Source organism: Corvus hawaiiensis, chromosome 3, assembly GCF_020740725.1.
Source record: "Corvus hawaiiensis isolate bCorHaw1 chromosome 3, bCorHaw1.pri.cur, whole genome shotgun sequence".
NCBI classification, from domain to species: domain Eukaryota; kingdom Metazoa; phylum Chordata; class Aves; order Passeriformes; family Corvidae; genus Corvus; species Corvus hawaiiensis.
Window position 1 is genome coordinate 25,018,434 of NC_063215.1, and position 576,716 is coordinate 25,595,149.

At 39.4% G+C, this 576,716-nt stretch overlaps 7 protein-coding genes and 1 long non-coding RNA gene across 20 annotated transcripts; 6 read left to right on the top strand and 2 right to left on the bottom strand.

The window, feature by feature from the left end:
- Positions 1 to 2,231: 2,231 nt before the first annotated feature.
- GCLC (glutamate-cysteine ligase catalytic subunit) lies at positions 2,232 to 39,330 on the bottom strand. 3 transcript variants are annotated; one of them, XM_048298187.1, is made up of 16 exons: positions 39,057 to 39,329; positions 25,002 to 25,114; positions 24,007 to 24,189; positions 21,322 to 21,462; positions 20,513 to 20,571; positions 20,285 to 20,421; positions 14,607 to 14,681; positions 13,633 to 13,749; positions 12,676 to 12,814; positions 12,031 to 12,143; positions 11,262 to 11,354; positions 10,410 to 10,514; positions 8,274 to 8,355; positions 8,074 to 8,177; positions 7,861 to 7,981; positions 2,232 to 3,932 (listed from the first exon to the last, which is right to left on the bottom strand). In XM_048298187.1, exons 1-16 carry the CDS (start codon positions 39,204 to 39,206, stop codon positions 3,727 to 3,729), a joined length of 1,938 nt encoding a protein of 645 aa, XP_048154144.1. In that variant the 5' UTR covers positions 39,207 to 39,329; the 3' UTR covers positions 2,232 to 3,726. The 3 variants fall into 3 exon arrangements, with proteins under 3 accessions (XP_048154144.1, XP_048154145.1, XP_048154146.1); XM_048298188.1 differs by having other exon boundaries at positions 21,322 to 21,435; positions 39,057 to 39,327; XM_048298189.1 differs by lacking the exons at positions 12,031 to 12,143; positions 12,676 to 12,814 and having other exon boundaries at positions 39,057 to 39,330.
- A 24,500-nt stretch (positions 39,331 to 63,830) lies between these two features.
- KLHL31 (kelch like family member 31) lies at positions 63,831 to 76,075 on the bottom strand. Its single transcript, XM_048299633.1, has 3 exons — positions 75,917 to 76,075; positions 72,464 to 73,667; positions 63,831 to 70,677 (listed from the first exon to the last, which is right to left on the bottom strand). The coding sequence occupies exons 2-3, from the start codon at positions 73,633 to 73,635 to the stop codon at positions 69,945 to 69,947; spliced, it is 1,905 nt and encodes a 634-aa protein (XP_048155590.1). The 5' UTR covers positions 73,636 to 73,667; positions 75,917 to 76,075; the 3' UTR covers positions 63,831 to 69,944.
- LOC125323972 (elongin-A3-like) lies at positions 75,956 to 99,278 on the top strand. Its single transcript, XM_048299375.1, has 12 exons — positions 75,956 to 76,036; positions 81,828 to 82,160; positions 88,658 to 88,714; positions 90,376 to 90,488; positions 91,555 to 92,239; positions 93,665 to 93,764; positions 95,000 to 95,173; positions 95,723 to 95,820; positions 96,570 to 96,750; positions 97,072 to 97,195; positions 98,950 to 99,065; positions 99,210 to 99,278. Exons 1-12 carry the CDS (start codon positions 75,956 to 75,958, stop codon positions 99,269 to 99,271), a joined length of 2,124 nt encoding a protein of 707 aa, XP_048155332.1. The 3' UTR covers positions 99,272 to 99,278.
- A 26,968-nt stretch (positions 99,279 to 126,246) lies between these two features.
- LRRC1 (leucine rich repeat containing 1) lies at positions 126,247 to 224,641 on the top strand. Of its 3 annotated transcripts, XM_048297906.1 has the most exons (20): positions 126,516 to 126,747; positions 141,825 to 141,942; positions 156,005 to 156,083; positions 159,271 to 159,360; positions 173,527 to 173,583; positions 175,154 to 175,217; positions 175,897 to 175,971; positions 177,710 to 177,854; positions 180,485 to 180,603; positions 181,587 to 181,670; positions 190,766 to 190,881; positions 191,786 to 191,958; positions 193,485 to 193,621; positions 205,431 to 205,634; positions 207,755 to 207,991; positions 208,572 to 208,661; positions 209,334 to 209,411; positions 211,157 to 211,252; positions 219,527 to 219,586; positions 223,995 to 224,641. In XM_048297906.1, exons 1-20 carry the CDS (start codon positions 126,589 to 126,591, stop codon positions 224,145 to 224,147), a joined length of 2,334 nt encoding a protein of 777 aa, XP_048153863.1. In that variant the 5' UTR covers positions 126,516 to 126,588; the 3' UTR covers positions 224,148 to 224,641. The 3 variants fall into 3 exon arrangements, with proteins under 3 accessions (XP_048153864.1, XP_048153863.1, XP_048153865.1); XM_048297907.1 differs by lacking the exons at positions 205,431 to 205,634; positions 207,755 to 207,991; positions 208,572 to 208,661; ... (2 more) ...; positions 219,527 to 219,586; positions 223,995 to 224,641 and adding an exon at positions 195,474 to 196,694 and having other exon boundaries at positions 126,247 to 126,773; XM_048297908.1 differs by lacking the exons at positions 205,431 to 205,634; positions 207,755 to 207,991; positions 208,572 to 208,661; ... (2 more) ...; positions 219,527 to 219,586; positions 223,995 to 224,641 and adding an exon at positions 195,474 to 196,694 and having other exon boundaries at positions 126,524 to 126,747.
- A 7,058-nt stretch (positions 224,642 to 231,699) lies between these two features.
- LOC125323714 (muscular LMNA interacting protein) lies at positions 231,700 to 335,359 on the top strand. Of its 6 annotated transcripts, none has more exons than XM_048298900.1 (14): positions 231,730 to 231,924; positions 273,175 to 273,333; positions 275,678 to 276,046; positions 281,985 to 283,613; positions 289,045 to 289,116; positions 298,146 to 298,211; positions 298,290 to 298,373; positions 298,469 to 298,528; positions 300,249 to 300,293; positions 302,772 to 302,816; positions 308,590 to 308,715; positions 325,392 to 325,445; positions 332,922 to 332,953; positions 335,036 to 335,359. In XM_048298900.1, exons 1-13 carry the CDS (start codon positions 231,862 to 231,864, stop codon positions 332,946 to 332,948), a joined length of 2,799 nt encoding a protein of 932 aa, XP_048154857.1. In that variant the 5' UTR covers positions 231,730 to 231,861; the 3' UTR covers positions 332,949 to 332,953; positions 335,036 to 335,359. The 6 variants fall into 6 exon arrangements, 5 of the variants coding, with proteins under 5 accessions (XP_048154859.1, XP_048154857.1, XP_048154858.1 ...); XM_048298901.1 differs by having other exon boundaries at positions 289,048 to 289,116; XM_048298902.1 differs by lacking the exon at positions 308,590 to 308,715 and having other exon boundaries at positions 231,723 to 231,924.
- Positions 335,360 to 342,418: 7,059 nt separating this feature from the next.
- Positions 342,419 to 388,159, top strand: TINAG (tubulointerstitial nephritis antigen). Its single transcript, XM_048299344.1, has 11 exons — positions 342,419 to 342,900; positions 347,127 to 347,190; positions 348,270 to 348,359; positions 349,935 to 350,049; positions 358,950 to 359,073; positions 361,231 to 361,381; positions 367,431 to 367,611; positions 368,065 to 368,110; positions 373,669 to 373,774; positions 384,695 to 384,740; positions 385,857 to 388,159. Exons 1-11 carry the CDS (start codon positions 342,531 to 342,533, stop codon positions 385,971 to 385,973), a joined length of 1,410 nt encoding a protein of 469 aa, XP_048155301.1. The 5' UTR covers positions 342,419 to 342,530; the 3' UTR covers positions 385,974 to 388,159.
- A 17,237-nt stretch (positions 388,160 to 405,396) lies between these two features.
- LOC125322428 lies at positions 405,397 to 412,153 on the top strand. 2 transcript variants are annotated; one of them, XR_007201992.1, is made up of 5 exons: positions 405,397 to 405,515; positions 407,173 to 407,279; positions 408,473 to 411,101; positions 411,423 to 411,566; positions 411,991 to 412,153. It is a non-coding gene; the product is annotated as an uncharacterized LOC125322428 (long non-coding RNA). The 2 variants fall into 2 exon arrangements; XR_007201991.1 differs by having other exon boundaries at positions 408,473 to 411,566.
- A 104,876-nt stretch (positions 412,154 to 517,029) lies between these two features.
- Positions 517,030 to 572,418, top strand: FAM83B (family with sequence similarity 83 member B). 3 transcript variants are annotated; one of them, XM_048299090.1, is made up of 5 exons: positions 517,030 to 517,172; positions 521,828 to 522,331; positions 552,396 to 552,560; positions 561,378 to 561,502; positions 563,572 to 572,418. In XM_048299090.1, exons 2-5 carry the CDS (start codon positions 521,888 to 521,890, stop codon positions 565,928 to 565,930), a joined length of 3,093 nt encoding a protein of 1,030 aa, XP_048155047.1. In that variant the 5' UTR covers positions 517,030 to 517,172; positions 521,828 to 521,887; the 3' UTR covers positions 565,931 to 572,418. The 3 variants fall into 3 exon arrangements, with proteins under 3 accessions (XP_048155047.1, XP_048155046.1, XP_048155048.1); XM_048299089.1 differs by having other exon boundaries at positions 517,030 to 517,168; XM_048299091.1 differs by lacking the exon at positions 517,030 to 517,172 and adding an exon at positions 521,366 to 521,478.
- The last annotated feature ends 4,298 nt before the right edge of the window (positions 572,419 to 576,716 follow it).

The following is a 576,716-nucleotide window of genomic DNA, read 5'->3' on the forward strand; positions in this document are numbered from 1 at the left end:
TCATTCTTTCTGCTCAGAACAGTGGTATCTCAGCAAGAAGGACCCACGCCCAAAAGTGGAGTCTGGCTCAGCAGTGCTGCCGGCAGCTCTGCAGGCTTCAGGGCTACCCACCTTACAGCCTTTACTCTCCCCTAGTTTACACAGCCTAGTCGGGAAGGGTGTAAATAAAATCAGGTACATTTTCAGGAAACAATCTCCAGTGTAATTTGACAATATGGTTGGAATAAATGTTTGATAAAGTCCTACCAGAAACCAGGTGGGCTTCTCTTTAGAAACGTGCTCACGCTGGGGTGGTCATCCCTGAGCAGCGCCATGGGCTGCAGGCAAAGCAGTGGGAGCAAAGAATGTCTGCGACCCACAGCTGTAGAAACTTGCATTTACTGCTCCCACTGCTGTACAGAGAGAATACATCCTTGAGAAGGAATGGGCAGAAAGCGCTGTAGCCTGCAAAGCCTTCCTGACTTTACTTGTCTAGGAGAATCTTACAAGGAGTTTCCCAGTTCTAAGGGAATCTTATTCCAGGGAACACTGTATTGGATTTGCATGGCCAGGTTTGGGTATTGGGGGGGGGGCTATAGGGGTGACGTCTGTGAGAAGCTGCTGGAAGCTTCCCCCACGTGCAACAGTCAATGCCAGATGGCTCCAAGATGGGCCTGCTGCTGGCCCAGGCTGAGGCCATCAGCAACAGTGGTAGCACTTCTGAGACAGTATATTTAAGAAGCAGGGAAAAAACTGCACAACAGCACTCAGCTGGAAGAAAGGAGTGAGAATATGTGTGAGAAACAACTCTGCAGACACCAAGGTCAGAGAACAAGGAGGGAGAGGAGGTGTTCCAGGTGCTGGAGCAGAGATTCCCCTGCAGCCCGTGGTGCAGAGCATGGTGAGGCAGCTGTGCCCCTGCAGCCCATGAAAGACCATGGGGATGCAGAGATCCACCTGCAGCTCCTAGAAGAACCCCCAGCAAAGCAGACAGATGTCCAAAGGAGGCTGTGATCCCGTGGGAATTCCACAATAGCACAGGCTCCTGGCAGGACCTGTGGCCCTGTGGAGAGAGGAACCCAGGCTGGCGCAGGTTTGCACCACTCCCAGAAAGGCAAGCTGCTTGCAGAGCTCTGTGCACACACAAAAGGAGACATTTGAAGGATGCATGCTATAATAAAAGCATAGCTATAATAATCCAGAAACAAAGACATTTGAACATAAATAGTCTGACTCAAGAGAAAACTGGCATCAGAGTTCATAGCATCAAGACCTCTGGAGATCACAATGGAATCTCCTAGCTGAAAACTGAGTGAAAGGCATGAAGCATGTTACTGGGATGAACTGGGGCCAACATCATGATCACTGAAAGTGCCACAACTGCTGCACAGTTAGTCTTTGGGCAAGGAATCAATCACAGTTCACCTCACGTGTCTCATGCTTCTTCCCCTCCCTTTGCTCACATGATTGTTGGAAAGGTCATTATTTCCATGAAACCACTTCATGATTGCAGGACCAAAAGTCCTGAATTCATAGCCCAAAGGAGTTTCTCATGCTCTCTGCAAAAAAGTCAGCCAGCACTTGAGGCTTGCACTAGGGTTTGCTTCTCTACCTCAGAGTGGGCACAGAGAGAGGTGGCTCTGTTCTAAGTTGTATTCAAAACTAGTGGCAAAGCTTGCCCCCTCTCCCTGCAGCAACTCTGGTTTGCCCTGTGAGAGCCCTCACGACACTGTAAAAAAAGACTGCATCACATACTTCAACTCTTCATCTAGTGACTGTAAGATGCTTAGACACTACAACCATGCATGTCTCAAAAAACAGCAGCAGCTCTGTTTGATCTCACTCATCCCTTTTGGAAACATGCACACAAGTCAGGAGGGAAACTTCCAGCCACAACTTTCAGGACATCATGACAAAATGTTCTCTCACAGGACACATAGTCTGCCAGAAGGGTGATTCAATGTCAACTGAAAGGGAATAAGGACATGTATTGATGCAGTACCAGCAGAAAAGCATTCCAACTATTTTTAGGGGTCCTCAAAGCACAGCAGCTCATGCTGTGCAATCAGAGAGATGCTACCTTGACAATAGCAAGGACTTCTATGCTGTAGAAGTGGCAGACCATTTGTCTGAGTCCTGAAAAGCTCCACTGTGAACAAAGTGAGTCTGGGTGAGTTGTACTTGCCAGGTATGCAACTCCTCCTTTTTTGAATCTGAAAGTGCGGATTCAAGTCATGGAAGTGACCAACACATACTGCAAATTTTATTTTTATTTCCTTATTACAGAAACTAAATTGGCATATGCCTACACCTTAATTAAAACAAATTCACCACTGCAGAAAAAGAGCATTCTTTTTATTCTCTAAAGCACACCTGTGAACACAGAATAAAGTGTAATTCAGTACATAAAAGCTTCTTCTTAGTGCATCTCTCACTGCAGTTTCTCCATTAGTTCTTTTAAAAGAATCATTACATCTTAGGTATTTATATATGCTTGCATTAAAGCTTTGCATCTTCTACCCCTAATGCAATTCACTTCTAGAAATCAGTTATGAAGCTAAATCAAAAAGGCCCCTTAAGTTTGCTTTATTTACAGATGCAATGGCTGAATTTAAATACTTTACAGTCACTCCCAGCACCAGCTTCCAATTCAAAGGATTAGTGCAATCCAAAATTTCTCTTGAAACTGTTTTCTAGAGGGGATTAAGTTGTCTATAACTACAGCTACGTAGGTAACCCCAGCCAGCTACATAAATTAGCCTACAGGAATTAAAACATGCTGACAAAAATACTTATAATTAATAAAATGAGAAACTCCATCTTTAGGAAGAATGGATAGAAGTTTGGTTTTGTGCTGCAGTCATTGTCGACTATGGGAACACCAGCAGTGTGGGAGAAGAGCAGTCAAGCAGGCTGAAGTCCAGAGCAGCTGTCTCTGGTTCCTTTGTGAAGAGAGCTGTATGTCCAGCTCTCATTTCCTCCTCTCTTTTGACACATCTCCCATTACTACTTTTTTGGTGAAATCATCTGGCAGATTTCTGAACTGAGACAGCATACAGCTTATTTCAGAGGGGAAGAAAATAACTGTGCATCTGCAGGCAGCCTGACTTGCATTATCTGAACAAAGACAGATCTGTTCCTCTGAGTTTTACAGTTAACAAGTGGATGCAGGTCTTGTGGCAACTGAGAAACTGCTGTAAGATTAACAACTGGGATGCACATATATTTGTCTGTTCTTACATACTTTCAAAACCCAAATGGAAGGAAGAAGTATCTGTGACTCAGGTAGATCCAGAAGGACTTTTTTTTTTCTTACACAATAAGGTAAATTACTTAGCACATTCCAGGTTAAAAAAATTACAGTAAACATTCAGTAACTGGAATGCATATAATATAGAAGTACCATTACATTTACAAAGCTGTTCAGGACAATTTTTCTTTCTATATTAAGCATAAAAAAGTTACAAGCTAATTCACAATAACTTTAGTTACAATGTTATTAAAATACATTGATGTTAATCAAAAATATTTTACTATTTACATGTACATTGTATAAACCTTAACAATAAGAATATGCCTATTTTAGGATGCCTTAAATGAGAATTTAGGCAGATTGGCCCATTTTATAGTGCAGTATCCCTGTTTTGGTCTTCACACCATGAAACTGTACCAGATTCACAGTATCTTTGCTAGTGCTTTGCTAAAAGGCTTAAAGTTTTTATTATTTAAGAAGCATTCATTCATTCATTACAAAGAGTCAGTTTTGTTTCCACTTTGTTTCTTATTGAATCCTACCCCCAACAGTTCAGGACACTCTGCCTGGCCTTGTGCGATTTGGTTGCATTTCCACATAAGGCTGTAATTAATTTCATCAGTTATCACACTGTCTTGCTTGTAGTCTGGATGCTGTGCGATAAATTCCCTCATCCATCGAGCAACTGTCATTAATTCTCCTGCGGGCAAGAGGAAGTTAAATTCCACAGTTTATACACTAATTTAGCAGTACAACATCTAGAGTTCTGTGCACTATACACACAATGAGTAGCCCATGCTTTCATGAGAAACACATTCCTATACTTTTTGGTTTTCAAATATGGCTGAACTGCAGGCACAATTATGCTGACATAACCCAGATGGTCTAAAAGCCACTTATCTGGTGCGATTTTCAAACTTTTACATGTTCCAGTGACATAATGCAGAGGGAAGTAGCAGGTGGAGCAGGTGCTACCAACAGATTGTACAGCAAAAGGTCTTAAACATTTCATTTAACAGAGAATCTGTCTGAGATGAATCAACAGACACCTCTGCACTACTTCATTTATATAAAATAATTTTGTAGTTGATCCATCCAACCGAGCTGCTAGTTTTGATCAGTCAGCCTTGGCTTACTATTCTTTCTCCCTCTGGCAGCTACTCTAGCAAAAAATAGGCTGGTTCCAAATCATACCAACTTCTGGTTTGTACACAGTGCCTCTGCTTCACTACACAGTTCTTGGGTTGGTCAGCAGGTACTGAAGGGTCCCCAGCACCTCTATACAAGGTCACCCAATGACACACACCCCTTGCAGGAGACTGGTATCCCTATGAAGTAGCAGCTGGGGACTGGCTGGACACCAGTGTCCAGGCTGCTGAATGTTGCTCCTGAATGCAGCATGTGCAATCAAACCTTAAATACTACAAATTTAAGGTAGCTCTGACAGCAAGACATTAAGATGGGCTGATGGGATGCTCAAAGAGCCTAGAAAAACTTTCATGGCTAGCTACTGGAACATCAGCTTCGTTACGAGAGTGGAAAGAGTCAAGGGCTTCTACTACAGAAGTCTTTGGTTTAAGAATATTATAAAAGCCAAGAGGAATCAAGTTAGAGAAAGCATGAAGGAACACACAAATAAAAAGTAAAAAGAATCCAACACTATGTGAAAATATCCTAGCAGTGGTTTTGAACAGATGTACACAAAGACAAATCAGAAAAATTGCAAAATGTACAGGAAAGAAAAGCAGAACAAAAAAGTTTACTAGAAATCAAAATGTGCTCCAAAAACCAGAAGTAATGTCTTAAAGGAATGAGGTCATAGTTTAGACTTCTACATAAGCGGGCAGAAAAAAAATTACCCAAGGGGCTTTATTTGTTGAAGACACTAAAATCTCAACATGAAAACTTTCTGACACCAACAAGAAGCAGGAGGCCTGCAAGAAAGTCAGTGGAGTCAGGAGATGAGCCGAGCAAAGCTTAAAAAGAGACTCATGTTTGAACTGCAAGCCGTGCAGGTGTCAGTGCTGGCGGAGCCGTCCAGCACACACCAACACAGACACCTAGTGGCCAGGCAGCCCAGGCACTCCTCATCCTCGTCCCGCTGTACCCTGCACACCTTCACTGGGAGCACAGCCGGCGGCTCTCCAAAGTACATCGTGGGATAGGCACCACAACTGACAAAAGGTGTGAGACACCTTCCAGGCAAGGAGAGACAAGACAAAGCCAATTGTAAGTTCAGGAGCAACAATATACTGGAGAAGTGTGCACAATTATGAATGCTGATGACAAGTGAGTAGACAAACATGATTCTGCAACAGAGAACTAGAAGGCGTATCATGGAGTACCTGAAGAGCACTTAAACACGAAAAATTACAGAATTCATTTTTGCAAAAAGCATATAATAGAGCTGTGTCAATTTTATTGTATGACTTTAGGGGGACCAAAAGTGTAACTGCTTCAAGAAAGGTAAGGCAAAGATAATGGAAATCACATTTCTGAACGCTCATCAAGCTCTGATTACTGCACTGCAGGCAACCAGGAGCCAGGAGAGCACACCAGGGCAAGGACCGCTTGCTGCTGCTACCTCAGTACTGCTTTCATTAATATTTGGTGGTGGTCAGCAGCTGCTGCCTGCCTAGCAAATCTGTAGTCTCACTGAGTGGTGGCAGTCACACACCATCTGAACAGAGACCAGGATAGTAATGCCTTGCTGTGCTGCAGGAGAGGATGTGACTGAAGCTCAAATGAATGATGTCGGGGCAAGGTTACAGCCACAGCAGCTAAGGTGTCAGTGGTCTTAACTCATGAGTGCTGTGTTCACCATTTGAGAAATCTGAAAAATGGCCACTCTTTGTGGATATGACTCATGCTAAACAGGCTGCAGATCAGGAGCATTTGATTTAATATTGAGAGTAAACTAGAATAATCAAAAACTTCCAACTGAGAATCATTGCGGCACAGTAATACAATACCTAATGTTTTTTTATTCTGTGCGTTCTAGTACTTAAGTGTGGATACAAATATTCTGCTAGCAAGAATTTTTCTTGCTTCTTTCCAGTCCTGTGAGATATTTTTCTCTCTCACAGAAGATATTAGTAGATAATATATAAACTATATACTATGAACACCTGTGACCTTGGAAACCTTTGTTTATAGTACAGTAGAAAAATATTTTGACAATGGATTTTAGCCAATCACCCCAAGGGGTGGCTGATCCTTTGACCAATTAGACTATGAAGAAAAAAGTCTATAAAAGAGTTGTAAAATAATTAAATAAATCAATCTTGCTGCACAATTCCTGCCTGCTGGATCTCTCTTCTCCTTCCTACGGCTGTGGGATACCGCGACACTTAAGAAGCTTCATTTAGAAGTCATTTCATAAGTTCATAAGAGCTGAACTATAAACCCTAGACTCTTATCTACCTACTCTCACAGCTCTTAGGTCTGTGTAAATACAGGAGCTGACTTTTGCAATGACTGCAACTTTACACGAGGTAGCGAAGTTTTTCTTTGGTGGGTAACACCTGCAGCTGGGGTTGGACCCAGGTCACTAGGCCTTAGGAAAAAGACTATGCTAGACATATGCATTCCTTGTTTTTTCAACAGCATTTCTCTGAAGGGAAAAAAAACCCAACAGACAAGGGAACATTTAAAAACATGTTATCACTCTGAAGTACTGCTAAAGTAGTGAATTACCAGATAAGACACAATTCCGATTTCCACCTCAGCTTTAGAAAGGTCTTTACCTAAAAGATTCTACACCAATTTTCAAGAATTAAAAAGGAATGCAACACTTTAGTTTAGAACTGGGGGAGGGGAAGAAAAAAAAAAAGCCTTGACTTATGAGGCTAAAATTAACCATCTAACTAAATTTACATCAGTGCAGGTATACAGGGGGTTTACACAGAAAAAGTTAAAAAGCTGCTGCAGGCTGAGCTAAGCACACAGTTCTGAATTAAGTTTAGCTTGCATCTTTTACTCACTATATGGCTGCATTTTAAGAAGAAACATAAACAGTCATTATACACCTTTCCTGAAAAACATTGCAACGTGGAAGCCAGTGAAAGAGTCTGCTCTGCCTTGAAGAAGTTCTGCTACATGCGGAAGGACTTTCTAATCAGTGAGCTAAAGCCTAGGTCCCATGGTCTAGCAGACCTGAGTTTAGACTTACGACTGCTTTGGAGCAGCCAGCTTTGGAGTCACACCAGTAATACCAGGCAAGCTATCAGACCCAACCTCAAATACTCTCACAACACTCAAATGACAGGGCAAAGTGGACTAGTGTATGTTTAAACTACTACAAAGTGGACAATACAGTGGCAAAAGCAGCAGTAACTGGTGAAAGCAGCAGTAAATCATGTTGAAAAGCACCATCAAGGACTGCGTATATACTACTCTCTAAACCATGATTGTTACTCTATCAGTTACTCCTAATTTAAGTTCTAAAATGGATCACTAAACATTAAAAATCAAAAATAGACAGGACAAGATTTAAGCCAGAGAACACACTCCAATCCTTTACTCTAATGATTGAACAGCTAACGAGACATCCACAGCTGCTGTCAGTTTTATCCAACTGAAAGTAGAAAAAGGCCAAGAAAGTCAATGTCCAAAAATGTCAAACATACCAGAGGCTCTCTTTTTTATTAGCTTCAGATAGTTTAGGATGGTGCATCTTGTGTCCACATCCACTTCCATGTTTTCAAGATAGGAATTCAAAATTGGGATCAAACCAGGAAAGACTCCTTCCTGTGTAAGAGAACAGAATCAGCATAAAACACACTCAGTCTGGTTTCTGGGAGGGTAGAACAGAATGTGTTCCGGGTAGAAGAGGCTATGACCTTCCCATTGATAATTGTATCAATTCTCATTAAGGTGTACTCTTCTGTGTCGGTGCCTGTCCCATTCTGTGCAGAGCCACATCCATCCACAACAGCATTTCCACCTTCATGTGTGACAAAGGGAAAGGAAAAAATGGTTAAAAGGCAAGACATGCTCTAAACATCCACAACAGTGTTAGTCAGATTACTTGATGTGATACCTTTGCATATATCTTTTCTGAAGTAAAACATTCCCTGTCGGACAGCATCTCTTTTCTGGGCCACCTTCATGTTTTCATCCACCTGGCAAAAAAAGTATTTCAGAGATCTATGACTTTTTAAAAAGTAGGATTCTACCAAACTGTCACATTTGGGTTTCACAAGTTGAAACATCTGTATTTCTTACTATACTATACTTCTTACTATTTCATCACACAAGCTATGAAGGTAAGTTTTATTTCATTCTTAAGTGTCCAGGACAAACCCGTGAATAGATGACATTTAATGAAACTGGGTCTCCAGCAGAATAGGTGACAGTATCATGTTAGAACATGCTATGCTAATTTAAGTTTGGATGAAAACACAGGAATATTTATAATTACTTCTTTGCATATTTAGATGCAATTTAAATAAGTACGGAAGAAGAAAATTTCAATTTCCCTACCCATAGTTTGCTGCTTTTATTAACAAAATCATCACTGTCTTTAGAAGAATTATCACTGTATTAAACAAACTTTCAGAAAGAGCATTCAAGTAACTTTGCATGGGAATTGTATCTATTCCATTCCCAAACATCTGTTAGATATTTCAACTTAGATTGCTAGCAAAGAAGTTCTAAATTTCAGGCCTCTCGAAAGTCCTGCAAAGTACAAAGTACATATGCTCTGCAAATGACATAAGCATTGCTCTATCTTTCTGGATGGAAGATTTTGTCCAAGTTCTGTGGTTGGTCTTTTCTCAGGGAATTAACATCATACAGCTTTTGGGCATTAGCTTTACCATATTGTCTTCAGAAAAAGAGATATGATTTGCTGAATTCTTTGTCTGACCTTTAATTAAAGACTATGCAAAAGCTTCACTTCTTACCTTTCAAAGCTTTGTTTTCAATTCATTTTACATTATGAAACCTATTTACACAACAGGCTGTCTTGAAAGTTTGAAAGAACTCCAGTCCCAGCTGACGAGCGTTCAACCGCATTCAATCAGACAGCCAAGATTAGTGTGAGATTAGCCCCATAACCCCCTATTATTTTACTTGAAAGAGGCAGGCTTACCAATGGTTGTGCAATTCTGTGTTGCATTACCTGCCAAATTGCTTGGCAAGCTCAAGCAATTTTAAACCCCCCAGCCCTATGATTCTGTTCAGGTTCTTTCAGCACCTGATCTCTTATTCACTCTTAACTGGTAGTTAAAAATTTTGTGCTTTTGAGACACTCAAATAACAATGTAATTATGTAATCTAAGTGCTAAATTGCTGCATTATTTATGAAGTCTAAACTCCTTGACTTCAGGGAGTCATACCAAATGCATGGTATGATTACTGTAAATCTATGACTTCAGTATTTTTCTCCATTTTAATTAAAAAACTCTATGAAAAGCCACGGGATACTATGGCTATGCTGGATTTTCCAGCATAGCGTCAAAAGCCTTCTGCCCTACAAGATCTTTCTCAAAGTTACCTATAACATTGCAAGAGTCTCTATCTAAAAAGACATTTTTTGGTCAAGTGCCTCAGAAAGAGGACACACAAGGACAATTTCACACAAAACAGTTCAGCAATTGTGAGGGCAAGATTAAGGAAAAAGTACATTTTGCATGGCTCTTCTGTCTAAAGACAAGTCACAGTTGTGACCAGAACCAGCAGTATTTGTTTCCACTCAAATAACTGTGTAACACTAAGCATGCTGAGCTCCTCCTTTCCCTCTCCACCAGACACAAACATAACACAGAGTAAGAGCATGAGATGCAGGCAATATCCATGCTAAGGTAAGTCTGAAGCATTTATTTTGATCTCCACAGGTTATTCTCCCCCTGCATGTAAAATGGGGGAAACATGCCCTTTCCCAGCCTCCAAGCAGCCTGTGACAGTGGTATTTCACAACATTTCTGCAGACACTGCTAGGCATCACAGAAATTCCTACAGCATTTGTCTGTGTTTAATTTCATGAGACAGCAGTAAAATATTTGTTTAACACTGTAGAGTTGAAATTCAAACTACCAGTACAGATGAAAACTGACTGAAAGACAAAAATGACTGTTCTGTAAGTGCACAATTTCCTAGCTTGCAGGGGATAAAAATCAGACTTGATGCAAATCCTTTACATTTAGCTCTAATAGATCTGATCTTCCATACTTACCTTGGACAAAGGAATGAGAAAATCTAGTTTATATGACAGAATCACTCTGGTTAGCAATACCACAAACACAACATATGCAGAGTTTTCAAAGTCTGTTAACTGGACCTAGACATGAAAGGATTAGAGATTCAATTACTTTAGTGGGAACACACTCATGCAAGTAGTCAAACAGCAAGGACAGCCTAGAACAGTTTGACTCGGATGTTCATGTTGGTACTTGTGTTCACACACACTGCACTCGCCGAGGGCTGATGCACACACGCAATCACCAGCAGTGACTTCCAGCGCACAGTGCACGCACACGCTTCAACAAACTCAATCAACCCTGCAATTTGATGCCAAAGCACACTTGTGTTTCTAAAGACTATCTAATAACCTGCACCTTCAGGCTCTCTGTCTAATTACAGAAGTATAGTAGCTTTTAAATTTCCACTGTAAAAGGATTAAATTCAGAGAGCTTAGAAACAGACAGCTATAGAATAAAAGCACTTCTGAAAGAAACAAAACTCTGACAGTGGAATTGTTCAGTACCAGGAAATGTACTGGAAAAATACAGTCTCTAGAAGCTAAATGGGGCTTTGTTTACTGCTGCTTTAATACAAGCCTAATTCCTTTCCCCATCACCCCAAATCCATTAGCATGCGTTGCTGTGCTGCAGTGAATTCTCCTGTCAGTTACATTCCCACAGTCCATGTCTGATTAAATACTGCTGTCCACTTCACTTGCATCTAGCGAATCAAAGGGAAGAAAACACAGCACAAGTAATAGGAGTTTGATACTGGATGGCAGAATGGCTGGTACTTTTCCACTTAAAAGGAAATGTGCTCTTGTACATATTGATGTCTTCCTTACCTCCATAGGTCTGAATTCCACTCTCCATCCAATATCTGAATTTGGAGGTGGTGGCTTAAACCTCATTGTCTGCCAGTTTGTAGACTGAATATTCTGCAAAGCACATGAAATAATCTGTCACAATCAAGATACACATCATTCTATAATATAATCAAAGAAAAATAAGCAGATAACTAGAGTCCTAGTATTTTCCTTGGAACAGTGCATCAGGCTAGAGAAGTGGTTCCAAAGTAAGTGCCATAACTTCCTAAAGCCTACAGTACAACTAACTACCCATCCTAGGAACAAATATGTTGTACTTTCTCATGCTATTTTTGTTGAGTATTATGTACAAGACACTAAGGGACTAACATGCAGCTGACTTTATTTTTTCATGAGGGGCTGACACATCCCAAACTAAAAAGGCCTAATATGACCATAGCTATTATCTCATAAAGCTGTAAAAGGGAGCTTTCTACTAAATAAAATACAAACCAGTTTTTAGGAAGCCTTAAAAATTAACAGTTCCCCTTAACATTTATATACATAGCTATAATTTAGGCTCTTCATATTTTATTTGGTTTAAACTATAAGCCATCACCTTCTAAATAAAAGATAAAATGAATAAATGAATGTGCTTATAACTGCAGTCATATGCTAAAGAACTAGTTGAAGTGAAAAATCAATGAAAAAATTCTTAGCTAATACAACCATCTTCCAATTAAGTAGCATTATAAAAATAACCAATCATATATACATGTTTATTAAATTCCTCTAAATCAAACGTAACCTCAAAATGGTCGGATTCATTTGCATCATCTAGATGTATTTTCTCCTCAAACAAAGTCAATGGGTCTCGAATGAACAAGTGTGCAATATGCTGTGCCAAAAGATGGTCAATACCTACAAAATGAAAATTCAAACAAACAATTCACACATATCAAAATAGGTTGTAGGAAATGATTTTTTTTTACAAGACTGAAAATATCTAACACTGCAATGCTACCTCAACCCACCACATCCTGTTAAAGTTTAAATGATGACTTCAGGAAGGAAGGTGATGATTAAAAAGAGAAAAAAACCCAAAAATAAACAGGTTCTTGTTTGGAAATGGCAGCTGAATATTGGTGTGGCTGCCATTTTTCCTGTTTCCTGATGCATTCTGTGCCATGTTTCCTACAGCAGTTCTGCTCTCTCCATAAAAATAAAACCTTAATTCCAGCTTGAGAAACTCAGTTTGATGCATTAGGGACAGTTTCTGTTACAAACGAATCCTTTTTAAAAAACTCTTAAGACCACTCTACACAGATACTTCCTGAGTAGAAGTCACTCTGAGGGCTGCACAATGCTTGCAACAAACAAGAACATAAACATAAAATATCCCACACACTGCAAACATAATTCTTAACCTGCTCATAATGAAGCAAACACTTACCTTCCTTTATTAGGCGCTCGTAGATATCTTTGTCTATTGTCAAATCAATGTCATTGTATTTCTCACCACATTCAGATAGATAACTGTCTATGGAATCATATCTGGATTTACTGATTCTATAATGGTTGTTCTTCAGTGGCTATATAATTTAAGAATACAATATTTTAACAGCTTGTTAACAATGTTACCTAAGTTTTGCTCACTAATGACACTTTGAGAATTATAATCCTATTTAAAAAACCCTACAGCCTCAATTAAAATTATTAAAAGCACGAGTCTTAAATAGGCTCAGTATAAAGTGATTCTGGAATTACGACTATTTTGTTTGCAGATGTATGTATCTGAGCAAAAAATCAGTCTTCACACATTGACTAGAATTCTCTAGCAGTGGAAACGTTTTCCTGATGTAATATACCATTACCCCAAGCACCTGGAAAGCATTAAACACATACCAACAGTTTCACTATGTGCACACTGTTAGAGCTGCCCTTAAAATATGTAGTTCAAGAATTCTTTCAAGTAAATTTTAAAAATTATTTACTTTATGTAATTTTTTAAGTGCTTTGAATGAAAATTCCTGCTTAGAGAAACTCTTCAAGTTCTGACACCTGGCTCTCTTCATATAGTTCTAGTTTATTCTACTCAGCAGCACCTGCTATTTAATTTAGTGCAATTTTTGCCTTTTGGGCTCAAGCACAAATTGGAAAGTTTCATCACAGGGGACCCTTTTCAGCCAGCTGTGGAAGACTGGGATTGCACACCTAACTAAAAATATGTATCTGTTAACACACTATCCAACCAAGGTGAGTGTTTACACCATCTCTCCTGTATTTACCACAGAGACCATCACATTCCCTGGTTAGTGATTCTGATGAGCACAAGCAGAATTTCATACTAAAGGAGATTTAACTTTTTTGCCTGAAAAACCCCAGACACCTACTAGGTAACATGACTTACCTCTAGCCCTCTCTCCTCCCGCGTTCGATCATCCACGGAAGCAGAGATCACTCCCCAGCGACAGTCAATGTCAGACACGTAGCCTCTGTAGAATGGAGATGCAGCACTCAACGCCATCTACAATGAAACAGCCCGATATCAAAACAAAGGACAGGCCAAGGAACCAAAAGCAAAATACAACCCCACTGGAAAGGGAACATGCTGGTCCAGAAGGGACTGAAGTATACATACTTCAGTTTAACATACAGCCAAAGCCAGAAATATCTCAACTGCTCCCTCCAAAAAACGCCTGGGTGAAGGGTTACCATTCCTGAAGTGGCATCTGACACTCCCCAAATGTTTTACCTCTACAGATCAGTGTTTAAGGAACACAAAAATGATACTGGCAGTAGCATTTCTGACACAAATCAGCAAGTATTCTGCTCGCACAGTTCACCTGGCAATCATTTTATTTGGTTTATTTTTGTTTGGCCAAACACCTTAGTAACACAGCTGGAACGTACCTCACTTGGAGCAGGATCTACTCATCATCCAGACCAGACAGTTACCTTATTTTTGTAACTCCCATTATAAGAAGCTGTTTACGACAACATGCTTATAAAAGGGACAGATTTACACAACTTAAGCTGAAACCCTCTATAACACCAGAGTTGAAAAATCAAAAATTGTTTTAAGGAGCAAGCTTGACTTGTTTTTATGAAAAACTGCCCAAATCTATTTCTGAAACTATTTAACAAGAGTCTCATGCATGTGGGAGTGAGAGTGGAGGAGAAGAAATAGACACAAGGGCCAAGAAGGAACAGATATCATCTGTTTTGTGGTGTCATCTGCACATTAAATAGTTAACACAACTCTTGAAAGCATCTTCTCCCAGAGTACCCAATTTGTGAGCTTGCAATTTGGATATTGTTTTTTTTACATACAGTGGTTTTGCCACTAAGGAAGAGTTCATCTGACAGATGTCCATTACTTACCACAATGGGACAAATTGTAGCTAGCTGATCATAGAGATACCTTGCTTCAGAAATGCTGCAAGCCTGAAATGTTACCTGTTGGAAGATGTACAATTGCTATCACAATTTCTATAATCATACAAGAAGCACAGTCTTCCTACATTTAAAATCAAGTATATAATATAATTATTTATATACTAAAAGCTTTAGGGTTTTTTGGTTGGTTGGTTGGTTTTGTGCGGGTTTTCACCCTAAGTCTTGGGCACATTTCTGCCCCACCTACCAGTAGCATTTATATTAGAAGCTTCTTTCCATGCCATTTCCATGTTCATTAAAAGATTTCGGACCATAATGCTTCCATGGTGAGGCTAAATATACAAACACTTGCCAGAATCAAAGAAAACCGAGTTAACATCTAGAATACACATGGGTGAGTAATGCACCTTCAGGAAATAAGCCAGGAACCTACCTACTTAGAACAACAGTCAGACACTATTGTAGATTTAACATTTGTTTTATGTGACGCTAATCCTGTTTTAAAGAACATTTCAAGATGCCTTTGGTCCTGAAAAACTGTGGGAAAAAAAAGAATATCTGTGTATCTACTGTAACTTTCATTAAAAAAAAAAAGTCCAGCTTTTTCTGCATTAGCGGCCAGAACTCAGCAAAAAAATAGAAAAGAAATACTTGCAGAAAAGTAGTATTTTTGTGAAATTCACTCAGAGCAGCATCAAACAGAAGACATATTTCTAGTAGCAGATCTTATCCTCTGGGCCTTGCAAACCAACACTTTATGAATTTAAATAATGCAGAGAGGGATCAGTCTTAAAACTCCCTTTGTCTTAGCAGTTTACGTACTCACAGATCAGAGGAAAACTTAGATGGGAATGTACCTCTGTACCACTGTCATAACGTTATACAACAGGCTTCAGCTCTATATCAGCATTTCTGCTTGCTGTCCTGAATGCCAGTTGTACACAGGCTTTCCTCTTCCAAGGATAAGAATTAGAGAGTACCACAAAACACAAATGTTATTCTCAGCTTGCCACTAAACCAAACTGCACCTCAAGTAAGACAAAAAAAAAAAAAAAAAAAGGACAACCAACAAATCCCTCCAAAACTCCTGAGTTCACTGGTACCTCAGTGAGCAGATGGATTTTTTTGGGGGGTGTTGATGATGGTGGTATAGTGAAAATACGGGATTTGTTTGTGTTTGTTTCGTCTTTTTAATTCTTCAGCCAATATTCATTAAAACATCCCAGATTAGAAAACAGTTCTGCTGTGGAGAAAATATTCCTTCTGTGTCTATCCTTCTAGTGGCTTGTTTTTTTCAGAGAGAAAACCAAGCAAACAAACAAAAAACACAGTTGTTGAAAAGACAAGATTATTTAATTATCTTGCAGAGAAGCAGCTAAGTATGATTTCTCATCACTAATTTTGGACATTCAGCACTAGGGAGCCAGCCTTGAAGTGGGGGTGGGTTGACAGGAAACCTACACTCTTTCCCCAGACAGTGATATTTGCCTTCCCTTCCCTTTTATGTTTATTCCAAACCACATTAAATCTGAGATTCAACATGGTTTCTAGGCAAATGTCCCATTACAGACGAAAAGAGCCTGGCTGTCTTCTCCAGGAGGGCTACAGGCACTGCCAGTGCAGGCCATCCTAGCCCAAGCTCATCAAGACATTATTTTTAACCCTGGAAATGCATCAAACCAAGTTGTAGCTTGGTGTGCAGTAAGAAAAACAGGAACAAAAACCAAACCCACAAGACTACCCCCCAAACACAAAAGGAAGTATATATACTACAAACTACCTTACAAAAATAGGTGGGCAATACATGTTTTCTTCTAGTCAGTTATCAGGAATTATCAGTTGATACAGAAGCAGCTGCCTGCCTTGTTTTCATTCTCCCTTTGATGATAACAGGACTACTGAATTTGAATTTGGCCACTGATTACCAGAACGTAATAAAAAAATCTAACAGTATGTAATGGTAATGTAATAGTAAATTAGTACTCCTCTAAAAAGGAATTTAATAATGTTCTTAAAGTTCATACAATGACTGAATAAGGCTGGATTTCTTTTATTGGTCTTAAATGAGAGATGGCATAAAACAAACCATGCCAAACTAACACCTTGTAAAACGATAGAGTATTACGTAAACCTTACTATCTCATCAGATTCTCCCTGATTTGCCCTAGTGACAGAAACTATATGTAGCAGCTGTCAAGAACTTTTATTTATACAGCTTTTGTAGTTTCTCAAGCTCAAATGGAGTGCTTTTCATGAGGTTTTCTGCCCCTGCTATGAAACAAGAAGAGCTTGGAGAATTTCCTTTAATTCCATAGAGAGTTAACACTAGCCTCTTCCTAGCTCTGCTTCCAAGACTGCAGTGGCAACAGGCATATTTTATCAAGAGACAAATACACCATGATTACCTAAGGTGTTAGTCAGTGCCCAACATCAGAGAAACATTTAAAACAAACAGAAAATGAAAGGATTAAAGCACTCTTAATATTCAGCACCTGGATTTAAAAGGAAGATACTGTAAGACAGGAATACTCAGGCAAATAACTAAAACCAATAAAAAGTGGGCATGTCCAAATGGGAGAAAACAGAATCAAAAACATCTCCCAGCACACAGTTAGGGAAGACAACTACCCTCATGGATCTGGTAGGTTTGCGGTACAAGCAGTGAGAAGACAACTCTTTAGCAGATAGATACAAATATTTAAGAATGAGAAAATTTATACAGGAGGTCATGATGTTTGTAAATGAAATTAAATTATACAAAAGCAGAAAGCTACTTATTTTTAAAAATATTCCCACAACCTCTTGCTTTTGCAGTTCTAAGGGTGCAGAAGGAGGAAAACACCCCAAATCAGTAACTACGAAACCTCTTCCATTCCTACAAGACTGCTCGGTTTCCATCTCTAGTGTCCTTTGGTAATGCCTGAAAGATGACCAGACTGGAAGATGACCTTTCACGCTTGAAAAGTACTGGAGTTTCAGGAGCAGGTGCTTGATCAAATGTGGTTTGACCAGTTCAAGAAACCCTCTCAGCAAGTCATCCAATTACATTTGAATATTAGCAGAAAATAAACATAATGCAAGCAAATAAACCTGGTGTGTTGGACTGACCCTGGCTGGATGCCAGATATCCACTAAGCCACTTTATCGTTCCCCTCCTTTGCTGGACAGGGAAGAGAAAATGTAACAGAAGGCTCAGGATCAAGGTAAGGCCAGGGAGAGATCACAGAATCAATTAGGTTGGAAAAGACCTCTGAGATCACAGAGTCCAGCCTATGACTGAACCCCACCTTGTCAACTAGACCATGGCACTGAGTGCACATCCAGTATTTCCTTAAACACCTCCAGGTACAGTGATTCCAACACCTCCCTGGGCAGTCCATTCCATTATCTAATTCACCCCTTCTGTGAAGAATTTCTTCTTGATGTCCAACCTGAACCTCCCTTGGCACAGCTTGAGGCCATTTCCTCTTGTCCTGGCACTGGTTGCCTGAGAGAAGAGGCCAACCCCCACTGGGCTACAACCTCCTTTCAGGTAGTTGTAGAGAGGGATAAGGTCTCCCCTGAGCCTCCCTTTCTCCAGGCTAAACACTCACAGCTCCCTCAGCTGCTCCTCACAGACCCTTGTGCTCCAGACCCTTCACCAGCTCCATTGCTCTTCCCTGGACTCCCTCCAGCCCCTCAATGTCTTTCTTGTAGTGAGGGGCCCAGACCTGGACACAACACTCGAGGTGTGGCCTCACCAGTGCTGAGTACAGAGGGACAATCACTGCCGTGGTCCTGCTGGCCACACTACTGCAGATACAGGCCAGGATGACATAGGCCTTCTTGGCCACATGCTGGTTTATGATCAGCTGGATGTCAACCAGCATCCCCAGGTCCTTTTCCACTAGGCAGCCTTCCAGCTACTCTGCCCCTAGACTGTAGTACTGCATGGGCTTGTGGTGGCCAAAGTGCAGGACCCAGCACTCGGTCTTATTGAACCTCATGTAATTGGCCTTGGCCCATTGTTCCAGCCTGTCCAGGTCCCTCTGCAGAGCATTCCTACCCTCCAGAAGATCAACACTGACCCGACTTTGTGGGGTGAAGATCACTCACCAGTTATTCTCACAGGCAAAACAGGCTTAACTTGGGGAAATTAACTGACTTTATCATGAGTCAAATCAGAGCAGAATAATGAGAAATAAAAACGAAATCTTAAAATCCACTTCACTCCTGAATTCTCTACTTCCTCCCCTCCCAGCCATGCAAGAGAATGACAAATGGGGGCTGCGGTCAGTTCATCACACATTGTCTCTGCTGCTCCTCCCCCCCCCCCGGACAGTCCTCCAATGAACACGTTCACTGCTCCAACATGAGTCTTTGTCCTGGCGTCAGCTGGGATTATTAATTTTGTTCCTAGTGACTGGGTACAGTGCTGTGTTTTGGATTCACTATGAGAATAATGTTGATAACACACTGATGTTTTAGTTCTTGCTGAGCAGGGCTTACTCTAAATTAAGGACTTCTCAGTTTCCCATGCTCTGCCAGTGAGCAGGTGCACAAGAAGCCAGGAGGGAGCACAGCTGGGACCTGAATTGGCCAAAGGGATATCCCACACTATATGGCATCATGCTCAGTACATAAACTGGGGGACTTGGTTGGGAAGGGCTGATTGCTGCTTGGGGACAGGCTGAGCATTTGTCAGCAGACTGTGAGCAACTGTATGGCTGAGCACCACTTTCTTCTTGAGTTTTATTCCCCCCTCTCTTATTTTCTTTACCATTATTATTGTATTTTATTTTATTTCAATTATTAAGCTGTTTTTATCTCAAGCCACAAGTTTCACCTATTTCCGATTTGCCTCCCCATCCCACCAGGGGCAAGGGGGTGCATGTGTGTGTGAGGGAGTGACGGCACGGTACTTATTTGCTGTCTGGGTTTAAACCACAACAGCCCTTCCCATGGGCTACACTTAATCAACTGCTCCAGCTGGGCTCCCTTCCACAGGGTTCAGTCTTTCAGGAACTGAGTGCTCCAGCATGGGTGCTCCATGGGGTAACAGGTACTGCGTCCTTCACACATCCACCTGCTTTGGTGTGGGGTCCTCCAGAGGCTGCAGGTGGATCTCTGCTCCAATGCCAGTCTCCTGCCTCACCATGATCTTAACTGCAGGCTCCAGGGGAATCTCAGCTCCATCACCTTGAACACCTCCTCCCCCTGCTTCTTCATTGACCTTGGTGCCTGCAGAGCTGTTCCTCTCACATATTCTCACTCCTATCTTTGCAGCGTCACTGTGCAGTTTTTTCCCTCCTTCTTAATGTATTTATCTCAGAGGTGCTACCACTGTCACTGGTGGGCTCAGCCTTGGCCAGCAGTGGGTCTGTCTTGGAGCCAGCTGGCATTGGCTCTGTTGGACATGGGAGAAGCTTCCAGCACCTTCTCACAGCAACCACCCCTTCAGCTCCTCTGCTAGCAAAACCTGGCCACAAAACCCCAATATACTTGGATTTGAAGACTAGAATACTAGACATACCATTTGTTCTTTTATCTCCCCTTTTGCCACACCGATGTAAAATGCATCAGTTGAACTATGAAAGTGGAAGTAGACATAAGACAAGTCTTAAAAAGGGAAGCATTTACAGAAGACAATGTGCAGTAACATCTTGAAAGCAGATGCACTTTACCTGGAGACAACAGTTTCCCATTCCAAAACCCATAGCATCCATATATATGTAGTCTGGCTTAGCTGCCTTTGCTGCTTCTCCATCATCATTAGGAAATGTTTCAATAAAAGGTGATGGCGTGTTCTTATCTTTAAATACTGTGTGGAAAATACAGGCACTCAGTAACTCAGAGCATGAGACTAAACAATTATTTTGAAAAAGAACAAAGATAAGACTGAATTTACTCACTTGGTACATTTATCACAACCTTCTCTCCTCTTCGGTGTCGAATGTTTCTGGTCAGCGTACTACAAAAGAAGAAAAGTTTTTTGAATTATATCAAATTTTCTCTTTATGCAAATATTTTTGCAGCTACCTTCTCAACAATTTTTAGGGTTTCAGAATGTCAACTTTCTATTTATTTTGAGCATTTTCCTTCAGGAGGCTTCTTTTCCTAGTTGTAAGATAGACTGTAACATATACAACACTGAATTTTTCTCCAGTAAAGTCAGTCTTATTTTGATGGACTTCACAGTACTATGCTGATAAAACAGTCAGAAGTAAAAGGCTACGGACCTGAAGAATACAAGAGCAAGTTAAAAGGTATGCTTAGTTTTTAAACAGAATGATTTTCATAGTCCAAAGTCTCACCTTACAGTGAGAAGTACATGGTCCATTTCAGAGTAACTAGGCCAAGCTACTGAGTACAGAGATGTCACTGTGACACACCTAAGCAAGAGCTGGATTAACTGTGATGGAAGCATTTAGGCACAGGATTTCAAACTGGAAACCAGTTTGCAGTAGCAAAATCAACACTTTTTGCACCATAATAGCGTGAACTACTACATAAAGTTCCTTGAATTTAACAGTGTATTTTCTTAAGACACTTTGAAAAGAAAATACAGGTCATCACAACCATTTCTGTCCAAGTCAAGTCCTTGTGATATCTGCAGCAACTAGCTACTATTCCAGTAATGCACAGAATTTGCAGGTTTGTCTATGATATTTAGGCACAGAAAAAATACTCAACTTCTCAAACTTCACAAAAATATTCTTACCTAAATCTAGGATGTTTATTGATGGCTTCATCTGGAAAAAAGAGGGATTTTGAAGCTCCTCCTTCTACTGGTGTTGGCTTATATTCCGGCAGTGTAAACCCAGGACACCCTAACCTATGTAACACAACAATGAGATCCAAGCTGTAATGAAAACAGACTGTGATTTTAGAACGGTCGGATGATCAGATTAGTATTCTAGTAGACAACCAGCCAACAACCAGCTTCTGCAGTGGTTAACACAGCCTTTTTTTTAAAGAAACCCCACTAGTCTATCATTAGACAGCAAACATGGACATTTTCAGTGGCTGAAGCAGGAAACTTCAGTACTGTGTGGGGTACACACACATTCTAGTGTGTTAGTGCTTGTTATTAATACTGACACGCAGCTGCATTCTGTGCTTTAAAGTTTATCTAGAGGATACAGGTTAACTGCCAAAGTAATTTATCCAGTTCTGCTCTTAACAATCTACCCCTTTTAAAATACATACTTAACCAACTCCGTAAGAATTAGTGGTAGTTTCAAGTGGTACACATATCCTAAGTCTTTTAACACTTCTATAGCTCTGGAAACCCCAGTGAGGGGAATGTCATAAGCAAAGAAAAATTGCAGCTATTAGGTGTAAAATGCTGAGAGATATGCAAGATAATCAGAATACACCTCTCCCCCTCGGGAAACTCCATTTTAAGTTTCAGAGTCACCTGAAACAAGAATAAGCTTTCAGTACAGCTGAGACAAAGGAACATTTGACAAGGTTGAGGTAAAGTAGCAGATTAGTTTCTCCATGTTGCACAGTAAAAAGGGGAAAGATTGTGTTATCTTGAGAGGCTCTAGTATTTAGATGGTTACAAAAAGTTAGCTGATAAAATTACAAACTACTCAAAACATCAGGAAACACTCACATTTCCGAGAACATTATTTATGCTCAACACAATTTCAGTACTTCAATATTGTTTCTTCTTCCTGGTTTCAGTGTGTAAGTTGTCCTACAACTTGTAAACCCAACTTCATCACTTACCTAAATGCTACACTGTGAACTGCAGCCCTCCAGTCCTCAAGAAAGAAAACAATTTTCTGGTCCAGTAGTGAGGATTCACAAATTTAGGAACTAGGGACACTCATTTAGTATCTAAGCTAGATTTTTAAAATAATTAAGCATTTTCAAATCATTCACTTTTAACTGAGTTGTTTTAATTTGAATAAGCTTACTTCTTTACTTTTCTTCTGTCTGCACTCTAACAAGTTTTTTTGTCTTTTCAAATGCACAGATTTTATTATTACATGTGTACATGCACAGATGCACACAGGCGTACGTACATGCTGTTGTAGAGACAATGTGGCAAAAAACTTCAATCCCATGAAACCTCAGAAATATATAACCTCAGACTCCAGTCACACCAGCAGGGACTTGAACGGCAAGATAGCAAAAGGGAGAAATAATAAACTAAATTAGGCTACCCTAGGGACAGCAATCTCTGAGGGATTGACCCCTAAGTAATAAACAAACTACATTTCATGATTTACTGGCTTTCACTGAAGTCCCATGTACCGCTCCTACAGTGACGTAAAAAGTATTTATCTGTATCTACAAAGTGATGAAGAACTCTTCTCCCTTTAGTCCCTGCAAGATTGGGTCCAAAATGTTTGTATGTAAAATTTATTAAATGACATAATGTAGTTGTAAGGTTGTAGGGGAAAAAAACCCAATTCTGTAATACACTGAGAACTACTTAACCACTTTAATAAGCTCTTATTACATCTAGTACCACTAATAAAGTGAAAGTAAATTTTGTCAACAGAGTGTTCTTAAAACAGCATTCATGGGGCATTATGCAGACATTTTGGCACCTTTACTGCTAAGTCATATTTTGTATTGTTCCTCCTCTCAGCAAGAAATTTGGGCTATCACACTCTGTATTACACAAGAAACTAGCCAGTAAGGCCAGCTGCTTCTCTTCTACTGCAGAGAAACTTTTTTACCATTATAAGCATAATTACCTTCATTCGCTTCACTGACCAGGCTACTTAGAATGAATGTAATACATCTCTGCCTAGAATTATATTTGAAAGGAATGTCACAAAATACAGTTTCTCCTAGATAATGAAGTTCATCCTGAATTTAATTTCTTCAGTAACGTCTTTACAACAATAAAAAGGATGAAATCTATCCTTTCTAAGGGTATTGACCCAGGAGAGATGCTCTCCTTTCTAGATTCAGTAAGTAGAGTATTATATAATAGAAGTACTAAGTCCAAGTGCTCCAACCGACCAGAAGCTTGCATTTAATTCAGCGAAAAAATAGTATTAAAAATTGATCAGGTTAGCCATGTTTTGCAAAACTGCTACTTATAAAGATCAAAGTTTGCAAAATAGGTAAAGAGAAACCTTTTCTATATAATTTTCTGTATCAACTCAAGAAGGCGGACTACTCTCTACTTAGCACTTTATGTTACAAATATTCAGTAGTCTCTCCTAATACAAAATCGTCACAGGTTAGAAGCAACCTAAAAATATAGAAGATGCTTATTTGCTTGTCTCATGGCAAGAAAAATTTTAGGAAACATGAGTGGAACATCAAGCCAAAGTATTTTAATCAAATAATATTTTTCTCTGTTCCATTGAACAGTTTAGCTATATGCAGTAAGGAGAAGAGGAAACATGGCATTACACTTCAACAACCATCTCACCTTGGAAATGATGTCACTGTGCAAACAGCCTCATTTTCTTTGAGTACAGAAGCAGCCTCTTGCCGTCTTTTCCTCATGTTGTCTTGCACAGTGTTGAATTCAGACATGGTTCCCCCATATGGCTGTCCAGGTGTCCCTTCAATCATGTAACTTCCATATTCTGGTCTCCAGAGTGTTGGGTGACTATGATGAAAGAAGAGCGACATTTAAATATTTGTGCAACTTCAAAAAACATTAATTATTTGTGAGAATTTCAGAAATTAATACCACTTGCGAGAAAAATCTCCTATACTTGTATATTTGACAGAGGAACACAATGTACCTTGAAATGTAGCTCACCATCAGGAAGTGGTGAAAAGAAAGCAAGGCGCAGTTTGGCAGTAATAGCGCTGCTGTGTAGTACAATAAGCAGAATTTGCCTACACCAAAATTGCAGTCACCCTTAGCATCTATATCAAGCTTTGTTTTTCGGGGTTTTAACTGGAACCAGAAAATACAGATCACTGCTGTTTTTCCACAGGAGAGGATAGGGAAAAACATCCCTGCCATTCTTACATCTACATTTCTAGTTCTTCCAAAAATGGGAGAGTGCTCCTACAGACAACAGGCTTCCCCTATACAGCCCTCACTTGCTCCTATAGTCAAGAGATACGGGAGCAAGTGCACACACATGTATATTTTATGGGACATGGATTACTGTGTACACACAGACACAAAATCAGAGCAAGACAAAACAAGTACCCGCACTGCAACTTTTGTGGGCTCATCATTACATCCTCCTTTATTTCAAAGCATAATACAAAAAGTGCACGGACTGCCTGCAAGTCTGCTCAAAATCTTTCACTTCCTGAACCCCAGATTTATCTGAAAATATCAGTATCTGTGGTTTACAGTTTTACCAAGAGCAGACTTGAATGTTAAGCCAGGTTAACAAAATTTTGCACAGTATCATAACAGGAGGATAAAAAAAAAAGAAACTGGAAACAGCTACTCACTTGGGGTTTACCTTCTCCCCCTTGTCTTGCAGTGTTTGAAGAACTTCTTCACCACAGAGTACCAAGCGCACTTTCTTATTTTCATGGTCAAATTTTACCAACATATATTCCACCTTGTAAATAATAAAAACAAAACAAACAATTAAACAGTAAGGTTTTGTTCAGACACAAACACATTGGCACACAATTTTAAGCATCAAGTGAAAAAAAAGAAATCACACTGAACTTCATGTAAGTTTAAAAAACATCACTAACTATGAATGCAGTAAGCAATCCTAGCAAAGACGGCTGCAGGCTTATTTCATCTTGAATAAAGAATGGAAATGCCTTGAAATTTCTTACCCTCCATTTCTAATTGGAGACACTTCACAAAAAAACTCCTGAATTTGTATTTGCCTTCACATTATTTTTAGACAAGAAAAAATTAAAACATGCAAGCTATATGCAACCCACAAACATTTCACTGTCATCTCATCAGTCTCTGCTGCTGACAAAAAAAAAAAACCCAGACAAACAAAACCACCAAAAGTCGTTCTACAAGACATCCATTTACACCCATCACTTGTGGCAGCTATTACGGACTAGCACTGTGTCTCATTTTCACCACAGAAAGCCCACAGCTGTTGGTGACAGCATCAGTCCTCTCATTATGACACTCCAGCTCTTGGCATAGCACAGTGGTTTTCACCGCTGCTTGATCCAGCTTTGGTGCCACATTTTCTTCCCCTCCTGCCCAGCGCCATACCTCGCCCCCACAGCTCTGCCTCCTCGCCCCTGTCCCTACTCCAGGCTGCAACCCACACTAGATCCAACAAGCTACTCATGACAGCAGTGCTGCATCCCAGCACTAGAGAATATGTTCCTCCAACAGACATTATCTGAAAGCAGCCAAACCTGGAACACCCTCATCTCAAACTTCCTGATCTCCCTGCACACTTGCTGTCAAAGCTCCCATAAAGACTTTCAGAGTGCTACCCAGCACAGCAACTTAACAGCTGCTTATAGCCCTTCAATACTTATGGATACACTCTATTTGCTAATACCTCTAGGTCAGAGGATGCTTAGCAATGTTCTGGGAAGTGTAAAAGACAAACCAGCTCCCAGGTGCGATGTGTTGCCTACCATGTGGAAACAGAAGTCACACATGGAAATGCATTGCCAGAGGATGGGCTTTCAAACCCTGGTTGGACCAGCAGTTACAGGCAGTGCCTTTTGTTGGAGGCTCTCGAACCACTGCCTCCAAGACTTCCAAAAATCATCTAGTCCAAACATCAATTTATAGTTAAAAATTCAGGTTGCATTTTCACAGCTAGGACTATCACTGTGCTCCTCAGTTTCATTTTCCAACACTGTCTAGAGCCACATCCCTCTGTATTTAACAAATGTGACTGCTCCAGTCCCAGGAGTTCAGACTCACACAAGATGCTCATGGTTAAAGTTGCAGCATACCAACTCATGGCAATTTCTATTTTGTACAGAAGTCTGATGAAAATAGGAAAGCAGCTTGCCAAAACACAGGGAACTTGTGCTGTATTTCACAGCACACTGTAAAGCAGATTTGTGATCTTCACGTTCTTCGGCTGCTTCAGTGTCCATGGAAGAGTTATTGCTTACTACTGTGACAAAAAATACAATCCTCTGTTGGGATTTGTGATTAAATCACAAGCAGTATTATCCAACAGTGTTTGTAATTCTACAGAATCTGATCAGAGACAAACTCTGGAAGGACTCATCCAGCAATTATACACATTTACTGTATGTTTTCTAAGTTCAAATTTTAACCTCTTAGAGAACAAATGATGATTTCTAGTTTCTGTGCAGATTGCACTTTCTTGCACAGTATATTCTGTCAATTGTGTGTATTATGCCGCAATAATCTACTTGCGATAACTACAGACTATAGTAACCAGAACACAGTCGAGCACTGATTTCGTTATTACCCAGCAGCAGTCTCTCCAGTGTCATTTGACCCTACTATTGGAAAGAAAAAGGGACTTCAAGTTTCCCTACCATGTTCAACATCATCTCCTGCTTTGTAAAAGTATCATTCTCACTAGGAGCTGGCCTAATCTACAAGGGGTATCCAAGTCCACAGGTGAGAGTCATACAGATGGATACAGAAAGGGCATCAAGCTGGACACATGCCCGGCCTCCTCCCAACATTGCCTGTAGGAATGGGTAACAGAAGGGAGAGCACAGGAACTACAGCTGCTATCGAGGGACCCAAAAATTGAACACTTGTCCACCTTTACATGAGTATGCTACTGTGATTAGCCGCCTTTCCTAGAAATCCCTCTCCAAATGTAGCTGTAATGAGCTGGTGGTGAGAAGACTGTACTTTTCTATAAACCAAATTAATTGCAAGTTTCAAAAAAAAAAACAAACCCAAAAAACAAACCACGCCAAAAGTGTAAAGAAACACTAAGCCAAGAAGGCAAACCCAAAGAAATCAAAGTGCTTCATGTTTCAAGTACAGTAGAGAATATATTGCATTTATCCATTCCAGCTTTAGAAACAACTATTACTTTTGCCTCCACAAACATTGACTAAATCTTCAAAGCTTAACACACGGATGATCTGCCATTAATTTTAATGAGAAAAGAAAAAACTTCAGATGACTGCCAACAGTTCTGAGTAACCCACAGAGCATCTTGACAACAGAGGGACTGGCTGAATGGGCACCCTTAAAGAATGTAATTTCAGCTCATTAAAAGATTTTAGCCTACAGCTACAAAGAAAGAAACAAATTCAGAGTTCACACACTTTTACACTCAGCTTCAGGTCATCATTCACAGACTTCTCACATGTTTTTTATCCACAACAAAGTTCAGAGAAATGCAGCCAAGCTGAGAGAATCAGCATGCCTGGCAGAGATTCTAGTCCAAAGGGCAAATATAAGGGGCTTCACCCAACATCCATAATTCATTATTTTGCTGAGCTCTTTAGAGTTCACTTTTCTCTAAAATTTTAATTAGGCTCCTTAGCAAGAAGCAAAATACACATCAGATCAAACTACTGATGCAGATGGCTGACCAGCAGCCTTGCTTAGAGCCAGTGAGGACAATGTGCCCTGTCATGGTAATGAAGGTGGCCACTTTGGACCCATGCTTCCAGTCAGTGCTCTCATCGTGCAGCAAACCCTACACATCTCTGTCTTCTGGCTGGCACATGCTGCAAGGCTGCTGATGACAGGACATGGCCTCCCAGCCTCTCCCTGCAGACAGACATGCTCTGCGCAACCTCAGTGGACTAATCTCTCCAACCACCCCTGGGTCTGCCTGGCTCGCAGAAGTTCTGTGGTACCTTACCAGGCAAAGGAACAACAGTTTGGCCAGCATGGTTGCAAAGTGAAAGCCGAAAATCCAACACCCCACCCACATCCCAGAGCAAGCCTAAACAAATTATTGTTCACAGTTAAATGCATTAAAAAAGCAAATACATTCTTAGTTAAAGCAAATACTCGGAGTATAACAGAAGTACCCATGAGCCAACACAAGGAAAAACTGCTCTTTAGTGGGCTCCTTCCTCTTAATTACTGGCTTGCAATGTAACTTCATCTATAGAGCACTTCCACGCCAGCTCCGCTCCACTCCATTGCCGAATCTTCTCAAGAAGCAGTATGCTCCATTAGTTTGCTAGCAGAACAGCACCCAGAATGGTGTTACTTCACTTACTATCACCTTTTCTCACAGTTGGCTACCAAGAAAATTTCAGGCTTTTGAAAATTCTTTGATACCGCCTCTGTAAATACAAGTGAGATCTTGAAGCCTCTCACTGTGGAGAACCACAACCAGTCTCTACTCATTAAGGCAAACAGTTGTGCTTGACTTGTCTGGCGGCAAAATGAAAGATGACAGCTCTCTGGAAATGGGTAAGCATGTCTGAAATTGTGTTTGAATGCCTGAGTTATTTAACCATAATTACACATATTATTTCTGCATAAAGTATGCCTCTTAAAAATGAAGGGGTATCAGTGAAACAACCCATTAGTAATAATTCTAAGGAACAAGGTGGACCGAAGCTGCCACCCACGCCACACTGTTGTCCCAAATGCAGGCTTGCTGCCCTGGGTGCAGTGCCAACACCAAGATGAGGTATTTCTATTTAATCATAGAATCTTCAAGGTTGGAAGAGACCTTTAGGATCAGCAAGTCCAACTGTCAACCCACCACTGCCACCGTAATTCCTAAATCACTAAACCATGTCACCAAACAAGACGCAGATTCCTCTTCAACACCTCCAGGGATGGTGACTACCACCTCCCTGGGTAACCTATCCCAATGCCTGACCACCCTAATGGTGAAAATTTTTTTCTAATGTCTAATCTGAAAGACCCATGTTTCAGCTTAAGGCTGAATATTTCTTTATTCTAATTGGTGCAAAGCAAGGAACTTGGTGATAACCCACAAAAGGCTGCTAGCTCCCCTATCACCAAAGCTTTATACCATTTATACGTTTTAGCAATTGACTAGATTAACTACAAGTTACATAGTTCTCTTACTAATTCTAGCTTCTGTTGGTTAAATAATTCTCTTGCTTCTCATCCTAATTAGTCTGCATGCTCAGTACTTCTCCTGAGTGGGTGGGTTTCTTGAGTCAGTGGACCAAGGTGGTGGGAATCTCTCCCTGCCTAAATTACCTTTTACACAGTTGGAACTGATCTCAGCACAGTTGCTGAGTTGGCTTTGTTACTTTCTTACTTACCTTGGGAGTTCTGCCAAATGTCCTTGTGGCCCGTAAATTCTGTGTCCTTTGCGCCCACTATCAGTAGTACATCCTTCTCCCCAAGCTTTGCTAACCTCTCTCCCTAGACCTAAACCTTAACATGGCAATTCTACCAACAAGTAATTTATCTTTCTAATGCATGGATATCAACATCATATCATCGTCCAAATACTTGCCCTGGTAGTGGTCTGCTTCCCAATGTGAAAACCTGTCCTTGCACACTCAGTTTAACACCATCATGCTAACTACACAGGGAACAAAACCTATCTAATAGTTAAGAGTAAAGCCTCTGCTGTAGCATTGAACTTTAAAATCTTTTTAACATTCAAAGTGTTTGCCACGAGGTACTTCTGCCTATGAAAACACTGGTAAGCACGAAGTCTGGACCTCTGTAAGCTCAGAAGTAAGGTGCCAAGATTATATAATAGAAAAAAACCAGTTTATAAGAATCATTTGAAGAGAAGCTTTTTTTAAGAGAAAAGCAATGAAGAAAGCATTGCTGCATGCTTTCTACGTGTGAAAAACAGTACCTGCATTAGCCTTGTACCACGCTCCTGACCATTGATCTCAGACGTGGATGCCTCATCCCTGGAAGTGTTCAAGGCCAGTTTGGATAGGGCTTTGAGCAACCTGGTGTAATGGAAGATGTCCTTGCCCATGGCACAGAGTTTGACACGATAATCTTCAAAGGTCCCTTACAACACCAACTATTCTGTGATTCTAAATAAATCAGATCATAGGTGACTCATGGACCAGTGCTGTTTCTCAAGGACAATCTTAATGACAGCTTCTTTCTCCTTCCACTGGACAGCTATTGCCACATGTACCTGGAGAAATTTTTAGCAGTCTCCTCACATGAACCTTCCTTCAGGCCTGGAGCTTTAAGAGAGATTGAAAATTTTTCCTGAACATCCAATGAGGTCTCATGGCTATCGTTTACTGTTAACAAAAGCCACTACCAACATTTAAGTATTTTCACGCAGTTTGCCTCATACGCTTACGTATACAGCAGAAAATACCCCTTTCACTAGTTCTTAAGCTCACTTATGGAAAAAACAATAGCTCCTCCATATATTTATTCATCAGTTAATGCATTACTAAAATACCATTATCATTAAATGACAGTCTAGAGGAGAATAAAGTTTTAATAATCTGACTGTTCAATGAAGAACCTCTGCCACAAGTTTTCAGTGTTAGATGGAAAAAGCAGATTCTATTCTGTAGGTACAAATACTTCTGACGGATGTAAAGCATAATACCCAAAGTCGGTTTTTTTGATGCAGTTATCTTCTCACCACTGCTGTGATAAACATGGAGCCACAGAACTAAACAGCTGGTAATGTACCTTTAATTAAAGGTTTACTGTCTTACAATAAGTCTAACCCCTGAGGGAGCAAATTTCAAAGGAAAGCAAGTCTGGAAGTGCCACAGAGGCTGGTTACCCTCTTTCTAGCCAGCAAGCCCCCAAACTGTGCACTGGCATGAGGCAAGGCATTTCCACACTCATGAGATTACCATGGATGTTCTCTGCTACAGAAATAATTTCAAAAATCTGCAACAGGAGAACCAAGATTAAAATGTAACGCCCAAAATGCTTAACTTTGATTAAGCAGATTGGAAGTGGAAATCCAATGAAAAAAGCATCATCTTCAACTCTAAACAAAACCAATTCATAGAAGGCATGTCCCAGAAACAAAACACAACTCATGTTTTACATTACATTGACAAAAAAAAAAAAAAATTAGGAACTTCTATGCCACATTAAATATTATCACAGACAAAGAAAACAAAGAGGATGCAGAGGCTCTCATCTCAGCCAACACAGCCAGCCCCAGCTAAGCGCTCTTGCCTGTTCTCCCTCCCATGTGACAACATCAGGGCTGCAGATTTTTTTGTGCACGACACAACGTGACTAGAGAACCTTCTGCACACACCCCAAACCAGGAAGCTGGCTTATTGAAAACTAAAATTGAGAAGTTATAACCATTTGCATGATTCTAAAGAAGTAAGATGTGGTGCATTACAGAAAGAAGTGTCATCTTTGACTTCTGTACAGTGTAACACCTGAGGTTAGTATTATTAAAAAGACTAGGATCATGTTAACTTTAGATTTCTGCAGCAAAGACAACTTTTTTATTAATTCACCTGTGAAACAAAATGCTCCAAGCTTCTAATTTGCCTTTTGCATCAGAAAGAAAAATAAAAAACCTGAACAACTGAATATACAACATCAACAACAAAATCTTTCCTGCACTCATCCTTCTGATTCACCCTTTCTCATACTGTTAACTAAAATAAGGTATCTGCACAGCAAGAAGAGGTCCTGAGGGAAAAAGAGGAATTACAATAGAAAATATCCCATGACAAAACCACAGCAATCCACTTGATAGCCACAGAAGGACATACACTGTGAACAGAATATTTTGTTATCAGAAATACACAAACAATAGGTAGTTTAAGCTTCTCTTACTAAATTCTGAGATTGGGAAGGAGGAAATCAATGTTCACCATGGGGGTGGGTCAATATTTATGACCAACTGCAGCTTGCTTTAGGGAAAAAAAACTCCTAAACCCCCCCCTAAAAACCACCACACCAAAACAGCCCTAAAAAAACTCAAGCAAGCAAGCAACCAACCACACACACAAAAAAACCCTAAATAAAAATCCAAACAAAATTCCACACAACAGAAAACCCCCAAACTTCCAAAGTGGTTTTCGTTAATTACAAAATTAAATTTTCAAAGAGCATCTCAGTATAAACTCATCTCAGTGAGTCTTGCACTGTCACATGCACAGTGCATCTGGCAGTAAAGCTCTCAGGTAGGTCACTGGTGCTGCACTACAACCTATATACATCTTATCACCTAGCCACTGGAAGAGCTGAGCAGAGGGAGATGAGCAAAATTATAAGCCATCATGGGGTTAACACACTGTGCATGTTTTGAAAGCAACACGGTTTACTTTAGGTTTTCCGTGATGCCAGGATTAAAACCAGGCAGAAAAAGTAGTTTCATGAGAGTCAGTTGAAGTACCCAGAGAATGAATTAACATGAAGATTCTTCACGGGCACTTATCTTGCTCAAGTCAAGATTTAACGAGTTATATTTCCATGCACTAGTGTATTCATTTTAGAGGTTGCATACATACACACTCATGGCTGTCAAGCAGCATAAGCTGATACACTAACATCATACCTTCAGATCCAGCCCCAGAAAAGCCACTATTTGAAACAGGAGGTATCCATACAAAAAGTATTAAGGAAGTTATAATCTATTTGTAAACAAGTAATTCCACTGTGCCTTTATTTAGCTCAATAAAGCTCAGAGAGAAAGAGTGAATAAGCAGACACGTGACAGATAACGAAATCATTCACGAGTGCTGCTTCCCCCCAAGTGGCCAGCAGGTGAGCACATCGATCAAGACAGCTCCATTGAGATGCATCCGCACATGCCACATTTGGCAGAGGCCATCATCAGGAATTTCTGCATGAAAAAAATTCAAAGACATATTCTGTTTGGGGAATTTTGCTGGGGGAGGGGGAGACTAAAAGCATTTGTCTTAAAATGACAAGAATGCAAAAAAATTTCTAAGACTGCAGGCTACCATTAGCTTTATTATAGGCACAAGATTACCAGGAACAGCTTTTAGAAAGGCAATTTCTGCACACTGGTATATTGCAGCAGTTTGTACAAAATGAGAATGTGAGATCATCATAGTACTGAGTATGAATCTGTATTAATGACTTGGATTAATTTTTTTTAAAGACCACATATTATTGACATTCTGGAAAATGCAACAACTATTTTTTGTGATTCTGTTTTACTTATAACATATAAAACAAAGAGCTAGTTAGAAAGTTTCAGATAAACATTAAAGAAACCCCCCCACAACTCACTATACAATTATCTGAGTGGTTTGGATAGATGGACAAACATCTTGCAGCACGTAAAGTTTAAAGAAACTGTAATAAACTGTCTATTCTTGTCCATGTAAGTCGATGTCTATCTTGGCTTCAAAGCTATCATGCGCCATCTTGTTCCACAGAGCATCTAGGCTTTGTAAAATATGCAATTATCTTAAAAGGACATCTGCTCTTCTAGCCCATTAAGTTAACCAAGTTTCTTGTAAAATGAGAAATGAACATTACCTTTCTGTACACCATGATGCTCTCTGAACCTACTCCATCAGTTCTGGTCCTTTCTTATCTCTTTTTGAACATTTTTATGAATGTGCATCTGTCTCTCACCAAGCTTCACTGGTTGTCTTCTAGCAAAGAGATGATGAAAACTTCATCTGTGTACTTATTTCACGCAGCTGGTGAGCTAGATTCACCATTGCTATAAAATGCCCTAGATTTTGTTCCTGGTTTTTAATGGGTGACAGACAAACTGGAGCCTCAAACTGCGTGCATATGAACCCAAATTCACTTCCTTAATATGCAGCAATAATTTTACCAGTCTGAAGTTCTACAAGCTGTAATGTAACATCTCTGATCATATAATTTACACCTTGCTACTGCCCTGGAAAAACCCAAAAATGTAACAGGCTAGAAACTGTAACAAGACATTAATGCAATAGGTAGCTTCCTGGGAAGAATCACTCAAGAGGAAATAGAGCTCTTTTCACAGCCTAACCTTTCATTACGGAAAAAGGAGAAAGCTTTCAAGAGAGTCATGCATCTTCTATCAGAAGCAACACCTTTGGGACATTCTGGTAAGAAACCTCTGGCCTCTCGTAGCTCCTGAGAAGGGCTACTTTGCTTCTTGCATGAGGAAGTGCTCATTAGCACATGCTCATTTTAGTTCTCATTTAACTTATTTACAAGGTATAATTAAAAAACTAAAGGATAAGGAGGGGAATAAATTGAGTGTACAGGACAAAGATCAAAAGAAGCTTAAAAAGGACTGAGGTAAAAGGAAGGAAAGAAAACAAAATCAAACTAGAATTAACTCAGATTTCAACTTGCAAGCAGTGCAGCAGTACATTTTTCTTGCTGCCTCATACACAGCATTATCAAATCTATTTAAAGGCCTCCAAATTTCACTTCAAGTTTCCATTAAGAAAACAAATTTTTAAAAGTTGAAGATGCTTATTGTATGCTAGGTCCCCACTTTGATGGGAACAAGACTCATACACAACAAAAGAGTCATTACGTCCAATTTCACTAAACAAGGCTGAGCAAGTCAGATTCCCACTTCACTCACATGTACTTTAAAATAAACTGTCATGTTTTGCCCATGCTTGCTTTCTACATATCTTCCTTCTGAGATATCCCTCTGGCAAACCTTTCTTAAACTTTCTTATGCTGAAACAGCTCCTCCTCAGTATTTACAGACTGTGGAAGACAAGTATTACATGCACATGTGCATACATATGTAAACATAGTTCGGTGTGAAATGCTGTGACTCATGGTTGTGTGTACGCTCAGCACAAAGCAGCAGCAGTGAGCCTTGCCAAGGGCCAGCCATTCCACTTGTCTGATCCGAGTGTCCGCATAAAGCTCCAAAGGGAAATTTAAGCAACATCCGTCAGAGGAATGCAATCAGCAGACAAGAGGCACTGAACAGCACAGGAGACAAGTAATGCACTGGCACAGAAAGGAGCTTTTTGGGACAAAAGCTGGGAAGCTGCAGAATAGGCTAGCATCTGCCAAGCTGCACAAATTAATAGTTTCACATAGTATCTGCTAACTCTACTGGAGTACTGAAAAGTTGCAGGTTTTTGATTCTGCTGCACAAAAATAAAAAAATAAACAATGATTACAACTCTGCAACCCCAAAGTCAAGCATACATTATTGGATGGAAGAGCAAGATGAGAACACAAGGAAATCGTACTTGTTAGCATGACAGGGTCTCACCAGCAGATGTAATTGTTGCCCAAACTTTGTGAGCATTAAGGCAATGAGAGTAAGGGTTTGATGACGGATAATAAGATAGTTCACTCTATTGTATTCTCCACAGTCAGGAGAAGTCAAGCATAAACAGGGAGGTCAACTGTCAGTTTTAAATGAGGTAGAAGGATGATTAAGAGGCAGAGGACCTTCACCTGCAAATACAGATTTAAGGAGACCTTTAGAAAGCTTTTTTTAAAGCAACTCTTACTCTGTTACACTCATATTTGATTGGCTTTTATTTTTTTACCATTACAAAGGCTTCATGGTTGTGGAAAACAGAGTAAAAAAGGACTTACCTCAAAACAGACAACAGCTCTTGGTTCTATTAACCCTGCAAGCAATAAAAGAGCTAACTTTTCAAAAGGCAGCAGAACTAGTGGTTTGACCTTTCCAGCTCTTTACTCAGGAGAGGATGGGAGCACTAGGGAATGCTACCCCGCAATGTAAGCTGTGATGCTGTCCCACTCCCTTCAAAACAGATGCCACCACCATGCTCTGTTAGCACTTAGCCTTAATACTTCTGTCTGGCACCCAAGAAACAGCACATGAGGATTCTCCACAGTTTCATTCCTTTGGAACTCCAGGGAATGGAGTCCCTAGGAGGTTACAAGCACCCCAAAGGACCCACACAGTTCTGTAATGAGTCTTACAACACGCAGGGCAAAGTGGGAGTCCTGTTGAAAACAAAACCAAAGCTAAAGGCTGGTATCTACAGTCATGAGCAAACACAGTATTTCCTTTTCACAATGGCATCACCTAGATGAGGAACAACCTTTAAAGTATTCACAGATATGCCCTGAAAGACAAACTCAGTATGTGCTACTGAAGTTGGGTTTTTTCTCATAAACATTCCTTAAAAAAAATTTAAAAATACATTTTTCACTAAACACAGTCACAGAAACGTCTCTTGAACACAAAAGTAATTTTGTTTATTCTGATTTTATCTCTACCATTACATGAGGGCTGTCATCTCCATTCTTGATTTCTATCTTCAACAAGTTTTTAAAACAATTAAACACCCTCAGGCTATGACTTTTTACATGAAGGTCAAAGTGCACAAAAGACTTTTTATGAAAACTGTCCAATTAGTCAGTTGATTCATCTAAGCTGCATATAAATGTGGCGCCACTTTCTAACAACTGAGAGGAAAAATGGAAAACAAACGTACTGCTCTCTGCATTAGCCTATCTACAGCACAGCTCCAGTAAGTTATGGACCGAGGTATGGTTTTGTGTTTGCACAAGAGCAGACTGGCTACAAGTACCTGGGCCTTTAACACACTCCTAAATGCTGTGTTACATAAAAATATATAACTGCATAACACAGCAGAACAAAGTTGCCACACCTAAGTTTATCAGCGTTTGCTAAAATGAAGAGGTAGACAACGACCCAGGTTACCTGACCTCCTCTGAATGTTCACAGACATTTCTAATACAGCTCTCAGCTCCTTATCAAAATCACATCTGTAAATGATACTGCTCTTAAAATCCTGCCTCCTGCCATGCTGCAGCATGGTAGAAGAAAACTGTGAATCTCCTTTAACACAACGCTCCACTATTTACCCAGCATAACCACTTTGTTCAGTATGGTCCCCAGGCCAAAGGAAGAATGAGGCTCCCAGAGTCCAGTCTCACCATACGGCTAAGATTACCAAGTGATCAGCTGCGGGTGCTGCAGGCACTGGTTGTACTTTCCTCCACACACTCCTGCTACTTTCCTTACATTAAGCAGAGCTTGTTGGGTCTACCTGTGAAAGAGCTGAAGCTCTGCTGAGAAAACCAACCACCCTAAAAAACTGAATGGAAGTAGTTTTCTGCTGGGTTAACTTTTTGAACTCAGATGGCCAGTAACAACACAAGGCAGGCAGCAGAAATGCGAGCCTGGAACACAGGGAGGGAAGCTGAACCAGCTTCCTAGTGGGTCAGCCTTAGCTATCTTGTGAAATCTCACTCTGAGAAAGCAAGGACAATTAAAATCTAACACCCATTGAAAAACGAGTACCATCTCTTAAAGATTAATGAGGAAACTCTCTAGCTAAGTATCAGAGCAACAGGAAGACTCTGTCTATATTCCTGGACTCAAGACTGTGAGGCCGTTTTGTCAGCATAACTTCAGTCATACAAGACATGTGGAAACACAAACATCAGACAAGGATAGATAAAAAAAGTATACTTAAACTTCCTGAGTCCACACCACTCCAGCTGCAAAACCCTGTGGTGTAGACTATACATGCTTTCATTAAACAAATTTCAGTAGCCAAGCCCCCACTCACTCATGGAAGCAGCTCCCATGTGCTGACGTTTGCCCTGCTGTTAAGTGAATTATGACAGGGGTTAATTTAAAAAAGAACAGACTTTAAGAGACAAGTTCTATCAAGGCGCACACAGTGAACAGCATTTTCCTCTGTGAAAGAGCACGTGTGAATAGCTGCTACTACTGGAATAAAGTTTTCTCACAAATGCCTTTGCTGCTCAGAAAGCAATCTGTGCATGAGACAGAGATGCAATGTATCCGGGTCTGCTCTTCCAACTTCCCTGCAACCTCATCTAGGAGAGTTCAAATGACCAGTGCGGGATCTCACCAACACCACAGACAAGGAGAGCTTCTAGTTCAGCTCACGTGAAGCTGCTCCCTGTCTCCTGGGGAACTGATCAATGGAGGAGGCAGCCTTTGCTCCTCGCAGAGTGCTGTCAGGCTGTGGCACAATTGAGCGCAGGTTTACAAGGCAACACACCTAAGACTAAAGTTACAGTCCTCGGGCACAAAGCACCTGTAACAGTGTTCAAGTCATGACCCGAGCGATCATCCTGATCCTTGTTCAGAAGGCAGCCTGACGGGTACCAAACGCCCAGGAAACTCTGGGGTAAAGCAGGGCTCAGCAAGTCCCTTTCACACAGGGACACAGGAGGAACACGGCGCGCGGCGAGAGAGCCGCCACTGCAGAGCCGCCCGCCCATCCCCGGTCCTGCTTTCCTCCCAAAAACTGAGTCTGAGTCCAAGGCACTCGAGGCATAAACACGCTTTACTCAGACTCATCAAGAGAGCATAAACAGACTCCGGAGAAGGAGCGAGTGCTGCCGAGCAACACCGCCCCGGGAATACACCTCCCGAGGGGCTGCCCGGGCAACCAACTGGTGCCAGGCGGAAACACTGAAAGTTGTCCTAGCGCTTCAGAACCGCGGGTGATAGCGGGGCAGCCGTGCTGCGCAACGAAATGCGGCGAGCGCGTGTGTGTGTGTGCGCGAGGTAAACAAAGCCCCGCCGGGCAGCCCGCAACGTCCCCTCCCGCCGAGCGACCGCGGCCGAGCGGCCGGGCCCGCTCCGGGGCACCACGGCCGGCACGGCCCGACCCGCGCCGCACCGGAACGGCACCTGCGCCCGCGCCAGGGGTCGGCGGAGGCCACGGCGGAGGCCGCGCCGGCAGGGGTTCACCCACCTCGTCGCCCCACTTGAGCACGTCCTTGTGGCGGTCGCGCAGGGCGCGGTAGATGTGGAGGAACTGGAGGATGCCGTGCCGCCGCACGTGCTCCGCGTACCGCCGCGTCTCCTCCCAGCTCAGCGGCGAGCCCTGCGACAGCAGCCCCATGCCGGCCGGGAGGGAGGGAGGGAGGCCAGGGAAGCGAGCGGAGCCGGAGCGGAGCGAGTGCGCCCGTGCGCGGTGCTCTCGGGGCCGCGGGTGCCCTCCCTGCCGCGGCGGCGGGACCGAGCCCGGCGCCGCACGTGACGGCGGCCGCGCGTCACGCCGTGACTCAGCACTTTCCGCCGGCAGGCGCCGCCCCCGCCGCGCCGAGCGCGGGGCTGAGCGCGGCCTGGCGGCCCCGGGGCGCCCCAGGCGCGGAGCCGCCGGGGAAGGAGGGGAGGGAACGTCTCCGGGGAAGCGAAACCCGGGGAGCCACGGCGTCGGCAGTGCCCGTGAGCGCCGCTGCTCCGAACGCCCGGCGCACGCCCCGGGCACGCGGGAGGAGGCGCCGCTCGCCTGCGCCAGGCGACATGGCGGCGGGACGGTGTCCCCGGCCCGGCGGGGCAGGACGCGCCACGTCCGGCCGGGCCGGTGTTCCTGGGGGAAAGGGACCCTCGTGGGCCTGAAAGCGCCGAAATGAAGGTGCTGATTGAAAGGCCCCAAGGCGCGGATAGCGTGCGAACGCTGCTGTGTATTTTACAGATCAGAGCACAGTGCAAAAGCGTGATGCTCGGAAGGGGTGGAGGGAAATCCAGAGAGGTCACACCTCATCCCCCATAGATCCTCCTCTGCATCTCTCCGGCTGCGGAGACCAGGTGTTGTGGTATCAAGCATAAGCCCAGCTCGTGAAGATGTTGAAAATGAGTTACCTGGGAATTGTTCTGGAGGGAATTGAGACAGCATTGTCTCAGGAAAGGGGATACGGGGGCGTGTCAAGGCGTGTATTTCACATTTGATAAAATGTAGAAGGCCTATCAGTGCTAGTCTTTACTAAATGAAGAGACAAAAGGCACTGAACGTTAACATGGAGGGAAAGTTTCTCACTGCTGAGAAGCAGAAATTCATTACTCCTCGAGCCTCGTTGTTACATCCACAGAGCTTGTCATAGGCTGCAGGAACAAGCAGGGCTGGTATGTAGTAGGATAAACTAAGGCTTCGAGAATTAGTAAGGTATTTTAATTGTCATATAGCCCACTAATGGATAAACTATATTATTAGATATTTCATTAACTGAATGGCTATACTTACAAGAACTGCTTAATTGTCTTTATTCCAGGATATGAGATGTCTAAAGGATAGAATAAGTTCCCAAGATAGTAGACTAATAAAACTAAAATGCATTAGTGGAAGATATCAAATATTGAAGTAAAATGACTCAAAAGTATTTTTAATAACCAAGTTTGTACACAAAGGGAAGCACTGACAGAATAAGAACAATCAGTAATCATTTAAATTACAAATATTTAATTTATAATGAGCTGGTTTTTAGGAGCTCGTTTTTTTAAAAAAACCCTGCATGTTTTTGGCTGAAATTGTACAGGCCAGCCTGATTGAAAGCAGTGCTGTTGCTGTAACTATTGTAGATCTGGAGATGGATGGTTGAGTTAGTTTGAGGGACAAGAAAACAATCTTTTCTTCTAGCTAAAAAATCCCACAGCCTTTTTTATTTTTGAAACATCAAGAGGCCAAAAGTCGCACACTTGGCAATGGCATTCTGATGAGGCATATCCCTGATGTGAAAGCCAAGTACTTTATTTCAGATCTAAGGGGACAAAGGGATTTCATGCACTGCCCTGCATGTTTGAGGGCAATTGCACCAAAATATCAAGATTCCATGTAGGTGCCACCATGCTGCCATCCAGCCTCAGCTTTTCCACACCTTTGAGTTAGAGCTGAAGCACCTGAGGAGTCCTGGCAGTGACAAGTAGCACCTGAAAGCCAACAGCTGTGTTAGCCCTTTTCTGGCTCTTGGGGCAGTGAGCCTGGGTCTGGAGCAAACCTTTTTGTATCAGATCAAAGTTAACATTATCATCTTATGAATCTGGGCCAGCCTGTCTGTATGGTTTAGGGTCTGTGCTCTCGGTTCACTTGGCTGACAGCAAGAGCCCTGTGTTACTGAGAAACTTTTCTGGAAGAATTGGGTATTTGGTATGATCCCAGCTGCTTTGAGTGTGCTGGTGTATAATGGACTGTAAATATTTCCAGCAACATACACAACATTTCAAAATTAAGATCAGTTTTATTATATCGCATGCTGCTATTATGCAGTCTGTACTCTTCAACTGACCACTAATGCTACTCTTTAACCTGCAATTCAAGAGCACATTTTCAGTGTCTTGTCTTTCTCAATATTTAAACTCAGCTAATTTTTATGTTATTTTAGTGCCAATATCTGCTGTATTTCTAGTTCTGTGTGCTTAGTCTTATCAACTGTAGAGCTAATACATTGTTTATAACAGAAAATCAAGGTATTTTCCTTCTGCACCAGTAAAACTGATGTAAACTCTTCTCACACTGTAATGTCTAGCATAACAGTGTGACAAGTCAGCTCTGTTTATGAAAAAGCTGGAGCTTTTTCCCCTCCAGCTCTAATGTATGTGTTCTGACAGTGCGGGCTGATCCACAGTGGAGGACTAAGCCACTCTAAAGTTGACAGCATCACATGCAGAAGTGTTCATTTGCACATTGCCTATGACTTCAGGACTAACCACCATTGTATAATATCTGCCTATATGCTTAATGTTGTATAATTATTTCCAGTACACTGAGTATCATGTATAATTACTTCCAATGCACTTAATATGAAAAAAAGCATCTCTGAACATACAGGCAGTACTTTGGATGATATTATTAGTTTACTCTGTACCCATATCCCCAGCCCCAAGACTTAACTAGTTTTTCTGAACAGTCCAAAGGAAATCATTGAGGGAAAAGGCTGATGTACTTGTAATTTGGTAAGTTGTTCAGAGAAGAGTATGTGACTTGCAACCTGTACAGCAAGGAGCTGTTTCACATGTTCCTGCCTTTCTCCACAGAGGATAACTCACTTTGTGTTTTGAATAGCTGCAAAGCTATTCAAACAAGCTGCCACTAAATCTAAATAGAGTAGCTTGGCTCCTTGAGAATACACCCACTGGGAGAAAGATATGTAGACTCATAGGTGAGACCACTCCTACAGAATCCTTTATTTTACTGTCTGTCATTAAAAGTAATAAGTAACAAGCAGATGTCTTGTGATAAGGCTGTTATTAGAAGGAAGAAAGATTTGTCTTACTTCATGAATCATCTGCAAAAACTTTTTAAAGCAGCTTTGTTCAAGGTGATTGTTGAGTTGGCATTGCTGTATATTGTGTTATTCTCCGAGTAAAATGAAAAGACTTCAAATGAAATAATCCACTTTCAAAGTTTTGGAATGGTATGTTTGGTAGAAAAAAAATCATTATGGTTTTTTATATCAAAATGTTATGCTTCCAGGTCTATAATTTGTCATGTGCACTTGTATCCATCCACCAGAATTGACTCAGGTGAGCAGCAGATGCAATAACTGTTTCCTTTTGAGTGAGGAGGCCTCCAGGCATTTCCTGAGGCACTGGAGAGATCTGTGCTCAGGCAATTATTTTTTGATGCAGAAAGTCTTGCTGACTAGCAAGTTGGAATAAATGATCTATCTGGGGGGAGAAGGAAGTCAGGACACTGAAAAGATTCAAGTGAAGGATCTTCTGATGTATCTTGCAGTTAAAGTATTCCTGCTCTGCATTGAGAAATATGATTAGTGGGGACTTATTCTGGTCTAACTAATAATGCTTATTCCTCTCCAAACTAACTTCTTAATTAGTGTATGAAAGACATTGTTGTGGCTTGTCAGTATAGCTTTAAAATTTATTTTTCTTGCTGTTACTTGATGTAGAAATGACTGTTGTAGCATTAAGTTATGGCATGAGTCTCAGTGGTGCATTTCTAGGATTTTTTTGGTGACTTTTCATTGATAACAATTGGTTTTGAGAGTTGGAGTTTTTTACTTCAGAAAGGATGAATTGTGCATTTCAGTCTATAAAGTTTCATGCATTTATGTAAAAAGTGAATATATTCACATTGTTTCACCATTTTGGTCTGTATTAGCATGTTCCTTTTGCAAGGAACTTGAATTTCTCCTTTCTGAGTAGCCCACATATTCTTTTGCTGTGTCTGTGCACAGGACATGATTATGGTGCCTTGACTGAGTCGGGCATCTCTAATCATGCCATGAATGCTGCTGGCAGTAACAGCAGTTGTAGTGTGTGAATTATTCTGTGTGCAAATTGCTGAGCTGCTTCCTCTCAGAGTGGTCTGGCATGGTGACTGATGTCCCTTGCATTCTGTTCACCTTTTCTCCTGCTACTACCAGTTCCCTTGGAGGTGCACTCTCCTATCAATTCAGCTGTCACTGTGTCCAGGTCTGTCCTAAAGAGGCTCCTTGATGATGTCCACAAGACACAAAGTATTCCAAAGAAAGCAAGAACTTCCAAACTATTTTCCAGTTTATTTTCTTTCCAGCATCTTCTAAGATGGAGACCCTTTATTACAGGATTATCTTTATATTCTTTCCCATAGGCTGACCTGTGGGGTTTTTTTTCTGAGAAGATAACTGTCTACTATAAAACAAAAGAATGCCAGGTGCTCAACAGCAAAGCCAAAGACTGATTACCACCTCATCCTCTGCATGCTGAGTTGTTGTCTTTAATGCATCACTTCGTTCTTTGTGAATATCAGAAGCAGTGAAATTCATTTTTAGACATAAGAAAAACAGGGGCTGAGTGCAAAGTCCTTCCAAAGATTTTGTTGATGATTAAGCTTTACAAAAGCCTGAATTCAGTGTGCATTTTAACAAAGTGACTGAGTTCCTTGGTTACTTGAATTCCCACCTCAGGCAGGAGTGTAGGAATGTGCACTTTTTTTGCACACATGTATCCTCTTGAAGGATGATACACCAGAAAGTCCTAACTCCATCATCAACATCTCCTGAAAAGAATCCACAAACCCACAAATATTAGTTGAATGTGGGTTGGAACACTCAAAAGTCAGCTGAAAAGCAGAATAAATAAATCACATTTTTCCCTTTAGCAACTGTGTCATCTTTCTTGCCACACTCAAGCTGTAGCATATTTTTTACAGAAAGAAGTTTAGCAGCTTAGAATAAAGTACTGATCCTTAGTGAAAAAAATAGTAGAATTCCTAAGTAAGATGCATTAGTAGCAGCTTTTGTATCTATTTTAATACCAGTTTTCAGCCTTCAGTTTTTTACAGGCTGGGAAGTAAAAGCAGAGCCAGTGAGCTGCACTGCCAGGTATACCCCAGGCCACCAAAAGCCAGAGGGGCTGTAGCACTGTCTTGTGCTCCTGCCTTGGTGTGGGCCAGGACGGGTGGCCTGGGCTCAGTGGTCCCTCCCTCTTGGAGGCATATTCCTCTACCAGGCAGCGACCTAGAGCCACAAGCTGTTCCCATCCTGGGAGCAGCATGATGTGCCTTAATGTAGTGAAGTCTCCCTGCCAGAGAAAACAGACATCTGAGAGCTGTGTAGATACTGTATATGAATTTGATTCTTCCATACCCGCATTTCTTCAGGTCAGGTCCAGCTCAAGATACTGAACTGCCACAGTATTAAATCTGCAAATCTGGTAATACCACAAATTTCCCAAGACAGGATCTGTTTTTTTCCCCGCTTCATGTATTTGTTCGCTGCCTGGCAGCTTGTGTGTTGCAGTTCTGTGTGCTTTCATCCTTCAATATTGTTACTGCAGTCTAAGTTATGGTTCCTGGTGGTAATAAGTCAATATTTACAAGATTGCTCGTCGTGTAGGCTTTGGTCAGGTAACAATGAACCAAATGGGAATAATCCTCTTGCGTTTTAAAGGACTGTATCTCCAAATATTTAATGGCAAAGTATTTTCATTTATTCTACTTCATATTGTATATTTGATTTTATATTGAGTATAAAGTTCTATTGACAACTTGAAAATTATTGGAAATGCATTCCCCTTGTCTCTATGAATGAAATTGGTTGGTAGGTGATTTTTAAAAGAAGTCAGACAGAGATGAGTGCCAAATCAAAACAGTAAGAAGAAATTATGGCAAAAGAGAACATTTAGAGAGAAACTCAGTATTTGCCATGACATACCTTTTGAAGGTTATTGTTAACACCATTCATACCTCCTAGGTGTTTCCACCAGACCAGTACTTCTCAGGGTCTCTTCCAGAGGCAAGTTACAAATGTTTTGGAGACTCTAAGAGAAATCAAATTTAAGATACTGAAAATACCTCTTGTGAAATTTCTCTAGGTGGACTAGTTGATACAATTTTAAACGTTGGCCTAGTACTTAGAGTTACAGCACTTTGTAATATGTTGCTGTTATTTATAGCACTGATGAGGAACTGGTAAGTGGTCTTGTATACAGGTAGACAAGCAGAGGAAGAGAGATGTCAGGCTGCTTTGTGAGGGATACAGAAGGCTTAATTTAAATACCTGAAATAATTATTGCTTACCTTACTGTAGGCCCCCAGCTCTAGGGGCTGATGCAGTTCTCTTTGAGTAAGAGCCTCAGTTTCCCATAAAGTCTGCCATGGAATTACTGCATAAGAAGCAGTAGTGACAGCCTGCCAGGGATGCTGGCAGTGGAGAGTGACAAGCCTGCCTGCGAGGAGAGGCAGCCTGTGGGTTGCAGAGGGCTTTGCAGGCAGGTACACAACTTCCCTCCATGCTGTGCCCCACTGCCATGCCCCCCTTCCAGGAGGGACCCCCAGGCAGTGAACTGGGCAATGGTTTGTTAGATATGGTTTTTGTCCTGCACTCTGTCATCCAACTGCATTTATCTATGTAGCTAACAGGAGCCAGGAACTGGTTAGTGGTATCCCTGCCCTGTGGCAGCCTTTAAGCACTCCTGAAACAGCATAATTGGTGGGCTGCAACCCCACAAGGCATTTAATACAGAAACACCAGTGGCTGAGAAGTAGATGGGAGAGCACTGGGTCAAAGAGGACTGTTGGAAAGGTCAGGGCTGCTGAGAGATGTGTTGGTCTGAGCTGTATATTCCCTGGCAAACCCCTGGTGTCAGACTCAGAGATGGATGGTGGCCTACTTATTTCCCTGCGTAGAAGGTCAGAGGAGCAGGTAGATGAAGTGTGTACTGTGTCCTCACCTCTTCTTAGACTTGTTGCCTTGGGAGGGCTGACAAACCATATTCTCCTGGCCATTCACCAGCTGATATTAAACCTATGATGAAAAAGTAAGAAATATACATAAAAAGCTTTTAAAATAGTGATACACCTTCATATAATCGAGTATGTATTTTTAACCTTGCTTTGCACAAGGTTCATGCTTCAGTTGCTTATATTCCCTGTTTTGGCTCAAGCTCTCTAATATATATATGCATAATAATATATATATGCATTCAGGAAGATTTTTACTTCAAGGAAGAAACAGTTAAACCTGAGCAGGTGAGGTAAGGGTTGGAACCCAAACCATGCTTGCATTACCAAATTGCCCAAGGCTCCATTGTTCTAGTATTTGAGGTTTATAGAAAATAACTGCCTGGTTCCTCTCCTATGCCTGTAAATGATTATATGCCTCACATTTCTAACCTCTCCTGATACTGCCAGTAACAGCAATACAACCTCCATGTGGTAACCCAGTTGTTCACATCCATAACTTCTTTAATCTTTGTCCAAATTCCCATTTCTGCCAAAGAATGCATCAGGCACCAAGATAAGACTCAGGGAAATGTAACCCTTGCCCCAAATAACCTGTCATGAACTGTAATGTTTTATCACAAGAACTGTACTTTGCACAGCTGTGTGAAAGAGCAACCATCTGCCTGCCAAACCTGCAGTGCTCCCACACTCCATGGTGCTGACACCAGGATTCCCAGGTTTTGCCTGTTGGATTAGCTGCTGCCGGCTGGTTCTTTCCAAAGCCATGGCTGTTGGATGGCAGCAGCAAGGCAGCATTGTTGGGTTTGTGCCCTGCACGGATCCATGCATGGTGCAGAGCGGCAGAGAAAGCTGCAAAGTTCCCTCAGTGCAGGCTGTTGGGGGAATACAGCAGCAGAGCAAGAAGGAAGAACAGCAGATACAGCCAAAAGATTCCATGCTTAAAATAATTCAGTCCAATGCTAGTTATAACCTTCCTTTTAGTGTATGTATGGGTGCAGGTTTTGGTCATACGGATGACTCCCTGAGAAACCTTTGTTCTCAAATTTCTCATGACTCCAGTCTGCTGTAATCTTCTTTTTCATAAGAGCTGTATAATTCTGTGGCCCTCCACCAAGGAAAAGCCTTTAACTATATCATGAAATAGTTGTTCAAATTCCCAAGTAGAAACCTGTGTATTACTACATGTAACAGAAAATTGAATTTATTAATAAGCCTAAACATGTTCCAGGCATCTTGAGTAAAACACACTGTTAGCTAGCTCAGCAAATACTAGTGAGGCTGAAATGCCAATTTGCAAATAGACCAGCTGTATCAAGAAAGATGACATTGGTCTTCCATTGAATAGTTCATGTATTTGAATAATTTTACATTCCATTTTTATCTTGCTTTGGCAGCTTGTATTTCTGCTTCAGTTACTGAGAAATGGGTGGAATATAAGCTGAATAGATCTGTTTTTTCCCAGTGAGAAACTGAGTTACGTGAGGGAACATCTCCCAGCTGCTGTCTCACTGCTGCTTCCACATGCTGCATAAATACCACTCTTGGAAGTAGCTATTGATCATGGGCTGCAGGGTCTTTGGTGGTGTTACCACAGTTGTTTCTCAGCCTTTGTTGTAGAAAGATGTGGTCCTAAATGACTCAGGAGGTTGTTGAGAGTTAAGTAAGGGATAGGTTCTCAAAGACAAAGATGCTACAACTAAACAGACACATGCAGCTCTCAAGGGATGGCTAAGTGCTTTGGAAACACCTCAGTAGATACTACTCAACATTTTAGGCCTCTAAAAATATTGAAAAGGTAGCTTTCTTTTGGAGTTCTTGATGTTCACCTTATCACATTATTGCTCAATCCTTTGAGCCAGGCTATGTAATTACGGTCAGGCTTGCAGATGGCCATTAAGAGAAGCCTGCAGGACACATAACAAATAATTAAAGTGTCTGCAGAAAAGCTGCACAGGTAAAAAGTTACATGTTTAGGCTTGAGATTGTCTAACAGCTCATTTCCACATAAAGAGGTTCTGTGCCCTTCTCCCTGTCCTCCTTCTGCCTTGGCCTACCTCCCTTTATGTGCACTGGCTTGTGTTTTCTGACCCTGCACCAAGCCAACTCTAATTACTGGAATTGAGAAGAATATTAAACTGGAAAAAAGGTGAATCGGTTGTGATGGCATATGGCATTGACTCAAAGCATGAATGTACTGATGGGCACAAAGCTAATGCAAAGGATGTGACTGGAACTGGATCTGGGGAAAGGAAGAGGAGAAAAATAAACAAGAGCTTTATAACAATGGAAATCTGGTTAATGGTCTTTGTGGTAAAGTGCCACTACTCCTGAATAACAAATGGCCAAATTCTGTTCATGCACAGTCCAGCATCATCCTGCCTATACATGTTACCTTTGTTTGTCATTATGGATTTGTCTTTCACAGAGTGGGTACAAGTAGATAGAGCTGGGACTGCAATATGACAGATCAGTCAGTGAGACACCAGCAGCAACGCTTTGCTCTGAGGAAAGGTGGTCAATAATATTGGCATATTTTGTAATCTTGCCCCTCAGCTCTCTCCAGGAGGTAACAATCTCTCTTGCCAGCTCCATGGGACCAAGGTAGGCTTTCTTTCTCCTTTATTTTTTTTCTCATTTTTTTAGCTGCTTTTTTCCCCTTATCATAAATTCTGGAAAAAGATCAGCTTTCCATCTTCCTCTCAAAAATCTGTAGAAAAGCAAGACAGCAAATAAATAAATGGCAATGAAATGTACTGCCCGTGAAAGATTTAACATAATTCAGTTGGGGGAAAAGGAGGAAAGTTAATGGTTGGCAGCAACTAGTAATCACTCCAGCATTTCAAAGTGTTTTCCAGATTAACTGGAGACATTTTCTTTTTCTGTTGAAGTCAAAGACAATATTTCCATTGGCTGCAGTTGGGGCAGTTTTAATCCCTTAAGTTTTGAACAGTCCTGTTTTTTAATCTAAAATAATAAAGTACGATATTCTTTCAAAACTGGGTCACTTCTCTGATGTGTGGATTCATCATTCCATTTGACACTTATCTGATTGTATCCTCATTCTTCTGCTGAGGTTAGTTTAAGAGAAAAGGCAACTCCCAAGCTACCCTCCCTTGAAATGTCATCTGAGGCTTTCTTTTTCACTTTTTAAGCTCTGTGGAAGTACAGCCCTATTATAAAAAAAGCACAGCAAGAACCCAGCTTCCTCACACAACAGTGTCTTGGGGTGAACTTGGCAGTGACTCACCGTTGCCTCTGGCACCCTGCTTTTGCTGGGCAGGTGCAGTGGCAGGTACGAGGGAGCATCGGGTGCATGGCAGCACACAGGCAATTCATGCCAAAACACTGACGTGGGGAACAAGGCAGATGCCTGGACATGAACTGCAGAGGGTGTCCAAGACATCCACACAGGGCTGAAGATACAACATAGGAATTACTGGACCTCCTTGCCCTCTGTGTTGGTGGCTGGAGGCTGGGTGGGATATGCCAGAGAACTCAAGAGGGCATCTACATGTGAAAACCTGCATCTTTGTTGAAGTTCCCCTAGAGCTGGTATGTTAAGAAGTCATGGGTGAAAGTGCTAACCCACACAGAGAAGGTACTTGCTGGTTTTCCTTAACAGATTCTCTTCTGAAACCTTTAAAAGGATTATGGCTTATGCTTCTTTTTAAACAAATGGGCTATTTGTGCTGGTTTTTATCTTTGGCATAGCATATTGGACCTCTTGGCAGCCTGAAGGTCAAGGTTCCCATGTGCAGTTGCCACTGCCTTACAGGCAGCTCTCAGCCCAGTGCTTCTGGTTGCACAAATGCATCCCTCGTGTTCTGTCTCCTGGAAAACTAGAGGAATGGTCCACCTTCAAGTGGACAGATTAGCCAAAACTCAAGGACAAATCTGTCCTTCAGGTAGACAGATCTCCTTTGAAGAAAGGAGTTCTGTCTTTGTGTGTGCATGTACGCATTGGATACAGTGGTCTGTCCTGGCATAGATCAGAAGGAATTTCAAGCTTTCAATTTCATATTTCCCTATGACACCTTCAGGTGTTCTTTGTAGTCTGTACTGTGAAAATATATCCTACAGTCAGTCAGTCAGCCTGAGGACATTGGTGTAACTGCCCAGTGAGAGTAAAAAATGTGTGTTTTCTGGAGTTGAGCTGAAATATGCTGCTCTCTGAAAGGTCAGCTTTTAGCGTTGAGTAGAGAACTTTCAGTGAGAGTAGGAGTACTGCCACAGTAAATGCAGCTGGACATGACTGTGTCACACCGGCTGGGGACACAAGACCTGAAAACTAGGTTTTCATAGTTTGCTTAGTCTGTATATTTTAGTTTACTGTCTTGGATTACTGAGTCAGAACTCAGCTGCAGTTGAGTTGAACTTCGAGAATATTTACATAAAATATTACATTTTAAATTTCCTATTCAGAGCTGTACTGGGAGTGAGTTCAGTAAACAAAAGAGGGTGCAGAAGATCAGTGCTAATAAAAATTCTGCCTAGAATCTCATTAAGAAATTTCATCTGTTCCTGTGTACTGAATGAAGTAGGGATCTCTCGAAAGAAGCACGATGCAGTTGTATCATTAAAAAAGTGTATCATAATATGTACAAAACAGGATGTCACATTAAAGGCAAGCTTAATTCTGGCATTTCATGGCATTAAAGGGATTGACTTTGCAATAGTAATTTTCTTTCAGTGCAGGGCCATTTTTGCTTGGGTGGTGTGTGTGATTAACCTCATAGGTTCACAAAATTGGGAAGGTGAAAATGCAGGCCTCCTATGTATACACATGTATACTCATGGTGGCATTTATGCGTTCATCAGCAAGTTAGGATGTTTTTGATTCAGAACACATCCTCTGCCCTTTGAACTGCACTCAGAGAAGGCTTTCCCAGGGAGTCAGCGCCAAAAGGATGCTATGACACGTGTTCCCATTGACTTTAACACATAATATGCTGATAAATGAAACTTGTTTATTCCCAGCTCCAGAAGAAGTTGAGATGAACTGTCTGGCTATTTGCTTTTCATAATTTATTTGTGATAAGTGTGTATCTTGTGCCATTGGCTCCGTGTGCTGACCCTTGCCTTGGAGCCTTCAGAAGAGCGTAAGGCTGCCCCAGGCAGAGCAGCTGCAGCATTGCTGCACGGGGATGGCACATCTCTCAGTCCCTGCTTTGTTCACAAACCTCCACAGACTGGAGGAGCAGGGCCTCCTGAGCACTTAAAAGCCATATTTGTTGTGTCCTTGGAATGTGAGGAGTTTCTCATATCGTGCAACCTTCACCTTCCCAAATGGGACATTCTTCATCAAATTCATAGTTACCAAAGAGCTTCCCAAGGGACCAATTGTAGTCTTGTCAACCTAGGAAACAGCATGTTTCCCACCCAGTCAAGTTCTCAACAGTGACTGAACCCCTCCAAAAAGAAGGTGTATTTCATGTCTTTTCTTGTTCTCAGTAATGACAACTATTTTTGTCAACATTTTCTAATGACAGGCACTCTTAGTGATACCAAGGATGAAAATTTTCAGCTGTGTGGAAGTCTTGCAAAGTCAAATGAAGAACTTCATGTGAGAAATGCTGGACACTTCTTCCTGTAAACACTGAGGCCAGATTTGTGTATGGTACCAATCAGAAAGCACTGATAAATTATTGATTTCTGTCCTGATTTTATCATTCCTTAAAGAATAGAACTTACTTTTGCCTGCTATAAAGACAGTAGCTGCTATTCAGTAGCATATTGTACTTGTGAAGGAAGCAAGTTTCTGCATCTCAGATTTCTGCATTTGATAAGTTGTCCCACTTGCACACCAACTTTCTTAAAGACCTACAGAGCTGCTCAGCAGCAGAATCCAAAATAGAATTAAACCCAAGAGAGGAATTAGAAGATAGAAACTGTCCTACTTGATGGGGAAATGTTTGATCGACTGCACTAAGGATGTAGTTTATTTTAAATATTCTCATCCTTTTGAAATACTAAGAGATCTAGAAGTAGATTCTGCAACTTTGAAATGGAACATTGCTATATGTGGGGATGGTACCAAAAGTAAACATAATTGCCAAAAATACACAGAAATATTTAGTTGCTTTTCAGCAAGCACTGACCAAATAGAGGAGCTCTCCTGGATCAAGCTGTATGTTAATTACTGACCCATCATTAGGGTCTTTGCTTCTGAAAGTTTAACACCACTATTTTATAACAAACCTATAAGATGCTGTATTTTAGCAAATACTCACCACATTCCCCATTCCCGCTGTCAACCTGGACAATTCCATCTGAACAAAATGGCTGTTCTCATGCTCCCCTAAAATCTCTGCTCTCTGCTTTGATCTTAGGCTGCTTGGAGTTGAAAACAATTAAAATTTGTGGATGTGTTTCTTTGTATTGTTGTTTGGCCATACTATGGTAATATATAATCAATATGGTGTGTTTTCCATGGTAAATTACATCAATATGTGGCAGCAGTGCTATGAAAATCAGGTTTCCAATTCCTTGGTAGTCAGGAATTTCTGACCCAATATGATGCTATTTGAAATCATCTAAAAGAATCAAATATTCTGTAAGAAAATAAATGAACAGATCCTTTTTATCAATTCATTTTGTTCTTCATCAATTCATCAATTCATTTTTTGGTTTTGGATGTATCACCAAATGAAGCCAGAAAGATAAGAATTTATTTTTTTTCAGAGAAAATTCATCCATTTCTTATCTTTGGAAAAATTTAGCTGGTCTCTATCCTTGAGTGATGTCGTGTTATTTCTCTGAGCTAATAAAAAAGACCAGTGACTCAGCATCTGTAGCTTATAATTCAATCTCAGGTGAAAAGTTTGAAGAGCACGCCAACATTTCATCCTAATGTTAATGTATTATCTTCAGGAGAGACCATGGGAGCCTCCTAGAATGCAAAAAATGAATACATTTAGCCATAATTATTTTTAAATTCTCTGCTTGTTTTTCAGGTGGCACCTGTTATTCCTAAATGACTTTAATTCTTCATTTCGATTGACAGATCAAATTTGCCACCAACTCTGCCACTTTCCTACCAAAACTGTAGGAAACATACTAAAACAGAAAAAGGGATAATTATGGGAAGAAGTATTTTCTCTTCTGGCTGGTGAGTTGGTTTATTTTAATCTTGTGCACTATCAATTATTTCCAAAAGCTTCAAGTGGAAAATGCAGATGTAAACAGAATTTTGGTACTCCACAGAGCACAGCTTGAAGAGGATTTTCAGGAAAAAAGAAGTAGTTTCAGGAATTAAACTCAGGTGACTTTCTTTTTAATTGCACTTAAAAGTTGTGGGGAGAAGGGGGGTGCACAGACAGATGAGGCAGCTTCAAAGTATTTGTGGGGAGGTCACTGTGCAGCAGCATCATTTTCCATAAGTTCACCAGCACAAGGCCTGGCTGGTCCAGGAGTCCTCTTGGAGCAAGAGCACCTTGTCTGGGTCTCTCTTGCCCATGTCAATGAGGAGCATCACACGTGTCATGGTCTGATACAGTTCAAATCTATTAATTGATTTTGCAGAGGGGAGAACGAGAGTTTGTCATGATGCTTAGTCACTACTGACTTGAAACATAATTAAAATAATAACACAAAAACTTCTATATACTGTGCCCTGAGGGTTGCCATGAGGCTCCCATGCAATGCAGGCAGCTGACAGCTTTGTTTAGCTTTTCAAAAATCTGGTGACTTTCTGAATGCCTTCAGAGCCTCCTCTCCCAGCACTTTCAGTTTGCATTCCAGTTCCAACAACAGCTGCTCTTTTTCGGCTGTATGACTTGTGTGGCCCAGTTGCAGAAGCAGATGTGCCCTCCACACTCATGGAGAGAAGGCTGGACAGGATTGCTCTGCTAGGGTTGAGAAGTTGGTTCAGGGATAGGAATTGTATTTTTAAGCTGACATTTGCCAGAGTTGGTGCTAGAAGATATACTGTTGCCTCCCTCGCCTGCTCATTCCTACCCTCTCCCTTGAGTTTGCACAAGCCTGGTCTGAACAACAGAGGTATTAATCCAGCTGAAGTCTCAGGCAATGTGAACAAAAACACAAGCTGTAATCTGGCTCGGGTTTGTGACGTGGTTTTCCATCCAGCCACGTGGACATGTGTACCCACAGGAGGCAGAGCTGGAGGAGAGGGAGAGAACTGTCTTTCAGGGGACATGGGAGGAGGATGCAGGGTGGTCTTTGGGAGCTTGTGCTTCCTTGCAAGGTGAGGTCACATGGGATCGCTGAGCCTGGGGGTAGCTGCTAACCTGGGGACAATGACACCTATCTCCAGCAGAGCTCTGTGAGCCTTCATGAAATTTCTGTGATCTTTACTTCCCTGTGCTGGGATGGTGCACACATGAGCACCAAGCCCCACACCACAGCATGCCACAAGCAGGATGGCAGTGCTGGAGCAACAAGCATGAGCAGGAGCCCTCAGACAGCATTCCCCAGGCAGCCACAAAAACTGTGGAGATGGGCATGCTGCAACCTAGGATGAGTATGTGAAATGGTGTGTAGGAGATGCTGGGCGGTGCCCCCAGCCCAGCTGTCCTAGAATTTCATTCACAAGGTAGGTCATGAGCATTTATTGTACGACTTGTGTTCAGGGTGGCTTTTCACAATGAAGCTGCATAAAATTGACTTTTTGTGTGTTGAGAAACCAAGTCAGAGTTGTGGGGCACCTTTGCATCTACACACAAGCCCGTAGTAGGGATTTTGCAGGCTAGCTCCAGGGTTGGAGAAACAGAGGCATGTGGAAACTCGGGCTGTCCTCAAAAGAGGGCATTGCAAGGAAAGGTTTCAAGGTCCTTTACTAGTTAATGGTTGTTTTCTCTGTTTTGCAATACAGAACAACTAAATATTCTCATCTTGTTGGAACCAATATATCTTGTGTGACTTCTCTTTCATCTTCTTTCTTTCACCACCTTCTTTATCTCTGACTAGAAGAATATACATTAATTCCTAGAAAAGCTTACAAAAACCAAAAAGGTGAGTGAACTAATTTCACTGTGGTAGAACAGGGCAACTTGTTGGTACTTGCTGTTAGTGTGCATTGATTTTATCTGGTGGGAAGATGGTGGTGACACCAGCATCGAGGTGCCTTGCTCTAACAACTCACACATGTACAGGGGCTGTTGAGAGCTCAAAGAAGTGGTAGAAAGTGTAGCATCTTCCTCTGTGAAAATATGCACAAATATATTTTTGTTTTCTTACTCTTCCTATTGGGAAGATTTTTTTGATTTTTCAGCCTAGCATTCAGATGAAGGAAGACTCAGTGATCACAGTGTCCATCCATCTGTCCTACTCTAAAAACTTTTAAACAAACCACCACTCTTTAACATCATGAAGTGACACAGAGCTCAAAAGAATTAGAGTAGGATTCATTTCACCTAAGTTTACACTTCTGTAGTACCAGTGGTTCCATCTGAGATGATCTCTTTGGTTGTCCTTACGGTTAGTGGAGACCAGCTGGCATGTTTAACCATGATTCCAGTGACCTGATTTAGATGTCTATTGTGAGACAGGATGAATCATGGACTGAAAGTGCCTTCTCTCTTTTCTGCTTAGTTAGGATGACCATCTGAGATGAAGAACAGTGGGATTTTCAACATGACTCCTGAAGACCATCTCTACATAAGAAAGGAAGTTTAATGAGGCAAAGGTGAAGTGTGTGCTCAGCAGCAACAGTTGGGCCACTCACCCTGGATATCAGGCTGCCGGACAGAACATGCCCCTTGTTAGGGAGCCCTTCACCTAGGTGGTATTTAGAGGTCATGAGAAGAAACATGCTGAAGAAGTACAGCGGAAGTGAGGAGAAAGTCATAAAGAGCTTTAGGGTCAGGAGAGGTTATTGTGTTGGGCGAGTAAGAAAATAAAACATGAGTTCAAAATAAACAAGGCTTCACCAGGCTTACTGCTCATGGAATTAAATGATTGTTCCCAGAAACTCACTACAACTTTGTGTGCTGTGACTGCTCAGATAAAACAATTTCTAAAATAACCCTTTCAGTATTTAGAGGTCAAGCCCTACCTCTGATCAGCTTATGCTGCAACTTAGTAATTTTCCATTTCCCTTTCCATTTTCAAGCACGCGCTTTTGATGCTTTTTCCAAGAAGCACTCTCTCTTCTCTGAGAAAGTCATTATAAACACCTCATAGCCACCTAATTATTTTCTCTGAAAGTCCTCAGGCCTGCTAAACTCTTGATGATGGTTGAGTGGTTGGTGTACTAAAACTGCTGCCTCAGATTGATTGTTTCTGTTTCCTGTTACTTTCTACCTCATGGCTCCCATTCCAAGAGCTTCTGTTCAGAGCATTTCTTTGTTGAGCACAATAGATGTCTTTAGTCAACACACCTGTGTCTATAAAATTTATGGTAATGCAAGTAAATAAATGTGAATATGTTACTGTACTAGTTCTGTCCTGAATGTGTGAATGTTAGTGGTGGTCCTTCTAAACTGAAGGGTCTGGAAGTTGTTATGACAATGTCTCTAAAACACGCTCACCACTGCAAAGTTTCCTGGTTAAACTCGGCACCCAGTTGTTTGTGGAAGGAGATTGAAAAACAGGATTGAGCTGCACCGGGAAGGTGGCAACAATTTGTGCTTTGTCATGGTGACTCTCAACTTTTTTTAAGTCAGGCCTCAGTGAAAATGCAGTTGCTCCCACAAGCATATTCTTGTCTTAGGATCACTTTTTAATGCATATTTATTTAGTAATCTACCTCCTGGGAACAATTCCATTCATGTTCACTTTTTCATTATCAGCAAAGTGTAACTCATTACCCTGTTTTTCAGAAGGCACAAATGAGATAGTGAGCTAGTTGCTAGCTTAAAGCCATTGAGTGGGTCAGTGAGTCATCAGCAGAGTAGTTTGAATGGCAGGCAGGTTTTGTTTTGTGTTTCATTCCAGCAAAAACAAAAGAATGCAGGCTGGGAGAAAAACTTCAAAGCAAGTGAACTGGAACAATCACTCCCAAGCTGATCTTGACCAGAATTTGGTCCAGAGTCTGACGCTGAATGATGATGTGAATGCCAGATCCTCATTTCATCCTCAAAAGCTTCCTTCTCCATAAAACTCTGGCAAGGTTGCTGTCTGTTGTCCATGATACCTCTTTTGGGGTATCCTCATCTTCCTCATGGGACAGCAGAAGGAAGCATGGCCCATGTGGCATCCTTGTTGCCATCCTCTTGCAGAGGGAGCAGAGGCCTTCTGGTCATGGTATAAATTAACAACTCATCCCTCAGCATTTTCCAGTCTGACTGCTTCCATTCATGTCCTTGGTTATTAATACTGACCATTCCTTTGCCTTCATTTTACTGTTTTTTTCTGGTGTTCTTAAACACGTTCATTCCTGTGTCACCCATAACTACCCATAACTACAATTTTTGTGCCTGTATGCTGAGGGAGGGCCATAGGGCTGCCTTCCAGTGATTTTCTTGCAAAACACAAGTGAGCCACAGTTAGGAAAGTTTGAATGCAGTCTCTAAACACTGAGCTACCTGTCTGCACATGTATTTGTTCTGCAATAGCCTGTTACGGCTTAAGAATGTGAGCTGTTGGACATATTTCAGGTGAGTGAAACAAAGCATGAGAGCTTCTAAAATTGAAGACACAACAGCCTCAAAATGAAACTTCAAGCCAACAAAATTTTCAAGGGCAGAGAAAAACAGGTAATATCTGGAGTGGAATTAGTTCAAGATGGAGGCTCTTAAATTAACATGCCTACATGTAGGTAAAGTTAAAAATATGCTTGCTGCTTATGTTTGGCTATGGAGATCAATGGATCAGTGGAGACCAGTGGTTTGATTCAGTTGCCTAAATGTTAGTGCCTTTGGAAGAATTTCAGAAGTCTGAGATGTACCTGGCACTTAAAACATAAGGGAAACCTATGTCCTTTTGGGATGGCGGGATGCCAGACAGGACACCCTCCCAGCACACAGGCAGTGCTGGACATTTATGTGTGAATCTTGTCTCTAGCCAATACAGTCAGTAAAGCCTGAGGAGCAACTCAGGTTACCCTACAGTAGGACTTGGGGGTGACCAAATAAATAATTTGTGTGCCTGCATTGGCTGATAGTGTACCTTTGACTGCACTGCCTGTAACTGAAGGTTTAATATCTAGTGCATATATAGATGCCTAAATTTATGCTTCCTGACCTTGGGTTGTCCTCAGTGTTTCAAAGGAGCAGTGGCAGATATGAAAGCATTTAGCTTACACAGCAGCTAACGCCTGCAACTCCTCCAGATGCATGACTGATCTGGCCTTTTTAAAGCACTCTGCCCTTCCAAAGAGATATGATCATATGGGAATTCTTTGAACACTTGTTTCTCATATGAACAGATCCCACTTCTGGTAGTGACCCAAACTGACATCCTCCTGCTCTGCTTCTACTGCATGAACAAGCCTCTTTGCTGTGATTTCCTGCAACCATTTCAGTCCAGGAGACAGGTGTATCTATTGTTTCAAAGGATGCTGTGTGATAGAGAAGAATTCAAGCTGCTGCTAACAGCTTAGGGTGTTATGACTCACATAACACCTTAAGAGAGCTGTGCATTGAGTTTTAATACATGATTTATTATTACCACAGGCCTGGGCCCTAGGGTATATCACTGTGTCCCACAGCCGTAGGGAGGAGGAGGAGAGAAAAACCAGCAGGCAGGAATTGTGCAGCAAGATTGATCTATTTAATTATTTTACAAACTCTTTTATAGACTTTTTTCTTCATAGTCTAATTGGACAAAGGATCAGCCACCCCTTGGGGTGATTGGCTAAAATCCTAAAACATCCATTGTCAAAATATTTTTCTACTGTACTATAAACAAGACTTTTCAAGGCCGCAGGTGTTTGGTTGTTTACATAACTCTGCTACCTCTTCTGTGAGAGAGAAAAGTCTCTCACGGGCTTAGAAAATAGCAAGAAAATCCTTGCTAGCAGCATTTTTGTATCCACAATTTACGATCTTCACTTTCCTTTTTTCAGCTTTGTTAAGATTCCTTTGCAGTCTAAGTGCTTTGCAGTTCACTGTGCTGGTCTGCCACATCTGTTCCTCCTTCAGAAGAGTTGATCTGTTACTTCTGACAATGTGGCCAAGGTGTCCTTTTGCCAGAACTTGTTTGACACCAGCAATGAAGCAAAGGGACTCTGAAATGTCACTGACAGCCATTTTGGCTGCTTCAGTGCATTTGCTGTTGTTCCACTGAGTGTGATCTAGTGGAAAGCAAAATATTCTTATTATAGCAAACCATAATTCACTGGCTGAACTCTCAAGTGTATGCAGTGACCAGCATTACAGCTTTAGAGCAGCAGCTGGGCCAGGAATCTGTTGGCTGCACCGTTCTCCCAGCAACATAGGAAATAACTGTTTTTCCCATCTGCTAAATGTCAGTAATTTAAAAAATGTGTTCATACTGCACTGAGAAGAGAGCAAAATATGTTCTTGCAAGAACTGGTCCTGAGCTGAGCTACCAGCATTTAGCAGACTGGCTTGGGAAGCTGAAACGAAATGTATTCCCTACCCTGCAAGGGTGGTAAATATTAAGTTATATATTCAAACTGGAACAGCTCTGACAGAGGAGACTGAAAAACTTTCAGATAGGTTGGTGGTGAGATCACGTAGCTGCAACATAAAAACCAAGTCCCTGGTGTGAGCAAAAACATTACAGATGTATGTCCTCCCCAGTCAAGACTATGTCCTTTTCCCTGTGAAAGCAGGGATGGTACTCTCTTGTGGTGACCAGAAATTCATCCTGGATCCAAGAAACGTTTCCCTGATACTAATGCTGTCAAACCTCATGCACCATTGTGCCCTTTGATTTTAGCAAATGGGAATTTTTTCAGTTCATCCTTGTTGAATTGCACTCTGCTGTTTTAGGATCATGGCACCAGCCTGTTGTGATCATCCAGGGGTACGAATCTTTTCTCCCAGGATGTTTATGGGCAATAGATGGACATGAGGGAAGAGAAAGTGGGCAGACCACTGCTGAAATACACATTTGCACATGATGTAACTCTTGCCTTGTATGTTTTTCCCCTCTTTCTCCCTCTTCCCCGGAGCCGCCAGCACTGCTGCCCGAAACAAGCACTTGATGGCTTTGCTTTTCCCCCGGTACTGCCGTCAGCTTCCCACTGGGACACCCGTGTCCCCGCGGCCGCAGTACGGCCGCATGCCCAGAGGCAGAGACGCGTCAGCTCCGGCTCTGCCGCAGGGCCCGTCCCCGTCTGTCCCTGCTTGTCGCCCGCGGGGAGTCCGACGCCATCTCCGGCCTCTGGTGCCCTCCAGTGTCTTCTTCCCGGAACAATTCAGGAGAGCAAAACTCTTCAGAGATCCCGCGTAGAGTGATGCTCCTTCGGGATGCGTGAGCATCAGGTGCCGAATTGAAGATTGAAACTAAATTAACTGGGCAAGCCTTGTGTCCTTGACTAAAGGCAGGAAATAGAAGCGCCCAGCTGACATTAAGTCAGGCTAAGAAAGACAAGCGTTGCTGCGTTCAGTAAAGCAACACAGCATTCCTGGTTATCTGAGTAACAATTCAGAGAGCAGCCTTATCAAAGATATTCCCTGCATAACCATTTGCACCGTAGTTAAAAGGCGGCATTACCCAACATAGAATGAGAAGCTGTGATTTGTTCTGCAGCTGCTTTCACTGAAAAGAACACAAGTTGCAGACTGAAAGACCTTTAATCTGAATTTATTCTCTTCCTTTAGGGAAATAACTTCAACAAATTTACTGTTTGGCTCAGGATAATCTCATACACAAATTTAACACAAAACAAAAGCAGTCTGTTTGATTTGGCTGTTTCTAATTAAATTCAGTAGAATTCTGACCCTACTCAGTTATTCTCACATCACTACAGAATCACAGAGTCACAGGATGGGTCCGGTTGGAAGGGACCACAGAGGGTCACCTTGTCCAGCCTCCTGCCTAAGCAGGATCATCCTAGAGTACGTGGTACAGGATTGTGTCCAGATGATTCTTGAGTATCTTGAGTGAGGGATACTCTACAGCTTCTCTGGGTAACCTGTTCTAGTGCACAGTCACCTGCACAGTAAAGTTCTTCCTCATATTCAGGTGGAATTTCCTGTGCTACACAGGCATTTTACTTATAGAATACATGGTGTCCTTCAAATGAAAAAAGAGTACATAATCTTGGGTAACATTTATCCTATAAGCATTCCATGAAAAGAAGCAGGGTACCAATTTATAGGCCTCTACATACTGGGTTTAAGTTGCTATACTGAACACCATAAATCTATGCAAGACCTAGAGTTAAACTATGGATAATTTACAGAAAACCAGCTGTCTCTAACTAAATATTTCACTCGTATTATTTAGCTGTTTTTGGAGGAAAATGATGACATAATAAGCTCTGAAATATAGCTGCAATACAGAAAAATAAGTTTTCCCAAACCCTTAATAAACAAGGCAAATATTATAAGAAATAAAGGATCCAGATAGTTTCTACTTTAATCCATGTTTACCTTAGTAGTGCTGGCAAATAATGCATTTTTCGAGACTTGCTTACAATATTTTCACGTAGTTTAATTGTAATTTCTGTCTTTCTAGCAGTTTTTACAATACAGTCTGGCTTGGCTCCCCAAAACCATCCCTGAATTTTGAAGCAAAATCGTCCCTTTTGTTGTCACATAATCATCATCACTACCCAAGGCAGCCAGGACTAGTGGACATACCAGCACACACACAGGTCAGCCATTCACTTCTGGACTGCAGTGTGGAGACTAGAGGGGCAAATAGATCCCCTTCTCCAGGCTTGACTTAGTGGCCATAGCTGGACACCCAGTGCCATTTGAAATGCTCTTCAGCACCAGGGCCATCTGCACAAGGGACATTTAGACAACTGAGTCCTGATCCCCAGACTTGATGTGCAGGTAAGCACACCCACAGGCATGCAGTGGCTTTTCAGGTGCCCTAAGGAGTCCAGCTGCTGCTCCAGATGAGCATGGGTTCTGGTTCAGAGCCATCAGGCTCACCTGGCTGCCTTGGCTTACCCAGCTGTGAGCAACCTGGTTAGAAGAGGGAAATTGCTGTACAGAAGAAATTATTGGTTGAAAATCATGAGAGACAGAGGTCTGCCAGCCTGGGACTGCGAGGCTGAAGACTAGGCCTGGGAGCCACAAGCATTCTTGAAAAGTGCAGCCGGGGACCTAGAAACCAGAGACATCCCAAGGAACCAGAATAAGCGCAAACCCAAGAGACTGTAATGACAGTTTACTGTCTGAGAAAATGGAAAACAACATGGGGATATAAAATTGCTGTGAAAAATCAAAAAACAGAATAATCTATTGCCTGTTAGAGGTGAAAAATAGAAATTAACATCATCTATTAACTGCTCAAAGTAGAATCTCCTACACACACATCTCTCTGTTATAAAATGGACTAAAATTGTCTCCCTCTGAGGACTTCCCAGCTGAATCCCACGTGAACTGTCCACTCTCTTGGACTCAGTGGGAATGCTGGTTGACTCAAGACTCTGTGTCAGGGATCTGTTTTGAAGGGAAACTGTCTGTTTTCTTACTGCTTAGGTCTTTCTTTCTTCCCTTCTTTTGGGGATGGTTGGGTGTCCCCTCCAGGATCAGTTTGTTCCTCCCTTTTGGGATGGTTTGTCTTCTTTAAAAATCTGGCTAATTTGCTGACTGTAAATATTACATATATTAAGCATATTTGCTGTAATATTATTGTTGGTCAGTTTGTTTCACTGGTAAGCTGCAGTAATTTTAATAGTCCATGCCTACTTGGTGGTTGCTGTCATCGGGTGTACTACCATACTGTTTGATGCTAGTATTGATTGACACCATACTATTGACTGATACTGTATTATTGATTGCTGATAATAATTGTAATAGATTGACATATATTAATTCATATTCACTTTATTAATCTTCATATTAGCTGTAATAACTATCGGTATACTTGCTAGCAGCAATTTTTGTGGTAATCTGTAATAAAGTAGAACATTTTAGAGAATAAAGCCTCTGTGTCCTTGTGTATTATGGAATCTTAGGAACCCAGTCATGATCTCTGCACAGCTACAGGCCAGGTAACCCTTCAGGTTGTGACCTATAGAATCACACTTTGAACCAAGTCCTTGGTGTCAAAACACAGGGAGCAATTTTTGGTATCTCAAACCCTCTCATCTGCGGCACAAATTAATTTCTCTTCAGAATATGGAATAAATTTTTTCTTGAAATTTAGATGTTTTTATTTTTGGTACTGTTACCCATATAGTCCAAATGAAAACATGTTCAGTTGCTAATCAGACATCTGATTTATCATCACTTCTTGTTACGAATTTTGATCACAACAAAAGACTGAAATTCATGGTTAAAAAGCAAGCTGTTGCCCTTCTAATAAAATGGAAAAGAGAAAAGTGGCTCCAGTGTCACATTGTGCAGCTTATTGTGAAAGTGGTTTGACAGCCTGGGTGTAACAAACATTCCAGTTGGCTGATATGAAAGCAAGGATCAGCCTGGGGCTCAGAAAACAAAGCATATTTCAACTGCAACAAGGTGTTCATCAGAAAGACAGTCTCGCAGTTTCCAACTCATTTTAAAACAAGAATAATTTGTCTGTGCCATGTGTCAACAGTTTTATTTAAAGCACACAATGAAAAATACCAACATGCTGTTTTCCTCTTAATGACAACTTGCTGCACTACAAATTTCAATTTTTAAGTAGTAACATTCTCACATTACACTTACAGATTTTTTTCTGTTGTAATATGTTCCCTTGTGTTATCACAGTCCATCTTTAAAGTGTACACTTAGAAAACCCTTCTGTATGACCAATCTAACACCTATAAGCCAGGAAAATGCTTCATACAAATAAGTTAGATTTTTAACTTTTCTTGTCAATAAAGAAACTGCTAAGACTGCAACTAGAGTAACATCATCTTCCTTTCACAGTTCATCTAAATGTGTGTGTTCCCATTCTTACTAACAGAAATTGCCTATTCCTCATAAGTTTGTTAATTGCTTATATTGTTATTGAAAATTTTCATTAAGACAAGTATGTCTTTTGCATGGCAAAACTTATCTGATATTAACCAAATCTCACACGAGCTGTATAGAATTGCATGTGTTTTCCTTTATTCTTTAGGGAACTTCTGGGAAGAGAGCTCTGAGCAGGGTCACACTTGCAAATGAGCACCAGCAACTCATTTATTAACAAGGTTGTGGGTTTGATCCCCATACAGGCCATTCACTTAAAAGCTGGACTCTGTGATCCTTGAGGATCCCTTCCAATTCAGAATATTCTGTAATTCTGTGATGTTTCACTCTTTTTTATCCAGCAGGCATTTCAGAATGTGTCCTTTTCTTTATTGTGGCCACCAGCAATGAGATTTTTACAGATTCACAGTTGAGCTTTTATGTACTGTTCACATCTGTGCACCTTCTTTGGTGCTCTGATAGTCACTTAGTTATGGATAAGAAAAGAGAAACTAAAAGAGACAAGAGACCTTCCTCTCAAGGAGAAGTCAAAGTATAAATCTGTGCATTACAATGTTTTTGATTAATTATACAAAGCAGATCTTTGACAAAAAAGATGAGAAGATTCACTGTAAAAAGGTCAAGAACCTATAGTAGGACTATTTGCTTCAATTGCATTCTCTGAGCAGCTGAATTTGGACTTTGTTTACCCAGCTTGGGTGAACAGGTTAAAGTGGACTGAAAATTCAGTTCAACTGAGAATTGAAGTTACAGACAGTTGAAAATTGAGTTTTGCTTTTCATCAGAAAGGTGATGAAAATCTCAGTTATGGAACATAAGGAAAGCTTCTTATGGAAAGGTATGTGTTGAAGTAGGTGCTTCTTTCCAGGACATTTTTCTCAAACACTCTTGAAGACTGGGAACAAAATCTTAAGTTTGCTGATGGTTCTAAGTGTCTCCATTTTGGCCTTTCCATAGCCTGGAGCACCTCCCATCCTTTGGAGTATATATAGGATTTCATTGAGCAGCCATTCCAAGGAAATACTGTCCTTACGGAGTAATTGAGTCTCAAAAAATTGCCCTGTGCTGGTATGGTAAGCGAATGATGATGCTGAGGATCAGTCTAATACCTTCATGTTGGCTATAATTAGACATTGATGTTTTCTACTCATGGATTTCGTTCTTATATTTTATTTTTCCAAACATAACTCCTTGTGAATAACTTCTGTAGCAGAAGTCCCACTGAGTTCAAGAAGGTATGCAAGCTTGTACAAGCATGCATGTGACTGCTGGGTTTGCAACTAGAATTACCAAGCCCAGCTGCTACTAAGGAAAAACTGCTCCTAAACCCAGTATGGTTTGGTAAGAGCTAAAACTGTAAGATAAATTAATCTAGGTTTCAGGATAATACAAATGTTCTTACTCAGTCATTTCATTCATTGCATCCTTTTTCCTGCAAGAACTGCCATTTAAAAATCTCAACACAAAGCACTTTTCAACACCTCATTGGGCTTGGTTGGTGCTAATTTTGCTTGCTTCCCTCTTTGAGGGATTCAAGTTTACTGAAGTCTTGACTGATCCACAGATGATCTTGCAGGTTAACTTCAAGAAGAGATTAAATGATCATGATCTCATTTTGATTAAGGACTAAACACCACATCTTCCTTTCAGCACAACTTTCCAAGAGTAAGTTCCTGCCTCACAATCTCTAACACACTCTTCCATGCGCCTAAACAGTCAGGAATAAACAAGAAAACAAACCCTAGCAAATTGCTTCACTCACAGACTGAAGAAAGCTTATTTTTCAGATCTGAATTTGAAGCACAGGTATTGACTATAAATGCATAGGCATTTTATACAAAACTTTGAGAGTAACAGCTAATATTAATTTGTTTTGTTTGGTTGGTTTTTTTCCCTACTACTAGTATAGCATTAAAGAAGATCCCTGTAGTGCTTTAACAATCTTCATCTCATACAGTTGGAAGCCCTCTGCTCTACTTAATATTACTGTATACAGTACTTCCTTGTACTTTAAAACTTCTTTTTGGTATATACAATAGTTCAAGTTCAACTGAGATGTCGTTATTAAACATCTAGAGATTGATAATACGGTACCAGACAATGAAAGGACACCATCCCATAAAACAGAACATACAAATAATTTTCACAGTTCTAACAAAAGAAGGTCATACAGAAAAATGTCACAAATAGGTCAGTACATAGTATGATTCAACATAATATTAAGTCCAGCTAATAGTGTCACATATTAAGGGCCAAATCCTGGCTCAATGTGCAGTTGAAGCCTAAACAGATGTTTAGAGAAAAAAATGTAAAGCCAGCCTGAAATGTTACATTGTTAACAATACCATTTGTTAATCTACCTAAAATTTTTGGCCTGAAGTATGTACCTAACTTGTGCTACAGAAGGAACGCATGGCCAGCGGTATTTGGCTCCTGTCCTAGGACATGTCCTCATGGATTTGTCGTGGCCAAGGGCACTGGAGGCAGAGGAGCAGTCTTCCTTCTGAGTACGACAGTTTTATCTACTGTTCTGCCAGAATTTGGCCAAGAGTTCAAAATCCTGTACATCTTATTCAGTAGTCCCACTGAAGTCAATGGAACCTTTTTTTTTGTGAGTAAGATGAAAAGGATTTGGCCCCCAAAGTTTTTAACCCTTTAAGTAGTAAGAAGTTTCATTGCACTTAGCCCATCATTCATAAATAATTTACTACCCAAAACCAAGATAGTTGTTGATGTATATGAAGTGCTGGCTCAAAACCAGGAAAGCATGCAGCAATGTCTGAGTATTCATAGCATTTTGGAACTGAATTCCTAAAGGGAAAAAGAGACACTTGCATATGACGATTCCATCCAGTGTCTGTTTGAGGCCATAATAGTTGTTTTTTCAATTCGTAAATACAACATTATGGATACCTTATAAAAACTAAATAACTACACCATGTATACAGTTGTAATTGCATGTGTACAGGTGTCTTAATTGGACTGGATGGATTAAAAAAAATTTACAAAAAAATATTGGAACAGATGGTTATTTCTAAAGAGCTTCCAAAATGCATTCATGTGGAACACATGGTCATGACTCGGGGAAAGAGAAATTTTTCTCTCCTTCAGGAAAAGCTTTTGGTGACTGGAATGGGCAAGAACAGAATTTTCATACTTAAAGTAATCTTACTCTGTTACTCTGTTCCACATTTGTTATTAATTTGAATTATATGGGGTAGAGGACAAATATATGCCAATTAAATGAATCAAAATATATATGACAGTGCTACTCTGACCACAAGTCATTGCAAGACAGTATATTCTAATAACACGCAGCACTCAAAAACACAATTTGAAATTTAAAATTGTGCAGTCAGGATACAAACATGAGCCCTAAGTTAGAACTGGAAAACAGGACTGAGTACCATGGAGTTTAATCCCAACCAACAGAATGAATTACTTCATCTCTAATACCATGTCACGCTCATCCTGATCCTCAATATACAGCTTTAACAAAGCTACAGACAGCTTGGGTCTTGAAAATGCTTGCCTCAACAACATCTGCACTGACAGACAATTTTATAGTGTTCCCTTTCTGCAAATGAGATAAAAATTTGTCTGCCTCATAAACATTGCTAAGAGCATGGCTTCTCATTGGCACTGAAGCCTGGAGGTGTCACTGATAGTCAATGATAGTCTGAGGAAATTGAATGTGAAGCCTCTATGAATTGGTTGAGTGAGCTTCTGCCCTTTTGGTTATATTAAATCATTTAAATTCCTTGTATTCCCTCCTTTCTTCCCAAAAGAAGGATGTAGACATTTTGTGCTGAAAGCAGTCCTTTGGTATCAAATCCTCAGGGGACATGATGGGCTGCATATCCCTTTGGCTATGGGAATAGGATTAGGTTTCATGCTTAATTCCCCCACTTCATGCTGAAATCAGGAAGAAAAGTTCTTGGAAGGTAAACTAAGTTGGGTGAAGACTCCACTCTATTCACTGGGAAAACTTCGACAAAAAGAGCATTAGTCTAGCCTTTGGAATAATGTGAATGAAATCTCCATAAAAAGGGCTGTAATGAAGGCTTCAGAAGATGCATAATGGTATGCCCAGGAGAAGGTTACTTTGGGTGGTGTTGTGCCTACACCTGGGAAGAAAGGTGTTATCTCTTTGTTTCTACTAAGGGAGTTTTCCCATGATTCCTTGTTTTCCACACAAATTCTAAAGGGCAGGTCCTGAAGTCTTTATTCCATCTGTGTTCCTCACTCCACTGGTTACTTGCTGGAGTAAGGCAAGGGAGTTTGCTCTGTGCATCTTCCCCAGGTTCAGATGCCATTAGTCCTTGGTGTCTCCTGGCATGAACTCAGCTTCCAGGATTTTCCACCTGGCGTGAGAGGGGTGTCTCCCTGGCATGAGGAAGAGGATGAGGTGATGCTCCTTGGTGTACATGGAGGTCAGGAGAGCCATCCAGCACCCAAGGTAGCCCTTGGGGCTGGCCCATAGTGCTTACAGGAGCTAAAGTATTTTGTGGATTCAGATCTTGAAAGCCATGTCGCAGCATTTGACATAGGAATTAACAGGTTTCATTGTGGAGGGCTGTGAGCCCTCGGCACTCATTCCCTTGGAGGAGAGAGGCCAGAGCCCAAAAAGACTGTCCCCAGAGATAAGCAACCTTCCTCTGGGTCATGGTGACAAAGTGAACCACCCCTAGCATGCCTTGTTTCTGTACGGTAATAGCCTGTACCCAGTTGGCTAATTGGTTTCTACCCCACCCCCTGCCTTTTCCATAAAAAGACCCCTGTTTCTGCCCTGAGCAGGGTGTTGCTGGCCTTCCTTGTACAGGGGCTGCTGGACAATAAAGGCTTCCTCTGTGGAACTCCCAAACAGGGCTCCTGTCTCTCTGTCCCCGAGTTTGTCTTGGGTGATTTTCCCAAGAGCTGGAATCACTTGCAGCAGAGAAGTTGCTACACTTGCTGAAATCCCCTGCTGCCCAGGGAGGCCTGCCACCGCCCCTGGAAGAGTTGTTCCTTGCAGGATTCTCTCTCTAGGAAGGTCGTGGCATACTGGTGCTGACCAGCATCGGACCCCCTGTGATATTTCAGGCAGAAGATGAAGATCTTTTTCTACCTTCTGAAGGAGAAAATGCTTTGAGATTTTTTGTGAATACCCCTGCCCCAAAAGGAAAGTATGCACATGCTATATGCAATATTTTTGGTCTGCCTTTTTTTTTCCCCCTTCTGTTTGTGAAAATAGAAAATGCTTAGAAAAGAACAAAACTGATCAATTTTATGATGACATGGAACATTTCTGATCTATATTGAGATTTATTACTAGTCATATTTGACTTTCATATGGGGTTCTGAAAGTGTTTAAAACTTAGTATTAAAAAGCCTCATAACAATCTTCTGAAGCAAGTTTATCTCAATTTTACAGGTAAGGAAACCAAGGCATAAAGAAATGAAATGATTTGCCACAGATGGTCAGGAAAAAGCGGCAAAGTCAGGAAGAGAATGAAATGCTGTAATTATGGGTTAACTCTCTGTTCCTGCTAAGAAAACTGATCTTATCCCTAATGTGCTCTTTCATGCCACCTGTACTAAAGTTCATGAAAACTGGCCAGTTTGCACTGTTAAAACATTTGCAAAGCCAATGATTTTTTTTTTCCACATAAGCACAAAAATTCTACTTAAAGGGTTAATTATACTGCTGTGCTGGTAAACAGTTTTACTTATTGCTGGTTTGACCTGTCTAGATACTGACTGGGACAGAAGAGACTGAGCTGGCCCTGGACTCCCTTGTCTTAGTGTTGGGCATAGATATAGTACAGCAGGATACGCCCACAGTGGCCTCAGGCAGCTCATCTTCCTCTGTCCATTCATTGAGATCTGGGTTATAGCACTGAATGCATTTCTTGTACTTTTTCTCTATTTCATTCCAGCCACCCACTAAGTAAATTTTCCCATTAAGGGTGGAGGCGCCAGCCGTGCTAACTCCGGTTTGAAGTGGCGCCACGTAATTCCATTGCCCCATGTATGGGCTGTAACACTCCACAGGGAGAACATCGACCCTTTCAGCTCGTCCCCCCAGCTGAGACCCACCCATGACGTAGACCCTCTCCAGGAGGGACACTGCGCAGTGCCAGCCCCTTGGGGTGCTGAGGCTGGCCTTATCCTGCCAGCTATCTTTGCTGGGGTCATACATGCACACCGAGCGAGAGTAAGCGTTATTGATGTAACCGCCTGTGACCAGGATCTGGCCATCCACCACTGCGCTGGCGTGGCAGCACCGGGGCACCTCCAGCGGGGCCTTCATCTGCCACTGGTTAGTTGCAGGCACGTAGCACTCGACAGAGGAGAGGCAGCCCTCGGAGTTGCGGCCACCCACTGCGAAGAGGAGGCCATTGAACACATTCAGGCTGAAGTGGGTGCGTCGCTGATTCATGTTTGCCAAGTGAATCCAGCTGTTGAAACGAGGGTCATATCTGAAAGGTTAAAAAAAGAAGGTCTTATATACTGTTCTGCTAAATTATACAGGACTCCTCTGCCATGGCTGCAAGAGCAAAGTTGCTAAAACTTTAGTTAGTTATTCAGCCTATTAAAAGTCAGCATAATGAAACTGGTATTCCTGATTAAATTTCCAGTAAATTTAGGTTTTGATTGGAGAAAAAACATGTTTGTATCATTCAAACCCGGTATTATTTTAATGAAGTAAATCTGATTCTTCTGTAATTTGATTTTGTACAATAATCTCATTAGAGTACTAGGAAGAGATACTTTCAAGATACAGTAGAAATTTTAGAAGTTTCTTTGCAATTTACACCCACAGCAAAGATGTCTAAATTTACTCATAGAGTTTTTAAAAACTTTAGGTGGTGATTTATACTTGCATCCTCTTAGTGCTTTCTAAATGGTGAATATGCTTTCCCTGCCACTCACATGGAGTAAGTTTTATGTAGAAAGAGCATCTGTGCTTTCTAACACCATTCCTATCTGAAATAACATTCATTGTCCTTGACATTTAAATGAGCAACTCTGAAATAGGAAATGTCAAATTATGACTCCTGAAGATGCTGAGTGAGGTACATTAGTAGATGCACACACTTCTGTTGGATGCTAAGGGGACCAGAGAATCACATGAGAAAAAGACTATGGGAATGTAAATACTAATTGTTATATGTCATTCAGCATTGTCATCTGCAAGTCCACAGACATACTGATGTGACTTGACATGCTCACAGTTAAGGGCACAACGAGGATTCCCCCACCTCCTCCCTGCTACCAAGGTGTGCAATGAGCACACAGCTCCTTGTGACAATGTGAGGCATAGCTTAAAGGCAGAAGGTCAAGAGATCATAACCTCTTTTATGTGAGATATTTTTCTGACAAAGTAGTTTACACAATAAAATTGATCTAGAGAATGTTCTTCATTCAGGAACTTCATGTACTGGTTGAGGTCCTCAGGAGAAGCTGACTGTTCCTTCTGGGAGCAGAAAAGGAAGCACTGGTAGAACTGTGGCTGTGTAATGCCATTGCATGTCCATAGTCTGTTAGTAGATAAAAATTTTCTCACCCCCAGCCCTTGCTTCAAGCTACTGTGCACTGCCAGCTTTCAGGCTGAACTATTTAAAAACTAGTACCACCCATGTGGCATTGCATGTTAGTGTATGCACTCTTCTGGCCATGTTATCACCAGTGCAGTCTCGGATGACTATAGATAGGAACTGCAGTATTTCAGAAGTGAGGTATTATTCGGGGTACACTGTAAAAGACAGTCTTCAAGCAAAGGTACCATTGTTTCTAAACTCTAGATAATAATAATTAAAAAATAAAGGATATGAAATGCAATATAAAAGCTGTTGAAAATATGATGAATGGTGCATAGAAAGTGAAGTCTATAATACCTAAAAGGCGTTTTTCTGAACTTTCTGTGAGGCATCAAAAGCTTTCAAAAATTTGAGAAGTCTCCTTAGAACATCCCATGACTTCCTATTTATGATCCTATCTATTTCCTCCACTTGGAATAAGTTTTCTCAGTTTTTCCTCATTTCTCAGTGTGCATATGTAACCATGGTGAAGTTTTTTTGAGAACTCCAGTTGCATATTTCTGCTCATTCAAAGTGTAATATAGAATAGCATCTGTACCTCCCCCACATTGTCCCCTTTCTCTTTATCCAAGTGGTCCATGTTGCATCACAAACCAGCTTAGTCTATCTACCTGCCTTCTGTGGAATACATACTTCTAACCTTTTTAAAGAAAGAGCCAGTTACCTGCAGAAATTGCTGACTGCATGCTTGGCTTGGTTCCTGGCATCATTCTGGTCTTCCCCACCAGCCACATAGAGAAATCCATCCATCACTGTGACACACTGATTAAAACTTTTAGCAGGCATTTCACTTAGCTTCTTCCATCCGTTTTCAGGATCTCTGTATAAGATGTCTCTGCTAAGAGACTTTTCTGTTAAAGCAGGGCGTCCCCCAACAGTAACTAAGACTCTGAAACCTCCACGGATCCTTGTTCTTCTGGACTGAAGTGTATTCTGGTGATAGGGAAGCAAATGATAGTTCATGGCATCCACTAGGAGCTTATGGCAGTCTGCATCTTGCATCATTCTTGGCACAGTCTGAACGTAATTGACGAGGTCTTGAGCTGAGATGGTACCAAAACGGATGTTACTTAAGAGATTGGCAGCAAACTTTACTCTTTTTTGGTCAAATTCCAGCCATTTTATTGCAATCTGGAATGCAACAATTTCAGAAGGCAACTGCAAGTCATCATCTGCAAGAAGTTCATTAATCTGATCAAAAGTAAGTTTTAGGAACTGATCAGTTTCTGAAAATTCAATGAAGTTGTCTTTAATAAATTTGTGTGCTGCTTCCTTGGTTGTTTTTAGTCCATATGTTTCTGCAATATTGGCAATGTACATACAGTTCTCAACACTGATTTCTTGGACTAGAAAATCACAGCACATCTTTGTAAGGGTGTGAATCTGTAGATAAATTGCTGTGGAAATGATACTACCTATTGTATAAAGTGAGAGAGTAAGTTTTCCAGTGTAAGCATAGGTGATAACAGTAGCTAGACCCAATGGGGACACATCATTGAGGTCCACCCTTTGAGTAGATGGATCTTTCTTTAAGATGTTGTGAAAGTATTCACTGCTTGAAGCCATCACTACCTTATGAACACTGAAGGATTTGGTTTTGGTACTGATAGTCAAGTCACAAAGGAAATTTTCTTGTCTCATTTTGCTTAGACCTTCCAAGAGGTTTGGGCAGTATGATGGGTCAGAAACCTCAGATGAGATGCAGCTGAAACCATTTCCTCCTTCCAAGAGTCCATTCAAGCCATTTAGTTTACTGAGGGGGCCATCTTCCACAATGATAGTTGTTTCATTGATATCTGCTTTGTTCTTTTTCACATTCTTCTTCTTAGGGGCCATGACTGCAATGAAATATTACAGCCAAGCACTTGCTAAAAATAAAATTAAACACCACAGTTGTGAAATTTAATAGCTATGTGATGATGCAACAAATCTAACCTTTGTCAATACATATAATGCCACAAAATCAAACACACAGGATAATCTGTCTTCTTAAATTCTAGGTTGTAGCATGGCTGCTTATTAATAACAATCAATACTCCAATTGTGAAGAATACACCCACAAGTAATTCAGTAATTCCTTTTTGTTTTAAATAACAAGGTCATAAATTAACATTCACCTATTATCACCACATTCAGAAAGTTAAATTCTCTAAATGGGTTTGCCAGAGTGTAAAATTTTGTATATATTTGTTTAAAACAGACAGGTTCTAGACCTGAATTCATTAGCCTGAAATATAGGAAAAATATGGGCCCTCAACTTTCCAATATAGGAAAAAATATGGGCCCTAACCTGTCTGTAAGGGTACAGACTTACAGGTGAGTTCAGAACTTGACCAGGAAATACTAAGACTGGGAAAAATTCTTAAAGAAACAAAAGTGAGATGAGACATAAAGAGAAAGAGGATTTTAATACGATGTCATATTGATTTTAGATTTAGGTTCTACTCCAAACTGCTTCCAGGTTTTTGTAACTTTTGATTTTATAGACTGATAGTGTTCTATTTCCCATGTCAGATGTGCAAATATTTTCTGCTCATAGCATACTTTGATTGCTTTTCAGTATCAGTAATTTGAAATCTATAATCTTACTTTTAGGACTTTGTGGAGATTTAGGGAGAAGAGGTCTAACTTCTATTTGACAAAATGTCATGCAAACTATCAGGATGTGTTATTTTAAACAAGTTCTGCATCTGTGAAGGTAAGAATCAGTCCCATACAGTTACGTTAGAACACATATTTAAATTATATGTAACAGCTCTAGGCAAGCTCTCAATGAAATGAAGAGCCAAATTTTGTCAAATGCAATGTGAGTAACAACTCCTAGTAACAAGGGAGTTACTTAAAACAAAAATATGTATGTGCAAATATACTTGAAGGAAAGCACTGATCTTCAATAACACAATTTAAACAGAATTGTGAAGATCAGCATTCAGTATATATTTTAAAACAATTTACACATGCTAATTTTCTTTGTGATCCTTGCAGTCATAAAAACCTGAACATGAAAAAATGCTAATTAATGATAAATCAAATGACTGGTTTATTGTAGATAACTTAATAAAAAGACTTCAGTAATATTTCAATCTAGAATCTCAGCACATCATTTATTCCTTAAGCACACAGCATGTAATAAATGGTAATATAATTATAGAAAGGAATGGTTGGTGCCTGTGAGCACCAGCAGTATTTGCTGCTGCTGCTGGATGATGACCATGTGCAGAGCAGGCGAGGGAGAGGCCATGTGTGCCCCAAGTGTCAGTGTCAGCCTGTGCTGACGTGAGCTGTGATCCCTGATATGCCAGTGTGCCAGCGCAGGGGTCAGCTGCTGCCCGGCTCCCCAGCTCCGGCTGCATTCCAGGAGCTGCATCTGTTGAGACCTATCAGAGTCACCTCCCAGAATAGCAACCTCCCAGCAGCTTGCCATTTTAAGACAGGTTCACTTGAAGGCAGAGCTGGTGTTTTAGTATACTTGGCTGTTTAACACAACTTTTGTTGCAAAAAACCTATGATGTTGCAAGTGTTGCATATATTTGTTGGCATGGGAAAAAAGTGAAACAAAACTTTTGGATATCTCTGTCTGTTATACACATATAGCTTTGCATATGAATAGTCACAATTTTAAAGTTGGCGAGTGCATATTCTTTGGCAGCCATATCTGTTGTTCGAAGTATTTTTAGAGATTGTAACTTAAAATTTCTAATATATGTAGCACTTAATGTTTATTGCCTCATTGCAGAGCTCATTTAAATGTGACACTTTAAGCTCTCTATTCAAAAATTCTCACTATCCAAAGCTTTTTCCTGAGAAACACCTTTTCATCAGCAGAAATTTCACAAGCTAGCTTAATGTACAAGCACTGTAAGTGACGGGACATGTAAACCCAGTGAAACAAATCAAACAATCCTATAATAAAACCAAGTTACTGAACTTTGAAAATCCTGGGTGATTTGGTCTTCTATAATTGTTTGCTTTCACCTAATTTATTTTAGCTTAAGTACCAGTCATGCCAAAGGACACTTGGGGTCCCCAAACAATGCATTCAACCAACCAGCCTCCCCCCCACTTTAAAATGCCACCTTCTAAAAACTATCAAAGTGAGGAGTTAAAAACCTCTTACCCTCCTCAGAAAGATACAGTCCCAGAGCTGTCCGTGAAAATGCCTCTTCCTTGGAAAATGCGAACACAAAAAAAAGAGGAAGTGTGGGGAAAAAGAGTGAGAAAGATCAGAGGCCACTTGGTAAGTGTCAGCTCACTGGTTTTCAGTGAGGCACTTTGCCGTCACAGTGAGCAAGAGACCGGAGCCTGTGCTCTGGTGCTCTTTAAAATGACCCCTCCTCTCCATGCCTCGCTCCCTGCCTCTGCCCAGCCACAGGAGCTCAGCTTCCCTGGGCTGCCTGGCCACTGGAAATCAGGACGACAAGGCTGGATCCTGCAAATGCACAGGTACAGGGGAGGAAAGAGAGGGTAAGGTGAAGATAATTACAGCAGGTAATAATTGTCCCAGGTGTAGGGTGTATGGTGAACCATGGGGTTCCCCAGCGCCCAGCTGGGAGCCTGGGAGAAAGCCATGAGGCTAGGGAGGGGCACAGGTTTAGACTGGACATAAGGAAGACAGTTTTTATGATGAAGGTGTGAAGCACTGGAACAGGATGCATAGAGAAGCTCTGGATGTCCCATCCCTGGAAGTGTTCAAGGCCAGGAACTTCAACAACAGTTCACGGATGTTTAACAGTGTTCAAGGATGGAACTTTAAACAACTTTGTCTAGCAGAAGATGTCCCATGGCAGGGGGGTTGGAACTAGATAGTCTTTGAAGGTCCCATCAAAACCCATTTTAGGATTATATTGTTCTGTGACCTAAAATAACCCACAGAAAACACCACGCAAAAGCTGGCACTTTACACTTTCTTAGATTTTCCATGCCTAAATGCAGGCAGAGGAAAGGAGACCAGCTGACAGGGATTCAGTCATGTCCTGTTTTGTGGAGTTAGGTCACTGCTTCCATAAAGACTTGCCTCAGCTTTCAAGGATAATGGCTCACATCCTGATACAGAGATGTGAACTTTAATCTTCTGTCTCTCAAGTGTGTATCCTAACTTGGTGGTTATAGTGTACACTGGAATAGCTTACCTCCACATCCTTGCTAGGCAACCTCAGGAATCATATAAAGTCAAACCTCCACATCCCAGGAGAATTTCATCCCCTGGGAGAAAGAAAAAAGTGCAAGTGTCTGCAGGGGAAGGGAAGGGTATTGGGAGAAGTGGAAGAATAAGAACAGGAAGATTTTCTCTTGGCTGTGCTTTGTAGAATGCTTAATCAGACAGATTTATTGGGTTGCGTTCAGGCTTGGATGGGCTTTTACACCAACCACTGCAAAGTAACACTTGTCCTTTTGAACAAAAGGGCATCGCTGTGCCGGTGGAGCTACAGAACATCACAAGGTAAGAATGAAAAAACAGAATTGGAATGTCAAATGTGTGAAATGAGAGCAAAGGAGAGGGACATAGGGCTCAGCCCTCCCAAAAGCAACAAGGTGACCAGGTTTCCTTTTGAAAAATAGGGCCACAGCTATGAAAAATCAAGGATAAAGCCTTATTTTCATAGCATCATGGAATACCAGGTTGGAAGGAATATCAAGGATCATCTGGTCCCACCTTTCTTGGCAAAAGCATTGCCTTGACAAGAAGGCCCAGCACTCCCTTCAGGTAAATCTTTAAAAGTGTCCAGCTTTGGGGAATCCACCACTTACTTCCCTGGGGAAATTATTTAAATGGTTGATTGTTCTCATTTTTTCCTCTTGTTTCAAGACATAATCTCCCCAGGAGTAACTTGTACCCATCCCGTCTCATCTTTTCCTTGTGATTCCCTGTAAAAAGGGAGTCTCCATCTAATACTTTCTTTTTTTTCCCTCACATGTAGATTCCTACTGCCTGAAAAATACAACTAACTATAGCATTAATTTAATATGCTGGATGACATATATCATCATCTTTAAACATCTCAATATATTTTAATTTGGCAGTTCAATCTAATTATAAAATTACTTATATCAACACCTATCTTTAAGACTTTGAAGCTTTGCATTAATAGGATCAGTTATAATGATTTTTATACAAAGAATTTATTTTGCACTATGCCCATGAGTTTTAAGAACTTGGAAAATATTAGGTCTTGTAGGTAGTACAAGCACATTTTTAAAACAGTACTACCAAACACATCATATCAGTGAATCACAGTTACTGAGTGTTCCCTTCTCTAACAGCTCATGCCCAGACTTCTATCAATTTTCATAATTTTAAGATGCCTTAAAAGGCCAACATTTTTCAGAGAAAGATTATTTTTTTCTTTTGTTATTTTTCAGCTAGTTGGGTTTTCTTTATAAAGGGAACACTTGCCCTATGAACAAACACACATCATGATATGTAGAAAATAAAATATTATTCTAATTTTCCTATCTTTAAAATTTACTAGTACATTGTAAAATAAATTTAATTCTTATTCAGTCTCTACGAATGTGTTCCCAACATCCTTATATGATTCACTGTTGAAAATCAACAGAAACAACAATGGAGAAGCATCCTCTGAAAAGACAAAAGTAATTTCTAATTTCCAGAAAAATACTGAACATGCTTTGAGCTAGGCAGTGTAGAGATAACCATCTTGTGGGGATTGAGTCTCATTTTTAGTACATCTTTTAGTACATCTCAATGTACTAAAACTGACAAAGTCAAACATCTCACATAGTTCTGAAACTTTGGTTCTGTGTTAGGACAAAACCTTTAGTTACTTGGTCTTCGAGATTAGAGGATGACTGATAGCATACTTGGATATTGTGTGGCACACAAGCTGGTCTTGGAAGCAGTCATTCTCATTTTCCATTAATTAGCACACAATAAAGTCTTTCAAAAATAACTGATTCAGGATCAAAAATAATATATTTGCATAATGCAGATCATATAGCTATATAATTTACATAATACAAATCATACAGTTTTAAAAATCAAACTTTGATCCAATATGCTTTTTAATTTTCAGGTATTCTTAACATTGTTTCCCTTATATCTTGAAAATAGCATGTTCTTTCTGCTTATTTACTTTCAAATGACATAGAAATTAATTGCTATAAAACATTTTTATATTGACTGAAGTCCTTGCAAAGATCATTGTCTTCTCACTTAAAAGAGAGAGTAGTACATTTTTTAAAAATATCTTGAGCCTCTCAAGATGTATCCTTTTAGGTATGAGTGAATCTTGGGAAAAAAAAAAAATTAATTTTCTTCATAATCAATCAGTCTGTATGAGTGACTAAGGACAATACTACCAGTCCATGCAGCAGTAGCAGGTCATGAAGTAATGTTTTAACATTTTTGGAGTAAAACGTGGAAACATTTCAAGAGAGTTGTTCTCAGCCTAATGAACAAAACCAATTGTTATTATTTGCTCCATGTGCATGATTCAGAATCAACAATAGGGAAAGTTCTTTTGTCAGCAAAGACAGTCCTTTAGGCAATTATAACCATCTTTTCTAATCCATGCACAACCATTACTGCACTCTTTCTGGAAATATAAAGCCTTTTGTTTGAAGTCAACATGCTCTGATTTGTTGGTGGAACTCAAGTGTCACAGCCATGGCCATGTGGAGATATAAACTATGATCAACTAAAGATGTTAACAAAACTCAGGCTCAGCTCTAGATCATGACTGTTTTGTTTGCTCAGATCACTTTGTGTATGCTCAGCCAAGTACCACACACCCTCAAGCCCAAATTTAGTTCTCTATGATAAATAGTTATGAAAAATATCTTTAAATGCACTAATCTGAATGTATTGAGTAATCACACCAGCAATGCCTTTAGGAAGGGTGAAACTCCTTATGCAGACTGCAAATAACTGTGAAAGCATACTGAACTTCAGTGGGAACGGCAGTGTTTTCAAAAAAGAGATGGAAAAGCAATGTGGTTTTTTTAACCTGCTGAATAAATGTAAAACCAAAAACATTGTTAGGAACAAATGCACAGGGCTTGATTTCACTTAGGTAGCTCTGAGGAAGTGTTCAGCAAGACACCCAGCCCCAGTGGGTCCCTCAGACCTGCCCTGGTACTCCATCATTTGGTCCCACTTCCTTGCTTAGTTGTGCCCAGCCAAGCCTCTCACATCGACCCATCCCCTGAAGTTCTCACTAGGCTCGTCTCCTGAGCTCAAAGCAAGCCTGTTCCTCTACACAGTTTCAATTTTTTCTTGGAAACTCACTAAGCACTGCCAGTAGGGTATATAGAGGTCCTTAAGGGTGAGGAGAGAGTTTGCAAGCCTTGGAGCAGAGCTGATGACACAAGACATCTCTTGAGCATGTAGTGCCAGCGCAATTTTTGGAGCTATATTTGTGTGTATGTCAAGCCCACTTCTTCCTAAGAGGAGTCACACATCAATGCCAAACAAACAAATCCTTGTAATAATCAGCATTGGCTGCAGTTTTAAAGGACTGAGTAAATTGGAATTCTTTCCTCTTGACAGTTATGACAAGCAATACAAAAAGTGTTTCAGTTAGATCTGGGCTAAAAATATTTTTCTTGTTCTAGGAAAACTTTTGAAATTTTAAGTGTTTTCTTCACTGTCATGAAATCATGATCTTTCAGTATAATTGGGCAGCAAGAACATCTTCCTCATCCCAGGAAATCCAGAAGCTTGATAATTAGGCTTTCAAACAACATATTGGAATTCTAGCTTCAATCACATAATCTGTATGACAATCTGACCCTCAACTTCTCTACTCAATAACGACTTTTAATCATAATGCTGATGTGAGCTGAATTTCTCTGAAGATTTCTTCTCCATAAATGCCACTTTGTATAAAAAATGTTACACTATTTGGCCCAGAAAACTAAAGAGTTGCGGACACCACTAGTTGTGGACCTATTCTAAGGAAGGGTTGATGAAGTCTCTATAGACTGTGAAGATGAGTTAATTATTTCTGTAAAATAAAAATTTGAGTACAGGAACTGGAGAACCAGTCTGCATCAGGGACCTGGATTTATTTTTTCCATTTCCAACCTGAGTGTTCTACCTACTGTATTGGCCTATCAGCTATTTTGGTTTCTCTACTGATGAATTTGCTATACAGTGTGCCAAGCTGTAATAAGACCTATTTTGCAAGAGCAGCAACCCTAACGTGCAAATACCAGACTTGTGCCTACTTAAAATTCCGCTGTAGTTCATACTAGATGCACTTTTTTTTTAACACTTCCCCGAAACACCACTTTAAAGAGTGAAAGGTGTTCCGTGTACCTATTTTCATTATATCTACAGTAACTTCCAGGAAATTCTGCAAACACACAGATTTTTCTAGGAAGGACTCGTTCATCTTGGGAGTCTTTCAAGCCCACGCTCAGCCCCGGCAAGCTCTGTGGCAGAGATCCCGTTTCAGACGTGCAGTTCACACAGCAGCAAAGACTGATTCCCTGCCATAAGCTTTTTAGGTAACCCGTGGGAGAGTCCTGCTGGAAGTCGCAGGGCCCAAGAAAAAAACAAAACAAAACAAAACAAAAAGCATTAGGCATGAGGCTGTAAGTAAGGCAGGACCTAAAGAAAAGGTGTCCTCTTCAGCCCGAGCAGGACTGCAGTGGGCTGCCTGCGGGCGCCAGTCACGGCTTCACGGCTCAGCCTCGCCACCCCAGCACAAGGCACCCTTCCACAGGGCAGCCTCGCAGAGACACCACGGATGCCACGGCCCTCGAGGTGACTGCAGCTAAGAGATCAGGCGTGCACCAGCAAGTGACACTCTCCGTGTCCCACCTGGCGCCCGCGGCACAGGGACCGCTCGGGGCTGCTCCCGGGGCTGGCACGGCCGCCCTGACGGGCCCGCCCTGGCAGGGGCACAGTGGGCGCCACGGCTTTCCCTGGGCAGGCCGCTCCCTGACTCATCTCCACGGGCCCACCCCGACTACGCCGTGCTTGCTCAGCACCGCACTGTGCGTTCAAACGGAGTCCCGCGGGGCAGAGAAAAGCACACAGTCCGCGCTGTTATTGCTGGTAGCTGGGCAGCGAACAACCAGCCCGCCTGCTGCTCTCAGTAATCAGTCTGGCCGGGAGGCACGGCCAATGGTGGAGCCGGCGCGGCTACAAGAAGGGCGGGCGGTGGCGGACTGACCCCCGCGGCGGCGCCGGGGTGGAGGCGGAGAAGGGGCGGAGCGGCTCCGGCGGCGGGGCCGTGGCGGAGAAGGGGCGGAGCGGCTCCGGCGGCGGGGCCGTGGCGGAGAAGGGGCGGAGCGGCTCCGGCGGCGGGGCCGTGGCGGAGAAGGGGCGGAGCGCTGCGCGGAGCGTGCTGGGGCTGCAGGAGCGGCTGCGCTGTGCGCAGGAGCCCGCCGAGGTACGCGGCCAGGAGCGCAAAGGCGGCAGCTGCTGCGCTGTAATTTCTGTGTTCATAAGCGCTCTTCTACGTGAAATAGGTGCTTCTGCTTGGTTTTAATGGCGCACATCAGGATGAGCGGGGGTTGTCACGCCCTGCCTTGCTGTTCTTCCTGGTCCAAGAAGGACTAAGATGTTACTCTGAAACGACCCCTGCAGGGTGGCCAGGCTGCTCAGTGCGCCCGAGGAGTGGCTAAGGAACACCTGAAGCAGGCAGAGATGGGTGGGGAGCGCGGTCAGAGCAGGTGCTGAAGCTGCGCCGGGCGCTGGAGGGGCCGAGGGGACCAGGGCACCCCCCGCTCTCTGAGCAGCAGCCGGCGCTCCCAGGGAAATGGAAGCAAAGTAGCACGTGCCAAATTTGCCTCAGTGTTTCATGAAGTAATAAATCACATTTGACTGAAGAAGGTGTATCCAAAAGAGTGATGTCATTTTTGCTTTGAGGGGCTTTTTAAAAAAATTTTTTTCGGAGGGTCACATCTGCTTTGAAAACACAGAACGCTTTTACCTTGATGGGTTTCAAAGGCATTAAAAATTGATACAAGTTTGTGGTCAGAGGCAGAGGGCAGCAGTAAAAACGGCATTGTATTTGGTAGTTGATAAAAAGCTTAGCTATTAATCATGTTTAGAGCCTGTTTTTAAAGTGTGTGTGTATGCATATAGAGGAAATACTGATTTTCCTAGCCAGTAATGGTTTATCTTATTGAATGCCTGTGATGTAGACAATATCTGTCTAAAAGGCAAATAGCTGTGCAGGTGGTTCTTCAGAAGTTTTAATTTGCAGTTCAATAAACCTAAGATTTCTTCCTGTGCTACAGAAATGATCAGATATTATAGTGTCTGAATTTGTACTTGGGATTAGTGTTGCTATGCTATTTTGAAGGGGTACCAAAGGAAAAGAAAGAAACAATTCTAGAGGTAATTAATTTTTAAGTGATCCCAAACCAGTAAGTTTCAAAGCATCCAACTAAAGTGAAAAATGAGAACAACTCTGTTTATGATTCATTGAGGGAGGAGATACACTGTTATGCAGCATAGCTGCAAGTAGGTGCTGCATAAAATGGAGCACCTAATGGTGGTGCTGCAGCACTTCTGTCCCTGCTAAAACTGTCTACTGAAATAGAAGTATTTATGGGTAACAGGGCCTAAGGAGTGGCAGAGAAAGTGAGAAACTGATAGCTGTAAATTGGCAGTCATGAAAGGTACTCCTAACAGAAGTTGAATCTAGTAACAGAAATTATGTGGTTAGCATCTTTAAAGGCAAAGAGGATGTGTGGAAATGTGTGGAAAGAATTACAAATCAATATTACAGATGTGTATGTAGGTAAGCATTGTTGTCAAATACTTGTGTTCCATACTGAGAGCGATATTTGTCTTTGGACTTTTTAATAAGTGCTAAAAGTTTTTGATAACCATGCAGAACATCAGTTGTCCATTTCAAAAGCTTCTTAATGTGTGAAGTTTGATAGCTACCCACTGAGTTTTCAGAGAATTGACCAAAGAAAGAACAGGTATTGAATGATGCTTATGGTTCTAGGGAAGGTACAGGAAAAAAGTAACTGTACTATTGGTGATAAAGGTCAGTGAAATGGTCTTCATTGACATTGATCATAAAGGAACATGTTGAGCAGCTGCATGATGTTAAGATGTAACTGATGCAGAATTAAAGAGTGGTGCCATGATCCATACCACTCAGTGAGATGTTATGTAGATACTTTCTGCCAAATTTATCTCAAATTGTATTTGGCTGACACTAATTATAATAAATATATGCAAGCTTCAAGGCATTTGACTTGCTTCTGTCCGATCCTGATTTGAGTAGTGGTGTCACGGGCCTGATATAATACATAAAACTGACTTCAGTTCCACTCGCCAAAAATAAGTGCCAGATCGCATCAGGAAACAATATTGGTTTGTGGGTTTGTGGTGTTTTTTTGGGGGGGTAGGAGGGTGATTATGCATCTCTTTGTGACTTGATGCTACTGAAATCTTTCTTAGTTTAAAAGACAGCAAGCATTGTAGGGAAATGCTACACATACTGAAGTAATTTGTGTCAAATGAAGAGAGTCTCTTCTAGAAACCAAATGTGATCATGTGGTAGGCTACATTCATTTGAGCAACACATGTTTTACCATGGCTCAGTGGAAAGTCACAGCTAGGAGCTATGAATGTAGGTCACTCAGGATAGGAGACTGTATTTTGGAAAGCATTGACTCAGAAAATGATTTGGAGCTCTGATGTATTACCAGTTGAGCATGAAATTGCAATAGAGTGCAGTGGCTTATGGGGTAAATGCTATCTTTGGGTAGCTTAGCAGAGTTATGTTATTATTGCTATATAGACGGACAATTACAGGAATATTATGTCCTGTTCTGAGGACTGTTTTTAAAAACAACACTGGCCAAGCTGGAAAGATAATAAGACAGCCAGAGAATGGCTGTAGCTCTGGCTGGCATAACTTAATGAAACTAAAGAACCAAGGTAAAGTGTGTGATTAGTAATTACATTTATTTCTGTGTTGTGTAAGATGATTGGAGGAAAGCTCCTTTTGTATAATTAACAGATTTAGTAGATGGAAACAATACTAGGCAATTGTTTTAGGCAAACTGTTGGTTTTGTTTGGTTTGGTTTTTTGTTTGCTTTTATTTTGTTTTGTTTGTGTGTGGGGGGGTGTTTTGTTTTGGTTTGGGGTTTTTTGTTTGGGTGGGGGTTTTTTTGTTTTGGGTTTTTGTTAGCTGAGGGCATAGGGATTATTTGCTTGGGAGAGTTGGGTTTTTCTAAGGTGTTTTCCTCAAAGTCCTGGTGCTCCTTCAAATGAGTTATCTAGCTCAGCCAGAAGTTATTGACTTGATGGAATTTCACAGGCTTTTTTATAGAAGAGAATGAGCTAAAGAATCATAGGGATCTCTTTTCGAAAGAGATGCGGCTATTGAGTGAGGAAGGAGAGAAAACAGGAGTTACTGTAGAGAAATGTTGTCAGTCCCCTAAGGACAGATGGTCTGGGAACCTGTTAATGGGTCCCGGCTCAGATAGGGAAATAAGAGGAGACCGTACAACACTTGTAGAAAGGATGATGGAGCAACACTGGTGTCGTGGGAAGAGACCAAACCCAGTGCACCTGGCAGCTGTTGTTACTACTTTGTTTTCAGTTTTGACTCTGGAAAATTTTGTTTGCTCACATGCTTCTTTCCCATTGCTGATTACCATTGATCTCTGCTTTCCAAATTCCAGCCTGCGTTCCCTTCTTCCCTGCATCCTTGCTGGCTTTTGTTCCTACTGTCCTCTTTGCTTTTGTCTCATACCACTATGTGTATGCCAGCTCTCAGTTCGTCCATAAGGCTTTGCCTCTTTATATTGCATGAAGATCTAGGTCTTGGGTTTTCTTGGAATGTCTTTTATGGAAAAAAACCCCCAGTCCTAAAGGGTTTTGATCATTCTTTTTAAATCAGCATTTAGGAATTATGTAGACTAGTCTAGGAATTGTATATGAAGATAACTTTTCTTCAAAATTTTTCTGTGAAGTTTACAGTCTCTTTTAAAGTTGATAGATTTTTCCATGAGGATATAGCTGATAGTGGTTTGTGAGGTAAAACAGTCTGAAAGCCAGTGGAGGGTTACATATGTATTGTTTGTATATGGAAAGTCTTCCATAAAGAAATTACCAGATCCAGTCCAGTGAGATAAGAGCCAGATAGGCCACAAATGCTATGGTAGAAGAAATGGTTAGAGAAACATGCCTCAATAGTCCGTCTTCAATTTGCTTTTGAAGGCCTACTCAGAACAGACTTTACAATTTTGCCTTATTTTATGCAATAATTATAATGGTATACTATATATAGGTATCATGACAACAAAGCTTGTGTTTCTAGCAAGCTCTGGTTTTGGTGAAAGACTTTACTGTGTCCTGTGCTTCACCATAGACCTTTCTCTGGCCTTCACCAAAGCCCGATAGATACTGGAGCTTGGTATTTGTGCTTTGTCTTTGGCAGAGAAATCAGACGTCTCTAGCAAATAGGATAAATACAAAGTTTCTCTGCTGCTACAGATGCTTGCCACAAATTATATTTTACTTCTGATTGTGTCTGTAAGTTTGGTTCTAAATCCCAAGAACTTGGAGATGTGTGATTCCTACTGGCTGGATGCTACCATTTGCTTTGTCCAGTTACAGAACGGAGTCTTACACTTGTCCTGTACATGCAGAGCTGCTGATTCCCCTGCAGCCTGAGCTGTTCTCTGCTTTCAGGTGGTTGGTATAACTTCTAAAAACCTTGTCAGTGTGTCTCATCAATTTTTTCTGCCTTTTTTTTTTTTTTAAATGAAACAGTGTTATTTGTCTTAATTTTCCAAATGTGATATATATTTCAAGTAACCAAAATGAGCAGTGTGGTCTTTAGTTTAGAAAACTTGGAAAGTTTTGTTTTTCCTTAAAATGTGTTGACTGCTTTTGAACATGCTTGTTGTGTAGGTGCTTTTGTAATTTAGCCTGTTGGTTTGAAGTTGTATGAATCGTGATTGCCTGCTTCCTGAATTTTTTCTTCAGAAATAAACTTGGCTTTATGAGTTAACTTAGTCCAAAATCCATCAAGAGGAACTATTCAAAACCCCTATTCACTGTATCTTGATGAAAACATCCCTTACTGTTCTTCCACAAATAGGTTTGTCTCTGGTCTATGGGATTTATTCCCAGTGGTTTGCACTGCTTGATTATCTAGTCATGTTTTATATCCAATATAATGTGTCAGCAGTGGGTTACTTCCTTTTTTCATTGCAAAATAAATTAAATCAATGAGTATATATATTCTTTTCATTAAATAAAAGTGAACTAACTTGACACTGATCATCTCAAGCATTAGAAACTATGTTACCATCGTGAGCAATTACTATTTTTCTCGGGGAGTGCCTTATCTTAAAAATAAGCAGAACTTCATAATGGTTTTTGCGCTGGTTCTGAAATCTTGGTCAGGAAGGTTGGTTTTTGGTTTTTTTTGTTTTTTTTTTTGGTAGGTATCCTGTCATTTTATAGGTAGCTGAACTTCTGGGAGAGATTTGATTTGTTAGCTCTGGTCCTGGGTGTATGTCTTACCTTTGCAACTTGCCTCACATTTTCCCAGACTGTGAAGTATTTCTCCTGTGCTTGTCTAGACTCAGAAGCACTGTTGTGGGGTGGATGTTTTACAGAACTGCATGCCAGGCATGTAGATAGAGCCCACTGAACACGATGAAAATTAGTGTCAAGTGTGGGATTCCACTACTCTAATGCATTGTAGGAACAATGAAACTTGGAGCAACGGTAGAGCAATATATCCCTGGAGTGCAATTTGTAAATTGTTTCTTCGAGCTTGCTACTCATTTTTTAGTACCACTTCCACCTCCTGCAATGCCGTTTAAGAAGCAGTATCTAATATAACAAATGACAGTTCATCAGTTATTTAAATTAATATAGCTGTTTTTATTGTCAGAAGATTTCTGGGGTTGTGTGTTTTGTGTTCCTGCTGTTACATTGAGAAGTGTTAATGATCTGAAACACTTGACTAGTATTTCAGGCTTTGTGAAAGCCCTATGAAATGCTGCTATTTCAGTTGTACATTAATTCTGTCATCTCCATAACATAGTTTCATGTGTGTGGTTGTGAATGTTTCAGTGGGAACACTAAACTGGGGGATGCCATTCTTAAACCACAACAGGAAAATAAGACATATGCTTAGCTGCAAGACTCTGGGATGCTATATACCCATTGCCAAAGAAATTGTATCATATTGCTGTTGAAATTTATACTCTGCTTATAAATGAGACTTCTTTGTTATTACAACACTTCTCATAGGAAGATCTGCATTTTGTATGTGAAAAAATCTTTCTTGCTTTTATGGAAGTCTTGAGTTTTCTAACAGGTGTAAGCTTTGACAGTGCAAAAGAAAACAGTTGTTCTAGCTTGCGCTTGTTTTGTTAAAATACAAATTGCAGTTATGTTTTCAAAACCTTATTTTGTGCAATCTGGGCTTGGACCAGCTCTGTTGTCCTTTCTTGGCCTGGACTGACGCAGTAGTGCTGCTGACTGTGAGACTTGCTGGTTTTTGCATGGTGGCTTTGCATAATGCGGCTTTCTATTGGCTCTGTGGCAAGTTAGGGCCACTGCTACATGACGAGGAGGCATATATATGTAGCCTGTACTACTGTGATATTTATTTTTACTGTAATCTTTGTAGCAGTAAATTCAAACTATCTACTGGATTTTCTGATGCTACTGAAATTGAGGGGTTGGCAGGACCATACTGGTTCACAGCACAGACTGCAAACATGGCCCTGATGTGCTGTAAAGGAGTGCTTACATTTTCCAGGAGTTACTGGATGTTCCTTTTGACACTATTGTGTGTTTTTGGATTAAATATGTGAATGAGGATGAGAAGAACAGAATAGGATTTCCAAGTATTTGTTTAAAACAATAAATCTAATGTTTCCTTCCAGATTATTAAAACACTTGAGGTACTACAAGGTTTGGATTTATCGCTGGATATTCTAGTGGTAAGTGATCAGTAGTAATACATTAAACTCTTTAGTGAATTACTATGTAAATGTCAGGAGTGTGCATTTGTAGAAGTAGTGAACATATTGCATTTTATAATTTTGACTTTATATCCTATTTGGTTAGAGTCATTTTCCAAAAGCTGGTCATCCAACCTGATAAATCCAGTATTACATCAACAGTGATAGTACTGAGGAGGGAACGGAGCACACAGAGGACACTTTGCTTCACTGTAAAACTGCCTTCAATCAATGCTTAAAACAAAGCAAATATGGGTGAACAATTCTTTAGGTCAGTTGTCTAACTCTTCCATCTTTTATTAGCAGCTCAAAGTTAGTTTCTTGCATTTAAAGAGCAGGCATCTCAAATAATGATTCCTGTGGCTTTTATCCTCATCCAAGCTGCATCATATCAAATTCTATATTACATATTGTCACAGTGGTCTGTGAAGCTTCTAGCTATCGTAAGCAATGTGTCTGTGTTTTGAGAAGAAGAAAAATGTGGGTTTTGTGAGAGAATTCTTTGAAGAGTAAGAGGAAAAATATAGTTGCCAAGATATTTGGGTGGCCTATTCAGGCAAAAGTGTTTGCCTGCCTAGACACAGGCAGACTTCTGCTTGAATGAAGCAGTATGTATTTTGTTTTCTAATAAAAATATATAATCTCATATTGCAAGTCGTTGTTTAAAATGACAAAGGGTTTCTGCAGATGATTCATGTTCCCAGCAACGTTGCGTGTTTTATAACGGGACAAACTTTGACGGAAGCCTTCAAGTCAAATAGAGGAAAGTGATGTCTTACAGCTGAGGGCTCCACATATTTTTAATGCATTTGAAGAACATCAATAGCTTTATGAAATAGTCCCACCAGAATTCTCCCATCTGTTTGCAATAACTGACTTAACCAAATCAGGTTGCTCAAAGCTAAATATACTTGAAGTGAATTTAGGGAAGCCCTTTCTAGGGGCTGAGCTGATTATGTGGGAGTAATGTGTATAGCTCAGACTTCACAGGAGTGTAATTTCACTAGTTAGCAAGAGCATTAACAGGTTGCAGTGAACCTACTGAATTCCATATTTTGTGTGCATCTTAAAGATGAGAGTTTGTGAATCAGATGTGCTTACTGATAATACAGAATTAACATCACCTGTGATTCTGCAAACAAAGTCTGTAAGATATTTTTGCTTAAACAAAACACACTAGCGTGAGACTTGAAGACACAGTGATACTGTGAAAATAACTGCTCCTCTGACCCTTCAGTGCTGTACTACTAGTTGAGATGTATTTTACATTACACCATGCCCAACATATATGCTCTCTAATATGCTGAAATGTGCTTAATAAGCCTAAGGGAAATTTGAATTGATGCATTTTGTGGGCTTAAGCATTTGAGAGAAGTGAAATTCCTGAAATATTGTACATTTAATGGAGGAAAATTACTTATCTTAATTTTATGAATTAAGGCTGCATCTTGTTCCCCATATGTGGTTATAAATAACTACTTCAGTTCTGTTTGCAGTATAAAGAGTGCATTTATTCTTTGGCTGCCATAGGACTGCCCTGAATACTAGGCTAATACTATTTGTAGCAGTTTTAGAGGAGGTGTTATTTGGGATGAGAGTTGTGATTTATTCTGCCTATCTTTCTTGCATATCTTCCACAGGAAACTGGCATAGACAAAACAGTTGACAGTTTTAGGAAACATGCCACTGCTGGGAATGTAGCTAAAAGTCTGTTAAAACAATGGGAGAAGCTTATTTCTCCAGAAAGTAAAAGGTAGGTGAACTTTTTTTCCTAAAAGTTAGTTATACTGTAGTGTAATTTTAAAATACAGATTGGAAACTTAGGAAGGTGTTTAGAATGACAAATGCACATTGAATTGGAATGTGAATTGAATGGAAGAAATGAGAATGCAGTTATAAAATATGAGAAGAATAATCAGACCATTATTGGTCAACTGGCCCGTCGGCACTTTGACTTCAGCTGCTTTTTTCGACTGGCACAAGTTCTTAGGTCCCAGCTAGTGCAAACGGGACTAAACCATGATGGGCACTGCTCTGCACTTCAGGAAATTAGGAAACTTGCTCTTTCTTCCTGGAGGTGGTGATTAAATGAGGCAGCTCTCCAGTGATTTGGTTGTATTTCTTGTAATGTTCTTGTGGACTGAGAGGGCCTTCCAACACTGGAGGAGTCACAGTGAAGCGATGCAGTTTCTTCTGAGACTGAAGCAGCCACCACTGCCATGGCCAGGCCCACTCTGCTTTAGATGTTTTGCAGAGTTCCAACACTTCCAGGCAGTTGAGCTGGGAAAGCCAAGGGAATAGTTTGACTAAATAGTGCATTTTAAATCTGAAGTTGTTCAAACAACAGGAAAGTAAAATACCAGAATCTGTGATAAGCAAATCATAAAGGCTGACCTGTTAATCTGTTATCACCTACAGAGCATGATATAAATTCTCTGTCTCCTGATTATTTCAAGCACCATGTCTTTGTTATAAAGCACGGAGGGAAACTTTGTGAAAAAGTGGTATCCAGCATGTTATGAGCAGATAGTACTGCCAGGTGTGTTTTCCTATGCAGGGTTATGTCCCTATTCCCCACTCGTTTTGCTATCAATTCTTGTTGCAATATTTAGCAGTGCTGGACCCAAGAGCTCTGTGATTCTGTGCTGATAATGGAAGAGTAAGAACACAGCACAGAACAAAGTTCTAGGTTTTGTGAAACTATGACACATGGTGTGATTTTATCCTTTTAGTTTTACCAACATAGGGAAAAACAGATTGTTTAAGAATTTAACGTCATCTGTAGAATGGGATGTAATTTTTTTTTTTTATTGTTGCAGTGGTCACAGGAGAAGAAAAAATAATGAGAAAGAAAAACGTGAGATGAAATCTTCTGTTTCCAAGGAGATTAAGCCTTCAGAGAAGCCCAAAACATCTGTTCTGGCCTTTAGAAGTTCCAATAGTGCTCCCATTTCTGCAAAGTTGAATAAGGAGCATATTTGTAGTGAAAAGACCCATCAAAGCACAAATTCTGCATCTCCAAAAGAATGGGATCATGAAGAATGTAGCACCAGTGGTTCTAAGCACGCTTCCCAGGGTACCAATTCTCAGGCTAAAGAAAGTGAGTTCAAAGAGAGCAAGAAAGTTTCAGAAAAGCAGCATTCCTCTGCAGCAAATGAAGGCTTATTACCCCTGGAGGAAAAGCCCAGTAAGGATGCTTCCAAACAGAGAAATCCTAAGTGTGTGAAGAAACGAAAACAAAATCTTGTCATGAAAGACCGAGCCAAATCCTCTAGTGATGAGGAATTTGAACCCCCTACTATGTCTTTTGAAGCTTATCTTACTTATGATGTGACCAACAAAAGAAAGAGAAAGGCTTGTTCTACAGGTGCACGGCCAAAAAAGTGCAGTGAACAGAAGAACAGCTCATTACCACAAAAGACTTCAAAACTTCCTCAGGCAAAAGTGGGAGTTGAAGATGTAAAAAAAAGTGAGAGTGAGCAATCAGAAACTCCCAGTAAAAAGGTAAACCACTACAGGGTTGAGATAATAGCAGATAAACTGCAGACAAACAAGTGCTTTGGACTTTTATTTTCAGTGAAATTTATCTGTATTTGAAGGAACAGATTGCATGACTCTGATGTATCAGCTGCACTGCAATTGCCAAGAATTACAATAACTGGGGGGAAAAAAAGATACAGTTTGCAGTTGAATTACTTGTATTTTTAGTATTATTTCCAATATTACAGTAGTGTTTGATCCATATCAACTAATCTGCATTTGACTTGAAAAATTCAAAGGCAGTTACCTTTGGAAAGATGTCCACCTTTTTCCTTTCTTGACCATTCTGGTTTGTGACTGCTGCAGCTCTTTGTGTATAGAGCAGTCCTTTTGTCAGATGCTGTGGTTCTTTAACAGTGAATATTAAGGTTTGCAGTGGAACTCAGCCTTCTTTAAGTGCATTGAAGTAAACCACAGTATTGCATATAAAACTAGATTACACATTTTCTTAATCTGGGCTGTCCTAGTCCCTTGAAATGCAAAAAGTTTAAGTAGCTCCTCTGAGAAAATGTGTATGTAAAAATGTGTATTAATTAGACCTTTTAAATGAAGAGCTTTTGTGCACTGAAAATTAGAGTTATCTTCAGATTTATATCTTCACTGTGATGTGAAAGCTTTAGGCTTTTTTTTTTTATTGTGGAAGATCTGCAATCTGAGTGTGGTATCTTCTGTCCCAAATGGGGAAATATTAATGTAGAGGCTTATGTGTGATACTCTAACATAAACTGTTTGAGGAAAAACCTCAGATATTCAAGCAGTTGACAAAAGTTACTATAGATACTAAAATAGTATCTATACTGTTGTAAGTGCAGGGAGTGCAATGCTGTTAAGTGCCTGACTTGAGATTGGAGGACACCTAAGACCCAATTTAGATGTTGCACATCATCCATTTGTAGGGACCTATACTGAACAGGCTGCTGCATCTTTCAATCCCTTTTCAGGGGATTAGCGGTGAACATTTTAGGCTAAATGGCTTACTGAACATGATCTAGCAGGCTCGGTAGGACCAGGTATAAAGCTGTTTCTTGTCTTTTAGAATTATGCTTTTGTCATCTTGCAGTTTTGCCTCATTCAGTGCATGCCTCAGTTGTGATTTATCTGAAAGCCCCTTAGCTCTACACATCTGCTCTGTTCTTTAATCTTTTTATGTGCTGATTGCAGATGTCCCACTAAGTTCCTTTTGTGGTATAGTGTTGGTAAGTGGAATATGAAAGGATATACTGAACAGTAATCCTGTGAGTAAATTTTAGTGTAGAAAGACAAGAATTCTAGTTATCCTAGTTCATTTTGGGATTTGCATAAAGGTTTGGGGGTTTGTTGTAGCTTATTTTAAGCCTCGTTAACCCCAAATTTATAATGTTGAAGCAGTGTTTCCTTGACTGTGCACAGGCCAAGGTGGCATCCTTCCAAGAGCTTCTTAATACTCCACTACCTAAAATTCTGCCAGGGATCTCACAATCATCTCCCCCATATGCTGCAGACTTTACAGGTAAGTAATATACAAGGCTGATAAATATGAAATAGTGCAGGTTTTTACAGCTCTGTGTAGAAATGTTTTATCCCCTTTTCCAATAAGCTGTATTAGCTCATCAGTCCATGGCAAAGAAGGGCCTCACTTTCACTTTCTCACCTGTAGAAACCATGTTGAAGCTGAAGAGAGTTACGGGGCCTTCCTTCTTATGGCTTGCTGAGTCTGAGGAAGGTTCCCACAGGCATAGAGAAGGCATAAATCGAGTGGCAGTTCTACAGGCTCCATTTATCTTTACTCCTGTCTATATCTTAAAGCAGGCAAAGCCTTAGTAGAAATTATCTTAGGTAAAACAAATACATGAAGCACGGATGCCTTAAGAGGCCTCCCAGAAACAGAGACTAGACAGGAGTAAGGGAAAAAAAGTAGGTATTTATTTGAAAGGCTTTCAAAGGTACACCCTGGGGACTCTGAAGCTATTCTCAAAATGGACCCCAAGATGGACCCCAGCTCACGAGTTCTTCACCCTTTTATAGGTTTGGTTCATTTGCATAGCAGGGTTAATCCTCCAATTAAAACTCCAGTTTTCCCCTCACCTTGCCCCCCCCTTAGTGGCTCTCTGGTTTATACTTTTGGCCTAGGACAGTCTTGGTGTCCTTGGAAAGCAGGGCCAGAGAGGCTTTGTTATGTCTACCTAGCATGAGAGAGCAGAAGTTAACAGGCTACAAGAAACTTCAGAGTCATGCACCAAGCAGTACAGAATTTGAAAAATACAAAAGTTAAAACCTAAGGCATCACACTAGGTCTAGCTTTGGCATAGGAACCACTAGCATCTTTATGGGTAGGTGACAAAACGTGCCAGTGGTTCCCTTAGCAGCTCTTCTGATGTTTCAGTGGTTTCATACCACTGGGATCTTGAAACATTGCTACTATTGCAGCTTCTGGCTTCTCTAAGATAGCTCAGGAGGATTACTAAGGTGCATGTAGGTGGGTAACAGAGTAATCGAGGTGTGAACACAGCTCACATAGACTGGAGATAAATAATGCAAGACTGGTTTGAGTTGGTGCAGCTCACCTGCAGTGTACATGTTGTCTTGGTGTTAGATAATGGTAAATGGCCTTCTGCAATTTACAATATGTGCTAGGGCCCCAAACTGTAATACAATAACTTAGTATTTCAAGAAAAAGTAATACATGTTTATCTCAGAGATGAATGTTGGAAGCATTGTGAAACCTGCCTGGTGTTTTGCTTGCAGCTTCCACAGCAGCTGTTTTAGACGTGCCCCAGCAAGTTGATGAGATAGTTCAATTCACAGGACAGAGACTAAACTCTAAAATGCAGGTTTACTCTGGCTCTAAGGCAGTCTGCCTTTCGAAGATGCTGACGCTGTATGAACAGTGTGTCCGTGTGCTTCACAACAATATTGAGTGTGAGTATTTCAGGGGGTTTATAGCAGCCATGACTCAAAGGGTATGAGATTTTTTTTCTCTAGGCCAACAACTGGCCTACTAAAATATATTGTCTCTCCCTACAGAGGGTGATTTGAAGCAGGTTGAAAGGCACTTGCAGAAATGGATTGATTGATGGCTGTGCTAAAATGTACCTTTGTTTTGAAAGCTTACCATTTTTAAAGGCCCAAGTTTACTTAAAATAATGTCCTATAAATTATAAACCAAAAATTCTTCCCATCCCCATGTTTGTTGTGATCAAGAGATTCTTTTCTTCCTTGCATAGGCAGAGGAGGAAGAGATGCATATCAGTAAAGATGGGGCAATGACTACTCAGATGCTTTATCCATCCTCAAGTATAACTGCTAGTCAGTATGGAACTGCTGGTTTATAAATACTATGTCATAGCCGGACATAGGATATTCTGTTAGTGCTTGCTAAAATTAACTTGTGTTTTTATTTTTAAACTGAGTGGTGTTACCCATTGAGTAAAATAAGTGAGATACTGAAAGTACTGTCCTCTTTTGTAGTGCTACAGGAAGCAGGAGATGTGCCCTTTGAAATTCTTGAGCCTGTGCTAATACGTTGCACACCAGAGCAGTTGTTTCGAATAGAGAAATGTAATCTGGTAAATTCTGCCTTAAATCTGGGTAACCACAGAGTTCCACAACTCCACGGGTTGCACTGGTTTTCTGTCTTGCATACTAATTTCTTTGAATTCAGCTGTCATTATCAAGTCTCCCTTTCTCAAGTGTCAAGATTTAAAACATTCAGGAGAATTACTACTGATGACTAAGTGAAAGACAGTGTGTATAGATGAGTATTTCTGTTTCTAAAAATAAGAAAAAAGATGACCACTGTATTTACCACTGAAGTAGCTGGGAAAGTCAGAACCAACTGTTTCTAAGTTACAAACTGTTAAGGCTGCAAAGCATATCAGTCAGGAAGTAGCTGGGGTGAGATTTCATGTGTGTATTAGATTTCTTATCTATGCTGTTAGGACTTGAGTTCCATGATGCACTTGGACACTGATATTCTCAGTGTGTACTCCTTCGTAGGACAAGTTAACCTTTTCTTGTGTGCTTCGAGTTGAGAGCCAGAGTGGCCTGAGCCTCTGCTGTAATCACAAGTCTAGCCTGTAGGCATGGCTTACTGACTCCAGGTCTGCTGCTTGAAGCTGTGTGATTACCAGGCTGTAGTCAGTGTCCCTGCATGGTATTGCCATGGTGTGGGTACCTGTGTCAGCACATGTGGTGGGATTTGTTCTGTGCCTTCTTCCACCAGAGGCTTGGGTTGTGTCTGTAGGCTCAGGTAACAGGTACTCTTGAAAATGTTATTTTGCAATCTCTGATTTAAAATATCTTGTGTTCAAATTAGACATTTATAAAAGAGACTGACCACTTGTGGAAGAAGCACTGCCAAAGAGACTTTAAAAATGAGAGCCTTCGGGAACATGAGTCTTGGCGTGAAATGTACTTGAGACTGTTTAATCAGAGAGAAGAAAAACTGAAGATCCTTACAAAAAATATTCTTTCAGCTCAGTCTGAGAAACCAAAAGGTAAAATCTCTGTTTAGCTCTTCCACTTACAAAACCCACTTTTCTGCTGTTCTTGACAATATGTTTGGTTTAGTGACTTGTTTGCAGTGAGTACTAATGCTGTACTTCTAGGAGAAATCATCAGGAACAAACACTGTTCCTCTTAAATTTAAATTTGCTTAAAAATAAATACATGCACTAATACAATACATTGGTGTATCCTGCAAATACTATGCATTAGACAAATCTTACCTTACTGGTTAGGCTGAAGATTCTAAGCAACAATGCAAAGAGTTTTGGACATAAAAGACATGTATCTGCTACTCCTTGCTTCTGTATTAGGCAGGCAAGTAAAAATGGCTTATATGACTGGTGCAGCAAAACCACCCAGGAACATTCGCCGACAGCAAGAAATCCATGGGACAGCAGGACCTGTCATCCAGCTTCATCCTACAGAAAAGTGCAAGTAAGTGCTATGTACTATGCTTTTAATTTGTCTTTGTCAGTTCAAAATTGTGCTTGCAAAATAATTTTAAAGTTCTAAATAACTCTATTTACTTTCCTTTTTTTATGTGGCTAGTAGCTAGAAACAAACTTGCCTTTTAAGTCTTGTGTGTTCCTCAGCTGCGTGTGCATTGTCATTGCACATTTCTCGAAAATGCCAGTGAATTTACCCTCCCAGCTGGAGTGTAAGTGGACGCTGGTTTTTTTTCTCCAGATTGCACCAAAGCCGCTTGGCATCCTAGGGCGATTCCATTGTTGATAGTTTGGGTCTGTAAACCTGCCTAGTAGCCTCATGTGTTCTCCTGCTTTGATAAAATCCCAGTCAGCAGCCTGGTGTGATACAGCTGACCAGAATGAACCTCAGGAACTTTTAATATTTCTTCTTTCCTGTGAATTTCAGAAGCTTACTTGAACAGCCTTGCTGCTCAAGGTGGTTGTAGTATGGGTCAGGAAGGGCAGCCTGGATGTAAGAATTTTCTTAAAGTCAGCTTTTACACCAGATAAATTTTCATAACTGTGCCTTTAGCTGGTGAGATTCAGAAGGTTCTTTCCATACTGTTGCTATTTTCAGTGAAAAGATAGTTCCCCACCAAAACAGTAGCTTAAGGCACTTTGAACTGTGCTTTTGCTTTCAGTTGCTTTGTGGGAGATTGTTGCTTTGTGGGAGACCAGCCTTTCCAGTTTAGGTGCTTCAAGTACAGTAGCATACAATTACATATGTCCTTTGTGCTCTAGTAATCTCTGGACCAGGAACTGAATGATGTAGATAGACCAAGCCTTGCATGATTTTTTTTTTTTTCTCAGACATGATAAATTAGGAAGAACTGGTGTTGTGTGAAGGAAGCTGTGAAGAAGGTCGTTGCTTTGCCTTCTCGAGAAACAAGGGTTTGTTTAGGCACGATGAATTTAACTTACTGCTTTGACCTATTGGTTTTTTAAGCTGCAGAAATTGTACAGCTGAAATTGTCACTTAAGAAGCTGGTCTTGCAGGAGCTAAAAATCCTGTGGCAGACATGCAGATCCTTAGCAGGCCACCGTTCTCACTCTGTGCAGTGGTGCTGAGCCCTGGCAGAATTCTCAGTGACTGGCTCTGAGGAGCACAGGGCTGGTCACACTGGTGACATTGTGCTGACACTTCAGTGCTGCATTGGGTTAAGGGTCTTCAGCAGGAGGCATCAGCTCTGTATATGCATCTGCCTCAGTCCTTGTCTTGTTGACTGAGGATTCCAACATCATGTTTAGTTAGTTATTGTGCCTTTTGCTAGTTACTCGTAGTTACAGAGGTATTGTTTTTAAATACTCTTATTTACCCTCATTTTACCCTCGTTTTCTGTCAATGAGCTAGTTAGCAGTTCAGCTGTATTCAAAGAGGAAAATAAACATAAGGTGCAAACTAGAGCACAGCATTATGAATCACAGTGTTATTGCTGACGAATTTTGATCTGTCACAAACTCTGATAATTTAAAGACTAATAAGAGACATGGAATCTTATAAATGTAATATTTGTTCAAGAATTAAAATGGACAAAATGATCATCTGTGATCCCTTCTAACCTGAATTATCCTATGATTTTGAACTGTATAAAGTCTCTTAAATGTGTCCAATTAGGCTGTTGTTTTTGTTTGGGTTTTTTTTTTTTTTTTCCAAAATGAGCCAGGGCAAATAGTAGCTTGATATCAAATGCTAACTTTTTTGTTACTTGCTTGTTTTAAAAGAATAGGGATTCCAGAAATGAGAGACAGAAACAACACATTATCAAACCTGATTCCTGCTGGCAACAGTAGTTCTAGCTCAGATGTCATGATTCAAGATGGAAAGAAGCCTACCAAAAGTAAGTGGCATTTCCTAAGATGATAAATTTAATTGTTTTAACCTGCTGCCTACTATTATATGCTTAATATTATACTAGTAGCATTTAAAGTTGCTCATAGCTGTAATCCTGATGGGTCTCTTTGTTTTGCTGTTGTTGTTGAAGAAATTGCACCAATAATGAAGAAAACTTTGAAAGCACTGAGGAGTAGAGTTGGACAACGGTAAAATGAGGCTGTGTATTTGAAGCTTATTTGATGTGACTGTTTGTATATTATGCTACAGTGAATGAAAGTAATGTTCATGTAAGCACTGTTAATTTGTCTTAGTTGAAATAGGTCTGAAAAATTGCAGGGGTGAATAACTAGCAATAAATACTGAAACCTCCAAGTCGTTTCATACTGCTGCCTTCTTACTTGAATTGAAATAAGGTCAGTACACACACTAATGACAAATCAGTTTATATGAAGTTTTATAGATGATGTATTTATCAGTTTAAGTTGATGAAGGGTCTGGGGCACAAGTGTTGTGAGGAATGGCTGAGGGAATGGGGGTGGTTTAGTCTGGAGAAAAGGAGGCTGAGGGGAAGACCTTATTGCTCTCTACAGGTACCTGAAAGGAGATTGTACACGGATGGGGGTTGATCTCTCTTCCCAAGTTACACGACAAGAGAAAATGGCCTCAAGTTGCACCAGTGGTTTAGATTGGATATTAGGAAAAATTTCTTCACTGGAAGGGTTTTCATCACTGGAACAGGCTACCCAGGGAAGTGGCTGTGTTTCCATCCCTAGAGATATTTTAAAGATGTGTAGATATGACATCTGAGGATCAGAGTGCTGGATTAACAGCTGGACACTGATGATGATCAGGGTCTTTTCCAACCCAAACAATTCTGTGATTCTATGATTCTACTAAGTGTGGAGATGAAAGAAAACTTGGACTATACTCTGATCTGCTGCTCTCAGCCTGTCATGAAGAGGCCTAGCTCACAACCTTACAGCCATTTGTCTTAAAGTCAAGAAGCTATTTGGTCTTGGATAGCTGTCCTTTCAAGAGTTAGGGACTACTGCAATTTGGGATTGGTCTGTGAATGAGTTTACTCTTAGAAATGAGATAAGTCTTTGTAATTTCTTCTAAACCAGTTCACTTGCATGAATTGTAAGCCTGACTTTGCTTTGAAGGCATGGCTTAGAAATGGAGGAACTCTATTGTACTCAGTAGTTGCAAGTAGGTATTATTTCTTTCTTTGTACTTCCAGGATTTGGCATCTTAGAACTCCTCATGAAGGACAGAGTAAGGTTGTCATGAAACCTTTGAATTGATGTCTCTTACTTAAAACACCTTATGTGTCAATTTCCTCACTATCCTATACGTTAGGTATTACAGGTAGATTACAAAAATACTGCTACTAAAAATGGCTTTTAAAGCCATTAATGTAGTCACCCATCCATTACAGCTTGTGCAAATGCCCTGTTTATACAGGGATTTGAAGCCAGCAGGTGTGCTGCTGTGTTGTGTTTTTTCTCCATGCATTATAGTTGCACTAAAAAGAATGAAGGTTGAAAACAGGTGTGTTGAACTGGAAATGCTGGGGGGGCTTTCTCTGTTTCTGAAATCAGAACAAACATTAACTAGTAGGAGAGGTAATGCAGCATCTGTCATACATACCTGAAGAGTTCATCCCAGAAGCATTCTTCACAAGACCTGAATCTGGCTGAATGGCCAATGTACCACTCTTTGTTGCTAATCAGTTGGTGGCAGATGCTCAATTCAGCTGGAAGTTTCTATCAAGTGTGGTGTCTTTTTGTGTGAGAAAAGCCAAAGTCATTGGTTGGGCTCTGGCATTTGAGAACACAGCTGCAGCCATCTAGAACAGATACAGATGATGGGAATGTCCCCTTGGGAGTCTGAAGGATAAATAGTTGTTTTAACAAATAGGCTTACGTTGTTGGTTGGCGATAACTTTCCCTATCCATGACAGTAGCAGCAGAGTTATGTAGAGGGCAAATGTGACTTCAAGATTAGGTGGCTTTCATTTCCTCTTCTCACTTTCTCTCACTTCAAAGGCTCTAGATATAGCTCTGGTAAGAGGGTACTCATGGGATCAGATTGTCATCCTGACATTTCTAATTTAGAAAACACAGTAGACAAGCAAATCTCTTTATTGTAAAGTAGTTGGTGCTACACACACTTTAGGCTAGGGTTTTTCTTTTCCTTGTGCTGTGGTTCCTATGGACTAATGCCCACCTGAGGCTGCAGTACATTGGGGTACTCTGGGAATGCATCTTTGTGAGGAATCTTGTTTTTGTGGTTTGACAGTGCTTGATGACGCAATACAAATCATATGTGGAGGCAAATTCAAAGCCTGCTTCCAAAGCATACCCTTTTAATCTAGAACACTATTGTAGGTGCTTCTGCAGTCTCCTGCCTTCCATCCCTATATACCGTTACTCCAGTATAGAGGAATTATTGCTGGGTATGTGTTCCTGGCATCTGACATACCGAACAGTACACATGGTATCGGACTATATTGGCCTGAGGGAGATGACTTTCCTTCTGGTGGATGGGTGAAAGATGTTTGCTTGGTTTTGTTGCATATTCCCCAGGCCGGCTGCCACATCTCATCAGAGAAGACCTCTGATCCTTCTTGGATAAGGGACTATTTTCACAGAAAGTGAATGTTACAAGTGCATGATGGCCTCCTCTTCCTTAAAAACACATTGCAGCTCCTAGTCCTCCTGCAGTATCTCTGGAGCCTTTTATCCCAGCAGCATAATGTTTTTCCCTCCAGGTGATATGCAAGTTCCATATTAATTTCTGGCAAGTTAAATAAGTAATGGGAGAAAAATATGGGCACAAAAGGAAAGTCCTGCTGTTGTGGAAAAGACCACAAATGCATATTTCTTTTCTTCTTGAGCTTTTTTCTTCTTTCAAGCATAGAAACCACTTTCCACTTCCTGACAGTGTTTGTTTCATAGCATTCAGGAACGTTTTCTATCCTGTTAGTGGCTGGGCCCAAGAAGGAAGCTTGGCCTGATTGCTATACCACTTAAAAAAGGAGGATGCATGATGTTGCCATCTAAACAGTCCCTGTGGTAGGAGAAGGAAAACAGTTTTGAGGTGAAGTGTTCAATGTTATGAGACCCTGCTCAGAAGGCATATGAATTCCGGGAACTAAACTCTTCTTGGGGACCACGTAGGCGTTTAAATGTTAGCTTAAATCCTGGGCCAGGGCCAGAAGGGGGTGAAGGGTTTGGCATGATCCTTCTGGAAGAATTTGTAGATGTCAGTGTAGTGCCCCATGCATGCTGTTGTCAGTTGATGCTGTTTAGGGATCAGGCTGCTGCTAAAGCAAGGTACAGCTGGGATCCTTGTGAGCAGGGAGGTTGTGACAGCTCTGAGCATGATATAGTTGGCTGTGTGGTACCTGGGGATGTTTGAGGATTTCTGGTGGTCATAGGAGATAACCTCAGCAGAGGGAAAAGAAATCTCCTCACACAGTGCAGATCTCAGACTTGCCATCTGAAAGTTTGGCAAAACATCTGTGCCAGGGTTTAGTGTGGTGAAAAATGCTGATGCACTGATGGGTAAGAAGACCATCCTCTATATACTGCTTTTGGGGAAAAAAAACCAACCAGACAAAACACCACTCCACAAAAACCCACATCAACCAGTCAGAGTTGCTTTGTTCTTCATCTCCCTGCCCTTCTGTAAAGACAGGAGAGGTTTTTCAGTGGCTGACTGAAGGCCTTGGTTAGACAGCTTACTGTCTCCCCCTTCAGCCACCCCCCCCCATTGAAGAGGGGGGAAATTTATCAAGATTGTTTTCCTGCAGTTGTAACTAGTTACTGCCACTGGAGGAACAAGTCTCTCCTGGGTCACCACTGTAGCAGAAATGGTCTTGGGTTTGCCTATTTATAGGAATAATGTATAGTGATTCCCCCCCCCCCCCGCCCCCGCCTAATTTCCATATGAGCAATTCTTCCCTCCAGCTTCCAAAGCATTTCCTTTCTGATCTGCTGAATCAGCTGGAGGGGAAAAAGAATGGTGTTGCATTCCTATGATCAATCATATTTGATCCAGTGTAAGGGCTGGGTTCAGCCTTTCTTGGTGTTATCATTTGCCTTTGGTTTTCAATCATCTCTGCTTTCATTGTTTAGCAGTGAAACCTTTCAGGACAGCTATGGAATCTCTCTGCAGTTGTGCTGCTTAGCATGAGAATGGAAACAGGATATTCTTCTTCCTGCTTAATGGAAGTGATGTGCAATGTATTTGCCTCCTCTCTTACAGATTCTAGTAAGCATTTTTTAATGTGCTTTTTCCAATTTTCTGTTTTGCACATGTGTGAGTTGCATCCTTGCACAACTATTGCATCTTCTCACTCTCCAAACTTCTTCACAGAGCTGAATTGTATTTTATTCTGTGGTACAGAATTCCTTTGGTTACATGTCTTGGGTTGTTTTTAAAACTTCTACCCTAATCATTGGCAAAAAAGGGGCTCTGTGACTACACGCATTATAGAGATAGAATTGCAGGCTTTTCAGAAGATAAATATAATTTGTAGAGAGTTTGGATCTAAAACAACAAAAAAGCAGATTAAAAACAGGCATTCCCAAATGTGTAAAGGACTGTACTAATCCCAGAAGACTTGAGAAGATTGTTTCCACAGATGGACATACCAAGTCCAAGTCTCTGATGGCCTGGAGATGGAACATCCTGGAATCTGAGGTCTAACCGTCCTGTGCATTTAACCCTACTCAACTTCCTCACCAATGTGCCCTAGGCAAAAATTATACTAAAAATGGAGCTTGGAAGTGCTATATATATTCTAGAAGAAAGCATATGATGAGACTGTCACAGTTTTTCAGAAATGAAGCATCAAAAACTCAGAAAACTGCCAACTGTGTAAAGGCGTTGAAATCTAGTTTCAGAATCCAAGTGTTTCTCCTAATTTCAGAAGATGAAGCTAATTCAGGTCAGAATAGTGCAGGAGGTTGCAGTTTTGTTATTTTTTTCCCCCCTCAAATTGCAGAACTTTAAAATTCCTGCTTTAAATGTGAAACTACGAAGTCATGAATGTAATCTTTGTAGTTTAAGCCCTAAATGGTGTGCTTGCTGTGGGAAGTGCTGGAGGAAGCCTTCAGCAGCATATGTTATGTGAACTCTGTTTACAGAGAAGTCACCTCTTTTTATCTCTGGTGACAGACCTAAAAATGGCACTTGCTGAGGGACAGGGCTGAACAGCTCTGGAAAATCTTCTGTAGCTGTCCTCCTACAGAACTGTAAATAGGTATCCAAGCAGTAGACAAAGCTCTTTACGACATCTCCAGGCCCTATCCCTTTGTGTTTATGGAATTGCTGAGGCTGCAGAAAGAGATGCTGTTTCAGGAGCAGGAAAATTAACTGCTCAGACAGAAATAAAGAGGAGCAAACTGCTGCTGGCCTCTGGAAGAAGGAAGGGGTCTAACCTGCAAGAGGGGGAAAAAGCTGCTGAGACCAGACTGGGAAGCAATATTCCCTCTTTTCAAGTTGCTGACCTCTCTGAGGGGCAAACATTGAAGCACTCTTCCTTATGGTATCTAGCTCTGTGTATTACATAAGTTTCTTTCACCAGACAAGGCACTTCTGCTGCTTACAGCTCTTCACAGTGCTCAGGGTTCTCAGCTTTTCTCTCCCACGGATGTGCCATAGCCAGCTCTCTGCAGAACACATTTTCCCACAGTTACCTGGGTTGATGTGCTTTTTAATACTTTCAGACTTTTCACTCTGAAAGTTAGACGATTAGTCTGTCTCGAATTTTAGATAAACACTAAAGTGGTGTATTAAAGTGTGACTTTTCAGAGCATTAGTATCATGCTTGAGCAGTGCTGACAGCTGAGTTCTGGGCTTAGGTATTTAGAAAAGCATGGAGAGACTAAAATGTTGTAAAGAACTCCCAAAGGCTTATGCACAAAGTAGCTTCTCCAGGCTTCCAGAAAGCCTGAGACCTGAGTTTGCTTCTGCAGCCAAGCGATGAAGATCACAGGCCCTGAGCAGAGGTAGCAATCCTTGTATAGGAAAGGAGAAAAATATTCTATGTGGCTCTGAAAAGGCAAAATCAATATACTGGGCACCTCATTATAACAAGGAGGTCTCTGTGCCACAAGGTTTTGTTGTGACCTGGATGTTGATCACCAGCTGATTAATTAGCTGGCATAATTTCAAATCCCTTTATTTGATAAGGTGCAAGATTCATCACTTTTCCTTGTTAAACTCCTATGGTTGGTGATTGCCCAGCTGTCTAATTTTTCTGTGTTTCTCTGCAGGGCCTCTCTGCCCTCAAGGGAGTCAACAGCTCCCCTCAATTTAGTGTCATCTGCAAACTTCTTCGGTATCCCTTTCAGTTCCGCATCCAAGTCATTTATGAAGATGTGGAAGAGCACAGGGCCCAAGATGGAGCCCTGTGGAACCCCACTGGTGACAGGTCACCAGATTGGTGTCACTCCAGTCACTGTAACCCTTTGTGCCAGACCCATGAACCAGTTCCTCACCCATCCCATGATGTGTTTATCCACCTCTGTGCTGGACATTTTGTCCAGAAGGATCTGGTGAGAGACAGTATCAAAAGCTTTGCTGAAATCCAAGATTACATCAACTGGCTTTCCTTGATCAACTAGGTGGGTTTACCTTGTTGTAAAAGAAAATTAGGTTTGATAAGCAGGACTTTCCCCTCATGAAACTGTGCTGGTTGCGAGTGATGACTGTGTCATCCTTCAGGTGTTTTTCAATAAGTTTCAGAATAATATTCTCCATAATTTTGCCAGTTATCGAAGAGACACTGACAGGCCTCTTTTTCCTGTAGTTTCCAAGTTCATCCTTGCACTTATTGAAAATAGGACCAATGTTTGCCAGCTGTCAGCTGGGACCTCTCCAGATTCCTATGACCGTTAAAAAGTCATTGAGTGAGACCTTGTGATGACATCAGCCAGCTCTTCAAGTATTCTTGGATGAGTTCTGTCAGGCCCCATAGGCTTAGAGGGATCCAGCTAGAACAGCAGATCCTGTGTACATTCAGGGATGACTGGGATCATAAAAGGTTTTAGTGGTCTTAAGAATTTAAAATTTAACATTCTCAGCAAGGTATAGGTCCCTAAAAAGGGAAATGTCCGTGGTCTGTATTGAATGCCTTCAGAAGTTTCCTGATCTGGAGAGCTGTAGTAAGGTGTACCGGTGTTTGGTTGCTGTTTGGTACAGCAACATGTTCTTCATTGCTGAGAGCTTGAATCTCTTTGGCTTGCCTAACAAGAGAAGAGTAGGAAAGAAAGAAAACCTTAGTTTGATTTACTATGAAGTTATTTAATCATTCAGTGTTATCAAAACTTTCAACACCCAGTGTATCTTGTTTCTCTATAATCTCTATCAAGAGCTTTGTGGAAGAACTCATGCATAATGTATGAAGTGTTTTTCTAGATTGTTTAAATAAGACTGAGCTATATTTTGCATATAAGCCAGTGTTAAACATTGAAAACATGGTGTAATTGTCTCAAAATTATGGCACTTATAGCAGAGAAAGGATTTTTCTGAAGATTTAAGGGAAAAACCAAGGATGTGACAGACCATGTTTTTGGTGCTGCTGTGATGAGCAGCAGCTGTTTACATCCTTCTTAGTTCTTGGTAGTTAAAACCCTCTGAGATCTTTGAGCTAGTCAGTGACAAGACAGCCATTCTTTCTCACCAGTATTTTTCTCATTGCTCTGCAACAGGAAGCTTCATCTTTTATCCATTGTTCATAATAATCTGTTGAATTATTTTGAGAATAATGCTTTTCTTCTAGGAGTGAATTACTATAATTCTCAAAAAATGACCATTTCCTATGGTACAACTGTTTCCATTGGAGAGAAGACACTGCTGACTCTCTTCCGGGATGCTTATCCATTATTCACTGCCTTCTCTTTCAGCATTCTGCTGCTGGGGAAGTTAGGGCTCTTACCTGTGGAGAGAGAGCAAAGAGCTGCCTTTTCCTTACTATGCTCTGAGATACATCCTGCTTACCTAAGTTTATTCGGTCTTCCTAAAGTAATTATCAGGCAACAGAATCTGGTAAGAATTTTGACAGCAGAAGGCTAACAGTGTCACCACAAGACCACAGTCCCGAGGGTGGTAAGGAGTTGGGTGGGTCCTGTGCATCCCACATCCTGTGTCCTTCTTGGAGCATGGCTCCTGTCCCTAACTGTCCGTCCTTCCTGGTGGCTGCTCCATGGCCCAGCAAGGATTGTTACAGAGGGTTTCAAGTGTGGCAAAGAAGCTGCAAGAACCAGGTCCTTGTTTCCTCCTGAAGCTGGGTACAGTTGGACTCTGTAACTCCTCTGGGCAATTATGAAAATTATTGTTTGGGTAATTTCCGCCTCAACAGCCCCTTTCTGGGAATGTTGGTGTGCAGCTTAGAGGGTTTATTTCCTCAAGACAGATGCCAAGCCACAAGCATGGAAAATCTTAAAATCGGAGAAACCTCTGAGAGGTCAAGAATACTGTAAGTTTTTTCAGTCTGTCATCTAAAATGCTAGTGTAGCTCTGTGCCTTGACAGCTCTCCCAGTAACATTGAGTAAGGCGAGTTTTGGTTCTATCTCTTTTTTACCCAAAGCCGACTGTGTCCTTACCTGCCCTCCCACCCCCAACCTCCTCTGTTCACCCAGATCCTGCAGTCTGTCTATCTGCCTCCTCTTTTTATCAGAACCCTTCCTCCTCCAGCTCCTGATGCCATATAGCAATGCTGCACGAAGAAATGTCTCTGTGAGAAGCCCTAGTGTGTATACTCTATAGTGCCTTCTTTCGTGTTGCACATGCATGCTTTTTTTTCCCCTTGTTTTTAGGGGTGTCACCATAGTTCCAACATCAAAACCATTCCCTGTTCCTCATCACAGATAATTCCATAAATGTATTTCCAGTGGCACTTTTTATTTTTCATAGCACTCCAACAGGAAATTAAAGCTTCCTAGTTTCAGAGATGCAGCTGTTCCTTGCTAATGTATCCCAAAATAATCCCAAAATTGAGGATGTGTTTGCTGTCTTCAAGTGTTCATACTTTTCAATCTGCTAAATTTGTTTTCTCTGCACTTTGACTTGCTGATTTGTAATTAAGTGTGAAATAGGTGCTTGTGTTCCTTTGAAGCAGGTGCTTCAAATTCAGGTTTAGAAAGTCCAATTTCAGTTCCTGTGCTTGAAAATGGGATGTTTCAAAAAAAAAAAGGGAGCTTTCTCCTTGCCCAAAACCTGCCTTGCTCTCAGGTATTGCTTGTCTGCAGCTCTGCTTACAGCCTCACATGATGAGTGGGCTGTGTCTGTTCAGAAGTAAGCAGATAAACATGCTGTCCTCTGCTCACCTAACGCTGGCTCCCATGCCTTTTGGCAGTTTTAAAAAATAGACTGTTTACTTTTTTTTCTTGTTTTCACAGAGGAAAAACACTGTGCTATTTTATCTAGTGGAGACAAGATACCTCAAAGCAGTAGTAACTGTGTTGGTCTCCGTGCAGGACCACACATGGCTCTGGTGGCCTCAGCACAGCAGTCTACAAAGACCAGAGAGCAGTGTCTGTGCTTGCATTTTTAATCAGGCGTCACTTGTCCCCGTTAAATAAGAGAAGACTTGCTAGAGGGAAGGCTTCCTCAAATGCCTTGCAAGAGCTTGATCATTTTCCATCTGGGCTACGTAAAATACGTCCTCTAGTCACACCATTCCCTGTGGTACAGCCTGGTGACTGGCAGCATGGCTGGGGCAGGCAGCAAACCTCCAGGTTGCACTCAGAAGGAGCCAGCAATTCACTTGAGTGTGCTGCTAATGGCCTGCCACTTCCCACTACAGAAAATTAAGCACGAAAGGTTGAAGGAGAGTAACATTAGTTTCAAGATATGCTACAACGTATTTGTGTACAGACTGTGAGGCTCACGCTTCTCTTCATGGGGAGCTACATTGGTCCTTTATACTCTTCTTCTTTTTACCTGCTCTAAAGAGAGCAGGTTGTTAGGTCATCTAAAAATATCTTGCTTGCATGAGGTAGCGCTGACATCAAAATGGGTGTTTCAGAAAGTTAGAGAAACCCAGTGCTGCCAGGACAGAGAGGTAGCAATGTTTACTTTAGGGGAATGTTAATAGGAGTCATCCACTGAAGTCCTTCTGACTTTGATTGGACAGTAAATCTGAGTGGAAATGTTGACTCTAAACACTGCAGTGGATGGGCAGAGGAGGGCATGTGGATTGAACTCAGAAAAACTAATTTTCCATTGCTTGGATAATCCCTTCAGAATCTGTTTTATGAGCAACAGGGAAAGATCCTATCTCTTTATTCATGCCTCTGTAGTGCCTGTGTTGGAGTGGAATGGGTGTCAGCAGACGAGTAGCTGTGCAAAGGCTGTTTCTATAACTGGTCAGCAGCTGATAGCTGTGAAGCTGAACCATTTAAATCTGTGCTAATACGCAGCACTTCGGATTTGTTCTAGAAAATTTATGCTGGAACTTATGAAACACCAGAATGGCAATATGCACTCAAACAGTCAGACGAATTGCAATATTCACAGTCCATTAAAGTCCAATAAAAAAATTCACTATCATTAAACTGGAAAAACAAAGGTCTGTGATAGGTATCTGTTATTTTTCAATATAGTAAGCACAGCCTGCATCCAGTAGGACTTCAAAATTGTAAACTAATCTGGTGAACATATAGATGAATCTCTTCAAAACACAGTATATGTTGCCTCACCATTTTCAAACCTCAGCAGGATACAGCCAACAATTCTCCGTCTTATATTTTATGGGTTCTTTTACAGACAACTGGGTTAGATCCAGATTACTGGCTCAGGCTGATACAAAATGATGATGTTGTAGCATCTAGTTTGTATTACAGGAGAATATGGATTTATTTATATTTTTACTCTGTAGAGGATTGGCCATAGGCACTACATAACTTTCTGAATGTTTTCAGCTGAAAAGAACAGTTTTCATACCATACAGAGTGGAAGGTGGGGTGGGGAGAGTATTCAGTCACCTCCACAGACATCTGAAGTTGATTCTTTTATCAATAATGGCTCTATAAACTTTGTTCTATTGGAAAAATCAAATTACATATTTGCTGTTGGTTTTTTACTTACATTATTTACACCTTTTTTTTTCTCTCTGAAGTAGAAAGGATGAGAATATTTTGCCTTTATGCCTCTCAGATGAAAACTGGCACTTCAAAAGCAAATTAGACACATGAGCGGGAACTAATGTGGTTGTTTTGTCATTTTCAGCCTGCTTACAGTGAGGTTTCTGTCTGATGGGCTGGTGAAAGGAATGCAAGGATGAATTGCTTGTCACCGTGTAATCTGTCAGTATAATTTGTCAACATATAATCTAAAGCAGCCTCTGGAGAAATAAGTACGTGCTTTGTGGTTGCATTCATAATGAATTCAATGAAATGCAGATACTTTGTATAAAGCCATGACAATCTAGCCGTAAGACTATGCTAATTGAAAAGATCTTTCTAATTTCAGGATGAAGTTTTTGTGAGCTAGTAGGGCTCTATGTAAAAAACATATTACAGTGCTGAATTAAGGAAGAAAAGTACCTAGAAGCTTCCAGTATTGGTATTCAGTTGTTTTGCCCGTTCTCTTGCGTTTCAGCACAGGTTGCACCACCTCTCAGAGTTCCAAGCCACTTTTTCCCCACCTGTCCCTGCCTGCTGCCTGTAATTTAGGGTGCGCCTCATGAGCTCCTCTGTGAAGTTTATGTAATTAAAATAACCTTTGCGGAGGAACAAAGAGCCATTCAGTTTGGGAACTTTGACTTGACTTTGCTTTTAGTGCACTGGTTTCCTCAATACAATGTAGAATCAAATAAGTAGCTGAGTGTGACAATAATGGTCCAGAAAATATATACGATACTAGAGACGTAGAGTACACTAAGAGTAATGGGGAGAAAAGTAACCTGAATTTCTCACTCATGCTCTTTGCTTCCACATTATAATGTGTGAAAGACAGCAGGAGCTTATATGCTGTTAGCCAGCAGGCATGGCCACCCCAAATACTGCCTATCACACTGGAACTTTTTAATACAGGGTCCAGAAATACATGGTGGGATTCTCATGCTGCTCTTCATAAGCCCCAAGCCAGAGAAGAAAAATGTGTTACAATTCTATAAGAGTCAGTCTGTGAACACTACAGTTCTCCTTCAAAGAAAATAAATTCCTGGTACTGCCCAGCATGCTTTTTGCTCACCATTTTATTTTTGTGAGCTCTAAATATAGTTCCCAAATGAAAAAGCTGTAATATTTTCAAGTGTAAGATAGAACAATGTGAGCTGATCAAAACTGGCATTGATACAGTCTCCCTCCCCTCTCTTGCTGTATGTTCCTGGCACCTTCTTTGCACCAGGCTGAGTGTTTTTCTGACTAAGCCGTGAGCCAAATTGGTAAAAATACACTCCCAAACTGCTGACCAAACATTTCCACCTCCTTTTGTCAATCGGATCTAGTGCTCATGTACTACATGCTGTGTTGATTCAGCCTTCAAAACCAATGAAATAAAAAACTCGTCTGTTTCTTTGTATTTGTCATACTAGTTTGGTTTCCCACAGGATCAGCAAGCTTGATCTTACCCCACTGCTGTGACCAATGCACAGGAGAGCTTGGGGAAGGGGAGGCAAAGGAGAATAGCATTTTTTTTTTTTTTTTTTTTTTTTTTTTAGCAGAAACCTCTAACTAGAGAGGTTTAGGCTGAAGAGTGGTTCAGGATGGTCAAAATTGGTCTGAAGCCCTCTGAGAAACGGTCCAGCCTGTGCTTGGCTGCAAGAGTGCTGGCAAAGTGTGAGAGAATTGTCGTGCTGGGGAATTTCAGGGCTAAACCTTCTCTTGCTGATCACAAGGGCACTGGGTTCAGTTTCTGAGACAGTGGTATAAGCCTAAAGTAACTCACTGTCCAAGTGGTTTAAGCTTACACTGAAAGTGTAGCCTCAGAGTCTAAAAACATGCAACTGATGAAAAGTGTACTGAATTGATACTTGTCCCATGGAATTGGGAACTGAAGTAGTTCAGAGAGCAGGTTCAGCTACTAATGATGGCTGGACTGGATTCCAGTTGAATTGGCTTGCATGAACTGGCTAGAATGTGCCTGCATGAACATTAGTGCTGGCTAGCACAGGAGAGAGAGTAGGGGAGAGGAGGACAAGGGTGTAGTAGCATAGGCTTAAATTGCAATGACATTTTGTACTGGAGTGAGCCAAGAAGCAGATTACATCTGTCCAAATGGGGAGACTTAATCAGTGCAACTACAATCAGCCTAGACTGGAAAAAACAGTGGGAGCAGAAGGTGGAGACTGCACCACGCGCTCCATGTTGAAATGGATTGGTGGCAAATGGGAGGAGGGTCTGGGGTGCTCTTTTCCCTTCTGTTTTAAGTAGTTGGCTTTGCTGGTTCAGAGGTATGAATTGTATGAAGCACTACCTGAAAAGTCTTCAAGGGATTACTCTGGGGCATGTAGATACAGTCCAGAGTGACATTTGTTCAAATCAGCTTTTGAGGAAGGTAAGGGATTTTCTTTTTGCTGGCCTTACCCAGCCCAGCTCATCCTGGAAACTCAGCACAGTTTCACAATTCTCAGCTGCCACATTGAGTGCCAAATGAAATTCAGTGCCTAATGTTGGGTGAGATGTTTCTTATAGCAGACAGTGATACTATACACAGTATACAGGCCATTCCCCAGGGGAATTCATGGCCTGTAAATGTGAAAAAGCTTCGTTTTCTTTAGATGTTACTTTACTTTTTTCATATTTTCATTCTGTTTCTCCTATGTTCTGTACAAGGCACAATATTCTTGTGATATTGTTGAGTCGTGTTACTGCAGTTTCATGGCAGGAAAGCATGAATTTGATCTATTATTATTTTAGTTCTTCTCCTACATTGTGTATTTAGAATTTAGATTAATTACTGCAACTGGTCTTTAAATACTATTGTAATACAGGAACTAGGTGTAAATATTCAAATTGGTTCATCTAAAACTAAATTACTAAAAGCATGGCGTGCGACACTTGCTTTACTGATTAGTTCCAAAGGGACTGGCTAGGTGCTAAGGGTTTCTAAAACTCACAGCCGTGTTTACTCTCTATAACTAAATAAGAGACCTAGAGACCAAACTAGAAACATGATGGGATTTGGAAGCTTGCATTTTTTTAAAATTTTTTTTTTACATTTGTTTTTAATATAAATATCAGCATAAGCCTATGATCACAGGGAAGCAGAGAAACGAAAGTGAAGCAATATTCTAGGTATTACTGAGTGATTGGAGCTTGCCTCAGTTTGTTACAACCATGAGCCCTGTAATTAAGTAGAATTCACACCACCACAGAGGATTTCTGTAAAAGCCTTTGCTCCACACACGACCTACTTCAGGTCTCTGTGGAGGGCAGAAATTTGGCATAACTGGTGAGGTTCTGCCCCAGACATAAATCCTTGATGAAAATCCCAGTTATAACATTCAGCCACTGGATGTCCTCATTTTCAAAGGCCTGCAAAGGTTCATCAGCTGGAAAGCCACATGTTGTTGACAGTTTGCATTGCATAAAAATATTCTTGCATAAAAATATTCTGTGTGTAGTGGGTGTTGCTAAACTCCAAGCTTACCACCCATGTAGCAATGGAATCAGTTTCACTTAGCAAGGTAATTGAACTACTACTAGATGCATAACATGTATTCTCAATTATCTTCTTTTCTCTTCTTTTCTTTTATTTTATCTTATTTTCTCGAATTTTGCTCGAGTTTTTTGGGTTTTTTTTAATGACTTAGGTGTAATTTATGTAACACCTTGCTTTGCAGGACTTGCATTCCTAAACACTGAGAAGTTCACTACATTTCTTCCTTTTTCCAGTGCTACCTTTGCTGGAATTTACTGCAGTTTTTAGTGTGGTTTTGGACTGCAGCTTGGTTTTTTAAAGTTCTTGTGAATTCTCAAGGGTACATCCCTCTGCTTGCAGGAGTCCTGATTGTCTGATCCCACAAAGACTTTGTCAGGGTTAGGTAATCACATCATGTGTGCAGCGACACCTGCCCAGAGAGCTTAACTTTGCTTCCTCTCAGAATCATAGAATGGTTTGGGTTGGAAGAGACATCAAAGATCATCTAGTTCCAATCCACCGACATGGCCAGGGACACCTTTCACTAGACCAGGTTGCTCAGAGCCCCATCCAACCTGGCCTGCTTTCTCCTGCAGCTCATGAGCCATCATCACCCACCTTTCCTTTGCTGCAGGCTCGCCTGCCTGCACCATCACGGAGGGCGTTCCTCAGCCCAAGCTTCCCCTGCAGCTAAAGCTCTCATCCAGTCTCCTCATTCTTGCAGCTCTAATGGCATCATCCTTATTGCCAAAACATTCCTGTCTTCTGATAATGATTTGACATTGCTTGTCAGACACCCTCCAACAACTTATAAAAATCTGAGCTGGCAGAAAGATTGACAATGGGCTGTCTGCAGTGCATGTGGGTTTCATGTTTGATCATGAAATGTGATACATTCACGAAAATCTGTACTGATGATTTTTTTCAGTTCGAAATTTCAAAGAAAAAGTCTACTTTTCTTAGCTTTCTGCCTTTTATTTCTTTAATTTAAGCTGCTCTTAAACCACATTGTCTTTCCATCAAGGCAGCAGCTTGTGCTCCCTAAACACTTGTTTGAAATTGTGAAAGCAGGTTTTACTGTGAGTGGAAGACAAACTCAGGAGAAAAAATCAAAGCTAGGCTTCTTTCCTTCATTAGGGAAACCCACCTTCTGGTCACACTTACACTAGATACCTACCCTTCATGTACTAGGATGGTAGTTTTGTTCTTACCAGGCTGGTGCATGAGGCACATCTCCAGCACGAGTCAGCCCCTGTAGCTGCTGAAGTCTCCCAAGATGACTGATGCCAGATATGCTTTTATTTATCTCCCCACTCAGTGGTTCCGCATCAGGTGAGTGCTTCAGAAAAAGAGATGAACATGTCATATTTCCACACACAGCTCTGCAGGACTGGTAGATCCTCATGGAAAGTTGCTCACCCCCTGTGCATTCTTTCATGCCCACTGTGGAAAGGGAGGTGTGCCCAGAGTTGCTCAGGTGGGCAGAAACAGCTCCTGATAGGACTCTCAGTCCTAGGATTTGCTCCAGCTCAGTTACTGTGCTGATTTCTGGACTCTGGAACAAGCCTAACGTTAATGTGAAAGATTCAGAAGATGGAAGACAGAGAGAAAACCACCATGGGCAGATCTGGATGATACAATTCCTGTCACAATGCTGTTACCTCAGTCCCAAGTATGTGCTGATATTTCCATAACAGGGAGAAGAGCCAAGTGTGATAGGAGCAGACCGCTCTGCAGACATGGTGAGGAGCAAAGAGCAGCTTCTGAATAGGATGTGTGTTGCAGGACTTCTCCAGAGCTGCCAGCAGCTGAGGAGCCAGGAAATGGTTGACTGGAAATGAGCTCTCTCCACTCCTGGAGACTAACTTGGCTGTAGGAGTGAATCAAAAAAGTCATATCCCTGCCCTAGAAACTGTGATACTAGTCTGAAATTTGCTCACCTTAGGCTAAATGATCGTCTCTCAGAAAACACAGCTTCTAAACTGCTTAGGAACTGGTGACAGCCTGCAGACTGCTCAGCCTTCACCCTCTAGGAGAAGACTTACTGATCCCTTTCTATCATTCTGAAGGTCATTGTGGGCCATGCGAACAGTGGTGGCAAATACAGACGAAGAAGAAATGGAATTGGAGTCCCACATCTATGTACTGAGGCTGGATACTTCCACTTTTCCCTCCGGCACTCATGGCCATCCTTGGAGAGCTGAAGCCTGCTGTGATTTTGCAGGGATCTACCTACTCTTTTCTCTTGTGGCTTTTGAAGAGCTCTTTGGAAAATGTCAGGTGCTGCTTTTAGAGATTGTAAAACTGGAGATTTAACTTGGAGTGATGAAAAGAGATTAAAGGTTTTGCAAGCGGCAAACCCTAGATTTATAGCAAACACAGAGGATTTTGCTTCTTCAGTACAAAAGCCCAGATGCAGCTCAAAATCAATAATTGATCTATGTGCATTTACAGATACATCTACATTCATTCAGGCTAGGAAACCTTATTCCTGGGTGCATATTTTCCTTTTAAGCAGCTTGTACTCAGGCTGCCTCCAAATGTATCTGTTCATCAAGTGGGCAACACTTAGTCCTTCTAGAAATAAGCCAGGGACATTTTTTTCTACAGGGAGCCACAAGTAGGACTGGAAAGACAGATGGAAGCTGCTGAACTGTTACACAGCTTGTTAGGGAAGCGCAGAGCCTTTTAAAGCTGAGGCTGCAGCCAGGATTTACCTCTTGAGAAATGGCAGCAATCCCCAAAGTAAGTAGCTTGCATGGGCTACAAATCTGCCTCAAAATAAGGAAATAAGTAGCATGGATGCAGCCTTTCTATTTCAGCTGAGATACTATAATATGGGATGAAGCTGAGCAAACATATTGTGACTCTCCCGTTTGGTGCTCTGTGTCCCAGATCGCTGACTGTGCAGCCACACCAAGCTGTGCGTCACACATCTGTATTCCTTATATAGCTAAAAAGTCCAGCTATGTTAACAACAGATCTGTGAGGAATTTCTTTTTGTTTCAGCTGGTTAATGAACCAGTGTCTTGCTCTGGCTGGATGCTTGATGCAGCACCTGGACAGCCTGGGCAGCATGATGCAGTCCATGGAGGATTTGGGGGATTTTTAGCTGCTAAATACTAGGCTTATTAGATGCACATGCTTCTGGGCCTTTGTGAACTGATTTTTAAGTTTTTTTTTTAAAGGAATCTTGGACAAATTTCATGGTTGTGGCAGCAAAAGGCCCACTGGTGGCAGGAGGCTGAGCTTGCTGCTTTCTGGTAAAAAGGCTCTTTTTCTTCCAAACCAAACAGTCATAGCAACAAAACTATGTGCATCTTTTCAATCTTTACATCTGGTAAATGTATTCTTAGAAGCAAATGATCATTTTAGCTAAAATTTTCTTAAGAATACCTGGGTCTGAGCCAGACATGTAAGGCAGAAGACATTATCCTGACAGCTGGAGTTTAGGGAGGTTGCAAGCAAGTAGAAACTAGATCTTATGAAAAGAAGTACTGGCCAGCTAAGGATGGAGATTATCATCTCTTCCCATTGCTTCTGATGACAGAAAGACAAAAGGTGCCCTTCTGCTTCCTAGGGATGTTTCCAAACTGAAGAAAGGGTCTTTGTTTTTGGTGAGGGGGATTTTGGCTGAGGAAAGTTAGCAGGGAAGCAGAGATCTGAAGCCTACAGCAGCTTGGCATTGTGTGTGAGGTGGCAGTTGCCCATTTGGTGCTAAGTGTGCCTCCAGAAGCAAGAAAAGGCAAGATGCTTTTGGTTTTGGCTTTATTTATAGCTGTTGTGTACTCTCAACTTCCTGTTTTCAGCTTGCAGTCCTGAGATTAATTAAGCTTAATAAATTAGAGCTTCCCACCTTCCAGAAAATAAATTATGTGATCTCATGGTGGTCCTGTAGGAGATGCACAGGGATGAAATGGGAGACAAAAGAATCAAGGAAAAACTGCATCACACAGCTGTGTCTGTATTAGGCCCAACATCTGTATCCTGGAATCAGATTTCTGCTGAGATTTTGCTTGAGGGCAGCTTGTCCTTCCTTCCTGCTGTACATCTTGTGGGTGAGCCACAAGATGACCATGGCTGTGTTGGGAAAGTTGGAGGAAAAGCGACATACAGGAAAAGGGGCCCTGGGTGGGCTCTGTTTCTTTGGGGTAGCCCATGTCCCAGCAGCACTTCTACCTGGGGACAATGCCATCTGTACAGCTCCTGAACCTGAAAGCACTGATGTATCTGAAAAGCCTAAACAAAGCAAGCCCATGGCAAGGAGTGGAAGATGAGAAGTCAAGCCTCTGCCACAAGCCAGGAGCCTGGCGCCATGCACAGTAGAGTGGTATGGACAGCTAGGCTGCAAAATTACAGCCAAAATTACAAGCTGCTGCTTGCCAACTGTGTGGCTGGAAGGAGCATGCCAGAGCAGACTGGGTTTCCCTCTCACCCTTGTCTGGCCTCCTGTCAGTCTATGCCTCTGCAAAGTGTCTGGACAATGTGCTAAAAACTGGAAATAGAAATACAGAATTAAAAACTTGAATAAAATGTTCAGGTTCAAGGTCTGTGTTTCTCTGATGGTTGAAAAATTAGTGGGCATTTCATAATTAAAGCTGAGCAGTATCCACCGTGGGTGATGGTGTTTCCATGCCATGATTCCCACCAATGGGCATGACAAGGTGTATATTGCACCTCTGGGTTGGCTGGAAGAAGCGTATTTTTGAAGCACCAGGTCCTTTTCCGGTCCACACATTTTCAGGTCATCTCATTTCACATTTGCAGTCATCTCACATCTTCCCATAATCAAGTTAATTTCAATACTTTCTTCTAACACAAAAAAGTCTTAGCTGAACACATGGTACCCTGGAAAACCTCTCACTGACGCCGTCGGAGCATGCCCTCGGCAGATGTTGCCGCAATGTGGCTGCTGGTAAACGGTTTGGTGCTGGCTCCTCGTAGGAGGGAGCACATCCCAACCTGTTAGATGGATGAGCTGGCACTGCCCGGGGCCAGAGAAGGAGAGAGGGGTCTTTGTGTGGGTTCCACGAGCTTTTTTTCTTCTGAAGGGTCCCCAGAGAAAAACCACAAAAATGGAAGGGTCCAGGGTTCTTATAGTAAGGGAATTGGGGTGGGGAAAAGGGAAATAACCAATGGGGTACAACAAGAGGGGTGGAATCTTTTAAACAACAACCAATGGGAATAACATGGAGGCGGGAGTTAGGTCAGGGAGCCAATGGGGGTGTCAAACTTGCCAGAACCTTCTAGAAAGGGGTGGTGGCCTCAGACCTCAGATCTGCCCATGGATCCACCCCCACATCCCTCCTCGGGTCTGTCCTCATCCTGCCATTGGAGGGCTAGAGTCTTGTGGGCATTTGATTGCCACAGCCCATTGATGGGCTGGGCCACTGCAGCATCTCATCAAATGGCCAAGGATGGGATAGTTTAGTGTGAAGGGACCTACAGTGATCATCTAGCTGAGCTGCTGGGCTGGTGGATGTTCCTTGCAGTTAGGAGTTTGCTGAAGGGTCACATTTGCTTTCCATTCACTCCTTCTGTTTGCCTGCAGAGCTTCAGAGGTGCCTGCATGGACTTCTAGTTCTGTTTGCCAAGTGTTTACTTGACCTAAATTCTTTTGAAAACCATCATTTGTGACAACTCAGCACAGGCTTTACAGAACTGGGTAGGTGATTAATAAGCACTGTGACCTGGACTCACAAGCTCTGACATTTCACCAACAGTACAGGCAGGATTTTTTCAATTTTATTTATTTTTAAATGTTACTGGTTTCTTAAACTGTATTTTTTTCTAACTGTATGATTGAACTGTTGTATATATGTCCTAAATTGCTACTTCATCTTTCAGTCCTCAGCATAACATCTCTCCAGAAAGGTATTTAATTCTGAAGACAGTCGTGATTCTCACAGAGTAGCTACATCATACCAGTCAACTCACTGGATTCAGATGTCTGCTTTTAATGCCAGTTGTTATTGTGACATGATTAAAAGCAGAAAAAATATTTTAGCTGGTGCAGCTACTTACTACAATTTTTGTTTTTGGGATTCCAAATAATTTCTGGTTATATTTTATTTATCCTTGGTCTGATTCCTTAAATAAGCAACTTTCAGAGTTTATTTCCTCTTGCTCTAAGGAGAAATGTCAGAAATTTCTTCATTCTTTTTACTGAAGACCAGTAATACTTTTATAACATAGTATTTTATAATTTGAATTTAAAAAAAATCTTCTGTAGTAAAATTCATTGAAGTACAGCTGTCCAATTAACATGCATTTATATGAGGTAATAGAGGAAATTAGTGAAGGGCAGACTCAACATTAAACTTGCATTTATGAATGCCAAATGTGGCATTGTGTGTGTGCAGTTGTGGATAACACCCCATTTGACTATTGTAAGGGCATTAAATTCCCTTTCAGCTGAGAGGAAGAAAAAAATAAGAAACCACTTACCAAAAAAAAAAGTTTAAAACAATTATGAATCAGTCAAAATACATTTAATTGTTGTAAAATTTACATTATCCCTGGTGCTATCTGCTTCTACCTCCTCTCTGTAAAACGTGCTCCAGGTCCATCAATCAGTCCATGAAATGATGGGCTGTAAGAATACTCCTGATACGGGTTCTTGATGTGCCAAGTGGTGTTCCTTATTGCTACCCTTGCACTGGTGGGAACCACCAGCTCAGCCTCCCCAACAGAGATGGGACCTCCTGACCCTCGCAGTGCTGAAAGCCCACTGGCAGCTGGGGATCCCTCATCACTCAGCCAAAAGAGATCATGAAATGAAGGTGAGGCTTAATGCCTACCCAAATCCTCAGGCTGGGCTGATAGGCAGGGTGACCTACCTTGTGCTTGTAACTGCCTTTTTACTTCATGCTAAATCCAGCAGCGTGGTTGTTTCTGCTGGCCATAGGAAATGAGCACCAAACTATATCCTGTCAAGGATTAATTCCATCATGACGTTGATTTGAAAAAATAAACATAGACCTGAATTCATGTCTCTACTTGTTCTCTTCACGGTATTTGGAGAAGGAAAATTTGCTGTGAGAGGTTGTACTGAACCAGCTGAAAACAGCAAAAACCTGGAAGAATGGTTGGGACCCAGAATCTATCCATCAGCTGTGACAGCCAGCCCAGCAATTGGGAGACGAAAAAAAGAAGGAAGGAAAAAGCTCGTCCTGGCTGCCAGAATATGTCTTTTCCTTATTTGCGAGAACACATCAATTTGTTCTTCTGGCCAAAGAAGATGAGGGGTGTCAGCCCTTGAAAGATGGTGTGAAATATGAAACTATTGGATACAATGCAACCACATATGACTGGCCACTCCTTACAAACCAAACTGAAGCAAGTAGGATTAAATCAAAGTAATACCTCATGTGATTACAGCTCATTGTGTTCAAATAAAAGCTGACGTTAACATGAATGATTTGTTTGGTGGTGGGGGTGGAGAGGATAGGAGATGCTACAGCTTCTGCTCTCAGTGATTGCTATTTATAACACTGTAAAACCACAGTGAACGTGTTAAGTGCGCTGCCACGAGCGTGTGCCGCTTCAGCTTGGTATTATGGCTAAAATAATTGATTGCAGCTCTTAGATGTTATTGTACTAGTAATACATCATGTGATTCTCTATCAGTAATTCTAGGTATACAAAAACCTTGTAGATGTGGTGGTGCCTGTGACGATTAAACTGTAATTTGTAAATGTAGCTGTGTAATCAGTATGGGAACACTTTATAGTCACATCTACCTGCTGTATTTACAGCCCTCCTCTAAACAATTTACATAGAAATGAAGAGCAAATGAGACCAGAATCCTCAGCCAGCAAAACTGAGCAAAGAGAAGTATGTCAGTGCTAATTACCTCCAGCACCCTGCCGGGGCTGGCTCTCAGCAGCTCTGCAGGCTGTAATACAGTTACTGTGGGTTCAGTAGTATTCCTGTCTAATTTGCTCAGAGGTGCTGGGTAACTAATCTTCCAGCAGAAATACAGTGCTACTTAAATTATTTTCCCCAAAACTAGTCGTACTTGGGTCTTTCTGTCTTCATACTCTTCTTGTTTTGCCCTGGATTCTCTGTGCTATATAACTGTATCTCTTTATAGCAAGGCTTAGAAATCTGGGGGAAGGAAGAAGTCCTGAATGCAGAAGGAGGCTTCAGGAAATTGGCCTGCTTTATTTTTATCTGCTTTTAAAAAAAAAAAATTATTATTATTCATTGTACTTTTCCGAGTGTTAATTTACGTGGATTTTGAACTATGAGCTTTATGAACTACTTAAACCATGCTGATGCAAAATCTATTTCTATCCATTCTGTATGTTTTCTCTCTATCCCACAATGTGCTTTACTATTAAATTCTGATTATTCTGAATATTACTGCTTTCCTTGTAGCAGCACTAACCTCCTCTGCACTCACTCAAGCCCATGGATATCCTTGCTCTAGGCCTATTTATAAGAGTCTCAACTTGAAACTTGGCATTGTTTGCTTGAATTGCCTTTTGACAAGCCAGAAAGCAATTCTGTCTGAGCCATGCTGAAGAGGGAGAGCTGCAGCATGACCTTGCTCTTGCTTCTTTCAAACCATAACTTTCAGGAACACTCCTGAGATCAGTCCAGCCTTATCTGTATTTTACTTTTCATTGTCTGAATTCTTTATAAGTCACATAGAGCTAATTTTTTGTTCAGGATCACACAGGATGATGGTATCTAGCAAGAGAAATTGAGATTTTCAGCACTGAAGCTCTTGGCTATGTTCCCAGACCAGGCTGGTAGTGACTGAAAGATAGCTCTTTGTTTGATGGACTGTAAGACATTAATTTTTTGGTCATGGCCAGTCTCCCAAGTTTCAACTAAGAAGTGACTGTCTGTATAACTGGTACCCCTGGTGTCATTCCCAACAGAGAGCCCTGGAAGCACTGAACTGTTCAGCAGGGGGATCTCTTGCACTCAACACAACTCGGCTGGCAATGCCATGCAGGAGAGTTTGCCCACCTCCTGCTGTGTATGTCCTGCAAATAACTGGGGCTGCAACCTTTGTTTATGAGCACTTTAACACTATTTAACGGGGGCAACAGTGACTGTCACAAACCCTGATGTGGGTTGCCTGATCACAGCGCGAATAGCAGGAAGATACGTGAACTGTGGTATCACAGAGAGCAGATTTAATCTATTCCCCTCCGAATCAGAGCTGGTAGAAGTCTGACCTTATCTGCACAAGGCTGAAGAAAGCAGTCGGCTGGGAAAGAAGCACAAAGCTGCTCCCCACACTCATTTACTCCTCCTGCAGAAGAGGTAGTGGCTTTACCTCTCATCAAATGGCAGCTGGAGCTAAGTAATCCCCCTGCAGGACTGCGAGAGCAGCACACCTTAATTCCTTCTGCACCTGAGCCACACCTTAGCTTGCTATGGAAATGTGTAATGCAGCAGGACTGCTGCTATCAGAGAGGGCAATACTGCTTTGACCCCTGGGGGACACAGTTGCCCCAAGTAATAAGGTTGTCAGATATGTGTTAGTATGAATTCTAGCAACTTGCTGTCCTCCTTTCTCACAACTTGCATGCCTGGCTATAGCTTCTAGTTACTGTATTGTATCACAATTCTCTTTTCTCACTCTTTTTTCAAGACCTCTCCCACCAAAACTTGTCCCAAAGGAGGTCTCTTCTTCATTTAAGGAAGGTTTTGTTATTGCTGCTATTTCTTAGTGCAGAGGAACCCCAGAGACCAAAAACTTATTACACTGACCAAAGCTGAACAGGTTTACTTTCTCGGGAAGTTGCTTTCTGCTGTGAGAATACTGTTTCCTCAAGAATGGCACTGGCTTGCCTTTTGACTTCTTCGATGCCTATTTCCATACCATAGCTTCACGCTATATCTTCACCTGTGCAGTGGGCCAGGGGCACTAGCACTGATTTAACATCCTAAGCTTCCAAGGATTTTATCAAAGATCCTATGACAGTAACTGTCCACCTTAGAGAAGTGAAAAATCTTTATATTGAGGGTCAGCTGGCGAAGGCAGATCTCATAAATAAGTATTAAGCTCTCTTGCCATCACTCTGTCCCCTGGACTCCCTGACACTCATGAGAAGCGTGCAAATACGTTGACTCATACTTCATTGAAGTACACAGACTCACCCGACTGATAGTCACCCTCCTGTTACTGCCTAGACTTGTCACAGTGAGGCGCAGTCATGAGACACATGACAGTATCTGCAGAAATGACATCTCATGTCAGACTTTGTGTCCATGTCATGCACGGAAGGCTCAAGCTGTTTACAAGCATCTGAGACAGATCAGTGTAAGTCCTCTTTGTCTGGAGGGCATGCTGGGCATTTCTCCCAAATGGCACAGAGGACGGTGGGACAGAGAGCAGCATAAGCTGGCAAGAGAACCTTTCCACTGAGGGCACTGCTAGAGTTCTTGTCTGTTGTCAGACTCAGCTGTGGGACAATGTGGATGCTTCCAGAAAACAGAAGATGGACATGACGTCCTGAGGTGCCATTGACCAGTCTGTTTTTAGAGCTGAAGTTCAGGAGTCAATGCGTTCATCCTTCTGTTTGGCAATTAAGCAAGTCACGTTGTTCTCCAGCTTCACATGCTTTGACTTATCTCGTCCCCATGATGTAGTCCTTTGTAGTGCTACATGTCCTAGGTAAGCTGGGGACAGTCAGCTGTAGCCCTCCTTTGTTCATGTGCCCTGGTGCATGGCTCCTCCGTAGTCTCACTTCTTCAGAGGGTTCCCTAGGAACAGAGGCACTGAGGTCACTGAATTTAGGCAAAGCAATCTTGGCAGCAAATCTCAGTTGGTCACAGAGGCTTATGAACACTTTGAGCCTTAAATCTGCCTCAGTATTTGTTCAGCTGGTCTCTGCTGAGCCTCCACGTTCCCTGCATCTGGTTCAATACCTCCAGTGTCAGATATTGGGTTGGAGCTGCCATGAGAAGATTGATTTTCTGAACCTGGCTCCTCTGCCTGGCATCTGGGAGGACCAGTCTCACCAACAGCTGCAAGAAGTGCATCTGAAGCACCTGGCTGGTCACTGGTTGGGACTCACAAACTGTGATGGAGATGGTCCTCCTCATCTCCACCTCTAAAATCTGCTGGGCAGCTTCCTGCATCCCTGTCTTTGCCAAGCTCTGCCAACGCGCAACAAGTTCATTTGATTTTCTCCTGTCAAAGTTATCTAATCTCCTGCTGCGGGGCTGGGAAGGCTTGGGAGTGCTAGTGTGTGCCTGTCCTGTTTCTGAGCACATGTGAACGCATTTTTGAATGCTCTTCTGTAATTACTGAATACATTGATGGAAGTAAGAATCTATTGGTTCTGACGGCTATTTTTAAAAGGTATTTATAAGAAGAAGTTAACATTTTTAAGGTTTCTTGTTTTGTAGGTCTGCAAAGAGTAACAGCACACAAGCACCTAAAATGTCCTTTTAAAAACCAAAAAATAGGCAGATCACTCCAATTCCCACAGAAATTTAACAAGCTAAGCTTGCAAGATTTATCAGCTAATTTAAGAAGAACCTAACAATAAATACATTGCGACTTTGTAAGATTAAGTATTGTCAGTGCTATGCAGGGATTGAAGAACAGAGACTATTACAATAAACTCCCCCTCTCCCCTATTCCTATACCTGCACCCAATTATAATTATGCAAGAAATTAGAAATATTTCAAGAGCAGCTCTGATGTTAACTGCCTGTTTTCGAAAAGTATTTTGTGTTGCTGTGTAGATTACAAAATTGCTATTATGCAACCAGAAAGACGAGATCCTTTGAGACTGTTTTGCTATCGGAGCTCAGGAGCACATCGCCCCACTCACAGGGGTGTGGAGTGGGACTGCCGGAGCCCAGAGCCGGTGGACAGGGGCAGAGGACTGCTGGGGTATTTGTGTTTGCTAACCCTTGTGACCTTACAATTGCCCATTGGAAAGTGGATTAAAAAAAAAAAACGTGTTTCAGACAGTCTTGAGGATTTTTTTTTTTTTAATGTTAGACCAATGCAATTTGAGAGGGAAAACATTACCCACGGCCACGTACCTAGAGTGCGTTCCGTACATTTTATTGTGTTACTTTCCAGACAGTGTTCTAACAACTGGAAAGAAGCTGTGAGCGTGGTCTGCGCACGCTCCCGCTCGGTATTCCCGAGCGCCTCAGGTAGGGATCGGCACGTCCCAGAGTCGGTAAAATGAGCGTCCCAAGCCGCTCCCCGGCACTCCCGGTCACCACAGCAGCTCCCGCACACCGCGGGGCGATGGCAGAGCCCGCCCGAGGCGGCTGCCGGCCCGGCCGCTGCTGGGGAAGCCGCGCCCCGCCAGCCCCCCGGGCAGAGGGGAGCAGTGCGAGCCCCCGCTTCCCGACCAGCACTTTACGCTTCCAGCCGGGGGAAGCTCCGTGCCGGCGCCGTTTTTTTTTTTTCCTTGGCAGAAAGTTCTGCGGGCGCCCGCCCCCGGCTGCCCGGGGCGAGGCGGCGCCGGGGCGGGCGCGGGGCGGTGTGCGAGCGGCGGGCCGGGGCGGGGCAGGGCGGCAGGGCCCGGCCCCGCTGATGTCAGCCGGGACGGGGGAGGAGGGGAGGGGGAGCGGGAGCGGCTGCCCGTGTTCCGGGTCAGGCGCGGGAATGCGCGGCGGCCGCCGGCAGCGCTGCGCTCGGCGCCCCGCGATGCCCCTGCGGGGAGGGCAGCGGCCCGCCGAGAGGCACTAGGGGAACGCCCCCGGTTCCGCCCCGCTCCGGCTCCCGCCCATTGTTCTCCCGGGGCCGCCGCGCTCGCCCGGGGCTGCTTCCCGCCGGCGGCGGCGGCGCGCTGGATGCGGGTTGCGGCCGCTGGCTCGCCGGGACCCGCGCTGCGCGGCGGCGGAGCGGGCAGCAGCTCCCGCGGCCGGCGGCGAGGAGGGGGCGGCGGTGAGCGGCGGCGCCCGCCCCGCGGCCCCCGGCGGCGGGGCGATGTTCCACTGCATCCCCCTGTGGCGGTGCAACCGCCATGTGGAGTCCATCGACAAGCGGCACTGCTCGCTGGCCGCCGTGCCCGAGGAGATCTACCGCTACAGCCGCAGCCTGGAGGAGCTCCTGCTGGACGCCAACCAGCTCCGCGAGCTGCCCAAGGTGAGCGGGAATGGAGCGGGGTCCAGGTGAGCTGCCCCGGCAGGTGCCCGCCGAGCTCCCCGGTCCAGCGCCCGCACCGAGGCTGTGAGCGGATCCCGGGGCCGTCGGTCTGTGGTAGCCGCCCTGGGAGTTAAAGGAAGAGCCGGAGTTTCGGGTTGGCGTTTCCCCGGAGTTAGGTGGTAAATGAGCTTTCACGAGCAAAACCTGGAGATCCGCGTCTTGCGGGAGGGTAGATCCTGTTGGAGGGCAGGGGGGTTGGTGCCGGAGTCGCAGGACATGAGTGTATATTGTGATTAACAGTCACGTCATCGGAATTACGAGACCTTGGAGGGTATTCAACCCTCCCCTTTTTTCCCCTTTCGGTAGATACTATCTGCTCCGTACATGGGAAAACCAAAACCCTCCAGCAGATAACCGCGTTCCCGTTTCTGCATTCTACTCCTGGAAACTTCGCTGTGTGAAACACGAGCCTTTTCTGTGTCTCAGTAATCTTAGTCCCGCACAGTTGTCAATGTTTTGCTTCTTAATTGAAGCATGTAGTCAGAGTTTTATGCATACTTTATTTTTGGTAGTATTGTCAACGGTGAATTCACTTTAAATTCAACATGGTTTTGAGACCTTGAGGTGGTACCTGCCAGTGTGCCTCTTCAGGTGGCATTTGCAGGTTTTGCTAGACGAACTCTATCAGAGTGATTCCAGCGAGGCACTGTTGGGCTCCACAGATGCAGAATGAGTGGGAGGTATGCTCGACCTCTGACTTGAGGACCCACGAGCTTTTTCCCCGTGTTTACCCTTTAAACTTTGGACAACTCAGAAGCCTTTGTGAGCTGTGGTTGGTGGAGTTTGACACGGGAAGTGCATCTTACCTGGAAGCTGCATCTTAAAAGTGTGTGGACTCTTTACTAACTTGGAGTCCAAGAAACTGAACTCACTAGCCAGAAAATTTTTGAAAAGCACCTTTGTTTGCACCTGAATCAAAGTTGCTCTGTTCCTACTGAGACTTCAACAGCCTTACTTTTTCCTTTTTGAAATTCAGTGCACTCACATATACTCTCTTTTTTCAGTCTACATAGTAAGAGTAATCGTGGTGGCTAGGTTTTCCTTCAGACAGTAGTAAAGATATGCAGTTGAACTGACATATTAAATTTGGCTTTTTCTTTTGAAAAACCTGGGCACAAGTTTGCGTCTTGTTGTGACTGAACTCTCTATCCTTCTGAAGTAGAGCAAAACTGGTTTACATAGCCTGTGTGTGGGTGCTATTTTTACTTCCAGCAGTTTTTTCTGGCTTTGTGTGCAGACCAGACTCAGGAGTCCCTTTGTACTAGACCTTTCTTCTTCGTATTGGCTTTCAGGCTTGTACACATCATATTACGGGGGTATTTAATGTGCGTGTGACTGAAATCCCATTGAAACCCATGAAGCTCTCTGATTTAAAAAAAAAAAATCCACCGCCAACTGGTTGCTGTGTACAAATGTAAAGGTTGACATCTGTTCATGGTGTTATATGGTATTAATTTCTGTAAATAGAGTGCAACTATTTATTGTTTCTCCTCTCTTCCTTGAACCGTAATATATGAAATAGCCTTTTTTTGCCCTGTGGTGCTTAAAAAGACCACTTCTTCCCATTCCTTACATTTGACTATGCATTACATCCCATACGTGTAGAAATAGCTGAGGGGGTTAAAAAACACCAAAAACCAACCAAGGCTCCTTGGCATTGCAGTGGAATCAAGCAAAAGTTGAAGTTAGAAAGAAGTTTTTTTTGTCTCTCTTTTTTTTTTTTAAATGTGCATGGATCATGTTACAGGAGTCCCTAAATATACTGTAGGAATATGTTTGTGGGTTTTTAGCTGGCCTAGGAGGAATCTGATGAAATACAACCATGGAAACATACTTGTTGTATCTGTCCTAAGTACTTTGTGCCTTGTCAGCAATGCAGGGAGGCATTTTTATTGGGACTTCCTGCACGAACCTATGAACTTTCCTTGTCAGTTCCTTATTAATGATTTCTCATAAATGGAATATAGAGCTATCATCTCATGTAAATGTTGACTGCAGAATTCTGAGGTACAAAAATAGAGCTGCAGTCCTGAATGTGAGACTAATCTATTGAAGGTGAAACTGATGTTTAGCTGTTCTACCTGCAGATAGTTCTAAAAGTTCTCCTATAGGAATCTGGTTCGGGAGAATCACGGAAGATCTCTCAGTGGAAGGTAGTTACAGCATACATTGCTCATTCCTGTTGTATTAGAAGGGTAGTGTCAATAAAAAGTACAGATACAGAATTGGAAATAAGTGCAAAAAGCTGGGGTAGACTATACCTCTGGTAGAGAAAACACAGGGGAAATCATCAGAGTGTGTAGTTAATAAACTGTTAGGTCAGCACAGATAAAAGTGGTCGTTACATCCTTAATTTAATGTAATTCATTATATTAGTCTGACCTTACATCCATTAAGTTTCTTCTCTACATACATAAAGGCAGTTACACAGAATCAAGCTAGGTTTGGGCTCAGTTGAGGCCTAAACAAGTCAGGAGAATTGTGTAACTCTCTGTGCTGGTTAGTTAGGTGTTTTTCAGTGCTTGATAAAGTCCTGAAGTTCAGTGATCTGTGCCAATTCCTGCTGAATCACCTGTGGGCTGTGCTGATGCCGTAATATAATCCATTAACGCTGATAATCTGTTTGTGTCTCTGAGATGGTTGTGATGCCCCTTAGGAAATTGCTGCTGTAAAGCCTTGCCTTGGCACAGTGAAGAAGAATCGCCCTGTGAACTCCGTCACTTGCAGCAGAAGTTGCTGTGGATGGAGGAGGAAACCCCAACTCTGCTGCGCAGCTCTTCATTGTGCACACAGGCAGTTCAGGCTCATTTAACCAGTGTGGGCAGTTGTGGTCTGAAAGGTCTATTACAGCTGGCAGGAGGTCTTGTAATGCTTCTCTGAAATCGAGTAGATATTGGTGAGTTCTTTTACCAGCTTTGCCATGGCTACAAGTCAGACAGTGATGATGGCTTTATTTCTAGACATCCACTTCCCATCCACTTGCATATTTTTTTTTCATCCCTTCAAATGTAAAGCTTTCTGAGGGAGATAAGTATCAGCAAATGGCATAATGAAATATGTGGACCTGCTGCATTTCTCTCAAGCTGATGAGGCAATTTGTGTTGGATGCACACACTTCTCCCCTCCCCCCCGGTTCTCTCTGCTGCCATTTCTATCAAGTAGCAATAAAAGGTGTTCTTTGGTTGGTTTGATTCAATACCCCAGTAAAAGAATACACTCTGATTCATCCTAAAATCTCCCTTTTGAGATAAAGAAGTAGTCCTAGGCTTTGTTTAATTTGCAGTCTTTCGTAGCATACTTAAAACCTCTCTTATTCTAGAATAAGTCAGAAGAGCATGGCATATATCAGGGTGTTAGTAAAAAAACCCAACAGAGCAAACACACATAAAAATCCCTTCAAAATACAGAAGACAACTTAGAGAATTGCTGTAGCATCTTGAAGGGAAATGACTAGCAGAAGGCCCCAGCACTGTTGCTGAATTGTATGTTATGAGAGTCATGTGAAGTATCCTCAGGAGAAACAAGAAATACACTTGAATTATTTTGAAGGAATTACTTTGCTAGTTTTATTTTTGTTCTGTTGGCTGACCAAAATGTATGGTAGAGTTCTTCACCTTTTTCTAAGGGGAGAGGCCCCCATTGTTTCTGCTCTTCCCTGTGTTTTCTTCCTTGTGCGTTAAGGTATATGTGGACCTGAGAAAGAACTGTTCCTCTGACCCCCTTTTCCCTTCAAGTATCTTTATTTCACTAAGCTGTATCTGTCAGCATTTCAAGAATACAAGGCTATAATTTTAGTTTGTAGAGTACTTTAAAGGTTTTTTAATACCATTTTGCTGCTGCACATTTGGTTTCCCATGTCAGTAAATGATTCTTTCACAAGGTTTCCCTAACTGCTCTGCTGGATCCCTGGGTCCCACTCTTCGCTCCACTCCCCAGTTACGTGATGCAGAACTTGTGCTCATGTTGACAGCAACCTTTTTCTGTTGTTACCACTGGTGTGTCAGACTCCTCACCCTGCATGTTCATACTTTCCCATCCTCCCTTGTCCGTAATGTTCCAGGGTGTTGCTTATTTCCTCCAACCTAAACAGCTCTGTCTGCCGTCTGTTTCTGATGCTTTGCTTCCTCTCCTGTCCTTTCTGTGCTGGGTTCTTGACTGCCCTTGCAAACATCTCTTTTCTTTGTACTCTGCTCTTTCCCCTTCCTTTCTGCTGCCTCCCAGGTTCCCTCCTCTGCTCTTGCCCTTCTTGCAGGATAAGCCAGCCTGGTGGGATGTGCTGGAGGAGCAGGCTGTATACCATTAAGCTGCTGGTGGTTTTCCACAATAATGAAGTCTCTCTGAAGCCTTTCTCGGCAGATGTGGCTGTTTTCCCACAGAACAGCAATTTCTAGCTGTCAGCATGCTTCTCGCCACTTCTGCTTTACAAGACAAATTAAAGAGCTGCACCCTTTGGTCTGAAAAGGATGGGCTACGTATAGAGTTGGTGGTAAAGTGTAGCTCTTAACTTGCTTAAATAATTCCTTCTCTTGTGTTGGATCCTAGGTGCCTTCTGTTGATTATTTTGTGTATCTGATTTTATTGGAAAAAAAAAAAAAGGTCGCCAGTGTGCATAGAGTGACTTAAAATTGTAGTTTTTGTGTTTTTTTCTAAACCTGTAGCATTTTTATTTTCCTTGGGAGTGAAAACTTGAAGGATTTTTCAACTCAAGCTGTAATGTGTAGTATATCATTTGCTACATGTCAAAAATTATTCTTCACTGAAGAGTAGGCTTTCTGGCAAATTGCTCTGATAGAAGAAAATAACACGTTCTGCATGATGGGTTTCAATAGCTTCTCTAATGAAAAGCATCAGATAAAAATAAAATGCTTTCAATTCTATAGATCAGTCTGTAGTTGATGAAATGTTTTCTACTCCCCTACATTAGAATTTAAGGGCAAATACATCCTGCCAGCTTAATTTCTCTGTGCCTCCAATTTGCAATACAAATCCAAATCTCTGCATATTTCTTTTTCCAGTGATTAAAAAAAAAAAATATCGTAGGAACCCTTGAATGCAGTATTATATTTTGGCCTTGGTATTAAATCACAGCATTCTTTGCATTGGTGGGTGGTGGAAATAGCTTATAACTCTTTGTTTTGCTGCTGTTTTGCCTTGCTGCTGCTCAGTTCTTTAACTCAAAGAATAAAGACCACTTTCCCATGAGACTTCTAGCAGATGTTGTTTATGGAAAAACTCCAGTGGCCAAAAAAAAAAAATTCCAAAATTTTTTCGATGTACTTACTTTAGCCTAAGAGTCTGAGGAACTCTTTTTTTCTTTTTTTTTTTTTTTTTTTCCTTTGGGGAATGATTTTTATGTCGTATTTGTAAACCTAACATAGTGCAGCTCTGAATTGTTTCACATTTCTGAGCTTACAAATTATCTCTGTCATCTGTAATTTTTCTTCTTGGTCTTATATACTAAAGCTTCTCTGTAGAGTTACTAGATAGATGGGAGACCTTTTTCCTGAGAGACCTGGTTAAACCCTGGCCTCCTCCTGTGCCCCAGTTTCTTTGTTAGAGATGCTGCTGGTCTGCTGCTGCTTGGCATTTGGCACTGTCGGTATCTTTGTTATGTGCGGTGTTGAAATCCAGGGGGCTGTTCTCTTACCAAAATCATGTGAAAGCTCCTTAAGAGTAAGCCCCTCTGTTCTTCCCATACCACACCTTTGTCTCAGGGAAAAACCTGTTCCAAGCTGAATTTCACTGTTCTATCATTGTTTCTATTATTATGCAACCATAAGCCTGAACAACACTTGTTTGGTCAGTGGCCAGTAATCTGTGGAAAGACACGATTATCATACTGTCCCTCTCTTTAAATTTGGGTTTACGGCTGCTTATGTTGTACATATATAGAAGCTTTATTTCCTTTTTTCCAAAGCATAGATCTCCTTGGGTTTGGAGAGATGTGGTGAGATATCTCACATGGCTGGAGTGCTGCAGTGGATGAACACAGGCTCTTTAAGAAGGATGGGTCGGAAAGGCAAGAATAGAGAGTTGCCCTTTGAATGAGAGAGCAGCAGGGATATGTGAAGTTTTGCCTTGGGATGGGTGATGGGCCACCTGAGAGCAGGTTGGGATTAGTGGATGACATTGTTTTGGGTGTCTGCTGTAGACTGCTTGATCAGGCTGAAGTAGTAGATGATGCCTTCTTCAGATAACTGGAAGAAGTCTCATGTTTGCAGGCTCAGGTCCTCACGTGGGTCTTGAACCACATGACAGCTGGAAGGACAACACAGCGGGACATAAGCAATCCATGAGTTTTCATTCTTAAGACAGGTCGAGATGTGAAGATCAGGGTTGCAGTAGCTGTAGTGACCATGAGGTGGTGGAGTTCAGGATCCTGAGAGGAAGGAATAGGACAATAAACAGCATCTTGAGAAAACAAACTTTGACGTGTTTAGGATTCTGCTTGGAAGAGGTTGGTAAAAAAGATGTTTATGCTGCTATTCAGAAGGACAGGGAGAGGCTGGAGAAACAGGCAGAGAGGAATCTCATGAAGTTCAGTAAAGAGAAATACACCTGCACCTGGAGAGAAATAACCATTCAGAATTCTCCAGTACAGGTTGGGGGCCAACCATCTGGAAAACACCTTTCCAGTAGAAGGCCATGGGTGACCTGGTGGACAAGTTGACCGTGAGCTAGCAGTGCTCCTTCATGACAAAGAGAGCAAACAGTATCCTGGGCTGCGTTACACAAAGTATTGCCAGCAGGTGATTCTTGTCCTCTGGCTAGCTTTGGGGAAACAGACCTGGAGTGCTTTGTCTAGTGCTGGGTATCCCAAAAGAATGGACATACTGGACATATACTGCAGGGCCACAAAGACTGTTACGGGCTTGGAGCATCTCTCACGATGGGAGGCTAAAAGAGCCAGAATGGTTCAGCCTTGAGAAGTAAAAGGCACATGGTTGTGTATAAATACGTGTAAATCAGTGTGCAGCCTTGCTTGGGGTGCCCTATGACCTTACAAGAGGCAGTGGGCAAAGGCTGAAACACAGGGAATTGTCTGAAATACGAAAATACTTTTTTTACTGTGAGGATGGTCAAACACTGGCATGGGTTGTCCAGAGAGGTTGTGCAATATCTGTTTATGGAGATGCTGTAAACCTGACTGGACATGGTCCTGGGTGACCTTCTCTAGGTGACCCATGCTTTGAGCAGGGGGTGGTACACTAGGTGATTTCTAGAGCCCCTTCCAACCTCAACTGTTTTATGATTCTATAGAGGGCATATCAAAGATTTTGCCATCTTTAACTTGGGTGTTTTTAATGATACAGATAGAATTGTCGTGGTTTTCCCTGTTTATTCACCCTCAAAAGTTTAATTGTTTTACTTTCTACATTGATAGTGTCACAGTGTTTTTGCACATCTTGCTGTAAATCCTTAAAGAAACATGACTGTATGATTTGAACAAGCATGTATTTACAGTTAGTGTCAGAGAGAGAACTGTGCTACTGGGTGAAGCTGAAGCAGACTGCTACACACAGAGTAAAAGTAGTTTTATTGAAAGTTTAAGATTTTTTTCAGTATGACAAATGCTACTTAAAATACTTGCTAAGAATACGTGTAACTTTACAACTTCAGTATCTTGAGAATATGTTACCTTTTGTAAAAACCTGTTGTGAGTATAGTCAATTAGGACTAGCATGCAGTATGTGCTTGAATTACTAAAATCCATAATGGTTTGTAGAGAAGCAACATTGGATCCTTATATTGACATACTTCTAAACACAGAGCTCTGTGTTGAAGGCTACAGATAAGTTTATTACCAGATAAATATCTCTAGGTTCTCTCCTCCAAGTTTCCAGATTTTTCTGTTGTATTGCTTCGGACTTGAAGAAATACTTTACCTTTTGACATCAAATATGAAAGACCACAGTCTGATTGGCGCAGAGGAAGAACTTAGTCTGCTGTTTCCTAAACAAAGGAAAGTCATAATCTTCCCTGTGATTGTTCAAAAGATTTTTGAAGTCTGCTTGGTTTGAAATATTTTCTGATGGCAGTTTTTTGTAGTAACAGCTCAGCTCTACTGATTTTTGACCTCAGTTGAAAGAAAGTAGGTAATTATGTTTCAATACCTTTAACTTTTTTTTTTTTTTGGTAAGGTGTGTACTGTTGTAGTAAACTGGTAGCATTCCCTTCTATTTGTGATGTACATAGGTGAGACAAGGTTTGTGGGCGGAGATTGTACATCTGTACCTCTAAAATAAGTTTTATGATTATAGATAGAGTTATTTTTCTGATTATATCAGTTGGTCTAAAAAAAAAGACATTACCTCCTGCCAACAGTCTTGTATACTGGAAAAATGCATGCTAGAAATTCATTAGAGAGATTACTGTGGGCTTTGGACGTGTTTTTTTTTTCTCCAAATGGCAAATGCATTTAACTGCAATGAATCCATATTTCATTGCAGCAGATGTTTTCTGGCCTCTCTTAAAGGCAGAGGCAGTCCTTCTCACCACTGTGCTCTAACAAACAGCTCTAGCATGGAGTGCTCTTTAGCCTTTGTTGCTTCTGCTTAATTGACATAAAAGAGAAAGCAAATCCTTGCCTGCCAGGAGCAGTATGAGACAACCTGGTCAATGCATTGCTTGGTAGCACGGCCATTTGGATTCAGTGCTGCAGTGTATTGGTTTTTCAGAGTGGATAATCCCCTATTTGTTTTTCAAAAGAGATGTAATGACTGAGACTAGGACCTGCAATTGGCCCATCCTTGTCAATGGTTCAGAAAATGGCAGATGCTTTGAAAATAGGGCGTCAGAAGCGTAGCAGGTTGATGCTGAATACCAGCTTCAGTGAGGCATTGGTATCAATTTTGCTGTCTTCTGTAGGCCTTCCCCCACAGCCCTTCTTGCCTGGCTGATCTTTCTGTCGGGCTTTCAAGTATCCATTGGAGGGGGAGACAGCAGTTGCAGCATCTGGGTCTGTTTAGGATATGGGCCCATGAAATGTGATCTTTAATTAATACTTTTCTCTTGTTGTGAAATCTAGTAATTTTATTAATGTTTTGTATGGACTCCTGCTTGAATGTCTGCCTCCATGATGTCTTTCATTAATATTCATGATGACAAAGTTGGTAGTAGAATGCTGTGAGACCAAAGTACAGCTTGAATATATTCTGCATACATGGTTAGGTGTGTGAAACAATCTTTCATCATGCCAAATATGCTCACGGCATATGTGAAGACAGAATTGGAGACCTCAGCTGCATGGTGTAGTTGTTCGTTTGCCAGCTTGCTACAGAACAGGCTGGCAGAAGTCTGTGTACTGCTGTCCATCACCAGCTGCTGCTGTATCTTCTCATGGCTCCAGAGGAATTCCATTAGCTGCTTCTTTGATGCAGAGTCATCAATTGCACGATGACTCTGCTGTGCTACACCGTTGAGTTAGTCCCTTCCCTCAGAAATTGTTTAATTATCTCAGGGAGTATTTTATTTGAAAGTTAAAGTTTATTGTGCCCAAAGGATCACATGGGATCTGCATATGTGAAACCCTGTTGCCCTTGCCAGCTGTCTTTGGTCGCAAGTGAAAGCAGGCAGAGTGACTTGAGGGATCGTGATGTTGCTAGCAGCCCTTGTGGGAGATGCCAAGCTGATAATACCCATGCTAGGCTTTACTGGAGTCTGCTGAGATCTCTTTTCACACTTCATGAATCCAGAGTAGGATTCAGCTTCCTCAGCATTTTATCATGCAACTGGTTTGGATGTGCTTCTAGGGGAAAGGTGTCTGTTTTCTGTGCTCTTGCTGGTTTTCCTCAGTGCTCCCACCTGTGCTATTGGCAGAAGTCTCTGGGTTGGATGTTAAGACAGTGATGTACAGGATTACATCCTAGAAGGAGTTTTTTGCTCCCGAGTTAGTTGTGGATTTCGACTGAGGGTGGATGTCTTGAGGCTTGAGTGGAGTGCATGGTTCATTACAAGTTGCTGAGAGCTCCAGACTGGTATGTCCACCGGCTGACTGGAGTAGAAGTGATGTTTGGAGTCCCACCAGCTGGTTACTGTAGGGTATTGAATGTCCTATCTTCTTGGAATTCTTAGCACTGGGTGACCCCTACTGATCGTCTTTCAAAGGCCGTTCTGTTGATGACTTCTTCAGAAGTGGGTTGGGGAGGAATGAGGAGAAGCTCACCCTTCCCTCTTTGCCTTTGCTCTTCAGACAGATGGGGAATGTGCACGTATGGTTGTGCCAGTGCCTGGTTATTAAAACCATCCCAAGGAAGCAGAGTGCTTGAATTCAGTAGTGCTGCTTCATTATGGTATTTAATCTTTGTTTTCCTCATAGTGTCCGGACCACCATGCAGTGTGTTCACCTAAAGTGAGCTGGGCTTCCTCTGCTCCCACTGGAGCCATGCAACAATGCAGACAAAATGATAACTTCTAGGGGCCAAAAGCAAGGGACTGGGGACCTTGTTGGGGAGCAGCTGTGTTGCGAGGTTATTTCATGGATTTGATGCCTTATCTCTTCTTCACTGCCTTGCTTACCAAAATTACCTCTTCTACTTGTGTTTGCCTGAAGAAAGACCTCAGAAAAAATTCTTTCTGAGGCAGTATAAAAAGTGTGGGGAAGGATTGACTGTGATTTCCCTTATCCCGTGACTGAAGGAGGACACACAGCTGGTGATTGGAAGTAAACAAATGAAATGATGTCCCCATTGACTTTTGTTTACAATGTAAGAGAAGAAAATGGAGCCTGATGTAAGATTTGAAACAAGAATGCATCTAGGAGTTAAACTGTGTTTAAATTACTATGTGCCACTTCTTAATTCTAAAGCACAGATAGCCTTTGGTTGCTCATTTGTAAGTTTGGAAAATGGGTGAAATAAATACAGATTGTACTTAAGAAACAGAACCTAGTAACATTCTCTTCTTATAGCTTACTTAATTAATTTTAATATAATAATGTAATTGCCTGAAGAAGCCTTAAAAGCTGAGGCAGCATGTGTATGTGGAAAATCCATACTGGTGTCTAAGGGATATTTGACATAAGAGCAAACGCTTACAAATTCTTAATCTTGTCAGCAACAGCTAAAGTGCTTGCAAAAAACCCCAAAAATGGAAGCAAAAAATCAACAAACCCTCATCCTATCTGATGTGTATGTAACCGTGAAACAAGTTAATTTGCAGTTTTCTTTCTCCTTTACATCTCATTCTAATTTCTACTGCTTCTGCTGGCCCATTGTGAGAATTAGGCAGTGGATTCATAAAGGTTCTAATTTTAATTCTCTTTGCTGCTAGTAGTAGCCTTTTTATGGAAATGTTTTGCTTAACACAGTAACATTTAGTTATGCTACCTGTGCCAGATGGGTTTGGAGTGTGACATGTCTCTAGCACTGCAAAGGCTCTAGCAGCTCAGATGTTGCTGAAATGTTGCTCCTCCCCTTAAACAGCATTAGCCGCAAATGCGTCTTTGTTCCCTCCTATTTCAATTATTTCAATTGTCTGTTGTTCCCATGGATCTCCATTTATGGTTTTTTTATTCCCATCAGCTAAGGTGCTGAATTTTCAGGGAAAATTGTCAGAGATGCATGTTCTTTGTTTCAGGAGTGAATTGTTTCAGGAGCTATTGAAAGAAACCCAGAGATATGTTGTCTTGGCCACTTGCAAGGGAGAAAATATCCTACTAGTTTGGCTTAATTCTCTTAACTTTTTTTTTTCCCCTAGAATTGAATGCCAGTTGGAGTGGTATTCTTAAAAAAAAAGTTATAAAAAATGAGAACTGTGGGATCACACTGTCTGTTTATACTTTTCAGTGAGTCATGCACTTACCTGTTACTTTTTTTCTTCCGTTGGTTGACATCGACCCAATTTTGTCAGAATGAAGTTTTTTTTAAAATGTGTGTCCGGGTGAGAGAGACTTGGTTAGTTTTCCAGTGAGAGGAGGGATCTGTTCAAGATGTATGTTCTTAGAAAATCCATATAATAGAAGCCTCTATAAATTCTTTGATAGGAGGAAAAGCTTCAATTGAGGATTGGGAATTGTTACTAAATAGCAAGTTATAGGCTACTTCAGTGCTTTATGCTCATGACATTATTTTTCTCATTGAGGCACTATTAATTAGGCTGGCTAAACTAAGCAGCATTAAAAGTGTTGCCAAGATACTTACAGAGACGTTGGGTCTGCAATCAAAACCTGCTATTAGAGCCTGCTGGGTGGATATGCTGCTCTGGCCAACAACCCCATTGCACTTTGGATCGTGTTAGAGCTTATCAAATAGATGCAGAATTGTTGTTAGATACATCAAATTAGGAACATGTTTCTTGTTGGCATGGATTTAAGAAATCACTGATATTTATACACACGCATATATGTATCTGTTTACATTTGTTGAACTCTATTGAGAAAGCTTTTAATTCTCTTTGTTCCCTGTGGCCTTTTTGAAAGGTAGAACATACACGGCCAAAAGGAATTGCTTGACTCTCCAGCAGTGCTTCAGAGCACTAATAATGTGCCTTAGATAAAGGAAGAACACTTACTGAAATGGGAGTAGGATGCACTAAACATACAAGAGTGATTGAGTCGTGTAGTTTAAAGGAAAAAAAAAAACATTTAAATGAGAAGTTCAAAGAAATGCCATTAATGTAACTCCAGTTTGATTTTATTTAGGAAATGGTGTTATTCATTAAAAAATTGTTATGCAAACAGAAAATAAAGCTTCCAATTAATTTGTCTTTTAAGTAGTAGTCAGTTAAAGAAACAGGAATGTATTTAAATATTGTGTAATATTGCTTGTTGCAGATGTGCTCTGCACATTTAATAAATATATACTGCATTGGGACACGGTAATGTGAGGGTCCTTTAGCCTTCCTGGGGATATCCAGCTCTTAACAGGCTTTTGATGACTATTCTGTCTTTTAGCCATGTTCCTTCTGTCTTTGCTCACTTGCCATTGAATATCTGTCAGGGACAACTGTTGCTTAGGATAAGATTTGTAGTAGAACATCAATATTTGTAACTGTCATATAGTTTAGCAGCTACACGCTGCCTTGAGGAACACATTTTGGCAAGTATTTATTTTGGAGTGTTAGGACAGATTGGGATTTCTTCTGTGGAGTGTACTCCTGCTATGTTTTCACAAAAGTGTCTTTAAGTGCTTTTCTAAGCTTCTGATGGATTCTTGGTTTAGTCATATTAATAAATATTTAGAAAAAGGGCTACATTTGTTTTAAGATAAGAATGGTAACGATATGAAAATGCAGTTATGGATCTTTTGAGGACAATGAAGGATTAAAAAGCATTTGTGGCTATTTTAATTGGAATTTATGTTTTCAGGGAGCTAGAAATATGGAAGTATAGGGTTTTTTTAACCTTCATCTTAAAATTTCAACTCTGTTATAAAACACTTTTAATATGGGTGGAGGAGTGCCATTCTGACTCAAAAATGCCTTTGAGATTTCACATTCAGGTCTGGTGCATCTTTTACTGCTGAGTGTTTATCAACTTTTTAAAGCTCTATCCTTTTTATTCCCTAAAAGGAACCCCTGTTTTTGAGGGAAAACACATTAGTTTCAGTTGTGTTTTATTTTTCTGTGACGAAGTGTATATTGAAAAGATTGATGCAGAAATGCAAAACTTTGCACTTAAAAACCTGATTTATGATATTGAACAGAAGACGCTCAAAATAAGATTGAAAACCTGTACTGTAATACAGATTCATGAGACTGCTTTTATCTTGTGTCCTAGTAAGATGCCTTACTCCTCCTTTTTGTGTCAATCTAAGTCATATCTGAGTGACATTTAGAGCACATACTCCAGCACCTAAATAAAACAAAAACTAAAAAAGAGGTGCTAATTTCCTAGAAGGGATTGCAGGTGATTAAATGTTAGCAGATGTCCCAAATTTACAAGTATCTTCCAGTTACCCTACGGGGGGGCAAACCCATGGGGTGCAGGCACGCACACATGCTGCGAGTGGGTGAGATGGAGATGCACGTTCTGACTGCTGGGTGAAACTCCCCCTGCACTCTGGGAGCACCAAACTCGCTCAGAATTTGAGGAGTCCGTTCAGTTTTGATCAAGATGACCTGTATGTAAAGTCATTTCATTCTGCACAAATCCTCACCCCTTGCGGTCACTCTCCTTCAAAGGCCTGCCTGGGAGAGTGGAAAGTTGCGATAAGAGCTCCACAACTTTCTTAGGAATGCCTACATCTCATTAGGTTTTAAATGATCATTTTTCTCTTTCAGCCACCAGCTGCTCCCAGTGCCTGGGGTTGACCTGGCTTTCAGCTTGGCCTGTTTAATTGCTGTTTTGTCTTGCTGCCAGACCCCCTGAGCCCATAGCTGGGGGTCAGGGAAAGTTGCCATCCTGTCTGCGTTGTGTGCCTGTGTCCTCACTGTGGACAGGGCTGGCTTAGGTTTTTCCTCAAACAAAGAAGACCTGAAATTGTGTGTATCCTGCCCAACTTTCATTAGTCTTTCTGAAACTGGGCCACAGAACAGAGGGTGTTTGAGGCTGGAAAGAAAGCCTTCCTGAGGGAGGCTGGTTCTGTAACCTAGTTGGTTTTGGTGTTCGCCGGTGAAGAAGACCTTGTCAGCACCTCTTCGTCAGTTTTCTGGATCTCGTTCTTTAGCAGTGTCCCTCTGCATTAACTTCCTAATGAGCCCTGGTGTGTAATTAGGATGCTTTTAATTACTCTGCCTGGTAGTCTCACCCCATTAATGACTTGAAGCTGGCACTCTGGATTTTGCTAGTGTCTGTCTGTAATGATCTTTAACAGCAAGGTTTACGGATTTTTTTTTTTTTTTTTTTACATAAATTTTCATTTTAGGTAAAACACGGGTTATAGTTTGTTTTAATTTTTACATGTAAACAAAATGTTCATTCTGATACAGGTCTGAAAGAGATTTACATAACTAATGCCTTGTAATAGCCTTAATTAGCTCACATTTTGAAAGTGATTCCTGTTATTCCTCATTGTTTATCATGCCTATATGTGAGTTATGTGAATATTTTCTGACATGTAATTTTTTCTTTCTTTCAGCCTTTCTTCCAGCTTGTGAAGTTGCGGAAACTTGGACTTAGTGATAATGAAATCCAGCGGCTCCCTCCAGAAATAGCAAATTTCATGCAGCTGGTGGAACTTGATTTGTCTCGAAATGGTAAGCTCCAAAGTTAATTTGTTTGATTTTATACAGTCCTATGACATGGTCTAGAAAACTGGGTTAGTAGGGTTTTTCTGTCTCAGAAATTGTTATCTGTATCCTGCAGAACACTTTTCGGTGTAATTCATGGATTTGCCTGTAGTTCTAGAGGGGAAGGAGGGAAAGAGAAGAGAGGAGCTTGTGGTAGAAATACAGCAATAAAATAATCCTTGACTGTAGTTCTGCGTTTCTAAGGCCCTGCTTTATTTTCCAGTTTAAAAAATGCTTTATGTGGTAGTTTTATATGTGTTTCTGTCACTATGTTGACTTCTTTTCCCATGCTTTCTGAAATGCCTGGCATTTAGAGATGGAAAAAAACAGGAAAAAGAAAAAAAAGTTGAAAAAAAATAAGGCTGCTTTCTGTGCTCAAAAAAGGACTGCCTGTGGGTTAGAAGTCCAGTTCTTTATCTCTGCTCTGCTCTTTACCTGGGATTAGCAAGAGGCAGAGTGCTGGTATTTCTAGTTGTACTTCTGGAAGAAGAATCAGTCTGTTTGTCATCTGCGGTGATAAATTCAGAAAAGAATGCTGGGACAAAGTATCTTCTAAAATGTGTTGGTGGAAACAACATGGGTTTATCGTTTGCTTGCAATGCTTGTTGCATGTATTGTCCTGCATTGTGATGGAGTGAAAACTTTTTTTTTTCTGTGGCCTGGTGAACTTACCAGTTCTACAAGAAGTTAAGGGGCTGGTGGGTCACCTTTAAGCAGCCTTATGACCCAGTGGTCTAGAAACAGTGAATCTGTGTTACCAAATTAGAGCAACTGTCAGCTATTTTTGCCTCCTTACATGCAGTGCATGTGCACAAAAATGCTCTCTGAGCTGTGATGGAAGGGGTGGGAGCGATCAAGGTTGTGTAACCTTTTAAATAAATGCGGGTTGTACTTGAATATTCAAGAAAATAAATAGTGTAATGGAGAATCTTTTTTGCTTTATGGTTTAACTTCACATCAACTCTTTGTGACTGAGAAATATTCTGTTGCTACTTCACCTTTCTGTAGCATATTTCCTTTATTTATTTGGTGCTTTAAATTCTGTCCTTATCTGATAATATAACTGATGAAGCATAATGAGTCTCCAGGCAGTTGCTGAAAAATTTCTGTGAACCATATAATTTTATGCACATTTGGAAAACATTTTAAGAGAAGAAAACTGGGAAAAAAAACAAGAGACAGAAGAGACAGATTAGTTAAAACATTCTAGAAATACATGAACATTAGTTGATGTGGTATTTGGCTACTGAGTTTGGCTGAGTTGGGTGCTGTCAGTGACAGACCTTATAGAAAAAGAAACCCTCTGTTGGCTTAGTAATTCTCTTTGCAAATGAATAACTAGTTGGAAAAGAGCTGGTGGATCAGAGCCATGTGAACTCTTGTCAGCCTGACTTGGAAGTTGGCTTGAGAACTCAACTGTAACAAGAGCAGATGGTGTGAATGTTTATGGCTGGGTAGATGCATGTGTCATTAGAAGTTACTGCACAGGGAAGTATTTTCTCCAGTAATGGGTTGAACTAATGCAGGTGGCAGGGAGCAGTTGCTTTTCTACATCCAAGGTTCGGTGTTAAAATACCCATTTTATTGCATTGCTTTCTTTTCTTTGTGTTTCGTTGCAGAAGGTGACTGATAAGGCTTCCCTCTACTTAATTATGTCCCAGTTACTGCATGACTTGACCCTTCAAATGAAAAATGCACCATGCAATGTGGTGCAGGGTAGCTGTGGCAGAAGATAACTAGTATTACTTTCCGCTGTTTGGTTGTTTCATGGTTGTCTCATGGTTCTCCAAATCAAAAGGCAAAACACACACCATCTGGGATGCGGCAGGGGGAATTCTTGCAAAGGTTTTTGGGATTACAGTATTTTGTTAGCTTTGTATTTCGAACCCACCTTTCAGTATGTCTCATTCTAAACCTGCCACAGGTTTGTCCTGTTCAGTGGTTTGCACTCCAAAAGGTTTTGTTTTTCTAACTGTCCAAAACTACTTAGGAAAAAAAAAAGTGAACTCTTCGTATTCCTTTCAGGCAGAGAAAAAGAGCCCTGCTTTTCAAAATGCAGTATGCTGCATGAATAGGAAAGTGTGATGGTGACATCTGAGCTTGGGAAATAAGAGATCATTGTTCTGTGTTTTTTGTTGTTCTAGTTGTCTGGTTTGGTGCACTAATTGCCTTCAGTTCTGGCCATTCTGTTTCCTCAGGAGCTTAAAAACGCAGATATAAATTCATTTAATATTGTCTCCACAGGAATAGCTTTCTCTTTTTTAACCTCTCATCACAGAAGGAGGAAAGGATTTTCAATAAACAGAGTACTTCCACTTCTGCCATAATAAAATGGTAACATACCTTCCTTTCTCCTGCTTTACAACCCTTTGATCAGCATATGATCTTTGAAGCCACGTGAGATGGTGGCTATATCATACGGGTGGACTTGGGTGCTCTTCCAGGCTGCAGGGGCCAGCTGTACTTGGAGCAGTAGTGAGGTGTTGAATCTGGAGGAGGGATCAGTCCCTCCAGGCACAATCCCTCCTGATCTTTGGAGGTAGCTCTGGATACCCGTGCCATGCAGTGTTATGTGCTGTGTAATAGTCCTGCTTCATAGGCACTTGGAAAAGGTCCATAAGGAAACTCTTAAATGTGTCTCTCTCAAATTCTCAAGTGTTTTAAAATGCCCAGGACATGCTAGTGTATGTTAAAAATGTGCTACAATAATTAATTCTTCAAGCAGTTTCTTGGTCAATGAGTGAATATCGAACTACAAAAATCTCTCCAAGAAATAAAACTAAAAAAATCTTCAGCAGATGTAAATTTGATGCTCCCTGTGTATGTGAGAGAAGTCTGGGGAGGGTAAGGATAGCCTCAGTGGTGCAGAAGGAAAAGGATTTGGGAAGATAAGCAGCCATATATTCTTAAACTTTTCCTGGATTGTTTGCATGTTGATGTTTCTTATTCCCTGCAAGGCCATGTGTTCATGCAGATTTTCCTAGGAAGCATCCCCACTGTGCTTTTCTAGTCTGGCTGAGGCTGTTATTTGCGCAAAGGTTGAATGGATGAATCAAGGACTGGAATATAAGAGGGCAGAGAAGCTGTGCTAAGAAAACAGCATAGTGGTGGTGAACGCTTTGAAGGTTATTTGGCAATCCTGTTTATCTCTGCCTCTTAGTATCAGGTTGTTCAAAAAGCTGATGTACTTGTTGCAAGGCTAAAGGAAACAGACTTGTAGGATTTCAACAGTGATGCCTGAGCTTTTGACTTGCTGGCAAAGCATGTCTGAAACTCAGAGTATTCCGAGATAGATAGTCACCTGCTGTGTGTCTGAAAATACTTCTGGTTTTGTCAGACTCCCCAAGCTTGGTTAAATCTTTTCCTGGATTCTCATATCATGGGTGAATTCTGTGAAGACACTGGGTCACTGAAACATTCTTGCTTGGTGACCCTAAAGTTTGGGTACTCTCCAGTTCTTTGCATTGAGCTCCAGTGCAAGTTTTTGCTCTGCATGACAGAGGGAGAGCTTCTGCTCTAAGCATAATCAGAAGTGTCTGTGTGCTGTTTTTATTCCCATAGCACTTGGACATTCCCTTAGGCAATTCCTGAAAGACCCCGTGATTCATAAAGTGCAATCTCCCAAGGTAGAAAGACGTGCTTGAATTTCTACAGTTCTTTCCTGGTGCCTGGACTGGCACTTCATTAAGCTTCCCTTTCTTCCAAAGGCATGCCGTGTGTTTCAGATCCCTGTGAGTTGTAGCAGGTTGTTACCCATGCTGTTCACCCCCCAGAGATTTTCTTCAGTGACTCCATCCCCCCTTTTCTTCTTGCGCAGCCCCTGGAGGCCAAATTCTTAAAGCTTAGGGCCCTGCCATCCCAGGTTCATTAAAATGTTAATGGCTTTTCTTGTTCTGTAGCTTCTTCTAAACAGGAGGGGCAATGCATAAAGTGTCTTTAGTTAATTTAATGCATGTTGATATTTGGGATTATGTATACTATGTATGTATGCTGTGTTCTTCCAGAGGTGATGCAATCCTTTTTAGTATCCCTTTTGTCCCAGAAGAGGGTTTTTGTTTGCCTCTGACAAAAATATTCAATCCTCCAAACTCCACTGATGTGTTTTTGTCATGATATTGCATGTTCCTTAAAATGCCCCGAAGGTGTTAATTTAACTGTTGCATTCTTATTTGAAAGAAATTTCTATCCTGCACACACTTTCTCTTAACAGGTGTGCTGTGGAAGCCAGGTTTTGTTCCTAATGTCATACACCTTTCACAGCCATTGACACATTGTCAGCAGCTTGTTTAATTCAGCTCTTCTAGCATCAAAAGAAAATTATTGTGAGCTGGGATGCTAGACATGAGGCACTGGAATGGCTTTCCTACCCTTCCCAGCTTCAGGAGTGCCATTTGAACCGTCCTGCTGTCCACCCCTTTCTCTGATGCAGGCTAACCCCGTTGCTTTTGTAGGAGAGGAGCTTCTTGCACTGCTGTGTCTACCTGTGAGATGCTGTCTCTTTGTGATCAAAGCCTGGCAGGCTTTTCTGCTGCTTCTCTTGCTTCCATTGAATGTGTGTACTGAGGACTTGGTCATGCAAGCCTGTAGCATTGGTAGTTGCTCTGTGCTGGCAGTTTTGCACTGACTGACTGTAGTGACTTTCCAGCTGGCAGCAGGTAAAGGGACTCAAATGGTGTGTTCTTCTCTGGAAGTGGTCTGTGACCTTGCAGTTCGGTGTTATGTCCAAGCCCCAAGTCTCAAAACTGTGGAAAAGATGCAAGTGTGAGTGCAGTGGGAGAATTAAATGGATTTTTATATTACTGGTAGATAGATTATTCTGGTTCTGTTTGCTGACTCAGCTCTCAGTGGAGCTGAGATCCATTACCTTGTGAGCTGAGGAGTGATGGGTTTGGCTGTGGCATCTATTGAGGAAATCTCTGTGTGGGTGCATCTTGTTAAGCTATATTTGGCTCTGCATGATGCTTGATGCCAAAATCTCAACATGGTTCTTTACTATGATATCCAATAAGAATAATACTGTTTGTTTAATGTGTACAGTTCATATTTCATAACCACCTCAGAGAAGAATTCTGGCTACATGATAGTTGCTACCCATTTTTGTAGTTTCTGGCTAAACTGATCTTATGATTGTATTGATAGTGCGGTTGTTCTGGACACAAGTCTTGTGACATCAGGATAGTCTCGTTCCAAAATCCTCTCTGCACACAGTTGCCATATGCTGTCATTTATATGAAAATTATTACAGATTTGACCAAAGATAAATCTGCTACTTTAGGATTACCATAACAGTAGAGATGGTTCCTCACAAGCATCTCAATAGTCACTACACTGTGTAAGGAAAGACTACACTGCTGCTGTGCAAGGCCTGGGCAGGGTCCAAGACTTTGGAAGTCAGTCTATAGAAGATCCAAGTGCTCCATGAGCCTTATTCTTATGCTTTCCTTGCTTCCAAGATGGATCACAGTTGCAAATTTAGAAACTTGTATTTTGTTCTGTCTTCAGTTCTCAGGGTACTTGGAGAACTCTACAACAATGGTATTTTTCTGTTCCACTTTCAGCTGCAGGTGATTTGATATTTCTGCTTTTTATTTGAAATGTTTATTCTTTCTAGCCACTTTACAACCTGACAGTCTCTTTAGAGATCTTGGTCATCCTCAGGACACCACATGCATTGTGTGATAGGTAAATTTCATTCAACAAGTCATTGGAGGGCCAGGTGAGCAGGCAGCATCTTTCCTGCAGAGCATCCATCAGTCTGTCCTGCTGAAGAGCAGTGTAGAATCTCTGCTTTTCTCTCTGAGACTCAACTGACTTGTTTGTATTAGTGCCTGCACATCAGTGCTTTCCCTTTTTAATTCAGCCATCTGCTCTCAAAGGTATACCTGTCATCTGTACTGTAGGATTACTTCCCTTATGCTCACAGAGCAAGTGTTCTCCTTTTCCTCTCCCCCACTGAAAGCAGGATAACCAGTATTTTTTCAAACTAGAAATTCTGAGGGAGGAAAGGCTTGAACACTTGTTTCAGTTCAGCCTGGCCTGCTGATCCAGCTATTCTACAGTGAAGAGATAAGCTAAGTAGGGAGAAGCACTTTGAGTCTTCTGATCCTGTCCCACAGCCTCACATGGACTCTGCTCTTGTCTGGCCGCTGCTGCTGTTACTTTGTGCTTTTGCATGGAGTCTGGCTGTCACCTCTGCTGCACTTCCACAGCATCTGAGCAGAGACTTCCTCCATGAAATCCTCTTCTCTGCCTGCCACCAGCTGCCTTGATGTGAATGTACTGATAACAGGTCTGGTAGCAAATAGCAAAACCTGGAATGCTGAGAGATAAATGGGAATTGATGCTTGCTTGCTCAGTGGACAAAGAAAAACCTCAAGCCAGCTACCTGTGTCAGAAGGCAATATAGTTGACAAGTGCATCTATTTTGTTAACATATGCACCTGCTGGATGTTGCTTGTTTGTCTTCTGGTTTGTGTCCAGGGGAGTGCTTATGGACAAACAGGAATTGCTCTCCTGCTCCTGCATGGACATGTCTTATCTGATACAAGAAAGCATCCTGTGAATGCAGTTGCTGCAACCCTGGGATGGAACATCCTACCTATGTGGGACCATTGTGTTTTGTATGGTGTTAAAATATCTTAAGCTTCAGTCTGAATCTGAACAGTGACTGGTTTTTGGTTTTGTGGGGATTTTTGGGGATTTTTTTTGTGCTAATGAAAGTGAAGCAGACTTGGAGATCAGAGAATTTTTTGCTCTTTTAGATGGTTGCTTGCTAACAGTTGTGTTGCATGTTTGGGTTTTTATGTTTGGGTTGCCTTTTTTTTTTTTTTCAATTCTAATTCCTTGTGACATACCTTTCTTTGTATTATCTCCCATCTCTCCCTTGAGGTTAGTTTAAAATTTGTACTTAAAACCATCATCACTTTAATGTCTTACACGTGTAGTTTAGTGATCGATGTACAAAGGAGCATATTAGGGAAGAAAGAAACACCTACTGCAAATTCCTTTTGGACTCTGGAGCTCTGCATAGTCCCTCAGATGTGTAGAAATTCTTGCTCACTTTGAAGAAGTGATGTAAAAGTGAATCTGATTTGTGAATCTGTGTCACTAAAATTAATTTTATGTCAGTAGGTTGGAGGAAGAGGAGAGCTTTACATGCAGCAGGAGAAGTAAGGTACGGAGAGAAATTACTGGACCTTGTCCTTGAGCAGGGCTTCTCATCAAGGAGAAGAATGAATCAGCAAGTGCTGATTGTGATTGAGAAAGTGAAGATAAATGAAATCTCATGATAAAATAATTTAATTGGAGAAGTCTGGAAGAGGTTATTTTAAAATTGATTACAGAAAAGTGGATTTTTCCATCATGGCATATTCTGCCAGATTTAACTGTTCTTTCTGATGGGGCTTTGCTAATGTACTTGTGTGTGCATCTAGCAATAGTGCCTTCATGCAAATTCAAGGAAAATCTATGGAAGGGAGCAGGCCAAGTTGGACACAGAAACCTTAGGCCTGCCTGAAGTATCAGTTAGAGTGTTAAACATCAGGCAATACATGTAGGAGTGACATAAAATAAAGACTTAATTTTCTGGATAATCTAGATTAGAGATCATAAAATGGTTATCTGCAGACAGGTGTTCTTAGTTTTTGTATTCACGGGTTTGCATGGGTTTTGGTTTCTATTTTATTGAGAAGGTAAGATGACATGACAATGAAGTTACTGAAGAATTAATCCAGTAAATCTGGAACTTTGCTGTTAAAACGGTTCAAACACTTTCTGTCATCTACAGCTTTGTAGGTAGAATATTAGTTTTCACATTTTTCTCCGTCTTACCTCTCAGACTAAAAGTATTTAATTCCTGTTGTCCTTGAGGTCCAAGGTAGAAATTTGTATAAAAACATCTCCATTAACTCTTCTGTTTAACTCTTGACTGGCATATATATGTGAAAAGGTAGAAGACATAAATTTGTTGTCAAACTTGGGCTCTTCCACTTAATTCACCTGGAACTATTGTTTCCTTGCAATCTGGTCTTCAAGCTCTCCCCTCTCTCTCCCCGCTTCTTTTTTCCTCCAGTTTTGAATTTACAGCTCCTGATCTCTCTTACTGCTGCTTGCTGCAGCTGAGAAGGATAGTATGTTGAATCACTGCGTGCTATCTGTTCAAAAACCCAGCTTGTTCTTATGTCCCTGCATAAGTTTTCTTTCAAGTAACATGTCTAATATATATGTATGCATGAAATGTTGTTTTGTGAGGACTCTTTTCCCCGGTGCTCTTGTTTGGAAAAGGGATGTATCCACAAGCGAGGGAAATGAGATGTCTCTTCAGTTTCTTGTTAATTATTCAGTGAGGGATTTTCTTGAGAAAGTGCAACCTGAACCTGTTGGTAAATTTTCCTTAAAGCTTTAACATCAGGTCTTAAAAGAGCTTTATGTCTTCTATGTTGTATATCCTCATCCTCAGAGGCTGAAGAGGAAAATGTTGCAACCTGTTCAAGAACCATTTAATCTCAACAGACTTTGCTAGAACCACATTACTCCTGTCACATTGTGCCCCCAAAATTGGAGCATTTAACCTAAAGAGGTTTATTACTTCTGTCTTCAGGGCTAGTAGCAAAGCCTCCTGGTTTTAAAAAAAGGGAAACCTGTCTGATTATTGTGTTATGTCATGATCTCGGTGTAGAAGTGGAGGGAGAAGATGAGTAACCTTCCTCCATCCCTTCCCCTTGCAGGATCAGACCCTTTGGGAGCTGCATTTGGCTGCTTTTGGGAGGATAGAGAGATGTGGTGGGGACATCTGTGACACTGCAGCCTGCTCAGCTGGGCTTTCTAGCTGGAGAGCCCTTCAAAAAGACAAACAAATGCTTGCAGAGCAAATTACCACTTGAAAGGTATTTGACAAAATGGGCAGTTTCCTTCCATGTTTAGCGGCAGGAGGAGGTGGACAGCAGGGCTGGAAAACAGCTTTTCCAAGGGCAGGCTTCTCAGAGATCCCTCTGAGAAGGTGGGTGGCACAGAGAAACCTCCCTGGAAGTGACAAAAGAACCTTGAGGTTCCTAAATCACTTGAGTATTCCAGTGTTTAATGCTTCAATGGACCGTGTGTGTGTGTGTGTATGTATAAATACTGTAGTTGATAATGCATATTATGTACACAAAGGGTGCAAAATAGTCTGTATTGAACTGGATGGATGAGACCTGGTTTGCTGCTGGTTATCTCTCCTGAGGGATAATGCTGCATGGATTCACAGTCTTTGAGTCTAGAATGGGCTTCCCTGGGTATAAATTTGGTGTAAAGTAATCAACTGCTTAATTACATTTATGAATTACTACTAAGCAGTTAAAGGTGCTTTGTCTTATGGAAAAGTGCTGTATATACTGTATACATCTTGGTGGATTTTCTGCCAGGTAAATCAGCTGACTTTTTGCTGGGGTGTATGCAGTGTGCCAGCTCCAGTGCTCCTAACACACGGTGCTCTGCGTTGCCTTCGCAACTGGAAAATATGACTGCATCCAGTAGTTGCTCCCTGAAAGACTCTCGAGCGTGGTACACCACATTCCTGAGGCAGAGTTTATCTCTCATGTCTGAGACTTTGGCAAAGTTCTTGCAAAAATACTTTTTACTTTGATCAGATCAAGAATCATTGTTTGAGTAGCTCTGGTCTGGCAGCCCTGTCACAGCCTAGGATTTTCCTGGTCATTGCTGTTGTCTTATTGATTAGGTATTGGAAATTATGTTCAATATTGCAGGATGTATAAAGGATGCTGGCTATACTGTAGCCTTTGGGTAGATGAAATTTTATCAGTTCTTGAAATGTAATATAAAATGCTTGAAAAATGTGCTATACAAAAATTTTATCTGTTTAAAAATTACCCTCCCAGCCATTAGAGGAAGAAAAGTGGGGGAATGTGGATTGAGTGATGTAACTGTTGTAAAAATCTTAAAAAAAAAAAAAAAAAAAAAAAGAAAAGGGAAGAAAGGATTATCATCAAACAAAAGGATTTTTAGAAGTTATTTCCTCATCCAGACAGTACAGAATTCCCTAGAGGCAATTTTACTTCTAAAGTTACTTGTACAGGGCTTGCTAAATTGTTAGCAAATTCTTGTACAGACTATAACAATAAGCATCTGAAGAGGTGTTTTGAATGGAGAAGGGGACACATACCCTCTTGTATACATGACTGCTGAGCTTGATTTTGATCCACTTCTGCAGCCACAACTTCTTTTTTGCTGTCAGTGTATTTGTACTGTCACACGTCACAGGGCTTATGTTTGGTTTATGGCTTTATTATTAGCAGTGCTGCACAATCTGTATGCCAGAACATCTGGGGCATCGTGTAAATGCAGAGCATTCGCTGCAGTGTAGCATTAGAAGAAACCTAGATATTTAAGTAGGATTTGAGCTGGTTATCCAGCAGTGGCAAGAAAAGTATTCAACCTTACTGTTGCTGATATTGGCAGGTACATACATGTTAATGTCTGTAACAAAATTGAGTAGTCAACACTAATGGTGAAAGGTTCTTAATACATCAAGACTTCAAGGACTTCTTTATATATTTTAATATCCTCTGCTGCATTCCAGTTGATCATATCAATGCTTTTATTATGTACCATTATCTTCTCTGCTACAATTATCACTCCATTTTTTTGTCATGTAGTAAAATGCTCCTCTCCTTTTCTCTTCTGAATTCATTTATTCAATGCAATGTTACGCTAGTCTTCACACGTAGTGATAAAGTATCTTCTCATAACTTGGGTTTTGCTTGAGAAATCTTTTTAAGATGCCGGGCAATGAAAGTGAATTACATTTCAGCCTTTTTGAATTCAGTTAATGTATAATGATCCTCACTTCAGAGGGCTGCGCTGAATTTTTGTCCAGCCTTTGTCCAGATAGGCAGAGGATAAAAATGAATAGTGAAAGTATCAAGCAAGGGGGAGGAAAATGCACTTTACAGAATCAGAGAGTGGGTAATATTGGAAAGGATCACAGTGGGTCATTGATCCACCCTCCCTGCTCAAGTGGGATTGTCCTAGACCACATTGCACCAGGATTATGTCCACCTGGTTCTTGAATACCTCCTGTGAGAATGCTCCACGACCTCTCTGGGCAATCTGTTTCAGTGCTTGGTCACCTGCACAGTAAAGACATTTTTCCTTATGGTCAGGTGGAACTTCCTGTGCATCAGTTTCTGCCTGTTGCCTTTTGTCCTACTGCTTGCCTGGAAACATCCTCTGACACCATCTCTTCATATATTGATAGACATTGATGAGTTCCCCTCTCAGTTGTCTCTTCTGGAGGTGAACAGGCCTAGCTCTCTCAGCCTCTCCTTGTAGGAGAGGTGCTCCAATCCCTAAATCGTCTTTGTTGTGCTCTGTTGGACCTGTTTCAGGAGCTCCCTGTATTTCTTGTACTGGGGAGCCCAGAATGGGACACAGCACTCCAGGTGTGGACTCACAGCTCAGCGAGTTCTCTGTCCACCTCACTGTCCATTCATTCAGTCCTCACTTCCTGAGTTTGTCTATGAGGTTATTGTGGAAGACAGTGTCAAAAGCCTTGCTAAAGTCCAGGGAGATGATATCCATTGCTCTCCCCTCATCCATCCAGATAGTTTTTTCATCATAGAAGGCAATTAATTCGGTCAAGTGTGAATCCATGCTGACTACTCCTGACCTTTCAAAGATGATCATGAGTGGCCTGGCTGTGGTGTCCACCAGCTCTGGCCGCACTTGTGAGTGTGTACCAACAGGGCCCATCCACTTGTGGAAGTCAAGTTTGCCTAGGTGTTCTCTACACCAATCCTTCTTGACCATGGAAAAGTCTTCTTCCAGCATTCCTATACCCCGGTCTCCTGGGTCAGAGATTATGTGCAAAAAAACCCAGAAAAATGAAATTTCCCTTGTTTTCCTTATGTCTGTTTACATTTCCTGTTGAAGAAACGTAATTGCTCATGTAGTGCCTTCATACTCTGGGAGAGCAAATTTTATTTCTAAAACAGATTTAGTAATTTGCTAATGCATCCAAACTATAAGCAGTGCCTATACTGTCTTATTGTAAATAGTATCTTATATTGGAGTAACTTTTTCTTAGCTTGGATACTTGTTGGCTTTTACAGATAATATCCAAGACTTTTTTAACAGAAAAAGCTTATCAAAATATTTTGGCTGAGAAGGTGTATTTTCTGGGTTTTGTAGTACATAATACACAAGTAGAAGAGAAACTATTTGCAGTATGGTGAAACAATACTTTGGTGGAGGAAATCAGTAGCATGATTAGTTTTAGAAACTTTTGCATTGAGGATTTATCTTCTGCTCTATATGTTGCATTTTTGTGTGTATATTTTTTTTCCCCCAAACAAACCAGGATAGTTATTTTTACTTCAGCTTTACTTTTGTGGTTTGTTTGTTGTTTTGTTTTTAATCTGTGAGAATGATAGTCATGCGAAAGTCTGTATCTCTGTGTGAAAGGGTTGTGTGTGTACATAAAAGCATTTTAAAATTCGTGGACACTGGGTTGGTCGCAAAGAAATAAGTAATTTTGAGTCCTCAGAAGCTCTGAAATAGAGATGTCCCTTTCAGAATGTTTCCAGCTAGTTTCCAGGGAAGAACAGCATGAAGACTAGATAGTGGATGGCATGTTTTTTACTTGCTGTTGGTTAGCCAAGCTCAGTGCCAGTATTTGTTGTTGCTGTAATGCAAGATAAAAGTTGCAGTGTCTATTTGACTGGATTTAGATGAGATTTTAGGAAGAAATTAATCACTGTGAGGGTGGTGAGGCACTGGAACAGGTTGCCAGGAGAAGCTGTGGACGCCCCGTTCCTGGAAGTGTTCAAGGCCGCGCTGGATGGGGCTTTGAGTAACCTGGTCTAGTAGAAGGTGTCCCTGCCCATGGCAGGGGGGTGGGACTAGGTGATCCCTTCCAACTCAAACCATTCTGTGATTTTGTTCTGAGCAAAACAGATGCTTTTGCTGGGATCACCTGGCAAGGAATGAACCTAGTGAGCAAGTACTTTCTTCCTTTCTACCCTTCTTTCTCTATCACACCTCTTTTGGGGAGAAAATCTGAAGTTACTCAGCTGGGTAGGAAAAGAACTACTTCCCACATTTTTTTTTCAATGTATTTAGATCATACAGGGCTGCTAAGGTCAGCGAAAATAGCAGTAAACTTTGAAACAGAAGTCTGACTTTTACTTTAAAATTTGCTTTTTAAAAAAAATTACTTTTAAAATCAATCATAAAGATTCATTTTGAGATTCAAGGAAACCAAAAGTATGTTTCATTTTTGCTGGATCTCAGTCACAGTGAACAAGTACTTAACCAGAAGACTCACAGCCTATTTGTGGTGATTCAGTTTGCAGTAAGAGAGCGAGAAGACAGTTACATTTCTAAGATGTACCTGACTTGAGTAGATAAGTGTGTTGTATTTAAGTTCCTTGAAAAAAACCTCACCTGTTTTCTGTACAAATACCTCTGTTTTCTTCCTGTCAATCTGAAATAGTGTAGTAGCACTTACTTGCAACCTGTCATTTTGAATAATATTTTCAAATTACTTGGCTATGCTATAAGGGAGGATGTTTCTGCTCCGTGAATGTATGTTACAGGTGGAGAGACTTGCATATTCTCTTCTTCCTTCCATTGTTTTCCATTCCCATGTACTTTCTTCCACTACAGAATGTGGGCATGTGTTGATCAAATCACAAGAGGTTCAGATTACAATTGGCTCTTTAGGACAGCCCTAGCACATCAGTTGTCTGATTCTTTTGATGGGCAGAGTCTGATAAAGATCAGTCCAAGGACAGGTGAGTAGTAGGAAGATGAATGTGGAGCAGGAGGGGAAATGGGATGTGAAAAACCACAAAATGGCTCTGCTTCTATAGTTCTGTAGTTGGACAGGGAGCAGTCTTGCATGTTGAAATGTCTTGAAAGATACCAAGATAACTCCTTGCAGTAGCAAGTTACTTACTGTCATTAGGCAATAATTTTGGTGCAGATGCAGTACAGTTGCTGACAGTTTTTTCCTTTTTTTTTTCTTCTGCAGATATTCCTGAAATACCAGAAAGCATCTCATTCTGCAGAGCACTACAGGTAGCAGATTTCAGTGGCAATCCACTGACTAGGTAACTTCACCTTCTTCTTAGTACATGACACACCAGAATTGCAATCTTGCTGTAACAATTACAATTTTAAATAAGCCCTTAAAAATTGTGACCTAGGCTCTCTGTGTAATATTGCCAACAGTGTTTGTCTCTGGCAGGCACTGCAGTGAAAGTTCAGATTAAAAAAGTGATGTGCATCTTTCCTTGGGAGGGGATGAAATTTGTTAGCCAAACAGAAAAATCTGATTGGGTAAATCTGATTGTCTATAAAATGATTTTCATTCCTTTCCTTAAATGCATAGGAAAACCATGTTAAGGCTCGGGAAAGATAAAGCAATGGCTAGAACAAATACATTGGCACAAACCCAGGTGCCTGATGATTTGGAATAGACTTTAGATCAGCTGCTGCAGATAATGGCTTTTACTAATGATTAAAGAATGGACTAGCATTTCATCACCCTCCCATCAATTGGGACACAGTGACATGCAGTAACATGAGGCAGAAATGCACTGTGTATGTCGGTGACTGCTCTGTCTGCTGCCAGCCTTCATTCTGATGAGCTGATGTTTGGAGCCTATGCACACTTTTAGTGTGGAAGAGGAGTTTTGTTTACATTTCTCTGTTCAATTTGCTGAAGAACTTGGAATTTTTCTCTTAAAGTGGGGGTGGAGGTGGCAAGGAAGAGGTGGTCTCCTGGTTAAAGCCTTTGAATACTATTGGGAGAACTATTTCTTGAACGCGCCATTGCCACAGAGCTCCTTTGTGATGCCGAGCAAGTCACATAAGCCAGAGTGCTTGCAGTGGGTGCTCACTGACCTGCTTTGCTTTGTACTGAGATGGCCAGATACTTGCAGGGTTAGCTGGCTGGCTGGGCTGCTGCAGTGCTAACAAACAGGAGTCTGTAATAGCTTAAGCTGCTCCAGTGGTTTTGCAAGGCTGCTTCTCCCACATGTGCAGCTCAGATTCTTCAGAAGTGTGCTTTGAATATTGCCCATAGTGCCTCCTAAGTTCTCTGAAAGTCACATCGCTGAGTGTTAAAGGGACACTTGTGATCTTAATCCCTGTGGCTCTGTAGCCTATTTATATAGTGAGGATAATAATACCACAAAAATCTGGCAAAGCAAACTGGGGCTGAACTGATGTTTAGATACACAAGTGGTGAGGGTCACTGAGCAGCTTTTTTCCAGGCATCAGTTGCAGTGTATAAAGCTCAGAGCTGTGTCTCGTGGTATTGAAATCAAAATTGTCAGCAGTAGTGTTCTAGTTATCTTTCTTCATTCTGTGTGCTCAGTAAGGCCTGAGGCCTGAGTAATGTGTTTCCTTAAACAATAGTAATGCACAGCTACAGCTTCGTGGAATTCACAAGAGTTTTTCAGTGGTGTTGAAATAGATCTCGTAACTCTTTGTTGGCAATTTAAGGGAATTCTAAAACTTCTTGATAAAGTGGCTCCAAAGCGTATGCATGTCCTGGAAAACATCAGTCCAAGCAGTTTAGTAAGTTAGAAAGCACACATTTCAGAAACTGTTTACATATGGTTGTCAGGTCTTTCTGTGATGAGATCCAGAATTTCAGTTTTACCTATATAATAGCATGTCAGTTTTGGCACTGATTTGCTCAGGCAAAAAAAAAAAAAAAAAAAGTGGGAAAGTCAAATAGTTATTTTTGTGTAATATTCTGGAGCTTTATTTTAGCCATTGATTCTTGTCCTTATTTCTCTAAGCTTAAAAGCCAGTCGGAAATCTTTGCAATGTCCTACCACTAATACAGTATGTTACCTCAGTGTCAAATCACTGATGAAACTGGAGCATTAAACGTGGATGGCAGACCATTTTTCCAGTTGTTTTCAAATTATTTCAGGTTTATTATTTATATCAGTAAAAAGCTGATGCATTTATTTATAGGTATTTATTTATAGATATTTATACATATATATAGATTTATTATAGATACGGAAGTCCACTGCATGCTATAGATAGAATAGTTCTAGTTGGAAGGGACCTACAATAATCATTGAGTCCAGCTACCTGTTAACATCAGGGGTGACCAAAAGACAACCAAACCATTTAACTCGACTCCTAAACTTATTAGAGTCTAAATAATAATGAATGGTTCCAGTGGAGTTCACCTTTTGAAGATAATGAGCATCTTCTGTTGATAAGGTCCAGAATGTGAAGCAGTGCAGTACAGAATTGGTCACATGAAAATTCCCTCCTGCCCCACATGGTAATTTGCCTTTTTCCTTCTCCCCATCCCCACTCTGCAGAGTTGTATTTGCCTGTAGGTGTAACTCCATTTGGCAAGTTGCCTGCAGGTCTTACCGTGTGCCTTGAGCTGGGTGATGGGGAGAGCAGGAACCAAACCAAATGCTACAGCTTCATCTTTGGTTATATGCCCTGGGGGTCTAGCAGAAGTTGAGCGGCTGGGCCAGGGGCTTCTGCTCCTTTACCTCGTTGGCCCCTTTACCTCATCCTGTCTCTTGTGCAACTGCAAACTGAGCTTCTTGGTAGAGACAGTGAGCAGCAAGTGGCACAGGAACCCCTTAGTGTGAGGGAACAGGGAGCCACGCTTTGCAGAAGACCAACTGGGTGATGGACCTAAAGGCTTTGGGAATTTTGGAAGTGTTTTGCATATGATTGCATTTTATAGTGTGAGAAGGGGGGATTAACATGCTGTTGTGTTGTGAACCAGTAAATGTGAAATGCTGTAACAGCAGAACATTGTCTTCGTAGTGAACAGAATGTTTCTTCAAAAAAGCAGCAGTTGAAGAGCAGCCTAGCAGCTAATACAAAATGGCCATGCTATAAGCATGTATGTAACTGGAGCCTGAATAAAAATAAAATTTAATCATTTTACCATTTGATTATACAGAAAAATAACAGTAAAAAAAATTTGGCTGCCTTTTTTTTTAATGTGTTTGATTTTATTTTTCAGTGTTGTAAAAATGCTTAAAATGTTCTCAAGCCATATAGCTTTTTGAAGTTGCAAATTGGGTGCAGGGCAGAGAGTGGTGTATCACCTCTTCTTTGACACAGAATAAATTTTAACGCCTCTAAACGATGGGGATTTTTTAATGATCCTTAGAATTTTCTGAGACTCATGCTGGAATCTGGGTATTCCTCCCTCTGTGTGTACTTGCTAAATAAAGTGTTATTCACATGAATGTGAATACTTCTGGAAGTCCTTGATTTGAATTAATATCTCCATAGGTTGCCTGAAAGCTTTCCTGAATTGCAGAATCTAACGTGTCTTTCAGTAAATGACATCTCTCTGCAAGCACTACCTGAAAACATTGGGAAGTAAGTCCTTTACACTTTATTATTTTAAATTTATTTTTTCTTTATTATTGCATTTATTGTATGAATGACTTGCATAATTGTATTTAATACACCTATAAAATTATTTACAGGTCTATCTTTATTTTTTCCATTCTTTCAAGTTGGAGGGATCGGTTTAAAAAAACCTTAAAACATGGCATTTTCACTTGGCATTCTCAGGCTAATGCAGCATCTAAAGTGTGTATGTGTATGGTTCAACTCTGTTCTCTAGGATTTAAAATAACTTGTAATTTTAGATGCAAAATTAATTTGGTGTTTTGTCATGCCGACCTGACCTTTTGCTTTTCTAAGTAGACCATTGATCCATTATTGTGAACATGTCAGATGACTTGCAGCTTAGCTCAAAACCAGGCAATTGCTGGCACAGGAACAGATGGGTAAAAGCTGGCTGTGATCAGGATGGAAATTAGAAGGTTCCTAACTAGCTATGGGAGCAGTCTGGTTTTGAAAAAAACTCCAGTGGGAGCTGTGGAAATGAGAAGTCATAGAACAGCTCTTAAGATGAAATTTTATAAGCTTTTAAGATGTTTGTTCACTCTGGAAAGTAGAGTAGTGTTGAAAGGACAGACTTTCAAAGTGGGAACACATGGAAAGTGAACAATGTTTGTCTCTTTTTGTCTGAAATAATATCCACACTTGCAGAAGGGAAATCTCTTTCCCTTTAGCTGAGAGAAGGGTATCTCTTCCAATTTGAAGGAGTAGTAGTAATTCCATGTCTCCTCACTTAAATATATGAGAATGACTGACTGTGCTGATTCAGCTTAAAGGCTCATCTAGCCCACCTTCCTTCTGCAGTTGCAGTAAGTAGATGCCTAGTGAGGATTCAGAAGAAAAGTGTGTGTTTGATGATTCTTCTTTCCATCCCCTGTTTCTGGTTCATAGGATTTCCTGAGCTTTGGGTTTTGGTTTGTCTAATTGATAGACCATAATGAATCTCTTTCATGTACTTGTCCAGTTTCTCCTTAGGCATGCGTAGACATCTTTAGTATCCTCCCCTGGCAAATAGCTGCACATATCTATTACCCATTGCAATGGTTTGATATTAGTTCAGTAAAATCCAGATGTTTCTAAACAGAGGAGTCCTGCAGAAAGTATCTTAATAATACGAGCTCCTGCAATGTAGTCAAGTTCAGACTGGCATTACTTTAGCCACTTCCCATGGATATGAAAGCTGTCAGCTGGCACCATGCCAGCTGCAACAGAAGTGGAAAATGTCTTTTGAAACCTCCCACAAGCACTAACTGGTACAGATAATGTATGCCCAGTGACCAGGGCAGAGTCTTATCTAAAAATTGCATGGACCAGGACTTCTGTGACATTCTTCCTTCACTATAAAAGTTCACAAAACTTTTTGTGCAGCTTTTTCAGCAGTGGCAGCTAAGAAAAGGCCTGTTCAGGCTTTGCATTTACTGAAAATCAAGGCAAAAAATTTGGGATCCTGCCTGATTCTGAAAATAAATACAAGAAACATGACGAGCACGATTCCCAAAAGCATGGTGTGGACCGCTGCTCTGCAGACAGTAGCTACAGGAAGATTGTTGGCTTCCTTGAGAGCTCACTGGCTGTGGTGGCTCTGGCATATTGCTTGTCCTGCCTCTCATTTGGTAGTGTGAGTGGTGATAGCCTCTGTTTTGGAGCAGATGACTGGAAACAAGTATGGTTAAAATGGGGATACCAGAATTTGTAGAGCTATTTATAGAGATCATGTGTGGAGCTGTGCAAGAAAGAAAAGTAAAAATTTGCCTCATACTGATCCTAAGCAGTTCATGGAAGTGTTGTGATACTATTTCAGCGTGAGCTCTTGCAGAACAGAGCAATGCAACCCATCCTTCCTCAAAGTCAGGATCTGATCCTCAATATTGAAGTCAAAAATCTGGGGTCCTCCCTTGTGTTGGGAAGAGCCACACGCTTGTCTTGGTGAATTCTCCTGGAGAGACATACTTTTATTCAAGTCTGACAGGCGTGCTTTGATCTGGGAAGTGTTCCTACGTTAGTTGTTTGGAATGTGAATATTGTATTTTTACAAAAACACTTTAATCTCATTAGTAGAAATTTTTATTATCAGGTTTATATTTAAAGAAGCAGAGACAAATATGTGGGGCTGTTGTTTTTGCATCATCAGGTATTCAAAATAGGTGGGAACATGTTGGGAAGTCAACAGGAAGTTTGGACTGAACATGCATAGTTTCCAACTAAGAAAAATGATAATGTTGCAAGAGGGAAACTCATGGGGTGTCCACCCAAAATGTAACTGTTCCTGAAGTCTGTTGAGGAATGTCCAACAGAGAGATTCTGTCTGATTCCAACTGGAAGTTATTGAGAGGTCTTATTTGTAGTGAACTGGAGCTGCAACCTGAAGTCCTTACAGATCGCTTCTGAGAGTGACTTTTACTGATTTTTTAGCATTAGATCTATAAGTAAGAGATTTATTTTTTTTCAGTCTGGCTACCAACAAATGCAACTTTCCTGTTTTAGTTGGCAAAATTTTCATCATTTATTGCAAATGAATTTGATGGTGCTGCCAGTCACCTTGTATTTGGTAAAAGTAGTGAAACGCTCTGTGGCTTCTCCAAAGGTAAAAACCACAAACTGGTACTCGTTGTTCCCCTCCTTTGTTCTTTTCCATTTGCTGGGACCCCAAAAGGTGTTTGGATATGTTTGCAAATGCCTTATTGGAGCTTCAGTCTGCTTTGAGTAATAATGCATGTTGTTATTTGATTGAATAGACTGCACCTATGTGCTCTATATGACATCTATCAAATAGTGAGCAAACAAATATATATACTAGTGTTTTATTCTACTATGGTTAGGCTTGTTTGGGGAAAAATTTGAAGTCCCTGTACTTGCTGCAGGTCTTCTGACCACTAGAGTATGTGGAACCTTGGGGAAGTGCTTTCTTACGGTCTTATAGTGCTGTCTAGGAAACTGCCTAGTACAGCCAGTGAAATCTCTAACTCATCTTCATGTAGTACAGTGATCAGAATGTACTTAGTGTCTTTTTTTTTTTTTTTTTAGCGACCTACTTACAATCTTGTTGCAATGCAAATTTGCCTTACTGTCTTAAATGGGGAAAGCAGCAAAAGCAATGGCAAATCTTTTACAAACGGCAGTACTTTAATGTTAGTAAGAAAGTTCTTACTAATGGCAGATAATAGACTTGAATTCCCTTGCGGTGAACCCTTAGAGGAAGTGTGTCTTCCTTGTGAATTCCGGTATCCAGTCTGTTTTTCCCATGGTCTGATGTATGAGTGCCAGTGTTCAGCTTCCCTGTCCCAGGCCAGTGTTTGAACTTGCTCAAACTACTCATATGTAGAGTTCTGTCAGTACTTTTACTGTGCTGTTAAGAATTCTTCTGTGCAGACCTTCTATATTTTTATTTTCTTTTGTGTTGCCAAAAGGAGTATTTTTAAGGGTCACGACTGGATGTTTGAAGAACATAGGCAAGGCAAGGCCTTCCTTGAACCTTTTGTCTTTCTTCTTGCTTATGAATAGCCATGCTCCGAGTATATAAACTTTTCTTACTCTGTGTGACCACTTCAGTCTGCTTTTCTGGCACTGTTACTTGCGCTGACTGTTTTTTTCTTGCTGGATTAAACCTACTTCTTTTAGGCTCATGCGTTGTTTCAGGGCTTTCTAGAAAGATTTGTGACAGACTGCCTTAGGACTGGATAACAGACTAGATATCCTGATATTATCAGCGCTGCTTTTTGTGTTTTTCTGTGATTTGTGTTCTCATAACTCGTGGTTCAGTTGCTATCCGGAGTAAAACAGTGAATGCCAATGCATGGGAGATACTTAACCTAATAATTAGGTGGGTGCAGCTTGGAGCAGGACTTGTCCTGTTGGCTAGTTGAACCATTTGGAGAAACAAGTTACACCATTTAAGCTGTGAGTAGGAGTGTCTTTTGCAGCCTTTCTCCATCTTAATGAGAGCAGGTCTAATTTCCTTGCCTATTCTGCAGGGCCGTCTGTGTCTAGAGCTGCCCAACAAGCAGGCATAACCTGTTCCTCCCAGCATGGGTAACATTTAGGAATTTCCCCTTGCTTCTAGGATTATTTTTCTTCAATACTTCCCTATTCATGTAGCACTCAAAACACAGGGGATGACTTTTTCCTGAAATTGAAAAATCAGAGTATTTGTACGTAAGGGGATTTGAAAAAATTGGGATGTGAGGCTTCCTCTAGGGCATGTCTTACAGTAATAGCATGAATATTCTGATGCCCAGCACCTTTCTTATACATATGTGTTCATTCTGTAGTGCTGGCTTCAGCCCACTGTAATACTGGCTTTTTTACCAGTAAAGATTGATGATTTTAGAGATCTGCGTAGTGCTCTTACAGCTTAATGTCTGGAAAGAGAAGAGAGATTGTGTCAGCTTTGTATGTTTATGATTTATTTGTGGTTCTTAGGCTTGAATGAGATCCAAGTACCTTCTTTGGAAAGCTTTTTATGTATCTCTAATGTTTAATCTAGCGTTGGACTCTCAGAACAGAGCATCATGAGGAATTGGCCTTAGCTGGAAAAACAGTCCTGTCAGCATGAAATACATACTTGAAAAAGACAGTTATCTGTCACATTCTGTAGGGGTAGCAAAATCACCTAATTTCTTCAGTGGCTGAAGCAATGGGCAGAACTTTGCTAGTGTGCTTTAAATTATGATTTAAGACCTGCTGCCCACTGGCACACCAGACATCTAACTCCTACCCAGTTTTTAGCTTTCACCATTTTTTAGCAGTCTTGTCTGTGCCTGGGAAAGATAAAGATTGCCAGATTACTTTTTTTATTTTTGATATTAAGCTTTAAAGTAAGAGATTATTCATGACTTGCAGGTAGGGTATTTTGAAAGTTCCCTACATGGCAGATGAAAAAGGATTTCCTCCACCATACGCAATCTTTATTATTCCCCTGAAAATGTACAGATGTTCTCCTACTTGGACATGATCTCAAAATCCTGAAGATTCAACAAAAGATCACAGAAATGTAATGATTTGTAGTATCCCCATCATTCACAGTCTCCCTCTCCCCGCCCTTCCTTTTTTTTTTTAAGACAGCTGCACAGTCTGTGATGCAAGAAAGTAGGATAGCTTTATTTTAGCTTCAGAAACTTCTGATGTGGGGAGGAGTGAATTTCTTTAGATGTGAAGGATATTCTGATGCTGCTGACTGATGAGTCTGGTTTACCCCCAAGCTGCAAGCAGGCTGAATGGATCTGTGGACCCTTACTACTGAAAGGGAATTACCAGGTAAGCAGAGATATTTTTCCTCTTAACATTTGCAGCTAGCAGGTAGAATGCTGAAATAGGCATTTCATTATGAAAGTGAACATAATGAAAAGAATAGAACAAATGTGCCTGCACTTAGGAGCATTGTTTTGCAGAAGGATTTGTTACAGGCATGCTTTTCAACAGTTGTGGAACCACAAATACCCAGAGATTTCGTGTTAGTCACTGAGGGTGGTGGTTTTACATATATATGTTTAATTCTAGAGGTTTTGAAGTTTTCAGCAGTTTCTGAACCAGAATTTCTAATATTGATCATAGAAGAAGTAGCTGGAGAATAAAAGGCAAGGGTGAATCTTCAACGGCAAGGGTGACCTGCTTAATACAGGTGGTCCAGAAGCCGATCAGAATGGCAATCCTTAGAATGGATTCCTGGGCCAGTCCATGACTGTGTTTTTCTTAGTGTATGCCTGGATGTCTCAAGTGTAGATTATGCATCTGGGAGCATCACACAGAATGGAAAATGTTCATAAAATTGTGTGGAACAAGACAATGTAATTGTCTTTTCAGGTTTAGCATAATAATATCTGATTAACATAAAGTCTTACATGATACAACAGAAGTGATGGGGAGGCTTATCTCACAAATACGTAGAAGGAGGACTATGTGTAGGTGGTCTGGCTAGGCTGATATAAATAGTATTAAAAACTCCTACTGTGGCTTAACTGAATTTAGCATGGCAAGAAATATTTACAGAGTTTGAGTAGGTAGAGAATTCAGTGTTAATCACAGCTGGTTGGTAAATGACAAAACTGAATGTTAAGAACGCGGAAGTTTATTTCAGGAACACTAGCAATGTCGTAGTGAATGCAGTGCCAGCTGGCCTTTAAATAAGAGATGTTGCATCCTGTATGTTGCACAAGAAAAAATATTTAACATATATTTAACAATATTTTTTAAAAGTGAAATAGTTCCATTTTTATTGAAGTTGTTGAAGATTGATGTTGCATGAGTGGAAGATATTTTAAAAATGAAATTTTGTGGTAATAGTGAATTTGTTTAGCCTTCCCAATCCATTTCAATAATCTTGATAAGCAAATAAGAGGGTGTTTGGTTAAAACATTCAAAAGTGAACAGGATGAGCTGTAATTACAAATCTCTCTTTTCTTCTTAATGATGCCTTTGAAATTCATAGGAAGTTCAGTGTTCCTGTCCATTTTTTGGTCTTGTTGCCATGCATGAGGGACTGAGTAAAACTGATCTCAGCAACTTGAAAGCCAAGCTTAAGTAGAAAACTAATCTTAATTAGCAACTTAGACTATCTTTGTAACATATTTAGGGACTTCCTTGGCCATAAACTGTAGAATTTTATTTTTAAAATTTGAATGTGACTTGTACTACTGGCCATGTATTGAGGCTTTCCCTCACTTAGTGGCTGGTAAGATATTTATACTTTTTTATCCTGTTTTCACTTTTGGAAGACATGTAGCTTTTTACGAGCCAATTAACGGTATTGACAATTCAATCCAAGTAACTCACTATGCAAATGCACTTTTCTCTGACTCTCAATGTCTGTGCTAAGTCTAGGAGGACAAAATTATCAACTTTAGTTTTTTGGTCCCTATTTAAAATCAGTCTTCAGAAGGAGTATTTCCCCACCCTAATTTGTGTCCTGTTCTCCCAGCTCTGTAGAAAATGACAAGTGTTAAGAACGTAATCCTGAATTTCAGATTTTGTTAAAAGAATTATTACTAGAATGCTGTTCTGCTTATCAAGCTCTAGAAGTAGACTGCTAAGGAAAGCCTCATGCCTTTCCCCTGAATGTTATACACTTAAATTTGAGAGGAAAGAATAATGTTTAATTTAGATACAAGTTACATGAAGTTACTTTGCTTCCAAAGAGAAGGAGGAGGAGGAAAGCTTTCAAAGATATTTCTGGATGGTCTTTAACAGTACTGGCGAGACATAATAACAGTTTCATCAAAACCAAATCTAGTTACTTTGCTTTCTAGTTGCTTTTCCAGCTTCCCTTATATTCCAAGGTAGAACCGCAGGACTTCATGTGTGTGAAGATCAGTTTGTTTTGAAATAAGGAAGTGCTCTCAATTAGGAAATTAATGCTTCCTGTAATTTCCAGCTCATGTAAGAATTTCTGGCATTCAGTACCTAAGAATCTGCATAAATCGCTCTTCCCTGTGGTATGGTGTGGGCAGAAGGTCTCTTTTTCAATTCTGTCAGATTAGTTTTGCAAAAGTTCATCAGTGCTCTTTTTTGTCATTCACAATGTAAAACAAGTTTCTATGAGCAAAGGGTAACAAAGGCAGGACTGTTGTACTATTTGTAGGTTACCATATAATGGATATGAATTCCAAGGTTCTTTCATGGTAACTTTGTCTAATTATTTGCCAGCATTATGCAGTAGTCGGAAGCAAAATAAGCATGTAGTGTTGAACCTTTTAAGAAGGTGAGAAAAATGCATGCCTGGAGCATATAGACCACAAACTACATGGTTATGTGTCAAGAGACCCTTAGTAATTTCTGGAAGCATAATCCTTCCCTATATGGCAAATACTGCTTTAAATTACACCAAAAATCCACATGGAGCTGGTTGCTGGTTGTTAGACACGGGGAGGATGCGTTGCTGGCAGGTATAGTAACTGTGGGTGAAATATGGCAGATTCAGGGAAGAACTGAGGTGGTAGTTAACTCTGGAAAGGGGTACATGCTACAGGAGCTCTTGAAACAATCCAACTTCAGGCATCTAATTTGATAGAATGGGTTGGATTGGTTGGATGGGACCTTCAGAAATCATCTAATCCAGCCCTTCTTTTGTGGGCAGAAACATCTTGCATTAGATCTGGTTGCTCAAAGCCCTGTACTGTCTGACCTTGGTTTCTAGGGAGGAGGCATCTGCAACTTGTCTGGGTGTCCTGTTAGTGTCTCACTGCCCTCATTGTAAAAAAATTCTTCTCCAGACTGAACAATGCCAACTCTCTGAGTCTGTCCTCACAGGAGAGGTGCTTCAGTCCTCTCACCATTTTTGTGCCCTCCTCGGGACCTGCTCCAGCGGGACTGTGTCTTTCCAGTGCAGGGGCCCTTGGAGCTGGATGCAGTGCTCCAGGTGGGGTCTCACCAGTGCAGAGTAGAGTCACTTCCCTCGACCTGCTGGCCACACTTTTTTTATGCGGACCAGGATGATATGGTTGATGTAGGCTTGGGAGTTTGGAGATTTAGTCTTTACAGGGTCTGTGTGCAGTTGAGGAAACAGTCAAGAAAGAAGAGAAACAGGCTTCTTTTGGGTGTGACTTGGAACAGGAGCCTACCCTGTTCCAAGTCCAAAGGTATATGCTGCACCTTCAAATACTTATAGTCTGAGTAAGTGGTATTTTGAGAGCTGGCTAGTTATTGATTAACCCTGTCATTTTCTTGGGGAATAAAAGCTGCTAAGCATCGGGTTCTCAGTGCATTGTTGATCTGCAGCTAGAAGCCTTGTGGGATGGGAGTAGCTTACTAGGATTCTGTCAGATGAGTGACTTGTCATCTGACTGGTGTGTCCTGGGCAGGGTCATACATGTTACTGGTAGTTTTATTTGGCTGTGGGGATGGGCTGTAATATGTTTAAATAAGGCTAATTTCATGCATTGTTCTGCCATTGTCAGAGTACTACAGTTACCTTATCTCTTGGAAGACCCTTGAAGGGACAGAAAACCCATGTTCCTTTTCTGCACAAAAAAAAGACAGTAAATTGCCTAGTTTAGACTTCTTTCCTTCCCAGTTTAGAGTCATGACAAATGTTTTAAGGTGTATGTGCTGTATATCCAGGCAGGGTGTCTAAGTACCAGTAATCTTCAGATGCTGGCTCAGTGGAGTCCTTTGGAACTGGTGCACTGGCCAAAATGTGGACTTAATCTCTGATTTCTGTATGCTGCATCCTGGAGCTGTGTTTTGAAGTCATTGCTGCTGCTGCATAAAAAGTGTAATACCAGACCATAGTCGGAATCTATACTGTGTTCTCACCTTACGTATCCTTATTGTGCAGGACTTTCTATTGTTCTGTATAAATTTGGGGACTGTTCCCATTGTCCTGTGTTTCATTTTGCAGTTTTACAAATGTAAGGAAAAATTACATTTGGGATTTTTTTATTCCCCATACCAGCTTGAAACATGCTGGAAAGGGTGCAGGTCAGGCCATGGATTTCTGCAGGTGCTTTAGATCTTCATCTCTTCCAGCTTTGCTTCCTTATTTCCCAAAGCCTGTATTCTTGTCTTGCTGGCTCAGCTGTGTGCCACTTTTAACATAAGGTCCGAAAGTGTAGTTTTTATTACTCAAGAGAAGGGCGTTGTTCAGTTTTTATTGACAGAGCATCTTTAGCTTTTATGTCGGTTCCTTTTGTCATCTATCTTCATTTTCTCCTAGCTTTTCCCACATTTCTCTTTCCACTTTTGTAATTTTAACTTTTTCCTTTTTCCAACAAGGAAATAGTGTATGTCTTATCATGCTTCCCAGTGCTTCTCTCAGAAACCTTTGCTAGTCTCTGCCAAGGGCTTGGATCCTCCTAGTCTTTTTGCAGGGACTGGGATAGAAATGGGGTGTAGGGTGTTGCTCTTAAGGCTGACTTTCTGTCCTCATGGATAGTGGAATATGCTGCAACTGTTCCCCAAGGTTAAAGTGCTAGGATAAACTCATAGCACTTCTGTATTTTATAACTTTACGAAAGATACTACATTTAATGTATGCTATACACTGAAAACGTAGTTTCATCCAGAGTAACTATGGAATGTCTCTCCTTTTTTTTTTTTTTGCTTTGTTTTTTTTTTTTGTTTTTTTTTTTTGTTTTTTTGTTTTTTGTTTTTTGTTTTTTTTTGGTTTTGTTTTGTTTTTTTTTTTTTGTTTTTTAACTTCAGTGATGTTGTTGTACCTATTGCAATGAATCTCTGTTGTTTAGAGAGTCATCTGTCTGTGAAAAAGTTCTTTTGTAGAACATGGTGGTGCTGATAATCTCATTGTAATCAATCCAAACTGGCTTGCTTTGGAAGAAAAAGAACAACAGGCTTTGTTTCTGGTTTTAGTGGATGATTCTAGTCTAACCCTTGTTTTGGAGTAGACTGCTGCAGTTGATAAAGGAGTATTTGTGGTATTCCCTATCTGTAGATTGTGTTGGATTGCACATTTCTCTCTCAAATCCTGACAGGAATGCTCAGGAAAGACACTTCCAGCATTTATGTCTACTTTGTTGCTATTAGTTTTGTTCTCAGTGATTGATTTCACATTCTCTTCATTCTTCTAGCTCACACAATGAGTACCAATATCTACAGTTACTGTTGGTAGAGTGCTGAACAAGTATATCTGGTTTATACTGAACCTGACATTTTTACCCATTGTACCTTTAAATTCAACTTGGTTCCACCCTTACACCAGAAATCATCTGGAATGCTGGGATGGAAAACGTGTAATTATTTTAGTTAGCTTCATCCTCTGCGTGGTTTGTCTGTTTCCTTGTGCTCAGTAATTTCACACACATGCTCAGTATTCAAGGTGTGTGTGGTAGCTTTTGTAGTGAGAGTTATTACAACATTAATGCTTTTTACAAAAAAAAGGTCAGTATCTTCTGTCAGTATCTTCTGACGGTGGTGTTTTTTTGTTTGTTTGTTGTTGTGTTTTTTTAACCTTGTTGCTGTTTTGTTTTTCCTTCCCCTTTAGACTATAAATTACATTTGCTTGTGCATTTTCTGTTGTTTTTTTTTTTTTTTTTTTGGGAGCAAGGAGTGTTTGTTGGAAAGCAGCCTGCAATGCTCTGTGCTGCATTTGCATTTCTAAATGCAGTTGGTGAACAGCTGCTGATGGAACTGTCTTTAGTGTGAGTAAATTAGACTGCTGTTGCCTTTGTGTTTTATGGTAACTTCCCATGATTGATTTTCTCTACAAGATGAAGATTAGAATTAGGGAAAGAAATCGATAAGGTATGGCTTGCTTTACTTCTTTTCAGGGACTTTAGAAATACTGGACTGACAGTGCACCTGTAAAATTAAGGGCATAGGGAAAAAAGAAATTATTTCATTTAGTATATTGTGAAAAATAGCTATTTGTGGCTGAGAAGAAGAAGGATTACACTTTCTGGAGAGAGAGTTACTAAGTCAGAAAACATACTTGAAAAATAAGTTATGTAAAATTTTTCCTGCAAAAGACTTAAAATTGTGTTTCTTAACAAAACTTAAAAAAAAAAAAATTTAGTACACATACAATGTGGTAAGAACCTGTTGGTAAATGTAAGGATGAGCTATACTTCTGCTTTTTAATGTATTGGAGATTAGTGCTTCAGTACATCAGCATGTCTTTTATATGATACTATTTTATATGATAGCTGTCACATTTTAGATTGCAGCACATAGATTTGCTGGGAGCCATTTCTGTAATTAGTCAAAATGTAAGAATAATAAGTCACTGATTTCCTTCCATTTTCTGACCTCTCTATCAAATAGATCCATCTTAAACATAGTATTTTACTCTAATGATGCAGCTTTGCTGGTTTAAACTTCATAGACTTAGGTCTCTGTGTTGGTTGGATGCCTAATTTTGCTTATTGGGGTCTGCTTACATTGGATTTGTACTCAAGACCTTGGAAGAATTAAAAAGGATAAAGGAGTGTGGGGCAGTATCTTTTCTTTTGTTCCAGGGTAGAGTTAGGGTTGTGAGCATGCTGTGGGTGCGAGTAGCTGTAGAATGAATAAAGCACTTCTCCCTCAGAAAGCTGTGTCATTAGAGATGAAAACGTAGTCTGGCAGGTGGCCGACTCCCACAAGAAGACAACCTGGGCTGAGACTGTGGTGGGCCACAGTCCCTCCGCAAAGTGTGGTTGGATGCTCGCAAGGTACCCACAAGGGCACAGCTGCCAGTGAGCGCTCACAGTGCTGCAGCACAGCTGCCTTCCTTGCACCTTCTTGGCAGCTGTACTAGCCCAGGGGTTTAAGGGGATTTATTCTGTGTTGGTTTGGGGATCTGTGTTACTCTCCTTGCTGGGTTATTTTTAAGCAGGATCAATTTCCTGAGCTGATTCACTGGCCTGCCCCAGTCTAATGATATGATGAGGCTGGTTAAGATGGTGGTTCCAAAGTTCTTACTGTTGAACATGCTTTTCTGACAAAGATTTCTGTTCAGCCACAGTCAAAGTGGTGTCTGAGGTAAGAGAAGAAATTAAGAGATTGCACCATTTTACTCATCAACACTTCAGCGTGATGGGGAGGGAGATAAGTAGATGTGAGGTGATGTGTAAACACAAGATTGCAAGGCAACTTGGAGGTGTGCACATCCTTTTTGTATTCTCTTGATAAAAATGAATCATGGACCTCACCTAATACAAGCTTGAAGAGAAAGTGGAAAATTCAAAGGAAGGCTGAAGTAAGTTTCTAGAAAACCTGTAAATGCAAACATAATGGCAGTCTGTGGGCAGCAGTGCGGGTAAGATCAGACCTACACACCTTTTGCAGAGAAAATGGTTCTCCATCACCCCTTTCCTCTTCCCCTCCACTTGTTTGGTTTTCATGAGGGTGTTGGATACCATGTCCCGCCTTGACTTGTGTTTTATAGTTTTAAAATTTTTATGTGTGAATTTTCTCTTGTGTTGTTGGAATGATGGCTTGCTTATTTCTGTCAATGATTTTGAGTGGCAGTAGCAGAGTTATTCTCACTTATCTTTTAATTGAATTTGTAATAGACTTCTACTAAAGTATCTTTGCCTATGTGATATATTTTAAGTATACTTCTGGAGGAATACAGAACATGTTGGGTAAAATGTGCTTATTTTATAAGCTGGAAAGGGCTGCAGAGACCATAATCAAAGGTCCTGTGAGATTTCATTCATTGTTTTTTGAATGCAGTATGAAATAGGCGCATGAGATAAGGATTTATTTTTCAGGCACCATCAAAAGTCAATCCATGAAAAATCTTCTTTCCCGTTTAGTCATTACATCAATTCTGTTGCTTTTCCCTGCTTTGATAACTGTATTGAAGTCGCAATGTGAAGATTTTTCTCTTTTTTTTGAGGCTTAAGTTTTATTGAGGTTATCAGCTGCTTTTTTTGACTGGAGCTTAACTAATTATTCTGTAATTTGGTAAGCTGGTATTGTTTGAGATGAGAAAATATTTCAATTTTATGTAGTCTGAATGCATGGAATTGTTTTTGTGTTCTTTTTTTTTTCCATAAGGTGTACAAATTTAGAATTAACATCTGTTTCAAATTTAGTGGAATTCTTGTTTTTCGTCTAGATTTTATTCCCTGCATACCAGGGCAAGGAGTTTTCTACAACAGAATTATGTTTTATTTGCAGTCACCATATCTGATTTTCATTTTTCCCTGGGATGGTGGAGGATTAGAGCAGATTATAGTGTTGGGATAATGTCTGACTCCTTGTGTTCCATTTAGTCATAAATAACCCCCTGAGAAATCTGAATGTTGCCATGGTGATGTTAGTAAAAGCCTGGGATATGGGGTAAGCGAGCCGCTTAGAAGCAGAATGTCACTTAGAGTAATGAGTACACCGTCATTAGGACAGTGATGGGTTTACCTGGTGCTCTGTAACTTTGGGAGCCCATGCCAGATTCTGAAGGCGAGTAACTAAAAGCAATTCAGATGTAATATACTCTGTTTAGTAACTTGCAGCTACAAACCTTTTAACAAATGGAAATTTGTGTTTTATGTGTTTACTTTCTAGCTTTAAGTATCACAGAGAAGCAAGCAACAACTTAGTCTTTCTATTCTGCCTTTCACATGGTGGTCTGGTTGAATTAAAACAATAAGAATCAGTTTATAGCAACTTGTTTTAAACTGTGTAAATGCACACTTCTCTTCTTAAAATGTGGAATATAAAAAGATGGTATTAAAATGTGGGATTTTTTTGTTTTTTTTCCAGTCTTTATAACCTGGCTTCACTGGAACTGAGAGAAAATTTACTGACATATTTACCTGAGTAAGTCACATCGCATGTGTTTCATTATATTAACATAAAATGTTTTTATTCTTAAAATCTGCTCACATAATGAAACTGAATGACAGCTAGAAAAAATATTCCAAACCAGTTGACAACATGAGATACACCCTTCTTTTAGCAGCATCTACTTCCATCCATTACTTCTAGTTGTACTTGATTAGTAGTAGCAGGAGCCTGCAGTCTGCATGGATTGGCTTTGTTCTATAAAAAAGTATTCTGTATGAAATACAGCAGCACCAAACATGTCCTGCATGCATTGAACAAGCCCATCTGCAGTGGGAGTGCTGGTTTGGGTTGTTCTCATGATGAGATTTTGCAACTCTGAAAGTAGGGCAGTAAGATCTCTGAGATTTTCACTCTAGACCTTTATAGCATTTAAATAAGTGTTTGTATTCAGGGCTGAGTAGCCAAAAGCTTCTAAACCTGGAGGTGAATCCGTTGGTAGCAAACTAGGCCTTCTGATGTCTGACTTCAACCACCGTGACTTCTGGAGAAAAAAGTTATCTGTGCTGTCTGTATTGTGGCAGAGGAATTGGTGGTCTTCTGTTAGACTAATTTGGTATCTTATACTTTGGGGATCCTTTTTGTCTGCCTAGAAGCAGCCTCTTCTTTCTCTAGTGAAGGAGTTTCCTTCCTTCATTATCTGTCTGCTTCTTGCAAGAGTTTTGTTGATTCCTTGTGCTTGTTTAGATAATCTTAATAGGTACTGTAAAAGATTTAACCTATTTTAATCAGAATGTCTTCCCCAGTTGCTTTGGGGTCATTTTTTCCTGTCAGTCTACTCAGTGCCTTGGTTGTGGCTGTTGATGGCAGTGAGCCACAAGACACTTCAATGTCAGTGGTCAGAAGATAGGAATTGCTAGCTAAGTTTGGCCATCCAGTGTCAGAATGAAGCTATCACAAATGCTGACAGTTTTATTGCTCCTGGAAAATTCTGACTGTCAGTAATGTAGTTGACAATTCTTTCTGGTTTTTGTGCTGCTGCAGCTTTGGGGAAAGTAAGCAAGAGCTCTACGACAGCCGGATTTTGAAGGGTGGCCCTCTGTTGTCTGTCTGTTTGAACTTCTTTTACATCCTTTTGTGCTTCCCTGTGTTTGCAGTCTCAAAAACTGAAGTATTTCAGAAATTGATGGATCATGTTGAGAAGATAAATGATGGATATTGAGTCTTGAGTCACACAGTTATGTGATCACGGTGGGGAATTTTTATGCAATTGCATAACTGCAAATTTCCCCTAAAAGTAAATCTAACTAACTGTACTAAAGTATGTGGCATTTGCTACCCCAGGGGACTTACTGTTAAATTAAAAAAAAAGTAATGATTTGGTTGCTTACTAAGTTTTAAGTTTCAAGGGCATACAGTTACACTGACAAACCAAATTATTTTTTCAGTAAGATATTGCTGCAAACAGTCTGTGCCTGGTAAAATAACTGTCTGCTTACACTACATTGTAATTTGAAATTCAAGTTTCAGTAAAATGAGCTTATTCAAGTACATGGGGTTTCTGTTGCTTTAGTCTAATGTGGTTTTGTTTTGACTTATCTCGCAGATCACTTGCCCAGCTGCAGCGACTAGAAGAACTTGATTTAGGAAACAATGAACTTTATCATTTGGTAAGAGAGCATGCCACTGAAACTGCACATTGGTCTTGTTTTATGCATCATTTAGGTTAAATAAGTTACAGGATGTCCAAAATGGAAGAAAGAAAAATGTATGGAGAGAGAGTCTTTTTATAGGTACAGATGAATTTTCACAGTGAGCTGGTGCTTTCATATCTGCTTAGTCTTGTTCAGTACAATGTCACTTTACTCGAGAAACTGCAGCTGATCTCTAGAAAATGGCCCAGCTTTTTTTATGGAAATAAAAAGGAGTGGAAGGACACAAACTCTTGTCTGTGCTTGCAGTTATAATGGTCATATGGACTTGTGTCAGGGGATGGTTGGGCTAAGGGGTTGAAAGTTCCTACATTGTCACAGATAAATCTACCAAAAATATATCTGTCATCTCCCTTAAGGTGGCTCAGGTGAATGTTGGATGGATTCTCAGTAGATCAAGGCTGTGCAGGCAATTTGTTAGTGCATGCCAGGTAAAGAATGGTAGCTTATTAAGCTGTAGCAATTAATTTGTATGATGGAGTTTCCAAATGCTTATAGTCACTACTTCTAACCAAGGTACTTCTTAAATAGTGCTCTCAGTAAGAATTGGGTTACTTAGACTGTAATTGTTGGGTAGCTGTTTGTTTTTTACTTGAAGCTCCTATGCTACTTAACTTCACTGCTTTTTATGTTATAGCCAGAAACAATTGGTGCACTTTTCAATCTTAAAGACCTTTGGTTGGATGGAAACCAATTAGCTGAAATACCTCAGGTAAAAATGAGCTCTACTGATACTGTTTTGAAGATGCTTTTAAAAGAAAACCTTTTCATTCATTCCTAAAGGGAAGTGCTTTAAAATGGAGTATTTTTTCAGTCTGGGTCTTTGCCTGGGTTTGGTTTTGGGTGTGTAAGGGTTTTCTCTTAATGAGTTCCTCTGTAAGGGATTGGCCATGATGCTGTATGTTGTCAGAAATTTTCTTTTAAGCATTTTGACAAAGGAATTGTTTCCTAATACGCACATTGTTCAGTTTGTAGGATGACACATCCTCTGTTTATAGTTCTTGCCCTAAGATCAGGGAGCCATTAGTTGTTTGAGCTAACCCTCACCTTGTGTATCTATCTGAATTGCAGTTTTAAAAGTTTTGAGTATGAATCCTTTTTTTTTTTTTTTTTTTTTTTTTTGGTAGTCATCTTCATCCATTTGAGCATGATATTTGGAAGAAGTACAATAATGGAACTGTTACCATAAACAGAAATTTTGGTTTATTCAGGCAAATCCCCCATCTGACATCAGTCACGGGATGACGGAACTTAGCATTTAAAGCTTACAGCACTCTAAATTCCCTTTCTTAAGAACTTTTATAATATGTGGGATGGTTCCTTTTCCCTCTTTTTCCTTTACAGCCAAGTCAAAACCTGTTTTTCTCTGTTCCTCCTGCAGTTTGCTCTTACTTGCTGCATGGATCTCATTGTCAACTGTGTGTCTTGGAAATCAGTTACAGTTCAGTGGGTTTAGTTGACTTTGTTTTTGTTGGTTGGCCTAGTAATTTTTTAAGTAGAGGTGATAGTTCATAAAAGGTCAAGTGTGACTTCAGCAGCCGTTTTTGTTAAAATTGACCATTATTGTGGTCAGTGTCCAAAGGGTGAACTTGTAATATAAAGGGTATGTGTTTAATGAAAGATCCTCTTGAGAGGTAGGCATTTCAAAAGTAAAAGAACCGATCTTGTAACTTAGGATCAAGGCCATTGCTGTATGAAAATTTCGTATATGTAAAAGGCACTTCTTCCTTAGCCATTCTGTTCTCTGAAAGGTGATTTGGATGACTAAAATGAGATCTGTTCTCAAGTGTGTATTGGGATGTCTGTGTGCATGGGGAAAGGGGGGATGCTCTGATAGCTAATAAAGTCAAAGGTATTTCTCTGTCTAATGGTTGGGTTGCCATGGTAAAAAAATTAAGTAGTCATTAATAATAGTAGATGATGGCAGTATAACTTGGCAGTTCAGATATGCTTGCCAGAGCAACACCCTCAATTCCTATTTCTACATTTGTTGTAGCTGGGAGATGTGAGGATATGAAATCCCTAGATGTCATGGCATGTTGCTGTAGCAGCCAGGAGAGACTAATCCTAATTTGCCTAGGGTTAATTGGGAGGGGTAGACTTTAATTATGTAGTGGTTGATAATCTGCCATTCTGAAAAAAACAACTTTGCAGTCTTTACTTGAGGAAAACTCCAGGTTTGGCTGGTGCTTGCCTGGGTGTGCTTGGCATAGCTTGCCTGACTACTGAAGCCAGTTTAATAGTTAAAACAAGAAACCGTGACTGAATCACTTGGTTAGTTTATCATATGTAAAGTGTAATTATTTACTTTTTTCTGCTTTTAGAGGTTGTACAAAGAATGGCCAATTAAGAGGTCATACAGATAATTGTTTTTCTTTGTGGAACTTCGTTTTTCAAAATGCTTTCTTACGTGTTTGGGCATGACTTAAATTTTTTGTCTTGTATCGCAGGAAGTAGGAAACCTGAAAAACCTGCTTTGTCTGGATGTTTCTGAAAATAAATTGGAATGCCTTCCTGAAGAAATTAGTGGTCTGACTTCTTTAACAGACTTGCTTGTTTCTCAAAATTTACTTCAGGTCTTACCTGATGGCATTGGTAAGTACAAGATGAATGCTATCACACAGAACCATTTAATCCACCATAACTGGAAGTCATTTGCGTTTTTTAAGTCTTTTTGTGCAAGAGATGAGTTTATCTCAAGTTGTTTTTTTTTTTTTTTTATTTTTGCTTAGTATGAAATGCATAGCTTTATTAATGCTGCATTTTAATTGCCTGCATAATGACTTCCTCATAATCCTCTTTCAGTCTTCACTTGATACATCCAAAACAACATAAAAGTTAGTATGTCCCTTCAGTTCCCATTGTATCCATGTCACCATCAGAACTCTTTAACAATGTAAAATTGTAGCTTGCAACATGCTGTGGGTCACTTGATAAGACTGGCTGAAAGTATCACTGTATCAAAATACAGTATTTTGAATGGCAGTGTGTGTTTATCTTCGTTTGGACAATGTGATTAATCCTCTACTGAACCTAGTGGAAGGCTGTTTGCCTCGCAGCCCATTAATCCTTGCCTTGAGGATTCCAGCTACAACCTTTCTGTGTCTGACCTCTTAGACTGGGTTCAGTAACTGAAGAATGTTTCCTGAAGCATTACCAGTGCCTTTTTTAAGGTGTATGTTTTTACCTGTGCAGTAGTTGTGACAAGTAGTCGAACAAGCATTTTTTTCTCTACTCATCAGCTGTTTTTCTGGAAATTTCCATTTGTAGGAGTACACCCTCTCCTTTAGAGGATTCCCTCCCACCTCCCCCCCCCCCCAAAAAATATAAAGGTGTAGGGGAAGGAGGACTTGTGAATGTGGTTTAACCACATTTAACATTTGGAAGAGAGTGGTCAGACCTTCCCCCTTCGTATATATTCTATATAAGGCTAAGAAAAGTTTCTCTAGGAGTTAGACTTGGGGAGTGGGGTGGCAGTTGTGGGTCCTACAGCTGCCTACTGTTTGTTTGACAGAGAGTTGTAGCAGCCCTCTCTGGTGACCTGTGCTGGCCAGTACAGTTTTTGTACATCAGAAATGGAGCTGTAGCTTCTGAAAGTCGGCAGCCCATGCACCTGGCTAGACGGAGCTTGTTGGCAGAAGTGAACCTTGCTGGTCTCTGTGGAAGCTCCTGGGAGTTGCCCAGCTGATCACTGAATTCTTGGTGGGATTGGTGGGTCTGTAGAGCTCTTGAAACAGGGCTCTCACCAGTGCCAGTGGGTCAGGTCAGCTGTGGCCGTGTCTCACCCAGTCTCCAGAGCTCTGATGGAGCTCCAGCACCCCCAGGCAGCCTGTGCCAGTGCTGCACCACCTCCCACTGAGGAAGCTGCTTCTGATGAGCAGCTGGGATCTCGCACGCTGCAGTTTGCAGCCATTGCTGCCTCACCTGCCACTGCAGAGAGGAGTTTGGCTCTGTCATGTCTGTAACTGCCCTGCCAGTGGTCCCGGGCAGTTTCTAGATGCCTCCTTGGCTGTCTCTTGGTGGGAGTCAACAAAGTCAGCTCCTTCAGCCTCAGCTCATATGTGCCCTGGCCATCTTGGTAGCTTCCTACTGGACCCCCATCACTTGAACAGGGGAGTTGAGGGGGAAGACAGGACATCACACGAAACTGGGAATGATTTTGAAGGTGTGGTTTCACTAATTGCGCATAGATAGGATATAGCAACTTCTGTTGATCTGCTGGCTGTAGTTCTCCTAATGTAGTCTAGTTGGTGTTTGTTTCTGATGAGAGCTCACTGCTCTTTAGTATTCAACCGGGTGCTCAGCATGGTATCCATGTCCTTTTCAGCAGGGCTCTTTTATAGCTGTCACTTCCCAGCCTGTGCTGGTGCACAGGTTTACTCTGTCTGGGTGCAGAGCTCTGCACCTCTCCGTGCTAAACCTCAGGTTTCTGTTTAGGTTGCTGTCTTTTTGTGTGTCTGACATCTCTTCATGATTTAGCATCATCAGTGAATTTGATACTCCAGAGTATTACAGCTGTTTTGGAAAACACAGGGGTGGCAGGGAGGTGTCAGCACCTAGTGTTGTCTCCTGAATTCTTTATCTTGGGCTCTGCCTGAGTCAGCTTTTGCACCAAAGACCATTCGGATACAAAGGAGTAGAACAAAGAGAGTTTTCTGCACTGAAATAGTGTTTTGTTCTTCCTGAGAAGGTCACCTTCAAAGAAGTTTGATTTCTCATCTAAAGAATAAACTTGGGTTTCATGTCTGACTAACTAGGTTCTCTGTTAGGACAAAGAGACCTTGATCCTGTTTGGGTTTGGGCTATCACTTCAGTGCAGGATGTTCTCACTGTGTCTGATTAGGTGTAGGTGATCTTCTGAAGACTTCTTTATTAATAAACATTGTATAATTGAGGAGCAAACAGGTAATTTTTTCCCTTGTTTATAGGCGTTTGGGTAGACTCATCCTTGATATTTACATGGGATATCATTCAGATTGTAACTTTATTTCAATTTAATATGCTTAAAGGTTGGATATGAATATTGAATATTAATTCAGTCATATTAAAACTTGCAAAAATAGTGCAAGCACTAAGTAAAGCAGTGCTTGAGTTCTTTTATTTCACCTAAAAAAATTTTTCATTGTTTTAGAGGATTTCTAGGTGTTTTGCAGCAGTAAAAATTAATGGAATTAAAGGTATTGGAGGATACTAGACTAAAAATCCATGTTGTTCTTTCTGTCCAGGAAAATTGCGGAGGCTCTCCATTTTGAAGGTTGATCAGAACAAACTGATTCAACTAACTGATTCAATTGGAGACTGTGAAAGCCTTACTGAACTAGTTCTCACAGAAAACCAGCTGCAGGTAAGCATGGTCATGGCTGCTCAAATGGCAGGTGGTAATAAGACCTGCTGTTAAGTGCTGAATCACTTAGCTCATTAGGTTACTCACCCTTGCTACTGCTAAGTAGTGCATTTTCTTTAAATGCATCTTATTTCTTACCTGTTAAATGAATGCTGGAGATCAAGCTGTGTGTAGTAGCAATCCGCCCTTCAAATGCTTAAGCAGTTACATATTCACTTCTGAGTCTTTCATGACCAGTGAGAGAATTGGAGCTCGTGGAGTGCAGGTATCGCTTACTTTGTTGCGTTTTTTTATGCAGGGGTTTGTGTTGTATTGCATTATTGCCAGTTTTTTGCTGTGCATTATCTGGATCAGTCTTGCTGGGACTGAATAGAAGGCCTGAGCTCTGAAGAGCTTGAACTACTTGCTCTGCTGATCTGCTCTAGCCAGGTGTTAAATATGTTAAATGAAAATAAAATCTCAGAACTCCTTCTGTTAGGTGTTTTCTTCCATTATTTTGAAACTTCATGTGACGCTGACACTTGGAGAGTAGCTGTCTTTAAATAAACTAGGTTTGAGCATTTCTTGTGCTTGGTTGAGTTAGAAGCTTAAGACTGTTGAAAAGATGCCTCTCTAACAGTCAGTTTATAGCACCTCAATTAGGAGATAGCTGACCAAGAAGCAATTTTAGGAGTGTAAAGTTAGGTAATACGCATATCCTACATACATGCATTCTGTACACAGCTGTTGTGTGTCTATTGTCATGGTGCAGAGATAATTAATGAGTGAATTTGTGTTAGAAACTGACATTCCTGGACACTTGTTCTGAAATATAAACCTTTGGACCTTCTTTGGAAGGTCTGGCAGTAATGAGGATTAACTACATTTCAATTTTGAAAGTGGATCAGACTATTAATTAATTATACAAGCGAGTTAAGTGGTTTACCCTGACTCTGTGTATTTACAAATTCTGTTTGTGTATTGTTTTGTTTTTGTTGGCACAGTCATTGCCGAAGAGCATTGGAAAACTAAAGAAGCTGAACAATTTGAATGCTGATAGAAACAAATTAACATCTTTGCCCAAAGAGGTAAGTTCTGTACAGATGAGATTGTAGAAACAGAAAACTCTTGATTTCAGATGCCTACTAGAAGTAGCAGGCAACTTTGGTCCCATGGGTATTCTTTCCAAACTGATCAAAACCAGAAACTTGTCTACTAGATCTGAACTGTGGTGATTTGGTGGCTTGGAAGTACAAAATGTCTTTGTAGTTGAACAAAAAGGCTTGGATCTAATTAGCGTGTAACTAACTGGGATCTAATTAGTTTTCAACTGTTAATTCCCAGTGTAGATGTCAGGTCCTGCACTATTTGAAGACTTGGGAGTTCTGGTAGGGTGCATGCAACACCAATATGTCTCTTCTGCATGTAGTATGAAACTACTGCCACACACTTCCTCACCTCACTGCTATGACCAATATCTAAGGGAAAGTTTCATACTCTGAAAAGTGGCTCAGTGACTGTCTTGACAGTCTTTTTGGTTTTGGAGATCTCTGGACTACTTTTGTCCTTATATTTAAGGACCTGACGTGACCAAGATACCTCAGATTTTGCAGCAATGAGCACTAGGACTTCTTGTCTATTGTAACAGTATGTAGAATGAAATGAGGCTAGAGTTTGTGTTGTGGAACTAAATCTTATTGAAGGCTTTACAAGTTTAGTTGAGGCGTAAATTGTGGAAAAAAAGTCGGGAAAGCAGCATCCTATGATTGTAGCATGGGACTATGAGTTGGTTCTGTTTGTACTACTTTTTCTCTGTGATATTTGTCCAAGTAATTCTCCCTCTTAATTTTCCTATCTAGTGTGTGACTCTGAGCTTGTAGCTATTGTTCTCCACTTTCAGTCACCTAAGGAGCAGGAGGGTTATGTACTTGGGTGACAGCCATTGGATGGAAATTGAGAGGAGTATCAGCTCTGACTTGCTTCCTTATGGAGCTTGGAGAGCTCAAGAAGGAGGTATGAGAAGAAAGCAAAGTGGCAAGGAGATGGGGAAATGCTGAAGAAGAGGGATCAAGCAGGGGCAGCTGCCGTGCTGTGGCACTGGCAGCATCAATCAGTGTCCTGGTCTGAGCTGCCACAGGCCAGTCACCTAATTGGGGGAAGGTGAGGGAGGAGATATGTTAGTACTGCAGCTTTTCTAGCAGAACAGTGTCTTCTCTGCAGTGGTGCTTCTGGTTCTGAACAGAGAATTGTTACAGGTCTTACCCAGACAGGTTGCATGATTGCTAGCAAGAGGCAAGACCCTGGGAAAACTATCTGCGTTGGTATGGGATGGCAGTTTTCATCTTACAATATGCTGAGTTGGAGGAAACCCATCCAGATCATGAAGTTCAACTCCTGGCCCTGCACAGGACAGCCCGAAGAGTCACACCATATGCCTTGAGAGCATTGTCCAAACACTTCTGGTACTCTGTCAGGCTTGGTGCTGTGACCACTCCCTGGGGACCCTGTTCCAGTGCCCAGCCACCCTCTGGGTGAAGAACCTTTTTCTGATATCCAACCTAAACCTCCCCTGACACAGCTTCAGGCCCTTCCCTCAGGTCTTGTCACTGGTCACCACAGAGAGGAGATCAGTGTCTGCCCCTGTGCTTCCCCTCACAGGGAAGCTGTAACTGCAATGGGGTCTCCCCTCAGTCTCCTCCAGGCTGAACAGACCAAGTGACCTCAGCCACTCCTCATACGGCTTCCCCTCAAGGCCCTTCACCATCTTTGTTGCCCTCTTTTGGATGCTCTCTAATGGTTTAATGTCTTTCTCATCTTGTGCTCATACAGCAGAAGACTTTCCATGTCTTTACGAAGGCCTTTAAGTTAATACATAACACAGGTATGGTAAAATGCCTGTACTTGAGATTTGTGCAGTTTTATGTCTACTGCACCTTTGAGCAGAATTGTTCTGAGTTTAGCATGGAAGGTTTTACTGGTACACTTTATTTCCAGGTTGGACATTAATATCTTGTGTAGTGTATAAGCGCTTTTCTCAGTTAATGGAATACATGGTATTGGAGGTGGTGCATAAGGGCAATCAGTGTGGCTTGGAAGAAGCAGGGACAGGAGCAGGTGAGAGGAGAAGGCTCAGCTGCAGAAGCAGGTAAAGCAGGGGGAATATGGACCATGTCTGTTTGGGGGTATAGTGGGGTCAAGAGCTCAGTTGAAAACAATAGAGGGATTAATACTGAGCAAGATACTGAAGACTTGGAACCAGCAACGTTTTTCAGAGGTGGAATGTGTTGCTCAGTTGGTGACGGGGATATCCAAGGGTGAAGTGAAGAATGAGAGTGTGTCTAGAGAACTTCAGTGCACATGAGAGAGAGGGAGGGAGGGGGACACCTGCACAGAAGTGGAATGAAGACAGGGCTGAGCCTGTGTTTGGAGAAGGTGAATAATGAGAAAATGGAAGGTAGTGTCTGGAATGAGGTGAGCTGGGGAGTTGTGGAAGTCCAGGAAATAAAAATGAGAGAGGGTGGTTCCCAAGGGAGCTTGGCAGGGAAACAGAGGAAGCAGAGCTCTTTGGCTCCCTATCAATGACTTTGAAATAGAATTTTTATTTTTCCTTTAAAGGTGTCCACGCCAACGTGTCTGTCTCATTAGAACAAGTGCTTTGAAATTACATGTAATGTAAGATTTTATGTTTTGCTCTGTGGATATTTAATTTTTTATTATTTAATTTTAAAGGAAGCCAGCCCTTTTCTAACTGCAGGGTCATCTCACCTTTGATCAGTGCATTTGAATTCCAAGATAGTAATGTTACAAATAGAAAGCATAAACAACTGATGGCAGTGGTGTGCCTCAAAAATACTGTTAATATGCTTGCGTTGCAGAACCTACTTTCTAGCTAACAAGACTTTTCTGTTTCAGTTTTTCAAGTTTCAGTTTGAATTCCTTGAGCTACAGCTGTGAAGTAAAACATTTTTCCTTGAATGTTTTTAGAATGCCTTCTTAGAGTGCTGAAATGGTAGTTTCAAAAACAAAGTAATCTGTTGCTCTCTGCTCATGTTCCATCTGTTCTTGGAGCTGGATTTTCTCGGTATAGTATTTTTCTTAACCAACAGCATTTTGCTTTAAACCAAACACAAAGATTTCATAGTATACGTTTTCTGCTTAAAATTCAGAGGAATTAAGTGAAGAGTCACATTTCATGTCGCTAAAAGAAAAATGTTCCACATAATTGAGTGCATAGGTATAACAAGTACTGTTTGCTGTTATGGAAAGCATCAACGGGAGCAGCTTTAGGGGGCTGATAATGGCAAAGATTTCAATTCTGAGTTTCCCTTTGGATGGCAGGGAGGAACAATTTGGTGTCTTTGGTGAAATGTTCAATTTCCATTTTTGTTCTCATTGTTACTGACTTGGAAAAAAATACAAAATACACTGGTAGTGCACTTAGGGAAGACAGGAAAATGTGTCACCCTTTTACTGTCTGTTGGAAGGCTCTGCTTGACAGTGAGAAAGTATACTGTGTTTTCTGTTTATTTTCATCTTAAACTGACTAACTAAGATTTAAAGCTAGGCACAAGCTTCTGTCAGAAGTAATTTTCAACAACCCTGCCTGCTGTGTGTTGCTTAAGATGTCTCCTGAGACAGTATGGCAAAGACTGGGGTCGTGGACATTTGCACATCAAAGTTGGTATTTGTACACTGGTTCCCCCCTCGCAGAAGCAGAAGTAGAGTATGCAGTGCAGATATTTTTCCTCAGTATGTTTCCCTCTTTTCCTTTACGTGTTTTTCTTACCTCTTCCATTCTTTCTCTGCCTTACAGAGTGCTAGAGCAGCTGTGCGCATGTGGTCTTCGGCTCTATAAAACATGGATATGAGACAGGCTGTTACTGGTTTCTGTTGGAGAGGGACAAAGACACGGTCTTGTGTGTAGAAAAAAAAGTGGAATTCAGCTAGAGAAAAGAGTACTTGTACCCAATACTGTACCTGCTTGGTGTTGCTGTCATTTCATCCAGAATTATTCCAGTAGCAAAGACCACTTTTATAGATAGGACGGTGGAAATTATGTGCCTGCTTTAATGTAGCCTGGTGAGATAATCTCTGAGTTCTAGCTTTTCTGTGGTAGTGTGTGTTTTTTGGGGAAGGGAGTAGAAGGATGTTGATTTGGTTGTGTTTTGTTAACAGTTTAAGAGAATTGGATTTTGAGTCACTGTGTTAAACTATTACGTTGCAAGATCTATTGCGAGGCACATTTGTAAAACCATTCCTTATCTTTTGGTGTAAAATTTCTTGACTTGGGATTATTAAGGAGTTTGTATGTAAATACACCTTCAAGGTTTCCTGGTTCAAAGGTTCTTTTTTATTGTGTGCTGATAAAGGTAAAATGTGGAAGAACTAAATGTATGACCAAGGCTTGAGTCACAGATTTCATCTTCAGTATCTCATTTTGCAGCTTAGTCTCTCTCTGACTGAAGTGGTGAAACAGACTTCAGCAAGAACTGAGAATGTCTAAACCTGTTCATAGTTACAAATGTTTTTCCCCTTAAACTTGAAAGACCTGCCTGGTGACTCTTTGGTGTTGAAATCCCACCCTGGCACAGGAACGCTGATGAAACTGGTGTGTTGATTTTGGCACTTGCATAAATAACCTCCTTGGAATGTTTTCCAGTTTATGTGCTTTTATTAATGAGTCTTTACAATCTGCAGAGATCTGGTAATGTGTCCTTCCTGGCTCTGAGATACATTGTGAGAATTATTACTCCATTAGGTAAAACTATAGGGTTGGTTTGTTTTTTTTTTTTTTTTTTTGCAATAACTATGGTTTTTAAATTTAAATTTTTTAAAACAAGTTGGGACCACTTTGTTTTTTCTGATTTTAACTTTTGATATCCTGTCCCTTCCCTCATTTGTGTAGAAGTATGTGTGTCTCAAAGGAAAAAAAGAAAGACTGAGAAAAAGTGCAGGAACACTTGAGTCAGAGGGCTAAGAAGCTGTCTTGGTGAGCCCCTCTCCTACTGTTCACCAGTGGTGCAGGAGGTGTTGAAGTGAGTTTACTGAAGATTTTCCTAGCCAATTTAAAGTTAATAATAACAACAGAATAATAGTTAATGATAGTGAATTGGGCAGTTTTTTCCACCCCTAAATGTACCCTGTGCTTGCAGTTAAAGAATTAATATAGTTTATGTGGAGCCAAGGAAAATTCTGACTTTATTTTCTTTGAACCAAAACAAAATTTTGGATATAATGCTGGAAAAAATTTTACAACACAAGAGGAACTGTGTTTAAATTGCCACTATATTTATCAGACTTGTTTACATCTGTGAGAGTTTTTGATGCTGACAGCTCTTTTGAGAGTTGAATAAAAGAGATGCATCACTGGACTTCTAGCTAGTCACACGGCAGCTGAAGACTAATCATTACAGTATTTGTCATAATGTAATTTTTTTGCATTGCTTATTGCTGTGTGAAAGGTGCTGACTGCTAAAGGAGAGAAGAATTGATTCATACCTTTTGAGTAGTAAACAGGTGCTGATATCTACTTGAGAGTCATCAGAAACACCAGCAGAGAAGCAATGTATTAAGACTTGAGTTCTGGAGGACTGTTTAAGGTAGACTAGTAGTGGGTATATGAATGGCAAAAAAGCAGGAGAGTGAAATGCTAAATGCTGGTCATGATGACAACATAGGGGGGGAGTTTTAGCAACCAAGCTGATACCCTGTCTATGTGTGTCCCAGCCTTACTGCTTCTCCATAATGAGGAAGCTGTTAGGAAGATGAGCCTCAGACTGAGATAGAAGAAAAGAGCAGTAAGATCACCCATTAAAGGGTTTAAAGGGTTAAAGGTTTGTGATGCCTCTAGATGCCTCCTAGTGACGCTCATCCTCTCAATCAAGCCCATCTGAATGCAGTTTTGTTCTATCTTCGTAGTATCAATGATCTTAAGATTAGTGCTTCATAGAAATGACCATTTACTGCCTGACGACATGTGAGTTTTGTTTTTGTGATTTTCCTTTTGGTTTTTACCTAGGCTTACTGTTCTTTGGAGTTGGTGTGATGTGACAAGTCAGTAACCCTTAAACTAAAGTTGCTAAAATGAACTAAGTCTCATGAGTATGACTTAGGCATGCACAACTCATGTGAGATCTTTTCCTGATGTCCTGCTCACTACAGAAGAACGTGAGGACTTCTTTAAGCCTCCAGTCCTTGGAACAGTTACTCACGTGCCTAGAACTAAGCACATGCTTGTCCCCATTAAGTGAAGTCTGTGCTGGAAATGAAGTGTGTGCTTAACTGGCGAATGGGCTTGTGGCCTCAGCCGTGTCCTTGCTGCATATGCGGTGGTTTGGCACAGTTTGTTGTGAGCATGTGACCCTTGGAAAGCATGGCTCTTCCTCAGTTAACAACTCTGAGCCAAACCAGCGACGTTCTGATACCGTGTTACTTCATGGCAGCCACAACAGTGTTTTCCTTTCCGCATGCCATGTAGTGTGTGCACTTTGCCTCCGTGGTACTGCTTCTTGTTTAGGTTTTCAAGCATTGGACCTGATGTCTTTCTGTACTGCTGGATGGGTGCCATCTTTGTTTGAAATTACAAAGATTTTAATTGATTTTTAACTGTCAGCTTGTCCTTTTTTCCTGTGTGATATCTCACTCGATGCTGCTTGTTAAATGCTGTCTGCATTTTCTAAAAACAGTTTCATTAAAAAAATTCAGTGTCTCATTTTTAGCTACCCTACTACCCTACTAAAATAAAAGGTCTTCACTACCTTTGAATGAAACAACCTTTGAACAGCAGCCTGTTGACTGATAGAGAGCAAAGTTATATTAACTGAAGTTTAAATGATTTAGGAGTTACAACCCTCTTTGGCAGTAGAAGAATGTATGTTCTGTCTCCATTTGTTGGCATGCTCTTGTCCAGTATGGATAAAGAAAAATAAATTGAACATCTCTTGTATTTTCTTAATTGTTAGCCGCTTGGAAAATTATGGGTCAGGTAAATTGATAACCCTGTAAGTATTCTTCAGTCCGTGGTTCTACTGTTACCTTTCATTAAACTGCTTTGAGTGCATGATGACTCAGGCTGTCCTGATTCCACTGCTGCATTTTTCCATTGTCAGAAGTATAGAAGTTTTGGTCTCATCAGGGCTGCATGGCTTTACTTTGTTTGTTTGGCTAACCTGTTTGGATCTCCATGCTCCAAGACTGAGTAACGCAAACTTCATTCATGAAAAGGGAACACTTTGTGCACACTGAGGGCATCACTTGCCAGCTCATCAACATTCCCTGATTGTATTTCTTGCTTTTCAGAGCTACTCATGTTAGAAACACCAATTAGACACTTACTTTGTATATATATTTTTTTAATGTCACAATGTGTTCTGTGAATGTGTGAAGGCACATTATTTAAGAATTTGTACACTCTTTAAAGTGAATAGCAGAGTTCTTGCACTAAGAAATGTTTGCTTACTATTTGAGTGCTGGTTTCTAAGGGCTTTGATTCACAAGCTAAAATGGCTTGCAAGGTTCATGCTTCTGTGGTACACACAGGGCTGGGAAAGCTGATAATCTTGTGAAATAGCTGTATCTTAGGAGTGCAGTGATTTAAGGGAAATATCACGGATTCTCTTTTGTCAAGAATGTAGTGCGTTAACTTTGTGCTGTAAATAGCTTGTGAATCAGAAGCCTTGAGCAGCTGATTGCTGTTTTCTTCTGTTAAAAAGCATTTATCATACAAAGGAAGGTGAGTGGGATATAAATGCTCCATTTCTTTGTTTTATTTTGTAAGTCACAGTTGCATCCTTTAAAAGTGGCTTTTTGCTTAGTAAATAGTATAGGCTAAATCAACACTATTTTTACTTTGACTAGTTAAAAGATTTTGTGCTATTTGTCTATAATCTCAGTCTTGGGTTAGGTTTTGCAAAGGCACAACTGACAGTTGACAAGAATACAATAATTTCAGCTTAGTTTTGGGGACTTCTGGCCAAGGTATAGTTACATATTTGCTATAATGTGAGGGGAGAACCTTCTTAGATGTATGTCACTATAGAAGTCCTCTGATTTTTGAACGGAGGTGTTCCATCCACTGTGTTTAGTTTGGAATCTAACTCTATAGTTAGATTCTAAGTCTACTTAACTTGAAAGCTTCAAATGGCATTGGGATATTTTGCCTCTAATACTTGGAGTAAGAGAAGAGAAATCTTTTTTCACCTTCTTACGGTGAGTTTTGGAACTGGCAAACAAACAACAGGGCTTTTTGAAACTCTGTATGATAAGCAAACAAAGATGAGTTTCCTTTGTTAATAGGAACAAAGAGTTACTTGAGGCAGCTTTTGAGTTCCTAGAACTGATTATCTTCCTGTTTAAAGTAGTTCCCTCTGGAACATAAAGTTGGAATGAGGGTTTTTTAATCAAATGTGGAGGGTTTATTTTTCTGAAAACAGCTACTTTTGGTGCAAAATGTAGATTTTTAAAGGTAAAACTGAAAAATCCCATCTTTTGCACCCAAAAAACGAATTAGCTTGAGAATGCAAGTGCTTATATTTGGGTAAATTGATAGAGACAGAGGATATTAGATTAAAATAGATTAAAGAAGGCCAGTTCATGTGGGAATCATGTTGAAATTGGATGCTTCTAATGAATTGGGGCATCAAAGATTTTACCAAGTCTTCTGCTTCTAGTGAACTTTTCATTAATCTTTGTGGACTCAATAAATTTTGGGAGTTGATAGGTGTATTTAGCATTTTGCCTTGCTTCAAGCCCCATTGCGCTTGCCCGGATATAAAGTTGCCATGAGGAAAGAAAGAATTAATATGTAAAACATAGAGCTAGAAAAAGTTGACTGTAGGGTGTTTTGTGAATGTTGGGCACAGAGTAGCTTCTGTGTGGTTACTGGTTTCTTCTGGGTGCGGAAGGCTCTGAAAGGTAGCTAGAGTGTGACCTGTATGTAAAGATATCCATTATTTGCAGATACAGATGTTCCAGAGACTGCCCCAACAGACTTGCTTCAGGTCAGACTTCTTCTAAACTAACACTTGTTTGCAGTCTGTACCTCTGGGGGAAGTGTCTGGCAGGCATTGTAACTTGAATGTGCTGTGACACACTCTGTGACCCGTACTGCATGCTTTTGTTATGCTATGGTACTGCAACAAAACCAGACTTGCTTTTTTTTTTCCCCCCCTCTTCTCAAATGTAGGTTGGGGGCTGCTGCAGTCTTAACGTCTTTTCTGTACGTGACAACAGATTATCTCGAATTCCCTCTGAAATTTCACAGGCCACTGAACTTCATGTCCTGGATGTTGCTGGAAACAGGCAAGAGATTTTCGTATTTTCATGTTCTTTTGCTGTATTTACTTAATTCTTTCTGATAGCAAAAGATAGTATGTCTAAGAACTGAGTAATAAAAAACCAGTTATGACATTCCTGTTAGTGTTACTGTTGAAATTGTTGAAGTAGTCATCCCCCTGGGCCAAAAGTAGCATGAATTGTGTGTTGTCATGAGTGTGATTTTTGGATTACTTTGACCCTGAAGAAGAGATTGGATTTAAAAAAACAACCCTCTGGTTTTGTATATTTCTGAGAATATAGGCAGTGGATAGAGCTTCAGGTGAAGCTACCAAGCCATGTCAAGTGGCACTAATATTGAGTGTCTTATCTTCGTGATACAGTGTGAGTAACAAGGAAAGCCACTTTGACCTTGCAGCTTCTCATGAGTCTTAGTGCTTCAAACATCAACATGCAAAACGAGTGGATTAAAGCATAAACCAGCAAATTAGTTCAGTTAGTAGGAAGTTAAATGAAAAAAAAAAAAAACCAAAATGGAGGAATAGCGAAGGGCATCTCATCTATGCAATGTAATTGTCTCACAGGCACTTGCTTATTTCTGTTCTGGCCACTGTTTACATGTAAGGCTCCTGACAGGAAGCAGCTGTCCGCCTTCCAGGGCACTTTACTGCAGTAGAGGAAGCTCAGTGTAGTTTTACCTGTTGTTCACAGCTTCAGAGGATTATGGTATAAAGTTCAGCTGCAGATTTTTTTTTTTTTTAAAGAATGGAGTAGTTGAAATTGGTGACTACTGCAATGCCTTCTGTTAGAGGCATTAAAATTCAATCCTGTTTGTTCCAACTCAGCGATGTATACTTGAGTTGCCTTCACGACCGTCTATTGAGTCTCCTAGAGAGTGTCCTGACATTTTTACTTTGCTTTTTTGAACTAGGCTGACGTATCTTCCCATTTCACTGACTACCTTAAAGCTGAAGGCTTTGTGGTTGTCTGATAACCAGTCCCAACCTCTGCTGACATTTCAGACTGACACAGACCCTGAAACAGGAGAAAAGATTTTAACATGTGTATTACTTCCTCAAATGCCTTCTGAGCCTGGTTGCCAAGGTAAGTGCCTAGAGTCAGCTTTTCGTTATGTATAGAAGTATTATTTCTTTGTTTACTGAGTTGTCCCATAAAGTTTTGTAAAGCATGCATAATCTCTAGTGAGCAAAGTAGCAAAGTTATGGTTGAATTTTTAACATTAAACTTAGATTTTTCTGTTATCCTACTAGTCTTCAGAAGACTTGAAAACTTGGCACTGAGTGTTACTGAAAATACAGTGACAGCAGCTACAATAAATAAAATACAGATCTGTAAGAAAAAGAGTTACTCATATCACTATTCTGAGGCTTGCCAGTGGGCTAAGTAGTGGTGTCCATATTTGTGTACGTTGATTATACATCTTAAAGATATATATATATATATATGCTTAAATGGTGGCTTTCCAACTGCAGTCTTTTCACCAGCAAAATAAATTGCATAGCTAATAGTAAACAGTAGACTTTTTACTTTGTAGCAAACTAATTTTCTTTCAAGCAAAGGTGCTGTACAGTAACTTTATTATATTTATCAACAAGTGTAGAATTGCAGTATAAGTTGCTTTTCCCTTTCATGCTGAAACTTGCCTCTGGGTCAGGTGGAACCATAAACTCTTTTGTTGGCTGTGTTGCTGCTCCAGTAACTTCTGAATATTTTTTGTCCTCGAGCTTTTAAAGCTGTGTGTGAGCATTCCAGGGGATTCATCTGAACTAATATTTAAATCTCTGCTGTAATGACTGGAGAGTAATTTATCCCATCCAAGAATGGACTTTAAAAAGAAAATTGTGTGGATTCTTCTCCACTGAGTACAAAGGGGCCTGAAGAGAAAAGTTCAGCTGTGGGTATTTGTATTGTAGGTACCCAGACTTAATTCCAGTGTTTCAATTGTATATGGCTGGAGCAAATAGAAGCCATTAAAGCAGTAGGAGTTGTAGGAATGTCTCTGGAATGTCTCTGTTTTCAGCTTCTGGATTTTAAGAATAATTAAGAATTAAAATAAATAAATGAATTAACCCCTTTGCAATTCGAGAAGATAAGGCTAGTTCAAGAAGAGTGAGGTCGATTTGACTTCCTCTAAAGGCCGTACTACTAGAAATTAGATTTCCTCCTCTCCAGATGAATCTCTTGGCTTCAAGGGTAGAAGGCTTGGAGTTCAGATTGTTGGATGTGTATGCCTAGCAATACTGAAAGGATGAGGTTAGTAAAAACAATGATCCTATGTTATGGAATGCCATTTAGGGAACTGGCTAATGTCAGCTAGCAGCCATATTCCACAAGAAAAGCAGGTATAGTGGCACGTCTATTAAATTATATAGTCAGTTCAAATACAGAAATACCTAATTTATACAGAACTATTGTGTATATACTTGATAAAAGAAAACTAATGTTAGTTCTGTTTTCTTCCAAAAACTACTGCTGAAGAAATCGCCACTTGTAAGTCTTGAATAAGTGATCGTTCAGTTATTGCAATTATGAACAGTATAGCATGTTGATTGTGTGACTTCACATGCATGTTGTTGTGAGTCTTGAGTTACATTTTCCTGTTTTAACAGATAACCTACCACGATGTGGTGCATTGGAGAGTTTGGTAAATGAAATGTCAGATGAAACATGGAACGAGCGGGCAGTGAATAGAGTCAGTGCAATTCGCTTCTTAGAAGATGAAAAAGATGAAGAGGAAAATGAAATGGTATGTTTTCCAAGCCTTTGCATACCTCCAGACACTGTGACATTAATGCAAAAATACAAAAAGTCTCTGAGCATTCTTGCTGTAAATGTTTCAGCTTGAACTGCATGCTTTGTGTGTACATTTGGAGAAGAAACTGTTCATGTTGGCTGCTGCAGCTTTTTATGTTGACTTTAAATGCCTTTGTTTTTTCTGCTTTGAATATAACTTTTATATTCTGATGCAGGGCAGTCTTCTGTTTTGCTTTGTTTTCCTCTGTCTGCTCAGGATGTTTTCTTTCCAGAAAGAAGATAGGATCTTTCTGTGCATCTGTAAAGTTTTACTGCCTGAAAGTATATAGGGTCTAATTTAGGATTCCAGCACTCTGGCATGTGTCTCCATTAAGCTTGCTATTGTTTGTCTTTCTAATTTCTGTTTCCAGTCTCTTTCTTGCTCTCTCTCATTCTTTTTTTTTTTTAACTCCACCATTTGCATTGAAACAGCCATAGTGTCCATAAACAGCAGGAATATTGCTCATTAGTTTCCCACTTAAACGGAGGATGTGGGAACATCTGTCACTGTACTTATAAGACCTCTCCATTAAGTTGGGCTCTGCATGTCCTGAAGATCAAAACACAACATGATCTGTAGTTCTACTAGCTTTTATTAACAATTAAAACTCTCTGTAAAGATTAAGACTGCTTCAGTCACATTTTTAATGTGCTTCTCTGATGCTCTAAAAAGTTGCTGGTGGTCCTCATTAGATTTCAGCTTGAGATACTTCAGGGCACTGTCTGGATTGTTTTAGTTTAAAAAGTGACTATAAAAACTCCTACTTTAGTATGGAAATGAAAAAATAAGGTAGTTGCTTACTCCAAAGCAGCAGAAACAAAATATCTCTTAACAGGCATGGTTCACAGACTGATAGGGAGTTCAGAATGATGCTGCTTAACAGCTGTGCCAACCTGAGAATGTCCATGCAGTAGTGAGGGCTCAGGTGTTGAAGATAACTGCTTTCAGTCCTGGTATTACAGCCTGATTTGAGGCAAGAACCTTTCTAGGGGAAAAAAGTTTATGATCTTTCTGAGGAGAGGGAAGGGCAGATTTCCGAAGCAGTCTTGAACAAAGCATCCACTTATGGGTCATCAGTTCTGCTGTACTCTGCACAGTTTACATGCATGCCACTAAAAAGTAAGTGCATGTATACCTGTATTACACATATATTGTATTTGTGGTGTTCTGTTGGTCTCCAGCCTGGATGCTAATTGGAGTTGTTGTAAATTTTTGTTTTCCTTGTAAAGGTTTCGGCACAATGATAGACATTCCTGTGTCTAAGGTGGGAGAGAAATACTCCCTCTTCCTCTCAAAATGCTTGTTCTTAACTGACTAGAGAACCAGACTATGTGGTGAGGCTGAAAGGCAAATGGAGCTTCACACAAACACCATCTAAAACTGTAAAGAGATCTTGTGAGAGTCTTTCAAAATCAGATGGATGTTTTATGTTTGAAGTGTGATCTTAAATCATTTGCGTGCTTTTGGGGAGAAAAAAAATCCCCAAGTATAGTTACGAAAGAATCTTCACTTCATAACTTGTAATTGGAGTTCACTTGAGCGGCTTTCAGATTAGTAGTCCAAAAGAGGACAAAATTTGCTTTTAGAGACTTCTTAAAACCTCCTTCCCTGTCTTCATAAACAAGTAGCTTTTAAAGTGTTGTTCATCACAGAGCATCGTAGTTTGAAAAGGAAAAAGGGGGGGGAAAAAAAGGAAAAAAATTGATACTTAATATTTGGTATTCGAATGCTGAAGCCTTGAAAGTGTATGTTGTTTTTGCAGAGAGACAAAGGCAAAACCACTTATTGCGCTGTTTATTTTTAGAGAACACTTCTAAGGCGAGCCACTCCACACCCTGGAGAATTAAAGAACATGAAAAAGACAGTGGAGAATTTACGGAATGATATGAATGCTGCTAAAGGACTGGATTCAAACAAAAACGAGGTCAATAATGCCATTGACAGAGTGACCACTTCTGTGTAGAGTTTCATCTCCAGGTTTTACCTCCTGTGTCTTCCCCTGCTGTTTAAATGTTCCTGTTGTCTTCTGGGACCTCACTGAGCCCCTTTTTGTTTTTAACCAGAACCTGATTCATCGTCTCCATACACATGAAAAGTGTGGCCCGCTGGAAGAAAGTGCCTTATTTCATCCAGGCAGTGAACCAATAATTTCCAAATCAATTTTGTAATTTTAATAGTCCTAGGCTTTTTTAAGTTTAATACACTACCGTATGCAGAATACAATATTTTTGTCTTAAACACAGGGGAAATAATGCTTTTCTTTTCCAGAGTGCTGGGATACCTTCCTCCCAGTGGCTGGATGTGCTGGTGAGAAATATAGTTTTGTGGGAAATCGGTACATTTTTTTATTTTTTGGCAGCTCAGATGGTGTAAATTTTAAATTTTTGTATAGGACTTTCATAACAAGATGATGTATTTCATTTTTAAGAGAAAATTTATCTTGAGCGGTACATATTTTAGTATTTGTGGAAGAGAACAAGTTTCATGGACAACTGTATTCATTTGTTTGTACCACCCATTGTGCCTTATTGTGTCTGGTATGTCATATTAGTCTTAAATATAGAAATTCTCGAGGAAAGTGAGTAGATTTGGTCTCTTGCTTTAGATATGTTTTTCTTTCTGGACAGTAATTTGTTGGGAATTTTACAGCAGAGAATTTATGTTTGTATTATGGGATCTTAGGTTGTGAAGCACAAATGTTAGTTTTGTTGTAAACAGAATTAAGATTAAATGACCAAACTGCTAATGTTCATTACATAATGCACTCACACTTTAACTTAGTTGTAATGAAACATCTTGGTTTGGATGCCTTGTTGCATTGCAGTCACTAGAAATTCATGCTTCCATTGTTTTTTTCTTATATGTGCCATCTGTAAGATAACTTGGAAAACAGCATGATAAACTTTCAGAAGCACAGTATGAAATTAGTTTTATGTATTACACAAGAAAGCATGATTCTTTAAAGTGCTTTGGTGGTTTTATAAAAATTTATAAAACCATAATAAAAACATCTTTAAAAGCTTCAGTAGATGTGATGTATCATTAAACCAGCAATTAAAGTATCTATGAATTAATGCTGTCACTGTTACTGTGTTGCACTTCAGTTGTCCAATGCTGCTTTCAAGGTCTTATTAAATCTGTGGGTTCTGGTTTGTTTATAAAGGTAAGTATTAACTGAATTGAATTCAGTAAATAACAATTTTGCAAAAGCCTGATAAAGACTGATGTTGATGTCTCTGGGTTCTGTACGTGCCATGAGCTAACAAAGACCACTGACTGGTTCAGTGAGGGACTTGAGGTGCAGAGCAAAAATGTCATATATTTAGTGTTAGATAATGCAATGAACCCAAATTTCAACAAAATGAAAGACCTGAAGTTTTGTGTGGCTAATGATGCCCTTTCTTCTACTGAATGTTTTTTCCAGTAAATGTTGGTTGTATGAGGAGATCTAGGAGAAGGTGGGAAAGGAGGAGATCGGGGAAGTCATAATAACTTGTGTTCAAATTAATACCTGCAATATGTGATAATTTTTTAGTTTAACTCTTTGAATTTTCATTTGAAGCTTTTACAAAAGGCACTGCTCTCTTTTTGATACTGAGCAAGTAGGTGTTTCAAGCCATCTGCAAGTATTCAAATCTAACCTGGTACAATGCATTAGTTTTCATTTCTCATCCCAAAGATTCCTCATTTAAGCTTCAAGACATGGTTTCTTTGCAGGAGGGTGCTGGAGGTTTGTAGGTGTTAGGTCAGTTCAGTGGTAGTGCTGTTTCATTCTTCCCAGAGGAGAGTTCTCCTGGTTATTCTTGGTAAGCTGCTGTTAAAATAAAACCAAAAAGAAAATCAGGTTTTGGTACAGCTCACTCCAACCTTGGGTAGAATTTTCTTTGTAAAGTGCTTACTGGAATCGGCACAACGAAAGTTTAAAAATACAGGAAACCCTGTACCCAGAGTCCAAGTAAACCGCAACAAACCCATTTGAGATGAAAAAAAAATTTCCTAAAAAAGACAGTTCCTAAAAGAGCCAAAGGCAGCAAGTCTCTGTGAGGCCAATTTTTCATTTGGAGGCCGTGGTTTGTTTAGTTTTTAGTGTCTGCTCCATCAGCAAGATGAATGCATAAAGCCTGGATTTGGGCCCTTGCCTGACATGCCACCAGATGAAAATAATTAACTGCCCTTGTGCACCTCCTGCTGCAGTCAAAACATGATGCAAGTCTTGTCCCAGTGCTGTGATATGCTCTGTGTCACTCGGCAGTTCCTTTTTGTACATTCAGCAGGCTCGTGGAGACTGCTGCAGCCCACAAACTCACCACAAGACAAGCACTACTTGCTGCATCCACTTTGGCGCAAAGTAACTGGTCAGCAGTCAATACTTTTTACTTCGGTGATTTTTAAAAAATTTTTAATAGTGGAAGGAATATTTGTTGTGGTTTCTCTGACTACAGATAAATAAGTGGGTGATCCAGGCTGGTTGCCTTCATTTGGGATGGTTTCACATTCCTGCACCCAAGGGTGGCTGGTATCATTTCTTGTGGTCATCTCAGCCAAAGATGGGTGGTATGAAATGCATATTGAAAATGTTTGCCTCCACTCAATTGTAAAAGAAAATAAATTGAGCTCAGACTAGAATCCAGCAATTGCTTAATGAGAGGTTAGAGGAGCTGGTCCTTCATCAGACCAACCAGCTACTATCCCCCGAGGAATGTTGGTGTTTCCTTGCTTTTCACTGCCATCTGTCTTCACTTTGTTAACTTGTGTAGTGGAAGTCTGGATTTTTATTATGTTTTTTCAGTCAGTGTCTGGGGAGAGATAAAGGAGGTGTGTTTTTCAGTCTTTTACACTAACACTGCGTAGCACTGTATCTCGTTAATGTCTTTTGTTTATACTTTTTGGTGAGGCAATTTGAGATTCTGCTCTGCTGCAGGTAGTTGAACAGTGTATACAAGGTAGTGTAGTGTTTGAGTCTGGCAGTAAGTGTAATTTCCAGGCTACACCCTGAGGTATGGGAACAGCTGCTGGTGGTATGGAATAATAGCAGATGAAGTGTTGCTTTTCAGGGCTGACAAGATGCTTGGATACTCGCTGTGCAGAGACAAGTGGCTACCCTCTCTCTCCTAATGCTGGTTCAGAGCAACTTGCATGTCATTCCACTTGATCAAACCTCCATCAGCTTAGACCTCAGAAGTCCCTCTGATCTCGAGTGATCCATGTATATGCCATTTTATAGAGTGGTTGAGGTACACTTCTCCCAACAGTGTTGATAACATTCCAGGCAGTTTTAACTGTGTTTTATAGCCAGAAAAAGCTGATGACACATGTTCTGATGAAGCAATGTCTGTCCTTGAAAGCACAAGCCCTATCTTCCCAGTCTCTGTTTTTTTTTCTCTTGCTGATGCTGTGAGGAGCCTGAGTAGTGAATATGGTTATGAATTTTTTCTCTATAAACTTTTCCTACTTTGTAAATCTTTTGAGAGGTGGGTTTAATGCAAAGAAGCTACAAAATTTGCATGCTGTTTTATTAGCTATAAACAGGTAACTGGGGAAAATCAACTCACCCTACTGGTCGAGTGGATTTAATATTAACCTGCCAGGTACTGCATGCAAGTTCTCTTTATTCAAAGTCACAATTCCTAGCCTTAAAAGAATAGGAAGGAAAAGGGCACACCTGTGCTATCGTAGTTAGTGTAGCAATGGATTTTTCCATCCTTTGTGTGTTGCTCCAGGCTTTTCCCACAACTTCCATGTAATTTATGTGTTGAGATTATTTTTCTGGCTTAAGTGCCATATTTTTGATAATCAGCGTATTGTAGGAAAGCGTGTACTGGAAACTTGCATGATGCTGTTCTTTCCAGCAAGTGACTTGTTTGTGTCCTGCTTGGCCTGCTGCTTGTCTAGCACTGATGCTTTACTAGTGCTGTGTGAGCAGCTTTTTGCTGATTAGCTACTTAACAGGTTTCACTACTTGCAGCTCATAATTTCAGCTTTTAAGAGAGAGTAGTGACGCCAGGAATTAAGTTTTATTAAAAGGGCACTTTTTAGTATATTGGTTGATACTATCCAGGTTTGCTGTAAATGTCCGCCTCCCACTGAGACAGAAGTACACTTTATCAGAAGTATCTAGACCTTTTGTTGTGGAGAATTCACCACCATTCTTTGCCTTGACTCCAGAAAATAAAATTACTTTAGTTTTTCAATTGACTTGATAAGAGTGTTTCCCATCTTCAGTCTCCGACAAACACACAAATCTGTTTCTGTGCTTGGGTTGCTGTCAGGGAATATGACAAAAGCTGTCTGGTCTTGACTACCAGTAATTGTTTTGGGTGTTCCCTTTCTTCTGAAGCAATTGTGAAATTTTCAGAGGAACAGTGCCTCCCTCTTTTATTATAAAGTCAGGATTGTAATCATTATTCCACTAGCTGAATGAAGAATGTGATTTTTTTTTTTTTTTTTTTTGAAGTGGGTAGCACATGCCTGATTTGAGGACAACTCTCTGAGCTGCTTTGCAGGAGCCGTCCTGTCTCCTCTTCTGGTGGGTGTTGGAGACAGTGTTTGTTTTATTCCCACTTACACAGTTCTTGTGGCAGTGGGCTGGTCAGTCATGGGTTCTGCCAGAGCAGAGGGCTTTGAGGATGGAGCTCAGTAAGTGTAGCTGGACTGTGTGCTAACTTCAGGAGCAAGGGTTCATGGCAGTCTGGTTTTAAATTTGTAACCTGTTCAAGGTATTTGCCTCTAAAACTGTTGTTATTAGTCCCTTAACTCTGAGATCTTAACAAGTAGCTGATCTTTTTCCAGGAGAAGACCTCTCTTGAAAATACAGCAACACTATTGTCCATGGAGAGAACTCTGTGGCTCCTCAGTGATGTTTCAGAGAAGGGTTTTAGCAAACCTCCCTTGGCATTAACACCAGGAAGTGGACACCTGATGTACAGTAACCTTTGACACTGTTTCTCTGATGTGCTCTTCTATTGCTGGGGAATGTTGTCTTGGCTGAAGTCTCTGATGTGCAGCTGGTGGTAACAGCCAAACACCAAATGTTAGCAACTCTCACTGTGGAAGACCAGTGCTGACTGCAGTAACTTTCCTCAAGATCCACAGATGCACACAGAGCTTGGAAATACCACCAAAGCATCAGCAGCTTGGATTTCAGTTTGTATGCATCCCCCAGTATGATGCGGAGAAAGGACTTTGAAGCGTTTAAATAGTTTTGTGTCCAACTAAAACTGTCTTCTTTTGCTCCTGAGGCAAACTCAGGCAAGTTAAGGGAATATGCTCATGATGGAAACAGTCTGATTCTATGATCACTCTCAGTAACTTGCCAGTTTTACTCAACCCCAAAATAAATGGGCTGCTTTAAATCATTCTGAAGTAGCTCATAGGAGATATGATTGTCCCATATTTCTGGAAGATTAAACAGGGCACTACATGATGACATGATTATAAACGAGTGGATTTTTTTTTAGTTTGTTAATGGCGTCATGAACTTCCACTAAGCAACTTAAAACCAAAACAAAATCCAAACTAACTAGCTAAAAGGTTTGTTTGAATATTACTGATGACTTTTGTTCATTCAAAAGGGAAGAAAACTGCCAAGTCTGAAGAGCATTTGCATAGTGGGTATTTTTAGGATAACCTACAGCAATTTTTTAAAATTGTATTTTCAGGAAATTTAAAAAATCTTATCTGGATAGTTAATACTTGAATATCTGAGTTTGAAATTAAGTCATATATTTACGCTAGCAAAGTGTATAAGGCTTGCTTCCATAATCAGTTCAGGCAGCTTTTACGTTGTCTCTCCTCCAGTGAAAGTATATTCAAGGGTGCCTTTGTTTCAGCAGCATTTTGTTCAGCTTTTGTTTCATGTGAATTACACAATGCTTTCTTAGAAACAGTCTTTTGTACATTAAAAAGGTAATGAGTCCGAAATAGTTTTTGATTAGTAGAATGTGTTATGTGTAGTTATACTTAGAAGCATGAAAGTGTTCCAGGAAATGCATCTTTAAAAACATTTTCTTTCCCATAATTGTGCTATTTAAGCAAATCATCTTTTAAATAGAAAAACAGGTAAGAATATGTGTTTGGGGTTTTGAGTTGAATTGTAGTAGCAGGTGTATGACCATTGTAATGTTCTAGGTAACTGGTTTCTACTTGCCAGTGGAGACCAGGCTGTGGCTGTAAGCAGGGTGCTTCATTTTCCCTGTGTGATTTCAGTATGGTACTTCAGAAACATGGGTGGCTTTCATATCTTGGCTTTTATTGTTAGGCTCTTTTGGATTCTCTTTCATTTACCACCTTTGTTTCCTGGAGGAAATGCATTCTCTAGGGCATTTGTTAGTGAGATCTTACCAGAACAGACACCTTGTGCTTTATGAGAACAATTTGTCCTCTTAACGTACAGGGATATGATACGGAGCAGTAGTTATGTTACGAAGAGGCTGCCTTTGAAAAGATGAAAAACGTGTTGAAAGGAGGTAAAAATGTCACTTGACTTGCTGGTGAAAAAGTGAAGCAAAACAATCTGTTATCAATCAGTGAGGATCATTAACAGTGAAGGGAGAAGAAAAATGTGTTTCCATGGAACGTAATAACTGCTAGGCTGGTAAATATTTTCTCCCTCAAAACACTTCTGCATTTACAAAACATCAGTGTTACACCACCCACATACCCACGAAGCTTAAAGTCCTAAATACAGAATTTGCCTTCTTTGTTTCATTCCACCTATTTTTAAGCAGATGTAAATCTATGTGCATCTCACTTTGTGTTTGCTACTAATGACTGAAACCAATCACGTTTTTAATCTTTTTGGGTCTTAGCTTCCCCACATATGAAACACAAGAAAGAACTTCCAAACTCTACCTGTGTAGTAAGAAGACCAATTATCATCTGTAAATTTCTGTGAGGAGAACTGATCATTTTTTTCTTCATATTAGGATATTTGCCAGTAGCCTCCTGTCTCAAACCGTGGTCCTATAGTATTTAATATAATGGGAATGAGCTAATAAATTACTGCAAGTTTTTTGAGAGAGCTTCATTTTTGGAGTACAAATCTACTTTCTGTTACCTGAACTACCTTGAGGGGTGATGGAAGCTTGTCGCCCATCTAAAGCAATTTTCATTAATACATCAGAGTAAGGAATTGGCTTTATTTTTGGCAGGGAAAACAAAATCCAGTAAAAAAAAATCAGACTGAGGGGCTGAGTTCACTATCTTCTTATTTCCACCCCTCTCCCTTTTCTTTCATCAAAAAGGATCAAGCTGTAAAAAACAATTGAGGATTAAGATTTGTTTGCAAAGTAGTATTAGCCTGCACTCACAGCAGTAGCATTCATTGGCTCGGTTTCTCCATTTTACTTTGTGAAAGTATAATTCCTGTGGTGTTTTGCATAGAGCAGGTACGTGCAAATATAGACTAAAAGGCATTTCTGGTTGTTCCATTCCATCTTCTGCTACTGATAGAACCAAGTTAGGAAACTTTCATAAAGATAATGCTATCCACAGTACTGTGTAGACCTGGTGAAAATTCTTCACCAAAATTGTTCTGTTGTCTCTGTTTTACTTTGTAGTGCTGTAGATCAAAAATATTAAAGACTAAAATTTCTTGGGTTACAGGTGTTAAACAGGTACTGAATTTATTTTCAGCTGTATGTCAGCATGAGGAAAAGCATCCTGCCATAGGAGAAGGCAGACAGGGAGCAGGAGTGCCCTGTAGCTCTGTGTTCCCAGCTGAACTGCAGGGGGCATAGGGATGTAAAATCTACTGATGTTCATCACCTTGCTCCTTGTGCATACAGGAGGCTGCCACTGCAGTTCAATGTATGCCTAAAATGATGAAGGGATTGTCAGCATAAGCTTAATTAGAAATCTCTGTCTGTTACGTTGAGGGAATAGCCTTTTACTGGTCTTACAGAATTTGGCAGGCTGAGTTTGAGAAGCTGTTGTTTAGGATTAGGGGTCAGGGTCAAACAAGGATGAGACATTTCCTTGGAAGGAGTTAAATGCTTCACTGTACCCGTGTTTATTTTTAGAGTGAAATTGCTTTATGACTTCCTAATGAGCTTAGAAGTTGACAAGGATTTAATTTGTCTCTTGAAATACCCTGAACATTGAGAGATGTCACATTAGCTATTCTGAAATACAACAGACCAAGCCAATAGCAAACAATTTCACCTAGTGTACTGTTTATCTATCTGATTAGAATTGCTATCCCCCTAGTTAACAATCACAGAAAGCAAAGTTTCTGTTTAGGGTACCCTGTGTTTTCCTTATTCAAGATGAGCGTGAAGAAATATCAGGAGATATCCTGCCTTGCATTTTGAATTGTCAGGAGGAAGGGGAGCCACTGCCGTGTTGTGATTGTTTGTGCTGCTTTCCCACTGTTAACTAAATTGGCAATCACCTCCAGTGTCCTGAGCAATGTGGTTTAGAATAACCAGGAATATGGGCTATTTATCTGCAAATAGTGGTATCACTGAGTGTCAGTGCAGTTCAAAATGTGGTTTAACAGCAAATTTCCTGCAGAAGCCAATCATGCCTTCCTTGTACAATACAAATAATCCTGCATTGGGGTTATCATCTTCTCAAGGCTCACAGAAAGGTCTGTGGTGTTTTCCAGTGAGGTGCTGAGATACTGTCCATTTCCATTTCCTAGTGTTTTCAGCCATCCTGAAACCAAAAGCAAGTGAAGAATCCCAAGGGGACCTTTGGCAGCTGAAGATGAATCAGTGTGTCCAGCATGAACAATCTTGTCCTATTTCCTTGTCTTTATCAACTTTAGATCCAATAGAGATGGTGACATCTGGGTTGCTGGTAGCAGCAAGAAATCTGTGTGTGTGTGAATATAAACATTCTGCATTTAAAAAGGAAAATGGAAACTTAAAGAGCTGTTTAATCTGAATCAAATACCTGTTAAAACACGTGTAAGTCACCGTGTGCTTCTTATTGCCCCACCACAAGCTTGTTGAAAGTTGTTTTTGTTAGGTTGTTTTCTCTATTGATGTATCTTATTTGTATGGCATCAGGATGCTTTTTGCCATCGGATTTGTATCACTGTAAGAAAATGCAGAGGTGAGGTTAAAAGAAAGCTTCAAAGAAAAAGTTACTTTGAAAAGTGACTTCTAAAATACAGTGAAATTTAGGTACATAGGCAACCTTGACACAACTTGTCATGTATAAACTTCTGTGTACGAGTGAGAGAGGTGGAGTATTTTGGATGTAAATAAGTAATGGACATTTTGGGATAACTGGATTATAATCACTTTGAAAATCACCAATCCTTAAAAGATCAGTTAAGTGTTGTGCTTTCTGTTGGTACCATTCAACAAATGAAACATTTTATTTAATGAATAATGAAGAGGGGAGTGACTTAATAGTTTTTTAAACTCAGGTTGTGAGATGAGATGGTCACTAAAGGTCTAAGTGCTCTTGTTTGTTTTCTTAATAGTACACTTTTTTGAAGACTGTTGTTGATCATTAATTCTTCTTTATGATGCTGAAGGTAGGCTCGGTCCCATGCTCTTAAAAATCCTTAAAGGCTTCCACTATTTTCAGCAGCCTTTGCTTGCTCTTTGTATCACCAGTAATGCCCATTAACTGGCAAAGTCTCTCTCTGGGACTGAAGGTACCTCTAAAGGTAAAAAAGGGAAACAGTATTTGCAAGAATATAAAATAACTTGCCAGGGAGTTTCTGCACTTACATACTTCAATTGCTTTCTTAAAATCTATTAATTGCCTTTTTTTTTTTTTTTTTTTATGTCCTCTTCCCCCTCAGGACTCTATTAAGTGGCTTCCCAAGTCTCCTAAACTGTACAGTGGCCATAACTGGAGCTCCCAGGGCTCTCGCTGGGCCTCGTTGAAGGGAAAGGAAGGTTTTCATGGTGGTAACCTGCACAAATTCAGCTCTGCTAATGGAAAATGGAGAGAAGGAAGGATTAGTCCTGAGCAAGAAGCAGAGGAACTCGAGGATCCTGATGATGTAAGTAGTCTTGAAATTGGGGGAGACAATGTGTATCTATGAAGAGGCTATGGCTGCTCACAGTGCTATGGAGCAGAGCACTTCGGGTCTGTGCATTGCTTGTACTCTCATGTCCTTGCTTGTGCAGATGGTGCAGAGTTCAATGTTTTATTCCTTTACTTTGCTTGCAATTAATCCATCCAACCCTCAAGAGTACAGTTCAACTTGCAGGTTAAGATGAGTAACCTGAGCAACGCTGAGACACGTTTTTTACTTTACTCCTACTTAGATCTGTGGTTAGCAGCCTCCCTCCATCTCTTTCAGGTGAGTAGGTTGTTGGCAGTACTTGGGGCTCAGCGTCTCCCTGGGCCTGGATGGTAGAAAGGAGAGGTTGCAGTGCTACTCTGCTGCACGTTTTGGGTGGTGCCCTTCCAGGATGCTGATGTCTGTGAGCCCCTGCCTGCTGTAGTTTCTCCAGCCTGTGCCTGGCAGGTGTCTGTCACCTATGCAACAGCCTGGCTGTCCTCCTGGTCCTAGCCTGGGAAAGGAGGTTGTGATTGCACCCTTGCAGCCTTTCCCTTTCAGGGCATTGCTCACCATCCTTCCTGATGTTTGCTGGGAGATGAGGGAGGAACTGGGGCTCCTGCTCCTCTTCCTCTCTTTCCTTCCTAGCCCCTGTGAGGGCTCCTGGTGTGCCCCCTCTTCCAGCCCACAGTCCTGGCTCTTGCTCATGGGCTTCCTCCCTGGCACCCACAGCACTGAGCCATCTCCAGGTTGGTTAGCCTGGCACTGTAAAGAGGAATCTCTCTCAAGAGAAGAAAGGTAATGAATGTTTTATGTGAGTTAAAGCTAAGCAAATTTCCTTTTAAGTGAAAATAGGAAGCAATCATGCCTTGTATGCTTTCCCTGGGGTTGGCAATGCTTCTTTCCATCCCAGCCAAAAAGAGATTGTGGGAAAGCACCAATATAGATGAAAAATAAAGTGTCCATTGGGGTTCTGCACAGCTGTTCAAGGTAATGCCACTGCTTTTTATTTCTGGTATTAAACTTCCCAGCTTAGAAAAACACATATGGGGCTTATTTTCAGAGGTGTTGGTGTGTGTTCGCTGCATCATTTTACTGCCAAGAGAAGATAGAAGGATTTGGGCAATATGAAGATCTGATTTGACCTTAACCCATCAGATTAGGGAGCAAAAATCAGCTAAATATAAATAAAGCATTCATAAAATGCGAACAGAATTTGAGCATCGTGTCTGAATTTTGTTTAACCCTTCGCCAGGAATAGCTGATAGCTGGAAAACATCACTACATTTTGCAAACTTGTCTGAAGCTTTAATTGTTTAGTGAATGTATTTGAATTGTGTATTTCTCTTTTCAAGCCCTTGTGGTTTATCTAAGCATAGGGTGACATTGTGAGCTCCTCACTGCATCTCAGAGTAGGTTCATCCTAGAGCCAGGCTTCAAAGTAGGCTTTAGTATGCATCACCTTTGAGGTTCCATTTCCAGAGGACTCCTAAATCACTTCGGTTTGCAGGTCTCCACTCACTGCCATTTGCAACTAAAGTCAATCCAATGACTAAAAAAAAGTCTTAGATGTGTAAATGAAAAGTAGGGGTTTGCCTTCCCTCTCACACCTATGCTCCCAAAAATGGAATGTGAGCTTTGAGGAACTATGAGAAATGTTTTATTTTCTGTATGGAAATATCTTTCCTTTGCCTTGTGCGTGTGGTTCCTTCCCCTGGAACAGTGGATTCATGCTACGGGGCTGCCAGAGGCTGCCCAAAATAGTCTTGTTCTCATGCTCTGTCATTTTCACAGGGCACTGTAGGATTTATGCACATATGGATATATGTGTGTTACGTGTGCTTGTGCATGCCAGGGAGAGGCTATACAAATCCCAGTCCTCTCCCTGTTCTCACAGTTTCAACCCCAGTCTCGAGGGCAAAACATGCCCAGAGAAATAATGCTAAAAGAAATCCTTGTATGTTTGCTGTAAAGTTCCAGTTTTGTATTCAGTGAAACAAATTCTATCATACAGCAATGTGAGAGTGAGGAAGAAATTCATGTTAGCCTGGGTAAGGTCTGTGTTTCAGATTCTCCTTGCTGTTGCTATGTTTACCTTTTTTATCTTTAACCCTCAGGAACCTATTTCCAAGTTTTCGGGCAGCCTTTTTGATAGCAATGATAGCATGCGAGATCAAAGAAATACCAGAAAAATGCTTCAGGAAAAGCACAAGTTGGCAATGAAAGGGAAGACTCTTCCAGGATCCAGCACTAAGGTGCAGCCACCTGTCTCAGCAGCAGGCAGCTTCCCCAGCGAGAGCAGCCGCATCCCGGACGAGCTGCAGGTGCTGGATGTGCCGCAGCCCCCGCTGAAGGTTTGGAACTGCTGCATGGGCTGTGCTTGCTGCTGGGGGGCTCTGCATGTCTGTGGGGCAGGCCCTGTGTCTGTGGGGGAAGCCCTCTTGTGTGAGGCAGTTTATAAAAGATGCAAAGAAGTGGGCACATTGCATGGCAGATAGCGTGAGGTTTACCTTAAAGAGAGTAAGCTGAGGGTTGTCCTTGCTCCCCATGGCTTATATGGAAAAAGAATTTCCCATTAAAAAACCCCAACGAAGCCCACTTTTCTTGTAGCCGTGCATCTCACTTTATATATCCAGCTTTGGTATTGTGAGGTCAAGTCGAAGGTACATGCAGGTGGGCACTGAGCTGAATCTTTGTTCAGTCCATGGTTTCAAAGCAGTGGTGACAAGTCTTGCATGTGCCAGTAGGGCAGCACCATTTTTCTACTGAAGAAAAATACCCATTGAAGGGGTAGCACCATTTTACTCTGGGCTGGGCTCTCCAGGGGCATGTCTGCTGGTGTTCAGAGTGGGAGCTAGATTTTCAATGCTCGTGTAACTGATAGGCAAGGTTTTTGATTAATCAGGCCACTTATCCATTATAATTCTTTTCCAGGTAACCATTACTGTGTGCAGTCAAATGGGGAGTCTTGGTATTAGCATTGCTGGTGGAAAGGGCTCATCTTCATGTAAAGACAGTGATGAGGTGCATTTCATTATCCAAAATTTATCTAGTGGTCATTAGGAATAGACTGATGAGTAGTTCCTTGAGTTATTTTGGTTTTTTGTTTTCTTTCTGAGCTTGTCCTTCATGTAACATTACTGTTTTTGTGATAAAGCTAACAAGGGTAAACATAGCTTATTTCCCCGAGTAGGATCTGGCATTAGATCTTGTTGGGGAAGCTCCAGAAGCGATGATTTGGGAGAGAAACACAAATGTAAACCAGTGATTTTGCAAAGGCAACCTGATGGCTGAAACACCGCTGTCTAATTTTAATTTTCTACCTCAATTTGGGGTCACTCCCTTGGCAATCCACATGCCTCTTCATCTCATTTGCTCATTCCCAGGAGCTAACTTGATTTGAGAGAAATATTTCACACATCTTCTCACTGATTTATCATTTAAATAAAGCTTTGTTTTCAAGTCTGTTCCCCATGGCACAGTGTAAACAATTACTGACTTTTGTTCATTGTTGTATATGTCAGCCATGGAGGCTTCTTTTTTTTTTGTCTTGCTAATGTGCTAAGGCATTTAGTTTTTAATTTTATAGAGGCAACAGAACAATAAGTCTTGAAAATTAATTACTTCCCATTTGCTTTTTACTTCTAAGAACAATGGGAGAAGCTGTCATGTCTGAAAACTGTTTTGTGTTACCAGGGGATCCTGATTGCACGGCTGCCAAAAGATGGTCCATCAGACTTGGCTGGGGTACAAGCAGGAGACAGAGTGGCTGAGGTAGATGAGTTGTTTGTCACTGTGGAGCGTGTTCTCTTGTTGTTGTCTTTAAGTCAAATCACTTAGAGTTGGGGAATTTGAGATCCAGATCTAGGCTTGCCTTAGCTTTTTAGATACTTGCCATTATGAAGAAATGATAATAACATTAAATTGTTGTATTCCTTCTTGTTATGTTCTGGTTGTCAGATCTTTATGTTCAAAGTGCTTAACAAAATATTATTCACTTAAATGAATGATTTACAAAGGAAAATAATGGTCTTAGTAAGCAGTTATGTAAGCATAAATGCAGTTGTACTTGATCCAAGAAGCTTTCTTGTGACATGGTATTAGATTTACTAGATGAGTTCATTGCAGTTGTAACAAAGAAATATAAACTAGATGAGCTTGTTTCCTCAAGGTAATTTTTGGTGGGAAGAGAACAGCTCAAAATAACTCCCCTGATGGAGGCTTAAAGTGCTAAGTGCCAAGGGAGACATGTGCCTCTCGGGCTGCTCCACCTCAAGTCTCATCTTTCCTAGCAGAAGCCACATTCTTGAGCTTCAGAGTTTCCCAAGAACAGTGGGAAAAAAGTGGTCACATACAGTTTCGTAATATATACTTTTGATGTACTGTTTGGTTTCTACCTGCTGAGAATGGTGGAGTAGGAAGAGAGCCTCTACAAAATTACTTCGAGGTGAAACTGGTCCATATTTTTTTCAGCTCTTGTTCTCTTAAACTGTCATTTATACTTGCTTATATTAATAGTTTTTACTTCAGCGTGCTCCATGTTGAATTAAGGTGGAGAGAGCAAGCAATATTACATGTCTGTTAAATTGTCAGGAATAGTGATACAACCTGTATCAGCCAAAGATTATCTAATGATAAATTGATCTACTACTTTTGTAAAACTGTGCTATGGACTTACTAATAGAGGATGGTGTTCCATAATAGATAAATATTGTGCTAGTTTAACAGTTCTTGAAAGGTTAATTATAGATAAAAGTCTGTATAATTTTACATTTTTTCTTTTATGAAAGGTATTTTAATGAATGTGAGAGACTGTAAATAATTCTCTATGTATTTCACCTTATCAGATCACTGGGGAGAAAATCCCAGGATTTTTAGTTGCTGTACCTTTACCTTCCGAGCAGAATTTCTGGTCAAGTTAGTATCTTAAAGATCAACCCCATTGCTCAGGTTCCTCCATGAGGCTATAATTAAATTATTTTGGGGGCTATTTGGAATATACTAGCTGTTAATGTCTGTTCACTTAATCAATAGTGAAACAAGTGAAAAATAGAAGACATTTCTGTTCCATGCTGTTCTGCCCTGCTGTTATTGTACAAATAGTTAGGATTTCTCCATCTCCCACAAGATGGCAGAATCATTCATCTGTTTAAAGAATATAGGAAACAACTCTCTGCTTTTTGTGTGTGTGTGTGATGAGAAGGGTTTAATGCAATCAAGTGTGCTATAGAAATACTGTTTTGACCATGGGACTATTCTGTGTACAAATAACAAGCATTTTTCTCTTGACACTATGTGTTACAACTTCTTATTCTTGAACTGGTAATTCCAACAGTTCAAATATAAAATTCACCAAAAATGGGAAACAGCAAGAATTGCAATTTTATTTGCTTTTGTTGTATCGCCACATGTAACAACAGGGCCAGGTGTTTGTATACTAACTTGAGAGGGAGGGAGGGAACTGCTCTTCTTAAACAGCATTCAGAATAAAAATATATTTCTGGTGTTTTCTTTTAAAGGCAACCTTTGTTTCAGAACCTGCTGCCCTTGATGCTGGTCCCACTGAAGCTTCCCCCAAGGGCAGCCCCTTCCCGACAGTCAACCATGTCATAACAGTAAGTAGGATGGCCCAGTGAATAACAAATCACTCTTACCTAAGAAATTTGTGTTGTCTGTCATTAATGCTAGTAAACAACTGGCACAGAACTCGACACATATCAGAGATCAGTGACCCTACCAAACATTTACTTGGCTGTCATTGCAGCTGGGACATGGCTTCTGGAGGAGCTCAGCTCCTGGGTGAGCACCTGTGTAGCAGAGCAGGGCTTTTGAAGCACTGTGGTTTGGGGACTTCAGGGTGGTGTCTATTCCCTCCAGTTTAAGTCATTATTCTGTTGTCTGACCTCTGTCTTCTAGCTAATGGAAGGAGCAGCATTTCCAGGGTCCCTCTTTTAGGAGGGAGAGGGCGAACTGCTGCCTGGAAATGACCATTTTCATCTTTTGACTGGAGGGGGGAACTTGTGTCACAGGCCTTTAAGACATGCCTGTATTTTAGGTGACTGGTAAGAGTAAGCCTACTGCATATGTCACAGAAGGAAACAGCTGAGTCTTCAGGGTGGCTTTTAGAAATTCACTTTTTTGAACTTCTCTAGCAAGTTCAACTCTATGAAGTTCAATTACCCTAATCTTGGTCATCTATGTGCACACCTGAATGATGGCTTTACTAGGAAGATACAATAAAATCAAGGTATCTGAATAATTAAGGTCAAAAAGCATCTTACTTGTATGGAGCTTGAAGTACCACGAAGCAACAACTGTTTCTCCTACAGCAAATGCCAGAGGAATGCTTGCTTTGATTCCTCTTCTTTCAGCCTTTTTTTTTTATCTTTCTCCATGAATACCATTCACAACCCACCTAATGGCAAAAAATGAAAGTATGTAATTATATAAAAGACTATAATGAAAGACCATATCCGTTTTTATTAACCATTTAGATAACTAATGTGATTTGTTAGTTGACTGAAAAAGTGAGCAAATAGATCATGCAACTGTTTTTCTCTAGTTTCCTCTGTTAATCACTGTTTGAGAAGTGCTGAGCTACAGTTTTTGTGCATGAGATAGACTGAGAAAGGTTTTCTCTTCTATTAGTTGCTTAAAGAAACTTATTTTGAGGCCTCTGGCCTCCAACGTAATTTTGTGAAACATTTAGACCAGCTTTATTTTCCAGCTGAAAACACTTTAATCAATTTGGGTTTTTTTTGTCCAGCTTTACCTGGTAACTGTTTCTCACAGTCTATCAGCATTGCAGGAAGCATGAGGCTTCCTGTTAGAGGAACCGCTGTTGAAAGGGTTTATTCTTACATTGGTGGTGGCCTGGATCTGTTGCAGTAGTATCTGACTTTCAGTATTTTCATCCAAAAAGAGGAAATTACTGCATTTTTATTTTGTATGCCTCCCTTTAAAGTTCTTCAGCTGTAGGGGGTGGGGAGGAGGCAGATTAGACTGAGCTGCTTAACTTAGAGCAGAGTACTCAGAGGGAGTCAACTGGCTGAATATGTTCCCAATGTCAAAAGTACCTGATGTGCAAGTTCTTTTGTGAAGAAACATTTGTGTTTCTGGCTTTTTTTTTTTTTTTTTTTTTGAAATAAGAATCTTCCTGCTGTAGCAAATTATGTGTGTTACTGCCTGTAACCTGGAGCAGCATTCATCAATTTTAGGGATTATGGGCTCATGGGGAGTATCCTGCTGACTTGGGAGTGCTCAGTTTCTCATCTGTTCTCACTTTGAGGTCCCTCTTATTCCTCAGTAACTGAAAGAAATCTTATTATCTGAAAAACGTTTAGAGCCTGGCTTCTCATGGAGGACTTGCTTTGCATGTTCAGATAAGCAGGTGGCAGTAGGACCTTAATGCATAATCTTCTTCTGTGCTAGGAATATAGGAAGGTTCATTTCCTTTGTGTTTCTGATCAGGTTTCAATAGAAGATGGTTGTGTCTACACATCAAGGGAGGGAAGGATTGAAGCATAATGGCAGAAAAACCAGAGACTCCTATTAATATTCTGCAAAAACCGAGTATGTGCCAGATGGTGTCATCTTTCTTCTCCCTCTCCTCCATGTCATCATCCTGCCTTCCAGCAGATACTGTCTTCATCTGTTTATTTTTATTGAATTTTAATAAACATCCTCTTTGCATATGCTCTCTGTGATAATATTTGTCTCATTCTTGCTAGGCACAGCCCACCCCATCTCTGAGCCTGCTGCTCTGGCATTGCAACAGGTGCCGCTGCTGCCAGCTTCAGGTTTGCTCTCTGTTTTCCACAGACTTGGTTGCTCTAACTGCTTCTAAAAGGCTCATTTAATTGTTAACTCATCCAGTCAAACTCAATTTCAAACCCTTTGTGCCAGCTTTAAGATTTCATGACAGTGTGAATGACCAGTAATTAATTGGACAAATGAAATGTTCTTTCACAGTGAGTCATTGTTTTGCAAAGGAAAACTGAGAATCTTCCTTGGTTTTAATTATGATTATTTTGCTGACATGTAGATAGAGGCCTCAGAACTTTAATTACTATTAGATAATTTTTACATACAGTATTTTATAGACTTGCCTCAGTTAGGCTAATCACAGCTCAAAAATACGAGAACATTTTTTTACTTTGGTTAATATGTATATATGTAAATAGAAATACTTGAACTGAATATAAATCAAAAAAATCAGGGATATAAACACATACCCATGCTGACTTTAACAGAAGGAACTTTAACTTGGATTCTGGAGTCTTCCTTTCCAGTTCTGTTATTGTTTCCTATTCATCATCTCAAACATAGAGCCAACTCTTCACAATCTTTCTCCATCATAAATATTTTCATTCAAGTTTTGACTGAAATTCCCAGTGGATTTTGTCTGACTGAATGGAGAGCGTTGACAGGTTTCAGCATCTTCTGTCATTTCATAACATGCATCATCATGCCGTCTTCTTTGACTCATTTTTGGGGTTGTCAACATAATAAGGATATTAGATACTTCATCATTAATATCAAGTCTTCAAGATATTTTAATCACTTAAATTGTTATCATATTATTTGATTTAATTTTATGCCTTTGCCCTGGGAATTTCCTCAATTGTATTTTTTCATAGTTCACCAGGGGTACAAGTGTCACTCATATTGGGATTTTCAAGGATGGTTAAAGTAAGAGTTATCAATTAAAAGTGATTGTGTGAATAAATAAATAAATATAGGTGAATCTTACAATATTGGAAAAATCTGAAGAACTTCTTCAGGCTAAAAAAGCCAAATTTTTTGGCTGCTCTGTTAGAAGTGCAGAGATAGCAAGCATTCCTAAATCTGCCGAGAAAACAGCTGAGTGTACTAGAACCTGTAACATGTATCAAAATGAAATCCTCTTGTGCCTGCACAAAGTGTATAAGCAGATACACCATCTCCCACAGTATGCAGCTGATGGATTTCTGCCTTTTTCTCATATTTTTCATTTGCAAGTTGTGAGAAATCTTACATGGATGAGAATCCCAGCAGATCTACCTTCTTCATTTCCAGCTGATAGACTTTTCAGGAAAAAACCTTGATGCACTTACATTAGTTAAAAATCTTTAAAAATCTAATTATCAAACCCTTTCTTTATTCATCTGGTGTGTTAGTTCTAAACATATCAGAAAATTGAAATCACACAACATAAAATAAAACTTTTTTCTTGTTTCTTTAGTCATTGTCTTACTTTGTTCAATTTTAAAAGCAAAGCCAGTGGAGTACTCAGGTCAGAGAAGCAGTGTAAAAGGAGACAACTACAGTGAGATTCAGAATGTCCCTATCATGAACAAAGCCAGGTTTCTTCTGAAGCTTGTTTCAAACAGTGAAGACCTTGCTCACATCACATACAGTGTTTGACTGACCCGTAGCACCGTAAGTTCTACTACTTCAAGTTTCTTATGAGGAACTGCTTTATCCCTTCTCCAAAACATTTTCATAACTCTTTTAATCTTGTCAGGTAAGGGTGTTGATGTTTTTATGTTATTTTTTTTTCTATTCTGATAAGCTAAGTTAGTTCTAGAAGTCAGGAATCTAACTCTCCACTGCCTTGCACCTGGTGCAGGTTTACATACGTTTGCAAAGAAGCCTGTGAGCCCTGCTGGTTTAGCTAACCTTAGTCATCTTGTGAGCTCCAGTGGAGTGTAAGCACCCATGTGCCGTGTGATCACCTCCTCCATTTCATCTCCTAGTTTGCTTCTGCTTTTATCTAAGCAACTGAGTATTTCTGAGTCACGATGAAAGATAGAAGATAAAAGGTGTGTGTTGTAGACACGGTGTTTGCCTCCATAGTGTAGTGGTTGGGGAACTTATTTTGTGAATTTGAAATTAAGTTCCTGCTCCCAACAAATGCTTCTGTTTGCACAGTGTATCTTTTTCCTCTCTTTCTTTTAAGTAGTTTTCTCACAGCACTCAGTCAAAACTGACTCATGTCAAACTTTAAGTTCTTGGATTTTGCAAAGCTTGTAATTAACAGTGCTAAATAGGAAAAACCTTTTAAAAAGACAGGACATTAATTTATCTTTTCAAGTTACCATATTAAAATACCTCCAAGTTACAGGAAATCTACAAAGCGAGCTCATCATATGGTAGACAATATAAGCACTGCCAACAATATAAGCAAAAACATATGAAAGACAAATCGACTCAAGCAAAGCACCTGGAACTGTGCTGTAGGACAGCATATTATTTGAGAATAAAAGAGGATAAGTATTGAAAGAATTACACAAATGATAAGCAATGTCTCCCCTTGTAAAAGGCATCCTCATGGACTCTGCGGGAGTACTGCAGGGGAAGAGACTGTACTGAGTTCCTGCAGGCTTTCAGATACAGCCACTGCCTTTCACAGGGGTGATGAGTTTTCCTCAAAAAATCAAAGGGTTGGTAGCTTGGACCATGGGTAGCACTGCTTATGGGGGCAATGCCTTTTAAGTCTCCCGATGTGGTCAGAGCAATGCATTTTCTTCAACGTTTTCATACAATCAGGCAATAAATGATTACACAGAAAGCACTTATATGAAAATCTGTAAATCAGGTTCCAGGGTCAGGAAGTCACTTTCCAGTGGTACATTAGTAGATGAAAGAAATAGAGCAAGGACAATTTTTCATACACAATTTCGATCATATAAAAGCCTTTTGTGCCTGACAGCATTGTAGATATGGCACAATGGGGATTGATCTCCCATTTTTGTGCTGAGTTTGACAGAGCTCCACCTTTCTTGCCTTGTGCATTGCCCTTGGGAGGCACTTGGCAGAGAAGCAAGAACAGAAAGGAGCTTTGCTCTAAATGTGACATGACCAAATGTTGTATATACTACATGCTGGAAGACAGATGAAACACGCAAGATGTTCTCTTGCTACTCCAAGTAGAGAAAATACCCAGTTTTAAAACTGAGCTGTTAAATATATCAACATCTAGAAAATTCCCGCAGAGGAAATTTTCATAGAATCATAGAGTGGTTTGGGTTGGAAGGGACCTTTAAAGATCAGCTTATACCCTACTTGTAGTGGGCGGGGACATCTTCCACTAGAACAGGTTGCTCAGAGCCCTGTCCAACCTGTCCTTGGATATTTCCAGGAGTGAGGCATCCACATCTCTCTGAGCAACCTGTTCCAGTGTTTTCCAGTGTTGTCTGGTTCATTGACTTCCAGGAAATCATGCTGAGCTGAGTTAGATTTTGGAGTGAATCACTCTGCACAGTGCGAGAATAGCAACAGGGAAGAGGGATGGGCTGGTGGGGTAGCCCCTGCTCAGGGCTCTCTCCAGGCTGCTGCACACAAAACTGAGGCAGCACTTCCAAAAGCATGGTGCCAAAGCTCCTCTGTCAGTGCTTGAGGGTAATGTGGCTGCTCCAAGTGCAAGGATGAACTGAATTATGTGCTGCCCTCTCCCAACCCCAAGCAACAAAAGGTGTTGTTGTGAGCCAGTTGCTCCCAGAGTGCAGCAGCACAGGTCACACAGCTCTCCTTGTGCAGAGCTCTTCTGTAGCCAAGAGTAACGAGGTGCTTCATCCACGCCTCACCAAAAATTTATCTTCCCCAGAGTGCAGGAGAGGTTTATACCTCTCTCTTCATCCAACTTCACCATTTCTGGAGTTTGGCCAGAGGTCAAACACAGCAGAAAAATAGCATTGTAAAGTGCCAGGGAAAGGGATGCAGCCAGGGATTTCCATGGCCAGGAGAGTTGAGGGTGCACCATAAAACACATGCTGGGTAAAATGTTCCTGATATGCTATGGAAAGGGAGCAGTGTTGAATGCCCAGACGGGGTTTCCAGATGCATGTGCTTCCATACACACAGCTGTGCATCAGCCGGATCCTGGCGCACGCCCCTTGCCCCTGCCCCAGCTGCGCCCTGGCTGCTGTGCCTGCTCCTGCCTGGCCTTGGGATTGCTTGTGAGTAATGAACTCACAAGGAACCAATTAGATCTCTTTATCTCTCTTTGACTTGTATTTCCTTGTTTCCTTTTGGGGAGAAGGTTGCTTTTATCTGTTGTCTCTGACATCACTGCAGTTAAGAACACCATCAGATGCCGGTTTGTTCTGAACCGTGCAGCAGAAGATCTGCCCCTTCTCTGCTGTTCTGTTGGATGCATTTTTGCATCCTCTTTTAAAAACTTTTATTTAAAAATCCAGCTGTGTAATATTTTTTAGGCATGAGTAAATGCCCTTCTTTACTAAATTCAATTTTGACAGTTTCTTCTGTGAATACAGTCATTATCAAATGTGACCTTTTGCATCTAGCAATGGCATGTTTTCATTCTTTAGTGAGAAGTCTAAATTTCCTGTTTAGGTCTAAAAAATTACTTCCATGCCCAGTGATGATAAAATAGGTAAGACTAAGTATGAAATCATAATATTATTCATGGGGTTTATGTAAACCCTTGCACATGCTCTCAACTGTGTTGATAATTTTATTTTCTCCTGTTTTCCCCAGTTAAAGGGTACCATCCTTAGCACTGGAGTCAGTGAAGATCAGCTGTGAAGTCAGATTTTAAAAATATGCACTGTTTAGATACATGGAGCTGAGCAGGCAGGCATCCCTATTACAGGTATTTTCTAGCTGGGGAATATTTTCTTTAGAAAGTTACCTGTTTGAACTAGAGTTAAAAGTATGTCTGGTTTTCTTCTTAAAAAGGGTGAATCCAAATTCTTTTTTCCTGCCCTTATTCCATCAAACTTTGGCCTCTCATGTGTTGTTTCACCTTCTGATTTGTAGCCTCTGTCCCCAGCAGCTGGCCTTGCTGCCAGGTGTGATTTGCCCTGTCACTGCTGGTTATGCCTTTGATGTGAAGCTTGGGTTGCAGCTGTGACTGTTGCCTTGAGAGCTTTCCTCTCTGGCTAATACTGGAATATGGACCTGTGGACTGGGGAAGGCCAGGGGAAGGGAAAGGCTTATAAAAGAAAAAAAAAAGATGTTTGTTCTGTTCAGTTTTAGTTTTGAAAAAGTTATAAAAAGACATAATGAACTGTCCTTTATGGACTGTTCTGTAATGTTTTGGACAGACATTTTGGTTAGAAGTAGGTAAGGAAAGCATATGTGCACATCTGGAAGTTAAAAACTATTGGATGTTAACCTGTTGGCAGGACATCTCATTTATCATGTTTTAAGAAACTGCTTTCATTTGAAGCATCATAGCTACTTGTGGGTTTGTTCCCATCCTGTTTCAGTATGAAAGAATTTTTGCAGCCAAGAGTGCAGCTGAATTGCCCCAAGTTGTTTAGATGGCTTTATTTTGCATCTTTCTGCAGAGGACCCGGAGTGCACAGGCAGCTCCTGTCTGTGTTCCAGTTGAAGGACTCTGACTTTCAATGTAGGCTGTTAATCCCATTAAATGAGAGTGTCTGAAATAATTTGATTTTTAGTTATGCCTGATTCAAACAAAACGGAATTTTTTTAATGTAGAAAGTCTTAGTGGTTATGTTATAAAAAGTGACACAAACAAGGTAATGAAAGAAGTTTCCACAGTGAGCCCACTGGTTTTACTACAAGACATGTCTGTTGTGAAGTTTACTTTATAGGCACTGAAAACGTAATTTCAGGGGAAAATGGAAAAATAGTAACTTGTTTCAAGTGCATGCAATGCATTTGCAATGACGCATTTTTCTGAAAAAGTATCCTATGTATTCTGCCGGTTTGAGGTTGAATAGTAGTTCCACTATTATTTAAATAATAATATTTAAAGCATGATGATGGAAAGTGAAGTAGGAAGACTTTGCAATTTCCACATAAGTATTTTAAACAAGTTTGAACACTGCTGCGTAACAACCAGTGGAGAAAACAATGGAATAATAGAAAATCTAGATAATTCTTCCTCCTACACCATCATAATTTTTCTTTTGCAGAATTATCTACAGAGGATGGAAGTTTCACACCTTCCCACATGCCTTAGACAGGCAACTCAGGTGCCTGTACTGGAAGGGTTTTCCTCATTGCCATCCTAAATGTCTCTGCCTTGCCCTGTCTGTAATGGGCAGTGGAAATAGTTTGCTTCCTCTTTGCTGTGCCACTTTTTCACATAGGAAATCTATTCTCCTATCTTCCCTCTATCATGCTGCACCAGGAAATGTACATTCAAATACGAATAGTAAAGAAAAGCTCCAAGAACAAAGCATGTCTATTCAATAGGGTAATGCTGAGGTCAGTGAAGATAAGCAGGGAAATATGAAAGCAAAGGTAAAATCGTCCCAGGATTCTGGGAAGAGAAGGGCTGGGTTTGAGAAAAGGATGTAACAAAATACAACGCAAATTTAGAGTTGTCGAGTTTTGTTACTTTCCTTTATTTGTGGTTTTGTTGTTGTTGTTGTTTTTTCATTTTTAAACAAAGCTGAAAGAGGAAAGGAAGCTGAAAAAGCTTGTATTGTGATGTTCCTGGAGCTTGGGTGAATGTGAAGGCAGTGACAGAGTGCTGGGTTCTTAGGGGATGGTTAGGTAAAGATGGAAAGGCCACTGTGGTTAGAAATGTGATGTGTGTTTGTTACACCTATTTTCTGTTGCTTTTGGTTTATAGAGGAGATTAATTGATAACTTTTGCTGCGAGGAGAGAGAGATTAGAGGCCTGAGCCTCTTATTGAATTAGACCTTGTACAAATGCATGCTCTATTACTTAGTTGCATTTTCAATTGCATAATTGGCACAATCTGCAACAGAGTTCTTTTTTCATTGGTACCTATGATTCAGATTTGAGGAAATGAGCACTCTTCAGGGTCCTGTCAGAGAGACAGGCACGGAGGAGGAGAAGTGGCCGCAGGGGAAGGAGCAGCGATGGTTTAGGGACAATAGTGATATGGGTTCACATGGGGTTTCAGAGGGAGAGTGGGCAGGGAGATGTGCAGAAATCAGAGGGACAGAGAACACAGCTGCACTTGGACCAGGACATTGATTTGTTAGACTCAGCAGTACGTCTCCAAATCAGCGAGAGTCAGTGTACGTGTGAGCTTTCTCCTGCCTGGAGAGGGTACAGAGGGGCTGCTGTAGGTCAGACCTGAGCCCACTCTTCTCTTGCGAGTGGAAGTTTCCAGCCTTTGCAGCACTTACGGGCTGAGACACTGTTCAGCCTCTGCTATAGAAAATTGGCTGCTCATTTAGTGCTGGTTCCTCTTTCTCTGCAGCAACATGAAAGATTAGATGTAAGACTTCTCCAACACCGTGTATTTTGTGGAGTAGTTAATACAATTACCGCAGAAATGTTGAAGGAGCACTTTTCATCAATTAAATTTACTTTATCATTTTTAGACCTAGTCCCATTGTAATATTTGAAAGATAGGATGAAAGCAGTCATGAAATGTTTGAAGAAAATCTTTTTTAGAGAATTAGTTTTGGCTCCTTGGAAAGTGGGGAGTAGGAACCATGCTGATAAAGAGTGCTTAAAAAAATGACATTCAAAATGGCTAAGGTCTTTTCTTCAAAAGGTCAAATAGGTACTGGTGACTCTGCATTGCTAATGAAATACATGTCAGTCATGGGGAGGTGTGCGCATGTCTATTTTTGAACAGCACAGTACACAAAGAAAGGTCTTCCCTGAGCTTGGAACTGACAGCTCAATGAAATGCAAAGCCTGGTCCTGGATATGACTGTAGGTAACTCAGGGCATAGACCTCTGCAGTAGTTCTTGAGGTGTCAGAATTTCATTATGTGACCCAGTAAACCACCTGTATGTATAGATGTGCATTTGCTGTACTGCAAAGCAGCTGGCTGCTGGCTGTTGATAAGCAGGAAGCATCTTTCAGCAAAGAACAGAACCATCCAGTGCAAGGAAAGCCTAAAGTGATGTCATGTGTGCATGACAAAAGCAAATCTTCCCAGGAGCTGTTAGCTTGGCCAGTGCTTAGGATCTGTAGAGGTTATTTAAAGCTTCCAGAAATGTGTCCTTCTTAGTTTAAGCAGAAGGAAAAGAAGAGGGGGAAAAAAAAGGATATATAATTGGGTGCCTAGTACACCAGGGTATAAACTAAATTTATAGCTGGTTTTAAAATTAGTTTACTTCTGTCAGGGGTGAGTCTCAGCTCTGGACTGACACCTGCACTTTGGTGTCTATGTGTAGTGTGCCATGAGCCGGGGGGAGTCAGAGCTAATGTCAGGGGAGCCTGGGGAGTAATTCATTTTAATTCAATGCAGAAACCTCCTGGCTGAAAGTTCAACAGCCACAAAGCATCTATATGCTTGTGTCGTTTCCTAAATCAAATAATGTACAGCAAGGAAGTAATATATAAGCAATTGAATTGTGTGGTGTCAACATTAAATGTTATTATGAATTTGAAGTAGCTGATAAATAAGAAGTACTAACTTTCCTGAAAGTTTTCATATTGCTCATAAGATGGCCACTTTATTGCACATTATCATATTACATTTTCCTTAGATATATTGACTCACCCTTATATGTTTTCATTACATGTTAAACTTTTTTTGAAATGCAGTAAAAAGAGGGTGATTTTGTGCATCAGAGTGAAATTCGTAATAATCCATTCATTGATAAAACAATTACTGATACATTATTTGACTATACATAAAGAGCCTGCCATTGTTTTTTTCTCAGTTACAGCAATTAAATTAATTTTAAAACATTACAATATAATTCTCCAAGAATAAAGTTCTTATCCAAAAAAAAAAAGAATCAAATCCATGTATGCATATTTTACTGACAAATTTAAACACTGATTTTTCTCTTAATGTTTCTTTTAAATATATTTTGTCAGTAAAGAAGCCAAAATATGCACTTTTTCAAAGATCAATAATTGATATGCTTTTTGGTTCTTAATGAACCCTTTATTGCTTTCAGGGGGATGAATTAATGAACAATGAAGTAAAATCAATTTTTCATATTTACTTGTCTTTATTTTTAAAAAATATTTTACTCTTTTTTTTTACGTATAGAAGGTATTTTAAAAGATTAGCTAATTAGAGGAAGAGGCAATTTATCCTAATCTCACTTTAATTATCAATGGCTTTTTGGCATAAACAAAAAATGAAAGGAAGGCTAAGGAGAATCATCCTTTACTGGATGTGATAGGAAACATAGAGACAAAGGATAAGGTACTTAATGCCTTCTTTGCCTCAGTCTTCAATAGCAAGACCAGTTGTTCTCTGGGTTCCAGTTCCCTAAGTTGTAACACAAGGATAGGGGGTAGAACGAAACCTCCATAATCCAAGGGGAAATGTTCAGCACCTGCTGCACCACTTAGACACCTACAGGTCCATGGAGCCAGATGGAATCCACGAAGGGTACTGTGAGAGCTGGTGAAGCGCTCACCGAGCCTCCTGTCACCATATATTGGCAGTTCTGGCTAACTGGGAAGGTCCCAGTTGACCCTCCACCGGGCTGGGTGGGAGTGTAGATCTGCTGGAGGGTAGGAAGGCTCTGCAGAGGCATTTGGACAGGTTGGATTGATGGTCCAAGGCAATTGTGTGAGGTTGAACAAGGCCAAGTGCTGCACTTGGGTCACAACAATCCCATGCAGAGCTACAGGCTGGGGCTAGAGAGGCTGAAAACCTGCCCAGTGGAAAAGGGTCTGGGGGTGCTGGACCTCAGCTGGCTGAATATGAGCCAGTGTGTGCCCAGGTGGCCAGGAAGGCCAGTGGCATCCTGGCCTGTATCTGCAGTAGTGTGGCCAGCAGGACCAGGGCAGTGATTGTCCCCCTGTACTCAGCACTGGCGAGGCCACACCTCGAGTGTTGTGTCCAGGTCTGGGCCCCTCACTACAAGAAAGACATTGAGGGGCTGGAGGGAGTCCAGGGAAGAGCAGTGGAGCACCTTCAGAGGTGAAGGGTCTGGAGCACAAGGGTCTGTGAGGAGCAGCTGAGGGAGCTGGGGGTGTTTAGCCTGGAGAAAAGGAGGCTCAGAGGAGACCTCATTGCTCTCTGCAACTGTCTGAAAGAAGACTGTAAAAAGGTGGGGGTCAGTCTCTTCTGCAATCCAAAAAGTGACAGGGCAAGAGGAAATGGTCTGAAGTTGTGCCAGGGTAGGTTTCTATTGGATATTAGAAAGAAAGTCTTTATAGAAAGGGGTTCAAGCATTGGAACACACTGCCCAGGGAAGTGTGAGTTGCCATCCCTGGAGGTATTTAAAGGACATGTAGTTGTGGCGCTTAGGGACGTGGTTTAGTGGTGGACTTGGCAGTGCTGGGTTAGTAGTTTGACTTGATGTTTTTAAAGGTCTTTTCCAACCTAAACAATTCTATGATTCTCTATGGTGTTGCACCTCTCACATGTTTTTCTCATCACCTTTTTCCCCTGTCCCTTTAAAATATTCCCTTTAAACACTTCCCTGCTCTTGATCTGATTCTTTTCTCTGAAATCTTTCGCATCTTGCTGAAGATACCTCGGATAATCCTCACACGCCCTTCCACTTCTGATGAAGATGCAGACCAGTTGCCCCCAGACCCTGATGACTTTGAGCCCGAGGAGCCTGACAGCGCAGAAGGCCATGCCTATTCAGACTGTCTGAGGAGTGCTTTTTATCCTCCCTAATAAAGTACTTTTCTGGAAGGAGTTCATGGGTGGTTTTCTTTCCCATTGTTTGACTACATTTAATGTAGTACTTGAACCGCTATGCCTTATTTGTAGTGCAAACCATTACATGGAGGATGGATTTGAGCTGTGGGAGGAGAACCCTGTTTGTATTTCTTTGCCTTGAACTTTCCTTCGGCAAGAACTTGAGAACCTGAAATGAAATGCACTGGGTCAAGTCATGTGAATGTCACCACATGTTTCAGTAGCCACTTGTAAAGGTACCCTGCAGCACCTAAATGTAATGGAGAAAAAACCAGATGATTTTTATTTAGAAGGTACTTTACCCATTGGAAATACACTAAAAGCAATTGTATAGTTTGGTGGGATTTTTTAAATCTTGTATCCATGTTTTGTCTATACAGCTCGTCCTTCTGTGTCCCCCCAGGTTCCTATGATTTGTCCCTTTTAATGTTATTTTCTATGAGAATTAAAAAAAAAATTCCATCTTTTAATTGTGCTGGTTTTTTTACCCATTGAGAAATGTTATTTGTGTTGGAATTCTGTATCTCATTTTAATGTAATAAAGAATAGTTTCTCCAGTTATATCAGTAATGTGAATGTATATCAGATTTGAGCAGGACCTGTCAGCTGTATTTTATTAGATCCAAATGCAGGAGGCACCTTATGCAACTATGTACCTGAGAGTGAACTGAGAAGTAATTTCTTATGCTTGAGGAACTATCTGGAACTTACTTTTTTTTCTGACTTGCATATAAGCAGAACACTTTTAATTTGGCTTACTGCAGTATGCCTGTATTTCATGTATATATGTGTGTATGTGTGAGGTAAGCATTTAAGAGCAAATTTTCCTGTACAACAGTTTTCAATCCTTTAATTCTCTTCACTGCTATTCAGGTTTCTAATGCATTTTAAGGTGTTTAAGAAGAATCTTTTGGGACTGTTCTTAATTTTGGGTTCCACAGTGCTGCCTTAACTCAGAGGTGGGGTCTGGCCCTGCTAGACTTGAATGCCGTGACTTCCTTTTCATGTACATAAAGTATGCATTGATGGTTTTTATGATGTTTATGATCTTTATACGGTTTATTTTCCTGTAAATGTAATATAGCACAACCCACTGACCTGGTAAATCCTCATCTTTTATTCACATTTTTGAGAAGGATTTCTCAGGTGATCGCTCGTATATAACTTCAATGAATGCTGGTAGCTGCCTTTTACAGAATTACAAAGTTCCCAGGAGGAGATGGCTGTCACAAAGACAAAAATATCTCCTACTAACAGAAGGGATATTTTATTTTGAAAAGATAGATTTGCACTAACACTATGATAACAAGTCAATGGCATCCACTTTGGTTTTATTATCTTGTACATCTGCATTTTAATTGAAGATAGCAATAGGAATATTAAGCTAACTTAATTCATTTGCAAAATAAACATTATTGTAGAATCTGCTGTGACTTTAATATTAAAGACTGTAGAATGTGCATAAGCATAGGCTTAAATGATATTGATAAATGAAATAATATTTAAAATATTTGCTTCCCATCTCTTCCTCCAAAACAGGGTTCTTCCACCGTGACTTAATGTTTGATCAATGCATGTTGCAAAAATATCAATCTCAGAATCCACAAGTGCTTTGGCACTCTAGCTAGTAATGTATGGTTTACTACTGCTTTATTGTGTCTTACTAGACTGCAAAAAAACCCCCAAACTCATTCAGCTGTTCTAAACCAGCCTTAGATTGCAGAACAAGTGGTAGTTGAAAGCTAGTAAAACAAAAGTAAGAGTTCTGTTGAGAACTTGGTATTTTCTTCCTTTTTAGTTCCCATGCATAAATATTTGTTTTAGATTCTTCATTAGAGCTCAAAAATCAAAATATTTGCTATCAAAATGACAAGCTTTTAATCAAACGCTGTCGCCATTCAGATAACTTAAACACTGAGATCTTTGTCTGTCCTTTTTGACTGATTTTCAAGGCAAATTTCATATTGCGGTGTTGAGAATTTTGCTGTGAATATCAACTTATGGTAGTAACACTCTCTGTGGACATGCAGCTCTACAAAATATATCAGTCAAAGCCTATGCTTATTCAAGCTTCAATTAAGAAAAAAAAAGTCAGTGGCAGTTGATTATGTTTTGCTTTTGTTCTGCAAAAGAGGGGCAGAGGTAAAGGTCAGATGCTGCTGTCCTTATCAGCACTGAGTAATGTCTCTTTTGAGGTTTGGCTGTTTGATAAGAATGGGCAGAAACAGAAGGTGGAGAGGCTCAGTGGGAGTTGGTCTGTTAATGACAGCTCATATCCTGTGCTCTCATTTCCTGCTGACCTGGGAGGTGACTAGAAAAAGCCACTGCCTGGCTATGGAGCAGTCCCTTGTTAACTGTGGGGAACGGGCTTCTCCTCATTCGCAGCTGCCACATCATTTAAAAGATAGCTATGAAAGTATTTAATGCTTTACTAATGTATTTCATTAGCTCCATCCTATCATTGTTACATCCATCGTTGTGGAGGAAGGCATGGAAAACAGTACCAATCAATATGGGAGGGAAGATTTTTTTGTGTGTGTGTAACTAATCTACTGAAGTATATTTTACAGCGCAGGATAATTTGGTTGGCTGGGATATAGCAGTAATATTCAGGGACATCATGTATATAGCTGAAGCAATGGATATCTGACGGAAAAGAGGTCTGTTGTTCCACTCCTATCTGTACCCCTGGAGGACAGTAGATGTAGGACCTTGCCAGCCCAAGGATAGTCCACTTTAAAATAATTGACTTAAAAGACCTGCAAAGAGAAGAACGCACGTACAGCTTCCGTGGACTGCCGTGTCAGAAAAGGCTCTGAGCTCTTGGAAACAATTTATTATGTTGAAATAACCTTCTTTGTTTTCATCCTCAAACATATACAAACTTCTCCCTTTGGAGAATATTTGTCACGGAGTCTCCTGCTCCCTGTACATGACATGTAGGACTCTGCTTTCACACATGCAAAGCAGAAACTTGTGGTGCCTGTGCTGTTTTCCTTTCTCCACGCCTGCTATCTCCTGCTCTGTGAGTATTTGCAGAGCCAGCGGGGTGGACCAGGGAGTGACAACAGCAGCTGTTGGGTTCTGCGGCAGGAATGTGGACCCACCTCTCATAAGGATCAGCTTCCCACCCTTGGCTCCTGGCTGCCTGGAGGTAAGCCTGCTTCATACGCTGTCTTGGTAGTTCAGTCATGCTCTTCATTTCTGCAGGGATCCTGCCATGGAATACCAGCTAGAAATGCTGCTGGTGTCCTGTCGTTTCCAGGCGTGTGCAAGTGACCTTGGGTGCATATGACCTGGGGTAACATAGGGGGATGCTTGCTGGCAGGGCACGGTGGGGCTGAGAGAAGGGTGAGCACCAGAAATAACCTGGAAAGCTCAACTTGTGCCATCTGCTGGAGTGGCAGTTAAGAGTCATGGGGAAGCCTACTGAGTTTGTGCTTGTTCCTTTCAGCTTTTTTGATTTAAGTGTGGGACAGAAACTCTCTCCATGTTAGAGCTTTAAAAATCACTGTGAGAGTAATTGCTGTATTAGGGTTTTTAACTGGTATATGTTAAGTAGATGGTTTTCAACTGAGTACAGCTTAATTGACCACATCAGGGTAAGAATTAATACTTCTATTGAATTCTTATGATGTGTCTGATGCTGAGCAAATAAAAGCTATGGGCTTAGGAGAGCAGCAGTGCAGATATGTGACGTGTGGTGTAGCCACTGGCTGGCAGCCCTGGGCTACTGCTGAGCCAGGCTGAAAATGAAAATGTGCAAATTTAAAGAATTGCAGGAGCCACAAGAGTGAAAACACAGCTGAGAGTGACAGAAGCATCATGATACTCACATGCTTCCTTCTCCAAGAACAGCAGATCAAATGAGCACAGAAGATAACATCTGCTTAAATGCCTTATTTACACGATACTGTTATTTGGGATATACAGCACTTGAACCTTACAAGAAAGCCTACAACTCTCTCCTCCATCAGCTTCTCTTGGCCTCTTGTTAGCTCCTGGTCTGAGAAGAGAAACAGGTGTCAAGAGATGAGTGACTGTAATAAAAAGAAGCAATTGGAAATAGCACAGTAATTTAGGCAATGTCTAGAACATGCTTTTTACTTAGCACCTGTTTTCTATGTTTTTCCCTTGCAAAGTAAAACAGGAAATATACAGTTACTAACAGTGTCTCAGAAAGTCCTTGGAGTAGAATAACCATTATTTCTCTGTAGGAATAAGAAATGTACTCTCATGATTATATAAAACCAAATTCTCAGATGGTTAGGATCATGGTCTTTCCTCAGGTTTATTGATGAAATGTCATGCTGAGCAAGGTGTGGTAGATAATAAGGTGATGTCAGCTTTTCTGTGCTCTATCTCCAGGGTCTTTATATAATGGCATTCAGGCTACAGAAGAACCCTGCATCCAGTGTTTGTTTCCTGGGCTCCCTGATTTTAGTGTGATGGCATGAAGTTTGGTGTCATACTCTCTTGCATTCATAGCCTTTTTTTCATGTTCCCATCTCCAATGCAGTTTGCTCCAACTGCCTTGCAGTTGCGTGGTCAGCAGCATGATGCATTCTGAATGTAAATTTCCATTCATGAGAAGTGGAGATTCTCAAGTGAATGCTGTTAGATGCTTTTACAAGAATGTTAATGGAAAACCCACTTGTGAAACTACATACTCTCACCACTATCTTATGTTAAAATTATTGAGTACAGTTCACTCCATAGTCAATTCCTTGTGTCTTTCTATAGTGATTGTCTTTGATATCAGAGGGTGAGATGACACATGAGAACAGTATTAGACCCTGCATGTAAAGACTATAAACATTACTGAAGATTAAGTTTTAGGGTAGTTAGGATGAGTGCTAAGTTACATGCAGCATAAACACCAGATAAAAATCTGCCATTACTTGCTTATAAATGTCTGGAGTCCTGCATTGCTGGTTAATATTGCACCACTGAGAGCCTACTCTTTTACTGACATGGATCTCTGTTCCCCAGCCCAAGGAGGAAGTGACTTCCCTGGGAGCCACTGTTCGGAAGCCTGCTGACCTCCAGGGTCTCCCAGCTAGCAGTGGGATAGACCTGGGAGGGCATCGAGCTGACACAGCTGAATGTGCCCACCCGAGGTGCTGCTGTCCTTGTCTGTCGTTTCAAACCATTGCAGATGGACAGATTAATGGGAGTGGAGGGGCTTCAGGTTCTTCCCCTGCGCCGCAGGAATGGCCGGTAATGTAAGCAGCAGCATAGTGCAAGCTGCTGTTTGGGTCCCGCTGAGGACCTCCTTTGAGGTCTTTAAGTGGTGCAAGGACATTATGAAATCCCTTGCCACAGGGATAAGTTTCAGCCTCAGGAAAGATTATGGAGATACGAACTTACTACTGTTTGCCTTCCCACTGAGGAGTGGAGAACTGCAGATTTCCTCTGGGTATTATGTTGCTTACTCTTGCTCTTTTTATCCCAGCATTTCCAGGAGACACAGCAGGGTGATTTTTTACTTCATGACATCAAGCTCATATTTATTCCCTCTGCTACAGCAGCTCTTGCAGATTTGACTGGTTCTTTGCATTTGCCTTGCCATATTTACTCTTCTGCTGGCTGTCTTACACAGGTGAAAGAAAGACTAAAGAAAAACAATTGTCACTGAACTAACTTTTTCTTTGTTCTGAAGAATGTTTCAGAACAGGAACAGTTTAGGGTTTGGGGGTTTTTTATCAACTTTTCATGTATAAGGTATGTAGGCTGTTGGGAGATGACTGGCTACCTTCCTATCCAAGGCTCTAAAGATCACGTGAGTATAACATCTATCAAGAGACATGCCTAAAGGAGTGTGCCTAGTTATAATAGATAAAAATATAATGATAAAAAAAGGTTCAATATTTATTTATTAATTTATCCCATCTACTTATTTATTTATTTTATGAGAGCCTTCTTTTACCAATGTATTGACGGGAAGAGGTGGAAAGGATGTGTGTTTATGAGGGATTTAGTTAAATGCTTAAACAGCCAGCTTTACAGCAGGGCTAATGAACCACAGATTACTAGAGAGCATGTTCTTGTTTAACAGTAGCAAAGATTTTCTGTGTTACTCTGTGTCTTCATGCTTCCCCTTCCCTTGCTGGTAGGGGCAGAGCCAGCCTTGTGTGAATCACACCTTAGGCAACATGATCCCAGTTGATGTCGCAGCAGAAGGGTGTGTTGGAAACCTTGGCATCCTCAGCAGAGCTGCTGAGAGGTTCCTCCAGCACTCCAGTTTCTATTATTGGCCTCCTGACTTTATCATTGTGAACCAGAGCCAGGTTATTCTTCAGCAGTCAACTAACAGACTCCACAACCACCCTCATATGGCTGTCAGCTCCATTTTAGTTGTTCACTGGTCATTTCTTCACAGTGCCTGCTGGAAGTTTAGCAACTCTTTCTGCATTTCAGAAGTGCAAGATGTCGTATTCTGATACTAGGAAAGGAGAGTACACTCTGCATGAGGGAATGGGGGGATAGCTCTGTTCCAAAGACTCAACAGGGGAAGACCAATAGTTATGGTAAAGTGCTGTTTTAAAGTATTTTTCTGTACACTTTCATCTCTACATAGCAACATGTGGTGCCAGTGAATTATATTTGTCATTTTATTTGCTTAATAATCTCTGTGAACTCAAGTTAGTGCTACTGAGACATAGCTATTAATTTTCATGGACTTTCTTGGAGTGAAAGCTCCTCTGGACTCAGGCTCAGAGGGAAGCCAAAGCACAGGGGTTGAATTAGAACCTTTGGACAAGCTGAGATACATGAAGGCACACCGAAGTGAAATAGAAATATAGATTTTTAACTTTTAGTAGAAATATGTGCTAAGTGCCTTAAACATTAAAGAGCTGTAGCAGAGACCTTAAACACAGTTCTTGCTGCAGCAGTGGTACCTTTTCACAGAATTCTTTACTTTAGACAAAATATAGATAGAATGATACTGTTCACATATTTTAGATGGAGTGTTCACATAAACAAGAAGAACTGATAGAAACTGTATATGCAGATCTGTGTAATACATGTGTAACACTTGTGTAAGACTTACGAGTGTTAGAATTAGACCAGGACAGGTTAAGAAAAAGAAAACTAGAATTGTGTGTTAATCTTATTGGTCAGTTAACAAATATAATCCACACTTCTGTAAGAAAAAATAGAGAGAATATAGAAGAAACTAGAATTAGAAGAAGAAGCTGTTTTTGCCTGCTGTTTGCTGTTGCTGCTTGGCTTTAGCATGTAACCCCCTTGAACTCTGCCTTCAAGAAAGCTATGAGACTATGAAATAAAGAACTTAGCAGAACAGGAGCCTCCTCTGCTCTCTTACCCTGGTCTGAGAAGGAAGGGTACCCCATCAAAAGCTCAACAGGATTTTTCAGTGTGAGCTTTTGGGATAGAGGGGAACAAGGAGAGAATGAATGGGGCTGGTAACCAAAATCCATCCTGAACAATTTGCTGTGATACCAAACCAATGTTTATTGTTATCAAAGGCAGCTGTCTCTCTTCTCTCCACGCTTCTATTTGTGGATTTTCGATGGCTATAAATGGAAACACATGCTGACCAGAAATCACCACAGCGCTCCTGATACTTTTCTGTCCTGACTCCAAAAGTGCAGGGATATCTAACATGTAGTCAGGTTGAATCATTTCTGCTCAGGATATTAGCTGATTTTTATTCCCCTGGGAAATGGAGTTAGGAAAACGTGAAAGCAAAGCCTCAGGAAGAGAAGCTTTAGAGGAAAAGCAAATGGTAAGCTATGTTGAGAAATGTTGATATTTTAAATTTTTTTTATTGTAATTATAAGCAGGAAAAGGAAATAATCTACTGTACTTTATAGGAGTATTTCCTGGCTTCCTTTAACCACTGACTTTGAAGATTAAAACTTTATTCATGTATGTTAAATTAATTATAAATTAATTATGACAGTACATTTCTATGGAAATTATGGAAATTTGTGAATGCACTTTGTGTGCATGTGAAATGCAAAAACTGAAATCTAGTTAAACTTTGATTTGTTATCGTAACCCAAACTGATAGCTAATATCTGTGAGTTTCTTCTGTTTTTCTTAAGGGACAATTTCGTATCTTTGCACATTATGTTCCATAACTTTAGATCAGTAAATGGCAGAAGAAATTTTTTGTGTCTGGAGTGAGTCTGAAACTTACTGAAAAGAGGTGTCACCAAAACAAATTATTAGGAGAAAGTGAAAACAGTCAAAACAATTAGCTTATTCCTAATTAGCTGAGGCTTGCAATGCAATTTATAATTTGCCTTGTGTTAATGAGGTTTTTTTCTTGATATCACAAAAAGGGCAGTTTTTTCTTGGCTTTGCAAAGCTGTCAAGAAAAGTGGTCATCACTCTTGCTAAGAAAGAAATTAGCACTGAATTTTTTAGCACTTAAATGGTGGTGTTGTGTTGATTTGGTTTCGTAGTGGGCCAACTTTTACTCCTGTTTAATCACAACGTTGGCCTCCACTAGCCTCAGTTAAGTGAGTTTTGGCAAGCTTGTGTGTTAGTTAACAGTTTTAAATACAACTTCACCAAGGCAAGATGCCTTGGGTAGGAAATAGGGAAAGCAATGAAACTGAAAGTCATGACCTGGTCTTACAGTATTTTTCTTTAAAAAAGCAGTGTTTATCTAAAGAGTAATATCTGAAAGAGCATTGCTAAAGCTCCAGCATTAAGTTCTAATGGAAATACTATTTATTGTTTTAATTGTTCATTTTCTCATTAATTAATTCTTTAGACAATGACCTCATTTTCAATTTGTGGTTGATATCTAAAATATGAGGAAAACTCATCAAAATTAAAAACAAGTATAAAATCCACTTAATCTTCAGGGAACGTTTCAAAGGAAACCCTTGAAATTTTGTTTCAGCTCATGCATAGAGAAAATATATAGCCATGTAATCAGCCAGTATGGTTATCTAATTGCAGACCATATCCTCATGCACAAAGTATTGACCAGCCAACCTTAAGTAAGGCTTTTCCAAAATGCAGAGTGCTTCATTTGGAACACTAATGATCTGCTGATGACCTTCTCTGTGTGCATCATTTACTAATTTTAAGAATAGCAAACTGGAGCAAACAGGGACCCCAGTGATGGGAGCCGTGCTAACACCCACATCAAGTCACACACTGTTCAGTAGTTTCAAAACTAAATCCTCCCAACACGTTGAGCTGAGAGTGTCCCTTGGCAGTGGCAGGTCACATTCCCGTGGATGCTCAGTGAGGGGGATACAGACACCTTGGCTCAGTGTGTTTCTCACCACTCTGTTCAGTGGAGGAATGCCTCAGCTGTACGCCAGTTCTCCCAGCCCTTTCCCTGTCCCCTTCCAGCTGAGCCCCAGCCTCCTCTACATCCCACCTCAAACTGTCTCTGCCTGTTTAGTCTTAATGCCTTTCTTTTTGTTTGCTAGATTGATTTCCCTTTGCCCCCACATTTTTTCCCTAGTTGTGTATCTCCTGGATTTTTATTGATTCTGCCCTTTTTTCTTTGTTACATGCAGGTCAGGTCAACTGACTGCATGGTAGCAGTGTCAATCTGTGGCTCAGATGCTATTTGTACATGCTATTGTTGGTGTCTGTTCACATATTTAACTTCAGTAGAGCAAATACATAAACTGTTTCATATTCTGCTTCCACCTCTTGTGCTGCCTTTTTGCACTTCAGCTCAGTTACAAACTCTGTTTGGCCACACTGGTGTCCTGATAAGTCTGCTTGTATTCCTGAATCATGAACAGTCTTGCATGTGTGTAAGAGGCTGTTTTCAAGGACGTGATGGCTTTCCCAAACTCCCTGTGTTTCCAAGCTGCCTTCTACAGTATCCCACTTACCAGCTTCTGGATAGGCTGAAGTCACTTTTCCTAAAGCCTAGGGTGTGTGTTTTGGTACTTGTCTTCCTCAGCTCCCTGCAAGGTCTTAGGCCTCACTATTTCACAGTCACCACAGCCAAGCTTGCCACTGAGTGTAACATCCACAGCCACTTTTCCCTTGTTTATGAATAACAGATCCAGCTGTGTATGACACTGGTTGGCCCATCCTGTGCCTGAATCAAGAAGTAGCCCTTGACACCCTGCAGAAACTGTCTGCAGTGCTTGTGCCTTGCCATTTTGTTCTCTGCAGGTGTCACAAAAGCTTAAGGCTCGCGTGAAAAACCCCAAACAAACAGGGTGTGGAGTCCAGATACTTCCCTGAGTTGTTTAAAGAAATTGTTGTGAGCAGCACTGCCCACTTCCTCACCCCTTCTGTGCTGTCTATAGCCCAGTCCCACTGTGATGTCACCCTCCCTGGCCTCTCCTCTGTCCTGACCCAGGAGCACTCACCCAGCCCTGTTGTTCAACCTGTGCAAAAATTCTCCACATTTTAGCTGCTGCTGCACACAGAGATTGTCTTCTTTTCCCTGCCTTTCTGAAGAGCCTCACAGCACTATTGCCATGTGAGCTATCCCAGCGTATCTCAGTTATTTCTGTAATGTTGTAGTTTTGTGACCTATATGTATTTGTATGTGTGAGACCAATCTTGGATTTGTATGCCTTGTTACAAATATTTTCTAGTTATTTTCAAAAGAACGAAGTCTATGTCATTCTGAAAATATTCTGATTGTAGCATGTCAATCAAATAGAGACCAGTTCATGCTCAGAGTCTAACATAGAAGACAACCTCACAGACAGGTTTATGAAGTGGTATTGTACCTTTACACTCACTGCTTACTGTGGATGAGATAAATAATATAAAATTCTCTACCACTTCAGGCTTTTTCACGTAATATTTGTGAAATTTATTGTTAAAGAATTCCTGTCCTTGCTTCCTGGAGGAAGACTCTTCGGCAGCCAGAATCCTGAAGAGAGTCTTTGTGTGGAGCTGACTGTGGGAATGGAAGATAATGGAGGGCCCATTTTATGAAGGGAAAATAGAATGACTCACTATAAAATAGATTGGACTAAGTAGATGGACATAATTTTCCTTTTCATAGCTTTGATAGCTCAGAAGGATACAGTAATTCTGGAGTTTCCCTACTGAAATGATGACTCACCTCAAAATAGTCTGTTTTCAGAAGTCCTCATACCTTAATGCATATTGCCTTATTTGAATTTATTTTAATTATATTTCACACTTGTCTCTTTCTTAGTTGATCTATTCTGTCCCCATGAAAAACAGCACATAAACTATTGCATTTAAGATAATGTTTACATTGGTATGTTTAACAGGGAACATTTAATCTTTGTACTATAGTTTGCATTTTAGGGTTTTTCTTCTTACATGGAGTAGCAATAAAGAACAGTTCTGTAGAGAATATAAATCAGCCAAATGGATATATGAATCAGAACGAGTTCCATGCACTCCTTGAAGTGGCATTAAGGTTAGGTTTTGAATGAGAGGGTTGCAGGACTTCATTCAGAGAATAAGCATTTGGTTTTCACAAACAGTATGTGGATACAACTTATACAGAGCAAGGCAATTTGGATCAAGTCCACCCAAGCAAAACAATGATTAATCTTTGTACTCTAGTAGCAACATCAAGAGTCCTGTCAATATCAGGTCTTCTCCATGGGAAGTGTGGGAAGTAGAGATTCCTTGAAGAAGGCAGCCTGTTTCCTGAAGTTTGCCACCTAAGGGAGCCCAGACAGAATGGAGGATGGTGACTAGTGAGGTGATGGCAGGTCCTGCTTGCAGGTTTTGTTGTTGATTTAACGACATGTAAACCAGGTGAGAAGCGAGCATGAGATGGGAAGGGTTGTTTGAAGAGCAGAAGATAAGAGAGCTGGGTGGAGGCTGGTGGGAGTGGGCAGGGCAGGGAGCGCTGGCTGCAGCCATACCTCCGTGGAGACTACTTCTGCTAGGTCACCCTCGCTCTTGTGCTGTGAGGGATGGTGTCAGACAGCTAGAGACGGCAGCACTCCCTCTGGGCTTAGGCTGTCGCTTCTTTGCCAGGAGCAGGACCCCGTGGCCAGTGCTCTGACATGCTCCCTCTGGGCATGCACCAGGCAGCTCCTGCTGGTGGTGGCTGCAGCCAGAGAGGTGTGCTAAAGCCTCAGTGGATCGCCCCAGGGAAGGAAGAGGAGCCGAGGGAAGAGCGAATGTTTCTTTGTGCAGATACAGGGAGTCAAACGCCTGGACAAAGGGATCATCTTTGGCAGCAGCAGAAATCTCCGTGGCTGAGTAACAGCAGAATAGCTGCGTCTGCTCATAGCCTTGGAGACGAACCGAGCTTGTGCCTGTGTGACACACCGGCCCCTGAGCCACTCCTCCTGGTGGGGGGAGCGAGCCTGGAAAGGTCGAGGTGGGAGGGATACGGTTGCTGCTCTTGGGAAGCAGCTCGAATTGGAGTCTGTGAGAGGGGCAGGTCTGTAGGTTCCTCGTGTATCAGGTATCTGGTGTCCGTGCAGAGCTCAGGGTCTCCACCCTCGTACACATCTAGCCAGGACGGTGGTGCAGGAGCACAGAACAGCACTGCTGAGGTCGCATCTTTCTCGTGGAGAGAGGAGGTGATGATCACAGCTTGTGAGGATGGCAGGGATTCCGAGGGGGAGAAGAACAGTGATAGAGCCCGGAGTGCAGAACGTACCGGTGCTTCAGCAGGTTACATGCTCTGAGCAAGCCGATGGCACATGCACACAAACCCCTCCTCCTCTGCCAGTTCTCCCACCTAACAAAGGACAGGCTAGGTGACTGCTAGACTGCCAATTTACATTCAGGTGAGACGGTAAAGGTGAGAGGTGAAGTGAGTTTTTGTTTAAGTCTGCTTTCCTCACTGGTTTACTTTGCACCTTGGCTTTTCTTCCGTCTGCTGTAAGAACACACCTACCCACAAAAGAAACTCCTAAAAATACATTGCCTGCCTGAATCCTTTCCTCAATTTGATAATTTGGTGCTGAAGTTTGAGTATCATGCTCATCTCACGGCATATGAAATTAAATAAACACAGAAGTCTAGAGTTAGAGGTGGTTTTATATATGTATATATGTAAATAATTCCTGTGTATCTAAAAGAAAAGTTTTAGTTCTTGCTGTGGAAGGTGTGTGTGATCTCCTCTGGGAGATTTTGTCATGTAGCTGAGTTCAGGTGGATGAGTTGTCACACTTAAGGCATTTTGTGCTACTTTGTCCCACATTACAGCAGCTTTGGCAAAAAGGATTGCTTCCACTTTCAAATAATCCAGAGCTTTGTAGATCAGGACTGAGGCTTTGTAGTTGCTACAGCAAGAAACTGGTAAGATCCTAACATGGAGGCAATTGCATCTTGCTGTACAGGTGTAGGAAAGTGACCAAGGCAGAGCTCCAGCCAGAAGATCACCATTTCCTCTTGCATACCTAGAGTTGCATTCCTGCCTAACTGTGTGGATGCATGGATTACTTCAGCAAGCAATCACCCAGAAGGAGGAGGAGGGAATAAACTTGGAGCCTGCACGTAGCAGCGTATTTTTAGCACTGTTGATGCAACGTTAAACAGGACAAAAGAAAATGGGAAGCACTGAATCCTGGTCTGCCCTTCTTTCTAATCCTGTCACTGAACATAAGAGTAACGAGGCAAGAGCTGCCTTTTTTTTAAGCTAATGCCAGTCTTACAGAGGCACTGCTGGAACATTTGAGGTAGGCTTTGGTTGCATCAGTGGGAAAAGAGCTATCTTGGAGAGGTGTCATCAGTGCATTTTTGGTTGGAGGTTATGTGAAACATTACCATACAATCTCACACGGGTGTTCCGAAGAGAAGTGCAGCAGATTCCTGTAGGGTCTCGGATGTTGTGGTAAAAGAGGCTTTTCATGAACAAGTAGCAATGGCATATTTTAATGTTTTGGGGTGAGGAAAGAGAGCCCCTGTAACAGCTGGATCAATTGCTGCCACAAAGTCATGCAGGGCAATTCAATTGATTGAATTCTGGGTGAGGCATCAAGAAAAAGAGTATTAGTACGGAGAGACAGCCCCTGTTGATGAACTAAAGCAGTTCTGGGAGATAGTTCTAGGAATGGAACTTTCTAGAATTCAGTTAAATTAAAAGATTGTTCTGTGGTATGCTATTGGTTTGATACTTGCCTGGATGATACCCAGGTGTAACTTGAGAGTTATGAGTGAGAGACCACTTCCAGAAATAAATTTGGCTATGGAGCCTGTTTAGAAAAAAACCCATTTTTTCCAAAGATATTCCTCAGGAATGTGTGAGTTATGGGTGATACTTGTGAAGAGGTTCACTGTCCACTGCTGCTGCTCACACTGAAATTCAGAATGAACACTCGGAAAAGCTCCTTCATTAGAAGTATAGGGCAGCACTGGAACAACCAGGGTATTTCTGGACTATCCACTTTGGGAAATTTTCAGGACTGCTGATGGGGGGTCCAGGCTCCTGGATCATGTGTGTGCCTGGGTTTTGTGAGTGTGCATTTTTATTGATAATTTTTGCCTGTTCTGGAGCTAAGTTTCTCACTTTCTATGCAAATTAGTTGTCATATGCAATTCATTCTTCTGGACCCTTCTGGAGATGGGTTGGAGGACACTGGGGGTCGTTGGTGGTCTTGTTGGCAGCCATTTGTTGGCAGCCCATGCCTACTTCTAGACCTTGTTCCTGCACTTATGCTGTGCTGTGTTGTGCTTATCTCCAGAAACCAGAACAAGGATGTTTATCCCAGAAAAGTGCTGCCCTACCTCTGTATGGCCTGCTTCTCTAATCACATGTAGTGAGGCATCAAGCCTCCCTCAAGTATGGTTGCTTATTTTCATCTCTTCTTGAGAAGAAGATTCCAGTGGATGAGGAGAAGCGAGAGTAGGGTAGCCTAAGTTTCACTTTTTAAGAATATAGTCTGCTGCACTGATGGTAGCAAAGGCAGGCTGAAGAAACACAAACTGTGTGTGGAATGAGTTTGTGCTGCAGACAAATGATGAGGCACTGCTGAGGACCTGCCACTTCCTAACAGGTTGGAAAATGGAGCAATGCCTGGTGGTCCTTAATTTCTAGGACAATCTAAAATGTTTCCTTCCTGTTGCTTCTCCTTTAGAGGAAAGCACTACCCTCACCCCTAAGTTCTGTGTATCAAAGGAGCAGTGCTTCAACTCTTGATTGAACATGAAGGTCGTGCAGGAAACCTTTCTGCATTTAATGCTGCACTGTTGAGACTTAATGGTTACCTTTTTTTAAAGGACTGATGGTGACTTGTAGTACATATTGCAAAATACTTTCTGATGGCAATTTTACTATATTAATACCTTCCTGGTAACAAAGATCCATTCTTGAGAAAAAGGAAAAAAAGCGGATTTGCTGAACTTAGGGGAAAAATTAATTTTGCTCAACCACTTTTAATTTGTTCAGAATTCTGAAAAGTAGAAAGTAACTGGTTGAAGCTTTCCGTATCTTGAATTGTATGCAAATAGATGTATTCATACCCCAGAACTGACAGAAATCCCCAAAGCAATTTCACATTTTTCTCTATGAGAGAGAAATTGAATCACTGCCATTCTTTCTTTGCTGCATCATGTTTCTTGATCTTGAAGAACATTTGGAAATCAAACATGGGAAAATTATAGTGTTTTTTAAATATTATGTTTTTAAATGATGTGAAATGAACCGACAATATTTTCTTTAACCATTTAAAATCGAAGATTCAGGGAAGAGCCATAAAAATTTTTTCCCCTGTTGAATAGATTTAAAATTGTTTTCATAGGAATTCCATGCATCTCATAAAATGTTACTGACAGTGCATTTATCACCATTTTACTGCTTCTTAAAAATACAGCTGTTGGTGGTGATTTTATATAACAAGAATACTTGAAAAAATCATTAGATTTTTCAGCCTCAAGCAAGAACTAAGTGGTTTAATATTCTTCTTTAGTAAATGCACTTTGAAATATATCCAGATCAAACCCGAAACATCAACTGAGTTAAGTGATAATCAGGCAAAGAGTAATTCTTAGCCAAGCTCCTGAGCCAAAACTCAGCTCTTTCAGCCTGAGACAACAAAAGCAAAATGCAAAGTGTCTGTATTTGAATTCCAGCAGAGGAGAGGACATGATTTGTCTTTCTCTCTGCTCTTCTTTAATAGATAATGTTGTCACTAATGAGATGGAATAGATCTCAGTTAAAAATGCAGCGGCTTTCCTTGTAACAATCTTATTTACAATCTTTTAGGTGAATTGACACTGATATTTACATATTAAAAAAAAAATCCAAAGAAAATGTCACTTTTTTTTTGTCAGCAGAGAAGTAGCTAAATCTTGACAAGAAAGGTTTTATTTTTAAAATTTCATTTTATTTTTAATAACAATATATTCTAGCTTACACTGTCTTTTTCTGAGAAAGAAACTGTATGTGCTGAAGGATTATAATGATAAATGATTCCTGTAGTGACTTTCAGTTCCTCCCCAGTTTCTAAGGCTTAGAAGTCGGGGCTGTGGGCCCATGACTTGTGGTGACACAGTGCTGCATCGTGTGATGGATTGCCTGGGATTTTTAGGGGCTCCAGTGCATTTAAAGTTTATCAGAGCAAATTTAATTTTCACTTTGTTTCATTTGCTTTGTTTTATAAATAAGTGTTATGATAAAAGTGTCAATAACAGGATTACAGGCTATTTCTTTGTTCTCCCATGGTGATTTTTCTTAGGAATCACCATGGTCAACTGCATGAGGATACAATGTGACCTGAAAAAAAGAGTATTTACCCCCAGTGGTCTTATAAGTAAAATATGATAAAATAAAACCCAATATTTCATCCTTCTGTTTCCAATTGAATATTTTTTGCATTTTTTAAGAACATATGCTTCTTGACATATGCAGAAAATCCAAGTCAAATGGTTGAGTTGCCCAAAGACAGGGAAAACTGGTATTTTCACCCTTCCACATAATGGCAGTCAAAGGGATGAGTCCAGAAAATGGTTCTGCATACTGCAAAGTGCTCTCAGAAATTACCCCCTGGCAGCCAGGTGTGTGCATAACACTCTCAAAATTACTAGGGACAAGTTAAACCAGTTTCTTGAAACCAGCTAGATTTGTAGATATTAGTAATTTTTAAGAAGTAGAAATGATCAGACCACTTGAGTTCTAGGAGCACTGCCTCTGTGAAATGCTCAAGTACTGCAGATGTAAGTGTCAAGTAAAAGGATGGAAATAATTGTCATGGTGCTCTGGGCAGTGCAAGGCTTGGGAGGGGTGTGAGACTGAGCATTGCAGAATTAGGATGTGCTTTGACATGTGCTGATTTCGATTTTCAGAATATACTCTGGTGCAGCAATATTACGTATTCCTTAAAATTCAGGACTTATTCGAAGTGTTGACCCCAGTATTCTGAAGGAATCTCTTTGCTGTTTCTATATTGGAGTTTCTTGATAGGAAACTCTATTAAGAACAGAATTACTTATAGGCTGTTATGTTTGTTGTGTATTGTAGATATCTTGTAAAACATTATTTGTCTATGAAATTGTATATTAGAATTTTCTAATTAATGTTTTTGTGTTCTGTTTTTATTACTATTTCTCATACAAAATCTTACAGGTTTAGATGTTCTTTCATTAATGATGCAGGATAAAGTTGCCTTCTTTCAGACTCCTTAAACAAGAACAATTTGTTCCAATAGTGGAATTATATTTGAAATAATGGCTTTTGCATAAAGCACAAATAGTTACAGTAGTTATCTCACTGAGCTATCTCAGGGTGGCAGTGATTCGGTTTGATAGTTGTTTGTCTTCCTTTACAAGTACAGAAAGTGTCTTGTATTTTAGCTACCCTATTTTTGATGTCTGTGAGAGGGTACAATTCTAAATGGATATCCAGGAGTTTACACGTGTAGCCAAGAATTTATCTAATTTTTATATAACTGCATATAAATGATTTGTATGTCTAGTCACTGACATAAAATATATTTAGGTCCCTTCAGAAGCAGATAGCCACTTTCAATCAATGCCTGAGTGAGCAGATGATGATTTTCCAGTACATCTATAGTTACTTACATGTAACTACTTGCAAACAGACTAAATTATACGTAAAGTGATGATCTGTGTGAAACGCTGCCCTACAGTACAACAGATGCAAAACAATGAAGAACAGTGTTTTTGTATTTGCAGGTGTGGGACATGCAGGTATGGGAAAGAATGTGCAGCATAAAGCATGAAGGGAGTTGATAAGCTGTTTTGTAAAACCAGCTTTCACTTTTGACACAGAATACAAAGGTATTTTTAACATTATTGGATGTTTCTGAGTTCAGTGCACCAGCTTTTGCTCTCAAAAGAAGAGACCAGGACTTGTTCAGAGTGTGACTGTGCCTGCTTCTGAGAGAATCAGGCCATTCTGGGAAGTAGCCTAGCCAAATATTCTTTTTTATCTGAGAAGTGGAGGAAATTGTGAGGGATTTTAGTGCTCTAGCTTAGTGAATTTGAAAGGAATCAGATAATATTTGGATTCCAAATGACTGTTTTGGTAACCAGTGGAGAATCTAACTCATTGCATAAATATTAATAATATTTGCATCATCATTAGCATTACTAATGCTGTAATTTTCTATGATTTGTGTTGCAATTTCACCCACAAATCATCTGCATCAGGGCCTTTTAGCTCAAGTTTAGGAGTAACCAATGACTACTCATCTGCTGAACACACTGCACATGCTATTGTATACTAAATTCTTCATATGAATTCGTTGTAAGTGTCTTTCAAGTTCAGATGTTTGTTTTAAGCTGCTATACTGAATATTTGGAAAAAGCATGAAGTGCTTCTGAGTATTGCTTCAAGTGATCTTGAAGCAATATTCAGAAGACTGTAAACAACTTTTTTTTTTCCCCATCTAATAAATATCCCAAAATAAACATCCCAAACTGTTATGTTCTTCAATTCAATAAATAGTTCCCTACTTAAATGTGTGTAATTTAAAATATGTAGATTTCATAAACAGAAAGTTATTGCCATAATTTACAATTTATGTATGTTTTTGTGCTGGAAAATGAAGCATGTTTTAAAGCAGTTTTAATGAAGTTTTAAAACCATAATTATATAATAAGTTTAAAATGTTTTCAGAGGAATGAACATATCTGACAGAAAAATCATCAGAAAGTACATTTATATCTATTAGCTGTGTGTTGAAATCAGTTATTTAGAATTTCACTGAAGTGACTGGCTAGGTATTACGTGGAATGGCAAGTACTGAGGGTGTTTGGAACTATGAACCCACAAAGAAATTGGAAGGCACTTTTTAAAAATAGACACAGAACAATGAATTCTATCTCAGTGAAGTTTATTTGCACCAGCCAGTTACTTTTCAAATTTTTGTTATGTTGTCATCTCTTAAGTTCACATTTTTGGCCTGTTATTGTGATGTGTCATCCCTGTCTGTCCTCCTCCAGCTGAACAGCAACACTCCACTGTCAGAAACGCCTCTGGTGCCTGCTTTCATAATGTGGCGTCTCCGCTTTCCCCGAGCATTGCGTGCTGCCTATCAGAGATGTGGGTCTGTGATACTTGAGTAATAAATCCCAGTCTGGCTTTGGGTGTGACATGAGCACCTGGATGTTGAGCTGAACCAAGGCAGTAGCACCTTTGGATAAGCAATAGTGGTAGCATATGTACCTAAGAACTTTTTATCCCCATATTTAGGCACATGTGGGTTTACAAATACAGAAAAGGGATGAACACTGAATGGAGGAGGAATAGGGGTTGAAAAGTTGAACCTAGGAGAACTTTTGAGGTATAAGTGTTGCTTTGAATTACTGAATTGGTTTTGGTGGGGAGCTTCAGCCCTTTGTTGTTTCCTGAAGCAATGGGTCTTAGTAAAATCATTTTACTCTTTGCTGCATATGTCAGTAAAATCAATGCTGCAGGGAAAAGTACTGGTGAAGTGAAAAAGTGGAGTGAATCTGGGGGGCTCTTTGGGGCAGCTCAGTGGTGCTGTGACAAAATGTGGTTTGCACCACAAACCTTTTTAGTACTGCACACCATAGACACCGTTGTAATACACACATTAGAGAAGACTTGAGGAGAAAGCTGGTAAGACAGGAGAGGCAGGGAGTCCTAAAAATTTTTAAAAGAAGGTGGAGAAAAAGTAATAGGAGTCTGAAATGGGAGAAATGAAAGAAAAGGAAAAAAAGGTAATTACTTTGAAAAATGAAGTAAAGAAAGGCTACAAGATGGTGGGAGTGAGAATTAAATAGATATGTGTGAATTTAAAAAGTTCAAGAAACATGGGAATAGAGATAGAGAATGAAAAATAGGGGATATGTTGGGCTGAATCTTCGGCAACCTTATCCTTTAAATAATTGATGTGTGGCTAGCTGTATTTTATTGGTCAATGTAATAATTCCATCACTTGTACCGAATATTAAGTTTCCTCACACTTTTGGTAAATAATTATGTAGAATTCCCAGAGCACTTGAGAGAACATCTGTAAATAACTTGTAAGTACAGCTTAACAGTGGAAACTCCCTCTGCTAATATATTTATAACAACCTTTCACACTGGTTAAGTGACTCTCCCAACATCTGTTAATTCCCCACTAGGCACATATAAGCCTCTTCCATGAAAAAGTTTAGTTGTGCTTTTTCACATACTGCAGGATGAGGGATTTCAGTAAGGAGACTAAAACCTTGTTGCTGTTGCATTTTTCTTGCTGGCTCCATCAGCACATCTTTCCACGTGGGTTGATGTTGATAGTAGGGAAAACTCTTTTCCTTCTGTACAAACAGGTTTTGCCATTGATTTCCATATCCAAGCCTAGCTGAACCATAAACAAGATTTCCCTCCTTTCCTTCTGGCACTTTATATAAAGCACAGGACTGCATTTGTAACTCAGTCTTAACCAATTGTTTTTGTGTTGATCTATAGAAATAGATGTAGATAGGTAAAGAGAAGACTTTTATATCCTGGGACTGCTGTATAACTAGAAGCTATATTTCTACTGAGAAAGCTGGGAGTGATACTTTGCATCATATCTTCAAGTGAGAATGCTTCAGCTCTTTGCTTGATTCATTTTGCTATTATTATTTCTATGGTTAATACCTCTCCAGCATTGCAGACAATCCTCCTTTGCTGCTACTCTTTCAGTGACGTGGTTGCCTTCTCACTCGACAGCACTAGGCAATGTGTCACATTTTTGGTTGACCTCTTGTTCTCCTGTATTTTCTGAAGTGTTTACAGGATTTGTGGCACTCCGGGCATGTGAGGCAGCAGCTGTGCTCCAGCCTGGCAGGAGCTTTGGGCATTATAACAAGAATTGTCCTTTCACAGCTTTGCAGTGCTCTTCAGTCCCATGGTTGGTTCTTTATTAAAGTCTAGAGATAACCTTGGATTTTTTCAGCATTAGGAAACCTGAAGTAATATCAGATAACATAAATTGGACTGTGCAATTGCCTTGGTTGTTTGTGGGATCTTACAAGATTGTATTTTGGTTCCTTTGTTTTCATTTTGGCTGTCTTCTGTCACTTACAGGAACAACAGACTGACTGCTATTAATCTTTAATTTCTGATATATTATTTATTTTTTGGCATATACTTGCCACTCTGATAAATACTTAGGGTCACTACTTTGTGTGGTTCTATGCACACACTTCATTAGCAGCACTCCTCCACTGGTTTTGTTTGGATTGCTTCTGTGATTTAATGTCCATAGGGACCAGAGTTTGCAGTTGAAAAATTTGATAACTCCATGAAATTAATTATTGTAAGCATTGTGTGTCTGGCTGCTAATACTGAGATGAATGTAAGCACTGACTGTATTTCCCTTTAGGAAAAGCACTTACACTGTTAATTGCTAGTGCTCAGCTTCATGTGGTTCCCTTTCCAAAACACAGCCAATTTTGATTATATACCATTCTGTTTTGATTGAAAAAAAACAGCAACAAGGCCCAAAACTCTAAAACTTCAAATATTTTTTTTAAAGCTTACCACCACAGAACACAGGTTTATGCAAGCCAGCTGGCTTGCATACTGAAATAGTCCCTCTTCCTGTCTGTTATTATGGGCTCTCTATACAGGCTCGGCTGCAACAAACACAGGTAAAATTTGGGCAACCCCCCCAAACACACACAAGACTTTTTTTTTAAGGATTTTATTGAAAACTCTTGTAACTATTTCATGGCTTTAGCAGCATCTTAATATTCTTGTTAGGGGTACATGTGTGTCTATATCTATTTCTACCCAGTTTTGAAATAGCTAATTTACACTGATTGTACTGGAAGATAACAGTAATTTGTTACTCTCTGGAGTAGAATGGGATGAAGTGCAAAAGTAGAATGGGAATTAGTGCAAAAAATATTTATGATTCTTGTGTTTATTTGGATTTTTCACTTTTTTTTTTTCTGTAAAGTTGATTTAAAAGTGCTCAAAAGAAACTGACTTAGCATAATACGACAGTTTTTCTTCTCTAACATGCTTCTTTCAGTCATATAGGAGAGGTATTTAATATAAAGGATATGTGTCTCCTTCAGCTTGGCATTTTTGGTAATGCATAGCAGCAGTGACTGCTGAAATACAGTAGTTAGCCTGATGGCTAATTTAAAAGTAAAAGGAAAATAGGATGTTTGGATAGAAAGAAAAAGAATGTCATATGTAAAATATTTCTTACCACAAACAGGTCAGAGCTTATTTTGTGTTGCAATAATAGTTCACTACTGAGCTCCAATATATTATTGGGAAATCCTTATGTGTCTGATTCTTCAGAAAATAGTTAAGGTGTTTAAGAAGAGGGTTTTGAGCCATGGTTTGGTGTTTCACTGCCCTAAAAAAAGGTGCAGGGTCAATGTAGCATTGGAAGAAAGAAACATTATAAAAAACAACCTTATCTCTTACTGTCCGTGTTCTCTCCTAAAAAGATGGAGGTAAAAATTCAATTATCAGCATTAGTCACAGTCTAAGATTTGAGTTCCACAGAAAAAACATTCTGCAGTCAAATTCTGCTGCTATTCTTAGGAATTTTTCAACTTTGCCCAAAAGGATGGAAGATGAGACCACTGCTGCTGAGTCACATTGATGACTAACAGAATGGATAATATCAAGTAGGTGTTTGGCTCCAGCACTAACTCTCCTCACCAGTAAATATCTCTACTAAAAGAATGTATGATTAATACATTAATATGATTAAAAATGACCAAGCACAAATGTTTTGAAGTAATATTGTGCAAGCAGGTAAGGTGGTGGCTTGCATTTTTTGTTTGTGTGTTGGGTGCTTCCTGATATAAAACTGAGGCTTAACCTGCATTTTTTAATCCTGGACAAAAATGATATGAGTGAGAGAGGATTATAATATTCCTTGCTTGGCTCACTGCTGTAAGAACAGCATTGGCAATATGAGTTCAGACAACAAGACTGAATGGGAGGTCCAGTCCATCTAGCTCAGTGTCCTGTCCTTGACTGTTACCTGCAGTTCATGCTTTTGGGAAAAAAGGCACAGTGAAAAGGATAGATATTCCTGTGCCTTCCTGTTTCCCCTGAGCTTAGTGTAAATAAGTGGATCTGTTCACCGTGGATGTATTTTCTTGGGTTTTGATCTGTTTTTCTTTTTGGCATCTGGAACTTCCTGATGCAGCAAGTTTCATAATAACTATCTGTTACATGAACTGCCACTTTTGTTTGTATGATAAATTCATGTGGTGCCTCATGGCAATTTTGTTCTTATACCAAGAATCCATGACACTGGAGTAGAATTTTAGCTTTATAGAGATCTGGTTTTCTATACAATATTATGGTAGGCATAGTCTTGCTCTAGGTACCCACTGGCTCATATTTACAGGGAATCTTGTGCATGAATGGTCCAACTAATGTTACTTAGACAGTCATCATATCCCCTCTTTGAGATGTCTATCATGTACGTCTGAGTGAGAGTAATCTGATTTTTAAAATATCAGTTAAAAAAACCAAGACTGTGATTAATCTGATCCATATTAAACATTTACCTTTGAGTAGGATGGGCTGCATCTCAGAAGTGCCAATTCCTCTGTATTGCATGTAAAGAGAATGTGACTTAGATGTGGATTTCTGTTCTGGACACCTTTGCATTTGGTCAGATGAATGTTGCTTTTGGGGAGGTCATTCACTACAGAAGAAGAAATATACATTGTATTTATATATGCATTCTGAAACAGATGCTCTATGAAATCATTCACCATATAATAGACTGGTAAAATGCATTTTACTTGCTGTCCTTCCTCAGACATCCTCTGGGCAGGTGGTAGCTAGACCCTTTGGGCACTAGCTAATGTGCTTTTGCAGTACAGAAAGAAATGGCAAGGAAATTTTATCCAATGAATACTCTTAAAGCAGGGTTTTTTCTTAAAGCCTGACATCATGGTGTGCCCACTTTTTTGTGAAATTGTCTATAACCTCAAGAGAGCCCATTCCTTGGATGATGTATTTCATTTAGATTGTAAAGAGGGCTCCCAGCACAATGTCTCTTCAAAGGTCACCCAGAACATTTTGATTAATGCTATCTTGTGTCTATTTGACAGCTACCAAAAGGGAGGAAAAGAGAACACACAAAAAAAGCAAGGCAGTGTGAAAAAATCCCTTTGCTCCTTAACTAAAGCAAGGTGGCAGGTAAATGTTATCCTCACAAGCACATGGGGTGCAGTGGGTTGAAGAATAAGAGATGCTCCCAGGGCCAAGGGAAGAGGAGAGCTGGTCTCTCTGCACCTGGGAGATAGTGAGCCTCAGCTTGCAAGTGCCTTGGTGGTGTGCCTTTAGTTGAGAGCTTGCCATCTTAAATCCATTCCAAAAATTTGTTCTCCCTGATGGCTGAGGAATCTGTTGCTGCCATACTGAATGTTGGCACAAACATGTTGCCTTGCAATTGATGTTGCCCTTCTGATGTCAGCTCTTTCCTGATCCTGATTCCAAATCCATAGAGTTTGATTCAACTAGGTAATTGGAAATTATATTTTGTTTTAACCATTTTCCAGTAGGAAAATATGAGAGAAAAATTTATTCAAAGACATAAACAATTCAAGACTGAGCCAAAAAGTAAGCTTCAAGAACCTCTAGCATTTGGCTTACCGTGGTTTTGCAGTTTCGGTAGCTAACAGCAAATGGCATTTAGTTCCCAGTTGTGCTTTCTGGCATTCTAGCACTATTCTTTCTTAAAAAAAAAAAAAAAACAAACCCTAAAAGACCTTCAGAACTATTTCTTGATTGTTCTGGCATTCCAGCATTCATCCCCACAAAAATTTCAGGTGCCAGCATGATACTTCAATACAGAAATTGTAAAGAAAATATCAGAGTAACTTTTTAAACTTATTCAAGATCTCTGCTATGAACTTTGGATGTGAAAGGCAGGCTCTAGATGTTTGAGGCCTACAGAAGATTTCAATATTTTACTTGCTAGTCTTCAGGAATAATTGAAGAGGTGAGAGTGGGTAGACCCCAGGTTACAGTAATTTTTCTCCTACTATTTCAGAATCTGATTTTGCTTCAATTACCTGATTTTCATTCCCTAAAATCAGAAATTTAGAAGTTCTTATTTTAGATAACAGGGCTAATCAACAGGCTGTGATTCATCTCTCCTGAATTTAGATAGCTGCATTTACATCTGAAGAGGCTATCTAGGCTCCTGTTGCAGTCAGGGAAGGAATTAGGGACTTCTTGGGCATTATTCTATGATGTAGTTTAGATGCCTATCTTATGGTGAAATGTATTGTTCTCTAAAAAGTGCCTATTCTCTCCCCTTTGACAATAATGGACCCTTGAACAAGCTCACACTTAGATTTGGTAAATATTTGTTTCCTTAAGTGTCTGTACAGGAAATGTCCATTTAAGTTTGCAGAAACTTTGGCTTTTCATATTATTACAATGCTATTTTTTTTGTCTTTCAATTTATTTAATTCATTGCTCAGAGTTATATTAGATGTGGAACAGGGGTATCAGCAGGCACACCAAAATTTTAGATGTGAAGTTCAAGATATACACAAGTGAAAATGCAGAGAAAATGTAGACTGAAATCTGGGCACAGTCCCAAGAAACAGCTGTTTACATTCCTACTCCTGTGGAAAGGGTTAGGCTATTTTAAGAACCACTGGTTTTGATTGATAGCAGAGGGGATTCCAGTCTGAAAGAGTATTTTCAGCATGTTAAGTATGTCAGGCATTTATTATCTTACACACTCTTGTCTTTTTTTCATGTTTTCTGAAGCTATTTTTCCCCACAACTTCTTCTAATATTCTACTACACCCTATATATTCTTTCTGATAGATTGGGCAAGCTAACAAGGCTCTGCTCATGTTTCTCACTTGAACAGTAAAGGACCAAATGATTAGGAGAGTGTTCAATTTGTACTGTTAATTATGTGAATTTAAGTACAGCAGTTTCCAGGTTGTAATAACCATAACTCCTTCCTTTTAGGAAATGTTGCCATTTAGACTTCACCACTGCAGTGGGATTGACCCACAAAGCTTGTAGATTCCTTTACTGAATTGTCAAAGAGAATAGTCCTGGAAGACTACTCTCCTTGCTGTGTTTGTGAATTCAGCATGGTCTCTATGATTTAGTTACTAGTCAGGAAAGAAAAAATTGTGAAGGGACATCATGTGCCCTGAGAGAGGGCAATCACACCTGCAGAAAAAAATTGGCTGTGTGATAAAAGTAATTATCTGTATTTTCCTAGCAACTCCAATGTGTTTTGGGAAAGTAGAATTAAGAAATGTTGGGGGGAAAAAATCTACTCATGGGATGATTTACATATACTTAAATGCTTTTCACCCGGTATTAATTTGTCAAAAAGAGAAGGTAATTATTTAACTAGTATGCATTCACTGATCATCACAGTTACAGTCAGTGTATCTGCCTTCAAATAATCAATGAAAGCTTCACTTGGACTGCAGAGAAATTTTCTACGCCTTTGTCATGAAAGTGCAGGACAGAAAGATGTGGAAATCTCCCACTTCCATTGCTTGAACTTTGCTTAATTCCAGAGTGTATATACTCTGTGGAGTATGAATTAAAGAAGTAAAATTACGCAAGAACTCTGCAAAAATTCTTTCAAGAATTAACTGGAATTATAGCAACAGATGAACCAGTTGATTGTTCTCATCTAGTTTTCCATTTCTGTTAGAAAATCATAGTGCAGAAAAATTCAGTTCTAGGAAAAAAAGTGCTTTGCAATATAAAATCTTTACAGACAAATGAGCTTTTCTCATTTAAACAAGAGTAACTTTACAAAGGACACTGTCTACAAAGAAGGACATTTGTAGGAAGAGAGAGGGTTATATCTCACCTGATAAACCTTATTAATACACATAGCCAAGCTGTGCTGCATCACCAAGAGTGATGTACTCAATAGCAAAAAAAAAAACCAACCTGTTTTTTGCAAGGGTAAGCTGAAGTGTGATACATATGTGCCTATAGACACAAAGTGACACAGACAGAAATGAAATCCATGGTATTTATCGAAGATACTGACCATGGTACCCATAGCAGGTGAACCCACTTAGTACCTGTGTAACTGAACCAGACACTCTGCCTCATTGCACCTGGTGTCGGATTAACTTAATTTCCTTTGTGCTTGCACTTACTGGAATGAAATCAGAAGTCATTGGCAGTATTTTTTTTAAATTGTTTTTTCTTAGGCTGTTTTGTACAAAACAGCCTAAAACTTAATTCTCCAGGGAGAAATTCTACATTGCCTGAGGTAAAGCAAAAGTCTGGACAGTTGAACCAAGGAGACAAAGAACATGACTTGCAGACAAGGAGCTGGGCTGAGGAAGAGCTGGAAAGGGAGCTGCTCTTTCTCTCAGTCACATTGCTCACTGGATTACAGCCTCTGCAAATCAAGCTGGCTTAACTGAAGTTAAGTAGTATGAAGTGGAAATAAATATATATAAAAATGTTAGCCCCAGTCTGCTTTGGTCAAAATTTACTAAAAAAAAAAAAAAATCAGTTTTACTGAAACTTGATGTGGAGTTATTCCAGGCTCTCTAGAAGATTCTGTACCTCCACTTGACCCCCAACATGCATGAGACCATGGAGCTGGCTGCCTTATTTTTTTATGGGGCCCCACCCTGCTTTTGTAAATTATTTGCTTAATCTACAGACCCAGAGGGATGTCTTGGAAGACACCTTAAGTTTTGTTTTCCTTCCCACCACCAAGCCCACTGCTCTAAAGATACTGTAAATCTTAAGAGAGAAGGTAACATATCAGCACTGAGACAGAGCAGTCCAATATTCTGGCATGTAGATTAGTCCAAGAGACAGTGCAATATTATGGCATGTACATTATTTTCAGTCCGTTTAGTCTAAAACAAATCTGGTCTCTTCCCATTTATTTTCCAGATTTATACCACAATTCTTGGACTAGAGATCACTGAAGACAAAATATTAGATGGCTCATTCTGACCATAGTTGCCAGCTAGCTTACTACAGTGTAAAGCAAGAAGTCTCCTTTTCTGGGACCTGAGATGAAGGACTTTTCCCGCTCAGAGTAAGATTCAGACATAATTCAAATATCTCATTCGAAATTCTGGAAAAGCAATTTTTAGTTCCCTTCAAATCATGGGCTTTCAAGGCTTTTGTATATGAAAATTTCCCAACCACATTCATTTCAGCTTCAATGACTTCATTTTACAGTATACTCTGAGTGTGTTGGTGCCAGTCTGAAACCATATGTCTATCACAAATGCAGAAAGCGGAAGTTATTTTGATAAGTCCTTTGATTCTATGAATTTAATCTGAGCCCCCCTCACAGAACAGAGATCCATGGGGTGGTAATTTCTATTTAATACAAAGGGAAAGGGAAAAGAAAAATCGTTGTCCTCTTTTAAAAGACATGCTACTGGAGTGGGGCGTGGGAATGTGGGTGCCTCCAGCATGCTGGAGACACAGTCTTTGAATAATTTCTTTAAACCAACCTTAAGATGCATCCCAACCCCCAAATCTCACCCTCTGTTAATAATGTCCCTTAACTATTGGTGGGCAGTAAGCAATCATAACTGCTGAATATTTTTGGAATATTACCTCTTGCAAGAATGGCCTGTTGCCTGGTGTTTGGGGAATACATGGGGTTAAGTTTCTTCAGGCAGACTTTATTCAGAAAGCTTGTTTGAAAAGGAAAAACAACTGCCTATATTACACACCTGCACCTGTTTAGCACTGTAATCATCTCTATATTGCCAGACTCTTCCGACTGTAATAGAAAGAATATTTGCTAGATGGCATGGCAAAATGTTTCCTGATCCCCAGCTGAAATACTTTCCTGCTCTGTTTTTTCCCCACGGGTTCTGTGGTGCAGGCCAGTGAAGCCACAGGGAGATACAAGGAGTGGGTGGCAGTTCACATCAGTGGAAGAAGAAACCCACAGTCCCTTAATACACCTTCAGATGAGTTTTACCTCTGTAACGAATTCCTCCTCAGATACTTCACATTTTATGCCTTCCCAAAGCTTCAGGATTCCTTCTTTTCTACTGTGCAGTTTTAGCTCTTTATAAGCTTTGCTCCATCATTATTGTAATGTTTTCTCATAGGCACAGTGGTGTCAGATTTTTTTGTTTTGCTTACTATTACCAACATATCTAGACAGCTTTAAAGAAAAAAAGAAGAGACCTTCAATGGTTTATGTGATGCTGAAGTTGCTACTGCTCTGCAGCAGCGTGCTCCACAGGAATGGAGCCGTATGCTATGTAATGTTTTATATGGAATTATGCATCAACAAATAGTATAGATGATAAAAAGTCTGAAGGTGATCACCAGGTGATCTCTGGTTTAACCCAGACCTGTGTTAATGAACAAAGGTTTGTTTTTCTTAATAGATTCTCCACCTCAAAGGAACTAATATTATGGTGATTTTGTGGTTAGAAAGCTATTTGCTACTTTCTTTGTCATGCTTGAGGTATAGTTTAAGATTTGCCTACATGTTGCAAGGACTGTATTAAAGAATATGGTGTCATTGGCTTTCCCTTTTCTCAGTGCCATGTCTTTGTTAATTTTAATTGTTTAATTTTATTTGGTTTAATTTAAAATGGTGTTTCATTGCAGTACTTACTGCATGGATCCAGTATGTTTTTTGGGAATACTTTTAGAGAATTAAGTTTCAACAAGGTGCAGTAATGCTTATACATACTTAGGTACATTTAAGCATGAAATTGGTTCTTTTTGGAAATAACAGACAGACAGATCCCTGAGGCTATCGCCTTTATACCATTGGTTTTCTCTATCACTAGAAATGAACTTGGCTGGCTCATATAAAAACCACTTTGCTTCCATAACAGGCAGAGAAATGTAATTGTTTTTGTAGAATTGCATACCATAAGCTCAAAGGGTGTCAGTGTATTTCATTACAGTTGCAGTTGACTGATGGAGATTAACCTTATGCTAATCACTGTAAATGTAAAACCTTCTGTCTCAGATAGTGCTTACTACAAAGATTACTGATGTAATTCATGCAAAAAATAAGATTTTTTTTTTTAGTTGTTTAGTAGCCATTTTAAAATCTGACAAACTAATACATTACTTCTGACCATCTATAATATTTATGGTGCACTTCCAGTCATACAAGATATACTGTTCCTGAATTTGGACAGCAAAGAGGAAAAATCTTCAAAGTTGACAGCATTTCAACTCTTCAAAGCATCAACTTTGTGAAGTAATAATATTGTTAACATTTTTATAAGTGATTCTTCAAATAATTTAGTCCCAGTCATGTGTCTTGCTTAATGAGATGGATATTCAAGTCAAAAAGAATAATAACAAAAAGATTGTTATTCTGGAGACGCATATAAAGAGTAAGCTATAATGCCTATTTTACATTTAGTTCTGAATTTTGCACAGTAATAATTTCTAGCCTTGTTAATGGTATAGACTTCTGTCTCATGTTTTGGGAGGATCTAGCACAGGATTAGACTAGGTTTCCATGACAGAATATAACCCAAGTCCACCCTGTGCTTTCTTTTCTCATTAGAGAAAGTAAGAGCAATACATTTGACCGCACATAAACATTTTCATTAAAGTATTCTGGACAAAATTTAAGGACGTTTCTTCACTGAAGTCAACAATGAAAATCTCAAAGGCCCTTCTGGTCCCAGAATTTCCATCCCACCTCTCCCCACCTCAGAACTCATTAATCGGTTTGGGCAGATACAACACTACATTGACCTCCTTTGGTCTCAGTGACCCATGGACACGCTGCTCAGTGACTGTGACCTGGGCACCCTCTACCACCACTGTGGGCAGTGTTCACCAGAGCCTGTGCAAGTAGGTATGAGCTACAAAGGACTAGTTCCAGGTTGCTAGAGATTTAGGGATTAGTCTTTCCTGAAGGTGATACTTGGGCACAGAAAAGCTGCTGTCATGAGTGTTTCTAAAGGGTATTTTTATTTTATGAAGGCTGTCACAGCTGAAAAACAGTAGTTAGGCTAAAATGATGGGGCAAAAGGTTTTTTGTCTCCTTTATTTACAATGGAAAATGCAACATATCTTTTGCATATATATGTGCCAGGGTCTTTAATAAAATCTTCACTGGGAGTAAACCTGTAAAATTATTTCAAAATCTTCTGTAGGTAATCAAACATTTCTATTGTACTGCTATTATTCTTTTACTAGATGGTATATGTGGTACTAAAAAATGATGTATTTTCATAATATAAAAGATATTAGAATATCCAACTACAATCACTCTTAGTCTTTTATAGTATCTACCTTGGCAGAACCTTAGTTTGCTTGTAATGCTTGAAGGTTTACTATTTATTCATCAGCATCCTAAGTTAGACAGCCTTGGTATCTCAGCTGTCTGTGTCAGGGCATGTTAATTAGTGTTTCTAGAAAGATTTGGCATAAGCTAGGTTGATGATGGCAGAGAGGTGGGTAGCATATGTAGTGCATTATCACTATACATTTTCAGTGTTGACAGGAACAGAAGGAAGCTGACATAACACATTTTGATAAGTAATACTGCTATTACCAGTGTCACTTTTATCATCAGCTACGCAAAACATTGACCTAGGACTCTGATTTGATGTTAAAATAACATTGGCATGTATTGACATATATATTATGTTGTTTTTGTCATGACATTCCTTGGCAGGAGTAAGATTATTGCTTCAGTTTACTTGTTAGCATTGCCCTTAATATCTCCTTCAGAAGGCAGTATTTATTTTTGTGCCTGTTTTTTTTCTCCTAGTGACAAAGATAGCATTTATTGGTTTGGATAGGAAAAGCTTATAGGTAACGTTTTCGTATGAGAGGCTGCCATACAATTAATTTCATTGCCAGCAATTCAAGTAGTGAACAGACTCAATGTCATTCAAGGAATTTTTTCTTTCAGAATACAAATCCATTTTTGGTATTTCCATCAAAATTTGATGTCTGGAACAGCATACTTTTTCTGTTAAACGTGGACTAGTACTATTACTTACGTAATGATGTATCTTTAAAATGTGCCTATCATTTGATTGCAATTTAAAGTTGATTAGAGGTTTCTAACTTCTGAATGTGAATGACTGGTATCAAAGTACTAGGCTGATCTAGTGGAGGTACTCTGGAAAACAACATGCTGCAAATTGCATAACCCTCCAAAGTACAGGAATTTTAGGGTGATATAACTGGCATGGACTCTGAATGGCTGGTGGGAACTTGAGCTGTGAGGCATTTACTTGCACAAGTTCATGAAGACTTAGCACTCCAGAGCTCACTGGAGTTGATTTGGCCATAGATTTTATTTTCGCCGTGTAGGTACAATGGCAGGATACAGTAAGTGTGGGGTTTTCTCTAGAGTACAAACAGCTCAGCAGTGCACATTTGGGCAGAAAAGATCTTTTGTGAGAACTGAGAGGTGCTTTCTGGGACCTGTGAGTCATGGGAAGTGGGACCACAATGGCTCTTAATCCAGCGTTGCCTTTGCAGCACTAATCTGCAGGTGCTGTGCGGTCTCTTGTCCATGCACACATGCACACCCCCTCTACAGCTTGGAGGGCCATGTTTAAGGGAAAGGAGCACCACCATGCTGTGACCATCTGGACGGGAGCCACTTTAGTGTGGAGGATGAGTCATTGGTTAGCACAGAGCTGTGCTGTGCTTATTAAATTAGGTGACGTGTTACACAATTAGCCTGTATTTGCACGGCTGGTGACCCAGACTGGCTCAGGTCTCCCGAGCTCTGGAGCTTAGGAAGGGATAATTTAGATCTATCTGTAGTAATCACCCAAGAAAGTTACGACCCCGGAGTGGCGAAGCTGCCTCGGGGAGCTGTCAGGAAAAGCCGACTGTAGGAAAGAGCCCAAGCCCCGGCCCTTGAAAGCGGTAAGGATCTGACACGGAGCCACGGCGGAGCAGCTCGCCTTGCTCGGCATTCTCAGCTGTGACTCTTTCCAAATTTAGGCCTCTAAACTAGGTATCTGTTTCTTACGAGAATGATGCTATAAAAACTGCCACTCTGGATCAGCCAGAGTCCCGGCTTGTCCGGTGTCCTGTCGCAGGCTGTGTCTGAGAGCTGACACCTAGAGAACAGTGTGAGAAAGCGGCCAGCATTATGAACTGAGCTCACATCTCTCCATTTGCGAGGCAATTACCATACTTCATCATTAGGCACAGAGTATGTCAGTGAGTTTCTCCTAATGAAAGTCTTTCATGTTGTTTAACTAATTGAATATTCACTGGGCCATCACAGGGGACCTAAATTGTCCTTTTCATTTCCATGTCCTGATCAACAGCTAATCCTTAGCTGCTTCTGCATTGCCCTAAATATTAAGTATTTATATGGATGTTTTGTGTGGAATTTCTATGTATTTGTTAAATGAGTCCCTCTTTGTTACCTTATACTAACCTAGTATTTTAACTTTTTTCCCCCTTAAATATTCTCTTGCATTTGATGTCAAAATCTAACAGCAAACCAATTCTTGGTGGCTTTTTTGTGCACCTTCCTTTGCTGCTACATGAGTAAATTATATTATTTGCATATTCTTCAAAGATATCATGCCTCTGTTTTATTTTATTTTAGATTTAATTTTTCAATAATTCTATTGTAATTTTCTAACATTAATAATAATAAAAAAGCTTTTGCATTGAACTATTTCTCCGTAAGCTCTCAGAAGTTGTGTTTGACAATTTAGTCAGTAGATTTTTATGATTCCTGGAAAAGTGTGCAGTCAATCTGAACAGGGAAGAAACGTGAAGATTTACTGGAGGGTTTATCCTACTGATCAGTTGCAATGACGGATACAGTGTATAAAAATTCTTTCTCAGAATATACTTTCTAAGTGTGTATTTGTGTACAGTTGTTTTAAAGTGGTGACAAACAGCAAAGAAATAATAATTAAAAAAAAAATATCTTAGAAGTGATGTAGAATTCAATGTTGCTGAGTAAGAAATCCTGTAAAAGAGTTTTTCATGCTTGTTTCAGGCTTGTTTTACCAGGTATGAAAGGCCCCATGACTGCAAATGCTCGACTAACACATTCAAACGAGTTATCCCCTGTTAGCAGAGACACAGTCTCATGCTCCCCAGGGAAGAAGTAATAGTAGGCTATTTAAATAAATCTATTTGCACCACAGTAGGTTTTTTTTTATTTTTCAGTTGTGGGTGTCCAGCAGTCCATAGATGGTTGGTTCACTATCTGTACCTCCACTGACAGATAATAACCTTTTAAAATAGTCTTGCAATCACGTGCACATGCTCCAAGAGAGATAAACTAAGTTTGGATGAGAAAACAACTTCTGAATTGTGCCCCATGGGTAATTAGGGTTGAAACAAGCTGAAAATTTAGAATTTGTTCTTCTGATGTGATACAGCATAATTCTTATGGAACTGTGCCTTTCATTAGTCTTCATGGAATAAAGTGTATTTTTAAGTAGCAGGTGCAAATGTATGAAAGCCTGTTTTATTTTTGTTTCGATGCGATCTCAAAAACATCATAAAATCTTGCTCAAATCTAAATTTTTTCATTAAAAAAATTTTCCATTAAGAACTCTAGAGTTTCATGTGAGCAAGGCCTTGTGTATTTTACTAGGACAAGTATATAGTCTGCTGACCTAGCTATTTGCAAAAGCAAATCCCAAATTCTTGACACTTCACCTCCACCCACATGGCATTCTCCTGTCTTTCATTTTATGAACACACACACGCACAAAGACACGCAGTTTCTACAGAAAGCATGCCAAAGCCTCTTAATCCTGAATGCTCTATTGAATATTTGAGGTTCTAGTAAATTGGAGTGAAAATGCAATGACAAGAAATAGTTTGTGTCCTATGTAGCAGACAAGGAGTTCTTAAGCAGGCCTGATTTTGTTTTTGTAGCACAGATCCTCTCTATAAGCCTTTTTTGCTGTTGAATTTTGCCAGGAATGGCTATGGGTCAGTGCAGCCTTAAATCTTGTGTTTATTTAGTATTAGTGAGGAGCCAAACAAAAATGCCTGCCAATTGCTTCAAATCTGTGCCCATGTGCATTTCTCATTGTTTTGGGAGAAGAATAAAGGCTGATGACAGATCAGACGTGCAGATCCTTCACCTGCAGCCTTCTGGCTTGTTTGTGACCATTAGGTGCTGCAGTGGCTCTTGGCTGCTTGCAGGCAAAAGGCAGGTTCCAGTGGGTGCTGCAGAACAAGACCTGTCATTTCACAGTTGCCTAAAGCTCCTTGCTTGCTCCTCAAGTCCTTCTTCCAAGGCCTTAGCATCAGGATTTTTGGGTCAAATGCTTTCCTGACTCCGGAAGGTTGTAACACCATTATAACATTCAATAACTGAATAGTCTGACATTTCTGACTAGGAAAAGGCTTTATCTGAAAGAAGGTTTCAACCTTTGGCAGTCTGCTTTCTAATGCTAGTGGTGGAAGACCTCTTTCAAAGCTCATGCTGAAAAACACATCTGAGAAGGAGTCTGGTAGCTGGGCCATTGATCAGCACTGTAGGAACTTGGGGTAATTTTCCGTCATGTCATTCAAAGAGAGACATATTCAAAAGCAGTTTGTCTCTCCATGCTGGTGCTTCCACTAATCATTCCATCCTGGATTGAAGGCACCTTCCAGATAAAAAGGGAATAAAACCAAATATGTTCTGTTAAAAGGTTTTGTTCAAGACAACTGACTTTTTTAATGTGGAAGAAAATACTTAAATGAAAAATTCCTGGTCCACCACAGAACTGTAAAGGAGATGGGATTTCCTATGTACAATGGCAATATAGAGTCTGTTGAGGCAACATGCAACAAAACACAGCATCTGACTTCTACTGAAATTAAAGTCAACCTTTTAAATTAATGGAATTTTATCATCTGCTAGTATATTTGGTCATTTTCTAAAAGAATCTTTATTGGAAAGCAGAGAAAAAGTAATTTCTTGGTACAAGGAGGCTTTTAAGTTACTTCCAAAAATAGCTTGATTAATTACCTTAACTGTCAAACTCTTTTCTCCACACCAATTTCTGGCTAGTTAATAAACAAGACCTAATAGGCAGGGAAGATGCAAAGTCAAAGACTGGAGCTGAGAGACAAATACTGCATGAATACATGAGAATACATGTCACTGATTTCACTTGCTTTAGGTGTCAGAGAATGGGTGTTCCACGGAAGAGGACTGGGCCTGTGGGTACATCTGCCTTTTGCTTTTCTCGGACACCTGAGCTGTCCCCTTGACCTGTAGTCTCTGCTGTAATCAAAACCTCAGCTATACAGCCTTGGCAAGACTGAGTTCCTCATTGCTTTTTTCCTGAAGAAAGATCTGTAGTCAATAGGAACATAAAGTCTAACACTATGGAAAAGAATTTGACATAAACAGTACAGCAGTGCCTTTTTGTAAAAACTGAGTTAAGAATATTTTAAAATAACCTGAAGATTTAGTGAAAAGTGTTCATAATTAAAATTTTATTTGAGTGCCAATACATTGCTGTTAGGATGTTCTTGATACATGGCCTAGAGTTTCAGGGTTTTTAATTTTTTATTAAAATTTGCAACTAGATTTGCTTCTGTGTTATGTAAACCAATTAAGCTGTTCAGAAGACATTGATTATGACCCTTTCACAGATTGCATGATGCCTTGTGCAGGCAGACAGGAGAGCTTTATTAAAAATGCTTGTCATTTCTTAATATTGTTCAGAGGACATATAATCTCTGGGATAAAAAATACTTGCAAGAGTCATTTGCTGATGCAGAACAAGGACTTTTATTAAGTTCAAATCTATTTATTATCTGTAAATCTTCTAACTTGTCAAAACACTGGATGAAAAAGGAGTGCATGTGTTACAGGGTCTTTCCTGTTGAATTCAAATGAAGGGTATATATTTGGTTTAATGATCCCTGCTCTTGAAAATTAAAACTATGACTGATATCTCAAACTAACAAACTGATAACTGAAATGCTTTCATTTTTTAAAACTTTATATTAACCTCCTATTTTAGTTAATTTGAATTTCAATTTCAATCTTCATCCAAGAGATATTTTGTCCCTTTTCAAAGGTAAGACCAAGTTCAGAAACTCAGAATCATACTCATTTTCACTCAGTTCTTGGGGAAAAATTTGACTTATTTCAAGTAACTTTAAGAAAAAATGGTCCAAAGTGATAAAAAAAAAAATCTTCTGAAATCTTGCAGGATTATCCTCAATCCAGGCATTTAGAGCACTGCAGTAAGCAAGCAGTGTTTTCACTGAATCTGTCACCTCTGCTTTTAGGAGACTGCAGAGTCATCTACCACTAAGGCAAAAGGAGCAAAGGTCTCTTTGAATGGCTACAAAATTTTGGACTCTAAAACCTAGAGTTTGAAGAAGAGGGCATGTGTCTTTAGCTAACAGAAAACACAGCACAAGAGAATCTTGACTTATGAACACTCATAACATCATCAAAATCCTCCTTTACAGGAAGAGAGACAGAATCCATCCCATGTAATGTATGTCAGGAATGCCACTTAATGCCCATCTTGAGGGTAATGAGTTCTCCCTAGTGGTGAGGGTGGTTTAAGAATCTGTATGGAACATACTGGAATTACTGACTGTACTGAGTTTATGGGGTATTATAGGAAATACAGGCTTTGAACTATTTTAAGGTGATAAAAATATTTACAAAATCTCTGATGTTGTAGTTCTGTCAAAAAATTAATTCAATTGCTTCTTTAATCTCAAGCTATGGTTATTACATGCGTGCCTTCCTCCAATTTCTTAGAACGAAGATGCAACATGACAGTACAAATACATAGGAATCAAGTACTGAACCTACATTCTTTCTTACTACGTGCAAAAGTGTTTCCCATTGCATTGTCACCTGTATTCTTATATTGGGAACTTCTGAATAAAATCTCAGTAGGAAGTAAATGACAGCGTGTAGATTTTTGTTCATTTCAATTAACTCCCCTCCCCTTTTTTATAATCCTTTGGTCATGTGATCCTTTTGGTTAGTTCATAGCATCTATGGAAAGAGTGTTATTTACACATTTTCAATTGAAACTCTAAAGTGTTCTTTATAACATTGACAGGGTTTTGCTTAAATTTGGAAGACTCTTCTTGAGAAGCGGGACATTAGTAGCATACTTGGTCATGAAGTGTTTTCTCACTATCCAGATTTGTTGGCTAAAGAAATTATGCTTGTTCTTGGTGCAAAATGTACTGTCTGCTGTTCTCCTACAGTTCTTCTATTCTTTCTCCTACACTCTAAAATATCTGAGGAATGGTACATGACTGTATTTAGTGGATTATTATGCCAAAGTGGAAAACTAAGAATTTTTTTAATGAGACAAAGTTTGTATATATATAATATAAAATAATTTAATAAGTAAAAATAAAATTATTTAATTGGAACAAGCGTAGCTATTCTTTCCAACAAATAAAGTCATATGAAAATGACCCTAGCACCGGTAAACATGCAGTATTCATGGTATCTGGGAAAGCTCAAGTTAAATGTTTAAAGACAGCTGCTTTTTAGTGATTAGCACAGAGAAGAAAACAAGATTCTAAGTTTATTATCGTGCCCTCCTGTGAATGTGCAGAAGAAGCCAACAGCCATTCAGCTTTACCTTATTGTTTGCTAGTAGCTGAGTGCCAGAATAATTACTCTTTGTAGCCAGCATTCTTCTGGGCCCACACAGACCTACTCAGAAAATAGCTCATTAAAAGGACCTCTGAAAATCCTTGCTGAGAAGAGGAAAATATGACCTCTTCTTCAGTTTTATCACAGACATTTTGTTGCTGCTCCTTTAGTGTTCAATTTTTTTTTTATCTTCCAACTGTGCTCTACATACTACAGGCAGCAGTCTGCAGAAGGAGGGATCTGAATTATCAGCCCACTGAGTTTTGTTAGTAGGGGACAGGTAAGAATGCTTGTAGATGAGCTTGTATCAATTATTCGTTAAATGCCTGGCACAGATGACTGTAAAGAGTGCAGCTTTTGATGGGAAGCCTATTGCTGATAATACAGGATGAAATAATCCATTGCTTAGAGATTAAAATACTAACTGCCTTCCCCTATGTGTGGTTTGTTTAAAAGCTGAAAATTTAGCAGTTGGTACTTCCAAAGTACTCTGAGTATCCCTAATGTACCATCAATGAGAGCTCTGTTCTCTTCTTTATGGAAAGGAGCTGAGGAATATGGGCTAGCTGGTATTACAAGACTTTCACTGCTGTCTGCTGGAATGACAGCAGAAAAAAAATGATGGCAGATTAACTAGAAGCCCTCAGTCTGGTAATATATGAGTAGATAAAGACTAAGGTTTTAATTTGCCCATGACAAATGTGACAGCATTGCTTTTCTTTTTTCAAAATACCTTTTCCTGACTGTTAAAAAAAACTTGTTAAATCCAGAGGCCAGATGGCTTTTAGAATCTTGAAAAACATATTTGAGAATATGCCATGATAATTTAGTGAGATAACTCCAAAGCATGAAAGATGTGCTATTATCTGTCATTGGTATGTGGGTGGCAGCTGTATGGCCTTTTGAAAATTTAACACAACTCTTTCTTAATATTCTCTTGATCCCTGCTCCAAAAATATAGTTCCTCAGCAGTACAAGTGCCTGGACACAAGTTGTAGCAGTTTGAGAAAGAAGATATCTATTGAAAATGTCATTCTTATTTTAAAATAATAGTAAGAGAAGAGTCCAAACATGGGAGAGAACCTTATAGAATCTGTGCTGCCAAAAGCAAATCACATCAGCCTTTACTTTCCTCCTGCCAGATCAATTATTTTTAAATAAGAAGTTACTTTCCAGTTAAACAAAACTTGTCCCAAACATTTTAACTCAAAACCCTTACTTTTTACAGTTTTCAAAAATGAAAATATTCTAATAAATGAAACTGAAAAAGCCATCAAAAGATTAAATGTACTTTTAACATTGTTTAGGTGACAACTGACAGCAGTAATAAAAGGAAAATTAGAGGAAAAGGAAACTTTTAGGAAATCAGAAAATCAAAATGAGGAGGCAGCTGTCAGTGGAGACATGCATGTAGTACTGGAGGGTGTGTGTGAGCATCTCACTGCATTTTGGCGTTTTGATGAGAGCAGGTGGAGCTGGTTGGTTGTATCAGGGGCAGGAGGTGATGATAGGAGCTGTTAACCTGGGGCATGGGAATGGGCACATTCAAGTCTCACAGAGGTAGCTGCAGTCTCTGAGTGGGGAGTGTTGGAAACTCTCTCATATCCTCTCCTGGAAAGAGTTTTCTTTGCTGAAAGTGCAGTGAGAATGAATTTTAACCTGAAGCTGTAGTCCTTTGGGTTTGAGGACAATTTTTCTTAAAGTAAATGCTACAATTAGCAGGAGACCAGGGTGTAGAGGGCCGTGGTTGTTCATTTATTCCTGTCAGACTAGGATGACTGGAGTGTTCACACTGTGTTGAAGTGTTTTGGATAGTTATACCTGGGGAAACACAGAGAAAATGCTGTTGTGAAACGAATGATGTTGTGTTTGCCAAAATATTGCTAAAGTGCTCTTGCTAACAGCAGGTTTGCCCTGAAGCACTGAGAGCCCTGATATCCAGCATATCCTCATAAGAGTCCATGAGGGATTTCACACACAACTGTTAACCTGGAGAAGTTTGAACTGTAACTCAGCTGCTAAGGTGAGGCTGTACCAGTCCTCCTTTGATTGCATCTAAAAAAAGCAGCAAGACAGTGCTTCAAAACTGAGCAGAAACCCTGCACAGGTGGGAAATGCTCAATGTCATCTGCTGCATCCAGATCACTGCCAAACCTCAAGGGTGTGGTGAAAGACCAGATACCTCGTGCAACTTATGCAAGCTAGAGAAACATATAGAAATGCAAAAATTTGTAGTTACTGTAATTGAAAAATTAGCAGTCTAATCACAGAGTTATAATGTTGTTAATTCCCTTTTCACTGACGGGAACAAGTGGAAGGAAGCACTTCTTACAAACAACATTTATCTGAACCCTTTTACTGTTCAAGATATTGTCATTAAGAGAACGAGGCTGTTGTTATTAAAGCAGATAATTTTTCACAGGGTGTGTTTGGTTCTCAAGCAGCTTTCTCAAACCCTCATGCACTAACTCATATCCAGCTGGCAGGACAGTCCTTAGTGCAGAAGCAGAAGACTTTACTACTATGCCTTTGGCTTCTGAGAGGGTGACCTGTACATGTAATTGTGCAGTATTTGTCTGTGTACAGCAGATACAGCCTTCTTGGATGGTGTTCAATTTGTTCATTGCTGATTCCAGTGTGTCCTGGTGGTCTTGGGCTGGCGCTTGGCATTCTGAATTTATCATTTATTGTGTATTCAACTGGGCCACTTATCTCCTGAGTTTATCCATTTGGGAAAGACTTCTGTGTACTTCCTCTCTTCAACCTGTTGTCTCTTAGCACCTCCTCATTGTACTGTTCACTAAAGTGCACACAAACCCTCACATACATGGGGTTTGTTATTATGATGAAGTCCAGGTACAGACATACTCACACTTCAAGTCAAAATGGTCCTATTATTGCAGCTCATTCCCAATGATCACACAGATGACAGCAACCTAGACAACTTTCTCATTTCTACCACTTTTATTTTCTATGCATTGTTATGGAAGATGTCAGCATCTCCAGTTCTTTGCAGGCAGGTGGATGATGTTGATGGTGGGGCTTATGTACCCCATGCTTTGGGCCCACTTGAAGCTACTTTTCTGTCTTTAATAACAGTTTACTTGTTCCTTCTTCATCAGCCAGCAAATTTTATATCTGAATTTGATGGTGTTTGATATGTTTCATGTATGCCAGATACTGGTTCTTTGCCTGCTCTGTTATCCTTAATACCAGCACACAAGGTTGCATTCCTGTAGTGAGTAACAACTTATTATTAATGATTCATGCTTGTAGCCCTAGGGCTCCTATTCCACACTTGCACTTTCAAGGCTTCTGCGATTATCTTGTGCTTGTACTTTTGGAAGCATCTTTTTAAATCCCTTGGTCTTTTTCAACAGCCTTCAAGCTATGATAGCTGGACATGTAGTATCAGCACACATACATCCTTTTTCTGCAGTCACTCTGAAGTCAATCCATTGTACAAAATTAATGGTCTGTTAGGAGATTAGCTCAATTGGTTAAAGCATATGCTAATAATGCCAAGGCTGTGGGTTCAATCTGTGTATGGGCCACTCACTTAAGAGTTGGACTCATTGATCCTTATGGGTCCCTTCCAACTCAGAACATTCTGTCATTCTGTGAGACATGCAGGGATATGTGCAAGCACAGCTGTGATGCTGGGCACCACCTGCTTCCTAAATGTGTTGCTTGGACCAGTGTCACTGGTGTGTTACCAAACTTGCTCTGCAATGTGTTTTGGAAAGGAGAACTCTGGAGATGCTCACCTGTGGTGGCAGCACGACGTGGGCTAGATTCTCCTGTGGCAGGATTGGCAGTGCTCAGTGTGTGGTGGTGGAACCTCACCGCATGTGAGCCTCAGCTCTGTGGGGAGGGAGCTGCTCTGGCTAAAATCCCCCTGGCCCTCAACCACTCAGACATTTTGGGACACCAAAAGGCAAATGGCTGGTGTGTGATACTGTAAAATTGAATTTCCTTGCTAGCATCATTCCACAAGACTGATGTCTCAGCTCTGACAGATGTAAATAGGCATTTATGTATCCTCCCAGTGCTTGGTTTGAGAACTACGCCTGCTTATTGATAGGTCAGGTTTTGGGAAAAAACTACGAGTGGAATTATGTCATATAGATTAATGGGAATGTGCTTCAAGGTTGCTGTGAGGGTGACAGCAGCATTTTGGGACTCTTACAGAGCTGAAATTGCAAGAAACTGTTACAGGAAAAAGAATAAATTCTAACTTTCAATTTCTCACTGAGTAATCAAGACAGAGCTGTTCAAAAATGGACTGGAAAACTGGGATCTGTTTTGCCTCACTGCTATACTAACGTGACTAAGCTGTGTGCAGCCTTTTTTGTTGGGCGGAGGTATCATGACATTGAATAAGAATATATTATGTATATCAGTTGTAAATGTATCTGTTAATGTGCTAGTATGGATGTTCTGCATATGAAGACATAAGTCCTATAACCTTGTAAGGACCCCAGTTTTGATGCAGATATTTTTCTTTATCTACAGGCACTGGATTTGATATGAAATCTCCCATTTCCCAAGGAGTCTTCTGACCATGAATAATATAATAATATTTGATAAGCAGTCCATGTGCATGTTAGACAGCATCACTTTTTTGTTTTCATTTGGTTTTTTAAAAATTTTCTTTTGCAATCAGCCTTCAAACTTCTTCAGTCTACTTTTGTCAGTCCTTGACTGCCTTCTATGGAAGACCAGATGGCAAGCCTGGCCACACTAGTGAAAAATCAGCAACAATATTTCAGCTTAATTTCTGGTTGATCCACACAGCAAAATAAACACAGGACAGCCAGAAGGAAGGGGTGACTATCTGCTGAGGGAGAAGCTGGAGGCAGTCTGGGTATGGGACCACCTAGCTGTGGTTTTGCACATGGGTGATGGGACTAGAGCAGCTTGAGATGTTACAACAGAGTGTTTTAACTTGGGAGATGTTGCTTCTTAGGAGGTTTAGGAGACTGGAAGCAAATAAGAGGTTTAAGGGTGTCAGTGATACTATAAACATGATTTAAAGGCCCAGGTCATCTTAGGGTCTGACATACTATGACCATTTAGTCACACTGCATATAATTAAGTCAAGTAAGCATAACAGGGAAGGTATTTTACTTGCCCTTAGCAAAAGGAGGAAATTAAAGGTTATCTTTACTTACTTCTCATCAAATTTAGCTACATATGTGTAGAGCAGTATCAAAGAGCAATTACAGTTGTGTAAAGTCTGCTGGGCTGAAGAGCTAATTAAAATGATGTTTGAAAAAAACCACTTCATCTGAATGAGCTCTTGCATTTTGAATAATAGATTAAAATTTTTTAATGTTACAGTGGCTGGGCATACCCTACATTATTCATTTGCTCTTTCTAGTGCTTTACACATATCACACATTCATTTTCAAAAGATACTTGTCTGCATTTGAGTGTGTGTTGATGTATTGAAAGAAGCAGAAATTATTTGCTGAAGGTGATAAAATGGGAACATCATAGGGCCTGGGGAAGCTTCTGGACCACAGTTGTCCTTGGGAATTTTGGCACAAACTTCATTTTGACTGTAATTTCATCCTGGATTTTTGGAATGGGTTTAGCTTTTTCCTCTGAAATTTCACAGAGAGAAAATTGGTGTTCAGATGATCATCTGCTGCTGTTTGTAAAAGGTTTTAGAAAAGCCGGAGCTCATGTTACACAATAAACAGCTAATCCATATTAGGTTACCGTGATAGCTATAATAAGTCAGGATATGAAGATAGGCTGAAGATTCTTACATCTCATAAACTGATAATTCCATCTGACTAGATTTTCTCTGTCTTGAGGAGGAGACAATATCTCTTTGTGGTTTGACTTTAGTCTGAACATAGAAAAGGAGTTTAAGGAGAGATTACAGCACTCGGGCTGTGTTTTTGGATGGCCCCTCTCTCTGGCTGGGTGAATGACGTTAGCTGTGCTCTCTCTGAGTGTCAGAGCTATATTTATCACTCAGGAATCGTGAGCATGTGAATTTGTGCTCTGACCAAAACAGTGCTTCTGTCAACATGTTTCTATGTCATGATGTACCCACTTGTTATTTTGCTATTATTTACTCATAATTTACTTTTCTGTTTTTTAAACAAATACATATCTTCAAAGGAAGAGCTAGATGTTTCAGGAATGAGGTTTTCTCAGGGTGTTGTTTTATTAATGGAATGACTTACATTAACAAATCAGTGGAAGAAGTGGTAACGTGAACCAGCATATTGAATTTCACTTTAGCAATCTGTATTCCAGAAGGAAATCCTGAGAAGCAATCGTTGACAATGGGACCTCAATTTAAATTACAAAATAGGCAGTATGCTGAATGCATATAGAGCATATGAGAGATTAAATGGAAGTGTTAGTTTGTGTTCACAAGGTAACCAAGACATTAAAAATGGGCTCTACAAGTAAGGACTACAGAAGCTGTGGTAATGAAAACAATAATTAATATAATTTAAGTTACTATCCCCAGGGCAGATGTAAATTGATGGTATTAATTATGCAACAAACCTGTTTGTAAATTGATGACATAGGAGCTCGTGGAAGTCATCTAGAATAAGGTTTTTGTTTTGAAGCTTTTTGGCAGTATATTATGCAGCCGCCGATAGACACCAATGGATAGTCAAAGGTTATTTATATTAAACTCTATAATTTATATTCTTCAAAGCACTAACTAACATGAAGGCTGCAATTAAAAACAATCAGTTATTTCATGTGCATAAGGTTGGTTACATAACATAAACCAGAATTCCTTAGTATTGAATTCAATAGATGTCACATTTGGTATTTTTCTGCCGCTGTAACTGTATTGATTCAAGTAAATTCCAGCAGCAGGGAATGTATGGCATTGAATGACTTCTGCTGTTGCAACCAATTTTGGAGAAAAGATGATAAGAAGTTTCATGTATGTTTTTACATATATTTGAATTTTAAGCTTCTTTCTTTATTGTTTACCTCTAAGTATCAGAGTGGCTATTAGTAGATGTAATGAAATGCTGGAAGCCCAGCCTGTTCATTTCTTTTCAGTTCTTCAAGGTTGGAAACATCAGCCAGAGAGAGAGATGGTAAATGAGATGAGTATATGACAAAAGGTGCAAAAATCTTTTCTCTACCTTAAAAAAGAAAGTAGTATGTGACAGTTCCTTCTACTTCACACTGTTCAATTAAAATTTAAATTTTAAAATGTCAAAGTATTTTTTCTTTTTTTTTTTTTATATCTCTAAAATAACCACTTAAAAATAATTCTAACCAAGAAATATTTCTCTTTTGTTTTCCCCCAGTGGCAATGTTTGTGTTTTCTGGCTAGTCACCTGATAGTTGCTTGTCTAGGTTTCTGTGGAGCAGCTTAGATTGCATGACCAGTTTTACCAGCTGGAAGTTCCTGTTTCTCAATTGCTATTAGTGAAACTAAGAGGAACACAGTCCTGTCACTGCTTCATGCAGTATCTAGCAACTTAAAACTGTCTGAAATGCAGTAATTGTATTTGCTTGTGTATGCTTTCTAAACTCTAAGAAAATAATATACACTAGGGGAACATAAAACCATGATTTAATGGCATCTCCTGCCTGAAAAAAATAGTCTTGTTCGCCCATTTTTATGTATTTTCCAATCATAGTTTTAGCTTGCAAACAATTTTGGTGATTATTTCCACAATATCTTTAGGCCAAATACAGAAAAGTTTTCTTTGTGTGTTCTTTAATACCAAAGCAATAAAATTGGAAGTGCACGGTAAGACACAATATAAAATTAGGTGATAGCAAGATCTCTCCATTACTATGCAACAGCCTGGAGCCTCTAGTCTGATTTCTTGTTTGTATTTTCTCATTACAAATATGCAGATAAAATAGTGGGAGTTTAGCAATGCTGCCACATTTGATTGGAATTTGCCATAAATCTGTTTGTGTTTGGGTTTACTATTTGCACATTTATTCCCTCTCTTCCTTTTTCTTTTATAAGGAATATTTTGCCTTCTGTCTCAAGAATGCCCACTGATACAGAACAGCTGTTATCAAGACTAGAGAGTGAGGTAGAGGGGGAAAATGTTATTAAAGACAACCAAAGTAGCCAAATTCATCAGCTGCACTTCCTGATTAGAGAGAGAAGATGAAAGCAAAACTACAGGTCTTCAGGAAAGCAAAGGCCATCTCTAGCTGATTTTAGTGTAGACCCAGGTACTGTGTAAGACTGCCACGAGTTGTGTCAGCAGTACAGAAAGCACTAATGCTAATGTGATGGGTGCTCCTGCCTGTGCGTATGTAATCGTGCACCTTGAAGGCACCTCAGGGAGCAGCAGGTGCTTGGGTGGCGTCTGCATCCCTGGCTGTGTTGTAGGGACTGGCAGCTGCTCGCTAGTGAGTACGTCCTTGAGTACGAATGGTACTCTGCTGACTTTTATCAGGAGCAAGGTTTAATGTGATGGCTAATAATATTTAAAAATTGTGTTGTTGTTTTATAAAAAGTAATGATCAGACTCAGGCACCTTAGCGTCTAAAAGAAAGACAGAGCTGTTGTTTCGCCTTCACATAAAATAACAACCTGAACTCCTGGCATGGTGGATCATTTAGCTGTCACTCTTTTGCTGTTGATTCAGGCCATGCATTATATATTCCAGTGCTTGGTCCCTTGTGTGAAATGGAGGGGGAAGTAAAAGTAGGAGAGCACCTTGTAGCTTCACAGCTGGATGTGTCTGAGAGAGCAGAGTTCTTCCAAACGGTTGAGGAAAGAGCAGTTGACAGCGTTTGTACAAGTAACCTGCCTCTGTTTTGCCTGAGCACTCCAGCAGGCAGCTGTTAGTGGAAGTAACTAATATTTGCTTGGAGTTTTTTAAAACTGGAAATTTTTAATATTCCAGCCACAAGATGATCAAGTAATGTAAACCATAATTCCACTCTGTTCCACAATTGCTATTTACTTATGGATGCAAATTACAAAGCAGCATAATGAGAGTCATAGCTCTTCAATCTGTTTCACTTTAAACAAGCAAGCAAAAAAAAAATAAAAAAGAGCCAAAGCAATAATCCTGTTTTCCTGTATGATTCAATACAGTTCAAGCCTCTGCATATTAGAGTTCATTGAAAAGACAATTAATAGCCATAAGGTTTACATCAGATGGTATAACAAAGGAAAATCAATGTACTCCATAGTTATAAATCAGAAAACAGAATTTCTTTACACCAACAAGTAGTGGGAAAGTCAGCATGTCAGGTTCAGTGGTTTGGGGTGTGGTTCCCCCTATTCACCTTGCGAAGTCATGTGCAGTTCCTCTTCCTGAAGTCTGGCAAAGCAACTGAGAGTTTTACAATGATGTGGACTTCTTTTTCCTGTTCCATCTCCTGTGAAGGAGATGGAAGTGATAGGAGAGCACTGTGATAAAATTGAACATTTAGGTGAAATTACCTTTGTTTAGTCTTTCTTGTGTTTGGTGCGTTCGGGCCCTATGTACACAGTCCTACTGAGAGGGCAACAGGGGGAGGGAGAAATAAGCAGACAAACAAGCAATTAGTTGGTGTATGTGGCTGAATAGCTCAAAGAAAATGGAGAAGATACTTGAATCACAATTAATTCCAGATATTGCTCAGAATTAGCTGCATTTGCATTAGAAAATGTGAACATGTTTTGCTTTTTTTTTTGCAGAGCAAAGGTTTTTCCTATTTGTTTAAGTTGTTAAGCAAATACTCTAGGGGCTATTATTTGCCCAGATACATTGGTATAATTGAATTGTTGTCCTACTGAAGTGGAGTTAAACAAAGATAAAAACAGCCTTGAAGTGGATTGAATATGGTTTTCTGATTTTGTTATGGAAAATTGAAAGAATAGCAAGCTATCAAACAAAAGTTCCTCTGTCTGCTGTGCCACACCACTAGAATATATAGAATGTTGATGAGTATAATCAAGGCAGTATTTTGTCTGTTAAATAAGGCTTTAATACACAATTACCCAATTTAAAAAAACCACCAAAGCAAACACCAGTATAGTTAATAACAGACATGTAAGTTATGTAGATTAATTATTTCATGTTATTAATATTACCTCAACTCTGATAAAAATCATCTTTATTTGGATAAAGAATTTGAACTAATTTTGTGTTTTGTAGGTCACTTCTCAAGAATCTGGAACCAAACCATTGACCTTCACGTTTGTACCATCCATTGGACAACTTCCAACTCATTTTGAGGTTGTGGATATCTCTAAGTTCCTTGTGACAATCCCAGAGGATCCAAAGGATCTGAGCAACCTAAATATTGTAAATAAGGTAGATTTTTTGTTTGCATTATTTTTTCCACTTCTTCAAAAGATAAAGAAAATTTTATTCTGAGCATTGCTGAACTGAAGCTCTTTCCCTTGAATGGTTTCTTGGCTTGTGCTTGGTTTAATTACCAAGATGTGGAATCATTGTGCAAGAGAAGGCAGGTATCTGCTCAATAGCTTGCTTTGCCTTTGGCAGAGTTTATATTGGAAGGAAACCCTTGATCATCTCAATTCTGTCCTCTGTCAGTCATGCAATGGCAGATGACAGGAATTCCTTCTTGATCTTCATGACAGCAAGGGTGGTGTGCAAGGAGTGTTATCATATGGAAATTGACCAGGAGTTGTTCACTGGATCCTGGCTTCAGCAAATGCCAGTGCTGTGGCTACCAGAAAAGGTGCCAATCCTATTCATAGCTGCATAGTAATGCATCAAATTGGAAGCGAGCTTTTGATTTTTGAAAGCTTGTCCCTGTGATTTCCTGCAGTGGTGTAGCCAGCTGCGCAACATTCCTGGTTCTCCTTCCTTTAGTCAACCCTTTGTTTGTTATTCCTTTCCTGCCTGACAACACTTAATGCCCTCTTATTTTATTCCATGCTGCTTGAAAGGCTACTGCAACTCTCAGGTTAATATTAATGCTTATGGCAATTCTGGTTTTGTATAACAGCTCCTTCCCTGGGGCATTGCTGGGGCTGTGTGGATACAAATATTACTGCTAGCAAGAATTTTTCTTGCTTCTTTCCAGTCCCGTGAGATATTTTTCTCTCTCACGGAAGATATTAGCAGAGTTCTATAAACTATGAACACCTGCGACCTTGCAGAGCTCTGTTTATAGTACAGTAGAAAAATATTTTGACAATGGATGTTTTAGGATTTTAGCCAATCACCCCAAGGGGTGGATGATCCTTTGACCAATTAGACTATGAAGAAAAAAGTCTATAAAAGAGTTTGTAAAACAATTAAAAAAATCAATCTTGCTGCGCAATTCCTGCCTGTTGGATCTCTCCTCTCCTCCCTACCACTGTGGGACACCGTAATACGGCTGCAGTTCTGGGTGCTCTTCCATGTAAAAAACTTTTCGCAGTAGTTCACAGCCCTCTGACCTGAACATGTTCCAGCATTTCAGTGTCCTATCTGAGAAAAAAGCAGCTAGGTCTGGGCAAAGGATGGATATATTTGAAGAGACATTGACTGGAATATTATCCTCAGGCAGTTTAACTCATTAGTTACATTTACAGCTGCTCAGTACAGGTTTTGTTAGAAGTAATGCCCAGGATAAAGCAGAATCAGGTCTTCCTGTCATCCATCCCTGTGTATTTCTCTGTAGACAGAGGAAACTTTTCTGGCAGTTGATGCAGTTGTGAGGCCTTCATAGCACAGATTAGTCCCTATTCTAAAATGTCTAGGACCTGAACAATATTTCAACAACCAACATCAGATAATCAAAAGAACACTGTCAAACTCATAATGCTGATATCCCCCTCTGTGGTCCAGTATTTTTTCAAAGAACTGAACTCCGGGACTCATGAAGCTGCAAGTGCAGTGCAGATTTGCAATTACCCTGTTCCTCAAGCAGCACTCAAATATGAGCCCCATCTGGAGGCTTCCTCTTGCAGTACACAGTATGTCTATTCATTTACCTGATTCCTCCTCTGAGGGAAATATGATTTACAATAGCAGTTTTGATTTTGAATGATTTAATGATATGTGTGTCATATGTGCAGTTTGCACTATTCCTGCTTTCATCCAAAGTGTACTCGAGAAGTGACATACTGGATGTGGAAATTGCAGAACATATGAAGAACAATTGTGGCCTGTGCTGCAAAACTTGAACATACAGTAAAGCTCTCTGACCTCTGAGTCTGTTTGCTCTCTTTGGAGAATGCCTTGTCTTAAGGGCCTTTGTTTCTTCATTAATATGTATACGTTTTGTCCCAGATTAGTCTGTCAGACTCCTCTGAGGAGCATTGTCTGCTCTGTGGATCCCGCAGTCGGGGTGCCTTCCCATCATGTCTGGTGTAGTCAGGTCTGACAGCTCATTCGGCTTGACTGCACCCTCCTCCTCGGTTCCCGCGCCGGCCCTGTCTCGGGCCATCGCTGTGCTCAGTGCCCCCTGTTGCTCTGTGAGTTGCTGGGAGGGCAGCCCCCACAGCATTGGCTGGGGGGCTGGAAGCTGGGACTCCCTGGGGAAGTGGCTTCTGCTGTGTACTCATGCCTAAATTCTTCATTTGCCTACTGCACTTTTGGTAGTGCAGAGACAGACACTACTGAAAGCCAAAGTTACTTCACATTTTGGGGAACCCAAATAAAATGCAGTTAATTTGGCTCTTTTTCCTTGTATCTTTTGCAGTCTGACACAGTCTCTGATGAGCTGGTCTTAAAGAGTGGGGCCAAACAAGACTGTGTGTCCACTGTCTGTACAGACAGCACCCGAACGGCTTTCCGGTCCCTGGGGTGTAATTCAAGCAAAGGAGAAATGCAGGAGAATGACCTGTTTAAGGCTGAGTTTATCCTGATTACGGACTCTGGTGATGAAGATGAAGTAGCTGCAGCCTCGAACAACGTCCGTCAGCCTTCCAATGGCTACGGTCCCATCAGTGCTCAGCTGCTGACCACGTCGCATGTTTCCCCTGGCACTGGGGCAGGGAAACCTCCTGGTGATGGGCACCTTCCAGGTGCTGCACTTTCCCATGGTACTACTGATCCACAAAAACATCAGGTAACAAGCTCTTCAGACTCTAGCGATAACCTTTGCTTTCTAAACCTTTCAGGATATGGAGCCAGCTTGTACAGCAGCTTGGTCAATTTGTTCTTTAATTAGCCTTTTCATTGGCCATTTCTGTAACATTTGGACCTTAAGGAGGTGGCCCAACCCTTCTGACTTGCTGCCTCTCCATATGATTCTGGTGTGTGTGTGGAGCAGATAAGGGAGATGTATTCTTTCCTTTTAAGAGCAGTTCATCATGACAGCAAGTTAATCAGGAGATGTTAGCTTCCTACCTAGTCTAAATTGTGTGGGGTAATTGAAATCAATAGAGCCTTGAGATCATTTGAATTACTGGCATCAGACTTCCCAGAACTAGATTCTTTTTTTTTTCTCAGCACCTCTTGCAGCCTTTTATGCAAGAGAAAGAGGCTGTAAAAAATCCTATTATTCTGATTGTTGGATGGTACACCTGACTTTGCACAAGTGTAAAGAACTAATGAAGATGAAATTTCCATTTTTTGTGAACCTTTATAGGTGCATTTATTGAATGGTTAAATTTTAAATTCTCCCTGGGGCATTTCCAAAAAGGGTCTTTGAAATGTTTCATTTACAAATGCATCAATCCAAGCTACTGCATGAAAAGTTAATGTCTCCCATCTTGGAAAGAACACTGATCTATATTGAAGGGTGTGTATGCAATGGAAAATTCCACCTTTAGCAAAATAACAACATCCTTCTCACATGAAATTAATTCAGGCATTTCCTTTGACCTTGAAAATGCAATTCTTAATTGATAATTTGAAAGCAAACATTAAGCATGGCTACTTTGTTTCTGAAAATGAATAGGATATCCTATCTTGTGTTGAAATACTTTTGCCACTCAATTTTTTCATCAAATTCAGTGTAAATTTTTGATTGAAGACATTGTGAATAAGAAATCCACTCTGGGATTCACGGAAGTATGAAATGTTCATTTCTTCAGAGAAACTCCCAGTGAAGTCAGTGAGAATTTTCCATGAGGAAGGTTAAAGGCATAGGTAAGCATACATAGAGGAAGCAGCCTGTAAGAGAATACTTGTCTTGAGGAAATACAAATTTACTTTAGTAATGTTCAGGCTTACTTCAGTGATTTTTTGAAAAGCTTTTACAGAAATTGTGTGAATTTTGGAATACTATACAGAAGAGTTCCTATGTTGAATCTTTCTTAAGCTTCTGGTGACTTGGCAAGTAAAGAGGATTTTGGCTGGTGAGGTAACAGAAGATAAAGATTGCACAGAACACGAAATAAAGCCTAACTTTGCTAACTATTCACCTGGACAGGAAGAGAGGCAGTACGTAATATAGCAATTGCATATCTTGTCATTATTCTTTAGTCACAAGTTTTCAAGACCTTACTTCCACAGTCTTCATTATCTCAGTATCTTTAGCCCTCTCTATCGCTTGATAAATAGATGTATTTACCAAGCTGCCTTTCACTGTTGTTCTGATTCTACGGCGTTTCTGTAGGCATCACTCTTTCTCGCTTGATATCTAATGAAAGATCATCATTTCTGAAATGAAGGAAAACTATGAAAAGATTAAATAGATGCATGGTTTATCTGTTGGTACATTTCCTTTGTAAAATGGATTCCATATATGGGCTATCTTTTCAGTTCGTGGATTATAAGGGCAGTATCATGTCCCTTTTAAGAGTTATTGCATACAACATTATGTTAATTTAAAAGCATAATTAGACAATGAGTTTCCTGTCAGATGTGAAAAAAGCAAGGACCAGTACTGGGGAGCATTGTGTTGCAGAAGGGATCACTCTAACTGACCCAGAGGGCTCATTCAGCTTCATTAATTTCTGACTTAGTTTAAATGAAGGAAAAAAAGGAAAGAATTAAAAAAAAAAAGAAGTTTCTGTTCTGTGAAAAAAAGGAAGGAATTAAAAAAAAGGAAGTTTCTGTTCTGTGAGACATAAAAGTCCTGACTGATGTTGGAAAATGCCACACTATATTCAAAATCTGAAAAAAATAATCTGTTATTCTGGTCATATTTTGAGCCTTTTGATAATAGTTTAATGTTTATATATTGTGTTGGGGGGTTTTCTGCCATTTCTATTTTTATGTTAAAAGGAGTCAAGCCATGCAAGAGAGAGTCAGACTGACTCCTGCCTTTGGGAATTTACCCTTTGGGTTGAGCAGGGTGTCTGCTTCTCTCAATGTCAGGGTGTGAGCTCAACTTGGAGAAATTTCTTGACTCACTGTGGGGATCAGTAACCAAAAGGAATTTCAGTCACTCGAAGTCACTTGACATTCCTCTGTCCATTGAGTGGCATCCGGTTTGGCTTTTCCAGACAAGTAAGTCAGGAGTCCCTACAAACTCCTGCCATTGCTTGGACAATGCACCTTCCTTGTTGGCAGAAAATGGACTGTTCTAAATAGCATTTATATTAATTGGGTCTCAGCTCACAGTCTGATTTACTGTGTTGTCTCCAGGAATTTTGTTAAGTTTTCCACAGTTTCCAGTGCTTCCTTGTGGCTTTCTGGTTCTGAGGTTGCAGTCGTTGTAGGTAATTTCTTTTTATTTTTCCTATCTATAAGCAGATTCTACTGAGATCAAAGCATGGTTAGCTGGGCCCAGAATCAGGTCTACATTGAAGACATGATTCACTCAGACATGATTTCTGCCTTTTGGACTCTCAGCTTACACACTCTTTCCCTTTTCCTGTTTGACCAGCACATCTTTCAGGGTCTTGCTGGTATAGCTAACCACATCTTTTGTGCCCTTCAAAAACAATGTGACCTCACCAGAATGACCATTTGCCTTGCGTCCAACTCAGTTCTGCCATTTCAAATGTGCTGAAGGTCTCCTGGGCAAGGCTCAATACTAATATTATGTCCACTTTGATAATTCTGGAATGATTATCTACAAGGCATCAAGATCTTTTTCAAGTGCCTTTATCCCTTTGTGCTGATGTAACCTTGCCACCTATTTCAACTTTCTTCATACATTTTTGGGAAATGTTTATCTGAGCTGCTCCTGAGAAGAGCAAAAGACTTGCAGTTGAATCACAGACCAAAGCAACTCAAATCTGCTTTGGTCACTCACTTCTTCTGCACCAATCCAATTCACCTACAGGAGGGTTTTAAAGTAGAGAAACTGAACAGAAGAAAAATCCACAGATTGAGGGACGTTATTATATCTCGCCTACTGGCACTGTTGAGGCTGCAGCTGTAAAACCATGGTCAGTTTGGTGGCCAGCAACCCTCAGATTCAAGAGAGACGTGAGGAAGGGAGTGGGGTATAGCACAAAGGTGTAAATATGTCTGGGGCACATGTGAGCTGAGGCTGAAGGAGCTGGCTTTGTTGACTCCCACCAAGAGACAGCCAAGGAGGCATCTAGAAACTGCCCAGGACCACTGGCAGGGCAGTTACAGACATGACAGAGCCAAACTCCTCTCTGCAGTGGCAGGTGAGGCAGCAATGGCTGCAAACTGCAGCGTGCGAGATCCCAGCTGCTCATCAGAAGCAGCTTCCTCAGAGGGAGGTGGTGCAGCACTGGCACAGGCTGCCTGGGGGTGCTGGAGCTCCATCAGAGCTCTGGAGACTGGGTGAGACACGGCCACAGCTGACCTGACCCGCTGGCACTGGTGAGAGCCCTGCTTTGAGTAGGAGGCTGGACTAGATGACCTCTGGAAGCCACTTCCAACCCACTTTGATTATGATTTCCTGATCCTGTAAATAAGAGGTTGATCATCTGTAGATGTGGTTATTAATATTGTGTTACAATAGCAAAATCATTTCTGACGACTTGATTAATGGCTCAATTAGCTCAGCATGTAAATGTTCAGTGGTATTTAAACATGAAGAGTACTGAAAAATGTCTTTATTTTACCTGCAGGAGCATATTTGTCATCTGCTATCATGAACATTTTTGTAGCTGCTTATAAATCTTTCTTCTTGAGTTTTAACTAATTAGAAGTCACTGCACATCCTGTGCTTTTATTATGAAGTTTCATATTTAGTCCTCATTTCCTTTTAATCTGTTGTCTTTGTAAGGGAAATTTATCTATTCTATTTCGAAATAGAGAGATTTCACACCCCAGCTCTGTTTCGGTAGTTGATCAACTTCCCGAATTAATTATTAAATTCAGGAGGCTGCTTCAAGTTATCAGATTTATTACCACACTGCTTTTTAACTCGTTAAATAATTTTATTTTTCATGACATATTTAATAATAATTTTAATAATTATTAAATACTGGTAAATTAATCTCGATTTCCAGTATTTTTCTTCTTCTTAATTAGCAGCTTTTTGAGCAAGAGTCATAATTTCTCAATCCAATAGAATATATGTACAATGATATAAACAACATTAATTTTTATATTCCAATATTTGTCCTGTATTCTTCCATTGCCTTTCCACTTTGAAATGGGATGCCTTAATAAATGTGTAAAACAAGGGGAAGTCAGTGTGGTTGTAAAGGCGTTCATATGTTTTGTGTTTATTCCTATAAATCAAAGCATTGACCTGGCTTTTCTGAAGTTACCTTATACAGAAAGTGTCTTTGGTTTAAAAGGCTTGCTTTTTGTATGGTATAATTTAGCAGGAAGAGCCCACTGATTTTAAGTTCTAAGGGCTAATAGGGTTTTGAAGTGTGTATTTAGCCCATATTTAGGCATAGTTTTGCCCTTGAAAACTTTTAAGTCTTGCTCTTCTGTCACAGCTTCTTCCAGCATGTGCTCTCACTTGAAAATTAGCTGTTTTGTTCTTATTTTTATTTTGTTATGTATCAATGATATATTACATAATACTAATCCTAATCATCATCATCATAATTCCTCTCTTCTATGGGTAAGACATATGTATTAAAAATATAATTCATAGGCTGAGCCACAGCCATGAGCAAGCTGTGTGTTGAAGGGTATAATTGTCTTTTACAGAGCTGCATAATCTTTTCAGGGTATCTAACAATAGTTAAATCGGTGTTCTTATATTTACATCAAGTTTGATGGAATTAGAGTCAATTTCCCTGCTTTCAAATCACTCAGTCAAATGTTAGGTGACAATTTGTATCCTTTTGGTTTTACAGTTGACTTAACTTACTATTTCACACTGATATGTTTTATTCATATTGTGTATACCTCAGTTTTTAATTTCAGCATTATAATAACTTGGAAGATTTTGAGAGAATTTCTTTCTTTAGAAGCATGAAACTGTATAACAGGTTGATAATATACTTGTATGCTCTAATTAGTTTTGACAAATCCTAATTAGAATGGACCCAAGAAAAAAGACACTCATGAAAGAGCTCATTACTGTTTTATTAGTGTATCGAAAGACTGTGGAGAAGGGGATAAGGACTCTTACATGCCTGCAAACTGTCAAAAGCTCTGCTCTGTGAATGACAGGAGAAGTGAAAAGCAAACTGGATGTCTGATTTAAGTTGTTCCAAGCAAATTTCTCATTCTGATATCACAGTGCTGCAGAAGGAGTTGTTTACTGAATGAGAAAAAGAGCACTTGGCTTGAATCCCATTTTCAGAAAGGCTGCTTTCCACTGAACTGTAAAAGTGAGATGGGACACTACTGCATTTTTTTTACCTTCCGTTGTGTTTATTTTTTGTGGATGCCATCACATGATTCCAGACACTCATGGCACAACTGTCTTGGGTTTTACCTAAAATGAAAAATACTGTGGCCTTGAACCTTGTTTATATCAACAAAACTGGGGTGTCATAAACCCAAAGTACCACACAGCTTGTCTGTCTCAGTCACCTCCCCATGAGAACCTTATCCATCAGGCTGTATGCCCAAGCTGAAAACAACCCTATGCTTTTAATCCACGCAGCAGTACTAATGGAAACCCTATACGCATGACCACAGGACTGAAATGTGGGGTGTTTAACAGTTCCACAGGTTCCACCTATATTAACAATTCTGTTTTGTTTTTTTTTTCTCTCCAGTTAATTTCTACTCTTTCCACCTCTGATCATCTTTCCTCTAAACCACCTGCTGTCCACTTAATTTCTCCAATTAATCAGAAAGTAGCGTGCGGTGCCATGGTTAACATGAATCAAGCCTCTTCGCTGGACGAGTCCTGTAACAACTGGCAGTCAGCAACTGGGTTTTCTAAGCAAGACTCATCTCTCTACTTTCAGTCTGTTTCCCATAGTTCATCTCCCTCAATGTCTAAAATATCCTCTTCTGCATCAAAGAGTTGGTACTCCACTCCTCAATTGTCTGATAACCTACAAACACCAAGTCTCTATAGTCCTGGCTGTGTTTGCAAAATGGGAGGCTTCTCCACATCCTCTGTTCCTGCAAGGAGCTCAAGTCTTTCCTCCAATCCTCCATGTTCAACGGAAATTCAAAGATCTTTAGCTCAGTCTCTATCCCCCAGTTCTTCCAAAAGATTGAATGCTTTGTCTCCTCTCCCTGTACATATAATAACACATTCATTATGTCCTAGCCCTAAACCTTTGTCTCCACCCTCCCTTTATGGGTCCTCTTCGACCATATGTAGTATAAATGAGCCTTGCTCACAAACATTATCCAGAGGAAATTCAGCCAAGTCAGGAGTCAAATCCCCTCTGCCAACCAGACTGACTCTCTTAACTGCTATTTTGAGATCAGGCTCCTCTCAGCAGAGACCACTTTCTCCTGCTTCTTGTCCCACATTTTCCCCCAGCTCCCTTAGTTCATCAACATTTGCAATAGATCAAAAGTACGAAACAACTCCCCCAACCCCCAAGAAATCTGTTTTAAGCCCTCCTATAAGCCTAGATTCTCCCAACAAAGAGGATTATTGGCTTTCAGGATGGGCTCAGCATCTGCTTTTACCTTCCAAGCCACATCCCACGCCTCGAGCGAGGTCCCTTTCTCCTAAAAAGCACCTTCCAGTTCAATCACTTTCTCCAGACTTCCGAAATTCTCTGTCATCCCCTGTCTCCTCCCACAGAAGATCAGTTGCCTCTCCAGATATGCAGTCTTCACTGCCTCCTCCTTGTGCCCCGGCTCCCTCTTCCTTAGCATGCCCCACCTCTCCTTCTCCAGAAGGGCCGAGGTATTCTGCCTCCAGGTCCCAGGGCCCTCAGAAGTCTCACAGAGTACACACTTACTCACCCATCTTTACTTGCCGGTCATACCCTTTGCTTTCTTCTACCAATCTTAGTGGTGCATTGTCTCCCACCCTAGAAAAACACTCATCTCCTTCCCCAAGTCTTTTGCACTCACCTTCTAGATCTAAATCAGATTCATCCCAAACATCTGTTCAGGAGATCAGTGCCTCCTCTCCTACCCCTTCTAGCATCTCAGAGCAGTGGTCTCTCCCACAGCGTCACTCTACCCCACTGGTTCCACAAACTAGTAGTATTAATTCCCATCCACTGCAATTTAATTCTTCATTGGTGCAAGCAAATTTTAGGTCTAACTCCTCCTCTCCAAGACCTGAGCATTCTGCCACCTCATCCGTGTTAAAGTGCAGATCTCCCATCTCAGACAAGTCACCAGGCACACTACCATCAAGACCCAGAGAGCTGACTTCGCCACAGTCTTTTTCCCTGCCTCCTGACCATGAAAACATCAAACCCAAGGTACTCTTGGTGCATGCTTATTTTACAATAGTTCTTTGTTCCTGTAGGGAAAAATCACGTCCACGTTTCAAAATTCTGGTAAAATAAATGGGACGTGAAAAAAATGTGGAAAAGCTACAGGTTTTGTATTAATAGTGAAGATAGTGAAAATGAAATCCTACCCTTCAAATTGCTAGCAATGTGTTCTGTATTATGGAGAAGATGGTGTAGGAATCCTTTAGCACAAAAAAGAAGATTCATGAGTGAGATGATTTACTGCTAAAGATGGGTTTGTGTCCAGTGGCTCTGATGTACATTTCGTACACCTATTTGTGGAGCTTGCCTAAAATCCTGGTCTGTCAAAAATCAACCATGAAGAATGTTCTAGTCACCCCATTCTAAAGTAAATCCATATGTGTTCCCAGGGAAAGTAATAGAGGTGTGGTGGTCTTAGGTGCAGGGCTGAGCAAGAAGCAGTTTAATCTAATTGATATGAACTAGATGTTCCAGGGGTAAGTGATTCCCAAGCACCTCATCCCACCTGCCCTCCTCACTTCCCAGGAGGCTTTCCTCACCCCAGCCACCCTGGGACCAGCCCAGATGCACTAATGAGCTCAGCCTGAGCAAAGACTTTGTGGCCAAGGGCCAGCAAGGGAAGATAAGGACAGACTCCTGCTTCTTCCCTTTCTTTTGTACTCTTCTATCTTTGGTACTTCTCTGATCTTGTTGTGCTAGACAGAGGATGAGGAGGGAAAAAAAGCCAAGCTTCCTACAGCATGAGCTACTGCAAATACAAAAGTCTCACACCTGGCAGATCAGCCATGCTCCTGCTGTTTGTCATCCACCCGAAGTCAGGAGAGCTATCACAGAGTGAGAATAAGCAATGATGGCAATTGCTGCAGGAGGGCTTGGGAACCAGGCATACTGTAGATTTAAAGATGTATCTCAAGACTGGGAAGGGAAGGGTATCCAAAAACATGCAGCAGGTAGGTGAGAACAAGAGAGCTGCTGTGCAAAAAGGAAGAGTTAGTTGCAGAAGGCATCAGAGCTGCACGAGGCTTTCCAACCTCTTTTATCTTATCTTTGCACTCTGGGCTTCCCTTGTGCTGTGTTCCCATCCTCTAACTCATATCTGAGCTCTGTCCATCACAGAAAGTCTATCATAGTTTATTGATTTATTTGCTCACAGCACAAAATTACAGCCTGGTCCACCAGATCAAGTTGTGTCAGGTGTGTTCCTAACAGCTTAGCCATGGCAGGGGGTGACTTAAAAATGTTAATTGGAAATGAGAGGTTAAAATCGGCACAAAGTAGCAATTGTCATGAATGGTTCTTTTAAAATCCAAACAAGCCAAGAGGAACCATTTTGCCAAGCAGAGATGTACGGTGTTGTTACACCCTATCATTATTAGTTAATGAAACAAAAAAAGAGATATGAAATTGTAGAAATTCCAAGAAAAAAGCCCCTGAGATCAAACTGTAAGGCACAACCAAGCCTGCCGACTGCAAAACAGTTGCAGTTCCTATTAGTTGGTGCATTGAGCACTGTGAGGTCTCAGGCAGTAAGGAAATGCTCTGCTTGTGACACAGAGCTATTGCCTGGGCTTATATTTGCAGAGGTTGTTATACTCCTTCTATCTTTCCTTCTGTCTTTCCTACTGTCCCTTTTCCTACTAATTCTGCTTTATCATGCAATATGGTGGCACTTTTGAAACTGCCCCACCATTCCATGGAGACTGGGAGAATGTCCACCAGTATAATACACTTGGACCATTAGTCTGGTGTAATTTTTAAACATGTAGACAAAACTGACTCAGCTGGAGATGTGGAAGACCTAAAGTATCTAAATCTAACACAGCTGGGTATTCAGTGCAGGAAAGCTCTCTCATGGCTTTAAAATGTGAGTCTGAGACCTCATCTACAGTTAATGATACTGTGCATTCAACATCCCCCTCCTGCTCTCACTTATTTCCATCCCTAGATTATGGCATAGCTCAATGAACGTTGCTGATGTGTTAATGGTAGCAGGCTGTCCAGTGATACTCCAGTGTCAAATCTCAGTATATTTCCACGGAAAAAAAGAAAAGTTTTGAGGAGAGACAACTTTAACATCCTAAGCAGCATTTAGGTCTCTTTAGTACTAATCAGCTCAACTTTATAACCAGGCAAAAAGCAGATTGCTTCATCTGATGATTGTTGATGCATGACAAGATCTTTTCATGTATGAATGTGCTAAGTGAACATAGAGGGGAAAAGACAGCATCTAGAAGTACTTGCCTTTGGTGTGTATAATTTGGCATGTGTAATTTTTCAACCTTAATGTTGCTTCAACAGTCATTGCAGCAACATTAAGACATATTAAACCAACATCTATTAAACCAGAATTCAGACATGCACCTATTCATAACCTATCCATTTGTTTAACTGTTTGTATATGTGTATTTATAAGCATATGCTTTCCCATGGTTTATATTCATTAATGATTTAAAAATAGGAATGTTTTGCAAAGTGAATATAAACATAAATCCACAGATCAGTGCGAAGTGTGAAGTTTGGGTGACCCCAGGAAATAAAAGCCCTCTCCCTAGACTTTGTAGATACTTTGATAGTGTCCTCATGGACCTAATTTAGCAAAATGGATGGTGAGACAGAGTAGGGAAAGATAAATTTGTTTCAACAAGGAACAGTTGTTAGAATAAAAACTTCTGGCTTTCTGGTTTGAAAAAACTTTGTAGTGGTTTCATGGTGTATCATTCTTACATATTCTTTGATTTTTCCTATTTGAATGTAGCTCAGGATTGCATATAGATCTACCCAGAACAGCTGGGGAACAAACTGACTTCAGCAACATGGAGCTCAGCACAGCTGCAAAAGCTACCATAAAGCAGGAAAGATTATTCAGGAGGAGCTCTGTGCTACTGTGGTTGGTCACTGATTGTAAGCCTTTACAGTGCATGTCTAGCACATTTTGCAACACCCTGTGGGTGTCTTAGGTGATCATTTGAACAAAAACTCAAGGACATTTTCCCCTGAACTCCCCAGACTGACATTTACCCAAGCTTTGATGTTGGAATTGGTTTGCTTTTGGCTGTACCAAGGTGCAGGCCAGCAGACCTAACTATCCATGGCTGTTTAAAATTACTGCTAGATTCCTGTGAAGCAGATTGTTAAATGTATTTAGGCATTGAAAAAGTAATTTTAAAAAACATGAAATAATGTGTAAAGAAACATATTTATAGAGATGAGAAACTGAATTAAAGACTTTCCACTCATCTCAAACCTGTGAAAATAGCACATTGCTCCCAAATTCTACAGTATCTGGAAGTCATGAAGCACATGAAAGCAGTATAGAAACTTTTACATTTTAACAGTCTCTTATGTCTTTGTTTAGTTCATATAATAGTACAACTAATGTCAAAGTGATAATAGTTTTCTTTTCATATATGATGTTCATTTCACCATGTCAAAGCCTATGTGCTTGTGAAGACGTTGTATTTCATGTATTTCACATGTTCAATTATACAGTTTTTAGTTGAATATCAATTATAATCAAACAAGGATACATTTTGTGAATATGCCTATTTTAATATTTGGAATTTGGTCTTCCATCTCAGTGATCAGTATTTTATCTCTTACGAATATAGTTTTTGTATATGCATTAATATATCTATGGAGCTATGCAGTGTTGCTGTCTAAATGTTCTAAGGGCAGGATTCAACTCACGTGACTTTTGACATTTGAATGTTACACATGGAAGCACAGTTTAGGTGATTCTATTACAGCTAATGGAGAGAATATGGCGTCTTCAGAAGATTATTTTATTTTACTTTTCTAGTTGCCTAGTTTGGGATGAGATTAATTCTACAGAAATGCCTATGATCATAAAAAGCATTCGTGTTGACTGAAGAGCCTGAATGGTAGACATCCAAGTTAGAATCACTAAACCTCATATGAATTACTATCCCATGCTCTAAAGCCCCTCTCACCAAAAAATAGAAAGAAGTTCAGTTCCAGCATTTGTATTCATCTGCTTTGTCAAGATCTTAATTCAATATGATTGCTGTGATTACTGACTTCTTGAATGACTCATTCTCCAGCTCCTCACTAAGAATGAGTGAAGTCAAAAGCAAACAATATTATGTATAGAAAGAATTAAAAGGTCGTGTCCTACACTATTTCAAGATAGGTGTGCAGATAAATTTCTTATCTGAGTTAAAATTTTGCCCACTCTGCTGTCATCAAGACTTTTAGTAGATATAAAGAAAATTAAAAGATAAAAAAAGAATGACCCAACGTGCAACATTCTCTTTCAGACTGTTATCTCATAACCACCAGTATTTACTGTTGCAGGTAATGGTACATTAAAAAACCTGACCTGATTAACAAATAACTTTATTTCTGGATGGTTATCATAGAAGTAATCAAACACTGACTTAAAAGTCTATTCTTGTGTGAATTTAGGATTTTTTGTTAGATTGTTGCCTAAAAGGGAACAATGTAACAAATATCTACACAATAATAATAGTAGTAATAGTAATAAAAATCCAACAGTCATGTGATTAAGAATCCTAGCTCTTGAACTCGTATAAGTATAGAAGAACCTCATAAATCTTTTTAAAGTTACTGAATTCAGCCTCTACATTTGCAATGAAAATGTAAAAAATATGGTTTGTAAGGAGTTAAAAATAACCGGGCAAAGTAATATATTCTAAGATATAAATTATTTGAAAATAATAATTTTTAAGGTTGATCTTAGAATTTTCCTACACAAACCCATACATTTTGTATGGTTTAGATTGCCAGTTCTGTAAGCTTTATAAGAGTATGAAAGTTCCTGTACTTATTTTGTTTGGTTGGTAGAGTTATTTATTCAGGAGATGAAAAGCTGCATCAAGACTTAAATGTTCTATCCACTCACACAAGCAATTCAGCATTTAAGGATCATAATCAGTCTCATGAGAGCCAATCACAGAAATCCCTCTGATTTTGTGGTTCAGGATCACACCACTCAGCAACCGTTGCTGAGGTGGATGTGCTGACAGTAATAGCTGTGCATTTTCATACCAAATCACCAGAAAAATTGGAAAAAACTTACAGCCTCTCCTGATACTCATTTAAGGGTGGTAGTCAGCAGAAAGTGGTTAAACTTAATTTGGAAGCTATAAGCTCAACTTACTTTAGAAGATGTAAGGTAGAGGGAATTTGCTTTGTCCTACTTCATTCCTAAGAACAAAACATGTACGTTACACGACTTTAAAATGTTAACAGAAACACAATATTTTCTTTAAGAAATAGCTTTTCTGGGAAATATGTAAGCATTGTTTTGTTGCAACGTGTCTGCAAGATGATTGGAATTGTCTTTCATTCTGTCGTACCTTTCCCCTCTCTTCCCTCTCTCTCCCTCTTCTACTCTGTTTTACTTCTCTTCCTGCTTTCTGGTTTACCCTTTTAGCAGTACAAGATCAAGACAAGCTACAAGGCATTTGCAGCAATCCCTACAAACACATTGCTTATGGAACAGAAGGTTAGTGTTTGCTCAAAGACATGAGCATTGCATTGTATATTTGAGACCATTCACCTTTATGTACAAATTCTGACATTTCTGTTGGGGGATACTGCAGAATGGAAGTTCTGGCGACTAACTACTCAGGATTATAATTCCAGCCATTTTTCAGGGTCAACCACTTTCACTGAAGATCAAAGACTTCACTACTCTGAATTTCTGAAAAGCAATTTACTATAAAAAAGGAAAAAATCCCAGTGTGCTAAAGGAAATGCCTTTTATGGCAACATCTCCAAATCTGTTTTGTTATTGGAAAGTGTCTGGAGCACTGCGGGGTATGCCCAGCCCCTGCCCTGGAGGGGGCTGATAAGGACATTGCATAACCTCCCAGCAGACTCCCCTTGGAAAAGGCAGCACTTTGCAGTGAGGGTGAGAGAAAACAAGAACCATCATCCTCTGGGAGACCTTATGTAGAGTCCTTGTAACCCATTGGCTTCTACCCTCTCACACCCACCCTTGTATCCCTATAAGATCTAGCCCTCTCCCCCTTTGACGGGGAGATAGAGGTGCGGGCAAATAAAGCTGCCCCATGTGGAACTGCCCTACGAGCCTCTCGTCTCTCTCCTCCCGGTCCAGCCTGGGGTTTGCCTCGCAGCACAAGCGCTGAAATCACTCCCGCTGAATCACTGAAGGGCTGACAGCCTGCTGAGACAGCCCCCCCTGCAGAGGCACCCCGGCGGCCGAGGGATCCCCGCAGACCTCTGGGGACTGTCCCTTGCAGGACGCTCTCTGTGGAGCTGTCACGGCTTCCTGGTCTGAGCCACAGACCCCATCCCGGCCGCTGTAGAGCACTGCTGTTCTGGGACCTGACAGTCAGTAGATCTTGGTCACTTAATGATTATTGGACAGCTGTGCTTATATCTGTAAATTTAACATCCCAAAATATGCAATTTTGACCAACTGCCTTGTTAAACTGTTAGAACCATCCTGGCCATTGTTCTGACCTCTGTTAACTTCCATTCTTCTTGAACACTTTAAGAGCTAGGCAGTGGGCCGTTCCCAGTATGTAGTTTGAGGTAACAATCATTTTCTGTAGGACAGGCAAATAGGTTCAAACCCCAGACTTCAGTGCATGGATTTACTACCAAAGTAAAAAAGCCAAAAAAGGTTAGGCTGTATAGTCCTTATTTAGATAATGCAACTTTAAAAGTCAATTGAAAATTTAAGCTTGCATGAAGGGTTCAAAATACCCATGGATATATATTTCCTAAATATTTTCCCCAAATTAGTTTTGCTCAAAAGAATATCTAAGTTTAACAAAAATTTTCTCTGATGATTGATGAGCTAAGTGTCTTACATGTTTAAAGACATAATCATGCTTACATCCAGTTTGTAGCTTTATCAGAAAAAGCTTTCTGTTCAGGACCTAGGTGAGGAACTTAGCCTTTGATTAATTTCTTTAAGACTAAGCATTCCTGACTACACATCTAAATATTTATTCACATATACAGCTCAGTTTATTTCACTAGTAGTTTACAAAGCCTAAAGTTATTGGAGAGGGTGAACTTAACTGTGTACAAAATCTGAAGATGATAATTGTCTCCTTGAAGTATTACTGATTGTGATCTAGTATTTATCAATTAACTACTATAAATCAGATTCTTTTTCAGAAAAAAAGAGACATTCCTTTCTTTTCCAATGTTCTTTTCATCTTGAATGATTTTTTAAAACCTTTGCATAAAACCTGATCCTTCCCTTACTTAAATCTTGAATGCACTAATGAAGGTTATGTTTGCTTTAGCTTGCAATGTGGTGCAATAGAAACGGCTCTGTAAAGGAAAATAGCCAATGCAGGAGATTCTACACCCCTACAGAATGTATTTTGGGAGGGTTTTGTTTGAGCAGAAAGCCTGTTAGCAGGTGGAAGAATTTGGTGGACTCCTGAAGTACCACTTCATAGTTGACTTCACCTGAAAGGCACTGTTCGTGCACTCTGAGACTGCACCACTCTGCAACCCAAGCCAGGTAGGTGACTCTGAGCAGGGTATTCACTCTAAGATCACACTCCTGATGTGAACTAGTGGGTTTATGTCAGCTGTCTGATTGCACTTTTTCATAAGAAAATGGATTTATTTTGATGGATTTTATTTATCTTGCTGGTGCTCTCCAGGGCATTGACTCACAACATGCATGTTACTTATGCCCAGTTCATAAAACTGAATTGTGCAATCTAACACCAGCATCTGTAGGAAAAGTAACGACTCAAGAGATATCTGTGTTTAAATAGACTTTTGGTTACCCATTGATTTACTGAAAATCGTAGCCTTGGTGTATCTTTCAGTAGTGAAAGTAGTCATGTAGTACTAATAAGAAATCAATTCTCCACTGTAGGATTTGCCTTCAGGAGAGACTCTTGACTAATTAACTTTTTAAGTGTGTGTTTCAGCATTGCCTGAGCACATGCTTTCTCCCATCTTGAGAATTATGGATAACAATCTCCTATTGATCTGCAGCAGCAGCTAATCGTAGCGCTCCTAAACTAGTCCCGTTGTGTTAGCTGATAAGAGTTTAGAGTATGACTCCTATGAGAAAGCATGAAGTAGTCACATGGCACACTCGGGCCCGCTGTAGCAAGCCTTAATATCCAAGTATTCTCCTCAGAATTGTTGAATTCATGATACATTCTAGCTTAATGACAATAATTGTGTTGTTGTTCCCATTTTATGCAAAGCATTTTATGCACAGAATTAAAAAGAGAGAGATTTAAGATGATAAGATTTTAACTGCATAAGTGATGTTTTATTAACATTAAAATAATGGTTATGTGATTAGAAATACAACATTTTTTTAAGATACATTTTTTAGCCTAAGGTGCTAAAAAAGTGTTTTGCTATGTGATTAAATTATAAATGCACATTGTCAGAAGTCAGCTATTTTCCACTGTGTGAGTAATTATATTACTTAATTTAAGTGGTCATGAGAAATAAAATTAGTCAGAATTGTGTTGTGGGTGATCTTAGTAACAATTCATCTGTAGTATTAATTAGATCCCACGACAGAAAACCGCTACTCACATGCCATGTAAGGTGCAATGATTTGTCTCCCTCTAAATTGTCTCCTGGTCTCTAACTTTCTCAAGTTTTCTTTTATGTTTGTGTAGATGCTTTCATTTAAACTGGCATTTTTCAACTCCTGCTTATGAAACCATTAGGCTGCCATTACCTTAATGTTTTTTCTAGAACATGTTCTTCTTACCTTCCAGTACTCTTACTCAAAGACAGCTGTTCTAGTATGTGCCCATTCGTAGAGAAGAAAAGGCTGATAGACTATATATGTGTATACTTTGAGTAACTCAGAAGTGGCTTAATCTCGTCAAATCTCACTGGCAAACTTCCCAGCTGTTTGAGTTTGTGTGAACCTGGTGTTTCTCCTATCACCTGCTCTCTGCTCACAAAAAGGCCTATCCAGGATATCTCTTGGAAGGTTGGGCTGTAACTTCCTTCACAGCCAGAAGACCAAAACTTGTTTTTAAGGGACTTATCCTCAGCATGGTCAGGCTCTGTCAGGGAGCAGCAAGAGGGGGTTGCTCCACAGGAAAGGTGTGTCAGGAGCTGAGATGGCAGCAAGGATGGCAGGACAATGTCCTCATCAGCAAGGGTACAGCTCCACAGTGCCCGAGCAAGGACGGCAGAAATGCTGATAATGAGTTGATGATAATCAGGGTCAGTCAGCAGCCACACATATTCAGAGCTATGAGGCAGGTCCACAGACTGTGATACTGAAGTCTCCAGCTCAGCTGATGATAGGATCCACAGGCTAGAAGGGGAAGCTGAGCAAGTTTAATACAGGCATAAGGAAAAATTTGACAGAAAGAAATAATTAACGATTAGAAAAAATTGCTGGAGACTGAAATAGGCTCTTTATCACAAAAATTGAAAAATCAAGACAGGACATTTTTCTGGCTCCTCATATAGTAATTCCATGTAGTCCTGTGGTTTAAAGAAGTCAGACTAGGTGAGCACTGTCATTCCTTCTGGCCTTATTAGCGCTGAGACAGTGAGTCACCCTTCTGCAGACACTCACTCTTGTGTAGGTTCTACAATTATATGGATGTGATAAGAGTCTAATTCAAAATTCCATTCTGAACTGGGTATTATTTAAAAAGTAATGTTTCTATTATTTAGAGGTTGTATTTATCAAATATCTACTACTGTGTCTTTCAGTCAAAATGGATAGATGAAGAGTTTATTTCCAGGAGCTACAGAAAAATTCATAACGTTGCATACCTCATGTTAAGAAAGAAAGGCAATAATTGTGCAGTTGTAGAGTGATAAAGGACCTTGTATGTCTATAATAGTAACCAAATATGCGAATGCAGAAGCAGCCTATGAGCTCCCTTTTTCTTTCAAGGGCCTTGAAAGTTGACAGTCTCTTAAAACAGATCCAACTTCATCTTAAGGATTATGTAAAATTTGAGATGGAACCCAAAAAACTGTTGTAGGCCTTGGATTTACAAACCAAAAAAGTTTTCTCTTAACACTTCTGTGGTCTTTGGTCTACAGCAAGGTCTATGCAGGGAAATCTGGGTTTGTTGTATTTGTCCAGCTACACGTGCTCTACATGCTAATTGGGTGAATTTCCCTTATCTGAGCATCATTTGAATGGGAAGGAAACATGGGCATACAGACTTGGTGCTCAGACTTCCCTCAGCCTGAACTGGAGATGAAGTGTGGCACACGTGTTACAAGCCAGCATGATGGAATGTGTCATGAAACACACCTGCTTCACAGCTGAGGCTTATCCCACACTGACCAAGTCTTCTGAATAACACTAGGCATGACTGGCTATGGGTGGAATAGGTGCAAATGTCGACTCATCTGGATTGCATTTATCAAGTAATTACAAGCAGACAACAATAATTTCAATTCTAAATAAATGTAGAAAAAATAAAACAGTCTTTCCATGTTTTGCTACACTTAGAAAACTCCAAAGACCTGGTAATTGCAACCCATTGCCTACAAAAACAGACTATAGGCAATGCAGCATATTCTCCTTGTGGAAAGAAAAAAAGAAAAAGGTATTTTCCTCTGCATCCAGAAGGAAAAAGAAGGCATGTTGGGTTTTGGATTTGGTTGGTTTTTGTGGGTTTTTTTTTAACTGAAAAGGAAGAAATGCAACTGAGGAAATATGGCAGTGTTCAGCTACACTGAAAACCCAGCTTTAAGTTCTTGCCTTTAGGAAACTCTTACTTATTGTATTATCAAAAATCCATTACTATAGGAACTGATCATGGCAAACGCAGATCCAGGTCATTCCTTGAAATCGTACAGCAGGAACCTGGAAGCAAATTTTTCTCACTCTCAGACGATTGACCTGACTGCTGGACAATTGGCTACTAGGCATGTCAGAACTTTCTGGACCTGGAAAGCATTTCTGACAAGACTTTGTTGATAAAAATAGATTTTAATTTTCCCCAAATAATTCTGGTGTGCACTTACTATATGAATTTCTTGCATCCACATTATGTGTTCACACCAAAGTGTTTCTCAAGGCTAGAGATAAATACCTCATGGTAAGAAAGAAAGGCAATAATTTGTGCAGTTGTAGGAATAAATGAAAGATCTACTTTGTCTGTAATAATAATCAAATGTGCCAATGTGGGAGCAGCCTATGACCGCCCTCAGTTTTCATGGCCCTTGCAGTTTTCAGTATTAATTATTTTATAAGACAGAAAGTAGTCAGTATAATTTCATTAAAATTTTCAGTATAATCCCCCAGAATCTTCAAGAAATAAGTTAAAGGAATTAATGGTATGTGAAGTTCCATTACACAGTGGGATTTTTTTTGCATGTGCTGAGGGCTTAGGAAAAGATAGTGATGGGAAAAATATGCTCAGTCCAGGGTTTTCACAATACAGGAAGAGGAAAGCTATGTCAGATCTAGGTCACAAAATTATTTTTTTCTTTTTCTATTGATGTGGTCTATTGGTGGATGAATTAATGTTCTATATTTCCTATATGTAACCACGACATTTCAGTCTTCTAACAAAATACTGGAGATTGTGTTTGGATCATTTACCAGTATCCTTTCAGCTCTGATAAAGTTTTAGCACTCAAAAAGGAAGAAAGAGGAGGGAAGGATTGTAGTCGTCAATGATGTCAATGGCACAAATGCATCACACCCTCAAAGTTGCCCTTTGCATGGCAAAAAATTAGTGATTCACCACATGGTTATTTCATATAAATTGCTTTACATTTTCATTATCTAAACTACAATCTTCTTTTAAATTTTGGTACCACTGTTGTTTCATATATAATCAAAAATTTGAATGTCTAAATAAGAATGTTCCACTTCTGATTTGTTAGACCATCAGCCCAGGAAGAGAATCTTGAATGCTGTTGATAGTGCTAATCAGCAGCATGTAGATAGCACTACTGTTTTAAATTAATCATAATATTTTTGCATGATAACACCAGTAATTTTGGAAAAAAGTAGTTGTACATTTTTATCTCAATTTCTTTCTATGTGGAAAAGTGAAAATAAAAAAGAAGGCATGTTGAAAAAAAGAATTGAGACGTGTTTTGAAAAGCTAACAACAGGTTAAACAGAACCATTTATCTCTGTAGAGGTGGTAGGGATAGTTATAGAAAGTATAGTTTCCTGTTTCTTCTCTTTCTTTGGAGGACTCAGCTGTTCAAATAAGATAAAATGAAAAATAAGGGAAAGAAAAAAGAAAGAAAAAAAGATGAACTAAAGAGGTGAAAGAGTGAATAAAATTTGATTAATTGGTTTGAAAATTAAAATTTTCTCTTCCCAAAGGTACAGAAAGGGAGAACACTGCAGCTTTTTCTAGTGTGGCTCCTGCGTGATGGTTGGATCTCAGGACTGTGGAGGATGCAGACCTCAGGTGCTGTGCTCACCTGAATTCCTTAGTCACTGAAGGCTCCAAAATGGAAAGATATTTGGGAACTCAGTTTCTACTGAAACTGATGAATTCTTAAATTAGCCAGTCTTGGCTCTGAACAGACACCTTTGGATGCAGCTGTAATTCCTGTAGAAAGATTCCCCCAAATCTTCAGGCTAGTTGTTTCTTATCCTTGGTTGCATTCACCCACTATTCTGGTGAAGTGAATATGAAACAGAAACATGTAGTTTTTTCTTAACAATTCCTTTGTTAGGTTTAATATCTTACTGGTTTCTTGGGGATTTTGAGACGCTGACATATTTCCCCATTCCAAACCCATGATTGATTAAAAGTTTTCTTTTTTCCTAACTCAGATTCAAACTCATCATCCCTCTACAACAGGCTGCTTTGTCAATCCCAACCCTAATAGCTACTGAAATTACTCTCTACTTAATTTTATTGCTTCATTTTAAGTTTACCAGAAGGATGTAATATTACCTGAAATTGAACCAGGGCCACTGTACTTGAGTGCAGCGCTGAGCTCTCCTTAGCTGAGCCCTCCTCTTCGACAGGACTGTTCGTCTTTTTGAAACTCTAGCTGGGTAACAATGATGAGACTGCAGAGATGAGAAAGGCTATTTGTCTTTTCATGGTCTGTCTTGGGATAAGATTACATTAATTTCTGTATATTAAAGTGAATCACTTTTACTTTTTACCTTTTGAACTACAACTACTCTATGGCCAACACATTTGTCGGGAGATGGAGAGAAAGGAAGAAATGTTTGGAAAGCAACTACTTTTAATTTTAGTAGAAGGCATGGTGTTCCATAAATGTGCTTTTGTGCAAGATCATTTGTGGATGGTATTAGAATAATATTAAAAGTAAATTGTCATTAACTTTTCACTTAGGTATACATAGATGTATGCTGCAAGTAGCTGGACAAGGAAAGAAATCAAATGTACTCAGCAAAGTAAAACTCAGAAATAAGTATGCTTATTTTCTTTTTTATTTTTTAAAGATTCTGACATTTCCCTCACAGCTGCACATAGTCTCCTGCATTTGGCAGCCCTCATACCCACCTCACTGGGACCAGTCCATTCCTGCAGAATCCCACATGCATGAAAAAAGGGCTTTACTGGAATGCTCTTTTTTTTCTCTTATACTTTTTAAAAAAAAAATTGACAAAATGAAACCTTACAAAACCATAATGTGTTAAACAAAAAAACCTCCACAAACCCTGCAGTTCCGTTCCCTGTAGTCCAACTTCAGCAGACATATCAGCAGGCTTCCAGAGTAATTTTTGGTCTCAGCACGGTGTCTATTTGAAAATCACTTCAAAGCAAAAATGGATGATGGCAGGGAGAATGTGCTTCACAGATGTTGGACAAAGATGAAAAGGGAACAGAGCAGTGGATTTTGGATTTTGAGAGTGTTTTGTGACCCTTATAAAGTGAAGGGATCGGCAAACTGATTTCCACTGTTCTCAAACCTGCTCCAAGTACTGGCATAGGAAAGTGAGCTGTATAGCCAAGCACAAGAAGCTTGTGTTTTGTTTTGGAGAGATTGCATATCTGCTTAGTGTGAGATCACAAATAGAGTATAGAGCATAATTTGCTTTGTACATTTCTGATTTCAGGCTAAAACCCAAGAATGTCAGACACTATTTTTGTTGCAAGGTGAAATCACCATCCCCTTTAAACAGGAGACAATTTTTACAGAAAACATCTACTGAGGGAAAAGAAAGGGCCTCCTGTGTGTTTGGGTCCCTGCCTTGTCCACCTGCTCACAGCTGGTGGATCTCCAATGGCAGGCAGCAGAGTGCACACTCACTGTGTCACGTTTACTGTGAAGGAGGGGGCATTGTTGAAGGAGAAGACAATTTGAACTGGTAGCTTCTGACCTTCAAAAGTAGAGATGATTCACCCTGCTTGAATACTCTCTTCTCTGTAAACCCATATCTACATTCTGAATCAGGTGTTGGTAACCTGTAGAACATCACTAGGCCTGTAACTTCTTTTTTTTTTTCCATATTTCCATGGTGAAAGAGGAAGTGCCACCTTTGGAAACAGTGTTGCAAAAAGCGCATGTTTGCTTGGTTTTTAAAATTTTCGGCTTGGTATCACACCAATACCTCTTGAATTGCAGGCATTAGAAGAGCCGACCAAGCCTGCTGGTGTGACTGAAGGAGCTGCTTTGGACACTCATTCAGAGGTAGTGATGTTATTTATCTTTCAGGTCTATACTTGAAAGCAAAAAGCAATGGTTAACTGAGTGATCCATCCTTTTCAGATGTGCTCCCCTGCCCAGCTCAGACAACAGACAGAAGAGCTGTGTGCTGTCATTGATCAAGTCCTGCAGGACCCATTGACTATGGTATCCCATCAGTACATGGAATGGACTTATTATCTTCTTTTCATTATGTCTCTTGTCATTAATATGTCCATTCTCTGTTGAAAATAATTTTCCAGCGCCGGTGTGAGTCTTCTCCAAGTTTTCTGCAGATGAGCACCGAGTCAGATGTTGGCAAGGTAAATGAATAAGCCCACCTCCACAGCAAGGTCTCTTTTCAGGTAGATATCAAGGCAGGCAAAATCAGTGGGCAGTAGAGACTGCTGCTACAGTAAAACCGATGGCAACACAAAGCTGCAGCTGAGAAATGCAACATCAGAAGCGTTTGGCAGTTAAAAAAGCATGGAAGGACAGAACTGTAGCCCTGGAGTCAATGCAGTCTTTGCTGCAGGATGCTTTCCTGAAGTCAGAAGGAGATATATTATGAAAGAGAAACAGTTTATTAAGGCTTCAGAGGCTAAAAATCTCTCATACCTTGCCTGCCTTATGGCAGGGTCTCTGGCCTTCTCCCAGATTTCATTCCATCCATATGTCCTTACTACAAAGCAACCAATGTTTCTAGCTTCAATGGCTGGAAGCATCTTTCAGAACATAGGGTTTTTTTCAAGATCATTATTTATTTTCAAATAATGGCAGTATTAAATTAACAATTGGACTTGCTCTGAGGTTCTGATCTCATTTTAAGTCTCACCACTCCCAGAAGGAGGATGTCTGCAACATCTCTTTCTCCTGGATAACTACAAAATAGGTAGTGAGAGTCAGGGTCAATCCTCTACTTCTAAACTTCTGTTTTCATTAAGTTATACTGATGTGCCTTCTGAGTTCAGAAGGATGGCTAACCAAGGGAAGAAGGTCCTGTATTCAGTTTGCTCCAGGTAAATTTAAGTTGCTCGTGGTAGCTATCAGAAAGTGAAAATGGAGGATACCCAACTGAAAGTGGGAGGAAAGGAATTTCTGGCAGATGAACACATCAAAAAGTTGATCCATTCAAAATATCACACTGAATGTCCAGTCCACCATGCAAGAATAGGGCACCGGTGCAGCATTTCTGAGTGGCTATATTGAATATACAATTCAAATTTAATTTTCATTTTTGAAATTGAAATTACTTCTGTCAATCAGCATGCAGCAGTGAATTAGACTCCTAGAGTCTGAAAGACAGAAATGTGATAGCAGCTGAAGGATGGGCAGACACTGTTACTGAGAGTGTTTCCTAATGCCTGAAGAATCTGAAGTGGTTAAAATGCTGCTACTAAGCTGATTTATAGTATCCAACAACCACTTCCTTGGGCAATTGAGAATGGAAGGCATCTTTAAGCCGTCATGATATCAAACAAAGGGGGGCAAAAGGTGGGCTTAACAGGATGTAGCTTAGGGACCAAGCTAAAAGTGGTGAAGATCTCAGAATGAGGTCAAAAAGTGCTTAACAGGGTAAACAAAGGTCATAGACATGAAAGAAAAAAAGAGCTGATAAGTAACTGCCATAGAATTATTATGGATTAGTCAAATTAAAGCAAGTTCTTGCAAATGAGAGCACAGAGAGGTAATATTTTAGGGTATTTTGTGAGCAAATGTAACTTAAATTTCATGGGGCAATGATACCTATGGCTATCTAATAATAAGCATTTTGTTATGAGAGTTCTCATATTAAATGCTGTCCTCAATAAAGCAGGATCAATATTTTTGAGCAGTAAAATTAAGTAGCATTTTCTACAGGAAATATACAAGCAAAACTTAAATATGCCTTAGTCTCATGTATGGTGTGAATCTTTCTGGAAAACTTAAGTTTTCCTGAATTTGAGCAATTAATAAATTCTCAGAATGCTGAAAATCTCTTAGGGTTACTGTTCAGAGTAACACAATATATTAATCATACATCTATTTTTTTTTACTTACAAGATGTCAACAACATTGCAGAGAGCAGCTGGGCGTGAAACCAGATATGTAAGTACTTTTACAATTGCTCTATATTTTGTATGCAGAAATGCTTACTTTGTCTGCTCCTAAACGATACTGGGTGAGTCTGAACAAGCATCTACTTGTGATACCAGGTGTTGACTAACACAGACAAGCACGTGTATAACAGTGCTGGCATTTGAGAATTGAGGTGTCTTCCCTGTAGTAAATCCATCATGGCTGGAGTCTCTTCACTGCTGTGTCTGTTGATAATTTTACCTGTATGAATATGATATTAAAATTAATTTCCTCACACACTTTGTTGTTGTTTCCTTCAAGCCTGGGGCAAGAGTTTGGCTGTTTGGTAAACAGACTGTTTGTTATAGGTCCTGAAGGGTCCATTGTAGGGGACTTGCTTTGGTAGAAGTCCTTTAGTTCTTTCTTATCCTTCAGAGTTTGGGGTTGATCCAAATTTTTCTTTCCAAGGTACAGAGCTGGCTGAAAACCCACAGTTTAGATGAATAGAAGCTGTTCTGTCACGTACACACACATTCCAACATATGATGAATATATCTATATTGAGTCATTTGTCCAATTATTGAGACATTAAACTCAACGAACATTTTAATTCTCTCTAGTATACACAGTTACTGCAGGTTCCACATTTTACTTGCAACTCATCTAGTCATGTGGTGAGAAATCTCAGCTTACTATTCATCATTCAGCATTTCTATTGAACCTCAAATCAAAGCAGTGCTGGCAAAGCAATAGAGGTCTCCCAGTTTTATGCCAGCACAATGCTTGACTGATCAATTCAATTTTGCTTCCTGAGTGTGGCAGTATGCATATTTTATTGCATACTGTGATTTTTTTGCTTGGCAGATTGTGCTGGCTCAGACTAATTAGGAAGAATATCAGAAGAGAGCTTTTTAATGAAATAAAAGAGTGTACTTCAGAGATAGTCTTTGAGAACAGAGTGTATTAAATAACACTCCAGTGCAGATCTCCAGCTCCCAAAACTGGAGCCAATATTTACCATAAATTCAGGCATCCAGCTTAGGGATGCCTAGGGATACAACCAGTTTCTCTTTGCTGGCGTGGAAAATCACCCTTACAAACACTTCTTTGTCAGTCTCCACCAGAACTTTCTAGATGAATGAACAAATTAATATTTAAAAATGTGTTTGGGAATAACACAGAGCATTATTGGTAGGCTAATCTTTCCTATAAATTCTGCAAGTGTGTTGAATTTTTTGAGTGTCAGGAGACAGACTGGGGTCTCCAGGCTGGGCTGTGGTGCCTGAGCTTGATGGGTCCAGGCTCTCCTGTGCTCTGCCATTGCTGTACTCTGCAGCAGTCTCCTGAGGGATGTAACAGGTGTCTATAACAGCATAGGTGCATCACAGCTCTTTCCCCCTCTTTTGCTCTTCTTCCTTAGTAGGAGATAAAAAGGCTATTTCTGCCCCAGTTAATAATCCAGGAGGTGGTTTGTCCTCTGACCCTTAGGAAAAGGGCACACAGAAGTGGTTTCCCATAGACTTGTCTTCTTTTAGTATTTATGATATCTAATATTGGGATGCTTGTCAAAATGTTGCTTTGAGGGCATTTTTGGTTAAAAGAGGAGCTTAAATTTGTTTATGAGTAATGCTAAAGTATTATTTATAATTGCCACATATAAAGGTATATATATATGCACACATGGGAATATTGCTAATTACTCCAGTAGGTTACATTGAGTAGTAGATTGTACAAGTATGTTGGGATAGCTTGCCATTTAACAATGAAAATGTTACAGATTTGCCTTGGCCTCAGCTGTCTTTTATCTTCTCATGCACTTCAGAACCTTTTAAGGATGTAAGTGATTGTTCAAGTAGCAAGGGAGTGTATAAAAATATGAAAACTAACTTCAGTGTACACCTGCTGACAGCTAAGTACTACAGTTATAATTCAACAACTTTTAAAACTGTATGATCTTTGATATGATCCCATTCATCATTGAATAAAAATGCATCTCTCTTGGCTTTAGGGATGATACCACTGATTTTTAATAATAATATAATGATTCTCTAGATAGGAATTTCTCATGATTAACTGGAAAAATGGATGTCCATATTACTGACATGTATGCTTAAGTAGGATTGTTCTGGTTCTCCTACTGTAAAGTTAGGAAAGATTGAGAAGGTAGTCAACCCAGTACTATTCATAGTGTTAATAGCATTGATGCTGCAAATTAACAGCCAATGGCAGGCTCAGGATAATAAGATTTAAATTTCACTATTAGATCAAGCTGAAAAAGGGAAATTTTGTTGCACTCGGAAAAAAGAATCCCTAAAATCTTAACAGGTATTTGATTATATCTAGAAATAAACTGGAAATGAGAATGTTTTATATTCTGTCATATCGCTGCATCTGTGGGAAAAGCTTCTGTAGCTAAGCTAAGCCTAGGGCTGTACCTGGATTTTTTTCTGTCATCATTATAATCACAGATACTGCATATGATACTGTATGTATTAATCTTTTTTGCAGGCCAACCTTTACAAGTCGGTGCCTATAGTAACTGAGAGTCAGCTGGTATGTATAGCACAGCTGTGATACACTGCTTTTCAAAATGTGCACAAGCACAAAATTTTATTAAGTATTATTTGCTTTCTTAGTCCTTTGAAAAAACCTGCTGTCAATATCTTTTTACAAAGCTGAATTGCTTCTACAGAGCTGTATTGCTTTTCTTTCTGTGCTGAACGCACACCTGTTTAAGAAGCTATAAATCCTGACACTACTTGTAAACCTGTGGGCCAAATGCCAAACTACAAAGTCATGCTGAATCTTGAGGTGTACGACAGCAGTAGAGTCTGCTGCTGGTTCTTGGAATCTTTCAATATTCCACTTCCTCAGTTTTGTTTGAATGCAAGAAGACTAGCATCTATTTTCTTCTTACACTGTTTTACATCAAAGCTGCTTTAACTAGCGAAAAGCAAGGGTAAGGTCAAGTCAGAAAGTGAGATTATGTATCAGACGTTCATTTTAGCTCTGATCACAATTTCATCTTCTTGGAGCCAAACTTTCTGAAGAAGAGTCAGAAGAGAAATCATGAAACCTGCCCAAGTGACAGTGACCACTAATGAATGCTTCGGGAAGAAAAGAGATGTGGATGAGAATTTTTCCCCTTGTATTTCAACTAATGGAATCTTAGGGACTTCCTCAATCAATTTCTTCTGCCTAGCAATCTGACTGTGTCTTCTTTCATGATTTTTTCCAGTTACTTTTTGAATATTGTTATATTTTGGTCTTTATAACATCATCTATCCATAGGCTTTACTTTGTAATTATGCATTGTGCAAAATAGTACTTTATTTCTTTGTTTTAAACCTATGACTTGACCTCAGTTCTTGTACTGAAACAGCAATTAATATTTCTTTCTTCACTTTATAAGTAACATCAGTTATTTTCTAGGTATTAAGAATAATACACTACCAGTCATCTCTGTTTCTTGTAGAAAATTGAAAATTCCGTGGTCACTCTTTGAAAAGTATGGATACTGTCCCATATCACTGTTGATCCTTCTTGCCCTTTTCTTTATCTTTTTCAGGTTTTTGTTTTTGTGATTGGGAGACTAAAACCATAAACTGCTCTTGTATAGCTCTGAATACAGAACTTCCAATTTACACGAGGGTGTGATAAGGTCCTTAATTGATATTTCTATTCCTTTCTTAACCACTTATAGTACTTTATTTAGTTCTTCTGACTTGTATTGAGCAGCAAGCCAATGTTTGCACAGAACTGTACACAATAAAGCCAAGATATATTTCCTGAGTAGTGAGAACTGTTTTCTCAGCTAATTAGTTCATTGGTGCATGAGCATGAACAAATTTAGGATGTAGTTTAATTTTTTGCTGTGAAATGTATCAATGCTGAATTCAGTTGTGTTTCACCTGCCTTTTATCATTCATTCACTCAGTATTGTAAGATCTGTTGGTAACTCTTTGCACTGATACTTTGTTTTTACTCCCCTAATCAGTATTACCAGCAAACTTCGTCACCTTGCCAGACACTCTTTTCTAGCTGATCTGCATCCATAATTCAAAGCCCAGATTCCCAAGCAGATCTCTGAGGAACTCTGTTTGTGACTAGTTCCAACTCCGCTGCTGTGGACAGGGACGCTTTCACTAGACCACGTTGCTCAGAGCTCCATCCAACCTGACCAGGGTTGGGGCATCCACAACTTCTCTGGGTAACCTGTTCCAGTGCCTCACCACTCTCACAGTAAATAATTTCTTCCTAATATCTAATCTAAACCTACCCTCTTTCAGTTTCAAGCAAATCCTTCTTGTTCTGTCACTGATGGAATGGGGTTGCAACTGGAACCTGACCCACCAGTTTCAGCAAGATCTCAGGGGCAACCAGTGTTATAATAACAGGGGAGAAAAGTAGAGGTGAACATGCCCATACATCTGCCGACGTTTAGTCTTCTGACTTCAGACAGATATCATGCAAGGCTCATTTTCATGTGAAATACCTTCTGCTCCTGAAGGAGGGTGGCCATGTCTGTACTGCCTATGGGGAGGCACTCTGGCTTATTTCTAATTGTGCACTTGCTGACCTGGGCCAAAACCATGCCAGAGAATACCCTGGCACTGGGCCAGTATCACTGATTATGGGTCAGCTTTGGAACTTGTGCCTTGGCCCCGTGTAATTTGCTGGAAGTTCTGTACCCATGCAAAGGCAGCCCAGTGCTACCATAACAGCCTTTACCATTTTTTGATGTTGTTGTAGGAAGACCAACAGTTTCCTCAGCAAAACTTAGTTGTAGATTGTTTCTCAGTATGTCAGCTGTGACATCTGCCATCAAAGAAAGAGTTCAAGATCTTAGTTTTGGATCAAAGACTTTATATAGCTTGTCAGAGTGCTAATAAAGTGTTTAGAATTCTGGTAGCTGGCTGATATCTCTCACTCTGGTAGCAGAGTCAGTCATAAACATATGACTCAGTCAGCACTTGAATACACGATGTCGTTTAGAAAATGCTTCCTTAAAAGCATTTCTACAGCATGCTTTTGGAAGAGGTTTCTTACAAAAGGAGAATAGCTTATCCTTGATGATTTCAGGTACCACAATGGGCTTTTAATTGCATAGTTACATGGCGTGGAGGAGTTCTAGAAGGCCACAGGTCCTTCTTCTGCATAATGATGACTTGATAACAACTGCACCTTTGTTTTTAGATTTATATTTACCTTTCTGTTGAAAGCCAGATATTGTAGGGATGCTTTTCAGAAATTTTGATAGAAAAATAAGTATTTTTTGGTGAATCCTACAAAGATATATTAATGAAATATAAATTCATTAAATGAGCACTGCATCTTTCAGAAAGTTGATCTTTGTAATGAAAACATTTTTTATGCAGCTTGACAGTTACTACTCTTTAAAAACAATTAGTATCCCTTCACAGCTGATTTTTTGCTTTCAGTTGAATATTTTTCTTATTTGATGAGACAAATGAAAGGGCCCCAATCTGTGGAGAGGAGGGAGAGGATAAAACACGAGTTTAAGGGAAGATATTTTACTCCCTGGGCCTTGCTCTTCCCAGGTGTGTTGTGCTCCTGCCTGCCTCTGCTGCCTTCACCTCAGACCCCGGGCTCTGCTCTGTCCTTTCCCAGGGCAGAAGCAGAGCACAAAACACCCTCTGCACCCTCCCCTCCAATGGAGACCTCTCTTGCCTTGTCCTTGCTGGATGCCTGCAGATCTTTTTTTAAGGTGATCCATGACTCAGTTTACACGCTACGTCCAGCCATCTTAGCTGCATCATTTTAAGCTTACTTTCATAATAAGCTTTTTTATTTTCCAGACTGACTCCTGGAGTGTATTGCTCTTATAAATAGACAACATGATGTTATTAAGTATACATATTTATTTTATAAATAATCTAATAGTGAATCAAGTCTCTTCTCTGCATTTTTATACCCAGCTGGATACTGTGATGGGGAGCTGTGACAAAACCTATTCCTCAGTCCCAGCTGGGCAAGCTTCCCCTCTGTGCTGCAACCACAGAAGGAGCTCAGCACCAGTCCTGTTGTTACCTATATAAGTTGCGACAGAGACCATTCATTTTCTGTGGCTTAGTCGTAACAGAGAAGAATACAACTGACTCATTTAAAAGTTTAAATTCAATCACAGACCTTTGAACACTTGGCTACTAAAATTCCAGTGAGAAAGTGTACTTTTTCTTCCTTTTTTTTTTGGCTCACTGAACAAGTCTATTTTAAAATTATCCCTTAGCCTCCATTTAGAGTTTATGCCACAATCCATCTTGTCAGATTTTACTGTAAGAATTCAAAAAAATCACAGATATACTAAATTGAGAAGTTAATAGTCAAATTTTTTGTTTGCTTGCTAACGAAGGAATTTTTTCTTGGTCAAACAATCCAATTTGTCTGAAATGATGGGTATCACGTATCCATGCTGATCAGATTCTCTCAAATTGTACTTTTCCAACTGAACACTTGAAGATACTGTCACTCTGTCACTGAGGTGAATGGCTCTGGTGCTGGCATGATCGGCAGTGGAATGCTCCAGTGGCGTGCACAGAGGGGCTTCCCAAGCTGGGGGAACCTCAGAGGGAGCTGGAGTGAAAAACTGGCTGGATGGCCAGGCTCAGAGAGTGGTGAAAGGAGTTAAATCTGGCTGGTGGCCAGTCACAAGGGGTGTTCCCCAAGGTTCAGTATTGAAGCCTGTTCTGCTTAGTATCTTTATTGATGATCTGTATGAGTGGATTTAATACACCCTCAGCCAGTTTGCAAGTTGAGTGTTGATCTTCTGGGTAGGAAGGCTCTGCAGAGGGATCTGCACAGGCTGGACCAATGGGCTGAGGCCAACTGTATGAGGTTCAACAAAGTCAAGTGCTGGGTCCTGCACTTGGGTCACAACAACCCCAGGCAGTGCTACAGGCTGAGGGCAGAGTGGCTGGAAAGCTGCCTGGTGGGAAAAGCCCTGGGAGTGCTGGCTCATGTTCAACAGCAGCTGAACATGAGCCAGCATGTGCCCAGGTAGCCAGGAAGGCCCATGGCATCGTGGCCTGTATCAGGGGGCCAGCAGGCCCAGGGCAGCGATTGTCCTGTGCTCGGCACTGGTGACGCCAGTGGAAATCCTGTGTCACCTCAAATCCTATTTCCATTTGTGGGCCACTCACTACATGAAAGACATTGAGGGACTGGAGTGAGTCCAAAGAAAGTCAATGGAGCTGGGGAAGGGTCTGGAGCAAGTCCTGTGAGGAGGGGCTAAGGGAGCTGGGGTTGTTTAGCCAGGAGATAAGGAAGGTCAGGGGAGACCTTATCACTCTCTACAACTGCCTGAAAGGAGCCTGTAGTGAGGTAGTGATAGGACAAGATGAAATGGCCTCAAGTTTGTCAGGGAAGGTTTATACTGAACATTAAGAAAAATTTCTTCAGGCTGCCCAGGGAAGTTGTTGAGTCATGGGGATATTTAAAAGATGTGTAGATGTGGCTCTTAGTGATATAATTTACTGGTGGGACTCGATTATCTTAGAGGCCTCTTCCAATCTAAACAATTCTATTCTACATTTGTATCATTTACAGTACCTGAAATCAATAGTATGTCTCCACTTTTGATACTCTGTCTTAAAATTTCCACTCATGGGACATAATATACTGCAGATATTTAAAAGATACCTTTAAAGTGTGGTGCAGATGGAGTGCTCAGGTACATGGTTTAGTTGTGAACTTGGCAGTATTAGTTTTATGGTTGGACTCAATGATTGTAAGGGTCTTTTCCAACCTGTTTGATTCAGTGACTCCATGACTCTATAAAATCCAGCATACAATCACTGGTATTATTCCCCAGAAAGGTTTTTCCTAACATGCTTCTGCCTGAGTATAAGTTAACAGCATCACGGGTTGTCCTTCCTTGTTTCACTGTTACTCTTTTGAGGAGCCCAGTGTGAAAGCAGATGCGTGGCTGTGCATCAAGTGTGACTTGAACTTATCAAGCTGCAGCTGAACAGCCAGAAAAAAACCAGCCAGCAAAAGCCACAAACTGTGGTCTGACAGCTCAGTACCTATTTTTTGTCAGTAATAAACACATGCCAATGAAGAAGTTCTGTGTCTAAAAGCAGATCTTGTCACTTTTGTCTACAATCTGTATTAGAAGTATCCCAGGCAGCATAATAATTTTGGTGAATAATTTTGGGGGTGAAATATGTAATTAATAAAATTTTTAAAAATATAGTCAGTACCTCCCCACTGGCATTGACTTGTCTAACAAATAGTCTGTAAATTGTAAAGTATTTTATGTTATTCTTCTTCCATCTCTTTTCTCTTGGATGTGCTATGGGTCAAGACAAAACCTGGTGTCATTCGTCCTGCGCAGGCAAAAGGAAAGAGTGCACAGCAAAAGGAGGAGCCCTATCAACCCAATCCTTTTAAAAAGTACCTTGAAGAAATCAGTGATCAAAATATTGAGCAGGTGAGTAGCTCTCACTCTGAAGGATTTTGTAGCCTCCGCTAGTTTCCTTAAAGGTGAAGGAATAAACATAGATCCTTATTTTGTCCTGGTCCCTTCATTTTTTTGCAAAGTTAGATGATTCCCCAAGGGGCACCCGGCTCCTAAAGGAAAGTCTTCAAGCTGAGATTGGCAGCTGGGCTTTCTACGGGGCCATTTTTTTCTGGTGATGTATGCTGCAACCTGTATGCTGAGGAGAGGACCTTTTTATGACGTCTTTAAGAAACATTGTAAAAGAGAGGGTTGAAATCCTGTGCTTCCCTGTCAAAGAGATGTCTAGATCAGATCCACTAGAAAGTGCTTCTTTCATCTGGGGCCCAGACCTGAATCCTCTCTGAAAAGAAATGACAGCAATGACTGGGCAAGGTTCACACCTTCCTCTCCAAGGGAGACTGCAGAGGAGCTCCAGGGTGTTTCTGTGTCACTTCCAGTGCATAGCTCCCCCAGGTCCATACCTCTCCCAGATCCATGTCCCTCCACAGATTGTGGGTACAGTTCTACCACATGTGATGGGCATTAATGGGCAGCCTGTGGGGCAGCAAAGGTGCTGTCTTCTCCCACAGCCTTCTGCATGAAGCCATAGGATCACTTTGCAAAAACACATCTTGAACTTTGCTGATATGTTTGAGGCATTATCTCAGAGCAAATCCAGAGAAATGGCTGTGACAGCCTTTTCTCATGCATTTGTGTTTGTGTGCAATATTGGGAAATAAACCTTAAATATGATACATAATCTGAATGTTCCCTGTAGGAGTTTGTTATTAACCTATCCAGTGTGTTCTGAATCTTGCATCTGGAGGGAAGTAAGATGAAGCCAATAGTCCTCTTGTTAGACACGATGTGAATAAAATACCTTACTAATTGAATTTCTCTTACTCCTATGCCTCTCTAGTCACATTACAGATTTTAGCAATGGCAGCCCTCTCTTCTTCCTTTTAAAACAGAATTTAATTAAGATTTTAATTTTAGCTCTTTCCCTTCCTCTCCATAGCTCTGACTTGATATAGAAAAATCTAAGAATTTCTCAAGAGTACTGCAGCAGTGCAGAGGAAAATAATTGTGGTAGGAATGGGTTCCAGCAACATGTATGGGTACCATCAGAAGGTTTCTATAGAATGTAGAGTTGATATAAAATATAAGAAAAAATGAATAAAAATAGTGATTTACAATTTGACTTTGAACTTTTGAGGTTGACAGTGAATATTTGAGTTCGGTGCCTACAAGTGAGTTGATAGTGAGTTATTCATGCTTTAACTTACTGAAAACCTTCTGATGCCAAGTACTGTGCTGCCATTTGCCTGGGATGAAATAGCTGGAGAGTTATCTGGAGCTGTTCCCAGAGAGCTTCTGCCCTAGGCCATCTCGGCAGAGCCTTCCTGCAAAGGCAGGGGCAGCTCAGACCTTCCTTTCATCAGAGCTGGACACTGATTATGCTGGCTATAGTTTTACTGATGAAAGAATTCTGTAATCACCAACCTTCATCTTTTCAGGCAAAGACAAACCTGGGGTTATTGCCAGAGCTTGAAGCATTATGACATTTGAAGCTAACTGTGGAAACCAATCAACTTACACTTTATAAATTACTTGTGGCACATATTACTGATATACTGACAGCATAAGTCCATGTTGTTGTTACAACAGGAGGTGAAATTATTTTATATAAAAGCTACACATTAAAATGAACAAAAAAAATACTGCACTGTCTTTAATAGATGGAAAAGTTAATTTCCCAATTAATAGGTTTAGTTTTGCTTCCTTTATTTAAAAGGAATAAATATTATGTCATATGCCTTATAGGACTGATAAACTGGTATTTTTGTCCTAAGCTAAGTAATATTACAAGTTGCTGTAAAATACTTATTAATTTAGAAGATCTCTGTTAAGACATCTTTGTTCTGAAAAAAGTAGTAGTGACTTGTATTCAGATGGATTCACTTAACAGAAACTGATTTTGTTTGTGGGAGCAATGGCTGTATGATTCTAGTGGTGGTCCCATAGAACAATTAATAGTACAATATTATGTGGATCTAGGGAAAACTCTAAAGTGCTGAACAAGACAGCATATGCTCTTAATTTCAGCTCCTGCCTCCCAGAGTAGTTTCATTGTGCTGATATTATATCCCCTGTGGGTGGAGGAGACTTGGATGCCCAAGTGAGGATGTTCACAATCTTGCAGCATCTGTGAAACTTCCCTGAGGGGTTTTAGTGCCTGTAGGAGGGCTGCAGCACTGACTGTGGAACTGGGCTTGGTGCCAAGATAACAGCTTGAAAATTGCGCTGGCTATCTTTAACCATGGGGTTTTTTAGCCCGTAAAGACTAAAGACTCATTCTCCCCCTTCACCTGCTCTAAGTAAAAGCATTTTTGGCTGCACGGTGGCTGACTTCCAAAGAGGGGGAGTTGTTCCTACCAATATTCCACCCAAATCAGGTGAATTTACTGCTTTGACTGGATATAAGAGCTGAGAATTAAAACTAGGAGACTGGGAGCTAGGCATTCTGGCACATGGCTCCCAGTGCCAATCCACTTGTCCACAGATACGACCTTAGCACGACTATGGCTGTGGGCAAAAGTGCTCATACTGTTACCGATTTTCCCTGCTTTTCTTTTAAGATTTTCCCAGTCATACTGGGAGATTCAGCTCTTACATTTCTATTCTCTCTCTTTCTCTGGGTTTTCTTTTCCTTTCTTTCTAATTCCGTTGCTGACAACAACCTCTCTAGGTAATGTTGCTGCCTCTCCTTCATGTAGCCCATCTTGAAAGGACGGACCCTTTCAGACTGCATCTTCGAGGAGGGTAGAGAGTAGATGAGATTCCAGATGGCATCAGTTTTATTAATTTATCTCTTTCAATTTTTCTTAGACCTCTGCAGTAAATCTCTGCCCTGCCAAACCTCTCAGTGTGACACTGAGCGCTGGTGACTATTGTGGGTGACATTCAGTTTGAGACATAATGATGCAGCCAGCTGTAAGTGCTGACTTTCAGCTTCACATCCCTCTGTTGAACACACTGTGTTTTCTGTGCACCAGAGAGTAGCTTTTTTGCCTTCCATTTCGTTAAGAAATGTCCCTTTGTGGAAAAGGTCAATTTCCCTTAAAAATAAATGGTAATTTCCCCTTAAACAGGTAGATGATCTCATGCAAATAATCCAATGTAATTAACAGAGAAAAAAAATATCTAAATTAGTAAAGATCACCTGGAAAGGATGTAGTTCAGCTCACAAATATCTTTCTTCATCTGTGTTCTGGGTACAGTGTACATAGATTTACTCATGTACCAATAAAAAATCCCAATTTATTTTGGCTTTTTTTTTTTTTTTCATGTTATCATATGCTGCCATCTTTATTTTTTTTCCCCTGAGGGCATATACAATTGGTATTACTGTTATCTTGTGGATATTCACCCCTCAAACACTTTTTACAGACAGAGTGTAATATTTTTGAGGTTCCAATCCAACAGTATTAAGCTTCCCACATTTTTAGATGCCTTTAGATGCCTGTATTTTTCCCATCATGAGAAAGAATTTTTTTCCTCTTAGTACATTTCAGTAACATTCCAGGAATTTTGTAAGTATGTTCCACTTCATTCAAAAAAGAACCATGAAATACACTGGAAGTGGATATAACTCCTGAGCAGTGCTGACATGACAGCTTTATGAAGATTTTAATTTGAAATTGGGGGAACAAGATCTTTTTTGGAGGAAGATTAGACATTTTGTTACATAATTATGTGAAATGACTCATAATGAATGTTAGAGAATTTGTGTGCTTGAAAATACTTATTAGCAAAAATGTTCACAGACCCCTTTGTCCTTTAAAAAAGAAATTACTTTGGGCAAGGGAAGGAGAAAGATCAGGATGAACTAAAGAGATATTAGCTACACTTGGTGTGAACTTGTACAACCTGTTTGCCAAGGTTTATCATTAACAGAAGCAGGACTGGTGCCTTTGAAGAGGCACGGCAGGAGGCAAGGCTGGTGTGAAGTGGCTGCGCCTCTGCCAAGCTCTGATCCGTTGTTTGCTCATGCTCACTCTTTTGGTGGGCGATGCATTAGCTTCTGCTGGAACTAATCACAGCTCTTGTCACAAATTTTCTGGTTTTTGAGCTCAAAGGCACAGCACAGGGGAGTTTCTGGTCTAGACAGCCAGCCAACTGGGTGAGAATCCAGGATGTATTGTGGCAACAGCCTTGACAAAACCTAAGTGCAAGATGTCTGCCAAAACCTGCCTCCTTGACTCCTACCCCAAATCTTTTGAAAAAGGATTTTATCCTTTTAAAAAGAGCAAAAAGAGCACACATATTGGGTTTTCTTAACCAGAAACACTATTAACTACCGACAACTTAGAACAGCAAAAAATACTGTGTATGCACCTTCACTGGTTTAACTCTTAAGTGTCTCAAAAGTCTTGTTGAAAACGCTGGAATGCTCCTGCTCATACACAGATACAGCCTTCTTTTGTACCTCTCAGACACTGTTTTTACATTGGTTTTGTTCCCAGCCCACTGCCTCATTAAATCCCCCCAACATGACCATTTTATCCTAGCACAGGATCCTTCAGGGATTTCCTTTTCTGTCACTTGAACACCAGTTGAGCTGCAGGAGGGAGATGCACTGGACCCCAGTATAACTTGTTTAATGGGACATCTACTGCAGGTTTTTGTGTGTGCACTTTCATGCCAATGAAAATGTTTAGTGTAGATCAGTTGTATTGGCATGAAAATTGAGTACCTTTCCTGATTAACCATCTAGTCTTATGAAACATAAAAAGGTGCAAGACAAGCACTTTGCTTTTTGCCCAAACTACTTTTTTTTGCACCCATTAATCTGTTTTTGTTTACTTTTTCTTTCATAAAAGATTGCTCTCCTACACCGTCTGTATCCAACTAAACTGATCCCTCCAACTAAGTCCCCTTTGTGTCCTCCATCCATCTCCCTCACTGACTGTCCAAACCCTGGACCTTTCAGCTACTTGTCTTCCATCATGTGTGATGCTCATGAGAATCCTTATAGCCCTTACAGACACAACTCTTTGTACAATAAAGTGAGCATCAAGTGTGGTGTGATTCAAGAGCTTTGTAGGCTGTTATCCTTTTAATTCTAGGCAGAATTCAGCTGAGTCATTAGGATTCAGTGCTGGTAAGTGCTGTGGGAGATGTATCTCAGATGAGCCTGTGTGTCCAACTTCCCTGGAGATATTACAGCTTTTCCTTACCTTGACACAGCTCGTGTTGGGTCTTGCTTCCTCTAGACTAGCTAGGACAGGCCACTCTTCATTCAAACTATTTCCTCTTTAAAGCAGGAATAATCTATTTCGTCCCTCATGCTCAGATTAATTTTAACACTTACCCACACTAAAGTAGGGGGGTATTTATTTTTTTCTTGGTGATTGAGTGAAGGGAGGCTAACCTGAGAGAAATACAGACTTTTCCAGTGGCTCTGTCATCCTGATAAACAGTTGTCTCTTGCCAGTACAAAGCGAATGCTGTTATTGCTGAAATTTTTGTCTTCTTTGAGACAGCATTGGAGAAGTTAGACAAAAATCACTGTAGTCCCAGGTGTGTGGGTAACAGGGCTGTCTAATGAGCTTTGTAAAGTGAAAATTGTGTCCTATGCCTTAACTGAAGTCTTTTTGAAGAGCAGCTAGCACAAGGTATTTACATTTACAAGACAGCCCCTGCATCAGTTGTGGAAATTCATAAGCATCCATTCCATATCCTCTTTTTCTATCACAGAATCTGGCTGTAAGTGATCAAACCTTGTTGCCAGGAGAGATCATTGGACTCAGATGTACAGCATGCTTTTTTTGGGATGCAAGAGGTTAAAACATAGGCATTATGTGCTGTTTCTTTAGGCTATGTCATGGTTTCCTCTTCAGGGGAAGTACCAGGGTGAAATACGTGTCACTAGTTATGGGCACACTTGACAGGGAGTCGAGACTAGAAAGTCAAGACTTGACAGGGAGTCAAGTCATTTGGAAAAATGTATCATCTCTGCAGAGAATACATGTTGATCAGCTGTCAGACTCCAAAGAAATACCTGGAAATGCCTTTCTCTCCCTGTAATAGAAGCATAATTTATGTTAATAGGCAATGTTAATAGTGTTTGATACCGGCTCCTCCATCCTGTGGGATTTATAGAATTTACCATTTTACCTACTTATGAGGATGAACTAGAACTAAAACTAAAATCAACCTTCCATTCTGTCTTTGAGACATCCTGAGCAAAAGCACTTTTTCACATCCGAGAGACTGGTTTAAACAGAACAAAAATTCTGTTTAAATGTTTACTGAACTGGGCTGACATGTTTATTTAGGCAGAAAAGATTTTACAATCAAATATTTTTAACAAGTTTCCTTATTCATTGAAAGCATTCACATGAACAAACAAATAGTTCATAGGACCACTAAAGCAATTTTTTAAATACTGAAAATACATATTTTCTGTTGCTAATGAAAACAATGCTAAAAACTCAGAAATTTGAATAGAAAAGTGAATAAATCAGGAAAAAGGTGTCTGAAGATAATTAAGACAGTGTACTTTTTTGGTATATCATGTCAGCTGTTTTTTGGGAAACAGAATAATCAGATGGCAATACTGGGCTATTTTAATACAAACTGAGGTTTTTTTACCCCAAAAGCAAATATTCGTCAGTTAGAATTTTAAATGCTTCTGTTTTGGTCTATAATATTAACTTTCTTTGATAATCAAAGGAAGACTAATTTTGATTTTGTTTACATGATCAATATTTAACATTTGAATCAGTATATGCTGATAAAATTGCTTACAATATCTGCCTGTTATTTCCTGTACCACCCAACTAAAGTCTGAGATATTAATATTAATGTTTTTAAAAAGAAATTATTTAATTTATTGTCATAAATACTTGCAGTAGCAGAAAACATAGCACAGCAGATACAGTAAAAGGTGTTGAAATTTCAAAGAGTTAGACCAATTCTGTGAACAACATCCTGACAGCATGGGAATTTCTTTCTGTTCTCTACTAAACCTGGACTATTTTCTCTGTAAATTCCCTGGACCTTCCCCTCTCCACTTCTCACCCCTTAGGATAAGGAATAATATGCAGTGGCTCACTTGCTGGCTCTCCAGCCACCCAGTAAACACGTGGTCAGTGTCCACATGGTCAATCTATGAATGTTTCTAATTATATGTTGTGTTTGCTTCACCTTCCACTAGAGGGCAAAACCTGCTCCTATAAATTCTTACAACCATTCTTAGTATGTTACGAATACAGTATTGAAAAGGGGCAGGAGGTCACAGTGAATGAAGGTATTCTCCACCTGCACTTTTGTTAAAAAAATACCTTAAACAAGGGTTCCCTCAGAAAAGGGAAATGGAAACAACCAAAATGATCACCTGTGTCTTATATTAGGGAGACTGGATATGGTGAGGTCCTAAAAACCAGGATCACTTCATTTGTTGCCTCGAGATCTAAGATAATATCAGCTGTCTTGATCTGAAATGCTTAATGGAAGGGCACTGTGGTGTTGTTTAGGTGGGCTTGACTTGGTGCCAGATTGGTTTTTTTGAAGTACCTGAATCTCTATAGATGATAAAATTACACAGATGAAGCTGAAAGATAGACCTGGAAATTTTTGTGGATTAATGCTGTTCAAATTGATGAAATCCATAACCTGTGTCCCAAATAATTTCACTATGTGGTTTTAAGCTTTGATAGGAGGAGGCAGTGGGAACCAAGATGTTGTGTCTCTTTCCTCAGTCTGTGGACAGGCTGCTTCTGAAGTAAAAATGTTGCCCATTTAAGTGAGCTGATTCTGTGCCTACTTGCCTTGTTATCTCTCTTGTCCTCTCCTTCCCCACTCTATTGCCCAGCCACCAGGTGCTGCTGCTCTTATTTAAACTCCTTGGACTTGAATAATTACATGAATTAAAAGTTTTATTATTAAGAAAGCTCCTTTTCCTTTGGATTGCAACAAAACAACTCAAGAAAAAGGAGTTATATACAAGTATTGCAGTGATGGAGAGCCTGAGGAAACGTGTAGCTCTGTGGTTTACTCCAAAGCATTCTTCTGATGGGAATCCCTCCAGCCTTTAAGGGGGAACTGTGTAGGGTGGAAGAGCACAACCCTGCACCTGGGATACTGTGTCCAGTTCTGGTCTCCACAGTTCAAAAAAGATGCAGACAGGCTGGTGAGAGTCCAAAGAAGGGCCACAAATATGATCAAAGGGCTGAGAAGGAGAACCTATCCTATGAGGAAAGACTGAAGAAGTCTTTTCCTCCTGGAGAAGAGAATGCTCAGGAAGGACCTCCTCACAAGATCCCAGTATTAAAAAATAGTTATAGAGAAGACAGAGGCTTTCTCTTCTCGTGGAGCCACATGGAGAAGACAAGGGACAATAGGTTCAACTAGCAGTAGGAGAGGTTTCATCTTGTTATACAAAAGATTTTTTTATAGTGAGAGGGACCAGTCACTGGAACAAGCTCCCTAGGGATGTGGTAGAGTCCCCACCACATGTGTTCTAGGGGTTCTAGATGTGTTTGGACAGGGTGCTAGGTAACCTCACCCAGGCTCTCTTTCCCACAAAGGCTGGGCCCTTCCAATCTGTGCTGTTCTAAGATTCTGTGATTTACAGGAGGCACGGTCGATGTAAATATCTGTCAGGGCAGAGAGCACTAGATTTTAGAAAACCAGCTGTCATTTTGAAGGAGAAAGGAGTGACTTGCCCAAGCAAAGAGGCAAGAAATGAGTGGGTGTATCTCCCTCAGCTTCTAAGTCCCTAGTGAGTTTCAAACTGCCTTTTCTTTCTGTCAGCAAGGGCTGAATACACGATTTATGAACACTCCTGTGAAAATCTCCCTGTTTGTTAAATATTTAGCAGCATAGCCTTTGAAAATGGATTGGAGGGAACTGCCTTTTTGCAAGAGGTGTGAGAAAGTTACCATTTCTGCCAGGTCAGGCATTACTTACAACAGTAGCAGAGGACAAGTTCTCTTTAGTGTCCAGCTTTGTGCTCAAGCCAATTTAATTTTTTTCCCTGGGCCTAAATGGAATTTTCTTGAAATCACTAAATGTAGTCATGCTGAGAGTGTCAACTTTTCATAATCACTTGCAGGTCTCCAGGCTCAGAGGTAAGCAGAATATTTAAAGGGAATCTTTATTATTTTTTAAATGAAATCAGTGGTGTTTACTTCATCATCCAATCTCCTACTCATTGGAGTTTGTATTTGATTAATAGTAGCATAGTGGGAATTGACATTCTGTGAATACAGCAGCCTTTCAAGGTTGCCATGGAAAAGCACTTTTCTCCGAGACATCATCCCAGAAGCTTTTATTTTCTAGAAGACAGTTTCTTTTTCTCTTTTGAACTTTGATATTTAAATGTTGCACTTGTGTAGGTGTATTGTGGTTGATCAATCCACTATCTGTGATCCAGAAAAATTGCTTTGGTGTAGAAAAAGATATCAGAGGTAAACAACTCAGTTCATTAGTGCTGTGCTACAAATTGGACCTCCCTGTTGGGAAAATACTAATGCTTAATATTGCTGTGTCTTCTTTGTATATTATTTTATGGCATTTCTTCGGCTTAATGATTTATTTTAATGATAAAATGTTTAGATGACATTTCTATCATGTTTGACTTAGTTTGATAATGCCTTCAGAAAATATGTGTAGAGTTCCTGCTCAGCTCATCTGTAAAGAAAGGCGTTTCTCTTGAAGCACTTTTTAGAAAGATCATAATTTTCTAAAAATAATCAGTTGCTTTCTTCAAATCCATTGAATTAGCAATAGAGCTTGAAGGTATCTTAGGCTCAACAGGAGACCCAGGAACATGCACTTAACATGGAGGTGTCCTAAGTCTGGCACCACCTGTAATGAATTCTGCTACCCATTTCTCTGGAGACAGCTCTTCCAAAGAAAGAGAAAGGAATTGATTACTGTGTCACTGCTTTTGGCCTGGGTAGTTAGACAAGTTTGAGAGCCTTTCTGTCCTATTTCCAGTAGGAGGAGCTGTTGATGGTAGGACCCTGGCGTTTCTTTGGTGCACTTCTGTTCATTTAGAAAACATGCACAACGCATGGGATCAAGCTCCAGCAGGCACTTTTATGCTTAGAAACCAAAATGTTCTTCCCAGTGAACACACCCAGGAGTGTTCAAGTTTCCTCTTGGAACACAGTTACAGCCACCTGTGTTTCTTTCTGCCATTGCTTTTATACAGGCTGTCTCTGCTGGGACAGATTAAACCAGTCTTAAGCACCAAATAAGTGTCTACATAATAAAAATTTGAGTTCATCCTTATATCTGGCTTTCAGGGGTGATGGCATCTAGTCTTCTGCATAGTGGATTTCAGTCAGACATTTTTTATACAATAAACATTCCCAAATATAATAGAAATTCTGGCCCTGGCTAGCAACTTGCTTCTGAGAACAGAAGCAACCCAGAGGTAAAGGCTGTTATTAACAGCATTAGCAGAAATATGTAAATGAGTGAAGAATATCAAACAAGATTTGGCGTGTGTGAAACCTGTGTGAGAAACAAAACTTATACTTGTACACTTTTTACTGAATATAGTAAAAAAGCAAGGCCTGAAGAAAAAAAGAAAATCATAATTGATGGAAACTATCCCCAAACACCTAGATCTATATAGAAATTTGTATCTTAGGGCTCACGGAACACAGGTGTTTCTATGCAATTTCCCACTGCTTTTTTAGATTTTTAAAAACACTACTCAGGTATCAAGAAAAAGTAAACAGTTAACTGATAGACCTTTGGAAACTTTATAATTTAAAGGGCAAATTAGAGTTCACTGAACTTTTATTGCAAGTGTTTGTGTAATGTATACTCTGAAATATGGTCTTAATTCACTCCAGTTTTAATTATGTTAGATAAAAGCATAAAATAGAACTAGTTCTGGTGAAATTCCAAGAATGTACTCAGAGCTTGAATTCAAGAAGTCAGAATTTACTGATTGACAGAGGTGTTGTGAACTAGCTTTCTCTTTTTCTCAGTTAAATACTAGCTATAATTTTAGTAGTTATATTATGGGCAGAATATGATCTGAATGCAAATTTTTATATAATAGGTGGCAATTACAGATGTGCACTCTTGAAGATTCATTCAAAGTTTCTGGTTTGGATTTAAAGTAGCTAAGGTAAAAGATCGCTCTTGCATCAGAAGCTTGCTCAGGAAACTGGGCTTTTTCAGTTTTGCAGGTAATTTGGTAAGAAAATATGTGGGGGAAAGTCAGCTCTGAAAATTAAATCTAGTTCATTTCACAGTGTCACCTGGAAAGCAGTTAGAGTTCTTTGGGTGTTTTCATTCAATGAGAAATGAGCTCTTTCCTTGGGCCAGGAAGTATCATCAATTCTAAGCAATTACTCAATTTCCATGAGTCTATAAATAGTTTACAGTCAATATGTTGAAGGAAATTTCAAATACTTGTGTAGTTGGAAATTATGACATTTTCTGTCCAATACACATTAAATTTTGAGAACATTTAAATACTCCAGAAACCAATATGCATCCTTTGGGTTACATGAACTATCTCAAAGCAAATAGTTCTAATCCATGTGATTAGAAGAGATTTGTCTCTGCTGCCTTACCCTGTGAATGTGTAGGTTGTGGTTCTCATGCCTCAAGTCTTCACTATGGGTCTGAAATCCTTGCTGGCCACTAGCTCCCGTAATCCCCAATAGTGAAATTAGCCCTGCAAGGAACTGCAGCACTTCATTAGCCCACAGCAGAAAACAGAGGCTCTTAACATGATTGCCACAAAGTGGATAGTGAAATGCATTTTAATATTTTATGGAAGTGATCCAAAATGTGACATCCAAGACAGACAACACAATATTTTAGTTACAGATGGGTTTTCTTGCAATTGAATACTTCATTTTAATTTTCTAAATTACCAGCAAAAATTTGCAAGAGAAATCAAAATATTATGCAGAAAGCTTCTTTTTTTTTTTTTTTTTTTTTTTTTTTTTGCTGGTATTTTTCATTGAAAAATAATTTTGGCAGAAAATACTCAGTCAAATCCATCACAGACTGGTCCTGCATGTGAAGTTAAACTTGGTCTGGGAAAAAGCAGCCCAAGGAAAACTGCACTGCTCAGCTTGCATGCATCTCCCTCTCACTCCACTTACAGATAAGGAATCCTTGCTGCAAAGCCCTGTAACTCTTCCGGCCTCTAGCATTCTCTGGTATTGGGTTGTCCAGAGAAGCTGTGGTTGCCCCATCCCTGGAAGTGTCCAAGGCCAAGCTGGCTGGGGATTTGAGCAAACTGGTTTAGTAGAAGGTGCTTCTGCCCATGGCAAAGGGGTTGGAGCTAGGTGATTTTTAAGGTCCCTTCCAGCCGAAACCGTTCTATGGCTCTATGATTAATTCTATTTAGATTCAAATCTCTCAGACTCACCACAGTCTGGTGTCCTTCAGGCCTGTGTGTGGTAGGAACCTGTCAGGAAACCATGTTTGTGTGAGTTGTTTCTTTTTTGCAGGTATTTATCAGTACCTGGAAAGAGTTTTGAAATCTTCAAAATAAAAATGCACAGCTACAGTAGTGTATAAGAAGGATTTGCAAGTCTGTCACGATGTTTTACTGCATAAGTCTGAAGGCACATTGTAAATCTGTATTGTGATCACTATTTCTACTTTACTTTTTGTTTCCATAGAGGTACAAGATGCAAAAGAATTCAGTGCTTAACAACTGAAACTTTGAAATAGATTTTATACTGTATCATTTCAAAGAGACTAGAGGCATTATAATCATAAATTGCCTGTTTACATTATATTATTTTCTTTCCCCTTAGTTGAAAGTAGTCCTTGTTCTGCTGCTGTGGGTGTTTTACCATTTATTGGTACCGACTATTTAATGTTCATTATCACTCAGATAAAGTGGAGAGACATAAAACAGTTTTATAAAAATGTTTGTTTGTTTTGTGTGTTTAAATAAATGTTTTTAGTCTTTGAGAAATCAGTCATTTTTCCCTATTGTGAAAGCATGTGTCTATGTTTAATTAGGGTCTAGAGTACCTAATTTATTTTCAAAGGTGATTAAAGACTTGACAGAGTAGTGTAAATGTGAATGTTCTCTGGCAACTATAGTTGAAATACTCTTATTTCTTATGTATGTTATCTCTCACTGGTTCCAGTTTTAAACTGGTGCCTCAATTAGCAAAGGTTGCAGAGCCTCCAGAGAGCAACTTAGATTTATGAAAAATGTCTTACACTGAGAACAATTCAGAAAGCTTTATATTAGTTCAGAGGCAGCTGTGATTCATAGCACAGTAAAGATGAACTGACCTTTTAAAGGCAAATATGTCTTGCTGATTACAGAACTAAATGAGCAAAGGTCTAATGAAGATATTATATAACCACCTCTTTCCAAGACTTGTCTAAGTCTGTAAGAAGTTATTTTGGGCAGGTATATAATTTCTCTTTGAAGTTACATGCTGCTAATACTTACATATTGTAAAGATTCTCTGCTCTCCTCAGTATAATTTTGCAGCCACAAATGCAGATTTGTCTAGTTTGCTCTTCCATTGTTCTTAGAAAATATAAAGAAAAAATGTCACATTATGAGAAATCTGAGTAACGTCTGGAAAAGTCAGATATTATTGATTAATCTTGTAAGAGTAATGCAGAATTTTGTAACTTTGTCAAAGGAAACGAGTAGAAATTATAAAAGAAATATTCATCTCCCATCATCAACAGACACGATCTTTTCGCATTTGCATAGGAGGTAGGGCTTCTTGCCAGCCGCTTTGACCTGAAGATGAAAGAATGCCGCTGACAGAGTTTGATGAGGTCTCACTGAGACTACACACCGATAAAAAGTACAAAGATCCTAGTTGCATTCACACCCCAGATCTGGTGGACACAAGCACATTCCTATATGACTCTGAGGGGTGGTAGGCACACAGTGTCTAGTTATGAAAGGGCTAATCCAGCCTCATTCTGCCTACTTCATGTTCTGGTACTTTTAAGTTGTCTGTGTAGTGTGCATTCAAGAACACCAAAAATCACAGTTTTAAGGAAAACTCAGAAAGGAAAGAATAAGACTCTATAGCCTCTTGGTTAAACTCAGGACAGTATGGGACATTTTCTACAGCAAGACAGACACGTTTTGGTTTGCGCTGACACTTGATGGAAATAACACAGATAATTGGCCTCCAGTTCTTTAGGATGAAGTCACCCAGCCAAGGCATTTGTTTCCTTTGCAGCTGGCAGAGGCGGAATTGTATGATTCCAGGGAAGAACCCAACACCTTCCTTTCAGGGACCTGCAAGACTAAATGTTATTTCAGCAGAAAAAGAGTTCAACACTAGGCTTATATGTTCCTTATTCACTGAAGTACTGCTTAAAGTTCCTTATAAATGAGCCATATGTGAATTCCTTAAGTCTAGACTCATCTGACAAGTAGAATGTATAGACTCTTCTACGATAACTTCAAGGGTTTTAGGTCAGAGAAGCCTTGTGGAAACAGAGAGAACTGTATATTGTTAACTAACTCTTTTTCTTCATTATTAATTAGTGAATTCCTTACCTTCTTTCAATTAAACCTCCCCAAAATAATCAATATTACATGTCTGCTCAGAAATATAAATAATTTTTCTCTCTGTGGAGACTGTCACACAGTTTGTCTCTTTAGTTTGAAAAGAGGGAGCGATCAAAATAAGGGAAGCAAATATATTTCTTGGACCAAAAAAGGTAATTTTGTCTGGTCTAAGGAGGGACATGAGACCTCATATTGAAGAAAAAGGGTAAGGCAGAATCATGACTCAGAGGGGCATTTCAGGTTAACAGGACAGGCAATGGATACTTGGCAAGAAAGGCCAGGATGAGACAACACAATAGAAGTGCATTTTTCATTTATTTGCTCTCTGTGCAATTTGAGAAAAAGAGCTGCTTCATTCTCAGATCACTGCCTGGCTAGAGAACTTTTCTTTCTTGTGAGTAGTGGACAATTCTTCTCAGAGGGCTTAGCTGTACATCAGAAAGTGAAGAGAATATGAACAATACTTTCCTCCTTCTCTTTATGGTTGACCCTCCAAACTTTGGCTGGGATACAGACGGGCCACATTCTGATAAAGCAATAACTATCTCAACTGTGGGGTTTATTTCACTGGAATACACTTGCCAAGATACGACAGGTGTTGCTAGAACTCTGTACCTGTGTATCATCAAGGATTGCCCAGCCTTGGTAATCATGGGACGTTTGATTTGGAAACAGGAGTTCTGTCTCCCATGCAGACCATCCAACACCTCCTGTGTGTGCTGCAGCGGGGGCTGGTGTGAGGTCTGGGGGATGCCTTGGCAGCTGCCTGGTTGACATTGGGAGCCACGTGAGCGTCAGAGGGAGGGATGTTGCCACTGAGAGAGTCTAGGCACCTTATCCCTTCCTTACCCCTCTTTTGCCTAAATTTATTCCTTCGTAGAAATATATTGAATAAATAAATAAATCTGTTGCCTAAAGTTATTCCCTTGCCTTTTCATTTTTGGGAATAATAATCACAAAAAAAAAGAAGTTAAATGGTTCAAAACTTCTGTTGTTGCTAAAGTAGATTCCTTCTTCCCTGGAAAGGAATCAGGGCAAATTTACAAAGGAAGAGAGAAATACATAGCACATCCATAAAGTAATTGCAGAAAATTAGAACGTATTCCACTTCAGTATATTTCTTTGTGTACAGGGCCAGTCTAGCAGATAGTTTTGCTTCTCAAAAAGCACAGTGTAAAAATCAATTTTCTTAGAAGAGCAATATTTTTAAGCAACAGATAATTTTTTGATTCAATATTTGATCTAAATGCCAAAACAAATTAATGCCTTTGATACACTGAAAATAGCAGGCTTCTTCCAATCTTGTTTTTGGAGAATCCTAAAATACCCAAATCCCAGAACTTTCAGCAACCTTTTCTTTAAAGATGATGTCTCTGTGTCAGCCTTTAATAAAATGTCACAAGCTTATGATCTTAACCTTGGCTTTATAGGCTCCAGCTGATCTATTTACCTGCATTCTAATTAAAATCTCGTTGAAGTTGGTATGGTTCTTCACTTGAGTCACAGCCATCAAACTTTATTACTCAAATGCAAGATATATAATATTCAAACCACTGGAAAGTTACCAAGATTGAAACCAGTTTTCTGCACATACTAATTACTGTTACACAGCATTTTTTAGTGAAATGTTTGTATGATTTATGTCTATGAAATTTCATAGACATATGAAAGGAAAGCTCTTTTGGAGGAGATACGAGAAGACAGATATTCAAAGTGACAGAAATATGGTTGCAGTTTTAAATAACTTTATGTGCATTATCTAATACTAAATGTATCATAAATTGGTGCTCTTGCTGTGATTTTTACTTGAGATGCCTCTTTGAAATTCAAAAGGGATTTATCCCTTCCCCAACCTTTTAATTATGGGAATATAATATAACAGAAAACAGACCATAACTTGAAATAGATTTTCATACAGACAAGGAGTAGTAGAGTCGGCTGAACACAAATTAGATCTCATTGCCTTGCTATCCTTTGTATGTCTGAGGGTATTTGCTTTAATTTTAAATTTTAGTGATATTTATATAGAAATTGAACTGCTAATGAATTCTTTTTTCCTGTTTTTAACCTCATGTTCTCTCCAACCTGTGACATCTTGGCTCGGCAGCCCAGTCATCCCATAGTGCCTATTCCAGAAAATGAGACACTCATCTCCAAGGAGGTAATCAGTTGACATTTAATGGGTTTAAGCATCTGCATGCTAGCTTTATCTTTTATTTGCATAGCTCATATAGAGTTGATCAGTAAAAATGTGCTGAGCTTCCAAACCTGCTTTAATCCAATGCAGAGACCACATAAACATTATTTGTTCTCAATGGTCAGTGAAGAAAAAAATCGAGAGTTGTTTTGCTGCCTGTATTGCTTATGTGAATTTGAAATAACACTAACATTTATGCTCCAGGTTCCTGGTATGTGCTGTTGGGATGTTAGAAAGTGGGAATGGTTAAATTATGCTCTTTGTTAAATTATGCAGCCATATTTAAATAACACCTTCCACTGTTTTCAGTCACTAATATAGCTCCTGTTTTAAATCCCAAACACTACAACAGGTACCAGAAGCACTTAGGATAATTAGTTATTGAGAATTTCACAAAAGACAGTCAAGAAAACATCAAATGTAGTTCAAGTTTGTCCAGTATCAAAATTCAGTGCCAATTTTATTTGACTTTGAAGAAGGATAAAAATTTTCTTGAAGTCTAAATTCAGTGGCCAATTCCTGACTATATTTATATAACTAAACTTTAGGACCATAGTGGTTACCACCCTAGACAGTGAGAGCAGAAGCATCTATTAGTCATTATCAATTTTCTCTTGAGACAGAGCATACAGAAAATTAAAAAGGTTCAGCAGGCACTGGCAAGTCCTCTTTTTCCAACAAGGTTATGAGCATGAAGCTGAATTATAGCCTCAATGTTGGAATAAACATGTAATTCAATTAACTATCATATTCTTTACTCTGGCTTTGAAATGTCATAGAACATCATGCATTACAGGACGTTTTCAATACTATTTTAGAAATTCATCTAAGAAGGCATAACTTACTACCAATAATAGCAGCATGAGAATGTTTATGACACAAGAATTAATTTTTTACTACTGAGACCTCTTTTACCAGGTGCATGCTCACAATTCTTTCACTAGTTTTTTAATGAATTTAGAAATACAGATAGGAATGATAATTACATATTTATAAACAGTTTATTTTTAATTTATTATATTAAAATTAGATTCTAGTTTGTCTAAAAGCAGCAACATGATAATTTAAATTAATGAAATGGGTGTTTGCCAATAATTTCTACCAATGAGTAAATTATTTTTAGTTCTGAAAAATATTGTGGGAGTTTTGGGGTCAAGCCCTTCACATTTTGGAAGTGGAGGATTTGCCTGAATTCTGAGTTTGTTGAAAACATATCAATATATCTTCACAGTTTATCTCAGTTTCCACTTAAAAAATAAGGGGAAAAAAGATAAAAATGAAAAGAGGTTGATATCTCACTTGTTGGGTTGATAACAGACTGCTGTTCTGCACCAGGAGTATACAGGCACAACCGTAGCCTCTTATTCTCATGGGCATCCCTGGGCTCCCTGTGCAGGGTGTCAGAGACTTAGAGCTATTTCATATATCTTTTTGTTTGAATCTCCATCACAGCCTTCCAAATCTCCTCCTTCCTTCCTTGCCTTTGACATTCCTGCTTGTTTCTACACCATCAATCCCCTTTCCTCTGCCTCCCAGGAGCCACTTCTTGATTCTCTCAAAAGCAGGTGTTACTATGGAACTGTGTCTGCTGTGGAACTATTCAAAGAAAGATCCAAAATGCCCTCACAAAGTGAAGTTAGACCACAAATACCTGGCAGATCTTCTGAGATAGATTGTTTTTTTTCCATCTCTGCTGTAAAGTTTCTGAAATATTACTGAAGTAATGATCTATCATTAGAAGGCAGTGAGAGGGACTGCATAGTTCTGAGGGTAAATTTGTTTTGAGATTAAGCAGATTTGCAATACACCAGGAACTCTAAAACGTGTATATATACACATGTATGTATATTTGTGTATTTGTATAAGTGTGCATGTATATATCTACAGCCTCTGATGATGCAGATGATTTTCCTGTATTTGAAAATAAGATAGAGGGAGGCAAACAGCTAGATCCTTGTCTCTCATCTTTCTGCTTTACAGTTTGCACATTGAGAGAGAATTTTGCAGATCTAATGGAAAGACAGATATTTTCAAAGAGAATTCTCTAAGAGACAAGACACATAATTCAACTGATGCATTATTAAGATCAGTTCAGAAAGTGAAGGACCTTGTACTGACATAGTAATGTCAGACACAACAAAAGTGCAAAATTCCTTTGGTTAGAGGCCAGCTTGGTCTGTTCCAAGACAGGTAAAATATATAGAACTGTCTTCTAAAAGTTTGCTTCGCTTTTAAAGAAGCACTTTGAACAGAATTTCTATCAACCAATTTATTAAAAAGCTTAAATGTACTACAACAGTGGGAGAATTTGTACCATGACCTGTAGAACAACTATACCTGATGAAGTTGTGGTTGCATTTATAAGGACCAAGGACAGTCAATGGGAAAGAAGAAGATTTATAAGTGCTGTTATCAGTATGCTTTCTTTTTCCTTTGATTGCATCTTACTGGATGACTTATAATGGCATTAGCTAGAGGCAAATAATATGCTTTAGGGTTCAAAAAAGTGTCAGATACCATTTTGTACAGCTGAGCAAGCTGACTATTTGTGCTGTTTCCCTGGGGCCTGTCACTAATGTGTATTTTGCAACTATGACTCTGCAGGTGAACTCCAGTCCATGTAGATACATCAGGAAGAATTGTGCTAGGCTCACCACAAGCTGCTCAGGAAGCGATATCAAGAGATGACACATTTACTGTTTCCTCTATTACAAATCAAAGAAAATGTTTTTCATAGAACTATTCAACTCACTTGTACAGAGCAAATGATCTAATATTTTCCCCAGTTTTTAATCTCATTTTTAGCAGGAGGAGGTGACCAGGGCACACCACACTGGCCACGTGAAGGCTGAGCGATCTCTTTGTATGTTTAATGGGTGGCAGAGAAGACACAAATGCATCTAGAGATGACCCCCCTTTTTCATTCTCAGTCAAGAAGGACTGAACAAAGGCATCTGTTTCCCTTGAGATCTATTGCTGGAAGTGGAAGTATACAGCACTGATACCCAGAAGGAGATCAACATTTATTCTGTCTTGGAGACAGACAGGAGAGCAACACAGAACTAGAAGCTGCTCAAGATATTTGGGACAGTCTTCTTAGCTGCCCTGAGGGTAGTGGCTTCTTGGAGATAAGTTGTTGTTGACCTGTCTCTGAAAAACAAACACATTTTCACAATTTTCTCTTTTATGTGGTTGGGTTTTCAGAATTGTATGTTATAATGCTCTCCCTTTCCAGTGCATTAAAAAAGCGAGGTAGGTCTTGGTTGATGATTTTTAAAATCACAACATCTTTCAGGCACCTGCATTATTCCTTTGTATTTAGGAACCTATCTTGACTCTAGGAACAGTTTATACCAAATTTACACCTTATGAGTTTACATAACCCACAAATCTCCACCGAATTTAAAATGTCTTTTTTTTATCAGTGAATTCTGTTTGGATGATGAACTGATTACAAAAAAAATCTGCCAAGTCATAAGCCCAATATTACTCTTACTGCTATCATAAGACCCTTAGATCACTGAGCTATATTATCTAAATTATTATCTGCCCTCTTTATCTAAAATTATATGTAGGCTCATACTTAACTTCTCCTGCAATGTTCCTCCCTCAGTATGAGAAAGTCAGTGGGATTCGTGCAATTCAAAAAAACAAATGGATGGGCAGATGCTCTGTGAAAGGTGAATACCTCCTTGACCTCTAGGAAGGAGCGAGAGAGGAAATGAGGGGAATGTGCTGCTAGTTTCTCCTTAGTAATTAGTGTTGTTTTCCTCAAAGCAAAGTATTCACTGGAAATAAAAATAATAATAAAAAAGGAGTTACCTTTGTATTCAGAAGAATAGCATTCTATTATTTGTGTAATTTTAGTGTCATTCTGTAACAGCATGTACTAAGACCTGTGAAATCCTTGTGAAAGCAAGAAAATAAATAAATGACATTCTCCTCCTTGTGAAATCCTTCTTTACAACCAGTTCATGTTAAAGGGAGGAGGTCTGAAGGATACTGTTTGAAACCTAACCAAGCAGTATGCCAATAATTTCTGATACCTACTGTCTTCCTTTCAAGTAAAGCTAGTGTTTGCCCAGGCTGTAATGTGTGAATGGTATTATAACCATTCTCAGAATTTTACCGAGTCAGAACCTTTAGAGAGAACAGGGGGCATATGTACCTCTAAAATCTGAAAAAACCCACTGTGTGCAGGGGCTAAAAGTATGTCCTCATTACCCTTATTCATCTATAATTTGAAAAATCCCAAGTCTACAATTACAATTACTAATAAATGACAAATTACAGTTACTAATACAATTACTTTAGGTCCATGTAATCTTTTGCTGCAGCTGACTCATCACTCCCTTTTATCTGTTTGTTATTCATGAAAGATCTGCAATATTTACTTGAGAAATCAATAGCATTTCTAAAGTCAACACTCATAAAAAGATCCCATGAGAAAAAGCTGATTCTATTGACTTCACTGGCAACAGGATTTCACTGACTGTCTTTTGTGCAAAGCAGCAAAAGTTTTTGAAATTTGAAATTCTGTGAAAACGTCAATAAGGTTCAAAGTTCTGTTATACACTGCTCTTAGTCTTTATTTACTTAAGGAGTGTTCCTGCTCAGAAGTCAACAATAGTATCAATTAATCATTGATAGATTCTACATATAAGAGGAAAATGTACCAATTTTATGAAAGTGTCCTTGTACTAAAGAATTTATATAAAGGGTTTTACTTTAAACAAAAGCTCCAACCTAAATGGCATTATCACAGCAAAGTGGTGTTCTTCCAGTTAAACGCCCTCCTCACTGGGCCCTGAAATATTCTGTAATGATTCAGCTTGTGCATACTGCTCAATACCTTTTCAACTTGTAAAGAAGATTTCAACTTGTCAAAGCAAGGACAAGGATGTGGTAGATACCTAACAGAAGTGGAGGGAACTCTACTGGCAACACTCCCGCTCAAACATCGACTTTACGCAAGCACCTTCTTTTTCCATTTGGTGCTGGGACAGATCTTTCCAAATGTTTTGGGGAAAAAGACCGTGTTGTTCCATATGCTTTCTTAGGAGACAGAAACATGGGCTCTTCATGTGTCACATCACGGATGTACTATTCACTTTTTGCTTCCAATCTTGATTAAGTTTGCAGCCTTGTTCCCCAGACAGTGGAAAGCTGGTGTTGGCTGGTATGGCAGAACATTGCTGCCCATTCCTCTCTGGAGTAGTGGTCTCACTGCCCTTAGTTTATTTTGACCAAGCCAAGGACTGCAACACTAAGCTCTCTCCATATCCTTATAACAGTTCATTTAGCTGAAAATTTAATGACCCTGCAAATGAACATTAAAAGTACGAATAACTACTACTTTTACTAAAGGAGTAAGATTTTCAGGTGTTAGCTGTGACAAATTCTTTAACTTCTAAATTGGATGGGCCACTGAAAGGGAACAGTAAGCTGCAGCTTTCTGAGTCTTATAAATAGAAAGGCAGGTCCAAACAATGCACACTTCTAAATTCTCAAATAAAAACTTTAAATATCAGCAGATAAAATTTCTATTTACTTTATATCTAAACAATGTTTTAAATTTTTTTTTAAAGATTTTATATGTGCAACAGGAAATTTATATTGCGACAGGTATTTGGGCAATACTTTTAGTCAGCTTCAATTATATCTCCTTGTTTTAAGTAAAATTTTTCAGTTATAGCCTACTAAATTGAAAGGGCATATTAGGTCACCATGCTTTAACAAGAAAAAAGCCTTATACACATTTATAGAATTTTATTTGTAGGGTGATCACATAAAAAGAATTACTGTAAATATATTCATTTTATAAGTTTACATTAAAAATTCTGAAAGGGTAGTAATATAAGAATGATAAAGTTTGAAATATCAGTATGTGATTCAAAGTACAATTTTAATCTAATTCTGCCTGGCATTAAGAAACAGCTGTTGTTATTGGTCCCATTTAAAGAATGGCAGGAGTACTGAGAAATAGTTTTGGAGGAAAAGAACTTGCTCTGAATAGGTAGTCAAAACATAGTTGTAGGCTGAAGAAGGCTTTTTAAAATTATTCAATATTTAAGTAATGCATAAGTAATTAGAATCATAGAATCAGATTAAAATTAGCTATAGTGTTTGACCACTCTTACAATATAAAATATTTTTCCTTACGGCTAATTAAAATTTCCCCACTTGCTGCCTTGTTTTCTTTCATCATGCAAATCTGAGCTGTCATTAAACCCTTCTTAAATAACTGGAAAGGGAAAATAGATACCCCTTAGTCTACGCTTTAGGTTAAAGAAGTGCTGTCTATAGCCACCCCTCATCTGTCACACATCTTCCCCAGAAATCAAATCAACAAACACTTGCAACCATCCTGGTAGACGTCCATTGGTTTCCTCTGCTTGCTTAACAAAGCAAAAAACTGTTTTTCTTGTGAGGGCTCAAAAATGGAAACTACATTCCGGATGCAGCCTCACTAGTGCCCAGCAGATGGGAATAATTTCCTTTAACCTGCTGGCTATGCTCTAATTAACGCAAGTGTATATGGGGTTATCCTTCATCACAACAGGGCTGGACTGATGCACACCCAGCATGGTGTCAGCTAGACTTCATGTCTTTCTTGGCAGAGCTGCTACAGGCCAGTAGCAGTCAGTCAATCACTGGCCTGTGCCATTGCATGGGTTAATCACTTCCTCCATCCCTCCTTGTCCCCTGCCCCAGGCAGGATTTTGTATTTGCCTTTGTTCATGAATCTTCTGCTGGTCTGTTCCTCCAGTCTGGCAAAGTCCTCCAGAATGGGAGCCATACCCTTAGCGTATCAGTCTCTCTTGCCCCTCCAAATTCGGAGCATCCACAGACTTCCTGGACATACAAGCTTTTCAGATCTCTCATGGAGATGTCACCCTAGCATCCTCTGAAATACCACCTGGAACAGAGATCTTGAACTGTTGAATACTATCTTTTTAGACCAGGTGGTTATTGGTCCACCCTGTAGTCTATCCTACTCCTTGGTTTGGGTGCCAGGCTATTCTAGGAAACCGTGGCAGAATCCTTGCTAAGGCAGAGGAAAGTGACACCTATGTCATGTGAATGCAAGGGTGGCCGCATGCTCTGTCCTCCCAGCATGAGGTTCAAAAAAGAAGTGGAAAGTGGAAAACCAATGAGTCTGAAGTGTCCTCTGATGTGCACTTTGTCAGGGTGATGTTTCTCTGTTGAAATTTGCTGTGTGCAAAAGACTTCCTGAAGCATGTCAATGCATGAAAAATCATTCCTGGTTCAGTAAGCAGAGTTATAAATTAAGAGTGCAGCAAACCAGTGATTAAAAAAAAGAGCAAATTGCTGTATGAAGCTGTCCATCAGTTTTTACAACTGTTCCTGCATAACATATCACAGTTTCTATTCTCTTCTTCACTTTGTTTTCACCTTTTTTTTTTCATTTTTCTATAGGTTTCCAATGAAAGAGGTTCTGTTTAGATATGGTGAGTATTACTATTTTTTCTAACTTGATTACAGTCACAATTTGAATATGTAACTACTTTGGTGTCACTTTATCAAATTTTTATCATTTTGTTTAAAAAGATGATAGGATGTTTTAGGTACAAAATTCAGTGTTTTGGTTATGTTTAGTGAGTGATTTTCTATAAATAATTACCAATGCAGAATAATTCCAATTCTTAGCATGACAGAATAAAGTCACAATAGAATTAATTCTAAGTGGGATGCAATCAAACAGTTGGAAGAAATTGAGGTATAGTCTGGAATTAGATTGTGAAAGGATGTTAGGGAAATAAGATGAATTTTTTTATATTTGAGCACATGACCACATAGTGCCATTAAATGAGTGGCTTGCTAGAGTTAAACAATACCATGTTGCAAATAATATACTGTGCTTGAGAGCTGATTTGATGTATTACTTAGCAAGAAAGGTCAGCAAATAGGTGATACTGAAAAGGCTGAAATGTTGAACGCCTTTTTATTCTCTTTCCTTGTTTCAGTCTTCACAAGAAAAGAGATTAATTATGACTAAAAGTTTATTTCTACTATTATTAAGAATTTGAGAGTAATATCATGGAGAGAAATGGAAAATAACACCTGAAGGAATACTGAGGTAAATTGGAATATTCAGGACAGAACAGCCTAATGAAATTAACCCTTAAAATACTTAACCTAAGCAATTTCTCAAACACTAGTGATTAGCACGATGAGTAGCTCCCAGAAAACGGGAGAAAGGCAAACACAATGTTCTATCTAAGCAAAAGAGGAAAGGAAATGCTAAAGAATTACAGAAAATTCAGTCCTAATAGCATTTCCAAGACACTGGAACAAGGTATTAAACAACACATTTGTAGACACCTAGAGAATGGTAAGAAGATAAGATTATTTGCACAGGGACACGTCAGAAAATCCTATCAAGTTGATCTCATTTCCTTCTGTGACAGCAAAGCAGATATAAGGATGTGTTTTATACAGTGTACCTTCAGTGTAGTCCCACACGACAGCCATAAGCAAGCAAAGCAGATATGGACTAAATTAAACTCATATAAGATAGATATGTACTTGATTGGAAAGCAGGACTCTGAGAAGAGTTATTTGCTTCTGGAGTGGGACAACATCTCACAGACTTCCAGAATGCTGTCTTGTAGCTCTAGCACTATAAAACTTTGCCATTAATTACTTTCTCAATGACATGGACAATAGGCTTACCCAATTTACAAATAATGCTCACTTGGGAGGACTTGCAAGCAGCATGGAAGCCAGGATTTTAATTAAAAAAAATTGACTTACATTACAAGAATGGCTTGAAATAAATATGATACAATTGGTTGAAGAAAAATACAAAGAAATATGAAGGGTACAGACAGAAGAGGAATGACAATAATACTGCAGGTGAGAACATGAGGATTATAGGGGAGGACAAACTAAGTCTGAGTAGAAGAGGTGATGCATTCAGGGAGAGGTTGAAAGGAATACTTATAATATGATGAATATAATTACTCATTTTTTTTCACTATTAGTGCAAAATCCGTGGCATAGGATGTGGGAAACAAATGGAAGATTTAGAAAAGATGTAAATACTTCAGTGTCTTCACACAGAAGATAAGAAATAAGGACAGAGAGAGGCACAGCAGTTTCTGTCTCTTCATAATGGACTATTATAAAGGATATTAGTCACTTTTCCATCTTTCCTGAGAGCAGGAGAAAAAGAAATGGGTCTAAATTTCAGGGAGAGAGATTTAGTTTGAATTTGAACAGCTACAGCTCTGTGAAAATTTAAGTCTTAAAAGCAGTTTACCTCAGGCTGCTGCAAAGACGGGCAAGCTTCTCACAAAATAAATTTGGCCTGCCAGCTCTCATCTTCTCCCACAACTAGAGCACAAAGGAGGAGACTGAATAGATCTTTAGGGTTGGGGTTTTTTTCTGTGAAACTATGAATTCTATTTGTTAGCCAGATCATCAGGTTGTATAAATTAGGAAAACTAAGTGACCTCAGTGTGTGTTATGCATCTTACTAATCTGTATTTTTGACAAATTGTGTTCATGCAAAAATCCTTCTTTTTCAGCCCCAAATTAGGATCAAGAGCTAAAAACCATATTTTGAAGCCTGTTTCTATATTGAGAAGGAATCCACAGCACCAGTCTTATTTAAAGCACCATTTTAAAAAAAATTGCTTTTGGTATGCTAGTTGCAAGGCAATAATAACAATCAAATATTCTTTCAAGAGATAATCCTATGTACTAGCATAATTAACCCCAGAGGCACACACATGAATATGGCATTTCCTGAAGTGCTTGCTGGTTTAAGAGATGCCCAATATAACACAGCATATTTTCTTTAGAAATAATATAAATGTTGAAATTAAATAAAGCTGTATTTTTGTTGCAAAGTGTTTTTTGTGATTCTTGTTTTTACTCTTGTAAATCTGGCTCCATGGGTTTCAGATCGCTGAGAACAAGTGCCATCATTGCTGGGAAAGGAATGCTCCTGTGTGCTTAACCTTGGTCACATTTTGCTGCCACACAGACACTTGTATTTTGTGAAGTAGTCCAGGGATTATTCACGCTTGTGTCAGCACCCACAGCAGTCAGCAGTGAACACGCACAGCAATTTTCCCCTGCCATGCAAAATTCATGGCCCTTCTGACCGTGCCAGGTGCAGAATTACCGTCTGCTCTCCTGCACACTGGGAGGAAACACTGCTTTCCAGTTTATGCTGCTGGGTTTTTGATCTTGTGCTGCTACCACAGGATGTTTTCCAAGCCTGGATCTTAAATGTTTTGCTTTGAAAATGCATTATGAAAGTCTAAGGAAGCTGGTTGTCTATGCTGGCATAAGTTAACTGAGTTCTCCCCAACCTCTTGGTCCTTTGAACCACAAGGCACCCCACAGGGGACTCTGACAACATGCTCAGGACCTTTGCATCGCAGCCCTGTCCCAGAGTGCAGGAGCACTTTATCTCCTGATGCATTGTGATTAAGACTGATATCTTAATGAGAATCCCTGCTGTTTTCATTAAAATTAATGTGATGAACTATTTTATGAAATACTACCATAAGTAAAAACATAAAAATTAAAACCAGTCTAAATGGAATAGTCCATGGGCTACTCAGCCTCTTGCCATATTGGACCTGGTGTGATTTTAATCCAGCCTACTTTTAAGCTGTTGGACTCTGGAGCTGTGAAAACGGAAGAAAAGGTCAGCAGTCAGTAAGTCTCTCTCTCTCTAGGTAATATATTAATTTGTCAGAACATTCTGAAAATATTGCTACACATTTAAGAGTGGTGTTTTTTGTATTATTTTCTTTCTCAATGGAAAAATAACAGAAGTTAACTGTATAGACCTTGTGAATTGCATACCTATTAACCCGGTGGTGGAAAAAAAATTTGAAAAAGCATTTCAGTGAGTTCAAGAGAGTTTGTGGGGTGAGAAATCAACACATACAAATAGAACAAAAAAGTATAGAAAACTTTAAAAAATAGATAAAAATTTCATATATATAAGCATATCTATAACTATAAATGTGTTAAAAATACTCTAGAAATTGTAATAGATCTACCCACCAAGGACCTAATAGTATTTCTTGTTTCCAGTAAGGCACTGAAGTGGGAAAAATTCATATTTAAAGCCATGTGATCTGTGTAATTCTCAAAGCCTTAATCTGCTTTCCTGCCCATATTTTTTCAAGGCATTTGTTTTGTACTGAATTTGTTCCAAGTCCAAATTTCTTTTCCTCTTGAATTTTATTTTTGTGGAGCCCAAATCCATTCTAGCATGTCTAGCTGAGAGAATTGTTCACATGGCTTAGTTTTAAGTTTAAATTAACCCATGAGATAGAAGCCCACAGGTGAAAGGAACACAAGCAAGAGAAAGAACTACTGAGATTAGAGGAAGGACAAAGGAGAAATCCTTTTGTTGACCTTTGGGTTTGTGAGTTTGTTGATCTGTGCATAATTTAAGAAACAGTTTTGCTCTCTGTTGAAACAGCTTCCATCTACAAATGAAAAATGAGATTATATTGACAATTACAGTGTAGAAACCCTATCCTGGGAAACAAATGGAAAAAGTATTAAGAGAAAAAAAACTTCAAGGAGAGATTATAAAGAGCAAAACAACATGAAAGTGATTGCTTTTTCTGAAGTACTAGAAAATTAATGGATGCTGCTTATTCAATAGTGTAATATAGTCAGTCCAGGTTCTGATGCCTTTACCCTGATTTTAGTAATTATTTTCTGGTAAAATACACTTTTCCATCAGAATCAAAACGACTGCCCATGTTTAGTGAGGGCTTCTGATCCCCTTTTTGCCTTAACTTCTCTTGCAGTCTGATACTCCATGTTTGCCACCCCCCCTCATCCACCCCACGCATGCTTGTGATGTTTCTTTTGTTGCTATGTGCTACAACTCAAGCTACCTAGAAAATGACTTATTAAAGTTGGCCCAAGTGGTCAGAAGGGAAATGTGTCCAGCACAAGAGGTGTATTTGGAGAGTGACATACTTGAGAAAATCTGGATGCTGCATCAGAATAAGGACAGCCCTTGGCCCCAGGGTTCAGCTGGCTGGCACTCAAAGCCTGGTTTGGTGTGGCACAGCTCTGTGGTCTAGACTCAGTTTTAATGAGAAAATTGCTTAAATCTCTGGGAGTTCACAAGCTAAAGCTATGCATAATGAGAAAAGTGAAACAAAGAGAAGGATTTTGTTAGGATGATAAGAGTAGCAACTCAAGGACAGAAAAGGAAAAACTGTACCTTAAGGTATAAAAAAATCCTTGAAGGCAGAGAATCAGAAAGTGGCAACTAGGCAACACGGAGGATCAGCCTGTAAAGGGGATTAAGATACAGACTTATGAGAAGCAGCTGAGGGAGCTGTGGGTGTTTAGCCTGGAGAAAAGGAGGCTCAGGGGAGACTTTATCACTTTCTACAAATACCTGAAAGGAGGTTGTAGCCAGGTGGGGATCAGTCTCTTCTTCTAAACAGTAGGTGATGAGAATGGCCTCGAGTTGTACTGGGGGAGGTTTAGATTGGACATTAGGAAAACATTTTTTCACTGAAAGGGTGGTCAAGCATTGAAATTGGCTGCTGAGGTAAGTGGCAGATTCACCATGCCAGGTACTGTTCAATAGGTATGTGGATGTGGCACCTGGGGACATGGTTTAGTGGAGAACACAGTGATAGGCTTGGTGATCTTAAATGTATTTTCCAAAATTACTGATTCTATGATTCTAAGATTGGTGGGATCAGATAGGACCACACGATTAAGATGAATGCCGGTATGTGCATAACTTCTTGCAACACCAGCACAATACCTTCTGAGAGCTCATACTGACAATGAAATACAGTATAATCCTCGTCTCCTTCACCTCTGACTGGTTGATGAGGTTTGGGATTGGCAAGCTCACAGTAAACATCACCTCTCTGAAGCTATATGCAGCCATGCACAGGTTAATATGTTCACAATAGTCTGCACTGACAACATAACGAAGGTGGCATGTGGTCCATCCTATACTGGGGTCACTGTCAAAATTTCCATGCCTGATTGTGTTTCTTGAGAGGTTCCTATTCATGTATGAGCCACAATGACTGCTGCTAGCCGTTCTGTAAGTCCTAGTACAACACTGTTTAGGAGAGCACCTGCAGCTGTATGACTGCATGGACACTGCGCTGGGGCATGCACAGGGTTCCCCACTCTTCACAGGTTCACTGGGCTGAGCCCAGAGTGGGCTGACCTTGACACAATGCAAGAGCACAGCTGGCAAGGAGAATGAGATAGCACCAGCTTCCTCGAGGTTGCCCGAGTGATGCAGCTGGTGTGGGAAACAGGCACGGTCAATTACGGTGGTGGGAAGAGTGAAAAGGCTGTGAGGGCATAGCAACCATTTAATCATAGTAATATACCATGCAGGATACATATGTAACACCCATAAAGTAATTTCCTTTTATCTGCAGTTGTTGACTCTGAATTCTTGGGCATTCATGTATGTGAATCTCTGTGTGTGAGGAATGGGATTTCTTTGGCATGTACAATTTGGGTCAGTTGCTCTTCCTCTACTTCCAACCCTAAATCTGTTGATTCAAATATCTGATGAATTGGGAGAACTGGTCCCAGAGACTGTGAGTAACAAGTCACACTGTGACATGACTCAGACATCTGATGAAATTTTTCACATAAGAGACCATTATTTTGAGTTACACGTAACCTGGATTAGCATCGTAAGAGTTGAGATAGGCAGCCCTGACATTTTGAATTAGAAGTGGCACTGATTGCTACCACACCAACAACCCACAGCAGTGAGCTGCCAGGCTCTTGCCAAAAGGATGAAGGCACCCCCATTCCTATGCCTGCTCCAAACATACAAAGACTGAATTGACAGTGAGAAAATCACTTTAACACACAGCTTGTCTGTGCATAAACACATCTAGGAGCTAGTCATTCACAATTTGGGAGAATAAATCCTATTCTGCCATTAGTACAAGGTACAGAGAATACATTGTGGGATAACACTTTTGTTGAAGTAATTTTGCTTTGAAAACTTCTACTGCCTTGCAACTATTAATAAAAAAGAGTAGTAAGTATAAAGAATTGTGGCCATTAGAAATCAGTGATGCATTCTGTGCCAGGAGGCACCAGTTAAATTTCCATTTGAATTCAACAAAAGGGATGGACTGTATCATTGCTGAGTTTAAACTGGAGACAAGCAATTACACGGATTCTCTGATGCACTGAGTTGTGCCTCCTGGCAAATGACTGACCTGGGGTGTGGTGTCGTGGTTTCTTCCTTGACTTGTCAGGTGTCCCTTCATTTTCCTGGCATAAGGTCATAGTACTGCAATTCCCCCTGCACAAGGCTTGGTTCCCATCTGTGTGCAGCAGCCATGAGAAGGGAAGGTGTCACAGTTGCCTGATGGGATGGGCTCTGCTGTCCATCCTGGGAGCCACCTTCAGCACTCAGAGTCTTGCCAGCCACTGCTATCCTACCCTTCTCTGAAGGTGCTGAGATTTTTATGATGCCCAGTAGGCTCAGTCAGACAAATTAGGACAACTTTTGAAAGAAAGGCTATGAAATAATCCTGAATCAGCTTCAAAGAGTTTCTTGGCTTTTTTTTTATTTTAATGCCTTTTTTTTTTTTTAATTTTTTACTCCACCAATCATTCAGTGGTATTAATATTTGAATTCTGGCCAAATGTGTGGTGTTTTCTGAAGCTCGAGGGTAGACATCAAAGACTGCTGAAAGAGGAACTAGACATATACTTTTGCACTTAACTGTGCTAACTAGGACTAGGACCCTAACTCAAAATCTTAGGAGACCTGTTGTGCTTGGTATAGGCTAATCTTCAAGAGAGAAAAAGGATCATGTCTAACTGTTCCTAAATTGTTACAGATAATTCAGTGCATGCTTTCACACAGTGAAGACAGAGCTGCTTGGCTTACAGTGGAAAAATACTGAAAAAAACCCCATTTGCTGAAGCACAGTGGAATAGTTTTGTGGGGTTTTTAAAGGTTTGAACACAAGCCATCAAGTGGGAAAAATGGGTTGTATCAACTTTGTTGGAAAACAAAGGTGCTTAGAAACACAAGTTGATTTTTGTGTTCCTTTAAAAGAAATCTAACTCCTGTGTAAATGAGCTGAAGTGATTTCCAAGCAAATTCCTTGCCTCTGTTTTATCATCAGCAGGTCTTTAAAGTTAAAAAGAGATATGCCTCTTCACTTAATCTGACTGACAGACACTTACCACATACGGCAGCTTTTATTCTTTCTTATGCTTCCAGAGCAAGGAGATAACTAGATAAAAGTATTTCTGAAGATTTCTAATGCAAAGGAGATTTGAATTTTGCTAATGTCAGTGCAAATCAGAGGTCATTCTCTTAGAGCTGAGAGAGCTGCACAGGCATAAGGAAAAGAAATGAATTATAATTTCCAGAGAGCACTGTATCCATGAACAAATCCTTTCTCATCTCCCTTATATTTGTTGCATTATAGCAGTCAGTGGCAGAATTAAGGTTGTCCAGATTTTTCTGTTATTAACAAAACAATTAAAAAAAAAAATCAGAGCAAATTTGAAGGCTAAGATTTATGTACTATTAATGTGATTACCTGTTGCTGGCCTTGGCCTTTCTGTTATCTTTCACACAGAAGATTGCCTGCAAAATAAAAATGGTGCGGTCAGATGTAATTTTCCCTCATCTGTAGCTCCTTAGTTGTGACAAAAACAGTGTAGGAGGCAGGCCCAATAAAAGCACTGCTGGTAAGATATTGAAGACTTCAATATTTGGATTACAAGCCCAAATATATAAACATAGACACACATTTCCTCTTAATGCCTCTACCGTTCATGGCAATGCATCCGCACTGGCTGTGCTTTCAAAAGTACCTGCCCTTTGATGCTATGCCTTCCCAAGCAGCCCAGCTGAAGTCACAAAGGGAAAAATCCCCTTCATTCCCTAGAAAACAACCCACCATCAACTTCTCCAGGTTCCTCTCACTTACTAAGAAATGGAGACAGAAGGATGACTGGTTTTTACCTCTGCTTGTTCAGCTTTGGAGACTTAAATTGTTTAGTCCAGATTTGAAACTGTGGGTGGGTTTTTTTATTTTGATTAAGCCTTATGTGCTATCTCTGGTAGGAACTTCAAAGTTCTTTGGTACTTTTTTCTGAATCTTTTAAGTTTTGGCAACAGTACCACGTATATTGCTTTAGGCCCTCTGTTCAAAAACCTGGAGATTACAGATCAAGTAGCAAAGGCTTTCAGACTTCTCCTTCATATCTGCTCTGGTTTTTTTGTGCATTTATAAATACAGCCATTTCCTTTTTAAATAGGAATGAGCGCTTATCAGTGGATATTTATTATATTAATTAGAATGACTGCCAAGTTCATTTTGACTACAGAAATGCAAACCTTAAAAGAATACTTGAGTAATAGTTTATGCTGAATATCACCTGATGTTTTTTCTGAATTTGCCCATAATAAAATGAGTGAAAAAAGTGAAGCATATGAGGTTAAGCTAGATCACTGGAAATAAAATTGAAATGGGGGATGCAGGATAAGTTTACTCCAGTGATGTAACCCTGCTTATCAGAAAGCATGAAATACAATCTAAATGTTAAAGATTTTCTAATAATAAGGAGAACATGCTGGTTATAGGTACATGAAAAGAAGGAGAGCTTCCTTTGACAGCGTCACTTGTTCCTCACATTGTTTTGATTTTAGAAGTCTGAAGTATAGAACTAAAATACTGGACTGTGTATATTTTGTATGTTCTGAAACTTTAGTATAAACTTTGTCACTTGCAAGAGATCGCACCCCAAGTTTCATAATGATGAATACATACCTGTGACTCTGTTTTCAGTACCTCTGTATCTTGGGCAAATATATCAGTTTACAACATATCTGACTAATAATTAACACATACAGAGTCTTCCTAGAAAACCCTAGTCTACAGCTTTCTGTTCAGATTTCTTTCTGATTGCTAACTGGAGGTACTACATCTAGAGAAAATGAATGTTTGCTGAGAAAGCGAAGGACAACAAGCCTGAGAAAAGGCTTCTAGAGGCACAAGAATGCGGTGCAAAATTCAGATATTGCTCTTATACTGCATTGCAAGTGAAGTTTCGATGGCAAAGCAGCTTGATTCTAGAAGAAATTTCCCCCGAGGACTTTACTCTGTAGAAGACAGGGGGTCTGCTAAGTGGAACAGGATTAAAAGGAGTCCATATCAGGGAAGTTCCTGCAGGATACGAGGCTGTTGCACAGGAAGAGATGATGACTGCAGCTTTACCATTGTCTCCAGGGGAGCTATATGTTACTGTGACCAGTACTGTACCTCAGGCTCTCCTGGGCCTGTAGACTGTTGTGCTGACTACTGGGATGTCTGCAACCACCCTGTGGAGCCCACCAGGTCGGAGGAGCCTTGGCCACCTCCAACATGGGGTAAGTTGAGAGAAAATGCTCAGTTGGTTTTAGTGCATCACAGTGAAAATATATATAGAATTAGAATTACCGATTAATCCTTAAGAGTGTATACATCCTGAAAATGTCACTAAAGATGTGGACAAAAACACTGAGTATGACATTGCAGTAAGAATTATACTTGCTGTTATTTCTTTGTCTCTAGGACATTAGCATTGATTTGATTATATTTCTCTTGGACAGACCCTTTGTTTTACTTGAAACTTCACAGAGAATAACCTCATTGGGTCAAAATTAGTGTAATCTCAACAAATTCAATAGGGTTTCACAGATTAACATGAGGTGAACAGCAAGCTCTAAATATTTGTGTCTATCAGTACAAACAAATCATCAACAAAACTAAGGGTTATCCTGAATGATACTGCCCTGAGGTGTTCTGCAGTGGTTTTGATGCAGCATAGCTTTCACTTTTTCTGGAAACAGCTCAGGTGTGGGACTAAATGAGGGGGTGTGCTTAGAACAAAGAGTAGGTGAAGGGATGCGTTTAGAACAAGGATTTGTGTCATATTTTAGTTTCTTACTAGTTAGTTTGCAGTGGAAGTCCCTCCAGAGCTACTCTAAACTAATTATTTTTAGTACTAAAGATTGCAAAAAAAAAACCCCAAAACATCTGCAAAACAGCTGGTCCTCCCTTGGATAGTGGAAAGGCCAGATCTCTGCTGGTGAGCAAAATACAGTATTGTGGATTTTAAGACTATGTAGCTTCTTACTGTCAGTGCACCAAATCTGGCCAAAGATGTAGAGAATGTGCCAAAGATGTAGAGAATATACCAAAGTTTCAAAAGCCTAAAATCAACAAAATAATGCTGTGACTTTTTAAAATTAACCATCTCTTTGCAATAACCTTGCTGTTTGCAGTTCAGCACTCAGAACACAAGCTCTTCAGGAGGCTGTGCTCTTAGGCTCGCAGCCAAAACCTGATAAGTGGGAGTGACAGAAATGCTGCAAAACAAATTTGATTTTCCAAAGTGTTTCTAACCATCTAAAAGAATGTTCTAGAACTCCATGTAAATAAAGACATTTCCTTCATTTTTATTTGTGCAGTGGTGTATATTATTTTCGAGGTGGGGTGTTTGTTGCAAGCTCTGCATAACCACATAGTTGCGTTTCTGCTCCAGAGCTGACAGCTGGTGAGTCTACTTTGGCAAACTGTCTCATGGAATTGGATCACTACAAAACCTGCAGCAGTTTGCCATGTAGTCACTGCCACAAGTCTACCACTAAAAGGTAGAAGTGTAACAGTAGCTTTAGATAAGGCAGTAGGTGAGGGGTATATTTTTATTGCTTTTAATCCAATATTTTGCATTTGTGTGTACTGTTTTGTAACTCCTAACATACCTGCCAGAGGTAGTAATTATATTTACAGTATTCAAGTACCTTTACTTGTCCTATAGATGACTTTATACTATTTTAAAATATGTCATCTCACAAAAAATCCTGGTTCTCTAGTCTTTAAAGTGATGGAAAGTCTGCAGTTTTTAAAAATCTCTTTATTGGACATTCATTATATAAGTAGATAAAAGGGTAAAAGTAGAATAATAAAGCCAAAATAAAGTGGGGGGGAGAAAGTAACAAACAAAATAATCTCTAAAGAATCTTTCTAGAACTGAAATGTCTGAGGAATTGGAAAGAAAAAAAGGTGAAACAAGTAGGACTGAATGCCTGAAGATTAAGCAAATCAGGAAGCATACTGAGAAATGACATAAGTATGTTAACTGACTTTTAGCAACTGACACTACACTTCTACCTTAGACTAAGGATTATTTAAGCACTTGAAGACCACATATGCCACACTACTTTTTACCTTGAAGATCTTGATCTTTTTTGGTTGCCCGAGGTTTTGCTCTCAAAGCCTCCTGAATCATATTTCTTTAAATAAATCAATAAACTGAAGTGTTTTACATGGGCTGGAATGTACAGCAATAAAACTGCTTGGTGGTTTATTTCTGAATCTCCACATATTCACTGACTTAGTGTGCAGCAGAAACAAGCTACACTGTGACTTCTTCCATGGAGGTGCACCATGCTGGGGGTCAGTATTGATTTAACTATGTGGAACTGCTTTGACTCTGCCTTCATAAACCCAGCCTTCAGTTTATTTCTATGGCTTTCATGTGTAGTTTCAGAAGAAACTGCAGAGTCCTGCCTTAGATACCAAGTGGAAGTTCAGGATCTTTTTATTATAGTAGTGTTTTAATTTTTGTTGTTAGAAGAACTTTTTGAGATTTATCTCAGGACTGTATTTATTATTTATTTTATCTCTTTGTTTCAATTAGTCTGATGGTACAAAAAGCCCTGTCAAAATCCACACACCGGATCTCACCCTGTTGGTGGTGTAAAAGTGATGTCCAGTGAGTTTGCTAATTGCTTTTACATGACAGTCATGATCTGACCTACAAGGGAGTAAACCTGAAGATATTTCAGTGACAGAAGTACTCACACCAATGCTGGAGGCAAATGAAATGAGAACCATTAAGGGTATAAGAATGTTGGACTGGGAAGGAAGTCTCCATTTATCAAATGTTCTTCTTTCCAATAATGACTTGCACATCATAAAATCTCATTCACAAAGTCATCAAGCTGCATCTTCAAATTAATTAATTTCCCACTTAGTGTATTAGTATTCTGACCTAATACATTCAGAGCCAGACAACTTTGCTGTATTCTCATGTGTCTTTTAGCTTAGATATCTCTGTTGTCTCACTGGTGCCTCAGGCAGTACTCCTGGCCCTCAAAATATTAATTGTGCTAGGCTAAAGGAACTGAATGGTGTTAATCTTCAATTCCCTAGGCATACATCATTAGAAAGCTGCTTCTGTACTGGTCCAGGTTTGCATTTTATCTTGGGCACAGGCAGTGAGCCCTGCCAGCAGAGCTCCACTGAGGGTCTGTTCCATCTCTCAAATGTTGCATCAACATTTTCTTCTCTTGATATTTTTGAAATATCTTGCTTGATCCTCCTTCCAGCTACTGTCCGATGCTGACATTGTGACAAACTGTGACAAACTGTGGCGCTTTGGTAATTTGAGTATTCACTGAAAAACACCTCAGCTCTTAGCTGAGCAGACACTTTGGGTCTCAGACTGCCTCAGTGGAATTTATTTTACCTGTGATATCTCTCATAGCCTAATGAACTACCAAAAGGGAAAGAAAGGCACTTACAGTTAATACATCACCTCTACTGCACTTTGTTATGAAATTATGTAGGGCTCAGAGTGTGTGCTTCTGTCCTGGCAGTGAAGGAGGCACAGGCAGCTGAGGCGTACATGTGTGCGTGTGTGTCTGGGCAGACAAACTCCAGCCCTGGACATGAGAGGGGCATGATCTTCCTCACACTTCTGGTGGGGGGAAAAGTGTGGTATCATGCAAATATGAAGTCAGCACTGTGTTAAATCTTCTTGAAAATGGAGGCAAAGGGAGTCCAAACCCTCTCAGCAGGGGAAGAAACCTGATATTTGCAGGCTCACCTATCAGAACAGACTGGAAAACACAGACCCGTGTGATAAATGTACAATGTTTGTTACTGACTCAACCCAACACCCTGTGCAGGCATTCTGGATCATTATTCTACTGAAACTTTGACAATCCAATGCAGTGATGAAACTATTTATGTGGAAGATATTGAAAGACATACAAAATCTTTTCTAAGTGAAGTGTTATCAAATAAAAAAAGTGAGAGGGATGTATTTTTTTGGAGAACTCACCACTCAATTTAGGTTTTATAGTGGGTTTTGGAGGGTGTATGAAACATACATTTGCCTTGAAATGTAATTGATCTGTCTGTTCTTCAAAGAGGAATTAATCTGGCAAGGAAAAAGAATTTATTACAATGGGTTTGGAATATTCACTAGTTTTTTAGATTCTATACCTGTAAAAACTTATTTCTATTTTAATTGCCAATTAGAAAATAACTTTTATTAAAAATATTTTCTTTTTACTACTGGAAAATAACTTTATTTGAAGAATTTTTTTAAAATTTATTTGTAAGATAGTAATTGTTCACTGGGTGTTTTAAATACTTTAAAATGCCTTCATTGCTTGGAAGAAACTGGAACCATATTGCTGACTTTCAACTAAATAATTCAAGCATAGTGCATACAACCAATTAATACAATAGTAGCAAGAGTTTTCAGTAATTCACTTGAAGAATTATTTTATTTTCACACATCTATATGTTATGTTGGCAGGTTGTTATAAAGATGGCCGATATTACGGAGAAGGAACAATAATTAAAGACAACTGCAATTCCTGGTAATGTTTCAGAGAACAGCAAATTGAATTTTATCTAGCATATGTCACGAAACAGTAATTAATGTAGAGAGCATCTTGAAATTCATATTAAAAATTTAATCAAATCAAAATGGCTGCAAAAGTAGTGCTAAGTGTTAAGGTTTTGTGGAAGTAGATTATAGTCCCCTTAGAAGCATGGCAAGAGGGAAACGGAACTTTCTAATCAAGATGTGAATATTAGACTATTAAAATCTCCTCCTCACTGGCCTAATTCTTTTCCTGCACAGTCAAACCTAAATTGAAATGGTTTCAGTCTAGACCTGGGCATTGACCTGAATGCAGACCAAACAAATATCATTGAACTTTATGGAATCCTTCCTCCTTGTTTGTTTGTTTGTTTGTTTTTTACACGAGTAAGGAGAGATTACATTAACTTGTAAGGGAAGGAAATATATATATATATATAAATACATATAAATATACACTATATATATATATATGCATTTATGTGGGAAGGGGAGAATTGTTTGAGCACCCTTTTCTCTGCCTTGGGACAGGAGCAGACAGTGCAGGCAGGGGAGCTTTGCTCTCAGCCCTGGCAGTTGTCTGCCTGAGCCTTGCCTCTCCAAAAACCAGCCCCACACTGGAGGGACTGGGGCCCCAGGGCAGTCCCAGAGCTCCAGCTGTGCCCAAACAGGGCTGGAGCTCCCACTCTGCTGACTTTAGCCCAGGGTCCTTGGAGCAAGGTATCTGGGGCCACAAAACCCTTTCTGGGTTTCCAGAGTAAATCTCCCTAAAAACATCACATTTTTTCAGGAATTCAACATCAACATCACATTCCCTGGTTTGATCTCACAAAGATGGAAGCAAAATTTTTCAGATATGACCTTTCTAACAAGCTGTAAACCTTCCCAGCTTGTTCCAATTCATTAAGTGGTGAAGCAGGAAGAAATGACACTATGTTTTCATAAACACTGTGTGACAATTATATCGTTCATACTTCTTTCCCCCTCCATCTGCCTTCTGCTGTTAAAGTGCATATTTTTCCTTTGACAATTCTTTTTTGTTGTTGTTGTTTAATGATATTCTTGTCCTTTCAGCAAATGTTTCAACAGTCTCTGGGAATGTTCAACAGACGTATGCCTTGTTCGCCAAGACTTAATTCAGCACATCAATTCTGGAGATTATGGGTGAGAACCCTTTTATTTTAGAGTTCTGTTATGCATCACAGTATTGCTCATTGTGTGCATGTGCTAATTACAAGGTATGCAGTCCTTCTCCAAATACGTTACAGCAATTTGACAGTAAGTGTGCATTTGTGAAACTTTCCTAATGTACTGGCAGATTACAAAGCTTTAAATAGAAAGATACTGAACATCTCATGCTAGTAAGAGTTACTCTAAACAGCTATCTAAAATATTTTCCAAATTTAGAGCAATTTTTTTCTCTGAAAACACAATTTACATCATCTTCCCTTATTCTTCATTGTGTTTATTACTTGGGATAGATATTTAAAGTAATTTTTTCTCCTCCCATGAGACCACTGTTCCATGTTACAGGACTCTAGGTAGCACTGGAAGAGGAGAAGATGGGCCGAATGGGGACCAAGTTATGAGAACTTTGTGGGGCTTTGTGGGGGTGTTTCTCTTACTAATAATCTCATTGCCCTAGCTAGTGCACGGAGATTAGGGACCCCAGTACTGGATCTGTGCCTTTGGAGACTGCTGGCTGTTTACTGACAGAGATACAGGGGCAGCCTCCCTGGGATCTGGGGTACCAAATTCACCAATGAAGCCTGTCCAGATTTCAAACTGTCATGAGTGCTGAAATACTTCACAGGAGACTTTTAAACCAACTGAATGAGGATAAACAACCAAGTTAGGCCCCTGGAGCCTTAACTTGTCTCTTGTCAGTGGTGAGCAATGAGGTTTGTCACAGGGTGACAGGTGAGGTATGGCTCAACCTGTCCATGTGCTTGCACTTTTCACTGACCACAGGGAGACCAAGAGCAATGAGGCTTCTTTGGGCAGCATGAATCCCACTCCTTGTTCTTCATATAAAAGCAAGAAAGGAACGGGTTAAGAGAATGCTTGCTCCCCTGTCACTCAGCCCTTATCCAGTAATGAATTTCAGTGTGTTCCAAATGTGTATGGCTGCAAGGGTGTGGTTTTTTTGTTGTGCATATAGTTTGCACGTCAGCACTACAGTGTGAGCCGAGTCCACCTGAGAGTAGCGAGGGAATACTTAGAGAACCATGGGGAGCCCTTCCTCTCACAGCGGCTATTGGTATAAAACTCGGCAGAAGGTGTCAGCTGGGCTTTCTGCTGGGTTCAACAGCACCTCTCTTCTGGTGCACCAGAGCGTGAAGGCGCACTGTAACTCACTACATGAGGCTGTTGGTTGTCTGTGGGAATCTGGGCTGGAGCAAGATTTGAGCATAACTTCAAGAGAACAATAATATTTTGACTGAGCATCTTGTTTTCCAATACTGCCCTGAAGTATTGCATGCTCATGTCCTGCAGGCTGATGTGATGCTGACCCCAAATCACCACTATTCATATAGTCCTGTGTTGCTCCATCTTACACTTATCTGCAGTGGAAGAGCCCTTAGTAAATATTTTCTCAAGTATATTGAATACAAGGTTTTGAAATGTGGTTTCAAAAATTTATTTCTGGATGCTTTTGCTAGTTGTACTCTTAAATGAGCAATGTGTTAATGTGAGTTTATCTCTAACGTGGGTCTTTGGTTTTCATCTGTGAGGAAGATGGAAAGCTGACAACTACAGTCAGTTCTGGGGAATGACAGTGGAAGAAGGTTTCAAAAAGCGCCTGGGCACCTTCCCTCCATCTCATTCTTTACTGAATATGAGAGAAGCTCCAGTAAGTGTCATGTACACTTGTTAATTTTTGTAAATAACTTTATCACATGGAAAAATAACCGTGGACTATTATAAGAGTATGATTCAGGGTTTTGGCACTGAATGTTTCTATGTTGAATATGATGCTCCTGGAACAGTTCTACAAGTCATAGAATGTCTGGCCCTATTGACAGAAATCAAACAAGGAGGAGCAAAAGAAAATCCTAATCACTGTGAAGTTCTGCAGCAATATTAACATATCATTGTTGATCACTTCTTTAAGAGGGCTCCATAGTAATCTCTCAATTTTGTAATCATTGCAGACATAGCTGTAACCACAGGAAAATAAATCTGGGCATAGTTCATTAGGGCTAACAGCTGAGACTTCACAGCCATCTTTGACAGAAGCTGTGAAACTTGTTTTGGGTTTTGAACAAATGGACAGCAAAATTATGGGAATCATGGCAAAATGAAATGATTACTACCAGCTTTCTAAACCTCTTGGCCATGGCAATTTTCATGACAGCTAAATTAAATTTCCTATCATTTATTTATGCTAAAATTAGTTCTGCAGCAAAGCAAACATACTTTAAGTTATGTATGTAGCTTAAGCAATTTAAGAAAAAATACAAGTTATTGAATCCAGAGTGATTTTTCCAATGCTTTGGATCAGTTGCTTAGTTTCTTTCTTAGAGGACACAATTTATGGAAATCACAGACCAAAAAATCCCCCACCTAACTAGCTCACCATAGTGAAATTAGAAGAGTTGCAAGTATAAATCTATACATCCAAGGTTTGCAAAGCATTAAGTATAACAGGTATTTATCTTTGGCTTCTATATAGTTCAGGCAATGATGCCATTTGATTATCTATTAAAAGTCAATCGTTGATGCTTGTATATGTGTTATGGTGTTGCCTAGAATCGAAAGAAAACTTTCCAAACATTTTTAAAGGTGGTAATATAAAGAGCAGTTACTTAATGAAAGCTTTCAGGTGCACAAAATATCTATGTGCATGCCCAATATGGGATGTCCACAAATTTTGTAAGTTTAATTAATTAGCATATCTAGCAAGTACATCCAATAGGAGACCGGTTGCCCTGGTGTAGTGGTTTGGTCCAAAATACTCATTACTGTTTACCTTCTGTGAGATAAGAATTAGGAGAAACGCAAAGCAGGCACCAAACTGGAAAGAATATAAAGAAATTTATTAACAGACCTAAAAGAAGAAAAAAAATCATACCACACTTTCAGAACACTTCTCCTCCCCCCACCTTTCTCCCTTCTCCCAGTGACAATGTAAAAAGACAACCCTTGAGATGTTCAGTCTGTTTACCATTTCCATAATAACCTTGTTCAGTCCATTTAGGAAGAGGAGTCTCTCTTGTCCATGCTATGAAAACATTATCACAACGAGACAGCCGCCCGGGTTGGTTCTCTGCTCGCCTGTGAGTCCCTTCTCACAACTTGCAGCTTTTCCCACAACTGCTTTCGAGGGTCCACTCTTGAATTACCGGGGTACAATTTTAAGGTTGAGCCATTCAGAAACAAAAGTTCTCTTCACCCATCTCTGGGAGCATTTCATCTCTAAGAACAGACGCCCTTCTCCTTCCCTGGGAGCAAAGGGTCTTCTTCAGCTTCATCTTTAGGACTGTCTCTGGGAGCATCTCTAGGAACTGAGGTTTTCTCCTTTCCATTTGGAGCAAAAGTCCTCATCGCTTCCATCTCTCCCTGTCCAAACTTCTCATCAAATTACAGCTGCTTCTGCATCTGCCTATCTCAGCGCAGGTGCTTTTGCTCACAAGTACAAGCTGAACGCTCCACCCCCATGCCTTCATGAAATTACAACGGGTACTCTGATATATCATAGCTTTACAACAGAATTTCAGCTTTAAGCATCTCCTCTTTCTCTTCCCTCAGGTTTTCAGCTCTTCACAGCACTAAAAGGGTTAATCTCACCCAGGCCTTGCAGCTGGAATGTCCCTTATCGCTGTTGGTCACATGATCTTTGCCGGACAGTGGTGGGCAGCTTCAGCTGAATCTTGGCCGCACTGGAAGGGGGGGGGGGGGGGAGCTGGGCTGCTCTGTCTGCCCACAGCACGGCAGTGGGGGTGGTTCCGCGGGTGGAACAGGGCCCATCGGCTCCAGGATGGCCGTGGCCCAGCCTGGCCTGGCCCGGCCCGAGCAGGGCCTGGGCCGGGCCCGCTGGCCCCTGCACAGGGCCTGCAGCCACCTGTCTGGAAACGAGACAGAGCTGTGGGAGGGGTTTGTCTATTCTTAAGTGTGGATTGTAGAGGCGGTCACAATTTTAAGTGGCTTAAAAATTGTCCATATTCAAACTGGCCAGCTGATAGGTTCTGTCAGGTCACAGAGGAAGCTGTAAGCACCCCTTTGCAAGAACATAACTTCCGGGACTATGCCTGCTAACCCATGACACCTGGTAACCCACCTTTGGGCCTGTCCCTTGGAGTCTCTCCAAGGGCTTCTTCACCCTATATTTTGTTATGTCTCCTGGGTACTGGTGCAAAACAGGGTGTCCTTGTTAGAAATGCTTTTTTTTTAAAATAAGACTAAACAGTGACACTGACTGTGCCTTAATTATGCCTCCCCTGATGGGGGAGAATTTTAAGAGTCTTTGCCAGGAGTCTGAGAGACGAATGGGACCTTCAGCCTTCTCTGGTTTCTAATAGTTGTTTATTAAGTCTTATCAGAGAAATAGAGCCACTTAATGTGACCCAGACATAGCACAGAGCAGAGAATGCAGGAGAATGCCAAATTATCAAGATTTACACAGTCTTTTAAAGGTGAATCACCCTTTAAAAACGAAAGATATTTTCACTTTTCTTCCAGTGTATAAGAAATCATTTTGTCACGTAGACAGGAACTGCAGAATTCTTTATCCACTCATCCCAAACTACTTCTACTGCAGAATATGGAGTAGTAGAAGAAGAAGAAGAAGGTCTGGAGAACAACAACAATCCTCCATTTTGAAGTTTTTTGCCTTTATCTATTTACTATATTAAAAAACCCAAATCCTCTAAGTTTTTCACCTTGTGACAATCTTACATAATATTCTATCACCGAGTTCACACCAGTGTAGATTCTAATTCTTCCCAGAGGGTAGGCAATTTTCTCCAAGGACGAATGTCAAAAACAGTGTTGTCCAGGAGGGTAGAACCCTTCAAAACAGGCAGAGAAGTATTCTCTGCACTCTGGGTTCCCACAAACAGAATTTTGAGAAGGTAGCATAAATGTGTGAGAGAGGGTAATCTACTATTGTAAGGTGTGAGAAAGCATGAAAAATTATACAGCTATATACCAAAAATCTACAAAGCTGCAAATATATTAAAAAAAAAAAAAAATAAAAAAGCTTAAAATCTTTAGGCATCAGTGGCAGAAGGATTTCCACATGATGGTAAGCTCTGTGTGACAGACAGTGGCATTGCAGAGCTGCCACTTGAACAGGTTTTGGGGAAAGAGGGAATGGCCTCTGCAATGATTTTAGCAGTCCTAATCCTTTTGCTTGCTTCAGACTCATTCTGTGTTGCACAGAATGCCAGCTCCCTGCAGCGGCATGGAGAGGCATTGGGCTGGGGCCCAGATCAGCCAGCTCAATCAAAATTACACTGTGAAGGGTTGCCAGAGCAAGAAGTGGACAGGAATCAAGCTTTGGAGTTTTGCCTTGTAGGATTTTCTGGACTACTCTTTGCAGCCAAAGATGGATCATTTCACTGGAAGATGGCAGGTCAAAATAAGACAATAGCATAAAAGAATTTAATCCAGTATTTAGTAGGTGTCTGCCTTAAGTCACCGGTGAACTGCACTGAGGCTCAAAAGCATCGGATTGATTTGCTGTTTTTGGCTTTTTCCTTGAGGGATACAATGTGGTGCTTATATAGCACAGGAGAAAAAGGATGTCATCAGAGGCTGATATCTCCATTGGTAGGTATCTAGCTAGGTGAAACAAATCCCACCTAGGAAAACAGGAGAGGGGTTTCAAGAAATTCTTTACGATACTTCCTTTCCTCCATTCAGTTTGGAGTAGCTGTTTACTCAGCAGTCCTGCATTACATCCAACCTATTGAATCATTGTTATTAAGCTTCCTGCAGCTACTTCACTGCTATGCTTCTTACAACCTTTGTTCCACTGATAAATTTCTCAGTCACATTTTCTCTGTCTGCTGTCTCAAGAAATCTATGAGCCACAAACCAACTCCCTTTGGCGCTGCCAGACACCCAAGGAGATTCAGTGGATTTTTCTCCAGAAATCCAGCTTTGTACATTCATGCATTAAGCCGTCAGGAGACTTCCTTACATGTTGCTGGAACCACATACTTTCCACAGGATTCTAAGAAATCTTTCTACTTACAAAGGCTAAAAATATAAAATAATACGCTCTGTATGACTTTCTCAGCTTCTGGAAAATTCATTCAGCTTGCATAAAATGGGTCTCAGTTGTACCTGAGCCCATCTCCTACCTATGGCTTCTCTTCAGAATTATTAGAACTTCCTTGCTTTTAGCCCCATGGTTTCTGTCTTAGCTAGTGGTGATATAAAAATATTTTTCCCTGAAGTTTCCTATGAAGTTCCAAATTTCTCTGATTTTGTCCCCTTCTGTAGTTTCCCAGAAGAATATAATCTCTTTAGTGTCATTGTGCTGCCTCAGGAATTACCTGTCTTTGCCACATTTTACTACTTCACAACAACACTTAAAAACGACAGTTTCCTTCACTAATAGGCAGATCCATATCTACCGTCACTGCACCATCCAACAATTTCGTAGCATGCATTGGGCTCATCAGGGGATACATCAATCGATTCTTCCAACTGGCAAAACAAAAGAAGCCATGGAGATAAGTTCCAGGCACTTTCAAAGATAAATATCTTACCAGATTTTCGTGGACTATTGCCCCTGTTTCACCTTTCCTGAATAATTTTCTGTCACTGATACACAGCAAAGCACACTCACACATTTACAACGTCCCAAGTGATTCAAAACTAGTGAGTTTCCATGACAGTGTTTCCATTAAGCTTCACCTGTAACTGACAACTCAGAATAGGATAAAAGAGATATGAATAAAAAAATTCAGAAATAATGACTTTGTAATATTTTTCAGAGACACTTCTCAAACCTTTATGGTTTAACCTTTAAGTGACTTCGTTGAGTACTAATTCACTTGCAGGCTGATGTACTAGTTACTTACTGTGGATAAACTGGTACTAATTAAATAGTCATGCGTTCTATGGGATTATTACTGCCTTTCCCATTTTGCAAGTCACAAAACTAAACATCCACATATTCAGTAGTTAAAAAACTACAATTAGTGTTCAGGAGTTTTGGGCTTGTACTGACCTGATTAACTGGTAGCTCTGGTACAGTAGAAATAAATCCGAAATCTGCGGCTACCATTCATTAAATACAACTTTTTTTTTTTTTTTTTTTTTTTTTGACAAAAACCGTTTTTTCAGCATGCTTCTGATCTATTATTAAGGGGAAAAAATGATAGCTTCTGGTATGCAAGAGCCTGACGTTCCAAATTATTTTCTGTTGTCTTTTGGGGATGCTTGAGAAAAACATTTTTGTGTAGAAGGGGCTTCTTACTCAAAGGCATGGGAAAAAAGTTCAAAAATATTAAACTTTTCTGTGCTAACAATTTTACATGTACAGCACAATCAAATCCCAGCAGTGTCCAAAAAGTTTGCTTCTGGAATAGATATTTTTTAGTTGTTTCTTTGACTGTCCAACTACAAATAAATCTTCATAGGATTAATTCAAATTAAACAGTGTGACAGATCTACATGTCATCATAGGGAAATCACAAACTTCCTGAAGTTTGTCTTAGAGCTTTTAAAAGTTCTGCTGTTAATAAAAGACTATACCTGCTCAATAAGGTGATGCTTTTGTGTGGAAGGGAAGTTTAACATGATGGTACATTAGAATACCTAAAAGACAATGATATGGAGCAAGAACTAAATCTGAACTGAGGGCTCTCTGTTACATAGTATGGCTAGACCTGAGTACAGACCAACAGCTAAGTGCACCACTAAAACTGTTTGACTCCTGACAAAGCTGAAGCTCCTCCGTCTGAGAAGGCATTTTCACTGCAGGAGACAACCATTCTTGAAGTTCCATGTAGCACAAGAATAACCACCACACCTTTAAAACTACTGTGGTGCACTTTTGGTGGTATTCTGTCAGCACAAGTCCTGGCAAGAGGTACATTTCAATGGTAGGATCTGCACCCCTCAGCAACAAGATGCTCACCTAAATGCCATCTTACAAGAAAATGAAATACATAATAAGGCACCATTTTTTCCACTAAATATCTAGAAACTCAAAAAAACAATTGGAAAGTAGACAAAGTACACCCTCTGTTCCACTGATATATGGCTTTTCCCAGTAAAAACCCTCAGCAGTTGTAGTTGTCTTGCAAATAGAAGGTCATTCATGCCCATTTTGTCTTCACAAAGAAAATGATGTCCAGAAACTTTTTCCTCCATTAAAAAAAAAAAAAAAAAATTGCTTTCCCTCAGGGAAAGAAGTGTCCACATTTGCAAATTCATTTATCTCTGGCCTTTTTTCTTTAATTGGTCATCTATGTTTTCTGAAGAAGTCATAGTTCAAATTCAAGTGCTCTTTTATATCCTCTTACCTTTCTGCTTTGGCCAGGCTGCTAACTTCACTACAGAGAGTACATATAAAGGTTTAAAAATAGTTCACCAGTCATGCTGCTGATTGCCTTGTGCTGTCTGATGCTGGTCCATGGAGCATATACTGAGAAACTGTTGTCTAGACTTAATGTTTGTCACAGAGCAGCAGTACTTCTCAATATCAGGGCAGCAATTTTTTCAGAAAAAAGCCAATGTTTCTGGCTACAGGTCATTCCTGCATTTCTAAATGCCAAGGCTAAGGGTTAATGAGGGGTTTGCTCTGGGATTTACAATATGAGGCTTATAAATATATTGGCAGTAGGTTAGGAATACATAAAGTAATACATTGTCACAGACTGGAGATCTATTTAGAATTTTGCTTTTCTCAACTGCCTCTTTTGTAGTGAGGCATTGTAATGATCATTGTAAGCAGCCATTACCCACATAATTGTGCTAAACATTTGCCAAATTTTGCTTTTTTACTGGTTGGTAGTGAACAGCCTCATCATATAAAAGAAATTCTATTTGTCTGGGATTTCTCCTGTATGTTTCATCTTCAAAGTAAATCTTGAGCTTGTTCTTACTGGCTAATAATGAACATAATGATAATTTGTCAAGTTACTCTTTAAATTAGTTGCTGCTTCCTAAGTGTCACTTGAAGTTGCAAGTCCCATGTATATAAAACCCTTTGAAAAAGCAGACTTTTGAAACTGATTAATCAAAATACTGAGATTAATATTTTACCAAGGTTTAAAAAATTTACTGGCCTTTTATGGGTGGAGGTGAGACTTTCAAAATCATTGAAGTGATCTAAGAGCTGGCAGTATTCTTTAATTGATTCAGGACTCGCAGCCTGCATCTAACCTGGTCAACCTAGAACCTCTGGGTCTGGGAATGCACACAGACTGTATCAATTTGCCTGTGGGGGCTGTATCCCAATGTCAGATACAGACCTGAGGTACAAGCTTCCTTTTTCCTTTCCCACTTTTTCTCAGCTGGGGATTTGCTATGGCAAATCCAGACGTGCAAGCTGGATGGAGGCACTGCTGTTTCACAGTGTACACAACAAAGTGATCTTGATACAGACAAAGGGCTAAAATTAGGTTCTCTGAAGAGTCCTAAAATAGTTTGAAATAACAGGCCTCAAATGTTTAAATTGTCTTAGCAATGTCTTAGATTTATGATTATAAATCACATAAACTATTCAGAAAAATGTTTTAGCAAGGGTACCCAGAATCAGAAGATAAGAAAATTGAAGAACAGTAAGAGAATTTAAACAGGATAGAAGCCATTCGTCTTCAGGGTTTCTGCCTGCTTATGAGAAAGAAGCATCAGTGAGAGTTTTTCTTAGGAACAGATAATCTTATTTTGTATTTTGTATTTCCTCCTGGAAGTGACATTATCAACAATTTTTTGAAACGGACTGATTGCATGGCTTAATACTGCAGTTCTCTGTGGCCATTCCTATTTCCTTGCACAATATAATCAATCATTCCATGAAGTTCAACACTAAAAACAAAAATGGGTCAATGATTTTGATATGTTGAACACAGAGCAGATTATTAGCAGTTGTACCAGATGGCTCTTGCATATGCAAATATTTGTTCAAAGCTTGGAGGACTTTGGAGGAGGGCATAAATTAAGGCTGAGAGATGAAGGTGGCAGAAATGGCTGGCCAAATTGCTTTAGTGAGCAGACCATGAATTTTCATGAATTCACTATCAGATTGAAAAGCAGAAGAAAAATCACTGATTTTTATTCTGGAATGGGAATAAGTGCATCCGATTGAATAACCTCTACGTAAAAGACAAATCAGTGATACACTGTACTGATTCCTCTCCCACAGTGACTAAAATTTCCTACCTACACCCACGTGTCTGGGAGAACAGGGCAGCAGGTATCTAACTTCACCGCTATTTGTAGCAGAGGGCTTTTCATTCCAAAAATGCCAGCTGGGTCATACTTAGCAAATTTCATTGGATTGTTGTTTGAGATAAAAATCAGAGAGAAACTGGTCAGGTTACTCAGGTTGGCAGTCTTGAAGCTCAGCTTTTCAGTTCAGCTAATGGAGTGCCAGAATCCTCCTGCTCTCAGAGGTCTACAGCACCCAGCCATGGGGAAACCACCTCAGAGTTGCTTGGGAAGTCACAGGGGCCAATGCTTTAGGTTTCTGCAGTCTAAAAATTAACAAGTTTACCAACAAAATTACAGTAGAATTTATGATAAAAATAGGAAATGAAGCATATACAGATCTTCTACATTTTGTTTTAGGGAAAGTCACTTCCAGAAGAAAAGTTTCCTGCAATTTTTTCAGCGACTTATGAATGGCCTGAGTGGATTCATGATCCTTTGGATCAACGAAACTGTGGAGCATCCTGGGCTTTTTCAACCGCAAGTAATATTTTTTTCCTTCCCTTTAAAAGTATCAGTGATGTTATATGTGAAATGAAAACTGTAGTGGTTAGTTACAACATAATTTCAGCTCACTTTTCACTTTTTATTAGCAAATAGGAACTTTTAAAATTGCTACAACTTTCCCTCTGTGTTGTTCCAAAGTCTTAAAATGTCAATCTAAGCTGCAGCACTTCGCTTTTCATAAAATTGTGTAACATAAGATTTTTTTTGTGACAGAAAGTAGAAAATTAATTGACTGATGCACTTTATCTTAACTAGTAGAGTAATTTTTTAAAAATCCCCATCCTTTCTGTGCAACTACATGCTTGACTTGAAAGCTTAAAACAGGCAGGCTTTAATTTCTTTACATGTATTTATATGTTTATGCATTTAACAGTGTCCAACCCTTGCTACTTAAGAAAATTGGGTAAAATGTTTTCAAAATTTATGAGAAGAAAAACCTAAAACTGCTCAAATATTTGTGTAAGAAACAATCTTTCAAATTCTGTAAGAAATGTCAATAATGCAATCCAACCTCATGTGCTACCAATTCTGGTTTTATGAGAAATGGGCACAATGGTCACTTTCTCTAAAGAAGCTAGAAAAATCAGTTTTTCTGATGTAAAAATGTACATTTTTCTTGCAATAAATTTCAGTGCATACTTGGATATATAAAGATAGAGAAAAAAATCATGCAATCAATCTTTACGACTTAATTTGGCCAGTGGGTCCTCACAGGTGCAGGTTTCTACAACTGCTTCTTTAAATCACAGCAGTAAGAGAAGGAAAGGAGCACTTACTCCAGATAATCCCAGCTCCCTGAAAAAAACAGACTGAACAGGTTCTTTTTCTGATATGTCTTATCCACTGCACATTTAAAAAGAGAAAACCAAGAGAGCTTTTAAAAGCTCTTCTGACAGATTACTGCAGAGATGAACAGAGATCACTGAGGGGAAGACTTTCCAGATACTGTGTCTGAATTTTCCTTTCCATAAGGAATTCACATAATTATTTTCAAAGCTATATAGTGTGAGATGCCTTCACATATTTTTTAGGTGCATCTAACATTTTCAATCTGAATTTACAAGATTAATTTTTGCTCAATGAACAGACAAGCACTGCTGTATAATTTTTTCTTATCATGAATAATTTCTGTAAGTATTCCAAAACTTTACAGTAAAAGGCTTTTATACCTATGAAAATAAATTCATTATTATGGGACATCTCACAGAAGCTCAAAATATAGTTTACATCAACAAACTTTCTTTTCTGAAGTCCTCCTCAAAGCTCAGCAAAGTTAGTGTTGATTTTGACAGGGATTTGAATTTCAAGAGATTTTTTAAAAGTTTATTTTCAAAGTAAAAAATTTGGGGCTTAAAGTAATACAAATAAAATTTAATCACAGGTAATGACCAGAAGTGAGGCTTAATGATTGTTTCATTGTCATTCGATAAAGAAGGTAGAAGTACCTTAGTTTCACCCACAATTTAGTTAACCTAGTCTGCATTAAATCAGTTCATAAATACATAAGGACTAAGAATCATCATTATCTGAGTGAATTCAGATAAGGTGTCTATCCCAGAAGAATAATTTTGTGTGATAAGGGAAGGAGGTACAAAGAGTCCTACAGTTACACTTTAATATGAACATCTCCAAATATTCTTTGTAATAAAACCAATACATATTTTCAGTCTTAAATTTTCTTCTTCATAGGACTGTTCTCCTTTTTTTTCCCCCTCACATAAAGGAAAGAAAAATAGGAAGAAAGCAAAGAGATTTGGAGATTCAGCTGCAGAAAGTTGGAAAGTATTTGCTTCTTCTGCTGAAGGCAACCACATATGAATATGCAAACAAACTTTTACAAACATGGTAGAGACAATTATGCAAATGTCTCATCTGATGTTTAGATATGTGGGACTTTATAATAGCCAGTAAATCTAGGGATTTGTCATATTTCAGCAAAGTTGCTCATGATACTTTGCAATATCCCAGTCCTCTCTCACAAAAGTCTGGGCAGATTATATCAGTATTGTTTAGGAAAGATACCTGCACAGACAGAAAATATTGAGGTTGTATTTCCATCCCTCTTTCACAAAAACAAATGCAAAGTTGTGAGTAATTACTTGTTTTTGATAACAGAAAATTTATTTCCATACAGGTGTTGCAGCAGATAGAATAGCAATTCATTCCAAGGGTCAGGTCACAGACAACCTTTCTGCTCAGAACTTGATCTCTTGTGATACCAGGAACCAACATGGATGTAATGGTGGAAGTATTGATGGTGCTTGGAGATATCTGAGAACACATGGGTAAATGTTTTATCTGGCTGTTTAGATAATTTTAAATTGAACCAGTTGCTTAAGTTGTGATAAGACAACACTGTAAATGGACTCAAAACTTTTGTGTCTCTTGAGATATAGGCTCTTCATTTTAAACAACCTTGAGTAAGCAGCCAGTTGCATGAGACAATATTGTGAATATTCAAAAGAATCAAACATCTTTTCTCTACAAAGCAAATTGCAATAATCTCATCCCACGAGTGTTCCAGAATGCAACACTCTGTTAAGGACTGTACCTAGATCCTTCCTTCAGGTCAGACTAAGCAGAGTTAACAGCTGTCAAATTCCTCATGAACAGCTAGAAACTTTAAAATGGGATATAATCATTTATGGAATCACAAATTTATTTTGGTTGGAATTTTTGGAGGTGACCTGGTCCAACATTTTGCTCAAAGCATGACTTTGAAATTAGATCAGACTGTTTAGACCATGTCCCTGGACACATTTTTAGTATCTTCAAGGATGGAGGTTCCAAAACCTTTCTTGCAGCAGGTCAGTTTTTTTGACCACTCTTATGGTCAAACACTTTTTTGTCATATCAGCATTTTCCTTGATAGGCCTTGTGATGGGTGCCTTCCAACTTTTCACTGTGCATCTGCAAAAGTTTTGTTCTGTCTCCTCTATACCTCTCCTTACATAGTGGAAGACAGGAATTGTATACTCTTTTGCCTTTCCTTCTCTGAACTGAACAAGCCCAGCTGCCTCAGCTCCAGTCCCCTAAGTGCCTTCCACTGGTCTTGATCAGTTTGTCAGCGTCTTTCCTGGGGAACACGTAAGCGAAGATACAACTCCATCTGCTGAGTAGGAATTTGAGGGGAATATTAATTTTTCACAACATCTTGGCAATGTTCTTGATAACAGAGCCCAGTATTGACTGTCCACATTTGCCAAGAGGGCTCACTGCTCACCTACATTCAACTTTCTGTTTCTCAGGGCCTCCTGTCCTTCTCTGTGAAACAGCAGAGGCAGTGCCCTGCCAGTGCCTGGGCAGTTCTGGCTCAGAGGCAGGATTTGCCATCTGTCTTTGCTGAACTTCGGGATGTTTCTGTCAGGCTCATTTCTTCAGCCTATTAACGCTGCTCTGAATGGCAGCCATGCACGCTAATCCCTCCCCAACAGTTTTGCATTCTCCACAAACTTTCTAAGGGTGCCTTACATCTAGCTGTCCAGATTGTTAACAGAGATGCAAAAATGTTGCTTTTGTGTTGTCTGCTGGGGAATGCCATTAATAAACAGACACCAGTCACTTTGACCTGTCGACCTTTCAGCATGCCAGTCCACAGCTGACCTTGTAAGCAACTAACCTAACCCAGTAAACTAGAGGAACACCACAGGAACCTATGCTGAAAATGTCACTAAAGACAAGGTAAATGATAGCTATTGCTTTCCTTGTTCTCTATGGAGCCAGTCATTACCTGCCATGGTAAATCTGCACTGCCTGTTCTCTGTCAACTCCTTGAAGTTTGTGTGCCTGGAAATGCCTTCCAGGAGAATGTCAATAACCACATTTTAGATACCATGTAATCAAATCCTGCTGTTTTTCATATTATCAGAATTTTGTTGTCCTTTCTGTTCCATACCAAAATCTGTTTCCTGTCTTGTTTTCATACAATCTCATCCCTTACTCTGCTATATCTGAAACTGACAGACAGAGAGATCTCAGGTGTTCTCTCTGTCGACATTTAATTTTATTTATATAACAAACAAACCATGACAAGAGCAAAAGAATGTCAGACATGATGTTTTGTAGTTGACATGACAGCTTGGGGATCCAGGAGAAGACCTGTCACACTATACAAGTGATAATTCTGCTTTCTGCAAGTGTATCAAACTATTTCTGACCTGACAAGGATTTTGTATTGTTATAGGGAGAGTTTACATCGAGTGCTCCTCTGCCTTTTTCTCTCAGGGTTTCAACACTAAATTGGCTGTCATTTAGGTTTTGAGCAGGAGATCCTTTAGCTGAGTGATTCTACCCAGCAAAAGCCTCTCAGCACCTCAGGGGGTCAGGGAAAAGGATTTCTGCATGAAGAAATGAAAGTCATAACTTGACATTTTAATTGTAAGCACTTTTAAACTGCAATACTTTTCTATAACTAGAAGAGCAGTCCCATTTTACTCAGTAGCTCATGTTTTTGGGAGAGTAATTCCAACTCTTTCTCTCTGGATTGTTTTCTTGCCTGTTAAGAACAGGAGCACAAGAATTGCTGGTGTAGATAAGAGAAGAAATGAGAATAATATTTATGAGCACTATCTCCACAATAGCTGGAGCAAGTTATTTTTAGAGGAAAAGCTGTAAAGAATGCAGCAGTAGGACAATCTCCTAGTCTTCTATTCCCTCTGACTGTTATCCCTGTATGGGCACAACTACCATGAGCCCCATAATAATAAGATTCTTCCTATGGCAGAATGTTGTATTATTTTGACCTTACCGCTGTGGCTAGTGACACGGCCTGTTATGCAGATGCAATTTAAGTATAAAAGAGTAAGCTTTTTCTTAAAAGAAAAGCACGGCAGGCCGAAGCTCTACAGGACAGTTCATTATCAGCCTGGCTGTACCCTCACAGGTGTGAATTCAGTAACATTAAGTTTGACCTGACTGAGTAGCAGTGTGACAGTGGTGTGCTGAGCAGGCTTTCTGACTGATGTAAGCCTGGAAACTTAGAGCCACAGCACCGCAGCTCACACAGCACACCTGTGAACCGTCTTTTCACCTCCACACTCCCAAGTACTGGCTTATTGCTCAGCCTCATGGTGTTCACCAGCCTCTTGCAGCTGATTGTCTTGAGTAAAGAATCTGAAGGGCAGTAGTGAAAACCATCAGGAATTTTTGGAAACTAACTAGATCTCCAACAAATCTCAGCAATCCAAGATTATTTTCTTAGTCACTTATTAAGCTTTTTTGTTGCCATGGAGCTAACTCCAGCATGTACAACATCATTGGGCTATGACAGAACTTTTCCTGCTACCATTTTTATCCCTGATCATTGATTTGCCATCAAAGTACCACATATGAAGGTATCCCTACTTACTTATTTTTATAAACATTTCTACAATCTGATTTTCTTCCCTCGAGTTCAAATGATATTTCAAAATCCATCCCAACATTTCCAGACACAAATAAATACATTAAGGGAAATACCCAAATATCTTTAGAACAGATACTGGAAATACACAAGAACAGCTCTTCTGGATCTGAGCAAGGGTCCATCTAGCCCAGTGTTAAGTCTCTGACAGAAGCCAAGAGCAAATAATATCGAGAATAACAAAAAAAAAAATTAACTTTTTTAATTCACCGGACCAATAATTTAATCAGTTTTGTAGCTAAACCTCATAATCCATAACCTTTTACCTGTGACAATGAAAAAAATTGGAAATTTATGGCATAGAAGTTAGAAGTGTCTTTTGAATGAGCCCTGTCGAATAGTCCTTGCTTCCTCACACTTTCAGGTGACTTATTTTTAGGAATCATTATATTGCAATCATTTTTTTATTATTTCCATACCCTGCAATAGGGAGAAAATACATTGATTTTTTGTGGGGCCTTGTAAATTATCACAGCGGGTGTTCAATGCTGTTTGAAGTTTCCGATGTTTTGATTTCTGGAGTGTGCTTAGCTCAGGTTTTTGACAGATGTTCAGAAAAATCAAGTGCTGACCTAAACTATCCCCAGTGAAGTCAGAAAACTATTTCCATAAAGCTCAATGAAGCTAGGCCAGTGCTGAGACCTGACGTTTTAGAATCACTGAACACCCAATTAACAGTGAAATCTGCTATAAGTGGAGCTGAAACACTGTTTAAATATCACTCTTTCTCTTTATCTTCCTCCATTAATTAAAGAATAAATATGTATTCTATTACTAATTATTATTAATTTTAGGTATTTCAGTTAAAAGCTACAATTTGGGAGAAATAAGTGTTCTTTGAAAGTATCTATTTTAACTAATAAGGAAAACTAAAAGGTTATATTCATCAAGAATGAGGAAAAAAAATTTCATTTTCAGGTAGTATTAAGGTTAGACACTTGAATGCAAATAGTGCTTCTAATCACTACAGGGCTTAATCTGATTTTTACCTTGGTTTCTTGGCAGTTGCAGGGTACGAGGAAGATGTTATTGTTATTAGCCAACTTACAAATAGCATAGTCTAACGTTTAAGATTGTTTTTTTATCTCACAATTCAAACATATAAATCCAATAAATCCACAAAAATTTTCATTAGACTGGACACATAAACATGACTGAAAATTACTTCTGTCAAGAATGTATGGACATACTACAGAGTTTTCCTGGTTGTACCTGGATTCTGCTTGTTTCTAACGTTATTTTTGTATATATGTATCTATATTTGTGCATATAAACATATTCACATCTATTTCTGTTTTTCTTCTGTAAAGAATCTTTTGGCAAGGTCTTCTCCTTGAAGCGTTTTTAATGTTTGCTGGTGTGCTGGTGCTTCAGTACATACAAAATCATGCTTCAGCAGAAAGCTGTTCAATTATGTTAAACATGTCTGCAGAAACTGTGGTTGGTGAAAAGATTCAAACGTGGCTCCTGGTTCAGAGTGAGTGATCTTATCTGGATAGCCACACAGCTCCAGTGTGCCAGTGCAGCTTTTATTGCTTCACTTCTGTTGTACAAATAAGACCCATCCATGCAGAACCTGTGACAAGCCCATTGGGACAGTCCAGCTGAGAGGAGGGGAAAAAAAAATCCCTATCCCAGGAATGAATTTTTCCTCTGTTGCCTCCCTCTGAGGGGTTTCTAAGTACGCCTGAGGAATACTTGATACTAGGCTGTAATTGCCTGCTCCTGCCCTGCTTATTGTCAATCATGCTCTAAGGACTGTATTTGCCCACCTTCTCTGCCTTGCAGGCCTGATTGCACTCAGCAGCAATCCTGTGTTTCTTTCGAAAATCTATCATCAGTGCTGAATGGAATGATTATGCATATAGAGACAGACACATTTTATCAATAATTAGAGATGTGTACATATATAAACCAAAGATTTCCTTCTACCTGGTAGAAGAAACACAGCATAATAAATTAAAAAATGAGCAGTAACAATCTGTGCATGCTTGGACAAAATACTTGCTGTTCCCCACTGGATACCTATGAATCCAGAATACTGTCAAATTCAGAAGGAATCAAAAGGGGTTGTCAGTGACCAGATTGAAGACCTAAGCAATAACAGCCTAACAACCTTAAATTTACTATCCCTTTTCATCTAAGTAGAATTGCTTTTGAAGCTTCTGGATGTATGTGATCTAGTCGGGGCAGAAGGAAAAAGACATTCTCAGATTTTCTATCACCAAATGCTAATGGGAAAATGCCATTTCTTACTCAAAATAGCTGAAACATATATGAGCTCATCTTGTAAAACTCCTGACGACTAAGTATACACTGGCAAACATAGTTATACTCCATATTGTGTAGAAATACTGTTTTCACTTCCTCAGATTCAGAAAGTCCAGTATAATTGATGAACTACCTACATACAAATGCTTTTTATAGGACTGCCTATTTTAAAATATTCTTCTTCAGCAAAATATTTAATTATGCTCTTTAAAAGAAACCCTCTCCTAGGCTTTCATGGCATTAACACAGAAATGTGTATATTGTTTCAGAAATGTCTAACAGTATTGCATGCATCCTGTTTCACAAGCCATTTTTTCTAAAATAAGCCTATTGACAGTATTGGTAATTTATTGATCCATTTCAGGGTGAACTTTCATGCATTGTTAATGAGATGAATATACCATGTGACAAGCGCTAAACACATTTTTTACCCTCTCTTTGGAGAAGGGTGGGGAGAGGACTACTGTAATGGAAACTTAATCATAAATATCATGTATATCAATTGAAGCAAATGCCATCCAGTTGTAGATACGAGTCATTCACAACTCTGAAGAATATTACTTGAAATACACCAGTTGCAAAATAATTAAAAGCTTGAAATAAAATGACAAAAATGTTTAAGCAAGCTTCTTATCAACTCTTTTTTTTAAATACCTGAACAGGGTTGTATCATATGCTTGTTATCCATCGTTTTGGAACAAACACCTGGGGCCATCAGCAGAAAATCGCTGTTATGTGTCAAGTGAACATGGAAAAAACTATACAAATGGGCCATGTCCCAATGCTTTTGAAAAATCCAATCGGTTATACCGGTGTGCCTCTCATTACAGGGTGTCCTCAAAAGTAAGTTCATGACATTCACCTGTTGTCTCACCAATTTTACTCCTTTGGGGCTTGAATGTTATCTGTCATATTTTAATATGTTCACTTAACTTCAAGAATAGAGCAGTGAATTTTCCTTTAGGTTGCCTTTGAATTTTTCTAAGAGTTGAAATTCTTTATAGTTTCTCAGTTGTACATCATCTCTTTAAAGCTGATAATTTGTGGTCGCATTGAAATTAGAGACAGAAAAGAAAATATGCAGTTACAACAGTGCAGTTGTTCTTCTTAAACATGTTTCTGAAGGTTTTGCTAATTTGGTAAACCAAATATTCTCCAGCAGAAGCACAAGTACAATGGTATATTTATACTATACATATGTGCACACAATGATAAATTAGTATGAGTTTTAATTTTATTTAATAAAATGTGTTATCTTCCCTTGCCCTCTCTGTTGCTGCTCTCACCTCCTCTCAGGAAACCGATATAATGAAAGAAATCATGGACAGAGGACCAGTGCAAGGTATGGTAAATTTAAAGGATGGTAACATTATTGAAATAATTAGACTGTGCAATGACCTTGTATCCAAATATTAGAAAACACAAATTCTTTGCCACAATGAAGAAACTGGTCATATGCACTGTAGTTCATCCAAGGACATTTGGTGGGTAAGTCATGGCCCTAAAGGCAGCATGACTGCATCAGAGCCTGTAATGAGTAAAATGACCTTGAGCTGGATACGTTGAAAATTTGGGCAAAATCTGTGTGCAGTAAATCCATGTGCCCTTTTTCATGGCAGTTCTTTGGTCATTGGTGAAATAGCAATCTGTAGCTGTGCAGGTGGAATTAAATGTTAGCTCTGCTCCATAGGGCTGGGGTTGATTCCCCCACTGGCAAAGCCAACTCACCAGGCCTGCTCTCCTCTGAAGGTAACGCTGAACTATATGGGCCTTCCAGCAAATCATTCAATACTGAAATACCCCAGAATTTCTCATTTCAGAGCACAAATGCTCTTGTTGAGGCCTATCAGTTTTGAATTTTTCTGCTGAACTCTGCAATGAAGATCCCTGACCTCTCAGTGGTCAGAAACAGAGAGACTTCAGCATTGAGTAGGGAAATGCAAGAAACTTTTTTTTTTTTTTACCCTGGATACTGTCCATTTGTGGATGGCAACAGCTGAAAATGCAGGTTCCTGCTCACACCCCAGGCCAGTGTAACTAGAGAGGTTGATGGATGTGGGCCTTGGGGTGATGGAGAAAGGTCATAGTGCAGGATGTCTGCTTGTCTTGGATGGCTGGCTGATGCAAAACCAAAGGATTTTACTTCAGGGGACTTCTGCATTTCTACTGCCTTTAATTATATAAGGAATTATCATAATCCTAAATTTATTATTCAGATCGTTTTGACTATTAGATAGAACTCATTTTGGTGCATCATGGAGTTGAAATTACTTCTTAAAGCTTGTTATGTGGGCAGCTGCAATTAATCTGAAGCTCAGACTTAACGGATCATCACTCTTTTATTTTTGTTCTGTCCAAATATGTTTACTCAAGGAAAATATTCTTTCCCGTACTGTATTTGATCTAAATACAAAGACAGTAATTTCTGCTGGTTTTAGAAAATGATAAAAATTAGGATCCTCAAGATAGATTTTCAGGCCTCAAATATTGAGTTCACAGTCTGTGTATAAACATTTTGCTGGATTAATCTGTTAGTACTAAATTTTACACATAAAATAATCAATATTCAGCCATTTTTCAGGATTTAGGCACTCAACAATTCATGTAATTTTTAAAAATTTTAATGCTTTTCGTGTATGAGGTTAAGGTGATGCTGTACGTGGAAAAATCAAGATCTACATAAAGGCATACTCTCTACCGAGAGTATGTATCATTGTGTGAAATCACATTCTGTTTTTTCTTTTGGCTGTAATATGAATTTTAAATGAATCACAATTATGATCCTGTAATTTGTCACTCATTCTATCTTCCCATATTACAAATGCAGCCAGGGCAAAAGTCTAATTTTAAAACCATATCATACTGTTTTTCTGCATATGATCTTCAAATACTGAAGGAGATTTTCCATTATTCATTCACTTGTCGTTCCTGAAGAACTTACAGAGTGCTTAGGGACAGTCTTACCTAATGTACTAAGTAATGTTTAATAGCTGGAAAGCATTCAAGATCCTTTAAAGATCATGATGATGAATGGACTTTGATTTTTGAACATATTCAATGTTAAGAAAAATTATGTTTTTTTAACAACTGTGAAGCAGTAGGTGTAGGAATGTAATTGAAAATTTTGTGTTATACAGCTTCCAAGTTTGAATGACAATTTCTCTCTGACCTACGTCATTGTCTTACATGGTACAGAAACTGAGCAATTAGCATTTTTGGATTCAAATGAGGAAATACTAGTTTTTTTAAGAAACCAATTTTCAAGCAGTAATATTTCACCAATCCTTTGAAAACATTCAAATGGACAATCTAATATTGGCCATTCATCCTTTTTTTTTTTTTTTTTTAATGGGCTTTAGGAAATACTCTGATGATTATAATGCTGAGGTAGGAAAATTATCCTTTCTCACACATTAGTCAGTCTTGATTAAAAGAAAGGCTCACACATTGTTAGCAATACATCAGAGTTTTGACCCCACAAAACTTACAAATTCAGCTATCATGATCTTGGGAAAAATTCTTATATTTACTAACACAAGAAAATTATCTTAGAAAGCATTTGGCTATATTAATTAAGCCCTATATTAGTGTAGGGCTAAACTCTGTTTCCTTTTGTAGCTACTAGTTTTATTTCTCATGTCTTTGCATGATTAAAAAGAGATAAAAATTCCTATGTAAGCATTTTATGCAGGGGAATCCATAGAGGAATCAATCTTTTAATCTGCTGCATCTATATGCATAGATCTGATAAGCTCAGCATGACTGAAGTAGCTCATGCATGAACTACAGTAAAACTTAAGAAAATCGCTGCCTTTTCTGATTCATTAATAATTAATCCATTCATTTTGGGAAATGCAAAGTCTCTCCTATGCCAGAGGGAAAAAAATTAGGTGGTGGACTGTGGTCATCTCGTTCAGTCCAAGTCACAGTATGTATCAGGACAAAGTCACTGAATAAATAAAAATGTCTCAGTCCTAGATCTAGAATTCTCATCATCTTTGTCCATCCTGTACTTCATGCACCCAGACCACTCTAACTCCAAAGACTGTATCATTATTTAGCTCCTGATTGCAAGGTATATACATATACATAGATATATATATTTACATATATATACAAATGTATGTATATGCACACACACGGGTGCGTGCTCAGGCAGTATATATGTAATATATAATCATGGATAAAATTATCTCGCATAAACTAAAGTTATTTTGGAAACACACTTCAAAAATTCCTACCTCATTTTAATGGAAAAAATTTAGGTATGGTATCTCTTCACAGACAAGAACGTGTCTCATTTGGGGCACAAGTTAAATTCTTTGTACTTACAGTTGAAGGCAGCAACATTGGAAGAAACAGATGGGCTGAGTCTATTAATACATGGCTCCATGGCTGGTGTCACAGATAAAATGGGGTTTTTTGACAATGGAATGGCCTAAACATCAGGCATGCTGGCATCAGATGGGACTCACCTTTTGAAGAAAGAAAGGAGGGTCTTTGCTCAGGAACAGGGGGTCTTTGTTGGCAGAGCTTCAACAAAGGTGTGATGGGGAAGGGACACAATATCAGGCTTGTCTGTGGCAAGGTGTGGGATGAGATGCAAAGTTAGAGGGACGGGGTGCTAGTGATGATCCTCTGCCTGTGCCTCTGAAATGTGCTGGCCACTCTGGAACACACCTGAAGTCATACAGAGTTGAGCCTATGACTCCTGAGGGAACAGAAGCCAACAGGGAAACACCATTCCATTCCTGGAAGTGTTCAAAGCTAGATTGGATGGGGCTTTGAGCAGCCTGGTCTAATGGAAGGGGATATCCCTGCCCATTGCAGGGGGTTGGAACTAGATGATCTTTAAAATCCCTTCCAACTCAAGGCATTCTATGAGTCTATTATTTAGAGTTGCTGATAAAGAATAGATTATTTTCTGAAACTGGACCTTGATTTCAAGAACAATGTGACTCACAAATGAAACTACCTTCTCCTGTCTCAGCCTGATGACAGATGAGATCTTTGAACCTCAGTTCTCCCATGGGAGGTATGAATTTTGCAGTATTTGCGTTCAACCTCATTTCTTTCCCTCCCTTTAGCCAAGGTATCAAAACAAGATCCAGGGAAGCCTCTACAGTAATTTTTTGAATGACTTATCCCCTTCACTTCCCCTGTGATACCCTCACCTAGAATAAGGCTAGCAGGAGTGTTCTTCACCCTTTCTGTTCCCTTTTATCATTTTCAAGCTCTCCCTCCACAGGATTCTCTGCAGCTCAGAAACCTCTACAGGTGATACTGTACCTAGTGGTACAGGGACATCAGCAGAAGTTAAATTTCTTGCTCTGTGCACTGGTGGTCCTGGGGACAGAGGGAGGAGGGGGACCTTTGAAAAGAGCTCTAATGGAGTCCTGAGCTTGCATCTAGAAACACAGAATAAAGTTTGTGTATTTTTCCACTTGGTCTGTGGCTATCAATATGTGAGCTCTGGTTTGTCAGGCAGCTCGACAGAAGCTGTAACACTACTAATTCAAAACATTTAATTTTTTTCTGATTTAACTGATATAGCCATATCCCCAACTTGTCACCTAGGAGGCATCATGGCTGTTTAATCCTGTGTATTGCTATCAGCTTACATTTTTTACATTTTTTTATGTGAGTAACCTCATTAACAAAGTACATTCTTAGCCAGGTTTCCTGGGCAAATGGCCTTATTTCACTAGGTTTTGAGAAGTTTTTTCATCCCCTAAAATTTGTGACTGTTTTATATTTTCAGCCAAATGTGATAGAGGTTGTAAAGATAGCTAATTTCCTTCAAGTTTATGAAAATATTCAGGTAAGAAAAAGAAATTTCAAAGTGTGCCAGACAGAAAAAAATGACTGCATGAGCTCAGTTTACTGGATACTGCAGATCTATACCAGGCACATGTTAGAAATAGTGCAACCACTTAAAAAATGGTCAGTGAAACTTGTACTTTATGGGACTCCCAAGGTGCAAGACTTTAGGAAATTGGATTACACTAATTCTCATGTTCCAAGCTGTGTGTCAGTTAAAATCATAAGCTAAAAATAAGCTGGAATTAAGATTCTATTTAATGTTTCTAATTCACTGGAATTTAAAGGTAATGTAGACCTGAAAAGTATTTTCATTTCTCTGGATTTGCTAGCCCACCATAAAGCAAATAGAACTAAGGTGGCAGAACATATGTCGAAAAGAAACCCAGAATTATTTTCTTAATAAACAAATAAATGATACTCCTAAGAAATAACAAATAGGCATAAGATGCAACTTGTAATCTTCATTCTCTTGCGTAAAATTTCCAGTTCATCACTCTTTCACCTTACATTTTTATGAAAAAAAGGAGTGATTTTTCCCACACTTTTACCTAAAAGTCATGATTTATACATATACAGAAAAACTAGTTTTCTTTAAGGACATTACTGTGTATTTGACGAACTTTAGGTTTCAGAAAAAGGCATGTCACTCCACCATATTTCACAGGCTACACATTTTCTGTTAAATGATTTTCTTGAATATGCAGATGCTACTCAGAACTGAGTAGTTTGTACATGAACCTTGAGGAGATACATTTTATTGAATTGGATTTCAAAATTTATGTAAGCCTTCACGAGGCAATGTTTCTTCTTACTGTATCGGAAGAAGTCAATGACAGGGAGTTTCCACAACATGGAAAACCAAAAAAAATTATAAGAGACCTTTGAGAGAGCTCTGTTGAAGTATTTCTGTTGTTTTGCTCACAACAGGGCACTTCTGAGAAATTGATGCTTTGAGATTAATTACAAAGTACACTTAATGCAGTCCAACACACAAGAATTTCACTGGTAAGATGCAAGGAGCAAAGAGGAATAGAAGTAATGTTTGCTGACTGTGGTGATTTTCCTATTGTTTTTCAGCGATAATGAAAGTGTATGAAGATTTTTTCCTTTACAAAGAGGGAATATATCGCCACTCCCAGAAAGCAGGATCTAAATGGAAAACTCATTCAGTCAAACTCCTTGGGTGAGTAAAGCACATTCTTTTACCCTTTTTCTCTGCCATTCATGGGTGTAATAAAATTTCAGTGACCAGTCTGGAACCCAAATATTTGACTGTCACAGATGGAACACTGCTACCTCCCAATATAAGGCTGCCTTGTCTGAGAATTTTAGAGAGTATTGGAAAGAAGTGTAGACCCATTGTCTCTTAATCTACTCTAATATTGGTTCAAAAACTTCAAATATAGTGTTTATAGAATAAGCCATTAAACCCCATATAAATATAGAAAAGACCCACATACACACACACACACACAAATATAAATAAAAATACTTTTTGGGTATTCACAAATATTCCAAGTACATATCAAGTTGTGAATGCAAATAGAAACATAAAAATTGACAGTGACCTCCCAATTAAATGGTATAGCTTACTGGTACAGCAGTCTGGGCTCTCTGTGCCTTGAATAGAAATAAAATGTTGCTGAGATGCTGGTGATTTTATTTGGGAAACTGCTTCAGAAGCGTGTGTGTAGTACACCAGTGGATTTCCTCTCAAATGTAGACCAGGGCCACTATGTTAAGAAGACAAGTATCTAATAATGCATATGCTTGAATTACTGAACACACCACGAGGTTTTATTCTTTGACATGAAGGGAATATGAAAGGATGAATTTATTAAATCAGCAAGTGCGTACACAGAAAAATGACTGGGGAATCTCATGCAAATATTTTATTGGTGGTCTAGAATATCATATAAATAATGATTCCGTGCATGCTAGGAAGATTACTGAGAGTATCTTCAACAAGTAGTTCAAGAAAATAAAGTTGTGAAATAAGGTGCATTTTGTGCTTGTGGTCTTAGTGAAGATGTCTTCATGAAGGGCATGGAAATGCATATAGCTGTGGAAACTGCTGGCTATGAATTACAAGAGTGTGCTTGATAGTGGCATAGAAGCAAAGAGAAGCAGCAGGCTTATGAAAGATCATCCTTCATACTGCTTCAAAAAAAGTATTGACTCAGCCTAGCAGAGGAAAAGCTCCTGAATTATGACTATAGAAAATATTGTGAAGCAATGAAAAAGAGAAACTGGAATTTAGTGTAGAAAAATGGAGGGCTGAATTAGGAAAAGATGTTTATGGAGAACAGATGGTATATGTTGGGTTTTGTGTGTTTTTTGTTGGGTTTTGTGTATTTCAGGTATATTTGAACAGCCATGAGAAACCAATAACATTAGACAGTAAAATTTGCAGTGCAATTTGGATAATTTAGCTCAGGGATGAGCTGCTGTGAGGCTGTGAGTTCAGGGGTTGGAAGGGCTGTGAAGCATGCTTGGCGCAAGCATAGGTGATGACAACTATTCCCTAAGACAAGATGCTCCACATTTGTGCAGAATAACCTACCCAGATGAGTGACTATGCAAGAATGGCACCAGCAGACAAAGTGATGGCTGAGGAGAGAGAGAGGAGAAGATAACTAATGTACCAACTATATGCACCAACCATATGAAGTTCAACAAGGGGAAGTGCCAGATTCTGCACCTGGGGTGGGGCAGCCCTGGATGTATGGACAGACTGGGGAATGAGATGCTGGAAAGCAGTGCCTCAGAAAGGGACCTGGCCAATGGCAAGTTGAATATGAGTGAGCAGTGCCCTGGCAGCCAGGAGGGTCACCTGTGTCCTGGGGGACATCAGGCACAGCAGCACCAGCTGGGCAAGGGAGGGGATTGTCCTGCTCTGCTCTGCACTGGGGCAGCCTCACCTTGAATATTGTGTGCAGTTTTAGGTGTCACAATATAAGAAAGATATTAAACTATTTGGGGACATCCAAAGGAGGGAAATAAAGATGTTGAAGGGCCTTGAGGGGAAGCCATATGAGGAGCAGCTGAGGTCTCTTGGGGTGTTCAGCCTGGAGGAGACTGAGGGGAGACCTCATTGCAGTTACAGCTTCCTTGTGAGGGGAAGAGGAGGGGCAGACACTGATCTCCTCTCTGTGGTGACCAGTGACAGGACCCGAGGGGATGGCCTGGAGTTGTGCCAGGGGAGGTTTAGGTTGGATATTAGAAAGAAGTTCTTCATTCAGAGGGTGGTTGGGCACTGGAACAGGCTCCCCAGGGAAGTGGCCACACCACCAAGCCTGACAGAGTTTGAGAAGCATTTGGACAATGCTCTCAGGCACGTGCTGTGACTCTTGGGGTGTCCTGTGCAGGGTCAGGAGTTGGACTCGAAGATCCTTTTGGGTCCCTTGCAACTCAACATATTCTGTGATTCTGTGTTTCTATGCTGAAGTGGAAGCTGAATTGAATGGGAACTGACAGGCTGTGCAAAGAAAAGATAACAACCCTCAGGCAAGGAGCTACTCTGAGCAAAACCTGAGTGCCTTGACTGAGACACAGGAATGTGCTGAATGGTCACTGCCAAACACAGAGTAGAAGGAAAGATGACTGGTCTCATGTACTGAAGAAGGACATAAGAAGTGAAGGAAAAAGAAGAAAACTGAATATGATGTTATGTAGGAAACCTCAGACTTGTTCAGGATTTAATATGGGGAGAATGCATTTTCTTACTAACACATTTACTTAATTTGAATATTCCTGAATGGATTCCAGTGTATCCAACAATATAAAGAGTTACCAAGCCTTGAATTGTCTAATGCACAAATGTTGTGGCCTCCAAGACTGTGCTATATAAAAATATTTGCAGAGCTGTTTAATAGTAAAAATTGAATTAGATCTTGACAAGTTGGAGACTGTTGGATCCCTAGGCTAGGTGTTTCTAGCAATGATAAATCCAGCCATAAAATATAATTCTGCATCATGAACTCTAAACCACTTTTTTTTACATATTTCAATGTCTTCAGGATTAAGTCATCACTTTTTAATATCATTTATTAGTTTCAATGAATTTGAATGCAAAATATGTGTTGTGGGTATAAGTTCTTTGTCACTCATATATAGGTTGGGAGCAAAAGAAAATGTAGACACCTTGACCTAAATGAAAAACTCATGGGAATCTCCTCATAGTTGTACTTCAAATAAAAATAGTGATGAATAGTTGCATTTTGCTTAGCTGAGATGGCTCCTGGAGAGACAAAAAGGAGCAGAGACATACTGATAGATAGGATAAAAAATGCAGTTTTGTGTGGGTTGATGCTTATTTTAGGCTCATTTTTATTTATAACCCCTTCCATAAAAGAGATTCAGTATGTGTAAAGGGCATCCATAATAATGACTGACCCTATTAAGTTGATATTTGTAATATCTCAGAAACATTTTTGAAAGTGCCTTAAATTGCCCATGAACTGTACAACATATAGGGTGATAGAGTGATAAAATGCAAATACATTTTGGTGAAGCTTGCAAGAGCTATTTGTACAAAACCAGAAATGCACATATAAATTGCCTAATTGATCATTGGGCCAGAAGGATTTTAAATGTTTAGATTCACTTCCCTTGTTCTGCAGCTTGAAATTGCAAGTTATTTTCTATCATTCAAAGGCTTATTTATAAAATCAGCTCTGACAGGACTGGGAGTCTGTTGCAGTGGGGTCTCCTGCAACATCCATAGACAGCGAGGCCCATGGAAAGAAAAAGGGAGTGATTTTTGATAGAAGTTTCAGAGATCTTTATTTTCCAGCCACATGGCCAGGGGACTGCTGAAGAACTGAGCAATCACAGGACAACCAGGGTCCTCCCCGGGCAGGGGAACACAAAATCACCAATGGGGAACAGGATTAGGATACGTGTGACCAGGGAGCAGGGAGACCCCGTGCCTAGGCCATGCCTCTACCCCAGGGTCCCCTCTCCCAGGACCTCATGGCAAGGAGGAGGAACCCCAATAGGAGTCTATCTCCATTGAGGTACTGTGTGACCTCAGGTTCAAGGAGAAAATATGAAAACACGGAATAGCATGGAAGGAGGAGGGGAAAATGTGGAACAGCCAGGCGGAGGCTGTTGCGGGGAGCAGAGTGTTTGGGTTTGGTCAGTCTCTCTAGACAGTGAAACAGGGCTTTCAGTAACCTGAAGGCAGGATGGACTGACCCACTGATACTTAGAGAGAGCAGGATCTCTCAGGCAGCTTCTGCGTCAGTATTCCAGACACAGAGAGGTAAGCAGAAAAAGTGAGTAATGGAGACTGGGATACATAACAGCTAAGTTTTGACTTAGAAAAGTAAAATCCCTCATACATACCTCAGCATGTTTTCCTTTATCTTTTATAGCTATTCATCTGCTCTAGCTTGAGTATCTAAAGGTGAGCTGAGTTGCTTTGTTGGATCTGATTTCTCCTTGTAGACTATAAAAGAATTTGTGGGATAACATCACACTTAAATAGCTAAAATGAAAAATTCTAGATTAGATTACAGAAATCTCACATGCAATGGCATCTTGAAGTTGCTTAAAACCAAAATGACTGGTGCATAATATGCATAGTAAGACAGTATTTTCAGAATATCTTGCATATGTATGTGTGTATGTACGTACATGCATTCATGGATCCGTACATACACAATTACAGCTCTTAATGACACCAGAATGAAAATAAGTTAAAGAGGCAAAATGAAACTGCAAATGGCAAGTGGGACTAAGAAGGACAAACTATTAGTTTGGTAATTTTCATTTTTTCATCTACACTCTGTTATTTTAAGAAGACTGATGGATGAAAAATGACATATGAAACCATCATTTTAATCTCATGGTCTCTTAATAAAAAAGGCTAAATTCACATCAAAGATGAACTTGGTGGTAGATTTCTTTCAGATCTGTGCATTTAAGCTAGGATTTCTGAACAAACCTGTCATATCTATTCTATACTAGATTCTCTGTAAATTTGTTTGTTTGGTTTTTTGTTTTGTTTTTGTTTTTGTTTGTTTGTTTGTTGATTGGCTAGGCTTTTAAAATTTCTTCTTTCTACTCTTCTGGCTTTCTTTGTTCCATCCAGGAAAAGAAATGTAATGTCCATAGGAAAAGAAAACCTGGGGCAGATTTGTTGGTATAAAATGCCGTAGTCTTTTTAGTAAGGAAAGTACAGTTCAGTAAAGGAAGTGCTTTGGATGGTAGCTGTGGTTCTAGTTCAAACAAATCTCATTTCCAACTTAGTGAAGTAAAGTATCCATCATGAATGTTTGCATTGCATTGCATTGCATGAATGTTTGTTGAGACAAATCTTCTCTCAAACTTTTATTTCTGAGTCATTTTAGTATCCATGCCAAACTACAATATATGATCCATACCTCACTAAAAAGCATCTGCTGAAGCCCTGACACTGAAAAATCCAGGAAGTCTCAAAAGCCGGTGCCTTTGGCTATAGTTAAATCTATGGACAATCACCTTAAGGCTTGGAGGAAACAAGAATAATATTACTAAAAGCCTTGATAATCTCTCATGAACAAGATAGATTTTCAGATGCTTGGAAGGTGCTCAGAATGAAAAAAGGCTTTAAAAAGAGGACACTGAGATGTGCATTTGCTGGAAACACATTTCCCCTCTATTTTAATTAGCAATTCACAGAAAGATTTAAATGGAATAATGCAGCAGATTAAATGGCTTAGCCAACTACTAAACTGAAACATCTATGCCCTGAAAAAGCATTGGTTGAATGTTTAACACAAAAAGCCATACTAATGGAGATAAAATTAATATGTGAGGCAAAGAGCTTGTGGTTTACTGTTGAGGGGACAGCCAGACAGAGCAACAGCATTCTAAGATTTAATACACAATTAAATGACTCACCTATGCAAAGTCCAAAGTCTTAACTACTGTTAGTGATATCTGGAGTTTTGGCTTTGGAGATGTTTTTCTCTATATTCTTCCCTTTACTTGCCCTCACTCGAGCTTACACTCGGAATAACTACAAACAAGTAACATCTTAAACCACCAAAAGTTGTGACCCAAACCCTTTTTTTCCCAAATAAAGAAACCTGGGCATGAGTTCCCTTTTTCTTTCATGGAGAAAAAATAATTACTTTATCATTGTCAGACAATCAGCGTCAGGTGTTATAGTTAAAAATTAAACAGCAACGCTCAAACGTATTTTACAGCAAAGAGAAATACATGAGGAGATCATGGGGAAAAGATACAGTGTCTGATGATTCATGCAGTTAAATCCATGAGACTGTCCCCCATACAATTCATTACAGCACATCTGTGGGATCTGTGGGAGTGATTTAACTATTGGCTCACTGACTCAATTTGACTCACCTCTCATGTTGAAAAGTCTAGGCAAAACTATAATTTCAAATTCCAGCAACCATTTTCTAAGAAGCTTTCTCTTGTGGTGAACATTAGCCAGTGACCCTAACCTTCTTATTTTTAATACAAGATTAGGAACGAAACTTTTGTCTAATTGAGTAGATAAAATTGCTAGTTTTTGAAATGTACTAGGCTTTTGTGATTCAGCACTAAGAATAGGACGTGACACACAAAAGTTAGACTTTTTTTTTCTCTGGTAGCATCATGACAGTTATACAACCAAGTCCAGGGAAGAAACTGAGAAGAGAAGTTTTGGACTGCATATATTTCTTGCCAGCAAGCAGTTTAAACCCTTGGTTAATACAAAGCATTGACTTCTACTAATAACACCTAATCTGCAGAAATTAGCCTGAGATCCAAGATCTGTCATTCCTCTTTATTTTTAATGCCTTATTAGATTTCAGTTCATATCTTCAGTCCTAAGGAGTGAGTTTGTGTAATATTATTTAGCACACTCTTTAGAAGTCTTCACTGTATTTGCTGCTAAGAGCATTTTACCTATAAAAGTGACTGTAAGCACACTTGAACCTAGTTTCTGTTATCTGCCAAAACACCTTGGTTTTGAAGCCACTGCTGATACACCTTTTTTATTGTATTAGGTTTTATTTCCAGTTTTTTATTATTTTATTCAATGATTTATTATCAGCTTACTTATTTCCTGATAATTTTCTTTATGCTTTTCTTGTGAAGTCCACCTTAATTTTTGTGGTACAATATATTGAAAAACAAACTTGGAAATGTTCAAATAAAACCAATTTCCATTCTCTGCAACACTACTGAAACAGTCTTTGTATTCTAGCTTTTTAACTGTCAGGCAGAGTTGGATACTCAGGGCCTGCTTCTACAGAGCTAATATAAAGGAAAAGTTATTACTGAAAAGGACAGCTAAGGTGCCTCTACTTTATAAAATTGTACACAAAATTATGAAAATAATTTTATATAAGACCACAAGTACTCATTCTTTTATCCAAAAGAGCAACATAATTCTTTTTACAGTAATTTTGAGCAGGTTTCCTTTGAGTAAATGGAAACATATTGCTTAGTTTTTTCTCCTGAAGGGGACTGAATACAGTTTTGTGAAATTACTTTTTTTTATTCAAGGTTATTTTTGATTGAAGATTGTGATAGTTTCTTTTAGAAAAGCTAAGTGGAGTATTTCTTGCAAAATATTTTTGCCACAGAGAAGAAAACTTCCTTTTAAAAGTTATTTTCAGTAATTGATAGACAGACCTTCTTAATGGTTTCTTAAAATCTCTTCTTTTTCTTCTTAATAGAAATGGAAAGTTTGGATATGAAATGGTGTCATGATTTAAGCCCAGCTGGAAATTAAGCAGTCACTCTCTCAGCTCCTTCTGTCTGTCTCCCCACACACCTCAGTGGAATGGGGGATAAAATCAAAGTAAAACTTGTAGATTGAGATAAGGACAGTTTAATAAATAATGTAAAATACAATAACAATGGCAAGTGATAATAAAAAGGGAAAAAGAAGTGCTGTAAAATGCAATTGCTCACCACCTGCTGACCAACACCAGAACCCCCCTTCCTGAACCCGGATTGGATGCGCTTCTGGATAACTTCCCCCAGTTTGTATACTGGGCATGAGTTCTATGGTGTGGAATATCCTTTTGGTCACTTCTGTCACCTGTCCCAGCTAGGATCCCTCCTAGTTTATTTTGAATTCCTCTTCACTGGCAGAGCATGAGACGAAAGGAAAAAAAAGTCCTTACTTAGCAAAACCCAAAACATCAGTGTGTTATCAACATCACTCTCATTCTAAATCCAAATCAAAGCACTGTAACAGCTACTGAGAAAAAGTTAACTCTATTCTAGCTGAAACCCAGATATAAGGTTGAAAGATTTCCTAAGAATATCAAAGGTAGGGACATTAGTGATCTAAAGCTTTGCAAAAATAACCCTAAGAAATTCCCTGTCTGTCCAAGTAATGAGATCCAGAATCTCTTTGCTTTTAAAATGACATTCATTTGGAGTAAATATCAAGCTGGAATAATCACAAAAGCAAACAAAAGAGTGTGATTAGGTTATTTTGGTCATCTTCCAGAAAATGCAATATTGTTCTCTAATGGATGTTGTCCAAGAATGTGTCAACTCACTTTAAAGTCTCTGTCAATTACACTTGGGAAAGAATTCCACTGGGAGTTTAGTTATTTCACCTAATTCCTTTAGGATTATGCTTTTTTTTGTTTTTAATATTGGTTTTGAAGATTTTGAGGGACCAATCAACACTTTCTCGGAGCTGCTACTCTGCAGGGAAAATGATCTGGAATGATATGTAGAGTAAGCTGGATGCAGCCATCACTACTGCCACTGGTGGTTAAGGTTCAAGTAGGGGATGTGGAAGGGAAGCAGCGGGGGGACCACCACAATGTATCAGGAGAGTCTGTTCTATCTTCTCTTTACCCACCCTTTGCAAAGAAGAAGGCAACAAATATATCTGCCCTGAGCCTTCTCTCCTGAGGGCTGAACAAAGCCATTTCCCTCAGCCCTCCTCATACATCATGTGCTCCAGACCCCAAATATCTCAGTGGACTCCTGCTGATCTTGTTCGAGCCTGTTAATGCCTTTCCTGTGTGGGGAAGCTCAAGGCTGGGCACTGGGCACAGAATGGCAGTCCAAAAAAAAAGGAGATCAGTCACTTCTCTTGACCTGCTGGCTGCACTCCTCTATATTTTAATTTAATATACTTTAATTTAGAGTATTTGATGAATACTCATAGGCATTCATTACTGAGAAAGCAGCTCTTCTTTTTAAACTGTAAATAAAATGCATATGTCAAGTGCCTATGTATCTGACTATGATGACACAAATCCTGGGAAACTAAATTCATGGATATGTTATTGTCAAAGATAAAAAAAGTTACTTTTCTACCTTGGCTTCTAAGTTTTCTTTCATCTAGAAACATTTCTGAGAATCAGTAAATTCCTATCAATGTATGAAACTAGAAGCTGACTCTTTTAGAAAGTAACAAATGTTAGAAATACATTTAATCACAGAAATGTGACCCTGTGGGAACTGGTCATCATCATGCTCAAGCAAGCGAGAGAAATTATGTGTAGTACGAAATGCAGGAATACATGAATATAAATTCAAGGCAATTTTTCTCTGTCTTTGAGACTAATGTGAATACTGGACTTTCACATTACAGCTGCTGTAATTTTTTTAGTAAAATGCTCATGAGTAAAGAAGTAACTCTGAATCTGATAAGAAATTCAAAAGCCTCCGATATATCTTTTTTGTTTAAATTTATGATCATGACAGATTGTATCTGAAATACCTTTGGCAAAGAAACTGCAATTATTGATAACCCCTGAACATTCATGTGGTAATGAAAAGAAAAAGCATCACGAGACCTCTTTAAAAAAACAATAATTGTATTCCAGGGTGATTATGGCAAATACTGTTTTTATGATTCCATGAATTTAATGATCAGTAGCTACAATTTGTACTTGCAATTGCAATCCACGCTTCATCTCTCTGCTAGTCACCAATTTGTCTTCCTTTCCTTTTTCCCTTTGGCTGAAAATGCAGGTATTCCATGTAAATGATGGTTCACTGTTAACCAAGGAGAGTTGATGCCACCATCACTGTTCAAATAAAAGGGTGACAGAAAAATCCCAATTTCCCCATTCACAGTGTGGGATTTCTCATCATATTTTTGCTGGTTTCCTTTGAAAATGAATGGAGCACTGCAAATACAGCTCAAACATGTGATGTTGATGGAATATACACCAGTACACACCTTGTCAATGGCATTTGATATATCCTAGGATTAACTTTACGCTAGGGAAAACCATCTAAACATTCACATCTTTGGTTTTCTGTTTATTTGTGCCCTTGTATAGGCACCCAAGCATCATGAGTAGTGAATAGTAACTAGACAAGCATTTGCTGTATAAATTCAAAACAAGACAGAGCTCTTTAAGCTCCAGCAGGCAAACCATGTGTACTTAGCTACCTAAGGTGTGCAGCGTAACTCTTGCTCACTGAAATACATCCAGGTGATTGGGTTGGAACTTCTTTTTCCCTGTGTATAAAGTGAGGCCTAAAAATCAGAGTACTATGCAGTTCAACTACAGGTATACAACTATGAAAATCCTGTCACTTGGCAGGTGGGGATGGCAGATGGGAAAAATTTCTTGTATGATTTCATAGATACTTCCATAAAAGTTAACATGTCTTCAAAGATGATTAAGTAAGTTTAGAGGTCACCCCCCCATACCATGCAATAAAACAGATGAGGCTGACAGCAGTTCAATTTGATCTGAGAAAAGCTGGGAATATTTTCAGTCCGAACTCACCATTTATTTCTCTAAAAGTGCTGGATGAGACTTTTAACAAAAACATTCTTAGGGGTCTTCAGTGTTCACATTAGTTTTAATATTCCTATACAGTTCAGTTCAGCAGGCAAGCTCACCAGAAGAGAGATTCTGTCAATGAAAACAGGTCTTGTCAATGAAAACAGGTCTTTGCAATGAAAAACTGAAACTACACTTGTTTTAAGTTTTTGTCATCACTAATGGCGATTTGACTTGTGATTAGCAGGTCAGCAGGTAACCTCATTTGAATCATCAGAGTTTGTTATTCATGCTTTGTTCCGATACTGGTAATCACAACTAGCTAAGACATGCTTTTATTTTCTGATTACTTGTTTCATCAAAGTACCGTTCTTTTCTAAAAGGTGGGGAGCCTTACGTGACAAAAATGGACAGAAACAGAAGTTCTGGGTGAGTGAATACTTAGGGCTGTGTTTTGAAGCAGAAGAAAAAGATTTCAACAACACAGATCATCTAAAATCTACTTCTTTGCTTTCATTCACTCTCTGCAGCTGTTTTTTTCCTACACCTTAAAGTGTCCTGCATAATTCTATTCTCTCTCTGGAAACTTTTGTCATGCTGACCCTCAAACTATATCATCACCTACCTCAATTTCAAAGCCTGTTTCATCTCACTTATACCTGTGTTTTTCCTACACTGCCTTTTCTGTCTCAAATCTTATTCAATTTTTCAAATGTTATTAAAAATTTCTATGAAAAGTCAGTTCTTTTTGATGCCTGCAAATGAAAGTCAATAAAATTAATCAATAATATTTGTTAAAATACTTGGAAAAGACAAATTTGCTGTTTAAACAGTGTTGGCAATTGTTATCCAGCCATCAAAATAAGCCTCCAAAACTAAAACCAATCAAACTAAGAATATTTCCTTTAAGCCATTTAGAGTAAGTCAAATTTTATCACTTAGAGTAAGTTAAATTTTATCACTTGGATTATGACTAACAGCTCATCTTATTACTCCTGCATTCATCTGAAGGGAGTTTGGTGTTTACATAGCTGATGGCAGGGCTTATGGTAGGTAGTTTCACTGATATCAAAGGCAAAACCTACTGAGACTTCATCAGAAAATAAATTGCTCAATATGTCAATAGCTACATGAATAAAACTTCATTTTTTAAAAGTCAGCTGGTTTTTTAACAGGTGTCTTTAACAGGTTTTTTTAAATTGGAATTCCGACCATTGTTGTTTTAATGACCACTTTCACCAGCCAAGAGCTGAATATTCATTTAATGATTTCTGCTTCAATTTATCAAACTGTCTTGTAGAAATACTATTCCATTTTTACTAACCCTGATTTTGGAACTGAAATTTTGATCAAACCAAAAAAGGAACAAATTTTTAGAAATTAGAAAAAGATACATGCTAATTCTCAGTGCACCCAATCTGAGAGACTCTGTTTCTTAAAAAGGAAACTAACATAAAAGATTCATTTTGCATTTTAAACCTTGCATTTTTAATTAATATTTTCAAATTAAATCTGAGAATTTTTTTCTGCTTTGTTTACTTTTAGATTGCTGCAAATTCCTGGGGAAAATCCTGGGGAGAAAATGGTTATTTTAGGATTCTACGTGGACAAAATGAGTGTGATATTGAGAAGCTGATTTTAGCTACTTTGGGACAGCCATAGTTTATCTGTACCATATTCTGCTTGATGCATCTATTCTTTCCATTGTTGTATATCGAGTCCTTATGGGGAAATAATAATGTCTTCTCTCTAAGTTACCTTTCTGTTAGTACTCATGAGGTCTTCCTGACTTGAACACACTGCAGGCATCACAGCACTCTTGGATCTCACCTGGTACAAACACCCCTTTAGGCTAAAAGCATGTTATATCCAGGACTACTGAAAACCTTGATGTGTCACAGAGCAGGAAGTTCCCTCCTGATTGAATAATGCCTGAAATAAATGGAGTTACGCTGTTAGCATGAATATCTTTACAATACATACTCCAATCAGAAATTACTTCAGAAATATTATGTACTCTTCCAAACAAAATTGGCTCAGCTCATGATCATACTGAATAACAAATTCCAAAGAAATGTAACCAGTTCTGATCCTGTAGCTGAAGACTTATTTCCTATCCACCTTACTTACAACTGAGTAGATAAGTTGTATCTATGTATCAATATCTCATCCAGGATATTATATTTTTTCTAGTAGATCCCACAAAGTTGATGCATTCAGTGTAATACAAAAATAGCTTGCAGTGAAAGAGTGTATTCCTGTTCCTGCAATCACAACCAAAACTGTAAATTTTAATAATGTTTTAATTAAAATAAAGAAGAAAATGTGATTTCTCCTCAATTCAGTCTAGATTAGACTAAATCTGGAACTGCTTGCCTTCCACTCCCTGTTTAACTTGAGAACAGGCATGTGTCAACATTCCCAAAAACCTTTTTCAAACAGAAGATGATGGAAAAGGTACTCTGTTGTTTGCCTCCACTGACATATCTGCAATCCAGGCACAGTTTCTGGTGTTGGTGATCAGGATCACTAGTGCAAATGAGACACGCAGAACTTCTAATGTTTCCATAGCTACTTCTGTCTGAAGAAGCAGCTTTTTGACCTACATCCCCTCCTATAAGCATTGCTGCAAATATTGACAGGTTTGAGGACTCTTTTGCTTATTTGCTAATTAAAATATAGATATTGCAGCTATTGACATAAGAAGAAATTAAATGCTTTCTAGCCCTTTCAGTTTCAATTAATCCAAAGGCCAAATGCCAACAGGAATAAAATTATCTATGAAAGAAATCATGGCATGTTAAATAAGTGGGGGGAAAAAGCTGCCATGAAATTTCAGTGAACAAAGAATTTCCAGGGATACCTTCAGTGTATTTAACAGAATATGTTAATTCTTTCTAGAAAAAGAACCTGATTTCTAATTCATCAGAAAGTTCCTTCCAGAATTTTTCATGGTGGTAGTATACAAAAGACACCCATGCGTCTGAAATAACATCTCTTAAACTAAAGTTGGGTGACAATTTATGTTTCATCACTACTAAAGGAGCTATTGTTAAAATGTCAGTAGCATACTACAGCACAACAAGACTTCTGCGGCCTCTAGAGTCATATAGTAAACTGAGTTTAGACACAAAAAAACCTTTATTACTTGAAATTTGTAGCAAACTGTAACACAAGCAATTTTAGAAGCTCTAAATGCTCTCAGACAAATAACTTTTCTAGTTTTAGTGAGATAAGCCAGTACTTGAGAGGAAAGTGTACTGAATCATCTACACACCTATTTCCCAACCTCTTGGTATATATTGATTCCATAAATGTCAAGATTTCAGAAGAGTATAATTTAACTTTGGAGTGAATGACACTGTAAAAACATGTTCAGTAAATTCTGGGGGGGATTATTTAGTTCAACTTCAAATTGGTCTGCACAGCTGTGGTTTTTACTTTTGCCAGTGGCTGTTGCTGCTCCTGATTTGCTTATGAGATCTTCCTAAGATCTGGTCTCTAATGTAAAACTTCTTCAGTGATGAGAAAACTCAAAACTACTTTCCTAGATCTTTAACAGATCAAACGGTCATATTGGCTTGAACAAAATACCACATGCAAGTGAAAGAAATCCAACCATATTGAAGCAATTGAATGGTTTAAAAAGTCGTACTGCTTTACCCACCCTCCAGAATTAACCTTTTGTGACTATACCTTTTGGTTCTTATGTATATGGGAAATGCTAATTTTTTTATTGTTCCAAGTGTATAAAAATGAGAGTCTGGCATACTGAAATCGAGTTAGCTTTGTGGATGCACCACCTGGCACATATTTCTGTGCAGATATGAAATAAACAAGTATCTTGACTCTGTGTGCAGATCAGCTTCATGCACAGGGGTTGAAAGAACCCATATTTGGGACAATACTTTGAGTGATGTATGTGCTCAGCACCCTCTTCATACTCCCTCAGTATCACGAAGCTGCTATCTATGGATATGTGACAGTACCTGGAATTTAACAGACAGACAGATATATCTGCATCTGGAACCCAGTTTGCTCTTTGAAAACAACCTTGATGTTGTGGCAAATATTCTGATACTATTCAGAGCACAAGTAAACAATCTTCTGCCAGTGCAGGTCTTCTCACAGTGTGGAAGAGACAGTGGGGCCCAGGAGCCACCAGTGGCTCTTCCTCATGCAGACTATCTGAAGACAGACTTTTAAATATCAGGGCTTTGATTTCTTCTAGTTCATGATTTGGTTGGATTATGCAGAAACTTGTTCTTCATGAAGACCCACCTCTCATTTCTCTCCTCTGTTTTTGACATCTCCATCACTAATACTCAGCTATGCCTGCTAGCTTGGACTGAAAGTGTCATGTAGCCTGGAGCTTTTTCCTGAATGAATATAAAGGAAAAATATGTGGCTCAGGTTAATTTGAGAGAGAGCTCACCAGCTTTAGAATACTTGTATTACTGATGGCCTGTGGGAAATTCAGAAAGGGGTTGTACCAGGAAGGGAAAGCAATGCAGGAACAACATTTATGTTTGTGACATGGAGGAAATTTTCTTTTCCATAAAAATAGGAAGGTGACATTTGTATAACAAGCAAAGAAAGAAGTCTCCACTCAGATTACAAATTACAATATGTCCTGTTAGCAACATGCTATGTGAAACTTTGAATAATTGTTAGTCTCACAGAGAAATGTTAAATCTGGGTCTAGCTACAGGAATGTATGTCTTGGTACCTGGGACCTGACAGTATACATTTCTAAGTTCCTATGTATTTAGAAACTGTTTCAGATAGAACTCTGAATAGAAGTAGCTGTGAACTCAGGAGAGTTTGAATCGCCTCAATATTAACTGAGCAGAACAGGCTCCATTTGCAATTTATACTGATCATCCTTCAAGGCTTTCCCACAATCTGGTCCTAAATGTTACTGATAGTATCTAATAGATGAAGACATTCGAGATGGCTTTAAGTGAAATTAATTTGAAGTTAAAAGGACTAACCAGGCAAAAAAGGAACCCGGTTATTTTCACACTATTCTTACCTTTTTGCCATCCTATTATTATGGAAACTTCATCTGTTTGCTAAATGATAGGAAATCACACTCCAAAGATTTCAATGGAAAGCACTATCAATAGCTGGTAATATTCTGAGTCATTTTGTTTACATTAGGGTGCCTGGCAAGTGTTAAATTCCTGAAGGCAATTGCTCTGCTGAGCTGACTGAGTCATGGGCAGCTGCCTCTACACCTGGCCCCAGGCAGAGATTTTGAGGGTGCTGAAAGGCACAGAAAACTCTTTTCTATGTTACTAAAAATCACTGCACACAACTTGGCAAGACCAGTTTTTCTCAGCTATTGGAGTTTGCTCATCATCATTAGAAAGCCTGAAAAATTGGTGGCACTTGCCACATGGGGATTTTAATTTCGTTTTACTATTTCAGAATCATGCATGTTGAAAATTATTTTACACAGCCATGATAGGTGCACTGAGGCAAGATATTCCTCTTTATTCTAGTTATCAAAGTAGGGAGCTAGGTGGAAACCTACAGAATTCTAGCTCCCCAAGCATCGAAACTTTACACTATTTATATGTCTTAACAAACAAAGGTATCGTGTTTCATTGGTTACAAATTTCACAGCTTTTTCTCTAATTAGTATTCAATCCCTTATTTGCTAGCTATGTTCCTTGCTTCTCATGCTAATTAGTCCTCATGCGCAGTTCTTCCCTCCATTTGAGTAGGTGGTCAATGAGTTGGTGGTCATGATCTGCCCTGCTCAAGTTACCTTTCCTGCAGTTACTTCTCAGTCCTGCTGACTTCACTGCTGGTGGCTATTGTGTAGACAGCACATTCAGTTCCCTTTTCCTCAAAACAAAGGATTATCTAAGCCTACAAATTTACAATGCACTTGCTTTATCATAGCTTCTTAGCTATAGCTACTGATTAACAACAAAAATAATTGCAAAGTTTGGTTTAAATCTTGATGTCTATAGATATGACCAGCACAGTGTTGTTTCTACCTGCCTTTAGCTGAGGGATGTAATATGTGGCTTGGATTTTGCCTGTCTGCTCTTTATTGCCTGGGCCTTTCCCCAGGATGCTGTGGTTAGGAAAAAAAGATTTTATTTAGGATGGTTGCTTTGTCTTGGATGCCCAGAGCGAAACTCCTCTAGGAGAGCTTCTCCTGGGCACGCAGAAGTTAGGGAGGCTTCCTGGCTTTAAGCTGGCAACCAGCACTGGTTCTCAAAGATGCAAAGACTTATGTGTAGCTTAGTACAACATGTTTTATAGGAATGCAACCTGAAACAAGAGGAAAGAGAACTCCCAGGGATGTAACGAACTTGCATCTAGAGCAGGGATGAGACAAGACCTGAGAACAACAAGGGAACAGTTTTCCTGTAGTTGCAGGGATCACGGAAAATTGCCAGACTAAGAGCAAGCCTGAAGAGAGGAGCTACACTTCTAGGAATCAGACTAAGAGAGACATATGTTTGTAAATCTTTACAGCTTAGTGTTTTACTAGAGATGTGACAGGAACTTGCACCTGGGTGCTTAATGCTATACCTACCATTTGGAAACTGTTTCCTATATGAACTTACATCTTTGCACCCATTCCTCACTGCAAGGACCATAAGGATGGAGTCTGTGTCTTTGCCTGAGTTAACAGCAAATTGTAACATTGCTTTATTCTAAAGTTCTCCTGCATCCCCTCAGTTGAGATATACCCATACCCAGTTATCATGTTTATTTCCAGGCACTGTGGAGACTCCCAGCTCTTGAAATTTTCTTGGTCCGATATGTAGTTCAGCAGTCACCCCAAGTCAAGGATGGTGGCAGAGGTCAGTGAGTGAGGGCTGCAGAGCAAGCACCTCTGTCTCAAATAACTTTTAGTTAGGGCATATTACAGAAAGAATGAGTGCAATGAAAGGAATATGTTTTCTCTTTTCTTTATAAGTCTAGCTGTCAAATACACCATAATACAGTGAATATTATTGCTTCATCTATAACAATTTATTGTTGTGTCTGGAAGTCTTCATCATGGAGCAGCTCTGTGCAAAGCTTTTCCTGGAGAAGGCAGCTGAGGCAGAAGCCTGAGGCAGGAGGTCAGACTCTGCTCACCATTGAAATCCTCTATGCTTTAAAGTTTTTGGGGTTCTTTTAGCTGTGCGCTCCCTCAAGCTCTGTATGAAATATTTTAGGCTTATCTATATGTTTCATTGAGCTGTTCCAACAGTGACAGCCACACAAACACATAGATAGGAACTCATTAATTTAAACTACTCCCTTAAAATAAGCACAGCTGCAATTCCATTGCAAAACTCTGAAGACTATAATCTTTTATTTCTCACTGCAGCAAAACCAGCGTAAAAGAACAAGTATAGTTCATTACGTCCATCTGTCCTGGGGTGATGTTATGAAGCCGCTTTATTCCTTAACCGTCCGCCCAATGCCCAAGGACGCTGTGCCTTTAAGACGGACCCGGGGGGCGGGGCCACGAGACTGAGTGCGGGGCAGTTGAACGGCTCAGCCCAACGGCTCCAGGGGCTCGGGAGGGAGCGCGCCGGGAGCACTGTGCTCCTTTTTGTTTTCCTTTGTGTTCCAGCTAGCTGGGAAAAGGTTCTGTTGGTTTTTTTCTTGTTCTTTTTTTCTTCCCTTGCCTCACTGCCTCCCTTCCCTCCTTGCTGGTCTGGGGAGCCTGGGGGCGCGATCCCGGTGGGCCTGTGGGGTGACCCCGGCTGGTCCAAGCCTGGACGTCTGTTCCCTCTCTGGGAATTTGTTGTATTTTGAGGGGTTTTTTTTCCCCCTGTTCTACCCTGTTTTGTTTGGTGTTAATAAACAGGTTTTTTTTTTTTCACTTCCACTAGCTGTGACCCACTTGTCTTATTGGTGGAGGAAAGAGGGAGGCCCTTTTCCCTTCAGAGGAAACACTCATTCTGAAGTGTTTCCTCCTGAAGTTTTGTCTCCAAAACTGAGACGCCATCAAATCATGATACACAGCACAATGTTTTATCAAAGAAAAATTTATAGAAAACTTTTGTGTAGAAGACAAATATTTAGCCCTAGTTTGCTGTACTGTCATACTGTGAAGGACTCAGCTGTTGGTCCAAATTCATCAGCAATATTGCTATTGCATGTAGTTATAATATTGTTCTCACTTAGAATCACAGAACTGGAAAAGACCTCTAAGATCAAGTCTAACTATTAACCTAACACTGCCAAATCCCTATCATGGACCCTAACATGGCACATCTACAGGTGGTTGAAATACTTGCAGGGGCAGTAATTCAACCACTTCCTTGGGCAGCCTGTTCCAATTCTTGAAAACCCTTTCTGTGAAGAAATTATTCCTAATATCCAATCCAATCCTCCCCTGGCACAACTTGAGGTCATTTCCTCTTGTCCTGTCACTTGGCAGAACAGATTAACCCCCCACTTTGTGATAAGGTGCCCCTCGAGCCTCCTTTTCTTCAGGCTAAACAACTCCAGTTTCCTCAGCCTTGTAAGACTTGTACTCCAGCCAAAGAGCTTATCTTCATCAAGACAGTTGGAAGCAACAAAACTGGACAATCAAGGTTTTAGAAGCTGCACATCTTCTTTTTCATTCTAGATAAGTTTTTTAAGAGCACTGTGTACTACTAGCCAGCAGGATCCACAACATCTGAAAAACTGTATTAAAAGTGTGACCCGAATAGAACCCAAATTGCTGAAGTTTGTGAAAGTCTTGACAGCAGAGGAAAGGCAAAAAGGGGAGAAGAAGAGGGGGGGAGAAGTGGTTTAATAATTCTTTCTGGTTTCCACCAGGTATGGAAGCAAAAACTACCCGTGTTTGTAATACAAAAACTGGGAATGACAGACACAAAAACTAATTGTACTTTTGTCTTGAAAGCAAAATTCAGCAAGTTTTGCTGAGCTTCAGCTCAGTCTAAAGCAAAAAATAAGGCCATACTTACAGATTTTTACATACTTACAGCAAGTCTGGGCCAAGATTTGACAAAGTCTAAAGCAAGCATATGTTTCCACTGGAATCATCATCTTGTAATAGTTCCACTCCACCCAGTCTGGTGTGAAACTCACCCCTGTTTCACTCTGATTTCCTTCTTGGAAAACTATCCAAAATCAAAATGGACTGTAACAGGAGATTATCTCAGCTTCACTGAAGGAATGCACCAGATTAAAAAAACCAAAAAAACCATCTTTGATGTCTAGCAAATACAGATCCTGCCAAATTTCATATAGCACTGCTCAACCAAAAAATACTAGAGTACCACAGTGGTGGCTGCCCTAGTGACATTTTCAAGGTAAATAACTGCATAATGATTTATCCAATAAAAAAAGACAGATCGAGGGAAAAAATACAACTAATTACTCATTTTTCCAAGCCCTGAAGAATTTATTGTTCCATTAAACAGGAAACCTTCCTGCTTTGAGTGAAGTGTGGATGAACAGATGGCATTTCACTAATTAGCTACTTTTAATGTGGACTTTCATTCACTGTTCTGATGCTTCTCAGTCCCTCATGGTGTGCTGCCTTTTAACATGTTTGCATTTCTTGTGTTACTGTCATGCTAACGTTTGGGACACAGAAGGTGATATTTAAATAAGGTTGCAGGCAAGCTATCTGTGTCCACTTAAGAACTTGGGCTCCCATAAGTTTCCATGGTATTTTGGAAAGGCTGCTGGAATTTAGTTCAGGAGACCAGAATAAAACGAAATTTAATTTAATTTCCATGTACTGAATTTTCTCAATGGACAGACCACCCAAGTGGTAATAGCAGAAAGGGAAAGAATATAAATGGGCAAAACGGCAGTTTTGATTTCAGTCTGATTCTACTCCACTCTTTCATAGAATCAGAGGATCATAGAATGATCAAGGTTGGAAGAGACCTTTAAGATCATCAAGTCCAACTGTCAATCCAGCACCACCACTGTAACCCCTAAATCACTAAACCACATCATCCAGAGCAAGATCCAGATGCTTCTTAAACACCTCCAGGGATGGTGACTCCACCACCTCCCTGGGCAACATAACAGTGACAAATTTTTCTCATATCCCATCTGAATCTCCTGTCCCAGTTTAAGGCCATTTCCCCTCGTCCTCTCACTGCAGGCACAGTAGAAGAGACCAGCCCCCACCTCACCATAACCTCCTTTCAGGCAGTTGTAGAGAGCGATGAGGTTCCCCATGAGCCTCTTCTTCTCAAGACTAAAAAAATCCAGCTCTCTCAGCCACTCCTCATAAGACATATTTTCCAGACCTTTCCCTTGTAGCTCCAACAGCAGATTCTGTCACGGTCTCATTCTAAAATGAGGTAAATTATTAGTCATTGGAAGACAAAATTTGAGAAACTGAGCATGTAGAAAAAGATGTTAAGAAAAGCTTTTGGTTTAAGCCTGAAAGTACATGCTGATGTTGGTAAAGCAAGGTGATTGAAGAGTTTGGGTTGGTGGCCCAGAACAGTATCATGCAGGCGTGGCTTTTTACTTACAACTTCCTCTGTGTGAGATACTCTGAGTTTTTACATGTGTAAGTACAGCTCCAGGGAGAGCTAAAGCATGTTTGGGAAGAGAGTACTGCAGAAAACAGACTGAGATCACACTAATGGGCATGACAATAGCTGCAGCACATGCGTGCATCTCTGGATGTGTGAATCTGTGTGTTTGGATAAATACAGAGACTTTTTTTCTCCACAGCACTGTCTTGGGTCTGGAGCCCTTCTGCAGGAGATCTTCAAATCACAATGATGGGTAATTCAGGTAGTCAGGGTATTCAGAACTGCACAAATGTCGGGAAAGAGAACAAAGTTTTCTCTCTGAAGGCAGGTTGCTCAGTTAATCTAAAGACCATGATGGCATCTACAGAAGAGATGAATTTGCTTTGCTGAGAACACTGACTGACAAGATAGGCCTGTGCAACTCTTTACTATGATTTTTAAAAAAATACTCTTTATAAAACAATTAATTTTTAGCCAAAGGGCAAGAACTTTAACTTTTTAATCACACAGAAATCTCTGCAAAAGCATCGCACCCTTCAGTATCAGGAAGAAAAAAGGACAGACAACAAGGAGGCAATCCTGGTGCAGGTCCCCCAGCCCTGCCAGGCACAGGGCCTGGTAGCACACCCTACCAAGAAGTGTACTAGTGTGAGAAATTGTACTACTTCACACCAAAACTGCTCCTGCAAAAGTCAGCTGAGGAGTAAGAAAGGCCTTGAATGGTCTGTTTCTAAACCAGAACATAGCACTACATGTGAAAAGTTAATCCTGTATTCAGGAAATTCACCTGAATTTATGTGAAAAACATGGCAACAGAGTTCTGCTCAACAGCTGGGCATCATGTGAGATGAGCTATCTGGGAAATTTTTGTTTCTGAGGCTGGAACTTGTGTCTTCTTGGTGTGGTCCCTGAAAGCCCCCAGATGTCACCAGGGAGTCATTGTGACGCCTGTGACAACAAGCCTTTTGGATGCAGAGGGCAGCCCTGAAGGGCCACAGTGCCTGGCCTCCTCCATCAGGGACAGACATCCAGTTGTGTGCTTTCTAAGGGTGCGGAGAGGATTTTCTGGACAAGGACACTAGCAGGGCCTGGGGCATGTCTGTGTCTCTTTGGGGAGGAGTGAACACCATCAGCAGGACCACTGCATTTGTTTCATCGAGCTGCAGGGGACAAGGAGCCAAACGCCAGGGAGTTCCCACAGCAGCTGGCACCAAACACTACAGGAGAAGTTAAGGAAGATGGATCACAATGTGGGTCAAGCTCTAAGGTCTGAACAGGATGTCCCAGCATCAGGGAGGAGTGAACGCCGTCAGCGAGGACGCCGGGTTTCTTTCACCGAACCTCAGTCTTCAAGGAGCCGATCCCCACAGAGGTCCTGCAGCACCTGGCACCAAACACTGCGGGAGAAGCTAAGGAGGATGGAACGTGATGAGGGACGAGCTCTAAGACCCGGACGGGACATCCCAAGCTCCTCGGGGAGGAGTGAGCGCCATCACCGGGGACGCCGGATTTCTTTCACTGAACCACAGGTGGCAAGGAACTGATTCCTGTGGAGGTCTGCAGCTGTGCTGGGCACAAGCCTGGTAGCACACCCTACCAACAAGGGAACTACTGTATGCCCTGTTACCAGTGTCAGGAATGATACTACTTTAGACAAAAACAGCCCCTACTAATAATTGCAAAAATAAAGTCAAATCCAATGCTCAAGGCTGGGGCCAAGCATCTATTCTCCATCAAAAAATGCATCTGAAAATCTAAAGATACTTGCAAGGCCTTTTTAGGTTAAAGAAGATAGCAAGCATGAAACCTGAGTGCTGGTTTTGTCATCATGTTCTATTTTACACTGTTCTATAAAATGTGGTACTGAACATTTTGTATGGGACTGCCTTTGTTCCCTATATTGTATTTCCACAGTGTTATCAACTGAAGATGTTACCACATTTTCTCCTTTCTGCCCTAGTATCAACAACACCAGTGGCTTATTAGAAGAATCTCTTGTCCTTCCACGCCTGTTTTCTTAGGCTTTACTCACCCAGAATAACTTTTCCTGTTTTTTACCATTCTTCTCACAAGGTAGCAGTGAAAAGTGAAGTCAATTTACAATTGCTCTGTCTCAAAGGCACTGCCTATAATGCCAATCCAAATCTAATGCCTCATAGCAAGCCTCTGAAAAGCTTTCTCTTCTCCTGCTGCCATAGAGACTTTAAAAATAATCCCCAAGGCTTTCATAGAGAAATTTGGCCCCTTGGTATGCCCTGCACAAAGCCTCAGGCTTAATGCCCAGAGTGGCAGTACAGGCTACAGGCTCTTCAGACCATGGCCAAAGACTGACAAAGTCATTAAAAAACAGTGGTGTGCCAAGAACTGTTACTTTCAAGTAAGACTGGAGCAAAAAGAGGAGTCTTTTCAAAAGACAGGTGTTACAATACATTAATTACTGGACAAACCCCCCCTGTATTCAATTTTTGTATTTAACTACAGTTGGCCTCTACTTTGAACACTTCTTGTGTCACTCCATGAGTAGTACCACCACAGAACAGAAGCTTTAAGATGCCGCTGTGAAGGAATTCAGATGAAGATCAAGCTGCCAACTTGCTGGCTCACAGATTTGATGTGCACCAAGTTGCTTTAACTATAAATTGTGACCTGCCGACCAACAGGGAAAGCTACAGTCACCTGCAACACATGCTATGATAACAGAGCCAATTATTTTAGAGAGATTTTTCACTTGTTGTAGCCCTCATGATTGTGTTTAGCTTGTTAGTTTTCTATGCAGTCACTAATAAATCCCATAAAGGGGAAAAAAATTAGGATGTGGAGACCTCATGGATGATTCCATGAGGAAAACCTGACTCTTCATGAACATATAGAAACATTCAAATCTCTCCATATCAGGCAACCTGAAGGTGCTTTCTTATCTTGCATGAGTGTGTTTTGAGTCACAGAATCCCAAAACAAGTAAGGTGAGAAAGGACCTCCAGAGGTCATGTGGTCCAACCTCCCCAGCTCAGGCAAAGCCACCAAGAGATGGTGGCCCAGGAACATGGCCACACAGCTTCTGAGTATCCTCTCCAAGGACAGACACTCCACAAGTGCTCTGGACTATCTCTGCCAGTGCTTGGTCACACTAAAAAAGCATTTCCTGATCTTCAGAGGGAAGCTCCCATGTTTCAGTTTGTGCCCATTGTCACTGGGCACCCATAAAAATAGCCTGGCTTACTTAGTCTCTGTACCTTCAATTCAGCTATTGATGTATATTGGAAAAGATACTCTCCAGAGTCTTCTCCAGGGTGAACAGCCTGGAGGCAGCAGTCTGAGCCCTTCCTTGTAGGAGCTGCTCTAGTCCCTTCATTGTTTTTGTGGACCTTTGCTGGAGGCTCTCCAGTATGACCATCTCTCCTTGTGTTGGGGAGCCCAGCACTGGCCAGAGTACTCCAGGTGTGGCCTCACCAGCACTAAGCAGAGGGGGAGGATCACCCCCTCCCTCCCCCCGACCTGGAAAGTCTGCTGAGGAGTAAGAAATGGCTTGAGATTGTTTATTTCTAAAACAGAGCATAGTGCTGGGTATGAATGTGAAACCTGTGAATTTATATAAAAAATAGGGCAAGAAACATTATTTTCCCATATGTCTTCCTAAATAAAAAGTACTGAACTCTTGTGGTGTCATAATTTATCCACCAGCTTCTTTTCCCATCCAGAAATGCATGCAGAAACCCAGTTAAGCAGTCTCAGCATACTGAGCGTACATAAAAATTATTCTGTCTAGGTATCAGTGAGACTGATGGTGGGACTGTAGACCTAGCAGAACTGGGTAAAAACATTTCTTTTTCTTTTTTTTTTAACATCTTCTTCTTCAAGCCCTTGAAGCAATTTTGTTTAGTGCGGCTCAGTACTCATGTTGTTCTGAAAGGATTCAGTTATATTGCCTGTGGAACATTCAGGATGCTGTCAAGATAGGCCCTTAGAGCAGTGTCAGTCTGGGCAATAATATTTGTCTTTATTCAGAGGCATCAAGCTCTGTATCAGAAGCAGCTGTAACAACCTCTAAGTGTACATTTACACACATGAATGCTATCTCGAGGGGAATGCTTTAAAGATTTGTGTAAGTGATTATCTGATCAAGGAAGTTAATGACTTTGTCTATTTTTAAAAAAAAAAATTCCCCATCTTACGTCTATCACAGAAGAATTTACCAACTTTCCATATGCATATAGCATCTTTGAAATATGATGCACTTCCTAAGAAAACAGCACCACTGTGTCAAGTTTTAACCCCAGACAGCAGTTAGGGTGCCATGCAGCCATTCACTCACCCTGCCCCTTCCGCTGCCCCACCTTAGTGGGACGGGGAGGAGAATCGGAAAAAGGTAAAACCCGTGGGTTGAGATAAGAACAGTTTAATTATGGAAATAATATTAACAACAAAACAATAAGAACACTAATAATAGTGATGATAAGGGAAATAACAAAGAGAGAGAGAGAGAGGAATAAAATCCAATAAAGAGAAATGATGCACAATTAAACGGCTCTCTACCCACTGGCCAATGCCTATTTAGTCCCCAAGCAGTGATTGGCACCTCCTGACATCTCTCTTCAATTTATGAACTGAACATGATGTTCCATGGTATGGAATAACACTTTGGCCAGTTTGGATCAGTATTGTGTTTATGCTCCCCATCAGCTTTTTGTGCAGCTCCTCACTGGCAGAACGTGACACACTGAAGAGTCCTTGACTTTATGCCAACACTGTTCAGCAACAATTAAAGAATTAGTTATCAGCATTATCCCCATGATAAATCCCAGACACAGTACTATACCAGCTACCAGGAAGAATATGTCCCAGGTGAAACCAAGACACACAAGCATGGCACAAGTCACGTCAAATTGTAATTGTTGAAAAATGAAACTGTTCCTGACCCTTCACTGAGGAAGTAGGCTTCTCTGGATGTCAGTATGCCTTCCTTGGTCTGACCTGCTCTACTGTAATCCACTCCATCCCCTCAGGGTTAGGTAATTGGACAGAATTGTCAAGAGATGCATTAAACTTTGGACCATTCCAAGACTGAGTTAAGGAAGGAAGCATAATCTCTTTTGTTAATTTGATTTCCAGGGTTGATATTCACTCTGAATAAGATGAAGCATTGCCTTTGCTCAGAGCCTGAGTCAGGACAACTTGACCCTGGCTGTAGTTCCTCTTTGAGTTGTAAGGGCTGGCCCCCATTTCCATTAGTGTTTTGCACTGACCTAGACTCCAGGTCTGCTTTGTTAAAACACTTTTTGGAATTTGGGGAATGGTGCATCTGGCAATATAGAGAGAGCTGACAGACCCAGAGGCATCCCAAACCATTATCATATTGGTCAGATGTTCTTCAAGTAAATTTTCAAATCATCAGCTTTCAACACAGAGAAAGTCTTGGTGAGTCATTGGTTGTCTTTTTTCCCTCCACAATGCTGATTCTCTTGCTCCTGTATTCAGAAACAAATGGTCTGTCTGTAGTATAACTCAGTCATGATTGATAAGTTCAATACCAGACATGCAGCTAAGGTTTTTTGAAAGTGCTTAAGAAGGTTTCAAGTCAAGTTGATGCACAGGAAAGCTGGGTGAATTATTTATGAGTGCTTATGAAAAGCCCACTTATGGGTATTAGAAAACTGATGTATGTTCATAAAGCTCCACTCTTTGCAGACGCAATGTAACTTAAAAGAGCATCTTAATGGAGTCTAGCTAGAAACTAAAATCAATATTTCATTTATCTTAAAGAGAGCCTTCGCTTTCCAAAAGGCACAAAAAATAGTGTCTAGAATAAGGAATTGAGAGGTTCTGCCTGATAACATCATGCAATCCTTCATCCACTAGAATTATCACGTGATATCACTAGTTTTCTTTACTTTGCACTTTACACTGTGCTTCCTTTTGATATCAAGAAATTGATGAGCAATGTCCGGCTCATAATTAAGCATCTGATTTAAACATAGAGGTACACAATTTTGTGTATGGATTTACGTGCAGGTTCTTGTATTAGTGGTAGAAATTTAGATTGGGTTGTTCCATTCTTGATGAGTTCAGCTCAGATCTCCTGTGACCCACCAGAACAATTGTCATCTTCTATACACAGTGGCAGGGAACCGTTTAGTTTGTATTCCTGTGTGTAGGACTGGTTAAAATGAGCGATAGCAAAGGAAATTTATCCATATAATGTGAACATTTTTGTGCATATAAAACTCCTTGTGGACTATATATCATCCCTGTTTACCAGGTGCACACAAGGCACACACTCTTTCTTTATTCCTACATTGGCTTTACTGGGCATAGTAAATCTGTTTGTCTTAGATTCTTCCGTCTCTTTACTTGTGGTCTTTACTTGCCAGATACATACTTCTGGAAATTATGATTGTGCCTTTTAGAAATTCTTGTCCTGAGAAGGAGTGAGATTGATTTCAACACACATGTAGTGCGCATTCACCTAAGCTGTGTGAGACTGAGAGAGAAGATGGACATGCATGTATAATCCATAGTGATTCACAAGGTCCTGAGTATGATCTATGAGATTGGAACTGTTTATTACACAAGCCTGACAAAAACAAATTGTTTAGGATTATAACCATTCAGAAAAAAAAATCTTCTCATGCAGGATTTCAGTTTCCAGGAGAAAAGAAACTTTACACAAAATTAATTGCATGGAATAAGTTATATATATTAAAAAAATTCTGAGTCTAGAGTAGCACTTTGTTTCCTTTGCAATTTCTCGTTAAATCCCACATGTGCAATTCCCACAATGGTATCAGGACACAGGGATTTAACTTCCTTTTCTTTTTTCCAGCAGATAAAGCTCCTTACCACAGAGAGGTATAGAGGGTCCTTCAAAATGGCTAATATACACTTTTTGAATACCAGCAAATATTGTAATACATTGATGTCTTTCCAAAAAGTACTTATAGCTACATTTCCATTTCCTTTAGCCTCCACAGAGGCACAGGCATTACATTTCAAGCTGGGGTTTCTATTTTCAGAATGGCAGTAAGTCTCATTAGCAGTTTCTCCAGGCTGGCAGTCATTCTGTCTGAGCTGAATGGAACTGAATGAATGAAGTCATTCCATTCATCAGTTTGTTTGCTTGTTCATCATTTAAAATGGTGCTGGTTTGTTGGGCTTTATTTAGCTTGACTGCAGCTTGCACTCAATATAGATATGATGGAAAGTCAAGAATGAATGCAATGTTTCAAAGTAAAAGCAACATTCACCCATTGCAGTCCTATGCAGATGTGTCTTGTAAAATCCGACAGCTAAATATTTGTAAGTCTGATCTCAAAGAATCAAGACATTAATGTAAATGAGTCATCAATTTTAAAAGTTTGGAGATTTTTTTTTTCAGTTTCAAAGACTTTTGGCTTACATATAGACCATGTACTTCAAGCCCTTTCTAGATATGTGAGCTTTGCAATACCTTTACAAATGGTAAAAATTATCTAAAACCCTCCCTCAGACACTTGACTACAGGAACATAAAACTCTTGCTAAGTCTCCAGGATGTGAAATAAAAAATGTAAAACCATGTATCACTCCAGATGTGTGCATTTATTATATACACATTTATTTCTTAGATTCAATAAAGATAGTATTCTGAGTGTTAGTGAATTTGGTATGCTCATTAGGAAATATTGTAGTAGGCTGTGGCACTTTTGAGTTGACTTCTGTCAATAGTTACTGGCACTTCCAGTTGTTCTATTATTAAAAGATTGAATAAATAGGAAGTTATTTTTTATGTTTTTGCTTATTTTGAGTGGTATCACACTGCCCTTTTTCCAAGAAAAATTAAAGATGATGCGCCGCTACTAGGAGTTCTTATATGCTTGCACGTAGAGGAAGTCTTCTTACTGGAATAGGAAAGGTCTTTTTAATCATCATGATCATATCTTCCCTATAAAAATAAAATAATACTTTCCCATAAAAACATAATAATGAATTAGAGTTGGGAGTTTCATTCCCAACTCACTGTAATAAAATGATCCTGTGACAGCTGGCTTTAGGTGGCAAGCTGAGTTACATTTCAATTTAGAAACTAAATGTATAGTCCAGTTATCAGCCTGAAAATCTTGGAACTCGTTTCTGTTAGTGCTCTTCCTGTGGAAGGTTCTGCCTTTTTCTGCACTTAGGTTTCCCATGTATAGAAAGAAATACTTTTACGTCTTAGTGCACAGATACATCCCAGGTTATAATCCTTGCTCATAATAGTCCTGGTATATTTGAGAGAGGTTCATATAGGTCTGAATGATTCTACTGTCATCCAACTGAGCATAATTTTTCTCATTATTCTCACTTTGACTAAGTAGAAAAAAGTATTGTAACATATAAATCCAACAGCTCTGACATATAGGAAAAAGAGGTGTTACTTGTTTAGCATATATTTTAATATGAAACATTTGACACTTCTGTTTCATCTTACACCAAGGTCTTACAATTCAAACCTATGAAATATTAATCAGAATGAATGAAACAGGGGACTGCCAAAACACACTAAGTGACTCATTAAGATGTATTTCCTTTAACTGTCAAAATTCTTAGTTAGGAACATAAATAGAAAGTCATGAAATGTGAGGACATGTTTCATGGAACATTTGTACTGTCAAATGGATTTTGTCTCTCATAAAGGTAATATTATGTGCCTTGGAGGGATATTTAGCTATATATATATTTTAGCTATATATTTTTTGATAATTTACTGATTGATATATTTGGATGTAGAGCTGGCTAAGTATTCATAACTCCCAAGTGGATTTCTTAATTCTGGTTATTAAATGTATCAATTTACCAAGTGTAAAGTACATAATTGTCAGAATATCCTGAAGATATTGAAAAGTTTTGATGAGTAAGCCTTCATAAGGTACAGAAACATGAATGTTATTTCAAAATGGAGGAAGAAGTGAAGAAAAGTGACTTTCCTGTCACCCAACAGTTTGGTAGAAAATAGATGATTCTGCTGTATCAATATGGGCAAGTACACTGCCAGTAGAACACCCCTGGAATTAATCTGGTATTTAAAAGAAAAATATTCAGACCTTATGAATCTTTACTTTTATTAGGGTTGTGTTTTCTTAAATAATCCTTACTTCTCTAAAACAACATTCTCCTGTTGCAGATTTTACCTTGGTTTCCTAAGGAATGAGTTTGAATCCTTCCTTAATAATTTATTGCCAGCTGTAGCCTGTTTCAATGGTAGAAGATCCACAGAGATATTTATTAAATATGTAGAAACTTAATCTAAAGATGCAAACAGACCTTATTTTTCTTCCTGTTAAGGTTGAAGAACCCCTTATTGCACAATGGATAATTCACACTGCGGGGAAACTATTAAAAAAGCCTCAAGATCTTTCACTGAGTATTTGCTGGACCTCACACATACTTTAAGAACAATTTAAGACAACCTGTCAACCCCCCTCCCTGAAAAAAAGAAAAAGTAATCCAAAGAAAAAGTTAGATGTCCTTTATTCTATTGTTCACACTGAGTCAACCTGCACAGACATTTTTGTGAGCTTCTGATGAAAGAGCATGTGGCCAAGACGTAGCTCACTGAGGAGCTACCTAGCATGTTAGCATTTCCATTGAAATAATAAATCATGGCACAGTAATTCTGTGGACAGAAGCCCATTGCTGGGTGAGGCCCAACCAGTTGCCTTTCTCCCTCTTATTATACTGTTTCAATCACTTCCCATCTTACCAGTCAGGCATTTGCAGAAAAATCCCAGAGTCGTTTTAGATACCTGAGCAAAGCTATGTTCAGTAGACTTCTCTCAAATGTCATTTTCCTTTTCCAGCCACATACAGCTTCAGTCATAGTGTCCCTTTTGCAAACTCTGTTAATCCATTTTCATATAGTTACCCTTCTTACTGCATTTTCCCCCCAAGCCTTCCTTAGTTCTGAATTCACTACATAGCTGTTGATCACTCTCTGCTTGGAAAGCCCAGTTGGGCAGTAAAAAAGAGCGCCTGTGAATTGAAGAGGTGATTGCACTGTGAGAAACAGTATTTATTAAGGTTTAGTCCTGTGTTAGAACCATTAATCTAGTGAGGCAGTTTCTAGAAGACTAACATCATGCATTGCTCATGCTCTGAGCTGTTTTCACACCTTTCCTCTAAGAGAAGGGGTTCACAAAGTGTGTTCAGATGTGGAGGTGTGAGGTTTCCAAATTGCGTTAGGCTGGTGTGTGTTTCTATGTGGGCACAGGTCAGTGCAGCTGATGCACTTTACTAGTGTGTATCAACAGTGCTGCTGCTTCTCCCGAAACAGTTGCCTCAGGTCTGAAAATTATTTGGATTTAGTTCTTTGTAGTTCTTCTGGCATCTGAACATTAGTTAGATCTGAATCACATGAATGTGAAGGTACAGATGTCCCTCTTCCAGGCTATATCTGGAAGGAGCTTTGAGGGTGTTTCAGAAATGTTTGTCTTTTCTCACAGACATGACCAAGTGACATTCCTAGTCACTGCATTTCCTTCTTTACTGTTCACTGATGTCTGACTTGTACTGTTGCATCTGTTGCAAGTTCCCTAAGGATCCCAAATATCCAAGTTTTATCCATCCCTCTTTTCCTATTTGCCAGGGAACTCTCCACGCTAGTGACAGTAAGCAGAAGACTCGTCTTTTACACAGCACCAGTTGGAAAGAGCTCCTAAGCTAACCTGAGCATCCTAGCACACCTTGGCTGCTCTGAAAAGTACTACTGGGTAATGTCAGAACCTTTCCCTTTTGATTATCTCAAAATCAGTGTCCTGCAAGCCAGTTTATGGCAAGTATAAAGGATGTAGTTGAAAAACTAAATACAGACATCTACCTAGGTGCGAGATGGCAGCACTTCCTTCCTGGCTGGTGGCTCCCTTTCCTGAGGCAGGGAAGAGATGGGCTGCTGCAGGCTCTGAAGGCTCTGTATGCCTCTGCCCACCTCCACAAAGAGTGAAGGGCTGCCCTCTGAGAGGTGCCCAGCCAGCCACCAACATTATTAAATGCTTCTGCATTGGATTTTGACCATAGGGCTGGGGACTGAACACCCCTAATTGTATTAAAACCACAAAAAAGGAAACTTTAGCTCTCTCTTATGATGAGAAATTTGGCTTTAATGCAGATGATATTCCTCTCCTTTCCAATAATGAGTAATATAAAAGAGAAATGTTTTCATGGGGCATTCCCCCCCACCCGCTACTTAGTAACAATTCTATTTCTTTATAAAGGGTGTATTTGACAATCAATTATATAAAAAAGATTATTTCAGAATATAACTATAACTAATAAAATTAATAAGAGAAGAAAGTATAAGAAGAGGAATCACTGGGTATATACTGTTTCTTATGCTTCTTCCTAATGCACCTGTTCTAAATCCTGCCTGACAAGATGCTGCATTAGGCAATCTGCTGGGTCCATTAAGAACATTAAAAAAATTAGCATATGGGATTGCTAAGTGATCTTCCATTATGTATTTCCTGTGGCTAAGAGAAGCACATACATTCATCCTGTGCACTGTTTTCTTTTTATACCTACCTTTTATACCTGGATTATTCATTTGAGTAAAACATGAGAGGGAAAATTTCATTGGCTTGGATTATGCCATTTTCTGCAGCATGAAACATGAGTCAAATTATGTCGGTGAATAATAGTCTAAAGGTTTTGAACAAATATGGAACATTATTCTTCCTAATTGTAAAACCAACACAATGCGAAGCTCTTTGTTTCTGTAATGAAATTGCCATGAGGACGAACACATTAGAGGTACAGAAACAGAATTCACAGTCAAAAACCAGTAGCTGCCTGCATGCTATTAAGATAACAAAACAATATGTTTCCAGCTGAGTGACCATACTTCTTTGTAGAATATAGATCCATTAGGCAAGCAGAATTTACAGCTCATTCCACCCTACATGTACTTTCAGTAAAAAAAGAGCAAAATATGATGTCAAACCCAGGAAGTCAGAGATGGCCTTAGTCCAGCACAGGAAGAAGCTCAAGTGGGACTGACAGAGAATATCACTTTAGACCTCAAGGATATTTAATTCAAGTAAAAGTCTTTTTGAAAACATTTGGGATGACAGTATGATTCATTAGTTACACTGTACAAGCCCTATACTGTACTGCATGAGAAATGTTATCAAACTTTCAGGACCACAAACTGGGTTCTGCTAGAAGCACAGAACTGAGCAGTTTGGAATGTGTGCTGTAGACCAAGAAACAAATGCTGAATTTTAAACTATGCATAAGATATCAGTAAAGCACACACATTTTAGTGGAAAAGTAATGCAGGAAACAAGTTTTTCTCTAATGACACTGACACAAGTTATGCAATGTAGCCTACTGGTTTTAACCTGTATGCTCCTTTTTTTTTTTTCCTCCAAGAATTTTTCTCAGAATCACAGGAAATAAACTGGGAAAGTCCAGCTCAGTTTTACTCCCCAGTTTGAGGCAAGACTGGCTGTATCGAAACTATTCCTGACAGATGTCTGGTGAGTTCTTAAAGCCTTCAGAGGAAGATGTAGCACATTACAGCTAAGCAATTTACTCTGGTACTTACCTCTCTTTCCCTTTAGATATTTTTCCACCTGCCTGATGTACACTTCCACTGCTGCAATTGTAGTCCATACTACTTTTTTCATTCTCAGCAGACATGAAAGTTTTTTCCCTTTCTTTTTTTTTTTTTTCCCAGCAGTTTTTTAAGCTTGCCATCATGTTTCCCCACAGATTTCTCCTGAAAAACCAACTCACATTTTTATGTTTCCACATTTATGGTCTAATAATTCTTATGGGATCATCTTTTTGATGGTGTAATATCCAAATTGGAAATTGTAGTCCCAGGGAAGTAATACAATTGCTGAGAAGAGCAGAATGATTACTTCCTGCAATTCATTTTAAACAATTCTATCTTTCAGTGTTTCAGTAACATTATTTAATTATGCTTGGTTATTTTTTTGTAAACACTAATTATTTAAATTCTTGCTTGCACTGATACGACATGCCTCTGACTGCTATGCATACTTGATTTTGATTGTCACTATTTCCTGTGTAGGACTGGGTTTTTGTAGGCTTTTTTTCCCCTATTGTTAGTTTGTCTCTAAATTTTTGCTTGGTTTTTTTTTTTTTTGTTTGTTTGGGGGTTTTTTTTGTTTTTATTTTGATTGTTGTTGTTTGCTTTTGTTTCTTTTGTCAAGATCCTTCATTCTAATATTCCACTTACAGTAAGCTCACAACCCCACATGGCTTGCACATTTAATGCATAGTATTTTGTTCAGGTTCCTAATGAAAATATTTAAGAATATGGAACCATAAAGTCCCCCTGTAGTACTTACACCCTTTATCCTTTTTTTCTCCAATTACTTATCCATTTTGTGGGAAGCTACTAAGGAGCGTACTTTTGGAGGAAGCCAAGCGAATATCCTGTTGGAGAGGGTCAAAAGTCCTATTCAATTCAAAATATCTGCTTTCACCAAACCCTCAGGTTTGCTGCCGTGTCAAAAAATTTAATTGATTCATCAGGATTTCTTTTTGACAAAGCCATATTGATTATTACTTATCAGTTTGGTGTCTTCTAGATGATAATTTTTCAAGTTGTTTCTTTCTAATATTTCTTTGAAAGATGAAGTTACAATTATTTCAAAAGCTTTTAGGCTTCTCCTGTTGTTTGGTCTCTGTTTTTCTCTAGGAACGAAGCACTGCATGATGTTATGATTAATGTCTGCCATATTGCCAGTTTTCCAAAGTTGTTCAGAACTGAAGAAAACGTTATTCTTTGGATGGTGTCTTAACTTCCTGGATCTAAAGATATGTCCCACTTGCCTGTTGTGTAGTCTTACTGTCTTTCTTCAGTGAATCGGGAGTTAGAAACCTGCCATTAACATCAAAGCCTATCTGTCAGATGATTGTGCTAACAATTTTTCCTTTTTGTTCTTCTCTAAAGGCTTATTCTAGTTGATCTTTTTAATTTAGAAGCCATCAATAGACCATGCTTGACAGCAATATTCTTGGGTTTTTTCTTTCTATTATTGTGTAGAGATCTAATGAGTCTAATTGTCATTATACTTTGGATTCAGGGAAAGTGCATATAACCTTGATATACAAAATTCTACCTCAAACTTCTGTTCCTTAATAGGTGGCATTACTCACCAGCATACACATTATAGAAATGATCGACTGAATGATAGTTTTGGTGCTGAAATAATGTTGCTTGCATTCTTATATGTGTTACATGTACACATTTTTGTTCTTGTTACTTTGCTATAATTCTCTTTTCAGTGTAGGTGCCTCTAAAATCTTGCCGATACTGCTGCATCTTTTCCTACCTAACCAATTCCACCTTCACTAGAGATTTGTATGTTCATTATGTTGATAAGCTTCTGGTCTTCCTTGAAACTCATGAACCTAATTCAATCATTCAAGTTCTCCTACTCGATCAGTCTAATAGGAGACATCTTTTACACCAGATAATCTTCCCGACATTTTTTCTTGGCAGGAAAAAAGAAGACAAATTATGTGAAACGTGGGCCAGGACACAGTCTGAGGATTCTCCCTCTGTCAGACAGATGGTGTTTTGACAATACAGCAGTACCCAGCCAATTTGCTTCTTCCTCCTGGAGTCTTTGTAAACTTGAATGTTTGCTTCACGTGTTGTTGTTTCAGGATCAATACATAGAAAAAATTAAATGCATGTCCTCAAAAGTACTGCGAAGGAATGGAGGGCAGCCTAGTAAGCACTCATGTGTAACACCATGAACCACACTGGAAGTGTTTTAATGAAAGTCTGTATTGTATATGGGGCTGGAGGGGGAGAATAATTTTTTCTCAGGAAACTATGAATCCAGATCCACAGACAGTGTTAAATTATTTTTTTTGACCAAATAGCGTTAGAAACAATAATTTAGGCAACAGTTCAAATCCCTATGCATAAGATTTATTTTCTGAAAACTTAGAAAATCAAATGACAAGAATAACCAGCAAATAATAAGTTTAATAACAGAAATAATAGCCAATTAACCAGGATTTACTCTCAGCTAGAAAACTGGTCTTCCTTATCAGTTGTATCAGTTATGACTCATGGCATAAGAGATACCACCTCTTTACAAAGAATATAATTACTCTGCTTTTTTTTCCAATTGTATAAGGTCTGACTGAGATAATTTGCATCAAAACTTCCTCAAGAAAAGTACCTATAACAAATAAAATTTATTTTAATTTTGATTTCTGAGGGATGTTTTAGTCTATAAACTTATGGAAAATATCTTTAGGACTTCTCTCTAATTTTAAACCATACAAATGAAATTTGATATTCGAGGGATGATTAGTCTTTCTTTATTAAAAATGCATTAAAGTAAGTGCAGTAAATTTTGGTTTTGAGAGCAAAATGATGTAAACAAAATGTAACAGAACCTGTGGTCAGATCGTACTCAACCCCTCATTGCAAAATAAGATCAAAGGCATAAAATAAGACAGCAGATCTGATTGCAAATTTTTATGTTGTAGCCAATAGCACAGAATATAACCAAGGAAAATTCATAGAAGAATTAATGAGAGCTGCTGTAACTGATGAAGAATACAATTTAAAACATCCATTGATGTTATAGCATAGAGAAAATATGCTCCATTATTGGAAATAGAGGTCACTGAAGTAATAATTTCAAACAAGCTAATCTATGTCTTCAAATCTGTGGGATCTGCCATGCTTTCACTGATGCCAAGGTCAAAGATAAGGGCTATGCTCAGCAGGCATACATCAAAGATACAAATTACTGCAGACACTCACTGGAGTGATTTCTGAATAACTACTACCGTCACTGTGGGATAGGTCAAAACAATTATCATTTTGAGCTCCTCAGATAGCTGTTATATTACTGAGTATGTCTTATATATTTAAGTGCGAGACTCAAAAGCATGCTTAAGACTTAGAGGAAAAACAAGCAAGGAATATGAATCAGTGAATTAATGGTTAAATCTCTTAGATGGTAAGGTTGAGTCTTGCATACAAGTCAAGCTCCCAAAGTCATTACTCTTTCTTTTTTCTCATCCATTGCTAATGTGAAACGTATCCCAAGGACAGGATCAGGGCTCCTTGTTCCCAGCTTCCTCCCTGTTATCACTGCCACCCACTTTTAACTCTCCAGAACAGGATCTGCAGTTGGGAGCAAAGATGTCTGACTCCAGAAACTTCTCGAGGCTTGCTGTAGGCCACTGAGTGCTCTTCCCTTCTTCACCCAGGGACCCCAACAAGAAGGATGAAATATGCACATCTTCCTATAAAAAGCCTACATGTTTCCACTCCAGGAAAGCCAGGTAACAAGGTATTGTGGAGTGTAAGTGCCTGAATCCTGAGTCTAATAGGGAAATCTGGGTATAGAAGCTGTCCATGCACTGCAGGGAGTTGAAAAGCACTGGTTTGTTATAAGCTCTAAAGGCAACATCTCAATTTTACAAGTAATGTTAATCAGGAAACTTTTAGGAGAAAGAGCTGAATTGTTATTAAAAGTCGCTGAAGCATATGTAATTGAATTTAGTTTACTCAATCAATAAAAAGACGTCTAACTAACTGTAGGGCTTTGACACGAGTCATTACAATGGTTACAAGCTGTGGCAATTTCTTTGTGTCTTCCCAAACTGTAAAGGCATAGTGAAGACTTTCCTCCACATCACGGAGAAGAATCAATGAAGCAAGAGACCAAGATCAGTACAGGATTTCAGCTGAATTTGGAGTTAGGCTCCAAACCTGATCCTGTCTTTTCTTTTTTGGCTGCTGCTGGACACTGAAGGTACTTAGATAAGACAAAACCAGACTTCTTTGGTCAAACCAAATGGCTGAACTTTTTAGCCAATAACCACCAGAAGGTCTGTTTCCGGTCACGTGGGTATTGCCTTTGTGGACAGGAGTGAGGGATTGGGTGCCCGGATCCCACCCCTCTTCCTACTCTGCAGCTGTGAGAAGGGGCTCTCCATAGTGGCCCACTAGGTCACCAGACTCAGCTGCTGCCAGAGCACTACACATGTTACAGACATTCATAGGACTGGCATTCAGAACACACTGAGTGGTATCTCCACTGGGGCAGGGGAAGTTGACTTGACTGTAAGAAAAAGGTCATAACATTTTAAACAGTCATTCAAAAACAAGCAGCCCCAAAATCCAAACCCCATTCCCTTAATTTTACATATCTTATGTGGTGACTTTTTCACTCACAGGCCAGTGGAGTAGTTTCAAGAGAAGCAAAGGAATATAGCATCCATCTTTTGCTAAAACCTCGTGACAAAAGAGATGGAAAAGAGTGGCAGGTTTCCCCTTTAGTATGTCGATTATAACTTTCCTGCATAAATTCTGAGTATATTGAGTCTAAGTAAGTAAGTGTGTTGGAGCAGGTCTCTTTTTTTTTTTTTTTTTTTTTTTTTTTTTTTTTTTTTTTTTTTTTGTGTGGCCTTTATGTTAGCACAGGAATTCTGCACTGAAGTACAGGAAACCATCTTTCTTATTGAACTTAAATAATTTTTTTAAAAATTTCTTTTGGGATTTTTCAGTATTTCTTTTGGACTTTTACTTTCTTCTTTTTCATTCAGCTTGTCTGAGAGAGGAGGAACAACCTTGCTGCTTCTCCAGGATTTCCTGGGTTCTGTAAGGCACAATGAGATGAGGCTTTGTAAAGCACTTTATTGTCCTGGGTCTCAAGGGAGGCAAACAAAATCTGCTGTCTGTGAGCTTCCATTTCTATCTATAACATAAGGAAAACCTTAGTATTTCAGAGGCATAATATGTAGCTGGTGAGTTAAAGTTTAATAAATCTGGTGAGGTATTTATATACATATTATGTATATGTCTGCAGTTGAGGGAAGATAATTGTCAAAAGCAATGGGAATGGACTGTAATGCAATGCAATGCAATGCAATGCAATGGAATAGAGAGGGGTGAGATCATGGGATGACTGATAGTCTCAGAGCAATCTAATTTAGCAAAATAGGTGAAGGAATAGAGACCAACCTACTCAGCTCAGGGAGCTGCTGGCAGCTTGCTTACCTCATGCTGAATGCTGCTCATTGTTTAATCAGTCAAGGTATAACTCCCTTGACTGTGTTTGGAGAATTGAGGGAAGAAATATTGAAAACATATTTTGCTGTATTAATTATAAGACTCAATTCTGACACTTCTTTACTACTGTCAGACGTGACTTCTATGCACCAGCTCAATAACAGAACACTGCTATTTCAGTCTCAGTGTATTTTTTAACAGACTTACAAACTGAAAAGGGACTGAAAATAAGGAATCAGTCACAGGATTGGCCAAGCAGCAATTTTCCATCAGCACACAGGCAATGGAGTAGTTCTCCTGTTAGCATGCTCCAGCAGGGTGTTTTAGAGTGTGATTCTGGTGATGACATCAGTTTTAGGAATATGGTTGCACTGGCCAGGTCTCACGTGCTGAAGCATGCAGCCAAAGCTGCTGGCTCTTCTTAAGTTTGCACTTCCTACTCTGAAACCCTATATACATTTTGCTGCCTCTGCATTGAAGTCCAGTACACAAAAGACTGTGAGGGATATTAGAAAACTCTCTAACAGCAACCGAGCAGGAGAGGGGCTCCCACTTATGTTCATGGTCACAGGGAGGAAAACAAGTGATCCATCAGTCATGGGACATAAAGGAATGAATGGGGAATGGAAACTGAATTCATTTCAAACTAAAATTAAAGCTCGGCATAACTTTGTTTCACCTCTGATTAATTTAAAACTTCAGTTAACCAGGCCTGGCTTTTCTTTAATAGAGATGAGAATCATATTTTCTTTATAACTTATTTATGCTTATAAATAAGCTGGCAAGCCAAATGAGTCAATGTGGTTTCTTAAGTTCAGGTCTTTACAGATCCTGGCAAAAGAAATATTTATGCAGATTCCAGCCAATGTATTCCCTTCCTAGTAAATTCTGATTACTTCACCTTTGTGTCCTGTCTGATACTACTGACTGCTTTGTCTCACAAATGGAAGAGTTAAATCATAAATACTATCACCCTGTGTCTCAGTGCTCTTCCTCCTCCTCCAAAAAGAAAAGACCAAAGGCTCTATCATTTAAAGGCTACAAAGATCTTAGGTGAAATCCCAGTGTTATTGAAGGCAATGTCAAAACTCCCACTGAGTTCAATCAGGTCAGGATTTCACAGCTTGTTTTTGTAAAGCTGATGAGTAAGAGAACGTGGGATATGGGTATATAAAAGAGTCACAAATCACAGAATGTGAATCATGCACTGTAAGAGCAGAGATTTTATAATACAAGAAATAGGTCGTTCTGGAAAAATAAGAGTTGCAAATCTAAAGCTGATAAAAGCGAAGTGTTTTTATCTCATGCATAGTCACTTTTGGAACACTGTGGCACAACTTTCTCATTTCTGAGTGAAGTGCTTAGAGTCAACATTAGGAATGGAATAAAATGGGGCTTAAATTAAAAGGGGCTATGCAGTAAAAATAAGCGCTATAAATATCTATGATCAATAAAAGAAGATAAAAACAAAAACAGATGAGCTTTGACAAAACACAACTCTTAGTCACAATCACACACTTCTAAAGGCCAGGGAAGTGACAATTATTGCAATACTTTCTCATAAAGTATTCCTATTTGCCATCTTAACTGAAGGATACACCATACAGAAGAGATGCCATAAGCTCTAATGAAAATAACTGATGTTGTGAGAAGAGATGATTCCGTGAAATTAGTCTGTGCATTATATGCCCCAGCAATAGACACAAGGGTTTAACACTGAGTAACCTCATGTCTCCCCATGTGGGCAGGAACTGCACTCTGTGCCCTACCACTCACTGTCCCATCTTTGCAGAGTGGCAGCAGCTTAAAGAAAACAATAAATTTACTTGACGTAAGCAAAAAGCCAAGTCCTTATCCAATAACTTCGAAAGAAAATTATAAAGAATAAAGGACACTGGAGTAGGGGGGTGGACTAGGTGACCAGAGGTCTCTTCTGACCTGAATTATCTTTTGATCCTATGAAAACACAAGAATCTGCAAACTCAAAATGCAAAGATCTCAACCTGTTTTCATTGCAGGAAGGGATTTCTCTGATGCATTTACTGGCTGCAAGGACCCAACTTGATAATCCTGCTCCTCACATCCTATCTGTGGAACATCCTTATTCATCTGCTATCTGGTACTGTTGCTCTTGCTCGGGTGCCTGGCACTTGTGAAAAATTTAGTGGTTGCTCTCAGGTTATTTGAAAATTAGTGATATTCTGCTTTCCTTCATGTTAATTCCTCTATCCATATAAACATTTTCTCCTAGGAAATCAACGGAGTTGAAGCTACAAATGCACAGTTGCAGTATTTTAGAAATGATGTATCTGAGAAGTATGTTCTTTCTTCACAGTGGTCTTTCTGTCTGCTGGCTTTTACAGGGACAGTTAATGGCACATTAATTTATATATTCTTTAAAGGCAGCTTGTCACAATATATTATTGGTCTCCAGATCAGTAATATGTTAATAAATTCACGCTGTTAAAAGACAGATACTTGGGTTTTGGACAAAAAATTCCCCCAGAATAAAAATAACAACAACAACAACAACAACATCAAATCATTTTCATTAAAAATTTCACATTTTTAAAAAACTTGAAAATTCCAGCATTTTTCAAAAATCATTGATGAGACCACATGATACTATTTCAGTTACCTGAATCAGTGATTGCACCTACTGAGTAGCAGCTCTCAATTTTCTTTTTCCATTCCTGCTGGATTTATTCCATTCTGTCAGAGGAAGACAAAAAGATGAAGACTTTATCTCTGTTTTACCTGCACTTAGAAACTAAGGTGTTTTTCCAAATTGGACACTCTAGTGCTTGTTCCTGCCTTATAACATTCTACAAAGGAAGTACCAGCGCCAGGATTTTACCAAAAGACTTTGGGCCAGATCCTGGAGCGCAGAGCCTGTAATAGCAGACTTATTATATAACTGGTTCAACTTTGATTTAGTTCAGAGTGTCTGGCTTTTAATTGCATAGAAATCCATAAGCCAGGAGGGAAGGGAAAAGAATCATTGTGACTCATCTAAAGGCTTAGACAGCAATCATTTTTGTGGATCTTCTCCACATGAAATTGACCTTTGCAAATGTGAATTGATATAATCCTCTTGCCAAAGTAAGTCCCCCTCTTTTAACCTTATCAAATTATGGACAACACCTCCACTGCAGATAAATTCAATAATTGAAGCTACCAACCACAGTTATTTTACTGTTTAAGAAAGAAGATCCAAAAGAGCCAACAAGAAAGAGTACATAATAAAAATATCTCATTTGGCTACAGTCTCATTTTGCTGTTTCTGCTTTAAGAAATTTGATGGAGAATATTCCTTTAGGATGGCTCCCTCCCGCAACAGGATTGAAATTGTTTATTTCGTAAATAAATTGTGACCATTCTTTTAGTCTATTATGGACAGGGAAATAGTTTTATGTAAGGATTGGGAAATTTTGCTTAGGATGTTTATGGATGACTTGAGAGAATTGTAAAAGGAAGAAGAATACTGATCTTACCTGAACCTGTGACATCAGAATAAGTATTAAAGAGATATTATTTAAAAAAACTCCATTATTGACATTGCTCATTAATAGGTAAGCCATTTATATAAAGAATCTAAAATCTGATTAATTTCTTCACTTTCACAGAACCAAAAATCAGTTTTTACATGCTTTTCTAAAGTAAGCCATTGAAAGGAAACTTGATTTAAGCTAAAATTGATAAGGATATTTTTATTCCAGAATATTTTGGAGCTATAAAATAACATCAGATGGGCCAATGCTTTTTTACAAATTTTACTTGATATCACTTAAGAAATGACTAATATTTGTGCTTTTGACATCTCATACTCTTACAAAAGAAGAAACTCAAACCCTAACCCTAAAACTCCTGAATAATTTATTAACATCTCTGTTTAAAGAAAAAAAATAAAGTACATTTCATCATTTGTTGGAGCCTTACAACTTTATCTTGTAGGTACAAAAATGCTGTTAGTGAGGATCTTCTTGTTATTTTTCTAAGTCCGTGAGAGACTTTTCTCTCTCACAGAAGAGGTAGCAGGGAATGTAAACAACCAAGCCACCTGCAACCTTGGAAAGTCTTGTTTATGGTATAGTAGAAAATATTTTGATAATGGATGTTTTAGGATTTTGGCCAATCACCCCCAAGGGGTGGCTGGTCCCTTGTCCAATTAGACTATGAAGAAAAAAGTCTATAAAAGAGTTTGTAAAATAATTAAATAAATCAATCTTGCTGCACAATTCCTGCCTGCTGGATCTTCTTCTCCTCCTCCTCCCTATAGCTGCGGGACACGGTGATATAACGTAGGAACCAGGCCTGCGGTAATATTATCTCCTCACCATCTCTTGAGCTAGGTATCTCACATATGTCCAGTGTGGCACTGTCTTGATGTCTTGGGAGACATCCGTGCTGTCAGTTCATGACTGACCAAACAGTCCAGAACTGTACAAGTAACCATCAGCAATGCACTGCAATTTGCTGTGACAGAGACATTAATTTGAATAACCCACTAAATACTCTCAAACAGTAGAGAAAAAGGCAAAATGAGAACTACAAAACCTTCTTTCTTGAGCTTTTATAAATACATTTGCAAGTATTTATGGCCAAGAGTATTAACTCCTTTGAAACTTTAAATTGGAGTAACATGAGCCAGAAAATATAATTGTCCCATGTAATCTCAGAAAATAAATAAATAAAATCCAAGTAATATCATCACCATCTAGTCTCCCCCAGAACAATTCTTAGCATCAAAAATACAAACAACAGTAGATACCATCTGAATTTCAGTAGAGGAACAAGCTAATTATAATAACCTAATTTTATCAGAATAAATACTAACATTTTATAAAATAGCCATTTATAATTACCTTGCTGGTAGCAACTTTCCAAATCAGATGCAAACAATGTTGGATCTCTTATCTGATAAACAAGAGGTGGAAATGGTTTTTTTGGGAGTTAAGAGTCTGACACTCACACCCCTATTGCCTGAGGTAGCAAGGATCGTGCTCCCTTTTCTCACCTTGTGCAGTCTCAGACCAGACCTGAACTGACTGAAACAAAATTTGCTGTGCTATTTCCCACTTTTTAAAAATTATTCTACTGTGGTTGAAATGTATAAAGCTCAGTATATGCAACTTTTAAAAAAATACAAACTACAAGCAGTTAAGGCAGAACAAAGCCAAACTTTCTCTTCACTGTTTTACCTAGGCCTCCATCTTTGCCTTCTGCAAAATTTCTTTAGCATTCACAAGTTATGGATGTGTTAAACAGGCACACAAGTGCCGGTGGTCTCTTTTGTTTCTGCCTAAGGTCCTGAAGTCACATTTCTTTCAGGAGAGAAAGGACATCTTGAAATTATTTTATCTGACACATTCTAGATGATCTTCTAGATCATTTATCATGGTATTAACTAAAGATATTAATAGCATTAACAAGATATTCAGCAGTGTTTAATCAAGATATCAAAATTTCTTTGACATTCATGCAGCAGTAGGTTTGCAAAAGCAAGAAACTTACCTGTTTGAAGTTGTATGACAAGCTTGTAGGGACCCTGGCAGCTCCTGTCCTTGATCCAAGCCTCCTTGGCATTCACCCCTGTTGTTGCCAGACATTATTTGTCTCTGAAAGAAGCTAAGTGTATATTATCAGGTCCTAATGTCTATTTCAATGCTTTGTCAAATATGGTATAAAATGAGCAAGCATGTCTTTCAGTCAGTGTTCCTATTAAAGTTTCTTTCCTTCCAGTGTAACCAACATTTTTCTACTCATGCTTTTTAATAGGAAACTGAAGGGACCCAGATACAGCAATAAAAAATAATCTAAGTGTGATGGCAGCTGCAATCTGTTTTTTATTTTAATTTTTGCTTTAAATACTTTTTCTATGTATTATTTCCACTGAAATCTGGTCACGTCTCTCTTGCTTTGATGACTCTCTATAGCTCTTTATTAATTTCCTTTTAATTTTGCAGCACTAAACAAGGTGAGGTACTGATATCAGCTAAAACTATAGCCATTGAACACATTTCTGATAGAACTGCATGCATTTTGTATATACTTCAAAAAATATAAATCTTATTAATTGAAAAAATAATTACAAAGATCAAATTTCTGTAAGATTCTGTTGTCACAGGGAGTAAATGAATAGAAAATGAATAATTTAATATATTTTTAAATAATTAATTTTATCTTTTTCTGCAAAGAATTGAACTTTGCCCTCTAAGTGACTGCAACCTCTGAACTAACACCAGACCTTTTTGATGTTCTGGTGGGTTTTTGTTTGTTTGCTTGCTATTTTAGACATTTTCACAGAAAAAAGTGACCCAAAATTGGGGCAAATATTAGGGGCCTTGTATGTTTTCACATGTAATATATAAACACAGGCACAATTGTCACTCACTGAGGGGCATCAAATTTCCCTGAAGCTTGGGCAGAGTGTTTATTATCTTTTGTTTTTTCTAGATTAAAATGTTTGCAAAGTCCTGTTTTAATGTTTATGACATGCTGGCAACCATACTGTAACTGATGCCATTAAATATGTAACAGTGTCAGCTTCATTTTTTTCTCTGTTATAATAATTGGATGAATTTTTCATGGAAGTTACTGTTCTTACATTTGAGGTAAAAATTTACCTATATCAAAGCCTTCATAAAATGTCTGAATTAAATGTCTAAACATCTAAAATTATAAATGCCATCTTCAACTTTTATCCATGTTGAACAGTAGAACTGAATCAAATATTACTTCAGGCTCTGGAAATAGCTGGAGGCTTCATCTTTAGTCTCCTATTTTCCTGTATCTTTCTGACACATAGGATTTTGAGGCAGAATATATTATCTCATAGAGGTTTGATCTTTTAACCCATAGGAACCAATTCATGCAAGAATTGAAGCTTGGTCTCTAAATGACCTATGTCAGATATCGGTAAACTGTGTAAACATATTACTTATAAAATCTGAGCATGAGCTTCTGCAACCTTCACAGGTATATACACAGTGTCCAAAATTTGGATAGGTATTTAAAATTTAACTGTTTTCATCATCAGAAACCTGCATTTTTGGGGCTGGGTACTAATAATCCAACTTCTCTGTTTCCTTTTTCTCTTTTCCTTCTTTTTAAAACTCTGTTTTACTACATCTCTTTTATTAGGTATATGCTGAAAGCAAGCCCAATTCTATAAAAATACCTTTCTTCCTGCAGCTGGAGTTCCAGGACTCCCCATCCTTGTCAGTGAGTACATTGAAGCCCAATCTAGTAGAGATTTAAGCAAGGCAATGAGCAAGGGCAAATTGCTGTTTTCTAAGGTTCTGCCAGTCATCGCTACCTTAACAAAATGAATACATTATCTCTTTCCCTTACAGTTGCCCTTTTCCTCATGTGAATTGCAATTCAGATGTTTATACATTTAAAGGCCAAATTGTGCCTTGACACACAGCTTGCACAGCTGTGACCTGTGAGATCGTAGGTTATGACACATTTACAACTGTTTGCCTCGCTTGCTAAAGAATGATGGCAAAAAGAGTCACCATTTTAAGGTGAAATCTTACGTTAGAAAAAACCCCAAATCTTACAATGTGCAGACAACTCACCAGTGGTACTTGGTCACTCATCAGAGGGCATTAAGCTGAAAAGCAGCAGTGCTGACTGACTCTGTGTCTCTGCCAAAGGGCACAGAGCCGTGCGAAGCAGAGGCAACCTCCCCTGAAAGAAGACTGCAGCATAAAAATCCACTTCCAGGAGCAGAAACAGAAGGGAGGCCAAAGTAATCTATGCTTTTAACTTCAATTTGTTTACAGTGAGATGAAGGTCAAGATATCAGATATTTCAGATATCTTCTGAAACTCCTGTGGCAGACTGGTAAGCATAATGAAACATCAAAACACCAAACAGTGGGCTGAGCAGTAAAAAAAGGAACTGAACATTTGGAACTGAGATGGGCATGGCCAGGCAGTTGGTGGGAATTATTCATGTCTGCCAGACCATCCAATAGGTAAGCACAGCACATGAAGAAAAGATGGAAAGGCACAAATGAGGGCATGAATAATGCTCCTGAATAACACAATGGGCACTGATTGCAGGTTACACTTCCTGAACATGCTTCAGAGACAAACGCCTTTGCAAACAGGACACATTTTCAACTTAAGAATATTAAGGATTGAAATGTCTTTGTGTTGTTATGCCTAACAGCAAGGGCTAAGAAAATAGTATACAACTGGGAAATTTGTATGGTTTTCTCTGAAATATCTTACTCATTTATAAAAGATTTTCTTACAATTTCTAGACAAATTGAAGCACCACCATATGCTGAAAGTCATTCTTACATGCACTGTGCTCCTCAGTCAAGTCTGGTGTCTCATTAAGAGTTACTATTTAAATGTTTTAGCGTTAATGTGCCACAAGGGATACTATGATCACTTTTTAAATTTTCTTCACTGTTCTCAATAGTATCCCTTTCTATATTTTTACTTAAGGCATTTTTTATAATTCAAGATTTTCCATTTGACTAAAACTGATTAAAATTAAAGATTTACTTTTTTTTACTTTATGAGTATAGAACACACTTTAACGATTGTATTATAGTGACAAACTTCTAGTTGGCTTTCCACCAAGCATGTGTCTGTCATGAAGCATCTTGGTATTAGAACCATTGCTTTGTACTCTCTTCTGTAACATAGAGAAGAGAAAAGGTAAGTCTCAAAAGAATAAGCTAATAATGAATACAAAGATAATTCAAAGATAATTCAATTTTTCAGGAAACAGATGCTGCCTTGTAAGTATGATTTCCTACTGTAATAAAAGCAAGTGGAAAAAGGATTGCAAGCAATAAAAACCAGTTTTATCAGATTCTTAAATAGACCAGGACCTGTCAAATATTCCTTGATGGCTGGTGACTTGGGATTCTATAGCCTAGTTTATCTCCATTGGTTCAGTCGCACAGTACTGGAAAGCCAATATCTGTGTCCTAATTCAACTTCTCTATATTGTTCTCCTTTATGCTCCTGGGTCTGCAATAAGGCACTGCATTTTACAGTAATATATAAAAGAAAATCCAGATCCTTAAGTATATCAGGTTGCTCTATATTATGTCAAACCAAAGCAGGTGTGTGAGTTGATTTTTTTCTAGACAATTTATTTATAAAACCTGTCAAAAATGGAAAAAGAAACACTTTGGGGTTTTTTTGGCTTTTTTTAGAGTATTCAAAGAACAAATTTGCACAGAATTGACATTTGGACAATCGGGAAGTGAAAAGATAAGTAAATTGAATGAAGCATAAAAAACATGTCATGCTTTTAAAATGCCATGATACTGGGAAAAACTGCAGGTTCTTCTAAAGACAGGGATCTCACATTCTTAAAAATAACTGGATTATTTATTTGGGCTGTCAACCTGGCTGATGATCTGCACAAAACCTTGTAGTAAAATTTTCATTAAACTTTTTATCATCAATTCAATCGTTCTTCAGAAAGCTATATTGATTTAATTTTCTTTTGTAAATGAAATTTTTCTTAGAGAGATGCATTGAGATAAAAATATTTATTGTTTTATTTTATAGAATGACACTTTTAAGTGGGATTATTCTTTCAAAATCAGTTAATCTATTACTGTTCTATTATTTTATCTCTCTGTTTCCTCATGACAGTATGGAATAGTGCATCAATCAGTAGTAGCTCATAATAATATAAAAATATTGTTGGACTTTATCATATCTCAAATTTTAAAGGAAAGCTGTTACTTAAAACTGGTTGAAACTACTGATATTTTAGAACTTAATGTTTCCTATATTCCTGTAATAGTTTTGTCAGGAAATAATAAAATCTGTCTAATTATTTAACAGAGCTATCAGTGATTCAACAGGTGTGTGCTTTTCATGTTTAAGAATAAAGAAAATTGTTTATTACCATTGTAACATACTGTTCTTTATACCACAAGACTGATGTGTATTGATTTGTAATTTAGGAAAAGATTTCCTACTTGTCAAGCATCTGAAATACCTGCCTTGTAAAGTGTTATATGACAAGGCATCTCTTTTAACATGTTTGATAAACAGAAACCATACATTATAGTATTATTACATTAAGTGGTTGCTGTTGTGTAGAAAATCATTTTGGCCAATACCTAGTGGAATTAAATGCTTTAAAATATGTCTCATGCCATCATAGCTTCACAGGATTATCTCAACCTTATCTTAATTCTTCTGTATATTCAGCATGTCCATTTGTAAACCACTGCATTTTGTAAGCCTTGATAACTGTGAAAATGATCCCCACAGAAATTCTGAGCGCCTTTAAGGGTACACTGGCAAGTCCATTGGCATAAGTATTTCTCAGGAGCCATATTCACTAATATTTTCTTCAGCATCTAACCTCCTATTGAGGATCCAGTGGTTGGTGGTTAATGTACATTTTCTGCTGTGACGGCTGGTTTCTAATGATAATCATGTCTTTTCTGAACAGAGAAACTGATAGGTAAAGTCAGGATGTGAATAACATTTCTCAATCCCAATTTGAACAGATGGTCATGGTTTATAGGAGAGGTATGAGATCAAATCAGGAAACACAAAGCAAATAATTAGAGTATGCAGTCAAGGCATTGGAAAAAGACTGTAGACATGGGTGTTAGATTGCAAAAGAAAGGAAAAAGAGAGTAACGTGGTTTATCCCAGCTCAGAAATAAACACAATACTGGGATCAGAACTTGTATTATGTCTTAATTATTAGCCTAGATGAATGAAAGGGTTGCCGTCTTGGCGGGTTTGTAGGCAACTCCAAGTTAGAGGGAATAGTCCATAAGTGGAGGCTGGAGAAATGGGTTGACAGGGACCCACGTCCTGCAGCTAGGTAGGGACAGCCCCCACAGCACAGAAGGCTGGGAAGCAGCTCTGTGGGAAAGGGCTGGAGTTCTTGGTGGGTTGCAAGGAAAGCCTGAGCCAGCCGTGAGTCCTGGCTGCAGATATGGCCCACAGCACTGGGGGCTGCACCAGCAGGTCCACAGGAAGATCCTTTCCCTCTGCTCAGCACTGATAGCTTATTGTGATTCCTACCACGATTTCTCAGTAATCTTTAACACTCTGGATTTGCTGTACAAACAAAAAGTCATGTTTTTAGCAGAATTTTCTCCATTTATTTAAATGTTAAGTTTTCTTTCTTCATAAATCCTTGTCTGGGATTCTGATACATTAATTGAGTTTTGGTTTAGGGTTTTTTTTTTTTTTTTTGCCTCTGTTTCATTACATTGTCACATTGTGACATTGTCAACAGCTCAGTCTGGCTGTTCAAGCAACAGGTTCAGCATAAAGTCTGAAATGTGTGAACATAGAGGTGAACTTCCCTAGCCAATATATTCCTTTAAAAAGTGATGGATGATATTGCTGGTTAAAATTAAAAACAACAGGCTAGGAATTTGGATGAGGCTTGAATATCCTCATCTCTCTTTCAGTTACTAACAATGTCTGAGATGAATTAGGTGCAGGTCTCTTACACTGCTTTAAAACACAAAGCAAAAATGCCCCATCCTTGGAGGGAAAGGGAAAGATGACAACTGTCTGGGATGTTTCAGTGACTTCTTAGAAATCTAGCTGTTTAAAAGTAGTTAATTTTAATATCATTCAGGTCAGGTTTCCATAGTTTTGACTGGAAATTACTCCTATGAAAAATTCACAGTTAAAGGAGGCAATATAAATAAACTAGTATGTAACTCTGTAGCATTGCTATACCTAAAGACAGAATCTAATCCTAAATACTTTTGCAAGATTCAATTGTTTTCTTGTTCTGAAAAGTATGTGTCCTGTAGAAATTAAACTTCTCAGCATAGTGGTGCAAGTGATCACACAGCAACAGCTACTAAAGTTATGGGAATATTTAAAAACATCTTTTGAGATTTCCACCTTCTACCTTTTCTTCAGAGAGTCACACAATGCAGTAACAATTTTTAATTTTCAAATCTTGCTTAATATTGGCTGTCTAGTTCCGTGGAAGCTGCATTCCACCTCCATTTTTGGGGTTTGTTTACAAGGCAGTGATTTGCTCTGCTGTAGTGGATCATGTGGAAAGCTTCCTAGCTAAAACCTTGTTGTTATTATTCAATAATTGGTAATCATTCCAAAAGTACTAGAGATAGTTTTCAAATAGAGGAACCAATTATGTAGTTGTAACACAGTACTAGTCACCTTTGAGTAATGTACCTTAGAAAAGCTGCCTCAAGACAGAGCATTTTGGATACACCAGGCTGCTTCTGGACAGCCCCAAGATAGGAGCTGGGTGACTTTTCTGAAGTGTTTGAATGAGAAGAACATGGATACTGATAGCATAGATGCAGGAAAAAAAAAAAAATTATAAATCCTAACAGAATAGTGCAGCAGTGGAAGATGCTTCTTACCACTCATTGTAGCTACTTACAACACAGCTGTGCAAACCATGCCTTCATACTACTCTGTACAAATGTCACATGGTATTACTTGGTGATGTTACTTTGCTGATATTACTCAGCTGTTTATAAACTTTAGAAGTTTGAAAGATGCCTTGGAAGCAACAGCTGCAGTTACTCCTGTGATGCATGGAGCACTTCAGAGACTGCAGGGCCAGAAGGGACCCCTGAGACCAGCAGGGCTGACTCCTGAGGCCCTCAGCACGTGGCAGGTACCAGCCCATGAGGCAGCCGTAGAACTCAGTGTTACTGCAAAGTAGCCCAAAAAAACAACAGACCTCCTCTGATCCATCAACAGCAAGAGCACTGGGTTTGGGTATATTGAGCATTGTTAAGAGCAATAGGACAGAGACAACAGAGAGAAATAAGAGGTGAGGTTTTGGTACATATTGGCCCTCCTTCTTTAGGAGTCTGTGATCAGCGGTGCCCGGAGCCTGCAGTCAGGGGCATCAGAGTAGCTGTAGCAGTGGCATAAAGCAATCCCCAGCCAGGCTGGTGCCCAGCCTGCCCTGCACCCTCTGCAGGCCAAATCGTCCAGCCAGGAGAGAAATGTTCATATGGGAATGGATGAAGTTTATAAGGGATGGTTTTACACCTTATGGAGAAGGACAACACATCATGTTCCACACACTGCCTGCTATGTCACGTAGCTAGAAAATGACAGCTTTTTAGATTGTAAAATGTCCCTTTGAAAAGACACCAGACTGGTATCAATCACAATAGATAATTTCCCTCATTCTTCAAGTAGACAATGCACATATAAATACTACAGAGACAGTTCAAATTTAACTGAAGACTTACCCAATTTAGTTTTATACACTACCCATACAATAATTTTTTAACACACTTCCAAAGACACAAACCTGTCTAAAGGATAAAAGATCAGTTTAATATTGCTCTGTTTTTCTGCAAGGTGGAGTTTTCTGCCTTATTTTTAACACAAACACAAGGCAACTGCTAGTTTGTCTTTGCTCTGTATTTCATTTCTGTACAATTACTTGACAGCATTGTATCAAGATGAATGCATTATCTCTTGTTTCAACAACAGCATCCAGAAAACTGAAGAGCTAGACTTAAAAATGCATAGTAGATTTTCTTTTGGGGCAGTATAAGGGACTTAAATGACAGTGTCCCACTTAATGAATTTTTATGGTATGCCAATTTCTTCTGTAGTTCTAATGTTTCTCATTTCACTTAAATCTATTAGAAAAAAACCCTTATGCTTATAATGTCTTTTCAACAATAAACTTAATAGATATAAAATTCAACAATTAAAAAATCTTACAATATAAAATTTCACAAATGTCAAAATTTCGTCTGGTTTAGGGGAATACTGAGATAATTTTCATCTGAAAATACAAAACAATACATATACAAGCCTTCTCAGTCTCAAATTAATCAGAACATTGTCTGCCTCTTGTCTTCGAAGCAATCAATTAACCACCAGACTTCGGAACAAATAATTGATACATATTAAATATGGTGGTCAGAATAGAGATTAGAAGCTTTTATCAAAACTCATGTATAGTGTTGCACTGAAAACAGAGCCTTTCTCTTAATAAAGCATTTCAGTCACTATTTGAATATGCAATAAGCACAGAAGTCTTGAATACTGATGACCAGAGTATTGATTAACATTTTTTTGCAAGGTTTATTTCCTACTGAGACAATAATCATTTAATATGCCAAAATTTTTGCTGGAAATTTTAAAGAAACAAGGAGCCAAATCCAAAGAAAGTCTTTCAGTAATTCAAGTAGAACTTAAACATATTATAGGAATTCACGTCTAAAATTATGGTGCTGAGTAATAACTCATGAGCTGCTTAATTTAGAATGTATGTTTTTTACATGAAAGTGAATTAAATTCTCCAGTATTCATAGATGTATACATGCTCAGACCAAGTCTGGCTTAAGAAATCAGTCTCATTAGACTTTATAAACTTAATGCATCTACATTCTCAAGGGACCAAATTCATCCATCACACTTGCAGAACCAGTACCTTTCCCGCCCAGCACCACCAGTCTTGCTCTTTGCACAGCAAAATGTTACAGCTTTGCCCAGAGAGGGGCGAGGTGCCCAGCCAGGAGTCACCACCTCTTGCATCTGTGGGGCATTTGCTGAAGAAGAGAAGGTTGGATCTGACTAAAGCAGGAGAAGCTGAGGACAAGTTTTTCTCCTCCCATCCAGCTAATTACATGCTAATTAGAAAGTGGAGCATCTCTGACTAGTTCTTTCAAAGAGTAGTTGATGATACTTATAGTTTTGACTGGCTTAGGGAATTCTAGAGATCAAGTTCATGTGGATTTTTTGCAGACAACACTTCAGTCTTTGACTGAACTTCAGAACTGGGCAACAGCTCAGCTATAACACTGACGAGCATTTCCTAGCTACAGGACTGTCAGCACGACCAAGGAAGAAACCTGGACTTAGTCTCCCATACCACCAACAAGAGATCTCATACTGTGTTTGAACAAGGGTGAAGTTTTTGCAGTTAAAATACTTTAAAAACCCAGATAAATTCCCAGAAGTGGACTAAATGGCTAGAAGTGGAAAAAATGAGTGCAAACCAATGGGCTTCCAAACAGATTATTTCAAACCACAGCAGTGTTTATGGCCATACATACAAGTTGGGGTGAATTTCATGTTTATTATCTTTCTCATGGACTTATGGCCATATGATTTAAAGAGCTATCAGTTAGGATTGACTTTAAATTTGGATAAGTAAGCTCCATTTTACATTGTGATATATACACTACAGCCAGTATATACCAGGCAGTCCCCCTGAAATTAATGCTGAAGCTTCATATCCATCTCACCAATCACAAAAATTGCAATGTTTTTTATTTTTAATTTTTATTATTTTATTATTATTATTATTCCTGTAGCTTGTATAACATTTAGTTTTGTACAATTTAACAAAACAGAGTGGTTTTAAACTCAGCTGGCGAGGACAGACCCACTTAGTAAGAATAGCACATCCTCATGTACAACAGATCTTGAGAAGCTTCTTGTTCATTGCCAACTCCCCACCGTTAAATTACAATTGAAATGGGTCAGGTTAAACAAATAAGCAAAACAAAGAGCAAAACCATGCAAAACCACGTATTGTGTGAGAATTGTGCTAACAGGTCATTAATAGCCCACAGTGAACATTTAATTATTTAGATACAAAATAAGGATCTTAAGCTGTGTCAATTAACATGAAACATCATGGATTTTCAGGATTTTGCAATATGGAAAAAAACCTTTCTCCAGGTTTTTCACCTTTCTCATTCCTCTCAGCACTGGTCAGTGAACATTCTGCCTTGCACAAAATTACCTTAAAGGTGACCTTACAAGAACATTAAACCAAAAGCTAAAATGAACCTGGTATAATTTGGAAGACTTTTTTGAAAATAAAGAGTAGCATTCTCTTGTTTCTGTCTCCAAAACACGGTAGAAGCTGACCTTGACAATTACAGCCTACAGAAAACACTTGTGAAATTGAGAGTGGTTGGAAGCAATGCAGTACAAGGACATAAAATGAGGAAAGACATTCTTTCCTTTGCACACAGTGCTATTTGCATCACACCTTTCTTCAGTTTCTTCAAATCACTCATGAACGGCAAGGCAGCAAATTAATAGAACCACTGACACCCTGTCTCTTCACCTCATATCAATGCCTGTGAAATGGAAAGAGGATTCAGAGGCAGGCTTGAATGTCCTTTAGCTGAAAACTGAACTGGTAGCCGATTAATTAGCCTTTTAAAAAAGGATCTGGGGAGTGAAAGTAAAGGCCTTCATAAAATATGAAAGTATCCTATTCTATTTTGTTCCATTCTTTTCTTCCATCTTTCTAAATTGACAGACATTTATGCTTTTAAAAGGAGCAATGAGTATTAAAATTTGTATCTCTGTGAAGAGCAATGATTGTGAGCTGAAAAGTGTTGTTATTTGTACTCAAGACTTAGGAGATTTCTGAGAAATGAGCTAAGCAGGAGCTTTCACTGACTCACTAATTGTCACCACATTACCATAGGAAATTACTGAGATAAAGATTTGATGGAGGTTATGATTCAAAATGAATGCAGCAAGATTTTCCCAGGTACTTCACAATCTTTAGAGAGAATTTGTTTTATATTTTTTTCTGCTTTTAGCTGCTGCTGAGAGATAATCCTTGGAGTGAAGTAGGTGAGAGGGTGGAATAGAACACACATTCAAAGAGATTCAACAGAAATAGTCCTGTCACATCTGCCTCATTATCATCTTTACCTCTGAAGCATCTGATGTCTGATTTATGGTGGAGCATCTCAGTGCTAAATTAAAAGGAATTTTAGTGAACACCATAACAGAATCAATGTCTGTGTCAGTTCTTATAGCAATCATCTCATAAGTAACTGCCTACAGTTTTGTGTTAACTGGGAGCTTGTCATGGTCCGTCATTCAAACAAAAGCAATTAGCTGTTTGCATGCCTTCTGTTTGTAAGCTGTCATATAATGATTCATACCATTGATGTTAATGAAACCTGCCTTGTAAAAATAATTTTGATGGAAGATTCTCAGCTGTCATCTCACCCTTTCCATAAATCTCGTGCAGTTTGTGTCACCATGAGCATGATGGCCTCAGGTATCAGGAAGTAAAATGAATTACAAAAAAACCCGTGCAACCTAGATTATAAGCAGAGGTTTTACAACCCAAGGTTGTACTACTATATTCCTTGATCAGCTTCAGGGTTCAGGCACTGAATCAGGTCTCGATGCTCTTGTTGTGTTAGCCATGCGAAATGTCTGAATCTCCATCCAAATTTTTCTGTTTCATTGACATCTGATCAGTGCATCGTGGAATGCTTTGGGTTGCAAGATGCCTGGGAAGTCATCTAGTTTCAAGCCTTGTGCCACAAGCAGGGACACATTGCACATATGTGAGAGGCAGGTCCTCCAGCAGCTGGGCTCAGACAGGAGATGCCCCTGTCCCAGTCTCCCCAGCTGGTGACACACAGACATGCAGGCTCCCGAGGCTGCAGCCCTGCTCCAGTTGCTGGTACTGACCATCACACTGGTCATGACTTCCCAGGTAAGTAGGAAGAAGTAAGTAAGAAGGAAAGACAGTATATGCAATAACTGAAGAAAGTGAAGTGAAGAAAGTAGCTGAAGCATCATTTGAATCTCTTTGACAAGATAGCAAGGTTTTCCTGGCTGTTGTGATAGAGTGGATGATGTATAGAGTTGGAAAATTGAGATCACTGGGAATGAGCAGCAGAAGTGTCAGGGTCACCACAGTGTTTTCTATACCTTGCTATGTAATACAACAATGTGGAAAGTACTTGTGGGAAATTCTTTTGGTGAAACACAAGAAAGGCCTAAGACACCACAATCCTGAGAAAAGGCAAGGTGGCCCTGATGGCTAATCTCCCAGAAGAGTAAGTCCACTGAATCATTAATTTTTGTTACAGTCATATCTGAAAAGTCAAAATGTCCTCAGGGAGGAAAATACAGACCTACTCAGAAGTATAGTCATTGTCTTCAAATATAGAGAAAGCAAGAGATTAAAATTTATCAGAAGCAGGCAAAAAATCTGAAAATCTAGGACAAAATTCTTTATTTAGGCAAGCATGTCTTTCTCACCTGTCCCTTCCTGCATAACCCACAGATGGGGCAGGAGTGGCAAATAGCAAGTTTTCCAAAGAATGCAATTTTAGTCATCCTGAAATTGCTTTGTGATATTAGTTACAATTGTTTATATGGGAATTTAAATACTATTTAACTAGGTTTTTTTCAGTTAGATAAGCATTGGTTACATAGATCCATAGTTTTGTGTAAAGCATAACACTGTACTGAATATTTTTTTTTTGCATCATTTTGCCAACACCCTTTTGTTTTACCAGTATTTTCTTTTCTTTGTGTTTGTTTTCTTCAAGGGCTGTTACTCTTGACTACAGCAGCCCAGAAGCTTATCTTGATAGGCATATTAGAACGGTGTATTAAGCATAATCAAGACCTATGAAGCCACTTTTTTTTTCTTTTTTTGTTTTCTTTTTTTCTGACTTACAGAAATAAAAACTAAAGTATCAGTTTCTTGCTTTCAAAGGTATTCAGAATTTAATTTTAAATACAAAAGAGAGCTAAAACCAAAATTAATTTATTATTAATATTTTACTCATACCAAGCATACCTGTGGGATAAATGGATAGTTCAGATTGGGTGTGGATAAATGACAGGTAGAGTTTATCAGAAGCAAATGGAAAAGTCCTTAAGCATTTGAAATTCCCCAGTCCAGGCACAAGTCTCCAATGGTATTTATAGAATTCACATATCTGCTTGCTATTTAGCTTTGAGAAACTACACTTGAGCATCTGTAGAACCTACTTCTAGTCAAGAAAATTTCTGTTTGTATCCAAAATCTAACCCTAAAGGAAAACAGTTTGGGATTAAGCAAAACTGGGAGCTCCTGGGGAAACAGAATGTATCCATGCATACCACACAGTTAAAAATGTGGAGAATCCAAGTAAATTATGGTGAAGCAGAGAACTCCAAGGCATAATGACTTATAACCTTCAAAACCTCATGTACTTTTGAGAAAAACACTAGTGTTACCACGCAGTTGCGTAATTTCCATCATGTGAATATAAAAAGATTGAGAGAAAAGAAGTTTGAGATCATTCAAAAATAGTAGGTTAGAAGCAAACTTAAATGTGGTAAACTAAATAAGTCTCATGAGGGAATACACATCTTAAAAACTTCTAATGGCTATAGGTCACCCCTAATATAAGCTACTAGCAGCAACCTAAGTATCACAGGGCTGTAAAGACTCATCAGGTAGGTATGTAGCAAGGGAAACTGGCTCTGTGAACGACTCCACAATATCAAATAGTACCAATTGACTGCAATCCTGAGAATGGATCTGTTCACGAAACAGATTACTGTTCACAAAACAGGACCTAAGGGGAGTAATTTTACAAGCTTGTGCAGCTACAAATAGCAGTTCAACAATTTGTGACAAGGTTCGAAGAGGCATTGATAAGTGTGACACCTCTGAGCTTTGGGAATGCCTGCTCTGACTATATTCTATACCATGAAAGAAGACTGTGATGGAAAAACACAGAGTATCCATGCAAATAACACATTAATAGGCCATGCTTTATACTCAGGTTCACATCTCCAGTGTGGAGGTGAAAACTCACCTTTTGAGCTCCCCAGGACACCTGCCTGGTCTCAGGTTTTATACAGGTAGTTACTATTTCCCACCATGTCACTGAGCTTGGACTCTGCGAGGGTATTGTGGGCAGACCCATCATGTCTGCAGCACCTTGTTCCCCATCATCCCTCTCTGGACACATCAGAGTTTTCACCTCTGTACCAGTGCCCTGCTCAGCCTTGTGCTGTATCAGTCCTGCAGCTGCATGATGAGCTGCTGCCTTTCTGCTCTCATGTGCTCTGTGTCCCAGGCATGGTGCTCCTCCTTATGCTCACCCTGCCTTCTCCAAGGCCTCCCTGGCACTTGAACTGGCGCCAGCCTCTCCAAGCACTTCTGGCACTGTGGCTGGGGGAGCCACACCTGAAGCCACCACACCTTCCTCTTTCAATCTCCTTTCCTTCTTTCTGCATATTGCCTGGGACTACCTGTACAGAGACCTGTCCCTCAGAATAGGATAGAATACAATGTGTATATAAACATATATAGACATATACAAATACCTATGCATATATATAAATATATATATGTATATATAGTACTCTCACATATATACCTATATATGTCTATTAATGACTAAAGGACATTAAGGCAGAGGTAATTGGGGCAGCTGTTCCTTTGGAAAAGACTATAAAACTGTGACTGGTTCCCTGCTATGCCCACCTGTTTCCCCCTGTAAGTTTCCTGTATGAGTTAAATTGGGATATGAGACCACCTATTCCTACACAAAATATGAGGGGAAGCCAGAGAAGAGATAGTGCTCAATGAGCTTTGCTTTTAATGAGAATAGGAACTGGCACAAAGCAAAGTTATCTTCCTTGTTTCAAAGTTGTGTTCGCTAGGGAAGTCATGGGGAATAAACACATCTGTGCTTAACCTTCTGCAAAGAAACCCACAGAGTATCTTGTCCTTTGCCAAAAACATGTGTACCAGGCTCTTTATTGAACTCCCAGTTTTCCCATTTTACTTTCCAAACTCCCCTCCACACTTGTGACTGAAATAGAAGGGAGGTTATTTGGTCACACATGTATCCGGCTTCCAACATCAGTTTTTCTTGAGTGACATTTAAAAAGGTTTTGAAATTGAGTTGTACTGGCTCAAATAATTTCTCCTTGGGGTCTGTTCCAGCAACACTGGTATGTGTATAAACAAGAGTTTGTATCCCTGTTGGGGTTTTTAGGATTTCTCCTAGTTTTTTCCGTTAAAGGAATTTTCCCCCATGCTGTTGCTAAGAGGGAAAATTGCTGGGTACTTAAGGAAAACAAAGAGCTACCCATTGCGGGTGGGGACACCTGGCTATTCTTTTGTTTCACCTGGGTGTGTGGGCAGTTCGGTTTCCGAACGCGGGAGAGGGAAGCTGTGTTTTTTTCGTCGGCTGGTTTTTTTTTTCCTTCTGTGGAGAAAGACCCCGGGATCCCAAGCCCACCTTCCCTGCCCTGCTGGAGGCCGGGCTGTGGCCGCCCTGTCCCACCGCTGCTTCGAGCCTTCGCTGCGTTGTAGCCGTGCTTGCCCTGCCTGCCCAGACCTCTGGGGGGTTCTCAGTTTGGATACACCTTGTCTGCCCTCCGGGATTTGTGCTCATCCCTGCTGCTCCAGCCTGCCATTCCCGAGAGTCCGGCCGGACACCGGGATTGGCTGCCCAGGGCTTTGTGAAGCCTTTGTCCCATCCCTTCCCGGGATCCCAGGGCACCGGTGCCGCGTGCTCCCCGAGCTCGCTCCGGAGCGCCCCCTGCAGCCGCGGGGGAACCATCGCACCTGCCCTGCTCACCGGGAGCCGCCAGCGCCCCTGCCGGCTGCGAGCGGAACTGCACCCGAGGGGAAAGGGCCTGACAGCCGAGAAGGCTGGCACTGGGTTTGTGATTGTTTGCTATTACTGCCAGAGTTATTGCTGTTTGTTTGACTGGTTATATATATAATATATAATAGTAGAGAACTGTTATTCCTATTTCCCATATCTTTGCTTAGAAGCCTCCTTGATTTCAAAATTATAATAACTTGGAGGGAAGGGAGTTGCATCTGCCATTCCAAGGGAGGCTTCTGCCTTCCTTAGCAGACACCCGTCTTTCAAACCAAGACAATCCCTTGATAATTTCCTGAATTAGAACAGTCCTTGTGGTCCATCACAGCAGCAAGAGCAGCAGGGAAATACTTTGGGCCAGCAGGCACCCACGTGCCACGTGTTGACTACTACAGTGGGTGCTTGTGTCACAAGTAATGGTTTTCAGTAATGTCCCTTTGCTCGCTATTGTCACTGTCTGCTTTTCTGATGTGCCTTAGAAAAAAAGCTTAATCTGCTAATTATCTTTTGACAGCTCTAATATCTTGAAGGGAGAAAAAGTAGATAAGAAAAACAGTTAGGCCAAAAGGGTTATCAGACACCGGAATAGGGAAGTGGTTGAGTCACCATCTGTGAAGGTATTTAAAAGACACATAGATGTGACACTTAGGGATGTGGTTTAGTGGTGGACTTGGCAGTGTTGTGTTAATGACTGGACTTGATCTTAGAGGTCTTTTCCAACATAAAAGATTCTGCCATTCTATTTCTTTACTGCCTCTGAGCTGGAGTTCAGGTAAGCCTTAAAAGACCTGCTTCATTTTCCTTCTTTTATTTGACTAAACTTGAATTCTTGTGGCTTCAGAAAGAAGACAGTTCTGCAGCTCTTCCTGCTTTTTTGTCTCTAAGTGGCCAGTTCTCCACCAAGAGTACTTGGCAATATCTCTGTTTATTCCTACAAAAAATAATGAGATCCTTCTGCAATCTTGCAGCCAACGTGCCTGAAATTCTGTTTCTCTTGTAGGTATTTAGAATTGATAAAATCTATGAATAATATAGATCTAGAAAGAATTCAGAGTTTCCATACTTTGTATCTGTCTCTTCTGCTCTAGCACTCACCATATTTGTCCAATAGTAATACACTGTGAATTTGGTCTTAAGACCAATATTAAAATAGTCACAGAAAAAGCAAATCAGTCAGAAAGTGCACGTGTTATGACTAAATCTAATTATGGGCAACTGTATTAAATTATCAGCTAATAGGTCAACTGCTAGATTTCAAAATTATTATAATAATCATTGCTACCTTTTACTGCTTTCTCCAGAAAGTGCATAGACAAATTTAGAGGCCTTCATGCTTCCCAAGAAGTATTTCTGTTTGAATGGTATAGGTGAAGGGCGAGGTTCCAAAACAATGCTGGGTTTTAAAACTGAGAGAGCCTTTTAACACATTAGCAGTCTAAGTCCTTCATATGTAGCTAGAAAGGTTGTCATTTATGTATTATTTGCTTTGTTTACTAGCACTATGATAAAATTCCTAGATTAGTGTGGTTCTGTTTTATTTAGCTAAGGTACTCTCTCTGCTTTCCTACCTGTGTGTTAATTTTAATGCAAGACAACTCAATCAGGGGTGTGTTGTGCTTTAATTGTTTGTCATTAAGGGAGTGGGATGGTATCTAAATTTGTTTCCCTTCATTGCTTTGACCTCATCATGTGGGGACTCACTGGAAGATGGTATCTGTATTTATCTTTCTGTTGTCCCAAAAAATTAAGAAATTGAAGATGGACTTCAATGTGGGATTCTAAATTCCCACAACAATGTAGAAGATTTTGAAGGGCATTTGGTTTTATAGGGCATTATGGAATAAAAATATAATGGGACAAGCTGAGCCTGTGTAATTATGCAACATAAAAATTGCTCAGCCTGTGTAATTATGCAACACAAAAATTGCTTGTAGAATTGTCTTGTCTTGGTTATCCATTGTAAAAGTTGCCACAAACCCTGATCTTTCAAAGGCAATGACTCCTCTAGAATCTCCTTGTTCACTCCTTGTCCACTCCTTGTCCACTCCTTGTCCATTTTAGTGATTGTTCCTTTAGAATTACCATCATCGTACCCTGAAACATGCTTTGGATCTTGCTATAAGATAAACAACTGGCTAAATATTCATTTATCCAGACATGCATTACAGTTTGTAATAGCTGTTACCTTAGCACAATAAATAAATGGATAACGTACCACCATGGGTTATATATATGAAGTTATAATAATATAAAATCCATTAAGAAATATTATATTTATTTGTAAATTGCCTTTCAGGAAACTGTTGTTTATTTCTTTTATCTTTGTTTACAGAAGTCTTGCCACAATGAAGTGCTGTGATCTATATAGTAAATATAGTTCACTGCCTGCACAGGAAAAAGCATAATTTAAGTGAAAATACCATTTTCCTTGAAGTTTTCTTTTAGACAGGATTTCAAACACAGAGCCCAGTAGACTAAATGAATTCACACTGGCTGAACACTACAGTGTTGTTTGTTCAAACAGTGCTAAGCATGATGAAACACAATTTATTGTCATCCATACACACAGAGAGTACAGATTCCCTTGTTTCTTAAATCTGATATACTTATCATTTAATAAATAAAAATTGATTAACCCATCTGTCGCTTGTTTTTCTGAAGACACTGGGGTCTGTTTTGACAGAAAATAGAGTAACTTTAAGTATATCAGCAATATCTGCTTTCAAGGCTTTTGAGAAACTGACATTAAAAGAACTTTATTCCTAAAACCTAAAAATGGTTATTAGTGAGAAACTAATAATGAGTTAGCTTTTGAGGAAAACATCATTTAGATTTACATGTTTTAAAAAATCTTATTAAATACTATATAATACTATTAATACTAATAAATACTATTAAATAATGTTGCAAAAAATTAAAATATTTATCATAATGGAGAAGGAAAAACAAAGCAATAAATCCCCTAGTCAAATTGTTGAGGAATCCATTCAGTGCTGGTGTCTCAGTGAGCAGCTGCAGTAGGAGGCCCTGGTTGAGCTCTGGGAGCCCGAGACTAGAGGCTGGGAATTGCCAACCCTGTGCACAACAAAGGGCCTGGGGGCCTGTGGCCTGGCCAGAGGACTAGACATTTAAAGACACAGCAGGAGCCTAGGACTTTCCTGTGTCTGTGAGGACTGTGAGGGGATAAATGCCCAGAGTTTCCTTTTTTTGGGGTCCCTCCTCGGAGGCACCAGCTTGAGCTGGTTTTGTACTATTTTGTTATTTCACCAAGACTAAATTATTTTAAGGATTGGTTCATCTGAGACTCTGCTGTGAAAACCTGGGGTTGAGCCAGCTCGGAAGCCTGGTGTGACTGTGTGAGTGTGGGAGTGTAGCTGTGAAAGGGCCTCCATCCCAGCTCAGGTGTGCGAATATGACTGACAGAGGGGCTGCTGGCAGGACAGACAGGGACATTTCCTTAACAGAATATCCTGCTTTTTTAATAAATTTAATTAATATATTGAATCATGACTCATTTCTGAAATGAACAGATGCCTTTTAGTTACTAACCTCAGAAGGGCAAGGTTTCTGCTGTTTCTGCTCTTTCCAAGTAGTGAGAATCTAGACAGTATAGTTCATCTTCTACTCAATAAAGATTTTGTCTGGAAATGTGGGTGAAGAAATTAAATGGAATAACAGAGTAGGAAGAGAAAGAGAGAGAGAGAGAGAAAGATGGAGGAAAATGCCATCTGCAGAACATGTGAACACAGAGTTCCCTTGTGCCTGGCTTGCTCTGTTTTTCTTTATCAATCACAGAGCATATTCCTGTTGCAAGAATGCCCTTCTGGAGTCACTTTAGAAATGTGTATCTAGAAAAAGCTTACCTTTCAACCTTCCAGGCTAAAAGATAAATATTGACAAAATTTCACTTTAGTGAGAAAAAGTACGAGTTACAGCAATAACAAAAATAATTATCTTAATTAAAACCATGAAACTGATGTTTGTGTCCCAGCTTTTGTGAATTTTAAATGACACAAAGATATATATGAATAATACCCTTGTGTTCACAGAATCATAGAATATCCTGAGTTGAAGGGACTCATAAGGGCTATCAAGTCTGACTCTTGGTCCTGTTTCGGACACCCCAAGAATCCCACCATGTGCCTGGGGGCATTGTTTAAGCCCTTCTTGAACTGTCAGCTTGGGTGCTGAGACCACTTCCTTGGGGAGCCTGTTCCAGTGCCCAGCCACCCTCTGGGTGAAGAACCTTTTTCTAGTATCCAACCTAAACCTCCCCTGACACAACTTCATGGCATTCCATCGTGTCCTGTCCCTCACTGGTCACTGCAGAGATGAGTTCCGTGCCTGCCCCTCCTCTTTCCCTCGGGAGGAATTTGATGCTTAAAATCTCCAGTATTTCTGTGCTTTCACTGAATGCTGTTTTGGATGATGTTGCTGCTCCTTACTCTATGGGTGAAGATTTTAAGCACATTCATGCATAGCTGTATAGGAAAGGAAAAGAATGCATTTTCATTCAGATAGCACATTTTCTATTTAATAAAGGGGTGTCAAATTTTAATACCTGACAATATCTACTTTCTAATCAAAATGTTGTCACAATTTCTTTGTGCTCTTGAATCTCAATACTTTGCAGCTTTTTTCTTTTTTGAATGCTGCAAACATCAAACCAACAATTCAAGCTAGAATGTTAATTTTGTTTCAATATTATTTGAATAAAAATTACAGAAAGTAGATATAAAAAAGCAGCAAAATTGTGCGCACTGTGTTTCTTACTTTAAAGGGACCCTTGCACAGTCAAATAGATGATGGCTGTAAAAAAGGAACAAGTCAAAAAATAATTTTAAATTCTCATAGTACTGAAGTCTGCATGGAATTTAGGGGTTACCTATATGCAAGGCATAAGTAATAATGTTCATGTAAGTCTTTTAATAATCTCTTAAAGTCCAAGAAATCTTACAAACATGTGACTATTGTCCCCTCTGTCTACACAGATGTGCTCACATTCCCTGTGACTATACCACACAGCAAGGATCAGGATGTAAGATTTGGTGTACTGGGCTGCTACAAAGTCTCCCAGTGAGCGTTAAAAAAAGGTGCTGAGTTATTTACCAGGATGGCAAGAGTAAACATCCTGTGTGAAATTCTGTTGTTGTCAGTGTTGATAATAAGACTCCCACTGACTTGAATAAGGCTAGATTTCACTTCTCCTACACTTCGTTTTCTATTAGTCTGCTCAGTGATCTTTTGACTAGTAATTAAGACCTTGAGGGCCCTATGGAGACATTCAAAGTAGCTTTTTCTATTTGCCTCTTTAAATTTTTATAGAGCTGTGATTCTTCATCTTTATAAACTCTTCTGAATCTTTCCTGGGTAGGAAGCAAGGCAGAAATGTGGGGAAGAGGCTAGACACTAGGTTTGCCTTTATTTCTTTGCTTTTTAGTTTAGCCTTCCTCTCTTAAACTACTTAGGAGTGGTGAGTCACAGTTCTGTACACAGCTTTTTTGAAAAAGTTGGTTTTTAAAAGATGAACTTACTGCAGATTTTGGGTCTCATGTAGGAAAATGTTATTTCCTCTAGTATCCTTGAAATGTACAACATAAGTAATCATATAGCCCTTCTGAACCATTTGAAACTGTCTTTTCTTATTATCTAAAAATAGTGGCATGTTCAACTGGCCATTTTTTCTTGAATTACTGCTTAGATGCCTTTTCTGTGAACAGCAGGACAGTCTGCGATCTAACGCCAATCAACATGGTATGTCCTCAGAAAGCAGCAGCAGAAAAGGAGACTGCAGTTTAGCATTTGTTCACTCTGTCTTCCATGCATCTGCAAATTCCTCCTTCTTCCTTTCCTTTTCAGGTAATTCTTCTTGGCTCTTTGGGTGTCTTAGAAGGAAGATGTACATGAGCCCAACACAGAGAGAAGATGATTTATGGGATGGAAGGTTGTCTTCTCTGAGAGTGAAACCTTTTACTAGGTAAGCTCAGGAGAACTCCTGTAAACAAGAAAGAAAAAGCTCATTTGTAGGTGACCTGAAATCTGTGCAGGAGAGATTGGATTTCTTGTCTGGGTAGATAAATAACATAATAACTTCACTGGGGCTTGGGTTAGCCCTTAGTTGGTATTTAGCTCACTTAATAGGTTTGGGAAGGTCTCATAAAACCAATCATAACTAAATTCTTGACAGATCTCTGTGTAGGTTGCGGGGGTTCTGGGGGTCCAGTCGGGACGGCCGGACGTAGACGGTGACGGATGGAGACGAGAGATCTCTATAGGCAGGTCTTGGGACACAGCCGGTTTATTGTAAAGGGCGTGGGTATTGGGGCACTGCTCAGAGCTGCTAGACTCAGCTCTGAGCAGGCCCAAGAGAGCAAGAGAGTGAACGGGTGAGAGAGAGAGAGAGAGAGAGTAGGAGCATGAGTGGAAGTGGAAGAGAGAGAATGAGAATGTGAATGAGAATGAGAATGAGAATGAATAGAAGAGAGAGAATGAGAATGTCTGAAGTCCTGGTTACAATACAATAAATCATCTTCTGCACTGAATATTCTAATTGTCACTAACCAATCTAATACAAGATACAAATCCTATAGCATTTACATACAGCCTATAAGAGTTCTTATATTACCATAGAGTGTTACATCTTAACTTCTAAAAACTACTCTTTGGACCCCTTCTGCTGAGCTAGTAGGGTCTGCTCTGACCCTTGGACCTGTTTGCAAGCAGAGGGTATTGTTCCATCAAGAGGAGATTACTTCAGTCGGCCATACCATTGTTTTCTAGTTGTTCAGTAACTAAGACCTGGTATTTCAAAAGTGGCTTTCATTTCGATGTTGCCTGTAGTTTTCATATTCCCAAAATCTTTTGTCAGGCAATCATATTTCCAAGGCTTTCCTGTTTCATCTTCCCCAACATCTCTGTAGTAACAGTAAATACTGATTTCAAAGGGTGCGCAACCAAGAAATTTGTCATTGTTCATCTAACTTTATGAAATCTCTTTACCATAATGCCCTGCACCAAGTAAAAAAAATACTCATCTCCCAAACCAGGACATTCTTCAAATATTTCCCACCTTGCATTTTTTTGTTAAATACTTTCCACTTGTAAAAATGACACAGTGTAAAAAGAAAAGCTTTTTCTTCATTTAAATATCCAATCAATACAATTAGATTTTAATGAACAGGAGATTTCTGGTTTGGTTTGGTTTGATATTTTTTTCCTGAAGGAAGAATCAGTACGTTGCAACGTTGCTGTTCTCTAACTGGTTTTGCCCATAAACATTAATTTATTCCTCCTCTCCTGCTTTTTGCAAACCTGCCAGAGATTAAACAGATATACAGGAGATGGCAGAAGCTGCACACAAAATTTGGTGTGCTTGGCATCCTTTAAAACACGTGGTGGAGCAGATGAGAGTTTAAAGGGAGTACCCTAATTAGTATTGGTCAGAGTCAGATGCAGAAGAAGTTTGAAAACTGGAAACGGAGGAAATCATTAGGAAACTTGGGTTAAAGAAATGGAATTCTAACACTCAGCCAGGCAAATTCCCGCAGAAGCCAAAGTCTGCATTGTAGCACAAAGTATCAGCACAAAGTTTTAATGTTAATGTGTAAAAACCCCATACGATGTCATCGCTCTTTCCAAATTTGTAACAACCTTTCTTAGAACAGTGATGTTTTCAGCAGAACAGCAATGGAAAAAAAAAATCTTGCTTCTTTTGAAGAAAGTGAGCTGGCATTGCAGCTGCACCTTTGAGATCAGTTTAGCTTGATAGTTTGTTCCCTTGCTGCGTATTCCTGAAACTGAGAGTCTTGTTTCCATTTGAAAACTTCACAAAATATCTCTGGGAATTTGCCAATATTAAGCACTATTGCCATTGTAGGGGTGTTATTTTAAAAACACTGACAAAGTTCCTGATAGCAGAGTAGAGAGTTTAGGATAAAGAAATCCATGGGGGTTTTTGACAGATAATGAACCAGAATCCATATATAAATAAAAAATAAACCCATCTAAGGATATGCAGGAGATAGCAAGAAGCTTGTACAAGGAGGGAAGTGGGAATGTCCTGCAAAGTCCATGGTGATATTCTAAGCAGAGAAGGGATGGCAGTTAACAATAATAAGGTAACATTCAAACCAAACGTATTATGCAAAAAGGGTCCAGTGAAATAAATTCCTAGCAGATCCATGGTCATAGACAAAAAATGAGCTATTAACTTTTAAAGTAGTTTAAATATCTGCACTTAACTTGCAATAGCAAGTTAAAACACAAGTGTTTGTGTAAAAAGGCTATATTCTACCAACACTCTTAGCAGTCCTCCAAAGCTCTTGGCAGTGAAGTTCAACACTGCATGTGAAAAACAGATTTCTTGAACACCTCAGCCAGCACAGTTTTATTCAGAAACAACATTTGATTCCTTTCTTTCATTATAATAGAATATAAGGAACTTTTCCCCCCCCCATTATTTCTCTATTATGCATGTTCCTGTTTCATAAGGAAACCAAATAGTCTGTGGATGGCCTTGGTGTGTGCTTCACTTCTTTGTCATCAGTCAGTGAAGCAGTAACTAGCAAATATATTGTATCTGAAAAGTCCTAGATTCTTTTAAGTAATATTCCACTAATAACTTCTGCAAACTAGCCAGCTAACTATGTTAGTATTTCACAGAACAGTGGGTCCTCACTGAAATCACCCTTTGAAGCTCCTGTTGAATTATGTTGGCTCAAATTGGTGTCAAAGGCCATAATATTGTATATAACTTACTTTCTCCCTTCAAGTTTGCTCTTTCCCTGCAGATCTGAAAGAAAAACACCTTCGCTTCTGATCTGAAACCTATGCTACTTTCCAACTTTGTCTATTATCTTCTCTTTTGTGCTGTTAATTGCTGCTATGGAAGTAAAAAAAAAAAAGAAGAAACTGATCTCTTGATAGATGTAACTGAGAAGTTCAGTGGATGGTTAATAGAAAGAAATTACATGGTCTGACACAAGATATCTATATATAGATATATATTTAAGTCTGTGTTAAAAGACTTGGTGTGTGTTTGATTTCTCGAACTGAAAGCTGTTTAAGAGCTAATTCTAGATTCTTACAAAATACTTACGAGACTGGGATGTCTTGATGTCAAGTATTTTGACAGAATACTTTGTGAAGCCTTTTAATAAGGCTTTATTATTCCTTTATTTATTATTTATATAGGCTAAAAGTTCCTTTTTTAATAAGGAACACAAAACTCCTACTATTGTTTCAAATATACAACAGATTTAAAGACAATGAAAGAAGTTTATCCAGAAAAATAAAATGCCTCAAATGTATTTGGGACATGCACATGGGAGCATAAAACCCATATAAAATAAGAGTATGCTTAAGGGGCAGTTTCATGCTTATTCATGTAGTATTTTCTTCTCTGTCCATCCTCTCAGATATGGTAGAACAATAGGCAGCACAAAGTTTGTTGAGTTTCAGAATGTTTATTTTTGTCCCTAAAAACATTAATACCATCTCAATTTCTGTTGAAGTTGGTGGCTTTCTGTGACTCATTGTGATTGTGTCAAAGCAGAAATAACATGGATTAATCCTTTTATCTAGTCTGACAGTCAACAGCTCTTTGCTCTACCAGCCACCACAGTCCTTGGCATTGGTCATAAATCTTTTTTTCTTGAACATATATCTGTTTTTCAGGCACTGTTTTCAGCAGGTATCTGCAAGGGTTCAGTTGTACCTGAAACTTTTTTTTAATCTGCTTTTCCTTCAAATACTCATTCTTCTTCAGCTCTATCCCTACATTTCAGAACACATGGAAATTGAACATGTCAGGTGATAGCTCTTGTGTGACTAATTTATATCTACTCAATGTTAACACGAAGCTTTAAATTTTTGGGTAGCTGCCTCGGTTTTCATCACAGCCTTTACTTCATGCATTACTTGTCCCAACTACCTTTCCTGTTATTGCTCTTTTTTCTGGCTTCTCCAGTTGCTCTGCTCATTAGCTCAACTGCAAATAATGCTACCTATGAAATATCATTCCTTATTTGATTAAACACTGTGTAATCAAGCCCACAGACTTTGGAAAAAATTGATTGTATGACAATTGACTCGATGATTTGGTCAAAATTTAATAGGAAATGAATAATTTTCATAAAGTGAGTCATATAAATCAGGAAACTAGTTTATGATAAATAGATAGTGAGAAAACAGTATCTGCAAAAAATAAGGAATTTGTTACCACATGGGGTATTTCAACAATGACTCAGGTCTAGAGGAGAGGAGGGCTCTGAATGCCCTCTTGGGTATGGGTGGGTCTAAATCTGTTGCCACGGAAATGTGGTTATACAGAATAAAATACCTCATTTTCTGTTAGAAATGTCTCCGATAAAAAACATCAGAAAGAAAAAAAGATGTGTTGATTAACCTTTATCATGTTTCTTCTGATAATGCTTTCCTGACACCTCCAACTTTGAAATGTTGTATGATGCTTTATATTCTCTCCTGAAATGTACTCTGAACTTTTACTACAAACCCCTTTGTTACTATGGAAGCTGAAGGCTGTAGAAGTCCATTCTTCTTCATCTTTCCCTTCTTTTTCTCTTACAATTTCAGACATCTTGACCTTAGAGAGGATTGGTTTTACAGTTACCAATAGATTAACACCAACTAGGTTTTACTATGTTTTAGGAGTTAGTGAAATATAAAGTACCAGAAAAAAGAGACATTGCTGGTTCAGATCTGTTAACTTCCAATGGATGGCAAATTCTACCTAAATCCTAAATTCTACCTGAATCCTAAAGAATGAGAATAATCCATGTATTAGTACACACATAAGTCATCAAAAAAATCTTTTGCCTCTGCCAGCTGCTAACATCCTAAACTCTTCTGTCTGAAATGTAGCACCCCAGAATAGACTAGGAGAGAGACTGTGGGCATATTCTGTTGACTATGGGCAGCTAATAAACCCTCTTTCTGACTGCTGAGGCACATGGGAGCTCTCAAGTACTTTCAGGTAAAAGCTAGGCTGTTAGGGATTGAAGTTACTCTGGTTTCCAAAACCTCTTCCACAGAGAACTGTAAAAATAAATTTTATCTCCCATATTACTTGAGCCCTTTCAGAAGATCTTTGGAAGTTTGGGTATGATTTATCAGGTTTTAGCAGGACGTCTAGTAGTAAGTGCACTGGAATCATAACCACCAAACTCATGACTCTCCAGCATGGGATAACTTCTAGAGAAAGAGCAAATGCCTCATGCCATATGGCAGTGTATTGAGTTTGTGCAGCCAGGTTTGGATGGTGAGTGGGCTACAGGGGTGGCTTCTGTGAGATGCTGCCAGAAGCTTCCTCCATGGCCAGCAGAACCAATCCCAGCTGGCTCCAAGATGGACATGCTGCTGGCCAAGGCTGGGCCAATCAGAAATGATGGTTATGCCTCTGTGATAACATAGTTAAGAAGAGAAATAAAGCGATTGTGGAGTTGTAATTGCAGCCAGAGAAGAGCGGAGTGAGAATATGTGAGAGGAACAGCTCTGCAGACACCAAGGCTGCTGGAAAAGGAGACGGAGGAGATGCTGCAGGTGCTGGAGCAGAGATTCCCCTGCAGCCCGTGGTGCAGACCATGGTGAGGCAGCTGTGACCCTGAAACCCATGGGCATGCAGAGATCCAGCCCATGGAAGAACCCCATGCCAGAGCAGGTAGATGCCTGAAAGGAGGCTGTGATCCAGCCTGTGCTGGAGCAGGTTTCCTGGTAGGACTTGTGACCCGTGCTGGAGCAGTCTGTGCCTGGAGGACTTCACCCTGTGGAGGAGTGATCCATGTTGGAGCAGTTTGTGGAGAACTGTCTCTCGTGGGATGGATTCACATTGGAGAAGTTCATGGAGAGTTATTTCCCATGGGAGGGAGCCACTTTGGAGTAGGGGAAGGACTCCTCTCCCTGAGCAGTGGCAGAAACAACCTGTGATGAACTGACCATAACCCCCATTCACATCTCCCTGCACTGCTGGGGGAGGCAGTAGAGATGGGAAGGAGGGAGGAGTGGGGGTAAGGTATTTTTAAGGTCTTATTTTACTTCTCTTTATTCTGCTCTGATTTTGTTAGTAATAAATTCAATTAATACCTCTAATTTGAGTCTGTTTTGATCATGACAGTATTTGATGAGTGATCTTTCCTGGTACTTACGAACTCATGAACCCTTCATTATATTTTCACTGTGCTGTCCAGCTGCAGAGAGGAGTGATAGATAGTTTTACAAGCCAGAGGAGCACAGCCCTCTCTGGTGCTAGGTACTAGCTGTGAAATAAGGATAGCCAAAAATTCAGCACGAGTTTTCCCTTGCACTTTGGAGTTGGGGCAGGGAAACAAAAAAAAACTGACCCAAGATTTTTCCTTTTGTCAGGACAGAAGGGCATATCTATTGTTAAAAGCTTCAATATGATGTACAAGCAGACTATAAAAGTACCAAAACAGCATGCAGGTTTAAAATCCTGACCTGCAGGCACCAAGTTTGCTTGTATTCACTAGGGTTTGAACATTCTAGTTTTTGTTTGATTTAAATCACTTCAGGAAGTACTTTAAAGACACAAATAATAATTAGGCAAAAAATTTATTAAAAATCAGTGGGAATCATTCTCCTTCTTTCTATTTGAATATTTTGAATCTTCCCTTTTTTTGGTGTATCCATAATAGTATGTTAAAACTTTACAATGAAGAACAGCATAAGAACACTAGAAATGGTAGCAAAAATAGAATTGAAGTACCTCTTCAAATCTGAACTAAGCTCAAACTTCAGTTACATGACACATGCAATATTTGTTTAATAAATTTAATGTACTAATGTACAAATGAAATCCTTCCACTGTATTATTATTAATATATACAGAATGAATTATGGGCAAAAAGAATCTCTGATAACTAACTTTTAATTACTTTATGTGACCATTTTCTGATAGAAAAGGTTCTGAGCTAATTTGCATGTGTGCTTAAATATTCAAGGAAAATCAACAGCTAACTAGATGCATCTGGATTTTAGTACATAGTTTAAAGGCCTTCAGGAAATATCCTTTGCCTCTGGAGAAAAAAACCTGACTTGTATTGTTTGATTAACTAACATAAACACAAAGGAATTTTAGGTGCAGAAAGGATAATGCAAGTCACTTGACACTGAAAAGATAAAATTATCAGCATAAAGCTGTATCCCTCCTATTCACTGAACTCTCTTCGTGGTTTGACCTGCTTTCCTCTGCTCTTTTTAAAAACTGTGCTTTCCAGCCAGATGCAATATTTGAAACCAGCATCAGTAAGACACTACAGGCTTAAGTTTTCAAATGCAAAGGTGCTTTTCTTAGTATTGAGCTTATGACAGCTTGTCCAAGTATATTAATGACCATGTGTAACAAAACAAACAACGCTTCCCATAAAGAACCTAATTAATACACAAAACCTAACAAATTACAAGAAACCACAGTGTCAAGTTAAATAGTTAACATTAAATTCTTCTCTTTTTTCCTTGATTATAGGCTGTATGAGGCACCTAAGCTCCTTCCATGATCAAGAGAGAGAAAAGAGGATCTGAGAGGTGCACGTAGTACATGACATTAATCATCTTCTGGAAGTGTCTTTAAGGCAATGTCACTTAGGTTGGAAGTTTAACTGTTAGATGGCTGCAGTGAGTTCAAATTAATCCCACACTACTAAATAGGCTGTGTACAGGAATTCCCGTGGAGTTTCAGTGACAAGACTTAGTCTACTCCAATACAGACTAAGCTCCACATGGCTATTATAATTAGTGTAAGGGATGCTCGAAGTCAGGTCTGACATCTCAAAAAGACTTAAGCACATAGGAGCCTCACCTGAATGCCAAATAGGTTTGGGTAGAGTAAGTCTTTACCTGTGCAAAGTGCATCCAACAGGGAAGCACTACTGAAGGTACTCACTAGCAGTGCCCAGGGACTCAAACACATCATTCAAGAGGAATGTAGGAGTCTTCAACTGCTGTCACAGTGGAGTGGCATTTCTCTAAAATAGTGAAGGATGGCTGGCACTTAAATCCTGCCCTAACCTGGGCCTTAGATCCCTGGGGCAACAGCTGGCCACTGGGCTTTCCACCTGAACCAGAGCTGGACTTGCTGCTGCACATGAATGAAAATTGATACTACTGATTGGAGCTTCATTGGCTTCTCTTCGTGTATCATGTTGCTTCAAGCTTGTTTTTGTCTTTAGGTCTATGGATATTTTAATAATAAATAATTATAATAAGAACTAAATAAGTTCTGATACTGATGAGACTGAATTCAGTTTTTTACTGCCTTATGTTCTCCCTTGTATTGGCAGATAAAAAAGAATTTAACATGAAGTGTTGACCTTACTCTAAATATCTGAATGTGCAAGAATAAGGAAATAATGCTTTTGAATATGAATATTATAATTTCTTGGCAGGTCAGTAACCATAAGGTCTGTAATTAACAACTCCTCTCCTTCAGTAGCATGGGACTCTGCTGACTTCTTTCATCAAAAGGTTTTTGTGCTTGTTATTTGGCACTTGCTGTTTTGTGTCACCACAGAATTAAAAGTACTCAGAGCATTACTTCTTCCACATGTATTGGTAGAAATGAACATTAAACATATTGCAAAGTATTTTTTTAGCTGTCCAAAGTAGTTAAAATGATGCAATTTGAGCTAGTTCCAGCAGTTATTTCTCAGGTTGGTAGGTTTTTTTTCAAAGAGACAATCTACTGAAATTGGTGGACATATGAGGAAGAGGTCCTTCAGCTTTGGGATGCACAATCTCCATGTAGGACACTCTTAATGTCTCTTAATATCCTTAATAAATTCAATAAAAATCCAACAATATTCATCCACTTCAAGTATATGTAATTGAAAATGCAACTTTCTTTCCCCCTTTATACAAATTTTGGAACTAAGAAAGATGAATGAGGGGGTCAAAGGAACTCTTCATAAATTCAAATTACTCTCTTTAACAATATTGAAAGGTTATGATTGGGTTAGCCCTTTAAATTGTTATTATCCACTTCTACCATCATACCCACGAGGGCAACAGGAATCTTAGTTAAAATATCATCTCAGTTACATGCATAAATGTCATCTTTTCTCATTTCATTCATCTCTCCTTGAAACGGCTGGTTGATACCTGCTGGCCATACACGTAACTCTGATGCTGCTCCTTGAATTTCCACTACCTCTGCTGTAATTCTGCTTTATTCAGTTGTAGCCATTCTGATGAGAAGAGAACTCTCATCTTAACTGAGCATGGTGCTGAAGAGACAGCCCTGCCATGCACATGGTGCAACAGCTCTAGATTCTTCACTTCGTCCCATTCCCAATGGTGAGTATTGCTGACCACTTAAAAATTGACAGCCACTAAATATTTTTTGACCTTTGATCAAGGAAGGAGAAATCATGTAATGGAATGACATGATTGACTAAGTGACCTTATTCTGATATCAAAAATGGAATATGAAGGATGCTGTTACTTTTCCTCTTCAAAAAGAAATTGTATGAAAAGCAGAGCCCATAGGCCCAAAGTCTGGTTCTCAGCAGTCTGATTATCAGTGGCCTGATTGTCATGTGCATAGTTTTGATCCAAGCTATAAAGGTAAAGAGGATAGTACCAGTCTGGGTGGTTGTCAAGCTGCATAGAAATATTTCATTCTTTACACTAAGATACATGCCAAAGTTGCTACATGATTGTTATTTACTCATTGTGAACAGGATCTTCTTCTGCTGATCATCAATTCGTGGGTGCAAGCTCCAAGAAAAGCTTGCGTTTTCCTTTCTTTTTGCTGTGAATTTTAAATAGGAACACTACATTTATGCAGAAATTACTGTTTATATGATTTTTCTTCATATATATAGGAACATATATGTTCTCAAAAATACCCATCATCTTGGTTGCACCTTGGATTTATGAAATACTTGAAGATATTATGGCTGAAGGTGGTGTAACTGACTGATATTCAGCCAGTGTAAAGGCAATGTTGACATAAATGAGGCAAAAAGTCACATGTTCTGTACAGACTAATAAGAATCATGTCTTTGCATGGTCTTAAAGAGGAGAAGAGAAAGTGTGGAAGCAGCCCAGGCTTTTGACTTCCTCTCCTAGGGGGATGATTAGGGCACTTGCAGGACCAAGTGCAGCCTAAGACAGAAAAAACCCCACAACCTTGTTTTCTGGAGGGACGGAATAACCCACTTGCCAGATTGCCGTGAAAATGTGGGTTTTCTCAATTCATACCCATCCTTCTTGTACCTGCCTTAAGAACAGGGGTGTGGGTTTTATTTCCACTCAAGCAGTACTGATGAATCCCTCTATCCTCTCGTTCTCTTTTCTGTAGTCACAAGACTCTTGCACACAGCTTCAAGGACAAGCAACAGGGCAGCCTCTCTTTCAGGCTGCTATAACATTATACTGAGGTCCTGGCTATACTCTTCTCTGCTTTTCATCTTATATCCTTAATGATTTTGAAGTCTTGGGGATTCCTTGTCCAGCTTCTTCCAACTTGGTAAAATGCAAGCAGACCTGCTCCACCAAAAGCTTAATGGGAATCCCTGTGATCACATAGATCTATACAAAAAAATGGGGTCCGACGTGGTCCTTAGGGAAAGTGGAGTAGCACAGCTTGCCACAGCTGAACTTGCTTCTCTTATCCAAACAGCCCAGATCTGTCCAGGCTGTATAATGGAAATAATCCCTGGCTCATTCAGTTCCTCAGATTTTCCTGGGCATTGTCTGATTGTTGCTACAGCCTAAAGACTAGCCCTGCCTTGCCTGGAGGACTGCTGGGAACAAACTGATATGGATGATAGGAACAGTGCTGAGCTGGTGTCCCAGTCACCTGTTATTTTTAGCAGTTTTCACATGCCTTTGACTCTCCTGCATGTCCTTTGCTCTCTTTTGCCTCCAGGCTGGCCATACTATTAGGTGCTTCAATGCCTTTGTGAAAGGATATGTGCAGAGGAGATGTATCTGTGATTTTATTATTTTAAAACTCTAATTTTTTTTTTTTTATTCTTCCTATTTATCTTGTAAGCCATTTAGTTTAGTCCTGTTGTTTCTCACAAACTAAGATTCATTAGTTGCCCCCAAGATATTGTGACAAATAGTGAACTATCCATCCCTACTCACTTCCTCCAAATCTCTGCTGTTTGTGATTTTCTGGATCTTTATCACAGTCTTTTTGTTGCCTTCTGCCAATGAGTTTTAATCTTTTTAGTAACTCTTCAAGGTCTCTCACATCTTCAGATATTATTGTTACCCTTTTGATTTATATTGTTAATATAGATGGTCAGGATTGTACTGATTCTTTAAAATGTGTGGGAACCTTCACAAACTGACAGAAAATAATGAAATTTCTGTTTTGCTCTCAGTTCTTAATAGCCCTGAAAATCAGCTTAACTGTTTTTGATATTTATCAAGGACTTGACCATCCTCCACTTAACCTCTAGAATATAATCACTTTTTAATTATTTCTATTCTGTATTTTTGTACATGGGAGCTGTGAAGCGATGTTCTATTTTGATCTCTTTTTTTTTCTTTTTTTTTTAGTTCAATTGGGATCTTTAGTTATCACTTGCTTGGATGCTTCTTGCAGCTGATAGTATTTGGTGTTTCAGGAAAGGTTGTTTATTGTAGTACTTTGAGAAATAGTCACAGCATGTCCTGAAGGACCCTACTTAGCAAAGAACAAAATTCAGATTTCACTGCTTAGATCCACAATTCTGGGAAATAATACTTGAGCATTATTTGAAATGGTTTAATTATTTGACTTTGCTATCTTTTCAAATCCTCGAGTGGACCAGTGAAATGATTTTCAAAGTGAACTGCCTATATTTTCTTGTAGCGTCAGTCCATCACATATTAAAGACTGAAACCTAACATGCACTAATTTTCCTCTTTTTTTAGTAACTCTTATCTCCTCCTTTCATATTTTAATGTATTAAATTGTAACTTTTTTTCTTTCCCTATGTATGCAAATGTCACACTTCCTGTCAAGAGCTGAAAATATTTCACAGTGGATAGTGAAGAAAGGAAAGCCTGCAGCAAATCTTTTGGGTGGCTTGCTTTGCCTCTCATGTGTTTGCAAAGAACTGTACAATATCCAAAGGAGAGAAATTACCCCTTGAATTGTATTTATTAGATATATTTTGGTAACAATTACTCTTAAATCTACCTGTGTATTTTCTTCATTTTTATAAATGCTGTTGATGTGTATATGGTATGTATCACAATTGATAATTATGAATTTTAATGGCTGTGGTTCAGTTCCTTAACTTTCAGCATTTCTGAAAGAGCAGAATGCTGCATTCACAATCTCTTGCAGGTACAGCACACCAGGATAGCTTGATTTGCCACTGTAATGGTTCAGATGAGAGCAGGATGGAAGGAACTAAATTGTGAAGATAGATGTCACAGGTAAGCCCAAACATGTTGATGCTCAAACCTGATCTGCTTATATTAAAACTTTGATTTTAATTTCCAAGGCTTACATCCTGTAGGGCCAGAAAGATAAGGAGGTTGATTGTTTTGAATATAGTCTGGGTGATATCAAAGTTGTAAGAAACAAAATTTGTGTCTATATCATAACAGAGATGGAGATTTACTTATTCCAAGTGTAAGTTGTCAACTTATGCCCTAAGCCAGCCAGGTGGGGAGCTTTTGAAGGATCTACCTTAGGTCTTCTCTGCTTACACAACAGATCCTCTTAAGAGATGCGATGGCTTTCCTAATGCCCATCACTTCAAAACTCAGATCGAGTAACCACTCATTTGAATCGTGAATTAATAGAGGTCACTTTGCCTTTCCCAGTACAGGAAGATCCTGCTGCAAAAAGGGATAATGAGTAAAGCACTGTTGTCCTGAGCATGCTTTTAAAGAAAGAAGAGGAACACAGAGAAAATGAGGACCTGTGAGCGGCAGTAGCTCTAAGAGGGATGGCTAAGTGGAGTCCTTTCTGCCAGACTACCTCTTCAAATCAGAGTGTTACCATTTAATGTTCCTAAGTGTTCCTCAGCAATAGCTTTCTGCTGGAAATTTGCCCCAGCTTACTTGGAAGGATTTGTGACTCTGAGATTGAGGTAACCTGGGATTCATTCATTGGGCTTTTGCAAGACTGGGCCCTTATTTTTCTTTTTCTTTTTGGCTAAATGCTATCTTCACTGGTAACAGCTTCCACTGGATGAAGTTCACAGGAAGAAGTTGTTTTCTCAGTATCTAAGTGATACTGAGACCAGCATGCTAATCTCCTTTAATAAAATTTTATTTTCATAGACAATGAAACTATGTAGATAAAATTATCTTGCTTGCTTCTGTTCAGAATCTTTGTACACAATAGCTGCAATCCGATTGGAATTCCTAATCTGCAGGATTCACTTTTCTAAAAACTTTTAAGATAAGCCCTAATAGACAGATTTTACACACACATGCACACATACACACACACATACACACACACACACACACATATATATATATATAAGCACTAGATGCATAAGTACTAATTTCCACTCTGCCTCATCCCAAGTTCCCTAAAAAGGGACTTATTTATGTGATTACTGTAGCAGGATCAAAAGCCATCCATATGTGAGGCGGCTGGTGTGGGGTCTGTAGCTCAGACCCAGGAAGCTGTGACTGGTCCGGAGAGATGGTCCCATGAGGAACCATCTTCCCAGGGCCCGGTGTCTTCCCTCAGCTGTAGCTGGAGTGCCTGTGCAGAGAGGCTGTCAGCTCTTTACTGATTCTCAGCTCGTGATTTCAGCTCTTGCTCTGCGAGGCAATCTCCAGGCCAGACCAGGAGGAGAGAGACGAGAGACCCATAGAGCAGTTCTGCATGGGGCAGCTTTATTAGTCCGCACCCCACGAAGGGGAGGCCAGGGACGAGCTCTCTCTGCCCTCGCAGGGGCAGAGGGCTAGATCTTATAGGGATACAGGGGGTGGGTGTCAGAGGGTAAAAGCCAATGGGTTACAAAGGATCTGCGTAGGGTCTCCCAGAGGATTCTGGGTCTGCCTTCTTCTCACCATAACTGAAAGTGGTTGCCTTTCCAGGGGAGTTCTGCTGGGAGGTTATGCAATCTCCTTATCTCAGCAGGCATCCCTCAAGGGCAGAGGCTGGGCATACCCCACACATACGTGCTTCCAGTCCAGTGCAGCAGCAGCTTTCAGAAGCCAGTATGTGGCTTTGGGGTACAGGGAAATGTGGCTCTGGTAGCCCTGTCTAAAACATCCTCCTGTCTTCCCTGGTCCAGACCAGCTCCTCTGGTGCCACTCATCCCAGTGGACTTGGAGCAGCAGTGTCCTGCTGCTGCTTTGGTCTCAAAGTGGATTACCCTGACCTTGCCAAGAGGTCCCAGAGGCCCAGGAAGATGGTTTGAGTTTGTTCCTAATGGGAACTGCTAGGAGAACAGGAAGGGGGAGCACTGCTCTTATGCCCTAGAAGAGCACAAAAGGAGGAAGCTGATGAGTTAAAGAGGTAAGAAAGCATTTCCTGCCTTTGCCTCTCCCCCAGACATAACCATAGTCTTCCACAGAGATCTCTCTCTGAAACTATACAGACTCCTCTCTTCTACCCAGACATTTGGAGGTGCCTGGACCTTTCTGACACCTGTCTCTTGCTCAGCATCCCACACAGGTCCTCTGCCATCCTGCTTTTACAAGAGCAATCTGCTGCGTCAGTTCTCCCTCTCTTCACTCAACACTGCTCAAATCATCTCTCTCCCAGCCCTCTCTTTGACCACCCACATACAAGTGTGGTTCTTTCAGTGCCCCTCCTTCCTCTAGTTCTGCTACCATCTCTAAACAAATTAGTAACAATTGGAGATTTAGCCATTTTCAAACTAGGAAGTGACTTTGTAGGATATACATGCAACATCTAACTGTAACCATCCTTCATATTATTTACAAACAAATTTTAAACAGTATTTTTGTTTTGTTTCATAAATACTAGCCTAGACATCATTTTTGTACTCCATTCAGAAAAGGCCTCATGCAAATGTAAAGTGACTAAAAAGAGGAGAAAAGTGTGATATAAATTGAGCGGTACATGCAAAGAAATACTCTTACAGATGAAAAACTTAGTGTTACATTATTTTTCTGTTGAACCAGCAATTAAACATAAAGTCAGTTTAAACTAATTATAATTGAATTTCATATGTGATGCAGTTGTCAATGAAAAAATAGCATGCATCAGAGGGATGCAACTATTTTTTTTCTTCCATCTCTCCTTCCCTGTCTTTGGGGCATTTTAAAAACAGACATATTTTTCCTTCAAGACTCAGAACCTATTGATTTTTCAAGTTACCTATGGAATTCTGCCTTGTGAGGTGCCAGATGAACAGGGGAAATCACAAAATGTGATAGGAGTCCCTATGGAGCTTACTCTAATTAACTGTGTGTCCATGAAGGATCTCCAGGAGTGGAGAAAGGCACTTGTTAAATAAGGCAACAGTTTCTATGGAAATGGAAAATGACCACTCTTTGAAACTTACTTAAAAAAGCCCCCCAAAACCAGTTAGGCTGATTGTGTGAATTAAGTTAAATTTGGTAGATCTTTCCAGACTGAAAACTTGATGACTTTCTACACTAATAATCACTGGCAGTGCTGTTAGTCAAATTCTTTTAATCTGTTTGGGCAGCTTTATTAGCTTAGCTTGGAAAAGAGAAGTGGATCACTCTAGTCTGCTCGTGCACATGACCACGATCACCTAATCACATTTAGACATCTTGCTGTCTTTTTGCATCTAGTGCTGTTTAGTTGTAATTTGAGTTATTTTTTGTTTTGGATGTCTATTGATGAATAAAAATCTTAACAGCAGGCTTCTTTGCAAACTGCAATTTTACTGCAATACACAACATATTCTGTAACAGTTGTGAAAACATTCAGGAGTCAACTGGCCAAAAAGTCTTCTTTCAAATGTCAGTGTCCTACCTGAAAGTTATGAGTCCTTTGCAAAATTTAGGTCACTGAGCACTCAAAATCAAGCTCCAAATACAAAACAGTCTGAAATCATGGATGGATCTGATTTTTTGCAATAGTAGCAGAAAAGCATGTTTGAAATTCTGCAAGACATATGCTAGGATGAACGGAAATCAATGAGTTCTTAAGCAAAAAACCCAGAGAAAGTATACATATTAAATATTTTATATTCAATTTAAACTGTATCTTTTCTACTGAAAGAATTAAATAAAAAATCTTTCTAAAAAAAATTTAATTATTTTGGCCTTTGGGAGTAAGTAGCTAAGCATAAAGCCTTGAACTTTGATCTCACTTTGATGTGTTCTTTCAGCTTAGAATAAATTTCTAGCTTCAATGAAATAGGATATAATTCCTGCTCCCTTCAATGGGCTGGGACATTGTCTGTGAGAGAGAAGAACTAAATCCTCTAGTTCTGCCAGACTGGTAAAGCACTATGTTTTTTCTATCATGAAAGAAAATAATAAGTCAGAAAGACCCTACTCTCTTCTTCAGAAATAGATTAATCTAGCATCCAGCACCCTTGAGAGCAGCAGCCTGGTTGCAGAAATGACACAAAAATGCCAGGCAGCTTGGATTCACCATGACTTTCAGAACATGGTTCTCTGGAATGACTTCACATAGTTCTGGCTACGTTAAAATATTGGAGACAGTGGATATAAATGAAAAGATGAAAAACAAACCAAACAAAAAAAACCTCATTCAAATTTCATTTGTCACTGCAGCCTTATTAGATGATCTCCTGGTATTTGAGCAGCTCATGTTCAGAATCCTGCTGTGTAACACGTGTACGGCACAACTCATGCTTCCGCAGCATTTATTTTAATCAGAACTTGTGAAATGAAGCCCCACCTAAACTAGAAAACTGGATGAATGTTCATCTCTTGTTCACATATATTTTGCTGCAAAAAATTGACTCTGAACAAATGAACTCTGATTTGCAACAAACCTCTTACATATTGTAAAGAGGATGAGAAAGAGAAAGAGAAATCAAGGAGTTGTCATTAGCGAATCTCCAGCGATACTGATCAGTGATAGTGAAAACAGTATATTTTACAACAATTACTGTATTTTGCTTCTGTCACAAGGTTTTGGTAATCATGCAAGTGAAAATAAATGTTTATTGAGTAGTTATTGAGATGATGAGTCTTTTGAGTCATAACCTTCAATTGGAGAGGATCTGTCATGGGAACAAGCTCTTTTATATCAATATAAATCTTTAGATATTGATCAAGGGACTGTGGAAATAAAAAGTAATGATCTATAGTATTTGAAAGACTGAATTATGTCACAAGAGAATGTCAGGCCTGAAAATCATGTATTAATTGTGAGTAAAATGACAAAATAAATGGATCTGAACCTGTATTAATAGATTGTATAATTAATTTGTTGATTAATTTGTTGATTTGATTGTATAATTAATACAAATCACCTAATATTAAGCATCTCTGTATTGAAAGCATATTCTCTCAAAGAACTAAGAAGAACACAGTTATTAATGCAACAGTGCTGGTTTATTTCACTTGAGCTTACATTAAAACACCTTAATTTCATTGCTTGGTGTCTTGGGGTGACTTTATGATGTGTATCCTATATCGCTGCCCTATGCCCAGGAATTAATTTTTGTGCCTTTCTGTGTCTTTAAACTGAGCCTGAGAGGGGGAAGGAAAACTGAGCAAAACTTTTTCAAAGCAGTTTGCAGCTTGTTCAAGGTCACACAGAGATAGAGACTTTTTTCCCAGCTGCGGCAGGAGAGTGAGAGGGAAGGGAAGCACTCGGCTTGCTCTTCCTTTCCAGTCGGCTTTTGGCAGTTTTTTTTCCTCAGCTCTTTTTCCTTCAGAGAGTTGAACTTCTGTTTTCCTGGGACTTCATTTTTTTTTCCTTTTCTCTCTGCTGGACTGTTTCAACATCAGAATACATTGGGAGGACTTTCCACCGAGGCTTTGGCCCTGGAGGTGGGCCCACCACCCCGTCTCAGCTCCAAGGAGGGGGAGAGAGAGATCTACGGAAGGACTCTGAAATTTTTCCAGGTTTCTCTCAGCAGGACAAGGGGTTTTATTATTTAGCATCATTATCTTTTTCCTGTGTGTTTGTTAAATAAATAGTTTTTCTCTCTTTCACTTTCCTTTGAGGAAAATTTATTTTTTCCCGAAGCTTGTGGGGGAGGGATGATTGTGCCTTCTCTCAGAGGATGTATTTCTAAATTTGGCCAAACTGAACAGGATAAAACAATTTGAAGCTGACAGGGTATATGTTGATTAGATACTTTGCTTGCTTATGTTGTAGTTTTAAGGGAAAACTTAATTATGTTTTGGCAGGTTATTCCAAAAAACCTTTCTTGGCTAAAGATTAGTGAATACTTTTACCAGCATCCTCAGTGTGAACTTGTCAGCTCACTGTCTCTGTATAAGCAGGCTCATGGCCAGGATCTTTTATTCAGTATAGCATTATCAGATGCAGAGTCTTGGCATTTTTTGACTACTAAACTGTGATAGTGTATGACTTAATTTTATTAAGTAATAATGAGAACATGTCACTTGGGAGCCAGGGTGAGCAGGTGTGTAGGGGAAATATGAGGCTGAATTGCCCCACCTGCAAGAGCAAACTGCAAGGATATCAAAGACAGGGCTTTGACCTGGCCACAAGGGCTTCAGTGGCACCCCCTGTCTTGGTCCTAAACCTCCTTATAAGCTCCTCTCTCCCTCTCTTCCCCCAGTGCGGGCAGAGTTTTGTAGACAAAAAAAATAAAATAACCACTTTTAATTTTAGGAGAGCAGGCTGTAGGTGTTGGGAACTGAACTGCTACAGACCACACCATTTGGAACCAGCTGTCTTCTTCATTGACTTGTACTAGTGATCAGTTAAACTTAGTGGCTGAAGGAAGCAGATCACTGTCAGACTCTTTGGCTATACATCTGCTGCTCAATATAATAGACAAGAAGCTGTCCTTTGGTCCTGCATGCAAATGGCACATCATGGCTTTGTCCTTAGAGCTAAACACTCTCCCTCAAGCCCAGAAAGTTCATGCATGCAGCAGGGAATACACTAGCAATTGTGTAGTGTGGGCAACCACACAGTAGTGCTTGATGTCATGCTCAGATCTAAAACTCTTGGCTCTGGATGTTAACTGAGCAAAGCACATTAAGGTGATTAAAGACAGCTAAAATTCCATTTAGTGGACCAGTTAAAGGCATCATTGACACTCTTTGGAAACACATAGGCTGGTGGATACTTAAATAACAATCCATGACAACTGTAAATGATGAATGCTGGCTAGTCAGAAAATGGTCTTATTTCTGGCAATAGATGGCCTGGCTCTTAACAAAGCACAGTCAGTCACCTGTACCTGTGCACACCTGTCACCTGTACATGAAACGAGAAATCAGAAAGGGAGACAATGTTCTGTGTAAAATACTGACATTTTTCTGAAAAAGATGAGACCCAAAAACTCACACCCATAAAGATGTTAATCTTTGCTTTAAGGCAGCAGATCCAGTCTTACAAATTTTTAAGGCTAATGGAATATCCATGATAACAGGTTAAATCATGCATAGAATACAGGCCAAAGCTCATGGCTTTGTTGAGGAAACCCGGAGTTTACACACAGGGAAGTAGTTACATTGTGCAGAGAAATAAAATCACCCAGTCTTGACTGAATCTTGATCTTTGACACAAGACCAATGCTGACAGACAAAGATACTGCAGTCAGAAGCAGGTTGAGAGTCATGAGTAATTCGAAATCTGAGTTCCCTACGAAGAGCCAGAGCACCATGTTCTGCCTGAAACATCATCTAAGCATGACCACTGCAACCCTGTGAGTCAGGGGGAAAGACACCAGGAGCACCATGGGAGCATGTGCCTCATGGTCAGAGGTCAAAGAGTGTGTGCCTCATGACAGCACTGTTGGCTCCCAGGAATTCCTCATGGGAGAGGTAGTTGCAAACAACTAAGAAAGTAGTTGGCATGAAATCAAATGGTGTATATTAATTTTAAACTGGGCATATGTACATGCCCGTTATATTAGAAATAGCAGGACCAGTACTAAAGGAAGAGATACAGTGACCAGAGGTTTCAGAACCTAATTCTTCTGAGTGTATTAACTAAATTGTATGTATTAACCAAACCTTCCCCATTCCCTCCTCTCCCATGCATTATGACATACAGAACTGCCCATAAAATGCATAATAAAAAGGACTTGATCCTAAAAGGTTGAATTCTGCCTGTTACTATGTACAAGTACCCCTCTCTTGAGCAAAAACTGGATAAACAGGACTTTTTGAGCTATGAGGAGAGAATGTACTAAACATACTCACAGGATAATTAATGTCCTTGCTATTATCTGTATTTTTTTTTTATCTAGTTTTTTTGAATCCTCCATTACCCTGACAACAGAGTGATGGCTGTGTATACTTAAAACTCACAGCTTAATGAGAAAAGTTCATTTCACGAAAGGTCTAAAGACCTAAATGCATACCTTTGCAAATGGGAAAGCTGTAATTATGGTACCATTGAAAAAAAAGAGAGACCAATACTGGATTAAATGGATTTGAAGGTATTGTTAAGTCATAGCTCTCATGAAAAGGTAATGAATAAAAATAAGAAAGAATTTGAGGAGCCATATAGGTAATAGGAAATCTCTCAATTGAGAGTTGATGGGAATGGAAGGAGTTTTATATAAAGGATTTATGTACATAATTCTGTACACTGTACCACTGAATTCAGACACATTCTGAACTGTATTAGACCTTGATCAGAAGAGGATCTGTAGAAGATCAATTACTTGCATTACAGTGATCAGTTTATCTCATGTTAGTGATCCCCTCCAGTCTGCAGCTCTGTATCCCAGTGGAGCTATAAGAGTCCATGGCATACATTTCTCCTGTCAGCATTCCTAGAGAGCACAAACATTGTGAACCTCTTTGGAAGTCAACACAACTCTGTTGATTGACACAGAAAGAGAATTTAGGACCATGGTTCACCTCAGATTTGGGGTCATATCATCCCTAGTGCATTTCTGTACTTCTCTACAATGCTACTGTGTTAACCAGAGTATGAAAGAGAATAGTTAATCATAATTTTCCTGAGGCAGTAATAAGTTGGAGTTCTCACTGAGCAGTTCCTAATTCCCAGTGTTCAGTTTTCACATTCCTATAAAAGTTTGGAAAGGCTCCGTGCCACATTTTGATTGTGAAATGGAAGCTATGTTCCTATACTACACACAATGAGATCCGTGGATATTTTTCTGAAAGCACAGCAAGCAGAGAAGTTGAGACTGTAATTTCTGAGGATTAGCATCATGGGATGGCTTCCACTTGTGATGCCATGAAGATTTTTTGCCTTTTCTTTTATACCCCTGTTATACCTTTTTACAACTTCTGTATTCCTAGTGCTTTTGCCTACATTCTTGGACTTGTTTGTCAAGCTGAGAGACTAAACATTTTAGAAGCTTCGTAGCTAGGGATCAGTGTGCCCCAGACCCCAAAGTCCTCTCCAGAACACATTCTGCAAACTAAGATAGAACCATCCAGGGAAGGTTCCTTGGGGAAGGGGGCTCGCTCGAGCGTCTCATTGGGGAATTTTTGAAAGATATGCTAATTAGTGAGACCTATTGATCTTTTGGGGGGGGCATTGTGGTGTGCATTTCGGTGCATTCGACCTGGATGTAGTGCACCTAAGGATCCTTAAAATAAATACCAAGGTAAAATCCCTTTTTCCCTTCTAAGAGTGTTTGAGTCTTGATTTTAAGACCAGGAAAAGGCATCACTTGGATAAAATACGTATCTATATCTGTACTCACACTTGTTTATTTGCAGATATAGTGAGAACTGGTTGAGCACCCTGTAGCATATCAATGAAAACTCTTTGCTCCTGCAAGCTAGAACTAGTAAGACACACCTTGAGTGGCATGAGAGACAAGTAGGCGAGCAACATGCCTTTCACACATTAATATGCATGGCATATATTTGCATTATGTTGAGCATAAGGTACATATGTCTTAAAGGTCAAGGTCCTGCTCAGGAGGCAAGTCTTATTATTTGGAAATACAGTTTTGGGTAAGGGACCATAATACAGACTACTCTTCATCTAATTGTCCTGAACGTGCTGGTTAATTACATGTGGGAAGAGCTTCCAAGTAATTTGAAGAGTATCATTAAGGAAAAACAGACAAAGTGAGGCACCCTGTGCCAACATTGCTAGAGCTGGCTCTTTCTTAAACACCTTCTACACACTTGATGCTGGCAGAGCCATTACAGCTTGCACATTCCACCCCTACTGGCAAGCTTCATCTCAGATTAACAGCAGTTGACAACAAGCCATATAATTTATAAAGGGTGTGAATGATCTCTCACTTAGTGTTTCTGCACAAACATTTAGAAAATACAACTTAATCTGTATTTGCAAAAAAATCATACCAGTATTCAGCTGTTCCTGGGGTCTACCACAATGCTATTTTCAGGTTCATAAAAATGGAATGGAGAGCTAATGCAAGAAAAAAAGAGCATTCCGTCTTTAAATTGCATCCTTACCCTCCTGTTCCAACCTCACATTTAAGTTTTCTTTCTAAAATAGAGACTTAATAGAAAAAGACAAGAGTTTTACAGAACCTCATACCCAATAGTTATTTCACTGTTTAAGATATGACCTAAACACAAATTAATATTACAAAAGTTTTTTTAATTCTATGATATTTTCAGAATAATGTGCATGATAGTTCTTTTTTTTGTTTGTTTTTTTCAAAGGTTCCTGTAACAGGATTCTGTTATTATGTGCTGCAGTTTCTAAGATATCTGATAAGCCAGTTTTTAAATGGGTTGAAATTGAGATCTAAAATATGATCTACTTTCTTATCAACTTTTTGATGTATTTTATTTGCTTCTCTTTTCCCCCCCACACACACATCCAAACCCTTAGGCCATTCTTTTAAGTTATTAAATTAAATTATTTAAATAAGTTTTCCAAATATAGGACAATAATTTCTGGCAATTTTGAAAAGTAGTTGAACCAAAAGGGAAAGTTTTAGGGAAAGATAAGGCAAGAACTTGTCAGGAATATTCTTAGTCTCAGAAAAAAGTGTATTACATACAATGTTGATGTTGAAGGCCCATGCAATAGTACCTTTTCATGATTTTTATTTATTATAAGCATAAGCAACCTTAGGCTAATAGTATCACAAGCTTACCTTGAGCTACAAACTCAAGTATAATATGTGAGGCTGTTCATTCTCAAAAGATCAAAGAAATGTTTTAAATGTTTTGCTCAAATAGTTTGGTTTTTTTTTTTTTTTTTTTTTTTTTTTTTTTTTGATTGCTTGGTTGTTGGGTTTTTTTAAGTGAACAGTTGAAACTTGGAAAATAAACAGTTTAATCATAGAAAGCTTTATCTTAAAATTCAATATTACTTTGACAGAAGAAATTAATTAATTCTAAAATACCTTTTAAACGAAATACATTGTCATGAGAAACCTGACATATCTCAAGTACTTATCACAAGTAATCCTTCTGGGAAATCTTGATACTTTATAGGCATTAATTCATTATCTCTAGAACACTGTCTTTCAGCAAATATTGCCTCATCTCTAAACATGGGAAAATTGGTGTACAGCACAACTAGAACATCAAAATTATGGAAAAGTTGTGGTTGAGCTGTTAATAGCACCCTTGAGTCCCTGAAACAGAAGAAATTTTCCCCATCCTAATAGGGATTACAGTTATATTTTCTTTCTCCAGATGGCTCTTGGATACTGGTTGCATTCAGATTGGACAGTCAACTGGGTTTTTTCACTTTCAAAAAGTAAAAACCAGCTGGTTAACACTAAAGGAGGTCACCAAACACCAGGAAAGTGAGAGCTACAGAAAGGAAAAAGATGAAATTCCCGTCAATTCCCACAGGGAGTTCACCTGGAGACTCTGTCCCAAGTCCTGCCATGCTAAGCCTTTCCAGAACCTGTATGATCACCATTAATGACTGTACAAAGTAAAACCACCAGGGATCTACATCTGCAGCAGGGATTGTCTTTCATGGTACTGCAAAAACATTGGGATCAACAAATTTTGCCCAGTGCCCCGTCTACTAACAAATGAATCCCTAATAAAATAGCATAAACAATTAACTTTACAACATGAAAGCTGTAGGCAAATTACAGGACAGGGACACTGATTAGAACTTGCATATTTTGTTTTCATTTTAGCCCATTCCATATTTTGCCCATTTTTCTTATTTAGCCTTTACAGGTTTGGCTATGGAAAGTAAATGTAAAGTAACTCTCTAATTTATATGAATCAAACACTGAATGAGACCCATAACAGAAAATATTTAAAATTATTAGGAAAATACTAATTGGGAAGGAACAGAAGATCCTACGAAAACATTAGGTGCTTTATCCTACATTATGCTCGAGTCAAGAAGGGTTTATAAACATAAAATGAGTCAGTAAACTGCTCTCATATAATGAGGAATGGAGGTGGTTGCTTAGATAATCTAACATTTGTAGAGATAATCAGAAGACATTATTTTCCCCTGTACACAGTAAATATTTTTCATCTCTATACAGATTCAGTATGCAAATATCGCTTTAAAACGATCCTGTTTCTTTTATTCTCCTTATTAGATATCTATCTATATTTATTTTAAACCTCTTGTTTGGCCTTTTTAAAAATGAGCATGAGAATTGCTTTTGTTTCACAAATCCATACATATTAAATAGTTAGATAATCCAAATTACACTCTAGTGGAATAGTTTTGAACTATGTATGGCTACCTTGCCTTCTGAAATATAGGAAGTAGCAATCATCATAGCAATGATGAAAATCTTGAACCAAATGAGTAAGTGAGTAGACATAAGCTACTTGTAAAGATTCTCTCCCAAAAGCAGGAGGGGAACCTCAGAGCGGCCTTCCCACTGAATTCTCTTTAGGCATTGCTCATATGTGTAATCTGAGCAAGAAAACATTTTTTAAAGACTTCCCTGTCTTCACATCAATAACAGAAGCCTGGGGAGGGAGGGGGCTGTTCCGTTAAGTACAACGCCAATTTTTGGCATCTCTGACGTAACTCAAATGAAACCTGAGCAAGGCAAGCCTAGTATTATCCATAGGTACCTCAGGGATATTGAGACAGCAGCAAAACCTGCTTAACCCGTTTGCTTTCCCATACTCCTAGGCTTTACCTAGTTGCCTTATGCCAGCCTCCTGCTTAATTGTTTGATTTAATTGTTTCTCATAGAATAATTGGCTTTTTTCTAACCACATCAACAGCTGTTATAGTGTTCTGGTTTTTTTTCTTGCTTTCACTTATAGTCACCACATTTTGTTTGTTTGCTTTTGACATTGAGGGGGTTTTAACTCATCCTGTCTTTATTTTAGGGCCCTCATGTTTCTCCATTCCCTGTGTCATAGAAAGAGATTAGGAAGACCAGAAGATTTCATGAGATGAAATTAGCTGAGATTCTTTCAATTCTACCTTTCCATTGTGTTGAAAGAAGATGGGATCAACAACCTACAAGTACTGTTTGTCTTTCAGATCCTAAACCAAGAAAGTGACAGAAATAATGGGACAGGTCAAATTTCTCCTTTGAAAGGAGGGGCACTGCAACACCAATACAGCTGCTGGGAAGTATTGCAGGCAGATATTCAGCCTTACTTTTGTTCTCATAAGTATGAAGTGAATAAGCATGAAATCCTAAACATTTGTGTAATTTCTGTGATTCACTCTTTCATGAATATCTGCAGCCATAGCAGTGATTAAATTTAAAAACTCAAACAATGAAAAGCAGTGCTGTGCTGACAAAAGACTGTTTTTAGGATGTCACTCTAAAAAACTCCTTCATGCGAGCGATGGTTCCTCTCATGTCACATCCCATTTCATGGATCCAGTTCCATTGACCCTTGTTCAAAAATAGGAACAACAAACACTTTCCTATCATGCATCCTAATGAGTACAGTATAGCACTGCTTTTTTGGAAGGATATCTCTTAACTTGTTGGAACTTGATTGTGCAAAGGCATACAGTATTGCATGTACTTTCCTGTTAACTGCTAAATAAAGGTCTTAATTGCTGTATTTTCAGCTTTTCTCTCACTTCCCAGAAGGCATAGCCTGTGTTTTAGCTGCTTAGCGGCAGGCTGTTATTCTGATCACGTTTTATCCTATTAGGACTTTCTCCCTTTCCTTCTCAGTTTGCAAACTATTCAATTACAGACATGATCATTGCCAGCTTTTACTGATACTTGGTGGAAATCCCGTTATTTTTGCTCTGCCTGGCCCACACAGCATCACTGTGAGAGCCTGCATCCCAAATACCTGGTGCACCGGGAGGTACTTGCAGAGGAGCTGGGCAGTGTCCAAGCCTGTGGTACATTCCTGTGTGCTGGAACCCACAGCTCAGTGTTTGACTCTCCATGAAAATCTTCTGCCAATGTCAGCATATAAAATCTTTGATACTTTAGCTCATATCCATGTCTATTGGCAGCTTAAGTTAGAAAGCTAAGCTGCAGATTTTTCAGAGTGAAGTAGGCACACGTGCTTTTTACCACTCCAGTGTTAGCCTTACTAGATCAGTGGCTCTGGCCTGGGAAGTCTTGATTTCTGGATGTTTTCTAGGCATCCTGATTGCAGTTTAAACAAGCTCATTAAAAGCCTGCGTATGCTTAGTTTCGAGTGGTTTCAGTGTGGCTCATGTGGTGCTGATGCCAATTTGCCACTGGGCTGGCTACCTCCAGCCCATAGCCAGGGGACAATACTAACATCACAGCCACAACTCTGACAATGCCAGAATTTACAAACACACGTGGGAAAAACTGAAGTTTGGAACAGAGTACGATGTCTAACTGCAATGGGGGAATGATCCCCGAAGATGGAGAAAGAGAGAGGATGCCTCTGAGACAGGAGAATCAAGGCTCAAAACCAGAAAAAAAAGTCCCTAGTTCAGTGTTCGATAAACTGCCCTTCAGCAAAGTTAAACAGACACCCAGGTAACTCTCACCTTCCTCAAGGACCTGGAGGAGCAACTGATTCTTGGTTGCAGAAAGGCACATTGCTACATTCAGGACACAGCACCTTTCCCACTCTTGTGCTGGTCCTTCCTCACAGAGTTGCCCCTTACTCAGTGCTGGGCAATTGAACTGCTAATCCAGTTCATCCAGATGCAACTGCATCCCAGGCTATATCAAAAGCAGTGGTGGCCATCAGCTTGAGAAGTGCTCCTCCCCTTGTGCTCTGGAGAGACTCCACCTGGAGTGCTGTGTCCAGCTTTGGGGTTCCCAGCAGAAGAAAGATATGGATCATTTGGAGCAGGTCTAGAACAGGGCCACAAAGATGATTGGAGGGCTGGAGCAACCCTACTGTGAAGACATGCTGAGAGACTTGTGGATGTTCAGCATGGAGAAGAGAAGGCTCCAGGGAGACCTTAGAGCAGCCTTCTCTCCTGAAAGGGGCTTATAAGAAAGATGGGGCCAAATATTTTAGCAGGGCCTGTTGCAATAGGACAAGGGGTAATATTTCTAAACTAAAAAAGGGTAGCTTCTGACTACACATAAGGAAGAAGTATTTTTACAATGAGGGTGATGAGGCACTGGAGCAGATTGCCCAGAAAGGTGGCAGATGCCCCATCCCTGGAAACATTCATGGTCAGGTTTGATGGGTCTCTGAGCAACCTGTTTTAGTTGAAGATGTCCCTGCTTCTTGCAGGAGGGTTGGACTAGATGATCTTTAAAAGATCCCTTCCAACCCAAGCCATTCTATGACTTTGATAGTAAGTCGGGCCTCGGGTCTCTCTTCTGCATGAAGGAATACAAAAGCACAGCCCCTGTTTCCTAGTTCCATTCAGAGGGCCCTGAGGAGAGCTAGCTGGATTAGCTGAGTCTAGTAGGATACATGAGAATGAAGTGGGATGCAGTCTTTCTAGAGAGAACTTGCACTGGAAGGAACTAGGTACAGGGTATGTTCAAAAACTTATTCTTTTCTGTGAAGAAGAAACTAAAAAAGCTGTCTAAGTAAAATGGTGTTTTCACACTCATACTGATTTGAATCAATATGATCCTACCACCATGACATATGCTCACACCAGGTTTTGTGCACAGGTGGGAACGAAGTGGCAAGACTAGTTTGAATCCAGGACTGTTTGTCACTTTGGAGACATTAAAAAAACCCCACAAACCCCTCAGAAAACAAAACAACTAAATATAAATTGCCATTTTGCCTCTATGGCTTCAACAACTGATCTGTAGCACGTAATTCATTTGCAAACAGAATTTCTCTTTTGAAGGCCTATTCCACTATTTTCCAGTATATATGGCCTTACACTTCAGACTTTTCATTATGGAAATATTAATTTTTATTTTGTGTATTTGTTGAATATCCTACTCACTACAAGCTCACAAAAACATTTTTCTGGAGCTCTGCAGTATGACAGTAATGGGGCCAATTTATGAAATGTTGGTGTTTCCTCCTGCCAGACTGCCTAGCTCAGTACTTCTGCTATACTTGTCAGACATTCCAAATACAAGTAATTAGGTTCTATGGACATGATTTTAATTGACTGTTGCATCCCATGTTGTTCTGTTTTCTTCTACAGTTGCAATGATTTGCTGTGCTCTTAAAGGAGGCAAGGAAGAAGAAATGCACTTTATTAAACCTAATAAGACACTTGTGAGTTATGGTAAAGGTACCCACAAATTAGTGTGTTGAGTACTCCTCCCTGAATAGATCTCACCTACGTGAACAAAGGATTGTGAAATTTCCTGTTTCATGCTATTTAGAGTTTTCAGACTTAAGGTGGGGGTTGGGGGTAGGATTGCCATGATAATAGTGCTTATAGCTTTTACCACACATATTTGGTGAATATGCTGGTTACAGCCTTTACGGAGCAATCCAGTGCAGGACTGTGTCACTAGGTCTGAACATGCATTTAGGAAGGATGTTGCTCATACTCTAAGAAAACTTGAATCAGTTTGTTACAGTCATCTGAGTAATTACTTGAGAATTCAGGATCCAGAGATGGATCCTTACGAAAAGTGTTATAGCTTCTTTGATTTTTGTACCACTGATTTGGATTTAGGCTTTACTAACTGGTAAAGTATCAAGTTTAAATTAGGACCATTGGACCCTCTCTTGTTCTGTCCTTCAGCCAAATAAATGCTTTACTTAACTTACCACTGTGATTCTTCCCAACTCCTAACCCAGTGCTTCATCTATTTTGATCAGTTTTTATCTGCTTTTCTGTAAACAGCAACATACTGCACATTGTGTCACCAGACCTCAACCTTTGCTAGTACAATTTTACAATGTACTCAAAGAAAAATAGAGGATGTAATTCCTAGCTTCAGGTTCTTGCTTAGAATCATAGAATGGATTGGACTGGGAGAGATCTCAAGGATCACCTAGTTCCCACCCCCCTGCCATGGAGAGAGACACCTGCCACTAGACCAGGTTGCTCAGAGCCCCATCCAAACTGACCTTGAACACTGACAGGGATGGGGCATCCACAGCTTCTCTGGGAAATTGTGAGTAACTGTCCTTCTCTTAGGATGTGTTCCATTGTGCAACTGGATGTTTCAGGAGAGGAAAAGAGCCATCTGGATTTGCCTACCCATACTCCTGTAGCTATAAAAATAAACAAAAAATGTATCTGTTAATTGGAAAGAGAATTGCAAATTCTGAGGCTACAAATTCAACAAATTAGAAAAGTGCTGACAAATATATTTTGTTAAAATTCTGCTTGTAATAAATTTAATAAAAGACTGAAAGTTATTTTTAAGCCCATACAGTGACATTAGCAGAGGCTTTTGGTGCAAAAAACTTCAAACAATCTATTTTCCTCTCTCTACATGATGAAACACAGAAAATAGAATGAATATTTTTGTCAGTGAAAACTAGAAAGATTTTCAACAAAAGAGGTTTTTTTTTAACATGAAGTTAGAAAGTAAAATATTTCTACTTATTTTCAGAAGAAAGGTATTCTCCATTTCAACCAAAAGATGAAGAGTTGATACAAAAAGTGTATTAATTTCTAAAATTTGACATCTTCCTATGGCAATCTATTATCATAATGTATCATTTTTAACCATAGAATTTGAGCTGTCTCTAGCTGCTGATTATTGGTAAAGGTAGGACACATCCAGTGTCCTTTATACCGAGTTATTTAGAGGAAGTGAACACTGTCAAATATATTATATATATTATATATGTTAGAAATATTTGTTACCATGTCCTATGATAGTTGCTGCTCTCGCTGCCACAAATATTTCTCATTATATGAGTTTTATGTTTATGATGTTGCATATCAGAGAAGTGTATTTGTATAACATATATTCAATAAATAGAAATAATTTTTTCATTTCTAGAGATAACAATAAGTCGTCTGTTGATGAAAATGTTGGTTTTAACTAAATGTAAGTGACCTTTTGTCACTCTTGAAAACAGCTTTACTGCCAAGTTGGTGTGATTTGTTCACTCTGGGGCCAAGTCAAATGATCATTTTACACAGCATGCACATTAGTTCACTCCCCAGGTCCAGCTTATAGCAATCCAATTACTTTCCTTGATGAAGAAACCTTTGGTCAAAAAAAAGAAATGTTTGCTGACAGCTGAGTCAGGTCTTTTATCCTTATATGTCACATCCCAATTTACCTATGACATAGCTTTTAAGTATAATAAAAATATCCATGTATGGCAGGTTGTGAAGCAACCATTCCATTATTCATTATTGTTTGTCTCTTTTTGCAGGATCTTCTCTGGAGGACAGAGCATGCAGCTCTTCACACCCTCTTTTCCCAGACCACTGCAGGGACTTTGCTAGGTTATTTGTGAGAAAATCAGCAACCCTGCTGTGCATACTCATGCATCCTTAGAATTCCACTAGTTGAAGCTGAAAAGGGCAAAAGCTGTCAATCAGTGTGTATTTACCAGTTTCTCTTCTCTAAGACTGATGCTGTTGGAGAAGACAAAAGACCTTGTGATGAAACAAAAAACCAGGATGCCTAATGCACAATTTAACCAAGATGACTTGTTTTTCCAATTTTTTTGTCAGCTTGTATGCTCTTTCTGAGTTTCCATAATACCTGATATACTATACAAAATAAATTTATGCATACCTCACAACATAATGGGCACATATAATCTTTGTACTCCCAGAAGAGTTCTCACCTAATTTCCCCTCCTTTACTGAAATTTTTCAAGATATGTTTGTGATCAAATATGTTTAAATATGATATCCACCTGCCTAATGGAAATTTCCATTCAAAAAGGTTACCACTTCAGCCTGTTCTTACAGTACGTTTTATTGAGATATTTGACTTACTCTTCAAGCCTGAACGTTAAGTCTTCTTGACAGAGGTATTAAGTCTTTCACTCAATTATGCATCTAGTCTTTTCCCAATTCTTGTTCCAGTCATTTATTTCACTCTTCTTACTCTGCCCTATTTTTTTCTGCTCATTTATTATCCCATCTCCCTTGCTGAATTGTGAGAGTTGACACTGTAACTATGACAAGCATGGGGTTTTTTTCTTCCAGCCATGAAACAAAATGATTGCTTGTCCTGACATTTCTGTCCTTCCATTTTTTTTCATCTGCACTTACTAGAAATAAATCTCAGCTCCTGTCTGCTTGAAAAAATTAAAATATTCAGGAAGGACAGCAGTGTTTGTACCTGCTGACAATAGGTCTTATGGGAATGGATAATACTGATTTTTTCCTACAACCTCAAAGGAAAAAATAATTTTAACCATCTATTTCATCCTTTGTGTTTATTTCTCACATTCATCACAATTTAAGGTAAGTTTCAGGTTTTAGAATTTCTTCCACTAAGAGAAACCCATTACATGTCAGGTGTTCTTAACTTTTAAAAACTTTGCATTTGATCAGCTTTCAGCTTTGAGGAGATAAGTTGTACTGCACAAGACACTGTCTTACTTTAATTAAAACAAAAAAATCTGAGGTATCTACCTCTCAAGTGTAAAATGATTTTGAAAGGTAGCTTAGTCACAGAAGCCACTTTTCAGTTATGGCTGCACACCTTTTCATGTAGAAAATGCACTTAGAATTATCTTTATCAGGCCAAAACACCTTTCCCATTTCATCTAATTCCCTGGGAATATTTCTGTTGAAACAAGAGAAAAAATAGGAAGATAGTGCTTTCCATCAGAGTAGGACCTTAACCTATAGTAGTATGGTGTCTTCTATGGACTGTTGATATGACGTGATAGAGTTTTACTCAGCTGAAAAGGGACCAAAGGGTAGGAATTAATAAAATGAACAAAGGATTAAAGAAGTTTAAACTCTTTGCTTCATGACTTTTCTGAGCCTCTTAACTCTGAAATTTTTTGTCTGTGTGGGTCTTAACAGGACCAGACTGGATATCTTTTTCCATAACTTCTATAAAATATTAATTTGGAAATAACTCCTACAACTGTTGCATTAAAGAGACAGACTGAAAAAATGTTTCATCAGGAATTACTATACTTCGGGTTTTCATAGTGCTAAAAGCAACAAGTGTCTGATGCCAATAGAAACTTTCAGACACTATAGTATTAGATATAATAATTTAATTTTTTTTATGTTACTGTGTATTTATAGTAATTAAGTCAATGTTTTTCTCACACATACCAGGCTCAGTTGTTCATCAGCTACTGTATGTGGTTTAAATTGAATAGCCTTTTTCCACAGTCTTTTTTACTTTCCAAACCCTTGCCTAATTAAGAAGCTGAGGCAGCTGAGCTTGTTCAGCACAGCAGAGTGAAGGTGAAGGAAGTTCTTACAGCATGTGGCAGCTACTTGAAGGGTAGCTACAAAGATGACAGAGGCTGAGTCTTCTCAGTAGTGGCAATCAGTGTGACAAGAAGGTCAAAGGAAACGGGGAACCTTGAGAAGTGCATGGCAGAAATGAAAACACACACAGCACAATAAAACCAACCAACCAACCAAAAAACCACTGGGAGACAATGTAACATTAAAACAGGTTGTCCCATCCTTGGAGGTTTTCCAAACTCAGACAGAACCATAGCTAAATGACTGTAGTGTCAGTGCTGCTCTGAGCAAGAGGTTGGACTACATATTATCTAGAAGTCACTTTCAAACACCACTTCTGTGATCTGAGGTCTCTGTGCAACTTTTGCCTCACCAAACAGCCCAAAAATAAAAGGATCTCTTCGTTACCAACAACATTGGCATATGCTGAGAAAAATCACAGCATCTCCCTCTGCCATTCTAGCTCCAGTGAAATTGTTAAAAATTGAATGTGTAACTGCACAAGTGAAACACTGCAGTTGTTTTTACACTGATTTTTGTAACTACAATGCTGTCCTTGTTCCTACAAACACACAGGCTTTTGAAGTTGTGTCTGTATGAAAATGACATCTCTCCCAAAATTCCACTACATCTACCACAATATCAAACCTGGTGAATTTATTCACTATAACGACAAAGAACCTCAGTAGATGAATTCTTCTGAAAAATTCTTTAGACACTTTTACAGAACATTTTGGCTGCCTGTTTGAGGGGGATGGAGTTTTAGAATCAATCATTGATGAACTAACTGAGGTTTGTGTTTTTAAACCTGTGTAAGTCAGCAGATGACACCTTTGAACTTTCAAAGTATTGCAAAATTTATTGTGGCTTTTTTCTTTTTTTTAATAAATGCTTGCACTAGACAGTACAGAGTGCCCTAAGCTAAGCAAAAACACAGAATGATGGCATAAAAGAGCAAAATTCTTCAAAGCAAACCCAAACACCTGCAGATATTCTCAGCTTATCTGAGAAGTCATGCTTTAGAAATTACTCAATTCAAGTAGCTTTTCCTCAGCTCATTTTAGAGCTGATATCAGTGTGGGCCTTTTCTTAGATGGTGCTGTTGTCCTTTTTACAGTTGTTTTCTAACATCAAAATACATCAAGTATCAAGACCCGGTGCAGTTTTATTTTTTTGGTTCTTACATTATAAATATCTAAGGCCAACTAAATCAAAAGCCTGAGAGAATGGAACAGAACGTTAAAAGCCTTAAATTCAAATAATGTAAGCTTCTCTGAGTACCAGTTTGCGAGGACAAGTTGTCTGATGTGTATTGAAATCTCTGTCTATTCAAACAAAGTAAATTTGGCACTGTACAGTCTAGTATTTATTTCAAAGCGTATTTTGACAAAATGCATCATCCATTATAAAATAATAAGAAGACAATTTACATTAATATAGCTTGAGATTCCAAACATAACTGGAGAATATGAAACTCAGAAAAAAGAGACATTGGCAAAGTATTAAAAAACAGCTTTTAAAGCATTGAATTGAAGAGGTTACAAACACTATTGGGGAAAAAAAAAAAAAGGAGAAAACCTGAATACTCAAGAGGAAACAACATATAGCATCTTTTAAAAGAAGAATGTAAAATGTCAATTATTAAAAAAAAAAAAGTTAGAATGAAGACAGTGCAAGAATGAACCACTTGTAGTAATCAATGAAATATTTCATTTTATATTAAAGAGAGTTTTGTGTAGAGATAAAAACATACTACAAGTTAAAAAATCTCAAGCATGACAGTATTCTTTGGAACTGAGTCTTCTGAATTAAGTCTTAATTCAGTTTTCCTTTTGAACTTCTCTAGCTAAGGACTTGACTGAAACTTCATTTCATTGCTTTTGTTTTATACAGTACAAGGACAATTAAATACTTTTGCAGTAAATATATTTTACAAAGCCCTGGAGAATACAACAGTAGTTGCTCAGACTGCAATATTTTGCTCTGAAGCTGAAGGGTGAAAATATTTATTCTCTAATCATGTTTTTCAGTGAATACCTCCTCTCTTTCCACCTCTTCTGTCTCTCCCTCCTCGCACATCCACATTAGCCAAGTGGTATTGAATGTGTAGCTACCTCAAGAGAACAAGTGTCTTTAGGTGACATTCACAGTTTTCTGATTCCAAGTGAATCCAAGGGCTGGCAATGCTATGGAAGTAATTTACACCTCCAGTTTGGCTAAATCACCTCTCCTAGTTGACCATAGAAAAATGTCTGCATAGGTAAGAAAGATACAGCCTCAGTCTTAGATGCAGATTTAAATAACCAGATTTAAAGAACAGATAAATGTTTGTCTTTAGCAGATGCTCTACTAGGATCATCTTACACTGGTCTAGGTGTCTTACCTGATGAAAAAAATAATGTAAAATGTGAAGATGATGCTATTTGAGTAGCATCGGGACAATAAAGAATTTGGGATATGCCCTTGCATCTCAATACAGGAGTAAAATTCGAGACACAAAGACTTCACAGCAAATAAATATTATTTAATGTCCTGCTGATGAGTTTAATACCCCAGCAGTTACATCAGCACAGCAGCGACTAGGCAGGTCCTCCTAGTGGAAATGAAAACCAGATGCTTTCATGGCATGTATTACTTTTTGGCCACTGCTACGCAGCTTCTAAGTAGGCAGAATCTCTTCTGAGTGCCCAACAGTTGCCCTTGACTCGGATTCACAGCTCCCTGTTCCAGCATGGAGCTCAGTTGTAGGAGTTAAGAACACATTTTCCACTTTTAAAACTGTCTTTTAAAGGAGCGTAAATCACAAAGGATATCACAGAATCACAGAGCATGTTGGAAGGGACCAGAGTGGGTCATCTAGAACACATTGCACAGGATTGTGTCCAGATGGTTTCTGGATATCTCCACTGTGGGAGACTCCAAAACTTCTCTGGGCAATCTGTGCCATTGCTCGGTCACCTGCACAGTGAAGACATTCTTCGTCATATTCAGGCATCATATTCATATGCACAGGAACTTCCCGAGCATCAGTTTCTGCCCTTTATCCCTTGTTCTGTTGCTTGGCACCACCAAGAGCCTGGCTCCATTGTCTTATCTTCATATCCATATTCAGATACTGATAGAAATTGATGAGGTCCTCTCTCTTGAGGCTGAACAGTCCCAGATCCCTCAGCCTTTCCTCATAAGATACTCCAATCCCCAAATCATTGCCACATCTGCTCGACCTACTCCAGGAACTCCCCATCTCTCTCATCCTGAGGAGCCAGAACTGGATGCAGCACCCTAGATTAACCAGGGCTGAGTAGAGGGGCAGGATCACCTCCACCGACCTGCCTGCAATGCTCCAATGCACCCCAGGATACTGCTAGCCTTCTGGGCACACTGCTGCCTCATGGACAACTTGTTGTCTACCAGGACCCCCAGGTGGTTCTCTGCAGAGCTTCTGTTCAGCAGATCAGACCAAGCCTGTGCTGGCGCCTGGGGTTATTCTTCCCCAGGTGCAGGAGCCTGCATTTGCCGTTTTTGAGTTTCAGACACTTCTCTGCCCATCTCTCCATCCTGTTGAAGTCCTTCTGAAGAGCTGCACAGTCCTCTGGGGTATCAGCCAGTTCTTACAGCTTTGTGTCCTCAGGCAACTTGCTGGGGAGGCCTCTGCCCTTTCATCCAAGTCACTGATGAAAGAGTAAACAATACTGAACCCAGTACTGTTTGGTATATCTACATATATAATATACCAAACGAAGGGTAGTTATGAGTAGACTATAACAGACAAAGCATGGATTATATGGACTGCCAAAAAAAGCTGCAGGAAATGAACTCTGACAGTACATCTAAAATGAACAAAACTAAATATAGAAGTTATGAAAAAGATGTTTTAGTAATGGATAAAGTTAAATATTATTAGAATAATGTTTCAGAAATCTGTCACAGTCAAAAATATGACTGTATCAGAGAGTTTTGAATCTAGCCGCATACATCTTAACGTGTGTATCCAAATTCGTGTGTTCATAATTGAACAAAAAAGAACAACAGAAAGTTTATACTGATATGGAACAAATAAATCTCTATACTCCTTTATACCTCACTGGTAGATTTATGAACTATGTGCCTCATACAATTTCCATTAAAATCAAAAAAGAATTCAAATTAGGTCCCTACAGGGCACCTAATAATTTTTTTCAATTAACATTGCCAATATGCAAACCAAAGAGAAATAACCTTCGCTTTTATGTTTTCATGTGACTCTGAGGGTTTTAGTTCCATCTTCTTTTCTTGCTGATGAAGCAACTTCATCCTGGAGATATTTCCACAGACTTATTTCAATAGGTCGTTCATCACAAAAAAAGGCTGAAACATTTTCAACATATAATAAAGTCTTGTTAGGGTCCTTTCTCAACTGTCCAGCTCTCAGTTTAGTCTCTAAACCAAGCATAAAACTTTGTTATTAGCATGAGCACTTCGGAGCTCTGTTGCAAAACCTCTTTGTTTTTTAACAGTAAATCTGACACAACTATGGTTAGACTGTTGTGTTGCTCAGCAAACATCTGAGTCATTTCACCATGTCTTTGAAAGCCAAATATATTTTCATGGTAATACACTGTGAACTGTGCAGCTGTGCAAAGGTGTATTTGCACTCTCCTCTTTTGTTTTCTTAACATTTTCTTATACAGGCACAGATATGCTGGAATATAATATGGATAAAGCAGAGATCAAATATCCCATAATATAAGAACAGGCAAATACATTTTAGAATAGGGTTTATAAATGCCAGGAAACTCCTCTCTTACTAAAATTTAGAGCAGAACTTCATATGCAGAATAGGTGAATTCACATAATAAAGCAGCTTATGCTCTATCTGTGTAGATGGGGAATAAAATTTTCTTAAAATATTGAGAGCATTAAAAAGTTCAATTGCTGTACATGTATTTAATAAGCATTTAATTTAAATGGAGGTTCAGGAAAGGTTAAACACAATTGATTTAGATAATGAATAATGTCACGGTGAAGGTCCAAGGTAGTATCTTTATGATAGATCCCTTTGCCAAATCTACGCCTTTAAAATGTTACATTATAGGCAGTCTTCAAGGCATTTTGAAGGCATCTCTGGTATTAATGATGCCAGTATGCAGTCTCCAATGACAAATGCACATGAGCACTGACTCAATGAGCACTAAATTAGAAAATACAGACTCAAAATATCTCTCAGAGCACAATAGACCAGAAACACATTATTATAATGTACAGAGTTAGGTACATTAAATTTATGCATATGTGTAAACTCTGTTTAGAAAAAAGCCCTTTCATGACATATTAAATAAGTAAAAGTTGCAGTTAAAGTCAACAGAGACTCTTCCTGAAGATGTAGTCCAAAGTAGTCTGAATGCTCCTGGCTTTGATCACCTTGACTGACACCTCAACCTGATAGAAACCTTTGACCCTAAACAACCTCTGTATTGGTTTTCTTACAAAAAAAATTAATTAATTTGAGTTTTGTGGGACTGAATTAATTAATGTTTGTGAAACACTCTGACACCCTAGAGGAAATGAATAATTCTGCCTTACAGCAGTGTTTGAATAATGTGAGGCAAATAAGGCCATGGGGTATACAGTGAATGGTGGGAAGCAAATACAATATACAACTGCTCACTGTTGGAGCACTGTCTCTCTTCACGCTTAATGAAGCAGGTGACCTATGTAACTAAAGTGTCATAGTACATTCAGCAAAAGATGGCTGAATTAAGGTTTCCTGGGAAATCTTAGTCCTGGCATTTCCTATCTTTTGAGTACTTGACTCTGCAACCTTAATAATGTTCTATTGTTTGCAAGATTTTTTGTGTTTTAAAGACATCAGTCATTACAGTATGTAGGCAACACCAATGAAGTACAAATATCAAATCCTTCATTACAGAGGAACTTGCTTGCTTTCATCTCAAGAGGAAATAATCCACAGCACAGTGTATCCCCCAACAGGCTCCCAGGAGCAACTCTGTCACTAGTAAGGCACCTATAGAAAGTGGTCTGGTTTTGAATGCTCCTTTAGGTTCAAGGACAAGCTTATCTCTAGCAGCAGAATGCTCCACAGGGATGCTGTGCCTTCACTCCATCGCAGTTGAAGCGTTCGTGACTTCCAGTGTCAGCATCCAGTGCAACAACTACAGGAGGAAAGCAGGGTAAAGGAGCCAGCTGGAGAAGCTGAACAGACAGACTATACCGGCAAACAGGCATTTTAAGGTATCACACTGAATACAGTGTTGCAGAAGTAGCCACTTTAGAGCAAATTAAGATACAGCCTATTTTCTTCCATCCATGCTAGCTGCTGGGTCACTGAACAGCAGTAAGAAGCTGTAGCTTCTGAAAAACTTTCAGATTTCATTGGAGTAAATTATAAAGTCCATTTCTGTGGTGGATAATGCCATGATTTGCTTCAGCAAAAATTTGACTGACACAAACCAGATAAAATAGGATTTCTGAAGAAAAAAAATACATGTATTTCTACATTTTGTGAAGAGGCCCTTTAGACCACAGTACACGACAAAAGGCTAATCAGAATACACTGTGAGAAAGACACTTGGCCAGGCAGACCTGCTGTCTCTGAGGAAGGAAGTCCCAGGAGGGCTTAGCAGCCATGTGCCCACAGCTGGTTAGTGTGACTACAAAGTGACCCTCTGCCTGGTAGTGCCTGAAAGGAGAGAAATTTAAAGTAATTTTGCTTCCAATAGACCTGTGCCTGAACCAGACACCCTGCGGCCAGGTGGGAAAACAACACTTTCCCAAATGGTCCTACAGGCTGAGTATAACCTGTGACAGGGGAAGATCATTGAGAGAACTCACCTTCTTCAGCGAGTATGACTTCAGGTAAAGAACAATATAGATGTTCAGCTTACTGTATTTGTTTTTATTTGACTTTTTCCAGAAAAGATACTCTGCCATGGAGATCCCCCTCTTGCTTACTGTTACAACTCCACCAGGATTTGAGGAATACGACGTTGCCCATCTCTCTTTTGAATAATGAAATTACTACCTACCTCCAACACTATCTTTCTCTTATCAGTCTCTAGTATAACTCCTTCATGATATATATAACTTGGCTTTTGAAGATATTTTAGATATGTAAACATGTATCCTTTTATGATTTTATTTCCATTCAATTTCTATGAAAAATAAGGGTAAATTTGTATTTCTCTGGAATGTAACTGACTGTACGTCTAATAACCAAGGCTATTCGGGAGGATTATCTGCAAAACAGTAACTTTTTTTTTTTTTATCCTGTTTATGACTTCACAATGATTCATAAAAAATGACCAAAAACTTCAACAATATTTGTTGTCCATTTTACAATTTTTCTTTTTTTTTACATTTGGGGTACTATAACTGTTGTATAAGAATCAGTATTATTTCACTTTTGTCGGCTCTCACACCCATCTCTTTGAGGGATGATAGCTGCAACATGGTATCTCACGTGAATTGTATCCGCCTGAAACCCGGTGAGACTGATGTTTCGAGTGAAAAGCTAACGCAGAAAGGTAAAGTTTTTCCCTTTATTGAAGGTTGAAGGAGCAATGGAAAAGTCTTTTTAATACAGGAAGCATTACAATGTAAGAACATTTTATTTTGCTGTGTTACAATTTAGTTTTTGGCTCCAAGCAGTTAATGCTTAAACAGAAATGCAAGAAATAATAAGCTCCATTTTGTTGTTTGCCTAGATATCTTCAGACAGGGGAAAAAAAAAAAAAAGCCAAAACCAAACCAAATGCAAATCAAAACAAAGCAGTCCGGCCATTGCTGAAATATTTCCTTCTCCTATTGGCAATTTATTACATTTTTCTACTGGTAACACAAAAGATTCAATTTAGAACTCAGTACACCCACCTGGAGTAAAGACGAATGCTTGTGAAGAGTTTATTGGGAAGAAATTATTTCAAACATTAATTGCTGATGGAGATTGAAGCTGAAGCTGACATGAGGTTGGTGATGAAAGTAAGGAGAGGGGTACATGATGACAAAACCTCCCACACCTATATAATGGGGAGTTCCACATAACAAGTGAGCTACTGCTGGGTGAGCAGAGCAATGCTGTCTCATTGTCTCCCACAGCCCTCTGTGTCAAACTGCGCTGGGTCCGCACCAGCCAGACAGCTGAGCTACTCCTGGAACAATTCCACCGATGCCTTGACATGCATTTCCAGGAAGACATTAACTTTACAAACCTTCATTCTGTTGGCAGTATAAAAAGATTTTAAGGTGATTGCCTTAGACATCTTTTAGAGGTCTAAAAGAGGTCCATACTTGGTTTCGTTATGAGTAGTGCATGAGATCTGAAGTTATCAGGTCCTAATAAGAGTCATTGTGATTTACCTCGTGTCTACCACACTATGACTAATCCATATGTAACTTGAAGATAATGACAGAGCATTAAACTTTGTTGAACATTCAGGGTGCTACAAGTCTGGTTGAATGTTCTAATCTAAAATGAAATCTCATTCTTGTGAAAACTAAAATGTCAATATTATTTGCAATATTAAATACAAAACATTGATTCCTATTTTGCTGGTACAAAAGCAAAAATTTATTTAAAAGGCCCCCAAACCTACAGTGTGAAATCCTGGTTCTCTTGGATTTCCTCTTTCTATCATAACAGTACTAAAAATTATCCATTAATATTATACTACACAGCTAGGTACTGCATAAATTTAAAAAAGAAATTTCCTCACCGGCAAAAGCATAACTCTAGGGGAGAGTAATTAAACTGACTTTTTTCCCTCATAGCCTCATGACAAGAACATTTTTTTTTTCAAATTCAGACAGATGCAAATAAGAGATACTGCAGTCAGTATCCCAGTCCTTTTAAGTAACACTTCGAAAAGTCCTGAGCACTTTCAAATTTTATATTCCTTACTTAACTTTGAAGTATTTTGTCTTTCTCATCACAAAAAGGCAGGCAAACCCTTGGAGGTGGCACGTCTCTCAGCCTTTTCCCTGTACGTCACTGAAAACAGAAACTTTAGGCAAGAAAATATTGCTGAGAGGTTAACTTTTCAAGATTTCCTTGGGGGGGTTTCTGTATGTGTTTGGTTTTTTTTTTCTCTGTTTTATTTTTTTGCTGTTGTTGTTGCTGTTGCTGTTGTTGTTGTTGTTTGTTTTATTGTTGTTGTTGGTTGGTTGGTTTGGTTTTTTGTCAGGGAACTGCAGGATTACACTTGAGCTTGGCTATAGGATTTATTAGCCTGCTGATGAAGCTCTTGGGGCTTTCATGGTATATAAGCCAAAAAGAAAATGAGCAAAGAGCAAACAAGATCCTCTAGCTAATGCAGGAGACTTCTGAAGAACCCTGCACTGTTGCGGTGTGTGGTTTCCTACGTTGGTTTAGCAAGCTGCAAACTTTCCTGGAGAGCACTGCGGGGCTGCTTTGGGGAGAGCGGCTGTTCCGCTTCCCGCAGCCCTTCCGGACAGCCCCACGCTCCTGCTCTGGCTGGCCGTCGGCTCCTCAACATGGTGGCAATAAAGGAGGCGAGAAGAGTCTCTGCATGGGCACCTCAGAGGAACCTATCCACATGAAGACCAGCCAGTTCCCAGAGGCAGAGACACCACATAGTCAGGGAGGTGGGGTTTTATATGGGGACAGGAGGGGCGGAGCAAGCACATGGACTTATGGTCTCAGGGCACAGGGGCGGTACATGGGCAGAGCTGGGGTACTGGAACCAATAGGGAGAACCCGAGGGTATGGCCAGGACTAGGGGTGGGGAAGGGAGGACAAAGTGGGAAGGGCAGACATTTAGTAAGAAAAGGAGTGAGGAAATACCACACTACACTGCACAATTTCCAAACCCTCAGCCTAGATTTGGAACAAACATGAGACTTTGTGCAGAAAGCAGTTCTCACTCCTTTTCTGTTTGTTTCTTGAAAGAGAAAGGATCAGAAGGAGAATAAGAAAAACCAGCCATGTACTTGGGGTTGATGCAAACAGACTGAGAGTAACCAAAAATTACAGAAATTATAAATATCCTATTCCATTACTGGTACTTGTACATTAAAATACTATATCATATTTTTACATGATAATTAATAATTAAAATTAATAGAGAATTAATTTTATTGTGTCTCTTAAAAAAAATCCTAAATAGTTGAAATTAACTTGTGAATTAGATTTTATTGACTTGAAAACAACAAAAATCTTTCAGTCTTTACTCAGTGGATGAAGGAACATATTTTGTTTGATTTAAATGCTAGAAACTTGAAGTTTTTCATGGAACTTCAACTGTCACATTGTTTTGTTTGTAAAAGTGCCTCATTCTCAATTTATGGTTGAAAAAAAGAATTGTCAGTAGTAGTTAAAACAGTTCAATATGCATAGTATGATGACAAGAACAACAACAAGATTATATGACAGTATATAGTCAGACTATAACTGTACTGCTCCATTTGGTTTGTGGGTTTGATTTTAAATGTAGAAAATATTATTAGCATATGGTGTTAATCAGCTTTTTTAAAAATGTTGGTTAATAGCCAAAATGACCAAAGGTAGAGCTGTATCTTCAACACAAATACTTAATGTAGTTTTATTCCTCACAGTTTCTTGCCGAATAGCCATTGTGGTCTGTTTCATTTTTCCTACTGGACGAATTCATGAGACTTTCTGTGTGTGTCAATTTTCAAATCCATTTTCTTAAAACAGCGCCAAATGCTGCATGATGCAGAATATGTTATAGTCAAAGGACAGAAGGCAATCAGAGGAGCACACAAATCTCTAACAAAGCAAGGCACATTAAAAAGAATGAAACTAACTCAGCTGTGTTAGTCATACAGTTGCATTTCAGTAATGACTAGATATGTTGCTGGGTCAGACCTAAAAGCTATAGCACTATAATATTGCACAGATACCACTGAGATTAGGTACCCAAGTACTTATTTCTGTTAACTGAAATACCAAATTGCACAAGTTGTCAGCTTCTATTTTGGCAATTTGCTGCTTTCTATCTTCTTCCAAGCTCACAAACTGTGATAATGGATAAGGCGGGGTTGTCTTGTTGGCTTTAATTTTATTTTTCCCTTTAAACTTGCCTTCTTTAACTGTGATACTGCAGGAAGGAGTTTTTTAATGCTTGGCACTCTGTCAGAAAGGTAAACATCATTTTCCTGAGAAAAGCCAGAACCCTAAAGGCTCTAGCTGCGTACACAGCCAAGACATTTTTTTTCAAGAGCCCTTAAGCATGAGGATGATCATCAGGTATGAGAAAATGCAATTGGAAAAGTACCAATGTTACAGAAATATTTTTCCCATGTTGTAACATGAATGTGAAGATTCTTTGCCTAAGTACTGAGTTGCACATGAGTATGCTGTGAGACAGCCACCCTCAAGGCATAATACAGCTGAAGCTGCTGGGGAGTGAACTCCCCAGAAGAGTCATGATTTACTGTTGACCACACCTACAGCATTTATAAAATGTCAGTACAGCACATCTTGGTGTGGGAGAGAAAATGCAGCCAAGAAACATTTCCTTCACGAGCTCTTCTTTTTCAGGGTTAATGTCTAATGTTATGTTTTCACTGAGTGTGCTCTTTTTCTTTCAAATCAGAATATTCATGGTAATAGCATTTGCAAAACACCTACTGTGGACAACTTCTCCAGAGGGATTTTGTGGAAGGATTCCAAATCCTTCTTTCTTCATGTATTTATATATATGAAAGAAGTTAGTGTTTGTGGATAAGAAAGAGTTGGAACTGCTTGCATCTAGATGTCTTTTATTATCCACAGGGAAAACCTAGGTGGGTATCTAGGCCTCATTGTGCCATTTGACTGTTTCTTTGACACCAGGGCTCATACAGCTTTAATGAAGGACTGTGGTCTTGGTATGAGATCTTACTGTCAAAAGGAGACATCACATAAAGAAGACACATTGCGTCTTCTAAGTCTACAGACAAAAGATTGTATTAGAGCTACCTGTGCCATGATCCGTGTGGTGGGAGGAATAACAGACAGCCAAGATATCCCATGGGAGAACAGTGTCACTTCAGTTATTACCTTTTAAACCATTTCTAGAGGGCAGCTGCTTTTCCTGCTAACAGCCTGACAGATGGACTGGTAAAAGGAATCAATACTTTCTGGTGTGTTTCTCATGAAATGAACACCCGACCTTGAATGGACACCTCCAAAGTACTGCCTGCAAGTGGCTGCCAGTGCTGGAACTTTTAAAACAAAAAATGTAGTGTGAAAGTTGATAGCTGAGAAGCATTTTCTACTTACCAAGCAAGTTTGCTTCTCTGTCAGAAATAACCATTGTGTTTTACAGGTATCCAGGGAGGATCTGTACAAACATGTCCCCAACACGTAGAGTCACACCCTGCTGCATAGGGTGTGCAGCATGAATCACAGACAGAAACACAATTTGAAAGTTTGGCCTGGATTTTTTTTTTGCAGAGTGCAGATGTCCCACAGTAGTTGAAAAAATTATGTGCAAACTTTACTTGGGAACAACCCAAGGAGTAGATTCCCTTTTTTTTCTGCAATGTCCAGCTTATCAGGAAACATTGCCTTTAGGGTGTTACTCTCACAATTAGTAAATCCCAAGCCAAACTTTGCAACATTATAAAGTGCCTATTTAGCACTCTATCAAGGGAAGAGTATCGGCAGATGACTGACCATCTATAGCAGAGGCTGGAAAAATGAGCTAAAAGATAAAACATAAAAAAAGCAAAGACAAAATTACTTAAGAATCACACAGTTCTATTTTAGCAGCTTTGGAGTTAACCTGCAAGCACTGCACTCAGAATTCTGCTGGGCTGCTTTTGATGAAAATTAAGCTTGTGCTTTTGTTCAAATCTAAATATTTTTGAGAAATAGGTTTTAAGCAAAATTACTTTTACACTTAGTTCACTGCCAGACACATATATTTGTAATTATATATTGAGTTTATCTATTTGTTGAGCAGCTGTTCCTAAATGACTCTGTAGGTGAAAACCTGGATTCAGTCCCTGTCTGTCTTCATCGTCTTTGTGTCAGGAGAAAGAAATCAAATATTGCTGATAAACCTGGCCACGAGTGCTCTGCAAAGGGAAATAAATATACCAATAAATGCCAAATGCCTTTTTAGATGACAACATTAAAACAGAGAGGTGACATGTTTTGCCCAAGGGTAAAAAGCAGAAAGAGGAATGGTTGCTGTTCTCCTGGTTCATGTGAGTTTGTCTGATTCCCAGTCGTGTGTAGGGCTTGGAATGGTACCAAACATGGTGACTCCTTTAACTCACACCTTGAGAACAAATTGTGAAATTCAACAAGGACAGACAAAGGCACGTAACCTCTGACAGTGATCCCGGCTGGGGTCTGGCTGCCTGAGGGGCAGCTCTCCTGAGGACACCCTGGCAGTCCTGGTGGACACCGAGATGAGCCTGTGCCAGAAGTGAGTCCTGGCAGCTGGAGTGACCAACAGCACCTGAGGCTGTGTTAACAGAGCATGGCCAGAAGATCAGGGAGAGGTTAATTTCCCTCCATTTAGCACTCATGAGACTACATCTAAAACATGCATCCAGCATTGTGCCCCCCTCTGAAACACCAAACACTGATCAGCTGGAGTGATTTTGGAAAGTGCACCAAGACCATCAGTGCTGGAGCGCTTGCCTTTGAGGTGAGGCTGAGGGAGATGGGCTTGTTCAGACAGGAGAAGGCAGAGCTCCAGGGGAGACCTGTAGGGAAGTTATTTGGGAGGTAGAGTCAGGATTTTCCCAATGGCGTATCACAGAACGTTGAGAGCAAATTGAAAGCTGAAATGGGAAGTTTGGAGTGGATAGGAGAAATTTTATCACAATAAGGATAGCCCAGCAGAAGAGCAAGTTGCCCAGAAAAAGTTTGTGCAGTCTCTTGCCTCTGAAGTTTTCAGACTCACCTGGGTAAAGCCCTGAGCAACCTGTTCTGACCACATCTGATCCTGGTTTGAGCAGGAAGCCTGACTAGAGACCCCTTGAGTTTCCCTCACACCTGAATTCTCCTGTGATCCTCTGACATTGACTTGAGTACTTATACCTTGTGATAACATTTTGTACTGGCAAGAACTCTAGAATAACTTACCCGTAGCATGCAGCATCCATGGTTTGTACAGTATTCTTGAATGTTTTTTCACACTTTTGGACTGACAGGAGTGAAAATATAAACTTTAAAATATGAGTTAGTATCTGTAAATATTGTTCAAGAAAAAGAATGTTTTCCAATTGTTAGTATTAGAAAAATACATAATTAAGATTGACCTAATGTTCCTAACAAACAATAACTGAAATAATTCCATTAGTAATATTTTAGGGGTACCCTTCTCATGTTGCTTGGTACACCTGTTGGGTCTCTGCTGTTGTAGAAAAACAACACTGTTGAAACCACAGTAAAAACACAAGCTTAGTGACTGTGTTTGCAGAGTTCAGTAAGATCCAGTTACAAAATATACCAGGGATTGCATCACGTAATTGTGGGTGCAGTATTGGTAATATCTATTTCTTTAAATGTTCAACTATGTTGGCATTGTTTTTGAGGACACACCATTTCTAATAATTTTGTTGTTGTCATTTTTTTTTAATTGAGCAACACGTATAACACGTACAAAGGGATGGCAAGAACCTTATGTATAGTATGAACTGGCAATTCAAGGGTAACATGGATTTTTTTTTTTTTTTTGACAGAAATATGTTTCATTTTCATGCAGTCCAAAGCTGCTTCTAACTCTGAGATCTGTTTTCAGAGAAAATCCCTTCAAATTTCTGTAGCTGGCACAAAAGGGTTTGAATTTGTGCATTTCTGTCAATATTAATTTCATATTGCTCAGGCTTCTAGCCCCAAAAACCCACTGTTGCAGTCCTCTTCAGAGATATTGCCCACAATGCCATGAATAAGCAATGGTGAACTCTCCTTGTTCAAATCTGCTAGTTGGAGATTCTGACACAGACAATCCATAAACTGTACTTCCATGTTCTTTTGTGACACATGAAACCCTTTGCTACAAGCCACACTGAAAAGAGTGGCTCACCACTAAATCTAGAATTTAGAATGTATCTTCTCACACATCTGCTCAGGGTAACTGCATGACTTTCAACCAATGTAGCCCTGTGTAACCCTATGCAGTTCTGGAAATGACTGACCAGAAACTGTTGATTCTGAATACATTTATATGTAAACTGAGACACAATACCTTAAATGAGAAACTCAACATCTTCACATAATTACCTCTCATTCTTTTTTATTTTTCTGGGTGTTCCAGAAAGCTATTAGCACTGGTATAAAGAGGGATTAATTCACAATAGCAGTGACTGACACAGAAGGCTGCTTCTAAGCCAGGGCTTCTGTCTCTTCACTAGTAGCTCCTATGTATTTCTTGCATCAGGCCATTGCACACTTTACTTCTTAAACCTTTATCTCGTCTGATCTTACTCCAATGCTTACATCTATCTGCTTTTGCTGCTGTTCAGTCAGCTAAGTGAAAAAAACAGTGAAGAATACATAATTTTGACTAAGCACAGATTTAAAAGTAACTTGCTTCCAAAATGCTTTAATTAGTTATAGGGGATTGTAAACTTTAGGAATCTAAAAATGAAAAGAATGAGTCTTAAAATTGTTATTATTTCAAGTGATTCAACTCAGAATCAACCTGACATTTGCATACAGATTAATTCCTGTTTTTCTGTCCCTTTCCCAAAAATTCCAATGTCAATTCAAAGCCTGCAGATAAATTTGTAAACTGGTTTGTCTGCTTGTTTTCCAATTGCAAGAAGACAGCAGCTTGAAATATGACTAAATTTAACTCCTTTCCTTACGTGTAAGACAGTATAATGACAAATTCATCTAAACGCGAATGATTAAGAGGATGCTCTGAATCCCAAAGCAAGGACATGGCACATTCTCTGTAGTACCTAAGGGCAAATATACCACTACTGTCACCTTACGCTGGGGCTATGTGAAGCTGTTGAGGAAGCACTGGTCCACAGTCTCTATATCCCAGAAGATGCAGATAAAGAGCCAGCAGCACAGTTCATAGAGAAGCCCCATGATAACCAGCCTCTATACTGCCCCTGATGTGACTGGCAGAGTACCACAGCATACACCTCTGCCGACAGATATAGCTCATGTTCCTTGATCCAGAATGGCAAATGCTGAACCTGAAAGCTAAAACGCCATGGATTTTTATCTGCATTCCACCCCACTCACTGACAAGCACAGGATGCTTAAATGTTGATATTTCTTCTGAGCAGTCAAAGAGAAGAAAAATAGCAAAGGGTCTTTAAATAAAACTGTGTGACACTTAAACATATTTTGATGTTTTACACCAATAAAGACCTGCTAAATCTGACACTTTTATTGGCCCTGGTTGTCAAAATATATATGCTTGCTTGAAGATGTTGTTCTTAGTATTGTTTCTATTCCTTGTCATCCCCTTTATCTGTGTCTCTTTCAACCTTAGAACACTGTGGTTATCCAGGGAATGATTGGGTGCTGATATAAAAACAGCTATGATAATCAAAACTCTTCTGTGTTTCTCTGTAGTGTGACAACCTACCACTCTGTTTGCCTGCCTTCCTGCCAGCATTGCCTGGAATTTTGGAATGTGTCAGGTGTCATCGTAGTATAATTGAACACATCAAACTTTGCACTTGGCAATAAAACCACCTGCAACTGTGCAACTTAACATTTTCCTATTGGTAACTAAATATTCTGCAATTAGAAATAAAACAGATCCTAAACAAGTCTTTATCAATTAATAAGGGATAGATTTTTTTAGATATCTATAATCCAAACCACCGAAATCCAACAGTATTAAGTGGCCAAGTCCATGCCTAAGCTGTGTGGCCATGTCTCTACACATGGTTTTTTAAGCACTCAATTCAACTTGCCATGTATCAGAACAACACATAGTGGTGAACAGTGTAATTTCAATCTGTGGGACACAAGCCCTACATAGCAGGGAACAGGGTACAATTTCTAGATACCAAAACCTTGTAAGAACAGCAGGAAAGTTCCAATTTCACTGGTCTTAGAGAGATTTCCATTCCTGATAAGGATTAAAAGGAGCATTGATACCTTACAGCTTTTGATTCATGTTCACTGAAGTAATCTTGGAAGGGTTAGCTATGTACCCACGGACATAAGACTGTGCAGAGGGATGCTCAGAAGTCATTAATTTGATCAGCATACACAAAGTCTTACAGTCTTAGGTTTTTGAATGACTTGAACCAGATTTTGGCCTTGGATGTATTGGGGTATGTCTTGGGGTGACTTGATGTTGTATTCCCTATCGCTGCACTATGCCCAGAAATTAGTATATATACCTTTCTATGCTTTTAAACTTGAGGCTGAGTGGAGAGAGAAGAAAAAAAACCCTCAAGGACACAGACAGAGAAAACACACACTTGTTCTCTGCATTTTTTTTTTTGGGCTTCTGCGTTCTGCTGCTGAGAGAGCGGGAGCGGAGAAAGCACCCTGCTTGCTTGTTCAGCCATTTTTCAGGTTTTTTTCCTCCAGAGAGTTGAACTTTTTTTTTCCGGGAATTTCGGATTTTTTTCCCTTTTTCTGCTGGACTGCTTCAATATCAGAACACATCAGGAGGACTTTCCACCGAGCACAGAGGGCCTGGCCCTGGGCCAAGTCCCAGCTCAGAGGAGGAGGGAGACCAAGGGGAGGACTCTAACATTTTCCCAGGTTTTTTCTCCACAGCGAAAGATTTATATTATTTAGCATTATTATCCTTTCCCCATGTGCTTGTTAAATAAATAGTTTTTATCTCTTTCACTTTCTTTCAAGGAAAAAGTTTTTTTTTTCCCCCGAACCTGGTGGGGGAGGGGTGGTTTGTGACCTGCCTTCTCTCAGAGGATATATTTCTAAATTTGGCCAAACCGGTATAGGGTATAAGCTATTTGTGTCTGTTTATACAATTTTTTGGAGAGTTCTGTGTCAAGGTAGGTTTTTATTAAGTACTAATGATAGCCATATGCTATACTGGAGGTCTTTATCAAGGCCATGAGGTGTGCATCAAAGCAAATTCTCTTTCCTGTTGTCACACATGTCACAGAAACTTCACCAGACACATTGATAGAATGGGAAATCCCCTTGGGAAATGAGTCTGGAAAGATAAAGCAAAGGTGAATGATGAAACAGAGACAAAAAGGAAGAAAAAAATAATTTCCCCTTTGTTATTTAGATACCTGTTGTGATTTTGTGCAAAGCAGCAGTATATCTGTAGTTCCTTAGATTAAAAAAAAAGTGATATTTTTTATCCCAGAGAAACATAAAGACTTCAGAGTGAACCATACTTACATTAGAACTTACAGGCCCTTGCAGCATTTCATTCTGTATAAACAGTCAGCTATGCTGCAGAGGACGTGTAAAATTTGTAAATGTAAAGCAGTTGAAGTCTGCACATATGGATGTGCACTGGTCATCTGAATAGTCCTGTTAGAATCAGCTGAGCTTCCTGGAGCCTGGAGGTGTCAGAGAATGGTGCCTGCAGCAGTGAAGTATAGTAATTGTGTTTGCAATGGAGATTACAAGTGTAGTGTTATACCCACTGAAGTTCACACCCCTTTGAAAAAAGAGATTCCTTAGCAAGAAATGGTTCAAAGAAATGGGAAGAGATTTCTTTTTACTGAGATGTTATAAAGAAGAGTAAAGAACATAACGGGCTGAAAGCACTCAGAAGTTATAAACAAATAACACATTATCAGTATGGTATTAGATTTGCCAAGAGACCATGTCTCCTAAACTCTTGCTTCCTGTTTCCCTGCTGATGTGCTGACAGCACTGAGGGCAAATAGATGCTGCACCTCAACCAAGCAGCTGTATCCTTACACAGTTACTACGTGAAAATGTCTCTCTGGCCTCCTTCACAAAATGCTGTGCTCCAGTTTCAATCTGCATGAGCCACTTGGGAGATGTAGGCCAGGTGCATCAGCCTCACTGTCCACAGATGAACTGCGAAAGTAAAATGGAGAAGCATATTAAACTTATCAGAAAAATGGGGAAAAAATGGTGGAAAAGGAAATTTAGACATTTTGCCAGAAGAATCCCAACAAAAGTATATATGGAAGAAGATTATGGAGGAGAAGGAAAACTATGTTTCTTAGCACATTTAAAATTGGCCATGATAGTTTTACTGATAAAACTACTTGTGAGGAGTTTTTACTGATAAAACTACTTACCTGGAAGGTGACAAGATGACCTGGTAATTTATTTCCATTTGCATATTCTTTGACACTAATTTGGGCTACTTCAGTCTAATTTTAGGCATCAACAAAATCTATTGCTCATTCTGAGACTGCAAGTAAGAACAGAACTTACCAACCCAAGCCTCTGAAGACCCCATTGCTGATACGGAGAAGGTGTTTCTTTCTCAAACCTACAATGGCTGCTAAGAATTGATTGCTCATATCACTCCAAGAAAGCCATATATTTATCACAAAAAAAAAGTATTTAGAAAATGGTTACTGCTTATTAATGCCATAAAATATTACCATGTCCCAGAGCTGTAGGGAGGAGGAAAGAAGATCCAGCAGGCAGGAATCGTGCAACAAGATTGATTTATTTAATTATTTTACAAACTCTTTTATAGACTTTTTTCTTCATAGTCTAATTGGACAAGGGGTCAGCCACCCCTTGGGGGTGATTGGCTAAAATCCTAAAACATCCATTGTCAAAATATTTTTCTCCTGTACTATAAACAAGGCTTCTCAAGGTTGCAGGTGTTTCATTGTTTATAGAACTCTGCTACCTCTTCTGTGAGAGAGAAAAGTCTCTCATGGACTTAGAAAATAGCAAGAAAATCCTCGCTAGCAGCATTTTTGTATCCACAACTGCTGTTGCTAAATGCCTAGGAAACTCAGCTGCACGTGCATTTCCATACCATGTTTGAACTGGACCCATATGGGGCTTCAAGAATCAGGTAAAAAGTGGCAAAGGGATTGAAAGTAGTAACTTTGACTGTCCTTATGTTCCACTGTCTTTAGATGACGTCTTATCCTTAAGGACACTGTACAAGTGACAAGTGTAATCTTCCCTAATAAATCTCAGCCCTCTACAAGTGGCTGTTTGGAAGGGCAGGATAGAGGTGTATGAATCAGACTCAGAATCAGACAACCTCAGATGAATGGCCAACAGCAGCCAGAACAAATGCACCACTTCGCAGTTCTCATTTTTAGCAGAAGTCTGTTCTTTCAGCACTAGCTGATGGCTGGCAGCAAATAAATCTCTTTGTGTCATGCAGATTCTTCACAATTGTTTTTCTTTCTCTGAAATAGAGACAATTTCACATTCATCCTATGCATTCTAAGAAAACAGCATTATTTACATTAAATTGTCTTAAATGAATATAATGATATTGTATAAATAGCACAAATGCAAGGTGAGCTCTCATTAAAGTATTAGAGCCAGCCCAAAGCTTTGTGGCAGCCTACATTAGAACACATAGCAAGTTGGAACGTTTTTTCCTCGTGCTTGGGTTGTTTTGCATTTGCATTCCTACCTCAAATACACCAAGTGCCTAGGGCTTTCCTCCAATGATGAGGACTCTTCAGCCATTTTAAGGATTTCTGTGGTCTCTGAAGACTTCCTACTTGAGGCTAGAAGTGAGAAAGCCGATATGAATTCCACATTCAAACCTGGGGGTTGAGAGGTAGCTGAACTACGGTGCAATTTCCTACTGTGTGAGTAACAGAGGCTGGGCAGAATATTCAAACCCAGCCTGTGGCTGCTGCTGTAGTCTAAAAGCTTATATAGGCTTAGTGCCACTGCAGTGTTTCCCAGAAAAGGACGTATCATCTGTCAAAGAGATCATCTATTAGAAAGTAGGAGAATTTAGCTTTATTTTCACATTGGCACAGAAGATAAGGAAGTTTCTATTTCTACCTGAGTCTGATGGCAGACGGATGTCTGTTCAGGAAAAAAAATTCAAGATCAGATTGAACTGACAGCAATTATGTCCAAAGATATTGTCACCTGCCTGAGTAATAAAATGATTTTCCTGACATTCTTCCTTTTTGTTATTTCTGTTCACCACAGCCAAGTAGAAATAATAATGTTTTAAGAAGTTTAAAAAAATAGGAAAGACATTGTTGTTGGAAATTTTTTTCAAGAATTTGCTTCTGCTGAAATATTAAAGTCCGAGTTGTGAAGGAAGGGGGAGGTAAGAGAAATCAGATTTCAGCTGCTGAGATCTGAAGATATTTTCATGGTCTGAGTAAAACATGGAAATATTGACATTCATGCAGGTAATACTGGTTTTTTGAGAAAACTATCTTCAAAATTCAACTGAAGTCTTTCAAATAGGTCTACAGTAAATATCAGGATTTTATTTTAATTTATTTTCTTGAAGAAGAGAGCTATTATTGATCATAACTTGTAATATTGTCCTGTATAAAGCATTTTACATGTTCTTCATATAAGTAAATATGTAGACTACTGGAGGACTTTTGTAACTTTCTATTTCTCCTCTGTTTCTAAACTGAGATGGATATAAAGTATCTAAGTTAACACTGTAAATCATACATGTAGCTTTGATTGTAGTTTTCAGAAGTAGTCAGAAGATTAGTTGCAGTAATTTCTGACTAATATTAAACTTGATAGGCATAACCTATCTGAATTTTGCTAAATTATGCCAACTGATTTCCTTGTCAAGTACCTGAGCATATTAAAAAGGATTTACAAAGTCAAAAGTAGCTCTGGATGTTCACTTATTATAACATTTTTAAGATGACTGTATCACAGAGGCTGACAAATCAACATGAAGAAAAGATTAGTTTTCCAAACATGTTTTGTGTCACTTCTGCTGTACAAAGCACTCTAACCACAAAAGTTTGGATAAACTGTCTTTGATTACTTCCCACAGGTGAGACTTACAGACTCTGCTTGTGATAGGCATACCCATTTTTTTCTCTCTGAGCAGAGCCATTAGAGATGATTTCATGAAGAAGCAAGCTCATAATTTTTTTAACAGAAATACAGTGTTTCTGACAGAAACAAAAATGAGCTGTCTTCCTCATCTACTAACATCTGAGTAGTTTCTTGAGTAACAGTTGGTTTTAAAAATAACTATACGAGTTCAGAGCACATGATCTTAAGAAACAGAACAGACAAGTACAAGATTAAAATACCAAAAATAAAAAGTGCAGGATCAATTTGCACTTTGTTGCAGTTTTTCCAAAGTATTTGTAGCGGATTGTGAGCAGTACTGCACTAACATGTCACATGTTTTCCTTGCCTCAAAGAACCTACAGCTCTATTGCAGCATATGAAAACATAGGATTAAAGGCCAAACTAAGTAAAGGTGTGAGATTAGTACTGTGGATTAGAAAGAAGAGAGTTAGTTTGGAGATATATGTTTGAGGACAGCAGAGTGAGAGAGAAGAGGACCTCATAGATGAAAGCAGAAAAGATGTCTAGCAGGATAGAAGGAAGGAAGCAAAGCAGATAAAAGCAGCAGGAAAATTAAAGGATTGGGAAGAACAAAAAAAACAAGAGAAGAAAGATAAAAGCAGGGGCGAGGTGATGAGATATGCAAAATTCTACTCAGACACTTATAAAATTAAAAACACACCCTGATGTGTACAAAACTTATCCACACCTTCTTTTCACACACAGATCACTTACACTACCTGATAGTCCCATAGATATGCACTCCATTTCACTAATATAAAGGCATATAAAATCCACATCCAATTAACTTTCAGTCTAAATCAGATACAACCCTCAACTGAGCAGCAATTTATATACACACTGAACTTACTAACAGGAGACATCACATTGATTATTAGTAGGCCTATATGCTGTCCTGAAGCTTGGTGTGTAAATAACTACAGGTTTAGACCTCTAATGTGTGCACTTCCCACTTTATTTCCAGTCTAGTGCTATTACTAAGAACCTAGCTGTCATCAAAAAATACAGGAGTGCACTGCTGGTACACAGCATGACACAGCACATGTAAGTGTCATCCTGTGAGATCTTTGGGTGGTTAGAGAACTGCAGAGATAAAGTCAGAGAGTGGTGTTTGAGAGGCACTGCTTTCATGTATACTCAGGGCTGCAGATATTAATGTTTGGGTAAGAGTTTTCTTTTTGGTTTAGTAGTCAAACCCATCTTGCTCTGGGGGTCAGCTGGTGGCAGGATACCAGCAGGTAATAAATCACAACAATGGACTTGGAGACTGAGGAGAGACCTCATAGTATTAGCTTCTTGTATTGGGTGGATGCCTGAGAGGAGGCTGTGACCCTGTGGTAAGCCCATGGAGAGAGGAGCTCACGCTGGAGCAGCCTGTCCTTGAAGGACCGCACCCTATGGAAGTGACCCATGCTGCAGCAGTTTTGGGGGGACTATTGCCTGCGGGATGGACTCACATTGGAGAGTCTATCACCTGTGGGAGGGACCTCACACTGGAGTCAGGGAAGGACTCCTCTCCCTGAGCAGCGGCAGAAACAACTTGTGATGAACTGACCATAACCCCCATTCCCTGCCTCACTGTGCTGATGGAGGAGGAGGTCGAGCTGGGAAGAAGGGAAGGGTGGGGCAAGGTTAAGGTCTTATTTTACTTCTCATTATCTTGGTCTGATTTTGTTAGTAATAAATTCAATTTGTATCTCTAATTTGAGCCTGTTTTGCTCCTGACAGTATTTTGGTGAGTGTTTGGGACAGTATTTGGTCCCAATCCTTATATCAAAGCATGAACCCTTCATTATATTTTCTCTCCCCTTTCTAGCTGCAGAGGGGAGTGACAGAGAGGCTTTGGTGTCCAGCCAGGATCAACCCATACACTTCCTCATGAGGGGAAACAGAGGGACAGGCACTGAGCTCTTCTCTCTGGTGACCAGTGACAGGACCCAAGTGTGGGGAAAGTCAACTGCTAGAAGCAGAAACCTTGAGCAAGAATTCACCATTCTGGCTGCATGGATATGCAGTAAAATCTAAAAAGGTACTTGAAAGCTTACATAAATGAGTGTGGTGAATGTTAACACAAGCACACATTCATGTGGGTGTACACAGCCATCTAAGCAAAGACACATACATGTAGATATAATGGTTGAAAGGGGGTGTGATAGCCACAACTAAGCACCTACACATTTTAATCCTAGGAGCATTTAATCAGATGCTTACAACTCCAAGAGCTCCATTTGTACTGTTAGTGCATGTGTTCTTTGCAGCAGGGTGATCTCGCACTGCAAAAATTTTTCCTGATCTACTGTATCCATGCAATCTAATAGAGAATGAGATTGCATGAAAAGGTAATATCCCTCCCAAAAGACTCCTGCCTCATTTAAAATACGTATTTTGTGGCTCCCAGAAAAAGGAAAATAAAGTGTAAATAGAGATGGTCAGCTTCTCACACTCTGACATATTTCATGGGTCTTGATCAATATGTACAGTGTATAATTAATCTAATAAATCCTCTCACACTTGACCTGGGTTTGCACTTCTCTCCAAGACATACAAATACAGCACTATCCTCAATGTCACTGTCCTGCTGACTCACTACCAAATAAAATTATCCTGCTGGATGAGTTTGCACAGGTAAGGTGAAGGTAGATTGTTAGTTGTTCCAGCCCTTCGGACCCTTGGCTCATTTCCAGACATTTTGCTACAGGGAGGGCTTAAAATGGGATCAGTCTGGTGTATGCCTTTCATGCACTGAAAAGAAGCATGTTGAAGGTGTTGGTATTCTATACTGTTGCTATATCTTCCCCAGCTTTAGAACTTTTCTAGCAATTGTAGTGGGCTGTCTATCACACTGATTACAACTACTGTCAAGCCGCTACTTCCCTTCATTATGTGCATCGGCTCAATTACCACAACACCAGCAGCAAGGGAGATAACATCACATCCTCATTCTCTCTCCTATCCCAGATTTGTTGCAGTTTGGCAGGCTTAGAAGTGATGGTGGCTAAATTCTGTTTAACTGGCCTGAATAAGAATTGAGGCAGTAGACATTGGGAGGAATTACTCCAGGAGCAAAAGGGCTCTTATTTTAACCTGTGTCAGATACTGGTTCCATTGGACAGCCTCACTGCTTGTTTGGAAGGTTTGAATATGTCCATAATATCTATTTGGAGATCAGGAAAAGATATGTGGCAGATAACTCCATCTCCAAGCAAGTTAAAGATGCAGAACCATGAGATATCTCTTCCAGAAATTGCAAAATTGGTCTAATGACTGACAACAGTGAAGAGTTTGGTTCTAGAAGATAGGAAGGCAGTGATTTCATTCTAACATTTCTAAAAATTGCACTAATAAAAGTTAAAAAATGAGGACAATTTCAGATTCAGACAGTTACTCTTCTTTGAGCAAATAATTTCTTGAAGGTTTTGTGGTATCTTTTCAGCGATAGTGGCTACAGTACTAAAAATGGCAAATACATCTATAAACCATGGGCACTGCAGCCTGCTCTGTCATCCTGCATGTTCAACAGGTTTCATGTAAATGCCTGAGAACAGAAATTTATAGGTTTCTTTTAAGTAGTGTTTTACCATCTCTTATTACCCATCTCTTCTCTGTGCTCTGCCAGAAGATTTGACTAGCATTGCATCATCTTGCTCAAGTAGTGTCATGTCATTGGGTTAGTATCTGGAGCAGCATGTGGATTAAAAGCTGCATAAAAGGCTTATAAATAAAATTATGCTGTCCATAGCAAAACAGTGTTCACTTTAACATGCTGTTAAAATGTTCTTGCTAATGTAGCAACATCATAAGACCTGTGATTTCAGTAGAGGTCACCTACTGTCAGAATTCAGTGGTTTTGACTGTTTTTGTACCCCTGTTTATGAACCAAGAGTTCAATGAGGCTTATTGGTATCACAGAGTCCGGGTCTATTTATTTTAACTACTGTACAGTTCTGCAATTCTCAGGTTAATTTTTAGTTGAACCTTATGGCTTTTAGATTTTAAGGGCAGTTATAGGTATATGAAGAAGGCCTATATAATACAATTGACGGAAAAATTTGTGAATACAGAGGATTTAAAATAAAAGAACTTGAAAGATAATATTTGTTTACTTGGTATGCAATTTCCATTTAACCCAGGTTCTATTTTAATAATATATGAGAATGTCATGTTTCCTCTTTCAAATACAGAACAATTGTTATAAAAGTAGCCATTTGCCAAGTTACTGTTAGAAAAACTATTAAAATAGATGAAATTATATCTCAGTCAAAAGACTGTAATTTCAATTTAGTAATTTTCAGCTTAATTCTATTATCAGTGTGCTTAACTTTACTCCAAACTTTTGGTATTTTTTAAGATGAGGATTTCTGTGTTTTTGGAGGCAGCAAGGTCTTCAACACATCAGTGAAGGCATTTTAAATCTTTATTACTGTCTATGTTTGACTATAGGGCTGCTCTAAAATATTTTAATGTTTCTATATAAGTTGAATTTTCCTGATTGGAGTGACTTATACAATGTCTCATAAAAAGTGTAATATGTCCTGGAAGCCCTTGTTCACTACTATGAAATTGTTAGTATTCAACTGAAGTTACCGAAGTTAAACCTCCAGTTGTTTGTACACGAATTATTACCCTGTTGCCTACCTGGCATTAGTGGCTGCAGGACAGAATTTCAGGTTGGGAATATATTTACACTGTTGGTTTTTCTGTGACTGCAGATGGTGCCAACATACCTGAGCAAGGCTGCAAAATCCACCAGGAAAGCTGAACAAATAGTTTAGAAATCAACAAACACACACTGCTTCACTCTGCTGCACTGCACTGTGAGGACCTGAGTGCCAATCCCCATCTCATCCATTTAAAACTAGCTTAGATAGGGCTTTTGAGTCTGCAGCCAGCCTTCAGAGGGTGCATGTCAGGTCCACCTCTGGAGGAAGTACAAATGATTCGGGGACTAACTCACCCATGAGCCTGGTGAAGTGATCTCAGTGCAACAGTGACAGGCACTCCTGAGACTGCAGCCTGTCAAACAGCAGTTAAGGTTCATCAAAAAAAAAAAAAAAGAAGCAGAGGAAGAATTAGGCCATTCCATAGATGTTAGACTGAAGTTGCAAATCCCTGCATACTGAAAACCAAACCAAACCAGTCATTTATATTATATGACCTAACTGCAATGAGATTGATCTGACATTGATGCTGAGATTATTAGTGTTCAATCGATCTCAGCTAGTATTCCAAATAATTTATTATTTTAGTTTGATCAGTGGATTAAATTACACAACTTCAAATAAAAATATTCCATTTACATTGCCAGTCTTTTGCAATCATAGTTTATAGGGACCTTATTACAGTCAGCCATCTATGTCTATGACTTTGATGAGCATCTACCTTCCTCCTTGACCTGTAATATTAAAAATATGGATTTGTAGGGAATTTCATTCTTTGTCTAGAAACATTTAATAGAGATTTTTCTTCTGGCTTATTTCATACTACTGAAAGCACAAAACATAGAAAGCATGGATGGTCATTTCAGAGCCCAAGAAAAATGGTAGCTAGTTGTTTTCTGATTTCAGAGAAAAGCTACGCCAAGTGTTGTCTTTGCCAGCTTTACATAATTCCATCAAACAGCAATGTCAACTGGGAAACACTGTCTGCCAGAAGTATTAATTCCCTGTTCTTTACTCATACAAATTTCACTTGCAAATTAAACTTATTTCTTAATGGATTAGTAACATCCAAACACAATTTCAGCCTAATACAAGCAGTGAAGGCCAAGTGCGTTACTGACAATTTAAAACTAAAAGTCTTTTAGCCTCACTCTGTCATCGAAGCAGTCACAGATTTACGTTTGTAGATATATGAAATCTCACTCATCTATTATATCTAAAACAATATGTCTTTTCACATCCCATCAAAGGGTCAGCAAAGAGCACTTCTTATCACTTTTACCACCATTTATAAAAATGGTTCTAAACTCCCAAAGACATCTAACAGCCTTTGGACAATTTGCCCTTCAAATACTTTATGCTTTGATTAATATCCTTGAGCTTAAACAGACTGCCAATTTAGAGCTGTTTCTTCCATCTCAAATTAAGCTTGTTTCTTAGTTTGCAATGTTGGGCAAAATGGAATTTAAGGCTACTCAGTATTTACACAAGAGAGCACAAGCCAAGGCTTTGATTTCACCATTCCTAATCTCAGCCATGCATGACCACATCCCTGAACTAGACAGACTCGTCCTGGGTCACACAGGGGTACACAATCACACTGCAGAGGATGAATGGGCAGGCAGCCACAAGACATGGTGCACCGATTTGATACCAGCTACAGGGAGACAAATGATAACTTATGGTGAATTAAATTCCATACACCATGGGGTCTATTTATCAAATACTAGTGTCTTTTCATTTCTATATCATCATAGTCAACTAAAGCAAAGTTTCACAAATCTCTGCACTTAAAACCAGCTCTTATTTGCCTTGATTTAATTTGAAGTTAACGGGAATGTTCACCTTGCTTAGGCAGGTAATGTCTTTATATCCTTGGGACCTTGTAAGAACTGAGAAAACAAAAAAGATATCAAAATTTTATATTTTCAAAACAAAAAATAGCAGCACTTCAGCACTGCAAAACCACCAGAAAAAAAATCTTTGAATAAATGTAAAACATTCATATAATATTTGAAGTTCCTTTTTATTGCAGCCCTATTTCAGCTTTTACCAGTACTGGTGTAAATCAAAATATCTGCCCAAAGTGGGATAAAATACAAGTTTCTTTTTAATGTGCACTGAGATTTTGAACCATTTTCCAAAACTCCTGAATTCCCAAAGTGTTCATTTCACAATAGGACAAAGGCTATATGGATAATTGGCAAAGTCTGTGGCTGAATATAGTACCAGCTGGCTATCTGCTGACACTAACATACAGGCTCAGTTTACTCACTGATGGAGATCGTCAATTGCTGTTAATGAATTATGTTATTAGAAGCAGCCAAGCAGAAAGCTTGATACTGGTGCTGAATGACCAAACTTGCTGGCAATACAAAATGTTTCAACAAGCCTGTGCTTGGCAGTTGGAGGTAAAATAAGCTTTCTGTCAACATATTAAGAATGTAATGGTATTGTACAGCTATAGACCTGTACAGTCTTATTTTAACTACAAAAACCTGTGCCACAGTATATCTCAGAGACCAGACCCAAGTGCAGGAATTTAAAGCAGCTGACAAAGAAAGAAATTCACACAGAAATTAAATCTTCATCATTTTTACTAAAGCCCTGTTGAAAGGCTTGGATTGTGATAATCAGCCCAGATCTCCAGGACAATCCACTGCACAGGGGTGGCTCCAGTAGCTCTAAATATTTTTCCAAGTTCTATCTTGTTTACAAATTACTCTTCTTTGGCAAAATGAGTAAGAATATGTCAATGTTAAGTTCCAACAGCCTCATATTCCAGAAATGAACTCCAAGTTCCAGCATGTCCTATACGTCAACAACCTGGACACAATTAATGTTTCTGACCATGGCAAAGCATCTGTTGCCTGCAAAAGATTCAACAGTCACCAATCGCACAAAATTATTCTGGTGTTTTAAATAGGGTACAAGAAATAGACTTGTTATTATGTGTCTAATATGTAGTATGACATTCCCTTTTATTAAAAAGAACCATCCTTGAAAGAAGGCAGCAAAGTCCTTCATCCTGCTTTTCCTGAGGTGGTATGTTTCAATATAGCCCCTGTCCTGGTAAGCTGTCAAAAGCACCATTTAGTCAAATTATTTGGAGAAGAAACAAATAAAACTAGGATTATTTTATGCAGGAACACAATGCTATGTTACAAAGATAGAAAGAATAAGAAATTGCAAGAAAGTTTAAGTCATTGATAAACATGCTAAATATCTACAAAATTTAATGGGAAGTGTGAGTGAAATAAAAATATGGAAAAAAGTCACAAAATGCACATTTATCCATCTAAAAGACCTTTAAAGATGTAAAATAAACATACGGAATGGCAAGATGTAAGAATGACAGACACAGATTTAATACAGCTACTAGTACAGAATTCTAAGCAAAAGAAATGTAAGGGAAATAAAGGAAAGTAAAACTAGTAACACCTGAAAGTGATAAACCATTTTTTTAAAGTACCACAGTAAGAAGATGCAGGGCTTCTTACTGCTTATCTTGAAAGGAAATAAAGAAGCTAATAACTGAATGAAAATACTTAAGCTTGTATTCAATTCCTGAATTCAAGAGATAATTTTTTTCTTGGTGTTTTCAGTTGCCAGAATATGTTGCTATCACTTTACCTTGTAATAAAATCTTTCCTGTGAACAGATCTGCTATAGAGAAGACTGCTTCCGGGAAAATTTTAAAAGCTGCAAAGAGGTATCAGTGTCTTCTACAGCAGTAAGGTGTAACATCTAAAATAATTGAGTCTGTTCATGTGCTAGCATGATTAAGAATGTCTGTCTCAAGGTAAGATTAGTTGGACAGTAGTTATCAACAGATCGTCTTCTTTAAGATCAGTTACTTTGGTTTCCATTAAAAGTCCCAAAAACATTAAAACATAGGCATTGTCATTAAGTTCCATACTAATTTATTCAGAAAGGATTCTCCATTTACCTGCGCATTTCCTTAGCAGGAATTTCCCAAAATACTGCTTCAATTAAAAAAAAAAGTTTTAAAAAGTTGGCTTTTTTTCCCCCTTTCATTAGTAGATTTCCCATTCTTTAGTGTGACTACACTTTACTACTGAGCACTTAAAACATGCCGGCAAGTATCTATCTACAAATCCTAGATTTTGGGCAGACCTCAAGAAAGGAGATGAGATTATTGCATAAGATGGAGCTGTACACAGGACGTATGTAAGGAGCTTGACCTGGGACACATATCCACTAAAAAAAATTAGAGTTGCAAGAAAATTGCTCTCCAAGAGTCATTTATAAGGAATAAGAAGCCTTGTTTTTGATTCACAGAAATAAATGGATTTTCAAATACCAGAGTTACTTTGCAAAATGCCTGAGACCATTTTTTGTCTATCCTATGCACAGTTTCTGGTCTCACTACTGATGCGCTAAACACCAAACAGAAAGGACCTAAGTCATACTGAGAGAAGATAACCTTGATAGGACTCTGAGCACCTGTAAGGGTAGAAAGGGGCATGATTTCTGGGACTGATGGAAAACTAGGAGGCAGGAATACAAATGCTCTGTTGCAACAAAACGGGTAAACAGAGTGGCATCAGTCATGATTAGGGTAAGCAGACACATATATTTCTGTGGGCAGCCTACCCTGTTTGCAGAGTGAGACAAGTGAGCTGGCTCCCAAACAAGGTAACTATTGCCATTAAGTTACTGTGTGTGAGCTAATTCATCCCTCTGAAAACTGGGGCTTGTTAGTAAAGGTGTGTCACCATGCTGATATAAAGACACCACTTACCTGACAGCACAGGAATTGTACTTGCATTTCCAAACATGCATAGCATCATGTGGACATTTCAGCTCAAGTGGTACTCCTTATTATCTCTATAATCCACTCCATACAAATGTGTGCCCTAAAGTATCAGAGCATGGTCCCTTCCAAAGCCTAAAACTGCAGCAAAGCACCATTTTCCTCTTCTGGCAAGGCCTATTTGCAACACTCAGTGTACCCCATCTCTCAGATAGAGAGCTAATAAATCCATTTGCTAAACACCCAATCACAGTCTCTCCAGGCAGGGACACAACTACAATACTGTTCTTAAAGTTGATCAACTTCAAGTTGTTTAGCGCTGTGCTTTGAAGATAAAAAGCGTGATAAAAGTATTATGTGCTTTGAAAATGAAGCATGAAACATCTCATGCTCAGCAACCAAAATTAGGGAATGTTTTTGACAATTCTGACCTTAATCTTTATGTGTCTCAATTTCTCAGTTATAAAATGAGGATAATAGTGGCACTTAATTTTGTAGGGAACCACAGATTAAGTAATTTTATGAAGCACTTACATGCCATGGCAAGAGCACAGCATAATCATCTATGAAGATATTAGATAATTTTAAATTTGATGCAGGATCTGCCTGTTGGATGTTGAGTAAGATCTGATATCAAATACTGGAGGAAGAAGAAATATGGAATAACTACCCCTTTACTGAATAAGGCAGGATTTCCAAATGTGAAGAAACAATACTGATACAATCATGCAATTAAAAGCTATCTGATGATGTGGATACATAAAAAAGGCAGATTGAAATTTGCACAGGAAGCCTTTTTTTTTTACATTCCTCACATTTAAAGTACCTCACTTTCCAATCACTGTTTTGGTATGGTTTATCCCTGTAGGCAACTTTAATTATAAGAGTTTATTGCATAAAATAGTTCAAAAGATTGAAAGTTCTGGTTTTCACATGATGTCAATAAAATTATTTTGATAGTCCTTTTTATTTTCTGCATGTATTTCTGATTTCTTTGTAAGTATTTTTCTATTATGATAAAATAATTTATTACTTTCATTACTGTTGCTGAAATCTTATCGGGAAGTTTGGCAGTTCATTACACAATGCACAAAGCAGGTAGAATCAATTAAATTCATGGAAAAATAAAATTCTGACATTATTGAAAGAACACCTTTCATTCAAAAAAGATCCAACTGGTACCAAAAAAGCTGTGTGATTCGTTGTTCAAGACAATGCTCTTATGAATTTATGTGTACTGAAGTCCAACTCTCTGCCTAAGGGTAACGTGAGTCTCCAAGAGAAGGAATTTTTTGTAGGTCACTCCAGGAAGTGTAAAATTATTTTTGACAGAAAATAATAACCATTGCATGTTTAGCAATTTGCATTTCAGATGCAATGCATGCCTCTTCAGTCTTAAATTTTCCTGCTAAGACATATCAGGTATTTGTTTGTCAGCTTTATTTGTTTGCTTGTTTTTTAAATCCCTGAACTATTCCTATAAAATCCTACAAAACCAAGCAATATAAAAAGTAAACAACTTTCCTTCTGGAGAAAAAGGAACAGATGGAACTGTATCTGCTGTTTCATGAACCATTGACAAGGCTTAGCCAAAACTTTGTGGGGTGATGGAGGAAATAATGAAGGATAAGCTATGAGATTAGTATTGATTGTAACATACTTTTTATTTAAGAATGTTAAATGCAGACTGTAGTACATATGAATTCACACTTAAATAAGTTTACCAGCACTAAAAGTCATTCAACATCAGATATTACAACACAATCACGGTACAATATCTGAAGTATAAAGTTGTCCACTGTAAATACACAATAAATGTCCAAATATAGAAAAATACTGACCTTAATTCATGACAACCTTTCCTGCATTAACATCTTTATTTCTCCTCCTAATAACTAATCTTAACTTGAAGAAGAGCTATTTTCCAAGTATGAGCATCAGCATATTCTGGACAAATGTGTTTAGTTCTATGCATAAATAACTTTTTCTTATTAAATAAATCATCACTTTCATCTAATTTTATTTTTAATCCTTCATTTTCAATAAATATGCTATATAATTCATTTTTGTGTTGCATTTGCTGTCTGGATATTTTAAACTCCACATGGATTATTTGTATTTTCATCTGTATTTCCATTTATTGTGATGCCAGAAATTCATTGGAATAATCTCCTCAGTTCCACTGTGACAGCTCTCCTCAAAGTTGCCAGTCACTCACCTGCATTTCTCAGCATCCTGGTTAATACATGTCCAGAATGCACTATCAAAACAGTTTCCAGTTGCTGTTAAGAATAGTAACACTGAACTAGAATTTAATTTTACACTACATAGAATTAAATGTTGTATGAATCTCCTTTCTCCCTATATTCATATTTCCATTCTCAAAGCCAAGATCACCCTTACTGCCAGGCATTTTCAGAAACCTCTCAAGGCTTCTTCTATGGATAGCGTGACTCCTGCGTGTCTGCTGAAACATGATCCCCTCCGCTGTGCTATTTTCTACCTGGCAATGGAGTAAGAACAATTCAGTCAAACTCATAGTCACTCAGGTACTTCTTACCATAAATATTCTTGATTATTATACATTGTTTGTTGTATCTGGCTTTCTGCAATGCTCAATTTGAAATTAATTAAAATCAAAACTTACAGACATTCTGTGGAGCTATTTTTGCACTTTATTAGGCTATGGCGGAGCATTTTGCAATAGTAATGAAAAAACAGAAGAAAGAAGAATGAATTTTTTTTTTAGGAAGAGCAGATTTTATCAGGAAACTGCAGGATGACAAGGAAAAGAACAAAATTCTGTCCGTGAAAACTACATTGTTGAGAAGGTACATTAAAACAGTATGTATGTGCACATTCAGTAAGGGGTAAGTGAGACTACAGAGGAAGCTATTATGTTATTTTCCTATAAACTAGCCCTTAAGGAATACTTCTATTCTTATCACATCTCAATCACTTGTTTTTGTATTTCTCACTAATCCTTTTGTCTCTCACTCTGTGTTACTTTTGACATAGGCAGTAGTTTCCCAAACTCAGACCATGATTCATTACAACCCTCCTTCATGAAAAAACTGCTTCTACTGTGAATAATACAGGAACTAAATGCCTAATGTAACTGCCAATTTGGAGGTTATTGATCAAAATCTAAGTGCTATTGTTTACTTGTCTTCCAGCTCCCCTGTTCTTTTATTGCTGCCTACTAGTAGGATATGCATAATAACAACTGGACATAACCTTGCATTTGTTGCTCTTCCTGTGGGTGTGGACATGCTGCATTCTGGTTCATGATGTAGAAGGTCACCAGCCCTTCACGTTTCTGAGGTCACTGGAAGCCTTCCTTACTCACTGCAGCCTGTGCACCAGCCTCCTCTGGTGAGCTCTGCTCATGTCTCTGTTGAGATTTGTGCTGTTTGTTAAGAGCCTGAACTGAAGCTGATTAAAGCACGTTAAATTGGGAGCATTTTTCTATCATTTCACTGCAAATCACAGTAAATAAAACCGAAATGTCTGAAATGTAGTTGAGAGGATTAGAGCCAACAGAGAACTTAAGTACCTGAGAACCTTTTGATCTGATCATCATGTGGGATGTGAGAGGAGGAATTCAAAGCTAGCTGTTGATCAGGCTTATGAGTTAGGTGTGAAGGTGCACATAAGGGCCAAGGTTCTTGTATACACAAGCACAGAGCAACAGGCACAATAGAGTTTTAAAATGGAAAAATAAGGTTCTCTGGAGCCAGTTTAAATAACAGTTGAGAAGAGCTTATTTGATGAGCAATTTTCAACACAGGAGCCTGAAATCCTATGTTAGTCATCAAAGCCCCTTGTTACAGTTGAAATCATATTGGCTACTTCATCCAGGAATTCCTTAGGCTTTGATAAAGAAATGAAAGGATAGTATTTACTTCATTTGGAGAAGATTTTTATGGTGGCTAACATTTTTATGACAGTCTGCCTCATTCTAGCTTGCCATATATTAATAGTTCAGCATGACTGAACTTAAGATATTTTCTAGTTTATAAACACTTTCTTTTTTCTGTATAAATGACTCCATTTAAAAACAAGTTTAATTCTTGGCAAGGGCAACTGCCAATTTCCATGTTCCTAACCCAGCCACTTTTACTCAATTACTCCTTAGTCTATGTATTTTTTTTTTGCCCTGAGTTGAACTACCCTTATTTATTTACTAGTCAGGTTAAGATTGCTACTTAGATGTTAACGTATTTGTTTGATCAAAATGAATTGTAAGCACATAACGTCTCATAATTGGCAAACATATGATGACAGCTCAAACCCATCTTCATCACAGTTTTTCCATTTCAGGTAGCTAAAGGGAATTGAAAGAGCACACAAACATTTGAATTTAGGAGTATGTTTTGTCTAAGATTATTTCAGATTAACCATCACATATCATACAGGACTCAAAGCATTATTTCACAGTGAAACATGATCTCTTGCAGCCATATCAATGTTATTGATAGAGTACAAAAACTTTTCATCTTGTTTGTTTGTAAACCTTTGACATAGAACTTCTCTCTGGTGTCGGATAGTTTACCAATTACCAATAAAATCTGACAGTATTTGTTTTGCATGAAGTTTCATAAGTGATAGTTGTGTATACTGCATACATAAGAAATACACCTAAGACCTAATAGAAATAGAAATAGACCTAAGATGGTGTTTAGAAATATTATGTATTTATCAGTTTCAGGATTTCAAGACAGACCTTAAGGACATTAACAGCTAGCTGAAGACTCCAGTGTTGGGAGTGAACAGTCTCCATTACTCTTGTTGTTTTATCTCCAAGGCCAATTTAAGTATCAGAGAAGTTAGCCATTCCATTATTGATAAAATCTGTAGACACAATCAGAAAATAACATTATTTCATAACCTCAAGCTATTATTTCTTGCTGTTTCTCAGTTGATTCTCACAAGAATTGGCAAACCTCCTCCATTTACTAGAGGTAATTTCTGCAGTGGTCTTAAGTGTTGATAATGTAAAACTGTTAAAGTTATAAACCCAAAATTTTGATAATCATCAGGTAATTCCAGTTAAAGACAGGGGATTATAATCTAACACACAATAGAGAACCATAAAGAAATACTGCATTTCACAAAACTCTGGTAAGAATTTTTACCATTCTAAGGATGGAATAACCTCTACCAGAACTGCAGCTGTTACCGGAAGGAAAATAAGGACACAATCACAGTATCAGACAAAAATTATGCTGGAAAGGGTTTCTGGAAGTCATCTAGTGCAACCTTCTGCTTCAAGTCAGTTTAACTGAAAATATAAATGAGGATGTCCAAGGACTTGTTCAGTCATGTTTTGAAAATCTCCACAGAGGTGGATCCCATGCTGTCCAGGAAGCACATCCCAGTGCTTAACCACCCCCACAGTGAAGAATTTTCCGGTGCCCAATTAGAATTTCTCTTGCTGCAACTTGTGATACTTGCGTCTTGTTGTCTCATTGTCACAGAGAGCACTGCCTAAGTGCCATTACAATATATCCCCTTCCTCCCACAACCTCACAGCAAGAACCAGATTGAAACAATAGACTCTGTATTTTATCTACCTGGAATCCAGATATGTTCAGGTTTTCAGCTCACTTTGGGGGTGATGATGATGGGGATCCATCATTCCCAACTCTCATATGCCTCTGAAAGAGCTGAGAGGTGAAGATGGGAGACCACATACTCACCCAAATGCTTTGTTCTAACCAGTTACTATCAAAGACATGATGTAGAATTAGATGGATCTAATATAGCTACTCCTCTTCTGTAGTTGAAACATCTCCAGTTTAACCCAGAGCAGTTGTTCACAATTTGTACTTGTATTTGAAGTTTGCTGTGTCTGTTCCAGGTTTGGAGAAGTTTCAGTGACCATAAGCTTGTCTGCTTTCTACAACAGCATTAGCTGATTTGATGGAAGATTTATCTATTCTTAAAAATCTGAATCATAGATATTCTTAGTTTATCATGGTCATCACTACACTACTACATTAATTTTCAAGACACCTTGATAAATTTAGAACAAATTATGTTTATTTCATTAATTGCACATGTAAATTAACAATTTCACACTGATTATAAAGCACCAAATTCATGGGAATGAATTTTTTTTTTTTTTTTTGCTGAGCTCATAGTACTCATAAGTGTACTCCAGCATTTGCTGTGTACCATTCAGCCAATAAACATTCCCTAATCAAAGGGCATTTTTGTTTTCTGGGCAGGTATGTGGACACTTAAGAAAACCTTGTATTTGAGGACAGAATATTTCTGGCACTTTTTTACTACTTATGCCATTGATAATAACTTCCTTGGCTGTAACTTCATTGGCAGTTTGTGAATCTACCCAGGAAAGAATAAACCTGCCATTTCTAGTAGCTGCATTAAGATTTAGGATGTTGGTACTATAGACACTAACAACTTCCTTTGTTGTTGAGACTTCAATGTGATTTCATTATTTGATATAGGCTGCTCCATTCCCTGGTTTATTTTCCCCTTCTACTTCTGCCAGTATTACTTTTGACAGCCAGAGAACTCCCAAAGGCACTGTGAAACCTTTAATCCTTCCCAAATTTTAGAGTAAGTTTAAAAGAAAGACTGGCTTGGGTGGATAAAGTTCATGAGGACCACGAGCACCCAAGCAAACATCAGGGTAACATTGAAGGCTTCAAGTAACCAGCTCTAGGAAAACTAGCTTCAGGCACTTCTGGGATTGGAAGGAGACAAAGTCCTTTCATCCTTTTGCCAGCCTCACCTCCAAGCAGAGAGGTAAATACTAGGCCAAAATTGGGTCCTTGTAAGTACCAACCCACTGTCAAAGTGGTTACAGATTTGAAAATAAAATGTGCAAATCAAGCAACGATTTGTTCCTTCTAGCCCTGTCTCAGTTTTCTCTTTTTATGAATTTATTTGCAGGACTCACCTTTTTTCCCAGTCAGAAGAAACCTAGGAGCTGTGAATTCTCCTTTTGACTTGAAGATCCTTATGGCTATGTAGCAAGAGTCTACATGAAGGGAGGGGATGCCATCCAAAGGGACCTTGAGAGGCTTGAGACATGGGCCTATGCAAAGTCCATGAAGTTCAACCAAGAGAAATGTGAAGTCCTACACCTGGGTCAAGGCAATCCCAGGCACCCTTACAGGTTGGGCAGAGAAGGAATTGAGAGCAGCCCTGTGGAGAAGGACTTGGGGGTGATGGCTGATGAAAACTCAGTGTGAGCCAGTGGTGAGCTCACAGCCCAGAAAACCAGCTGTGCCCTGGGCTGCATTCAAAGCAGCATGGCCAGCAGGGCAAGAGAGGTGATTCTACACCTCCACTCTCATGAGACTGCACTTGGAGTGCTGCAACCAATTCTGTGTCCCCAGCATAAAAAGGACATGAAACTGTGGGAACAAGTCCAGAAGAGGCCATGAAGTTGGTAAGAGGACTGGAGCACCTCACCTATAAAGACAGTCTGAGAAAGTTGGGACTGTTCAGCCTGCAGAAGATTGTGTGGAGACCTCACAACCACCTTCCAGTATCTCAAGGGGTCTAAGGAAAGCTGGAGATGAACTCTTCGTCAGGAACTGTAGTGACAGAACAAAGAGTAATGGGTACAAATGGAAAGAGTGGAAATCTAGGTTATGTATTATGAAGAAACCTTTTACTTTGTAGTTAGTAAGGCATAAGACACTGGAACGGGTTTCCCAGGGAGGTTGTGGATGCCTCTTCCAGGGCAGTGTCCAAGGCCAGGCTGGACAAGGCTCTGAGCAACCTGGTCTAGTGAGAGGTATCCCTGCCCATGGCCGAAGGCTTTGGACTAGATCTTTAAGGCCCATTCCAACACCTGAACATTCCATGATTCTATGAACACGCAGTACTTGTTCTGGGGTTTTGGTGATGGCCTAATGCAAGATCTGGATCTGCAGATCATTAAAATATTAAGATCAACAGCAGACAACTTGCCATTCCATAAGGGAATTATTCTCCCTTCCTACATGGGGCTGAACATTCATGGAATCTGTACTGAGGAGAAACAGCTTAAACAGTAAGAGATATTTTCCATTACTAATGGATAAACAGCAAACCGGACTTTAACGTACTCAAAATCTTGGACCAACTGGTGTATGGTTATGTTTAAGAATTTGATTCTTATATACAATGTGAATTTGTACATAGTAGTTTCTATAATATTAAATGCGAATAGTTTAAACAATTACCATAGGTTTACCTTCTACTAAATTAGTATAAAATTTTCATTTTCACATTACCCTAAAGTATGTCTGACTTGAAGACACAAGTGCATTCATCCCTAACCTCTAAACCCTTAAGCCCTGAATCTGGATTGCAAAATATATGGTTAAGATTTTGTCATTCAAACGCCGGCAGTGCACCAGGCCTCGGGAAGATCTGATGAGGAGAACAGGCTAAGTCCAGTAAGGAAGATATCCCAGAAAGTTCACTGGTAAAGTGAGCCGGTGGACAGCAAGATACAAGAAAGTGTTCCAACCAACTGAAAAATAAGATGCATTTAACTTTTTGCTTTATTTTTCTGGCAAAATTTGTATTACTGCCTGCTTGTAGTAGTAATAGTACAATGAGTTCTATTTCCAAAGTAAGTCAAAGGTGGATGTTAAAGTAAGGGCAAATGAAAAACAACTACAAGAATCATCCTGAAGTATGTGTCTTGGAAGCTGCAACAAAAATATGGATACTGCCTGGGCAAAAAGATTTCGAGGACTCTGAATAACAAGGACACTTAAAATCTCAGAAGACTTAAAATCTCAGAAGACATAAAATCTCAGAGAAACCTGCTGCTTGTTGTGCAGCTCTCTTCCCCAAGGGCAGAGGTGGAACCATGTTTAATGGCACTCACTGATACCTAAAGCCTGTAAGAAGACCAAGAGGAGCTACCTCTCTGATCCATAGAGAAGGAAGTTAATCGGAAGTAGAAATCTGTGCTTCTACTTCTTTATATTGAACTTAGCATGCTCTGAAGGAATAAGAACAGTTGTACGAATTCAGAACAAAGATCTGTGTAGCTCTTTAATGACATGTAAACAAGTGGCAAAGAGGAAAGTGAGACGAACAAAGAATAGGAGCAGAGAATACTTTGTCAACCTCCATCAGTTTGAAACTTCTTGTCTTGGAACTGCCTGAGCAAGAGATATTGGCTTCATATTAAAGCTGACATCAGAGGAGTTTCCTTCTCTGTGTTCAGGCCTGTTGTACACTGGAGCTGCATGTCATGTAATGAACCACACCAGGAAGCCTCAATCACCAACTCCATTCCATTCTGAAGAGTCGCAGCCTGTGTGACTCTTCCTCAGATGGCAACTCTTCTTCACCTTTGATCATTCCTCTCACTCTGCTCTTTTACCCTCTCTCTTAGCTAGTCATGCTGGCGGCAGAAAATAAAGACTGGTGGATTTTTATTTATTTACTTGTGCCACAAAAATAATATGCTTTGCATAATTTTATTCATCTCTTACCATAAATTTCTCAAAGGAAGCACACGGATGCTCTTCACACAATTGAACTTCCTAAAGTAATTTCAGTAGGTTTGTACAAGCCTTTGACATGGGACCTGACCTACAACAAAAACCTACCATATAGTACACAGCACATATACCCAGGCCCCAATATATGGGTTAGGAACCCTCTCAGTAAAAGATCTTGGCTTTAATACTTTGTATTTTGACTACTGGCCATTTCTTGATAGAAGCTGTGAAAGTAATTGGCAAAATAGCCAGTGTTTGGACATTGCCAAATATTTTCTTAGCATTAGAAGGACCAAATTAATGCATTCTTGATTTAAGAATATGATACCAAATAGAGTAGGTTATGATTATTTAATTTGAAAAAGGTCTACTGAGAGTAGGACACCTGCTTTTCCATATTAATTTGTAGTTTTCTGTCTCATTTTTCTCTCTGCTACTTTATGAAAAGTGTGGATTTTGTATCACTACTCATCAAGCTTTGTATAAATGCAGTGCAGCTCCTTTTATATTCATATCTGTAGCAACACATTTCCCTTAATTTTAAGATTAGTGTGTGAAGTCTCTGTGCTTATGCTTTAGCTTAGATGGCCATTGATTTGTAAATAGTATGAATCTTCAGGACTGTATTTTTTTTTCATCTGTTTAAAATCTAATAAAAGCTCAACTCATAGGTGTAATGAATTGTATAAACATCCACTGCTTCCAAATCAATGTTCCCTTTAGTAAATCTAAATGAAATCTTAGTAAGCATGCAGTAGGCATATAAATATAATTCATATAAATATTTCTCCTTAATAATCATCCATATCATAAACTTCTGGACTGGTGTCATTGAATATGTGATAATAATCTTTTATCTTCTGCTTGCATTCAGCTAGACCTGTACAGGGCAAGATGATCTGTCCATACAAAAAAAAGTCTCAGAACTGGAAACGCATGGAAGTCACACGGATGATCATCCATCAGCACTATCATCTATTGAGTACCCAGGTCACTTAAGACAATCATTCTAAAGATGGGGGTATCAAACATACTGAGTTGATCCTTCTATCCCATGTAGTTTATGAACAAGCTATGTCTAAGAACTTCTGTCATTTTGAGGCTTTATGAATCAGTTGGATTACAGTAAAACAATTCCAATCAATAGGATGCTTAAACTGATGCTGCTCAATGCCACATTTTCAATGGCAAAAGGAAAGGCCGTTTAGGCCAATGAGGGCTGGCCAATTTCTGCAGTCCCTTCCCCTCATACTGCTGCAGTTCCACAACTCTAGGAGTAAGGACACTGAAGCACATACTCCTGCCTCATACTTTTACAATGCAGTTTTATACCTATTGTTTAAGAATTTGTCTTACTGCTTATTAAGCTTGCTCATACTGTCTGCTTCCACTGATGCCTGTGGTTGCAAGGCACAGAAGTTTGCTAACTGCTAGGTAAAAATGTTCTTTATTTAGACAGTTAACAGTTTCCAAAATATATTACCCAAGCTGTGTTTTATGAAGTGTCTGGTCTGGTATAGCTACTGGAGGGCTTCAATTGATAAATTGTAAGGGAGCTGTAAGGGCGCTGTAAGGGAGGAGAAAAAACCCTTTTCTTGTACAGATACTACTGTAGCAAAAAACCCTAGATCCTTTCCTTCATGCAGATTTCCTTATTTAGAAACCTATGACTGGTCTCATTACAGTTTTCTGTTTATGCTAAACCTGTACTGAACCACTTAACTTCTCTAGAAGACACAGGCTTGTAAATTTTGTGTAATAAATGTCCAACCAATTCAGTCAAGGTCAAAAGAGGTTTTGTGACCATTCATCTACCTTCCTACCCTTTCATAAATAATTTTAGAAATAATAAATAATTTTAGAAAATAATAAATAATTTAGAAATAATAAATAATTTTAGAAAATAGATCTGCTCTTTTAAAAATAGCCTCACCTTCTTATGGATAAGTTTCCACAGAAACATGTTCTCCTTCCTATGTATTTTCATGGGATAGAAAGTGCTGTATACTAGTTATAAAGTTCTATGTACCTTTTAATATTTTGTTTGTTTTAAAAGCAGTTTTCACCCTGTATTTTTCATCAAAACCAGGGAAATTCTTTTTTTGACTGTGAGAATGGTCTAATCATTTAATCCAGATGCTCCTTTGTCTGTAAAGGGTAGTCCATGAGTATATTAACACCAACTATTTCCTCTTGTGCATTCCACTACCTGAATTAACTGCACAGGAAAAAATCACTCCCTGATAGCCAGACTTATACATCTATATACACATAAATATACAAATATTGCTGTGCAGATATTGCATTTTTTTTACTGTTTTCTTCTCAGAGACCATCATCAGGATGTCACAGTAGAGCCATGCTTAACTTCAGAAACAGGATATATCCCACACTATTAGGCAGTAAAGGTTAGGAAAATGACTTAGGCTTTATCAGCAATAACTTATCCAGTCTGGCTTTAAGCACAAACTGCCAGGGTTACACTGCATTGTCTTAAACACCTCAAGAAAAAGCTGCCTTTAGTTAGGGACCACAAAGTAGATATGGACAAAGCCTATAAAAAGTTTAAAATTACAAAACCCTCTCCAGTGTGCTTGTTATGCACATGTGATGCGCTGATCTGTTGGTGGTTGCAAGATCCTGCTGCAGAGATGATCGCGTTTTCAAAGAGCCTTTCAGGGAGGGCTCTCCAAGGTTTCAACGCGTGGATTGCCATGCGGCGTGCCCAGCCTGCTGCTGGAAAGAATGAAGCAGGAAGGCCCAGATGCATTGCAGCCGGGATGGGGGCTCTACATTCAGGTCCGTTTCTCTCACCCGAGAAATCAAGAGCAAAAGAAGAAAAGCTTCTCAAAGCCACCTAGCTATGGAAAGGGGGCTTGTCCATATATCCTACTTTGAAGGTCTCAAACGGGTATCGCTCCCTTGCCGGGACTCGCTCCACCGGAGTTAACCTGGAAACCGTGACTCGAGGCTGACGGGTTTGTTTTTTCTTGAAGCCAACGTTTACTTTTGAGTTTAATCTCCCACGCACACCCCGCTCCCGGGCCCGCCGCGGGGCTGCCGATGCCTCGGCTCGGGCCGCCCCTGCCCCGCGGGCTCCCGCGGCTGCCGGCCGGCCCGGAGGGCAGGGCTGGGGCGAGGGACCCGGCGCGGCCCGGGGAAGGCGCTGCCCTTCGCTCCGCGCGAGAGGGCCGGGCTTCCCCAGTTCAGACAAGTCCTTGCCCCGCTCCCGCGGCGGCGGGTTTGGTGCGACACCGTCCTGACATGTTGTAACTGGTTTCCACACCCACCGCGCCTGAGAGCGACGGGAAGTACCTGCGATGAGCGCTGCGCCGCCGTGACTCGCCGCCGCCGCGCTCGCAGCAGCCCGGTCGAGCCGCCCCGCCGAGCCGCCCCGCCGCTCCGGAGGCGAGACCCCACGCGGGGCACCGGCGCAGTAAGTGGGTCTCCCTTCAGTCTCCGACGGGACGGGACGGGACGGGACAGGATAGGGCAGGGCAGTCCCCCGCCCCTCCAACATGCCGCTCGGCGCCGCGGGGCGCTTGGAACGGGGGCGCGCGGCTCGCGGGGCGCAGGCGACGGCGGGGGCGCTCCGGCTCGGCCGCGGGGGCCGGCGGCGGGCGGGGGCCGGGCGCGGCGGGCGGGGGCCGGGCGCGGTGGGCGGCCCGCGGGCGCGGCTCCCGCGGCTCCCACGCCGCGCTCCCTCCCGGGGCCGCCCTGCGCAAGCGGCCCCCGCCCGCCGGGCCGGGGGCGCCACACGTGTGGTGTTGCCCAGCGGAGCGCCCGCTGCCCTTGTTTGGGCTGGAAAGTTAACTTTCTGGTTGAACGAACAAAGGCATTCCCCCCCCCCCAAAAAAAAAAAAAAAAAAAAACACAACCCAAAAAAAACAAACGCGCCACAAAACAAGCAAACAAACAAAAACAGAAAAAGAAGGAAAGCAGCAGGAACGCTTGCGGTGTTGTTTTTCACTTGGATTTGATGGCCTTTGTATTCACAGAAAATGTAATTTCGTTAATAATTAAGTAATTGCCTGTCACTGCTTAATGTAAGGTAATTATTATTTATTCTTGATACAATTCTTTAATAGGTTGGTGGAAGGCAGGTGTCATAAAACGCCTGTTTGCTCTCTTAAAGGTTGGTCATGCCAGGCCCTTAAGCCGTGGGGAGGCTCCTTGACAGAGCTGTGGGCCAGACGTGCTCAGGTGGATGTCCCAAAAACGATACCTGAGAGTACGCAACAGCTTGCAGCAAGGTGTTCCCGAGGTTTAAATTTCATGGCAAGGTTGAAACTTTATGTAGAAACTGTCAAAGTTACCATCTTTCCATTGGAAAAGAGATAAGGACATCCTGAGGAGAGCACCATGACCAGGCCCTTGCCAAGGACTGGCTGTACGAGCCTGAGGTTAGAGCTGCTCCCTAAAGTTGCTGAATAGGAAATTTTTCAAATCCTGTGAATATTAGTATGGCAGGGAAGTTCCTTGTCTCTAGTACTAGCCTGGAACCCTTGTAGAATGTTGTATAATTTTCTTTAGTGGACATTTGTCATCTGCTGCATTTGTGAAGTCTGGGATACTCTCCAGATCTTTCTGTATAAAGGCACAGTTACATCTTTCTCATAAAAAAAGGTCTTCTCTTGCTAGTTTCCTGGCAATGGCATTAGAAAGGTCTGAGCATGTTGTTAATAGAAGGACAAGATGATCACATCAATGCCGGGTTCAGAATTTGTGTACTTCAGCAGAAGTTTCAGTTTTAGCAGCTCCATTGGAGTTCAAATTCAATTTAAGCCCATTAATGGCACTTACTAAAAAAGTTTTATGTGATTGAACCCTGTGTTCAAACAGAGAAGATGGCTGATATGCTGGGCTGGCATTAACAGCTAAGGTTATTTCTCAGAGGCTAAACAACAACTTTCCTGGTGCTGGTAAAATTTGTAATCATGTACATAAAGTGTGATAAAGATCTGTAAGCCTCCAGAGATGGGCCTCATTCTGCACAACCTTGCTAATATAATTGTTGACCTGAGGAGGACCTTTGAAGAATCAAGTTTATTATGCAGAAATCACAATACATAGTTGAAGAAAACACCAAAAAGTTTATTTAAGAGTTTTGTCTAAATCTCTGCCTCTTTATGCAAAGTAATACGGTTTCATAGCTTCAGTTTCTACAAAGTAGCTCTTACCTTTTAAGGAGGAAAATACCTATGTCAAGACATCTAGAGCTTTTGTCAAATATACCTGAAGCCATTGTTTTAGTTTGGCAGTTCTCTTTTGTTTTGTATTAATGTATCTCGTGCTGATGTCCTTAATTTCAAAAAACAGGATTAAAATTTTTTCATTTGTCTCAAGTGTTCTGTGATTTATTTCCATGCTGGCAAATTTTACATTTACTTTCTTAAATTAATGTGCACTGCTTTAAGCTTTTTTGTAAACAGCACTTGTAAATCAAACATCAACTTCAAAGACGTTCACTGTAAAATGACTATTCTTGTTTGGAAGATGCTGCACCAGAAGTCTCACCTTTCCATGGTTACTTATATGTATACACTACTTTCAGGATAAGTCTGAGCATAAGTTGCTGTATTTGACCTCTGCCACAATTAATTAATTCATTATATTCAATGAAAAGTCAAGCAATGTACTGTACTGTTGTGAAAAACAAATGAAAGAACCAAACCAAATAAAAGAAATGCATGTGAGGCAGAACACACATGCAATCATTTTTAGCCTTTTATTTATTCATAGCATTCAATATTTGATATTGCACAATGTTACATATTAAGTATAGTCCTGTTCCCTTAAGTTATTTTCAAAGAACAGAATGGGAAAAAGAAAAAATGAATTCAGACAGGCTTTTGAAATAAACACATCTTTCTCAGCTGTATATATGCAGTCAGTGGAAAAAATTCTATTTTAGAAGTATTTCCATTCCAAAGTAGTAAGAATTTTAGAAATATCTTTCACTTGTCTTTGTAAAATCATATTTATTCTTAAATATCATAATAAGACTGACTTTTAAGACTGACTGTGTTACTACAGTGACTAGAGAATTACTTGTCCTGGAGGGCCCTAAAAGAAGGTTGTATTGGAATCTCAGTAAATCACCTGTATTAGCATTCAGACTCTTCAGAACAACTCAGCTGAGTACCTGCATTTTGTACTCTCGGTTGTTCTTCATTCTTTATCTAAAATGTCTTGAAAACCTGGTCCAGATGATTGGGCCAGTCCTGATGTGTGACTGTTTTAATTTTACAGTATGTTAAGAGTTTAATCTTTGTCTGTCTTGCCTGTACTGTGTGCTAAGTTCTCGATCACCTTCCGCCACAGGCTGTATCTGCATCTGTAAGAAGGGAAATGGTATCACTCCTGTTTTATAACATTTCACTTCTGTTAGTGAGAGCAGTGTAGAACAAAGCCCTGAGTGGCTGTCAGAGGAATACATGTAGTTCTCAGTTGGGGGGAGAGCAGTCAGATCCCTTTCGTGTTCTGCTTTCCAGTTCACCACAAAGAGCTACTCTTGGAGCAGCCAGGAACACTCCTTTCCCCCAGGCTCGAAAGCAATCCTATCTGGGAAGATCTGCCCTGCTACTTGGCTGAGAGACAGGATTCAAATGGAATTATTCCATATGACATGCTGATGCCAGCTTCAGATCTGGATTTGTGTTTCTTGGTCTTTTTTTTTAACCTCAGACTCCCCAAGTTTCCTATAAATCTTGGTTTAATTGAACATTTAATTGGTTTTTGAAGTATGAGTAGTTATGGAGATTTTTATTGTCATTCCTTTAGGTTAATACAGCTAATTTACATTTCCTTTTGGGAAGATTTAAACTGTTCCCGACAGTGGAAAGCAATTGCACTGTTTGCAAAAATATCAGGAAGGTCTTGATGGAAGAGGGAATTAAGTTACATTTATATGCCAGTAAACGAAATCAGGACTCCCTATGACTATTTGCTGTTATACTTCTATACTATTAATTAGGCTTGTAGGGAAACCCAACGTTAACTTTCAAGCTATCAAGGTTTTTCTAGCTATTCTGCCTTCATTGCATGGTCTTCCTACTTCTGCAGTCTTTTTCTTAAGCTTTATGCCCTAGCCCTGACAGATGGAAGCCCATCTTTCTATTTTACATGGCTATGCTGATGCTGCTGTCAGGAAACACCTCCCCACCGTTGTCTGGTGACTTACTGAGGGTTGCAGAAACATGAAGGAAGAAACACTGGCTATTTGTTCTCCCTATATCTTAAATCCCAAATGTGCAGCACAAAGCAACCCTCTCAGACCCTGTTAAATGAAATAAAAAAAGTATGAGTTTATAAAACATCAGCAGTAAACAGCTTGTTATTAATGTTTTGAAAAAAAAATTAAGATTAAAGCAGCCGCTCCTTTTGGCAGAAGGAATGAGCAGGGTGGAAACTAGACATCAAATTGCTGATTCAGAGTTTGATCCCAGATGTGGGAGGATGAATCTTTCTGGAGTTCCTCATAACTCACTGAAATGAGGTAGGCTGGTCCTGCTTGGGAGCAACAAATGGATTAGATCAGCATGGGAGAACAGATAGATAAGGAGAAGTACCTGAATGATTGTGGTTTCAAGGAAGCCAAAGAAAAGAGATGCGTTGCAGAGACAGTAATGCATCAAAAAGTAGGAAATTTAATTGGTTTCTGAAGTGTTTGTTTGAACAGTACTCAGTTGTTACAAAGGGGGTTTTGAAACACGGCCTATGATAGTGTACTGGAACGTGCATTGGGTATGTATTGGTGTTACTGGTACAGGTGTTCGGTGTGCTATGAGCTCTGACATAGCTTGTAATATCAGAACTTCTTAAAATCACTGAATTATGTGTTCAGTTTACTTTATGTAAAAGCTCGTTGGCTATCTCTCTAATATATTGTCTTTCTATTTAATATTTATCTCTTTAATATTTAATATTTGGTAATACTAGTCCCTGAGCCTTTTCAAAATGTTTTTAAATTCTTGGAAGATGCTAGAAAAACTTGAGCAACTTTGCCAGAAAAGTATTTTAGTTAATAACTGTGTGTGTATCATAGATATCTAGAAATATTCTGATTGTTTTCTTTCTTACTTTCTCTTTGCAGATACATTTCGTCAGCTCATTAATGGAAGCTTAGAAGACTTTATACAAAATATACGTGAAAATGGAAACTTCATCTTTGCTATCATCCTTACATGATGAATGCAGATCAGACAACTATATTGAACCTCATTACAAGGAGTGGTACCGAATAGCTATTGATGCTCTGATTGAAGGAGGTTTAGAAGCCTACAAAGAATTTCTTTCCAAAGAGAGATGCTCAGAATTCCTAGCAGATGAGGAAATTGATTATATTTTGAACAATGTTCACAAACTTCCCCAAAACACAATTTATTCCTCTAACCATTCCATTGATGACACCTCTTCCTCGGGAACCTACTGGCCCATTGAATCAGATGTGGAAGCTCCAAATCTTGACTTAGGTTGGCCCTATCTGATGCCTGGAATTTCTGGTGGAACAAATATTGATCTGCTTTTTCATCCACCACGAGCACAGCCTTACACCATAAAGGAAACTGTTCGGAAGATGATACGAGATGCAAGAAAGGTAAACATGAAAAAGCATATTGGGAAAAAAGTGGCAATAATAATAATCTAGTTCGTGTTTTATTACAGGGGGATTTTTACTTTTATTTTTGCCCTGGCAGGAAAAAATTACCTGGTTGCTCACAATTCGGTCAGAAAAGTTTTCCCAGACTGAGATCAGTCCTTTGGTGTCACATGCACCAGTGTTATTCACCTTAATTCAGAGGGATCAGGGGTTAATTGGAGGGATTAATTAATACTACCATTATAATGAATAATTACCTTTTACTGTAATGCTGACCAGTGCATGAGAATTTTGTAGATAATGAGCACACCTCTTCTTTGCCTTCAGTTGAATATACATCAAGTGATACAATTCTGTATAACTTCAGGATTTATTCTAATGTTTCTCTCTTGCATCAGTGGGAGCGTGCATTGGTTTGGCATGGCAGACAGTTACAAGGAAACAACACCTCGGTGTACATCTGACTCACGTATTTTGAGAGTCAGGTTTTGTGATTTTTGTATGTCCTTGCAGAAATCGAAGCAAACTCAGAATGAAAAAAACGAACTAGACTTAGGAAAGAAGGAAATAGATTTTACTTGTGTATCTTGCCTTCATTTCTGATTAATGATTAGAGATTTGGACATTTTTCCAAATATATTTGTCTCCATTTAAGGGCACTTATGTCTTGAGTTTCCTACAGCACACCCAGTGTACACCTTAGTGGCAGAATGTTGTATGTACAAACCGCTTTTGCTTTCAGTGTGTCAGTTTAAAACATCTTAAGTTTTAAAACAATGTCATTTAAAAATATCAAAAAATGTATTAATATGCAGATCTGTTTGACACAGGGGCATAATACCTCTTTAACAGGTATAACAGAGTTTCAGAAGTATTTCTAGCAAGTATGTCCAACTCACAAATTTTCCCCATGAAATACAGTTGTGTTCTGCATGACTCTATGAGCTTTCAATTGGTAGAATGGGCTCTAGCTCACATACATATGTAAACACTTCAGGGGCTGAAATATGTGTGTAAATGTGTGCAGTAGAAATGGACTGAACAGGGCAGGGCAGGGAAGGATGGCCTCTTTTTACAATGTCTCTGCTATATTTAGATAACACATACAATTTGTTGCCATAATAGAGTTATCACTAAGCCTTCTATCCTACAGTTTATGATTTGGTATGACTGTATGCTCAAAAAAGAGTTAATTAATTCCCTCCCTCTTTGTCCCTTTCTGAGTGAGATTTGGTGTTTTCTGTTTTGGTATGCAGTGAGACTTGACTGAATTACCCAAAATAACTCTGTCAATGGCAGCTCCTGACCTACCAATGTATCCGCTGTAAGGGAAACAACAAAACCACTGTTAACTCTATTGAGAAGGCTAGTTCAGTTTTGCTACAAGGTCTTGAAATACCATGAATTTAGGCCATTCCCCCTTACTTGCTCCTTGGAATGCAGCTATAGAAAAAAAGTAGGTGTGACTTAGATTGGCCCTATCTGATGCCTGGAATTTCTGGTGGCTTGCTTTGCTTTGGAAGAAAGTTGAATGCATAGTATATTGGCTCCCTGATGTGCTTGTGGTGCTTCCACATTATAAAGAGGATGTTTTATGTGTGTCACTGTCAAATCTGACAGCTGAAAGGTTTGTTTAGTTGATCAGCACAACCTCGACAACCATAACACTTTTGATACAAGTGATACAGGTTGGTTGCTTCAGGGACCAGCAATTAAATCTAAGAGACGTAGTGTTGTTCAGCCTCTTCTGTCTGCAGATGCATAGAAAAGTTTAAAGTATTTCTAAGTAAGGAAGTGAAGTATCTAAAACATACTTACAGTAGGGAAGCACTTTGTAAACAGCCTAGCACACTTCTCGTAAGCCACTTAAAAAATGTAGTTATATTAACCAGGGTTCTTTGTTATGTAGTAGTGGAGATGTGTAGTCTTAAGAATACTGAAAGACAATAGGATAATGTTACACATGGAAAACAGAAAGCTTTAAAGAATAAATCAGCAAATCATATTCAGCCAACACATCTCTAAGCCAAATCTATGGTAATTTCAGCAAACTTCTGTGTGAAAATAAACAGGCTGTTGGAGGTGGGCATATTCATACCACCTAAATTTAAGCTCCAAACCTGAGTGGCTGAGTTCAGGCATTGATTTCCCTGGGCTACCTGAGAGCTCAGTGTAGTAGAAAACCAGCTCCTATCAGGGCAAGGCAGAGAATGTTTCTGCACTGATTCACTCCGTGAAGGAACCCATTTGATGTGTATTTATAGGTATAAACTATCCCAAAAATTCATGAAGGAGACTGAGCCACTTGAAACCTAGATGCTTTTGAATACTGGGAGATCTATAAGGATGACGCTATTAGTGGACTTTGTCTTGACCTCTTTCATGCTTGATGCATCACAGTGTCACTCCTTAAAATGATTATTACCTATGTTAATTTTGACCTTAAGAAGATGTTGTAAACAACATTAAGCAACTTGGTTGCTGACTGAATTTTTTCCTGACTAAAGAGGAAAATAATTTGTAAGACCATGCTACACTAGACTAAAACCTGTGACTATAGAAAAGTGTTGTAATAAAATCTTGTCACATATTTCTTGCATATGTAATCAGCATAAAAATTACAGACATCGCCTTCATTGTAAAGTACGTTGTAAAGTACAATATAATAATGGAATTCTTACAGAAAAGGATCAAGACTGTTAAATCCTAGAAAAATGAGCGAACCGTTTAAAAGAGATGAATCCATGCTTGTGATACATGTTTCTGAAGTTATGTTAGAGCAGAGAAACTATTGTACACAGCATGGCATTACATTGTCATCTATATACTACAGCACTTTGTGGGATAGATGTGATGTTAGCAGAGTGCCTTAGGTCAAACCAAGATGTCAACAAAATGGGCTTACAGTTGGTGTAACTAGACCTCATCTCTAAATGATACAGCTTGCCAGCCACCCTCCTCTGTCAACATAACCTGTGCTCACACAAGGAAGCTGTGTGGCGTGACTGTGTCGACTGGGGAGACATGAGTCTTTTTCACATGTTGATATAAGCATGTGAGCAAAAAGCACTGCAAGGTCTGCCTGACCTTAATGATGGAGACTTTTGTAAACAAGCTGGTAACCTTATTTCTCTTATGTTTTGGAGGTTTCTGCCTTTAATCACTTGCAGGTTTCCGGCTTCTCTGAAGCTTCAGGTGCTCCTACAGCCTGACTCATCATGGCTGGGCTGTCTGAACAGCAACTGATAATGTTTAGCAGTTTTTACTGAGAAGATTATTCATCTGGGAAATTTTATCAAGATCATTACTCATCTGTGTCAGGTTGTAGTGGGTAGATGCTGGTTAACATGAAACTTCCTTCTTTTAGTACAGAGTAACACAGAGACATCAGTAATTAGGTGTTCTCTCCCTCTGTGACTTTTCATAAGAGTTGCCTCAAAACCATCAGTCATGAGGCTTGTACATGTGTGCAAGAAATACCTTGTACTGTTTTCTCAGGTGTGATTGACAGGGTGAGGCAACAGGGAAAGGACAGGACAGAGCACCAAAGGGACCTTCTGGCAGTGTAGTTTTCTCTTATACAGTAATTAAATTCCTCTTTCGACCATGGAGACGTTCCTACACAGTTTTAGAAAAAAGGCACAGTTCAGACTAATATCCAAATAAGGATCTGCTCTTCCTAGAGAGAATTAAAACCTGTTTTTTAAAGAACCATGTTGTATAGACAACCCAAGGGTTACTGGTTTGTAGCACAGGCCAGAAAACACTTAAAGACTTTCCTGACATGCTTTTGGGATTTATGATGGAATGTTTGAAGTTACACATTATTCACAATATACACAATACTTTTCACTGATTTTATTTTATTCAGATAGACTAGCAGTCATAAGCCTGGGTTCATGAAGTCAGTGACATTTGTAAGAATTTTTTAAAAATATAATTGCTTAGAAGCTTAAATAAAAATTTAGATGGTTAGTGTATTACCATTTCGGACAATTAAAAAAGGTTTTGTTTGTTTGCTGAAAAGGTTTGTTTGCTGAAATACTCATGATTGGGGTTTTTAATGAGAAAAGTTGCAAAACTTGGACCCTTGGGAAAGAATTATGTTATACACTGTGAATGAGTGTAACTTGTTATTAGTCTTGCTGGACACACTGTAGGTAAGCACCTACTCAAAATGTCTTCCTTTGAATTCTTGTGAGAGAGAGTTATGTACTAAATGTAATGCCTGCGTTGTTTTCTAAAGCAGTGGACCTAGTCAAATAAAAACAGTTGACTCATTTTAAAAATATATAAAAAGGAAAATATTTTCTTTTACTTTTTTTTTTAAATTTTATTTTGTATTGTTTCAGGCAAGAGTAAAATGTGTTTTCTGAAACAGAAAAAAATTTTTCATTATTAATTCATTATTATTGGCTATTAATTAGTATTTTTGTTCATTATTAATTCACTATTATTTACTGTTGATCTCATTTGGTCATGTGTATAATACAATAATAATAGTCTAGTACTGGCTGCAGTCTAGTATGAAAGAAAATCAAATTCTTACATACTTATATGAAGAGTGATGTTCCTATACAGAAAAAAAACTTGTAGAATATGGATATGTTGAGCAATCTTTTATTACTCTTTCAACAATGCTCTTTGCCAGCTATTTTAAATATAATTTGAACACAGACTGGAACAATGATAATGAATTGTGCTTGTGGCAATACTTGTCTTAGCTCACTAATTGCATCAGTTCAGGCAGATGAGAGAGGGACTGCACTTAAAAACCAGAGCAATCTGCTGAATTCAGGGAGACAGAATAGATAAATGCAGTAGTTTTCCCACTCAGACATTTTTTGTACTATCTATAAAGTGTTTGCTAATCAGTGGATATCTTTTTTTAAGATGAGAGTACGACATAGAAGTACTCAGTTTCCAGCTGAAAACATAGGCAGCATTTTCCCTGCCAAGATACTCTGCCCCACAAGGATTTCAGAAGGTGCCTTTTGGTTCGGGTGCTCTGCTGAAGGGTGAATTCATCATTAACTTCCTCTCAGCTTCTGTTAAAAGACTTCCCGATAGTTGAAAATCAGCATGGCAGCCATGTGTATGATTCCCAGGTGAAACACAGTTTTTAGTTTGTGATAGATTTATTTCAGAAAGTGAGATCGTGTCCCAGCTTTTCTAATCACTCAAGAGTACATGCCATGCGTTGGGAGAGGACTTGTCTTACTCGTGTGACCCAGTATCAATTTTTTGTCATCACAAAGTAGTGCTGCTCACAATAAGTAATTATTTCAGGCATTTTCTCTGCTTGGATTTGCCTGCAGAGTCTTCACACTATTTTGTGTGCCTGTCCTCTTCTCTCCCTGCTGTCCTGCTCTCCCCATGTAAGGGTAGTCCTAGAGCAGGCACAGCAGAGCACTCACAGTGCAGGCAGAGAGGACTGCCATCGATGGGACACATCTGCAAGCAGTTTTATAATCTGGAAAACCTGGGGCTTTTGTGAAATGCAATTCTTACGTGCAGTTGCTCTAAACATGAAACCGGCAATTTTTCCTGGTAGTGCTCCTGTTACGTGGGAAGGATCCAAAACTGAAAAGCAAGCACAGTGCAGAGCCTGAGGAGTGGGAATCTTTGAGAACATAATTTTTAATTAGTTGTGGTAGTTTTTTATTCATTGGTTTCTATCTTTGCAAGACTTTTGACATCTTCAATACTCGTATTAGAAGATGTAATTAAATAATTTATAGGTATTGCCATTTTTATGTCATAGTTGTGCTAATGTGTTATCAAAATACCACACTCCATGATGAATTTAAAAATGGAATAGGGAAGATTAAAGGCCAGATATTGCAGGCAGCTGTATTTCTTTATTAATGTCTGTCTCATTCACATACATATGAGAAGTAAGCGTACACATATGCGTTGTAGCAGTTCCTTTCATTAAAGCATTTTCTGTCATTGACATTAATCTCTGTCAGTCAAAACAAAAGTGCCATTAAGAAGTCATTTACGCTTTTTGCACATTCACTAGATTAAAGTGTTCTTTATCATATTCAACAGTAACTTTGTACTACATTATGCTGAAGCAATTACAGATCAAAATATGCTATACATATAGGACTGTTGATTTAAAATAATTTTGCCCAGGCAGAATGCTTCTTTCAGTGCCCAGACTAGTGTCTTTGGGTTCTGTCTCTTTCCTTTTCTTGCTTGTCAAAAAAATACAGATAATGTTGAAGTGCTATTTTTGTTCATCTGAATTCCTCTCCTGGAGAGATCTCCATTTTTCTATATTTTTTTTCAGCCAGGAAACAATCTTGCTTGAAGAACTATAGCCTTAATCACTTCACATTCATAAATCCATAAGCCTTTTTTCATCTTTTGCAGTTTTAGCGTAGCTTTTGAACTCATGATAGCTTTCCAACATAGCCAGTGATGCTCTGAGGGGACACATTTAGGGTGATTTTAAACTTTGAATTTGTTATATATTGAATTTGGAAAATAAAATATTATATTATATGTGGTAGAATTTTAAATGAACATAGCTTGGTGTGCAGATGCCTGCAATACTGCAGCAGTATTTGTGTAACACGGTGTGATAGGATCTACATAGAAAGTGGAGAAGTACTGACAAAACAAAAGAAGTTCAAAATTTCCCATTCTTCTGTTTGGAAGGAGTGGGATTGCATGCCAGTGAGTTACATGTATTAAGTTTTCTCATATATCAGATCTTAGTGCAAGCATCTACTTCACTTGTAATTATTTCAGAACAATTTGCTTAACGCTGCATTATTTTCCTTGAGGAGTACTGCAGGTATTCCAGTACAGATAATAGAAGGGTCAAAGTACACTTCTCTTATTTACCTCTTAAAAGAAGTGCAGACCTCGCCACAGATAGCTGTGTAATCATGCCTTCCATTTTAGCCTGATAATAGAGTATGTCTATAACCACTTTTTAATAAAGATACAACAAAATTGTAAGAGAAGTTAAAGTCCACATTTTCAGAAGTGCTGTCAGCATGCCTGAGACCTCAGAGGGCTTTTGCTCTGTAAAACCCAACTGTAATTTACCTTTGGAAGGAAGAAAGCGTTGGCCATCACAACCATAACAGGGTGTAACTGGTGCTGAGCTTGCTACTTTACCGTAGGATCTGCAGACATCCATAAAATGACTCACCTCAATAGAACTGTTCAAAATAAATAAATGCATGATCTGGCCGTGGCTTGCTTGATCAACAGTTAATAATTTTTCAGTATACAGTCCACTGATCAGTAAGCCAGCTGAGTTTATAGTAGTGTTATTTGCATTATAAATACAGAATTATAAGCAACCAAACTGGCTATGTCTGCTTTCCTTGCCCTTGTTTGTCATCTTTTCCAATATCTTAGGTGGTTTTTTCTGAAGCAATAAACATTATTATGTTTTGCTGCCTGTCTATATATCATACATGTTACTGGTGTCATAGTCTTCCTGATTGGTGCCAGTCAGTACAGACATACCACTACTAAAATATGAACAGGAGATTCAGAATTGATATGCTCTCCTTTATTCTTAGCTAGCGAAGAACATAGCCAAAGTGTGTGCAGTTTTGTAGATGAGACTACTGAGACACATTGAGTATTAAATGAATATAAATCAAAAAGCCTGAGAGTATTATACATTAGCAAACAGTACTCAGAACAAGTAGGGGCCATTTTTTATTTTCTTGCCTCTGTGGTTTTATTGATGATAAAAATTACAGTTGTGCATTTGTAGTTATGCAGGCCAATTTCTGACGAACATCAGTACTTCCCAGATAAAAGCTGCAAACCATAGCTTTGTAATGCTTACTTTTCAAATATGTTTGTAAAAGCATGAAGCATTTCTTAGCTTCAGATAAGGAGGGTGTATCTTTAAGATGTATACAGGGTGTTCTCATACCTTATCTCGGAGCAGGTTATCTTAACCAGTTCTGTCTCTTGGTCTGGAGTGCTTGTGCTGACTGCCCGGAAGATGTATGGTGTGAGGGAACCAGAACAGATTCCTCAAAAACAGGGTCCATGATGATCACTGCTTTCCCCAGCAAGGCATGTGGGCTTGTAACCGCCTTCAAAAAACTTTCTGGTACTTCTTTTTACCGGGGATTTTTGCTAACTGCAGCACCAGATCTCCTCAGGCCTTTTCGCATCTGCCAGTGATCCTTCTGTCAGAGACGAAGCTGGGTGATAGGATAATAGGAGAAGTTATGCCCCATATCTCTTAGAGATGAAAAGAAAACTTTGAGATCTGCATCATCCACTAGCAATCAGGCTTGAACAGTAGCACAGGACTGTGTGTTCAGGTGGCCAAATAGGTGTGCCTTCAGTTCAAATGGCAGATAGAACATCTCAGCCTTATTTTCATGCTGTTTCCTGGAGCTGCAGGCACTCTTTGCCAAGAAGGCTGCACTTCAGCTCAATAAACTCCCTTTATGGCTTAAGCACTAGGTAAAGCACTAAGACGTCACCTTTGAATTCAGGTGACTCTGAGTGGCATCAGCCCACTCAGAATTGTAGTTAGTGTTTTTCTTTAGGCTTTTGATGCTTGATAAGCCAGAAATAATATTGAAGATGAGATGAAATAACCAGCGCAGAAGAAAATTATGATTCCCAGTGGGACCTTTCTCAAGAAATGCCCACTAAGGGACTAAGCTCTTCTTAAGCTGTGCAGAATTCCCTGCTAGTGAGCTCTGCCTTCTGATAAGAGGCATCAGAGGCAGCAAACAGAAGTTACAGTGTCAAGCCAGCAAAACTGATTTGCTTCAAATGCCAGGGAGATACTGCTTGTCAAAGCAACTAGGTCTCCATCCAGCATGACAGAGCACAGTAATATCTGAAGCTGTCTGCTGTTCTGATAATTTACTGTCACTGACTAATGGTGGATTAGCTCAGGCACGCAGTAATTGCCTGAAAAGCCCTGTTAAGGGCATAGGGATTTTTTAAGTAAGAGGAAGGCCTCTGTGGCTGCATGGAATATGTTTGATACAGATCAGTAACCTGTGTTTTCTGAGGATGGGCCTAAAAATATAGCCATCTAAATGTCTAATTCTTACAGCAGTATGTACTCTTAACAAGTCTACAGAAAGTTGCTTTAAAATGTAACAAAAACTATGTTATTTTGCTCAAAGGATATATATATACTTTTGGAATGAGAAGACCAAGCATAGTGGTGAAACTGGGAACTATGACTGATTCTTCTATTTGTTTATTTGCTATCACCCTATTTCATGTTTTAGCATAACATGAGCACCAGTAATATCACTGTATTTTCTAATGGATTTTATGATGCATGATATGATTGCAGTAATATCATCATCTATTCTGTTAATGAACTCTAGAGTATTGAATATCAGTAAGCCACTTGTGCCAGAAATCTCATTAGTCAGATGATTTGATTTCTTATGCATAAGTTTAATGATGAAAGTTCAGTCCAGATCTGAAGTGCCATGATAAAATACTGCAATCTCCTGTTACAGGATTTCTGTCCCAAGTAAAGGCTCTGTACTTTGTCTTGAAGTTAGAGGAGTTAAACAGTGTCTTTGCAATGAGTTCTTTAGAGCTCAGGAAGCTCTTGTGTGTACATGTCAGAGCCTTTCAAAGCCAGAGCTCCAGGTGCTTTTTGGAGGAAGGAAAATGAAGGAAAAGATTTGCTGTTCTTGGGTATTGAGAAAGGCATGTCAGAGGAGCAGGGATCCCTGGCAGTCCTTTCAGTTGATTCTTAATAGAAACCAGTGCAGCAACTAAACACTGTTTAGACCTTCTGAGGGACCATAACACTCTGGAGCCTGCACCCAGGGTGAAAATGTTGGCAGCTTGAGCTTACTGGAGTCTTAGAACATCATGTGGAAGGGGACAGCTTAAGAGATACAGATGGATCAATGTTTGAATCAGCTAGGCTCTACTCTGTGGTGGGGAGCATTGATCAGAAGTAACTCCCTGAGAATCTGTATCAAAGGAGTGGGAGTAAGGCACAAAAGTTGTGCATACTGAAGTGACCATACTTACAGTATGATAGGAAACCATCATACATACATTTTTGGTCATAGTTCTTCTTTCCTTTCCCTCCCTCTTTGTCCCCGTCTCCAGCTCTATCCTTTGGACAGCCCTATCTCCTCTGTCTTTTCTCCTTTCATTCTGCACCTCAGACAGAGGTGAACATTTGCTGCCTGCTCTAGACACTTCTGGCATCTTTCTGGAAGGCAGTTCCAGGTGTGACATCTGGGAGTAATAATCTCTCTCTTAGGTCAATAAAGAAATGTGGCTGCCCTGGACGATGCCAGTCAGCATCCCTGAAGACAGTGCTTGCAGTACAGTGTTTGTGTCTTTTCCCCATCCTCTGTCACTTCCAGTGAGAACTTACAAAACACCAACATGATGTTAGAAACACAGCAATGCTTTTGAATTGCTAGTCAAATCAAATTCATTGCCAGGTTTCTGATTTTTATTATAAATTGCATATCTGACATTAAATATTGGGGCGGTAGATTTTCTGAACAGGACTGTCTTACTGATGTTTTTGGCAAAAATGACGAAGTTTAGAGATCGAGCAATTGTGTATCAGAAATGACAGTAGGCTATTGAATTACAACCGTGATTTCTATACACACTTGATTTTCATCTCATTTTAACAAACAATACATCTAATAAAACTTGACAAGAATTTTTGGGGGGTATATTTAGTAAAGGGCAGAGAGACAGAAATATAATATCTGCTCAAAGAAGACACTTTTTTTTCTTCAAGCAAAATTAGATCCCTTATTCTGGGAGGATTTAAATACTGTAATTTGTGCCCATGAGAGGTTCCATTAACTTCACATGCATATGTTTGCAGGATTGATGCCTAGGGATATGGCCATATATCATTAAGGATCTGATTTTGAATGTTTAATTAATCTCTTTCTCGTAAATCATGCCACAGTACATTCGTAGTACAAAATGAGCTACATCTTCAGGTGATTGCATTCATTGTTAGCAACTAAAAAAAGAATAATGTGTGTCCAATCAGATTGCTGTAATTCTTTTATTCTAAATAAAAACTGTGGTGAATAATTGAATATCTGAAAGCCAAGCTAAGCCATGAAACCAATGGAATGTTTTCCTTTCCCCAGATGCTATTCCATCCCTTTACTGATCCTTGCATTCAGGCCCAGGTCCTGCAGAAGCAGGATGGATGCACATATGAATGTTACAGAAGATAGGCTGGTCCTTTCAAAAGAAATACAAGAGCGAGACTTATCATGTTGATACATAAAGAGCAAGATCAGATTTTGCCAATATAGAATGTCTGTCAAAGAACATTTTATTCCATAGTTTGCTGTAAATGGCCTCAACCAAAATGATTAAGTCCTCTGCTAGCTAACCCTAACAGTTTATACCGGGGATACAGGCCTTACTATATTCTGCCAACATTACACGTTTACTGAGCTTATGTACACTGCAAGGAAAATTCCATGGAAAAGTTTCTCAATTTGTACTCTTAAGGCTTTAAAAATGATTTCAAAATGTTTTGCAAAAAGCACACGTGCACTTTGTCATGCATGCTGGCATGCAAGTAAGAAAAACAGAAGAAAAACCAGTAAGAAGTGAACATCTGGAATTTAGTTATTGTGGTAGAACTGTCCAAAATAGTTTATGGATTTTGGTTTTTAATGCTCTGTATTCTTAAATTAAAACAATCACCTCAAGAAATGGACAGTTATGACATGTTGATACAATATAGTGTGTACACAGGTGTACCTATTTTGAATTTTCTTAGCGGTGTTTCAAAAAATTCTAGGGATCAGAACTTTATAATCTGCTAAATTCTGTGGAGAGACATTGCTCATTCTGTCTGAATTTAATTATACAAAGTAGTCCTTTGAGATAAAAAGTAAAAGAAGAAAGCATTTCAGTTTAATGATTTACTGTTTAGTTCATAACCCAGCTATCTATTTTTAAGGTAGTAGACTGCACATAACAAAAATACATATAATTTGAAAAAGGAAAAAGATCTAATTTCTGAAATATGTAATAATAATATTTTAATGCAGGCTTTTTTAATGAAGTTAAAAAGCTGAGTACTCTATCTGAAAGCATCATTAGAAGATGATCTTGTCAAACTTTTTTCCACAGAATGTAATTAGTTTCAAAATACCACAAAAAGGTAGGTGTTTAAAGATTTTTGGGGATTTTCAGCTAGGTACATTTGTTGAAACATTCTAGGAGCACAGTTATAGTTATCTGTTGTGGAAATATGATGCTGAATGAGAAACCAAAAGCTGTGGTATTTTAATTCCAAATACAGAAATCTTTCTGGCTTGTTTCAAAGAAGTAACAGTGGCATTGTTGGCTGCCTTTCATTTCAGCCCGATGTTCACACAGACTTTCTAGTTTTAAAAACTCAAACGGAACTTGGTCAGAGCTGCTTGTTGTTATATAGTGTGTGGAGGGATTCATAATACATATAGTGCATGCAAAAAGAAACAGACATAGGTTTAAGCATAATTTTTCCTTGCTCAGTAGATATAAATTTGGGCAGTCTCTTTGATCAGTCTTGACTGACTGTGTATCAAAAATCTGAAATTTTCCCCAAAGAAAAGAAATCCCTGATATGGTACAAAAAAGCTTCTTATCATTGCCTATTGGAGGCATTGCTGGCCTAACAGCGGAGATGTTTCTGATAATTACGCTAAATATATTCGTGTTTGGAGATTATGAAAGAAATCACTTTGACCAGAATTTAAGCTACTTCTCTAGTGAGTAGAAATGTGGAAATATAGAAGGCATCGTAACATAAAAATTAAAAATAATCCAGTAATTTGTTGTTTTGTTTTGTTGTTGTTGTTGTTGTTGTTGGTTTTTTTGATTTAGTGACTTCCACTGACTGTCATAAATTACAGTAAAAATACACTGGCTTGTATTTTTTCTTTTTCAACAGCTATGAATGAAGCCATTACAGTGTAAGTAATAAGCATTGAACTGTTCTGGTTTTGTTTTTAAATTGCTGATCTGTGGCTCTAAATTGGATTTTGGCCTGAAACAGTAAAAATGTAAAGCATCCTCTTTGGATCAATTTTATGATTATCAAATATATATACCAAATAGGAGAAATCTCTTTACCTGTTGAAAAAAAGAAGAAAAAACTGACATTAAATATTTTTCGATAATCTGTATTAACAGGTTACAAAATATTTATATAAATAAGTACACAGACACACACACTGGAATTTCACTGAATAGCTGGCTGTCAGCAGCTGCCACAGGCTGAAATGCAAAACACCTGTAAATATGATGTATGCCAAAAATCTTTAATTGTAATTATGAACATAGTTAACTAAATGAATGCATTATGAAAATTGAGAATGGTATTTTACTTAGGACATTTTAATTAATTTCAAAGTCATGGTTGGTTCTTGAAGGTCAGCGGGTTATCCAGGAAGGATTTTAATGGTAATAAAACTGTACACTCCTTTTTCCTTCCTTTCTCAAATTTGTTCAAAACCACAAAACCAAGAAAATCTCAATTTAAATGTTTCATTTGTTTTCAAGTTGTAAAATATTCCTTGGTGTTTCAAAGAATCTGCAGTTTGTGCTTCCTTGGGTTTTTTTAGGCATGATTTGAGGTTCTCTGTGCCTGGGAATTTGAAGTGAGTTGCTCATTGCGCTGTGTCTAGTGAGAATTCCTATGCTCCAGGTTCATTCCCCCAAAATCCCAGTGGCAGGGCTTTAGTTTTGAACTCATTCATAGAAACACAGTCTCCCCTCAAGACCAGCAGTTATTCTGGTATTTTAATAAATGCAATTTTTTTCTATAAAGCAATCTTCTGTCCTTCTTGATTATATGCTGCTGCTTGTACTGTGTTCATGTGTCTTCTTCATGAGCCTTGTCATTGCTTTCCTTTCCAGATACGATTTTCTAGTTGATTTTACTGAGAATTGTTTTGAAAAAGAGCTGGGTAAACATGAGCCTGTGATGAGTGTTTGTATCCTTTAAAAACTTGGAGCTTTTTTGGCCTCTCCCTATTCACCTTTGTAGCCATTTCTGGACTGCAGAATCAGCAGAGGCTGATAAAACTGAGAGATTCACAGGTTTCAATGTCAGAAGGGACCCTTATGATGATGACATCTGACTCCCTGCACAACACAAGCCTGATGGTGTTGCATCTTCGAAGAGCTGATGTTAAGAATAAATCTGACCTTAAAACACGTGGGTGCTAGTCTTACCGTCAACACTTCTGGGTAACTAATTTGTAATTGCTCAGGAGATAATTTTTTCTTAGGACAACCACATTTCTCTAAATGATGGAATTTGCTTGAGGAAACCCGTATTACAAGCCCAGACCAAGCCTGCTTGTAGCTCATCACTCAACATGACAGTCAGCCAAAAGAGAAGGTGCAGAGACTTCTAAATGCAGGACTGGAGGGTGAGGTGAGGCTCGGGCTGCTTCGTAGCTGCAGGGGTTGCTTTCATAGGGACCTTGGGATGCTCAGCCTCTCCACAAGCACTGGCTGTTGGCCTCTGAGAATCTGCTCACGCAGCAGGGATCAGTGCACAAGGACACTCCTGAGGAGCAGGGTGTCTTCACCTCCTTGGAGCATCACCTTAGAGTGACTAGACTGTTTCCAGTAGCAAAGCTCATTAGCAATGGGCTGACTCAGGTGTCCCTGCACAGGACAGCAGCATGACATGCACATACACACGCCCTGTGTATGTTCAGTTTCCCAGATAAAAATACGTGCTATGTTCCCACATTTATGGAATGCTTTGTGCTTTACAGAGATGAGCTCTCTGTGTGCATTTAAGTTTTAATTTACAAGGAATTCAAAAAGATGCTTATTTTTTCTGGTAATTCTTCCGGAGTCTTTTATGACAGAGAAGTAGTAGAAGCAGACTTCAGTAAGTTTCTGGTTTTTTAATTGTGCCAGGGATGATTCAGGAGGTTGTAAATAACATTACTCTATTAAAAATATATTTCTATGCTAATATCTTCTAGAACTGGATAAAATGGGAGTGATTTACATGTTTCTCTAGTTCCTGCATTTGTATGCATTCAAAGGTCTTTTACATCCTTTAAAATTTTTTTTTGTTTGTATGTTTTTGCTGAATATAAAAGTTTTGTGATTAAATACATTGGTCTAGGACTTGGAAGACTTGTATACAAATTGCTTGTAGAACATAGACTCCTCACCTATAAATATGAATATTATCTCAGAGTAATTTGTGAACACATATACATAGTTTGGGGTACTCATGTGCTAGGGGTAGGGAACACAGTTTCAAGAGCTTAAGGGAAATCTCCCTTTTTTAGGTGCTTGCAATGGTTTAAAACTTTATGTTTTGCATCAACCTTTTGTGTATTTGTTTTGTCCATAAGATTGATTGTTTGCTATAGAGCATTCAAGCAGAAATATTTCAGTAATATCCAAATATGAAAAAGAGTTGTTTTCTTCTCCATTATCTGCCAATGTTCTGATGTTACTTTTTTCTCACAATGTTCCTCTATGCATCACTGAGAAACAAGAAAATAACTTTTTTGTTGTTCACTTGAAATAGTGTTTCTAATCTAGGTCGCATTTCAGCAAACAGTCACCCACAGAAGTGTCATGAAAATCTTACCTTTGCATACCTGACTCTTGTTTCATTGCAAAAATTGTTCCTATGTCAGTGAAAATTATGTATATTGCATTTCTAAGATTGAAAAGAGACTGGAGTATCTTTTAATTACCAACTGCTGGTCACAGTTAACCAAAAATTATAATAAACTCTCTGAAAAATTCCTTCCTGATGGCTGTACCTCAAATCTCATGTGAGTGCGTACTGCACCAACATCTGAAAGCAGATTCAGAATTACAGGGAAAGACTCTGAAGATTGAGAAAAGATGTGCACCTTTTTAAGTGAGCAAGTAAAAAGGATAAAAGGTGTCTTGTTATTACATCTGAAATTATTACTCTTTTTTTTTTTATCAATGCAATGCTGGTTTGAAACTTTTTATCCAAAGGAAAGAGGCAAATAATAAAATTTCGTTTTTTCAGTCAATGTGTGTGCATGTGCATGCAATCCTCTACATGCACATGTACACACTGTGCTACAGAGAAGCGTGGATTCCAGGCATGCAGACATGCACAGGGAGCATAGCAGTCTGGGATGGGGAGAGGCTTTCCGGCATTAACACGGAGTGGGCAGCTTACTGAAGGGAAGATGTTTCCTGAGATCTGAGAGGTACTTTGTAAGAACAAATATTTATTTGAAAGGCACTAGTTTGAATCAAAAAGCAACAGTTTACAAAATGTTCTTGGAATAAAATGTTTACCTCTCCTCTACGTATTGCAGGTTCTCATCTCCATTCTTATTTCAAGCAACTAAAGTTATCTAGTATATTTAGCTGTTAGCATGCTTGGCACATTTTCCAACAGAGCCAATTTGCCAACAGAATGTAGCTTAATGTAAATCCATGGGTGGTTTGGTCAGTGGTGTTTCTGCTTTTGCTCCTTATTATGAGAAGGTTCTGCTTTTGATGGCAAAAAAGTGAATTTTCCTCTCCGCCCCTCATGTTTCCTAGCATATGTAATTTTGAGGTACATAGCTTTTCAACATAGGAATGTTTTGTGGCTGCAGGGAATTCACTGGCACAAATAGGCCGTGATTCTCGCAAAGAAAGCTAGTGAAGAGCTGCAGTAAGATTGATTTTCTGAGACTGATTTTCTTCTTCCTCCATTCTTAAATCCAGGTATCTGCTGTGATGTTTTGGAGGATACTGCCTTGCTCTAGCAAGGGGTTTTGCATTTCTTGCAGATGTTCAGCAGGCTTCCTGATTAGATCTCTGATTATCATTACCCAAATGGAGGTTAGGTGTGTGTGTGAACTGGCATGCAATGCACATCAGGAGGAATATTTTGTGGAAAGGGGAATGCTCTCACATACATGGAGCTGTACAGTGGAAGATTTGTGATAACATGTTTCTTTTCTACTCATTAAAAAACCCCTATTAACTTGCCATGTTGGTCACTAGCTCAGTTGAATATAAAGGGTTCAGTTGCTTGCACAGTGATAACTCATTTATTTGAATAATTGTTCATTTTAATGATTCTTGAATGAGTGCTTCATTATGCATCCTATCCTTGTGAGAATGAGAAAAATGAGAGGAGCAGGGGAGCATGGGATGACAGTGCCCATCTGTGGCTGAGGCAGATGGAATCTGGATCGTGGAAGGAAGTCTTGCAGCCTGGCTGTGTGTCTGCTCCTCCCCAGATGTGTCCTGGAAGTGGCCTAGGGCTCTGATTTAAGAAAACATTATGAATACACTTAGTAAGCTTTTAACCATTAAAAATAAACTTTTACATTTAAATGGAAAGAGTATTAAATAGCAAAGATGGAGTATTATAAATACCTGATCAGACTTTATCGCGAAGATCAAATAATCATTCTCTGATTTTGCATAATTGCAGTATCAAATTGCAAGTGATGAATTAATACCTCTGTGCTCTTGTGGAAGAGCTGTACGCAGATCAGTGGAAGCTGATGCTAACGGCATTTACAAAATAATAGTGTCACCAAGATAATTCTTAAGCTGTATGACTTCTTGCTTGACAAAGATGGTTATGCAAAAGTCAGCTCACACAGAGGCAAAAGATCAGTTGAGCAAAAACCTGGCAGAAACGAATAAGAAAGAAATGTTTCTTTAAATTTTTTTAACTTCTGTCTTTGAATTCCCTTTCTTATCCCTTGACTTGCACTCCCTCAAATACCTCACTACCTGTGGAAGATTCACGCTTGAACAACAGTTGTCAGGTTTCACTTTAAAAGCTTTTAGAGGGTTTAAAAATTGAAATAATTTTTATAAATATGATGCTTTTAAAGCATAGCATTGGTACTGAAATTATAACTCTTTAGTAATAATTCTACTTGTAATTCTTTTATTGTTTTATTTTTTAAGTGCTGCATTTGATTCAGGAATTAAATTCTGTTTAGTACCTTGTTTAGTTCCAATTCACTATTCACTCCGCTGGGGCTACAAGAATTGCAGCATTACTTATCTTTTTCATTTCAGTCTGCTTCACAGGAGGTTTGAGCTGGGTTTTTATAATTGCTTCCCTACTATTTCAGACATCTTGCTCCATATGTTAATGTGCATAAAAATGTGAATCTGCTTTCTTCCTGAAAAGCTGCACACAATTACTTATTAACAAGATTAATCTATTCTTATCTTTAGGACGTTCTGCTGATGCTTTCAAACTAGTCTGCAATTATTTTTTCGTTTAATCTATAGTAAATTATCTAGCATGCCAGGGTAATGGATTTCACCTGAGGATCTGAACATGATTTGGATACAACAATTAATTAATTAGTTTCAAAACCTGTCTTTAAAATAGGTGAAATTGAAATGCAGTCTGCCAGCACACAGTCATTAGCAGTATGTTGCACAAGTCGCTGTGGCTGCTCTGTGAGCAGGTGGTGTAATCTGCTTCTCATGAGTATCAGGGAAGGTTCCTGCTCAATTGGCAGCATGTTTAAAAAGTAAATAGTTTAAATCATCTGATTGGGTTGTTTACTGGCATTCAGATGTAACTATGTGCCATATGGACTTACGTAGGCATACATTATGTCTCTAGTATATGTTTCAGAATACTGATCTGACATCATTGCTGTTGCTTTTTTTTGCAACATAAATGTTACTACAGGTGTTGTCCAGGCATACTATTTTTACTTATAAATGCATTTTACTATGTCATGTAGCTAAACTGGAAAAATTTTAAATGTGAACAGAGAATCTGGCAGAACTAAACCCTGCAGAAACTTTTTATTATTCATCCTCTTGTATTTATACCAGAGGATCACTGGCCTTCCTCTATAGTGACCCATCACTGACCTGTGACCAGTAATTTTAAACAGCCTGCATTCTGTATTTTTCTGGTTTACCCTAACCATATTACTGCTTGAGTTCACCTCCTTAAACATATTTAGGTACATCTATAAAAATTGAAATTAGTGGCATTTAAGCAAATAGTAGTTGTAGCAGGAAGCAAAAGCTTTATTGTGAATATCATAAGGGTATAGTCATAAAATGTGTAATAAAAAGGGAGGTATTTTTAAGCTTGTATAAAATGTGCAGGAACCCATTTTAAGCCCACATTCGGTATCCAATATCAGGGTTTTTTTGCAGTCTCAAATTTAAATGAGTTTGGAGTTCCTCCCTTGAAAGAGGGAAGAAGGGACAGGAAGGGAGAAAGCAAGAATTAAGGGAGTGAAGTGGTAGAGGAGAAGGAGGGGGAAGAGGGAAGTGAGGCAAAGGCAGTCACAGAAGGAAGGGGAGGTGGTAACAGAAGTAGGCCATAATAGTCTGTAAATTATAGTGGGTTTGCTTCCACTTCTGTGACAGCAGTATAAAAATCTTTAATAACATTGAGCCTTAAAAGGTGCTAGAAATACATGCAATCAAAATGTTTTCACTGGACAACTGCTTTAAACATCTAGCCAATGACCAGTCCTTAAGTGTGTACCTCATGTGTCTATTACTGACTCTCAGTCACGTTTGAAGCTGAATACGAAAGCTGTATTTTGAAAAAGGATGAAATAAGCAATATTTGAAAAGGTGTTTTCCAATTTACCCTTCCCTAAATATGTGATTTAAACTATCCAGGTCTGCTAATTGTAGCTGCAACAAGTATAGTCTATTGAAGTAGACGGTAATGTTCCTCTTAACCTTCTTAACCTAAAGAAATTATTGCTACTTTCCAAAGAATAACTGGAGCCTCTGTTGAAGCTTCCTTTCTTCACTTCGATATTACCTTCTCTCGGCCATGAACTAGAGGAGGTTTTTAACCAGAATTGGTTGAGTTCTTAGTTGGTGTTCTATGGATATATAACAATGTCTTCTGCAAGGACTCCCAATATTTTATTTCTCTTTTTCTTCTACATTTGTCTCCGAAACACTTTCTCTAGCAGTGTTCCTTCGGATTATGCAGTCTACATTTTGGTAGAAGTTTCGACTGTCTATAGAGGACTAACCTGCAACAATTAATGAACTAATTAGGACTTGTTTCTCAGTATTAAGGTGATTAAGTCAGTTATATCATCAGGTCATGCTCACTGGTCTGTAAGCTTTCACTGATTTGAAATTTGCTGATTTAACTTTTTTTTTTTAATTGGGCACTGCCTACGAAAATACATTTGTTTTCTCTTGGATGCAATGTCTTTCATGTTAGAAAATATTAGCCTTCATATTAGTTTGTGTTTACTTGATGCAAGGTTACCGTGGTATAAGACTCATGGACTTAACAGTGTATGGCTTACAAGTCTTCCAGAACTGTATGCTTTTATTTTTCCACATGCTAAAAATGTTGATAGGCCATCCGTGCGGACTGTGCTTAACGTACTGCATATAGGCATTCCAAAGTCCATCTTTCCAAATCATAAGCCACTCTGAAACATACTGGGTTTGTCTGCGGACTTAGATCCACCAAAATTTTCACATGCATAGAAATGCAAAAATAAGTGTTTCCTGCTTTTGAGACACTTACTTTCATCTAACTCCATTCTTTTCCGGCATCTACTATGGAGTCAGTCAGCACTGTTTCCATCCCTGTGTTATGTACCTGCCTTTCTTTTTTGATTCTCTTCTTTTGTGCAAATTGTAACTGTTGTACCTACTTATTCTTGTAAGTAAGAGCAAGGAATTTCAGGCAGTATTATAGAATTGAACTACATAGTTATGTTTTACTGGAATTTTTTTTTGTCTAAACATACATATATACTAGCAGAAGCATTGAAACTCATGCAGGATATTTTAAATATGTAGCTTATTTATAAAATATGAATATTAGATATTCAGCACTTCCTATTTCATTTAGTTTCAGAAACTATTTACTATTAAGTTTACTCTGGAGTTTGCTATTAAGATCTCAAAACAGTACACAGCTCTTGCATAAGCAAACCTAAAAGCAAAATTATCGTTCCTGGTCTAGAAAAGTCAGTCTGAACCATCTCTTCTTCCTATAAACCTGCCTTTGACAAAGAGAATCTTTCATTGTTTCCAAGTGTCTAATTAACAAATGCCAACAAAGTTCTGTACTTTAAGAAATGCTTTTGTCATGTAAGTTAAAATTTACAGCCTGTAAGTGTTCATTAATATTGTGGGGTTTCATACACTGTCAAGTGTTTTTCCATATATAAGCTCTCAGGAAGAGGGGTTTAGTGTTGAAAATGTGTTTATACGGGATTCCTGAGGAAACCAAGTGAAGCAGTGGGAAGGCAGACTGACTCAGAACATCAGTCCATTCCCCGATCTAAGAAACCCCACCAAAATGTACTGTTAAAGGTGGCAAACCCCCAAAATATTCTCTAGAATTTTTACCTAGGTTAGCTGAAATCTCATACATTTACTTTGACTCTTTGATAAGCAGTCAATTGATTTAATATTTCTTGAGAGAAATCACAGAAAGAGTCCTTAGAAGTATTAGTGTCCAATCTACCATGGCATGAGGAGCATTTTTAAACAGGAGCAATTTGAAATGACAATTTTAGTACATTTTAAAAAATGTTTTTGTTCCTTTGCCTTCCTCTCACCCCCCTGCGTTTGAGGTGTCCCTTTCCCTTGTTCTCAGGTATGAGTTAATAATTTCAGGTATTGAAAGAGTTTTTAACCTTGCAGTGGTCAACTCATACTACTGGCACTTTTAAATAAAATAATTAAGGCTTATCACACTGTTGCGCATTGTTTGTTTTTGTGCAGTCACTAAATATTGCACACATGAATAAACATGTGCTTCTACTTATAAACAAATTTAAAATAAAAAGTATAACATTATAATATTAATTCAAGTAGCCCAGTCATTCCCTAAATATTAAAGGATCCCATGACAACCCACATATTAAAGCTGTTAATTCTCTTTTAAATCAAAAAAATATTTCCCAAGCAGCAAGTCTTTGAAATTCATCATAGAGAAAGCCGGAGGCTAGAAAAGTACCTTTTATTTTTGTCATGACTTTCCATTGTGGTATAGCAGAGTCATAGGCCATCAGAAATCCTGCTATTTCCTTTCTGTTTGCTTTCTTCAGGAAAAGCTTGGCAGCTTCTGAACATAACAACTGAATATGAACATTCTGAAGAGCTAAATACAAATATTAGAATCTTGCTACCCAACCAGCTGCAGCCCACCTGGCACTGGGAATACAGCAGCAATATCAATGGCAAGAGAAGAAAGGGCAGAGTAAGGTCCCTAATGCATTCCCTCCGTCGTGCCAAGGATTCTCTGTGCTGCCTTATGTGCTTCTCTGTAGGGCCTCTGCCTGCTTCTGTTCTCAGTGACAGAACACAGCTTGCTTGCTGAATACCAAAAGCATTTTAGTTATTGATGGGAGCATTACAAGCAGGAAGGAAAGTGTTAAAACTGAGCATTGTAAACGCTTGTTGTTTTAACCATACATGACAGTTCTTTGCAAATTTAGGTAAATGTTTTCTTGTCTATGGTGTGCCAGCACTGAGCAGCAGCTGTTTCTTTGCAAATCCTTCATTCCAAGGATTAGGTTTGTAAATGCTTTCTGGAAAGTCCCCATGAAGAATTCCTGGAATATCCCCTTCCATCTTCTCGTTGCCATGACTTGCTGACACTCAATTCTGCGTGTGTGGAAGTGAAGCTTCAGAGGAATTATTGCCTTTGCTGCTGGCTGGAGTGAGGTGGTGTCTCCTGTCATTTGGTCAGCTCAAGATGAGTTCTTACTAATCCTTCAGCCAGAATAACAACTACCAAATCCATAGATAAAGATCATATTTATAGAATTAATGTATCTCAATCCCATAAGTTTTGCAAGATAAAAATCCCAGTTGTGTGAATTTGAAGAGGTAACACAGAAGGCGTCACTTTAAGATGGTGTGTGTATGGCTTGCTAGCTTGGTCTGCAATAGCTTTCTGAAAAGTAATGCAGAAGGCTACTGTACATTCACTTATCAGAGAAAACAGTCGTATTTACATTTCAGAGAGCTTTACTTTTGTGTTGGTTTTAGTTTCACCTGTTGAGGAGCTAGTGCTGGTTTTCTGATCTGTTTTTGTAGTCATATGAGCTATACAAAAGTTGCCAAATTGAGCAAAAGGCAGAATTCTCATGTAGTTTCAAGAAGGTTGTTCATTGTAAAAAATTTTTCTTCCCAGGGTTTTTCAAAGTAAAACTGCATCTTTCTTCAGAGCTCCTGTTATGACTGTCGTATTATTCTTTGCTGACAGAATCAGAACATTTTCCCCTGTTACTGATAGCTAGAAAGTTCCCCTCCTGCACATCTTCAGTGTGTGTTTCTTGGACAGAACAGATAAGGCTTTACCATGTGGACTGCAGAGGTAAACACAGATAAAACAATTTGCCTTATGTGGTTACCTGCCTTCATAATTTTCTAATAGTTTGCATTGGTTTTTCTTGTGGTATTGCAGGAGATAGCTAGAAGTTTAGTATATGTTTTCTGGGCAGTGAACTTATATATATTTTTTGTTGGTGTTGAACTTGTCTGATGTCCTGTTGCAGAGAGAAGCTGTTGAGGTTATTGAAGACTGCTAATGTACATGTTGGAAGTTAATTTTTATTCCATATAAACTTAGTTTTTACTTTAAAATTCTTAGGTTTTATAGGTGGTACGTGACATGACAAAATGAGGCTTGGTGATCAGAACAGAAGGTGTAGTTGGTTCTGAGAGCCTCTGTTTTTCTATCCTCAGAATAAATGGTAGAAATATTTTGGAGCAAGAGGAGGAAAAGAGGGTAGTGAGGATTAGGAGAGCTGATTCTGAGGTGGTGTAGCTGCCAGTAATAATGAAGTGCCAGACTTCACTCTGTAGTTAATTAAATTGCTTTTAAAGAATGCAATAATGGAAGAACATTTCCAAGTACACTGCATAGTTATTGGCTATTGCTCTGTGTCTGTAGAGCCAAATTAAATATATTAAATAAGATCTCAGGGGGTCAATTATGATGATAATACAAGTAGTGACAATGCAACAAGTAGTGACATTAATTTCATGAATGTTGCATAGGTATAAATCATCTCAGTATTAGTTCATTATATTGCCATAGAAATTGTTCGAAAATGGATAATACCCAGATGGTTGATTACTATTTATATTATTGTATTAGGCTGTGTTTACAGAGCAGGGGTCCCCTCATTATATTGCTCTTTGGCACTTTATTGCAAGACTTATCATCTGTTTCTGCAATTCATCCAGCACAAAGGTGACCCAGCATATTCAGGTGCGACTCACAGTGGTTTCAAAGTACACATTGCGATGAAAGGATGTGTTGTGCAAAGCATTTCAGGGCTGTCTTCAATTTTGAAAATTAATACCAAATTAATGAACTTTCATCTTAGAAGCACTCTGGTGAGAGCAACAGTGCCAGAAAGTAAGGATAACAGATGATTTCTTACAGAGCTGTTAATATGAATTGCAGCAAACATAAGCTGGATCTAAACCCTCAACCATAAAAACCAACATATTTTAATTGAAAAAAGCCACAGTAATTTGTGGAACACATTATATAGCTTACTAGAGGGAAGGTTGTCTGCATTGATCACAAAATTTGTCTCTTACGATGCCGGAAACTCATCCAGTCAGTTTGCTGCCTGCCTCCAGTTCCTAACAGCATGGTACACAGCACTGCATCCTCCTTCTGCACTGTTGCAATTGCCTGCTGTCTGAGAAAGGCCAGACTCAGATAGCACTGAGCCTGTGCCACAAGGAGATCCTCCCCAAAACAGAGATCTGCAAAAAGAGGACTGGAGTACCAGAGAAAAGGTCAATGAAAATAGAGTTAATAATTCTGTCAGAGATGCGGTCTTTTGTTCTTGGGGTGAGAAAGGGTGGTGACATTCAAAAGCACTGCACAGCAGTATGGATTTTTGTCATATAATGCCCAAAGTAAGCCACGTGTAGGTTACAAGAAATCAATACTCTTGCAGTGTAGGATAGGTCTTCAACATTGTTCCTTACTAAGTTATTGATATTGGTAGGTGTCTCTAGTAAAGCCTGCCCTAAGGAAGCAGTTTTAGTAGAGGACTGCTGTATTTTTACTGTTTATAGCAAAGGACTTGTTAAATGACACACACTGCTATATATAACCTAGAGAATCATAATTTGTATTTGTGAAAGAAGTGATAATGCTGAGATAGTGAAACTGTCAGGGGTTCACAAAATAGACTTACTGAGCACTAGCAGTAAAGACCTTTCATTACATTTATGCTCGAATTTCAGCACAAACCCATTAAAAGGTTGATTTTGATGTCCTAAAACTCATATGAAGATTAAAGTCCGCTTATTTTTTTTGTATCAAAAATGGGAGAAGTAAAGCAGAAAAACTCCTTTATTTCTCAGTGTTCTCTTTTTATAGTCTTTGTTTTCTTTAAGCCTCACAGCAAAGTTTATAATTACTACCAAACATGGCAAAATTTGCTTTCATTTTGACAATGATGGGAGTGAAGATCTCTGAATCATTGAGTTGCAGCCTTGGTCTGCAACCAATTGTCTTTTGTCCTGCCACCATTGCAAAGAACATGACTTTGTCTCCTCGAGAACTTCCCTGTAAAGTGCCAGGAACTGCTGTAAGATTCCCTGAAGCCATCTTTGCTCCAGACTGAACAACCCAGCTCCTTCATGTACTCTGCACAGGGCAAGTGCCCTCTTGGTGGCCCTCCCCTGGACATGCTCAGGAGATGTTTAGTGATAAGTGTAAGTGTTTGGATTGGCAACTTCTTTCTAGATAAGCCTCTGAATAGAGTTAGTTTCTGAAAGTGAGAACCATCAAAGCAAATACAATGCACATGAATGGGCCCAAACCAGCAGTAACTTACCCTGTGACATAATAGATGCGACAGAACTGGACATCGGCCTCCATTTACAGTCTCGTAATATCCACTGTGTTGCCATGTGACTGTGTACTTAATCTCCTGTTTAGCAAGAGTATGCAGGATATTTCAGCTATGGCTGTTTTTTTTAACCTTCAAAACAAATGTGTATGTGTCTGTGTATGTGTATATATGAACCTTGTCACTGGTACTTTGTGTAGGAGTCAGTCATTTACCGAACTTGAAGATTAAGAACTTTGAAAGAATGAAAAGAACTCCGTATTAAAGTGGTGATAGTTTAGAGATGAGTTTTTAAATTGTACTTTCCTCACTAATGTGCAAAATAAATAAATCAGCTTACTGAAAAATATAGTTTAGAATATTTGCATAAAAGTAATGCTATTCAACAAAATTATACTTTCCTGTCTGTACTTACATGTTTTTTAAATGCCGAGGTAGTGTGCGTAGTTTACTTTTCTGTTGCAAAGCATAGTCTTAGTGTCAAGACAGTAAGGAGAATGATTGCATATGGCTCTACTGCTGCCTTCAGTTCAGGTGAGCATACTGTGAGATTTATTAGGAGTAATTTTGTGCATATTGACTCCAGCAGATTTTCTTCTTCTGTAAGGATGTCATTGAAACCAAATTTTAAGCTTAAAAATATTCATCACTTAAAAAAAAAAGAATGGGTAGATAAGATAAAAATACTAGTAGTGACAATCAAAGATTATTTAAGTTTAATTTTGGGAGAAGAAAACTAGCATAAAAACTGTTTTCTGCGCTGTCTTCACTTTTAGTTGATCACTGAAATGTGCTCTTCTATATAATACCCATCCAGGTGGTGGTAGTTCCCTCTTGCATAATTTCAGTGTTGCATGATGTTATGCACAGCAAGTGTCTGCTCTACCAGCTATTTTCTCCTCCCGGAAAGTGTAACATGCTTAATTATTTATTCTCAAATGAGGGTCATTTTTGATCAGGGTGATAATCAGTTTGCCAAGGTTTGGAAAGTTCTCCCAAAATTCTGGTGCTGTCATCAAAAAACTGCTGTACCCATCCAGTTTTCCCGGAATGGTTGGAAGGCCATTGTATTTGCTTCAAAAGCATGTGTGGTTGCTTTTAAAAAGACCTTTGCATTGTGGAAAACAAATACGTTATGGAAAGAAAATGTCAGTTTTTAAGGAAGCCTTCTGTATGACACTAGAGCTTTCTGCCTTGAGGAGGTTTTCTTGGCTCAGGATAGTATTGTTATGCCCAAAAGAAACAGAATTTATGGGATAGGCAATTTTTTGATCTCTTTCTGCAGTTTGAATTGTATCAGTTTTTCTTCCTTGCTGGAATTGACTGTTGAATTCGTCTTGTAAGTACCAGGGCGGAAATTAGCTCTGCAATTGCAAAAACAAATGTAAAAACACGGTCATGAAGTCTTTCCTTCCGCAGTGATGCAGCAAGTAACTAATCCTGCAGCTGTTGTTGCAGCTTTAATTAAAGGTTGGTACACATTATGGAATACCTCACTTAAGTAATTTCGAAATCTTGGTCTTCTTAATTAATCAAAACTTGGGACCCTGAATACCATATTTGCTTTGTCTTTTCCCATGTGCAATAGTCCCTTCTGCTGCAAAGGAGGCAAACTGGGGAAATGTACACACATGCCAATTAAAAGGAGAAAAAAAAAGGAAGTTAAAGGCCAGAATATTCCATGACGTTTATGGAATCCACTCTTTCTGAATCAAAATCTTTAATTTATGGTCAGACATCTATTTTGCTTTATGGCAATCAGTATGCAAAAATTACCACTTTTAATGACTTGTTACTTATTGTATGTATCATGTATATCATATTCATTGTTCAAATTTGGCACTCTTACCCAGCAAACGAGCCTAATTATGTTTGTGTTTAATAGATCAGTTGAGTGTCGCTAAGAGTAAATGGGCAGCCTAATGAGGATGTTCAACAAGAGTCGCCTCTGGTCTGTAGGGAGCACAAAAAGGGATACCTAGTTGGTTGTCAAATCATGACTATGGCTTTGCATGTATGTACTCAAATTCTGGTAAGGACTTTTCAGACAGCACAAGTTTCAGGTTTCAAAATATAATCCCTATTCCAACTCTGGAAGTGAAACCTACATTTTCTTGAAAGACTACTTGATGCTTTGCAGAATTACTCCAGATTTAATAAGCTAAATGGTTTAAGAACAATTCTGCTAGTGAGGACAAAGAGGGTCCCCTGTTCATCCCCAAGTGAAATATCTTCACAGTAGTTCACATGCATAGTTCTAAAATCACCAGCTTACTGGCCTGCTTGCTTATTTGTTTATTTCTCTATCTTCCTCTTCATAAAGATAGATATGGCCATTCTAGTCAGTGTTGGGTTTTAGTTTTTATTACATGTTCTTGTGGGGTTTTTTCTGCATCTTTCCAGTTTAGCAGTCTTTGCAACCACAAAATGCTGCAAATGTGTGAGTATCTTAGATATCTGCCATAGGAAAGTTTTAGAATGAGTTTTGAAGGCTGTACTGTGGGTTTTGAATATTTCATGTATTCGTATCAGTGTACACTAATGAATCCATTCAGGATTTTTCTCTTATATTTAAATTGATTCTAGAACGTAATGAGCACCCATTTCTTGAAGATCTGAAGAAAAGGAAAGTCTAGGAATAAATTAGGGAGTTCAGAGGGGTGGGGACACAGGTAATGAAACAGACTATTTGAGAACAGATTATTTTTTGGTCTTTTTACCTACTGTACTTGATCTGTCTTGGCAGTTTTCTTCTCAGGAGCAAGTGAAACAAGACAGGTGGATAAATAGGGCTGCCATGTTCAGTTAACATTGTGTATGTCAAGACCAAGCAGAAGGTGCAGTCTGAAAGTGATGAGTTCCATGGAGTCAAGATAAACATTAGTGTTTTCAATCTTTAGATAAAGAAATATATTCTATACTGAAGAAAAACACATTTAAGTTTTACTTTCAAAAAATGAATAAAGAAAATGAGGTAGTGCATTGGCATATTACCTAAGATTTTTGAAAGAATTGAATTCTTTGATGCTATTTAGTTCCTCTCTGACTGGTGGGTTTGTAAAGACTGTTTATTGCCAGGTGACATGTAATGAAGAGGCCAAGTTCGTTCCTTTTTTCTTTTTCAGGAACTGTCTTTTTACCTTTTCTAATTGTTTTCATTGTTATTTTATTTTATGTAAGTCATCTCATTTATATTTCTAGTGATTTAAATACGTGTTTGGCATAAATTAAGCTTTTAGTTCTAAGCAGGTGGGATTCAAAAAAGGTAATTCATGCAACTGACAGGAGACATAACTTTTACTTGGGTGTATACAACAGCATTTACCAAATTTTGTGAGTGAGGTAAATATTTCAGTTCCAGAATAAGATGAGTGCCTGCAACTTAACAATTACACCTATAAAGTTGATGGACAGGTAGTTTAAAGACTAGTGAAAATGGTAAAACCTGCTTTGATACCTGTGAAAGGTTTTATTTGGTTTGAGTTTGAACCTGAGACATCTCACTGGAACTTTTCATGAGACCTCTAGTGGATAAAAATACTATCATTAGAAGTTACACAGACACTGGTTCTTCTACTTACTTCCTTTCACATTTCAACAGTAGTTCTTCCCAAATTACTAATGATATGTCAACAGTACATTTCCATATATATAGATCTCTCCAAAATACCACTAGAGGGACATTGCTTTTCCAAATCAGACATACTTACTTTATCCCTGTGGATTGAAGGGTGTTGGTAGCTGGTATTCAGCACTCTGATCTTCTTGAGCCAAGCTCTCACGAGCTGAGGAAGTGTTGTCCCAGTAAGAGTGCCTCCAGCTCTTCAGTGTCTGCCTATTGGCTACTTCAAGCTCTTGAGCCATTAGCTTTAGAGAAAATTATGAGAGATTAAGAAGCCCCTTGTACAAAAACTTTCATCTGAATTTTTTTTATGCGTACTTCAGTTCTATTTTGATGGGTTTTTCCACTGCATTTATATTGCTTGTTTTTCCTCCCTCTCTCTTTACTGGACTTCCTTTTCCTCATAAAACTAATCACTACACACACCCATATAATGGGTCATCTGGTGGTCTTGAAAAGCCTTCCAGTTTAAGTGGAACAACATAGGAAATAGAACCTTTTAATGTGTAAAAAATATTAATGTGTTAGGGGCTCGGTGCAGGCTTCAGTGAAGAGTTCTGTGTATGAGTTTATACAATACAATGATTTGTGTCTTTTCTGTTTGATTCAGGTCATTGCCATTGTTATGGACATGTTTACAGACGTGGATATTTTTAGAGAAATCGTGGAGGCATCTGCTAGAGGGATCGCAGTGTATATCCTGCTTGATGAGTCGAACTTCAGTCACTTTCTGAAGATGACAGAGAAACAAGGCTGTCAAGTTCAGAGGCTCAGGGTAAGGCATCCTGTCTTCCTTTGCATGAACATTCACTGCTTACTCCTCCACAGCCCACTGAAAAGCGACTGTTACTGAAAAAGTGATTATTGAATACTGATTTTTGAAATTAACAATCAGGTGTAAATAGGTAAGCTCTCAGCAGAACTTTCTCTATGGATACATTTTTTTAAAAGCACCTTTTTCAAGTGTCAGAACAAGAGTATTTTGATAGAATGACAATTTTCATGTATTATTTATAAAATAATTTTCCATTATTGTATGTATAGGAATACAGCATGTTTGCAAAACTAAGCTTTTTTTTCCCTTTCTCTTATAGTTGCCTGTAAATAAAATCATAAAACTTAGATAAATTAATAAGGTGTGTACTTTATTTTATGATCTTCTTTAAGGTTATGAATTAAAATACTTTTAAGAGGCCCAAGATTCTATTTTATTAGTGTTTTCCTGAAAATCCATATTATCATGTCTGTACTTCATCCTATTGCTTTTAGACATTAAATATGTAATTTTATCTTGTAAGAGAGATAACAAGATGACTACCATTTATGTCTTCACAAGATTTCCTGCACTGCCCAAATGTTTATCAGGGATTAGAATATAAACCACGAGCTGCACTGAACTGACATAAATGCTTCATAAATACTGATAGATTTACTCTACTGTCTGCTGTTCTAAAGAAGTTCCAAGGATGTTGTCAAAGTCTCTTTGCAAAGTTCTGAGCGCTGCCTTAGCTCATAACTCCATTTGAAATTCCTTGCCTCTGTAACTAGTTAAGCTATGTTCATGCCAGACAAAAGTATTATAAAAGCTCTTCTTAGCAGCACCTCTTTTAAGAACCCAGTCCAAGAATCAGATAGAGATGTGGTGTATTTGTGAGGATAAAGAGGACTTTTTGGTAGATGTTTGAAGGAAACTCTGTTTTATACCCATTTTTACTCTGGAGTGTTGACTTAAGTCCTTAAAAGTATTCCCACTCCACTTTCCATGCTTGTTTCTTGTGTATGAGTGTGTGTGGGATCACTGTCTGGTGTCCTAACATACAGATCTGCGGGAACTTCTGGGAAAAGACACCATAACTGTGGTGTGATTCTATAAACACTGGTAGTGACTGCTTTCATGAAGTCAGTATTTGGCAATACTTCCATACTCTGGAACCTGAGATACCACCATTTGCTGATTAGTTAGGTTAATTATACCATAGACGTTGCCAAAAATGGCCTGTGTCTATATATGGAATGAGTTTTGTCCTTCCAAAATAAAAACAATTAGGACCATGCCTTTCAAGTGATATTTTAAAAACGCCATATGCATTTTCAAATTAATTCCACGCAGTGTGTACCCACAGCTGTTTCAAAAGCTTACCTTCTTGGGATTCAAGGTTGTCTTTTTAATGCAGTTTTACAGACCTGTAGGTATTTATACTGTGGTTGAAAGAATTAACATACATAGATTAGAGTGGATTTTGCATGGATTAGTGTGGATTGGAGAGGTTTGGATGCGGCCTGTTCAGTGACATTGTGTTTTATACATTTCTGGGTTTTGGTAGGAGAAATAAAATACATCTTCACTCTGCAAGGTTAGCTTAGAATACTTTGAGTGTTATCAGAAAATAAAATATATGCCAAAGAGGTAAGCACTAATCCTGTGGTGTGCTGAGTTTCCAGTTTAGCTTGTAATAAAGCTGTTCAAATTGATGGTCTTCTCATCCAAGGGCTACTCCCAGTGACTGTTGCTCTGAGAATAGCAGTTTACTACTCCTGCATTAACTCGTCTGCCTTTTTAGAGGTGAAAGGGAAATGCAGGTGACTATGAAAGAACAGCCAGTATTTTGAAGATGTTTTCTCCCTTTCCCTTTTCCCCATCACTCAAGGTTCAGAAAAAAAATAAACATCTTCAACTTTTTGTACTTTTGGCTTCTGGTCTTGCCCTTCTGTTCAGTGAAGGCAAGAAGAGAACAGAGTTGTATGAGTCTATTTCTTTTCCTGAAGATGTAGCACCAGCAGCATTGGTCTTGTTATTTTCTGGCATGATTTGGTTCAGTCTTGTTGGAGTATGGATGATGCTTCTTAGTCCATACACTCGGGATGAGTTTTCTGTAAAGCTTCTAAGACTCAACACCTCTGTCTCTTTTTCTCTCCCTTTGAATCAGTAAAAAAAACAAGATGCAATGATGAACAAAACGGTATTTTTTAATTCAGATTTACAACTAAGTAGTCTTCTGTATGGAAAAAAAAAAGAGGATTTTGTTCATAAATCTTCATTAAATGTCTGTGCAGACAGTTTTTCTCATCTGTAGTCTGACTCCAAATCAGGGCGTTTCCCTCTTTATTGAAACATATAACTGAAAAAATGGATGGACTATATATTCTGTCGTTATTTTGTGAATTCTATATAGGAAACTATGAAATCAGGGGGTTACTAGGATTATTTTTAGTCTTTCCTGCAGCATCTTTTCATGTGGGTTGTTGTCTTACTTAATATTCATCTTGACATCACATCCATCAGTGGAACTCAAATTTCCTTTCCTATACTTTCCCTTTTCTCTTTTCCAGTTTCATTAGTTTTCTGACTGTACATTTGTCCTCAGTAATTAATATGTTTCTTTTTTTTTTTTTTTGCTCTACCTAAGCTTCTTTTGATTAGTTTTGTCACTGATCTGACTTGCTTGGTCAAAAATTCCTTTGCATAGAAAGATGAAGAGTTGTTACAGATTCAAACTTTATTTCTTCAGGTGATTTTTCAGAAACTGATAGGTAAATTTTTTGACGTTTTTTCCTGCTACTGACAGATGCCTCAGCAAACTGTGAAACAGATTTGCACTGCAGAATGCAGCAGCAAGACAACAATCCCCAGAGTCACCAGAATGCTCAATGCATTTTGGATTAGAAATAAAAAACTGATGTTGTAGGCAATGTTATTTAATGCCCAAGAAGGCAGCCAAGCTCCTGACAAAGATCTGACACAGATCTTTGTATTTTATTTGATATGAGGTGAGACATGGTAAAGGTTCTATGCTCTGGAGAAACTTCTTTTTTACTCCTCTGTTAATAATGAAGAATCATTTTGCTACAGGAGGATATTGAAAGCAATTTGGCAGGACCTGTTTATTACTTGATAATCCTCTCAGTATTTTTAATGAATTGCAGGAAAGAGAATATTAAACCACTAATGAATTGATTTTAGTTTCCTTCAGTGAAGTCTACTCCCAGATATGCATGTTTAAATGCATAGTAGGAGCTGCTCTTGAGACCTGCTGGCAGCCTTTTTTTTCTTACCAGTGTTAGCAAAATCATCTAAAGTTTTCCAGTACTTCCACATCTAAGGCAAATTTGGTTATTGAATAGCCATGCACAGCATGATGTTGTATCTGTGAGCAAACTTCTGTGATAAGGATCAGACTCCAGTCTCACATTCAAAGTCAGAATAGAAGCAAACTTGAAAACTACTTAGCATTCCCACAGCACATATATAGTCAATGACTACTTTTTAAATTGACAGTCTGTCACAATTGAAGTCATCCAGGGATCAATACTGGGCCCAGTGCTGTTTAATATCCTCATAAGTGATCTGGATGAGAGGATCAAGTGTACCCTGACAAAGTTTGCTGGTGATAGCAGACGGAGTGAATAAGTGGACACTTTGGAGAGGAGAGCCACCCTGCAGGAGGACCTGGATTAGCTGTAAGAGTGCACTAACAAGACACTTGTGAAGTTCAACAAGGACAAGGGTAAAGTCTTGCACCTGGGAAAGCATAATCCAGGAATGCAGCACAGGCTGGGATGTAGCCAGCTGGGGAGCATCTCTGTGGAAAGGGATCTAAGGCTCTGTCAATATCAAGCTCATTGTGAGCAAGCAGTGTGCTGCTCCTGCAGGGAAAGCCAACAGGCTGCTGGGCTGCATCAGCAAGGGCATCACCAGCAGAGATAAGGAAGTCACTCTACTCAGCACTTGTCAGGCCACACTTGGAATAGTGTGTTCAGTTTTCATCCCCACTACTTAAAAGAGATGTGGACAGGCTGGAGATGGTCCAGAGAAGGACCACAAAGATGATCTGAGGACTGGAAAGCTGCCATATGAGGAAAGGCTGAGAGAATTGAGTTTTTTCAGCTTTGAGAACAGAAAGGGAGACCTTGTCACTGTGTTCTAGTATGGAAAGGGAGGCTACAAAGAGGATGGCAACTCATTTTTTACAAGGAGTCCCATGGAAAGAACAAAGGGTCTTGAGAACAAGTTACTTCTGGAGAGATTCCAAGAGGAAATTTTGTCACAGTGAACAATCAGCCATTGAAAAAATTTCCCCAGGGTAGTGGTGAATTCCTCAACACTGGACACTTCTAAGACTCAAGTGGACAGGTGCTGGGCCGTCTTGACCAGACTGTGCTTTTGCCAAGAAAGGTTGGATCAGATGATCCTCGAGGTCCAATCTGGTATTCTATGATTCTATGACCTATTTTATCTTACTAGAGAAGAGAGGCCCAGGATAATAAATAATATTAATAATGAGGAACAATATGAGAAATGTGACTATTTTTCCTTTAAAACTGCTAGGCTAACTGTTAGGTGGACATCCATTTTCTTGTTTGTGCATATTCTTGACAGCAAGTATGGGACGAGTAATGGAACACTGATAAAAGCCTACGAATAAAAAGTGCTGAAATGAAAAGTTTGAGACCGGTATACTCACTGTACTTACCTATCATATTGGAGAGATTTTACTAATGAAAATAAATGTGTAGTGGTGAATAATACTTCAGAATTTTAAATCATGGTCGTGTGGCACTCTCTGGAATGCAAATATACAGAAAATGTACATAAAAAGAGGTTAGAGCTTGTTTCCTGTTCATTATTGGGTGTCATTTAACTGGATAGTACTGATGGCTGTCATTAAACTGCAGCCACTGGATGTTCTAAATGTTCCAGAGTGTCCTGTAAACTCCTCTTGGACAAGAGAGATCATCTGTTTGACTTCAAAACCCTCCATTCATAAATGAATGATTGCTTTACCCGCAGTGATGCAGACATGAGTGGCACACTGCTGTTAGGAGGAGAGTCCTATAGCCTGAGGATGAAACCCAGCAGGAGGGTGAAGCCCAGCATTTCATACCAGATGGGGCTTGTAATTCAGTATGTATATGTTTACTGCTTCTAACCCCAAGTGGAATGCATTGTTGCCATATATCCTCAAATATGGTTTGTATTTTGGGTGATTATTAAAAGTGTGCATTCCTGGCACCTTAATTTGAGGCTTTGAAGCTGATGAAGAATGCTGGATGAACTGCACAGGAAAAGGAAATGTTGTGTGAGAAAGGTGGGCATGATCTCTGGTACTTGTCATGGTCCCATCTGGTAATGGATGACCCACCAAGGGACGAAAAGAGTTCAGGATCAGGGAATAGGATGGAAAAGTTTCAGGAGGAAAAATACTGAAGAGAGGGAAAACAAAAAAGGAGAACAGAGTGACTCTAGTGACTACAATTTTTTTAAACACCCCCAGGAATTTAATGTAAATCATCTTCTTCCTTTTTTACATATGCCTATTTAAAGTTATATTTCAACTTATGTGTACCTAAGGCAAAGCTTTTTTTTTTGTGTATAGTATGGTAATTTGCAAGCCGTTAGACTTGGTTGTGCCTCCAGCATTGATTCCCAAGTGATATCCTGTCCAATGCCAATCAGACCTTATCTCAGTAAGATTTGATGTGTTCAACTGGCATGTCTTTAGGCCAACTGTTATGGTTACTTGAAAATGTGTAAGCTGCTCTCAAGTTACCTTTTTCAAATTATAATGACATAAATATGATTAAATATAATTAAATATAAGTCTGAGATACACATATAATTATGTGGTATATAGAACTGGGCAAAACAGTCATCAAAGTAAATGCAAATTTCATTATTAATTCACAAGATTTGTTTTAAAATAAGGAGATTCTATTATGATTATCTTTAGAATGGGTAAATTTTAGTATTTTCTTTTCTTCTTCTTCAGGAATTACTATTTCCATGGTGTTTATCTTTCAAATAAAAGCTTTTAATATAATTAGTTAAAACTTGAATAGCTGCTGGTGAAAAAATTATTTTCTTCAGTGGACTTGTTAAAAGTTCAACAAAATCACTTTGGAAAAGCACAAAAATTGACTTTCATCAATAAGAAAACTTCTAATTGGAATGCACAAAACTTAAAGACTGAACATTAGGTTAGCAAAAGTGATTAGCAGTTAGAGGTGCAAATTTATGTTAACCTGGCATTCAGTAATGCAAATTGGGTTGTTACTAATTCTTTTGTAGCTGCTCTGAAAATAGACCCAAGCATCCACGTGTGTTTTCACTTTTAAAATTTTTGCCTTTCAAAATTTTACAGGACTTCTAGATAATAGTTCTTTTATTTATCTAATTAAGAGATAAACTTTATGTTTTATGTTTTTAGCACATTTGCTAGGCAGATAGCTCACAAACAAAAGTAATTCTTAAATGCTGCCTTCGTACATTTTAACTAAGTTGAATTTGTGTTTGAACACAGCTTGACAAAAATGGTAAGTAAAAACTCACCCTAACAGTGAATGAAATTTAAAGAACTTGAATAGCTTGAGTCAAACCATAATTTGCCAACTCTGCAACTTCTAAGTGTAACTCATTTGATAAATGTTTCAAGATACCAACATTTAAATATGCACTGATTTAGAAAGCATGTGTTATTTGGAAATGTGCTTTCATTTCATGGATATTTTCTCCTAAGTTTTTGAATTTTCTGTTTGGAAAGATAAAAGTTCATTGGATTGTAGTAGATCTTATCCTTAAAACTACTGCTATATCCTTAAAGCTCTATCTATTAGAACTTTGTATGTTTTAGGTAAATGTAGACGTGCTCCCATAGATAATGAATGTTTATGTCACTGTATTGCAAACTCAGTCATACTTTATAGACTGGAATTTTAAATGAATTTGTAAGTTTAAACATCTCTACAGCTTCCTGAGGATGGAAGTGAAGAAAGAGATGCTGGTCTCTTCCCCCTGTTACCCAGTGACACGGTGCATGGGAGTGGTTGAAAGCCCCACCACAGGAGGTTTCGACTGGACATCAGGAAGCATTTCTTTACTGAGGCAGTTGTTAAACAACGGAACAGGCTTCCTAGGGAAGTGGTCGATGCCCCAAGGCTGCCAGTGCTTGAGCGGTATTTGGACAATACTCTTAATAATTTGCTTTAACTTTTGGTCAGTCCTGAATTTGTCAGGTAGTTGGACTAGATGATCACTGTACATCCTTTCCATCTGAAGCAGTCCTGTCCTATCCTATCCTATCATATCCTGTCCTGTCGTATCCTATCCTATCCTATCCTATCCTATCCTATCCTATCCTGTCCTGTCCTGTCCTGTCCTGTCCTACCCTATCCTATCCTATCGCATCCTATCGCATCCTTTCCTATTTATTTGATCCTCCTGATTCTGCTGGATTTTCCATGTGCACAGTCTTTTCCGTTTGCTTCATGGACAGCCTTTCAACCTATAGCTGACCTTTACAGAGCAAGTCTGCTGTGATCTGCAAGCTGGCCGTGTACCAGCCCTGCGAAGCAAGACATTCTTGTCTCTTTACAGCTCTTACATTCCACCATTTCCATATGTACAGAGTATGTAATAATCATAGAGATTCTTGTTGTTTACTGCCAATGCTAAATTATGGATTTCACTCCCACTGGAAAACCTAGGGTTGGTAGAAAAACTATTCCAAGGCTAGAAACCACAGTAAATATTTTGATTATTCACAGTTATATTCCAAGCTACTTTTATGTCTTGTGAAGCATTTTGTGTCTCACAGTTTAATGAGGTAGATGCTTGTAGGTTGGTTTACTTTGAGTATAAATTTTAGTTTTTCTATAAGTAAGCACCTTTTGTGTAACAATTTCTGTTAAATGTGCTTTTTTTTCTATATCCCCATAAGAACTTTCTGAAAATTGTTACTAGTACAGTCCATAAGGTGTTGTAACAACTTCTTTCAATTTTTTTATTTCTATGAGCATAAAAAAACAAGGGACAGTGGGGAGAGAAAAAATAAAAGATGCTGACTTGGCTGAATCTGTTTCATCAGTAGTCTGGGATAAAAATTGACCACATTTTTGAGATCCAACATGGAAAATTTCCCAAGTGCCATTTACTGAGTTTGCATGAATAAAACACAAAGCTTAATAGAATTCAGAATTAACTGCTGCACTGAGTTCGTGCTACCTATGCACGTGGTGTTAGCGTCTCTGAATTTAAAAATGTGATTGATCTCATGATGCAAAGCTGATAGAAAAATCTTACTGGTGGTGGTAGAACTGCAAGGGATTCTGGCACCAAGTGGTATCATTCAGTGGATCATCTCAGAGTATGGTATATGTATTTGTGGACACAGGAGCCTTGTTCAATTAAAATAAAAGCGATCCTGGCTCTTTTAGTGTTCTCTATGATTAGCTGAGATACTTGGAAATCTTACAAACATGCGCATCAGATAATGGAATGAATTTTTTTTTTACAGTAAAAAACCTCTTTCCCTTGTTGAAGACATCTTGTGTCAGAACCTCATTTCTGAAGTGGTGGCTGTGGAAAAGTGGAGTTTCATTTTCTGTGGCCTAGGGAATCTCATCAGTCTTGAAGACAACAGTAACTGGCCATTTTGGGTCCCTAGGTGACAAGTTTGATAAGCATTTCATTCACTGCAGAATTTATTAATATGCAATAATGTAACTTTTCTTCTACTGTTCCTCTGAATTTTAGCCTCCTGGATGCTAAACGTGGACTATAGTAGACCAAGTAAAGTATTTTGATTGTCTTTTTCAGAATATGAGGGTGCGGACAGTGAAAGGACAAGATTACTATTCTAAAACAGGAGCAAAATTCCATGGAAAAATGGAACAAAAATTTATTCTTGTTGACTGTAAGAAAGTCATATATGGTTCTTACAGGTAAGATCAATCACTGAAGTGTCTGTAGCAAACCTGTCATCTCAGGTATTTGCTATAGCAAATTTGGGGGTTTTCTATTTGTGAAAATTCTTCTAGGGAAGCACATGGGTAAATTTGATTATGTTTTCTGTAATTTAACAGGTTTTTAATAGATACTTATTGCTAACTAGCCTAAGAGGTCCTCTGTTCATTTTTCACAAAGAAGAAATAAAGGATATAGGTTTTGCTACAGCTGGAGAGTTGCTAAAAAGAAAAAAAATCCTGATTTGTCTTATATTGTCTGAATTATTCTTGTTTAATATTCACTCCAGAAAAGGCTGTCAAAATTATTTCATAAACTGTCTTGGATAGTTCCTCCATCTAATAAATCTTATAAAGGTAACGTTAGAGACTGATTCTGTGTCTCTCTAGTATACGATGTCAAATTCAAAATTGCCCAAGTTAAGTCTCTCTCTATGTATGGCTAAGTTTCTTTATTCTGCTTTCCTTTATATTTCTAGTATATGTGTGCAAGACATAGGCTGGAAGAACTTACAGCCTTGCAGAGCTGGAAAAAACCTAAGTTAAAGCAGAGACAGTCTTAACTCACACATTATTAAATGTTTTACTTATTTTCATGCTACACTTTTCCCATTTGTCCTACTGAGTTAGTTTCTGCCAGCATAGTGCCTGGGTGCCAGATCCACAGCTACTGCCTTTCTAGATTACCACCACCGTAAGCTTTTGAAAGTCTGACCTTTTATTTCCTCCGAGACTCAGCCAGTCCTAAATTCAGACTGACACATATAAATGGTAGTGAGGTAAGTGACAAGTTCATAAATGAATCAGGTTAAGCAACTGCAGGGACGGCCTGCATGCTTTGACATCTGCACCCAGTGTTATGATCTGTGAGAATGTGATAGGTTTTCTCATTCCATTTTGAAAAACAACACTGCTTGAACACCTTGCACCACAGGGGCTGGAATCATCAATTTCTGTAGAAATCAGGCTTTCATTGTGGAAGAATCTAGTGATTTGTAACAGGAAAAACAAGTCTTTCTGAACTCTGTCACTGAACTCAATTTAAAGTTCAGGGTTTTTTTCAAATATTATGTGTTATTCTTAATTGTGAGAATTAATAGGAAAAAAAACATTCGCAGCACGATTTGATTTAATCTTGATACACTATAACTTCCTGAAAAATACAAAGACAGCAAAAAAACCCCTTAATCAGCAAGCTGGTTTTGTGAACAAAACAAACCTATTTTCTAACATCTAGAAGAAAAATGCAAATGAATAAATTCATTGATTTTTTCCTTTTTTTATGAAAATAGGATTTCAAAACAGATTTTTTCTTTGTTGTAATCTACAAATTGTATGCTTTACACACCATGATATTAGTCTTGTTTCAGCATCCTTAATGTACATATTAATTTATCTCATTTTGTAGCTGTAAAATAATTGCATCTACTAGCTTTGACCTTGTGTTCAGTCTTTTACGGCAGGAAAGAGAAACATTTTCTTCATCAAAGCATTATCATTGCAATTAAAAGAAATTTTCATATCCAATCCAGTTTGCATACTAGAAAATGTAAACTTTTTAAAAATTCTGAGCTGATCTTTCTGAAAGTGTTTAGAATGAAGTGCATTCAAAATTGCTGAAGCACTCCTGCATGTTATCACAACATAATCACACAGTAACATTCTCTGACTGAAGAGTAAATACAGTGGGTATAGTTAGTCCTGCCATAGTCTTTGTAGAAGTGATTTTGTTCCATTAGGTATTTGTACTTTACTGTTCTACATTTGTGAATACTTTTTTAGGATACTTTTTATAAGGGCAGTTATAAGAGTAGTTATAGACTCATTCCCGCTCCCACTGAAATCAGTGGAAAATCTCCAGCTGAGTTTAACTGGTATTAGATTAGACCTTCTGAGTCCAAATTACATGAATCATGCCCACAACTTATTTATTTAGAAGGTATTTTTACAAACCCAAGGTTTGTGTGAAAGCTTTCTTATCAAGAAGGACTAGTGTGATACTTTAGCTCAAAAGAACTGTATCTAATGGTCATTTGTTTTTCTTTCAGCTTCATGTGGTCATTTGAAAAAACCAACCTCAGTATGGTTCAAGTTATCACAGGACAGCTTGTGGAATCCTTTGATGAAGAGTTCAGGACACTGTATGCCCGTTCTTCTGTTCCTAGCTCATTTGCCCCAGAATTACTGCGAGTAAACAGTCGCAAGACACTCTGGGATAATGATACATACCAACACTCAGTGTCTTCCTTGGCTTCAGTTTCTAGCCAAAGAAACCTTTTTGGTAGGCAAGACAAGGTTCTCAAAATAGATCCTGTTTGGAAAACTCGTGGAAGATACGCAGTAAATGAAATAGATAAATATGGCTTGAGAAATCAAGCCTATAATAAGCAACCATTTAATCCAGGTTTTAATGTTCAAAATCCAATCCAGCAGTATCAACCTAGTGAAAAAAATGAGCACTGGAAGAGACATAGTTATGCTGGGGAGAAGCCAGAAAGGACACCTTACCTATTGCTCAACAGAGCTATTAACAGAACCAACAATTTACCAAATACTTGGAAGATGCCATCTGATAGCCTTAGTATTGTGTCATCATTACGAGGAGGATATGCAAATAACTACAATATGCCCCAGCAAAGTTTTGCTGATCAGTTCTCACGACCAAAGGTAAATCTTGCAGAGAGAAATTCAATTGTGCGGAGGTCTTTTAATGGGACAGATAATCATATCCGCCATCTGCAGCAGAGGATGCCAACCCTTGAGCACACAACAAAATCATTCCTACGTAACTGGCGAATAAAGTCATATTTGAATGATCAGTCAGATTATCCAGTAGAGTCTAATGGGTCAGCCTTGGGTGACAGGTACGATAGCTACGACACAGCTGAAAATATTAAAGCTCATGCACTGTACTCTCATTCTCGCTTGCGATCATCGTTGGTGTTTCAGCCAACTTTACCTGAACAGCAGGAAGTAAGCAGCTGTGCGAGTTCTTCAAATTCAACTATAATTGGGTCAGAAGGAAGTGCAACGCCTAAAGGGACATCTAACCATGCCCCGAGTGTGGAAAATGGAGTGGATAATATTTTAGAGGATCTTAGCACAAACTTTCCTCTTAAATCAGATGCACCAAAACCCCACGGAATTCAGATTGCAGACAACACAAAACCTAGTGTAAATTCAAATGCAGCTGGTGACTCATCACTGTATCTGTACACAACACTCTGCACAGATAAACATGCAGAAAATTTGAAGAACCTTCAAAATGAAAACATGCTCAAAAGGAGAAGTTTTCCCATGTTTAATTCAAAGTCCATATTGGATCCTGGTACCAACAAACATGCATCCAATTATGTTTACAGCACATTGACTAGGCATAGACTTAAGCAGCCAGTTAGTCCAAAACTTCCAGGAGAAATGCTGAAGAGTGCTAAAAGTTTGCATAGTGTGACCAACCACTTGCCACAGGAGGAAAAGGACGTGAAAGGAGAGCTAAAGATTAGCCCGACTGCTAGCAAGGCAATCTCCATGGCGGCTCTCACTGAAGCCAGCAGGGAGGAGTCTAGTAAGGATTGCACATTGAAGAAAGAAAGTAAGAATTCCCCAAGTTTTCTGAAGAAAGGATCCCAGAAACTGCGGTCACTTCTTAATCTCACGCCAGACAAGAAGGAAAACTTGTCAAAAAACAAAGGCCCTGCCTTTTACAGAATGTGTAGTAGTTCTGACACATTGGTTTCTGAAGATGAGAATCAAAAACCAAAGATTTCTGAAAATAAGGCAGATTCTTCCCCAAGGAGAAAAAGAAATTCATCATCAAATTCTCAAGGTAGTTTGAACAGAAGTAAAGAAGATGTCACCGGGAGTCCAACAAAATCTCCGAAGTCTCCAAAATCGCCAAAATCTCCAAAACCTCCATCTGAGGAGAGCAATAAAAAGTGTCCTCTCTTGTGCCCCCTTGAAAGTAAGTTCATAGAAACTGCAGGAGATGCATCTACCCCAAGATTTAATACAGAACAGATTCAGTATCAAGATGCAAAGGAAATATCCATGAATACTACTTCTGAAAGTCCTCCTGTTTCTGCTCTTCAAAGAGCAAGTTCAATGACATCACAGCTGGCAGGCTCAAAACACCAAGAGGAGCTGAGATCTCGTTTGAGTGAGAGGCGTGTTTATAGTCGCTTTGAGCCATTCTGTAAGATGGAAAATGCCAGCCCACCTGCAGGAAATGCAGCCAACAGCAGTTCACATCTAGCAGATATCAAAAGCAAGACCTTAGGGAATAATTATGGCAGGAGTAATCACATGGTCACCTACAACTCAACTGCTTACCACCCATTGCAGCCTAATGAAAATAAGCTGAGAGGATTTATGCAAAAGTTTGGGAACTTGCTACACAAAAACAAGTAAAAATTTTGTTGATTATATTGAAATACAGCAAGACTGGCAAAGCTGGCCATGATCTTAACTGGACAAAGACTTGTGGCTAACTTTTGGAGAGCTTACTTGGATTTCTTCTTCGGTCTAGGACATTGGAATGGATGTACATATTTTTAAAACTAATTATTCTAGAATTGTTATACTTAAATCTTTCCAGAAATTCTGTGTCCAGAAGATGTCTCAAGGCAGTTGTTTATAGTGTTGATATTGTAAGATTTATTTTATACATTTTCTTTATGAAGAAAATACATTCTAGCATATTGTAAGATTAATAAGCATGGGGTAAAAAAGATGGGGGATGTTTTTAAACTGCAGATAATACTGTTTCCAAAGATTTCCCTTCAAAAATAGGATAGCACTAGGAATAGTGAATTGTATTTTTCAGCATTTATGTACACTTTCAAATGATAAACACAAGTGTTAATGCATTGCATGTTTCTTATCTTTAATTGAAAACCTCTTTTGGGTTTCATCTTGTTAATAGTTTACCTCGTAGCAGCTATTGAACTGTTTGGGCAGCAGATGGATCTATCTTACTTTATTGAATTTTCCGTGTAATATGATATTTTTCTGAAGTATTTGGCATACAGATTTGAAAGTGACCTTAATCTGAGTTTTCACAGACTTGTTTACATGGTTAAACTAGTGTGAATGTAGAATGAACATTAAAAAAATGATTTATAAAAAAAAGTGCCTTGAACATAACCTACAATTACTTTAAATTTCAGTGGATTAATTACATTTGTACAGAGTGCCAGTATTCTGTAATGTCTTCTTTAAAAAAGCTTTTTTATTACATTTTTCTATTTGGTGTTTAAAAAAAAAATTTCTATGGACTTCCGCTTCTCAGGTAAGTTTTTGAGTTTCACATGCAGCAGTTTTAAATGTTTTAAATGTTGCCAGATCTGTTTGCAACTCTGGCTTTAAAGGCCTTATGTCAGGATGACTTTTACAAGCCCACAAGGAATTAGGCAGCTAAAAGTAAGATTTGTAATAATCACCACATCAAACAAGGCACCTTTCCTAAGCCAAAGAGAGTATCAGTGAAGGGTGATAGTAGAAAATGTTAAACTTAAGTGATGGGATTGAGACACCTAACTGCATTCTAAGGGACACGTTTGGTTTATCTGATCCTCTGTGTCATAAAAAATTTCTCGAGAATGGGTGACTGCATGTTAGTGCTTATAAAAACAGATGTGGTGATGTGTTTGGGCAGCAGCATGGCATCCACGTCTCATCTGCAGTGTATGGAACATCCAACTGGCTTACCCCATCCTGGGTATGAATTTTGTGTCGTAGAAGGACTCCATAATCATTTAGCTGCAAGATTCTCTGTGACAGTTTCATTCCAAATTCAGAATTTTTTGAAATTTCACTGCTGAAATTTCACTGCTGAAAGCTTAGAATTCTTATACAGATCTTCATGTTTCAGGAGAATGTTTTAGGAGACAAGTTCAGTCTTAGATCTGAAAGGTCCCACAGTGTTCTATGGAGGAGTCCACCATGAAGGCTTGGCATTCTTTAGAAAGAAATACCAAAAAGGCATTTCATGCACCAATTGGATGAAGTTCATTTGTCTTATCCACCTGTGGCCCTGGGAATGGATTTTACATGGAAATCTACTTCTCGCTGAGAATCTGCTCTGGTTCCCATGAAGTCACCGTGGTTATTATCGGTGATTTCAACTAAGCAGCTTTTTATTCTTTCTCAGGCAACTTTATTAGGGTTCATGCATCATAGCAGTAACTGTTTCATTGTGGGGGTGCTTATTATTTATGAGAGTGACAAAGACTTGCATGTCAATCCTCTGCTGAAAGTTTAGGTCTCTCCGTTACCTGTGATCACAAAAGATGTTATAAATTTCTTGGTGAACACTGGTAACTGTTCACTTCTTGATGAAATGCCATAGTTAGTATTTTTCCCAAATGAACATTTATACTTAAATATTCTGTTCCAACAGAGGTTGCATGTTCATACCGAAGACAAGGAGTGTCTTAGTACTTGAGGCATGTTTTCAACATAGGCACACGTACCTCCACAGCTACGCAGCCAACAGCAATGCCATACTGTACTTTTTAAAACACTTAATAATTTTTAGTCAGTCAGACATTTGTCCAGGATAGTATCTGAATTGAAGTGCAAGTGGTGCTAAAAATGATAGGGGTAGTTTTAGGAAGATCTTTAGTTTTCCTTCCTATTCTGACATACACTTGTAGGCAAACCTGTATTTGGGAAGGAAATGAGAGGGAGAACAAGGGTCTTGGGATGAGTTTTGAAGTGACGGTGCTTTCCATATTGTCATAAACTTTGGGAAATCTATACTGATGCAATTTGGAAATATTTTACTGTATTTTTCAAAGTAGGTTGCTAATTGAAGTGTCCTGATAAGGCAGATATTTTAATTTACCAAGTCATCTGTGTTTGTAGATATATACTACTGGTTTTTATCTGCACAGAAGATTTAGAGCCTTCAGTGAAGAGCCTGCTTGTAGACTTGATAGTGCAAAAAAAAATCTTGGTAGAACTAGCTTTTTTCCATTTTCAGATCTCTTCTCAGAGTTCCCACATAGGAATGGTCTGCATTAAGGCTTGATCCGAGGTTAATTGACATGAATTCCACAGACCTCAGGGGAAGTAGGATCAGACACTTAATGTACGGACATCACTATTTTAGAAATGTTACAGGACCCAGTGCTGCTTGGGGAGGATAAGGCTCTGCTTGACACCATGGGAAGAGCAGCCTGATGCCCTGCCTGCTGCTACAGCTTTGAAGGTTGGGAAGCCCATTGGGGAGCTCCACAGGTGCTGCAAGGACCAAGTGTTCATTTGTTCCCTCCAGAACCTGTGTTTGTGGGAAAATGTTCACCAGTACTGTCTGATTTGCCTCACGTCTCCATGGGAACCCAGTTGTCTGTCAAATTAAAAGGAAAATATAGGGGTCAAAAAACGCGTTGTATCTGCAAAGAAAAAGGATGTGCAGATTTCTGGAGGGAAAAGTTGGAGTTTGCTTTTTTGAACTTCTTTTTCCCAAAGCTTGTCTTGATGTTTCTGCCTTTCCAAGGAGATGCATTTCATTCAGTGTGTCCTAAATGTGCTTTGCATGTTAAAATTTTCCACCCTGCACACACCCAATGCACTCCCAGTTTTGTAAGGCTGTGAAGTAATAGCTGTTGCCATGCATGACGGCCACTTGGCCACATGGCTTGGGAGTTGTGAAATCCAGAAGAAATGTCGAGTCATTCTCACATTAAATAAAACTCCATTAGCACTGTCACACATCTCTGAGGGCAGCTCTGTGAAAGCTGGTCAGAGTTAGGCAGTGCTGAGAGTGGCCCTCAGGAGCACTGTCGGGAGCAGAGGGAAGTGCAGCTGGGAGATGCAGGCTCTTCATACAGTGCTCATTCAGTTTCTGTCATAAATAAACCACCCCTGCATACAGTCATAATACACAGTGAATAACTTGCTTCATTTCTTCAGCCTCCTAATAAACAACTTTTACTGCTTCTCAGATTGCAAAATTGTTGGTTGTTCTCTTATTAATGACCTTGCACTGCACTCTTTATTCATGCTAACAAACACAAACTAGATGTGAAGAAAGGTTATAAATCAAGAAGAAGTAAGTTGCCAGCTGTCTAATAAATGAGGGGAGTAGTACTCGTGACAAACCTTGAGAGAAACAAAAAGCTTATCAGGCACTGCATGTTTGCGCATAGGTGAAAAATTGCTATTCAAAGACAACAACTGTTTGATCATTTTTCAGCTTTCTGAAATGTATTAAAAAATGTTGTGGCTTATAAGACATTATAAAAAAAAATACCAAAAACCTGTTGCAGGGCAGTATAAAAATAGAATTTAGATTGACTCTACTAAGCTGTATGATAAATACATATCTTTTTTCATTTGTAACACTATGTGGGGTAAGTTTTACAGCCAACAAGTAGCTTTGCAACTGTAATGCAGAGGGATCTGTAGGGTTACTATGGTACTCAGTGTAATTTATTCCCCATATCAATGTTGTATTGCACAGTACAGTACTTAGGGGTTTTTTAGTTTGTTTTCATTTAAGTCAGGATAGTTAGAGCAATATAGAGCTGCAGTAATTCATGGGTAATTGAAGCATGTTCCTCCAATTTTGTCTTCACTTGCGTAAGTACATATTCCATTGGAGCCCCAGTGACAAGAGAGGAGACCGCAATGATCAAAAGACTGTCATGCCATTTCATTCCTATCTCAGAGAGGTGCTTACAGAGACCTTTATATAGGGTCTGAAATCTTTCATAATTTTCAACTCTAAGAGTTACAGTTAGGTCTACAGTTTTCACATTTTGATATGATGCCGAAGATGTTGCATGTTCTGAGAATGCTTTTCTGTACTTGGAAACAGGATGGAAGAAAACATTTGCTCTTGGAGAGCTCAGAACAGGGCTCCTTTGCTGTTAAGCAAACCTAGTAGTTCTGATTTTTGCTTTTGTGATGTTGACTAATTTAAGTCATAAAACTTGTGCTCCAGACCCTTCACCAGCTCCATTGCCCTTCTCTGGACACTCTCCAGCACCTCAATGACTTTCTTGTAGTGAGAGGCCCAGAACTGAACACAAGTGTTCAAAGTGTGGCCTCACCTCGCCAAGCACAGGAGCACAATCACTGCCCTGGTCCTGTTGGCCGCGCTATTGCTGATCCAGCCTGTCCAGATCCCTCTGCAGAACCTTCTTACCCTCCAGCAGATCAACGCTCCCAGCCAACTTGGCAAAATCTGCAAATTGTCTGAGGGTCCATGTGATCCCATCGTGCAGATCGTCAATAAAGATATTAAGCAGGACTTGCCCCTACACTGAGCCCTGAGGAACACCATTGTGCAGACTGCCAATGGGAATTAATTCCATTCGTCACCAGACCATCCAGCCAGTTTTTTACCACAGGAACAATGCACCCATCCAAGCCATGAGCACCCAGTTTCCCCAGGGGAGTGTTGTGGGAAATGGTGTCGCTGGCACCAAGGTCAGAGTGGAGAGTCCTGTAGTTTCCTGCATCCTCCTCTGGTCCTTGTAGGTTGACTTCACATTTGCTGACTTCCAGTCACCTGGGATCTTCCCAGTTAACCAGACTGCTGGTAAATGAAAGGGGCTTGGTGAGCACTTCTGCCAGCTCCCTCTGTACCCCTGGGTAGATTCAATCGAGCCCCATAGACGTGTGTGTATCAGGTATCTCACCATCTCCTCTTGGATTATGGGGGTTTCATTCTGCTCCTCATCGCTGTCTTCCAACTCAGGGGGCTGGTACCCAGAGAGCAACTGGACTTACTAGTAAAAACTGAGGCAAAGAAGGCATTAGGTACCTCAGCGTTTTCTTCATTCTTTGTGACTGTTTCCCCCCCACACCCAAGAAAGGATAGAGATTCTTCTCAACATTCCTGTTGCTGAGGTGTTTATAGAAAGCTTTTTTATTGTCTTTTATGGCAGTGGCCAGGTTAAGTTCCAGATGGGCTTTGGCCCTTCTACTTTTCTCCCTGCAAAGCTTCACAATATCCTTGTAGTTGTCCTGAGTTGCCTGTCCCTTCTTCCAAAAGACATAATTCTTTTTTTTAATTTTTTTTGTCATATATATCTTTGCGGATTTTTTCAAAATCTCTCTGTGTATTTCTGGAGGAGAATCTGGTTTGCTAAAAATTACTTGACATCCCTTCACAAGAAGCTTCTGTGAAGGCTATGCATCTTTTACCATATATGTTAAAGTATCTAAAAATTCAATGGTTAAGTGCAAAAGACAGTTGCAGGGAAAACTAATAATTTCTGATTCAGGGGCCATGATACATGCTTATTTTGACAGTGTTGCTTCCATGTGTAAGTACAGCTGAGAGAAAAATTAACTTCTTTTCTCTCCAGAACATAGTTGAAGTAGAAATATTTGAAAGACTGAGCACCAGTGAGAATATTTTATTCTGTTTGAGAAATGAATGCAACTAGTTAATTAGCATTCAAACACTGGACTCCTACATGTCTGTTCTACGTCTGTTCTTTCCTCATTTAGCAATCACCGTACTCAAAATTCAGACTGATCGTCTAAAGCTTCCCAAGCTCTTGAATATTACTCTGAAGAACTATTCCAATGAGGCATTAAAAACATGCTTAGATTTTTAAACTAGGCTATCCCAGGATAAAGCATACCAGGCATATGTGTTTTGTTAGATTTTGGTGTGAAACTCAGAGCAATCCCAGCTGATGTAGTGTGGGTAACTGTTGACTGTGTAGTTTCATTTTTTTGTTTGGGTCATGTGTAATATTGACCCATGGCAACACCACTTTTAGGCATCATGTCTGATATGTTTCTTTCAAACGTCACATGTGCTGGTATGAAAATATTATTCTGATTTCAGAGTTTAGATTAATCTAAAGCAGAGTGTGTGGATCTGTGATGATCCGTAAGATTTCAAAAGAGGATATGGATGTGAATTCGAATTACTAAAAAAACAGACAAAACTAAAAAGTATATGCAGATATCTTCACATACAGCAAAAGAAACAAGTAAAATCAGAAGATGAAATCACAAGTAAATATTCATAATGTTTTACCAGTTGAACATTTCACCAGTTGAAAATGAAAGCTGGTGCACCAACATGGCAGGAAACATAATTATCAGATGCTCTCTGATTAAAAAAAGCTGAGAGACACTAATCTAGATAATGCAAAAGAAGAATGAGGGATGCTACAAATACACAAGACCCAGAATGGATTTTCCTGAGTAATTTTTGGGGGGTGGGGAGCATGGGAAAGGAATTCCATCAAATTGGTTTCGATACTGACAGATGTAAAGGACTGTGCTGGTTTCATTTAAAACTACTTGATATGTAAAGTTGTTTTTTCCTAAGATGGAATTCCTGTATTACATAGCAGCTATGTTATGGATATACTGTGTATGTAAAAATACAGCCCAAAAATTGCCTTGACATAATTTATTACTTTTATTTTTTACCAAATAAAATGTTTCTTTTAAAGCTCAGCTCATTTCTGTGTTCAATTCTTCATTGACTCATACTGTTACTAACATTTCTCATTCAAAATATAGAACATCTTTTTAAAAATGCTGACATCAGAAATGTTGAGTGAAATGTTACAAATTGAGGTCTCAAAGCTGGTTTGTGGTAGCATCCTCTCTGCAGAAGTGTTGCGCCTTCTATGGGACCTAGAGCTCACACAAACCACAGAGAAAGGACCAAAGCCAACATCACTAAAATAAAATATCTGGAATAAAATATTGCTGTAATATAATGAAAGTAAGTGGAATCAAAAATGTAGGAGGGTAAGGTCCACAGTGTTAGTGTCCATGTTTTCTTTCAGAGCCTTCTATCACTTCCTTGCTCTAATATTTTGGGTTTGTTTGCCTTCCTGTTAATTCTGCCTTGCCAGTAGTGTCAGGTTCAATAGTGTTTTTTGTTTCCTCCTAGCTCTGCCTTAATTTCCTCTTCCCTATTTAAATGAAACATCCTTCAGAAATCTGTTTGCCTATCTATTGCATTGTACTTGCTACTGAAAAAATAATTTGCATCACACGGCTCGTGAGAATTAACTTCTGACAATTGCATGCATGAGTTGTACAATGGGATAGCTCATGAGAAATCTATTTTGAATCCTGAATATTTGCTCAGTGCAGTAGAAAACATAGTAGCCTTTCTGAACAGCTTATGATCTATATTTAGACTTAATGGAGGAAGGAGATGAAGAGAAAGAGAAGTTTGAACTTTTTCAGTTATAAAAGGTTATAGAACATTGAGGTGATTACTCATTTACCACATATGAAGAGTTTGTGGGGCTGTGGTGTCTGCAGGCACCCATGCACATACCTGTGTGCATAATACTGAGGCTCCTACTTGTACAGGAACTTCCACTTACATTGTAATTTAAGTAAAACTCATCGTGGTTCATTGAGCTCAAGTCTTTTCTCAGTTGCCACACACAAAAGTCATTATAATAATTACTACCTCATCTCCTTTCCTCACTTAGGACAAATACAAACTTACCCTGCCAGCAAGTCTGCATGCAGCATTTCAGCATTGCTAGGTAAATATATAAAAAACAAAACAAAACCTTTTTCATTTTTGGGGCATATCAATTGGGTTGAGAAGGGAGGTATGCCTATATCCTAATGAGGACAAGACTGATGGATGTATGAATAGGGGATTTCTGGCAGGAAAGTACTTGCATGCCAGTCATTACTGAAAGTTAAAATGTGACACTTTTCGACAAAACTTACTTGAAAATGAGAATATTTAGAGTTATGGCAGAATTACTTGATTATCCAAGAATTCCTTGTAGCTGAGTAAGAGCTGTCATCCCGTTTTGGCAGATGGGAAGCCCAAGGCTTCACTGCTCTTGCATGCCAGAGCAGCTGTGGGTGCAGACATGGGTGTCTCCTTGTTTTACTTCCATTCAGTTCCACTGCCTTGAATTTACCAATAATATGGTGACTTGGAGAGTCCATTTCCAGGTGTGCAAATTGGGTCTTGTTTAGCACAAGCACATTACAAACTAAAATGTTGCTAAAGTCTGTATCCATATGTTGGACTCAATTATCTCAGAGGTTTTTTCAACCTAACTGATTCTGTGATTCTATTAAGTGCCTGTAAAATGGCAGATCTTTTTGTATATACTAAATGGCCTTTCCCCATGTATCTCAAAAATTACAAACTTTCACACTGTATTTGTGACACACAGGTATTTTTATCTTGAAGTAGTGACTAGTAGTACTTGGAGCACTCTATTGTGATAAATGCCAGTAAGTAGACAACCCTTAAACAACAAAAACGATTAACCATTACTCTGTGTGTGCAGTGGCCCATTTCAAATCAGTTAGCCATGGTCTTCACAATTGTTCTACTTAACTTGCTTATCAAAACAAAATTATCTCGGTGCTTTCTAAGGTAGGACAGGCAGTTGGCTCTTAAGTCTGTTCAAGTCCATGTATGCCTACAGCAAAGTGATGCAGAGGACTCAGCCTGTGCGTGCATGTCAATGGGGCAGATGGGCCTTGGAGTCAGGATGTTCTTAGAACCCCCTCATGATTGTTTCCCTAATCAAGAACATTACAGCAATCAATACAGGCCGTAGGGAAGCAGATGGTTGCCATATGCTTATTCTCACACTTGTAACAGCCAGAGAAGTGCTGTAAAGATGTCATGCACACCTCAAGATTCATATCCTCTGCTCCTCCTCCTCTGATCAGAGCAGAGGTTTGGGGGAAAAAACACAAGAACTGGAGGAAAAGAGATCTGGGAAGATCAGAAGCCTGTTTGGCAGCAGATTTTTTTTCTTACGCCACATAAAAAGCCTTTAGGAGGACAGCATCTGTCACTGGTACTTGACACTTGAAGAAGTAACCTGCTGGGTTTTAGTTACTTCGTTGACACCCATCTCAGGCGTATACAGTCCCTGCAAATTCTTAGTGGTGGGAGGAATATTCTGGAGAAATGTCATTGTATACAGCCTCTTTTCAGCCGGGTTACTTACAGTGGTGTCTCTCTGCCATTGTCCAAGGGATCACGCCATTGTCCAAGAGATTGTGCCATCGTCCTTGGTGCTTCACATGATTGGGCAGAGACAGGATCACAAATCATGGATCTAGAATAGTATCCTTCTCACTGCTGGGAAGATGTCAGCTGTGAAAGGGAAGCTTGTTTTGCTCTGCAGGTTTCAAGAACAGATGTTCTGCAATCTAGATTTTTTTTTTAACTGAATTTCCTTTTTTTTCATGCACAATGTGCAGACTTCAAGCAATAAAACTTCTCAAACAATAAAGTGTTGAACTTTAGGAGATTATAAGCAGAATTAAGGTTTTGCCTGAAGCATTTTTGTACATTTTTTTCCCCACCGCACCACAAATGTGGCCAGAGAGAAAAAAAGCCATGAAAATAAGAGTAAACCAGAAGGCACCTTTATATCTCATACTTGCTCATACTTTTTCCTAACAGGACTTCTGTGCTATCTATTGAATTTATGCCTCTGCTGCAAACCTGTGGGCTCATGTTGCTCCTCTTACACTGCCCGTCAAACCCACTTTTCACAGACTTGTTTAGTACTGCTTTTATCATATTCTTTCACCCTTCTGAGAAAAGCGTTTTCTACATGGGAATATATTTTTTCTGAGGAGTATTACTTGTTACAGAGCTATTATTTTGAGGGTTTTCTATACATCCATGCATACATCCTCACATGAGCTTGTTTTCCATCTCAATCAGTTCTATAGACAAGTTTATTCAACAATGGTCTGTAATTCAAAAGAGATTACTTTCTCAGTAGGTAAAAATTTACAGTCTATAATCTTTAGGTTAATAGGGAATATTTTATTCAGTCAACAAGCCAGTAATTTGTTTGGATTATTTTTCAGATCACTTATTTATAACAATGTTAATCTCATGACCTTGAGAGATTAATAATAAATGAAGTTTATAGCTGACAGTTTAAATTCAAACAACATTTACTTCACCTGCATTTCCCTGAGCAAGAAGTATTGTATGTTTCTTTATTTTTTTGTAAATAAAATCCTAATTTTTTTACTTTTAGTTTTTGATTTCCTAAAATCAAAAGTATTTTATTAATTAATAGATATTCTTCCTTTGAATTTTAAATAACTCACTCCAATACCATGACTGTCTTGGGTTCCAAAATTATAGAAACACAAGAGACATGACTTTGCAAATTTTATGTACCTGAAGTTTCAAGGGGAATATCATTAAGCATATTTTAGCATGCTCCTTCACAAATAA

Coding starts and splice junctions, on each gene's coding strand:
- GCLC (XM_048298187.1), bottom strand. CDS start 39,206: ATGGGGCTGCTGTCGCAGGGCTCGCCGCTGAGCTGGGAGGAGACGCGG. Junction 20,572..21,321: donor AATAAACATCCTAGATTTAG/GTAAGAATATTT, acceptor CTTCTTTTGTAG/TACGCTGACCAGAAACATTC. Junction 13,750..14,606: donor CTACAATTTGTCCCATTGTG/GTAAGTAATGGA, acceptor GTTTCATTGTAG/ATGGCGTTGAGTGCTGCATC.
- KLHL31 (XM_048299633.1), bottom strand. CDS start 73,635: ATGGCCCCTAAGAAGAAGAATGTGAAAAAGAACAAAGCAGATATCAAT. Junction 70,678..72,463: donor GCAGTCAGCAATTTCTGCAG/GTAACTGGCTCT, acceptor TTAACCTTTCAG/ATATGACCCTCGTTTCAACA.
- LOC125323972 (XM_048299375.1), top strand. CDS start 75,956: ATGCCTCTTCCTTGGAAAATGCGAACACAAAAAAAAGAGGAAGTGTGG. Junction 82,161..88,657: donor GTGCGCAGGAGCCCGCCGAG/GTACGCGGCCAG, acceptor GTTTCCTTCCAG/ATTATTAAAACACTTGAGGT. Junction 90,489..91,554: donor ATTTCTCCAGAAAGTAAAAG/GTAGGTGAACTT, acceptor TTATTGTTGCAG/TGGTCACAGGAGAAGAAAAA.
- LRRC1 (XM_048297906.1), top strand. CDS start 126,589: ATGTTCCACTGCATCCCCCTGTGGCGGTGCAACCGCCATGTGGAGTCC. Junction 193,622..205,430: donor ATGAAGAGGAAAATGAAATG/GTATGTTTTCCA, acceptor CTTCCCCCTCAG/GACTCTATTAAGTGGCTTCC. Junction 209,412..211,156: donor CAGGAGACAGAGTGGCTGAG/GTAGATGAGTTG, acceptor TTTCTTTTAAAG/GCAACCTTTGTTTCAGAACC.
- LOC125323714 (XM_048298900.1), top strand. CDS start 231,862: ATGGAGTTAGGAAAACGTGAAAGCAAAGCCTCAGGAAGAGAAGCTTTA. Junction 298,212..298,289: donor CTTTGGACACTCATTCAGAG/GTAGTGATGTTA, acceptor CATCCTTTTCAG/ATGTGCTCCCCTGCCCAGCT. Junction 298,374..298,468: donor TGCAGGACCCATTGACTATG/GTATCCCATCAG, acceptor ATAATTTTCCAG/CGCCGGTGTGAGTCTTCTCC.
- TINAG (XM_048299344.1), top strand. CDS start 342,531: ATGCGGTGCAAAATTCAGATATTGCTCTTATACTGCATTGCAAGTGAA. Junction 342,901..347,126: donor TTGGCCACCTCCAACATGGG/GTAAGTTGAGAG, acceptor TTATGTTGGCAG/GTTGTTATAAAGATGGCCGA. Junction 368,111..373,668: donor GGACAGAGGACCAGTGCAAG/GTATGGTAAATT, acceptor ATTGTTTTTCAG/CGATAATGAAAGTGTATGAA.
- FAM83B (XM_048299090.1), top strand. CDS start 521,888: ATGGAAACTTCATCTTTGCTATCATCCTTACATGATGAATGCAGATCA. Junction 522,332..552,395: donor TGATACGAGATGCAAGAAAG/GTAAACATGAAA, acceptor TGTTTGATTCAG/GTCATTGCCATTGTTATGGA. Junction 552,561..561,377: donor GTCAAGTTCAGAGGCTCAGG/GTAAGGCATCCT, acceptor TGTCTTTTTCAG/AATATGAGGGTGCGGACAGT.